This window comes from Schistocerca americana, chromosome 2, assembly GCF_021461395.2.
Source record: "Schistocerca americana isolate TAMUIC-IGC-003095 chromosome 2, iqSchAmer2.1, whole genome shotgun sequence".
Classification (NCBI taxonomy): domain Eukaryota; kingdom Metazoa; phylum Arthropoda; class Insecta; order Orthoptera; family Acrididae; genus Schistocerca; species Schistocerca americana.
The window spans coordinates 394,562,846-395,139,561 of record NC_060120.1 but is presented as its reverse complement, the minus strand read 5'-3'; the positions used below and the strand labels follow the sequence as shown (position 1 = coordinate 395,139,561).

Genomic DNA, 576,716 nt, shown 5'->3' with positions numbered 1-576,716 from the left:
AGAGAAAAAGATCATCTACGTCTATAACTTGTGTAGTAACTAGATTGTAGTCATAAGCCAAAGGTTAAGAAAGGGAGGCTGCAGTTGAGAAGGGAGAGTGACAGGGTAGCAGCCAATTACCCCATGTTATTTCATCTGTACACTGGGAGAGCAGTATAGGAAACCAAGTAGAAATTTGGAAAGGAAATTATGCTTCAGGGAGAAGAAATAAAAATAAGCTTTGCTAATGTCATTGTAACTCTGTAAGTCAGCAAAGGTAATGGAAGATCAGATCAGTTGAACAGAATGGATAGCACTTTGAAAAAGAGTTTATAAGATGAAAATGAAAAGTGTCAGGAGGAGGAATTGAATCAGGTGATGCTGATGGAATTAGCGTAAGAAATGAGACACAAAGAGTTTTAGATTAGTTATGCAATTTGAGTATCAAAATAAATCACAGTTCAGATTGCTGAACTTGTTGAAATTTTAAGAGCAACTTACAAAGTCTTTATAGCCACTACGTATTAGAAAATGAAATGTCAGACACCAAAATATGTCGCTGACCACGGTCTGATGTCCATACCACTAAGATAACCAAGATTGTAAATACTAGCCATGTAAGCCTAGTGTGTATGGTGAGAAGTAAAGCTGATATAAAGTGCAGTGGCCAGATTGCAACAGTCCAGAGTGGGGTGGGGAAGAGGAATTGGTACTGCCTGGCAGGGCATGCCGAGAGGTCGTGGAGGAGGGAGAGGGGGGGGGGGGATGGGGAGCAGAAAGGAGATGAGAGAAGTAGAGAAGGGCAAAAGACTGGTAGGTGCACTAGTTTAGAGCAGTGCACAATGAGGGGAGGCAACTTTTGAGGTGGTTACAGGACAGAGGGGGAGGGTGCGGAGACAGTAGGTAATCATAGGTTGAGACCTGGATGATTTCGGGAGTGGAGAACGCGTGGCAAGTGGCAAGGATAACTCCCAGCTCCGCAGTTCAGAAAAGATGGTTGGGGAGGGAGAGAAACCAGATCTCTCACTTTGTGAAGAAGCCATTAAAATCAAACATATTGTGTACAGCTGTATGTTGTGCCACAGGATGTTTGTGCCAGTCTGCAATTCAACATATAATCTTTATGTGAGTTGCAATTTATCCTTTTAATAATATTGTTGATGGAGCAAGAAAAGCTCTTTTAAAATAGGGAAATATAAATTTAAGTGTTAGGAGTCTTTTTAGAATGTTGGAGTGTACCTTTATATAGAAGCGAAATGTGGTCTATAAGCTGTATAGTGAAGAGAATATAAGCTTTGAAATGCAGAACAACAGATTAGATGTGTAAATCAGATACCAATGAGACGATACTGAATCAAATTGGGGAGAAATGAAACAGACTGGTCGATAGGACACATCCTGAGACATCAATTTGGTTATGAAGGTTAAAAATTTTAGAGGGAGACTATGGCTTGCATGCAGTAAGCAGGTTCAAATGGATGTGGGTTGAATTGGTTATGTAGATATGGAGAGGCTTTCAAAAAAACTGACTAGTATGGAGAGCTGGATCAAACCACTCTTGAGTCAAAAGACCACAACAACAAGTTTTGTAAGGTCACTAGTTAAGCTATTTGTTATGAATCAGTTGTCCCACTATTCTCTTGACACTGTCTGGTCTCACCAGCAAACATCACAATTTTTGAAGAGTTCTACAATGTCTTTGGTAGATAATCCCTGTAGCTCAAGAGCAGGAGTACTAAATCTTATGGGATTCCATATTTTATCTTTCTCTTACCTGAATTTAGTTTTAATCCTGTGGTATCATTTGTTAATGTAATTCTTTGTTTTCTGCTGTTAACATAAGACTCTGTCCATGCATGGGAGGATAGCCTTTAATGCCTTAAAATTTTTATTTCCATAGTAGAATTTTCTGATCTACACAACTGAAGGCCTTACCAAGATCACAGTAAATGTGAACTGGGTAGTTTTTCTTGTTTATCTCTATGAAAGCTGAATTTGTAAAAACACTTATTTCCTGTACAGTGGAACCTCACATAGTGAGCACAATTTGTTCCAGAATCTTACTCAAAGTGCGAAACACTTATTAAGCGAAACAATTTATCCTGTGTAAATTTATGTAAAATTCAATAATGTGTTCCATGCAGAAAAAGCACTAAAAGTTTATTATATTTTTTTAATTTATTTATACGTCAAGTTCCATAGGACCAAATTGAGGAGCAAATCTCCAAGGTCGTGGAACGTGTCAGTACATGAAATTACAACAAAAAAGTAATAACAGATATAAATAAAATGTTTATGGACTCAAAAAAAGTCAAGCTGTAAGTTTAAGTAAACACAGTGAACAATACAGCAAGAATCAGCTTAATTTTTCAAGGAACTCCCTGACAGAATAGGAGGAATGACCCATGAGGAAACTTCAGTTTCTGCTAATATTTTTTAATTCTTGTGGTAGCTTATTGAAAATAGATGCAGCAGTATACTGCACACCTTTCTGCACAAAGTTAAGGAAGTCCGATCCAAATGCAGGTTTGATTTCTGACTTGTTCTTGGGAATAAACTGATACAGTTGACAAGAAATGACAGTAAAGAAAATTTGTCAAAATACCCAGACTTGTGAACAAGGGTCGACAAGAGGTTCATGAACTTACACCACTTACTGCCCGAACCGCCTGTTTGAGCCAAAAATACTGTTTTAGAGTGGGAAGAGTTAACCCAAAATATAATACCATATGACATAAGCAAATGAAAATAAGCAAAACGGACTAATTTTTGTGTCGAATGATCACTCACTCCAGGTAATTGTTCGAATAATAAAAATGGCAATATTAAGTCTTTGAACAAGATCCTGAATGTGGGCTTTCCACAACAGTTTACTATCTATCTGAACACCTAGAAATTTGAACTATTCAGTTTCACTAATCATATGCCCCATCTTTTGTTGAATTTTGTGTTAGACACTGTGTCTTACTGTGCTTTATTGTTAGTTTATTTTCTACAAGCCATGAACTTAGGTTATGAACTGCACTATTTGAAACCGAGCCAATGTAGCACACATCGTTTACTACCAAGCTAGTGCCATCAGCAAACAGAAATATTTTAGAGTTACCTGTAATACTAGAGGGCATATCATTTATATAAATAAGGAACAGGAGTGGCCCCAACACTGATCCGGGCACCCCCCCCCCCCCCCCCATTTGACTGTACCCCACTTAGATCCCACATTTGGAGGAACAACTAATAGTATTCTTAAAGGATCTATTTGGCTCTATTCAAAAACATGTTAGCAAAGCCTGCCCTTAGTTAATTCCAAAGTAATCAACAGTTTTGTCAAAAGTATTGTTTTCATAACAATATTTGTTAGTCTCAGGATTTAAACAAATAATTCGGCCTAACTCTTGTAGTAGAAGAAAATGTTAAAAAGAACCAATTTATTGATGTATTCAGTTAATTTAATGAGTTAAGTTTTAATTGTAATTCTGTAAATTTAACTTCAAACAATGTGTAGTTTCAGTACCTATTATTGTGAGGATATATAAGAACCCGATTTTTGGTCCCGAGACAGTCAGTCCACTGCTGAATTTCAGACAAGAAACCTGTATTGGTTAGATCAACAACAATGCCATCTATGGAACAAATGTAAAACAATTAAGCCGTGTGTTAAAACAATGACAGTGTCTGTTCCATATGTACCTTTTCATTCTTCAAGAACTGTGGACTATGTGGTTAGGTTTTCACTGCTTGTAGATGTTCAATAGTAAACGATGGTAGCAGTATGTCTGTGTTCACCTGCAAACTATCAATGAGGCTTGTCAAAAGTTAAACAATAGTGCACTGTCCATATTAAATGTGTAAATGAGGGTTTTGAAGGTTTTTCAACACTAGAACGTCTTCTCTTGCATGGTGGCTATGAAGATAGCACTACCTCGATTATTTGGAAATAGATTATCCACTGTTGCCGGTAAAATCTCATCCGAAAACAGAATCAAAATGTAATTTACATGGCAGATTTCTCAACCAGAACAAGGAAATGGTACAATTGAAATAATTTTTCATACCCACTGTATTCAATTTTTAAAACATTCCCTCTGGATTCAGAATCTGAAAGTGGTTCATTCAAAAGCTTCTCAATCTCAGTATTGGGCAAAAACAACATAGTTATTGGAAAACCAACTGCTAGCATAACAAGAAACCCACAAAAACTACAGTGCCATGAGTCAGTGCAATGGCTTTGAACAAATGAGGGTTGTTCTTGAGAATTCTGAAAATGTTTCAGAAACATCTACATGATGGCAGCACCATGGAGATGTCAGTTCACACATGCCCGACCCAACTAGAAGCTGTGAATACTATGAAAACAATGCAAATAGAGGAATGCAATTGGAACTTAGGCGTGGAACTAACTGCTAACATGTCTTGTTTCTGAAGTTGGGTAACATTCTATGCTGAATCACTTTAGAAATAAGGTAAAAATGCATTGATAGCATTGGTCCAAATGTACCTTTGTGAGGAATTTATTGTTAATGTATTTTCTCTCTCAACAATTCATCATGAGGCTTTCACTATTTCTTCACTTATATTGTATTTTCCAGGTTTAATAAATGGTTCAAATGGCTCTGAGCACTATGGGACTTAACAGCTGTGGTCATCAGTCCCCTAGAACTTAGAACTACTTAAACCTAACTAACCTAAGGACATCACACACATCCATGCCCGAGGCAGGATTCGAACCTGTGACCGTAGCAGTCGCGCGGTTCCGGACAGCGCGCCTAGAACCGCGAGACCACCGCGGCCGGCAGGTTTAATAAAAACCATTCAATGTCTACTCTTAATCTTTAGTTTATTTTGAAAATTATCAAATACAATGACTAGGTTGTTTTGTGTTTAAGATAATGAACAAATACAAATGAGACCTGATGTGACTGAACTTGTACTACCAGCTTTTAGTGGTTGATAATGGCATTCAATTTTTCCACTTTCTGAATTCTTTACACACAACACACATAATGGGGAACAATTAAATGAGGTTTGCCTTTGACAGGAGAGTTGCAATCAGCAAGTTACTGATTCACAACTGATCTTGTGACAGTCCTCTCAACCATTGGCGTAATTAGGTAACTGTTTCTGCTAATTAGTCCTTAAAAATGTATGACACACCAAAACTACAAACTTATTTGTTTTCTATGCAATGACAGTTACTCATTGTGTAGTAAAATAGTTCTATGCATGCTCACAGAACAAGAGCCAGTTTGGAATGACATTTTTTAAGAAAAAGCTAAACACCAGTTTCTATCAGGGATTAAAGATTTTTTGTAGAACTCACAGTACGAGTTAGTAAAGTGATCACTAGTGCATGTACTGGCTCACCATTTCACTCATGAGGGGAAGACAGAATGCAATAGAGGCATGGCTGCATGGGTGTCGTCCTAAAGTACCTTGAATGAGTGTGGGGTTGTGTGCAGTGAAAAGTATGAAAAAACTGAAGGAACCATGCATAATTACTTTTTATGTTATTTAGCTAACATGTTCCAAGTGTGTCAAATATAAAGCCACGTCCACACTGCCACTAGAAACATGTTTCGGTTGGAAACATTGTTTCTTGTGTTTCACATCTGTTTCTGACTTCCTTTCCTGTCCACACTGGCAGCAAACGTTTCTCATGGTGTATTCACATTGTCTGCAATGCTGTAGTTTTCTTATAGTCTGCTGCTATGTTGGGTGACGAGGAAATTTTAGCGATATGTTGTGTTGCACTATTAATACTGGAAGCTAAACGCAAACAAAATGAAAGAGGGCACCAGGGGGTGGAAACATATTATAGAAGAAGTGGTGGGAATAGCTATGGGAGCTGAATATGGAAAACAGCTCTGGTTTCTGTAACTTCACTTGGATTTCATGCACTGATTTTGAATTTCTGGTAAATATGATAGCACCACTTGACACTAATTTCAGGTAAGTAATTACAGTGAACCAAAGACTTGCAGTTACTCTTCTTTTTTAGCAATGGGAGATTATTTCAGAGCCTTGCATATTTATTTCACATTTCGAAGGAAGCTATATTTCAAATAGTACATGAAGTTTGTGTAGTACTCGTGCAATTGCTGAAGGATTATGTAAAGGTGAGTAAATGAAAAATATTGTTAAGTGTGCATATTATCTAATTTTAATTTCTTCCGTTTGACATTACAAAAACAATAAAAAATTATTTATCTCACCACCTTTGTCATCAGTGTTACTTATGAATGTGACAGGGGAATCAACACAACTTGCTGATGACCATGACGTATACACATCCACTAATGACTCCACATTTTCATAATAGTCTATTTGCCCACTTTATTTAGTTTGGCCATTGTTTTGGTTTTTCTTACCCGAGGCAGTTTTCACAACGTTGATGCCACATACTGTCCGTAGGTATTACATTCATCATTTAATTGCTCTTCCTGTCACTCAGTAACGTGGAAACCACATTATATGCCCTGTTTGGCTTCGCACGACCCACTCGCGCCTTAATAATGTCCTCTTCCTCACCAGTTGAATCTTCCACTTTCTGAAATCAAATTTCTTTCTTTCAGATGCCAATGACTTAAAATAACTGTTGGGCACTGTTCACACAAATATTTCACTCGCCACTGTGTGGGAGCAATTGATGGCAAGTACATAGTCCTACAGTGTTCTGTTGCTATTGGTAGTGAATTTTGTAACTACAAAGGGTCATTTAACATTGTGCTGCTTGCTCTCGTTGACACTAGCTGGAACGTTTTGTTTTGTACGCAAATATTGGCTGCCAAGGAAGTATTTTAGATGCAAGTGTCTTCAAAAATCTGGGCTTAAGTGAACTTATTAACAAGAATAAACCGAGCTTAGCACAAGCTGGATATGCCTGCTTGGGGGTGAGGTGGATGGGCAGGGGGAGACAAAGGCCCTACCTTAAGTTTCCGTGGCAGACAACGCCTTTCCATTGCAGGAAAACATCATGAAACCTTATCCAGGAAGGCATATCCAAGTTCCAAAGAAAGAATTTTTAATTACGGATTGTCTCGGGCAAGAATGGTTGTCGAGAACACATTGAGGATTATGGCTTCGGTTTTTCGTGTCTTTAGAAGACCAATGTTGCTGCAACCTGAAAAGGCACAAACTGTCACACTTACAGCTGTATATCTCCTAAAAAAAAATTTAAGGTGAGGGGCTGAAGCACGGAATCAATATAGCCATCAAGGAAGCTATGATTCATATGACACACAGACAGGTGTGATAATCCTGGTAATATGGAGATGAGATGACACTGCATTGATTTTTATTGTGCCCCAGAATGTAACATAAAACCTTTTAACACAAACAAATTCAAGAATTTCCAAATTTCTTTGTAAGTACACATGGAAGTGTACCATGGGAAGATAACTACGGATGAATGTTACTGTACAATATGAAATACAAATAAAGACAGGCAGGAATAATTTTTTACCTCTTTATCCATAGTGCCTGTTGTTTCTTATTAATCATAAACTCATCCAAAAACTTCGATAGTTCGTAAACAAACCAGGTTGGTGTATACATCGTGTCTGCACGACTTTTCTTGGCAATAGGTGACCACAAGTGAACATTTTCATAAACAGTTCTCCACCTGGCAAAATCCCAGAAATTCCACTGTTTGCTGCCTGGTCCACTCCATTTTTTAAAAAATCGATCAAAATACTAAAGACAACATGACACACAAACAAATGTTGGTGCCATGGTAGCTGTGACATATGGTAATGGAGCTGAAACATTGTTTCCTTTGATCCATACTGACACTGCTACAGATATATGTTTCCACATTTCCAAACTGTGTCCACATCAAATAGGCAGAAACATGTTCCGAAAACGTGTCTCAGGCTCAGTGTTTACGAGGCTTAACCCTTTGTGACGACGTGGTTTCATTTGAAGCCACCCATGATATTTTGATTCTGTGGCAAGAGCACAGTGGCTAAATTCGTAACCACGCTTCTGGACGTAGATGGTGCTGCCATCTAGCAATGAAAATTTGAACTACGTCAATATTTCTCACATGGTTGCAGTTGGCGATTCAAGTATAAGTGCCATTATTGTTCATGGTGTGCTGGTTCTCTTTTTCTTGGTTTGTGATTGAATTTGTCTTTGAAACTTAAAGTTTCACACATGGAACAAATTCAAAATACTTTCTTATATAAGTACATGCTACATTGCAGCAATAATGAAAATCATGTACTTTTTCCGTATTTACTCTGGTGGTTTCGTTTGAAACCACTGCGGCTGCAGGGGTAGTATTAGAATCTTATCTTTTTTTTTAATTTCAGTTTTGTCAAATGTTTTCTCACAAATTAAAGGATGAGGAAGTTCTGGCGTGTCTTTTACAAGAAATTCCTTCTTATGTGGACTCTTGAGATTGACAGTACCAGTGATAATGAAAGTGATATTTTGGCTGAAGACAGTGATCTTGATTCACAAATGCCAAGACCAGTGATATCTAATGTCTCTGAAAGTGAAAATGATAATCGCTCTTAAAAAAACAGTGATCACAATTTCAGTTCTGAAAATAACGTGCCACTAATAATGTCTGTGAATTTTACATGGGCAAGGGATGACAGTACAATGCATTCATCAATTTTTTAGAGGAAGTTGGTGTCAAAGGAAAACTGAAGGTGAAGGTATGCTGCCAGTTTATTTCTTTTTATATCTATTTGGGGACAATATGATGGGACACACAGTATTCCAGACTAATCTTTATGCGACTCAGAAAGGTAAGGATTACAGACCTCTTGAAAAAGATGAACTCAAGGTGTTTTTGGCTATAACCTTGCGCATATCTTGATTGCTGGTCATCACAAACTGAACTCAGAGATCAGTACATTTCTTCACTTATGTCATTGAAAAGATTCATCTGGATTTTATCTCATATACATGTAAATGACAATGCCCTTATGCCACAAAAAGGGAATAAATGTTACGACAACTTGTATAAAATTCGACCACTAATAAATCAATTACTGACAAGGTTCAAAGAATGTTTGCTCCTTAGTTGGAGCACATCTATTGACGAATGCACGGTGAAATTCAGAGGGCGAATATCTTTCAAACAGTATATGCCTCAAAAGCCCATCAAGAGTGGGTTCAAAATGTGTGTCAGAGCTGACAAAATGGGATATATCTGTGATTTTGAGGTATATACTGGGAAATCAGATGGTGCAGTGGAGAAATATTTGGGAGAGAGGATTGTGAGAGATTTGTGTAAAGGTTTAGAAGGCAAAGGACATAACTAGTGTTCCACTTTTGCAGACACTAAAACTTGATGGTATCCTAGCCTGTGGTACCATTAGAGCCCACAGAAAAGGACTTCCTCCTCTGAAACCGGACGAAGAGGAGAAAGTGACTGGTCAGTTCGTTCTGATGGGATTGCATGTATGAAATGGAAAGATAAACGTGTTGTCTTGTTACTATCAACAACTGACTCACCTGTAACCTTGAAAGAAGTCGGTAGGAAAGAAAAGGATGGCACAATTACAAAAATACCTTGCCCACAGACAGTGAAATCTTATAATTCGATCAAGGGATGTGTAGATAAAGCGGACATGATGAATAGTTTCTATGCAATTGACAGAAAATATAGACACTGGTGGCTCAGACTGTTTTGGTATATGATTGATATTTCTATTGGAAATGCATTTATATTGTTTCGACTAACCAAGCTAAAGGAATTTCGGCAGTGTGTTGTAGCTGGCCTTGTAGGACCCATTGTTTTCAAAGACAGTCCTGGTTGCCCAAGTGCATCATCTGAACCATGTGCCAAAAAGTGTAAAACTGTTGTTCCAGTGGAAAAACGCACATCTGAATCAAAACATCAACCAGTACATGGCACATCGAGGCAATGTGTACACTGCAGCACAAAAATTAATCCACATAGAAGCAGATGGACATGTTTTTCCTGCCAAGTTGCTATGTGTTTATCAGCAGAAAGGAACTGTTTTGTGCCCTATCACGGAAAGTGATTAAGTTTATGGTGGTGGTCTCATTTGAAGCCACCGCACTTAGTGTGCAGTGGTTTCATTTGAAACCACCCTGTACCTGCTGAAATACAGCACAAAAATTTTTTTTCGCATTTTTCCGTAATATTGTATCAGTTATATGCTAATAAAACAAAAAAGTTTAAAAAATGATTTTATTTATTTTGCACCTGAAAGGGTTAAGAGAACTGTGCTTTAATTTGCATGCTTGAAATAATATGTGTGACAGTCATTACTGAAAATTAGCATATTAATTGCTAAACATTTTCCAATCAGGCATTATACAAGAACACATTTATTATGGGTTTATTAAAAAATACACTAAGACGGCACATAAATTGTGAATCCCAATCTACAAACAAGAAATCACTATCCACATTATAGATAAAGCAGTGAAGGTCATATCATCTGCGGTTTCTATTGTTCTTTCCATCAGTTTAACAACTGTCTTTTCTTCACAAATGGCCATGCAATCATGTCTCCTTAACATTCATTTCCCTTATATGGTGGCAAAATGTATCACTGTTCAGATGCTTTACGTAACTGGCGAGCTAGTGACGGCTGTGCAAGATCCAATGGCGTTTTCTTCTCCTTGTTCTGTATGTCCAGTCTTGCACCATGTGCAACCAGCAATCTGGCTTCAGTCTCACGATTCTCTTCACATGCTAAGTGCCTGAGGGTATGAAATGAGAAAAATTAATGCTGGAGTACAAATTATACTCACAGCTAGGAAATAAGCAGTTACACACAATCTTACAATGGTGTGTTTCCACATGAATCAATTGGATTGATATTCAGTTCAGATCCCTGATCAATCAAGAGTTGTACTACTGCAGTATTTCCTCTTGAAGCAGCTCTGTGGAGAGGTGTAGCACCACGTTTGTCAGCAATGTTTATATCTGCATGGTTGGCTATCAGAATCTGAGCAATCTAGAACAAGAAAGTTAAAACAATTAAAACAACTAAAATGTGGAGATTCTATAAAAATTGCTGATTAATAAAACTAAAGGAATCACTGGTTGCAAGTGGAACAGCTCTTTTGGCTACTCCCACAAATCATGGACTTTGTATCATTGAGGCTGTCATGGCAGACAGCTGTACCATAGGTGCAACGACATCAAAGGGGTATCAGCAGAGAGACCGGATTAATACGTGATTCCTGACAAGGGCCAACAAAGCTGGTGACTGACCTGACCTTGTAGTGTTAAGCCGTTGGCAGACGGACCATGCTGTCAGATGTGAACGTTGAGTGTACCGAGTTCAACATGCTGCTGAATGTGAGAAACTATACGACTTGTGCACACGGTAAGTGAGCCCCAATGTAGTATATGCAATTGCAACGTGCTCCAGCAGCAGTTGGCAACTGTATCTGGCTCACAAATCACACTATTTACGAAAGGGGCATGTGTAAGATTCCTGTATTAGTTCTACTAAAACAAACTTTCCTGCCTTGTCCGTATGCTAGTCAACTTGCTCTGACTGTACTAGACAGAAATAAAAACTTCGATATCCATGAAAATGTTATAAGGCAAAAAGCATTACAAAACTATTTTACTGCAAGTAGTGCAAGGTATCCTGCTCATTAGCCAATCGAACAAACTCACCTCTCAAAGACAGTGCCCTTATATGTACATAATATCGAAGATCATAGTATATACTTATATTGAACTAATAAGGAAGTATCAGAACCTATAAAAAATGAAGTTTTGAAGAAAAAATTTTTTGGGTGCAGTGGGACCTGAAACACCAACATTCCTCCTTGTCGCTACAAAACTATGATGCTACTCATTACGCTACCACGACAACGAGAACTGCAAGACCATATGTAATATCTTACCATGTCCTGCAAGCTTTAATTGTAGCTATATTACTAATTGAAATTTAATTATAAAAAATTGTACCAAGAGCAATGCGTTTTTAATGGATCCTCAACATGCTGTTTATTTCAAAAGGCTGACTCTCATAGTACACAAGTTACAATAAAATTTCTCTTACCACAAACATGACGCTTCTTGTCATTTTATTACAACAAATCATGCAATTAATGGAGTGTTTTCGAGACCTCCCCAGTTTTCTGGAGCTCAGAAACGGGATTTATACATATGGGCTTCAACTGGAAGCCAATATGGTGCCTTACAACTCTTCACCAAAGGGAGATGGTGTGTTTGTGACATAGGTGGCATTGTGACAGCTCATTGGTCAACACTCAGACGCACGTTCAGAATATCTGACATGCTAGATACTGCTCTGCATGTTTGGAAAGACTCCTGAACGTGCTATTCCACGCTATGACATCAGAACCTTGGCACGCTCAATGTTTGGATGGACGGTCCATGTGCTGAAATCGGTACAGTGAATAGCTATTTCCCAAGAAAATCTGGCTGTTAAAATGCCAAAGAAAACTTATCCTTACACATAAGTAGTTTAAGTGGCATGCACAAAACTTCAGTTATTGTATATTTGGCCTTCACACTGGCATATTTTAGTCTTGCAACTAACAAAGCATTAAAACACACAGAAACATAATAATAGACAAAAAAAGGATAACGAAAATGAAGTATTAACGAAACGGCTTTACACAATAAGACTAATGTCGGGAGACCACTCTAAAAAATTCACTATCTCTTCCACTAATTATATCTGAGAGAAGTAATGTCACGTCAAAATTACTTGAAATTAAGCAGATTTCTGTACATATGGTGGCTTGTTGCCCATGAGCTGCCAGGTTGTATGATGACAAATTAATCCAGTTTACTATCAGTCTTAGTGGGCAGGACTTTCTGGGTATTCCAGAACCTTATATATTCTAGATGCAGTACAACTTGAGAAATTGTTCTAGTTGCTGTGTCTATACCTGACAATTTCCTTAAGCGAATCTGATAGTAGTAGTAATGTAATCTCCCATATGTTTCTTACGTACCCAGTCCCTGTGTATGTCTTGTATTTTCTTGCCATAGTCCATGGGTCCATAATCACTCAGACAATGCCCCTGTCTGTTGGGACAAAGATGTTATCATGTAGTTTCTCGGTTATGTAATGGCCTGTCATTTCTTCCTTGGAGACACGTGATTTTCATGGTTTAATGTGTGACAGAACTCCCAGGTTTTTGCTAGCTTTTTTAGCATCAGCTGGGGGCTTTATAAAGACTTTTAGATGCAACCACAAACTTAAGCCCCTTATCCAGAATATCTATAACACCACCACTAAGATTGTGGCAATATCTATAACACCACCACTAAGATTGTTGCTCCAAAGCTGTCAGCTAAGGTCTGTTCCTTCAGTACTCTCAAGAAGAACAATGAATATCTTATGATCACAATCCAGTCCAAAGAATTTATGTTCACCAAAGACTACACCCTATACAACAATTTCCCAGAAGTTTTTGCCAATGCCACCTCTTTTGTATGAGCACATGACTGCAATGCCATACTGTGGAACAGTTCTGTGGTGTTTGTTAGAGTCTCACCATGTGACATCTATCTGACCTTCACATGTGAAAGTTTCCAGGAACAATGTCCTTAACAAAACAAAACCTTCCTAACAAACATTGTTCATTAGAGGGTAAGGAACGCGAAAATATAAATCAGTGTGATTGGAACTGTCAGTTTGAGCACTATGAAATGCTCTGTGATCTCATATCTTACCCAGCCTTTTTCCTACAGCCAGCACATGACCTAAAGATGTCACAGTCATTTGACATAGTGAAGTACAGCAGAGTCCCATTATTCTGAAGCCCACTATTCCGAAAATCCACCAATTCCAAAAGAATTCAGATTAATATACTGATTTTTTAAAATTAAAAACAAGATAAATTAAAAAATGTACATTTATTATTAAATAATGAAGTTAAATACAGACATACACAGAGACCAGGCTTTATTATTATTATTATTATTATTACTGTTGCAAATCTCATGAGTGGCGACGAAGGTTGTTCCCACATGCAAACCAGTTTGTAATGTATTAAAGTCTCCTGCCCTTCCCCACCAATTTTCGGATGGGGCTTGACAGTTCACAAAATTTCACCACCCTTGTAACACTGGAGTTGACATCTGCGAGGATGGTGGGCAGATCTCCAGCGAGACTGAGGGCTGCCCTAATATCAGTGTATAGGACACACGTAGCCACAATATGGTTAACTGCAGTGCCGCATCACGTATTTCACAGAGTAGTGGATCCTCCCGCCGGAAGAGGAAGCCATGAGTTAAAGGGTTATGCCTGATGCGCTGCCTGGTAAGCAGAACCTCCTTCAAGCGGTGAGGCTGACATGAAGTCTGCCAAGTCTTTGCGATCGATTTGAGCGACTGCAGTTTGTTGTCTGTCACCTGCAACCATTCAGTCTCCCACTGGGACATTGATGGACAGCACTATCCCAACATGCTTCCTTGGAGGCTTTGTTGGCCATGTCTGGCCAGATACCCAGCAAAAGGTCACCTCCTTGCGACAGTGTTGGAGCCGCTGTAAGGAGTCACAGATGAGCTGAATCAGTGAGTCTACTGGATACATTTGATGAAGTGCTTGTAGTGCACTAACAGAGTCGGAACAGACAAGAAACCTTGTACAATGGTGTGTGTGAACCCTCCCCAGTGCCATCAGAATGCTGTGTAATTCCGCACATAAATTTTAATGCTGTATAATTCTGCATCATAAATTGTAAATTGCTCTGGAAGACACATTTTAAAAACTGTATAAGGGAAAATAGCAGAACAACTGAGAGCATTCTCTTGTTGGAATCCATCAGCATAAACAACGATAAAACTGCGGTACGTACTTAAAATTGATGAAAACAAAGTCGTAAAAACAAAATCTGGAGTACAAGTTTTCTTGTACTGTGTCAAGCCTCTGAAGATGCCAAGGCAGCAATGTGTTCCATCACTGGCTGTACATTTTGATGCCTGAGAGATCCAGATCCTTGAGACAGTCTGTAGCACGCATACCAAGTGGTTTGGACGCATGGGGCCAATTCCTAAACAGCTGTTCAAAGGTGTGTTGGACCACTGAACTAAATGTCAACGACTGAGGTGACGCTGAGATTTTCAGCGCCTGTCGAGCCAAAAGGATACACTGCTGACTCCAGAGTGGTGGTTCACCAGCTTCTGCACACGGACTCGCAAACGGGCTGGTCAAAAAAGGCTCCAGTCTCTAAATGTGATGAAAATGCCTGAAACCATCTTGAAGTGAAAGCTAGTCACTTACAGTACAGAACATACAGTATGTGACGCTCCACTTGTACAGTTCTGTAGAATCATTTGTAATCACAAAAAATTACCAATTTACACACACTTAAGAAGTAAAGTCAGTCTTTTTTTTTGATGAAGAGCACTAAATCGACTTGAGGATGCAGGGTCATTCAAAGTCAAAACACGCAATAATTCAAGGATTTGTTATCCTCTATCTCAGATATTCACAAAATTTTGCACATTTGCTTATAGTTATAACATAGGAACTTCTGTAAAATATTTTTGGTCTCAGACTACAACTTTGTTTTACATCGAATTTTAAGTGCAGTGATATTCTGATAATTGGGCTCTGCAAGAATGTCAGTGCAATATGTACTTATCCACACAAATGCCCATAACTCAGGTGTTTATGAAGCTTTTGATTTGGATTTTTTTTTTTCAGAAGTTAGGGCATATAATTAACAGATGTCCAGTTATCAAAGTAGTAAAATCACAAAGAAATTATTTTAAAAATATTAATGTACGTCAGTTTTCGATTTAAGAAAAATTGCAAGGACGTGTAAAAATGCTTGTATCACATTTCTCCAACCTGCTGAGGACCTGATTTTGGTCTTAAATAATCACCTAGATAGAAAGCTTTCTAATAAAATAAAAATTTTAATGGGTCTTCTGCAAATTAACACGCACATCTGAAGTCAAAATAATTTTTGCTGTGATGGAAAAAGGTTATTTTACGTTAAGTTCATCCACTCGCTGTCTCCTGCCTCAGATGCCAGGGTATCAAATTAGCATATTTAATTATAACTCATTCTAGACAGGCACGTTAACTTTCACTGTGAAAATTTATTTCCTTTCATTTGACTAATTCAGTATTTTTTAAAGACTGTAATACATATGACTTACGTGTTCAGCCAGTCACCTGCTCACACTGATAAAGTGTTTTCAGACAGCAGTAGCATGTTTGAAACCTCTATAGGCATGAAAACAATGCAACAAATGCTGAAATTCATTGTTGAGAATAACTGGCATGCAACAATTAGTTTATTTGGCTTCAGTTGCTCTTTGTCCTCCTGTGAGACAGGTCAATGTTTGTGGTGCAGCCGTATCATTCACTTGTATAAAGTATGTTTTAAGTGAAGTAATGCTCAGTTAATTGCATTTGAAAATGTGAATACATGCACTGTTGGAAAATTACTAAAAACATCATGTCATTTGACAAACAGTACCTTAGTAAAAACTCTACAAAAAATACAAGAGTTGAGCGAAGACCACAAGATTAAATATTGCTATAATCCAATATAAGCTTTCCACTAGATAAAGGAAGTGCTAGTATATGTGGTCATCACAGACACTATTACCTAAAACTTTTTGAAAGTCATCAAAGAACTTACTGTGATCCTTTCAAAAAACACAAAGAGGTAAAAAATCTTTGAGATCAGGTTGTTAGTCTTTGTCTAAAACATTAAGTGCTAAAAGAATCTATATAAAACCAGGCCAAAAACCATGAACATGTCGTGAGATTTCTGAAAAGAAAACTAACATCAGTGACAGAAATGAAAGTGATGCAGATGTCACAAAGGTAACATTTTACGAATCAGTACTAAAAAGTCAAAGTACTGAGGATGCAAATAATACTTTCCATGATTTGGGATGCTCTCCCTTAAAATTTCACTCCATTCCAAATCACAGCAAGACTTCATATGGCAAGAAGAAGCTAGAAAAAGTGAAGCATGTTTTGGAAAGAAAAGTGTGCCGGGCATTAGATTGCAGTATTGCAGATTCTGACCATAGAGAAGAAAAATTTTATGATGAAATTGTAAAGAAAGCCAAAGATTTTGATGCCGTGATATTGTTAGAGAAAGAAAAAGTGGCTAGTCTAAGAGTACATGAAAAAATTCAAATTTTAACTTTAGCTCCACCTTCTTGGTCAAAAGAAAACAATATCAGAATTCAATGTTAGTATGTCGTTCGACAAGCAAGGAAACTGAAAACAGAAATGAGTATTTTACCAATTCCTAAACTAAAAAGGGGGAAGTTATCACTGATGAAGTGGTAAAGATTGTCACTGATTTATACCAAAATGATGAATATACTCGAATGTTACCACGAGCAATAGACAAAGTTAACATTCAGAAGAATGTGTAAATGCAAAGGGGAGGGAAAAAAAACCACCCTCATACTTTCCAACTTAAGAGAACTATACTCTTTGTTTTAAATGGGAGAATCCAAACATTAACATTGGTGTTTCTAAATTTTGTTCATTAACACGGAGAGGACACCTACTCGTCATTGCCAAATTTGTTCACAATTATGGTGAGACAATGTGCCCCAAGTGGGAACTCCAGATGGCTAAGTGTTTAGCAAATAAAAGGAATTTTGATACAGATCTATCACCATCTGCACCTTATCAATTGTCCCTGTGACAGTGTTTAGGAAGCGGAGTTTGGCTCAGCAGTAAGACATCATCAGACTCGCATTGAAAGGGTCGCAGGATCGACTCCGTTCGGAGGCAAATATTTTTGAGCTCCTTGGCAATGCGTACACTACTGACATCACAATTAACCGAAACATCATATAGGTTATTTTATTAATTTATATAAGCACAAAAGGCATAGGCATAGGATAAAATGAGGGATTGCAAACATTTAAAAAGGGATTGTAGTCAACGCATACACAGGAATCTCGTATATTGTAAATCAATACTTCCATTCTTTTGCAATTGATCAATTACATGTACCAGGGTGATATTCATATAAGAAACAGGGGAAGCAATAATTCTGACCGCACCTTGCCAACATTATAAACGCTGCCTTTTTGCAGTGACATGGGTTTTTTAACATCTCCATCTTGGAGCAGTTCATCATATATTTTTGGATTTGTTTGTCCTCCCAATGAGTCAATCAACAGAAGACATTTATTCTCTTGCATGCAGGGGGCTTCATCACATCACTTAAATATTTCTTGTATAAGTCTGTTATCAGTTTACCATGTTTTGAAGAATCAATGATAACATTTATATATTTTGCTGTGTACGCATCTACTGATTTTTTAACCCTCAGTCCAAAAGTGCCAGTACTCTCCTGTGGGCGTTTGTAAACATGTGGCAATAGCTTTCCTGAAAGGCTCATAGCATATTGTGCTGTATAGGAGTGTTACTTTGTTCATATCCTTTCGTTTCACGCACACCACTTTTGACCCTTGGTGTTCTAGAGTTCAGTCATATGTCAACCGACACTGGCAGCCTGGAAAGAGAAGATACAAATGTAAACCTATTATAAGTGACACTGCAAGAGTATGTCGACTGACGGAGACAAATAAAATGTCTGGCTTATCTGTCTGATCGGAGTTGATAACAAAGTCCTTGTGGTATTCGAGGACAAGAGCTTGAGTCTGGCGACGGAAATTCTGCCACGGCAAGGGTTTCCTCAATAGTAACAGTCTCTCTTTTCAATACAAATTTTGTAACCTTTCTCTGTTGGATTTTATCCATTTGTTTAAACCCCTTGACCCATGTTGCTGAAGCTTTGAATTCCAAATCTGAAAATTGTATCGCAGCAGCAAGTGCCATTGTTCCAAGTTTCTAGTAATGTCTTGCTGATTAAGCTCCGTGCTTCTATGAAGCGATCATACATCCAGGAATCAATTGTTTGATATCTGTAGTTCCAAGTTCCACCCTGTTTAATAAGTTCTTCCCAAATTTTCAAATCCCGCATATGCTTCACAAGTGAGATGCACCTTTTGTTAGCAGACCTTTCAACTTCCACTTTGGATGTGTTTCTGCAAGGTTAACCGCCATTATTTTATAATCCACTGGAACAGATTCTGGATCTTCTGTCTTTTTTTTTCATCAGATTCATAGTAATCACCTGACGAAATGCATATTCACATACTTCTGCGACGTTGTCAACCTGAATCAACTTCTCGTCGCACACAAATGTTTATTCGGATAAAATGTCTAGTATTTTCTGGTGTATTTGGACGAATTTGGTGATGACAAGTAGGCATCCTCTCCTTGTAAGACTGAAGTGGTATTTTAGCTGGTGCCGCCGGCACTCATTCAGTGTGTGTGTGTGTGTGTGTGTGTGTGTGTGTGTGTGTGTGTGTGTGGGGGGGGGGGGGGGGGGGGGGTATCCACCAAGCTGTAAAACTGCTTTTGGATGCAGAACACACTGAAGAAACATACAAAGAACTTAAGAACTTATTGAGTTCAGCCAGATCATTGGGCAGAATTGGTAAAGCACTTTGCAACTGTTGGTGAACACAATAATTGGAAAAATTTTTAAGAAAATCTAACCCCAGAAGAAGCAATTCTGTTAATGGACTTTGCTGAAAACTACAGTTTTGTAATTTGAAATGAAATTCAGAGTTACTGCTGTACAAGAAACAGCTGTACAATCTATCCAGTGTGTGTGTATGTGGTAAATGAAGTAAGTAAATTGGTAATAGTGAACCACTGCTTTATAAGTAATGATATGGAACATGATGTAGGATTTCTAAATGCTGTTCAGAAAGAAGTGGTTAAGTGGCTGGCAGAGCATTCATTACCCACGAGTGAAGAAAGTGCATATTTCACTGATGGATGTGCTGCTCAAAATAAGAATAGAAAAAGCTTTAAAAATTTGTGTGAGCACAACAACAATTTTTCTACTGATGCTGAGCATTCCTTTTTTGCTATTAGCCATGGTAAATCTGTGTGCAACGGTTTGGGGAGGAACTACAGAATGTATATTGAGAAGAGCTAGTCTTCAACTAGTAGATGATGCACAAATAAAAACTGCACCTGGCCTCTTAGAGAAAGTCAATGTAGATTTCATATGCAAGAACCTCGAGAAGAGATTTTCAGCAACCCTAACAATACCTGGTACCAGAAATTCTCACCGTTACAAACCACTTTCTTGTGATTGCCTTCGTCACAAAGGTCTGTGGCGAAGGAGGAGATGCGGAAACACTTTTTCTATACCCATCTGGACCAGCAGTGTCATTTTTTGGACTGAGAAGGAAGACCCTTGTTTTGTGCCTCTGGATAACATTTTATGTACTATTGGTGTACCTACATCAACATCATTAAGTAGAATATATTTATTTTACTAAAAAATACACGAAGTTAACAGAATATAATTTATCACTGTGGATCAAAACAAAGAGATGCTCTTAAGAAGTTTCATTGATAGTTTCAGGGATCTTCACTGCTGAACATGTACATTTTAAATTAACATTAATTAGTGTGGCTATAATAAGTGTTGTTTAGATATGCTAATTTGACACCCTAAATTAAGTTAACCTGTGTAATGAAAATGTTTCAATTAAATTTATAACTTTTGGCTCTGTACTTACATGAGGCAGCCTTACTATAGTTTGTTAGTTTACATAATCTGATTTGAATGATCTTCTGAACAATGTGATATATGTTAAATGAACATACAATATCTATTACAACTCAGGATGCTTTTTTTTATACAATATCAGTATCACCTGCCAGAAAGCGTTTTACATATTTAAAAATCATTGTTTGGACCACAACAGCTTAAGTTGATTTTCTACAAATATTTCCCTAAGTCAAGAATAGTTAATTTTTTTCCAATAAAGATACATACTTTCTGTGACATCTGGGGAAATAAGACAGTGATGTGTTGAAAATAAGATACCTTCTGTTATTATTGTTGTTGTTATTTTTGTCCAAAATAATGCAATCCAAATGACAAACTTTAGTCGTGGTGTTTACATTTGTAAGAAATTTCCATTTTTCCTCTCAAACTACATGAAGTATATGGAGAAATTTTGCATTGACTATTGCCATACAGAACGTAACAAGTAGAAAAAGTTTCATGAAAATCTGAAGCAGTGGGTGTCCTACTTAGAATGTTCCTACATAGAATTATTTTTTTTTTTCATCACAACACAGAGTTCTGTGATTTCTGATTTAGTTGTATCTTCATTCATAGAAAACCCTTTAATAACTTTATTTTATTACAATGTGTACTGTCTTGGGAATTATTTAAGACCGATTGTAATTCCCACTAGGTTGGAGAAATGTGATATAAGCATTTTTCAATGTGAGTGTACTTTTTCCAGAAATTGGAAAGTGACACTTTTTTTTCATTGTCCTCTGTAAATTTACTGCTTAAATAATTACAGACATGCTTCTCTTAACATATGAAAAAAAAATTCCAAATCAAAAGGTTCATAACATCTGAGTTACGGGCATTTACATAGATAAGTACCATTTTGTGCTGACATTCTTGCAGAGCCCAGTCATCAGGATATCATTACATTTGAAATTCGATATAAAAAAAAGAGCAAAAAGATTTTGCACAAGTTCTTATGTTATAAGTATAAGCAAATGTGCAAAGTTTAATGAAAATCTAAGATGATGGGTGACATGACTTGTGTGATCTGAGATGGAATGATCCTGCAATGTTCCACCAAGCCACATAAACATAACATCATTTGGTGTGATTAACTGTGCTGTTTGATGTAGTGTAAGACAAGGTCAAAAGCTTTTGCCACATCTGTAAATTGCATCTTTTATTGTAATTTTCTAAAGTTTTAGTAGGATTGTGGTTTCATTTTCACCCTCTTCAAGTAAGGTAAGTGGCCTGCAACACACCCTGGTCCATAGGCTCACGAACTGAAGTTCATTCAGTGGCAGAAAAAGTGCTTTGATGTCTCCAGAAACAAGTTTTGTTTCTTTTGGATGGGACGGAGCATTGTCTATAAACAGTACAGCAAGGTTAGGCAATCCATTTTCTCCACTGAACACAGTCACTTTAGGGACAAATTTGTGCTTTGAACCGTTCCTCGAGCAAGTTGCACTCCATTCAAGCATTTTTTTGATTAAGTGAGCTGATGATAATGTTTTTGAATGCTCGTGGTTTTGCCAATTTGCCTATTAGTTAGTTAGTTAGTTGCCAAGGCATTTCTGCAGGTGAGACAGACATTGTTTGTCCATTTTAAACCCTGGGACATATCTCTTCTTGCAAAGGAAGACTTTAGGTAAGCAAAGCCTTAAAACTGAGTTCAGTTTCATCTGCTTTGTACACTTGCTGCAGTGAGCAGTTTTGAGAAGAAACAGGGTCTTTAAATTCTTTTAGGTGATTGGCAGCTGCTCCACTGTCAGCTGACAGCATCTCCCCAGCAATTGTGAGGTGTAATTACATGTCTTTTCTTCCAACGATCCAAACTGCCAAAGGACCAGAAACGGGAATTTATTTCTGTCTTGAGTGAACCACAAGAATAAGGTCTCATCAAGTTTTTCATATGAAGACATTTGTTATCTGCCACTTTTCAAGAGTTATTTCACTTGAAGCAGAACAAAGCTGCTCCATTTTAACATGACTTTTTCCAGTCACTAATCATTTTCCAACACTATATGTGAGTGACAATTTAGTAGCACTTTCTCCCTTGTCCAGTCTTTTTTAACACTTCAAATTTTTGTTTTAAAGTACATTAAGAAAAAATTCATTTACTTGCCATGTTTAATGTTTAACAGTTGACATCAAGGATTATGAACGTAAATAAAAAAGGTGCAATGACTTGATAAAGTAGCTCAACACTCACGGAACAAAGCTTACCAATAAATTCCCAATAATGGGTTTGAAATGCACAAGAGAGAGGGACAAGTAGGGCATCTGCGCTATGAGTCGTCGAAGGTCACTAGCAGATGTCCCCACACTTAATTTACACCGTAACAAGTCAATACGTTGATATTATTCATGAAATCCAACTATTCCAAATTCCCACTAGACTGAACAGTATTTGGTTCCAATTAATTTGGAATAGCAAGACTCTCTTGTATTCCATTTGTCGAGAGAGAAGTCACAATGACTCTGCAGCATGGCATCTACGTCAATTCTTGTCAGTATACTCAACAACTAACAAGTTCTTCATGAGATTTTCCCCTTTGATAAAAACTAAAGATACAGTACTTTCATATGCTCTTCCTTCTCTCCTTATATATTTTATTGACAATATTGTAAATTACAGCTTTGGCTTGTTTTTATGTGGCCCTGGATTGATTCTCCACCTGCAGGTGTCACAAATACATGTTCACCTTATAACAGTATATTTGGAACAAAATAAAGCATCACCAGTCTTGCACAGTAAGGCAGTGTTTACACTGATGTTGAAGGTCACACAAATGAGCAAGAATGAGTTTTTCTGCATTGGGCAACAACAGGTTTTCAGACATAAAACTTTTATATTACAATCTTCTGGGGATGAAGCTTGTTGATGAAGACAAAATACACTGAAAGGTGGACAGGATAATATCAAAAGTGTTGTGTTCTGCTTTCACACCAATGACAACCTCAGTTCACTCAGAAGTTGTGTTGTTTCTAATAGCATCTGCTCTCCCCCATCCCGTCTTTCACTTTAAAGTGAGGGAGGGCAGTCATATTAAATTAAGTTATGCTGAGTGAATTAAATTAAGAAATGAAGCATGAAAGTAGTAGATGGGTTTTGTTAATTGAGCAGCAAAGTAAGTGACTCCTGGCTGAAGTAGGAAGGATATAAAATGCAGACTTGCTATAGCAAGAAAAACGCTTGAATATAAATTTAAACATTAGGAAGTCATTTCTGAGGGTATCTGTCTGCAGTGTATTAAAGGAAACAAATGTGCATAACATGATTGAAATTGTTGTCACGTGTGAGGAGAAAACCTATAAAATAACATTCATTCACTCACTCCCACTTCACTCACGTTGGCCCCCATAATCACTCTATCTCACAATCTCACATGCCTTAAGATGACAGAGAAGGGTGAAAGTTGCTATATCTGGGATTAAACAGAAGTAAAACCACAGATGACCTAAAAGAAAGGTACAGGAAAATGTGACTGGCTGACCACTTACAAAAAGCGTGGGTGAACCAGTCACCCTGTAGACACATTAAGAACATGTCCCTCAAATTTTAGGAAACAAACTGGACAAATCACAAAACTTCAAAACTCTCGCCACAGTTGTTTGAATGTTGCTTAAAATAGAGGGCAGATCTGCTGCTACCCTCTGGTCAGAAAATGAAACACAGTCTAATAAAATTTGGCGCACTGCGATCTGCACACCACAAGCACCACACATTGGAAGACCCTCTCACCGGAGCAAGAAGTCATGCGTCACAGGACTGTGGCGTACGGGAAGATGAATAAGGAGAACCTCGTCTCATTTGTGTGGCTGGAAGGAAGTACACCTCTACTGCATTGTAGGCTGTGCTATACAGAGCTTAATGTCAGTCACTTCCGGCCACTCGTCTGCCCACTGACGCATCACTCTGTACCTCAACAGCGAGACAAGAGCATGCAGGGGGATGGCACACTGAACTAACTGAGGATCACAACACACCACCTTGGCTGCTACATCTGGTCTGTAGTTCCCAGTAATACCTATGTGCCCTGGATCCCAGCGGGACACCACCATCCACAGCCATTGTAGCCGGAGAAGGATGTCCGGGATATCCTGTACTACTTTATCAGGGGGATACAAGTGTTGCAGAGACTGAAGGGCACAAAGGGAGTTGGAACAGATGGAGAATTTAGCATGCATGGCATGTATCATCTGCTATAGCACCATCAAGATCGCAGACAGTTCAGTATCGAATATAGTGAACTCTGGAGGCAACCAAGTCTTGGGGCCACTATCTAGAAAAACAACAGAGCAACCAGTGGAGTACCACAGTTTAGACCTGTCCATGAAAAAAGCTTCATAGTTGTGGCGTTCATTTAAAATGTCAGAAAATTTCGTATTACAAACAGAAGCAGAAGTGCAATTCTCCTGTAATGCACTAAATCAAAAATTACTCTGGGCCTCTTCGGTAAATAGTGTGGTAGTCAGATAAAACCCCAGATTTGAGCTTGTATGTGCCTTACACCAAGGGAGTCCTCCAGCACGCACTTTACAGGGATCCCACATGGCCTCGTTGCTCATGGGCAATTCATAAAGAGGCGTTATATAGCTGGATAAGCAATGTCGTGGTATGCTTAAGAAGTGGGAGTAGCAAGGAGGTGACACACCTGATGCACCGTGAGAAATTACCACTGAATGGTAAGTGGTTGGTTGGTTTAAGGGGGGGGGGGACACCAAACTGCGAGGTTATTGGTCCCTTGCTCGCGGTAAAATAATTACACAAGGGAAAGAAGAAAAGAAGAGACATACAGCACAATAACAGGAGAATGGAAGAACCAGAAGACTGGCAGAAGGACAACCAACACTACTATGGGCAAAACAGGAAAAGAAAACCACAAAGAGAAGCAAGAAACAGGTAGAAGGGATAAAAACAAGAGAGCAGATGACCATGGCTGGCCGACCACGAGAATACAAAGGGAAAGCCAGACACTCTGCGACACATTAAAACATCTAGCCTAAAAGCTTTAGAGTGGAGAACACAAAGGGACAAAGGACATGCATGAAAACTTATATAAAATGATAAAACCCACCGTCACGTATAAAATGTAAAACTAAATTAGCCAATGAAGTGTTGTCAGCTAAAATTAACAGCAACAAGTCCGGTAACTGAAGAGTCCGTTGCAGGGCAGCCAAAGAAGGATAGCTCACCAAGATATGGGCCACTGTCAGCCGGGTGCTGCACCGACACTGAGGTGGGTCATCACGGCACAGGAGGTAGCCATGTGCCACCCAAGTTTGGCCAATGCAGAGCCGACAGAGAACCACAGAGTCCCTGCGAGAGGCCTGTGTGGAGGTATTCCAAACATTCGTGGTCTCCTTAATGGCACGCAGTTTGTTGTGCATACTGAGACTATGCCATTCGATCTCCCAAAGCTGCAAAACCTTGCGGTGTAGTACTGAACACAGGTCAGTTGCAGAGAAGCCGATCTCCATAAGCGGTTTCGACATAGCCTGTTTGGCTAGCCAGTCGGCGAGTTCGTTGCCTGGGATTCCAACGTGACCTAGGGTCCACACAAACACCACAGAAAGACTGGACTGTTCCAGGGCATATATGGACTCCTGGATTGTTGCTACCAAAGGATGACGAGGGTAGCACTTGTTGATACGTTGTAGGCTGCTCAAGGAGTCAGTACACAGAAGAAACGACTTCCCAGGGCATGAACTGATGTGCTCAACTGCACGAGATATAGCCACCAGCTGCAGCCATCGGGCAAGGAATGCTGTTCAGTATGTCCTCTATGGACATATGTGGAGCCACTTCATGGCATTGGTAGATGTCAAGAATCGAGAGGAAGTGGCAGTGGAGAGCCGCAGGAATAACTGAGTCCTTAGGGCCATGTGAAAGGTCCAGGCGAAGCAATGGCCTAGGTGTACTCCATGGAGGTGTACCTGCAAGGGAGGGACTCCGGCCTCCACAAGGACACTGACCACTGGACTCATCCTAAAACCTCCTGTCGCCTGGCGAATGCCACAGTGGTGCACTGGGTCAAGTAAACACAAGGCTGAGGATGCCGCCGAATGATAAACCAGACTCCCATAGTCAAGGCAGGATTGAACAAGGGCTCCGCAGAGATGCACCACAGTTGGCGTCGCTCAGGCAGAGGAGGGCATCGAGGTGCTGCCAGCATTTCCGCTTAAGTTGATGAAGGTCAGGAAGCCAAGTCAATCGAGCATCAAAAACCAGTCTTAAGAACTGATATGTCTCCACTAAGGTGAGTGGATTGTCATTATGATAAAGTTCTGGTTCCAGATGATCAGTACGACGCCGACTAAAATGCATAACACACAACTTTGCCGCCGAAAACTGGAAACTGTAGGCTAGAGTCCATGACTGTGCCTTGTGGATGGCTCCCTGTAGGCGCCACTCAGCAACACCAGTACTGGTGAAGCTGTACGAAATGCAGAAGTCGTCTGCATACAGAGAAGGTGAAACGGACGGCCCTACAGCTGCTGCTAGACCATTAATGGCCACTAAAAATAGAGACACTCAATACAGAGCCTTGCGGGACCCCATTCTCCTGGATATGGGGGAAGTATGGGAGGCACCAACTTGGACACGGAAAGCACGAAGCGACAGGAAATTTTGCATAAAAATCGGGAGGGGGCCTCGGAGACCCCACTCATATAATGAGGCAAGGATATCATGTTGACAGGTCGTGTCATACACTTTTCATAAATCAAAAAGACGACAAACAGGTGTTGACGTCTGGAAAAGGCTGCTCGGATGGCAGACTCGAAGGACACAAGATTATCAGTGGCAGAGCAACAATGGCGGAAGCCGCTCTGACATGGAGCCAGTAGGCCACGTTACTCGAGGACCAAACCCAACTGCTGACACACCATACGTTCCAGCAGCTTACAAAGAACGTTGGTGAGGCTGATGGGCTGACAGCTATCCACATCAAGTGGGGTTTTACTGTGTTTGAGCACCGGAATGATGATGTTCTCCCGCCATTGTGATGGAAAGATGCCATCGCACCAGATCTGGTTGAAGATGATGAGATGTTGCTTGCAGTCAAATGAGAGATGTTTAATCATTTTGACTGTGGAGCCAATTTGGCTCAGGAGCAGTGTCTGTGCAATGTGCAAGGGCAATGAGGAGCTCCCACTCTGTAAATGGGGTATTTTAGGACTCGCTGTGGCATGTAGTGAACGAGAGGACTTTCCCTTCCAGCCGCCGTTTGAGAGTGCAAAAGGTTTGGGTGGGTGGGTGGGTGGGGGGGGTTGGGGGGGGGGGGGGGTAATTCTCCGCTGCAGAGGCTCAAGCATGGTGCTTAATACCAGGAACACCTGTTGGAGTCTGGTGCCCGAAAACACATTTGATCCTCACCTAGAGTTGGGAAGGTGACCTATGGTACCCAATGGTCGATATGTATCTCTCCCAACACCCCTGCTTCTGTCGTCTGATAAGTTGGCGACCGTGGGCACGGAGCCATTTAAAGGCTATGAGGTGCTTCAGGGAAGAGTGATTTTGGTTTGGGGGATTAAAGGTACCAGACTGCTATGGTCATCGGTCCCTTTTTCCAAAGACAAAGAACACCCACACAGAATAAAAACGAGGAACAGAAGAGATCACAGACGATACAGAAGAAGAGAAATTGAGACAAAGACAAGACAAAACGAATTAAAGCACACAGATTGTGACGGTGGTTGGCCGACCACAGAAAGAAAAAAGGAAAAGCCAACCACTTAGAAACACATTAAAAAAATTAGTGTAAAACCATAGGCCAAAGGCCAGAGTCAACACAAAACGATAAAATAAAACAGAAACACTCAGAGTAAATGATAAAATCCCCCTGCCCGAATAAAACGTAAAACTAAGTCAGCCATAGTGGAGTCGTCTGTTAAAAGGGCAGGGAGCGTAGCAGGCAGCGCAAAGGTCTGCCTGACCACAGCTAAAAGGGGGCAGGCCAGCAAAATGTGGGCCACTGTCAAAGCTGCCCCACAGCGACATAGAGGAGGGTCCTCCCGGCGCAGTAAATAACTGTGTGTCAGCCGGGAGTGGCCAATGCGGAGCCGGCAAAGAACTACTGAGTCCCTGCGAGTGGCTCGCAGGGATGACTGCCACACAGCCGTCGTCTCCTTGACAGCACGGAGTTTATTGGACATTGTCAGTTCGCGCCATTCATCGTCCCATAGCGCCAAGATCTTGCGGTGGAAGACTGCCCGCAAATCAGTCTCTGGGAGGCCAAGGTCCAGAGATGGCTTGCTGGTGGCCTCTTTCGCCAGGCGGTCAACATGTTCGTTACCCGGGATACCGACATGACCGGGGGTCCACACAAAGACCACAGAGCGGCCGCAACAGGCAAGAGTATGCAGAGACTCGTGGATAGCCATCACCAGACGAGAACGAGGGAAACACTGGTCGAGAGCTCGTAAACCGCTCAGGGAATCGCTACAGATAACGAAGGACTCACCTGAGCAGGAGCGGATATACTCTAGGGCACGAAAGATGGCGACCAATTCAGCAGTGTAAACGCTGCAGCCATCCTGCAAGGAACGTTGTTCGGAACGGTCCCCTAGAGTGAGCGCATACCCGACACGACCAGCAACCATCGAACCGTCAGTGTAGACAATACCAGAGCCCTGATACGTGGCCAGGATAGAATAAAAGCGGCGGCGGAAGGCCTCTGGAGGGACTGAGTCCTTCGGGCCCTGTGCCAGGTCCATCCGAAGGCAAGGGCGACGAACACACCATGGGGGTGTATGCAAAGTAGCCCGGAAAGTAGGTGGAACAGTGAAAACCTGTATCCCAGAGAGAAGCTCTTTGACGCGGACTGCTATTGTACAACCAGACCGGGGCCGACGATCTGGCAGATGGACGACCGATCGCGGGAACAGGAGACGATAATTTGGATGCCCGGGCGAGCTTAGAACATGGGCAGCATAAGCGGTCAGCAAACGTTGGCATCGGAACCGCAGGGGAGGTACACCTGCCTCCACGAGTACGCTGTCCACGGGGCTGGTGCGGAAAGCACCAGTGGCAAGGCGTATCCCGCTGTGGAGAATTGGGTCCAGCACCTGTAACGCAGATGGGGATGCTGAGCCATAAGCCAGGCTCCCATAATCCAGACGGGACTGGATTAACGCCTGGTAGAGCCGCAACAGGGTAAAGCGGTCGGCGCCCCAGCGGGTGTGGCTCAAGCATCTCAGAGCGTTTAGATGCCGCCAACACGTCTGTTTAAGCTGCCGGATATGAGGCAGCCAAGTCAACCGGGCATCGAAAACCACCCCCAAAAACCTGTGGGTCTCCACCACAGCAAGGAGTTCGTCGGCAAGATAAAGCCGCGGCTCAGGATGGACTGTTCGGCGCCGGCAGAAATGCAGAACGCGGGTCTTGGCTGCCGAAAACTGAAACCCATGGGCTACAGCCCAAGACTGCGCCTTACGGATAGCGCCCTGTAGCTGACGTTCAACAGCTGCAATGCCAGTAGAGCTGTAATAAAGGCAGAAGTCGTTAGCATACAGGGAAACAGAGACAGAATTACCCACGGCCGCAGCAAGCCCATTAATGGCTATTAAAAACAGACAGACACTTAAAACAGAGCCCTGTGGCACACCGTTCTCCTGGACGTGGGAGGAACTATACGAGGCCGCGACTTGCACGCGGAAGGTACGACACGACAGAAAATTGCGGATAAAAATCGGCAGAGGACCCCGAAGACCCCATCCATGAAGCGTAGAAAGAATGTGATGACGCCATGTCGTATCGTACGCCTTCCGCATGTCGAAAAAGACAGCGACCTGGTGCTGACGGCGGGCAAAAGCAGTATGGATGGCCGACCCCAGGCTCACCAGATTGTCGGTGGCGGAGCGGCCTTTACGGAAGAACGGGGAATGGCAGATTCAGCGGCAGTAACGATGCCGGTGGTGACAGATTGAACCACCGCATCAATGTCATCAGTAGAGAGAGGCTCAAAAGCGGCAGTGGAGGAGAACAAATCCCAGTCAGCCTTATTCATAGCCCATCTGCTAGGGCGCCCAGAAGAGTGACGCTGTGGTAGTGACAAAAAGAGCGGAAAGTGGTCACTACCACACAGGTCGTCATGCACACTCCATTGGACAGGCGGTAAGAGGCTATGGCTACAGATGGAAAGGTCAATGGCGGAGTAGGTGCCATGCGCCACACTGAAGTGTGGGAAGGCACCATCATTTAACAGCGAGAGATCGAGCTGCGACAACAAATGTTCAACGATGGCGCCTCGACCTGTGGCCACTGACCCACCCCACAGAGGGTTATGGGCGTTGAAGTCGCCCAATAGCAAGAAAGGCGGCGGCAATTGGGCGACCAGTGCAGCCAGGACATGCTGCGAGACATCACCATCCGGTGGAATGAAAAGACTGCAGACGGTAACAGCCTGTGGCGTCCACACGCGTACAGCGACAGCCTCTAAAGGCGTCTGGAGAGGGACAGACTCGCTGTGCAGAGTGTGAAGGACATATATGCAGACGCCACCAGACACCCTTTCATAAGCTGCTCGGTTCTTGTAATAACCCCGATAGCCACGGAGGGCGGGGGTTCGCATCGCTGGAAACCAAGTTTCCTGGAGAGCAATGCAGAAGAAAGGGCGAAGGCTGAGAAGTTGGCGGAGCTCAGCTAAATGGTGGAAAAAACCGCCGCAGTTCCACTGGAGGATGGTATTGTCCATGGCTGAGAAAGGCGTGAAAGGACTGGGAAGGCAATTTACGCCGCTTGTTCACTCACTGCCACCGATTCAGTACCCGTACGAGAGGCATCCATGGCGTCTGAGGGACCAGCGAGATCAAGGTCCTCAGCGGACGCTAGAATCTCGACTTCATCCTCAGACGCAGAGCGCGAAAGGTGCGGTGGGGTTGGTGCCACCGCAAGTTCTTTGGCCGTAGAGGTCTTTCTCTTGGACTTCTCTCACTGAACCTTGGGTTTCACCGGCTGGGAAGGCTTCACCGATTCAGTCTCCGGGACAGAGGAGGATCGTGAAGCCCTACGCCCGGCCGCTGGTGAGGACTTATGCCACTGGTGGCCGTCATCCTTCCCGCTGGTGGAACCCTGGGAAGGGAGGGTCCCAAGGGAACTCTTACGGGCGAGAGTAGCCGAAGAAGTTAGACGCTTCTCCGGCTGAGAAGCGGGGACGGACGTCCCCGACGGGTGGGAGGAGGTTGCTCCTGAGGTAGGTGGTGCAGGAGCAACCGGTTGGGTAGAGCCCCCCACGGGCAAGGGGGCAGGAGGAGTCTTACTGCGTATCGAGCTGGCTGGAAGTCTCGAAACTGATGGAGCTAGCACAGTTGTTGTAGCAGCTGCATAAGAAGATGTCATTCTCACAGGATGGAGTCTGTCATATTTCCGTTTGGCCTCAGTATAGGTCAGCCGGTCCAGGGTCTTATATTCCATGATTTTGCGCTCTTTCTGATAGACTGTGCAGTCAGGCGAGCAAGGTGAATGGTGCTCCCCGCAGTTGACGCAGATGGGAGGCGGGGCACATGGAGTATCGGGATGAGATGGGCGTCCGCAATCGCGACATGTGAGGCTGGAAGTGCAGCGGGAAGACATATGGCCGAACTTCCAGCACTTGAAGCACCGCATCGGGGGAGGGATATAGGGCTTGACGTCACATCGGTAGACCATCACCTTGACCTTTTCCGGTAACGTATCACCCTCGAAGGCCAAGATGAAGGCACCGGTAGCAACCTGATTGTCCCTCGGACCCCGATGAACGCGCCGGACGAAATGAACACCTCTACGTTCTAAGTTGGCGCGCAGCTCGTCATCAGACAGCAAAAGGAGATCCCTATGGAAAATAACACCCTGGACCATATTTAAACGCTTATGTGGTGTAATAGAAACGTTAACATCCCCCAACTTGTCACAAGCAAGTAACCTGCGGGACTGGGCGGAGGATGCCGTTTGTATCAGTACTGACCCAGAGCGCATTTTAGACAAGCCCTCCACCTCCCCAAACTTGTCCTCTAAATGCTCGACGAAGAACTGAGGCTTTGTGGAGAGAAAAGACTCCCCATCAGCTCTCGTGCAAACTAAGAATCGGGGCGAATAACTGTTACCTCCACCCTGAGACTTACGCTCTTCCCACGGCGTGGCCAGGGAGGGGAACGTTTTCGGATCGTACTTCTGAGCATTAAATTGAGCCCGAGAACGCTTAGAGACTGCTGGCGGCTGGCCGCCAGCGAGAGATGATGTACCACGCTTCATTGCGGGTCATCCGCCCTGATGCCACCTACTCCGACCAAGGGCCCTCCCCACAGGCGCCACCCAGCCACAGCAATAGCCACCTGGCAGGATGGCCATTGCCGGGAGTCCTGATGCCCCAGGGAGATGGGCATCTACTCCTTGGCATACGTGGGGAGTGAACGGCGCAGGCATCAGTAGAGCGATCCCTGTGTTGTCAGGGGGCTACAACCAAGAGGGTACATGGCGGCCCCACCACAACGGACTGGCTACCGTGCTGGATATTAGGTGACATGTGGTCCATGGGCGTCGTCAGTGCAGAAAATGGCCCTGCACAGTGCTTGGCAGAAAGTGCACGCAGGGACGCATCGATGCCCAAGAGATGGAGAGCGGGCAAGACTGCAATGCAACGACGAATAAGATGGCGAAAGTTCTCAACACAACACGGACACAATGCACCAAGTAAGGCGCCCTTCCCCAATCGGCTCGCTCTTCGGAAAAATTTTCAGATATGGAGGTCAAACCCGACAGGGGACCATCACATAAGGCCGAAACGTTTGAGACTCCTTTTAGTCGCCTCTTACGACAGGCAGGAATACCGCGGGCCTATTCTTACCCCCGAACCCGCAGGGGGGGGGGGGGGGGGGTGGGGGGGGGTGGGGGGGGAAGAGTGATGCCTTGTTTAAAGCCCATCTGGGCAGGCGTCCATGGGTCTGACGCAGGGGCTGTGACAGGAAGATGAGGAACTGGTCACTACCATACAGGTCATCATGTGCCCTCCAGTGGATAGATAAGAGAAGTCCTGGGCTGTAAATTGATAAATCAATAGATGAGTAACTATCATGAGCCACACTGAAATGTGTGGCTGACACAGTATTTAAGAGACAGAGGTCGAACTGAGACAGTAAAGTTTCGACATCTCTGCCTCGGCCAGTAAGCACAGTGCCACCTCACAAAGGGTTATGGGCATTAAAATCTCCCAAAAGTAGGAAAGGTTTAGGTAGGTGATCAATCAGTGCAATTAATACATTCAGGGATACTGCACCACCTGGAGGAAGATACACATTGCAGACAGTTATTTCCTGCATCGTCCTTATTCTGACAGCCACAGCTTCAAGAGGGGTTTGAAGAGGCACAGTTTCACTACAGACTGAGTTTAGGACATAAACGCGAACTCCACCTGACACTCGATTATAGTCGCTACAGTTCCTGTAATATCCCTTATAGCCATGGAGGGCAGGGGTCCGCATTGCTGGGAACCAGGTTTCCTGGAGTGCAATGCAGAAAGCAGATGTAAAGCTTAACAGTTGTCATAGCTCTGCCAGGAGGCAGAAACAACCGTCGCAATTCCACTGGAGGATGATGACATCATGAAAAAGGGAAGGCATGCAGCATTCACTGAGGCAGTTTATGCCTCAGTGTCAACTTCTGCCACCGACTTATTGCCCGAGAAGTGTATGTCCATTGTGTCTGAGGGTCCTCAGCGGACGCCAGAATCTCCACCTCATCCACAGACGCAGAGCTTGTAGGTAGCCGTGGTTTGAGTGCCACCGCAATTCCCTTGGCTGGACTGTGGGGATCTTCTCTTTGGATTTCTCTCACTGCTCCTTGGGTTTCCCTGGCTGGGAGGATGTCACTGGTTCAGTCTCTGGGACTGAGACTGAGCTGCTTTTAGGCTGTTCAGCCACTGGTGGGTGTCATCTTTCCCACTAGCAGAAACCTGGGAAGGGAGTGACCCAAGGGACCCCTTCCTAGCGAGAGGAGCCGAAGAAGACTTATGCTTCTCTGGCACGGAAGTGGGGACTGATAACCCCGATGGTTGGCAGGGTGTTGCTCCCAAAGTAGGTGGTGCAAGAGCAACAGGGAGAGAAGTGCCCGCCACCATCAAGGGGGCTGGTGTAGTCTTCTGGCTATAAGAGGTGACTGGAGTTGGCGGAGTTGATGGGGTTAGAACTGTTATAGCGGCAGCATAAGACGATCTCTTACGTAAACGCTGTAAGCATCCAAATTTCCTCTTAGCCTCGGTGTAGGTCAGTCGGTCTAGGGTCTTGTACTCCATGATTTTCCTTTCTTTCTGGAGAATCCTGCAGGCAGGCGAGCAAGGTGAATGGTGCTCTCCGCAGTTGACACAGATGGGAGGTGGGACACATGGAGTATAAGGATGTGATGGGCATCCGCAAGCTCGACATGTGATGCTGGAAGTACAGCGGGAAGACATATGACCGAACTTCCAGCATTTAAAGCACCACATTGGGGGAGAGATTATAGGGCTTTACAACACAGCGGTGGACCATCACCTTGACCTTCTTGGTTAATGTATCACCCTTGAAGGCCAAGATTAAGGCATTAGTGGCAACCTGATTATCCCTCGGACCCCGGTGGACATGCCGAACGAAATGTACACTTCGCCACTCTAAACTGGCGCGCAGCTCATCATCAGACTGCAAAAGGAGGTCACTGTGAAGTATGACACCCTGGACCATATTTAACCTCTCATGGGGCGTGATGGTTACAGAAACATCCCCCAGCTTGTCAGAAGTGAGTAACACCTGTGACTGGGCAGAGGATGCTGTTTTGATCAAGACTGACCCAGATCTCATTTTGGACAAGCCCTCCAACTCCCCAAACTTGTCCTCTACATGCTCAACAAAAAGCTGAGGCTTCATCGTCATGAAAGAGTCCCCATCAGCTCTAGAACATACAAGGTAACTAGGCGAATAAGAGCCGCTGCCATCCTTAGCCTGACATTCCTCCCATGATGCGGCCAGGGAGGGGAACGATTTGGGGTCATACTTCTGTGCACTGAATTGAGCCCGTGAATGCTTAGAGACTGCTGGTGTTTGACCACCAGCAAGAGATGATGTACTACGCCTCATCTTTTGTCATCCGCCCTGATGCCACCCACTCCGACTAGGGGACCTCCCCACAGGTGCCACCCAGCCACAGCAAAGGTCACTGGCAGGATGGCCATTGCCGGGATCCTGATGCCCAGGCTGACGGGCATCTACTCCTCGGCATATGTGGGGAGTTAACAGTGCACGCATCAGCAGAGCGATCCCTGTGTGGTCAGGAAGCTACAACCAACAGGGTACATGGCAGCCCCATCACAATGGACTGGCTACCGTGCTTGATATCAGGTGCAATCAAGCAAACAAGTCCATTATCATCATCAATGTAGAAAACGATACTGCACAGTTGATGGAAAAATATGCACCCAGGAGGGTGATCTCACCCAACAGCTGGAAAATGAGTAGAAGTGCAGATCCACGTCGACGAGGGATGCAAGAGGCCTCAGTGCATGATGGACACTGTGCTCCATGTAGGGCACCCTTCCCCATTTGGCTCGCTCTTCGGGAAAATTTTGAAAAATGGAGGTCAAACCCTACAGGGGACCACCACAAACGCCAAAATGTGAGAGACTCCTTTTAGTCACCTCTTACGACAGGCAGGAATACCTTGGGCCTATTCGAACCCCTGGGCCCGCAGGGGGGGGATGGTAAGTGGCAGTTAACCAGTCTAAGCACGAACACTGAGTATGGGACCGGTCCTGTTAAATGCCTGTGGCCAGCCTGATTCCCTCATGATGTAGAGTGTCAATGATTTTCAGCTACTAAGGCCTCACTGACCTCTACACTGTTCACCCATAGTCCAGCCGTGGTTGAATGAAAGCCCTATAAAACTGGAGCAGATGCGATCTGTCCACTTCCCAAGATCTGTGGGTAAGATACTTCAAAATATTCAGTGCCTTCTGGGCCCTTGCCTTCAGGTCCTTCAAGTGTCGTAACCACAAGAGTTTGGAATCAAACATGAGGCTCAAAAACTACAGAGTCTTTAAAATGGAGAATGGTGTTCCATATACATGATTCAGGTGTATTAAAAACACAATGAGAAAATAATTAAAATGAACACGAACACACACACACACACACACACACACACACACACACACTTCTGCAGAAAACATAACACCAGTCTCTGCAGCCCATTCCTCCAGACTCTTCGCGTAAGTTGCAATTGACGAGTTGCTGATGCAGCACAGAAACAGAAAAGAGCAAAATTATCCACAAATAAGGAGCATTGTATGGGACTTATTAATACAGATGTGACACTGTTTACGGCTACGGCAAGAAGGGCAACACTCAAAACACTGCCCTGAGGAACATCATTCTCCTGCTCAAAACTATTCGACAGCACGTCACCAACTCGGTACTGGAAAAAAAAAAAAAGCTTTGATAAGAAGGACCAGGTAAAGATTGGTAGATGGCTATGGAAGCCCCATTGATGGAGCTGCCCTACTTGTCTCTTACACCTTACTTATATCACAAAATATACCTACATATGCTGTTCACGTAGGAAAGCCTGCTGAATAGCTGCCTCTAGCAAGGTCAGGTTGTCCACAGTGCATCAAAATCTCTTGAATCCACACAGAGAGTGACTTAGGAGCTGCCTGGTCTCCTACATCCAGACTAGATGACAGTTAACCATTCACTCCCAGATCTTTCCTACACAGCTCGTTAAGGCAAGCTCGGTCACTACTGGGGCATGTTCGGTCCTTTCCCGGTTTGAGAAAAGATATCAAACTTGCCTCCCTTCACAAACTGGGAAAGTTTCCAGCAAACTGTATCAGATTTGGTCGTAACCGGGCACAGTATCATGGCTGCAGACAGTGCTGAGTCCAGCTCCCACAAGGAGAATGGACAGTTGTAGAACTCCAAATTGTTAGACCTGAAGCCCCATTCACCGCTTTCCATGGTGGCACTGCAACAACAGAATGCTGGATTCTGGCTGGCAGTGACAATAGCCAGCACAAAATGCTCTGCCATTCCCTGCACGGTATCTCCATGTGTTGTTTGAAGACACCCATGATTCAATAATGCTGCTATAAGCAACTACCTTTACTGGAAATCATCCTTGATGGCTTCCCATACTGTAGTGGAACATGTGGAATGGTTGACAGAGTCCAGGAACACTTGCTATGCCTTTTCTTGCTCTCCTTTATGATAAGTCGAGCCTTTTTCCTTGCTAATCGAAAAGCTGCAAGGTTTTCTGCCATTGGGCACTTCTCAAATAGAGCTGCATGCCTGACCCAAATGACTGAATGACGTTCATCACTCCACCAAGGGACAGGTGGCCTCCTAAGGTAAGGACTTTGGGATGGAGAAGTCAGTGGTATGGTGGATTACAAGTGTGACATGGATCGCAAACTCCTGGATGCTGTCATGGCATTCAAACACAGCAAGCTGGCTGAACAGCATCGTGGATACATCCTTTCAGAAAGAGCTCCATCAAGTAGGTGAGTGCAGAGCGGGAAGTGGTCACTGGAATGAAGATCGTCAGTGACTTCCCATTGAACAGAGTTTGCAAGGGCTGTAGAGCAGAAAGAGAGGTCGATGGCTAAGAATGACCCAGTAGCAGCACAGAAATGAATGGGAATGCCTTTGCTCAGGATGTACAGCTCATCATGAGGCTCACCAAACCCTAATCCCGAGGTTGAACAGAGGCCAAGCCCCACGATACATGATGGCCATTTAAATCTCCCAGTAGGAGATATGGTCAGGGAAATTGTTCTATAAGATCTGTTAGAGCCTCAGAATCAATCGCATCATTGGGCGGGGGGGATGCTGCGAGCAAACATTGATCCTCTGACACACGAACTTCAACTACAACTGCTTGCAGGTCAGTAGTTGGGGGAGAGCAGAGGAGTACTGCACACTATTGGCAAATGCCCCCAGTCAGGGCATACTTGGCAGAGCATATAGCTCCATAGTACAGAAGCATCAGACACTAATACACTTTTCATGCAAACAGAAGCACGGGAGGCATTCCTGTGCTACAAGTTTCAGTTCTTGAACCCATTAACGTTCCACTGTAGGATGGGAGCCATCTATAGCGGGGATAGCATTTTTCTCCTGACAAAGTCCGACATTAAGGCCTGTCAATACTGAAAAAGATCAAGAGAGATGTCAGAGGGGATGGTTCGACATCGTCGGACTGTGTACTTCCTATCTCCATCAGTGGGCAATTTTTCGCTTTCAACTTTGATTTTTCAGTCTAAGGAGGCTTCAGAGCCACAACCGCTGAAGTGGTAGTTGCAGCACTGGGCAGTGAACCACACTGAATCTTCTGAAGAACAGTGAGTTCGCAACATTGGCAACCAGGAGCTTTTCTGGAGTTCTGAGAGGAGGGACAGGCTTCCAAACAACTGTAACAGCAGAAGTGCACTGATAAAATGCACGTTCTAGTGCCGACACTACCAACCTCCGTTTGCGTAGCAGCACTGGTTTCCTGGACTGGATGCTTCAGAACAGAAGGGAAGTAGGCAGTGAAAATGAGTGGCTGTATGGCCTCGAATATCTTTGTGGCTTCACCATACAGAATGTGCTTTGTTGTTTTAATTTCCTGTATCTTCCTTTATTCACGGAAGACACTGCAATCCCTATTCCAGATAGGGTGATCCTCAGAGCAATTTACACACTTCAAAGGAGATGAACAACTGACTCAGTCAAGGGTGCCTTTACCGCATTTGCTAGTAGTGACTTCGGCCTTACAACCAAGTGTAATGTGTCCAAAGTGCTGGCATTTAAAATAGCACATTGGGTTGGGGAAATAAGGCCACCTGCCTCGACATGCTCTGGAAGTTTGGTGCTGTTAAATGTAAGTATAAAGCCCCTATTACACGATGCACATAGACTGTACATGTATGCAGCAGTGCCCCAAGCACGCATATCTGTAACCAACTATCCAAGTGGGATGATACGCCTGGCACACATGCATGATAGACAGTGATAACGCGCGAAACACAAACAGAATTGACTGATATCTTGTAAAGTTGTTCGTTCTACCGCGCGAAACACAAGGGGGACCGTGTAACATATTGGAACATCATTCATTCAAATTATTTACATGACTCAAGGTTCCTATTTAATAAGAAATTGTTTTTATCGTTATTTAGTGAGTAATTGTTATTCTCTTACATATGTTGCTACTGTTACAAATTACAGACTCAACAGTTAGTTTTGTATTGCAACACACGGTTACACAGGTACATGTATTTATACAGCATTTTGCACATGGAGGGCCCACTTCTTTTTGGATTATTTCCCTGGCAGTGACAGTAAATCTTCAGATTAGGGCAGAATGATGACAAAAACAAAAAGCCAGACAATGTTGAGTTCGATCCTGGCTGAAAAGAAGGGACAAAGGCAGGGGATTATATTCACTGCTTATGAAAGAACTGAGGCTCAAAGATCCACATGAATTTTGGAGCTTCGTACGGGTGGACATGGCCTTTTTCGAGAAGCTGCTGTCTATGAGAGAAGATGGAATTAGCAAGTGTGACACAGACATGAGGGAGGCTGTCTCACATTCTCGAAAGTAAGAATTAAATCATATGTTTATACATTTTGTGTTATACATACACCTTTCCTCGTTGTATGCCTGAATTAAGACGCTTAACGCCTCTTTGTTCCATTTCAGTTCTAGCAAACAAAGCAATAAATAGAAAAAAAAGATGCTTTCACTAACAGCTAGTATAGAAGAGCCTACTGCAAAATGAATTTTTTCTGCATTTATGAAACCTACTTACTGAAAAAAATGCGGAAAATCCCCAACACGAAAATCTGAAATTAGCCACTAGCCGCCTAACAATATGCAAACAACAAGCAGAAAGCACTGTGGTACTCCTTCTACACGTGCACTAGTTATCGGTACCTACTGTGCATGTGCGGATCGACGGCAGTTTAGAACTGATCTCTATTTTGGCGCGCAGATAATGCATCCGCTGATTTTCGTAGTTCCACCCGTTCTACCGCTAGATGGCTGTCGCACTAGATCAGTACCATTCAAGGTAGACTGTCGTGTAATACCCGCTTAAGAGTCTGATTTGATAAGATTACCATACACTCTTTTCATGATGTTTTGCACGTCAACAATGCCTTCTTTGGTTCAGTAAGTTTTCAGTTCCTATTTGGGAATACCGACCAGATCTCTAAAAGCCCCAATAACTTTGCTGTAGTTCAAGGTGTTATGCAGTTTAGTTTCAATTGCAAACTCCCCAACGCACCGAGCTTACTGGAGGTTCTTTACTTGTTCGGAAGTAGATGTTTCTACCAACATGGTTTCCAGCAATATCCTCCAAACTTTTTTGGGTGTAGAATGGCGAAACTGCATCAAAGTTGCCCTTTTTCCATTTAACTATTAGAAACACATTCTGACAACCAGCATGCATTCTATTACTCTTAACTGAGTCAAGAGGAATGGCTACCCAAGCTCTTGTTAGACTGAGTGTTGGTACCTACCAGTGGCCCATCCATTCTGCAAGGAGAAGGGGGAGAGAGTTTCATGGGTTGAATCTGTCTCAAGAATAGCAGGGGAACAAGGTTTCACACAGATAGAGCCCCACGAGCCTAGGTAAGCCTTATAAAAGATTTTTACAATCCTCAAGATCCAAGCAGTCAAGCCAAGATCCACATTCCCTACGACACACAATGTTCCAGTGTAACACCACATGGAGCTCGCTGAAGCTTGCACAGAGCTTACAGTGATAGAGGGTTGGTGGCACTCATCAGTCCCCAGCTCAGGAAGCCTAGGGTTGCCAAGCCAGTACTCAGCAAACAAATGCTGAGCAGCTGAGGGTGAACTGAAATGTTAATGACAAGCAGATCACAAAAGAAGAGAATAGAAGCTTTTAAAATGTGGTGTTAAAAACAAAATTTATGGCAGAACTCCAATAAAAGAATGTATCATTTGATATGACCTCCCGAGGCATCATCAAAGAACTGTTATTTTGGCAATGGAGGAAGTTTGTGGGGCAAAAACAGTAGAGGGAGACCAACACTTCATTATAGTAAATTGGTTCAAATGGATGCAAGTTTTAGAGATGAGGAGTCCTGTGTAGGGCAGATTAGCAAGGAAAACTGCCTCAAGCTACTCTTTAGACTGAAGACCGCAACAAAATATATCAGCTTTGTTGCCTAGCTTATCTGTCTCCAGCACCAGACTTCACACAAATATTTCACCATAGTATTAACAATTATGAATAATTAAATGTAAAAGTACAGAAGAAAATGTGAGAATTCTTTCCTTACGTCTTTCCAATTCTTAGAGCAGGCATATTGCAGGGACGAGTGCCCACCATCACTTGTGGCATTTACATCAGCACCATTTGCTATTAATGTTCTAACAATTGTTTCTTTTCCAGCAGATGCTGCTAGTATCAAAGGCGTCATTCCAGTCTAAAACAAAACAAAAAGATATTCTAATGCCTTAAACTGACAAAAAACATTTAGCATAAACTAAAAACAAGGAATAAAATATAATTATTGGTGATTAATTATGGCTACAAACACTTTAAATTTGTGACAAATACAGTCAAAACTGCCCATGCACATACCAAAATTTCAACTACATCTTTTTTTTAAAATAGTAGTATTAGTAGTAGTAGCAGTAGTAATAATAATAATAATAATAATTATTATTATTATTATTATTATAATTATAATAATTATTATTATTCATTCTGCCTCAGTGACCAAGAGGCAGCTCAGGATACTATGCAATTATGGTGTTGGCAGCTCTTGTGTTTTACCCTGAAGTTTGTGGTGTGTCAGATTTTATTGAGCAGCGCTATCCTTACTTTCTGTTTGAGCAACATAAATGTATGATTTAATCATGTAATTTTTTTAAATGATGTGTGCGCTAAAATGCTGTTATTTTTCTGTCTGTTTCATGTCCCACTGATGAGATCCTGGCCAGTCATTCATCAATGTTCCAAAGATGCAGCAAATCAGTAGTGTAGACCACTGATCACAAGAATGGTGACAGTCCACAATGGCGAGAACATTGGGTCGTCACTTAACACCTCTCTGGGTATTATTGTAAAACTGGTGTTTAAAATGAATTTATGAAAATGAATCAGTTCGAGCTTGTATGACAATTGTAAGTGATGCCAATAAATAAAATGAATGTCATTTAAATGTATATAACTGTCTATTGAGTAGCGTAGTAAATGTACCAACGAACTATACAGAAGTTACTGAAATTGGAGACTTCAAGTTAACATTTAAGACTTAATGACTGATGCGCTCTTGGAAAGATAGGTCTTCTATTTTAACCTTTTGCTAGGCAATGAACACTGCTCTCAAATTATCTGTGAGCCAGAAAATTTCCAAATATCCGCAGCATAATCCGTAGTGGAAGTGTTATCGATTTCAGAAGAAGCATCAGAATGTAGGTTTTGGAAAATTACAAAAAGGAAAAACTTAACTTCTTTTAAAGTGATTAACTTTGAGCAATACAGCGAAAGAGTTTAAATTTACTGCTTTAGTGTAAATTTGAACCTGGTTGTCATTCACAATCACAGAACAACATGGCAACAAAAACTCTACTTCAGGTATATGATCTGAGAAGCTTACTTATTAACAGTTTTGGATTAGAGGTGTCTGACAGGAAAGGGCACATAGGAACTTCATGAGTAACAAATCTCACATTTTCACCACAGATATGAACAGACACTTAAGAAGAAAACAGTTTAAAGTGTAACATTTCAATGCTGCACAGCAGAGTTGTTTAAGAGCAACTGTGGCCAATTAAATTTTATCAGTGCAATGTGTCACTGTTTGAGTGGAATGGAAAAGCAATTCTTTCGTTGAAATCCATTTTCCATTAAGAAATTAACTATGAAGAAATTTCCTTATGCGGTATGGTCTCACCAATTAACACGATCACTGATATTAACTAAACAGGCCTTTGAACAATTTTAATACAGCTGAAGAAAGAGTACAATGTCTTGTCTTATCCAGAATACACTGGCTAGACTCTGCGAGTTATTGAAGACAGAGAGGCATTCAGTTATCCTTGTTATATCAAGCAAGAGGGTATACAACTGATGGAGGATGGCTTTGCAGCTAGTATCAGGACAGGACATCTCACGCTGGCAATTCATTGATGTTAGTTGTAGCCAATCTGGTGATGGTATACAGCTGCAAACGAAAACTGTTTAATCTCATATGAATTCATTACATTTGTTTTTGATGAAATGTGACTGTATGGTCATGAACGTAAATAGAATAAAACTAAATATGCTGACAGACTGACCTGCTGTGTAGTCCGAGGCCTAGGATAGGTTGGAATGCTTGTGAACTGGTGATGCCAGTAAATCTCAAAATGAAAATATGATTGCAGTAACAGATTGATTTGTAGTGTAGTGGTCACCATTGCGTAACCTACTTGTACGTAGTATTATTTTCGATTTTTCTAAATGTTGCAGTGATGTGATTAAATATTAACATAATAGAACAAAATATCAGCTAACTTTATTTGCAAACAATAGTAAATTATGAACAAGCATTCTGATTTGCTACCAACAACCAACACACTATTCCTCGCATTCAGTTCTCTTCATTCATCACGTGAGTTGTTACCAACATCAACACAAAACACAATGGCTGCCAACACTGTTAACTTCAACTGTACTGGCAGCTCACTATTTTTGGTGCTGGAAACACAATGCGGAAATTTGCTGTAACCCTTACCATGAATACCTGTATGTCTTAGTTAATAGCAGAATGACCTTTCACATTGTTGGCCATAAGTGCGAAATGCAAGAAATACAAGGAATAACACTGGAAATGTATCATAGCTGAAAATTAAATAGTACACTATCAGTTACGGTGTCAGAAAAAAAAGGGCAAGTAAACTTACAAGAAGCTTGATAAATTCCATACCATCATCCAGAACAGGAGATGTACCATAGACTGCCATCTCATCAGCAAACCTTCTAAATATGACATATTGGTGTGTGTACACCACAAGCATCTAATGCTAGTTGCTTTGCCTTCTAATGAGAAAAATACACCTTGAGGGACAGAGTACTATTCTGAAGAAGCTTAACAATCTTCATCTTGCCTGAGTTTCCAGCCACACATCCTTATGCTGAAAACTGACTCGATGACATTGTTACTGTATGTAAGGGGATGACACCATATGAATCATATACGCTTTCTTGACAACTGGTAATAGCTCCACACACTGTGCTCACACAAACCTTCAACTGAAGACAGTTGACTGTGTAACCAGTGCAGATTTGCCCTGTGTCCCCAATTAACATGTGAGTGAATCTTACTGAGCAAGTTAACTCGCAGTTCCTTAGTATTATGATTAATTGCTTCCATGTGGATTTTCAGCTGTATTGTCTCACTGTGGTCTAGAAGTAGCATCTGACTCGTCGTTAAAATGTCCTGGTTCCCAGCTTCTAACCCAGCCATTGGTTAAATTTTGAACAAAAATCATTAGCAATGGTAGGCAAAGACATCTAGTATAAGGATTGTCAAGGAGAAAGGAGAAGTGGATGGAGGTTTGAGGCATCCTCTTTCCCCTGAGATAGGAAACTGCCTGGGAAAATTGAAAAAACCACCAATCATCAACCAGCATAAGGACTCAGAATGCAAAGAAAACTACTGCATTAAAGAAAATCAAGAGAGGCACGACACAAACAGCACAGTCAAATCAAGGGGAAGGCATAACATGCAAACAAAGAGGGAAAAGTGTCACCAGGGCAGCAGGAAGAGGAAACAACAGGAGGGTGGTGGGTGCAGAAAGGGAGAGCAGGGATGCACCAGAAACACTAAGTGCGGTGGGGTACGAGCCCCACCACCAACACATCCCGACACCCACACCATACCATCATCATGATACAACAGAGACACCACCGGGGGAAGAAGACAAGAAACGGGGGAAACAAAACAGAATGACACACTAGACAAAATTTAGAGAAAAGGGGGTAGAACCTGGCCAGCAATGAGGAAAGGTCAAGGCCTCCATAACCAACACCTATGCAAACTGCAGGCTCAAATCCCAGAGGAAAAATCGAGGACTTCTAGCTGAGAGGACAAACCACTTTTGCGAAGAAAACCAAGAACAGATATAACCATGCAAGGGTCACCTGCTAACACCTGAGACAAGGAAGCGCATATTTCGCACAAAGAGCCTACAGGTGGGGACAGTCCCGTAAAATATGGATCACCGCGAGGGGAGCCCCACAACTACTGTGAAGATGGCAGAGGAGGGTAGATTCCCGCCAAGAGAGGCAGAGGAAAGAATGCCTTATGATGGGAGTCTCCTCAATGGTGCAAAGTTTATTAGACATACAGGTAGCATCCCAAGAGTCAGCCCATGACTGAGCACAAAGGGATTTGATTTAAAGCCATAAATCTGCCCCTGGAGGAGTCATGGAGAATGGGAGGTAGATGGCCACCCTCTCACCCAGATGATTAGCAAGTTCATTACCCGGGATACCTATGTGGCTAGGAACCCAAAGGAAATCAACCGAACAAGCAGCACCACCAAAATCAGTGAGAAGGTCGTGGATGGCAAAGACCAAGGGGAGGCAGGAAATATTCCGAGCGAAAGCCTGAAGGCCGCTCCTTGAGTCCATACATAAAAATCTTGGGTGACAGGACTTTTTAATGAAGCAGAGGGCCCGATAGATGGCCATCAATTCCACAGTAAACACCCCATACATACAAGGCAAAAGATGGTGTACCGTGCCAACAGCAAACACAAAGGCATATCCCACAAGATCAGAGGATTTAGAGCCATTGGTGTAAACAGCAATTGCATCCTGAAACACCAGTAAGAGCATTCAGAACAAATAATGGAACACTATTGGAGCGATGGGGACTTTCAGATTCCGGATGAGATCAATCCGATTCAGGGGCCAAGAAACTAACCAAGGGGTGTGGGGAGTGGTCAGGAGAGAATGTGAGGAAGAGGACAAGCAGGGGGAGATGGAATTCACAGTGGAGAGAAGCGATGTGGAACCCAATCGGTAAACCCACCCGAGGGCGGGCAGAGGGCAGGCAACGGCCTGAAACCGCACAAAGAGCAGAATAGCAGGGTTGAGCAGAGGAAGAGCAGAGAGAGATGGCACAGGAAACCAGGAGTTGGGACCGCAGAATCAAAAGGAGGGGGATCCCAGTGTCAACCAGAAGACTATCAACAGGGCCAGTGGAAAAGGCATTGGTGGCTAAATGGATACCACAATGATGAACCATGCCCAAGAGAGAAAGAATGGAAGGGACAACTGATCCATAAACTTTACATCCATAACCCAGACAAGACAGAACTAATGCCAAGTAACAGCAGAGAAGGGTTGAATGATCCGTGCTCCAAGAGCCATGGGCAAGGAAGTGAAGAACATTGAATTTATAAAAACCACCAACCTGCAGATGACAGGTACGGGGCAACCAAGTAAGCTTGTTGTCAAAAAGAAGACACAAGAAACTGAACTGGAGGACAATGATCAGTTGTTGGGCGTTGAGGTACAGCTCCGGTTCAGGATGACAAAAAGTGCAGCAACAGAAATGCACCATACTCAACATAATTGAAAACTGTGCAACAGTGTCCACATGGAAGTGCGCCGGATGGCACCCTGGAGTAGTAGTACTGTGGAGGCCACCGAATGAGAGCTAGCCCAAATACAGAAATCATCCACATACAGAGCAGGGGTGACCAATTGTCTGGCTGAGGCCACAAGTTCATTAACAGCGATGAGAAAAAGGACACTAATATGGAGCCCTGTGGAACACCATTCTCCTGTGTCGACAGATAGCTGCCAACAGTGCCAACCCAAACTGAACGACCAGGACAAGAAACGGTTACTAAAAATCAGCAGGGGGCCCTAAAGATCCAACTAATGGAGTGTAAGGAGGATGTGAACTGTGTCATAGGCCTTACGAAGATCTAAGAAAACTGAAAAGAAGGCAGTGCTGAGAATGGCCTGCCAAACTGCTGTTTCCAATCAAAGATGATGATCGATCACACTGTCCCTCCCAAAAGGGGATAGAGGTCCCAAGCTTCAAGGACACAACTGAGCCGATGAGCCACCATCTGTTCTAATAACTTGCTAGGGACATTGGTCATACTGATTGGCTGGTAACTATAAACAGAGAACGGATCCTTGCCAGGCTTAAGGACAAGAACCACAATACTGTTTCTACATTGAAAGGATAAAATGCCTTGGAGACAAATATGGTAAAACACCTGGAGGAGATATTGTCATTGTGGAGGACTGAAGTGTTGAAGCAATTGATTATGGATGCAATCAGGGCCTGGAACTGAATCTTGGAAAGAAGTTAGGGCCAGAAAGAGCTCCCACTCAGTAAAAGGTTCACTGTAGGATTCCACCTAACAAGGGATAAAACATAAGCAGGGAGCTTCAGCCCGTTGTTTCTGGAGGAGGAAGGCAACTGGATAGCAGACTGATGCCAATACCATTGCAAAATGGGTCTTGATGTGCTCTGTGAGAACTGATGGATCTTTATGAAGGCCAACTAGAAGGGGAAGGTCCAGAATGGAAGAATGTTGCTGACAACCTTGGAGGATGCAGAGTGTAACCCACACCTGTGATGAAGCGACAGAATAACCCAGAGACTGGCAGAGTACGCGTACCGCTTAAGATGTTGCAAGACACGATGACGATTGTATACAGAGGTGGCAATGGCTGTGCTCCACAGTGGAACTGGCCTGAATGGGGCCTGGAAAGCAGGCAACAGAAATGCTGGCAAAACAGATTACCTTATCAGACATATCACAGATGATTTCATCAATACAACATGACAAAGTGAAAACACGACCTGGGAGGTATACAGAGGCCAATCAGCATGATGGAAAGCCCAGCTGGGTAACATGGTCACCAGGATGCAGGAAGGGAACGACAGAATTACGACACTTTTGAGTAGGGGAAGTGTCATTAAGGAGGCACAGGTCATGGTCCGCACCAAATTGGTCAATTAGGAATTCCTGACTAGATGAAAAAGCCCTGCCCCACAAAAAGTGATGGGCATTAAAATCCCCAGGGAGGGGGAAGTTGCTGAATGAGGGCAGTTAGGACAGTAGATGTAGGTGGCCTTCCAGGAGGGAGATAGAGACTGCAAACCGTGACTGCAGAGTCCAACTTGACTCTGACAATAATTGCTTCCAATGGCGTACAAAATGGGATCCATGTACTAACAATATCCATTCGTACCAACGTGCAGACACCGCTGGATGTCCTTAAGGAGCCAACCTGGTTCTGACAGAACGCACAGAACCCACAATGGCTCGGTGACTGAGCATAAAAAAAATGTGATTCCTGGAGAACGACACTCTGGCCAAAATAATCACAAGCACGAAGAGCAGCAGATTGGGCAGCAGAGGAAGTTTTGATCAACAGTGAACATGACTGCATCTTACTGAGAGACTCCACTCTGCCAAGCTCACCTTCGTTTTTTCCACAAAATGTAATGGCTTGGTGGTGATGGTGAATGTCTCCCTGTCCATCCTAGTACTGACCACTTAGCAAGGAAAGTGTTTCACCCCAAGCTGATGAGCCTGGCCCCTCTCTCAACGTGTAGCCAGGGAAAGAAAGGCTGCAGGGTTATAAGGAACAGCAGTCAATGATCCGTTACCACCAGAAGAGTCAGCCGTAGAAGAATGGCCAGGTTTTTGGAGCTTGATACACTTCATATGCAACGTACCTGCCCTGATTCCACCTGCTCCGATAAGGGGCTCTCCCCTTGGCCACCAGCCAGCCACAAAAATGGCCGTCTGGCACAGCAGCCATTGCCAGGCGTTCCGATGCTCTGGAATGAGAAGCAACTACTCCTAGGCATACATGGGGAGCTAACATCTCAAGTATCAGAAGTATGATCCCTGTGTTGTCAGAGGACACACAGCCAGATGGTTAAATAACAATCACAAGCACGAAAAGCAGCAGATTGGGCAGCAGAGGCGATTCCAACTGGATTGCATCCTCGTAAGACAGAGATTCCAAAGTCAGATATTAAACTGTTAGGTGAACCCAAGAACAGATATACCTCAGATCACAGTTTAGTAATGACAAAGAATAGACTGCAGTTTAAGAGAAATGTCCAGAAAAATCAATGTGGAAAGAAGTGGACTACTGTAATACTGAAGGATGATTGGTTGGTAGGTACGTTGACTGGAGGTTAAGGAACTAAATAGTATGGACATCAGTCACTTAACCCAGGGGTAGTTTATCCACTACTGGTCACATCTGCAAAGTATGTACTCTGATGACAAAAGTACACAGGATCAGTCAGACCAATGCATTGGAGGCAATACTGATGCCAGAGCTGAGAAAGAATTGATGGAGAAGTGTATGGATCAGGCCAATACGGAGGTCAGAGCAGATGAGGGTTCTCTCGAGGTTATCTGATTGTGAGAAAAACACCAGCTCACATCTGACTCCCACCAGTCCAATCAAGGGCAAAGAAACAAGTCGGCAGGTTCAAAACAGTAAACACGAGAAGGCTAAAAATGTAATCGATACCAGTTGGATTATCAATAATGAATACAACAGAATGGAAATAGATAAAGCAGTAGGTGGCTGACCTTGGAGTTCTGCATTCAACAGAAGTGGCCCTACATCTGCATCAATTTAGTCAAGGTGTTAAAGAGCACTCACAAATCTTCATAGTGACACTTCTAAAATAGAAAATAGGGTACAGCAGAAAAGGAGACAAACTGAACCTAAAGGTTATTAAAACATAGTGAGAGAGGGATGCAAGAGTGAGCCAGTTGAGGAGATAAGGTCAGGAGTTCACTAGAACCAGCATACAGCAGATGCTCCAACCACAACCACCCTGTCCCAGTCCTGAAGGTAGCTTAAAACCTTGAATCTGAAAATAAAACACACTTTCACAGAGAATCAGTTCAACCACCCGTAAATCATCTGCCAGTATTTAATGCAAAGTATTTGGAAGGTCATGCTTAGCATGGAGGGTCAGAAGAAGAGAGCGGCCCACCAGGATATGAGCTACTGTCTGTACAGCTCCACAACTACAATGTGTGGTGGCTTGTTATGTAAAATAAAATGATGGGTTAACCCGGTACAATCAATGTGGAGGGGACATAAGAGTGTATTCCTTCCAGGAGGGACAGAGGAAAGAACTCCATGCAGCAGCAGTCTCCTTGATTGTGTGTAATTTATTAAAGAGAGCGGTAGCTACCCAAATATCATTCCATCTCCAGTGAGCAGAGGTCTCATCTGCACCTACAAGTCAACACCTGGGATCAGCAAAGTGAATGGGGTGAGCAATCACTCATCTAGCCATATAGCTGACCCATTCATTCCATGGGATATGCACAACTTGGAACCCAGAGAATGACAACTCAGCAGTCAGTATAACGTAAGTTCAGTGAGAAGATAATCAAATAAAGAGACAACGGCATGCCAAGAGTAACAATGGTCAATGGCTTGAAGACAGCTCACTGAGTCACTACATATTAAAAAGTGGTCAGGGGAGGGCTGCCTGATAAAGTGGAGGGCTCTGTTAGTAGCTATTAGCTCCACTGTAAAAACACTGTGTTCCTGGCAATGAATGGTGTTCCTTATTGGCAAGGTATAAAAAAGCATACACTGTCATAACCACGGTTTAAGTGTTGTCTGTCTAAAGAATGGTAGCACCCTGAAACTCCTGAAGACCTGAATCACATGCTGAAAGGTCATGAGGGTAATGGGCTTAGAGTGATTGTAATGTGTGGCTTTGGCACCAATCAAGGGAAAGTGTATGAGAAAACATAAGGAGCACATTCCAGGGAGAAGAGGCAAAGATCCTAACAGGACGGTGAGGCACATTCCAACTGGTACTCACACCCAAGGGTAGGAGGATGACACCCCTTGTACGCAAAAAGAACTGGGTATGCTGGATGATCAGAGAATTGTCAAATGGCAATTGTATAGTAGATCAAGAGTTAGTACATTCAGTACTGAACAGGCAGGATACCCACTTCAGGCAGGACACACTCAATGAGACTGGACCGGAAAGTGCCAGTGAACAGATGAACTCCATTATGGTGGTCTGGATCTAACAATTCAAAGACAAAGGTGCAGCTGAGTCGTAACTCCAGCAGCCATAGTCCAGTCAGGATGAGACCAGTGCCCAGTAAACACGGAGACGAGTAGCATGATCCACATACCACAATGTGTGGGCAAGGAAACAGTGCATTAAGTGTCTGCTAGCAACTAGTCTTTAGTTGATGAATATGGACAGCCAAGTCAGCTTTTTTACCAAAATGGAGGTCCAAAAATGGGACTGTGCAAAAACTTCTTAGTGCTAGGTTCCTAAGTATAGTTCTGGATCACGACAGACTGTGGTAAGACCACAGAAATGCACGACCCACATTTTGGCAAGAGGGAAATCGAAACTATGGGAAAGAGTCCACCCTGAGGTCCCTCAGATGGTGCCTTGGAGCTGGTGTTCTGCTGAGGCTACTGAGTGAGAGATGTACCAAATGCAGAAGGTGTAAACATACAGTGCAGCCCATCAGAGGTCACTAGCCCACTGGTAGCAAAGAGGGGAGAGTGACACTTAGGAGAGAGCCCTGTGGCATACCATTCTCTTGGACCCAAGGAATGCCAACTGAACTACCAACATGAACCCGGAACAACAATTAGGATAAAAGCTGACAAATAAAAATTGCTACTAGGGAGCAAGGAAAACCCCAATCATGAAGAGTAAGGAAAATGCGATAGTGCCAAGTGGTGTTGCAAGCCTTATGTAGGTCAAAAAAGACTGCAATGAGCTGTTGGCATTTAGAAAAATGCCTGTCAGAGTTGTTTCCAACTACCAGATGGTCAGTCACAGTGCGGGGTTGGGTCCGGGAGGTGGCATAGAGATGTACAAATGGGATTTATCCGTACAACACATTCTCTGGTCCCAAAATCATCCCAGCCTCAACCTACAGTAACCTACTATCCTCACACCCTCCACACAACTGTTTCTGTCCCTTCTACCCTGTCAACACCTCATTATTCACCTCCCCTCACCCTCAATCTCCACTGCTTTCTGCATTATGCACCCTCCGGTCTTTTCTCCTTCTCTGCTCCTCTTTTTCACTCCCCATTTTTCCCCCTCCACTCCCTCCCACACAGCCTCCCGATGCTGTGCCTGTCAGCCCTGCCCTGCCACCTCTAGCTACTGCAGGCTCCACCTAGCAGTGCCAATTACTCTTTCCCCACCTGTACCCTGCTATCCCCCCCCCCCCCTTCCCCGCCCTCCTCTGGACTGTTGCTGCTATTCAACATGTTTCTGCTGCAGTCTGGCTGGAGGTATGGTTGTATGTTTGTGAGCTATGCTTGCTTTCTGAAAAAGGCATTGGGTGGAAGCTTATTTGCAAGAGTCTTCTCACTGTGCCTGGTGAGTAGCAATCTATCCTTTTCATAACACTGTTGACATTCTAATGTTTGATTTTGCCTAACAGCTTTTCTTCCATCCCAAAAACATTAAACTACGCAGTGACTGCTCTTTCTTTCTGTCCTATGGTTTTTCATCACATCCCAAACCGCACACACTCCAAGCCACACTGTATCAACGGTCTCGTCCGCGCACAACATACATCTGCATAGCTGCCCAGATTGTTGGTGCAGCACTTGATGCCCCAAATTCTTCCCAGCAATAATGAAAGAGTTAAATTATCCCCATTGATCACATTTCCTGCCTCATTCACTTGTGTTTTCATATGTTATTTCCACACCTACTGGTGCCACACAAATTTGCCAATGCAACCAATCCCCCCCACTCCTCTTCCCTTATGCCAACATACGCATTCTCCTATACCTCATCCATCCTGTCACACCCCCCCCCCCCCCCCACACACACACTTCTGTACCTATTTTAGGTATTTGTCTACATGTTTTTGCATAATTTATGCATTTGTGCATATTTTTGTGCATTTGTACATGTTTTTGCATATCTATACATGATTTTATGCATCTTTTCCAGCTCCCCTCACAACCACGTAACACCTTCACCTTCACCTTCACTTGCTCATTTCCTACATCATTTCCCACATTTCGCATTTCCCAAACAAAACCAGCCCTGCCACAATGGTCCCCTGCTCCATCTTTCTGCACTATTTCAGTAAAGTATCCATTTCCATGGCTAAAATCCAGGCCCACATCCTGTTCCTTAAATGCTGCCCTAATCGTGGAATCTTCCCCCCCCCCCCCCCCCAATATTTTTTTAAATTTTTTGTTGATAGATACACACTTTTTTTAGATATATCGAGGGCCGAAATGACTTTTTTTAAATACTGATATACTGGATTCCCGATATTTTTAAAAATATCAACAGTCCTACTTCACACCACTGTGATCCTCCCTCCCTTATACATAACCACCCCCTGGTCAACTTCCAGGAATTACTTTCCTCCAACTTGGCCTCACCGTCATTCCCCAGATTCCTTCCCAACACCACCACCCTTCCAGCAGAAGAAAGAATACCAACACACAACCTCAAAATAGATCCTGACCATATCATCGTAACGGCAGAAAAGGTTCCACCACTGTCGCTGCAAATCCCAGTGATTACCTGGCGGAAGGCCGCTGACAATTGACTGACTACTGTTATATCCATGAGAAAAGCCAAGTCTGAAATACATTATTAACAACAAAATGGGCAACTGTTAATAAGAGATGATGCAACAGTAAGGCTTTAAGGCATGGTGAGAGGACCCAAGACCTCGGAGCATGCTGGCCAACGCCCAGCTGATAGGCAGCTATGCTTGGTAACAAGGTGAAAGCTATAAATTATAAACACACAAAGAAAGCAGTAAGTACTTATGACAATGGAGTCCTTGGTAAGCAGCGGAATTAAAACTAACAGGCATACAGCATGTCTGGTTAGAGAGAGATGGTGGGATGAGAAGGAGGAAGAGAGAGGGCCTTCTAGTGGGTACAGCACTACGCCGTGATAAGTCTACGCAGGGCGTATGACACAGTGTATGACAATATTAAGACAGATGTCTCTAACCTTTCACCCAGTCTCTGAAGAACCACTGAACAATAGTGCACATATACAGCCAATATGAAGTGAGTAGCCCTAAACATTACCTCATGGCAATAGCTGGCAGGGTCGAAGGGGAAACGTACAAAACTCGGGAGCAGGACGCTCCAAGCGTAGAGCATTATGAAGAAGTTTTAGAACAGTTTAAAGCATGGTGCAGCAAGCAGGCATTTGTGAAAGCCGGAGTTCGTTGCAGAGTTAGCAAAAAGAGATGATGCACTTTTAAGTTTGTTTGTTTATTTCATTTTAGGGCGCAAAAACAACAAGGGTCATACACGTCCATGTTAGGACTGTAGAAAACGACGAAAGAGAAGACAGCTAAAACCAGGTACATGGAGAAAGGTCTATAAAATACACCATAGAGAAACGGAGGCCCTGAACTAAAAATTAAATGTCCTTTGCATATTGCTACGAAGATAAAATGTAAAATGTGGTTGACAACCGCACGTCATTCACTGAAACAGATGATAAATGAGATGGCAAACACAAATGAGAACAGAAGTGGTTAAAAAAAGTACGTTCCATCAGGAAATGACAGACCATCAAAGGTTGAGTGCAATGAGCACAAAGTGATGGGGCAGCACCACTTAGCAAATGGTGATGGCTAAAAGACAGTGCCCAGTATGCAACCTAGGTAAAATGATCTCCTCGCGGCAAGAGAGCTGAGAGGTGGTCATCCAAGCTGCTGGGAGAGGCTTAATAACCCAGAGCTTGTACCCATGAAGGAAGGAACAGTGGTGATTCCAAGTGACACCATCTCGTGACAGACAGCAACACAGAGATCATCGGAGGGAATGTAAGAACTAGCGGGCTGAGGTATGAGGATTGCAGACTTAGCAACAGCATTAGCAGCCTCGTTTCCTGTCAGACCGACGTGGCCAGGAATCCAGATAAACGTCACAGTGACGCCATCAAGAGTGAGCAAGCGACAGCTTTCCTGGACCCATTGCACTAAGGGTTGGACAGTGTACAACATGCAGAGGATTTGAAGGCACTTGGAGAATAGGAGCAAATGAAGCAATTGAAAAGTCTGTGACATCGAATGTACTACATGGCCTGAAACAGAGCGAAGAGCTCTGCTGTAAACACTGAGAAGTGTTCCCGAAGCAGATACCGAAAAACGTTGGTGCCAATGATGAAGGCACACCCGACACCACTGTCAGTCCGAGAGCCATCAGTGTACACAAAGGTACTATCGCAAAGTTCCATGTGAAGGTAATGTAACTGAAGCAGATAGAGCGAGGCTGGAGTAGTATTCTTAGAAACTGAATGAAGGCCAAGGTGAACACAGGCCATCACATGAAGCCAAGATGGTGAAGGGTTCACACCCATTGGCAAAGTAGCAGGTAGTGTTAAGGTAAGCTGCCGAAGCAAGAGCCTAAAGCGAACTCCAGAGGTAACAGAGAAGAGGTACGGATCATACATTCCATCATCTTGCAAACACGGCTGGTGAGAGAAATTGGGCAGTAGCTAGAAGCAAGGTTTTTGTCCTTACCGTGCTTAGGTATGGGTATGACAGTGGCTTCACATCAGTGTCTGGGAAACATGCCCTCTGCCCAGATGCAGTTGTATGTATGAAACAGAAAGTGCTTGCTCACTAGAGAAAGGTGCTGCAACATCTGAATGTGAGCACTGTCTGGCAATGGGGTGGACAATCAGGACGAAGTGAGAGCATGAACTAGCTCCCTCATAGTAAAGGCAGTATTATAGCACTCACAATTCTGAGAAGACAAGGGTGTATTGCCTGAGCCTCCTCCGCTCATTTTCAATGGAGGACGGCTTGGTGATAGTCTGAGGAGCTCGAAATCTCCACAAAATGGTGACCCACGGTGTTGGAGATAGCAACTGGTGTGTGGAGTCTAAAAGGAACATGGGTGCTCCTGTGTTAAGGCAGAAGAGGTTAAGTTGACTGAGAAGGTCAGCCAAGAGGGCACCTCTTGGATAGGTTCTGAGCGAGCCATAAATGGGATGGTGCACATTAAAGACACTGAGCAGCAGAAAGGGGTGAGGTGGCTGCCCAATAAGCTGAGGAAGTCTGCACTGGTAACATCGAATGACGGAGGGATGTAAACGGTACAAAGGGAAAAGGTCCAAGTGAGGAAGGAAAACGCAAATTGCAACAGCTTGAAGGCGGGTAGTCAGGAGATGGGCTGACTATGAACATCATCCCGTATGAGCAGCATGACTCCCCCATGAAATAGAATGCCACCCTCAGGGGGAAGGTCAAAACAGACTGGGAAGAAATGCAAGAACTCAAAACAGTGATGAGGACGCAATTTTGTTTCCTGGAGGCAGAGAGCAAGTGGACACTGCAATTCTAAGAGCAGCTATAAATCCTCTTTGTTTGATCGAAGTTCACAAACGTTCCACTAAAGGAGAGTCATAACGAGGAGAGGGGAGGAGGGAAAAAATGAAGGAGTGTCACCTTGGCAGCTGCCGAGTGCCAGCCTTCAAAGACTCACTGCTACAGGGCATGGAGGCTGGAGGACCCCACTCCATGAGATTTACAAAGGTGTCAGCATTCTCCCTCTGTCAATCTGCAGAATCCAGGGAAGAAAAATAGTTGGCGGTGCACACCGGTGACATGGAGGTCACCTGGGTGATGGTATGACACGGCCACACCACTGAACAGGATCTCCGGGTTTGCGAAGGATAAGACTGTTTGCCTTTGACTTCTTGGAGCCTTTCTGGCTGGCGGAGGAAGACTCAGATATCTGTTGGCTGGAGGAATGTAGGAAGTCTTTGCAGGATAGTCCTTCTGTCCTTTAAGGCCTGCTGGATGTGTAGCAGATGACTTCGTTCTGTGAGGTGAGAGTTTTGTGGCTTGTTGCACAGCTGGATGAGGAGACGGTGATGCTACCACGACACTGGGCGATTTCACAACTGCAGTGTTGAATTTGAGGTTGTATGTCTGCATGGCCATCTCCTTTGTCGAGTGAGATGTAGCAAGAACAGTACCGTAAGTGTCAGATGGCAGAACGCAGGGTTCGCGGCTAGCCAATAACTTGATGCGACCGAGTAAAGCAATTTTTCCTTTACCCAGATCTTCTGGACAGCACACTCATTGAGATACATGGAACAATCTCAAGAGGAGCCAGTATGGTCGCCTTGCAGTTGATACATAGAGGAGAAAGAGGTGGACAATCACCCTCGTGAGCATCCCTACCACAGGTTACACATTTGGCTGGGTGTCAACAAGACATTCAAGTGTGGTTGAAACAATGACACTAGTAGCAGCGCACAGGGTTCGGAATGTACGGTTGGACTGTGATAACTTCATAGCCTGCTTTAATCTTGGATGGAAGCTTCACTCTATCAAAAGTGAGAAAGAGTGTGAGTGGCACCAAGGATGCATCTACCTTCTCATTACCCGACAGACTACAATGACACCCTGATCAGAGAGGTACGTTTGAATTTCTGCCTCAGTCAGACCATTGTGCAATCTAATGTAAATAACACCATGGAAAAAATTCAGAGTTCTATGGGTCTCGACACCAACAGGATAGTCGTGGAGAAGCAGAACGGCAAGCAGCTGTTGTGCTTCAGAATCAGAAGTAGTCTCCAAAAAAAAATGCTACTGCACAAACGAGAGCAGGATTTCACGGGGCCAGCAATTGCATGAACAACATTCTGAATGAGAAACGGATTTACCTTCGCAAAGGATTGTGTGTCCTCAGTACGGTAAACCACAAGGGACCATGATGTAGCTGGGAGCACCTTTGAATCAGGAGCTTCATTCTGTTTACTTTTTGTAGATGTGGACTGCAAAGATGATAATTGGCTCATTGCGAGAAAATCTCCCATGACTGTCAGCATCTCTGATGGTGTGCTCCTTCCAACTGGAGACCTGGGACCTCCGCTCCCCCCCCCCCCCCCCCCCCACTACCACCGAGGAGGCCTCACCCATCTTAGGTGATTGTTCATACCTCCCGAACACCTAAAATAGGGACCAATCAGCAATCTGAGAAGGTAGCAGCTCAGGCAGTCATCCCTCCCTGGGGCTGGCCTGTACCAGGCAGTGCTTGCCAACCCTACCTGTCGACCCATAGTTGGGAATTACACTTTACCCAGTCACCTGTTACGCGTCAGCCAAGCAGGTAGCAGCCGATGCATTGCAGATCACAGGCACAAGGGCAGCACATGCGCAGCAGGCAACACAGAGCAGCACAATTATGCACCACAATAAAAATGCTACATAACTGGTCCATTTGATTTAGAACATAAGAGTGCATTGTATTTATATTCTTAAATTGTAATTTTAAAGTGTTACAATAGTTAAGTTCAGTACGATGGCTCCAGGTAGTGAAGCATATTCATCTACCAGTGCTGGTGGGACGTCAGTTAAAGAGGCTCTATGCGTTATTTCTAAGTATTCGAGGTGAATAAACAAGATCTTAGCGAATTCACAGAAAATGTAGACACTGCTTTTGAGTTGGTCAAGCCACGGGAACATGAAATCCTACTGAATTTTGATAAAGCAAAAATAACTGATGAGGAAAGGTTGAGACTGCAAGTGTTTGAAAGAATGGGCACATGGGAGGAAGTAAAGCATGTTGTGGAAGGAAATTACTCACGTAAAAGGATGATAAATTTCTATGCTTCTAAGATATTTCACGCAAGGCAAGGGCAAGGCGAGCAGATTTCTTTGTGGAAAAGTAGAATCAACGAAATGTAAAGAGATTTCAGGGAAGCTGTAAGTCGGGTTTCAAGTCAAGAGAATGTAAAAGGGAACCATAGAGTTTGCGTACTCCTTGGGAAGAGCTTGCTCTCTTCAGGGTCTAAGTAACAATAGGATTCAACCAATAGTAAGAAACCAAGGAGACAAGACCGGACTAGCAACAGCAGTAGAGTTAGCCCTGCAGGCAGAAAGTGCAATATATCAATAAGAGAGCTGGGAATAGCCCCAAGGATAAAATTTAATCGCAGAATGGACATGATGAAAAGACCAAAGGAAATTCAAAATTTGAAATGCTTCATGTGTGGCTTGAGAGGACACATTGCAAGTAAGCGCAGAAAGAATAAACACGAGGGCAGGGTCCAAGTCATGATGGGCAAAGAGCTTACAAATTTTTGCTATGTATGTGACATGCCGGGTCACACCAATGCCGACAGTAAATGAGGGACAAGATTGTAGAAAATGACGCCAACAGATGTCAGGGAATTCTGGGGTAATCACAGAGAAACTGACGGAGGACTAAGGGAATGGAGATGCCCGCAATGTAATCTACCGGGTAATTGTGGCGTAACGTGCCTGAGTGTAAAAGACATAGCGTGTTTCAACTGTAAGCGCAAGGCCATTACACTAAGGATTGTCAAAAAAGACCCTGGCATGCCTGGAGAAAAGGCCGGGTGTCAATATTGAGTACAATAGGCAAATTGGTACAGGGAAACTAAAGGGCAGCAAGGCTGCACAGTCAGGTGTTTTCACACTAAATACACCTACAATCAGGGTGATAGCATGTCCAATGGAAAACAATGTTTTAACATTATATTGTGCAGAATTATGAAAGGAATTAAAATTGTTAACAGACATGGGAGCACAGTTCTCTCTCCTGATAAAAAATAGTATGCCTGTGAACACTCCAATTAAATGAAGCAGAAAGGCTTCTGCTGAAGGGTGTTGCCAGTGAAGGTGTGAGCACAATAGGTGTGGTGAAAATACACCTAAGTGTAGGAAGTGTTGGAAGTGCCAGGAAAGTTGGACGTAAGTTTCACATGTACGTACCAAGTTTAGATATTCCATATGACGAACTAATAGGTCGAGACTTCATAACTGAGCATAAAGTTAAGTTAGACAATGCGGACGGAGGTCTTAAGAGTACAAAGGTTACACATACTCTTGATAGTAGAGGAGGAACCGAAACGTAATGGGTTTGAAGCAGATCAAGAATCCAACAGGGAAATGGCTTCCCTGAAAAGAAAATGTAATGTAACGGAGAGTGGAAGGCAAGGTACCATGAGAAAGCGAAAGGGAATTGGTTATTCCAAGACAGGAGACTGAACACATAGGGTGCACCTACCTGAATTGTGAGTGTTTGAAATGGCAGACGCATTGAATTTATCCAAAGACAAATGTTCAGTTGAAGACTGTCAGGCTGCTGACAGAGGAATCAGATCCACCAGTAAGAGCAAAAGAAATAAAAGGCATTAAGGAAGTCACAGACAAAACGAAAAGTTGCACTAGTGTTTTGTGGAAACAGTTGGGAACTGATCATTTAAATGCAGAAGAAAGGAGTGCATTAGTGGAGGTGTGTACCGAGCATGGAGATGTATTCCACCTAACAGGTGACACGACCGCAGTACAGCACAGAATACTGATAGATACGAAACGTGCAAGTATGGTATAAATGCTAAACTGTGCCATATCCCTAAAGTGCAAAAAGAAGTTTTAAAAAGAGCAAATTGATCATATGCTGAAAGATGACATAACTGTTGAAAGCAAGAGAACCTGGAACACACTATTACTCCTCATTCATGCCAGTGGCTAATAGAAGCAGAGAATCATATTGAACAGCAGGCAATTAAATGATATTACAGCTGGCGATGCATTTCTGCTACCAAATATCACTGACAGCTTGGATCTACTAGAGGGAGAAAAGTACTTCTCGATGCTTGATCTTGCAAGTGGATACCATCAAATATTGATGGATGAGAAGGACAGACAGGAAACTGTATTCAGTTCAAATTATCAGAATTACGAATATAAGAGAATGCCACTGGGACTGAAAGGAGCCCCAGTGCGTTTCCAGTGACCTTTTTTTTTTTTTTTTTTTTCGGGCGCACAACTTCAATGGTCATTAGCGCCCTGACTACTCTAAGAATGCACCGCGAGGCACAAGTTGACAACAACAACTAAACGGGAAAACACAATAAAAGACAGACTGACAGGCATAGGATTAAAAAACATCATCAAATGTCCTTAGCGAGGTGTGTCAAATTGATAAAACAAAGAACACGAGCAGCTGCTCGTGGGTCATCCGCTAAAATGGCATCGAAAGTATTAGGCAGGTTAAGATCGAGGCGCAGTGTGTTAAGATCAGGACAGGACATTAAAATGTGTCTAACCGTCAGCAAGTGCCCACATGGGCAGAACGGCGCCGGCGCAGCCGTCAGCAGATGGCGATGGCTGAACCGGCAGTGTCCAATTCTTAACCTTGCTAAAACGACCTCCTCCCGCCGAGAAGGGCGTGAGGAGGACGTCCAAGCCACGGGAAGAGGTTTTAAGGCCCGAAGCTTGTTGTCGGTAAGTGCAGCCCAATCGGCATGCCACAGCGACACAACGCGCCGACAAATGACCCTGCTAAAATCGGACGAAGGGACACAACAAGAAGCTGTCCGAGGCTGGAGGACCGCAGCCTTGGCCGCGGCATCTGCAGCTTCGTTCCCAGGGATACCGACATGGCCAGGAACCCACATAAAGCTAACCGGCGTACCGACGTCCACCAGCTGCTGAAGAGAGCGTTGGATCCGGTGTACGAAAGGGTGAACCGGGTACGGATCACTGAGGCTCTGGATGGCGCTCAGGGAATCTGAGCAGATGACATAAGCAGAATGTCGGTGGCGGCAGATGTAAAGAACAGCCTGGTAGAGGGCAAAGAGCTCAGCTGTGAAGACCGAACAATGGCCACGGAGCCGGTATTGGAAACTTTGTGCCCCGACAATAAAGGAACACCCGACCCCGTCATTGGTCTTAGAGCCATCTGTATAAATGAAAGTCATGTTGTTGAACTTCGGACGAAGTTCCAAAAAACGGGAGTGGTAGACCGAACCGGGGGTGACCTCTTTTGGGAGCGAGCTGAGGTCGAGGTGAACGCGGACCTGAGCCTGGAGCCAAGGTGGCGTGCGGCTCTCGCCCACTCGAAAGGTTGCAGGGAGTGAAAAATGAAGGTGTTGAAGGAGGCGACGAAAGCGAACTCCAGGGGGTAGCAAGGCAGAGACATACAACCCGTATTGAAGGTCAAGAGAGTCGTCAAAAAAGGAACGATAAGACGGATGGTCGGGCATTGACAGTAGCCGACAGGCATACCGACAAAGCAGTATATCGCGCCGGTAGGTGAGTGGCAATTCGCCAGCGTCAGCATGAAGACTCTCTACGGGACTGGTATAAAATGCTCCGATCGCAAGTCGTAAACCCCGATGTTGTATGGAGTTGAGGCGGCGTAAGATGGATGGCCGTGCAGAGGAGTATACGAAGCTCCCATAATCCAGCTTGGAGCGGACGATCGACCGATATAGACGAAGTAGGACGGTTCGATCCGCTCCCCACGACATACCACTGAGAACACGGAGGACATTTAAAGAACGGGTACAACGGGCGGCCAAATATGACACATGTGGAGACCAGCTAAGTTTCCTGTCAAAGGTAAGGCCTAAAAATTTGATTGTCTCCACGAGTGGGAGAGCAACGGGACCGAGTCGTAAGGACGGTGGGAGAAACTCTTTGTAGCGCCAGAAGTTAATACAGACCGTCTTCTCGGCAGAAAAACGGAAGCCATTGGCGACACTCCAGGAGTAAAGACGGTCAAGAGAACGCTGAAGACAGCGCTCCAGGACACGTGCACACTGCGCGCTGCAATAGATGGTAAAATCGTCCACGAAAAGGGAGCCTGATACATCAGCTGGGAGGCAATCCATTATTGGATTGATCGCGATGGCGAAGAGAGCGACGCTCAAAACTGAGCCCTGTGGCACCCCATTCTCCTGGCGAAAGGTGTCGGACAGGACAGAACCCACACGTACCCGAAACTGTCGATCCATTAAAAAGGAATGAATAAAAAGAGGGAGGCGACCGCGAAAGCCCCATGTATGCATGGTGCGGAGAATGCCCGCCCTCCAACAGGTGTCGTAAGCCTTCTCCAAATCAAAGAACACAGCCGCGGTCGGGCGCTTCCGCAAGAAGTTATTCATAATGAAGGTCGACAAGGTAACCAGATGGTCAACAGCAGAGCGGCGCCTTCGAAATCCACATTGTACATTGGTAAGTAGGCGTCGAGACTCGAGCAGCCAAACCAATCGAGAGTTAACCATTCGCTCCATCACTTTACAGACACAGCTGGTAAGCGAGATATGTCGATAACTGGAAGGCAAGTGCTTGTCCTTCCCCGGCTTAGGAATCGGGACAACAATAGACTCGCGCCAGCATGCGGGAACATGTCCCTCAATCCAGATGCGATTGTATGTACGAAGAAGAAAACCTTTACCCGCAGGAGAAAGGTTCTTCAGCATCTGAATATGAATAGAATCAGGCCCTGGAGCGGAGGACCGTGATCGGCCAAGTGCGGTTTCGAGTTCCCGCATGGTGAATGGGGCATTATAACTTTCACAATTCGAGGAGCGGAAGTCAGGTGGCCTAGCCTCCTCTGCCTGTTTGCGGGGGAGGAAGGCAGGGTGGTAATGAGCGGAGCTCGAAACCTCGGCGAAAAAGCGGCCGAAGGCATTGGAGACAGCCTCAGGGGCCACAAGGACTTCATTCGCGACCTTCAAGCCAGAAACTGTGGAGTGGACCTTAGTGCCAGATAGCCGGCGCAGGCTACCCCAGACAACAGAAGAAGGGGTAGAACTGTTGAAGGTGCTTGTGAAAGCAGCCCAGCTGGCTTTCTTGCTTTCTTTAATAATACGACGACACTGAGCACGTAATTGTTTATAATTAATACAATTCGCCACTGTAGGGTGGCGCTTAAAGGTGCGTAAAGCACGTCGACGAGCACGTAAAGCATCTCTACATGCTGCGGTCCACCAGGGGACCGGTACGCGACGTGGAGAAGAAGTAGGGTGAGGGATGGAATATTCAGCAGCAGCGAGAATGACTTCCGTGAGGTGTGCGACCTGACGATCGCAGCTTGTGAAGGTTTGATCCTGAAAGGTAGCCCTGGAAGAGAAGAGCTCCCAGTCTGCCTTGGAGATGGTCCAACGAGAGGAGCACGGAGAGGGAGTATGCTGCAGGAGATGGATAACACACGGGAAATGGTCGCTCGAATATGTATCAGAAAGTGCATACCACTCAAACCGGCGTGCAAGTTGGGGAGTACATATAGAGAGGTCTAAATGGGAATAGGTGTGAGATGTGTCCGAAAGAAAAGTAGGGGCGCCAGTATTGAGGCAGACAAGATCGAGCTGGTTGAAAAGGTCTGCTAACAAGGAGCCCCTCGGGCAGGATGCTGGAGAGCCCCAAAGGGGATGGTGGGCATTGAAGTCTCCAGTTAACAAAAATGGTGCAGGTAGCTGAGCAATAAGTTGCATCACGTCTGCCCTGGTAACGGCAGATGACGATGGAGTGTAAACGGTACAAAAGGAAAACGTAAAAGTGGGGAGAGTAATGCGGATGGCAACTGCCTGCAGGCCGGTGTGCAACGTGATGGGATCGTAGTAAATATCATCCCGGACCAGCAACATAACCCCTCCATGAGCTGGGATACCTACCACAGGGGGTAGGTCAAAACGCACAGAGGTGTAGTGTGCCAAGGCAATTTGATCGCATGGGCGTAGCTTCGTTTCCTGGAGGGCTACGACAAGCGGACGGTGCAAGCGGAGCAGCAACTGCAAGTCCTCTCGGTTGGAGCGAATGCTGCGAATATTCCAGTGAATAAGTGCCATCGTAAGAAAAGAAAGATGAGAGAAGTGGTCACCTCGAAGGCCGCTTAGGGCCTGGCTTCGAGCGAGCACTGCCGCCGCTATCAGTAGGCGGACAGTCATCGTCCATTGGGTCTATAGGGTCATCGGCCATCTCGGGAGGATGGCCGGGAGGGGGAGCTTCCTCCGCCAGTGAACGGCCAGATGTACGGCGACCAGCGGTGCGGCCAGGCGAAACGGATGACGGCCTGGGGCGGCAGCCGCTGGGTGGCGCAAGAGAAGAAATGCGCCGTGGCGGGGAAGGAGAACTGTGCTTCCTATGCGCCTTTTTGGAAGGACGTGTAGTGGAAGTACCGGTCGAAGGCTGTGAGGTCGAGGTACGGAGGAAGTCTGCACGGGATGGTTCCTTCTTGAAGGCCCGTGCATCTGACTTCGGTGTCTTCGTTTTAGCAGAAGCTGAAGAAGGTGCTCGTGTCTGTGGGGTGATGGGAGGAAGAGGAGACGTCGACCGCGCGATCTTAGCACTGGCCGAACGGACGACCGTGGTGCTGAAGGTCAGATCGCATGTCTGGGTTGCTACCTCCCGGGTAGTCCGAGGAGAGGCGAGGACAGTACTGTATTTCCCCGCTGGGAGCAGCGTGGGCTTCCTACTAGCCAATAGCTTGCGAGCAGCCGAGGTGGACACTTTCTCTTTGACCCGAATTTCCTGGATACAGCGTTCTTCCTTATAGACAGGACAGTCGCGGGAGGATGCTGCATGGTCACCCTGACAGTTCACACAACGAGGAGACGGAGGTGGACAGTCACCCTCATGGGCATCCCTGCCACAGGTGACACATTTAGCCGCATTGGAACAAGACTGTCGAGTGTGATTGAAACGCTGACACTGGTAGCAGCGCGTAGGTGTCGGGATATAGGGGCGAACAGAAATAACCTCGTAGCCCGCCTTGATGCGCGATGGCAGCTTAACACTATCGAAGGTCAAGAAAATTGTCCGGGTCGGTACAAGGTCATTGTTGACCTTTTTCATGACCCTATGGACAGCCGTCACGCCCTGCTCAGCGAGGAATGATTGAAGCTCCTCGTCAGTCAATCCGTCGAGGGAGTCAGTATAGACCACACCACGAGACGAATTCAAAGTTCGGTGGGCCTCCACCCGGACAGGGAACGTGTACAGGAGGGTGGCCCGAAGCAGTTTTTGTGCCTGAAAGGCATTCTCAGTTTCCAGTAATAAGGTGCCGTTACGCAACCTGGTACAGGATTTGACAGATCCGGCTATGGCATCTACGCCCTTCTGAATAACGAAAGGGTTGACAGAGGAAAAATCCTTTCCGTCCTCAGTTCGAGAAACTACGAGGAACTGTGGGGCAGGCGGTAGTACTTTTGTCACTGTTGGCTGGTCACGTTTCCGTTTTTGGGTCGAAGTCGAAAGAGATGGAGTAGAATCCATTGCGGAGGAATCCCCCATGATTGCCAGCGTCTCCGATGGCGCGCTCCTTCCTTGTGGGGACCCTCTCAGAGGGCACTCCCGCCTTAGGTGAATGTTTACACCTCAGGTCACACCTCCCGAGAAACAGACGGAGGGACCAATCGGCATGGTCAGAAGGTATCAGCTCAGGCAATCACCCCTCCCCGGGCCTGGCCTTTACCAGGGGGTACGCGCGTGCCTTACATGTCTACCCAGGGCGGGGACTTACGCGTTACCCCGTCACCGGCTACGCGTGCGAACGCGTGGGTCGGCCTTCAGACACGCACAGGGAGGAAGGAAGAAGAGGAAAAAGAAGAGAGAGAGGGAGAAAGAGGACAGACTGTCTCAAACGCCGAGGCGGAGACCAGAGAAGGCAAGGAGAAAGCAAGGGGAAGAAGGCAATAAGAAGGCAATGAGAAGGCAAGGAGAAAAAGGCAATGAGAAGGCAAGGAGAAAAAGGCAAGGAGAAGGCAAGGGAAAGAGTATGGAAGACAGTGAGGTGGAGAAGAGCAAAGAAAGGAACCAACAAAAGGAAGGAAGAAACGAGAAGTGAAAAAACCAAAAGGACCACGACGATAGGTCGTGGAACCGTCCGTCTCCGGACGCAGGCGCGAACTACCCCCGTGAGGGGGATGGACTCCTTTTAGTCGCCTCTTACGACAGGCAGGAATACCGCGGGCCTATTCTAATCCCCGGACCCGCAGGGGGGGTTTCCAGTGACTGATGCACACAGTTTTGGCAGGGCTGCAAGGAGTAAAATGTTTTGTCTATTTAGACGGTATAGTGTGCTACAGAAGAAACCTACAGGAGCATAATGAGAAGAGCCGTGAAATCTTTGATAGATTACAAGAATATTACTTGAAGTTGCAACTGGAGAAGTAAGAGTTCCTAAGGAAAGAAGTGATCTTTCTAGGTCATTGTACTGTGGACAAGCGAATCTCACTGGGCATGGCAAAGGTGGAGGAGGTAAAGTTCTTCCTACAGCCAAGAACAATGAAAGAACTGAAAGGGTTCTTAGGATTAACTGGATACTACCATCAGTTCACAGAACACTTCCACAAAATTGCAAAGCCTCCACATGAGTTATTAAAGAAAGGAGTTGAGTATAACTGGGGTGAAAAGTAAAATACTGTTTTTGAAGAACTGAAGGAACAAAGAAAGAAATTTGGTGAAGACTTGCCCTTCACATTTGATTCCAGACCATTAAACAAACCAGAACTAAATTATAGCACCACTGAAAAAGAATTGTTGGCTATTCTACATGCTGTGAAACAGTTCCGACTGTACATATATGGACGAAGGTTTACAGTAGTAACCAGACATGGATCTTCAGTGAAAAGGATCCGACTTCATGACTCCTGAAATGGAGACTGAAGCTCAAACAATATGATTACGAAGTAATATACAAACCAGGAAGGCTAAACAGTACTGCAGATGCTCCAACCAAAACGAAGCCAGTAGAGTATGAAAACGTAGATGTGAAACGGAAGGTAGACACAGAGAAAAACATGCTACAGAAGCAAATGGAAACAGTGATCCTATGAATGTCCCCAAAGTGTGTAAGTAGCGCCACAATAGAAAGTGAAAGCGATGGCGAAGCAGAAATTTGTATCCAAACGAAGGAGAATATATTAAGAGAGATGTACGATATTCTGAAATGGAGACTGAAGCTCGAACAATATGATTACGAAGTAATATACAAATCAGGAAGGCTAAACAGTACTGCAGATGTTCCAACCAAAACGAAGCCTGTAGAGTATGAAAACATAGATGTGAAACGGAAGGTAGACACAGAAAAAAACGTGCTACAGAAGCAAATGGAAACAGTGATCCTATGAATGTCCCCAAAGTGTAAGTAGCGCGATGGCGAAGAAGAAATTTGTATCCAAAAGAAGGAGAATATATTAAGAGAGATGTACGATAATCCTTTGGAAAGGCATCAAGGAATGCATAGGACATTAGAAAGAATAAAGGTTTACAAGCAGAGGCGCAGAAAGAAGCACAACAGTAAGGATTACATACGGAAGTGTCTGTCCTGTCAAATAAATAAGCACATGCAAGCCTACCCTTAAAAATTACGGACACAGCTGAGACTGTGTTTGAAAAATGTTCAGTGGGCATTGTATATCCAGGAGACACATCAAGTACAGGTAAAAGGTGCATGTTAATATTTCAGGATGATTTAAGTAAGTTTACGCTCAGTTCCGATTGAAAGGCATGAAATATTACCTACGATAAGAAAATCCCATCGGTGCTTCTAACAGACCATGGTTTGAATTTCTTACATGATTTTTCAGACAAGTGTGTAATTTGTTAAAGGTTAAATCATGTACAAACTACTACAGCTTATCACCCAGATCTAATGGTGTCTTGGAAGAAGTCATCAAACACTTGCTGAATACCTAAGACACTTTGTAACAATGATCAAAGTTTATGGCACAAGTGGGTACCATATATAATATTTGTGTTCATAACTACACCACACAGCAGCACATGGTACACACCATTCTAACTGCTGCTTGGACGAAAAGCAAATATATCAAGAGTACTGCAATAAGAGTCAGTGCAGGTAAATTACGATTATGAATCATATCTACAAGTAAAAATGCAGGATGCCCACCAAACAGCAAGGGAGTCAGCAGTAACACATACGAAAACCAGTAAGGAACAGTACGATAAGAGCCAAAACACAAGAGTTCAAAGTAGGAGACAGGGTGTTGCCATACGATGAATCAGTAACATGTGGCAGATCCAAAACATTAGATTTACAATGGATAGGTCCATTTGAAGTATTTAACATAATAATAAGAATTAAAAGAAATAAGGAAACAAAGGGACTTGCCAATAGGCTAAAACATTTCTTTTAACTTTCAGGTATGGCACTCAGGTGGAAAATATTTCAACTCCTCATAATAGTAGTAACAACTACACAATCTACATCAGCATTTTCGCCGAATGACTTTCAAGCTATGCAGTTTCCAACATCTTCAGGTTTATATTATGACAATGTAGGACAAATTAAGATATACATTATCACATGGAGAACAGTGACATATGTAAACCTGGACTCTGTTATAGTGTGTTTTCGAAAGGCTGAATGACAGTAAGGCAGCAGTATAAAGGTGCAGAGGTACGTTACAGCAACTGAACGTAAGAGTAATGGAGTGTCGGGTATTAGACCAACAGGTCCATGCCGAAAAAATTACAGACCTGCAGGAACTAGTACAGCAGCTGACGATACATGACACACAAAGAAAAAGGGGAGACGTTAACTTTATAGGCCAAGTAAGTAAAATAGTTTTTGGCACACTGGATGAAACAGATGCTACATACCACAAAAAGAACGTATAGATGCCATAGAGAGAAACTCAGAAGCATTACTAAGGTTATCGAAATAACAAGTGACAGTGGTGCGTGCCACATTATCAAGAGTACATAGAACAGTTTATAATTAGGAACCAAATAAACATGCCCTAAAGACTGGGATGGAGAGAGTAGAGCATTTTATTAAAGCATACGTGAAAAAGGGTAGCCTCATTTGTAACAACAGCATAACAGGTACTGCAATCGTCAGCACTGGCCAGTTACAGAAATGAGCAAATGATAAACATAATAGCAAAGGCATAGAAGGGTATCAAACTGGTAGACTTCGCCGAGGCAAGGAGAATAACCATTAGAAGCACATACTTTCCCCACAAAGTAGTACATAAAGTTACCTGGATATCCCCAGATTGAAGTATGGTGAATCAGATTGACCATGTTCTTGTTGACCGAGGACATCATAGTAATGTGATCCTTCTGCGGGGCAGATATGAATTCCGATCATTTCCTGGCGGTAGTCAAACTACACCTGGAACTATCTACCAAGTGGCAAAGAAATTGTGAAAAGATGGCCCACTTTGACAAGGATAAGTTGGAAGATGTAGAAGTGAGACAACGCTATCAAGATAAAATTGCAGAAAACCTCTCAATATCGGAGAACGCTACCAACGTGGAAGACACAGGTGGGTGTTGAGGAATGCAGTGTTACAGAGTGCAGGAGGAGACTTGCTTGCCATCCACAACAGAGAAGTAAACCTTGGTTCGATGGAGAATGTCGAGAATCTCTTGGGATGAGAACAGTGAAGAGGATACAGTAGTTAGAAAAACTCTCAGAAGAAGCAAGGGTAGCCTACTGTGAAGTGTGTCATAACACGGACAAATTCATGAGAAAGAAGAAGCGAGAACACCATAAAAGACTGTTTGAAGTAGTAGAAGAAGCAAAGTCATCACGCTCATTTTTCCTGGCCTCAAGATTTGCCAGATGTGTCTACCGACAACATACATTGGTTCTAACAGATGAGACTGGTGAAGTGGTACTGCCAGAAGATCAAGAAAACCTATTTAAACAACATTTTGAGAACCTATTGAATCGGGACGTTCCACTGACTGTGACAACTCAGACGGGAGCTCGTTTTGATAGAGTAGAAGTTCCTGAACCATCAGAGGAAGAAATCAGTGTTGCCCTAAAACTACTCAACAACAAGGCCCCAGGAGGTAGTGGTACCACAGCTGAGATGCTTCACTTGGGAGGACAACCACTGATGGATGCATTGAAACAATTAACATCCACCGTCTGGACAACAGAAATAATTCCTGAAGAATGGAAGGGAACAATTATAGGTCCCATCTACAAGACAGGTGATGCTACCTAAGTATCCAACTACCGATGAATTTCACTTCTTGAAATTGGATACAAAGTCTTTACAACTCTGCTGCTAAACCGAATGAAACCACTGGCTGAAGGAATTGCAGGCACATATCAATGTGGGTTCATCCCCGGACGGTCTACCATTGACCGCATATTTACTTTGAGGCAGCTGATAGAAAAATTATATGAGTTCAATCAGGAACTACACCTCATCTTCATCGATTTTCGACAAGCTTACGACAGCACTGACCGCGTCACATTATGGGAAACATAAGAGGAACTTGGCATCCCATCAAAATACATTTATCTAATTGCAGCTTGCTACTCCCAGTCAACTTCTAAAGTACGTTTTGGCAACCAACTGTCACCACCTTTCACTAGACAAAACGGACTGAGACAAGGAGATCCATTGGCGCCAATATTATCAACTTGGCCTTGGAAAAAAGTAAGCTGTTACAATTTCTGAACCAAGGAAATGGAGATGGGGGGAGCAGACAATTCTGGAATTTGCTGATGTGATCCTTGGCGACACACTAGAGCAAATGTGTGCTGATACTTCCTGATTCCTCCAAAATGCAAAGGAAATTGGGTTGGACTTGAACGAGGACAAAACTAAATATCTTTGAGTATCACATTGTTGAGTTCTCCCTCCTTCCTTTGTTGTAGACGGGCATACCTTTGAACGAGTTGAAGAGGTCAACAAAAGAGACGTGACAAAAGAAGTACATCAACGCATAACAAGTGCTAATCGCATGTTCTTAAATCTCGTCTGATATCTCAGAAGATCAAAGTCTGTCTGTCTACATGAGACTGGTGAGGCCAGTACTTATAAGAGTTGTGAAACTTGGGCGACATCAGCAACAATAGAAGATTCAACATGTGCATTAGAAAGAAAGGTACTTTGTAAAATCTATGGACCCTTCTACAATAACATGGAAGGTAAATGGAAAATAAGAAAGAAAGAAAACCTGTACCAGAGGTCTGGCCAACAACAGGCTGACAGGCAGCTGTGCTTGATAAACTTAAAAGCTGTAAGCTATAAACACACAAAGAGGGCCGTATGTAACTTCCTGGCAGATTAAAACTGTGTACCGAACCAGTCAAGTGCTCTACCATCTGAGATACCCAAGCACGACTCAATGACCCGTCCTCACAGCTTTAATTCTGCCAGTATCTTGTCTCCTACCTTCCAAACTTCCAAGAAGCTCTTCTGGAAGAAAGGATATTGCAGACACATGGGGGGATGCTCCCAGAATGAAATTTTCAATCTGCAGCAGAGTGTGAACTGATATGAAACTTCCTGGCTTTGGAATCATGTGAAAATTTATTGTGATAACTTACAGAATCAGAGGATGTGTCATTTTGTAGCATACAACATCATGGTTGACAACATATTGAAGTTTGGGTTTGGCCATGAGTCATGCACGGATAGCCAAATGGTAAGGTGACCGCTCACGATAAGCAGGAAATCCGGGTTCAAGTCCCGGACCGGAACAAATTTTCATTGTCATTCCATTCTACAGCTGATGGTAGCCATTATCTGCAATTGTGGATTCATCTGAGGATACTGAAATAAGTGACCACAGGATAGAAAAATCAACTGAAATCACTAAACAAAGGAAAAAGTACTCTAGTTCATGGGATACCAATAAAATTACATAAACAGTATTTGAAAGAAATTGCTCCCCTTCTAGAAGCAGCGTACTGTAGGTCATTGGATGTGTGAAGTGTTCCTAGTGATTGGAAAAAAGAGTGCAGGTCATTCCTGTTTTCAAGACAGTTAGTTGAACACATGCACAAAACTATAGGTATAAGTTTCTGAGTTTGGTCATTTGTAGAATTCTGGAGCATGTTTTATGTTTCCACATGGAAATTCTGGAGACCAAAAATCTCCTCTGTAGCAATCAACATGAGTTCCAATTGCGTGTAAGCCATCCCGCTCTGTTCATCCACGAGATCCCAAAGCAGTAAGTACTGGCACCCACATTGATGCTGTGTCAACAGATGCAAAGTAATTTCAGATACACCCCAAGGGAGTGTTACTGGGTCATTAATTTTCACTATATAAAATGCAATCAAGGAAAATGAGTATGGAGAGATTTAATGTGAAACGACCAAACAAACTACTTGCAAGTAAGGCGGATACCAGACAAATTTGTTGAAAGAATCCACAGTAGCCACTCACATACGAAGTAGCTTTAAAAAGTCTTGTTTGACCAATACTTCAATAGTGCTCATTAGTCTGGGATCAGTACTAGATAAGATTGATAGAGGAAACAGGGAAGATCCAAAGAACACAAGAGTGTTTCATTACAAGTTCATTTAGAAAATGTGAAAGCATCACACAGATGCTCAGCCAAATCCAATGGCAGGTGCTGCATGAGAGGCATCATGGTGTTGTTTACTGTTAAAGTTCCAAGAGTCAACCAATATACAACTTTATCCTAAGTACAAGTTGAGTCGAAAAGGACTTTACTGCTTTGGAATGATGTGAAAATTTATTGTGATAATGCACAGAATCAGAGGATATGTCATTTTGTAGCATACAACATCATCAAGTTTGATTCATGTAGCGCGTCAGTACCCTGTTCTGCCACCTGGAGCATGAGTGTGGTGCACAGTTAAAATGTGCTACTTTCACCGGGGCAGAGTGTGCTAGATGTGTGGTTAGGTTTCATGAAACAAACTCTACAACAACTGTCCGGCATAAAGGTCAGTGTATTGGCTGTGACGGGCCAATTGCATGGCCATCTCGCTCCCCAAACATGACACCAGCGGATTTCTTTCTCTGGGGTTTCATTAAAGACTGTGTTTATGTTCACTGGACACCAAACAATTTTGTTGTTGTTGTTGTGGTCTTCAGTCCTGAGACTGGTTTGATGCAGCTCTCCATGCTACTCTATCCTGTGCAAGCTTCTTGATCTCCCAGTACCTAGTGCAACCTACATCCTTCTGAATCTGCTTAGTGTATTCATCTCTTGGTCTCCCTCTACGATTTTTACCCTCCACGCTGCCCTCCAATACCAAACTGGTGATCCCTTGATGCCTCAGAACATGTCCTACCAAGCAATCCCTTCTTCTTGTCAAGTTATGCCACAAACTCCTCTTCTCCCCAATTCTATTCAATACCTCCTTATTACTTATGTGATCTATTCATCTAATCTTCAGCATTCTTCTGTAGCACCACATTTCGAAAGCTTCTATTCTCTTCTTGTCCCAACTATTTATCGTCCATGTTTCACTTCCATACATGGCTACACTCCATACAAATACTTTCAGAAACGACTTCCTGACACTTAAACCTATACTCGATGTTAGCAAATTTCTCTTCTTCAGAAATGCTTTCCTTGCCATTTCCAGTCTACATTCTATATCCTCTCTACTTCGACCACCATCAGTTATTTTGCTCCCCAAATAGCAAAACTCCTTTACTACTTTAAGTGCCTCATTTCCTAATCTAATTCCCTCAGCATCACCCGACTTAATTTGACTACATTCCATTATCCTCGTTTTGCTTTTGTTGATGTTCATCTTATACCCTCTTTTCAAGACACTGTCCGTTCCGTTCAACTGCTCTTCCAAGTCCTTTGCTGTCTCTGACAGAATTACAATGTCATCGGCGAACCTCAAAGTTTTTATTTCTTCTCCATGGATTTTAATACCTACTCCGAATTTTTCTTTTGTTTCCTTTACTGCTTGCTCAATATACAGATTGAACAACATCGGGGAGAGGCTACAACCCTGTCTCACTACCTTCCCAACCGCTGCTTCCCTTTCATGCCCCTCGACTCTTATACCTGCCATCTGGTTTCTGTACAAATTGTAAATAGCTTTTCGCTCCCTGTATTTTACCCCTGCCACCTTCAGAATTTGAAAGAGAATATTCCAGTCAACATTGTCAAAAGCTTTCTCTAAGTCTACAAATGCTAGGAACATAGGTTTGCCTTTCCTTAATCTAGCTTCTAAGATAAGGCGTAGGGTCAGTGTTGCCTCACGTGTTCCAGTATTTCTACGGAATCCAAACTGATCTTACCCGAAGTCGGCTTCTACTAGTTTTTCCATTCGTCTGTAAAGAATTCGTGTTAGTATTTTGCAGCTGTGACTTATTAAACTGATAGTTCGGTAATTTTCACATCTGTCAACACCTGCATTCTTCGGGATTGGAATTATTATATTCTTCTTGAAGTCTGAGGGTATTTCGCCTGTCTCATACATCTTGCTCACCAGATGGTAGAGTTTTGTCAGGACTGGCTCTCCCAAGGCTGTCAGCAGTTCTAATGGAATGTTGTCTACTCCTGGAGCTTTGTTGCGACTCAGGTCTTTCAGTGCTCTGTCAAACTCTTCACGCAGTATCATATCTCCCATTTCATCTTCATCTACATCCTCTTCCATTTCCATAATATTGTCCTCAAGTACATCGCTCTTGTATAGACCCTCTATATACTCCTTCCACCTTTCTGCTTTCCCTTCTTTGCTTAGAACTGGGTTTCCATCTGAGCTCTTGATATTCATACAAGTGGCTCTCTTTTCTCCAAATGTCTCCTTAATTTTCCTGTAGGCAGTATCTATCTTACCCCTAGTGAGATAAGCCTCTACATCCTTACATTTGTCCTCTAGCCATCCCTGCTTAGCCATTTTGCACTTCCTGTCGATATCAGTTTTGAGACGTTTGTATTCCTTTTTGCCTGCTTCATTTGCTGCATTTTTATATTTTCTCCTTTCATCAATTAAATTCAATATTTCTTCTCTTACCCAAGAGTTTCTACAAGCCCTCGTCTTTTTACCTTCTTGCTCCTCTGCTGCCTTCACCACTTCATCCCTCAAAGCTACCCATTCTTCTTCTACTGTATTTCTTTCCCACATTCCTGTCAATTGTTCCCTTATGCTCTCCCTGAAACACTGTGCAACCTCTGGTTCTTTCAGTTTATCCAGGTCCCATCTCCTTAAATTCCCACCTTTTTGCAGCTTCTTCAGTTTTAATATACAGTTCATAACCAATCGATTTTGGTCAGAATCCCCATCTGCCCCTGGAAATGTCTTACAATTTAAAACCTGGTTCCTGAATCTCTGTCTTACCATTATATAATCTATCTGAAACCTGTCAGTATCTCCAAGCTTCTTCCATGTATACAATCTTCTTTTATGATTCTTGAATCGAGTGTTAGCTGTGATTAGGTTGTGCTCTGTGCAAAATTCTACCAGGCGGGTTCCTCTTTCGTTTCTTACCCCCAATCCATATTCAGCTACTACGTTTCCTTCTCTCCCTTTTCCTACTGACGAATTCCAGTCACCCATGACTATTAAATTTTCATCTCCCTTCACTATCTGAATAATTTCTTTTATTTCATCATACATTTCTTCAATTTCTTCCTAATCTGCAGACCTAGTTGGCATATAAACTTGTACTACTGTGGTAGGCGTGGGCTTCATATTTATCTTGGCCACAATAATGCGTTCACTATGCTGTTTGTAGAAGCTTACCCGCATTCCTATTTTCCTATTCATTATTAAACCTACTCCTGCATTACCCCTATTTGATTTTGTGTTTATAACCCTGTAGTCACCTGACCAGAAGCCTTGTTCCTCCTGCCACCGAACTTCACTAATTCTCACTATATCTAACTTTAACCTATCCATTTCCCTTTTTAAATTTTCTAACCTACCTGCCCGATTAAGGGATCTGACATTCCACGCTCCGATCCGTAGAACGCCAGTTTTCTTTCTCCTGATAATGACAACCTCCCGAGTAGTCCCCGCCCGGAGATCCGAATGGGGGACTATTTTACTTCCGGAATGTTCTACCCAAGAGGACGCTATCATCATTTAACCATACAGTAAAGCTGCATGCCCTCAGGAAAAATTACGGCCGTAGTTTCCCCTTGCTTTCAGCCGTTCGCAGTACCAGCACAGCAAGGCCGTTTTGGTTAGTGTTACAAGGCCAGATCAGTCAATCATCCAGACTGTTGCCCCTGCAACTACTGAAAAGGCTGCTGCCCCTCTTCAGGAACCACACTTTTGTCTGGCCTCTCAACAGATACCCCTCCGTTGTGGTTGCACCTACGGTACGGCTATTTGTATCACTGAGGCACGCAAGCCTCCCCACCAACGGCAAGGTCCATGGTTCATGGGGGTAGGACCAAACAATTTAGTCAACCTGAAAAATCGAATCTACGCTGCCACTGCACAAGTGAAACCCGATTTACTGCAAGGAGTGTGGGAAGAAATTGTCTACCAGAGGGATGTTTGTCGCATCACAAATAGTTACACTTATGTGAAACTTGAGGTGGTTTGCTACAGAATAACACATCTACCCATTCTGTAAGTTATCTCAATCAATTTCTAGATCATTCCAAAGTTGTGGTCCTTTCTGACTCTTACAGTGTATCTCATGAAAAGAAGGTAAAATTGGAGACACTTGACCTCATGTGGAAGCTTACTGACAATCATTCTTACTGCGAACCATTCGTAATTGGAACAGAAAAGAGGGGTGGGGTAGAGCTCATTATCAGGGTGTATACATGGACAAGGAAAAAAAATTCCTGTATTTTTCCCGGATTTCTCGGTTGAAAATACACTTTCTCCCGGGTGAAAATACATTTTTCCCCATCTTATGTGATAGTATACTTTTCCTTGGCACTGTTAAACTTATCAGTCTTTTGAATGTTTATGGTTTATTACAGGGTGTCTACATGGACAAGGAAAAAATTCCCAGATCTCTCAGTTGAAAATATACTTTCTCCCAGGTGAAAATACATTTTCCCTGTGTTATGCGCGAGTATACTTTTCCTCGTCACCGTAAAATTTATCAATCTTTTGAATGTTTATCCGGCACTTTAGAAAACGAAACTCAGAGGGGCGGGGGGGGGGGGGGGGGGGGGGGGGGGGGGGGGGAACACACTTCACACTTTGGAAAAATCTTTGATGTGCAGCAGCAACATGTACACTGCATATTTTCCCTGGTCAGAGATGCAGGACCCATGTAACACTTCACAAAAGGCCGAATAGCTGATGCCATTTTACTAGAGACAACATGCTGTCCCCATCGTTGCTGACAACCAAAACTGTTGACCTTGTCAGTCATATCCATACCTACCGAAGACATAAACAAAGCAATTTACCAAAATTCACACACAATGAACAGAAAAAAACTACAGTAACGTCAACATAACAAAACCAAAATCGTTAACTCACTGAAAAATATTCTACTGAAAGCACAGTCACCACCGATCCCATACACGCGCAATGCTACTACGAGACTGATGGGAGAAGAAGTCTATGCATGTTGGGTGTAAGAAGAAGGCCAGGGTGGGAAGGGGGATTGATAGCAGGGTACGGGTGGTGGAAGGTGTAGGGCTGCTTGTGAGAATGTGGTAGGAACACGGTACGGCTGCTAGGTGCAGTTGGGTGGTTTAGTGGGGGGAGGGGGACGAGAGAAGTACAAGAGAAGAAAACGAAGGTGTCTTTGATAAAGCAATGCCCCATGGGAAGTTCCATACATCATGCCACAAAAATTTATAGGTACTACTCCTACGAAATAACATTTGTTGGCTTTGGCAATTCACAACCAAACTATCACCTTGCAACTAACCCAGAAATTAGGTTTGTTCTGTTACCACATCCTACCATAATAATAATAATAATAATAATAATACAGAAGCAAAACAAATATTTTTGATGTTCTGTTTTATTTCTGATTGCATCGTTCAACAACGCATCATTGTGTGTAAGTAAAAACCAGACATCCAGTAGGTTCAACCCACCCCATTAAAGAATGTTGTATTGGCTTACATGCCATAGTTAATTTCTACACTGTGCTGTTTGCATCAACTGGTGTACAATGGTTATATTTATAGTGTGTTTTTTTTTTTTTTTTTTTTTTTGTAAATTTGGACTAGACTATTTTTCAAATATAACTTTAGAGAAAAAACATGTCTCAATGACGAATTAAACATGCATTTCAATCATGATTTCTACGCAGTAAAAAACAATACATTTGAATTCTGAAGGGGGTTGGGGAGGAATCACAGGGGAAACTTTTGTTTCCTATACTGTCAGCAGAAACTTGTGTCCGTTTACAGGCATCCCCTGCAACTAAATGTGTACAGCAGTTAAAATGTGACAAAGAATTCGGAAAATGGCACAATAGGAAAATATTTCATGAGTGATTCTACAACACTGTAATGTCAACAAGCACCTTAATATGTACCAGATCAACACCACCAACAGTTTTCAGTAGTGTCCAGTAGGTCTTCTTGAAATGTTTCATTTTAACCAACTTTAAACATTTGCAAAAATCTTAAGTCTGGGTATTCATTCCCAGAAGTGCCTGGTATGTTAGAAACAAAGAACCAAAATCCAGAAACTATTAGTGATTCTAATGGCAAGATGGCAAAATTTTCTTTAAGAGGCCTGATTGTCACATAAAATTTTCCAACTTTTTTGGGTTTAATACAATCGATTTCAATAAAGTGAAGCTAGTCAACTGTAATTTAGATGAGAACAATGGCCCAGAATAAAACATATATCATCATTTTCTCATTCTTACTTTAAAAATTTTCTGCCTTTACACTGAAATACAAGCAGATATATTATTTTTCACATAATATCCAGGAAACTAGTACAGAACTGTATTCATATTTATCATGTTCTTGCTAATACCATTTTCTATCACGTCATAAATTACATTCTTTGATGGCATTTTCTACAAACAGATTATGTGAGAATCTACTAAACCTCTCATGCATATAATTTTCCTCCCTTTTAAAACAATGCACACACAATTTTTGATTGCCACCAGTGGTCAATACTTTTATTAGCGAGTAAGTCATTCAAGAGGTATGTCTCAACTAGGAAGCTTCCGCGCCCCCCCCCCCCCCCCCCTCAGCCGAGTGTAAGTGTGCCACCGCACCTCCTCCAGAAATGTTGCACTAGCTGACAGACACGTAAGTAACGTTGCCCGGCACAATGGCAGAGTACAACAGAAAACTTACAAATGTCTTTAATATGTAAGTTGTCCTACACGTTGAAGTTTCGATATTTCTAATGAAAACCACACAAAAGTAACAACAGACTTGCCGCGGTGCTATAACGTTAATCTTAAAACATTATATGGCCTACCCAAATTAATAACAAATAACTATACAACTTCGAGATATCCCATTAACAAATAATGTAACTAAATACAACTGATGCTTACCTCATCTGCTGGATCAACAGGGGATTTGTTTTCCAATAGATAATTAACGATCAACTCATGTCCACCTAACGCTGCCCAGTGAATCAGCAATCTTCCATCCTGTCAAGGAAAACAAGTACCAACTACACTTCAATTACGCATCACATAATACGGAAGTTTATGCTACCGTAAGCGGAAACTCACCCCATCTTTTTGGGTGATTATTTTACTATCTTTCGATATTTTTTCTTTCAGAGTCAGTATGTTCCCTACGTACGCAGATTCAAACACCGTACCCGACGCCATTTTGCTCAAAGATAAATTGCTAATAACACAAAACCATGGAGGTAGAATAAGGGGAGATGGCGCTACAGACTTGGGCTGTACGTTGTTTTGAAGCCAGTGGGCGGGGCTTGCCGCCATCTTGGATCCCCCAAAACATTAGCAGACGAGTGTTTACAATTGCTTCTTGTTCGTTATTTACGTCGTGTGCACGTGATATTTGTTTTATATAGTAAATGTTACTCGGTTTTAGTGAACAACACAGCATAAGGAACGCAACTTCAAACGTTTTTCTGGTCTTAAATACGTATTCGATACAGTAATACGTAAAAATATTACGCTTCTTGCCTCAGTACTGTAATTCCTTTTTGTTTATACACTTAGAATAACCGAGAAGAGACGTATGTGCTATGAAAAGCGTGCTTTTGTAATCTATTTCTATTCACTTTAATTGTGTTTGTGTCGATAATTGATAAAGCCAGAACTCCAAAAACAATGATTGATAGTTTAGAGGCACCGATTTGTATTCGTTGCATTTTCAAGTCAAATGCAAATTTTAAATGTTCACGTTTGCAAGAAACTTACCTTATTTCCTTTGGTGTCCCATAGATGTATGCAGGGTATGATATAAACAAGCCAGCTGTCATGTCAACAAAGTGAAAAATACGTTAAATTACGAAGGAACAGAACTGAATTTGAGATTGTCAGGCCCATTGCAATTTCCACATCTGCTTTCTTTTTAAATTGTACCTACCAAATGACATTCAGCGTGGCAAAGAACAGAAATTTACAGGGTAATACGACAACACAGTGATTAATGTAATGATCTAAGCCTGGACTTCGATAGGGAACTTTGCTTTAACAAATATGTAACCATTTAAGTACTTATAATTTAACCACTGTAACAGGTGTTCCACACATTTTACTGAAGATTTAATTAACTACATGTAGTTACATTAGTTTTATATTAAATTATTGCATTTTAAAACATTAGTCCCCATTTCCAGGATATTTCTTGCCAGGACTTTTCAGTTACTTCAGAATAACCACACAGTGAAAACCAAGTGTAATGCGCACTTCCAGACAGCTCTTCGCCTTGGATTGATAGAAATCTAAATTTAAATCACAGAAATAAAACCATACTGTAAAACTTCACAGTGCATCAGAATTTCAAGTATATATACGAAAATAGCGCTTAAATAAGTCCACTTACGAATGAAATGTGATTTGTTTAAACTTTAGACTACAATCAGAACGATTAGTACACCTGTGAGCGACGCAAGCCCGGCATTTTTTTATCAAAACACTTCACGACTACACGGAATCAAACCACCAGAAGCGAATGTTTTGGGGTAGCTAACATGGCGGACCTTCTCTTGGGTCGGCTTCAAGTTTGTGACGTCATGACAACTCCTCTTATTTTTACCTCCATGCACAAAACAACTCACTGATAACTCAAAGTAAAATTTAGTTCAATTCTTCAAGCATTCAACACTGGCGCCAAAAAAGTCCAATACCAATCGCTCGATGGCTGCAAAATGCAAGTGAAATTGATACTACCCATTTGTGCCAGCATTTCGCAACGCTAGGCTTCGTTTTCAAGCACTGTGGCCAGATTTCTAGTGGTTATATTTTACAGCATGATCAAAATTACTTTAAGTATGATATACAGTGAGATAAATCATGAAGCTTGACACAAGTTGATAGAAATCTAAATAGAGGAGGGAGGAGGTATAAGTTACGTACTTTTATATAGGCTAATAATTTTTGTATAGAATTTTCGATACCTAACCGAGGCAAAACTCATCAGGAATGGGGAGGATACTCAACAAAGAAACGAACATTAAAAACCATAGTTCAGCACTGTAAATCCATCATTAACTTATCGATACATTCCACATGTGAATTGCGATCACATTCCTTTTATTTGTACCAGCTATATACAGAACTCCATTATATAAAAAGGGCATCATCCTGTAGTGTTAGAATCAGTACACAAAACATCTGAAAGAATAACTTGTGATAATATTGTCACATCTATTACAAGTAGTAAAAATAGATCAGTGTGGAACACTCTTGAAACTCTTTCAGTTTCATAGCTCTTGTTGGCTTCCCATCACGAGTACAGAGCACTGCGAAATTCACACAAACCACACATTTTTAGTTAACATCGTATATAATGTAAAAGTCAATTCATACTGGTCTTCATGGTACGTCATGTCACGGCACAATCACGTCAAGGTGTATTCACACTGTCTGTCACGTCACCGCTCATCACGTCAATTCAAGTCAAGTGATCTCAATTCGAATGGCATTCCTGAATTGTTTTTTTTTTCGCGGGAACTGTGATCACTGGAAGATGATTTTCAATTTTTTGCGGGTTATGTGCATTTACACAATGTGGTAGCTTATACGCGTGGATGCTGGACTCCACACTTAAAAGGAAATGACATTTATTGGACTCAAATGGTTTGCAGCTTGCAGGGATAGCTTCCATATTACAGAATGGAGGCAGAAATGCAAAACAACACAAAGAAATTGCGTGTGTGCAAAAACAATGTCATTACATGCCAGAGAAGAGAATTTCACACACTTCTTGTGGTACCAGACGCCAAATGTGGCGTATTGACACCAAACGTAGTGGGTGGGTGCCAGGGGGTGCCGTATTAAAAATCGGCGAGAACTTTCGAAATGATTTATTCGTTTCCACTACAGTGCGTCGTTCACCTCGGTCCGCGTCACAGGGTTCCGCAATGCTTAAGTCACTGCCCCAGCGACCCAGTGCAACGCGCTGTGTCGAGCCGGCCGTGTACACCAGCAGAGTGCGTCGTCGTCAGGATGCCGCAGTTGACTCGGCAGTCTGCGTCCCTGCCGACACAACGATGCTCGGTTTGAGCCACCAGCTGCGTCCTTCTCCTCGCCGCCGTGGCTGAGACCACGGCGACGAACAAGTGTCCGCTATCCAGCGTCCATATCTGCGGCCCTCGCTTCGGAAGTCTCCGGCATGTGTCGGGAGCCAAGACGACTGCCCGGGGTAGCGAGCTGAGGAGTGGCCCACCCTGGCTGGCTGAGGACCCCGCGTCAGCCTCAGAGGGTCGAACCAAAGTCCAGAAACACTTTCAATTATTTATTGCACAAGAACTAAACATTGTACAGATGTCATACATATTTCATTTTGAAAAGAGACTCTGAAAGTGTTTTTTTACAAACATTCGATATGCGACCTATGAGTCACCCTGCAGACATCAGTATGGTTATCGAATTCATGCAATACCCGTCCCAGCATGGTATCGTCGCCTGTGGCAGTCACTTCCTGTATTCTCTCCCAGAGCTCTGCTACCTCATGTGGTAGAGGCAACACGTACACCAAATCTTTAATGTGTCCCCACAGGTAAAAGTCACATGGAGTGAGATCTGGTGATGGAAAAGGAAATGAAGTCCCATGCTTCTTTACAGAGCGTAGGGGAACGATGCGGGAGACCCGCACCGCCTTACTAGGCAGGGTCCTAATGGAGGTGGTTTGCCGTTGCCTTCCTCCGACCGTAATGGGAATGAATGATGATGATGAAGACGACACAACAACACCCAGTCATCTCGAGACAGGAAAAATTCCTGACCCCACCGGGAATCGAACCCGGGACCCCGTGCTCGGGAAGCAAGAACGCTACCGCGAGACCACGAGGGGCGGACAGATCTGGTGATAGAGGAGGCCATTTCATGAAACAGCTGTACTCTTTTGTAGCTTGACCAATCCATCGATGCGGCATGTCCATGTATAGGTACCCTCGAACTTCAAAATGATAATGGGGTCGAGCTCCATCTTGCTGAAAGATGAACGGAGAGTCCAATTCCATTTGAGGCATCAGCCATTGCTGCAACATGTCCAAGTACATATATCTAGTGACAGTGCTCACCATGAAGAAGAATGGCCCATACAGTTTTCGAAGTGACAAGGCACAAAAAATTTTTACCTTTGGGGAATCACACCCAAATTCAGTGCATTCATGTGGAAGCTTTGTACCCCAGATTCGACAATTATGCCTCTTCACTTTCCCATTTGTGTGAAAAGTGGCTTCGTCGCTAAAAATTAAGTCACCAACAATGCCATCTCCATCCTCATTCAATTGTTGCAACTGCGAACAAAACTCAAAACGATTGTCTTTGTCATCATCATTGAGTTCCTGCACTAGCTCCAATATGAATGGTTTCATGGACAACTTCCGTTGCAGGACTTTCCACACTGTCATTGGACCCATTTCGAGTTTATGGGATGCACGATTTCTTTGGACTCCTTATGAATCTGTCTCGTACGCACTCCACATTCACTTCACTCACTCTGGGTTGTCCACTTCTCTTTGCTGGGCACAAGCAACCTGTCGTAACGAATTTGTTGTGCCAATGGTAAATAACCTTCCTTGTTGGTGGCTTCTTACCATACTTTATTGTAAACATCCGTTGAACAGCTGTAGCACTCTTGTTTTTGTCGAACTCCAATAGAGAGAAAACTTGCTCGACACCTGAATTCGCTATGTTTGCGACTAGTGCTGACTATAGGCAAATTACCAAACTATACTCTGGCGTTACACATGGAAAAAAATTTCTGGCTTTCTCTTCAAAATGACATATGTATGATATCTGTACAATGTTTGGTTCTTGAGCAATAAATAATTGAGCAATAAATAATTGAAAGTGTTCCCAGACTTTATGTACACCCAGTAATAAACACACATACACACATACATAAGAAATTCATAATACAAATATACACAGTTTATCACTGCATCACATAAGGCAAAAGAATGTGCTTCAACCAAACAAGAGAAATGAATCATAAGATTCCTCCGATAATACATCTTCGTATCACATTGCATGATGTAAATTACAAATGACAGTGTGTTTTGTGTTGCTAACAACCGTACTCTATCCTCTTTGCCTAGTTTGTAATTGATCAACTTGACTACCTGTTTGTAATGATTTTATGTTGCATGAACTCTCTGACAGAATAAAAACCAGTTTTTAGTAAATATTCTTTAAAATATATTTTATGTTTATAGAGTCCATTTATGTTCTTGACTCTAGTAAAATATAGTAGTTTGGGTCTTTGTTCCATTCATTTTCTCCAGGTACAAGCAATCGCTGTATCCAGTTTGATGATCATCTACAGAGTTCTTGGCTGCATATTGCTCAATCTTTTTATGTATATAAAAACTGAAGTTTGGAAAATTAATTCACTTGTAACTGTGAGAATACCCAATTTTTTAAATAGCTCAATGCACTGGGCCCTTTTGTGATTCTTGTTCATTTTTCTGGTGGCATGGCTTTGCAATGTGAACACATTTTCCACATTGTAAGCATATGCATCCCAGAACATTATCCCATAACTGATGTTAGACTGTACATGTAGCATGCTGGTTTTAGGTTTGAGATATTACACCCTGAACTTACTATTGGTAAGGCATTACATGCTGTGCTAATTCGTTTTCCATGTAACCTTACATATTCATCCCACTTTAATTGTTGATCAACATACATACCTACAAATTTTGATTATGTATTTTACGTTTTGTTATATAGTAGCAGATGAGTCTTGCTGTGTGTGGAGCAAAATAAATGAAGATGGTCGAAGTAGAGATGATATAAAATGTAGACTGGCAATGGGAAGAATAGTGCTTCTGAAAAAGAGAAATTTGTTAACATCGAGTACAGATTAAATTGTCAGGAAGCCTTTTGTAAAAGTACTTGTACGGAGTATAGACATGTATGGATGTGATACATCGACGATAAATAGTTTAGACAAGAAGAGAATAGAAGCTTTCGAAATGTGGTGCTACAGAAGAATACTGAAGATTAGATTGGTAGATCACATAAGTAATGAGCATATACAATAGAATTGGGGAGAAGAGAAATTTGTTGCACAACTTGACTATAGGAAGCGATCAGTTGATAGGACATGTTCTGAAGCACCAAGGGATCACCAATTTAGTATTGGAGGGCAATGTGGAGGGTAAACATCGTAGAGGGAGACAAACAGATGAATACACTAAGAAGGATGTAGGGTGCTAGAGTGCAGTAGTTACTTGGATATGAAGAAGCTTGCACTGGATAGTGCAGCATGGAGAGGCGCATCAAACCAGTCTCTATACTGAAGACCACAATAACAACAATATATATCAGGTTTTTCATTTATGTAGAAGCTCATATTTTTAGTCTTTGTTGCATTAGGAGTTACTTTATTGTTATTTGACCAGTTTCTGACTGCCAAAAGCGCCTTTTCGGCTTTTATTTCAACCTTTTTTAATATCCTATCTCTACTATATCTAATTATTACACTGCTGTTATCAACAAATAACTTACTTTCTCCTTGTGTGATCCACAGTAGGAAGTCATTAAAGTAAGTAAGTAACAGTAGTGGACCTAACACACTCCTTTGAGAAATTCCAGTGTTCAAATATTCTGGGTCTGAAAGAGGTTTCACAATATAATCAGAGCCAATTGAAATTTTGGAGATCTCTAACCTCTGCACTATGGTACATAAGACTTCAATCATTTATTTACCATCTCGATTATTTCTAATGGTGCCAGTTTATCTAAAAAAATTTCATGATCAGCTGAGGCAAATGCTTTACTTAAGTCTAGTAGGATGCCTGTTACTTGTTTTCCTTTTCTAGGGATTCTAAAACCAATTTTGTAAATTTTGCTGTAGCAGTTTCAGTTCCATTCCCAGATCTGAAGTCAAACTGTTCTTTTCATGGAAGTTGGTATTTATCTAAATAATCCATAAATCTTTTCTAATAATAGTTTCTATTATTTTTAAAAAGGAAGGGAGCAATGAAACTGGTCTGTAGTTGGCTATATTTTCTGTATCACATTTTTTATGTTTGACAAGAACTTTTGCCAACTTTAGGTAATCAGGGAAGCAACTTGATGAGAATGACCCCTTAATAATATCTATTAGGGTTACTTTTATGCTGCTGGTGCTGCCTTTTAGTAGACAAATTGGAACTTTATCTCTACCCGTAGACAGTTTACTCTTACATGTATATATGGTTCTACATATTTCTTCCCTGGTGATAAGTAGCAGCAGTATTGTGTAAGGTACATAGTTATTTGTAGCTATAAATTGTATTTGTGGAAGTTTTTCTTGCCATTTGACTAATATATTACTGAAGTAATTATTTCGAAAGTAGGCCTGCTTCCCCAGATCACATAAGAAACAGATTGCCCGATCGCTTGGTCTAGCTGGCAATCCTTGTCAGGGAGCGGCCACCAGGCGGCAACAGCGTCACACCCTTACTTGTGGAATCAACCACTAGATGGTACTCCATTCTGTGAAATATGTGGCAACATCGGCCGAACGCGTCCAGCTTTCCACTATTTGGCATCTGTGAAGTACAGCTGTTCCTGACATACCGGTGGTAGTGGATCGGTCGTCATGCCGAGGGCCTGCGAGTATATTAACTGTGGAAGGAGTAGACGAACAAATCCTGAACTAAAAAGTTCAGATTTCCCATCAAAGATAAAGAAAGGCTACGCGAGTGGATTTTAAATTCAGGTAAATCAATAAATTAGTCACGAGTAAGAATTAATAAAGAGCCGTAAGCATTCGATCCTATCTAAATTTTGTCGATCTTATATTCTGATATAACGTGGCAGCCATTCCTGTACAAGAATCATATCACATAATTTTTAAATGAAATCTTTGTTGCGATTTGGACTTTTTAAAACTGTTTATTCACTTCACTATCGTAATTTTGCCTGTAGAGGCATTTTTGTGTGCAATGTGAAAACTGAAACCAATGTAAGATAATATGAATAATAAAAAGCAAAGCATAGTGTGGTAACATTTGGTAAACAATTTAAGAAGCACTACCTTACAAGACCTTTCCCTTGGTACTTGAAAATGGCTCTAAAGCTGAAATCGCAACAGTGAAATAAATGAAGAATAACCGTCATCTAACTGCTAGGTCATCGGTCGCTCTAAATCCTGGTATATACTAGAGCGAACGAAGTGAACGAGTGTAAAACCTCGTGTACACTGCTGCAAATGAGTGTTCATAGATAATTCGCCAATGTTCACTGCCATTCGTTTATATGTGTGGACAAGCGTTTATACTGGAATGAAGGGAGGAGAATAGAAGAGAACGAGCATAGCATGCAAACTATAGACGCAGCCTATTTTAATTTTTTTTATCTGTGCGTTAATAATCCTCATACAGCTTTCACTCGAAAACAACACTACTTATAGTAACAGGTCTGCGCTAGTGCGGATATCCCAAGTAATAACTGTATTGCAGATAAAAGTGTACGTCTGTTGCGAATATTTGCGGGTTATCTTTAAACTGCACGAAGTAAATTTTAGCATAATTATGGTTTGCCGTCTGTTGCTCTTCAAAGTTGACACCGCCAAAATATGCTCTATAAACAAGCTTTCACTTGTATATTACCGCGTTTGCAGCCCCCTTTCAACAACAATCCAAAATTAATCGTTTTGTGCCACTCTTATATCATTTACGATAAGTTTCATGCCAAGTAAAAAAATTTAAATTTGAAATGACTGTCACTGTCACTGAAATATGTCAAGCCTTAATTCGCATCATAACCGAGTGTGGACATCAGCAGACAAAAATTCAGGCCAGATACAACTCGATTTTCAGAGCAGTGGTGGGTTAAACTGCTTTACAAAACGTTTATATCTGAGAATGCGGATAAGCAACTTGGCAGATGTGGATAATGATCTTGTGGATGCGGTGCACGTACGGACGACAGCATTTTTCCTGTCCGTGCAGATTCCTAGTTACAGCTACGATGTAAATCTTTCATTTTGAGATAAGATTATTTTGCCCGCTGGTTTTGGAAAAGCAAACAAAGTGGCGTAGGAAAATAAATATGTTGGTGGCTAAATTTGTTAGTACATGTGAAACGCTTGGAAGTAGTGCCAGTGCACTTAACACTGAATTGCAGCTCCAGCCTTCTTTAGATTTATTCCAGAAATCTGCACATATGTCGGTTGACGCCTTTCGCTGGCTCCTCATTACACCTGACGAGGAAATTTACTAACAGCAACATAAAGCAGTTCGCAAGAAGACGAGTACTCTCCTGCTGGTAACGCCAAAGGGGAGACGAGGCAAACTTCTTTTGATGTTTTGCTCAGAAACCTACAGCCAGCTGAACACTAATGAACACTACCGAATGCGTACTGAAAAAGACTGAATGTTATTGTCTCGCAGTGGTGAATGGAACTGAACACTACAGAATCAGCATTTCATCAGGCAAACACTTGCAAACATTGACGTTATGCTTTCGCTACTTAATTGTTTCATACTGTGAAAAGCTAAGCACTAAAGGGGAAACAACATTATAGGCAATGTTTGTTTTAATTACGAAGAAAGTAATGTCACGCAGAAGAGATTAGAAATCACGTGTTTCTTAACTTTTGCAGGAACTTCAGAGGCACTGTGGGCACCGAGTAAAGTTTACGAACCAAACACAACTGAATGTCATTTGCTCAAATTCGTCTACACATATGAGAATGCGGTTTTTCCTGTTTTAGTTAGCTCAGTGTTAACCAGGCTTAAAACGCCATAGGACCACATTCCCAGAATTAATCATAACATTTAAAGTCCAAAATAGGTTGCACACAAAGAGCTCTCTGAGCAAATACTTAATGAAAGATTCCTTTCTATCATGCTAATGTAGACTGAACTACTAAATGTGTTAATGGTATATACATATATCGTATTTGTCTGATAGATAGTTATTGTTACAGGCAATGTCAAACTGCTGGATATGGACCCATAAAAACTGCACAATAGACTGCTGTGTGATGTCCATTTTGATTAAAAGTCATTCATGAACAGTACGAAACAACGGCTTCTACACACAGCAGTTCCTGTAAAATTTACATCTGACACTGGTTCTTCAGCAGTATGTGAGGGAACTAGTGATAAGAATAGTTTGTCATCACCTGAACTGAATGTGAACATTCCAAGGACAATATACAGTGCAGCTAGTGACCTTCTGGTAGAAACAAATGCAACACCACAAAAGAGTGAACCATTTCCAGACCTGAAAGAAATCATAGACATGCCTGCGAGACAAGTTAAAAGAAAACTCTGTATGCTACGTCATGATGATGAGGATACTCCTAGAAAGCAAAAACTGAAACAGAAAATACATAATATGAACAGATCACTGAAAAACGAAACTTCCTACTTGTCAAAAGTTAAGAGTAGATTGTTGCATTGTAGGAGCTCAAATAATATTGCCCATGTGTTAAGCAGTTTCTGCTTCCCATCTGATTACTCCAGGGCACTGGCTGCAATGCAGTGCAAGAGCAAAAAACGTCCGTGGTCTTCTATCGAGAAAAATCTCTCTCTGATGCTGTTTTACAAATCTCCTGCAGCATATAATTTTTTGCGAAAATTGGGTATCGTATTACCTGGACTGTCCACAATTAGACGATGGATTGGCGTCACAAAATTTCTACTAGGGTTTAACAAAAACCTTTTTATTCAACTTCGCAAGAAATTTGAGGCACAAACTTATTTAGAAAAGGTATGTGTAGTATCTTTTGATGAGATGATAATGCGTCATCTGGAATATGCAAAAGATCTCGATTTAGTAGAAGGTCTAGAAGATTTGGATGATAGGGGAAGGAAACCACTTTCTGCAAATTATGCACTTGCTTTTATGATTAGAGGCATCTACAGAAACTGGAAATTGCCGGTTTCATATTTTTTATCTAATTCAGGAGTAAAACATGCGGATTTATTGGGACTCTTACAGGAACTAATTATTTTATTGCAAAATGCAAACCTACAGCCAAAAATTAGTTGTTTTTGATCAGAGGCTAGTAATCGAAGTGTTGTGAAGCATTTACATGTTACTCCTCAAAAACCTTATTTTATTGTAAATGGACAGAAATTATTTTATATTTATGATGTCCCCACATTTATTCAAAAGCATACAAAACAATCTGCTTAGTGGTGACTTCATTTTCAAGAATGTTGTTGTTTCATTCGAAGATGTCAGGAAAACATATGACATTGATAAGAAGAACAAAAAAAGCAGAGTGTTGGTAAAACTCACTGACAGTCATTTGCAACCTGATTCATTCCAGAAAATGAATGTAAAAATGGCAGTCCAGGTCCTCAGCCACTCTGTTGCTGCAGCTATCAGAACTTGTGTATCGACTAAAGAATTGCAGAGTGATGCAGCCGAGAGCACAGCTACTTTTATAGAATTTATGAACAATTTGTTTGACGTTTTGAACAGCAGGACAGCATTTTCCTCTAATCCATATAGGTGTGCATTATCAGAACAATGCCCAGTAGTAATGGAAATGCTACAGAATGCAAAGGATGTCTTAAGTACCATAAATAAAATTGAAAAAAAGACAGGTAAAATAACGACACCACCATGCATTACGGGTTTAATCCAGACTGTGAATGCTATTGCTCAGTTGTTTTCTTGAGGAACAAACTGTCGGCATTAAATTTTTACTGACCAGCAGATTGGATCAAGATGCTCTTGAGAATTTATTTTCTGTGTACCGTCAGAAAGGAGGCTACAACCGTAATCCAACAGTTAGAACACTAAGGTGCTTGTTCCGAACAAGCACTATTAGCTCACTAATGAAGCCTTCTGACGCTTCAAATTGTGAGAATGACACTGACAAGATGCTGTTACTGAACAACTCTGTGTTGCAAAAAGAAGGTGATGAATCTCAGCTGTTGGGGAGCTCTGGAAACGTCGGAATTCCGAACACCCCTGGTTCCTCTACGGATGAAGATGGGAGTACCATCGAGGGCGACGAGTATTTGTCTTCCTCACAGCAACACCTTTACTCTGAACAGTGTTCAGTAGCATATTTTGCTGGCTACTTAGCACACATATGCATCGAAAGATATGGTTGTTTGAGATGTAATGAGACACTTACATGTAGCAGTGAGCTTCAAGAGCCGGCCGAAGTGGCCGTGCGGTTAAAGGCGCTGCAGTCTGGAACCGCAAGACCGCTACGGTCGCAGGTTCGAATCCTGCCTCGGGCATGGATGTTTGTGATGTCCTTAGGTTAGTTAGGTTTAACTAGTTCTAAGTTCTAGGGGACTAATGACCTCAGCAGTTGAGTCCCACAGTGCTCAGAGCCATTTTGAGCTTCAAGAGAAGATGGAATTATTTATTCTCCATAAAAAATACGCAACTGGGAATTTGTGTCATTCTTCAGTGGGACTCAGCGCTCCAACTGTTGAGTTTAGCAACGTTGTTGAAATGTCTTTACAGGCATATGAGTCCTGTTTTTCTCAGTTTATTTATAAGAGAAATATAAAGTTTAGGATTGGTAGTTACATCATATCAAAACTTGAAAACTTTCACTGATTGGACGATGAGGAATGTGGAAAACACAGACTTTTCATTTTGAATCATCTTGTGAAATGGAAATTGTATTACAGTTGCAGAACAATGTTCAAAGACAAGTGTAGTAGAACTGTCTCAAAACTGAAAATTATAAAAAAAAATGTAGTTTATTCATATTCTATTTAAGTACCAAATAAAGATTCTCCATTAGGCTGCACAAATAAGTTTCGTTTCCTTTCCTTGATCACTCTATCACGTTTAACTAGAAAGAAGTAATGTCTTAAATCTGAGCAAAACAGTACTGCTTGTGACAATAGTAGATGCGCTGACCGCAAAGTTAAGATGTTTTTCGAAGATATCGTTGTTAAGTGCGCACATGAAATTACATTCGTTTACAACTAACTGTAATCAAATGCAAAATGTGGTTATACTTAAGAATGCTTACAGAAATACTTAGAAAGGAAGCAAAATCTGTTTCTTAAACTTATTTACAGTCTCAATATGAAAAATATATTGTCGTTATAACTCACCTAATCCCTATACATACTCTATGCAAGATAAATAACTATGTCAGTAATGTCAGGACGCGAAACCCACTGCTCAGTGCAAAATTTGTCAGTAAATTAACGGATTATATTTCAAAAACGTGGAGAAGATTTTGAAAACTTTCTAGTGTTAACCTGCACGTGGAGATCTTTTTTACCACCATAATCCGTATCAGAAGAGCTGTATAACAAAGAGGAAATAGACAGCAAGGAAGGCGAGTGTAAAACCTGTGCGACTGCAATACAGTCTGCATTTAAACATTAACTCACGAGAAATATTTGTGTGTTACTTTTCATTTATTTCATTTCGCATATGATTGTGAGAAGTATCCGTACAGTAGAAATAAACTTGGTTTGTAGAATTGCAGGAGCTAATCTACATTCTTCGACTGAAAACTCGGGAAAAACCATAGCCGATCATGGTCTACAGTCAGCTGTGTGACGAATGCATTTCGCGCGCAACGCTCTAGCCGAACACAAATCAGCGTCATTCACGTCACCGAAGATACAGCGTTGCCAATACCGCGACATGGACAGGTCAGTTAGCATTGTAGCGTCGCCTGCGACATCTGTTGACCGACGGGAAAACTATTTTTACGGTTGCCTGTTCCACCGTAAGGACGGTCAATCTGTTTCTTACGTGATCTGGGCTGCTACATTACTGAAATAGTTATTTACAAAGTTGGCCAGGTCCTTAGAGTTATCTATTAAACTAACTTTATTTCTAAATTTTATGTTCATCTACTATGGCTTTGTGTTACCAGTTCCTTGTTTTACCTTATTCCAACTGGCTTTGCTTTTATTGTTTGACTTCTGTATGATCTTATCACTTCAGATTTTTTTCTTTTTTGCCATTTGTTTCTGTTTTCTGTATGTCCTTTTGTATCTGAGAAAGAAATATAAGAAATCATTATTTTCTTTAATGTAACTGAGATATTTGAGAGTTTCGAATGATTTTCTAATACCTTGTGTTCTCGAATTCTTTCTACTACATACATCAAAAAAAGTTTTGCATCACCCCGGTTCCCAGAACTCCTGAAGATAAATGTTGACTGTGAATGTTGTATCACAATCACAGTCCCTTTGACTGTTCAGAGATGTTACTAAACCTGCCCAAAGATGTAAACAACCACGCATGAGCAGCGCCTATTAGACAGAGGGGGTCCAACAGCCAATCACTTCCACTCATTCCTCCAAGAAGAAGGTACACAGCTCGTGCTGTATGTAGTTCAACCATGCCTAGACGGTCAATACTGCAGTTTGATCATGTCGGCATTGTTACTTTGTGCCAGGAAGGGCTGTCAACAAGGGAAGTGTCCAGGAGTCTCGGAGAGAACAAAAGCGATATTGTTCGGACATGGAGGAGATACAGAGAGACAGGAACTATCGATGATATGCCTCACTCAGGCCGCCCAAGGGTTACTACAGCAGTGGATGACCGCTACCTCTGGTTTATGGATCGGAATGACCCTGGCAGCAACCCCACCATGTTCAATAATGCTTTTCATGCAGCTACAGGACGTCGTGATACGACTCAAACTGTGTGCAATAGGCTGCATGATGTGCAACTTCACTCCCAACGTCCATGGCGAGGTCCCTCTTTGCAACCATTACACCATGCAGCGCAGTACAGATGGGACCAACAACATGCCACATGGACCACTCAGGATTGGCATCACGTTCTCTTCACTGATGAGTGTCGCATATGCCTTCAACCAGACAATCATCGGAGATGTGTTTGGAGGCAACCTGGTCAGGCTGATGGCCTTAGACACACTGTACAGCGAGTGTAGCAATGTGGAGGTTCTCTGCTGTTTTGGGGTGTCATTATGTGGGGAAGACGTACTCCGCTGGTGGTTATGGAAGGTGCTGTAACGGCTGTACGATACGTGAATGCCATCCTATGGCAGCATATTATAGAGGCATTCGTCTTAATAGCCGGCAGTTAGCGCCCCCATCGTGCACATCTTGTGAATGGCTTCCTTCAGGATAACGACATCGCTCGACAAGAATGGCCATCATGTTTTCCAGATATGAACCCTATCAAACATGCCTGGGATAGATTGAAAAGGGCTGTTTATAGATAATGTGACCCACCTACCACTCTGAGGGATCTACGCCGATTCGCCGTTGAGGAGTGGGAGAATCTGGACCAATAGTGCCTTGATGAACCTGTAGACAGTATGCAAGAGGAGATGCTATAGGTATTAGAGGCACCGGTGTGTACAATAATCTCTTGCTGTACTGCGTTACAACATGCAATGTGTGGTTTTCATGAGCAATACAAAACACAGAAACGATGTTTATGTTGATCTGTATTCCAGTTTCCTGTACAGGTTCCGGAACTCTCGGATCCGAGGTGATGCAAAACTGTTTTTGATGTGTGTAAATTCCCCAACAGAATGTACTATCTTAGGAAACGCCTCCTCAAATTTTAATTTTAATATGTTCATGAATTTGTTAAATTATTCATTTTCACATGTTCCTGAATATATTTCTGATCTTAACTAACTAATCTCTTTGCAAATTTGCACCTTTTTGATTTCGAAAACACACTTCCCTAGGTAAGCTCTTTTGTTTCTTTTTTTGTAGGTATTCTGAGTTCTGTAATTTGACCAAAATGCTCTGATACCACAATGTTTTTGACAACTACCTTACAGCCAGTGGCGGCTCATGAGTATACATTATGGGTGTTCATAAATCTCTGATTCAGAAGAATTTGGGAATGTGAAATTAATAGAATTTGCTGTATAATAATTATGCTTATTAACAAGTTATACAACTACAGTCACTGCCAATAATAATAACAACAACAGGAATAATAATAATAATAATAATAACTCCCATGTGGAGTTGATAGTCACCCATCGGGCATCTCCCCAGGTGGCGGATAGGGAAATGGACTCCAGATATGGAGGGTATCGTGGAAATAAAATACCCATGGTGGACCAAAACTATCAACCGAAATCCACTAACGTCTGCCTGGTATCCAGCGGTTAGGGGTCAGCGTCTGTTCGCCTAGATTGCAGCTGCAGCAACCTTCTTGATCTCAACAAACAAGTCGTATTCCTCTTGATCTTTCCTCAGAAGGACCACCATCAAGTTAGTTTTCAACTTGAAAACCAAACATGATGATAACACAAGGAATGAATCCACTACCTCGGGCACCAGTCGCAAGGATGGGTTTACCTGGTCATCGGATTCCGGGGGACCAGGAGCATCATGTTACGCCTAAGGTTGAGACCCAGACGACATCCAGATTATTACACACAAAATAAAGACACTTCATTGGAACATTTAATACTAATACTCTTTTCAAACTGGGCAAGATCAAACAACTCACAGGCGTGCTGCAAAAATTCCAGATCAAAATCCTTGCAATCCAGGAAACACGATTTACGGACGAAAACCATTTTGACACAGACAGCTACAGGATCTACAAAGGAAAACCAGCAGTTAAAACTAATGAGAAAGGTCTCAAACAGTTTGGTACAGCATTTGTAGTCCACAAATCTATCAGCAACTCTGTCATTGACTTCCAGTCTGCCTCAGAACGTATACCAACGCTCTCCATCAAATCGGCCAACAAAGCATATACCTTTATCAACGCACACGCACCCACAAATAACTATAACAAGAAGAACCCCCAGAAAGTGGATGACTTCTGGAATGACCTTGAAGAGATGACAAACAAAATTGCCAAACACCATGTAATAATCTTGTTAGGCAACTTTAACGCACAATTAGGCAAAGAGAAAAAATACAGGAAAATAACCAGAATCCATACAGCTCAGAAGAGAACTAACAAGAATGGGGAAAGATTGATAAGCTTTAGCGAAAATTTCTGCCCCGTAATTATGTCAACACAATTTAAAAAACCCAACAAGAAACTGTATAGTTGGAAGTCGCTCAACACAACGTTGGGTGAATTTTAGATAGACCATGTGGCCATCTCCAAGAGTAACACAACAGAAATTCTGAATGTGAAAACGAGAAGAGGATTTTTTGAATCAGACCACCATCTTCTACAGATAAAGACCAGTTTACAACCCAATAGAAAAAAGCCAAAACTAAACAAAGTGCTGAGATCAGACCCTGAATACATAAAACTCAACAAGGAAAACATCTAACAGGAAATTAGTCAGCCAAACACCACAAACTGGACAGAACTTGTGGACGTCCTCAAATCCGCGATGAAATTGGGTCAACCCCAGAGAAGGAGAAAATACAGGTGGTGGAATATAATATGTGACTAAGCAATAGGAGAAAGGACCAAAGCCGGGAAAAACTTCAGTAGTCACAAAACATCAGAAAAATGGCAACAATTTCTAGTAATCCGAAAACAGACATCGAAAACAATTAGGAGGGAAAAAAGAAATTATGACAAACGGCGACTAGATGAGATAGAACAAGACATTAAGAAGAACAAGACCAGGAATTTTTATAAGACGTTTAAAGAACATATTGAAGGATACCAGCCACCCAATCTTTGCATCAAGAAACCGGATGGTTCATTAGAAACTAACACGAAGAATAACTGCCAAATCCTCACAGACTATTTCAACAAACTTCTCAACTGCGAAAGACCTACAGAGGATATTCACTACCACACATCTACACCAAATCCCGACGCTAAACCACCCACCATCAACGAAATAGCGGAAATTATCAAGACAATGAAAAACAATAGAGCCCCAGGAGAAGATGGAATTATTGCAGAAATATGGAAGTTAAATGATGAAAGATTAACAGTAAAAATCCACAAAATCATATTAAACATTAGTAAACAGAACAGGTCCCTTCTGAATGGAAATGCGCACTCGTCCATCCACTCCACAAAAAAGGGGACAAAACTGAACCAAATAATTACAAGAGTATCACAGTTGTGCCGGTCACATATAAAATCCTATCAAAAGTTCTCATGAATAGATTAGAAGAACAAGCTGACTCACAAATAGGGGAATACCAGGCTGTTTGTCGCAAGGGACGATTCTGCATAGAACAGATCTGGAGTCTGAAAATGATTCTCCAGATGAGAAACACCCGAAACACAGTGGTCACTTTTGTAGATTTTAAAAAGGCCTACGACTCAGTAGACAGAGTAGCGCTCAGCAACACGGTGGAAGAATTCGGTATTGACAGAAAGACAAAAGCAATCATTCGGCAAACATTAACTGACACAGTCTCCAAGGTCAAATTTACAGGGGATATCTCTGAACCATTTGAAATCCAAACTGGAGTGCGACAGGGTGACGGACTTTCATCATTACTCTTTAATATCATTCTTGAAAAAATTATCAGGACATGGGAAAAAAAGTCAAAGAAATCCAAATTGGCATTAGAAAAGATAATATATTCAATGTGAAGTGTTTAGCCTTTGCGGATGGCCTTGAAATCCTCACAAATAATAGAAAAGAAGCCACTAACGCCATAGAGAAGTTACACGGAATTGCACAAAGAACTGGCCTGCAAATTTCATATTAGAAAACCCAATATATAGAAAGAGTGCCACAAGACAAATTGCCTATTATGACAACCCATAGGAAAATCGTACAAGTACCACATTTTAAGTGCCTAGGAGAAATCATCCAGCCATCAGGGATCAACGTAAAGGCCAATGAGGAAGGAATAAAAAAACTACAGAAAGCATATAAACTCGCGTTGAACTATTATAACAAAAAGTCCATATCCATTAACGCAAAATTGAGGCACTACAACACTGTCGTACTTCTGGAGGCACTGTATGCATCTGAAACAACACAAATAAGTGGGCAAACTAAAATCAAAGAAATAGAGAAACAAGAAAGGAACATTCTCAGGAAAATTTTTGGCCCGATACAAGAGCAAGGAATCTGGAAGAAGAGACCAACATCAGAATTATATAAATACACATACATGATTACGGATACAATAAGGAAAAGAAGAATGCAGTTCTACAGACATATCCACAGGACGAATGAAAACAGAATTTCAAAGCGAATTCTTAAAGTCATCAACTCAGGCAGGGGAAACACAAAATGGATAAAAGAAGTTGAAGAGGACCTCAGACAAGCACAGATAACAGTAAACGATGCAGAAAATAGAACTGAATACAGGAACATCATCAAAAAACATAAATTTGACACCACAACACAGAAGAGACCAGGATGCAAATCGACAGCTGAGCGAAAGAAACAACACAGTGAACACGTGAAGAAAATTTGGTCTCCAAAAAAACATAAACAATCATCATAAAGGAATTCAAGTTCAAACGCTCTCTTTAAATGGGAAGAATCAAAAAAATAATAATAATAACAATAAGAGAGATGACTTATCTGATAATGCATAGAATTGTTTTTGGGGAATTTTGTTGATTTGTACATAGTTAAGTAAAGATTAAGGCAATAACAAAGTAATGTATAATCCTTCACTACTCTCAATTTTGCATTTTTGTGTATGTGGGAGTTTTTACACTTTTCTTTTTTTTTTGCAGAGATGTATCAGATTCTAATAGGTTTATTAATTCTCGAATTTACTTCTGGGCTGAAAATCAGATATTCTTGCGCTGAACACACACAACAAATTGTGATAACTGTACTCTGCTTTGTTAAATGTTTTCTTGTAGTCACGCTGATTTCATTTCGTCACTCTCTTAACCAAGTATCTCTTCTCGCATGCCCCCATTCCTTTGCAGCTAACTTTTCTTGATAATTTACTTTTCTGTTCCTAGAATGAGATTTTCACTCTGCAGTGGATTTTGCACTCATTTGAAACTTCTTGGCAGATTAAAGCTGTGTGCCGGACCAAGACTCGCAATCATGACCTTTGCTTTTTGTGGGCAAGTGCTCCACCAACTGAGCTACACAAGCAGGATTCATTACTCCTCTTCACAGCTTTACTTTTCTGTTCACATCTAAAATAGATTCAACATAGTTCATGTTTACACTGCACACAAAAGCCAATTCCCGCACAGTAAAAAACAACTCCAAACACTAAGCGCTGTTTGTGGAAATGATTAAACTCAGGCAATAATGTCTACCAATATGGTCAGTTGACTAGAATACAAATGACGCACTGAGGTCCGTAAGGGCCTAAAGCACACTGCTGTCGATCCTACATTTAATTGACTATCAGAGAAACCTGTGAGACAGCTTTTCGTGAATTTTCATGTATACATTGTGGGCCTATAGCCTCACTCACCTTTAAGATCAACAGATTTCAGAGGTATGAATAAACGCAACAATCTCATAATCGACAGTGATGTTTTTCAGGCCCTTATGAGTCTCACAAGAGAAACTTCCCATTGCCCCTCGCCCCCCCCCCCATCAGATTTAATGGTAAGAGGGCCTAGTGAACAGCTCATCAAAACTTGAACACAGATCAAGCATGAAAGCAGGAAGAAGGTGTACCGAACTGTTAAAAAAAGTAAAATAGAAAGAGTGAACGGTCCAAGCTCAAGAAGCGCAACGAGCAAAGACCCAGAGCCATGGCGGCATGGCTAACGCCAGCACAGTATCTCAGCATGTTCAGTTAGCTGTGCTCTGTAATACAAGAGTTGAGTGAATGGCTCAACGATGAAAATGAATGGGTGTCCTGGGACTCTGTCCCGATCAAGTGCAATGAACAACAACTAACAAAATGAGTTTAAAAACAAAAAGCAAAAAAGGGGGACTTAAATGGGCTATGAAGTGAAGGGCCATGTTCAAAGCTCTATCGTGTCATATTTTTTTCTAATAAATTATGAATTGTTCGTCCACTTATTACCGTGTCTCTTCGTTATATTCAAATTTATGTATGTGTCATGGTGTAACGTCCATTTGTAATAGGTGTAAGGGAGAGGCCTATAATGAAAGTTGATTTTGCACTACTAGTAGATTAGCATCCGAAAAGAAGTTGCTTTCGAATGGAAACCGCAAACGTTTGATGCCAAGGCAACTTGTGAACAGAATCGTCTACCGGAAACACATCTGATGTGTCTCACATGACATTAATGACAGTACACATGTCATCGACGCACCTAATTTGTTCGACTGGTGAGTGAGCGAGTAAGATATGCTTCCTTACCAGATTTCGGTGTTTGTATGAATGTGAATGTGATCACTCCCAAGGAAATGACGAAAACTTAATAGTTTTTCACATGAGCTTCAACAAATGGACGCAACATTTTCAAACTCACACAGTTTTCCGTGCGCTCTATCAAAACATATGTTTTTAACATTATTTAAATTGCATTCTGTTTTCGAAGTTTTGACTGCTGAATTCCTTTCTTGTAACATAGTTCACATCTTTTTATTTGCTGTTTTCATTTCTGTGTCATGTATGCTTGGAGTCTCGCCTACTCTCACTTTTTATCACATTTACTGGCTAAGTAATGTATTCTTACCACATGACTCGTATTCTGTAACCAATGCATGCTATGACAATTGCCAAGACTACAGAAATAAAACAAACATTTCAATGACTGGATGAACAGTTGCCAATTTTGTGCAAAAAATAAATTAAAAACAGTCACAAGGGAGTTTTGAACACTGGTTGGCAGTCAGACACCATGACCCCTTAACCACGATGCCATAGCTACTCAATTGCGCTGAATATTGGACTTCTTAAGTTTCGACCATCCGCCATTTCTATTTCATTTTTTTTGCTTTTTTGTTTTGTTTTTACGGTTCACTACACCTTCTTCCTGTCTTCATGCATGATCTGTGTTCAGTTTCTAATGAGTTCTCCATTGGACCATCTTACCACTAAATCTGAGGAGGATGCGATGGAGGGTTTTGCTTGTCAGAGCCTAATCTAGCGGGATTTATGCCGCGAGAACGGGGGTAAAAGACTACCACAATGTACTACCACCTGGAGGCGCTGATGTAAACAGGCACATCATGAACCGAGCACATTATCTAATCTGTATGTAATTTGGTCCGTAAGACAGTTACATCCCTTTTCTATGCATTATTTGCTCATTTCACACCACTTGTGGTAAGCGTTACCTTGCTACACTCCACTGTTCTTTTAATATGCAGCATGTTCACTTCTCTCTCCTCACTCTCTAGTGCTGCCCTCGGAAAGTAAACAAATGTTAACTATGTATTCTACAGGGCACATGCGTTGCTGTAGAGCACACATATGCTACTCTATAGATGTATGCCTTTTTACACAACTGATACAGTGTTACTCCCTTCACCTGGGTTGGAGTCTGTTTGGCAGGAGCTACTTTCCATTTGCGTGATTTATGTCCCAATCCAGCATCACAAAACCTTTTCCTCTTAATATCCTGCCAATTATCAATGTTAATTTCCCTTTTCTATGCATTATTGGCCGTTTCACACCACTTGTGGTAAGCGTTACCTTGCTACACTCCACTGTTCTTTTAATATGCAGCATGTTCACTTCTCTCTCCTCACTCTCTAGTGCTGCCCTCGGAAAGTAAACAGATGTTAACTATTGCAGCAGGCGATGCAGACTGCTGTACACAACATTACTCCATGTGATTCAACAAAATGTGCCATACAGCATTATTTTTGCACAGTCATTTACAGTGGCTACATACCTGCCAAGTCTTTCACAAGGCCACAAGAAAATCTAGTGGCCTTGTTACACTACCTTGTTCAAACTCTGTGTGGTGTTGATAATGGGGCCCTTGTGGCCTTAAAGGCATTTTTAACTAAAGTAAACTCGTCACATTCAATCACAGGAAAGTACCACTCATGACTGTTGCAGTGTGTATTTAAACCAACCTGATTTCCATCCTCATAGTGGCACCACTAGCCGATTCTTATGCGACTGGCGAGTAATTTGAACAGACATCATCTTTCAGGTGTATCAACACACCTACAATCTTTAGTTTATGTCACACAGTTTCATCCTGGTGCTGCGATTTTTTCTGTCAGTGTATATTGCTCACAGTTTTCATTAACTTAATTAAGTTTTTGATATTTATACTCTTAGACATTTTTCAGTGTTGATCATATCCCATGCTATTTTCCTATTATGTTCTGAGTTTCTTATGGCTGTTTATTGAAGTGACATTTCCTTCTCTTAGTAATTGCCTGTTCATCTTCTGTTTCTATGTTTCCAGGTTTCTTGTTTGACTGAGTACCTTCACTCTTAAGTTCAAGTATTTCTGTAGTTATCCATTGTCTTCTGTGACCTTACTTTCTCTGACACTGAAGACTGTTTGAAAATGATTCATTTGTGTGTTAAAATACGTCGCATTGGTGCTTTGTGCTTGTAATCTTTCACTCGTTTCTTCTTTCCTTAGTGTTATTTTAATGATGTTCATGTTTTGTAGCTCTATAATCCTGATTTCTCACTTGCCTTGCTTGTTCTTGATCTCCAACTTTTGTAGATACAAAATATTAACCGTTGATGGTCAGAGTTTGCTATTGCTTCCCATTTACTATTTTCATGAATGGCATAATGTTACTGATGATGGTTTGACTCTGATCAGTCACTCATGTAGGTACATTTATTATTAGTTAATATTACAATAACGCTTCATTTTAAACTTCAATAATAATATTGCTAGTTTTTCCAGAAATGTTGTCATGTACTGCTTGGAAACATATACACAAAGAAAATTCTTAGTTTGTCACTTATTATGTAAGTAATTTTAAAATGTTTTTCAATACATACTGGGAGGTTTATACAATTACAGTAGTCAGTATCTTATGGCTCACCAATCTCCTTTTTGTGTATAGTAACACCAACTTTATCTTGTATTCTATGGAAATAATTGATCATATCATAACCTCTTATTATTAGACCGCAAATTTCTGCATCATTTAGCCCATGCTGACTAATTGTGTTTTACTCAGGAGCACTACTCTTCTAGTTTTGGTTGCCTAGGCATTTAATGTTTTGGTACAAGACTATAATGCTATTTTTCTTTTGATGATACCTGAGTTCCTGAAAACACGTTGTAGTTGGAGACTGACACGTTACCATATTGTATTCATTACTGTTTATCTAGTCCCACTTTTATTTCATTGGCTGTGGAGTAAAAACTCTTTTGCTATGTATTGGGGAACTGCTTGTACTCTCTGTGAAGTCAATGTTGGTTCCCTTGCTGTTTTTGCAAATTTCGATATTGTTGATTGTTGCTTTTTTATACTTTGATGTTTTTCATATTCTGTTGGTTGTAGTGTGTGTTGGTTCAGTTGTTATATTTAATAATATTGTTCACAATTAGGAAGTTCTCTAGTCTAGCTGTTGCAGTATGCTCAAAGACTTCATAGAAGATAGATAATAATTCGCTATATTTTTTCACCTTTTTCAAATATTGATAAAAAAATTTCTTATAAATATTTTCTATTTCACTGTTGTTGTCAGAGATAAAAAAGGACATTTAAGGGAATACTTGTGTTAGGAAGATTTAGTGCTGTGTTCTTAGTACCACGCAACAGCTTTCATGCAGTTGCTGAAAACATCTATTTCTTTCATTGGCAATCTTGTAAAATCGCGAGTGAGTGTGCATCTATGTTGATACTAGACAGGAGTATTGGAATAGCTATTATGGACGCTATGATAATAGTAAAATAGCCACTGGTATTTTGTGATCATTCTTTGTAATGGCACATTTAGAAAATATCTTCATCAGATTCTGAAAAGAGATTTTTCCAAAACAAATTTCAAATTGCGAACACATTGTGCAAATGTGAAATAGCCAAATGTTATAATTACTAATTAAGTACCAGACATCATACAATGTACTGAGTCAACTTAAGTGTGCTGTATTGACTAGCAACTAAACATCTGTGGCTGGAGAGCTGTACAAGGAAACAAAAGTGGTTGCAAGGTGACAGCATATCATACAGAAGTGAAGACAACAAAATAACGCATATGGAAAGGTACTAATACTAAGTACAATGACAAAAAGCGTTGTGTACATAAAGAGTTATATCTTGTAGTAAAAATTACATTAGACATAATAAAATGTAATAAAGTGTCTGGCTAGGGGAAGGGCCAATCACAAACATTGTATTTACATGTCATTATACTACCATAAAATGACACCAAACAATAATATGTCCATGCTAATATCACAATGGTTATAATAAACAAATTTTCAGGTTTCATATGTCTATCATTCAGACTATAGCAAAAATGATACTTATGAAACAGAGGACACTTAAAGTAGTAGATGACTTATGCTATTAGGGGACCAAAATAACTGATGATGAAGTAGAGAGGATATAAAATGTAGACTGGCAATGGCAAGAGCAACATTTCTGGAAAAGAGAAATTTGTTATCATCAAGTATAGATTTAAGTGACAAGAAGTGTTTTCTAAAAGTATTTCCATATATGGATGTGAAAAATGGACAATAAATAGTTTAGACAAGAAGAGAATATAAGCTTTCGAAATGCGGTGACACAGAAGAATGCTGAAGATTAGATGGGTAGATCACATAACTAATGAGGAGGTACTGAATAGAATTGGGGAGAAGAGGCAGTGTGGAAAGTAAAAATCGTAGAGGGACACAAACAGATGAATACACTAAGCAGGTTCAGAAGGATGTAGTGTGCGAGGGTGCAGTACTTACTTGGAGATGAAGAAATTTCCACAGGATAGAGTAGTATGGAGAGCTGCATCAAACCAGTCTCTGGACTGAAGACCACAACAATAACAACAACAAGAAACAGAGAGTAATAATAATAGTAATAATAATAATAATAATAATAATAATAATAATAATAATAATTTTATTGTCTTTAAGCCATTACAGCAATAGACAAAGTCATACATATAATACAATACAGTACAGTACATGCTATAGAAGGACAGAATTGTTAAAAACTTTACAGTTTAATACCACAGGTCATGAAATCCTTTACATTGTAGAATGGGTTTATAACTAACCAGTCATAAAGTGTTTGTTTGTATTGTTGCTCTGGTAAATTTTGTATACCTTGTGGAAGTTTGTTAAATAATTTGTGGCCCATAAGTTCATAACTGTTGACTGATTTTGACAGTCTGTGGTAGGGCATATAGATAGAGCCGTTTGTCCTAGTGCTGTAACAATGTATATTTGCCCTGCGTTTTACTTTAGGTAAGTTCTTTTTTGTGTAGATTAAAACATAATAAATATATAGGTTTATTACTGTCATGATTTTTTGTTGAGTAAACAAAGGTTTACAATGAGCCTTGTATGGTGAGCCTGTAATTATCCTAATAGCTTTCTTTTGCAGCAGTAGTATATCATGCACACAAGTGGAGTTTCCCCATAAAATAATGCCATAGGATATGATGCTTTGGAAAAATGAGTAGTAAGATACTCTAACATAATTTTTAGATACACAGTGCATTAATCGCCTTAACAAAGAGATTACCCTAGACAATTTACAGCTAATATACTTAATATGTGGATTCCAAGAAAGTTTATCATCCAAATATATCCCCAAAAATTTAACACAACTAGGATAATCTGATGGAAACTTGTCTTTTAAACTAAATACCATCTGCTGGGTTTTGCTTTCATTAAGCAAGAACCCATTTGCTTTAAACCAGAGTGAAGCTTGCTCAATTGTCTCTGTAACACATGTTTTAAGGCTATTAAGATCATTACTGCTGTTCAGAAATGTTGTATCATCAGCATAGAGTACTGTTCTGGATTTGATAAATGATGGCAGGTCATTTATCATTATTAGGAAAAGGAAAGGGCCCAGCACGGATCCCTGCGGAACACCTACCTCAACTTGTTCTATACTGGACATTTCTTTCCCAACACAGACGGCTTGCTTACGGTTTTGTAAATATGATCTTAATAGCTTAAGGCTGTTACCTTTAACACCGTAAAAGTCCATTTTTTCGAGTAGCAGTGTATGTTCTACACAGTCAAAGGCTTTGCTTAGGTCACAAAAAGTCACCTGGGCAAAGCATTTATCTTCAAATACTTGATGGATGTATTTAACAACATTGTCTATGGCATCAATGGTTGACAGGTTTTTCCTAAAGCCATACTGTGATCCACTTATTAATCCTATGTTATCAAAGTAAACAGATAATTGTTGGTAAATTATGCATTCTAGAACTTTTGAGAAAACTGGGACTATGGATATTGGCCTGTAACTAGAGACACAATTTTTATCTCCTTTTTTATGTACTGGAACTACCCTAGACAGTTTAAGCTCATCAGGGAAAAAACCCTCCAGTATACACTTGTTTATACAATACGTTAGGGGGTACACTACACAGTCTATTACTTTCTTAAGCATGTTACAAGACAGGTCGTATATGTCTACACTGTCTGATGATTTTAACTGCTTCACTATTCTTAACACAAAACCAGGTGAGATCTCAGAAAAATTGAAAGTACTTGTGTTTGTTGATGACCTAGCAACATTTTTTGACAGTAACTGTGATGAGCTGATTTCAGGTTTAATTATAGCACTTCCTACTTCCTCAACTGATTTAATAAAAAAGTCATTAAATTCCTGGGGAGAGATACTAATTTTGTCACTTCTTTTATCTTTGGCGACACTATTTATTAGAGTCCATGCTGCTTTGCACTTATTGGTGGATTTCTCAATACTTCTGAGATTGTGTGCTTGTTTGGCTTCCACAATTGCTTTTTTGTACTCATTCCTAGATCTAACATAGGCTAGTTTAGCATGGTTGGTTTTCAGATTTTTATAAATATTGTACAACAACATAACTTGATTTTTCATAGTAGACAGCTGTTTTGTGTACCATGTATTTTGTCTATTTGGAACTTTTGCTTTTAGGACTCTGTCAGTTACTTTGCATTTCTTTATTGGTATGCAGTCATTAAAGTGTCCAAAAAATGCTTTGAGAAACCTATCAAATAGTACCTTTGCTGGCAGATAATTGCTTAGAGTATAATGTGTCTCATCATAACACAGGCCAAACCAATCTCTGTTAGAAAGGGACGTACGAAACCTGTCAATTTTCTCATCTGTGACTGGTCTAGTGACCACAACTTCTGGGACAAACTTATTTACATAACTCTTATCAAGAGGGAACCTACTTGCATAATTTAAAGATACTGAATCATGATCAGAATACGGAAATACTGTCACAAAACATGATTCTTCTGTTGTTTTAAAATTTACAAAAATATTGTCAAGACATGCATGTTCTCTTGTAGGTTTGTTATTGACTGAATGTAAGTTGCACTGTCTTAGTAGGTTTTGGAGTTCAGTGACAGTACGTTTTTGTGTTGTGACATCGAATTCAGCATTCACATCTCCACCTATCACAATATCATAATGTATCCATCTAGTATCTGTAAGTACATGTAACAGCAGGTCCAGTTTTTCTAAAAATACATTGGTTATACCCTTAGGTGACCTGTACAGGGAAATTACAACTAACTTAAAATTAAAACTGTCTATTACTATACCAGCAGCTTCAAAGTTCTGTTCATCACACAGAAAATCTAGATCTAATCTATTGAATGTACCGCTAAATGACTTGTTAACATATATTACCACACCACCTCTTAAATGCAATTTTCTGCAGTAGCTACTGGCTAGAATATAATCATCAAATTTAATAAATGTAAGTTCACTCTCACTAGCCCAGTGTTCACTTAAACAAAAGATATCAAACCTATTTTCTAATCCAAAGTCATTGACAATAAATTCTTTATCCCTTACTCCTTCAATGTTAAGATAACAGATTATAAAATCAAACCTGTCTTTCTTTACAGATGAACTATTTTGCTGAGAGGCTATTATATCTCTGGCACTATTTATCTTATGGGCTTCTTCCCCTTGCTGCCTTCTACTAAAAAATCATTTAGACGTAATGGAGGTACAGTTTTCCGTTTGCCCGCTACGCTTGATACTGCTTCTACTCTTGGAGGTCTCTTCGTGTCTTCTTGTTCATGGCATGATCTAAGTGGCTGGGTTCCCACTGTAGGTAGTTCAACTCATATATATAACATGAAATAAATTGTTGAACTGGCCAGCTGATAGTGGCATTTTGCTGTAGTAATTACATAAATTGTAGTGTACAACATGAGGCCTTGCACTATATGTGAAGGTTACAATGCACAGTTTGTGGCAGTATCTATCCATCGTTTTATTAAAATTCTGTACAAGTGAAAACGACACTACACCAACTAAAGTTAACACAGTATGTAGTAAAATGTAAAAGGATAAAAACAATGTTTCAGCATCAAACTCCAGTTCCTTTACTCTAATATACAAATAATGATGAACTATATCATAATACACAGTGACTACACCCATAAAAGTTTATCTAGTACCAAATTATAAAACTAGCCTAACGTTTACAGTTAAATAAAGAAGTAATAATTACGAAAAAAGTGAAGTTAGTAATCTATTAGGGCTATCTCTTTATTAAATACCAAATATAGTTCTTTAACAAAAAAGATCCAGTTATTATGGTTTACGTCCTAGCATGAACAGCTGTATATACCATCTCGTAATATTTGGCACCTCTCGATAAATATTTGCTTTCTTTAAGTATTTATAAAACGTCGTATTTGAGATGGATTCCACCAACACACACAAGCCCGATGTTCTTACGTACAATTTCTTGAAACTAAGCAAATGACATAACCACTCTGAAGGAGTATTATTACCATTAATAAAAAAAGCAAATCTGAGTTCAATATTATTAATCGGTTCAGAAATATAGTGAAATAATGTTATCAGTTTTAAGATGGCCAACAACTAACTGAATATCATCTGCACCTCTTGCACGTTATTTACAAAATTCAGAGACACTTCATTAAGGTTGGTTGGTAGGGTTAGCAAACACTACAGTAATTGGGCTTACGGCAATCACGTCTGACCTCCAGCATACTCAAAATATAACATGAGAAATCGAAGAAAAAGAAGTGAGAACAAAAAAATCGTAAGAGCATTTGTTCTAAGAATGACAATGATCATATATATATGTATACATAATAGTTTCCCATATAACAGTTCTTTGTAAGTCATGACACATTTAACAAATATTTTTCGTAATATTTTTGTAAAGAAGTTCGTCATTATCAGTTTTTGACATTTTATAACTTGTAACGAAGTTTTTCATAGTAAATGAAGTTCATTTTCACGAAAGTTTATCGCACAAGTGTCTCCCCAATAAGGGAAGCAGTACGATTTGTACAAAATTTTAATAAGAACAATGGATAGATATTGCTACCAACTGTACTTCGTACCCATCACATATAGCACACTATTTATTTATGTAATTACTACAGCTAAAGGCCACTAGCAAAAAGCCACTTCAACGATTTATTTCATGTTATATCTACGGGTTGTACTCTCTGTTTCTTACGTTCCACTTTTACTATTATCTTCATGCAGGATACGACACCTGAAAGTTTGTTTAACTTTTATATACACTATGATGTTTCTGTATACATGCATATTGTTTGGTATCACTTTACAGTTGTATAACAATACCTACATACATTATTCCTGTCATTATGTTTTGTGCCTTGCGGAGACCTAGTCTATGAAACTAAATAAAGTTTTCTGATTGTTCCTACCATACCCAGACACTTTATTACTTTTTATTACATTAACTGTAATTTTTACCACAAGATATAAAACTTTATATACATGGAGTTTCTTACATTTATAGTTAATGATTACTACCTTTCTGTATGTGTTTTCTGGCATTTGTTGGTTTGTGTATGATATGCTGTGATCTTGTGGTCACTTTCATGTTTAGTTCCTAGTCAATAAGGCACACATAAATTGACTCAGTACATTTTATGTCTGTTCACTTAATTGATATATGGCTAAAATCTGACTGTACCACACATGAACAATGTGTTCACAACTTGTAACAGATTTTGTAAAAATATCTTTTCAGAACCTGACAATGATATTTTCTAAATGCATTGTTAAAAAGAGTGGTAACAAAAATATCTGCACCTATTTTACTATTTTCATAGTGACCATAATAGCTATTCCCATACCCCTATCTAATCTCACATAAGCTATTTCTTTTTTTTCATTTATATTTCTTGCAATTTCTTCATCAGCAGCTCTCTTTCTTCCAGTCTGCTGATTCGTGATGTTCCAGACTGTTCTGCATCTGTGAAAAGACTTTGATTTACGGATTTATTTATTCACTCATCCATTTTTAAGCATTTGCATGCAATTGATGTTATCAGGAATAATATACATGGGATTGTACAACATATGGTTGACATGTTAATAAACATGATGTTACACATAACTGAGGTACATATAATAAATGAACATATTTAATAAAACAACATAGGTGATACATAAAGATTTCTTGCTATGGTTAATAGACTAAACATTGTTAATTTACTAACTACATTTCACATAATAAAACAGTAGAAGACATACACAAAAATTTCACAATATAATTAATAACAATATATAAGCCAAACATTATTTTGTTACTTGCACCTTCATTACGTACATAACACAAAATAGCAGAAGGGGCAAAGAAGCATTGGAAAAGGTACAAACGAACAGTATTATGAGTTATTTAGTAAATCAGGCTACTTTTAAAGAGTTTGAAATTAAAAGTGTAAGAAACATTCTTTTAAAGTCATTTTCCGTCTTAGTATTCAAGTTACTGAGAGAGGCAGCTTTGCCTGCACAGGTAATGTGTCAAAAATTTACTATTTTCATAGTGACCATAATAGCTATTCCCATACCCCTATCTAATCTCACATAAGCTATTTCTTTTTTTTCATTTATATTTCTTGCAATTTCTTCATCAGCAGCTCTCTTTCTTCCAGTCTGCTGATTCGTGATGTTCCAGACTGTTCTGCATCTGTGAAAAGACTTTGATTTACGGATTTATTTATTCACTCATCCATTTTTAAGCATTTGCATGCAATTGATGTTATCAGGAATAATATACATGGGATTGTACAACATATGGTTGACATGTTAATAAACATGATGTTACACATAACTGAGGTACATATAATAAATGAACATATTTAATAAAACAACATAGGTGATACATAAAGATTTCTTGCTATGGTTAATAGACTAAACATTGTTAATTTACTAACTACATTTCACATAATAAAACAGTAGAAGACATACACAAAAATTTCACAATATAATTAATAACAATATATAAGCCAAACATTATTTTGTTACTTGCACCTTCATTACGTACATAACACAAAATAGCAGAAGGGGCAAAGAAGCATTGGAAAAGGTACAAACGAACAGTATTATGAGTTATTTAGTAAATCAGGCTACTTTTAAAGAGTTTGAAATTAAAAGTGTAAGAAACATTCTTTTAAAGTCATTTTCCGTCTTAGTATTCAAGTTACTGAGAGAGGCAGCTTTGCCTGCACAGGTAATGTGTCAAAAATTTCTATTCCTACATATTCATAATTGCCTGATCGACTTGTTGGTATGTCTGCCTGTGCTGCTTGGTAAGTATTATGATCAAAAGTGGACAGCCTAAGTTTGTAACTAATAAATTTTTCTTTTATGTACAATAGTGGCAGGTGTATATACGAAGCTATGGGCAGGTAATTATCTGAAGTTCTTGGAAATAAGCCTCTCATTATATGTTATTTTTATAGCCCCAGAGATGTTCCTGACAGCGTTCTTCTAGCAAACAAAAGTTTTCCTGGCTCCTGAAGAGATACTCCATAGAAGAACGCCACAATGCAGATGGTGATGAAAGAAACACCTGTGCATAATATTTTCATTACATAGATAACTCATGAGAGCTTTTGAGATATGTAGTCTATGTGACTCCCAAGCTATTTTTTTATCTAGGTATATGTTAAGGAGTTTGGCAGAATTGGACTAAACATCAGTATTGGATACGCTGAAAGCAATATTTACAATATTCTTATAATTACTAGCTAATTCCTAATAATCTATTGGCGATTCTAAATAAATCTTTAGTTTGCCCCTTCAGCTTATTTATGTCTTTCCCAGAACTGATGTAATCTGTATCATCTACTTAAAGCATAAATTTGCATGACATATTGCTGGGCAGGTCATTTACAAATATTATAAACAGTAGTGACCTAAGCACTGATCCTGGCCCAAGGACTGATCCTCTGGCAATGCCTCTAGTAACATTAAGAAACTGGGACTAATTAAAGACTCATTCGAACACTTTTTGCATCTTTGGTTCTCTTTCCTATACAAGTATTTATATTTCTTGAAGTAATGAATGAAAGAACAGTGTTTCCCACGTCTGTTTTCTTAATTTTGTGTGGTAGCACAATCTTTAGTGAAGAAATGTTACCGCCTTTTGTAATCCAAGGAGTTTTCTTTCCTGTTTGATTATTTTTACTCTTTCTGGAAACTGGTTAGCAATGTAACAGTGAAAAACGTGCACGAAATTATCAAACGTTTCAACATTGTATTTCTTGAATTAGGATGTGATGCGTAAGTGAACAGTAACATAATACATAATTCATTTTTAATGTTGTAGATATTTGTATCACTTACATACTAAGCTGCAGCAATTAATAATTTGTTATATTTTTATGTTGTATATGTGTGTGAGTGTATCATAACTATATTGATCCAGGTAAGGTTTCAGATGACCTCTGAGATCTCTGCATTGTAACAAATTGATCCAATTCAATATCACCTTTTATGCCTTGAGTAGGAACACATTTGAGGGATGTTCTTTATTCTCTTGAGCGCTCTCCATGAGTAGCCAGTCTGATTGTCTTCTATATTTTTGACAGCGAAAGTACATGTGGTTGATGTCGTGGGTCTCCCCACAGTCACACTACAGGCTGTAATATCATGTCACACTGTGGCACCATCACACAGATATGTATACACACTATCCGTGATGACACATCCACCACGTCAATTCACTTAGCCCAGTATCGTACTGTGAATGTGAATTTATGAGAAACTGTCCATGATACAAAAAGCCGGAACATAGTACCCGAATTGGGGCACTAATAGCCGTAAGTGGCCTTAGAAAACTTCGTACTCTAAACTCTTGATCAGATTTGTGTTTCAAAGTTCTGAGAAGTGAAACAACATTTCAAAACATGGAAAGTTATTTTCTTGCGAAAATATGTGTGTGCAACATGTGAGTTAAGTTGAAGCATTGGCACAGTCCCTCACGGATGTTGGTGAACCAACAGGAGATACAGACAAGATTGCTTAAATTTTAGGTGGACTTTGGTAAAATATGGTTCGTTTGTTACAACTTGGGATTCATGTGACGAAAGCAAGCACACTTCAGATAATTTAACAACAAGGTTACTGGAAGAAGAACAAAGTTTGTCACAGACTGAAGGAATGGCAGCCACATTCGCTGTTGTTAAAGACAATTGAAAAGAAATAAATATCAGGATCAGTGTTTGCAAAGCAATTTAACTCATTGGCTTCTACAGGTGGCTCACAGCTGGTTGCAGTTTTCAGTCCACTATTACGTTGCCAGCTGTGAGATGTGCTGAGAAACTCTAGCTTCTTCTTAGTGTTTCTTCTTCTCTGCTAATAGATGGCATGATATGTTATATAACGTTAAAAAGCTGAAAAACCGATCTATTTAGTAGTGTATAATTTTGGTCTTCTTGTACAATTAATCACAAAAACACGATATTTTAGATTCGAAGTTATTATTTGGAAACTTCCATTTCGTTACAGGCCCAATATCACATTCCAACAACAAAACAACTGAACTCCAGATCTCTGCTCTGTGCATTTCAAAATGTCATTTTTTCTATAAAGAAAAATGAATTTAACACAAAGAACGACTATTTACAGAACTGCAGGTTTATAAGTCAATTACTTGACCTTTTTGCACACTTTCACTAATCGGGCAACTTTCTTTGGGTACTTATTCACTGGTAAAGTGCACTGTAAGTTATCCTGTGGATCACTGGTGTTTGAGATCACAAGGTTGTAGGATGGTTTCAATCCATCAAGTGAGTTGTTTGTTGGTACATTATTAATTTTCACAGTGAAATATTTTGTTTCTCTCTCCAGGACTTCATATGGGCCTTCATAGGGAGGCGCTAGTTTGACTTTCATTTTGTCATCCTCACAAGTACATGAGTTGTATTACGGATATTTTCTAACAAATGGTGTTTCCTTATCCTTGTGGGAACGTACGGTTGTAAATCGTAGCTGAGAATTGAATGCTAGTAGATCTACTTTTAGTTTGTTTCCGAACCTTACAATGAAATCACCAGGCAGTGTTAGAATTGTGCCATACAGCATCTTTATGGCTATTGAGCTATTTTCTTCACTCACACAGCAATGCAGTCCTAGGTGAGTCATCACTCTATTTATTCTTACAACGTGCTCCGATAGCTGCCTTCAATGTTCGATGTAATCTCTCGATGTTCCCATTTGAGTGTGGGTGGTATGCCATAGTCTGAGTTAATATAGAACCACAAATCATACCTAATGCATGGAACAGATCCGACTGGAACTGTGCCCCTTGGTCACTCACTATTCGGTTAGGTGCTCCAAATCTAGTGATTCAGGAGTTATAAAATGCTCATGCCATGGTTTCTACTCGAACAACATGGAACTGGATGACTTCTGCCCCAATTAGGGAACCAATCGACCCACATTAAACAATACATTAATTCATCTGAAGGAGGCAGAGGGCCAATTAGATCGATTTGTATCACCTTAAATCGTCCATCTGTGCTTGGAAACTGGTCAATAACAGATATAGGATGTCTAGTCATTTTGACCTTTTGGCATGCCATTCAAGATTTCTCTCAGTTTTACATATCTCACCTTATGTTTGAGCAAATAAATCTACATTGTGTAATTTCATGTAAGACTTTATACCAGGATGTCTCATACAATGGTAATGCTGAAAAACGGAATATCTAAATTATTCAGGAATGTAAGGACATATGTTACTTATTGATACACCACACCATAATAATCTTCCACCAGGGGTTTCCTAGAAATGTGTCTGATATCTGTCATAAATTGTGATATGAATTGTAGGTGAAGCAGTTGCATAGGTGTTGGTTTATCGTTTTGTTGTTTAAAATCATGTGTCAAAGCAATATGGTCAGTATACATTTAAAATACCTTATTGCCATGTACATGCTGTGAAGTTCACTATCGTATGTTGAGTATTTCTGCTGGGATAGTGCGAACTTTTTTGGAGTAGGTAGTAACTGTAACTATATTCCTTCTTCTTTCTGTAGCAGCACTGAACCTGATGCAAAATTTGAAGGGTCTGCAAATAATGCAAGATTATTGTTTATATTTGGCAATGTTAAAAGAGCTTAGTTTCCAAGGTCCATTTTGCACTTCTCAAACATTTTTATTGCTTCTTTTGTCGTTTATCTCGGTATTCTTCTTTCCCTGATACAGAAGAATCACAAGTCACAGGGGACACTACTGTTGAGGATGACTGAAGTTCGTGAGTGCTTCGCATTTCCATCGTCCAATCAGCCATTTGTGCTAGTTTGTATAGATTTTCTTTTGAGATTATTAAAATAATTGGGACATTACCTGGAAGTTTGTCTAGACAGAGAGTCCCTAAAATTTTGTCTGAAAGGTCGTTCCTCCATAGCTTTTCATTTTCCAAAGTGGCAAACTGGGTTTCATATCACCAGTTTCTAATTTGCTAACTAATTTCTTAATCTCACATTCTTCACTTTGCTTAAAAGTCATTTACAGTCTTTCTTTAGTTAAGGAATAATAAATACAAATTTGGTTGTTTTTGTCACTGTTCATGAGATCCCATATATTTTCGACAAATCGAGGTTCTAACTGTGCTGGCAATTAACTGAATTTTGGTGCCTCAGTCTGTATTTCCATGACTGTAAATTGTGCTTCAGACTAAGTAAAGCATATATATCAAGATTTTGGGTCCAGAAGGGTGGAAGTTTCACACTAACTTTGGCCACTTCAATTTTCATATTACTGTCTGGGACATTACTGTTCCCTCCATCTGCCACATACGTGTTCCTTGTTTAGATCAAGTAGGGGTCACCAGTTGTTGGTCTTCTTGTACAATTAATCAGAAAAACACTGTATTTCAGATTCAAAATTATTATTTGGAATTTTCCTTTTTGTTACAGGACCAATTTCACCCTCCAACAATAAAACACCTGAATTCTCGATCTCTTACAGCGCATTTTAAAATGTCTTTTGTTTTGAACACAAAAATAAAGTTAACACAAAAAACAATTATTTCCAGAACTATAAGTTATAAACGTAACACACTCGATTTTTTAGGATATTTTGCGGGTTATAAGGAAGCGTTTTCGGGTTTTGTTAGGTTTATCGCCCCCTTCAATCCCATCAAGAAAACACCCTCCAGAAGTAGTGTAGCGTGTAAAGCAAGAAATAAGAAAAGAGATACATGGTATTTGTGTGAGAAATGTCTAGTAGCATTGCACATGCTTGTATTTTTTCAGGTATATCACCCCAACAAAACCTCCTCAAAGAGTATTATCTTCACTCCTCATTACTTCAAGTAAATGCTAAGGATAGATTCATAAAGAATTCTTATCAAAAATGTATATGATCTTGAGGAAAGATGCAACACAAAATATGCTGATTTCTGTAAATTTAGATAGTAAATACAGGATTGACTACTGGAAAAAATATTGTTAAGTTAATGGGTTAATAGAAGTTGGAGCTAAATATTTTGTTGTATTTAAAGATGTCTGTATGTCATACAGGTCCGTACATTTTCTCAAGAACAAAAGTTATGTCGTTCCTGTATTCTTAGAGTTTCAACAATTGGTGGAAAGTAAAGGCTGTCTTATTTCTGAAATGAGATAAATATTCCTAATACAGAATGAGATTTTCACTCTGCAGCGGAGTGTGTGCTGATATGAAACTTCCTGGCAGATTAAAACTGTGTGCCCGACCGAGACTCGAACTCGGGACCTTTGCCTTTCGCGGGCAAGTGCTCTACCAACTGAGCTACCGAAGCACGACTCACGCCCGGTGCTCACAGCTTTACTGCTGCCAGTACCTCGTCTCCTACCTTCCAAACTTTACAGAAGCTCTCCTGCGAACCTTGCAGAACTAGCACTCCTGAAAGAAAGGATATTGCGGAGACATGACTTAGCCACAGCCTGGGGGATGTTTCCAGAATGAGATTTTCATTCTGCAGTGGAGTGTGCGCTGATATGAAACTTCCTGGCAGATTAAAACTGTGTGCCCGACCGAGACTCGAACTCGGGACCTTTGCCTTTCGCGGGCAAGTGCTCTACCAACTGAGCTACCGAAGCACGACTCACGCCCGGTACTCACAGCTTTACTTCTGCCAGTACCTCGTCTCCTACCTTCCAAACTTTACAGAAGCTCTCCTGCGAGCCTTGCAGAACTAGCACTCCTGAAACTCATGAACCACTTTACCACATACACCAGAGCATAATGGTAGAGCTGAATGTGAAATTAGATCTATAGTGGAAAGTACTGGCACAATTCATATCGAGTCTCTTTTCCCAGACTTACTTTGGGCAGTAGCTGTCAAAACAGCAGCCTATAAATTAAATCACTGTCGGTGTAAGCCTAAATGTGATGAGGTGCCTTATAAAAATGGTTCCAGAAGAAAACTCATATGAGAAGATATTTTGGTGCTGAATGCTTTATGTGTACTCCCAAACCGTTTAGATACAAATATCAAAGTAAATCAAGGAAGATGGTAATGGCTGGATACAGTGGTTACTCTTACCATTATGGGCTGCATGATCTTGCAACAAAGAAAACAACTATTTCACAAACATGGTATTCAATGAAAATACCACAGGCTAGCCTACAGAACTCAGGCTGAACAACATGATTTACTATTACAACTTTCTGACAGATGCAGAAGGAAATAAAGTTAAATAACTTGTTGTAAATGACAGGAATTTGTGCAAGACCAAGGATCCTATGCTACTACTGAGGAGGCTGACGTAATATAGAACCCTATATTTTATTCAAAATAATATTCACGACAGCATTGTATGTGGAATGTGACTGAACTATAATCCTATTCTCGTAATACTAATAAAAAGGACTTCATCGTTAGTAAAATAATAAATAATTGTTTTCAACAACATAATTTAATATTTCGTAAAAAATTATATTTCAGACAATACTCATGTGAAAAGAGAATGAAAATTTCGATCTTTCACTATCTATGATTTGGTAAAAAATCATCCTTCTTGTTCGAACTGTTGTACTCATAGGATGTGATTGAGATCTTGTAACACAGAGATCTGTAAAAAACTGTATTATGTTGCAAACTGATATTTGACAATAGAGTTTATGTGCTATTGAAATGAACCATCTTTTTTTGGAGCTTTATTTCATTGTAATTCTCATCCTATATAGATGTTAAGTCTTCTGCTCTGCTACAAAAGAGCACAGCCATTAGTGCTACTGAACTACAGTGCAGTTTATTGGTAAATGGTGAATATTCAGTCTTGTAACATTGAGAAAAATTTTAAAATTTTAATACAAATATTGAAGGTGTGAAAAGATTAAATATATATATTATTTATTAGGAGTAAAACACAGCCTGAACCAAAATCAATAAATGATTGTCTTTTGTTAGCTACCATCTTAGTGAAATATTACAGCTGTCGTTTTAAATTGATTTTCTATACAGAAATAAATGTTGTTGGTTGTAACTGCGATAATAATTGTGTATTGGTGGCCAGGGACCCACTCTGAGATAATAAATTCCAATTAGAATGTGAATACGTTGAACGTCTATGAATGCAAACAACATCTTTCATGTAAATTCTTATCTGCTGCTGTATGAAGCCTGGTTATTTTGTAACAACTTTCATGAAATATTTTAGTGTTGTGTATGTGTTATTGTGTGACAAAACTGTTCATTTTTCTTAAAGAAGAGTGTTGCCACCTTGAATAACAGTAGCATTACACACACACACACACACACACACACACACACACACACACACACACACACACACACACGAAGTTAGCATTAGTAGCGTGTGTGGTGTCAAAAATAGTAACAGTCCAGTGAAAGTAACAGCAGCCTTAAATGTCAGTGCTTCAGTATTCCAGCTGTGAGTATATTTTCAAATATACTTTTTCTGGTAGATATTTTATAGATACATTTCACCCATTTAGCTATTGTTATTTGTATAAGTGTTAGTTGAAAGATATTTTGTGGGCATTATTTTTATTGTTAGTGACATATTTTGTGCAATATTATTGTCAAACATGGTTAGACTGACGAAGGGAGTACAGTCGCATGAGCATGCTGATGCAGAAATGCCATCAGATCCTCATATAGGTCAGTCTTTCCACACTTCAGTGCTAGTCCTTGATAATGTAAATATAGATGATAACGATTTATTACCTGATATTCCGAGCGAAAAAGGAACTGAGGAGTTGTCTACACAGATGTACATTCTTGCAGTTAATCCTTTAGAAGTGAATGATAACATTCCTACAGGCAAGGGGCAGAAATTCTCAAGCTATACCACTACCGGATGGTGAATTGCGAGCATTATTATTTGAAAAGTTTAACATCATGGAACAGGAGAAGGAAAAGTGTAGGCAAGAGAAATTAGGCAAGTAAAACAATTGAGGCCTGCACTAGAAGCCCATATTCGGTGGGTTTTATGTTATGCCTTACACTCAATAAATATTTGCTGTTTCTAAACACGAGCACATGAAATGTCTCGAGAAAGAATTGGTCAGCGCAAAGGTGGAAAGAAATGTGATACAACAGCACTCTAACCCTATACCGACCCAACATCTGCTCCATAAAATAGAGCCTCTACTCACTATGCTATGCTGTAGTTTCGTTATCAGATTCTCTGTATTTTGTCTTATACTCTTCTATAGACCTTAATCACCGAAATGTTTTTAATTTACCTTTAATTATAACATACCCCAACGAGAACGACCCGTTTTTCATGAATCTTCAGTGTTCCATTCCCTTAGAATGCTTTACTCTAATAACACATGGACTACGATGCAATAATAACAGAATACTAAAATTCTTTGACCACCTATATGACGTTTCCCGTTGTTTTATTGCAACAGATAGTATCAGTAACCACTGTCTTATCAGCCCTGCATCCATGATATTTCCAAACCAGGGAAAAACTTGATGGTGGCGCCCCCCTCCCCTCCCACTCGATCGTTTGAGATAGGATGTTAAAAATTTTAAAAAATCGATTTTTCAAAAATATGTTAATTTTGTAGTGCATGTTTTTCTGAAAAGTTTGATATATAAAATGTGTATGCTCGAGGAAATGTAAGACGTGCCACCCATCTTCACACAGCATTCATCTATTGCACGTCACTGTATTTGCCTCTGTGGAATTCAAATGTGTATATTTTGCAACAGAAGCCATCAAACCTATATTCAGGACAGTGTAAATTAAAATATTTCATGGTCCCAGATGGCTGATAGTGGCTAGTAGTGGGTGAAATTATTTATGACTGGGAAAATTTGCCTATTAGCTAATAATTTTCTCTCTTGTCTGACATAAAATTCAATATAGGAAGTATAAAACCGGTAAAGACAAGAGACAAGCACGCCAGTACACATTTCTTCAGTCCTTAGGTCCAAGCATTTTTTTTTTGTTTCTACTCTTCCTACAGCTTTATAACGTGTGCTTTCCTTTCTGCGAAAGAGTCTATTACTTCATCAGAGTTTGTCCATCGTTTTGCTAATGAAAAATCAAAATACCGTTGTCTAATACTGAAAAAGCAGTTAATACGAGTAGTACCCAAGAGTGGTATGATCTCTCGATTTGATTACATCTATTTTGTCACTGTCAGCTAGATAAAACGAAACAGGACTTTCTAATATTCCAGCAGTTGTAACACATGCCAAACAAGCGAGACTGTTTTGGAACAAATGATCATTTTTGTCTACCTCATTAACACAAATAATGTGACAGAATACCATTCAAGAAGTACCAATATCAGATGATTATTAGGCCTATTACATGCAAAAAGTCTTATGTTAGGAAACAGTTTCACATTTCATTCATATGCACCAGTTTCTCAAGCTTGAGATCGAAACATAGTAGTAAGAAATTTTTATATAAATTTGGAATAGTCATATTCGTCCAAATCATTTTTGTGTGATGTTCCCATTTCTTCTCCTTCCTCTTTCTAACATGCAATCTTGTCATCATTAATTCTGCGACTGTTCCTGCCATTGCCAGAACTTATTCTCTGTTTAACATCACTAACCCTGTCAGAATCACCGGTTTAGTTATCCTGCGTTTATTCTCGGGTTAGGCGTTATTACATGTTTGTACAATGTGTTTTCCGCACAGTTCCAAGAACAAAAATCGGTAATTTCCAAGAATCGAACGTGCGACTCTATGTCGACCATACGACTCTTGTGGTGCGAGTTATGGAAGGTGAATTTTTCCAAGCAACCTCAAGTTGCGGAAGTATAACCTTTGGAAGAGGTGGAGTTCATCCCTATCTGATGGACACCCGTCTCTTTTTATCGACGATTTGACGGATTTGTACAAGTGCTCGATGTTCTGTGTGTGGGTAGATGGATCACCCAATGACACAAATTCAACAGAATGCTCACAGATTCATGCTGAAATCCTTGTTTCTTTAAAGGTTTGTATGACTTAAAGCTGTATGTTATCACTTCGTGCCTGATAGTATAAGGTGCATTATCACAGAGACAGTCAATCAAGGTTACTTTTCACCAGTAAGAATATCTTTGTACCAATTACTATTTTTGTTTCAAATAGCTAGTGTTCGACCTACTCGTATCATTTTGTTCAAAAAGTAACTTTTATTGCCTCTGTTATTTTTAGAATAAAATTGTACTTCTTGGTGGAACACCGGTTATTTGAAACAAACATAGTTAGTTGGAGAAAGATGCCATGACTAGTAAAAAGTTACCTTTAATGACTGGACTAAAATTTTCTTCCCCCTTGAACAAATACAGGTATAAAGCACTTGCAGGATTCTCTTTCAATGCCACCAAATAACCAAATATGTTCAGCTTCATATTTCAACGGTCGCTATGTTGAATCGTATTATTTTTTTCCTTTTATAAATGTAAGCTATATGTAAACTGAATGACCTATAGACTGTGACAAAGATAAATTAACGAATTGTTTTGTGGCAAGGATAATGTTTTGATACATCTTCATGAAAAAAAGGAAGAAGAAATACGTTTTTAGCCACTTACTACTTATTACAATCTTCAGAAAGACTCACAAAGTAGTTAGGCTATAATATTTTGTTTTTTTATTGCAACGAAAAGCTCATATTAACATTTAATCAATAACAATACAACTATTACATATAATCAAAGAATAAACAATCTGTCCCTTGTGCTCGCCGCCACAGAATAATGCTATCCTTCACTGTGCTTCTACGAATGTTCTACTGGCGACTCCCACACAGCCCCCCTCCGATAGAGCAGAGCTCCGGGAATGTAGGGGTATTTATATTCCACCCGACGCCCAGCTCTTGTTGAACTACTTCAGCTTCTGTTGGTGGTAGTGACGGTACCGCTTCCTCTTGTGGTGGTGAGGTGGTGTCATCCTGGTCCAGTGGTGTGGAAGGTGGCGCTTGGTACCTGACCTCTGTGTCCTCTTGAGTCGGTAACATATGTACAGGTTTGAGCTGTTCCAATGATACCACTTGACTCTTTCCATTTAGATCTATCTGCATGGGATGTTCATCCTGTGAGAGCACTCTGTAAGGTCCAGAATATGGAGGCTGCAGTGGTGACTTGACAGCGTCTGTCCATAGCATCACATGTGTACATGAGTCTAGAACTTTGTGCACGAACGTATCTACCGCTCCATGTCTCGAGACAGGAGATGGGCGAAGTCTGGCCATATGCTCGCGTACAATTTGCAATGTAAACGGCAAATCGGTTTGTCGTGCCCCTTCTTTATCGGTGAATTCTGCAGGCAGTCGTAAGTGTTCACCATAAACCATTTCTGCGGTGGATGCCCCTAAATCCGTTTTCAATGCTGTGCGTAGGTCCAACAAAACTAGTGGTAACGCTGACGACCGAGGTTGTGCATGGCACATTAATGCAGCTTTTAATGTTCTATACCATCGTTCCACCATCCCATTGCTTGCTGGGTGGTATGCTGTGGTGCAATGATGTTGAAACCCGCAGAGGTTGGCCAATTCTGAGAACAACGTCGATTCAAACTGACGGCCCTGGTCTGTGGTGACATGTAAAGGACAGCCAAAACGTGCGATCCAAGATGAAAGAAATACGCGTGCCACCGTTTCTGCTGAAATATGCGAGAACAGAATCGCCTCTGCCCATCTGGTGAAGTGGCCCACCGCAGTGAGGAGATAACTGTATCCTTCCGACGGCAAAAGCGGCCCCACGATATCCAGGTGCACATGTGTCAACGTTGTGTGGTAAGTGGGAAGTTTCCTACCGCTTTGTGAACATGTCGTCCCACCTTGGCCCTCTGACAGCCCAGGCACGTTTTTGTCCAATTACGGCAGTCTCTATTTATACCGGGCCACACGAATCTGTCTGTCATTAGTTTGACGCTGGCGTTTATTCCTGGATGAGCCAGTCCATGGATGTTATCAAATAATTGTCGTCGCAATCTCTCAGGTACGAACGGTCTCGGTTTCTCTTGCGATACATCACACCAAACTCGGAAGTGTTCACCCGTAGGTTGTATTTGTTGCAAGCGTAACCCGGACGTACTATCACGAGAGAATTTAGCAAGTTGCTGGTCTGTTTCTTGTGCTGCAGCTGTTTCCTTGCAGTCAATAGTCTGAGAGATTGTTTCCAATGTAGACAGCAAATCTGCCACGACGTTCTCAGCTCCTTTTATGTGCTGCAGGTCTGTCATAAACTGGGCGATAAACTCGAGTTATCTAAATTGTCGTGGTAAAATGGAAATGAGCGTTTGGCGTCATGGGCCGGGAGGCCCCTCGCGGGGCAGGTCCGGCCGCCATATCGCAGGTCTTATTACATTCGGCGCCACATTGGGCGACCTGCACGCCGGATGGGGATGAAATGATGATGAACACAACACAACACCCAGTCCCTGAGCGGAGAAAATCTCCGACCCAGCCGGGAATCGAACCCGGGCCCAGAGGACGGCAATCCGTCACGCTGACCACTCAGCTACTGGGGCGGACATTGTCGTGGTGAGCAACCATCCTTGTTATTACTGAAGGCGAAGGCAATTGGCTTGTGGTCTGTGAAAACAGTGAATTGTTTGCCTTCTACTTGCGGTCGTTAATGCCTCATGGCTTCATAAAATGCCAGTAGCTCCCTGTCATAGGCACTCCATTTTACTTGTGATGATGTAAGCTTGCGGGAGAAGAAACCTAGGGGCTGCCAATTGTTTCCCACCTTCTGGTGTAGAGCTGCACCTATTGCCTGCTGGCTCACACCACAACAATTGCCAGTCGAGCTTGAGGAACCGGATGTGCCAACATTATTGCCTGACATAGACAGGTTTTGATCTTGTCGAATGCCATCAGCATCTCTGATGTCCACTGTAAAGGTCGTTTGCCTACTGAATCCTTGCCGACTAGTGCTGACGTCAAAGGTGCTTGAATGGCCGCCGAATTAGGCGGATGTTGTCTGTAGAAGTTAACTGCTCCAAGAAACCGGCGTAGTTGGCGATAGTCGATGGAGCGAGTCATCTCTTCGATAAGGTCGAGTTTGTCTTGCAGTGGGCTGATACCGGCTGCTGTCACTGAGTAGCCCAAGAATGGCACCTGATGTCGTCGCAGTAAACACTTTGATTCATTGACCGAAATGCCATATGCCTCAATAGGTTGGTAAACAGTCCTTAGATGTAGTTCGTGCAATTACTCAGACAACGAAAAAACCATGATGTCGTCGTAGTACGCGAAGCAATGTGGTAAACCTTTGAGAACTTCGTCAATGAAACGCTGCCAAGTTTATGCCGCATTTTTTAACCCGGACGGCATACGGAGGTATTCGAATAAACCGAATGGTGTCGTGACAGCCGTCTTCGGTATATCAGCAAGTGCGACCCGTATCTGGTGATACGCTTTTTTGCAATCAATAACACTAAAAATGGTCGCGCCTGCAAGTGCGTGCGTAAACTCCCTGATACGTGGTATCGGATAACGATCGGGGATGGTACGAGTATTTAGTGCCCTGTAATCTCCACAAGGTCTCCAAGTCCCATCTTTCTTCTTTACGAGGTGAAGTGGCGACGACCACGGACTGTCGGATCTACGGACGATTCCCGAGCGTAATAGGCCTAATTCTTCGAACTCTGCCTTCGCTGCAGCAAAACGATCTGGAGCTAACCGGCGTGGTCGTTGAGACACTGGTTGACCGGGTGTAGTCCTGATGTGATGCACCGTATTGTGCTTTATTGTCTGCCCACCAGACATGGATTCGCAGTTTGCTACTTGTCTGCAATCAGACGTGGACATAGGGCTTCATCCTAGGGCGCCTCTAATACACTGTGTCCCCCGTCGAATGCTCACTGAGCTAATAGATACCTCAAATGCATAATGAAACAAGAAATCTGCACCCCATATTGCGTCTGACACATCGGGCAATTACGAAAGTCCATGGTAAACTTTCATGGTACCCGAGGTCTACCTCTATCTGACGTTTTCCGTAAGTCGCTATCGACGTCTGGTTTGCTGCTATGAGTTTCGACTGAGATGGAGAGAGCTTCACATCACAGTTTCTAACAGGCAATGCACTAACGTCCGAACCTGAGTCTACTAGATAAGCAAGGCCGAATTTAACGTCTGTAACAAACAGCCGTTGGGACAGTGAAGGTAAAGAAGAAAGGTTACTCACCCGTAGCTGCCCCTCGTCGATCTCACCTCGTAACAGTAGGCGCTGGTGCTCGAACTCGCGACCGGCGGCGCCTAACGCCGGCCGCTGTCGCCATTTGGGTGATTGCAGGGTGATGTGCAGCGCATCGCCTCGCTTCCGAATCGTCGATGGTACCAGCAGATACGCTACTTAGACACAATGTCATCTTCCTTGCTCTTCTTGTTTGTGCCTGTCTTGCCTCCGAGCAACGTCGATATCTGCTGCTTCAATCCGTCAACTTGTTTTCTTAGGTAACCCAGTTGTTGAGAAACGTCCGGCTGTTGGCGTCGTTGTATCGCCGCCGTTTGCTGTGAGTCTGTACTGTTGTGTACATCACCGCCGACGTATGCGCTGCGTCTAACGAGGTGTAGACCTTGGCGGCTAATGAGATCAACGACGAGATATCTTGGCATCTGAGAGCGCCACAACCGTTCTAACTACCTCTTGGCAACTGCACACGCCCTACATGTTGCAGTGTCGTATCTGGCAACTCGGTGTCGTTGACTAAACTTCGCGGGTGCCGCCAAAATTCCGAAGGCGACTTATCTCCTCTCTTTTCACCGTGCAATACTTGCTGGACACGTTTTTCCACCGGCCGACGTAGTCTTTCAATGAGTAACTGCTTAAAACGCGTGTAATTTTGCGTGGCGGGCGGCTGAAGTATTATATCAGCGCTGATCGTTGCTGTTTTATTGTCAAGCGCACTAACGGCGATCGTAAATTTTGTCTCTTCGTTTACAATGCCATGATGCTGGAAAGTCAGATCAAGCATTGCAAGCCACAGTTCAGGTTTATCAGGTATGAACTGCGGTGGGCGTAATTTCATCTTGCTACTGTTCTCTGTCGAAAGTCCGTTACTTGATGGCGCAAAAAAATTCAACACAGCGTTTTCTTGTTCTTCAATGTCGCGTCGTAATTCCTCAATGTTCTTTAGCAAAACGTCCCGCCGATCCGTAACACTCTGTGTGCCACGCGGACTCGCCGATCTCCTGGTAGACGAAATTGAACTGGGCTGCATTTGTTCGTCTACAACGAAATTCTTTATACGGGGTCACCACTTTAGTCAAATACTACTTATTACAATCTTCAGAAAGAATCACGAAGTAGTTAGGCTATAATATTTTATTTTTTTATTGCAAAGAAAAGCTCATATTAACATTTAATCAGTAACAACAGAACTATTATACATCATCAAAGAATAAACAATATGTCCCTTGTGCGCGCCGCAACAGAATGATGCTATCCTTCACTGTGCGCATAGAGTAGAAATATCTCTGGAGTGAGCATTCACATGCGCAGAACAGATTTTGTGTTGTCAACATACGTTGCCACAACGTAAATTTTGAATGTTGTCATATCGCTAGTAAAGACAGATTCCCTTCATAAGTGCTGTGGATTTAGTATAGACGTTTGCAGGCACCATAGCAGTTTACGTCTGATATTTGAAATAGATTGGGCTCTTAGCTTTGAAGAGCAAAATGAACGAGCATGACGTCACAGAAGCTTCACGTCAGCATGTATTTACAATGTCTTTCATGTCACATCTCGTCAAGTCGCTTAACACTGTACTGAACGGCGAAATTGGGGTTTTGAGTCACCATCCCTAATATGCATAAAATGTTAGAGTATAGGAGCTAACAACGACAAAATTTGCCAATGGCCAAAGCAAACTTTATAACCTATGTTCTTGATCAATTATGTTTGGTAAATTACTGAGAAGTGAGACAACGTTTCATAACATCGACAATTATTTGTTAGGGAAAATATGTACATTCATACACATCAAAGAAAGCTTCAAACGAATTAATGAACCCTGTTAAACTTATCTATTATGTTTTTTCTTATGTCATTAATAATGTCATAAACAACTGTATTCTACTCCTTCATTAAAGCTGACTTTTTTGCTTAAAATGTCATATGGTGGAATTTGCTTCGTCTACTTATGTTCTTATACATATACATTGTGGGCGTCAGCGCCGTTGTGTTATCGTAAAACCTAAATAACTTTTCGCCTTCAGATATACGACCTCGGTTGTGTAAGAAAGTGGAAAAAATATCCCAGTCGTCATGGAACATCTCCAATTTGTCACTAAAACAAAGCGCTATTATAAAATAGAGATTATGAAGATACAACAGTACAAAATCCACTATTATAAGGAGAATGAGCGCGGTGAAAATAGGTTAACTTAAGATGTTAACTGAATGGTACCGTTAAAATTTTCTTCCCTAGAAACCTTGACGTACCGTGAAATGACGTGACGTTCCGTTGACAACCTGTGCGAATGCCTCCATTCGAAAGGTATTGTAGAATGTTTTGGTGTTATATGACGAGACGTGACGTTACCTCATGGCGGAAGCGAATTGGCGCTAAGCAATCGACGACGTGCCTACATCACGTGACAATTCCAGTTTAATGTTGACAACATGCGCAGGACGCAATGCTCACTCCAGAGATATTTCTACTCTATGACTGTGCGTCTACAGATGTTCTGCTGGCGACTCCCACACGTTCTTCAATTTATTAATGCCTGTATCTTCAGCTGTTTGTATCTATAAGTGGTAGCGGGCGGACGTATCATTAGATCCGTCGTACCAGTTTGCTTAAAAAATGTGTATTTCAACTGTACATTAAAAGTGTTATAAAAAGTTATTAGGAAAGCAAAGTTTATTTGTACATTCACGATGACCACACCTGTCTGTTAATCATTTCGCCCGCCGCCGAGATCCTGCATCAGGAGGTTTGGAGCAGACAAGAGAAATCTTCACGAGCAGAGAAGGAGCGATCCTGCATCGGCATTGTTATAATCAGGACTACCCACAATGAAATTAATGTGAAGCAGTATGCAACGAAAATTATGAATATTGACCTTGAATATATTGATACTGAAGGTTTGTTGATACTGGTATCAGTTAAAGTTCACCCAGTATATGTGTGCAGATTTATAAATTACCTTCCAATTTCTTTCAACTGTTCTTTCCAATCAACTTTTTTTCAGTTATTCAAGCAGCAATTATTAACCAGTTTCCATTATTCGTCCCCACACACATCACTATTCATCGCCCTCTCTGGTATTTCCTAGTTGCTATAAGAGAGTCGTCTATGTCGCCAACCTTGTTTTTTTCCACCGATTGGAACACTACTGTTCGTTACTGTGAGATAACGTACTTCTCAGCAAAAACACACAAACAGTGTTTGTGGACAGTTGTGTTTCAGAAGCTGTCACTTATAGCGTATAGTCTCTTGTCCAACAAGAAAATGATGTTCTTCTCGATCGATAACTTCTAAATGTCAGACCTTGTATTCTTTTTATAGATGGTGTCTTCCGACATTGGAAGCAGTACAGCTGCAAAGAAAAATCAGCATCTGCACCTTTTTTGCGAAGTTTCACGGAGTTGGGTTCATGACATTCTATGTAATTCCTGCTAGCTCATTTGGGAGTACTATATAACCGAGAAATTAGATTTCGCCACTTGAGACTATTGGCACTCGAAACTCCAACTACTTCACTCTACTATGACAGCCGAAAATAGTAAACTATGTTCCCCTGGCAATGCACCAAATATTTACCAAAATTCGCTCCACCAGATCGTGTGAATGTCTCATTCACATCGAGTCTAACGTTCGATATATATATTCTTAGGGGCCCGCTCATACGACAGACAACAATTCTTGGAAATACCCGAAAAACTGAACGCCAATTGAAACTTACAGTTGTTTTAAGGACAGCATCCAGCGAGTGAAGACAAGAAATCCATGAAAATGTTCCATTTTGTGATGCACTAGGTGGATTAATGCTTGCTGCCACAGTGACAAGACCTGATATAATGTTTTCTATCAGACAAGTAAGGCGGTTTCTTAACAACCCTTGACCTGAGCATTGGACTGATGCTAAATGCGTCTTAGGTACAAGAGGCAAAGGTATTAAATACAGTGGTAATAAGCTTAAACTTCATATGTATTCAGATACTGATATCGATGCTCGCCATTCAACAGGAGGATGTGTCAATTTACTGACCAGTAGACCTGTCAGGTGGGTATCTCACAGGTAAAAATGTGTTGCCAGACACATGAAAGAAGCAGTGTACAATGCAGCATCTTCTACAGCTGCCTAAATCGCATGGCTCTGTACATTCTTAAAGAAACTTGGACTTAACATGGAGTAACCAACACAAATCTTTGTGGACAGCCAAAGTACATTACACTAAAAAAGAAACAAAGAATTTTATAAAAAGACTGAACACATCGTTACAGAGTACCGTTAAATTCATGAAAAAAATAAATAAATAAAATGATGGCCCTATTCTTGTTTCTAACATTAAGTCAGAAGATAGATTGGCAGACAAATTAATTGTCAATCGTTATCGACTATGTCTTTAAATACAGCAAACAAGAAATGGAGTTTTGCATAGTACAGCTTGTTGTGTTGATATACTCTTTTTGTATGACTGATGTTTTACTATCTTTGCCACTTCTGACCAGTGTCCGTGTAACCAGCATACTGTATTTTGTTCCTTTCCATATGCATTGGTGGAAAAAAATCGTAACACTAAAACATTGTTATTGTAGAGTAATGAAACTCTGGGAATACGCTTGCTTGGATAACATATTTAAATGATTAACATTGCGAGGCCACAGGTTAATGTAAGCGCGAAATAAGCCGTTGTAAATGTGAAATAACTAGTATGACCGCCAGAATGGTTGTATGCAAACATGCAAACGTGCATGGCTTTTGTTGTGCAGGTGCCAGACGTCAGTTTGTGGAATGGAGTTCAATGCCTGTTGCACTTGGTAGGTCAATACAGGGACAGTTGATGCTATTGGAGGATTATGTTGGAGTTCTTGTCCAATGATGCTCAATTGGGGAAAGATCTGGCGATCGAGCAGGCCAAGGCAGCATCCCGACACTCTGTAGAACAAGTTGGTTTACAACAGCAGTATGCGGGCGAGCCTTATCATGTTCATAAACACCTCCAGAATGCTATTTATGAGTAGAAGCACAACAGGTCGAATCACAAGTTTTACAGTTAGGGTGCATGGGATAACGACGAGAGTCCATCTAGCATGCAGACAGGCTGGTTGCAAGCCCTCAATTGGCCTTCTTCTAACCAGCACACAGCCATCGCTGGTACCAAGGCAGAATCGGTTTTCATCAGAAAACGTAACAGATCTACACCTTTCCTCCAATGAGCTCTGGCTTGAAACCACTGAAGTCGCAAATAGCAGTGGTTTGGGGACTGTGAAATGCACGCTGCAGGGCGTCCGACTCGGAGCTGTCCTTGCAGTAACTAATTTGTAACAGTTTGTTACGTCACAGTGGTGCCACATTGCTGCTGCAGATACAGTACGATGCCAACAAACATATGCCAAACAAGATGGTCTTCTCTCTTAGCAATGCCAAATGGCCGTCCAGAGCCCAGTAGCTTGCAACCTCTAACAACCCTACCACAACAAAGGTAAAAACTTAATAACGATTGTGGTGTTGCTCACGCTACTAAATACTGCATTTTCGGGCAACAACTAAGTTATTATGTGGCAGGTGTCATTAGAGCACAGTTAATAAAGTCATTTCATGTAATAATGAATAAACTAGGCACTCATCTTTTCGTGTTTCCAACGCTTGTCTCGTTGTAAAATCATGGCTCAACCATCGAAAATCTAGGTGGTGATGATTCCGAGCTCGGATGCAAAGAGGCCTAGGTTTTATTCTGCTGTATTCAAAAGTTTTGTAGATGCGCTTCACAAACCATTCTTGAAGATTACACTTTTGCAGGACAATGGTGATGTAAAAAAGTAATCAGCACTCCGAATTTAAGTTACACTTCCATTTTATTGCTTTTATTGCAATATCACATAACACACTAAACATCACTTCACAATACAAAACATACTTGAAAACATCTTCCTCACAGTCACTGTTAAAGTTCACATTTTATAAGCTGACTACAAAATACGTCTTTCCAACATGACGTCCAAGACTTGACTTTTTCAAGGTCTGACTCTCTAACAACTAACTAATAGTCGCTTAGGCGCCCAGAAATCAGAGTTACAAGTACGACAAAGAGCATAGTGACAAAAGAAAGAATACACATAAGAATAATATCATCGCAATACAAACATATCGATGTATCAAAGTACCTCTACATTAATGAAATCAAATCTGAATGTTGTCTCAGAAATATGTCAACTACTTTACAGAAACACAGAAGAATATTACTGGTATCGAGAGGTTCAGGTGAGGTGCCGTAATGGTTATGTAATTCAAGTACCATTACAAACGATTCTCTTAATCCTATTACCCAGCCTCAGTGAGATGTTGATAATGGTGTCTTTGCCACCTTAAAGGCATCCTTGACTAACTTCCAGTCACAAAAGAAACTAATTTTCACGACTGTTGCGGTGTTTGTGTACAGCAAACCTAATTTGCATCATCATGGTGCCACTGGCGTGAAATTTGAATAGACATCATCTATCAGATGTAAAAACACGCCTACCAGCTTTTGTTTGTCACACAGCTCCTTATTGGTGACGCAACTTTTTCCATCGGTGTATTTGCTTTGTTTTCTAGGAAATTCTGCGTCTTCAGTTTTTAAGTACCATTGTTTTATTCAAAACATAAAACTTGTTCATCATATTGTGATGTAATTTAACTACAGCCTCTCAAACACAAGGAAAACCTATAAATCTTGAAGAGAAAGGTATTGAGGGAGATGTGACCAATGTACAAAAATTTGTAACTAAACTTAAACAAACCAATTTTTCACAGAGTGTGATCTCAGTTCGTAACTCTGTGTTCTTTCTAGTAAGTCTGGGTGCAATTTGATGTAACAAATGAAAACAGCGATGCTTCGATTTTCTAAAACATTTACAAAATGTAAATTTCTCTTCCCAATTCCTAAATCTTCTTCTAGAGCGTGTGAAATTCCCTTTCTGTACCACGCAATGACATTTTTCGGACCCTCCATCCTTTTTTTTTTGGTTGTTCCACAGTTCAGTCTTCCTACTCTATCATACAAGGTATCTCTGCAAGCTGCAAACTGTTTGAGTCTGGTGATTGATAATTTCGTACATGTGTAGTCTTCAGCATCCAGGCTACCGCACTGTGAATGGGTTCAGCATCCAGGCTACCGCACTGTAAATGGGTATGTGTACCTCACGCATAAAAACAGTTGAGAACCACTTGCGAAGAGCGCCATCACAGTCTAACATAACAGTCGCGACACTCACTGCTGTAGAAGTTCTTACTGTTTGACAGCTGGAGCGACACCAGCGCTCCAAGCGGCGAGAGACGAGAACTTCAGATGCGTCGTAAGTGTAATGTTTGTTTTGCATATCTTTCCTACGAGATTTACGAAATATTTAAATTATTTTTTTGCCTCCAAGAGTTTGTATGATATCAGAAGACGGAGATGTACCAAAAATGATTCTAAAATACACGCAAGTAGGGATGAAAATCATGAATCCAGTCGCAAGTTACAACACATTCATGAAGAAACACTTGTGATGTTGGATAGAACTGCACTTTACCACGTTCATATCAACGGAATATAAATGCATAGATTCATACATAAGAAGCACATGACATACATACTCGTTTATCAGTACCAGAAAAATGCTCTACCCTTTGCTTTAAAAGGTGAAACATTGTCACTTATCCTATATTTTATTTGTATGCTTTCCACATACCTCTGTAATATACACACTGATGGGAACATAAAACATTCTGACAAAGTCTGTATGCCTGAGTGCTGTAATATAATAAATTTAGAGCAAACAACTTATTTTCGTCTTTCCATCTTGCAGATGGCTTGCTAATCTGGCTTATCAACAAGTCAACGGCACGATTTTTGAATATCGAGATCCTATAGTCTTCAAAATTTGTTTGTCCTTCTTCACTTGATCCTTCTGATACAGTTTCTATTGCTCTCTGTATCTTTTTCTAGGCACGAATAACTGCCCTTAATTTTACCACTTCATCGTCAAAGCAGGCGAATCTGGCACTTATATATGGAACTGGCTGATTCTCTGCCGTGGGAGTGTTTTACAGCATTAGATGCTTTGTCGCACCTTTGTGGCAGTTTGCTCTTCATCGTCAGTTGATATGGCTCCTTTGGGGTCGACCAATGACGTCATAAGTTGCTCATAGATATTAATGTTTATTTATTTATTTATTTATTTATTCTTTGCCCATGGACTCCAGCTGAAAATCCAGCTGAGAGTATTGGGTGTGTCATACAATAGCCTATTAACATCAAACTTGATTTCAATATATATATATAAATGAAACAAATGATTAAACAGAAATAGTCCATAATCATACAAAGGTTTTACATGTTTCACATTATACGTACACACAAACCAAAAAAACATACAGAAATGATAATTATTACAGGTACATTTCAGTAATGATATATTTAAACACCATCTTAGTATTCACTCAAACTGTATATACATTTCTCTGTGAGATATAGTTTCAAATGATTTTTAAAACATTTTAGATCTGTTTCTTTTTTAATGATTTTGGGGAGTTTATTAAAAAACCTTTTGCCTGCTTCTTCTGGGGCAGTCATAGACAGTTTTAGATTTCTGTTTATCATGTAGTAATTTTCATTTCCTCTTGTACCGTGTTTGTGTATATCTTTATTTAGGAGGTGTTTGTCACTTGACCTTACCACCATTATGCTTTGGTATATATACAGTGAATATACTGTCATAATATTATAGTGTGCAAAAGCTTGCCTACAGGTCTGTCTTGGTGGTATTTTTGCAATGCATCTCACTGCCCTTTTCTGAATTGTGAATATTCTTTTTAGGTAGCCAGCTTGTGCATTTCCCCATATATGAACTGAATAAAACAAATGTGGGAAGACAAGTCCATAATACATTGATCTGAGGACTTTATCATCCACAGTCTTAGCTGTTTTATGCATGATGAAGATCTGTTTGTTTATCTTTTTACACAGTGCATCTATGTGCTCCCCCCATGCCAAATGTTTGTCTATTATAGTTCCTAGAAAATTTGTGCTGGTTACTTCTTTAATAGTCTTTCCATTTATATTAACATTTATATTATAATTTTCACTATGCTTGGTCTGAAATACTACATTCATTGTTTTAGACTGATTCATAAACAGGTTGTTTTGTGTTAAATATTTATTTGAATTTCTAATAGTCAGGAGTGCTTCCTTCTCAAGCTCCTCCTTTGTGTCAGCTGTGCAAATGATTGTTGTGTCATCAGCATACATTATAAGTTTCTGATTTATATAGCTAGGGAAGTCATTTGCGTAGAGTATAAATAGTATTGGCCCAAGCACAGACCCTTGCGGCACACCGTGTTTAACTGTTTGTAATTCTGATATGTAGTTTGTTCTATTTCCCCCACTAGTATGTCTGATTTCTGTGCATTGTTTCCTATTTTTAATGTATGATTTAAGTATGTCATAGCATTTTCCTCTAATTCCATACTGATATAATTTCATCATTAATTTTGAGTGGTTCACACAATCAAATGCCTTAGATAGGTCCATAAAAATCCCACAAGTCTTTTGTTGCCTGTCAAGTAAATTAAGAATGTGCTCAATTATATCTGTTGATGCTGTTTTTGTTGACTTCCCTTCTCTGAAACCATGTTGTGATGAATGCAGTATACTGTACTTTGTTATAAAACTTACAATTCTATTCTTTATTATCATTTCGTAGATTTTAGCAAATGTTGAGATCAATGATATTGGCCTGTAATTTCCTAATTCATCCCTGTTCCCTTTCTTAAATATTGGCTTCACTTTCAGTGAATCTGGAAATATACCTTCTTCTATCGCAGCATTCAGCATGTGTGTCAATGGTTTTAATATACATTCTCTGCATTCCTTTATGAGATGTGATTTAACACCATCCAAGCCAGAAGAGTGTTTAATTTTAAGTTGTTTTATTAGGTTTGACACTTCTGCATCTGTTGTAGGTATGAAAACCATAGTATGATTTGTATGTGGGGGGTTTAACAATTTACTTACTGCATTTGTTTTATTTTGACTTATTGATTCGTCTGCTACAGTAATATAATATCTGTTAAAAGTACTGGCTACTTCTAGAGGGTTTGCGTTGCTTTACTTTCGAGTCATAGATAATAAATCAGTTGTCTGCTGTGCATAAGCGCCAACCTTGTAAATTGAAATAAATTAATGTGTTTTTAAACGACAGCGCTAGACATTGGGTAAGATTTTTCTCGTTTGCATTGATTTAAATAATTGATTGTTTCCAACTCTTTTGGTACTTAATTTCATTTTTAGGAAGTCTGAGATAATTTGGACAAATAGCTTTTCATTTAGAAGAATGTTTAGTTTTTCATTTTCGTTTATAGATTTATCTATTCCCATGAATCGAATGTCAAACAATGTGGTTAACTGCATTCCACGCGAGTTTATTATTGTCTGGCTTTGTTCGACGTGTAGCGGACAAAACTTAACATTAATATAAAGGTAAATGGGGTCTCTTTTCGCGAGATCCTCTCATCTGCCATACACTAGCCATTTTCTGCTCCTAAAACGAAGCAGTAATCATCAATATACACGTAGTTTGCAAGCGAATCCTGACAATAAAGTTTAGTAACATGATGGTATATGCCTCTCAGGGACCTTAGGAAAGGTGTGGTACCTTCTTCTTGTCGTTGCTGCAATCTACCGCGCTAGGCTATGCTCACATTTGTAAAAGCCATTGTACAAACCAAAATAAACAACTACTATTTGCTTCCGCTTTCACGATCGCGCCGATCTCAACAGTTTAACTTTCTGGTCGCTTGGCGCACTACTGGCACAGTAGGCAACAAAATGAAGCCGAAGTGTCGGGAGTGTTGTGGTAGACTGTGCCACCATGCCAGCGAAAGAACAGTTGAGGACAGCGATTTGATTTTATATCAAGTGACTTGAATTGATTTGCCGTGTCCTGACGGACATTGTGAATAAACCCGGACTTGACGTAGCTGTGACGGCCAGTCTGAATTGGTCTTTAATTTTTCGCTTTCAGATATTACTTTTATTTTGTGTGAGAATCATCCTTTTGCAATATGTCACGAGAGAAAGCAAGCTAGAATGTACTGTAAAGATTAACAAGACACAAAGCTTACTATAACGTGAATGAACGCAATGACAATAGTTTAACTTCGATTCCGTTTAGCAAATTATATTACTGTCAGAAAAGAGATCTTCCTTGAACAGCAACCAAACAGGAACAGCAGACACTGTGTCACGAACTTCACATAATTAAAAAAAAACCTCCCCCCCCCCCCAAAAAAGGAACCTTTGCGGGTTTTGTTTATTCATTGACTATCTTTGACATCATATGAAAATAGTTGTACCAACTGTCAAAAAGAAACTACAACAAATTTTGCTGTCAAAACACATGTGTGCTTGCAGTGGGTTTACGACGGTGTGCTATTGATATGTTCGAAAGTAATTCTGAAAGGACTCGGAGGGTTTAAGTGGTGACAGTCATCAGTTCGGTGCCTGTCTATTATTTCCGCAGTTATTTAAAGCAGTTTAGGATTGTTATTATTTAAAGCTAATGTGAAGTGAATGTGCGAAGCCCGTTATATTTTTCTGAAAGTTAAAATTAACAGGAATCTAGTATCCCAAAATGACTTCGTTATTTGACCAGTATGAACAAGCTTCTCAGCGTGTGAGAGGAACAACCGCACCAATTATTCGCCCAGAGATGGTAAAAGAATACAACACTTGTAAATAACCACATTTTTCTATCAGCTAAATATAACTTGACACTCATTGGGTTTTCAGAGTACAACAGGTTTCATACATATGAAGTTGGAAGAGGAAACACCAATATTCAGTAAACACAAAGTCAATTTTTCGCCTGCGGAAAGTATAACACATCTAGCTGTCAGTAATGATCACGTTGTAGTAGCCATGGCAAATTATGTGCTTTTAAGAATTAGTGTTCAGCCACCAGAGAAGAAAGAAGGTAATAAACTATCCAATGCACAGTGAATTCCATTTTTATGTGTAAACCAAAGAAAGCTTCAATACTGTCTAATGTGCAAATTAGTTCTGTAGTTGTATGATTTTTATAAAAAAAATATGTTTATTCTTTAACTGATTGTACGCCTTTAGATTTTGAACTTTTTATGCAAGCGTATTAACGAGCTGCGAAAGAGAATAATGAAAGTCCTTTGGATTGTTTAAAGTAGTATAGCAGTTTGTCAGTACAAATATATCTGAATGACAAGTAATTTCATTTTGGAGAATAATACAGACACAGGCAAGTGCATCTGTGGGAATGGAATTTCGGACAAAGAGGACTATCCAGTAAGAGTCGTTAGCTTTTACCAGTGTTGTAGGAAACATGCAACAAACGTCGTAAACAGCATGGCAACTATAACGTGATGTCACTGGTGATTTTCATAAAACAGGCTAAACTGCAGCACAATCTGTCATCATAATCTCTTGCTTTCACATTTTGTGGCTTTGCCATCTAACAACAAAACTCTAAATATATGTTTGAAAATGTGACGTCACAGTAGCCATTAACATTATGCCACTGGCCGAAGCGGACGGCTCGTCTTGAATATTCCTCATGAATTGGAATTTCTACAGTGACCAAAACTATGTGCCCCCAGGGGGCTCATTGAGAGATAACAAATACAGGGTTCCAGAACCGAATTGTAGTCAGCACCATCAGTCCTGTAATACATGCTACTGCAAGAGGGCTGGACATAACAACTGCACAAGAAATGCGCTCAGTAAATCAGCTGGAGATTGTAACAAGTGTGCTAGAGTGTCAGTATGCATTTATTGTAGTAAAGGAAGAAAGGGGATTGTGTTATTTTCAGATCAGAAGGTATCTCGTTTCTGCATTGATGAGACTTCAGAAGGTATTGTTGATAATTTAAAATGAGTTAAGACTCCACAATGGAATGCTTCTTATTGAAGCCATTACTACTTACCTGCTACTAGCAGGAGAAAATACGTACACACTTAATTTCAGCTAGGGACTCATTAGTGATGGGAGGCATCATTGACATGCATACTGCTTGAGTATAAATGGGATGGGAAATGGATGGTATAACAGTGTAATGGTGAGACACAGAAGACTGCTACCACCGTCATAACATTCAGTTTCCCTATCCTTCCTCAGCAAATCAGGGCAGGATTTTTTCACCTTAAGGTGAGACTTTACATACATAGTATGATACTGTACCAAGTGGGCAGAAGCGTGAGGACTGGGCATCAAAAGCCAGACTAACACTTTCAAACATTTATTAAAATTAGATGTTAATTACACTTTTGTAAGTTTTTACATCTAAGTGGACTAAAATAATCACGATCTTTCAAAAGAACCATTACTTCCAGTCAATCAAATTCAAAAACATAAAACTAAAAATCATTCACAAGAACTATACATTTACACAACAGTAACTCCTTGTAATATTTCTAAACCCTTAAAACACGCCGTTAAAGGTACTCGTATGTTTTTTGAATCATAGTCTAATCATTTATACAAACTCCATTAGTAATCATTAAGTATTAAACAATAAATTTTTAAAGTCCATTTATGCATCTTGAGAGAAAGTAAATATTCAAAGTTTGTGATACAATCAAATGCAGTGAAAATCGTTTAAACTATTATAAAATACAAGGTTCCACTGAAGTAAGTTAGTTTCCCATGAGCAAACCTCACTCAACAAAATCAAGCAGCCCCCGTCTGCAGCAAGCCTGATACTGCTAACACCCGTGGGTTCCCATTCGGTGCCAACTGACATCTGATTATTTCAAAGCCGAACATTTACTGGACCTCCAATGCCCATCCAACACCTCATAAATCACACATTTCTCTACACAACTTGAAAAGAACAATAGGTAACACTTGGAAAGAAAAAGGCTTACAACTGATAACCACCGTGAGTCCCAACATACAAAATAATTACAATGACAGCCTTAACAAGGATTTCCTCATTCTCGATTTCGTTAATCATAGTAATCACATGATGGTGTCCATGATGAGTTAAACACTCACACGATACTAGCAGTTTTAGGTAAACTCACACATATGTAACATACAGTATTTAATCAAACCCTATGCATCCTAGCAGCAGCCTTTTACAAATTTCTGTGTCCTTAATGCTAACAAGTAGTACAAATTTTTGGACTCGTGATACCTTCCCCACATACAGTAGCATGTGCCTTATCGGATCAACAGATGTAGGCAACATTGTGAAATTCAGAAAGACTAGAATGAGATGAGAAAAACATTAGATGGTACATAACAATGTCACATACTGTCAATTACTTGATATAATATGCCTGTTGGCATTATGATTTATAGAGTGAATAATTTTTGCACTTATAATACACCAGTAAATTAAGCCGCCCAGTGCTGGATGTTTATCAGCACAGCAGAAGTACTGGATGCAGGAGTGTTCAAGTTAAGGTACCAAATTAATCCTTTGCAGACTACAAATATAGTATCATTTTACTCCTGTAAGGAAGCTCAATAATCCTCAATATTCTCCTTCTCAATTCACGATTATAAGACATCTCCATGTGCAGATTAAGCCACCAGTCCAGGTAAGCACTGCCATAGTCCAAAACTCAAACCAATGCAATTCCTTTAACAAGCCAGCACTACTCGTATACCGGGACATCCATGTGTTGGTGCACCGACCTTCACCTCTCGACTTCGCACTCTTTCGCTTTATGACTCTTGATGGCATACCAGCACGGTTTTAAAAGGGGATAATTTGCAAATGTTTCATACATTGGCACAATAAAATGCTCTAAATTTCTGATATGTGGACACATCACATCAGGGTGTAATTGCAAGGCATAAGGTGAGAAATGTGTGGGGGATCCTTGTTAGGCAGGATCACTGCATGTTACGCCAGAGTTTTGCATAAACTGCACAAAATACTCTCTGGTTGGAACAAGAAGTCTTTGATATTTAATGGAAAAGAAATGAAATTAAAGTGTTCAAACAAATTTTCATCTAATGATCTTGCAAAATTGTGATGTTTCAATTTTGTTTGCCACAACTCTAAGGAAAGTGGTTGTAAAAGTCGCTAAATCCACACTAACACAGGCAATAGGTAAGCATATAAACACATGATCACGTTAATAAATCTGTAGCTGTCTGCAAACTATTGCCACAGATGCCAGTAACAAAGTAGAGTGCCATTCTTCTGTATCAAAACATAGGTGCACAGTAGTTCAGTTTTTCAAACAGCCACATACTATTCAGAAGGAGTGTTTGGTCCTTGTGTATCTTATCTAGATCATCTTCAGCATTATCTAGGTGTAATTACTCACTGAGGGATGAACTGTAATTTTCTGATGGATAACAACAAAATGTTCAGTTGTGATCCTGTCACAAAACTGACTTATTTTTGAAAGATCATTACTGTTATCTCTATTTAGTAAGAGTGTAATATTAGTTACAAAAATTATCAATAATTACGTTTTTTAGTGAAATAGCAGCATTAATGTGAGAGACAGTGTGATAGAGGTGACAGCTTGTGAAACAATCATATGAATATCACCTTCCTCACATAATCCACACCTACATATACATTTGGCAGTACAGAAGTGTCCGATACTATCCACACACTCCGCTGCAGAGTGAAAATCTCATTCTGGGAACTATCCATCTACTTTGACTCATGAAGTCACCAATATGGTGGAAACACCTATTTCCAGCGTATACGATACAGCAACAATGACATCACTACATACAGATGCCAACAAATGTGAGCTAAAATAAAAGTGACACAAAAATGTCTCACTCCAAAAATAAAATTAAACTAACAGGACAACCATAGAAATTGGGGGTTTAGGGCGGGGACAAGCTAAATAAACAACAATAAAAACTTACCGCACCATCCTAAAACAAATAAAATAAAAAAATTAAATTGCACCATTCTGCCACACCAACAAAACCACAGGAATCGGATATTTTTCTTGACCTTTATAGCTCAATGGCAGATGTCGATACCAAAAAGTGGTATGGCACATTTTGCTTGACCTATATAGCTCAACTGCAACTATCGATAACAAAAAACCAAATATGTGGAACCAAGACCCGCCAACTTAAAAAACGAAATACACCATATTTAGTACATGAATTAAAACACAATTACCTACTGTAAATATACAACAGACACAACATCACAATTACTGTAGAATAAAACCAAAACAAAAATTACTGACCAACAAAAGCCTCCAGCAGTACCACCTAGATTGGCCACGTGCGCGCGCGCGCCCACACACACACACACACACACACACACACACACACACACACACACACACACACACACAAAACAAAAGAATCTCCTAAAGCATCCTAATTGAATACCAATTAAAAAAAATTAGACTTCTTTCTGCACAACAAACACCAAACTAATCAGACCTAACAAGAACGCCAAACAATAAACAAAAAAGACCTTAGTAACTCATTGAAAACACTTCCACAATCCACGTTACTGCACCAACTACCTAAACTCAAACCATGTTAGCACAATGATAGCTGCTAAAGACCAAGATTGCCTTATTAGTCACTTCCCAACGACAAGTAAACTAACTGGCAGCACAATGCAACAGTAACTATGTTATGGCTACAATATTTCTGTAGGGCATCCACAGCCTAGAACACACATTCCAACACAGACAGAAATTATCAGAGAGCAGGGCTGAATTTAAGCTACAACGAAACTGAAGAGTACAGGTTTCCAATTACTCTGTGGGAATGAGAACATGCTTTGTATGTGGCTCACAATCCAGCACCAGAGGCAGGGTGCATTAGATACGTGACGCCACCTAAACCCCACATCCAAGGGCTACCTCATCATACTTTTAAACAGTGTTTGGCTGAATGACAATATTCCAATTCCTGGATAGTAGCAACTGTGATGCTGCTCCTGAAACCAGTTAAGGATTGCACTAGTTATCCAGTGTAGCACTTGTGTGGAAATCATTAGAATGAATAACAGCTACTTGTTGGCTCTCTGTCACTATGAGAGTGGTTTCGAAAAGTATCTTCCACACTCAGTAATCTTATTCACTTAATGGCAACAATAAAAGAAGCCTTTTTCATAGGCAACATTTAATAGGATTTTTTTTTTTTTTTACATTACAGAGGCTTGCAATGCCATGTGGCAACACCATATTGCACAGTTACTATGTGTACGGAGTTTCTGGGGTTGTCTTTTGTTATAACGCAATCCTTCCATTCAGAATGTTGTTTTATGTTTAGCATTAGCAATCCAGGAGAATAGTGTCTATCAAGTGAACATCTTTACCATTAACATGTTTCCAATAGCAGTTAATGGTATAGTGTCTACACTGCGGCACTTTTTCTGTTGTTCACTGGGTGTGGATAATTTAATCATGCATGTATATCATGTTAATAATCAATCCAAAATTATAACTGGGTGACAATGTACTGAGTTTTGAGCAATCTGTAAAGCTCGTGGACCTCTTTTTCAGTGAGAAACACACATGTTTGTCATGCCTGAAGAATGTCAAGACAAGAGCCCTGAAGTCACTAAATTTCTTAGTATTTTATCAACATATAATGATGGGGAGACAGGTGATATTGATGAGCTGTGGCTGAGCTATGGCTGCAGTATGTATGGTTCTGGATGATAATCCTACCTAAAGACCTTGACTCTCATTTTATGGTGAGAACCTATGATTCCAATACCTAACCTTTGTGTCCAACTTGGGAAATAGCACTTGACCACCCAACACGTGAGTGTATGTTGTAATAAGCATGTAATATCTGTTCAGTCCCTGACTTGACTATTACTACTTGATCATCAGTGGAACAAGTGAATCTAATCATAGAAGGGAAAAACACCAATTTCTGTCCAAGCAAAAGAGCAGCTCGTTAAGTTCAGTGTGACAGAACTCAATATCCTGATGAGTTTGAAGCATATTTCTTCTCTGATTGGTATTGAGTTCTGAGTTGTTTTTAACATTGGAGAAGTACAAGACATCAAATACGCCAGAATTTATTTTTAAACAAGCTTTTTTTTTCATATTTTTAGTCAAGTGGTGAAACTTTACAGCTGTATACTTTGATGGATCTAAGCATGGGAATAATGTTGGTTGTTCAGAAGTTTTACTTGACAGTGTTTATAGCATTCTTCCTTCAACAAACTTAGTCTTTGACAAACAACTCAAAGGCAGTGGGGCAGATGAGTTATTATAAGTGGAACTGTATACTCATTTGCTCTGATTCTGTAAGTGCTTTTAGAGTATTAGAAAGATATTTCCAGCAGAGAAAAACATAGACTTGCTGTCCTTAGGATGGCAGTATGTCTAGAAAATAGCTTACCTTGTTTTATGTGACAATGGAATGCACATGGAAAACATTTTAAAATGTGCACTATGTGGCACATTGCCAAGATTACTGGGTAGGATGATTAATCTGTCTCTGAGAGGCTGCTTCATATTTTATTTTTGTGAAATTTAACCAGGCACCTGAATCATAATTTTACAATGTTCGGTGTCTGAACATTCCTCCTCTAGTCTTAACAGAGAGTCAAGTTTTTTATTACTCTGTTATAAAGATTTATGTATTCAACTGCAAGTGATTTCATCTTGCCCCTATTTTGATTTTTTTTCCCACAAAACATGTATGTTATTTATTTAAACCTTTTTTGTCTTATCTCACATTAATATAAGTAAGGATGGAGTTATCTATGGGGCCGTTTATCCAGCCAATACTGGGTCGGAACTCATATTACACTCCTCCAACTGTGTGCCTTATATAGGCAGCATGAAGCAGCTAAACCATTACTTAGAACCAAGACCTCCAGGAAGGATTCTACTTAAAGTTGACAGGACATTAGTCACTCAAATGGTAATGTTTAATTGGATAGATAAAAAATATACTCACGAAGCGGCAGCAGAACACGCACGTAAAAGAAGGTTGTAATTAGGCAAACTTTCAGAGGAAGTGGCTCCTTCTTCAGGTAGAGTGGTTGAAGGGGAAGGAAGAGGGGTGAAGGAAAGGAACTGGAGAGATCTAGGAAAAGGGGCAGATTTCGGGAAAGTCACCCAGAACCTCTTGGGATGAGAAGGAAAGACTGATTGTTGGGGACTGCATCGGATGAGATTTGAAAACCTGAGAGCTTAAAGGTGGAAGACAGGGTAATAACAAGACAGAGATTACTGCTTAAACATCATAAATGAGTTAATAAGAGTGAAAAGCTAAATGCATTGTACGTAACAGAGGAGGCAGGGAGCGGTGAAAAATAGACTGGTAGGATAATGAAAGATGTGGAAAACTAAACCAGAATGAAGGAAAGAGTAGTTACTATGAATAAATGCTCAGACAGAAGAAATTAATGTAAAGTAAGACCAGCTGGGTGGCAAGAACCAAGGACATGTTGTAATTCTAGTTACCACCTGCGGAGTTCTTAGAAACTGGTGTCTGGGGGAAGAATCCAGATGGTGCGTGTGGTGAAACAGGCATGGAGGTCACAATTGTCATGTTGTAGAGCATGCTCTGCAACAGGATATTGCATGCTAACCAGTATACATCCTCTACCTATGCCCATTCATCCTAATTGATATTTTGGTGGTAGTCATGCCGATGTAAAAGGCCGAACAGTGTTTACAGAACAGCTAGTGTATGACGTGTTGTTTCACAGGTGGGTCTCCCTTTGATAGCATATGTTTTGCCAGTTACAGAGCTGCCATAGGTTGTGGTAGGAGGGTGCATAGTGCAAGTCTTCCAGTGGAGATGGTCACAGGGGTAGGAGCCATAGGGTAGGGAGATGGGCGCACAAGGAGCATAGGGTCTAACAAGAATATTGCGGAGATTGGGAGAGCAATGAAAAGCTACTATAGGTGCGGTGGGCAAGATTTCAGACAGAATGGATTTCATTTCAGGGCATAATTCTAGGAAGTCAGGGAAGTAGTTTTTTGGAGGGATCAGCAGTACCAGGGTTGCATGTGATGGCCCAGGAAATCTGCTTTTGAACTAAGAACTCCTCAGGTGGTAACTACCACTAAAACGTGTCCTTGATTCTTGCCACCCAGCTGGTCTTAATTTACATTTATTTCTTCTGCCTCAGCATTTATAAATAGTAACTACTCTTTTCTTCACTCCATTTTAGTTTTCTACATATTTCATTATCCTACCCGTCTATTTTTCACCACCCCATGCCACCTCTGTTACGTACAATGCATTTAGCTTTTCACTCTTATTAACTCATGTATGATGTTTAAGCAGTAATCTCTGTCTTGTATATTACCCTGTCTTCCACCTTTAAGCTCTCAGGTTTTTAATTCTCATCTGATGCAGTCCCCAACAATCAGCCTTTCCTTCTCATCCTGTGCAATAAGTCTCCCCTGACCTGTGGTTCTGGGTGACTTTCCCGATATCTGCCACTTTTTCCTATACCTTCTCCAGTCCTTTTCCTTCACCCCTCTTCCTTCCCCTTTAACCCTTCTACCTGCAGAAGAAGCCACTGCCTCTGAAAGCTAGCTGAATTACAACCTTATTTTGTGTGTGTGTTCTGCTGCTGCTTGGCGAGGAGATTTTTTTATCTATCCAATTAAATTATTTTGTCAAAAATTGATTGTTTTAGTTGTTACAAATGACAATATTTGAATCATAAGATTGTGCTCAGGGTACAGTGAAACATATTACACACAAAATTCAACAATCTGCTGTTAAATTCATTCCAGAGATCTCAGGATACATTCAGATGTTGCCTGTGTTTTGTGAGTGTATCATGAAATCGTAGACCGACCTGTTGAAGTGCAAGCCATCTGCTCAGAACCTCACAGCATTTCATGGTGCCAGTTCCAAGTGCTGGTATCTAACTACAGAGGAAAATAAAATAATCAGACAGAGGTACTGAATTGTTGATTGCCACAGTATCAAGGTCAGGATCCCATAACATCAGTGGAAATCATATTTCAAGCTGGAATCAAAGATTTTGCTGCATTACTGTCATAAAGAAGTACTGTTGACAATTGATCACCTGCCTTAAATTTTTTGGTGCCATTGATTTTTTCCTCTTGTTTCATTGAAATAAGCTGTGCAGGGTAGCCGTGCAGTCTCAGGCGCCATGCCACGGTTCGCGCGGCTCTCCCCGTCGGAGTTTCTAGTCCTCCCTTGGGCATTGGTGTGTGTGTGTGTGTGTGTGTGTGTGTGTGTGTGTGTGTGTGTGTGTGTGTGTGAGAAGCCGAGGGACCGATGACCTCAGCAGTTTGGTCCCACAAAACTTAGCACAAATTTCCAATTTTCATTGAAATAAATATTTCTGAAGGTACCTTCACTGGTATTATTTCATGTCCTTGCATCTTCATTCATTTCCCTTTATTTCCTACATCTGCTTTATGTCAGTGAATTCAATTTAACTGCCATTTTCCTTGTATTTTAAGCTATTAGAATTACAGATGAATTTTTTAAGCTTTTCTGGGCTTCCTGTTTTATGGTAAGCTAAATTTGCTGTCACACCTAAGAGTACTGAAAACCAGTGCACTCAATGTGGAGCAGGCAGTACATGATCTTCTGTGGTGTACACCATGATGTAGGTTTGCTAATAAAGGCACTTTTAAAACCAGCTCAATATTCCTCCTCAGTACTGAGATTGGTGAACTACCTCTTATCACTGAGTAGTGACTCCTTGTGGGGCATTATTCTTATATAATTTTATCTTTTATGTAATCAACAACAAATGCCAATGGGTGGCTCCTGCAGATATTTATCATTGATCACTTCTCCAAATTTTTCTGACTTACTACTTTAAAGCAATTAATGCAGTGTACTTGAATTTTAAAGATATGATATTGACATTGATTATGTGAGAGAATACAAGCAAGAAGGACACAGAATGAATCACATTCTAAGAAATGTATTACATTCCAAAAATGAAATTTTTAAACATTTTGAGCCACTTTCATTTTGTATTATTCTGTAATGAGAATTAATAACAGTGCTAGAGAATTCTTACAACCGTCATAATCGTCATTGCAATAAATACTGTTACAAAATGAATGACAATATTTTAATATTATCAATAGAAATTACTTGTCAGGAAAAGGGTTCAGTGTTGATACTTTACAGATACTTTTTGCACAAATGAGATAAATAACTGTGTAAATTATTATGTTTCCTAGTAATTTCAAATTTGTGGAAATGGCTTACACAAAATAAATATCTGTTGCCCCAAGTACCTTTGGCTTCTTGATTACAGAAATTAATGAACAAATGACTTAGCTGCAATATTTAATGTTTTGTTAACCACTGTATCAACTTTTCTTTTGTCATAAAATTTTCAGGGTATCTTTTTCTTTGATAGTGTACCAAAGAGAGACTTCTTGGCTACTAAAGAGAACATTAAAATTACAACATAATTATGTTGTTGTTGTGGTCTTCAGTCCTGAGACTGGTTTGATGCAGCTCTCCATGCTACTCTATCCTGTGCAACCTTCTTCATCTCCCAGTACCTACTGCAGCCTACATTCTTCTGAATCTGCTTAGTGTATTCACCTCTTGGTCTCCCTCTACGATTTTTACCCTCCACACTGCCCTCCAATACTAAATTGGTGATCCCTCGATGTCTCAGAACATGTACTACTAACCGATCCCTTCTTCTAGTCAGGTTGTGCCACAAGCTCCTGTTCTCCCCAATCCTATTCAATACCTCCTCATTAGTTATGTGATCTACCCATCTAATCTTCAGCATTTTTCTGTAGCACCACATTTCGAAAGCTTCTATTCTCTTCTTGTCTAAACTATTTATTGTCCACGTTTCACGTCCATACATGGCTTCACTCCATACAAATACTTTCAGAAACGACGTCCTGACATTAAAATCTATACTCGATGTTAACAAATTTTTCTTCTTCAGAAACGCTTTCCTTGCCATTGCCAGTCTACATTTTATATCCTCTCTACTTCGACCATCATCAGTTATTTTGCTCCCCAAATAGCAAAACTCCTTTACTACTTTGTGTCTCATTTCCTAATATAATTCCCTGAGCATCACCCAACTTAATTTGACTACATTCCATTATCCTCATTTTGCTTTTGTTGATGTTCATCTTATATCCTCCTTTCAAGACACTATCCGATCCGTTCAACTGCTCTTCTAAGTCCTTTGCTGTCTCTGACAGAATTACAATGTCATCGGCGAACCTCAAAGTTTTTATTTCTTCTCCATGGATTTTAATATCTACTCAGAACTTTTCTTTTGTTTCCTTTATTGCTTGCTCAATATACAGATTGAATAACATCGGGGATAGGCTACAACCCTGTCTCACTCCCTTCCCAACCACTGCTTCCCTTTGATACCCATCGACTCTTATAACTGACATCTGCTTTCTGTACAAATTGTAAATAGCCTTTCGCTCCCTGTATTTTACCCCTGCCACCTTCAGAATTTGAAAGAGAGTATTCCAATCAACATTGTCAAAAGCTTTCTCTAAGTCTACAAATGCTAGATATGTAGGTATGCCTTTCCTTAATCTTTCCTCTAAGATAAGGCGTAGGGTCAGTATTGCCTCACGTGTTCCAGTATTTCTACGGAATCCAAACTGATCTTCCCCGAAGTCGGCTTCTATCAGTTTTTCCATTCATCTGTAAAGAATTAGCATTAGTATTTTACATCTGTGACTTATTAAACTGATAGTTCGGTAATTTTCACATCTGTCAACACCTGCTTTCTTTGGGATTGGAATTATTATATTCTTCTTGAAGTCTGATGGTATTTCGCCTGTCTCATACATCTTGCTCACCAGTTGGTAGAGTTTTGTCAGGACTGGCTCTCCCAAGGCTGTCAGTGGTTCTAATGGAATGTTGTCTACTCCAGGGGCCTTGTTTCGACTCAGGTCTTTCAGTGCTCTGTCAAACTCGTCACGCAGTATCATATCTCCCATTTCATCTTCATCTACATCCTCTCCCATTTCCATAATATTGTCCTTGTATAGACCCTCTATATACTCCTTCCACCTTTCTGCTTTCCCTTCTTTGCTTAGAACTGGGTTTCCATCAAAGCTCTTGATATTCATGCAAGTGGTTCTCCTTTCTCCAAAGTTCTCTTTAATTTTCCTGTAGGCAGTATCTATCTTACCCCTAGTGAGACAAGTCTCTACATCCTTACATTTGTCTTCTAGCCATCTCTGCTTAGCCATTTTGCACTTCCTGTCGATATCAGTTTTGAGACGTTTGTATTCCTTTTTGCCTGCTTCATTTGCTGCATTTTTATACTTTCTCCTTTCATCAATTAAATTCAATATTTCTTCTGTTACCCAAGAGTTTCTACTAGCCCTCGTCTTTTTACCTATTTGATCCTCTGCTGCCTTCACTATTTCATCCCTCAAAGCTACCTATTCTTCTTCTACTGTATTTCTTTCCCCCATTCCTGTCAATTGTTCCCTTATGCTCTCCCTAAAACTCTGTACAACCTCTGGTTCTGTCAGTTTATCCATGTCCCATCTCCTTAAATTCCCACCTTTTTGCAGTTTCTTCAGTTTTAATCTACAGTTCATAACCAATAGATTGTGGTCAGAGTCCACATCTGCCCCTGGAATTGTCTTACAATTTAAAACCTGGTTCCTAAATCTCTGTCTTACCATTATATAATCTATCTGAAACCTTTTAGAATCTCCAGAGTTCTTCCATGTATACAACCTTCTTTCATGATTCTTGAACCAAGTGTTAGCTATGATTAAGTTATGCTCTGTGCAAAATTCTACGAGACGGCTTTCTCTTTCATTTCTTAGCCCCAATCCATATTCACCTACTATGTTTCCTTCTCTCCCTTTTCCTACTGACGAATTCCAGTCACCCATGACTATTAAATTTTCGTCTCCCTTCACTACCTGAATAATTTCTTTTATCTCGTCAGACATTTAATCAATTTCTTCGTCATCTGTGGAGCTAGTTGGCATATAATCTTGTACTACTGTAGTAGGCACGGGCTTCGTGTCTATCTTGGCCACAATAATGTGTTCACTATGCTGTTTGTAGTAGCTTACCCGCACTCCTATTTTTTTATTCATTATTAAACCTACTCCTGCATTACCCCTATTTGATTTTGTATTTATAACCCTGTATTCACCTGACCAAAAGTCTTGTTCCTCCTGCCACCGAACTTCATTAATTCCCACTGTATCTAACTTTAACCTATCCATTTCCCTTTTTAAATTTTCTAACCTACCTGCCCGATTAAGGGATCTGACATTCCACGCTCCGATCCGTAGAACGCCAGTTTTCTCTCTCCTGATAACAACGTCCTCCTGAGTAGTCCCCGCCCGGAGATCCGAATGGGGGACTATTTTACCTCCAGAATATTTTACCCAAGAGGACGCCATCATCATTTAATCATACAGTTAAACTGCATGCCCTCGGGAAAAATTACGGCTGTAGTTTCCCTCTGCTTTCAGCCGTTCACAGTACCAGTACAGCAAGGCCATTTTGGTTAGTGTTACAATGCCAGATCAGTCAATCATCCAGACTGTTGCCCCTACAACTACTGAAAAGGCTACTGCCCCTCTTCAGGAACCACACGTTTGTCTGGCCTCTCAACAGATACCCCTCCGTTGTGGTTGCACCTACGGTACGGCTATCTGTATCATTGAGGCACGCAAGCCTCCCCAGCAATGGTTAGGTCCATGGTTCATGGGGGGGGGGGGGGGGGGGAGGGAACATAATTATATATAATGCAATTGGGTAGATAAAAATTCCACTCACCAAGCTCAGTCTGTCCAACATTTTGCCCACTGTACCTAGAATATCTTTTCATCACACTCCCAATCCCTGCACTATCCGTGTCAGACCCTATGCTCCTTCTGAACCCATTTCCCTACCCTATGGCTCCTACTGCTGGTACTGTCCCACTGTAGGACTTGCCCTATGCACCCTCCTACCACCACCTATACCAGCCCTGTAATTGGCAAAACATATACTAGCAAAGGGAGAACCACTTATGAAATGACACATCATGTACCAGCTGTTATGTATACACTGTTCAGCCTTTTACATTAACGTGACTACCACCAAGTTATCAGTTAGGATGAATGGGCATAGGCAGAGGGTTTATGCTGGCAACACACACTATGTTGTTGCAGAGCATGCTCTACAATGTGACAGTCAACCCTGATGCCTGTTTCAGCAAATTTGTCATCTAGCTTCTTCCCCAGGCATCAATTTCTCAGAACTCTGTGCAAGTGGGAACTGCATTACAGCATGTCCTCAGTTTTCACCGCCCACCTGGTCTTAATTTACATTAATTTCTTCCGTATCAGCAGTCCTTGTCAGTAACTATTCCTTTCTTCACTCTCTTTTAGTTTCCTTTATCTTTTATTTCCTGATCTGACTGCTCACCACCCCCCCCCCCCCCCCCCCCAAGGTTGCAAATTTCAGTATGTTTTTATACGTGTGTTCTTCTGCTGCTGCTTGGTGAGTAAATTTTTTATTCATTCAGTAACATTATATAGTTCCAAAAACTGATTATTGTTGTTACATTTATTATATATGTATGTATGTTTTATATGCAGAGCAGTACTCATTTTTATAAATGTTTCATTTGCAGAAATAGATCTGGGGAAATACGCAAACCAGTTCAAGCTTGGTGGTCTGTTCCTTGATCCAACAGGAAACCATGTACTTCTGAGCATGATTTCACGGCATACAGATCATGGTTCTGAACTGTTTTATCTTTCAAAGAAATCTATCAAACCTAGTAAGGTAGGTTGTGCCCAAAACAGCAGGATTCCTGTTCATTTCATAAATTACAAGGTGACCTTCCAGCTGTGTTCCACAAAATTGCCCACACGTTTGTGGGTGTTTGTAAAGTTTTTCCATGTTTTAATGAAAATCTTTCTTTGTTTTTTACTGAAAGTGGTCTATTCATGTTTTTTAGTGTGCTAAATCCTATTGTGATGATAAAAACAGCAATTAACACTCAGTATTTAAAAAATTCATTTTTAATAGTTTTAATGATTAGTGTTTCAATTAATGTTAGAAAGATAGTGGACCAAGGGACCAATATTGGTCTGGAATTAATTGACGTGCAAGAAAATCTTTGAAGCCTTGTGGGACGACTGTTTTGTGTAAGAATGTGTGTGTAAATTGAAAGTAACTTTTGACTTGATGTTTGATTCCAACTTTGAATTAAAAATGATTGGAGAGGGAAGTCATTACTAAGTTCGTAGGCAACAAAACAGACCCACATTTTATTTATGTAGTCATCACCGTGTTGTAAAACTTCAGTAAGTTAGGTTGTTTGATGAGCCATAGGGTTCACTCTTTGAACAGTCACCTTGAATTTGGGCAATGTTAGTAAGGAACACCGTGAGTGATTTCACCAAGGCATCAGAGTGATGGAAACAAGCTATCAAGGCTGCTGGAATACAAATAATTATGGGAGACTCTTGTGAGTCACATTACTAAGTCTTTAATATGCAGTTCATCAGAGAAAAAGCTATGTTAGATGCTGTAAGGAGAACACAGAAAGGAAATGTAAACCAGCTGTGCATAATTCCTATGTAATAAAGAGGTGCTTCCATGTTAACACTTCAATAAAATATTAGTTCATATTGAAAAATTAAATTGATTCCAGTTCCATGTATTTTGCTTATTTTCTAGTTCATGACAAAGCCATATTGTGACAAAACTGTATGTTATAGAAAGAAACTGTGTTCTTATATGGATTTAGTGCCTAAAACATCATGAAATTAAACCATTACTTAACAATAGGTAATATATCTTTTTTCAGTGAGCAGTTTGTATGTTAGTGACCCAAAAAATGCAATATTTAACTATAATAAACTATCACTATATACTCTACCCCCCACACACCCTCCTTTCACTCTCTGTCTCAAAAAGAGATCATTTTTTCCTAATAAAAATCAGATAATGAATTGGTAAAGAAAAGAAATGTGTAAATGAGTATACAGTAACAGTATTTTGTGACATAAGATACCATTCAGATTAGTCTTGCGTAGGTCAGTCAGAATTAATACTCAAAGAATGTCTCCATCAATGGTTCTTCATTCATATTCCATGAAGTGGAGAACGGCCTCATGTTATGTCAGCTGTTCCTTCTATTTTTAAATACATGAAGATTAATAATATTTAGCCAGAAATCAAACAAATAAAATTAACATTTTTATACATTTCAAACCATTGAAATTATGTCAGTGAGAAGTTTGGTCTTGATTATTTCTAACAATCATTTCTTATATTCACTGAGGAATCAACCAATGAACATTATAAATTACACACCAAGTTCATTTTGATTCTTCAGTTTTGTTTCCACTTCCAGTCAAGAATACTTTTCTCAACTGCAGATTGCAGAATCGCATACTTGACACTTTTTGTATTTCATCAAAATTTGCTTACAGTGATCCTGAATTGAAAATAATTGCACTTTGCCTCAAATTTCACTTTTCTGAAAATATCCTTCATTCCCTGAAAATTATCCTAAATTACCAGCATTTACTTGCTGATTTATTGAGTCAGGAAAATAGTTGCCAGTTGAAAGCTTTGCTGATGACAAGTGCTGACAACAATGAGTGGATGCACTTGAAAAGAAATGAACAGAAGATTAAAAGTGACATGGAATAACTTTTTTATTTTCGTTTATTTATTTATTAACTGAATAGAATTTTCAAAATAAAGGTGGATTTGATTTGATATGCAAAAACCATTCAAGAACTGAGATTTACTCAGTGAGAAATGGAGAGACACATATTGTAGATTACTAGCAGACAGGAAATTAAAGAAATGAAACAGGGAACAGACTATAGTGGAAGATGGAATGGGGGTCAGCACGAGACATAGCTGAATGAATGGTAGATGAGAAAAGGAACACCCTTACTGGGTGTAAAGAGATGAGAAAAGTTGTAATGGAAGGTTGGTAGGTCAAATTAGTAAACCTGCAGGGGAAGCACCAGTGTTTATTGCCACCCGGAAGTGCAGTTTATGGAAGTTTCTGGAGGAAGCCTTTATCTAGCAGCTGACATTAAATGGCTGATGATGGTGTAATAAATCATAGATTCTAACTAATAGTGGTAATAGAGGTTATTTGAGAAAAATAATAATTTAGGATCAGTATTAAACCATAATGAACAGCTGTTTAATCCGCCCCCCCCCCCCCCCCCCCTCCTCTAGCTTTAATTATGCTCAGATTTGAGAACCACTGCCCTACTGAGTATCAATGTAGTCTATTGCAGAACTGGGGAATGCTTTGTCACTTTTGCCCTTAGTTCATTACAGCATGGAAGCTTTTCCGTATTAAACAAAAAGACATTTTTACAAGTAACTTCCTTTTTAAAAGGAATACTATTTTGATATTTGTAGTAGTGGCGACATAGCAGAAGTATTATAGATTGTTTCATGCTTGGCAGCATCATCTACATAAATATAAATGTAAATGTTTGTTTGCTCGAAACCTTAAATCTTCGAATTTTTCCCACTGATTGATTTGAAATTTGAAGTTTTGAGCCAGCATAGCATTATAATATGCATGTGTGTTTGTATACCAACTGGATTGCCATCTGTTGAGAAAACACACACACACACACACACACATACACACACACACACACAAAGGGTGTATCTGAAATGAAAGGAGAAAGTGAGAGGGCTGGTAGAATGGGTCATAACAAATGGTGCTAGGCGTCATTGAATAGTGTCGTTTGGCACCAAGATGATGAGCACACAACGTGCCATCCTAGCCAACATGGTAGGAGGTCTGCAGGGCAATGATTTCAATATACTTGTAACATCAAGGTAAAAGAGACGTCAGGTTGAAGTTTCAAGACCCTTATTTGCAAACACTGTAGTCAACATAGTTGCGGATATTCCAGGTGGGACAACACTACAGGTTTTCTGCCTCTCACTGGGACATGCAAATGCCTCTTTGGTAGGTGTTGCATACAAAGCAACACATGTGCACACTGTGGAGTCTGGTTCACCCTGTGTCACTCTGCCATCAAACAGGGAAACTCTTGTGTTTGTTACTGTATGGAGGAGAGAGGAAATGGAGCGCTATTATTGGGGGGGGGGGGGGCAGACATACACTATGCATATGGGGTGGCGGATGGAAATGTTGATGCTGCCCAATGTTTGTACATTCAATGGTTTCCGAATCTTGAGTGTCAGATCCAGGTGCATTTACTGCTATTCACAGGTCCCTATGACAGACAGGTTCACTTGAGGTATGTTTTCCACTAGCTCGTTCTCATAATGGCACATGCACATTTAAGGCCTACTTCAAAATCTGGTGTATTCATTTTGCGTTATAGATGCGAAGGCGTGATGGATGTGGTTGTCAGTGCACAGTGTGTATACCAGGGCTTGAAGAGAAGGCATTGACACTGCTGGAAAACACACCCATAACTAGCTCGGTGTGTCTTGCACGAGAAATGGATGTGGCATGAAGATTATTTGCACCCGTACTGCCTTCAGCAGATTCACGCCGTTAACACAGACAAGTTTCCATGTCAGATTGAATTCTGCCAGTGGTTTTTGCAAAAGTGTGCTATTCAACTGGACTTTCCAAACCATGTAATTTTTATGGATAAGGCATCCTTTACACAAGAGGGTATGTTCAACAGTCTCTGTCAACACGTTTGGGCTCGGAAAAATCGCTGCCTTCGTTTATGGTCACCAAGACTGCTCCACTGTCAATATTTGGGCTGGCTTGGTGGGTGATAATCTGGTTGGTCCATACATGTTTTCTCAGCAACTAAACACGAACAGATACCTAATCTTTGTACGAGAAATTCTGCCAGAGTTGTTGGAACATGTTCCACTCAGTGTGTGACAACAAATGTGGTGCCAACACGATGGTGCGCCTTGGCACTTCGCACATGCAGCAAAAATGAATTTGGATGAAATCTTTCGTGAGAACTGGATAGGGCGCAGTGGGCTGGTGGCATCACCTGCACATTCCACCCAACTTGATGCCCATTCATTTTTCTTTTCTGGGGCCACCTGAAATCTGTTGTCTATGAAACACCCATTGATACTGATGAAGAGGTGATAGTGCACATTATGGCAGCCTCTGATGCAATTTCCGCTTTGCTAGTAGTGTTTGAAAGAGTACAACAGTCACTCCAGTGTCATTGCACGGTGAGAATGCAAGCAGGAGGGAGTAACTTTGAGCACATTTTGTAAATGTTTTCAAATAAAGGTTATAAAACTCCACCCCAACTTCTCATTTATCTTGATGCCACAAATACAATGAAAATGTTGCTCAGCAGCCCTGCTACCATGACAGCTTGGATGGCACGTTGTGTGCCTACCTTCTTGCTGGCGTGTGACACTGTTCAACTATGCCTAGCACAGGAAACGCACGATGAAGACACTGAGCTATGACATCAAAATATCATGCTGTGAAGATGTAGACCAACATCAGTACATCCAATTCTTCAAGATATTAATGTATGGGTTTTCTGTTAAAACAAACTGCAAGGGAAAAATACTGTATTGTGCTGTGAAAATGTGTGGTTTCATTTCCTTTCATGCAGTCTGTTTTACTTGTGATAGCAGGTCATTTAAATTATTAGACACATTGTTATATAAAGGGTTATTCTAAATGATGGACCCATTTTCAAAAATTCGTACATATTCAAGTGCAAATCAAAAATGAACAAGCTTTATATTAATGGACAGAGATATTTTTAAAGTTTTTGGCAGGCAGTGGTGGGCAGGCGGTGATGGTTTCAGAAGTGGCCAGTAGAGTTTGTGTGGCAATGGGGCCATCATTCTGTTTCACTGTCAGTGGTGAGTGAGATGGCAGTTGTGGAGCACAAGCTTTTCTGCATTCTTGAGTTCATGAAAAGTGAGTTGCAAATTGCAGTGCAGAGTGGGCAATTTGTACCAAATTCGGTATTCAACTACCAACTCCCAAAAGCATTAGCCACTGGTTTAAGCAATTTAAACAGACTGGGAGTGTGTGCAAAAGAAAAAGCACAGGCCAACTGCATATGTCAGAGGATGATATCTGACAGATTCAAGAAAGTTTTGTACGTAGCCCCAGTAAATCTACCAATAGAGCCAGTTGAGAACTTGGAATACCCCAACCAACAGTATGGAAAGTTCTGAGACAGTGTTTGCTGTACAAGCCCTACCGATTATAACTTGTGCTGGCTCTCGACCCCAACGACAAAGAGAAGCATCTCGCATTTTGTGGTTATGTGCTAGCAAAGATGGAGGATGGTGCATTTCTGCAGCTTGTAATTTTTAGCAATGAAGTGATGTTCCACCCTAGTGGAAAAATCAAGAGGCACAATGTTCACATATGGGGTTTTGAAAATATGCATTCACCATTGCACCATGAAAGAGACTCACCGAAGATCAACATGTTCTATGCCATATCCCATACAAAGGTTTATGGACCATTTTTCTTTGCGAAAAGAACTGTAATGGGAATCACGTACCTGGACATGTTGGAACAATGGCTGTTCCCTCAAGTTGTGGAAGATTCCTAGGACTTTATTTTCCAACAGGATGGAACTCCGCCCCATTGCACCGTGATGTACGAGGCTTTTTGAATGACTTCCTTCCTCAGGTGCTGGATCGGCCACAGGGGACTTGAGGACCTGGTTCTGCACTTCTAGCCACTGAGATCTCCTGATCTCACAACCTGCTGCTATTTATTATGGGGTTATGTGAAGGAAGCTGTTTATTTCCCCGCCTCTACCAACTGCTCTGAACTATCTGCAGAATGGATCACTGCTGCCGTGCGCTCAGTAACAGCAGATACACTTTCGTGTGTGTGGGATGAGTTTGGCTACTGCGTCAATGCTTTCCGTGCAGCAGACGGTGGCCACATTGAACATTTATAACATTTCATATTATTAAATAATTATTAAAAAATAATTACAAATTATTAAATTTATTTGGAACATTATGAAAGAAAACTTTGAAACTTCCTCTTTTCATTGGTATAAAGTTTGTTCATTTTGGATTTGTACTTGAATAAATGTGAAGTTTTGCAAATGAGTCCATCATTTAGAGTAACCCTGTATATTTCTTGTCCAAATACATATAATATTAAGCAAAAATTATATACATATTATTTAAATGTGTTTTCTTCCTCACAGTCAGTTTTCCATAATCGAGGAAAGTTGTATTTATGGCTTATGGGCATTTGAATAGAATACTACCAAGGAATTTGAACTATCAAAAAGTTTGTAATCCTACACACTTGCAGATTAAACATACGCAAAATATTGCTACTGAAACCACTATCCTCCCAGACCCCGCAGCTGGATAGATCTCTCTCATACCCTTTAACCAATGATTTCAAGTGCTTTATCCATTCATTCTAAGCAAATTCTGTTGTGTCTGAATTCTTGGATGAGGTAGCTAGTAGTAATGTAGTTAATTAGAACACTATGAATAAGTAATACTTCATTAATTACAGTAAAACTTATCTTTGCTGTAGTTATGAAACTGCACAAGTGGATTTGCGCTTCAGAACACAGTAAATGAGCACAATTACTGAGTGGAAAATTGATACAAGTTCAGAATGGCCTTACTGTAGCTTCACTACAGCCACTAAAAAACAGAAGTTTGAAGACACTTGTTAACACAGTTCTGAGAGCTTTGTTGCGTGAGCACAGTTCACAGGAGATGGAAATCCCTTCACTCCCTGATGGCTGACATGGCTGTGTCATGGCAAGTAGGCAGCACAGTGACATTACTCTGACAGGAGCTTCCTGGAAGGGGGCAGGATCTGACCTCAAACAGAACTGTCCTCCTACTGACTGGCACAGCTATTTCAGGATAGAGGCGTGGCAGTGGTGCGTGGAACTACTCTAGGCAGGACTTCTTCCTAATACCTCATTGGTGCCTGGTGATACCAGTTTGCTGTGCAGTATCTCTTCATCAGTCGATACTTCTTGCACTGTGTGCCATTCTCAGTACTCAACGACACCACAACCCCAATTTCCAATCAAGGTTTCATTTGAAATAACAGTAAACAAGGGTCAAGTTCAGAGAGAGAGAGAGAGAGAGAGAGAGAGAGAGAGAGAGAGAGAGAGCGGAAGAGGAGATCGATTTTTTTGGTGGTGGTGGGGAGGGGGGGGGGGGGAGACTTAGGCAGAGGGAGGAGTAGATGGGCAGAGAGAGGAAGAGGAAGACACGGACAATGATAAGTGGGGTGGTAGGATGTGATGGACAGAGAGAGGGGAAGGAGGAAACTATGGACAAAGAGAAGGGGGTGGATGAGATGGACAGAGAGAGGAGGAGATTAGGACATATATCCAATTCTCATATATCTTTGGCAGTTGCGAAGCATTGCTAGTTGATAATACTTTTGTTAACAGGTTAGTAGGAACAAGAACCATGAAGTCACAGCTGTTGGATGGAATCATGCTAATGAATCTGAGTCAGTCACTGGGCCAATACTTCTTGGGACATCAAAAGGATTAATCCTTGAAGCAGAAATGAGTTTTGAAGGTGACAAAATATTCCAGACGGGACAGCAGTATTGGAAACAGGTTTGTTCGAACTAAGCCTTGTGTAAAAAGTTATTGTTCATAGCAACAGTTAACTCTTTAGCTTCTCAATTGCTTAAATGAGTGTTTGCGATTTACTATAAGTGAGCTATCTATTCACTAACTAATGAACTATTGACTAATAAAATATCCGCACGCACGCATGCACACACGCACACACACACTCACTCACTCACACACACACACACACACACACACACACACACACACACACACACACACACATCTCTCATTAAAGTTTCTCTCTTCAGAAGGAAATTCTTTTTCACACTTACCTCTGTAATACAGGGGGAACATTAATAAAACCGATAAACTGCAGGGATGGATTCCTGACTTGAAATGGAGGAAAAATGTCCTGTGAACTTGTGTCCAGAACTGCCTCATTGCCACAGTAGACGGCACTGACAAATGACAGTTCCTCTGACCATGGGCTGTTCGTTCCATGTGTGTTGCAGGTGATAGGGGTAGTAGCAGTTGTCATGCAGGATACACATAATTGTACTTGGGTTGGTTGGTTGGGGAAGGAGACCAGACAGCGAGGTCATCGGTCTATTCGAATTAGGGAAGGGCGGGGAAGGAAGTCGGCCGTGCCCTTTGAAAGGAACCATCCCGACATTTGCCTGGAGCGATTTAGGGAAATCACGGAAAACCTAAATCAGGATGGCCGGACGCAGGATTGAACCGTCGTCCTCCCGAATGCGAGTCCAGTGTCCTACCACTGCGCCACCTCGCTCGGTAATTGTACTTGGGCTTACACCATATTGGTGGGCCACTTGTCTGGAGCTTGTACTTCTTACAGTACACTGTGTCAATCACACAGCCTTCAACACACAAGGACTACACAGCAAGTGGTCAGAGGTACTGTCATTGGTCAGTGCCATCTATCATGGGAGTGATGCATTTCTGGACCCATTTTCACAGGCCTTTTTTTCCTCCATTTCCAGACAGGAATCTGTCCCTGCAGTATGTTGGTTTTATTAATGTTCATCCTATATATACACACACACACATTTTAAGGATGCACTTAATGCCCTACGTGATCCAGGTAGATGTATCAACAGAAATAAAATGGTCTTGACTGGTATTTACAATATCCTGGCACAGCCAACTTTAGTTAGCAGACAATACTATGTTTAATGCATAAAAACATGTGATATGTGGAGTTCAAGATCACTGAAATGTTACCTAATTGAAAATGAAATCATCTTAACTTATTGACATGATCAATGAAGCTAATACACTACAGGGCATTAAAATTTCAACACCGTGAAGACAGCATGTAACACTCAGGGTGTATACGCCCCAGGACACCTGGGAAATTGGGGAAAAACATGGGAATTTTTTCATTTAGGAGAAAACTGGGAAAAACCCAGCATCTTTTTATAATTCCAGAAATTTTTCTTGTTTTAGTTTTGAGTTGATTTTTTGTAATTTTTGCCTGGCGAGAACTGATATTCTAACATAGAATTTTACTCTAGCCCGCTACTGCAGAACAATACTGCAGCAATAAAATATAAACAAGAGAGAAGCAATATCAAACTTACATTGTAAAGAAAATGTGCCATTAACAACGACAAAGCACACTGTGCCTGCATGCTTTGATGACAGCAAAATTTGTCAAAGGCTTTAGGATGAAGATTGTACAATATTTCATAACAACAAATTGCTTTCGTTGAGCATGATGTCACAACTGTATTCATTATAACAGGTCATGGGAGAATATTGCGAATGGTGGCTTGAGAAGTGCTCCCTTCAAAGTAAAGTTCCTTTTACGCAAGATGAATTACATTACTTGTGAGAATGTGCGATGAATTTCTTAAATCACAGAGCATTTGACTCTCATGCAAAACTTAACACTTTGAGGACCACCGTCTTAGAAAAATTTCAGGCCCAGAAGACCAGACATTTATGTCATTTAAATTATGCTGGCACATTTGTGTTTGATGTATGTTAAATAATAACATACACCAAAAAAGATGAATATTACATGTGAAAGCTTAGCTTTTCTTGTAGCTATACTGTATGTATATTAATTTAAACCATGAACTTTTCCTATTTGTGTTCGTGTTACTTAACAGTGATGTTGGTATAGACTGACTACGTCTCGTGTCCTATGCTCTGAATACCTGCTGTCATTTTCTGGCAAGATAATGTTACGTGAACTGTGACTGGCTGCCAGAAGTGCATCACAATCTTGATTCAGTGCTTCAGAAACTGACATTCCATATTTGATGGAATTCATCTTTATATTTTCATAATACAAAAATATGCAGTGTACATGTTACTGTGCATCAAAAATCCTTCCAAAATGCATTATTTTTTTTGCTGGGCTGTACTGGGAAGTTCTATGCCGGTGTATAAAACCTTTTCCATTCAAAGAATTGATAAGTTTTAAAGTTCCAAGGGAAAGTATACTGTCACTTAACTTGGATGAAGTGCATTTTCACCCAGAAAAATGTGCATTTTCACCCGGAAAAATGTGCATTTTCACCCGGAAAAATGTGCATTTTCACCCGGAAAAATGTGTATTTCCACCCGGGAAACAGTGTGTCTTTAACTGGGAAATATGGAAAAATCCTGGAATTATTTTCCTTGTCTGCATATACACCCTGGACAAACATCAATTTGACAGCTTCAGTGTGCAGATCAAGGTCGAAGGAAAAGAAAATTGGAGGAACAAATATACACCGACAAATATGCCGGAGATCAATGACAGAGAAGAATACAGGAAAAGATTAGAACGTCACCAGTGGAGTTGCCAGGAGAAACGGAAACTGAAGATCTTGGAAGAAGAACGGGAAAGGAGAAGAGAAAGAATGAAGAGGTTCTGGGAGAAGAAGAGGAAAATGCAGTCCACGAAGGGGCTACCCGTGGTCCTACAGAGGCCGCAACGCAAGAAGAAGAAGAAGGAGGAGAAGAAGAAGAAGAATGTGCAAATGATTAGCATTTCAATACAATTGCACAAAGGAGTTATGGGGAACACCATCTACATTCAGTATACAAGGAAAGATTGCACAAAGGGCATGTCATTCAGAAATCAAACTTTTATGTTGATAGTTTGTGAAAAGATTGTATTATACCTCACTTAAGAAAGAGAAACATCTCTCAGCACATCTTGGAATTCAACAGCAGTAGAAGAATTGCCTGTTGAGATTATGGTTTATCATTCCACAATATTGCTGCATTGGTCAGGATTCTGTGACTGTCATTTGAATATGGAATTAGTGGCTTCGGAAGATGAACCATACTCATCACCATGTAGGTTCTCAGTGCCTCCACACGACTGGTGCCCAAGAGGACAGACGTATTGTTCACATGGCTGTGGATAGTTTACTGACATGTTTCGTACCTCAAGTCAGGAAATGGTGTAGTTTGCAGTGAGACATGTATCCACATGGACAGTACAACAGTGTCTGGAGCACCACAGACTGTCAGCATGTTGACCATTGTTGCAGCATCCTTTTATGGAAAAGCAGAGAGAAGTGTGTTGATAGTGTTGCACCTCAGTGGCAACCTGGACACAGGCAAGGCAACACATCATCTTTTCAGATAAGTGCCAATTCTGCTTACAGTACTGTATCTATTTGTGGAGGCTCTGAGGAGATTCAGCATTGCCAGATTGTATTCATCATCATAATAGAGGCCTAGCGCCTGTTGTGGTAGTATAGGCTGCTATTGGGTACCCAACATGATTACCTCTGTTTTGTATAGCCAGTAATTTGGACAGCTGCTGTTACATTTTGGATGCATTAATGATGGTGACTGTGCCCTGTCATTGAGGTTTCTGTGAAGTTACCTTTGCAGTAGACAACAAGACTTGCAACGAATAGTATATTTGGCCATATGCGAATACCGAGTATTGTGCGGGCTTTGTAGCAGAATATCAGGCAAAAGTATTCGTCTGACACATGGCAGGAAAATTGTATTGACATGTTTTTTCCTTGCTCAAATGTATTTACCTCCCTTCCGTGCCATGCAGCCCCACGCACTTGGTTGTTACTGTGCTGCTTGTTTTGTTGACAAGTTTAGTTTTGATACACCTAATCAATATGTAAGTATAGTTTATTGTAGTCTCTATTTTTTAATTTGCATAAAAGTGAAATGATTGTGTGTAAACTGAGCAAAATAAAAAATTCTCATGGTGGCATTGGAAGGAAGGCAACTATTTCAGGAATGATAAATCATTTGAAAAATAAATGCAGCAGTGAACATCGTAAGTTGCAGCCTACACTTCCTAAGGGGCAAAAAATTATGGATTAAGATACAGATGTAAGTAAACTTTCGACATCAAAAAAGCAACTGACTTTTGAAGAATGTGCTGAAATGTGTAAACCATGGGATATTAATGAGCCCACGGAAAAAAAAAAAAAAAAAAATCTTCTCTTAATTGCCAGAATGATAGCGCTTGCAATGAGGCAGTAGGTACAGTAGAAAGGGTTGATTTTAGAAGACTGATTGATCTGATTGATAGTGCTTTGTCTTGGTGTGAAATACCAAGCTGCCCTTACTTTTCAGACAAAATAATTCCAGAAATATATCATAAGGTGGTTGAGACAGTTAAACGACTACTTTTAGAGACTGATAATTTTTCCGTGACATGCAACATGCTTGCATAATGAAAACAGTTTTTTTTTTTTTTTTAAGTTTTACTGCATATTTTATTGATTGTGAATTGAATGTCAAACATATAGTATTGAACATCAAGCATTTTGAGGGACATCACACAGCTGAAAACGTAATGATTAGTTTACTGGAAATTGCAAGTTTGTGGGACATCCAGTTCGTAGAAATTCATGTCGTTATTCTTGATAATGGATGAAACATAGTGAGAGCTGTTAGTAATGCAGAGTTGGCCTCAGTGCATTGTTTCATTCATACTCTTCACTTAATTGTTGATGATTGTCTGAAGGCTCCATCAAATGTGACTCAAATGATAGCAACAGGTAGGAGGATCGTAACTAGTTTTAATCATTCTGGCACTACACAGGAAAAACTGCATTCTGTCCAAAAAGATTTGGATCTCCCTCAGCATGAATTGGTGCAAGGCATCAATATGCAGTGGAATTGTATGCTTGCAAGGCTGATGGAACAAAAATGTGGCCATTTCAATCAATATGCAGTGGAATTGTATGCTTGCAAGGCTGATGGAACAAAAATGTGGCCATTTCACACTATCTCGCAGTCTGTGATATTGCCAATCTGATTGCTGTACAGGGGGAGCTTTTAGAGCAGCTTTGGAAATTATTACACCCATTTGAGGAAATAAATATTTCGAATTCTGGATATGATTGTGTTTCTGAAATTTTTCTGTATGTTACTGCAATAATGTGATAAATTGAGCATATCAGAACTAACACCCAAATTAAGCCAGTTGATTCTTGTCATACAGCAAGGGTTGCACGAATGATTTGAAGACATCACAAGAAGTAAAAATTATTTGGTTACTACTGCTTTAGACCCATGCTTTAAAATGAATGTTCTCACTAGTCAACTGCAAAGAGAAAAAGTAAGGCAGTATATTTTGATTGATAGCCTAAAGAGGAACTCTGAAACAAGCAGCGACAATAGCACAAACTTTTCCTCTATTTGGGCCAAGAGGATGAGAACCAAAGAGCACAATCTAAGCCAGACTATTCACTCATCTTTTATTGATTGCTTTGAAGAGATGATTGGGGGAAAAAAAAAAACATATCATGAACTGAAATAGATTAAGAACATATCATGTCATGACAATCCATACACATTGTGGCCAGCAAGAAAAAGATAAATTACTGTGTTTGGTAAATCTTGCGACAAAATGTTTGTCGGTACCAGGAAGTAGTGTTTATTAAGAATGCCTTTTCTCGGAAGCTGGGAATATCTATGAGGAGAAAATGAGTAAAATATTGCCAAAAATGCAGAAAAATTAATTTCTCTTCACCTTATCTTCCACTTCTAATTTTTAATTGTGAGAATTCAAGTGCATAGACTTCATTATTTTAAAAAATGTGCTCGTGGATTACATAAATGTATTTTTTTATACCTAGTTTTTTGTTAATTTTTATAATACAAAAGTTGATTACATCCCTTTGATTTCTTTAATGATTACAAGGAAAATACATTATTATTATTATAAAATAAATCAATATTTTCATTTTACCAGTATTTGACTACAACCAAATATCTTACTTACGTATTTGATATTGAGCCGAATAGTACCTAGATGTTCGATATTCATCCCAGTAGTACTTAGATATTCAGTGTTCTACCAAATAGGATAAAAGTTGCTGAATAGGCCAAATTTCAGATAATAGCCAAATATTTGTTGCAAGTCTACAGATAGCAGAAGACTGCATTATACCTGTGCTGTCTGGAACCACCTAGATATTGGGATCTGTTGTCCTTGCCAGCATTTTCTCCGTGTTTCTCACCCATTAAGCAAATTCCAGTCTTTGTTGCCAATGAGCAGCAGTTGGCATGGGTGAATGAACCAGGCACATGTTGCAACGGCCCTGTAAATAGAAATGTTTGCTGAATAGCCCCTTGGTTCCTGAGCACTTAGCTGCTCAACAGTTGCATGTCTATTTGCTTGTACACGTCTCTGTCATCTATGGCCCATGCCGCACCACAGTTGCCTTGGCACCAGTTTTGGTGCCATTTTGCCCTGCACAGTGTACTTTAACCATGGCAGCACACAAACAGTTTACAAACTTAGCCATTTCAGTAATGCTTTTACCCTTGTCCCGAAAGCCAATGATCAGTCCTTTTGGATGGCAGATAAATTGCTCCATTTCCACATTGTGATGATGACTGCACTGTTTGCTGTATTTACCCAACATGCTTCATATACCCTCCTCTGCTAGTGCCATCAACTGTTTTCTGTAAATGGTTATTGCTTGTTGATGTTGAACATAGGCAGTGGCCACATCAATGTGACTGGACCACGTAAGACGACATCTCAGGGAGCATTGACTCCAGAATCCCCTGCTAGAGAAACAAGCCACAGATGATACGTGTGCAGCACATGCAAGTCCAGCTGCAAGCCACAGACTCCAGAATATGAGCATAGGCAAGGTTTTGGTGCCCGGCTTAGCTGTCCAATTGTCAATTCCATATCAGTGTTATCTCACCGAATTCGTTTGTCTGTGGCCAATGGTGCAATAGTTCTGCCTGTGATAAGGCCACATTGGACTTCCTTCATTTTTAGAACATTTTAATCTCACTCCTATCTGAATACATGTTTCATCATGAAATTGGAGAAGAATGGAGACCTCTTGTTTCTGGATGTAAGGGTTTGTTGAAAAGAGGATGACTCCTTGGGTCACAGTGTTTTTAGGAAACTAATACATATCAACCTATATCTGTAAGCTGTCATCACCCATCTTAACAGAATAGTGTATTACAGACACTCATTCATAGGGTCCAAGCTGTATCTGATGGAGTGTGTTCGTCAGCAGAGCTTAGCCGTATCCAATCTGCATTTTTCCAAAATGGGTTCTCCAATAACCCAATTCACAATGCATTTCAGCCAAGCACTCATTAAACCAGGAGTCAGAAGAACGGGAGACCTCCATTAGAGTGGCTTTTCTGCAGTATGTAGGTGGTTGGTCCTTCAGGATCAGCAGACTTCAGAAAGCACCAAACAGAATTTCTCTTCCATCTTCTGGTTCAAGTGCAAATGATGGTGGGATCCATAAAAGATGGCTTAGGTGTAAGAATACGATGAATATACCAGACACTGAGGCAGTGTGGGAAATAATACATTGGCCAGACATTTTGCACTATTAAAGACACAGGATTTCAGTAAGGTAACACCGATGGGAAATTGAAGGCATGCTGGATTAACCAGGCACTAACATCTGGAGTGCAGACATGTTCTTGAGTCCGAGACTTGTGCCTGCCTTTCCCATGCCACACGTGGGGAGTCCATGATTGCTTTCTCTGCCAAGGGACTCCAGATGTCAACATTCTGTGGAGTAATGTTACAGCTGTACCTGTCGGCAGCTTCACTTTTGTAGCAAATCATCATAAAAATTGGCAAGCCACAATAGCTAACTGCGTTTGCACTTGAAGATGATGAGCAGATGCCTCATAGAAACAGTCTGAGTGACAATGTCTTTAGTTTCATATATTTCCATCTGGTGAAGTGTGATATTCACATTCATTGTCTTGTAAATCTTTGTTTGTGTTAAGTCTTTCTACTCTTTTTTAAATATAAAGGCATTGCACTTGACACGTTGCATTGTAGAACTGGCTGACTGGTAGTTCCCAGATACAATAAGATGATGATATTGTATCAGAAAAGAGAGAGATAATTATGATATTTATGAAAAGTGTTTGCTATATCCTTTGCAAAACTATAATTCATTCCATAAACAAAAACATTTTAGAGGCTGCTTTCCATCCAGCTCTTCTGCATGTAGGTTTGTGTCTGGATTGAAGCAGCCCATGTACATACTACAGTTATAAGTACTTTAATTTAAAAAGTTTCTAAAATATAATTCTGTGGATGAGATCATGTGAGTTGTGTGATGCATGAACTATACACAAAATAAATTTTTAATTTGTAAATGTCTAATCTAACCATCATTTGTGTTGGACGCAGCTCCCAAGCTATCTGCCTCTGTACGGAACTAGAGAAGTTGATGGTCTGGTAGGTTGTGTGTGTGATCAGTGCATGTTCTTATTACACAATTTGTTTTTCAAAAAAATTGAATTACTTAGCTTAATTGCAAGGATTTCCAGGTATTCCAAAACATTTTATGAATTTGTGTGGTTCCACAGAGCATTTTAAGTCTCAAATGTCTATGATGTATATTAGCAGACTAAAGTGACAAATGAAAATTTGTACCAAGGCTGGGATTTGAACCTGGGTCTCCTGCTCCCTAGACAGATTAACTAATGACTACGCTGTGTGGGCACAGTGACTTTGTGCAACTGCATGGACTACTCTAGTATGCTTCCTTGCTCAGTCCAAATTCCATATTAATGCTCCAGCCTACTGGTATTCCCCCTAAATTCAAACAGCATTGCAGAGGCTCTCTAACTGTATTGTAATAGCACACCAGTATCAAATGAAATGGAGGATTCTGCCTGAAACCCAAGCCTTGGTGCTTTAATCGCATGAAACTATGTGGTTCCAGAGATCTTTTGAAGTCTTAAACATCTATGATATTTATATGCAGACTGAAGTGACAAATGAAAATTAGGGACTGATGCAGGATGGGAAGGGAAACTGACTGTACCTATTCAAAGGAACCATCCTAGTATTTGCCTTAAGCAAATTAGGGAAATCACAGAAAACTTCAATCAAGGTGACCGGACACAGATTTGAACCGTACTCTTCCTGAATGAGAGTTCAGTGTGCTAAGCACTGCATCACTGCACTATTTCACTGTATCAAGTGTACAGAGCTCTGCCTAAGTTGAATTTCCATTGTGGGGATACCAAGGGTCCTATTGACTCTGTGTGTGTGTTTGGGGGGGGGAGTCTTTCAGAGGAGTATTTGTATCACTGGGACACCTTCTGACACAACCAGTTAAGAAAACTTTGCTGTCAAAAGCAGTCACAGCTGATAGCTATCACCAATTTTAACAGGACACAAGCATGTTAGATTGCATTCTTGATTATAAAAGGAGGTGATGAATCATTTGAAAATGTCTCCAGGGCTGTATCTTCACCCACATATAACAGAACTGAAGCAGTGCATGTCAGAGAGCCTTTCGCACCAGACCAGCCAGGTGCCACCAGCATCTGCCATCACATAGTATTCCACTACACATCACCACTTTTGCCTCACCTTGCTGCTGCCCCTGGAGCTAATTTCATCCATGCTGCTTACTGGCAGCTGATTAACTTTGTAAAATTGCCTGGGCTCGTACAAAGTAGCATTGCCTGATAGACTGTAAATCTGCACCAGTATTGAAAGTGCTGTTAATTACTGGCTATAGAATTGAGTAGGTGTCAGAGTCTCCCGAATAATATTTCTTGTCTAGAAGTACAATTCCTGAACTATTATTTTATGCTGTTTTCGTGGACTGAAGGATTTTTTTTTTTCATAAGTGTACCTAATGATAGATAAACTAACTGTATCCTGTCAGACATTATTTGATGTGGAAGACCTCAAAGTGACAATGAGATATTGAGGATGTATTATATGTATAGTGTAGTAGGAAATAAGTTTACATTGTGACCCCTTCAGTGACAGAGATTTAGAAACAGCACTGGCAGATACAATAACAACAGCTGATTTTTAAATGTCGGGAGCTGCAACTACAGCAACTCTTGGAGCAGGTGTTGACCTACCATGAGGTAACCCCACCCATCTCAACACAGACCATGCTTGCACCATTCCTGGCATTTGACAGCACTCATTAGGACTGAAGTTCACGGGTAGCACACATGGTCCATCATCTGTGGTCACACACGTCATAGACGCTGCCCGATGATGGAAATATGGTCTTGTTTTGGGAATTCACTTGCATGATGGATAACTGTGGCAACATGTATGCAGATATCCTTATATAGGAAAGACTGTTACTGAACATGAACAATCAGAAAATCTGAGCCAACACCCTCAATCTACCGGATCCTAGCCATGAGAAAATACACAGCCATTGCACAGGTTTTTGAACTGGCATGGGCAGGCTCATAAGAGATTTCTTACACCATAGAGCAGCTAGTTGTGCTGCAACATTGTCTGAAGTTAAGGGCATTTTAGTGCTAACTCATAATGCTTGAGATTTTATTTGAATGCAAAATTCTTAAAATGATAGTTTCACAATATGTTATACAAGTTGAATGTAGTACAGCAGCTAGTGAGTTTGTTCCGTATTTAACTATCTACCATTTGTGGAAATATATAGCTGCCATGAACAGTTCACAATTACACTTTCTGATTTTTTGAGTATAGATTCACGAAAGAAAATGATCAAGAATACCAGTGCTTCATACATTTATTATTGTCATTTCCATTCATCTGAGAGGAGAAGTATAAAATTTAAATAAAAATTCCTTCTTTGCTATAAATGGATTTCATTGTTTTGTTACTCAGTACATTGCGTAACTTTAAGTGATGAAACACAACAGTTGATTTTTCAGTAACATTCTAGAGGTTTGTAGTGCAGATGTTATGGTAAGCATTATCTCCATCTCCATTGAAGTATTGCAGTTCTGCAGCTTTCATTTTCATATATTAATAGTGAAGTTTTTGTTCCTGAATTTACATGGTACCAAAACAATCTTGTTTATGACCAGTAACTAATGGAATAGTAGAAAGGGAAAAGCAGAATTGCTTATGAATACACCAGAATGTTCCAAACCAGTAAATTTGATTTGGCAGCAAAAGTTCCCTGCAGTGAGTCCCCTGATACATTACTGTTGCTTGACTGGTTATCAATTGATAACAGCACACACTATGAGCCGTCTTAATGTTACTCATAACAATTTGATGCTCAAGAAATTCTCATTGCACGTGAGCCCTGCCCTGGCTCTTTTTCCCATCCTAGCCAACAGTTTGCAATGCTTGTAGATTCAATTTTAGTTGAGGATGAGTTGGAAGTTGTGCATTTTTTGAAGTTTTATATGTAAGGAGTCTTTCCCAAACAGATAGGAGGCAGATTTTAGTATAATACAGAATTTTTGGATTTTCCATTCATTGTTAGTGATCAGGTGGCTCCACATACCTGTTTTTAAGCTGCCATTTGTCTCGAACTGTTTTCCTCTTTGGGAGGCAATTTAATATGCAATTGCTTTATGTTTTGTTCTTGTTGTGTGAATATCTTTTTAGTGTCTGGTAGGCAATAGTTTACCAAATTCATCCCTGATTATGCTAGGGGAGGGTGCTGAAGAGTTAGTGACTGCATCCCAAATAAAATAAATAAACAAAAAAAAGGGTAGAGAAACTGGTTTTATGTCACTTTGAATCTTGCATTATTTTTTCAGATGTTCTCTAATCTTTACTTTATTGCACATGTTTTACTCCCCAGACCTTCTTCATGTGGAACGGGTTACTGCAGCAGGAAGAATGGCCACATCTGGAGTGGTGATTTACTCCATGTGATATTCATTGGAGTTTACCAGGAAAACATGTCGTGTTATCAGATAGGTTATAATTGCTGATAAACATCTCAATTTACTTTAATGACACCTTTAAGAAACCTTTAGAACAAAGCAAGTTTAAACCAAGTGGTGTGATATCTTTTACTTGCAATGTATAGCACATCTGCTTCTGTTGTCGATTAAAAAAACAGGTGCAGTTTATCATAGTATGACTGTGTCCAATTCATATGAACAATAATTATGGAAAGGAGAATGCAGTCATTAAGATGTAAAGAAATATAGTTACAGTAAGATGGTAACCCATAGCTCTGTCCAAAAATAACCATGCTTCCAGTAAAAGTCCATAATTCTTCAATGACTTGTTGAGAGACAGGAGACCTGTCATTATTCTCAATTCTTCCAGATTTTCTGATGCGCTCTGTGTTAATGAGATATTAAACTTTCAGTAACAGATTCTAAATTCATTGTTTTGAAAGTGTGTATGAGCTGTGTCTGTTCAACATCTAACAATTTATTTTATTTCAATTGTTAGCAGAAGACTATGAAATCATTCTGCAATGAACCAGTGACTGATAAATATTTTTATGTATGTTAGGTCTTACTTTGGTGATAGTTCTAATTTCTGTGTTGTCACTGTAAATTTCAATCTAAATTAAGTTTATATTCCCGGCCAAATGCAGTATATCGAAATTATTCAAATATCACATCTTGGAAACTGAAATAATTGTTCATGTAACAGGTGTTTGATATTGGCAAAGGAGAGAATGTACCAATAACAGGATTGGAATTCCATCGAATACCTAGTACAGATACATATTTCATTCTTGTGACAACTCCTTGTCGCTTGTATCAGTTCATTGGCAGTGTGACAAATGCTGAAGAAAAATTATTTTTCACACAGATATTCAGCAGCTATATATCAAATCCAGGTAATAAAGAATAATGTTCTTTTTCTAGGTTAGTATGAGATATTTACTTATTAGATGAACTTCATGAATTTATTTCAGAACGATTTCAAGAAATCCCTAGCAGTTTGAAATATTCCAGACTAGAGTTTCATTACCAGACACCTAAAGGACTCCCAAAAATCATCGCTTGGCTAACTGAGCCTGGAATATTTTATGGACAGGTAAATAAATAAAAAAAACAATCATATACAGTAGAGATGAGAAAATTATGTTGCGTGATCAAATTAAAAGGACAAATAAATGAAAAATATTTCTGAAACTTTTTATGTTGTCCATATTGTAGCATGAACAACACTTCAGTCGAAAGATGTTTGTATGGTTTGAAAGCTTAAGTGATTAAGTGTGGCAGAGGTAGGTGTCATAATGAGCTTTTTGCGGCCATGGTTGCAATTCTTTTCTTGTGATATGTAAAACAAAGGAATGTGAGTAGAAGTGCAAAATTAAGAGGCAGACAGATTTAATTTTGTTTTAGTTTTGAAACTGTACATTCTATTCATGATGCAACATAACAGAAGGCAAGAATATTTGCATAGGCGTTATTCATGTATCCAAACAAAGCGTAGCAGACCTTGGCTCCTCATCACTTTTTAGTAAAAAATTTTTAATTTCTTTATCCTTTTCTGACAGTTATGGCAAATCAGTGCAGCAGACTCTGAATGTTGAATGTTTTAAGAAATTATTGCAGTGTTGTACTGGTATTATAAAGAAGCAGCATACCTATAGTCTTAAGAAAATGTATTTGTAAGGGCTGCAGCATAGCGTATACCATGTGTCTGTCAATTCCTGGTTTTATGTTCTGGTCTTGAAGCTAATGAGTAGTGCAAATGTTGTTAATAAGCTGAAGCAATGGCACAAATGATGATCATTTTGTTTAACCTCGGATACCAAGACAAGTCAAATTATTTTCTGGCAAATTATCTGTGTGTGTTTTTAATGCAGTAATGTTGCATTCCATGTTGATTTCACAAGTTGAACATACAAATAATAATTAATAAAATTTTCTCGGGCTTCCAGCCATGTCAGGTGGTTAAAATCCCAAGAGCTTTCAACCAAGCTCTCCTCAGTCATTGTGAAGTGGTAAGAATAACTGCTGTGTCACCGTGGCCGCGTCATTATATAGCCGCACTGCTGGCTGTGACATCACTAGTGCTCTCTTCCTCACCATATATGGTAATGTTTTCATCCCGCGGTTTAACCTTGTGATGGCCGGGTCCCAGGCTGTGCTGAGGTGCAAACCACTGTCCTTGTTGATGGTGTTTTCAGAGGTTTTTATTTCAATAGCTTCTTTTATGACGCTATCCCAAAATCCCTTCGTCCTCATAACGACAGATGATTTGTCGAATAGAATTCGGTGTCCATTTTCTAAGACGTGTTCTACCACAGCTGATTTTTCTGGATAGCATAGCCATAAGCACCTCTCGTGTTCCGTCTGGCATTGCTCCATAGTACGTACTGTCTGGCCAACGTAGTAACAGCCAGACTGACATGGTATCTTGTACACTTTGTCCTAGATTGTCCTTCACAGGCCTCATGAGCAGTCGGATTTTTGCTGAGGGCCTGAACACTGATGAAATGTTATATCTCTTCAGGAGCCGGCTAATCTTTCCCATCACTGTACCACAGAAAGACAAAAACACAAGTTTCTTGCTTTCTTCTTAGGTGGTGTTCTCTGTTGGTGTGTTTCTTGTGTGTCACACTAGATATAGTGTGTGACACCTGTCCGTGGCTGTACCCGTTTTCCCGGAAGACTTTTCGGAGATGGCTCAGTTCTACAAATAGTAAATTTATTTTATTCCTTTACTCATAAATGATCTTAATTTGTGTGTAATTTAAGGAGCAAAATTATAACATTGTCATCTTAAATTGCTGAAAGCCCCTCGTATGTGTTAAGTTATAAGTGTTTTGGACAATCATCAGGAAAAGTAGTCTGACTTAACTACTGAACTAAACTGTGTTCCTAGATATTTCTTTTACTGTACCACATTTGCATGAAGTTAATATTCATTTTCACTTGTTAATATCTAGTGTGGCTGTTCTGTCTGGTGATTTTATCTGTTCATTATCCTGCAATTAACTTTTAAGTTTGGTTACATTCTAAACTCTGATGCTAGTCCCAAAGTTGCTTGATGATTTATGCTTCTTCGTCATTGCCATTATCATATCACCAGCACTGCTGCCACAACCACCACCATCACTGTTTCTGTGTGCTGTGCACCAATCCTCTATAGGTAAGTGGTTGCCTTTCCCTTATTTTACTAATTTTTCCATCCAGGAATTTCCAATATTGCTACAGATATAGGTCAGACATCTAAGTAAAGCATCATATGCGTGCAAGCTCCTGTTTTACACAGATAAGCCAAAACATTGTGACAACCTGCTTAATAATGTGTTGGTCCCCTTTGGAATGCAATACAGCACAGATTCTACCTGATAATATCCCAGATGTGTTCCATCAGATCAGATGAATTTAGTGACCAAGATGTCAATGTGAGCTCACTATCGAGCTCCTGAAACTACTTTAAGGTGATTCTGGCCTTGTGGTGAAAGTTATCCTGCTGGAAGATTACATTGCTGTCAGGAAAGACATCAAGCATTGTGGAATGAATGAGGTCTGCAGTAAGATTCACATACTCCACAGCCGTCATGATGACTTCAGTTATTACCACAGATCCCATGGTAGTCCATATGAAAATCCTCCATAGATAATAGTAAACCCTCCACTTGCCTCTGTTTTGGTAACCATTTACCTGTATGTCAGTGTATCCAGACATGACCATCGGCATGGTGTAACAGAAAATGTGATACATCTGACCAGACAACATGTTTCTGTTGATTCATGGGGTACCGTCAATGATCCTGTGCCCACTACAGTCATAACCTAGTGCTGTTGGGTCAACATACATAGGTGTATGTAAGGTTCATGTGCTATGGAGCTACATGTTCAGCTGCAAGGAACATTGTGCTCTGAAACACTGCACCAGCATTGTTTTCTGTCGCCACATCTGTGTTACAGAGCAGGCAATCATGTGACCACCTCATTCTCTGATGGGGCATGGATGTCCAACATCATGTTGCCTACTGTGGTTTCATGATCCTTCAGCCACTTTCCGTAAATGCTCACACCAGTAGAATGTTTTGACATTGTTGATATGCCCATTCCCAGCCACTGGACTGTAATCGTCTATAACAATCTGTCGTTTCAAAGTCATTAATGTCAGTGGATTTCCATTTGTGGTCTGAACTACTGCTAAAATAATTTACCATTTTTCTCCACTCAAGTTATATACTTTCCTTACTGATTCACTTGCTCACAATACGACCAGAGAGCAATTAATCTAATGGTGGGCAATGATATAATGTTTTGGCTCATCTATGTACAATTAGTGTAAGGACCACAAGAACAGTACGCACAAAATTAGGGTGTGCACAGAGGAATACGGATGCAGATCTGTCATCCACTTCAGTTGTGAGTGCAATAGGAGAGAAGTGACTGATACAGTGGTTTGCATGATATATTTGGACTGGTATTTTGTAAAATGAGAGAAAGTATGTTGTTTTGTGCTGAACCTTTTCATGTCAAGTGTATTCTTCAGTGCATTGTATTTATTTTGTTGTTATCTGCTCCACACATTATGTGCCAATCTTCAATTAGAAACTTGAGATAATTGTGTACAGATAAAATTTTTAATTTTTGGATCAACAAGACGTGATATTAGATACTCAGTGTATGATACTAAATATAAAGATGCTGCTTTATGTATAAATCTGTTACATGTTCTCTGTTCATAAGGAGCTCCTTGTCTTGGATCTATGGAATGAAAAGTGTATATATCTATGTAGCCTTGGTGTAAAAAAATTTCGAAGTACAGAAGCCCAAAACTCGCCTGCATTCTCCATATTTTATGTTGTTGTGAGGTTACTTATAATACTGGCAATGGAAAAAATATTTTTATGTGTTTACCTCACAGGTGTATTACTGGTTCATGTAGAAATGTTGCATCAGTCTCTGATAGGCTATTCATTAATATGTAATAAATATTTCTAGTCCTGTGAGTGTTCATTATCAGTTGACCTTCTCTTTTCTCTACAGCTTGACACTAGCAATAGTGATTCTGTCCTGAGCAACAGCCAGCTGCTGCATTACCCTGCACCATCTGAAGGGGCTCCACTTGCATTTGTCATCACAGAATTTCATACATTATTGCTTTTTGCAGACCATGTGAAGGGAGTTTCCTTGCTAAATCATGAATTGATATTTGAAGACTACTTCAGTGAGGTGAGGGTTCTCATATTTGATAATATTAATTTTTTAATCATTTTACTTTCAGTTATCACATACTGAGCAGCAACACTCAAAAAATTTGAAGTTGTAGTTAGCAATCCAAATACACTTGTGGTCCATTTTTTATCATCTTCTTTGTTGCACTTTAATTTGGATTTTTCTATGTAGATTTTACATTTTATGATTAGATGAGACAAGAATAAATCTTTTGTAATTGTATTTGCATGAAACTGAGAATTTTGTTTCTTTGTTGAATACTGACACCAGTGTGTGGGAGCTATTTTGGTAATTTACCTTCATACATATGGGGGAGTACATTCTTGGAGAGCAGCTATTGCTCTTCCATTAAGCAGTTTGATTAACTAGTGAATTCTGACCAACTGTATAATTGTTCATACAACATGTTCAGCAGAACCTTGCATTTTGTTTATAAATCGCTAGTTCATTCTTTGCTTGTTTGATTGATGCTTACTTGCACTTCAAAAGACCTCTTGAAATTATCAAATACATAAGAGAGGCAGGTTACTTGTAGTTACATCAGAATACTGAAGGAGTACCAAGTTCTTGTTTTGAAATGGAGAGAGAAATGTGTGTGTGTGTGTGTGTGTGTGTGTGTGTGTGTGTGTGTGTGTGTGTGTGTGCACGCGCGCATGCGGGGTGGGCGTGGGGGGGCGTGAATTAGAGAAGATAAAGATGACCATCATTTCCTGCAGCATTTTAACTCTCAACCCTTAGCTTTATTTGTGTAATTTTCATTACATTCTTTTGAATTTAAATAAAGAGGACCAACTCAGTGGTTTCTCTTTTTACTTGCAGAAGTGTTGCTGCAAGATTAAACAGGAAGCTAGATATCTCTCTCTTTGTATGTGTGTGTGGTGGGTAGGGGCTGGATAGAGGGATGGAGGGGGGGGGGGCACTCTGTTTTGAACCCTAGACAATGAAGCATGGTCTATATGGAAATTATTTGTACTTTTAGTGTTGTGGATTTGAATTTCAGAATTCATTCACATTCATTATTAATCAAAAACACCATTACGGAGTAAATTTATTGACATATGCAATGTCTTTGAGGAAGCTATTGCAAGATGTTCAATTTTTGACTGCATGCTTTTATAGAAAAAATATACTTTTGACCTTAACTGCTTTGTCCCAGAAAATTATTAAATGGTACAACCTGAGGGAAAAAGTATGCTAGCAATCCTGTCGCGTGGTTGTCACAGTGAGAGAGATTTCTAAGTATAAAGCATGCAGAACAGAGTTTTTAGATTAACTAATCCACATGCTGATGCCATCTCTGAATGTAGGGATTTTACACACATGGTGTTTCATTTAGTTTGTGCTTATTGAACTATACTCCTGTTACCTTAAGTCGTGCTTTTTAGTTTGGTTTTAGAATGTGAGAGGGAGTTGAAATATTTTGAGTTTTGCATTTGTTGTGTGAAATTGAGCACATTAACAGTCACTTTTTTGGTTCATAAACAATTATTTATATCCAAAATATACAGAAGAATTTTTAAATGATCTACTTATATCCCTTATTTATCTGAAAACTATGAGCTCCAAATCACCAAAAAAATTAAAAAATGTGTTGCTCTTACAGCATTCCAATTTTCATAATTTGTTTTAAAATGCAGTTAGGTTAAGATTTCCTTCAACATGAATTTCTTGTAACATTCAAGGCTTACTAAAAGTGTCTTGTGTCCAGATCACACTGACATTAAGCATTCATCTACGAGGATGGTTTAAAAGTCCTCAAAACAGAATATAAAAAAAGTACTTACATCACTGAAACTCTCTTTATTTTTCAATGTAGTTTCCTTGTAGATTAATGCACTTGGTCCAACGATGTTCCAGTGTCTTGATCCCATCTCAAAAATGAGTTTCCTCCAGGCCTGCAAAATAGTTGTCAACTCCATCTATCAATTCTTTGTTTGAAGTGAATCTTCACCCATCAAGAAAAAATTTTCAGTTTTGGGAAGAAATGGAAGTCTTGTGGGAGCCATATCAGATGAATAAGGCAGATGTGGCAACAATTCATACCTTAGTTTGTGTAATTTTGTCATGGCGACAGCACATGTGTGCATGCGCACAATGTCGTGATGGACCATGACTTTAATCCTTGCTAAACCTGGCTGTTTTTTGCATATCTTTTGTTGCAATTTGTCTAGGAGGTTAGCATAGTATTCTCCAGTAATTGTTTGCCAAGTGGGGAGATAATCTACAAACAGAATCCCCTTCGCATCCCAGAACACTGTTGCCATGACTTTTCCCTCTGAAGGAATTGTCTTTGCTTTCTTTGGCGGCAGAGAATCAGCATATTTCTACTGCTTTGACAGTTGTTTTGTCTCTGGGGTATAATAGTGCACCCAAGTTTCATCTGTGGTCACAAACCAGCACAAAAATCTTGTTTGTTTCTCATAAAACGGGCCAAATTTTGTTCTGATATGTCCATCCTCCTGCGTTTTTGATCCGGCATCAAGAGTTGCGGCACCCATCTTGCAGATGATTTCATTTCTAATTCTTCAGTTAAAATGTGATATACTCTTTCAGAGGACATCTGGCAAGTGTGAGCAATTTCAAGCACTTTCAATAGGTGATCCTTCATGACCATTTCGTGCACTTTTGCAATGACTTCAGGAGTAGACACATCTTGGCTGACCACTGGGCGGATCATCATCTAAGATCTCCCAACCAAATTTGTCCACTTGGCAACAGTTGAATATGAATGGCAGAGTCCCACAGTGTATTCTGGAAATCAGCATGAATGTCCTTTGCCTTCATACCTTTCTTTATGAAGTACTTAATCACTGCTCGAATCTCGATTTTTTTCCATCTTTGCAAATCACTACTTGGGAATAACAACAGAGCCACGTCACTACCACAACTCTCTTCCAAGGACACTTATGTGGCACGTGTTTACAGGCAACAGTCCAATGAATATCACGTGAACAACTCATTGCGCTAGTGCTGACCTCTAGTGGTGATTCTGAGAACTTTTCAAATCACCCTCGTACATCGAAACTTATACTTACTTTCAGCCACCTGGATACTCTTCCTCCTCACTGTTTGCACCATGTGTGTCTGGTTAAAGAGTGTGGTAGTCAGCATGATGGTTTTCAGGGATGTAAGGAAGCAGAGACAACAAGTCCTTGTGTTTTGCAGCAGGAATCTTTCTGCCACCAGAATACAAGTGGTCCTCATTTTACAAGCATTAATAAATTGTGATGAGTTCGAAATGTTGAAATCTGTTGGTGTCCTCTTTCTGAGGTTTTCCAATATGTTTGTTAAGAATCTCAACTTCCTTCAAAAAAACACAGTGGAAAGTAGTTTTCTTTAAATTGGATAATGCAAGGTATCCTGACCTCAATTTTCATGACAAAAATTTGATGCAATTCCATCTTTTGTCCAGATGTGCTCATCTGTTTCTTAGCTAGCTTTTAAGTTGGTGCTTGTAAATCTTAAAATATCTTTCTTTGTCACCCTCTGCACAGGCAAAGGGCTCTTCACTTGGGCCATTTTACCAGTCCTCTGAAGTAACAACATAGTCCATTTTCCTGATCTCTTTCTTAACAACACCAAAGTCACTATGAGAAGACAAAAAGATTTGCCCAGGAATCGAGTAAACAAACAAGAGATGATTTCTGAAGCACCTCTTGAAGCCATGTTTTCATACTATTCACACATAACACCACCATCATTGGTACATATGTGGATATCAAAGTTGTATACACAAAATTGTGTCAGTACACCACATAAGCAGATATCTTGGGTGTTGAACGAGTTTTCGCCAAACCAAATTTATTAAACAAAAGTCTTTCTTCTGTGCAACATTCGACTCGATACTGTCTCAGAAGAGTATAAGTGTGATGTATATGAACAACCAGATGTATATATCCTGTTGTTGGGAAACCATGCATCACACACCTTACATGTATTGGTATTAGGCAGCTTGAAACCTATATTAAATTTTCTTGTGAATATTGTTCTGACAGTATTATACTCATCGCACCACAAACCATTTCGTCTATCTTCATTTTTGTAAAGTCAGTGCATTTCAGCTACAGATTTCACAGAATCTCTCTCTCTCTCTCTCTCTCTCTCTCTCTCTCTCTCTCTCTCTCTCCCTCTCCCTCTCTCCCTCCCTCTCTCTCTCTCTCTCTCTCTCTCTCTCTCTCTCTCTCTCTCTCTCTCGGTATTTATAGGCTTCATTTTCTAACATTTCTGCATTGTGAGTCTTGTCACCAGAATAATCAGTGTCATTAGGTGTTTCATGATGAGTGTGAGATGTTTATGCACTTTGGCCTTCTCTAGCAATAGATAAATGCCACCTAGATATCACAAATACATCGCAAAATGCTTTAGCACGAACTGTTACTGAAACACTGTTCACATTCTTTATGCAATATGCACGTGATAACTTTCTTTTAATATCACTGTCAAAATCTGCACTGTTTCTATAAACTCTATTGCTTGGTTTACCGTGCACAACACTGTACAAAAAAACATTTTTCAGATTATATTTTCATAGACTATAAAACTCAGCAAAGTGATTGTCCTTATCATTGTCCATAAGTATGTGATACTCACCAACTGGTATTAGCTTTCATAGACTTCATAGCACATTCACAGCTACAACCCTGTTTCCTCCCTGGAACAGCTTTGTTAATTTTTTCACTTTCTCTTCTTCCAGTCATTTTAATTTCTTTCATGTTTTCTAGATCTGTCACAGCTGCTAGACACAAAATCATGTCACTACCAGCCATGATATTGACACTAAAACATGTGACTACAAACATGTGTGCCATTGGCTTCCACTAGCTGACATAATGTTGCTCTTTGACTAAGCTGAGTGTCTCACAAATTTTAAAAAAGTCTCAATGAAGGATGTGGAAAATATTATAGTATTTAAAAAAAATAAAGACTCTGCTGGGTGGGGTGGGGTACCCACTAAAGTGAGTAAAGCAGTATATCACATAATAACACCTGCACTAACTCAAATAATGAATTGATCTTTTGAACAAGAATGCTTTGCTGGTGTGTTGAAGTATGATGAAGTCAGACTTCTGTTAAAAAAAGGATCGAGGGAAGACGTGGGAAACTATCACCCTATTTCTTGTCTTCCTAACCTGTTGGAATTATTAGACAAAGTAGCCGCAAACCAAATTTAAAATTTGTTGTAAAAATGATATTACAAGTAACAAATTTGGATTTCAACAATGGGAAAAAACCCCTCTGGATGCAGTGAATAACTTTACTGAAAATGTATGCAAAGCATTGGACCAGAGACGTAAAGTTTTAGGTATCTTCTGTGATCTGACAAAATCCCTTGACTTGATAAAACACATCTTGCTTACCTGAAAATTAGATAAATATGGCATTAAGGGCAATACTCTGAAATGGCTTATGTAATGCCTGTACAACAGAAAACACAAAGGGTAGCTATCACTACAAATTCAGTGACTTAATATTCTAAATGGAGTAGGGTATCACTGGGTGTGCCTCAAGGCTCCAAATTAGGGCCAATCCTGTTCCTATTGTGTATAAATGGCTTATCCGCAAATATAAATTTCCTATCTGTTCTGTTCATCGATAATACTTCTGTTTTAATTAAAGATGAAAGTGCAGAAAAAATTCGGAGCTCTATTGTGAGCATGTTGGCTACCCTGGAAAACTGGTTCCAGTTAAATGGTCGGAAACTGAACACTGCAAAAGGCCATATGGTACCTTTCTAAACAAACATTCAAAATGTGTGGAACTTAAAATATAACATAACAATAACTTATGGAAGAAGCTGATATAGTCAAATTCCTTGAACTAAATGTAGACAAGAACTTAAGCTGGAATACATGTATTGACTTCCTATCTAATAAATTGAACAGTTTCAATTTGAAATGCAAATAATAGCAAATTCTACTCAAATGAGCACACAAAAAATAGCATATCCTAGTTGTTTTAAATCTGTCATTATGTATGGTATAATTTTTGGGGGAAGAAAATTATCATGTACATGTGTACTGTACAGCAAAAAGAAGCCTGTCGCCCATTATTTTGGAAACTACGAATCATACCTGTTCCCTCTGTATAGTCTCATACTCAGGGAATGAGTGTAGGGGGAGCAGATGCAAGAATCCTGCATCATTGCTAATGACAAGGTCCAAGTGTAGCTGTTGCATTCTTCCAAGCTATCATGAAGGGTCAAACGTGTACCTGTGTTGTGTGGATGACCGTAACGAGTGCTTGTACAGTGTAATCTTGGATGTGTGTTCCCTCCATATACATTTATGAAGTTATGATGTTCCTAGACTGCAGAAAAAAATTATTTGAGAAGAGAAATAAAAAGAATTTTATGCTACCCACGCATCAGTAGAAATTATATGCTTGGTCCCAACAGAATATGAGGATGACGAAGTATAATAAATAAATGGGCAAAAATATATTTAATATGAAGCCAGATACTCTAAAAATAAGGCTACAGCAGATTATAAAGATTCAGAGAATTTGAGCAAGATGTAACATAGTGTTATATTTTTTAAATTATGTTTATAACAAAATTGAATTATTATTGGCATCAGTTGTTCTACGTGTATTACGAAGTATTACTACAATTTTGATGAGTCTCCTGTACCTGAATCAAATGTGTGTGTGTGTGTGTGTGTGTGTGTGTGTGTGTGTGTGTGTGTGTGTGTGTGGGTTTTTTTTTTTTTTTTTTTTTTTTTTTTTTTTTTTTTTTTTTTTTTTCAGACCGAAAATTTGCTTTATACTGCTCTCCATGTTCTACTCTATTGTGTGCAAATCTCTTCATCTCCAAATAATGACTTGACTACAGCCTTCTGACTCTGCTTACTGTATTCATCTCTTTGTCTCCCTCTATGATTTTTTTAACCCCCCCCCCCCCCCCCCCCCCCCTTGCACACACACACACACACACACACACACACACACACACACACACACACACACTCACACTCACTCTCTCTCTCTCCCCTCCAAAACTAAATTGGTGGTCGTTTGATTTCTCAGAACATGTCCTATCAACCAATTCCTTCTTTTAGTCAAGTTGTGCCACATATTTCTTGTCTCCCCAGTTCCGTTCAGTACTTTCTCATTAGTTATGCAATCTGCCTATCTGATCTTCAGCATTTTTCTGTAGCACTGTATTTCAAAAGCCTCTATTCTCTTCTTGTCTAAAATGTTTATCATCCATGTTTCACTGCCATACATGCCTACATTCCAGACAGATACTTTCAGAAAAGACTTCCTAACACTTAAATCTATGTTTGATGTTAACACATTTCTGTTTTCTGAAATGCCTTTATTGCTATTGCAAGTGTGCGTTTTATATCCTCTCTACTTTGGCCATCGTTAGTTGTTTTGTTGCCCAAATAGCAAAACTTGTCTACTACTTTTAGTGGCCTGTTTCCTAATGGCCTGATTTAATTCAAAAACATTTCATTATCTTTGTTTTGCTTTTGTTGATGTTCACCTAATATTCTCCTTTCAAGATGCTGTCCATTCTGTTTAACTGCCCGTCCAAGTGTTTTACTGTCTCTAACAGAATTGCGATGTCATTGGCAAACCTCAGTGTTGTGGGACTAATAAATCATAATTCACAATTCTTAGCTTCCTCTTGCATTGTAAAATTGCGTTTCGGAGGTACTCCAAAATCTTTCTCTTGTATGGTGGGAGAGTAAAAGTGGATATTAATTATTCGTATATTGTGGTATAATAAATATGTAAGAGTAACATCCAAATATATCAGTAACTCTTTTTTTTTAACAATTTATGGGTTAGGTCCCTCTTGCATTGAAGCACACAACTGTATAGTAATAGTTTTTGTAGAATTAAATATTTAGCTATTTGCTATGAACCGGTTATAAGCCTGTTCCACTATTTTCTTGGCTGTGTCTACTAAACTTTACATGACAATTTTTGAAAATACCTGCAATGTCTTTGGTAAATCATTTATGTATAACAAAACTGGCATGACCCAAGTCCCGAGCATTACAGGACAATGTATTTAATGTTTCTTCAATCTTAATTTTGTTTTACTTCTGTGGTATTGTTTGTTAACGTCATCCTCAGATGTTTGTTGTTAACATCTGATTCCACCCAGAATGGTGATGCATTTGACACTGTAACATTTTAGATTCTCTGACGAGCTCACAGAAAATGTCAATAGGATAGCTTTTCTTGTTTATTTAAAGTTTTTTGATTAGATCACATATTGCTTTCTCTATAGCGAATCGAGCATGTAATTCCAATTGAACATTCATTAAAAGATTGTTGCCAGAAATGTCATTCTGTTATAAGCTAGTTGTCAAAATTCTTGATGACATTGAAAAATGGGAGAAGGGTGTATAATTGTCACCACTTCTAAACATCAGTATTACTGATGAAATATGCAATATGCAGGACATTAATAGAACTGCTGAATGTGTTTAAAGTTGAGTCACCTTGTTGCCTCTGTCATTCTTAAAATGTAAAACATTAGACACCTTGAAAAACTATGTGATATGACATGTTCAGCTGCACTTTCTTAATGTTATTGCAATAAAATTTGTATTACTGCAGTATATTTATAGTTTTAGTACAGATTAGATATTTGTTCTCTTTTGTGTATTTTTATGCTTTTAGCTGTAATTTTTTTTTGCAGAGTGTAGGAAAACTAGTCAGCATAACAAAGGATCCTATTAGAGGCACCATTTGGGTATATACAGAAAAAGCTGTGTTTCGTTACAAAGTAACACAGGAAGAAAGAAATGTGTGGCAGGTATGTTAAGAAAAACTGACTTCCTCATGAGTGTGTTTACATATGTAGATAGATGGAATGCACCTCTTTATCACTTACTGGAAGGGAGCAGTTCAAAGTTTTATAAGGGCCATGAGTAACTGTAGTCAGTAGAAATTCTCAAATCTGAGGTTCCTTTACACCCATCGAGTAGGGGTCTGTCAGAACCAAATTTCAACTATATGCTCTACAGAGAAAATACTAGTGTAGAAAGCATCTGCACAAGGCATTACGTGTCTGTAGTTTGTGTGGGATGATGCTTCTGCATCTGTAGTATTTTATAAGTTGTATTGTGTTGTATTGTATTTATTGGTCCAGTAAATCTTACATGTACAGTACAGCACATCAGATATTGGACAGGTCAAAGTATATCTTACAATTAAAACACTTTAGAAACTAGAAAATTATGTTCACAAAATTTTACAGCACTTCATATACTGGGCAAGTCAATGTGTAAGTTATAATTAAACCACATTAGAAACTTGAAGTTTACAACTGAATACATGTATAAGCCAATATTAACGATTAAAGTATTTGCATGATCCTCTCTTAAGCTCTAAGGATTTTTGAGGAACTCTTCTACACTATGAACTGACATGTACACTAGAGAATTACATTCACAGAATTTTACTTCATATACTGGGCAAGTCACTATACAACTTATACTTGAACCCCATTATAAACTTGAGAATTACATCTGAATGTATTTATAGGCCAATATTAATGGTTACAGTATTTGCATAATCATCACTTAGACTCTCGAGGATTTTGGAGGAACTCTTCCACACTATAAAAGCAATGTGTCAACAGATATTCTTTTAATGCTGCTTTAAAATTTTTTACATCTGTCATTACTTTAATTTCTCTTGGCAATTTATTGTAGATAATTTTTCCATGGTGTAATGTTCCTTTTTGGCACAAACTGGTTTTTGTATGGAGTACATGAAAGTCAGTTTTCTGTCTTGTATTATGATGATGAACATTTTCATTTTTGGGGAGGATACTAGGATTTGTTATTGTATATTTCTTTATAAACATTGCACTTTCAAATAGGAAAATGCAAGGAAGGGGAAGAATCCCCATCCTTTTAAATAATGGTCTACATGGTTTGTTCCTTTTTATTCCAGCCATGATTCTCACTATTCTTTTTTGCATCCTGAATAGTTTTAGGCAGGATGGCGAGTTACCCCAAAAAGTGATCCCATATTTTAGGACAGAATGTATATTAGAATAGTAAACTGTCATCAGACAGTCCTTATGACAGCAGTTTTCTAGCACTCTCATTAAATAACACATGGTACTTAGCTTCTTTAATATGTTGTCAATGTAAGTTTCCCATCTAAGATTATCCTGTAGCCAGATCCCCAGAAATTTTGTATTAGGCACACTTGCAATATCCGTGTCTGACATCTGAATTCTTATATCCTCTTCAATGTTTCTCTTGATATTATGAAAATTTAATGCTACTGTTTTGCTTTTATTTATTATTAGTTTGTTTTGGTTGAACCAGTTTACAACATTTGTTAATGCCTCAGACAGTCTTGTCTGTAGTATCTCTGCAGTCTTCCCGCTGACTAATATGCTTGTGTCATCTGCAAACTGGATAGTGCTATGGTACTGGTTGGCTGATGTTAGGTCATTTATATATATCAAAAATAGGATGGGGCCAAGTACCGAGCCCTGAGGCAAGTTAACTGTTCTTCTGGGTAATGCCAAGTGTGAAAGACAACCAATGCTTTAGTGCAGAAGGAAATTATCTGCCCTTATACACTGCTGTCATTAGAATTGCAATGCCAGGTATGGTAGCAAATAATGAAATTTTACTTATTGTGCATATACAATATAGTGACTGGATGATTAAATTTGTAGGTGATTTGGAAGTACACAGGTTGCAAAGACTAATACACAGAGCTGCTCCCTTCTAACATCAACAATGGATTAAACTTGGCTGGGGATTAAGTTGAACTGAGCTTGGATGACAGACATGGGTATGTTATTCCATACTGCTTCAAACCTATGCCAGAGTTCATCAGTTGAGTGAGGGCTTGCCAGTCTCCCAACAATCCACGACCAGATTTTGTCAGTGACTGAGAGACCTGAAGAGCTATCTGTTCAAAAAAACAATAGAATGCCCTCGGTATTGAAATAAGAAACAGGCTAGGACAGCATGGACAACATGTGGCATTGCAGCCTGTTGAAACATAATGTCGTGGAGACTTCAAAGGTAGGCCACAACTACCAGCCTTGAAACATCGGAAATGTAATGGTTACTGTCCAAATTATCAGCTGTGTGAGGCAGAGGAGACTGAGTTGTGTACTCAATGGCTCCCCATACCATCACACCTGGTGCTGGATCTATGCGATGACGAAGAATGCAGTTGGCAACACTCATCAGAAAAGGTGAGGTGGTACCGCTGCTGTGTCCAGTCTTGTCATTGGGCACAAAATTACTGCCATCCCTCTCTCTGCTACCATGGCAAAAGAAGCTGCAACAGTGATATCCTTGCTGACAGGCATTGTCACACTGTCTGTGTGGCTACTTTTCTTGCTGCAAACAAACTCCCTTTGTGACTCGAGGTATGTAATATGGCTGTACAATCCTGCATGGCTGAGTGAACAGTGTGGCTGTCCTCACAGGCACTAATCATGTGGAGCTGCTAAGATCCTGTCTGAAATTGTGTGTGGCTGACATGCTGTTGTGCATTTCTTCTTCTTACACAAGACATAACAGAATTGTCTCACTAAAAAATAACATTCATGGCATGAAATTGGCATTCCAAAACATTCCAAAGGTGTTCTATAGGATTCAGGTAAGGACTCTGTGCAGGCCACTCCATTACAGGGATGTTATTGTCATGTAACCATTCTGCCAGAGGCTGTGCATTATGAACAGGTGCTCGATCCGCGAATTGTTCTTCAACAGTTGGAAGCAAGAAGGTGCTTAAAACATCAATGTAGGCCTGTGCTGTGATAGTGCCATGCAAAACAACAACAGGTGCAAGCCCCCTCCTTGAAAAACATGACCACACCATAACACCACTGCCTCCGAATTTTACTGTTGGCACTATACACGCTGGCAGATGGCATTCACTGGGCATTCACCATACCCACACCCTGCTATTGGATTGCCATATTGTGTACTATGATTCGTCGCTCCACACAACGTTTTTCCACTATTCGATCATCCAATGTTTACACTCTTTACACCAAGCGAGACGTTGTTAGGCATTTACCGGCATGATGTGTGGCTATGAGCAACTGCTTGACCATGAAATCCAAGGTTTCTCACCTCCTGCCTAACTGTTGTAGTACTTTCAGCGGATCCTGATGCAGTTTGGAATTTCTGTGTGTTGGTCTAGGTATACGTCTGCCTATTACACATTACGACCCTCTTCAACTGTCAGCAGTCTCTGTCAGTCAACAGACAAGGTCGGCCTGTACGCTTTTGTGCTTTACGTGTCCCTTCACTTTTCCACTTCACTATCATATCGGAAACAGTGTACATGACGCACGTGACACCCAATCACCTGACCATGTTCGAAGTACGTGAGTTCCACACAGCGCCCCATTCTGCTCTCTCACGATGACTAATGACTGCTGAGGTTGCTGACATGGAGTACCTGGCAGTAGGTGGCAGCACAATGCACCTAATATGAAAAACATATGTTTTTGGGGGTGTCCATATACTTTTGATCACATAGTGTATATATATACACACACACACACACACACACACACACACACACACACAAAGGTTTACAGTTCAAACATGCACACAAAGGTTGACAATTTGGTCATTCTCCAATACAGTAACTAACCAGAGGTGAGGAGCCCAGACTGCTATGAAAGTCTGTAATTGTTATGAAATGGTAAACACACAATATGCAAAATGGGCTCTGTGCATCAGTGCTTGAAATTAAGTAGACCTGCCACTGGAGCTTTGAGAGGGGATGCTTGCACATCATTGGCAGCAGCATAGAGGTTTGTGGCAGTGCCCTCATGCCACAGTGGTGGGTGTGGGAAATATGGCGTGATTGGCAGTGCATGGGTTTTAAATTGCGGCCACCTGAAAGGTGGTCAGTACCATAATTTCCTAGTCATAGTATTACTGCAAGATGTAGCTCGAAACATTTTACAGAACACTCGCAGAAATCTGGGTGAGAACTCAGTGCCATTCTGCTTCTTGTAGCTTGTCTTAAAACAAAATCAAAATTCCATTAAGTGCATATTTGTGTAAAATTTATTAAATGGCACTTTCATGCTGGTTTCTGACATTCCGATCAAAAGGTCTTGAATGATCAGAAATTATACTGGATGATTCAAAAAGAATATAATAAAATTGCTGATATCCTGCAAACCATGGATGAAGGGAAACAGGCAGATTTGAGGCATAAGTTTCTCCTGGCATATACAATTTTCAAACAACTTTTTACCTCTACAGGGAGGAAATGTTTTGGTGTGTATGAAGTTGGATAAACTTCATATCTGTCGAGTTGGAATGCAATGTGCTTTGTCATTTTTATTAGGGTGTCGTGATGAAAATCGTGTCCCAACATTTGCCAAGGTTGTGCACCATATTAATTCTCCTGCCGCCAGTTACATCAAGCAATGTGTTGGCTTGGCCCTTATGTGTGAAGGGATCCGTTTTACTTGTCGACGTTTGGATTCTGTTTCCAAAGAATTGTTTCATTTTCATTTAATGGTTGCTTCAAACTTGTCTGATTTCACTTGGGATTAGTTGGATGGTGCCTCATTGACTCAAGCTGATTGGGAATACAATTCTGTTACTGCTCGGCATTTGGCAAAGTTTGAATGTTTCCATCGTTTGGAGTCTGATTTTATATCTCGATGTTCTGTGATAAATCTCACAGAGAAATCTATTGATGACGCAATCTTATCTGTGCTAAGGAAGGGTTTAAATTTCCCTCACACACTGAAGAGTTTGCCGGTAGTTGATTTTATTAGTTCAGTTGAACAGACAGTCTGCAAACCTCCCGATACTGCAGAGGAAGTTATGAGGGATGCATGTCATGTGTTGGCTAGGGCTCGTCCACCCAAGAGTAATATAACAGCAGTGGAGAGGGCTGCTTTACGCTCTCTCAAAGTTGATCCTGACATCATTATTTTACCTGCAGACTAGGGCAATACCACCATTGTTTTAAACAAACAGGATTATGTACAAAAGATGCAATGTTTACAATCTGATTCAGCGTATCATAGGATCGGTGCTGACCCACAAAAAGTGTTGAGAGAAAGACCAACAGCCTCCTGAAGAAAAGTGGTTTGTCGTAGGATGCTATCAAGAGTCTTAACACCTACAGTGCTGTTCCCCCTAAGTTATATGGCCTTCTGAAGGTGCACAAGGGAGGGGCTCCTTTGTGCCCTATAGTTAGCAATATTGGCTCTCCAACATATCCTGTAGCCAAGCACCTTGCTTCTCTGTTAAGCCCACAACTTGGTAAGTGTGAACATCATATCAGGAACTCAGCTGATTTCTTATGTCGTTTGGAGAGAATGTGGTTGAATGACTGATATTTTATTAAGTTTTGATGTGGTCTTTCTCTTCACTCGTGTTCCTCTGTCTGATTCATTATGGTTCATTGAGGTTAGATTTGATGTTGAATTAACTGTTCTCTTTTGACATGTGTTGACAACCAGTTACTTTTTTTTCAGTGATCAGTATTATGAGCAGACAGATGGAATTGCGATGGGTAGCCCGTTGTCTCCTGTGACTGAAAATTTGTTTATGGAAGACTTCAAGGAACATGCATTGGAGTCAGCGCCTTTGAAACCTGCCTGTTTCTTCAGATATGTTGATGATATTTTTGTTGTTTGGTCTCATGGTAGGGAGAATTTGAACGCCTTTTTAGAACATCTGAAATCAATCCACGAGAACGTTCATTTTACAATAGATGTGTAAGAGGATGGTTGCCTTCCATTTCTTGACGTTTTGGTTTCGAGGAAGGTTGATGGATCATTGGGACATGCAGTTTACAGGAAATGTACTCACACTGACTTGTGTTTACAGGCTGATAATTGTCACCATCTCGTTCAGCGTGAAGGGGTACTTCGTACCTTGGTACACAGGGCACATGTCATTTCTGACACTGAGACTTTGCCAGCTGAGCTGGCCCATCTTGAAGTTGCATTTCGTCAGAATTGTTATAATGAAAGACAGATTGAACGTGCGTTATGCAATTGACCAACTGTGCATTGGGTGACTCATGATAATACTGAGTTGACACCTAAGTCTACTGCCTTTTTGCCTTACGGAGGAAGCACTTCCAACAAGATTGGTCGTGTTTTACGGAAATACAATGTGAAATGTGTTTTCTGACCTCCATCTAAAATTAGAGTGCTTTTGGTTTCTGTTAAGGATGATCTTGGTTTGCATAAGGTGAGCGTTTATCACATTTCCTGTAGCTGTGGCATGGCATACATTGGTCAGACTATCAGGACTATGTAGGACCTATGTACTGATCATAAATGGCACCCACAATTGCAGCAGCCAAGTAGTTCTGTTACTGTCGAACATTTTTTGGATATTGGTCACCCAGTTTTATATAACAATATCGAGATATTGGCACGCATATCCAGCTATTGGGTCAATGTTATTAAGGAAGCTGTTGAGATTAAATTAGTGAGCAACCTTGTAAACAGGGATGGAGGTTTTTGTTTAAACTCTGCTCTCTCCCTTGTCAAAAAACAGAGGGACAGAGTCAGTGTTACTTTACCTGCTAGTTCGTAGTCTTTCACTTTGATACCTGTGACTCTGTGACTTTGGTCATCTTTGGTGACACTAGTATTTAGTGTTCATTTGTGTGTGTGTGTGTGTGTGTGTGTGTGTGTGTGTGTGTGTGTGTGTGTGTGTGTGTGTTATCTTTCCTGAATTACTTCAAATTTGCTTGTACTTTAAATTTGCTTGTACATCGCCTATCCGTTGCAGTTTGTGCCTTGTAAATGGCGAGGTGTACTCCCACTGAAATATCAACGATTGCTCTAAATATTACCTGCCTCAGTTTCCATAAGTTGTTTGAAAACAGGCAGATTCCATGTACCTTAAATTCCAGAAAACATTTGACACTGCTGACTGTTAATGAAGCATATGGAATATGTACTCAGATATGTGAGTGGCTCAAACATTTTTTTAGTAGAACCCAGTATGTGTCCTGGGCAGCGGGTTTTCAAAGGTATCATCAGGAGTGCCCTGGGGAAGTCTGGTAGGACCACTCTCACTCTGTATATAAGTAACTGATCTGACAGACAGGGTGAACAGCAATCTATGCCTCTGTGCTGAGGACACTGCAAGCCACCATACAGCATGTGATGGAGAGTAGCCTGTACCACTACTAGTTGTTTCCTTTCCTGTTCCATTGGCAGACAGAGTGAGGGAAGGACAACTGTCACTATGCCACCATATGAACCCTAATTTCTCATGTTTTATCTTCGTGGTACTTAAGCGAAATTTGTGTTGGTGTCAATAGGATTGTTTTTCAGTCATCTTCAAATGCGAGCCCTCTAAGAACTAAGAGCAAGCTGAGGATCACACAAATGATGCTTTCTAAAACTTTGCTGATTCGTGAACATAAGCTTCTCAGTCCCTGGGAAATTTATTATATTCAAATTCAGAATATGTTTGAGAACCCTGCGGAAAACTGATGTGGAGGATATTGTTTTGTAATTAGTGGATCTGTTCTTTTACCCCCCTTATATACAAGAGTCACCTGTACTTTTTTCCTAGTTGCTCAGGGCTTTGTGCTGGCTAGGAGGTTCACTATAAATTCAAGTTAAGTAAGGGGCCAGTGCCGTAAAATTGATTTGGGTTCCTGTCTGGATCCAGTGACTTATTTGTTTACAACTCTTTCAGTTGTTTATGTATGCCAGGGATGCTTGTTACTATATTGTCCATATGGGACTCTGTGTGACAGTCAAATGATGATTCTCCCGCATGAATGATTTCTTAAATATGAACTTTAAAACTTTGGCTTTTGTTTTGCTGTCTGCAACTACCACCCCAGACTAGTCAACAAGGATGGAAGCTGTAGACCTGCATAGTGATTTTACATAGGACCAGAATTTTCTTGGTTTCTTGGCCTGATCTTTTGCTAAGGTACACTGGTGGTAGTTGTAAGCTTTGCACATAGACCTTTCCACAGATGCATAACTCTCTGCTAGTCTTCGCTTTTGTTATTTGTGTGTACTCCTTTGAACCAAGAGTACAACAGTCTTTGCTTGCTCAGCATTTTCTGAATTTCATAGTTAAAATATGGTGGGTCTTTTCTGTCCTTAATACACTTACTAAGCACATACTTGTTCAGAACATGATATACAATCTGCTTAAACTTTGCCCATACTACTACTATGTTCATCATACTGGAACTAAATTATTGCAGTTCGTTGTCTAAGTGAGATGCTAACAGCTGCTTATCTGTTCTTTGTAGCAGGAATGCTGTCGTGCCCTTCTTGACCAATTTATTAACTTTCAAAAACGTAGTCACTTTGATTACATCATGATCCATAATCCCCATCTCTATACTGACACAATCAATAAGGTCTGGCCTGTTTGTAGCTGTAAGGTCTAAGATATTTCCTCTGTGTGTGAGCTGCTAAACTAGCTGCTCAGAACAATTTTTGGAAAACGCTTTCTAAAGTATTTCACAAGACTGTCTGTCTGCACTCTCTGCAATGAATCCATAAATGTCCCAGACTATAATCGGTATGTTAAAGCAACTTCCAACTAGTATTGCGTGATTAGGGTTTTACTTTCTACTGACTGTAGACTTTCATGGGATGACTCTAGCTAGACCTGCCACAGCGGAATTGGGTGGCCGGTAAAAACATCCAACAATTAACTTGCTTTCACTGTTATATGCGACCAGATAACTTCACTCTGACACTCAGTTTCAAACTCAACAGAGACAATAGTTTTGTCAACTGCAATGAATGCTTCCCTTCTTATGGCATCTAATCTGTCCTTCCGATAAATGTCCATAACTCACTAAATATATGTCAGAGCTTTCTACTTTGCGTTTTAGCCAGCTGTTGGTCTCAAGAGTAATTTTAGCGTGAGAACTTTCCTGGAGAGCAGTAATTCCAGAAACTTTGTTGTGAATATTTCACCAGTTTACTGATATAATCTTGACAGTCAAAGTGTATTTTCTCTAAATGCTGCCTGATGCCCCTATCTGCATATTGACTGGTGAATGTTCATTAGAGTGCCTCAAACTACAGCCTAACCTACGAGAACCCCATGTGCCCTCCACAAGTACTCTGCTGTCAGAGTAGCTGCTTCCTTCATGTAGTGCATTCTGGACCTATCATGAGGAGTCCTACAATTCCGCATCTGGTAATGCACATTTATAAATCTCCAGCAAAGATCATCAGAGTGTTGACAAAGCCCTTGGTCGAGACCCTTCACTCAGCTCCAAAACAAATGATCCTGATCAACTCTGGGAACAATGCTGCCAATTGCACCCCATGCATGAGGCCAGCAGCTTTCACCCCCACCACCAGCCACCTACATGAACTGAGGATAGCCTCAGAAGCCATGCAACAGGTGCCATTGGTGCTGACATGAGCCATATCTTGCAGACAACTCCACTCTGCACTTACAATGGCTGCAGGTAAGGCTGCCTCCACATTTAAGATGAGGCCCCCCAGCAGACATATGAAGCACACATTGGCTTTCTTTTCAGCTGTGAACGCTATCCTCCTAATGTGTCCATACCATGCCTAATGTTGGAGCTCCTGATATCTAGCAAGCTCCTGCCCATGTGTCTGCTTGGACCTTACTGAAGGAGTAGCCACCTATTTACTCACAGGGCAAATTGACAAGGCCAATTGGCTAGCCTCCCATTGACCCTTCGTCTCAAGTGATATCAACACCACTCACACCTTCACTCACCCTGCTGTGAAGGGGGATCCACCATGTTGGGTACAATAGGAAGTGCTTCAGCAGCAGAGCCCATGTGTGAAACAGGTGACACCAGAGGTGTCCCATGCAACATGTCACATTATCTGCCACCACTACATCCTGAGAGAGCGGCCTGAAGGCAGGTGGCTGTAGCCAAAACCACATTCATCTGTCCGTGAACTGTGGCCAGATCCTCCTGCGTCTGCATACAGCAAGCACACCTGCTATCCATCCTAGAAAAACTAACTGAAGGAGTAAACTATAAAACTGAAATTTCCCTTGATAGGCAACTGTTCCCTCCTGATGTGTCACCAGGGGATGCTGATACCTTAATGAACTGTGTAGTTGGCTGTTCAGAAAAAAATGATAACTGAGCTACACAAATGATCAGTTGATTAAATTATTATCTGAGTGTAATGTTGCAGAGTGACAATAAATGGAATGAGCTCATAAGGTCATTTATAGGAAAAGTGAACAGTCAACTGCAGTATATTGGGTGAATTCTGTGAAAGTGTAGATCATTTTTAAAGGAGACCATGAGTAGCACACTTAAGAACACTTGTGGGGGCCCATTCGTGAGTTCTGGTTGAATATTTGGAATAACCATTAGGTTGGATTGAAGAAAAACATCAAAGCTATTCTGAGACGTGCTGCTAGATTTGTTACTGGTACGTTTGAGCAATACATGAGTGTTACAGAAATGCTCCACGAACTCATATGGGAATCTCTAGAGGGAAGGTTATGTTCTTTCAGCGAAACACTATTGAGAAAGTTTAGAGAACTGGCATTTTAAACAGGTTGCAGAACAATCCTACCACCACCAACATAAATCTTGTGAAGGATCTTGAAGACAAGGTAAGAGAAATCAGGGCTCATATGGAAATATATACACACTTCTGTTTTCCTTGGTCCAATTGCAAGTGGAACGGGAAAAAGGAATGACTGGCAGTGGTGCATGGTACCCTCTGCCATGCGCTGTATAGTGCCTTGCAGAGTATGTATATGCATGTAGATGTAACCTTCCTCTTTTGTAAATGAACTTGTGTTATTTGTGTAATGATTTTAACATTTATCGAATTCTGGATTCTGCCTTAACTATTTTCCACCACTGCAGACAGGAGAATCTGTTGAATGTGGTACACTGCACTTGAGAGTTATAATTTGAGAAAATTAAGTGTTGTAAACTCAGAAGTGGGATACACCATGCTGAACTAAATTTCCATCTGATTTGTCCTATAAACGAAAGAGAATAATTTGTACATAAATTTTTGCACAATTCGAAAAAAATATAATGAAATTGAACATGTGAATCAAAGCAGTTAACGCTTTTCATGCTACTAGATAATTAAAGATTTTGAATTATTAGGGACTGTGTGAACTCATACATTTTATATAACATTTTGGATAAAATTGTTTAAATACTTGGAAGTAAGTTTCCAACATACAGAGCATGTAATAGAGAATGCAGTATGGTTTAAAAAGAGTTATTCTTTTCTGTGTGGTTTTGTTTTTATCTTCCTTTCACAAGCATTGTAATGCATATTTAATAACTAGATTCAAAATATAAATCTCAGAAATGGGTCTCTTCTCTCCCATACCAAATTGTTCTACAGTGTTCCAATGTCCTTTTTGTAAATTAAATTTTACTTGTTTCCTCACAGAAAGAAATAAACTTTTTGTTCTTTTTTTTAAAGATATTTGCGAAGAAAGGGGAGTTTGAATTGGCAAAGCAATATTGTAGAGACAACCCAGCACATTTGGACCAAGTACTTGTAAAGGAAGCTGAAATGTACTTCAATAAAAAAGAGTGAGTACCTTTTTGAAAGCTCCTTTGGTTATGGATTTTTACATATATCAACACAAATTATTCTGCTACAGTGGTTGTTACATTTCTGCTTTTGTTCTGACATTTCTTTTGGTGAAGTAAAGAGAGTTATTAAGTGGCTAAATAATTTCTTCACAAAAGACACTTGGACTGGGATGTGGAAATTTTGGAAGTACACATTACTTAACATATTCATTTGTTGATCCATCAATTCAGAATAGTGTTCTGTAAATCCCAGCATGAAGCTGAACATTCAGGGATTGGCAGTGATTCTAGATTTACAGTAACAAAGGGAAGAAGCTGTTAGGAACTCGAAGTTGTTTGAAACTGTACTGCCAATTAACTTTTATTAAAATGCCCTTGTATCCAAGTACCTTGGCAGCAAAGAAGAAAATTGACCGGATCTTGTGTGCCACTCACCAGGAGAAGTAAACAGGAAAAGTATATTATTTAACCTCTCCTGTTCAGTGGCAGATATATGCTAACTGTGAAACTCTTCCACCTGCAAGCCTTGGGGCATAGTGATCCTGTCTGAGAAATGCACTTAACCCGAAACCTCTAGACTCAAATAAGTCTCTTCCATTCCTATCTTCTCACCCATCTTCTACATGCTACCTAAGATCCGTAAACCACATCATTGTACCTCGTTACTGTGCTTCAATGTAGAGAATCTTGGCTCATCTTGAACAACACTTCCAACCACAATCCTCAACCTACCTACCTATTATTCAAGAATGTGATCCAATTCATTCATCACCATTCAACCATTCCCATCCCATTATCATCTTGATCTACACTTGTTATTGTGGAGCCAACCTCCCTACACAGTATCATCCTCTATGTTCCTGGCCTTCCCATCACTGAGCACCATTTTTTTCAGTGTTATGATGACCCCAATCCCACCATGTCATTACTTACATAACTGACTAATAATATTCTTACCGATAAGTACTTCTTTATCCAGGGAAGATGTACAAGAAAACTGTTGTACAATCATGTGCACTCACATGGCACCCTTGTTTGCCATTTAGTTTATGGGCCATCTAGAGATAACCTTTGTAACCATGTGTGTGTTTCAGTTTCATTCATATTTGTCTTTATGGTCTATAACCATGCGGAAAACACTCTGTCTTCAAATCTCCATGACCTCAACACTTTCTCTCCCAGCCACATCACCATCGGCCACTCAGCTCAGTGTGCCACCTTCCAGGATGTTGAGCTTCACATCTCTGATGGCTCCATAAAAACCTCTGGCTGTATCAGCTCCACCAACCATCAACAGTACCTCACTTTTATAGCTGTCGTCCTTTCCAAGCTAAAAAGTATCTTCCATACAATCTATCCTCCCATGGATGTCATATGTACAATGACGAACAATCCCTTGCTCACTATACTGAAGATCTTACTAAGGCTTGACATTCAGGCACTATCTTCATAGTGTAAAACTGCAAACGCATCTCCTGTGTCATATTACCATGTGACCTTAATTATCCAACCAGCCCAATGAAATGGCTGAACCTTTGCACTTCTTCATTCCCCAATGTCACCTCAAGCCGTAACAACTTAACCACATCCTTTGCCAATTCTTTGGCAACCTTTCATTGTGTCATTAAATGATGAACATCCTTCCCATAAACTTCCTCACCTTTCACGATGGTGAGTATGGGGGAGGGGTAGGGGGGGGGGGGGGGGGGGGAATTTGCTGAGCACCAAAGTTACAAAATATACTAGTCCAGCCTTTTGCCACACGTACTCCCAAACTCTTGGTACATGGGTTATACCACTTTGGGAGACCCAAGTACAAGATCTGTCTTATCCACCTTCTGTCTTATCCACTCTTCATTTTCTCAAATTGTGCCCTCATGTTCTGATTCTCTGAGTGCCCTTCACTCTCTACAACTTTTGTACCCAGCAGATATGGTAGTCCAGAATATCCAGGATGCCCTCCTGCAACTACAACATCTGGGGAAGGCGGTGTCTTTCTGCTGGGTACCAGGGCACAAGGTTATTCTAGGGAACAAAAGGGAGGAGCAAGCAGCCAAGGTTGCATGTGTGTCTTGATCCGAAGTTATTTCAGTGTGCCATACCTCAGCATACTATAGCCTCGCTGTTGAGATCCAGAGTGATTCATTAGTGAGATGACAGATAATAAGCTCGTGTAGTAAAGCCTACAGTGCAGCCATGGTGTACCTCCTTCCAGCCACATCAAGGGGATGAAGTCCTTCTTACTTGTCTTCACATAGTCCACATCCCTATGACACACAACTGCTTGGTCCAGCGAGAGGACCCTGCAATGTGTGGTGCTTGTGACTATTTAATCTGGTGTTCTTTTGGCTAATTTTTTGTTTATGGTGATTTTAAAAGCTTGATGTGCTTACTTGGCTTCTTTCTTGTTAAGTTCTAGCAGTAGATTTTGTGATGAAGCATACATCAGTGTGCTGGCTGGGGTGGCCTAGCTGTTCTAGGCACTACAGTCTGGAACCGCGCGACCGCTACGGTCGCAGGTTCGAATCCTGCCTCGGGCATGGATGTGTGTGATCTCCTTAGGTTAGTTAGGTTTAAGTAGTTCTAAGTTCTAGGGGACTGATGACGTCAGAAGTTAAGTCCTATAGTGCTCAGATCCATTTGAACCATACATCAGTGTATCTCAGGGACATGGAAGAAGACAAAGTTATCCAGGATTCAGGTTAAATACAGTTTACTTTTTCATGTACTAAACATTGTTGATTTACTTCTCTGATAGAAATCAATCACAGATAAAAAATGTCTTTCATTTTGGGTGTAGCAAACTGGAATATATTTTGGTTATATTTTAAAAATACTTTTTCATAACAAAAATGATTTCAATGCTTGCTTTCTACAGCAACCAGAGATGCTAGGCTAATAGTTAATATTCGCCGATTATTGAACAATGGTCTTTCACTTAGTGTCATGTTCACTATGTTAAAATTTCAGGAAATGAATATCAAGTATTATCATTGCAGTGCTGTTCATAATCTATATTCTTTGTCTGTTTATAATTTCAGTCTCTTTAACTATCTCGAAAAATAAGACTTTCTATTTCTTTAACTGATTTGTCACACATGGGAAAGACTCATCTTTGGAATCAATGCTGACCACATGGTGAATCCATTTTTTGGAATAAATTGGGTAAAACATTATTTTAGTAATACTGATATATTGTTTCAACTTCCATTTTACAATTACACATCATGTCAAAGTGATTAGTGGTAATGGAAAAGACTCTTACAGAACAGATCTAAACATAGTGAGAGTGAGACACTATTGTCCCTATTACTTTATACAAGCAAATGAATTCTAATCTAGAGAATTCTTACTGCATTACTCTCTTAGAATTATATTGCATTCCTTTTTTATAACTAATACTTAATACTATGGCTAAACTAATTAAAGTTTATTTTTTATTAAAATTGTGGCTTAAGGGCACCAAAGCATGGCTACAAAGCCTACAGATAATGGTGTGCCACATGTTACTGGTCTGTGTTTACTTTGTGATCAGTGGGTCACAGCAGGTTTGCCAATGGGTCTGCCCTCTATTTAAGACAACATTTAGATGAGTGTGGTCAGAGTTTTAAAGTTTTGTCAATTGTTCAACATTTTTACCGAGATTTTAGGGAGATGGATTTAATGTGTTAACAGAGTGACTGTCTCACCCATGTTTTTTGTAAGTGACATTTGACATTTCCCTGTGCCTTTATTTTAGCTCCTCTGTTTTACTTGTGTTTTAATCTCCTGTATAGTACCTTCTACTCTTTCTCTTATTTCGTAGCATGTACGATAACGTTCTCGTAATTTTATCCACATTCGTTTCTTTTGATGTGTGTAAGGGCACTGATATATCTCTCTCTCTCTCTCTCTCTCTCTCTCTCTCTCTCTCTCTCTCTCTCTCTCTCTCTCTCTCACACACACACACACACACACACACACACACACACACACACACTATTTCAGTCCTCTCACAGGTATGTCCTACCCCATCTACAGCAGGGCCAACTGTGAAAGCAGCAGCGAGGTCTATCAACTCAGCTGCAATCACTGTGGAGCATTCTGTGTGGCACTTATATGCTGTCTGACCTCTGCCAAGCTGTGGGCAGTAGACAGCTGGACCACTCAATTGCTGAGTGTGCCACCCAACTCGGTATGCTCTACTTCAATGACTGTGTTATGGCCTGTGCCATCTAGATTCTTCCCACGAACACCAGTTTCTCTAAATTGCTCAGGTAGGAACTCTCTCTGCAAGATATCCTTTGTTTCCATAACCTCCCTAGCCTCAACCTTCTCTAGTCCTTGCCCTCCACCTGCTTCTATCCCCTTCCCTGTTGCCAATCCAGTCTTACACGTGCCTCGGACCCCTCCTCCCCCCCCCCCCCTGCCCCCCTCCAGTGCACCTGCACTATTACCCTTTCTCCACTATTACCCTTTCACTTCCATCCACTGCAGCCTCCCGATGCTGCCGCCGGCAGCCCGCTGTAGTGTCCCTGTCACATCCCTACGCACTGCCACATGCAGCTTACAGCATCTTTCTCTGTCCATACCCTGCTGTCTCTCCCTCTCTGTCTCACACCTCTTCCTCTTCTGTAGTGCCACTACTCAGTCCATCTGAGATTACTACTCACCGTAGTTGAGCCTCAGCACCTGGAGTCAACAGTGACTGGCTGTGTGTGTGTGTGTGTGTGTGTGTGTGTGTGTGTGTGAGGGGGGGGGGGGGGCGTCTAAGAGAGGTGGATGTGTTGGCAACACTATACAGTTCATCCCCTGAAGGTAAGTACTGAACAACAATTTGGTCCCACAATTTAATAGTTTTTTATTGATTTTTTTCTTTAATACAATTAATATAATATAATACCTGAAAAGAAAGTGAAGTACCTAGAAAACATGGTCAGATACCAGTGTAGCTTCGTACACATTCACACCATCAGTAGGTATGTAAACATTTACACATCATCAGCAGGTATGCAAATTATTAGAGTTGCAATTCTCTATGATAGGAAGAACAGCTACCAGACTGTATTAGTGTTATTGTATAGTGCTGTTACCAGGTGTGGTAGGGTATTAATAGTATCAGATATTGAGGGAGCTCTCTGAAAGACATTAAGATGCTGCTTATTTATGTGAAGTGGTTTTATCAGCACTTGATAGAGTTTGAAAGGGGCCTCATTTTGGGTCTTCATGGGCTGGTCGAATCGTACAATATCCAGATTTGTGGTTGTGGTGTTGTCTGTAGAGCGAAGTGCAAAAGCAAGGTAAGCACCTTGCACTGAAATCATGGAAGAGTATATTCCACATAGAATGATGTGTCCGGTAGATACAAGACTGGGAGGGCACTCTACATCTACATCTACATCTACATTGATACTCCGCAAGCCACCCAAACAGTGTGTGGCGGAGGGCACTTTACGTGCCACTGTCATTACCTCCCTTTCCTGTTCCAGTCGCGTATGGTTCGCGGGAAGAACGACTGTCTGAAAGCCTCCGTGCGCGCTCTAATCTCTCTAATTTTACATTTGTGATCTCCTCGGGAGGTATAAGTAGGGGGAAGCAATATATTCGATACCTCATCCAGAAACGCACCCTCTCGAAACCTGGCGAGCAAGCTACACCGCGATGCAGAGCGCCTCTCTTGCAGAGTCTGCCACTTGAGTTTATTAAACATCTCCGTAACGCTATCACGGTTACTAAATAACCCTGTGACGAAACGCGCCGCTCTTCTTTGGATCTTCTCTATCTCCTCCGTCAGACCGATCTGGTACGGATCCCACACTGATGAGCAATACTCAAGTATAGGTCGAATGAGTGTTTTGTAAGCCACCTCCTTTGTTGATGGACTACATTTTCTAAGCACTCTCCCAATGAATCTCAACCTGGCACCCGCCTTACCAACAATTAATTTTATATGATCATTCCACTTCAAATCGTTCCGCACGCATACTCCCAGATATTTTACAGAAGTAACTGCTACCAGTGTTTGTTCCGCTATCATATAATCATACAATAAAGGATCCTTCTTTCTATGTATTCGCAATACATTACATTTGTCTATGTTAAGGGTGAGTTGCCACTCCCTGCACCAAGTGCCTATCCGCTGCAGATCTTCCTGCATTTCGCTACAATTTTCTAATGCTGCAACTTCTCTGTATACTACAGCATCATCCGCGAAAAGCCGCATGGAACTTCCAACACTATCTACTAGGTCATTTATATATATTGTGAAAAGCAATGGTCCCATAACACTCCCCTGTGGCACGCCAGAGGTTACTTTAACGTCTGTAGACGTCTCTCCATTGATAACAACATGCTGTGTTCTGTTTGCTAAAAACTCTTCAATCCAGCCACACAGCTGGTCTGATATTCCGTAGGCTCTTACTTTGTTTATCAGGCGACAGTGCGGAACTGTATCGAATGCCTTCCGGAAGTCAAGAAAAATAGCATCTACCTGGGAGCCTGTATCTAATATTTTCTGGGTCTCATGAACAAATAAAGCGAGTTGGGTCTCACACGATCGCTGTTTCCGGAATCCATGTTGATTCCTACATAGTAGATTCTGGGTTTCCAGAAATGACATGATACGCGAGCAAAAAACATGTTCTAAAATTCTACAAGAGATCGACGTCAGAGATATAGGTCTATAGTTTTGCGCATCTGCTCGACAACCCTTCTTGAAGACTGGGACTACCTGTGCTCTTTTCCAATCATTTGGAACCCTCCGTTCCTCTAGAGACTTGCGGTACACGGCTGTTAGAAGGGGGTCAAGTTCTTTCGCGTACTCTGTGTATAATCGAATTGGTATCCCATCAGGTCCAGTGGACTTTCCTCTATTGAGTGATTCCAGTTGCTTTTCTATTCCTTGGACACTTATTTCGATGTCAGCCATTTTTTCGTTTGTGCAAGGATTTAGAGAAGGAACTGCAGTGCGGTCTTCCTCTGTGAAACAGCTTTGGAAAAAGGTGTTTAGTATTTCAGCTTTACGCGTGTCATCCTCTGTTTCAATGCCATCATCATCCCGTAGTGTCTGGATATGCTGTTTCGAGCCACTTACTGATTTAACGTAAGACCAGAACTTCCTAGGATTTTCTGTCAAGTCGGTACATAGAATTTTACTTTCGAATTCAATGAACGCTTCACGCATAGCCCTCCTTACGCTAACTTTGACATCGTTTAGCTTCTGTTTGTCTGAGAGGTTTTGGCTGCGTTTAAACTTGGAGTGGAGCTCTCTTTGCTTTCGCAGTAGTTTCCTAACTTTGTTGTTGTACCACGGTGGGTTTTTCCCGTCCCTCACAGTTTTACTCGGCACGTACCTGTCTAAAACGCATTTTACGATTGCCTTGAACTTTTTCCATAAACACTCAACATTGTCAGTGTCGGAACAGAAATTTTCGTTTTGATCTGTTAGGTAGTCTGAAATCTGCCTTCTATTACTCTTGCTAAACAGATAAACCTTCCTCCCTTTTTTTATATTCCTATTAACTTCCATATTCAGGGATGCTGCAACGGCCTTATGATCACTGATTCCCTGTTCTGTACATACAGAGTCGAAAAGTTCGGGTCTGTTTGTTATCAGTAGGTCCAAGATGTTATCTCCACGAGTCGGTTCTCTGTTTAATTGCTCGAGGTAATTTTCGGATAGTGGACTCAGTATAATGTCACTCGATGCTCTGTCCCTACCACCCGTCCTAAACATCTGAGTGTCCCAGTCTATATCTGGTAAATTGAAATCTCCACCTAAGACTATAACATGCTGAGAAAATTTATGTGAAATGTATTCCAAATTTTCTCTCAGTTGTTCTGCCACTAATGCTGCTGAGTCGGGAGGTCAGTAAAAGGAGCCAATTATTAACCTAGTTCGGTTGTTTAGTGTAACCTCCACCCATAATAATTCACAGGAACTATCCACTTCTACTTCACTACAGGATAAACTACTACTAACAGCGACGAACGCTCCACCACCGGTTGCATGCAATCTATCCTTTCTAAACACCGTCTGTACCTTTGTAAAAATTTCGGCAGAATTTATCTCTGGCTTAAGCCAGCTTTCTGTACCTATAACGATTTCAGCTTCGGTGCTTTCTATCAGCGCTTGAAGTTCCGGTACTTTACCAACGCAGCTTCGACAGTTGACAATTACAATACCGATTGCTGCTTGGTCCCCGCATGTCCTGACTTTGCCCCGCACCCGTTGAGGCTGTTGCCCTTTCTGTACTTGCCCAAGGCCATCTAACCTAAAAAACCGCCCAGCCCACGCCACACAACCCCTGCTACCCGTGTAGCCGCTTGTTGCGTGTAGTGGACTCCTGACCTATCCAGTGGAACCCGAAACCCCACCACCCTATGGCGCAAGTCGAGGAATCTGTAGCCCACGCGGTCGCAGAACCGTCTCAGCCTCTGATTCAGACCCTCCACTCGGCTCTGTACCAAAGGTCTGCAGTCAGTCCTGTCGACGATGCTGCAGATGGTGAGCTCTGCTTTCATCCCGCTAGCGAGACTGGCAGTCTTCACCAAATCAGATAGCCGCCAGAAGCCAGAGAGGATTTCCTCCGATCCATAGCGACACACATCATTGGTGCCGACATGAGCGACCACCTGCAGATGGGTGCACACTGTACCCTTCATGGCATCCGGAAGGACCCTTTCCACATCTGGAATGACTCCCCCTGGTATGCACACGGAGTGCACATTGGTTTTCTTCCCCCCTCTTGCTGCCATTTCCCTAAGGGGCCCCATTACGCGCCTGACGTTGGAGCTCATGGGGAGAGTGGCAGTGTTGGAGGTTGAAGGCAGGTGCTGTAGGGGAAATGCCGAGCACTGGAGGGGAAGTGGTGCCCTAAACTGAAGCTTGCACTCACATTTTTAGTAATATTAAGTGCAGCCCCTCCACGCCCACACTTGCACGGTTACCATTCGAAAAGATCTCCTGTTACCTCTGCTTTGGTTAGTATCTAGAAAGAATTCTGCTGAAAATGCAATAAAAGCAGTAATTTATTTTCACCTTACTTGTGAACCATATGTAACTTTCAGAGAAATGTTATGAGTGATTTTGGGTAATAAAACCTTCATTTATCTTGTTCTCATGTTAAAATTTGCTTTTTTTTTTTGCTAAAACACAACAGTGTTTGAAAAACGTCATGAGAGAATTCTTAAACTGTGGTTTATTAAGTTTCTTAAGTGAGAAACTGAAGAAAAGTAGGGCCAATAGCTTATGAAAAAGCACGTTCAAAAATAAAAGTGTAATGTCTTCACTCATGCTGCTCCAAAACTCACAGCATTTCTGTGGCCCTTGAAAAAGTGTGTAGCTAGTGGAACAGCATGGTAGATAACGAAGTTTTGCATAATAACCATGTGGAAAAATACTCTCCTCTTTGCATGCTATCATTTGCAAAAATCTCAGTTGGATATCTCAAACTATTTATGAAATATGAGAAATGTTGTGGATATTTCATTTTGGCTTTATGGCTGGCAAGTGCACTGCAAATGAATGTGCTACATCAGATCAATTTTCTCAAGATTGGTGACAGATCGAGATCTCCATCCAAGTCTAAAGAAAAATTCAATTACCTAAATTTTGTACACAGCAACTTATTATGTGATGTGCACCAAATGGAAGATCATAGCGACCCCTAGTTTTCATTGCAAACTTTTTAAATTTTACATGGTGCCTTTCTTGAAAGCAGATATCACAAAAACAATTACAATTAATGAAATGAGGGACATGTCATCATGAAGCTGACATATAACACTAAAAGTAACACAAAAATGAAATTTTTGTACCAAATAGTTTCTGTAAAATCCTTTGAGAAAGATTGCAGAGCCAATTGTGTCATCACAGGGCACAGCTGACTGCCAAAAGTGAGCAATCAATATTGGCCTCCTCTTCTGAACAAACAAATGAACTCCCCCAGTGCTTTGTGTGAAAATTGGTCACTGCGGTTTGGCCACTATATTGTGCACAGACTCTACCTTTGCTGCATGCCACACCAATGACTGAGAAACTGTAATGTAGCCATATCTCCTAGAGCTATGCTACACGATTGCAATGGCTGAGCAAAGGAACACTCATTCCAGTTTGTAGCCAACGATCAAGACTACAACTTCGTCTTAAGTATGCCACCAGTGCGTTAAATGTCATAGACAGAAATTGATGTGGACACTATGTTAGTTATTCTTGCAAAATTGTCTATATCATGTGCTACTTTTAATATTCAGAAACAGTTGTAAATATTCAGAACTTTCCTGTGGAACTGGATTGTACAATGTTAAGTAAATCTTCATACCTATGTTGCAATAAAGTGAACTAATATTTTATGTGTTATAGTTCCTCTCAATCTCCTCCCAGAGCAAACCAAAGAACTCATCATTGTGCCGGCAAATGTAATTTCATATGGCAGAACAGTGGGACATCTGCATGTGACGGTGGCCTGATGTTGGACTGTATGGGAATGTGAGGGCAGGTATACTGATCATCAGGGTTCCAGTTGACCACATCTGACCACAAGAGAGGATTGCTGTTTTGTGCATCAAGCACATCATAGCCCCTTCACATCTGTGCCTGCCATGTGAGAACAAGTAATGGGCCCTCCGCAACATTCTGGGTAGTCTCGCTCCAGTAGTCAGAGACTAGGAGCACCTGGATCAGGGAATTACTGTTCCATGCATAGGCTGCCATTAACAACACAAGAAACGGCTGTGTTTGGCGGGGACTGCTGACGAATGACGTCGCATTGTGCTCACCAATGAATTGGATTGCTGCACTAACCCAAATGAACATCATCAGCTAGTATGGTGGCTACCTGGGGAGAAATTCCATTCTTCCAATGTTTTGGAGGGGCTCAGCAGTGTTACTTTTGGCATCATTGTGTGAGGAGCCATTGGGTATGACTTCAGTTTATGGCTGGTAGTGATTGAGAGAACCCTGATAGCACACTGGTTTGTCACAAACATTCAGCATCCTCTTGTGTTGCCTCTCATCTGACAGTATCTTGGTGCCATTTTTTGACAGGCCGATGCTCGTCAACATGTGGCACATGCCTCTTGTACTGTCCGGATGATACCAACAAGATCCCCAGATCCATCCTTGATAGAACATTTGTGAAATCAGGTCACATGTCAACTCTGTCCTTGTGTCAGTACCCAGGATATCGAGGACCAGTTACAACATATGTGGGCCAACTTTTCTCAGAAGAGAATACAGCAGCTTTATGACACCTTTCCCAAATGGATCATAGCATACATCCAGACCAGAGGGGATGCAACGTAATGTTGACAAGTGGGCTCATACTACCAAGTTCCTTGTAAATCTGACTCAGTTCTGTAATCACTGAAACATCATCACATTCCTTCTCAACCTATGAGTCTTCAATTCATTTCCTCTTCTCCTTGTGGGTGCTTCACCTTTTTTTGCCAGACAGTTTATCTCTTAATAGACATGCCACTTTTGTCACCCATCAGTTTTACACTACACAATATTTGAAATGTACAGATACTGTTAATAGGAATGACCATTGACAGACTAAAACAAACACACACATACGTACATACACACACACACACACACACACACACACACACACACACACACACACACACATACAATTTAAGGGGAAAATGTTATGAAAATGGTTGGTTACCACTCACCATAGAGCAGAGATGCAGATAGGCACAACAAAAAGACTGTCACAAAATAAGCTTTCAGCCAACAAGGCCTTTGTCAACAAGCTTATTTTGTGACAGTCTTTTTGTTGTGCCTATCTGCAACTCAGCATCTCTGCTGTATGGTGCATAGCAACTATCCATTTCATAATATGGTTACATACCCTCCTGTATTTTCCATTGTTTGGTTAAGGGGAAAATGGATTCACACATTGAAGTTGTGAGTTAATTTGTTCTGTTTATGATTAGAACCCACGGAAGAGAACCAGTGTGTTCTTTGTTTTGTTACTACTTTTTTAAAATTTGGGAAAGTGACATGATAGCACTACCATGATTTTTATATTGTACGAATGAACTTGGTCTTGACATATACATGTTGAAATCTGCTATTTTTCAGATATGAGAAGAGTGCTATCCGTTATGCAGAAACACATTCTTCATTTGAAGAAATTGCTCTGAAATTTCTACAAGCTTGGCAAATTGAAGCATTGAACACATTTCTCAAGAAGGTAAACTTCATTTCATTGTTGCTTACAGCCAGCTAGCTCCTTTCAAATATCTGAAACTCTGTAGTATTTGAATTCAAATATCTGCCTGCTGCAGCCAATAATTTATCAACTTGCATATGAGAGTATGCCCCACGAGTCAGTATCCAACTTCCACATTTCAGTACCTCTTTTTTTGTTCAGCTAAACTTTACTGAGACTTTATTTTAAACTCTGTGGCACTGATACTGATAAGATAAATGATAACATCAGAAATTATGTTGGTAATAGAGATTAAGGTTGTTTTGAGACACATTTTCTCTCTCTGCTGCTAATTGGTATGAGCAATGAATTTCTGTTACACTTTATTTCAGAGTGAGAATTTCTAAAGAAACCTAAATTGCTACTATGCTAACACGTGTGTCCTGTCATGGAGACAGGTATAAAGAAACCTAATTACTATTCTTCACTGAAAGCAGTTGTATTTTCACAGTAAGCCAAGTGTAATATGGCCAGACCTTTCACTCTCATTTGTTAATATATTTTTGCAGCTGTCGGACTGAAGTTCGATGGCTTTACTGAGAGAATGCAGTTTGTTAGGAAACAAACCTCACCTTGTGCCTAATATGTACACACCTCTTGCACCGTTTGAATATTAAAGTTGTTTAGATTAAAAATGGAAAATGTCACTTTGAAATATAATAACAGTACAAGTCAATTTTTTGTTTTATTGCCCTTTTGGCATGTTAAACACTTCCCTAAAAATGCCTAAACTTATCCAGTCGTGTGTTAACTGTTAAGCTTGTTTCACAATCACTCTGCAGTAACTATTGCTACATAGCATTTCCACATTAATTAAACAGATAATCACTGATCATGGAAGCCTTTTCATTTACATTCTACTATCAATATGTTCCTCCACAAAAGTTACTGATTAAAAAGCACAATACTGTTTCAACCATAAATCTCATGCACATTTCTGCGAAACAACAGTGTGTCTCAAACACTTTTCGTGTACAGACCAACATAACAGTTGGAACTCTCATTTATACTTTATAGCAAATTTCCCGTACTGTTTATCTGTGACGCGGCTGCACATGACTGCTCCGTGATGAAGGCTAACAGTGACTCTGTCGCACACACCAAGACAATGCATAGCCACTACTGCTGGGGCATTGTTGACATTATTCAGCAAAGCAATACTCTGTCCAGGGAAAAGTCCTGCTCAGCTTCGAAAATTCCAGAAGACAGCGATAAGTAAAGAATACAATATAAGTATGTTATGATATCAGAGGTAGCAGTACTCCTCACATCCTCGCCCGCCCCCCCCCCCCCCCCCTCTCACCCCCAATAACATCTTTTCAAAAAAGTGAGAAAAAAGGTTTTTGGAAACCCAAAAAGAAATAGAAATCCTACAGAAATTTTGGCCCCGCAGCAAGATCGCCATGAAAACAAATAACCAGATGTTGCAAGTAACCCAATAATGGCTCATTCCTCTATTATTATACTATAATACATTAAAAATATCAGCCACACCTCACACTGCCTTAACCTCATATCAAAAATTTACAGTTGCTTATATTTTGGTTAATGTATGTGACAAGTGGGCAGTCAACGCTCATAGAAATGAAACTGGATGACGGCAAAAGGAGAGGGGGGGGGGGGGGGGGATAATATGAGGTGCTATTCAAAATTTTCGGGACTGGTGCTGCCATTTGTTGAAAACCTTACCTTTGGATTAATGGTCACCATCACCCTCAAAGTAGTTCCCATCAAGTACACACCGGTCCCAGCACTTCTGCCACTGGTAAAACGTTTTCTGGAAGTCCTGTTCTTGGAGGGTGTTTATCACCGCCAGCGATGCTTCTCCAATCCTCTCTAGAGTGTTGAACCGACAGCCTTTCAACTTGAGTTTCAGTTTTGGGAATAGCGCAAAGCCGCAAGGTGCCAAATCTGGCATGTACAGTGGGTGGGGTACAACCGTCATGTTGCTTTTTGCCAAAAAGGTCCTGGTGAGCACGGATGTGTGACAGGGTGTGTTGTCATGATGCAGCAGCCAGTTCCCTTGATGCCAATGTTTGGGCCATCATCACCGCATGTTTTCACTGTTTGGTTGGGTAGGACAAATTCTTTGTGCACAATTCCCTTGGTGTCAAAGAAAACGATGATTATGCTCTTCACCTGTCTTGCTTTTTTGGGTCTTGGAGAGCCCAGGCTCTTCCACTGACACACACACACACACACACATATGGCTCATGCTCTGTCCCCCAAACACTTGTTGAATCATTGCAAGGGTCTCTGTAGCACTTTTTCCAAGATTAGCACAGAATTTGATACACACGCGCTGCTCTGTTCACGGATCCATCATAAAATCGCCACACACCAAACATAGAGTATTACAGAAATCACTGTGGACACACAACACGTCCTCCTAGCTGTAAACCACTCTGCACACCGACTCATCAGATATGCAGCTCTCGCCACCTAGTGGTGCAAAGATCTACTGCTCCTACTTTCCAGATGGCAGCACCAGTCCCGAAAATTTTGGATTCCATCTTGTATATCAGAATTCCTTTGTACGTCAATTAATGTTCTGTGGCATACAACTCATGCCAATAATTAGTTTTTCCCAGTAAACAGGATCATATGTTACTATGATAAAGGCACATTCACCAAGAACTGTAGACATTACGTGCAAAGATTATGCAAAAGACAGTGCAATTATGATTTCATCAGTTCTCAAACAATTTAAAATTTTGTATACTTTTCTTTTCTCTAGCTCAACATCACTGAAAAAACTTCTTTAACTGTAATAATGTGTGACTTTCAGCCGTACTTCCATAAGTCAAGCAATTACGCTGCCTCAACTGTTCTTTAGTTACAAACAGTGATCAGTGTATGTAAAAAGGATGTTGTTGTATGTATAACTGCTTCTCAGTACATAGAAGAAATTATTAAAATCCAAACTATAATAATAAACTGGAACCTAATTAGTTACCTAATGTGGTACAGTGTCTTACAACAGTGCATCAAATGCTATGTCATTACACAAATGGTAATCAAATAATTTTGAAAAACTTGCCGTAAAAATCAAGTATATTGACTATCGCAGCATTTATGTAGGTAATGTAAGACAGGCAAAGAATCTGGTTTTTAAATTTGAAAATGCATATTTAACATAAAGAAATTAAAGGTAATGATTAGTTAGCTGAAACAAACGCTTGCAAACACTTACATAATTGACATATTACTTTTTGGCACAACACTTCGAGCAATGTTCACACTCAGTGACAAGTTGCTGTAGCAACTAATTTTGAGATTTCTATTCCTACTGAGGCACCAGGCAAGTGTGGCAATTGTCAATTGTTGCACAGTAATCGGCAGCACAGTTGAAGGTTGCCAATTCTCACGTCATAGCAACAGGCAGCATGGGTATTGTCTTAGTCACTGGCTATGCAGAAGGCAGGTCAGTAGCGGGTGGCTGTGAGGTTGGACAGCAGAAAGTGAAGGAGATAAATGCACAGTTCTACTGTGCCGTTGAGTCTCAGTGGAAGCAGCAGGGGCAGGGTGGTGCTGGACACTGGTCCTGGACTCCCTTTCTTGGCCACTCATGCAGTCAGCATGTGAACAAATAGCACTGAGAATCTATATGCATGACAACAAAACCAAAATGTGCATAGCGTGTAACACTCCTACAGTGTTGGAATCACAAAAGGCCAAAAGAAGTAAAATATCCCTGTTCATTATAATGACAGCCTACATCATTGCTAGCATAACTCATTTAAAGTATTTTACAACAAAGAATACAGAATTACTAAATAAATCACTGTTGATGAATATTTGACAGTTCATTTATTTGTGAGTACCAGTCTTTCTTTTTGTAGGTCTACAACGTACACAAATGCACCAATGTCAATCTCCTCACTTTCTCCATCCATTTCCTCTTCCACTGCATAATATTTATGTCCTTATGAATGTTGATATAAGACAATATGCCATTTCATTTCTGCCTATTCTCCTTAGTGCCTTTCCATACACTCTCAGTTGACGTTAGCTAATACTGTGTCATTCCACCTCTTCCTGTTTCTGTCTGTGAGTCAACAGGCCGTAATTATCTCATGCGTATTCATATCTTCTCTCGTTCTTTTCCTTGCTTTTCCTCTTGACTCCCATTATTTCTTCTCTCTTGTGCTTTGTGCTAATCAATGTAGTGCCAGCTCTACAGTTACCATTACTGATGTAGGCAGAAGACCACAAACTTTAGCCACTGCATCACCCTGCATAAAATTCGATTTTTTTATACCATACTTCAAAACACCGATTTCTTCTTAATTCCTTTCACAAAATTTCGCAATACACTTCGTCATGTCTTCTACTAGTAAGGATCAGAATTTAAACTCACTTCTTTCATGCTTATACTGAAGAACTTTTCCAAAAACATATTGTCAAATTCTGTGTACAACAAACTTTCTTCTTCTTACTTTCCAGACAACATATCTTCAAGTTTCTTCTTATGATGTAACAAACCCTTATACTTTGACAACACATCTGAATCCATACTGAAAATGTTAGCATGTGGTTCAGTACTGTGACCATCTGACCATGTACTAGTTTTGTTATTGCTGTAGTTGGCACTCTGCTTGATTTGTTAAGTTCAAAACTAGGTGTTTCAGTTAACAAGTCAATGTTGAAAGTAGCTTTTCTGATTGTGACTATGTAGGTAATGGAAGTTCTTTAAGAGTAGTTGGTGCATTTTGCATTTCAATACACCATCTGTGTGTTCCTCTTTTTGTCTCTCTTCAGACGTGTTCACTATTTCCTCTGGAGCCTCCTTAAAGGCAGATTTAATTGCTTCCTAATTCCTTCAAGATTTCTTTCTGACTTTTTTAAAATTATTGTGCAGTTTCCTCCTAAGATAGTTTTATTGCCTTCATTGTTACTATAATTATGTCCTCGGAATGTAAATCTTTGAATCCTACCGTATCATGTTCTCCTTCTTTATCAAACTGATATCCAAGAAACTGATATTTGCCCCATTTGTGATGACGTTTTTTCACCTGAAAGTCAAAAGGTACAAAACACAAGTCTAACTAACTTCTTCCATACAAAATTTTTCACAAGCAAATAATTCAAAAGTTTCACCTAAAGCAGTAATTTCAAACTAAATAAAATTGGCGTTATTGTAATACTTGCGTTTGTTACTGTGACTGTTGATTGGTGTACTGTGGTGTGATGCTGCAAACTGTACCTTTTGTGTTGCTGAGTTGGTCATCTTGAACCACTGCAATTCTAAATGTAGATTTCTGTTTCACATATGATTCTCTCAGTGATGGTGCACTCCTGTTATTCTCTCCACATGTGGACACATCGCTCTGTTGTTCAATAATAATTATTACATACCATCTCACCAGTCTTCACCAAAAAAGCAAATGTCTGCACATGATTTGCCAAATGTAAAGAAACCTAAGTTGCTACAATGATAAAGTATAAAATGTGTCCTGTCATGGAGACAAATGTAAAGAAACCTAATTATGTATTATTCTTCTCTGAAGAGCAGTTGTCTTTCTGCGGCAAATGAGGTGTAATGTGGCTGTACCTATCACGCAAATTTGTTAAGATATTTCTGCAGATACCAGACTCAAGTTTGATGGTTTTACTGGAAGAACGCACTTCACAATCAGATAAACATGACCATGTGCCTCATAACTTGTTTTATCTCATCATATGGTTTCTCAATCTCCTCCTCATCTGTGTAGCTAGTAGGCATATAAACTTGTACTACTGTGATCGGTGTGGTCTTTTTGTCTATCTTGGCTACAATAATGCGTTCTCTATGTTGTTCATATCTGCATTCTTATTTTTTATTCATTATTAAACCTACTCCTGCGCTACCCCTATTTGATTTTGTATATGTAACCCTGTGTTCACATGACTGGAAGTCCTGTTCCTCCTGCCACCAAACTTCACTAATTCTCACTATATCTAACTTTAACTTATTCATTTCCCTTTTTAAATTTTCTATCCTACCTGCCCTATTAAAGGATCTGACATTCCACACTCTGGTCCTTAGAATGGCAGGTTTGTTTCTCCTGCTAATGACATCCTCCTGAGCGCTCCCCACCCGGAATCTGAATGTGGGACTATTTTATCTCTGGAATATTTTACACAAGAGGATACCATCATCATTTAACCATGCAGTAGAGCTGCATACCCTTGAGAAAAATTGCTTTCAGCTGTTCGCTGTACCAGCATAACAAGGCCGTTTTGGTTGATGTTGCAAGGCCAGATCAGTCAATCATCCAGACTGTTGCCCCTACAACTACTGAAAAGGCTGCTGCCCTTCTTCAGGAACCATATGTTTGTATGGCCTCTCAACAGATACTCCTCTGTCTTGGTTGCATCCATGGTACGGCTGCTTATATCACTAAGGTGCGCAAGCCTCCCCACCAAGAGCAAGGTCCATGGTTGAAGGGGGAGACCCAAAGAGCGAAGAAAAGTAATAATTCATGGTTCCATATTTATCAGAAAGCTTAAAGAAAATATCTGACAGTGAAGAGAGATTGTTTTTCAGTAACTTAACCTATATTTGGAAGATGGACTGGACATAATGATCTACCAGAGGACTTGCAAGAAGGGAACTACGTCTTCAAAAGAGTGATGATATAACAGTGTACAGAAGTGGAAAAAATGTCTGGTTATGGAATGGTATTCACAAAATCTGACACAAGATGATTGCTACACTTGGTGCCATTTCTAAGAAGGGAGAAGGAAGTTATGAATTACCTTCCTTTATAGGGAGAAAGTGACAACTGAAATTAGGTAATGGAACAGAATCCACTGAGAAATAAGTTACTGCTGAACATTCCCAAACACATGTTGTTTTAGAAATTTTACTTTGCTCTCATACTGTTGCTTCAGTTTGACAGCTCTCAAAGAACAGCAGCCACAAGAGGTTTTATTTACCAGCACCACAAGGATCATTTGGATGCGTTACAGACTGGCAAGAAGTCACAAAAAAGTGATTTGCCAACAGTCACTTTGACATCATATGTCAATAACACCAGTCAATAACCTCTACTTAGATGGTGAAAGTAATTTCCTTCAGCATTTTTCATTGAAAACTACTATGAGAGAAATATATATGAGTGTTGCCCAGAAAGTAATGCACCACAATTTTTTTTCTCAGTCGAAAACAGTGCTATGAAACCAAAATGTTATGTATGTATTATTTGAAGTCTTCTGAGTGAGCACACCAAGTTTCCGTCACTTCCAACAGATAGTGTAGCTGCAGGACAAAATGGCGTCTCTAGGTGATATTGGTTACAAGCAGAGTGCTGTCATTGAATTTCTCACTGCAGAGCAAGAAACTGTGAGGAATATTCACAAATGCTTGTGCAAAGTCTATGGAGCATCTGCTGTCACCTGAAGTACAGTTAGTTGCTGGGAACAGAGGGTGAGGTCATCAGAAGGCGGTTCAGTGGGGCTCTACAATTTGCAGTGGTCGGGGAGACCGTCAATGGCTGTCACACCTGGCGTGTTGCAGGCAACTGTTTTTGGGCCATTAAAGGATGCCATTTGTTGAAGACATTTTGAGGACGATGAGGAGGTGATTCACACAGTGAAGCACTGGCTCCGCCACCAGTACAAGGGTTAGTGGCATACATGCCCTTGTTTTGCACTGGAGGAAGGGCATATAATTGGATGGCGATTACATGGAAAAATAGGATGTGGAGATAAAACACCATTCTTTTGTGTTTGTAATTCTCATTATGTTCAATAAAGAATTGTTGAAGGAAAAAAAATGTGGTGCATTACTTTCTGGGCAACCCTCCTACTGGTGTTTTCTTCTAAACTTGTGCATCACAGTGACCTCACAGCTTCGATCATAGTGTTCATCCTGCAAGCCCTCAGATGTTATGTTCAGTCAGTCTAGTATTTAATTTCTCACTTGCCAGTCATTGTGTTTAGTGACAAATTGTGAGTATAATGTGAGATCCCTATTTTACGTATGTGTAGGGTTGTAGAGAGGTTTGAATTTATGAAGGTGAGTGAAACAGAGATGCACAGTCAAAAGATGATGTGTACTACATGATGCATCACTCAATAACATAATTGTGCCACTTTTTCCCTTCATTTTGAGGCAATGAGAACATATAGCGCTTATTTTTTGTTACTGTGTGTGTGGTGATAACAATCTTGTCACTGAAGTATTTGCTGCAGCTGATAGGTAGGAAACTTCTAAAGTATGACATGAATAAGTAAGGGTGAAAGTGGGTGGGTGGCGCACACACACTTTTCAGAAATTTCTTCCTTCATATGCATATTGACCATAGGAAATGACCAATTAATGGAGGTAAAAAAGATAAACCTGTATTTACTATGCAGTCCATAAGAGTACATCGGGTTTTCAGTTATGAGTGAGACAATGTGGCTTTTGTGCTCTGTTTAATCTGTTGACATGTAACTAATTTGCTGAGGGAGAAGTAGCAAAGAGGTGTGATACAAATGTGGCACAGGTATACTTGCTCTGGTGCACCTGGCACAATATGAAATGGAGGAGTGGATTGGGAAGGGGGATACAACAGCAGAAGAAGGAGCCTGTGTACAGGAGATTGTGAGTAAAGAATGAGTGAAGAGGGGCATGGGAATGGCCTAGACGATGGGTGTAGGACAGCTTATTAGAAATTCAGGCCAGGAGGCATGCAGGACTGAAGGATGTGTTGTAGGGACCATTCCTAACTATGGAATTCAGAGATCTAGATTTGGGTGGAAAAGGGGGGGGGGGGGGGACAGATTGCAGGATTTGTGTAGCAGCCAAGTATGTTGTGTTCACCATGCTGTTCTGCCAATAATGGTGAACTCTACTCTTGGTCCCAGTTTGGGAGTGGCCATTCATACTGGTGGACAGATGGTTGGTGACCATGCCAACATAAAGGGTTATGCAGAAGTTAAAGAAGAGCAGGTATGCCCCTACCTCTGATAGTGTAGGAAATGCTTGTGATAAGACTGGAATAATGTGTACTGGGTGTACGGATAGGACAGTTTTTGCTCCTGAGTCTCCACAGGTGTATACTTATGTGGCAAGATAGTGGGAGTGGATGTGGCATAAGGATGAATCCAGATATTTCTTCAGTGAGTGGTAGAATACCACTTTGAGTGTAGTGTTGACTGTGGGTAGGATGTTGCTCATTAACGAGTATGGTGACTGATATTCAAAACCTTGGCAATGGATGTGGTTAAGTTGTTTTAGCCCATGATGACATGGGGTTTGATGCAGGTACTTCCGTGCAGCTGGTTTGTAGTAGCAGTTGGAGGATTAGGGTCAGGTATGGACATGGGATAGGAGATCTGCTTTGAGGGTAGAATATGTCTGGAAAGACCTTTGAAAGACCTGTAGCATACTGGGGAAGGTGTAACTCATCAGTACAGATATGTCATCCAGGCATGGCCAGACTGCAAGGGAGAGACTTTTTAATGTGGGAAAGATGACATGAATGAATATGGAGTAGTTGTTCACAGTGGGCATGATGTGTGCAGAGTTTGCAGAGCTCTATCAGAGAGGTGTGATCAACGTCCATGAAAGTGGCATACTGGGCAGAGGAGGACCAGGTGAAGTAGTAGTAATAATAATAATAATAATAATAATAATAATGATAATAAAGATTTTATTGTCTTTAGGCCATTACAGCAATTGACAACGTCAAATGAAGATACAATTTATAATACAGTGTGATAAGGTATTGACTACTGAAATAATTTAGCTTATATTACAATAAATGTACAGTTGGTCATCTGTTGGATTACTGCATTTTACAGTTGAAGAATTCATTGATATCATAGAACAGGCGGGCAATAAACCATTCATGAAGTCTTTCTTTGAATGTTTGTTCAGGAAGATCCTGTATAGCATGTGGCAGGTTATTAAATAGTTTGTGCCCTGTGGCTTCATAGCTATTTATTGATTTTGATAATCTGTGGTAAGGCGTGTATATATGTTTGATGCTTTTTGTGTTTTAACAATGTACATTTTCTCTACGTTTCACACCTTGTAGGTTCTTCTTCGTAAAGATTAAGACATTGTATATATAGAGGTTTATTACTGTCATAATTTTTTGTTTAGTAAATAAGGGTTTGCAGTGAGCCTTATGTGAAGAATTTGTAATTATCCTAATGGCTTTCTTCTGCAATAATAGGATGTCATGTATATGACTACAGTTACCCCACAAGATAATGCCATAGGATATTATATTTTGGAAAAATGTAAAATAAGATGATCTGATGTATGTTTCAGGTACACAATTTCTGAGTTGTCTTAATAAATAAATTACTCTAGATAGCTTACTACTAATATAGTTTACATGTTGGCCCCAGGATAACTTTTCGTCTAAATAAACTCCCAGGAATTTAACAGAACTAGGGTCATCAGATAGTGGCTTGTCTCTTAGAGTGAAGATTATCTGCTGAGTTTTATTTTCATTTAGCAGGAAACCATTTGCTCTGAACCAATATGCTGTGTGAGTGTATTTTCAGCACAGGTTTTAAGATCATTAAGATTGTTACTGCTATGAAGAAAAGTCGTATCATCTGCATACAATACAGTGGTGGATCTAATAAATGAGGGGAGGTCATTGATCATTATCAGAAACAGGAAGGGGCCCAGTACAGATCCCTGAGGCATACCTACTTTAACATTTTCCATGTTTGACAGTGTATGGGACAGAAGGTGTTGAGGCTGTGAGGGTATAGGGATAGATTGGCCCTGTACCTGATCACGAAGATATCACAATTAACCCAAAAGAGACATGGGGTTTATGGTTGTGTGTGGCTAGGAAAGCATGATGTAGACCATGTGAAAGAAATCAGTGGTGATTACAGTATTAATTGTTCTATATTAATGGGATGAAAGAGAAAGAGAGAAAATATACAACCTGTGACATACTGGAAATATTATTCCAAGTTTACTCGTACTTATTCACTGTCGTTCATCTATTAACAGCAGCACTCTTTTTTAGTCATGTCTTTAGATGAGGAAAAAGTTTCAAAGAAGATTTCATTCATTCTTGTGAACTAAAAAAATTTTTGGCATTGTATGTTCCTTTTTTCTCAATGTTTGCCACTTGATATTATCCAAATCATGGATTAAAAATCTTTTGACAAGTAGTTTTTCTAAAGGTTGACTTGCAATTTTTATAGAGTCTGGTAGAAAAATTAAGCCATTTTTCTCTTAAAACTGTTGTCACCCTTTTGAGCATTCCAGCAATATCTGTTGCAGTTACACAATTCCTGTTGCAACTTATCATATTATTTCTATATTTGTTGCAGAAATTGGAAGGCCTGAGGCCTCAAGACAAAACACAAGTCACAATGATTGTAATGTGGGTCCTGGAACTCTTTCTTAACCAGTTGGGTTGTTTACGTGATGAAGGGAAAGAGAGAACTCAACAGTACAGCAGTTTGCAGAAAGAACTAGACAGTTTCTTAAACCAACAACAAGTACAGGTAAGATATACATCACCTCTGAAATATTCTTATTTTCTTGAATTCTCTTCGCTTCAGCTTCAGTGCACTAGGAAAAAAGAATGCGTGGTGGTATAATATTGTAATTTTCAGTCATTTCCATTTCAGTGTCTTACAAGTAGAAAGTGGTCATGTGTACTAAAAACAGGTTCCAAGTACTTCAGCCCATCACCTTTAACAATTTGTGACTGTTTAAAAGCAACGCTATGTTGAGAATATTCACGTACATAAATTTTTCCAAATTTTTCTTGTGCAGGGAGAACGGATTATACTGTTGCAGCATAGTGTGTCCCTGTTCCCAGTGACATATACACACATCAAAAAAAAGTTTTGCATCACCTCTGTTCTGGGAGTTCTGGAACCTGTACAGAAAACTGGAATAGAGATCAACATAAACATCATTTCTGCCCTTTTTATTGTGAAACAAAACCACACATTGCATGTTGTACCACCATACAGCAAGACCATTAGAGGTGGTGGTCCAGATTGCTGTACACACTGGTACATTTAATACCCAGTAGCACGTCCTCTTGCGTTGATGCATGCCTGTATTCATCATGACATACTATCCACAAGTTCATCAAGGCACTGTTGATCCAAATTGTCCCACTCCTCAACGGCAATTTGGCATAGATCCCTCAGAGTGGTTGGTGGGTCACATCATCCAGAAACAGCCCTTTTCAATCTATCCCAGGCATGTTTGATTTGGTTCATGTCTGGAGAACATGCTGGCCACTCTAGTCGAGTGATGTCATTATCCTGAAGGAAGTCATTCACAAGATGTGCACAATAACGGCGCGAATTGTCATCCATGAAGACGAATGCCTCGCCAATATGCTGCCAATATGGTTGCACTATTGGTCAGAGGATGGCATTCATGTATTGTACAGCAGTTACGTATTGTATAGCAGTGAACATCGGCCCCACATAATGCCACCCCAAAACAGCAGGGAACCTCCACCATGCTGCACTCACTGGACAGTGTGTCTAAGGCGTTCAGCCTGACTTGGTTGCCTCCAAACACGTCTCCGACAATTGTCTGGTTGAAGGCATATGCGACATTCATCGGTGAAGAGAATTTGATGCCAATCCTGAGCGGTCCATTTGGCATGTTGTTGCGCCCATCTGTACCACGCTGCATGGTGTCGTGGTTGCAAAGATGGACCACACCACGGATGTCGGGAGATATGTTGCATATCATGTAGTCTTATTGCGCACAGTTTGAGTTGTAACACGATGTTCTGTGGCTGCACGAAGAGCATTATTCAACATGGTGGTGTTGCTGTCAGGGTTTCTCCAAGCCATCATCCATAGGTAGCGGTCATCCACTGCAGCAGTAGCCGTTGGTCAGCCTGAGTGAGGCATGTCTTCGACAGTTCCTGTCTCTCTGTATCTCCTCCATGCCCGAAGAACATTGCTTTGGTTCACTCTGAGACTCTTGGACACTTCCCTTGTTGAGAGCCATTCCTGGCACACAGTAACAATGCAGACATGATCGAACCCCAGTATTGACCATCTAGGCATGGTTGAACTACAGACAACACAAGCCGTGTACATCCTTCCTGGTGGAATGGCTGGAACTGAGCAGCTGTCGGACCCCCTCCATCTACATCTACATTATTATCTGCAATTCACATTTAAGTGCTTGGCAGAGGGTTAATCGAACCACAATCATACTATCTCTCTACCATTCCACTCCTGACCAGTGCGGGGGAAAAACGAACATCTAAACCTTTCTGTTCGAGCTCTGATTTCTCTTATTTTATTTTGATGATCATTCCTACCTATGTAGGTTGGGCTCAACAAAATATTTTCGCATTCGGAAGAGAAAGTTGGTGACTGAAATTTCATATATAGATCTTGCGGCGACGAAAAACGTCTTTGCTTTAATGACTTCCATCCCAACTCGCGTATCATATCTGCCACACTCTCTCCCCTATTACGTGATAATACAAAATGAGCTGCCCTTTTTTGCACAGTTTCGATGTTCTCTGTCAATCCCATCTGGTAAGGATCCCACGCCGCGCAGCAATATTCTAACAGAGGACGAACGAGTGTAGTGTAAGCTGTCTCTTTAGTGGACTTGTTGCATCTTCTAAGTGTCCTGCCAATGAAACGCAACCTTGGGCTTGCCTTCCCCACAATATTATCTATTTGGTCTTTCCAACTGAAGTTGTTCGTAATTTTAACACCCAGGTACTTAGTTGAATTGACAGCCTTGAGAATTGTACTATTTATCGAGTAATCGAATTCCAATGGATTTCTTTTGGAACTCATGTGGATCACCTCACACTTTTTGTTATTTAGCGTCAACTGCCACCTGCCACACCATACAGCAATCTTTTCTAAATCGCTTTGCAACTGATACTGGTCTTCGGATGACCTTACTAGACGGTAAATTACAGCATCATCTGTGAACAACCTAAGAGAACTGCTCAGATTGTCACCCAGGTCATTTATATAGATCAGGAACAGCAGGGGTCCCAGGACGCTTCCCTGGGGAACACCTGATATCACTTCAGTTTTACTCGATGATTTGCCGTCTATTACTACTCTAATAGACAGTGCTCATGCATGGTCATTTACATGTTTGGGTGGGTTTAGTAACATCTCTGAACAATCAAAGAGACTGTGTCTATGATACAATATCCACTGTCAACGTCTATCTTCAGGAGTTCTGGGAACTGGGGTGATGCAAAATTTTTTTTGATGTGTGTTATTTTTCTATTTACATCAGTTCCTCCCAATTCCATTTTTTGTTCCTCTTCACACTGTCTCCCCATACTCCACACAACTACCTTCCACACATACCACGTTGCTACATTCCACCTCCCCACACCCCTCCTTATCCACATCCCTCCCTTGCTCATCCTTCCCTCCACATGCCCTTCCTCCCCACATCCCTTCCTCCTTACATCCCTTCCTCCCTTCCTTCCAACCGAGCGAGGTGGCGCAGTGGTTAGACACTGGACTCGCATTCGGGAGGACGACAGTTCAATCCCGCGTCTGGCCATCCTGATTTAGGTTTTCCGTGATTTCCCTAAATCACTCCAGGCAAATGCCGGGATGGTTCCTCTGAAAGGGCATGGCCGACTTCCTTCCCCATCCTTCCCTAATTCGATGAGACCGATGACCACGCTGTCAGGTCTCCTTCCCCAAACAACCAACGAACCAACCCTTCCTTCCCATTTTTCTTGCTCTCCCATTTGTCCACTCCCTGCATTTACCCCCTCCCTGTATTCCCACTCATTTTCCCCTCTTCTCATATTTCCCCCCTCTCCTTGCATTTCCCCCTTCTCCCCACGTGCCCCCCTTCTCCCCACGTGCCCCCCTTCTCCCCACGTGCCCCCCTTCTCCCCACGTGCCCCCCTTCTCCCCACGTGCCCCCCTTCTCCCCACGTGCCCCCCTTCTCCCCACGTGCCCCCCTTCTCCCCACGTGCCCCCCTTCTCCCCACGTGCCCCCCTTCTCCCCACGTGCCCCCCTTCTCCCCACGTGCCCCCCTTCTCCCCACGTGCCCCCCTTCTCCCCACGTGCCCCCCTTCTCCCCACGTGCCCCCCTTCTCCCCACGTGCCCCCCTTCTCCCCACGTGCCCCCCTTCTCCCCACGTGCCCCCCTTCTCCCCACGTGCCCCCCTTCTCCCCACGTGCCCCCCTTCTCCCCACGTGCCGCCCTTCTCCCCACGTGCCGCCCTTCTCCCCACGTGCCCCCCTTCTCTCCACATGTCGCCACTCTCCTCACATTCCCCCCCCTCTTCCCACATTCCCCCCCTCTTGCCACATTCCCCCCCCTCTTCCCACATGGCCCCCTCTTCCCACATCCCCCCCCCTCTTCCCACATCCCCCCCCTCTTCCCACATCCCCCCTCCCTCTTCCCACATCCCCCCCTCTTCCCACATCCCCCCCTCTTCCCACATTCCCCCCCTCTTCCCACATTCCCCCCCTATTCCCACATCCCCCCTCTTCCCACATTCCCCCCCTCTTCCCACATTCCCCCCCCTCTTCCGTATTTGCCCAATTCCTTGCAATTTTCCTCTTCCACCCATTTCCCTCCCTTCCTTGCACTTCCTCCATTCCCCACACTACAGTTCCCCTCACCTCACATTTATCCCATCCCACATTTACCTTCCGCCCTCCCTTACACCAAATTCCTCACTTCCTGTAGTATGGTGTGGGATTTCAATGTGTGACAGGACTGTAAACAAATAAAGAAGTATTTGTGTAACTTTGTTTTCTAGGTGATAGTTGAAATGTTGACTGTTATTTTTACAACATGAAAATATGCAACACTACATATTACACATGGGAATTCCACTCAGGAAGTGTGACTTTGTGTAAAGGAACCATCACTGTGTTTGTGAATCTGTGATAACTCTCAGATCTTTTTTGTGAACTAATGCAATTTCAGATTAAAATTAATTTTTCCATCAGTGATTGTAAAAGTATCATAGTAATTTCAGTATTTTATTTTTAGGAATGTGTCAAAAACAACAGAGGTACTGTTTATGACCTTATGGCAAGCCATGGTGATAAGCACAACCTTATAAGGCTAACAATAATGAACAAGGATTTTGAAAGAGTAATTCGTCATCATATCAATGAAAATAGCTATTTGGCAGGTAAAGGTTTCAGTTGTAAAAATTTTCTCAGCTGTAGGTATAATTTTATTTGGTTATTGTAAGTACAAGCTACTTACAAATTCCAATATGTTATTATGCATTTTAAAAATAATCTTGGTTGCTCGATCAATTATATTCTGATCTTATAAATGGATATTATTCTAAACTCAAAATTGTTTACATGCATGTCAGTAATGTTGACTTTAGGGTTCAACTATTTGACTAAGAATTCTTTCTGCATGAGATGTTCAAACTTGGTACTGTAAGAATATGTTAAACTGTGGAATAATTTAGATTAATGATCAGTGGTGTGTAACTTCATTCTATGTTGTTGTTGTTGTTGTTGTTGTTGGTGGTGGTGGTCTTCAATCTTCAGTCCAGTGATTTGATTTGATACAGCTTTCCAAACTAGCCTACTCTGTGCAAGACCCTTCAACTCTATATAACCACAGCAATAAAGTATTACATCATTATAGATTAGCATGAGTGTGATGAACTTTCAAGTAGAATTGTACCATACCATACCATACATTACTTCTGTACTCATTCGCTTTTTCAATGTGTCTTTTTGATGTGATCAGTCTCCAGACAAATTGAAATACTCATTGGTGAAACCACTGTATAGAAAACTGCGAAGAAAAAGCTGTACACAAAGAAATCTTGTTTGGAATCTCTTCTTCAGTATGCATATGACTCTGACATACATGAACCCTCCTTATTCCTGAACTCTCTGAGGACAAATAAAGCTGCAGGATTTGATGGGGTGTATTCAGCGTTCCTTAAAGCTGTAGGCCTCCAGACAAAACAGTGGCTCCTAGAATTCGTCAACAAAATACTGCAAACTGGAAAACTGTCAAAGATGTTCCTGAAATCAAAAGTAATCATTGTTTTGAAACCAGACAAAGAAGGAACTGATGCAGTTAAGTATCAATCTGCCTCCCTTGTCAGCATGAAATATAAATTACTGGAGAAACTAATCCTCAGCTGCATCCAACACATAATTGATAAAATAATCCCAATTGAGCAGGGTGGCCTTAGAAATAATCAGAGTTGCTGACATCAAGTGCTAATGCTCACAACATTGGTTGAATCTGGATTTCAGGAAAGTGTCAAATTGGCAGCAGCTTTGTCGTCATGATGGCAATACGTGAAGTTGTATTGGGAGAAGAGCTGATGCTCAAGTTCGTTGATGTAATTCCATGTTGGGAGCGTGCAAGGATGGAAGGTTTTCAGTTTTTTGAGTGTAAGAGTTACCAGATGCAGAAGCCTGAACACGCCTGCCTCAGGGATCAGTCCCAACTCTGGTATTGCATAATTTATATGTCAACAATATTCCAGCTGCTAGCTCCAAGAAAATCCACTGTACAGATGACCTGACAGTAGTATATCAGAACAAAGATATCAAGCATTGTAAAAGTACACCCTTAAGTGACCTCACTATACTAAACAAGTATTTTTGCAAATTGAACTCCAACCAAACCCAAGTAAAACAGAGGTAAGAGCATTCCATCTCCATAATACAGAGACCAACAGGAAGATACACGTTATGTGACAGGATCATAAATATCTTAATGTTACCTCGATTGGACACTATCATTTGAGCAGCATGGCATGAAACTGTCAAAGAAGCTTGGCTCAAATGATTCTACTCCACAAATTAAGTGGAAATAACACTGGAGGAAATGTATATTCACCACACACTGCTGCAGTTTCTCTTGTTTACTTAGCTGCTGAATGTTGTGCTACTGCATGGGAAAACAGCACACTTACAACTGAGATAGTTGTATTCTAAATGAAGCCAAGAGGACCATTATTGGCACTTACATCTACTCCCAGTCAGTGGTTGCCTGTTCTGTCCAACATTTCCACTCTGGATATCAGAAGAAAAGTTGGCAAGGTGCAAATTCTCAAGAAGATAGGACTGCATAAGAATTCATTTCTAAGTAGCGTTTTCCAGAATCTTAACAGCTATGCACCTGAAGTCACTCAAGCCACCATGGGCTGATCTTTGGGCCACATACAGTGTCAGTGAGAAATGGAAACAATGCTGGAATGAATATCCACCCCAGAATATCTAATTCAAAGCCCATTGAGGACAGTTGCAGTTCGATCTCCTCAATATGAATGGTCAAAACTCGACCACATCTTAATGGGACAATGGGGATTTGACCAGTCTTGAAGAAGTGGCTATAGTGAAAGTGGTGTGTGTGTCTCTGGTGTAGAGAAACAATCATTAACATATATTGTGGAGAACTGCCCACTCCATCATTTTAAATGTGGTCTGAAAGACTTGGATGAAGTGACACCATGTGCTGCGATCTGATTGTCAAATTTGAACATTAGCCTATGTGCATGTATATGTTATGCTAACTCATATGATTATAATAAATTTTTTTAAAAAGGGTGAAAGAGATACATAGACAATTAACAACTAATTTATTTGCTGTCAGTGTTTTCAAAAGGTTTTGAGAAAGTATTATGTAGGAGAGTAATGACAAATCTCAGGACACATAATTTGTTGTCACTAAACCTGACAGATAACACAAAAATTGTTCTCTTTGTGGATGACCCAAGTGTTGTGAAAGACATGAACATAATATAAATGATTTAGCTGTTATGGGAGTCAGCAACATATGCATGTAGCTTTCAGAGAGCAGATGATGCCAAACTGTAACAAAATGCTATGCAAGCATTTCTATCGTGAGACTCTTGTAAAAGCAAAATTTTATTGTATAAAGTTGGTTAAACCACAAGTGAAGTCAACCATTTTAAATTTGTAGGGCTGAGAATAGATGTAAGGTTTTCTTGGAAGTACCACATTCAAGATCTTTTGCAGAAACTGAATGGTGCTATCTTCACGATAAGAATTATTTCCACTGCCTCCAACACAAAAATACAAAGACCTGTTTAATTTACTTATTTTTGCTCTGTTGTCTCAAAAATTTAGGAGTAACTCTGTGCGCTCATCAAGCACATTCTTAGCTCAGAAAAGGTCTGTCAAACTGATCTGCAATGTCATTTTGCAAACTTCTTGTAGACCATGGCTCAGGTGTCTCTGAATTATAACTCTTCCATCCCTGTACATATACCGAGGTGACAAATGTCATATCGAATTGGGCTTACTTTTGCACAGTGTAGTGCAGCAACTTGATGTAGCATGGGCTCAACAAGTTGTTGGAAGTCCCCTGTAGAAATACTGAGGTGTGCTGCCTCTACAGCCATCTGTAATTGCGAAAGTGTTGGTGGTGCAGGAGGTTGTGCACAAACTGACCTCTTGCCTATGTCCCATAAATGTTCAATGTGATTCATATGAAGCAATATGGGTGGCCAAATTATTCTTTCACATTGTCCAGAATGTCCTGTGGCCTGGTGACGTGGCACACTTTCATCCATAAATTCTCCATCATTGTTTGGGAACATGAAGTCCATGAGTGACTGCAAATGGTCTACAGCTACGTGGTCATACCCATTTCCAAACAGTGATCTGTTCAGTTGGACCAGAGGACCCAGTCCATTCCATGTAAACACAGGCCACACCATTATGGAGCCACCACCAACTTGCAGAGTGCCTTGGCCTTGGGTCCATGGCTTAGTGGGGTCTGCGCCACACTCAAACCCTACCATCAGCTCTTACCAACTGAAATTTGAGCTCATCTGACTAGACCACAGTTTTCCAGTTGTCTAGGGTCCAACCAATATGGTCACAAGCCCAGGAGAGGTGCTGCAGGCAATTTCTCGCTTTTAGTGAAGGCACTCGTGTGAGTCATTTGCTTCCATAACCCATTAACACCAAATTTTGCCACATTGTTCTAATGGATACATTTGTCATACGTTCCACAATGATTCCTGTGGTTATTTCACTCATTATTGCCTGCCTGTTAGCACTGACAACTGTATGCAAATGCCGTTGCTCTCAGTCATTAAGTGAAGGCTGTCGGCCACTGCGTTGTGCATGGTGAGAGATAATGCCTGAAATCTGGTATCTCGACACACTCTTGACACTGTGGATCTCGGTATATTGAATTTCATAGCAATTTCCAAAATGGAATGTCCCTTGCATCTACCTCCAACTACCATTCCATGTTCAGAGTCTGTTAATTTCTGTTGTGTGGCCGTAATCACGTTGGAATCCTTTTCACTTGAATTGCGTGAGTACAAATGACAGCTCCACCAATGCACTGCCCATTTATACTTTGTGCACACAATACTACCACCATCTGTATATGTGCATATCATTATCCCATTATGTTTGTCACCTCAGTGTATATTCCATCTTGGAATTTGTTGATTAGACTTTTGACTCTTTCAGAAGAAATTGCAACATTCATTCAGTGAACAGTAGATGAAAATACCATATATACATTGAAAATGCTTCCTCCAGCAGTGTACAGAAAGTTTCACAATATTCAACATGTTTAATGTTCAAATGACTTCTAGATGATCTGAAAAAATTAAGTGGTAAATGACAAGTATTCAAATCCAAGTTGAAAGGTTTCCTTGTGAGATGCTACTTCTGTCGTGTACAGGACTTCCTCACAGTAGCTGAGGACTTTCCTATGTAATGCGTTATTTATACATGTACTCTCTGTTTTTGTGTTTTGTTAATACTTTCGTTCTTTGTTTACAAATTCAATAAACAGCATTCTGTACTACCTCATTTCATGACCAAATAGCTATGGCTTGCATGATTCCATGGGACCTTTTAAATACATAGATATACCTACATCCAATTGAAGCTGCTTACTATATTCAATCCTTGATATCCTTCTGAAATTTTTATCCCACACACTTCCCTTCATTATCAAATTGACAATTTGTTGGTGCCCCATCATGGTGTCATATTAACCAATCCCTTCTTTTAGTGAAATTCAGTATCTCCTATGTAGTTATTCAATCTACCCATCTACTCTTCTGCATAACCAGATTTCAAAAGTTTCTATTTTCTTCCTGTTTGAACTGTTTATCATTCACATTTCCCTTCCATACAGGGCTGCACTCTGTGCAAATGCCTTCCCAGAAGGCCTTCCCAGTATTCGGTGTTAACAAAATCCTCTTTTTCAGGTATGATTTTCTTATTATTACGAGTCTGCTTTTTATATCTTTTCTACTTCAGTTTTGCCACACATTTTGCTGCCCAAATATCAAAACTCATCTACTACTTTTAGTATCTCAATTTCTATTCTAATTCCCTCAGCATTGCCTGATTTCATATGACTACATACCATTACCCTTGTTGTACTATGGTAGTCACACATGTCAGCACTTGCATTCTTCGTATTCGGAATTAATTTGGAATTATTACACTCTTCTCAAAGTCTGAGGGTATTTCACTTGTCTCATGTCCTGCACACCAGGTGGAATAGTTTTGCCAAGGCTGGCTCAAGTTATAAGTAATTCTGAGGGAATGTCACATATTCCAGGCACCTTGTTTTGAATTAGGTCTTTCAGTGTTCTTTCAAAAGCTTGTAGCAATTAGCTCCCATTTCATCTTCATCTGCTTCCTCTTTCTTCTGTATAATATTGTTTTGAAGTTCATTTCTCTTGTATATCCCACCTATATATTCCTTCCATCATCTAGCTTTCCCATCTGTGCTTAGTAATGGCTTGTCGTCTGAGCTAGACATAACAAAACTATTCCCCCTGGTGTGCAGGCTATATGAGGTGGGAAAAATACTTTCATAAATCAAGAAGAATGTAATAATACAATTTCATCCAGCTGCCTCTCTTTTTCCCAGTAGGTCTCTGTAATTATCTTTCCCACAGGCATATGTGCTTGCATTACTGCTGTAGCCATTCCTGGTTAGCCCTTTTGTACATCCTGTGAATTTCACATTTTAGATTCTGTATTACCTTTATCCTGCTTCATTTGCTACATTTTTGTATTTTCTCCTTAAATTCAATATTTCTTGTGTCTTATCCATGGATGTTTACTGGAACCTGTCTTTTTGCGTATTTGATCCTCTATTGCCTTTACTATTTCATCTCTTAAAGCTACATATTCCTCATCTATTGTGTTCATTTTGCTTTTCAGTCAGTGATTACATAAAACTCTCTTTGAAATGTTCAACAGACTCTCATCTTTACAATTTATCTGTGACCCATCTGCTAATATTCCTACCTTTCTACAGTTTCTTCAGTATTAATCTACTATTCATAACTAAGAGCCTTTATCTGCTCCTGGAAATGTTTTTGCTGTTTAGAATCTGGTTTTGAAATCTCTGTCGTACTGTTGTGTAATGTACCTGAAACTTTCCAGTGTATTTTTCCGTCTGCACCTTTTCCTGTTCCACTTGCCACAATCACAATTAAAATTTCCTTTCCTTTAACTACCTCAATATTTTTTTATATCAGCAAACATTCTTTCAATCTCTTCATCTGTAGAGCTAACTGGCATACAAACTTGATCTACAGGGAAGCCTATTGGCTTCATGTCTGTCTTGGCTACAATCATAAGTTCATGTAGCTATTCATATGCTTTATTACTAGCTTTCCTATTTTTTTTCATTACTAGCTTTTTATCTATGGCTTTGATCATGTATATGGTTGTCACATATATTGCACATGTCTCCTGCTACCCCCTCTCTCTTTTTCCAGCTCTTCCTCCCCCCTCTCTTTTTCCATCTCTTCCTCCCCCTCTCTCTGTCCATCCCATCCTGCCCCCAATTTTCTGTCCTCTTCTCCCCACTTCTCTGTACATCCCCACCTCCTCCATCTCCCCGACCATCGCCTTCTCCCCATCTCTCTGTCCTTCCCGTCCTCCCCCATCTCTCTTTCCATCTTCTTCCTCCTCCCTCTGTCCAGCTCATCCTGCTCCTCCCTCTTCCCAGCTCTTCCTTCCCTCCCTCTGTTCATCCCGACCATCGGCTTCTCCCCATCTCTCTGTCCTTCCCGTCCTCCCCCATCTCTATTTCCATCTTCTTCCTCCTTCCTCTGTCCAGCTCATCCTGCTCCTCCCTCTTCCCAGCTCTTCCTTCCCTCCCTCTGTTCATCTCATCCTTCTGCCCTCACTCTGTCCACCTCCTCCTCATCCCTCTCTTTTCTTCCCCCTCTGACTCTTTACTCACCCGAGCAGAAATCCCTTTCTTCATGCCACCATACTTCACTATTTCCCCTATATCTAACTTCAACCTATCAATTACCCTTTTTAAATTCTGTGAGATATGTATCAGAATGCCAGTTTGTTTGTCCTGATGACAATGTTGTCCTGAGTAGTCTCCACCCATCAATCTGAATGGAGACTATTTTATCCCAGGAATATTTTAACCAAGAGGATGCCATTCATTAAGCCACGCAGCAGATTTGCATATCCACAGGAAAAATAACAGCTGTAGTTTCTCGTTACTTGCAGCTGTCCTCAGCACCACATAGCAAGGCCATGGTGACTGAGGCCAAATTAATCAGTCATACAGACTGTTGCCTCTGAAATTAATGGAGTGGATGCTGTGCTCTTCTTTAGGAACCACAGATGTGTCACAACACTGCAAGATTCATGCTTCATAGTTGTTGGTGTGACCGTTCTCTGTAACATATATAAATATTCCTTTCATAAATTCAAATATCTTTTCTTGATGCACTATAAAATTTGTTTTCATTCTAGATGCATTTGCCTTTTTATGTTCAAGGCATCTTTATTAGATTTTTTAGTTACATGTCATGCCAAAATCTGTGCAGGTTTTGGTAGGATAAAAAAGGCCACTGATATGCATTTAATATAAACAGCAAAACATGTCTGTAATGTAAATAAAGATTGTATTGCAGTAAGAAAAAATATTTTGATTCCTATAACGAATTTAGAACTTTTCTTCACTCCAATGCATGGCAAATGTTATTCACATACAGGTGTTAATCACATACACACATTAAAAAAAGTTTTGCATCACCCCGGTTCCTAGAACTTTTGAAGATAGACGTTGACTGTGGATATCGTATCACAGATATGGTCCCTTTGACTGTCCAGAGATGTCACTAAACCCACCCAAAGATGTAAACAACCATACATGAGCAGCACGTATTAGATGGAGGGGGTCCAACAGCCACGTATTAGATGGAGGGGGTCTGACAGCCGATCAGTTCCAGTAATTCCACCAGGAAGGATATACAACTATGCCTAGACAGTCAATACCATGGTTTGATCACGTCCGCATTGTTACTTTGTGCCAGGAAGGGCTCTCAACAAGGGAAGTGTCCAGGCGTTTCAGAGTGAACCAAAACGATGTTGTTCGGACATGGAGGAGATACAGAGAGACAGGAACTGCCGATGACATGCCTCACTCAGGCTGCGCAAGGGCTACTACTGCAGTGGATGACCACTATGGCTCGGAGGAACCCTGACAGCAACGTCACCATGTTGAATAATGCTTTTTGTGCAGCCACAGGACGTTGTGTTATGACTGAAACTGTGTGCAATAGGCTGCATGATGCGCAACTTCACTCCAAACTCTATGGCGAGGTCCATCTTTGCAACCACGACACTATGCAGTGCAGTATATATGGGCCCAGCAACATGCCGAATGGACTGCTCAGGATTGTCATCACATTCTCTTCACTGATGAGTGTCACATATGCCTTCAACCAGACAATCGTCGGAGACCTGTTTGGAGGCAACCCGGTCAGGCTAAACGCCTTAGCCACATTGTCCAGTGAGTACAGCAAAGGTGGAGGTTCCCTGCTGTTTTAGGGTGGCGTTATGTGGGGCTGATGTACGCCGCTGGTGGTCATGGAATGCGCCATAACACCTGTACGGTACATGAATGCCATCCTCTGTGCAGTGTTACGTGGCTTTATGCTTAATTACAGACTTACTATTTTATCAGTTGATTTGTTTTCACCATGTAACGCCCGTTGTATATGTCCTTCTTCGTTGCTGAGCGATGTATCACTTTTCGTTCTGACGCCTCAACTCTTCCTTTCCTGTATCTTTACTACTTTTTATCTATATAAATGATGAACTATTGGTTTTGCCATTTAACAACTTTTTAATAACTGTGGAAGTATTACAGGCATTGGGTCCCACCTAATGTGTCACCCACCTATACGTTTTACATGAACCTTTCAAGACTCGATCGATCTGTTTACAAAGAGAAAGCAGAATGTCTCTTCCTTTGACGTTGTCCAACAACGATCTAGGAAGCCCGACGCCCTCGCGGCCCAGGCTCATCCGTGGCTCGCGGTAGTTTGCAGCATTCGTTTTATTCCTTGCCCACTTGCCGCTACGTTGAACTTTCGTGTTGATCGTTGGGCAATGTCTTCCACGTTATCTGCAACATAAATAAACTTTATTCCCACAGTATTTCTGAAAACCCAAAAACAAACTTAAAGAACATAATAATAATAACTGTTCTTACAATTATTCGTATAAGTCTTGGTCGATTTAATGAGGTGTGGGACAGGCCTAAGCCTTGTGACACCACATCTGACCGATAGTGCAAACATATCATCAGCATATTGGTGAGGCATTCATCTTCATGGATGACTATTCATGCCCCCATCATGCACATCTTGTGAATGGCTTCCTTCAGGATAATGACATTGTTCGACTAGAGCGGCCAGCATGTTCTCCAGATGTGAACCCTAACGAACATGTCTGGGATAGATTGAGGGATGTATGCCAAATCACTGTTGAGGAGTGGGACAATCTGGACTAACAGTGCCTTGATGAACTTGGGGATAGTATGCCACGATGAATACAGGCATGCATCAATGCAAGAGGTTGTGCTACTGGGTATTAGAGGTACCGACCGGTGTGTACAGCAATCTGGAACACCACCTCTGAAGGTCTCATTGTATGGTGGTACGACATGCAATGTGTGGTTTTCATGAGCAGTAAAAAGGGTAGAAATGATGTTTATGTTGATCTCTATTCCAATTTTCTGAACAGGTTCCAGCACTCTCAGAATCGAAGTGATGCAAAACTTTTTTCGATGTGTGTATTTGCTGCTCATCAAACTGGTAGGCTACTTAGACATCTACTGACTGTCTTCAGAGGTGTAACAGTTTTCTGACAACTGCTCATTACTTGATGATAGGAGAAACACTGAATATATTAAGGTGTCCAGTATAACTACAGGTGAAATGCTATGCCAGGTATGAAATAGAAACTTGATGTGCCAAACTCAACTACCAAAATCAGATCATTATATGAATGTACATGAAATATAAACTGGCCTTCGTTTGCTCTAGTGACCTACAAGGGGAACTGGACCCTCACATTTAGTCGGGCATATTAGGAGGCTCCCACCATTGTTTTATTGTATAATGTCCACAACTGTGTTCATTTTGTGCCTTCCAGGATGAATGGAAATTAACTGTTAAGTGGAATTATGTTACATATAGTTATAAAATTACTCGTGAAGACAAATGTTGGGTTGAAGGTAATTTGGGGGAGACATGGCAATACTCAAAATCAGTGTTGTCAAAATCTCAAGTCAACTTTAATAATAAAATTTTTTTACTCTGCGCCAGACGTTGTACAGAAAATGAGCCATTGTCACCAGCTCAATGACTGTATTACTCACTGTAACACTGAAACAGTATCCTGATTAGGAGCAGTCATTAGTTGATGGTTATGGCCATAAAACGGAAAGTTCACAGTAGTTCTGAAATACGCTATCCATAAAAAGAGATGAAATTTACAGAAATTACTCAGCTGTGACTGTAGCATTACACACACATCAAAGTTTGTCAGAGGCTTATGATCACTATGATATGGAAGGGGATAAAAAAAATGTTACCTGAATCATTATGCAACAGATCCAAAAAGAAACAGCAAGAGATGATGAAAAAGGAGGTGAACAGCATCCAGTCAATGTGGAATTTGTTTGTTAATGTGCAAAGATGTGTCATTATTTCTTTGATTTTAAAAGCAAAGTTTATTGACTTTGACAAAGACTGAAAGACCATTAATTCTGTGTGTTACTGCATGCTTTTGGGGGAAAAAAAAGCAGGCTGCCTGTCAGTTTAAAATATGGAACTGTACAAGAAAAGATGGTGTTGACATCAATTAAATGTTTTGGGCAGTAGCACAGGTATCAGATTGATCTGGGAATCGTTTTGTATACAGAGCTTTTTTCCTGGTTCTGTTGTGTGTGTGTGTGTGTGTGTGTGTGTGTGTGATTCCATCATAAAAAAATTTGGCATACAAAAGTGATGAAGATTTATAACATATCTGTTCCTTCCTATTCAAGAGTTAAGAAAAATGGTGGCTAAATTCAGTTGTGACTATATTCTTTTGAATGTAACCTAACAAAGGTCATAAAAAACTGCAATTGCAGATGAAATTATCAGAATTATTGAATCTGCCAAGTTGTTATTGTGTATAATACATAGTGGCCTTGCTCTGAAAAGATGAGACTGATTTCAAATTTAAAAAATGTTACTGTTGTTTGGGATACGAAAGATTTTTCTTAATGATTATGTAACAGACTTTTTTCTGCTATACAAGAAGCATAGACATCAGTGACAGCTTGTGGAGAATTTTACCACTGCGCAACAATGTGGTGGCCTCTAGTCTTTTAACTTACAAGGGCAGTAATCATAACTAAATTGAATATATTAATTTTATTTATATAAATTGAACTGTTTATCAGACTGGAAAATCCAGGATGGACTGTAACAATATTGTCAACAGGAAAGTTACTACTCATCATATAGTGAAGATGCTGAGTTACAGATAGGCATCCCCCCCTCCCCTGTCCCCCTCCCCGCCTCTCTGACCCCTCCGTCTAACCTCCCAACTACACAAACTACACATAGCTGCCCTATCTTCTTTTCATTTTGTCCCTCCGTGCTCCTCAACAGCATGTCACTGTCAGCCACGCGTACCCTACTATCCCTCCCCCTCCTCCCCCCCCCCCCCCCCCCCCAGCCTCCTCCTATCCCCACTCAGTTGCCACTCCTATCATGCACCGATGTTGCTGCTTGTAGTGTGGCCTCAGTTGCCTGAAACTGCAGTCGTGTGTGTGAGTCGCGTTTATGTGAGTGTGTATGTGTGTGTTTGCTTTCTAATTCTGACGAAGGCCTTACTGGTCAAAAACTATTATTTGAGACAGTCATTTTGTTGTGCCTATCTGCAACTCGGCATCTCCGCTATATGGTGAGTAGCAATTTTCCTTTGTACAAAATTGAACTATTTAAATATATTTAAATTTTACAATTAATAATTTAACATTACGAGGAATAAAAAAGATGATGATCGCAATGGGAATCAAACTTGAGCCAGTGAATTGCCAGTCAGTGTACCTGACCACTCGGCCCCATCACTTTTAGGTCAACCGCTACTCAAAAATCCCTTATATTCTGCATTTGCACAGTATGCTACACACACTTTTTGAAAGAAAAATACTGACCTTTTGCTCTGAGAAACGTAGTACTCATAGTGCCAGAAGTCACATCAGAGCATACATAATAGAAAGCAGATTCCTTCTCTGAGATGATCACAGCATGGCTGACCATCATTTCAGCAGTCGACACTGCTTTCTAATTATTGTGAAGAGAGCACCACAAAACATATCTTCATATGTTTTAGTTGCATACTAGAATACATTAAAAGAGAAATAGTGTAATTTTAGTGTGATACTTGGTTCACATTTGAAGAGAAATGGCATAATGTTAGTGTGGTATTTGCAGTTTGCTGACTGGTTGGGGCAGGGAAATTTTCAGGATCTTGGATTAATTATTGCAAATGATTTGCAAGATGGCAAAATTCTGTAGTGTGTCTAAGATGTTACACTGAATTTCGAGCTGTCGCTACTTCGGAGCACTATGATACAAGGCTTTCACACCCTCGCAGAATTGGTGCCACTTCAGTCTCCCAAAAGTAGTCAGAGGTTGGCTACAGGACCCTCTCTCTGTTGTCAGATGCGATTGTGGTGAAGTGCATGAGTCTATGTGAGGTGCCCGAATCTACAAAAGTGCTGAGAGGTGCTCGCAGCACCTCATTTCATTGCAGTTCTTAGATGGGACCACCCTACTGTGGTAGCAGCAGTGAGGGTGTTGCACCATTTTCAGAGCCAGTGTGCTTGGATACCTTACTTGGTAGCAGCCATAGTTAGAGCAGTTGGGTTTACTACCACGGTTTCTGAATAAAATGCTCTCATTAATATCAATCATGATTTCCAAGTAGTGCAACTCTTTGCACAAAGATCAACAAGCAGGATGACTTTTTCTGTGCAGATGTGATAAGCTAGTTTGTACTGCTCTGTCTGCACTATAGTTCAAATGCAGAGCTCATGTTTGTCAACTGTTTCCCCTTTGATTAAAAGTTCTAAATTATCTTCATGACTTTCTGTTAGCACACTCCCAAACGGGCTGCACAAGTAATTCATATTCCAGTTCCTGAAATTTTGTTTCGTCTTGTCCTGCAACAGGATGTTGGCATGCCAGGTGATTTCTTTAATTGTAAGTGATCAGTCTCATGTAGAGGAAAACAAGCTACCTTACATTTCATGTGTTTTATGGTGAATATATCTGAATTATGTACCAGATTTGTCTGTTTGCTGGGCTGTAGCATTCCTCTGTTGCCCTATATAAATAAGTTTTCATTTAGTAATTGAAATCCTGGCTAGCTAAGAACCAGCCCAATGCCACCACAGTTGAGGGAACAGAAGATTGGCATGTGAAGTTAATTTTCCAGCTGATTTGGAATGAGCAGCAGACATTACTGTTCATCCAGCCTCAGTAAACAGCTACCATTACCTTGCAATGGGCAACAAATACAGTAACAGGCAAATACTATGGTTGTTGTCTGAGTGAGAAAATAAAAGAGAAGGTGAAGAACCCTGTTTCTTCATGTCAATGCAACTACACAAAAGGTATTTTGGTAGTGTGAAAGCTGACGAGTTTAAAATACAAAATGTTGGAAAATTCATTCTGTTGATAAAACTTGCACCCTCTGTTTTTCACCTCCCCAAATCTAAAAACAATTTATGGCTCAAAAATGTTTTGAGTCCAAGGAAAGTTTATGAAAACTGTTGTTGGGTATTTTGCAGTACTTTCAGAATTGCATTACTGTGGTGGAATCTGCTCGTTGAGAAAATCTTTGACAAACAATATTGGCCGAAAAGTGGACTGTATTGGGGAGAAAATATAAATTTATTTGCTAAAAATACAGTATCCTACTGGCAGTCAGGAACTTTTCAGCCTTTTCTTATAGCCATGGAGACGCATCTGCTGAATAATTGGATTGAGGATGGAAAAGACCTGCTTTCATTTAGTAACAAAATTATGAAAAAGCTGAAGAAGCAGTGATTGTTGCACCCTTGGTTAAAAAAAGAGTGAAGAAATGTTTACAAGCAAAGCTCATTAGAAATTCTTGCATCTCTAAAAAGATCAGATCACTACGCGTACAACTTCCATTGTCAAACCTCAGCAAAAGATCTTGCTGAGAACCAGAGAAAATTCTCGTTCTACAAAGTATCACTAAGTCATTTGAAGGCTCCTAGCCAGTATCCAGTCATGTGTTGAGCAGTCTTCTGTGAAAATAGAAGACACCAAAAAGAAAGCTAAAGATTTAAATTTTTCAATTAAAAATCATTCCAGCAGGAGGATTGTAGAGATGTACCAGTTTGACCATTGCACAGGCTCCTGCATGGAGAAGATAGAAATAGGTGTCTGTGGCATTGAGAAGCAACTGAAAGATTTAAAAACAAAGAGGTCACCTGCTTCAGACAGGATCCCACTTCGATTTTACAGAAAGTACTCTTTGCCATTTATCACAAATATCTTGCCCAGTGCAACATTCCAAGTAACTGGAAAAAAGCATGGGAGACCACTGTCTATAAGAATGGTGAAAGACATACAAAATTACATAACAATGTCCCTGAAGTTGGTTTCCTGCTAAATTTGTGAGCATATTCTAAGTTTGACTATAGTAAATTTCCCTGAGACAGAAAAGCTTTTGTCACACGTCAGCAAACCTTTAAAAAGCATGTTGTTGTTGTTGTGGTCTTCAGTCCTGAGACTGGTTTGATGCAGCTCTCCATGCTACTCTATCCTGAGCAAGCTTCTTCATCTCCCAGTACCCACTGCAACCTACATCCTTCTGAATCTGCTTAGTGTATTCATCTCTTGGTCTCCCTCTACGATTTTTACCCTCCACGCTGCCCTCCAATGCTAAATTTGTGATCCCTTGATGCCTCAGAACATGTCCTACCAACCGGTCCCTTCTTCTTGTCAAGTTGTGCCACAAACTCCTGTTCTCCCCAATTCTATTCAATACCTCCTCATTAGTTACGTGATCTACCCATCTAATCTTCAGCATTCTTCTGTAGCACCACATTTCGAAAGCTTCTATTCTCTTCTCATCCAAACTAGTTATCGTCCATGTTTCACTTCCATACATGGCTACACTCCATACAAATACTTTCAGAAACGACTTCCCGACACTTAAATCTATACTCGATGTTAACAAATTTCTCTTCTTCAGAAACGATTCCTTGCCATTGCCAGTCTACATTTTATATCGTATCTACTACGACCATCATCAGTTATTTTACTCCCTAAATAGCAAAACTCCTTTACTACTTTAAGTGTCTCATTTCCTAATCTAATTCCCTCAACATCACCCGATTTAATTTGACTACATTCCATTATCCTCGTTTTGCTTTTGTTGATGTTCATCTTATATCCTCCTTTCAAGACACTGTCCATTCCGTTCAACTGCTCTTCCAAGTCCTTTGCTGTCTCTGACAGAATTACAATGTCATTAGCGAACCTCAAAGTTTTTACTTCTTCTCCATGAATTTTAATACCCACTCCGAATTTTTCTTTTGTTTCCTTTACTGCTTGCTCAATATACAGATTGAATAACATCAGGGAGAGGCTACAAACCTGTCTCACTCCCTTCCCAACCACTGCTTCCCTTTCGTGCCCCTCGACTCTTATAACTGCCATCTGGTTTCTGTACAAATTGTAAATAACCTTTCGCTCCCTGTATTTTACCCCTGCCACCTTTAGAATGTGAAAGAGAGTATTCCAGTCAACATTGTCAAAAGCTTTCTCTAGGTCTACAAATGCTAGAAATGTAGGTTTGCCTTTTCTTAATCTTTCTTCTAAGATAAGTCGTAAGGTTAGTATTGCCTCACGTGTTCCAACATTTCTACGGAATCCAAACTGATCTTCCCCGAGGTCCGCTTCTACCAGTTTTTCCATTCATCTGTAAAGAATTCGCGTTAGTATTTTGCAGCTGTGACTTATTAAACTGATAGTTCGGTAATTTTCACATCTGTCAACACCTGCTTTCTTTGGGATTGGAATTATTATATTCTTCTTGAAGTCTGAGGGTATTTCACCTGTCTCATACATCTTGCTCACCAGATGGTAGAGTTTTGTCAGGACTGGCTCTCCCAAGGCTGTCAGTAGTTCTAATGGAATGTTGTCTACTCCCGGGGCCTTGTTTTGACTCAGGTCTTTCAGTGCTCTGTCAAACTCTTCACGCAGTATCATATCTCCCATTTCATCTTCATCTACATCCTCTCCCATTTCCATAATATTGTCCTTGTATAGACCCTCTATATACTCCTTCCACCTTTCTGCTTTCCCTTCTTTGCTTAGAACTGGGTTTCCATCGAAGCTCTTGATATTCATGCAAGTGGTTCTCCTTTCTCCAAAGGTCTCTTTAATTTTCCTGTAGGCAGTATCTATCTTACCCCTAGTGAGACAAGCCTCTACATCCTTACATTTGTCTTCTAGCCATCTCTGCTTAGCCATTTTGCACTTCCTGTCGATATCAGTTTTGAGACGTTTGTATTCCTTTTTGCCTGCTTCATTTGCTGCATTTTTATATTTTCTCCTTTCATCAATTAAATTCAATATTTCTTCTGTTACCCAAGAGTTTCTACTTGCCCTCGTCTTTTTACCTATTTGATCCTCTGCTGCCTTCACTATTTCATCCCTCAAAGCTACCTATTCTTCTTCTACTGTATTTCTTTCCCCCATTCCTGTCAATTGTTCCCTTATGCTCTCCCTAAAACTCTGTACAACCTCTGGTTCTGTCAGTTTATCCATGTCCCATCTCCTTAAATTCCCACCTTTTTGCAGTTTCTTCAGTTTTAATCTACATTTCATAACCAATAGATTGTGGTCAGAGTCCACATCTGCCCCTGGAATTGTCTTACAATTTAAAATCTGGTTCCTAAATCTCTGTCTTACCATTATATAATCTATCTGAAACCTTTTAGAATCTCCAGAGTTCTTCCATGTATACAACCTTCTTTCAGGATTCTTGAACCAAGTGTTAGCTATGATTAAGTTATGCTCTGTGCAAAATTCTACGAGACGGCTTCCTCTTTCATTTCTTAGCCCCAATCCATATTCACCTACTATGTTTCCTTCTCTCCCTTTTCCTACTGACGAATTCCAGTCACCCATGACTATTAAATTTTCGTCTCCCTTCACTACCTGAATAATTTCTTTTATCTCGTCATACATTTAATCAATTTCTTCGTCATCTGTGGAGCTAGTTGGCATATAATCTTGTACTACTGTAGTAGGCATGGGCTTTGTGTCTATCTTGGCCACAATAATGCGTTCACTATGCTGTTTGTAGTAGCTAACCCGCACTCCTATTTTTTTATTCATTATTAAACCTACTCCTGCATTACCCCTATTTGATTTTGTATTTATAACCCTGTAATCACCTGACCAAAAGTCTTGTTCCTCCTGCCACCGAACTTCACTAATTCCCATAATAATTAAAAAGCATAGCTCATCAAAACTCAGCTTGTTCATTTTTTGCACAGTATTCTATGAACCATAGAAGAAGGTGTTTGATCAGTGCCTCACTGCAGACAGTTTGTGAAGATTGAAGCACATGGAATATCTTCTCAGATATATGATTGGCCCAAAGACTTTTTAAGTAATAGAAGCCAGTATGCTGTCCTGCATGACAAGTCTCTATTAGTGACAAGAATATCGTCACTAGTGCCCCAGGGAATATTGATTGGACAGCTCTTGTTTTTTATGTACATAAACTATATGGCAGATAGGGTGAGCAGCAACTTGTGACTATTTATTGATGATACTGTAGTATAAGGAAAAGTGTCATTGTTGAGTGACTGTAGGAGGATGTAGAATGATGCAGAAAGAATTTCTGTTTTGTGTGATGAACAGTGTTCTAAATGTAGAAACATATAAGTTAAAGCATATGCGTCTGAAAACAATTCTTTAATATCTGCATACAGTATTAGTAGTGTGCTGCTGGACACAGTGATATCGATTAAATAAATAACAATGGAAATCCCAGGTTGGAATATCAACAATATTATGAAAATATACTCACCATAAAGATGTTAAATATAAGCTTTTGGTCAAAGGCTTCTTCAGAAAAGAGAAACATACTCACGTTCACACAAGCAAGCACACTTCAGACACACGTGATGATTATCTCTGACCACTCCAGCCAGACTGCAACAGAAAGGCATCAAACAGGAGCAACAATTCAGGCCTGTGCAAGGAAGGGTAGCAGGGTATGGGTGGGAGAAGAGGAATTGGCACTGCCTGGCAGTGTGTGCAGGGACTAGAAGTAGCAGGACAAGGCTACCAGTCGCAGCATTGAGAGGCAATAGGGGAAAGGGTGGGGTGGGGGGGGGGGGGGGAGAGAGAGAGTGTGTGTGTGTGTGTGAGAGAGAGAGAGAGAGAGAGAGAGAGAGAGAGAGAGTGTGTGTGTGTGTGTGTGTGTGTGTGTGTGTGTGTGTGTGTGTGAGGGGGGGGGGCAGAGAAAAGGAGAGGGGCAGAGAAGGGGAGAAAGAAAGATTAGTAGGTATGCCAACAGAGAGCAGTGCACAATGAGGGTGAGGCGAAGAGAATAGTGAGGAAGTGACAGGACAGAGGGGACAGAAACAGTTGGGAGAAGGTTGTGGGTACAGCAGATTACTGTAGGTTGAGGCTGAATGTTTTCAGGAGCACAGAATGTGTTGTAAGGATTATGGATAACTCCCATCTGCACATTTTGGAAAAGCTGGTGATAGAAGGGGGGGAATCCTGATGGGCAGGATTGTGTAGCAGCTATTGAAATCAGCCATGTTTTGTACAGTTGCATGTTATGTGACAGCGTGGTCCAGTTTGCTGTTCACCAGAATTTGGTGGTGGCTATCATCCTGGGGACAGCTGCTTGGTAGTCATACCAACATAAAAAACTGAGCATTGATTGCAGCAGAGCTGATATATAACATGGCTACTCTCACAGTTGGCCTGACCCCTGAAGGGGTAGGATAATCCTATGACAGCACTGGGATAGGGAGTGCTGCATGGGTAGATTGGGCAGGTTTTGCACCTGGATCTTCCACAGGGATATGATCCTTGTGGCAAGAGGTTGGGTTTGGGAGTGGCATAGGGATGGACTAGGATGTTGTGGAGGTTGGATGGGCAACAGAACACCACTTCAGGAGAGGTGGTAAGGATCTTGGTTAGGGTATCCCTAATTTCAGGTCATGATGATAGATAATCAAAGCTCTGATGAGAGATGTTATTCAGTTGATCCAGTCTTGGGTGTTATTGTAAAATGACGGTGGTGCTCCTTTGTACCTGGTTCTTTGAGGTTGTGGGAGGATTTGGGGTATGTGGGGATATGGAATGGAAAATCTGTTTGCAGACTGGTCTGGGGGATAGTGTCTGTCTTAGGTCTTTGTGAGATGTTCAGCATACTGGGCAAGTGAGCTCTTGTCACTGCAGATACTCCATCCGCGGGTGGCCAGGCTGTATGGGAGGGAATTTTTTGGTATTGAAGGAATGACAATTGTCAAAATGCAGTGGTGGTGAGTTTAATGTGGACAGAGGTGTGGATGGAGCCATCAGAGAGGAGAAGGTCAAAAATTTGGAGGTACGCCCATGCAACATGATGTCTCCCTACATCATAACACCTGGACCACCCAAATGATCCTGTTCAATGATGTTCATGGGTGCATTATATGTTACACCTCTCAGCATATGAGGGTACATCCAGAATCACTGTTCGGACTGAATCTGCTCTCAACTGAGAAGAGCACATGACACCAATCCTCTTTGATCATCCAATCCATTTGCTCTTGCATCACAAATAGTGCTGTTGTTGTGTGGGTGTTAACAGATCACAGTTTATTGGTCATCAGGCAGAGAGACCACTGGCATGCAGTGTCTGTGTGACTGCTGAGTGTGAGACTGTGTGCCTTTCAATCCTGTTGAGCTACACTGGTGAACTTTGTTTTTCTCCCTGTTTCATGATGATTCTTCTCCATGTGTAGTTATCCGTATTTTGTCTCCAGGTCATGCTGTAATGAAGTACACCACCATAGTGCACTGTAATGGCCTGCTGATACACAAATACAGTCTTTCCCCATTCCTTCAACTGCTTCATGGTGCAGGACCAGCTGTAGTTATGCTGACCTCATTCCATGTGACACCAACCTTTCTGTGCACAACTTGCAGACCTCTGGCAGCAAGCCCCCTCACTTTCATTCATTTTTACTGAGGAGTTAATATATTATGTTACTTTACCTGCCTCATTCTTAGGTTCTGCAGAGCAGTACAGAGCACTAATGTGACTCTTCTTGAATACTGCTTGAGTGTTTTGGATCCCCAGCAGATCAGATTAATGGAAGACATTGAAACAGTTGAGAGGCATGCTGCTGAATTTGCTAGTACATATTAGGTTCAGTATACACATAAATATTACAGAGATGCTTTGGGAACTCAAATGGGAGACCCTGGAGGAAAGATGACATTGTTTTCGCAAGAAACTATTGAGAAAATTTAAAAAATCTTTATTTGCAGCTGACTGTCTAGCAAACCACATAATTGTCACAACAATTAATTTAATCTATTGAAACCAATTTTGTCAGTGCATTAGATATATGGTAATACATAAACATGTAGTACTGGAGAACTAAACATGAGTCCTGCCTCAGAGTAGTTAACATGTGCAGCAGCCAGGGCCTCCAAATGTAGTATGTAACGAAAGATGGGCTGGATATGTTCCTGGTGAACTGCTCTCTACACAGTTTGGCAGAGAGGCCACCAACACCAACAATGACTGCTGGAGAACTGCAGTGAAAAAGTTGTTGATGAACTATGGCCTAGAAATATTTGGCAGGTGATAGGGCAAGTGAACTTTCAGGCCATAATAGCAATGATTCCTGTCTTTGTAGCTATCAATACATATGAATCTAGATTACATGCTTTGTATAATGGCCTCCTAAACAACCAAATTGGTATTTGTCTGCTGTGTCACTCAGCAATGGAGGCTGCAATATTGATATCACCACACTTACATGTAACACCCAAGTACATCATTTTAGGACAAGTTGTACCAAGATTTTGCCAACCAGTTTAATAGGAACAGTATGAAAGTGTACTTTGTAGTGGAATGTCTTCTCTGTTTTGGGACAATGTAAACTAACACAATGGCATACATTTTATGATCCCAGCCCACAGTAGATAGAATGGGACAATTGATGCAGAGAGACCTGCTGTGCTGTGATCGCAGTGCATGTTGTTATACTTACTTGTTCATGTGTACAATCCTTTCCTACCCACTGGTTCTCCTCCCCTGACTGCCAAGCAGCATATCGTGATATTAAAAACCCATCTCACAGACTTTGACATCACTTGCTTTACGTTTCTATTTTATTTTTTGGATTTTTATTAAATGAGCTACTGTAACAGACATTTCTAGGCTTGTAAGAAAGGGCACTAGTGCCTGTGTGCAGATCATTTCTTTGCAGTTGTAATTACTTATTGCTGGTGCACTGTTCAGCACATCTTTTGAATTGGGAGTGATCTGGGCCATCCTTCCTGTGTATTAAAATTTTCGCAACAAACAATAATGTGTGTTGGAAAGTAGGACTGTTTTGTTTTGTGATATTATATTTTGGTAGGGGGAAAAATGGATAAAATTGTATTTCAGCCATATACATCCATCTGTGAAAACCTTAGCACCGAGAAATATTCTATAAATGTTGTTAAGTGATGTTTTCTTATCCTGTCATAATTTTGTTTGAACAAACATAAGTACAAAATTGACTTACCATATGCAAAATATGTATGATAGAATTTTATTTTTCAATGTGTTAATTACATAACTCATTCTTCCAGCACTTGATGTGTTAAAGACTCAAAACAGGAAGGAACTCTTTTACCAGTTTACACCCGTGCTAATACAGGCAATTCCTCGAGAAACAGTGCAAGTCCTCATTGAAAAAGGTCGAAGCCTTAGTCCAACTAAACTACTGCCAGCACTTGTGAGCTGTGACCGTGAGCAGGTTTGTAAAACTGAAAGTTCCTAGGTATTGAAAGAATATTTATTAAAATGGAAAATCAGGGTATTGAAGGAAAATCCAATCAATAAAATAATTAATTTGAGACAGGACTGCTGGCAAGAACCTTCAGGACAAGAAATATGTAGTACTGGCTGTAGATAAATAAAAAGTAGAAATGACACACTGCCTAGCTTTAGAAACTAATAGTTCCATCCTTTGGGAAAAGAGAGAGCAGAGTGAGGAAAGTTAAAAAGGAAGGGTAGGTCACTCTTATCCCAGAATGAGACAGACCCACCTGTATTGAGGATAGTAGTAGTGTCATTTCTGTTCTTATATGTGTCAGCAGTACAACAAATTTCATTTCCTGGGCGGAAGTAGTGGCTAGAAATTCTGACTTAATTTTACCAGAACTGTAATAGTCTCTATAGTTAAAAGAAAATGAAAGAATCTATCCTACACATAACACACGAAATGACAGCATAGCTTATGGTATTACAAGTATTGTTGAAGAACTTCTTCTTGGGAATTAAATATACACACACACCTTCTTTATTATTCTTTCTCCTCTTTTCTTGTGTTTTGTCTCCTACCTTCCCTCTCCATCCCATTGCTTCACTATTCTTTCTCTCTCTCTCTCTCTCTCTCACTCACTCACTCACACACACACACACACACACACACACACACACACACACACACACACACACACACCTTCTTTATTATTTTTTCTCCCCCTCCCTTGTGTTCTTGTCCCCCACTCTTCCTCCCCATCCCTCACTGCTTCTCTGTTTTCCCATTCTCCCCATTCTTCCTCACTGTCACTGTATGCCAGTATTCAGCAACCACTTTGCAGAGTGAATATCTCATTTTGGTATGGGAGAATTTTTTGTCACCTTTTTTTCATAAATGATGCTGCAATTCAAGCAACTTAACTAGCGCAACACTGTGATAATTAAATGCAGCTTGGAATTTTCCTCCTGCCATAGTCAAAGTTTTATTGGGCACAAGAACTGTGAAGACCATGGAACCCAATTAGAAATTGCAGAAGTGAAATTATGACAGTGGGAATAGTATGGCATAATATCCACACTGCTTGAGACTAGTTAGGGACACACCAGAAGTCCTTCTGCAGCTCATACACAATCCCCTTGAAAAGGTATGATCAGTGCCCAGATGTAATTATGGTCTTCTGGGACAAGCAGTCAGAAGCACATTTAGATTGACAGACGAGAAATGAATGCTGCAGTGGCTCTGTCCATGGTTGTGCCACTTGCATCATGTGACTGAGATCAATATATTTAGATATTACAACCCTTCCTCACTTAAATACACACACGACTAACAGTGGTTTGTGCCTCCACAGTGACAGTGAAGGGAGGTTGACTAGAACTGATACCCCACCACTGGTTCCATCAACATCCACTTGAGGTGACCAGTGGTGTTGGTTGTTGGTACTGTTCATCCTGCAGAGGTAAGGTTGGGGTTAGCTTTTTGACACTTTCATTACTGCCAGGAATTTCTGAATACAAACAGAGTACCAGTGCGTACTGACTACTGTTGACTGTTTAAGATGAAGCTGAATGTAATTATTGTATTAAGGATGCAAATGTTTTGTTGCATCAAGAGATCATTGATAAGGAATGCCTTATCATTGATAAAGAATGACAATATAGTCTTTTCAGTTGTGAGATGATGTGGGAAACCTTAGAAATAACATTTGTGTAATACTAATGATTAATGAAAACTACCTCACCTGTATTAATAAACATTTCCTGGCAGATTAAAACTGTGTGCTGGACTGAGACTTGGACTCTGGATCTTTGCCATTGTGGGCAAGTGCTCTACCAACTGAGGTGCTCAAGCACGACTCAGTGACCCATCCTCACTGCTTTACTCCTGCCAGTATCTCGTCTCCTCATTCAAGTCTCAGTCTGGCACACAGTTTTAATCTGCCCGAAAGTTTCATGTCAGTGCACACTCTGCTGCAGAGTGAAAATTTCATTCTAGATTTATTGTGTTACAACCGGTTTCATCCGTAGAACATCTTTGTGTTGCCGAGTTGTGCTAAAGTCACGATATAAATGATCTTGTCATATGTATTTGGCAAAAGTATGGTGAGGAGGCACTACAGAATGACACAGCATGCTGTGCGTGTTTACTGTACTACCACCAGGTAGTCAGCAGAATGTTTGTGATTATTGTTTCTGGATTCAGGTTCAGCCTACAAATGACAACTAGACTATTTATATGATAACATCAGCACAACTTGGCAACCTGAAGATATTCCAAGAACAAAACCGGCCATACCACAATAAATGTTTAATTATCCAGGTAAGGTAGTTTTCATTTATCATTAAATTAATGTCTAGTGCAGTGCTCAACATAATCAAGATTATTTGTGTAATAATTCACAATGCGTATAGAAGCTTCATGGCTTTACCCATGGTCTAGGTGTTATATCTTCGAGCGCTAATCCTGGGTACTGGGTCTGAAGCCAGCTACTTCTTAACTTTTGAATAAAAATCATCGACAATGATGGCCAAAGATTACTGGCTTAAGAAGTCACCCTCATTATGTCAACAGCCTTATCAAAGAGGGTGAAGCAGCTGACAGAGATCCAGGACACTCACTGCTCTTGTGGCAGGAAATTGGCCCTAAAAGGTTGAAGAACCAGATATTAACAATGGCATGAGGATAAATAAGGCAGTGGAAACCACTGCATTATAGGCACATAATTGAAAATGTGTAATGAAGATATCTCCATTGGCAAGAAATTCTGGATTTGTCCCACATTTAGATCTCCGGGCCAGGACTGTCAATGGGAAGTTGACCATGAGGAGAAAAGTAACTAACCAATGATACGAAAACATTCTATGAGTCGTAGCATGGAATGTCAGAAGTTTGAATAAAGTAGAAAAGCTAGAAAATATAAAAAGGGATATGAAGAGGCTCAATCTAGATATTGGAGGGGTCAGTGATGTGAAACGGAAAGAAGATAAGCATTTCTGGTCAGACAAATATAGGGATATCGACAGCAGCAGAAAATGCAATAATAGGAGTAGGATTTGTGATTAGGGCAGAGAATGAGTTATGTTAATGGTTCAGTAATAGTGTTGTTCTCACCAGATGCAATAGCAAACCAGTGCCAACCATGATAATTCAGGTATATGTGCCAACATCACAGGTAGCAGATGTAGAGAGAGAAAGTATATGAGGGTACTGGGTGGGTAATCCAGTATGTAAAGGGAGATGAAAATCTAATAATCATGGGGGGCGTGAAAGTGGTTGTAGGTGAAGGAATAGAAGAAAGGGTTACAGGAAAATATGGGCTTGAAAGTAGGAATGAGAGAAGAGAAAGTCTAATTGAGTTCTGTGGCAAATTTGAGATGATGATAGTGAATTCTCTGTTCAAGAGTCACAACAGGAGGAAGTATACTTGGAAAAGACCCGGAGACACAGGAAGATTCCGGTTGGATTACATCAGGACCAGACAGATTCCAACGGCAGATATTGGATTATAAGGAATAACCAGGTGCAGACATAGACTCATATCACAATTTAGTAATGATGAAGGGTAAGTTGAAGTCTAAGAGACTCATCTGGAAGAATCAGTGTTGAAGGAAGTGGACTACTGAAGTACTGAGGAATGATGAGATATTTTGAAGTTCACTAACGTTGTGGGTACTGCAATAAGAGATACCAGAGTAGGCAGTTCAATTGAAGAGGAGTGGACGTCTCACAAGGGGACCACAGACCTGTTAATCAGGGATTTTGATGAGTATTCAGTACGTTGTAGAGGGACATGGCCTGGGTACCTGGCTAGTGGGTTTTCATGCGATGGCCCCTAGTTTTGGAGAAAATCAATGTTGGAGTTTTATGAGTACCTCCTATATTTGCAACATTTGACACGTTTAAACCATATGAGTGTACCGCAGTGGCTAAGGTTCATGGGTACCATGCTTGTGGTACTGATTTGTCAACCCTGTAATGTTTACTTTTACAGGCAGTTAAAATTTTCACAAAAAAATTCAAAATGCTTCTGACTTGCTAAAGACTAACAGGGAAATCGCTTTGAGGGAAGTAGTAGTAGTAGTAGTAGTAGTAGTAGTAGTAGGCTTCTAAGGGACTCGAAGCTCCCATGCCGATATTACATGATTCCTTCAGATGCTCCTGTGTTGTGCTGCCTCTTGCCAGTTATTTATTCCCAATCTTTTGCATGTGCAATAAATTTCATTGTGCCAAGTACTCCTGGATCTCCCCCATTGGTCTTTTGCCATATGGCTTCTCCCTGTACAATTTGGTCTTCTTTCATCCTCATCAGATGTCCAGCCCATTGCAGTATTCTGGCATTTATTATATTTACTATTGTTGGTTGTTGTGATAGCTCATGGATTTCTATGTTGTGTCTTCTCTTCCAGCATTGAGATTCATTGTCATAATGTGACCCAAAGATTTTTCTATAAACTTTATTCTCAGACACTAGTAAATGGTGGTGTTCTGTTTTTGTTAGGCTCCATGTTTCTTCCCCATAGATTAGAACTGGTTTAGTGATTGTATTATATAACTTTACTTTAGTTTTCCTAGTCAGCAGTTTGGAGCGTAAGAAATTTTGTATTGCATAATAGGCTCAGTTAGCATTTTGCAGTCTCACTTTTATTTCTATCTGTCTCGGATTTTGTTCATCTATCACCGAGCCCAGAAATTTGAACTTTTCCACACACAAAAATTTGTGTTCACCAACTATTAGATGTGATTGGTTATCTCTACATCTTTGAACTATCATGTATTTCGTTTTCTCATTTTTACTTTCAGGCCAAGTCCTGACGCTTCTCTTGCAAGCTCTACAAATAATTGCCTAATCTCTATTTCACTACGTCATCTGCGTATGCTAACATGTTAATTTTGCTTTCTTGGAGGATCCCAGCAGGTACCAGTTTGAGTTTCCTAACTACTCTTTCTAAAGCTACATAGAAAAGAAGGGGGGACAAAACATCTCCTTATCTTAACCCAGTTTTATTTTTAAAATGATCAGACTTTAATCCATTTAGTAAAACCCTGCTTGTACTTTCATCCATGCATACTTTGCAGAGATTTATCAATTTAATTGGGAAACCAACTTCAGTCATTACATTCCACAAGTTTTGTCTATGGATGGAGGGAAGATTCCTTTAATTCATTCTTTGATTCTGCATCAATTTGGTACACCTGTTTTCATAGTAATCTTCAAGTATGCATCAGTCACATCAAAGGAAGAACAATCTTTTGGAAAATAAATGAACTGTGTTTTCCAGTATAGATTTGGAAAAATCCTTGTTCCTGCAAGGCAGTAGATTTCATTAAATGTGCATGGCTTTCTACAGATTGGTGTTATGGTTGCTTCTATTTCTGTTTTAGCATGGGAAGCGACAGCAAGTAAAGCGATTCTGTAACAAACAGAATACATATTTGAAGAAAGTTTCTTGTAGTTACTGATTTATTAAAATAATTACTATGGTAAAAATGACTAGATTGTAATAATTTTGCATGAACAGTTTTAATAAACATTTTTGGAACAGCAACCAAAAAATTTTTTTTAAAATTTTTCTTTTTAAAATTCAGTCTTGATCGCACCACATATGCTACAAGAACATAGGTGACCAGTTTCGGTCATATCACATGACCATCATCAGACCTGTTGTTTAATTTATAAAGTAATAGAAACCTTACTAGATTGACAATAAAATATGACAAAATGCTTATAAGGATAAAATACAATAAGACTTGTTATACCCATAGCATCTTTCGAAGATGGTAGGTGGAGCACCCTTCTCAGCTGCTGTGATGTCAAGTGGTGCCAGCAAGTGGCGGGCATACGCTTAAATACGAAGATGCTCCGCCTACCTCTTCTCCCTCTACCTCACGTCATCCAATCAGTGTAAAATGGGTTCACATAATTGTCAAAATGTAAAAAAAAGTACAATAATAACATAAAAATAGTTATGTATAAAGTATCTCTTTACAACCATGGAACTACTTAAATATTGTCTAAAATATCAATTAAAAGCTTTAAAATAACTGTAAAGATGATGTATACTCAGTGTGCCCTCTATGGGCTATGGTGGTACTACCACAATGGTTTCAAAGTCAGAGATGTCTTTGGCATTCTACATCTACATATACATTTAAACTCTGCAAGCCACCAAACGGTGTGTGGTGGAGGGCACTTTACATGCCACTGTCATTACCTCCCTTTTCTGTTCCAGTTGCGTATTGTTCGCGGGAAGAACGACTGTCTGAAAGCCTCTGTGCGCGCTCGAATCTCTCTGATTTGATCTCCTCGGGAGGTATAAGTAGGGGGAAGCAATATATTCGATACCTCATCCAGAAACACACCCTCTCGAAACCTAGCGAGCAAGCTACACTGCGATGCAGAGCGCCTCTCTTGCAGAGTCTGCCACTTGAGTTTGCTAAACGTCTCTGTAACACTATCACGGTTACCAAATAACCCTGTGACAAAACGCGCCGCTCTTCTTTGGATCTTCTCTATCTCCTCCGTCAACCCGATCTGGTACGGATCCCACACTGATGAGCAATAATCACTTGTTGATGGACTACATTTTCTAAGGACTCTCCCAATGAATCTCAACCTGGGACCTGCCTTACCAACAATTAATTTTATATGATCATTCCACTTCAAATCGTTCTGCACACATACTCCCAGATATTTTACAGAAGTAACTGCTACCAGTGTTTGTTCCGCTATCATATAGTCATACAATAAAGGATCCTTCTTTCTATGTATTCACAATACATTACATTACATTGCGGCGTCATATCGATATGTGAGTTGTAACTTGACTGCAAGTATACACCTATGCTAGATTCAGTATGTCTGTCTTATTTGCCACTGGTGATATATGTAATAATGGAATGATCAGCTGCAGAGTGCTATGATATTACACACACTTTTTAAAATGTCATAAAACTGATTTATTAAAAATGGAGTCATATTTCATAATATTTCTAGTTGGAAGTTTAAGATTGTGATATAAATATTTACGTACTGTTCTAAGGTATGTTTCTGCCATGGATACAACTGGGTCCTATGATGTTCTGAAGGAAAGAGTACATATGTGTTCATAGAATTTCGTCAGAGAGATCATAAAAATGTTTTTCACGAGAAACTTTTTTCATTGAGAAGCATTGACGGTTCATCTCTATAATGGGCATATATCTCGATCTCCTCCAAAATATTTAATAATAAGCCTTTATTAGCCTAATGAAGGACTCACAAATTCTGTTGTACCATCTCTTCGGCATGCTTATTAAAAGTTATGTGATGGCCGAAGACTGATTTTGCTCATGTGGTACCTGATGTATGTTCTTTGTATCATATAGTAAAGCTCCGGCCCGTTTGGCCAATGTATATTTTACTACAATCACCACATTGGATCTTGTAAAATCTGAGAAATCTATCGTTATCGTTACCTACAGTATGTCTTAATTTATTTTCCAAAGTATTGTTAGTTTCAAATGCTATTGTTATTTCAGAATTCTAAAAATAAATTACTGATCCTATCTGATATGTCCCCCATGTACGTCATTTTTGTGTACTTATGAGCTCCTATTAGTGGTGTACTTTGTGATTGTTGCATTTTATTAAACATAATGTCAACTTGACTCGTATCAAAAGAATTGATCTTCGCAATCTGTTTTAGAATAGTTGTTTCTTTTTTGATCTCATTTTCTTCAAGGGGTAATTTTAGCATCCTGTGGATCATTGACTTAAAAAATGCTTTCTTATATTTGTCATGATGACATGACCTAGCATTAATAATGACATCCGTAGTTGTAGGTTTTCTGTATATGGCAAAGCAATGCTTGCCATTGTTATTGGATATAATGAGATCCAGGTAGTTAATACATTTTTGATTTTCATGTTCAACTGTAAATTGTAGTTTTGGATGTACAGAGTTCAATTTTGTAGTAAACCTATCGATTTCATCTTTTGGACCATTATAAAGTATTCGAAGGATGCCATGGGTATAACAAGTCTTATTGTATTTTATCCTTATAAGCATTTTGTCATATTTTATTGTCAGTCTAATAAGGTTTCTATTAATTTTCTAAATTAAATTACAGGTCTGATGATGGTCATGTGATATGACTGAAACCGGTTATCTATGTTCTTGTAGCATATGTGGTGCGATCAAGACTGAATTTTAAAAAGAATTTTTTTTTAATAATTTACATGACGTACTATTTCATGAAGTTCTGTTTGATAGAAAAAAAAAAGAAAGAAACTAACATGAAAAACTGCTCAGGACAGGCCTCTGTACAACATACCGAAGTCTCATCAGAATCTGTGATTAACAGGTCTGGCGGTCCCCTTGTCAGTTGAACAGGAGTGAATGTCTCTGAAAAGGGCAGTCACTAATGTTGGGCAAACAAACATAGATACAAGGAAGATGACTGCAAGGAAACCTTTGGTAACAGATGAAATACTTCAATAGAGCAACAAAAGAAGGAAGTACACAGATTTTCAAGGAATGAAAGGCATACAGCAATATAAATACATTAAGAATGAAATAAATAGAAAGTGCAGGACAGCCAAGGGAAAATGGCCACAGGAAAGATGGGAAGAAATTTTAAAAAAATAATAATAAAATAAAATAAATTAAAAATAATATAAAAAAAAAATGATGGACTGACTCAACATATAGAAAAGTCAAAACAGCCTTCAATGAAGTTAAAAGCAAGGGTGGTAACATTAAGAGTGCAATGGGAATACTCTTGTTAAACACACGATAGAAAGCTAATAGTTGAAAAAAAAAAAACGTTGAAGGTCTCTATGAGGGACAAGGACTTGTCTGGTGATGTGACAGAAGAAGAAATCGGAGTCAGTATGAAAGATATGGGGGTTTCAGTATTAGAGTCCAGAATTTACGAGGACGAGTCAAATGAAAACCTTAAATTTGTAATAACAAATCGAAATTTCATGCCGTTATCCTGTAAGTTGGTAAGCGTGCTACAAACAGCATGCAGAATGGCCTGTAGGTGGCAGCATAGTGCAGATGCACACATACCATCGCAGTATCAGTATAAAGGAGGCTGCCCCACTTGCAACTTGCACCAGGTAAGAACAGCTTTCTGTTATTAGGTTTTTGTGTAGTGAAGTTGTGAAACCTATTGAAATTCATCGACGAATGAAGGTTCGGTATGGTGATGCAGGTTTGTCACAGCAGCAAGTCTATGAATGGAGTAGGAAGTTCGCAAATGGTCCTCATCCAGGTCAGGCACAACGAGTTGTGACTCCACAGAACATTGTAGCAGTTGAAGCCATAGTGAAGGAAAACCGCTGAGTGACACTGAATGACATTGCAGTATGTTTACAGATTAGTCATGGGTCAGCACACCACATTGTGCATGGTATGCTACAGTTTCACAAAGTGTCTGCAAGATGGGTGCCATGGCAGCTGACTCCTGAAATGAGAGAACGACGTGTTGTTGCTTGTGAAGAACTTCTTCGGCACTTTGAATGAGAAAGTGATGGCTTCCTTGGAAGAATCGTTACTGGGGATGAAACCTGGGTTTGCTTCCACCAACCGGAAATGAAGAGAGTGAGCAAGGAATGGCACCATTCCTCATCACCAAAACCAAAGAAGTTTCGAACAGAACCATCAGCAGGGAAGGTTATGCTGACTCTCTTTTAGGATGAAAAAGGCATCATTTTGGAACATTACATGCCTAGAGGGACCACTGTCACCAGTGCATCATACACAGATCTCCTAAAATATCATCTGCGGCCTGCAATCAAATCAAAGCGATGTGGATTGCTGTGAGCAGGTGTCCTTTTGCAACATGACAATGCAAGGCCCCACACTGCCCGTACAACAGTTGCAACAATCACAGACCTGCATTTTGAGTGTCTTCCTCATCCACCATACTGACCAGACCTTGCCCCAAGTAATTTCCATATGTTTGGACCACTCAAAGACGCAATGGGTGGAAAGAAGTTCCATTCTGATGAAGAGGTACGCCATGCGGTGAATGAGTGGTTGCGCAGACTACCAAAAGAATTTTTTTCTAAAGGAATTTATGCACTTTGTAAGTGCTGGAGGACTTGCATTGAGCGTGGGGGAGATTATGTTGAAAAGTGATACAGCTTTGTACCACTTCTGCACAAAAAATAATATTAAAAAAAATTAAGGTTTTCATTTGACTTGCCCTCATAAAACAGCTTTGGAAGGCTTGACATAAGATAAGAGACAAGGATAGGTAACATTCTGTCAGAATTTGTAAAGTCATTGAGGAAAGAGGCAACCAAATCACTATTCAAATTAATGTGTAGAATCTGTGAGAGCTGTGACATACCATTTAACTTTTGGAAAAATTCCATCCACACATTTCTGAAGCTAACAGGACATATAAGTACAAGAACTATGACACAATCAGCTTGACAGCTCATGCATTGCACCCGCTGACAAGGATAATATACAGAAGAATGGAAAATAAAATTGAGAATATGTTATATGACAATCAGTTTGACTTTAGAAAGACAGTGGCACCAGAGAGGCAGTTCTCACCTTGCACCTGGTAATAGGTGCAATGCTGAAGAAAAATCAAGATATAGTCATAGGATTTTTTAGTCTAGAAAAAGTGTTTGAAAGTGTAAAATGGTGCAGGATGTTTAAAGTACTGAAAAAGATAGGAGTGAGATGTAGGGAAAGACAGGTAATATAAAATATTGTTGAGGGCCAAGAGACAACAATGAGATTGGGGGATCAGAAGTGCTTGGATTAAAAAGGGGAATAGGACAGGGATACAACCTTTCACCCTTGCTGTCCAACCTATAGCTCTGAAGAATCAGTGATGAAAATAAAAGAAAGATTCAAGAGTGGAATTATTCATCACTTTCACTGAAGATTGCAATGTCATCAGCGAATCTTATCATGGGTAAAATTCAGGGCGACAGGATACCCATGATAAGATTCGCTGATGACATTACAATCTTCAGTGAAAGTGATGAATAATTACAGTATTTGGTGGGTGGAATGAACAGTCTAATGAGGAGAGATTATAGATTGAGAGTAAACAGGAAAAGACAGAGGTGATGAGACATAGTAGAAATTAGAATAGTGAGAAACTTAGTATCAAAATTGGCGATCATGACGTATATGATAAGGAATTCTGCTACCTCTGAAGCAAACTAACCCATGATGGATGAAGCAAGGAGAGCATAAAAAGCAGACTAGCACAGGCAAAGAGGGCATGCCTGGCCGAGAGAAGTCTACTAGTATCAAAGAAATTTCTATGAATGTACATTTGGGGCACAGAATTGTATGGTAGTGAATCATGGACAGTGCGAAAACCAGAACAGAAGAGAACTGAAGCATTTCAAATATGGTGCTACAATAGAATGTGTTAAAAATCAGGTGGACTGATATGATAAGGAATGAGGTGGTTCTCCACAGAATTGGCAAAGAAAAATTGGAAAATATTGACAAAAAGTGGGGGCAGGATGATAGGGCATGTGCTGTGACATCAGGGGGTAACCTTCATGGTATTTGGGGGAACAATAGAGGGTAAAAGCCGCAGGGGAAGACAGAGATTGGAACATATCCAACAAATAATTGAGGACATAAAGTGCAAGGACTGGTCTGAGATGAAGAAGTTAGTGCAGGAGAGGAATTCATGGTGGGTCGCATCAAACCAGGAGGAAGACTGAGGACTTAAAAAAGAAGAAAATCAAATTAAAATAAAAGCTTCTAACTCATCATGAAGGATGTTTAAGTGGTCCTGTCAATTGATTCTGGTGATAGTTGTTTCATGGAGGTATACTGCATGGTGTGACCCATCTTCACTTTGCTCATTCTGCTGACTAATGATGCAGTTACAGCTGAAATGTCTGTGAAAGACATAATTATACTTTGTCACTGACAGTATATTATTTTATGAGGTCATGTAGGTGGTGTCATCCCTGTCATTGTTTGCTTTGCGTTTTTCACTTAAACAAAACCATTATTGGAGAGAAAAGCTTGAAGTAAACATGTATGTGTATGATACTGAGCAACACACACAATGATTTATTGTCATTTCAAGTATGGAGTTCACACAAATAAATAATTTTTATATTGCAGCAGACTTTGCAGTCAGGGCAGCAGTCAGAGCATCCATGGATTGGTTATATCATTTTGAAAGATAGGCTGCTTTAGCTGTAAGTCCTTATTTATAGACACAACCAGTTCCACAGCATTTTAGCTGAAACATGAGGTGTATTCTCTATCATCAGGTGTAATCTGTACAAACTGGTAGACCAATACTCACATAAGGTAGCAAGAAAACAGAAATAAAATGAAAAAGTATATACAGGATGAAAATACTACAAAGTCCAGTCATTTTCAGATTGGGGGGAAGGGGGGGGGGGGGGGGGAGAGAAAACTACGAAACTGGTTGTGTGTATAAATAAAGGACTTGTGGCTTAAGTGATCTTATCTTTTCAAAATGATCTTCTTATATAACTGAAGGATTTTTAAAATTTCATTTGGAATTATTTTGCTGTTGCCATCCATCATTGGAAGCAGGTCATAGAACAGTCAAAACAAAGAGTATTCAATGAAAATGTATCCTCAAGTGCCAAAGAAAAGTATACAATGATGGCAATAACCAAAACATGTCACGAAATGACAAGCAAATAAAAAAATTAATGTAAATTATTTTTAAGTACCAAATGTCATGTGCTCATACCTAGATTTTTTTCCATTAATAAAATTAAGTACATAGAATTATGCTAGTGCTGTAGATAGTAGCAGGACAATGTGGACATAAATGTCTTTTTCCTCCTTTCAGGCTAATGAGGCTATACGATATCTTGAATTCTGTGTTAATACCCTACACTGCCAACAACAAGCTATCCACAACTATCTGCTGTCACTTTACGCTAGAATGAAGCCAGATGAGCTTATGCATTATCTTGCCTCACAGGGTAAGTATAGACAAATTGCATATCATTTGCAGCAAATGTGTTAATTATAGGTAAGCCCATCCCACTGTCGAATTAGAAAGGACAAAATGTAGATATATATTAACGTAATGGCCACATGGTTAGAGGCGCCACGTCACTGATTGTGCAGCCCCTTCCGCCGGAGCTTTGAGTCCTCCCTGGGGCGTGGGTGTGTGTGTTGTTCTTAGCGTAAGTTAGTGTAAGTTAAAGTAGTGTGTAAGTCTAGGGACCGATCACCTCAGCAGTTTAGTCCCTTAGGAATTCACACACATTATTAAGGTCCTCTTTTTTAGATCTTGGAGAATCTTTCCCAACCAATTGTGAAGACTGAACCTTGGTCTGAACATCATAATCATAGACCCACATCTCATCACCAGTTACTGTTCTCTTAAGGAATGTCTTATTCTCATTTGTGCCCTTCACAGACTGAAAGGTGCAGGTCTTTCTGGTCTTGACTCATGAGCCATGGTGCATTGCAAGATGCTGTGTCAGTATTTCATGACATGATCCAACTGAAATGTCACATTCTTCTGCAGTGTCTTGGGCACTTAGTCTTTGATTGGAATGCACAATTTCGTTGATGTTCCTGACATGCTGTGTGAACCACTCGTAACAGTGAGTACAGCTTCCACTGTGAAATTTGCAAACTGTCCAACACAACATTCTACTCAATACAGCACTGAACAGTAACTAACAGACATGCAACGATGAAACTTCCAGCAGTTGCACTTTAAACACAGGCATGTGCAGGGATGCCTACCACATTTCGCCCCAACACATCCATTGGTGCAAAATTATGTATGTTCCAGAATTTTTTGAACAGACCTCATATGATTTGCAACAATATGCTTGGCTCACACATGTGCCACCTACACAGCTCACTCAGGTTCCACATTGAAATTCTTGCTGCTACTTCACTGTGGTATTATAGGATCTCAGAGGTCAGAAAGCTGGTACTGAAGCAAATCTGCTATATGGCCAAAGGCTTCTGATTTATCCTGACTGGGACTGAAGTGAGACTGTTTGAGCTAGAGTGTTTCAAAATATTTAATAAAATAATACGTGAAATGGAAAACAGATCTCTCATATTTCACACCATTTCAACTGACCTTAAGTTTTGGTTAAGGAAATGCCTAAAAAAAAATTTATATCACATTGTGAAAAATGAACTGCTGTGGGAGCCAAATAGCAGACATTGAAATAGCAGAACTGATTAGCAAAATAGCTGTTTTCAAGTGCCAGCTGATGAAAAGCTTTGATACAGCTTCCCATTTGGATATTTTGAAGTTTTTTTATTATTATTTTTTATACAGCTTCTCATTTGAATATTTTGAAGGTGTTTTTATCCCCAAAATACGGGTTAAGAGCTGGTTAGCCTATGTAGGTGGAAGCAGACTGTCAGATTCATCGATCTTGTTGATAAAATGAAACACAGTTGCTAAACTGAACTTCAGTGGTATAATCAATGAGGTAAAAGCACCCAAAGCAAGGAAATGCAAAGCAGAATTCTAATAAAAACACAATTTATGGAAAGGAATATTTTTGCAACTCTTAATTATAGCTATTTTTGTTTATATTTAATAATTTATCCACTAATAATAATTTATGAGGAGCAGATGAAAACTGTTGTTTATAATACATCATACTAAAACAGTGTACACTAGCTGCCATAAACAATAAGATTCATATGTTCTTTTACTACAATCTTTTTAGAAAGTGCATACAATTTGTAATTTATTTACTACAATGATATATTTTGGTTGTTATGTTCAGTGTCATGAATATGTATAATATTTTTCTTAGTAATTTTTAATTTTTGTTAAACCTACTTTTGAAGTTATAAAATTTACTAAATCTTTGAAGTTATTTTTTTTTGGGGGGGGGGGGGGGGAGGAGACAGTTTTGGCAGCTCTGCTGGGGTCACAGGATCACCTCAGTACAGTTTTGCATGCACGTGCTAATCACTCTTCAACAGTGTAACTGTCTGTTTACATTAGCCATGGCTTCACAACTGGAACAGTGCAATACTGGAACAAAACAGTACAAGATTGTCAGAGATGCTTTTTGTCAACTGTCAAGCAAGGATACCAATAAAATAACTACTTATTTCCCCAGATGTACAAAGTCTACGGTTGTATGGAGACTTCTTAGACACAATGATACACTACATATTATTATACCATACATGATTTGATGACAAAAAATATGTTCATGATCTAAAAACAGGTCAAGAACCAAGTATGGTGTGCTATGATATTCACTACGCCTTACGGCTTTGTCGTGAGCTTCACCTGACTGAGGCCTGTGTCCAGTTGTCAGCACTGCTTGGCCTGTGGGAAGCAGCAGTAGACCTTGCACTGACTGTGGATGTTGGACTGGCAAAGCAAACGGCGAATTTACCTCAGGCAGACAGTGATCTGCGTAAAAAGTTGTGGCTGAAAATTGGTAAGTGTCTTTACTTTGATATCTTGTAGTTGTATAATCACGTGCTTGCAGCATGTGCTTGTATTTTAGAAACTGCTCAGTAATAGGTCATTGATTAGTGTTCATTATTTTTTTGGATTACATGACTGAGGAAACTGATGCAGTTGTTAAGATGCTGGACTCTTGTCCTGGAGGGTCAAGATCCCATTTTCTGTTCAGCCAACCCAATTTACCAAGTAAGATGGCACAGTGGTTAGCACAGTGGACTCGGATTCTAGAGGATGACGGTTCAAACCCACGTCCAGCCATCCTGATTTAGGTTTTCCAAGATTTTTCTAAATCACTTTAGGCAAATTCCAGGATAATTCCTTTGAAAGGGCATGGCCGACTTCCTTCACCATCCTTTCCCTAATACGATGGGACTAATAAACTTGCTCTTTGGTCGCATCCCCCAAATCAACCAACCAACCAACCAGCCCGATTTAGGATTTCTACAGTTCCTCTAAATCATGTAAGAAAATACTGTGATAGTTACTATGAAAAGGACACAACTGCTTCTCTATACACCCTCAGTCTGACCTTTGTCTACCTCTCAAATGGCCTCATTGTTGACGGGACATTAAAATCTATACTGCCCTATGTTTTTATTTAATTAATTAATTTATTTATTTTATTTTTTGCATCCATGGTTTACTTCCATGAAACCACAGAAAATTATGTGTACATGACAAATTTCAAATACTTAAAGAATAGAGAAGCAAAGACCAGCTTGAGCTCCCTGCTTCACAACTCCACTTTCATTGTCTTTGGATGCCTGTGATTTTGGGATGAACTGTCACTTCTGCATAACATTAAGAATAAAGATGAATCTGCAGAAGTCCACAGATTATAAGCTCCTATGTCCCTAGCCCCATATGCCCTTTACTGGTATGTGCCAAAATCTGATGCAGAGAAACGGGGAAGTTGATTTGGTCATAAAGCTGATTGTGGGATTCAAAATACTGTACAAAGTGTACTGGGAAATTTTTACAACACAACTCTGATTATTCTACATTTTTAAAATAATTCTTGCTACACACAGTGAATATCTGTAGTCTTCTTAATCACTAGTGAGACAACTTTTACAAATAACTTCTGGCAACTGTGATCACCTGTCATGCCTCACAAGCAGGAGATTTTTCCATGTAGAAATGCTTCATGCTGCGTATCAAATTTTCTCAAGGGTGCTGAAGAACTTTCAGGCCTGCTGCAGCCAGTCAGTCATCACAAATTTGTGACTGATGCACTGGAGTATTGTAATTGTGTGATCTCAGTGTTCATTGGATGGCATTATTTGCCTTGGGGCATGTATGCTCTGTTTCTAATTCTTAGTGAATTGTCTTTTTTCTTCTGAGAAGAAAGTTCCGCCCCCCCCCCCCCCCCCCCCCCCTCTTCCCCCATTTCACTATACAGTGTATCTAATTACTGTGATATTCTTGCTGTTACCAAATGAGTGGCCATCACATTTAAGAGAACAGTCCTACTAGAACTTGGTAGTTCTTTTACAGAGACATTCAAACTTTCAAACCATCACCGGTAAACAAAGAAACCAACTCAGTTCTCACCTTAATGTTGTGTACAATTTATAAATTACAGCTGCATTTGAAAAACCTATCTTAATATTCAAGATGAAACAATTTCTCCCAACATATGTTCTGTAACATGACTGCTGGCTGTTCACTACATGTTTTAAATCACAGTAATTGGCAAAACTTTGTATGACAAGCTGCTCAGCATCACAGCTACAGCACTGAAAAATTATTAATGATAAAAACAAAGCCTATTTTGTTCTTTGGTAATAGCTAGCCTTGTAATAACTTAAGTGAATTGATTAATGCAGTGAATATCATTGTTATATTTATTCCAGCTAATAAATAATTTAGGACTAAATGTGACAACTCATGGAATAGTTGACACATTGAGTCATCAGTAGGCACATAAACAAGACTGAAGACACACACACACACACACACACACACACACACACACACACACACACACAGAGCTACCTCATGGCAGACTCTCTCTAAAAACATGACAGATAATGCATGTAATTTAAAAGATCTCACTACCAGGGCAGGTTGGTAACATCAACATGTGGTTTTCAGAGAACAGATTAACTGCAACAGAGGACAAAACATACAGTTTCTGACACAGAACTCTTAAAAAGTGAAATTTTGCTGTCCCAAAGTGACCAAATAGTTAGTGATCAGTCATTTTAAGTTCTTAGGGCTGAGGGTAGATGGAAAGCTTACTTGGAAGTATCACATTTAAGATGTTGTGCAGAAATTGAATACCGTGATCTTCACCATAAGAATGACCTCCACTTACTCTGACACTGAAATGTGAAGGCTTATTTATGTTGTTTACTTTCACTCTATTATCAACTATTGTGTCATATTCTGGTTCAACTCTGAATCAGGGTTCTAGTAAATAGAGAGACCACACACATGTGCTTATATAGAACAGAACAAACAGCTAGATTTATCTGTAAATAGATTATTCATGTATTCAAATTGTGATGGTGTGTGTTATTTGCACAAAGTGCAAAGTTTTGCAGCATTATGTGCATTCTCTCTCTACTCTTTCCTTCTTTTTCCTTGCTTGTTCCTTTTTCCCCCTCCCCACATCTTTTTACTGGCATTCACATGCAACGCACTTCAAAAGAACAGTAAAGCAAGACAGCCATTTTTGCTGGGTGATATTTCTTTCTTCATAGAAAAAATGCTGGTTGTACTGGTGGGAAGGAATATTCAGTGAATAATGTGGATGAAATGGAACAATGCTATGATTCCTCACTCTTAGGTATCTGTGGATCGTGGTGTTTTCTGCCATAGATCACTGAGAGATCTAATACCTCCTATAGACTTCCATTATGTTGATTGTTAGCCCATTTAGATCACTGTGAGATCTGCTACCTCCATAGACTTCCATGATGTTGGATGTTAGCCGATTTACAGTGTTCCTATTTATGCATTACCTTGCAGTTCAAGACCTTGGGCATCTTCAAAAACTTGAGCAATTGTCAAAATGTCCTCCAAACGGGGAGGTGATAGTTTGTATGCTGCGATGTGAACCTCCATTCCAGCAACAGTATAATTATTAGGTTGATGCATAAGTTTGTAGCATTTTTTTTTCCATTTTGGTATTCTAATTTCTATGGGTTTATAAATAGGTTGTCATGTTTTTATTTGTAGTTCACTGTTGCTACTTGAGTTTATATGTTGTCATTTTGTTATTCAGAGATAGTGAGTGGACACAAGATAATGGAGTGCTAAGTTGAGAAATCAGAAGATTTTCTCTGTTTGAGTTCAGTAGAGGGGTGACAAAAGCAGATTCAGTCAGAAATATTTGGTGGGGATAATGCCATTGGACAGAACACAGCAAGAAAATGGTTTTCTCATTTTAAGATGACCATTTTGATGTTACTTACTCCCCATATTCAGGAAGAACTTTGGGGTTTGATGGAGATCATTGAAACACATTAATCTACAATGAGGCATGTCAGTATACTCAAGTTGCATGGAGTGGAAAAGGTTCATAAATCAGGTGTATGAATACGGCACATTCTAAGCCAGAATCACAAAAATCAGTGGGTAATCGTATGTGTATCCTTGCTTGCTCATCATGGAATGGCTCATGAACTACACTGACCATTCCTATCTTGTACCACTACTGGTGACAAGAAATGGTGTCTTTATGCTCACATAAGGAAAATAAGTGAATGGCTGAGGCCAAAAAAAAAAAAAAAAAAAAAAAAAAAACAGCAGCAACTCCCTGTACAAAGACCTGATCCACATCCACAGAAGATAATGTTATGCATCTGGTGGAACAGTGTCGGTATGGTGTACTAGAAATTGCTTCCCCCCAGGTGTACCCATCACTGCTGACATTTATTGTCAACAGCTGTGATATCTTGCGGACAAAATCCAAGAGCAGTGACCAGTACGACTGTATGAAGTGATGCTATTACATGATAACACTGCCCACATTCTGCTAGAGTGACAAGAAACACTGTTGAGGAATTGGGTTGGGAAGTAATTCTGCACCCACCTTATTCACCCGATCTTGCGCACTCAGACGTTCACCTTTTCCACTTTCTATTGAACAACCGTCAAGAAACTTCCTTTCCAGATGAAACTGCATTCTGAACATGGCTTGACAAGTTTTCATCTCAAAACCACATGATTTATACATTTGCGGAAACAAAAAGTTACCACAGCATAGGCAGACTGTTGTAAATAGTGAAGGGGAATATAAGTTATTTAACTTATGTAACTAGTACAGAATGTCCAGACAGAAACAAGAAACATTGTATTTGTGATGGATTACCGGACTAACTTGGGAATGGTGTTGAAGGTGCTATTAATAGATGTATCAGTCCTCTGTCATTTCAGGAAATAGGACAACTGACAATGGAGGCAGAATTGTGCCACTGAGCAGTGAAACAACAAAAGCCATGTCTATCCCTGGTATTGTTTCTATAACAGCACCAAGTGCTGCTAGTGCAGTTTCTCGTATTGATGGAAAAACTGGTGCAGAACCACATACATTGCCCATTTTAATATCTCCACCAGAGTAAGATATCGAAAGCAGATCTTTGACATTGCAGCTCATGATTGAGGAACTCTGCCAGAAATGTGAAAGGTGGGTCATGTGGCCTGAGCTACTGACAGCCACAAATTAAGCCATCCGCCACAGCTCAGTCTGGTATTGCACACCACATGAGCTCTGACAGATCACGTCTAGCTTCTATACTGATACTGACACTGCTTTGGGCGTTAACTTGTCGACTTATGTTCTTGGTTTTTATAGAGTTCTCTGCTCACGATGACCTTGGCATTATTTGTAGATTATGCATTAGTCTCAGGCATAAACACTTTAGTGGTGATGAGTTCTTACCCTACCATGCTTTCAGTACACATTCACACTCTATGCTAGTGTCATAGGGACCAAGTTTTTTTGAACTTCGGCAACAACAGATGTTGCTACAGCAGGAGCAGCAGCAGCAGCTATTTGCCATCATCATCATCATCATCAGCAGCAGCAGCAGCAGCAGCAGCAGCAGCAGCAGTGACAGCTATTGCTGCAACTAGAACAGGAGGTTACTCTTCTGAATATTCTGTCTCGACAATAACTATCCAATGTTCATTAGTTTCTTATCTCATTTCTGGTCAGGGGGAATGTCACTTACTTTTGTCTTCTAGCAGTCATTTATATGAAGTTATTTAAAAGTTACAACCTCTTGTGGACCCTAGAGATTTGTCTTTCAGTGACCTATGTGCTCTGTTAACTGAATACTACAATTATTATCACCAAAACTTATTGTGGCAAGATTATACAGTTTAATCACTGCCTTGCCTCTGAGAGAGAGGTCACAGCAAAAGGTTTGACCAAGTCTGATGCTAGTGCTTGGTGAAGTGCTTAAAATTGCTAAATCCTTCAAGGTTTGCTGTGGCAGCTCAGCATGATTTTACTATTAAGATTACAGGTTAACATGTTGTTAGTTACTATCACAAACAACAATTAACTGATGATTACAACTCGTTATCATCTAATTATGCCTGTAAGTCTTTCTGTGGGGGCACAATAAGCAGCCACAATGGGGCATACAGGATTGTTGAGTTTGTAGTTTTTGGGGAACATATGGAAGGCGTGTGTGTGATGTGTCATTAAGGGTGAGGAGAGCAATTGATTCAGGGGAGATGTTCTGGGAGGTCCTAAGGCTTTAAGCAGGGATTGGAATTTGTGTTGGACTTCTGGGATGGATTACTCTGGCAAAGTTTATAGGTGGAGAAGTCAGACAATTGGCAGAAGCCTTCTGTCAGGTAGTCACTGTGATCCATAATCATTGAAGAATAATAATAACAACCTCATTCCTCATACACGTTACTAACTTTACCCTAACCAACAACTATTACTCATTCTAAGGAAAGGTATATAAACAAATCTGCAGCACAGACATGGGCACCCACATGCCAGCCTTCTTATGGGCCATCTAGAGGAGACCTTCCTAGCCCCCCCAAAACAATAAACCCCTAGTCTGGTTCAGGTTCATTGATAATATCTTAATGATCTGGACCCAGGAACAAAACACCCTATCTTTATTCCTTCACAACCTCAACACCTTCTCTCCCAACCACTTCACATGGTCCTCCTCAAACCAGCATGCAACCTTCCTAGATGTTGACTATCTCCTCTCTGATGGCTCCATCTGCACCTCTGTCCACTTTAAACCCACCAACCACCAACATGACCCACATTTTGACAGCTACCATCCCTTTCACACACACAAAAAATTCCTCCCATGTAGCCTGGCTGCCCAGGGCCATATGGTGTATCTGCAGTGACAAAAACTCCCTTGCTCAGTATGCTGAGGGTCTCACCAAGACCTTCACAGATAGGCACTATCCCCCAGACCTAGTCTGCAAACAGATCTCTTATGCCATTTCCCCTCACAATCCCAATCCTCCCAGCACTCCCAAAAACCAGCCACAAAGGAGTGTTCCCTTTGTCACCCAGTACCACCCTGCACTGGAACAACTGGACCACATCCTTTGCCAAGGCTTTGATTACCTGTCATTGTTCCCTGAAATGAGAGACATACTACCTGAGATACTTACCATCCCACCTGTGTTCTGTCACCCACCCAACCTCCACAACATCCCTATCCATCCCTATGCCACTCCCAGTTCCAACCACTTGCCACAAGGATCATATCCCTGTGGAAGACCCAGGTGCAAAACCTGCCCAATTCACCCATCCAGCACTGCCTATTACAGTCCTGTCACAGATTTATCCTACACCATGAGGGGCCAGGCCTCCTGTGAAAGCAGCCATGTCATCTCTCAGCTCTGCTGCAATCACTGCACAGCTTTTTATACTGGTATGACTACCAAGCATCTATCCACCAAGGTAAGCGGTCACTGTCAAACCATGGCCAAGACCAAAGTAGACCACCCTGTGGCATAACATGCAGCTGAACATAACACACTTGATACACTTTCAATGGCTGCTTCACTACCCAAACTATCTGGATCCTTCCCTCAACCACCAGCTTTCATGGACTGCACAGATGGGAGTCATCGTTGCAACACTTCCTTTTCTGAACTGGACACATGGATGTTTTCGTTACAATACTTTCTCTGTTCCCGTAATTTCCTGGCTTCAACCTACCGTAACATATTTTCCCCATACCTTCCACCCAACAGTTTCCACCCCCTCTGTCCTATCATCTCCTCCCCACTCTCTTTTCCCTCTCTGTTTATTTGCAGCCCTCTGCCAATGCATCCACCCATCTTTCTCCACTGGTCTCCTTTTTTGTTCCTTTTTTTCGCACCTCCCTGTCCCACAACTGCCTGACACTGCCCATGTTGACATTCTAGTCTCTGCGCACTCCACCAGACAGCGTGGATCTTTCTCCCCACCCATACACTATTATCCCTGGCCCTTCCTCTTCCTCACCCCCTCCAGATTGCTGCTTGCATCCCACATGATGTTGCATTCTGGCCTGAGATGCTGGAGTTGCTGGTCATATGTGCGAGAGGTGTGCTTGCTGGTGTGTGTGTGTGTGTGTGTGTGTGTGTGTGTGTGTGTGTGTAATCATGCCTGTCTTCAACTTGACGTGTCTTCTTTATAGTAAGAGTAGCAATCTATTTTTTCCTACATTGTTGATATTCCTACCAGGAGTTTCCATTGTTTGATTAACTTTATAGTTGTCATTTCTCTGAAAGCTTTTGTGGTACCTAAATTTTGCTTAGCTCACCCACTTCTTTTTGTGATTCTTCAGGCTGTTCAGCCAGAACTCATGTAGCTTCAGAACCATTTTGATATTCTTCGGAACCATTTCGATATTTCCTCTGTTTTCACCTGACAGTGGGCAGTAGCTATGGAGGTCATTAAAAAACTAAATGGGTATTATGTATTTGTGGTGATTTTAAGTCTACTGTTGATTCCCATTGTAACATTTATCTTTATCTCCTGCCCATAGAGTTTTTGTCTAAACTGACGGGCGCAGCATTATTTGAAAATAGATATAAAAACATGTGTATCTCATTTTCTCTCTTGATGATGCTTCATGTCAGTTGCTAATTTTAAATACGCCATCTGGCTTATTCGTGTAAAATTGTTTACCGTTTTGGGTGTGATTGCACACTCCATTTTCCAAAAGTACTTAGAACAATTGATTCACAGCATTATGCAGTGTGTTAATTATTTGGATGATGGTATCAGTATTGGGCCAACATGCATGGAACATTGCAAGAATCTTGAATCCCTGTTTAAATGGCTCCTGGATAATTATTTATGCTATCAGTTGGAAAAGTGCAGTTTCTTTGTACCTAATATAAAATACCCTGGGCACATTCTTAGCCACAATAGTGTCACACACACCCATGACCACGTTGACATGAAAATCAACATGCCAGCTCCTATTAACCTTAAACAATTGTTCTGGGAAAAATCATATAGCATACCAAGTTTTTCTCAGGTGCCACAGATTAGGCACCCTTTCACTCCACTGCTGTTGAAGCTAGTGACGAATGGATTCCAGTGTGACATTGTGGTGGTTTAGTCCCATTGGTTGTCAGATGGTCTGGAGTGCCCAATTGTATTTGTCTTCAAAAAGTAAATGCTGCACAGCTCAGCTATTTGCAAGTTGAAGAGGAGGCTTTAGCGGTTATTTATGGATTCAAGAAATTTCTAGTGTATTCCACCTGTTGACAGATCCTGAAACCTTGGTTTTCATGTTTGGGCATTATTCTGAGTTCCCAAATAAGACTGTGCAACCCTGCAATGTTGGGTGCTGTTCATAATATGGTGCCACTACGAAATTCACTCTCACTCCATTGACCAACACACCAATGCAGACACCATTTCCCACTTATCTATTGACCCTGATGGGGAATTTAACCATCAGAGAACTGTTTGTTTACCTGGGCCAAGACCTCCAAAAGATCCTGAATGAATTGCCACTTATAGAGCATGAGATAACATCAGCATTGTCCCACAACCAAGTCATGTGAAGATTTTGTGGGCAATCCAGAAAGGGTGACCAGATCGTATTTCCCACCATTCCTAACCAGTTCTTAAGAATTATTTCACACTACACTACTAGCTCAAGGCTTTTAATGTTGGTCATGGAGGACTCTGGTTGCTGTGTCGTCATTCCACCCTGCTTTGGTCCCTAATCCTCTAGCTTCTTCATGCAGCACATTGGAGGATGATTCACTTGAAGGCATTGGCCTGGCGGGGTGTCTGTTGTCCTGGGGCCAAATATCATCACCAGCACAATGTTTTTCACCATGGTCCCACATGACCATTCAAAGGACAGGTTTCATGTTGATTTTACTGGTCCATTTCAGGGAGCTGTAGGGCTGTTGTTGGTGGACGTCCTTTCCCATGCAAGTCATTGAGTGGATTTTCACCATTTAGGATGTCAAACAGTGGAGTCCACTTTATGTCGACTCTGTTCCAGGCCTTCTGTTGCCATAACAACATCGACAATCAGACCACTGCTCCTTTTCGCTGCACCTCCAGCTCAGAGGCTGACCTGATGGTCCATACTTTTTAAACACAAATGAGGAAGGACTTGCTGTCATTGATCTTGGATGCATTGCACAGCTTCCCTTCAACGCATATGTTCACCCTCATCAACGTCCACAGCTCGTGGTCTAGTGGCTAACGTTGCTGCCGCTGGATCACAGGGTCCCGGGTTCGATTCCCGACCGGGTTGGGGATTTTCTCTGCCCGGGGACTGGGTTTTTGTACTGTCCTCTTCATTTCATCATCATCCTCATCATTAGTGACAGTGGCTAGATTTGACTGTGAAAAAAATTGGACTGTGAAAAAAATTGGACTGTGAAAAAAATTGGACTGTGAAAAAAATTGGACTGTGAAAAAAATTGGACTGTGAAAAAAATTGGACTGTGAAAAAAATTGGACTGTGAAAAAAATTGGACTGTGAAAAAAATTGGACTGTGAAAAAAATTGGACTGTGAAAAAAATTGGACTGTGAAAAAAATTGGACTGTGAAAAAAATTGGACTGTGAAAAAAATTGGACTGTGAAAAAAATTGGACTGTGAAAAAATTGGGACTTTGTATGGGTGCTAATGACTGCTCAGTTGAGCATCCCACAAACCAAACATCATCACCACCCCCATCAACAGGGTCAGTCTGGCCAAAATCCTCAGAAAGGTAGGGAGAGACTGAGAGAGACTGACTATGTTTTCATTCTTCTAAGTTGTTTTTCCTAATCCTTATCGTAGGATAAAATTCAAAGAGCTTTTAGAACGGTTGTATCACTTTGGCAGTAAGGAGAGAACAGTTCTAAGTCATCATTTGACAAAATAACAATTCTAAGTTTCATTTTTGTGTGTTTTGTATGGTGAATTTGTGGTATGCTGTAAATGCCGTGTGGACCCGAGTATAAAAACACTAATTATGAGCTACAAATGAATGATAATATTTTTGCATAGTAGAAGAAAATGAAGTTGCAGTGAGAATTAGGAGTTTTAGAAATTGGCCATTGATGATATTTCCTAAAGAAAAAGAAGAAAATAATTGGATCGGGTGGAGAAGGGGCCGGTGGGTGGTGGTGGTGGTGGGGGGGGGGGGGGGGGGGGAAGGGGACGCATGATACCCCCTTACACTTTGGTTGTAGAAGTGATGAAAAATGAAACTTAGCTAATTATTATAAATGTCTCACAACAATTTTCATTCCAGTTTTACTTTATAACTGAACTTCGTAGTAAACAAAAAGTCCCCTGCCCTTTCAGTAACTGTGACACACACTATTAGCCCTCCATTTGTGATGATCCTTTTTGATGGGGTATGGTATGATGTAGCCTAACAGATAATTTTAGTTCATAGAAGTCACCTGGGACGTTATTCGTTCATGTTGCTTCAAGTACTGGGATCTACAATTGGAATTTGTGGCAATGTATAATAAAATCTTCACTGAAAGACGTTACAAAATCCTCAAGGGACTAATTCTTGAATATAGTTCATTGGTTTGAAACCCATATAGCCGCATTAATTAGATAAATATAATAGATCCAAGCAGAATCTGCACGGCCTGTCATATGTTAATTTAGGTACAACTGGAGTGTCACAATAACTCACAACACAGATTTGTAGGACAAACATATACAGAAGCCATTGTACATCATGGAAAAAGCCTGCACTAAAATTTTGCTAGGGCCTCCTCTCTTGTGAATAAAGAAACATATTACGTACAAATACAAATGAAGACACATAAATGTAATACTTATTGCATCCAGTTGCTCTCCCAGCTAAACATTGGAAGCATATTGGTTAATATGTCATCTCAAAACATGAATGTTGGTCTCCATTGTGTTGTAGCATTTGTGCCACATTTTATGATTTAGTGTAATGTCGACAACTTTGTAATTTGCAGTGTGTTAAATGTTCTGTGTGTGGTAAGCAACACACAGTTAAGTTACACATTCGTGCTATGTTTGCTTAAGACTTTTTCTAAGCAACAGGAAGTTTTGAGAAATTTTGCATTTGGTGCACTGCAATACTGCAAAGAAATGTAGCTGTTAGCAGAATTATATTGTTCCAAATGTCAGTGATACGTTACACCAGATAGCATACTTAAGTAAGTTAATAAATAAGTCAGCACTTATACCAGATAAGTGCTGGAAGAACTTACATTTTTATGCTTAGCGCAGACAGACAGTGCAGCTACAATTACCCATGGATTTCAAATATAAAAATTTTTGTGTAATGGTTTTTTTGTGATTTAAAAATGAGTTTAACCAAGAATCAGTGCCTTATGCAGTTGAATTTTGCATTTAGGGGCTGTACTTCTCCCATAATATCATTATTTATTGGGTCTATCAAGGCAAAAAGAAATTTTTTCGATGACCAAAATCCTCTCAAGTACCTAGCAGCAGTCACTAATGAAGAAATCACATTTTTATCTTCAGTGTGTTACAGAAGTGGTACCCACAAACCTACCAGGAAATTCACTGGAGTCATGGGTTTTTCATTAGCTGTTGCATCTTGTATCCTACTTGAAGGTTCTTATGGTGGGGATATTTGCATTTGATGTTGTGTCAGCAGAAACCTAGTAGGTTTAATTCTGGTGTGCCAAAATCAACATTCAGTGACACATGTTATAGTGAAACATGGCTGTTTGTATTTGACTCAAAGGCAATCAAAAGTCATGCACCTGGCTTCCCTCAGGGATGCTTCTCCAATGAAAGTGGTTAGCACAAAGAATAAGAGCAACAGAATGTTGTATGCTTGAATTGCTTAGGGTGTACACACTTCCACAATCACAAATGAAGAAGGTTGGACAGTAATCTTGGTGTAGAATGATGCAGTATGCATTCCTAAGATTTTTGAATATAACTTGGGAGAAACAACTGAAGTTTGAGGTATTGTTTTACAATGACGGTATGCCTCCTTGTAAGGTAGACGCAACACGCATATTTTTTGTGGAATTCTGAATGGACACACATCTGTACTCACTAAGGAAGAGGTACAGTTGGACACATATTTGGAAGAACCGGGATTCAAATCCCCGTGCAGCCACTCTTTTTCTACATTCTCCAGGACTTTGCTAAATCTTTGTAATTGGATAGGTCCACAAACAACGTGGAAGCCAATTTTCTGGCCAATGCAAGATAGTGTTGCTCCTGCAGTTACTGTGGCAGTAAGTTAAATTGTGACCTATTTGTTTTTTATACATCCACATCCATTTTATAGCTCCTACCTGACTATATGAGACTTATTTCTGCAACTAAAAGAAAGTAGTCTGGCTTCAGCAGCCAGGGACTGTGGTCATGTGCATGTGATTTTTGTGTGTGTGTGTGTGTGTGTGTGTGTGTGTGTGTGTGTGTGTGTGCGGGCGGGCGGGTTGGCGGGCGGGCGGGCGGGCGCACGGGCGCGCGCGAACCTGCCTGTCTGTTGTGTATTTTTGACAAAGACCTTGTTGGCCGGAAGCTCATTTTATGAGTCTTTTTTTGTGCCTATCTGCGACTCTGCATCTCCACTATATGATAAGTAGGAAGGTGCTCTGCCTGCTTAAATATATTTCGTTAGCAGGCATAAAATGGAGGTGTTCACAGAGTGATTTTTGAGGCTATACTAGTGAATGCAACGTGTGAAGACATGTAGATAATGTCTGAAAAGTGGGAATTTCTGTACCTTTCTAGAAATTTTCAGTGAAATCTGCTTAACAAAAGTGCAGTACACAGTTTTTCATTCACAAAGGAAAAATGATTGTCAGTACATCTCAATAACACTGAATGAATCAAATTTTGCCACCTTGATCTCCTCCCTTCCCTCTTTATCGTACGTTAAACCAACTTAGGGAGGTTCCCAGACTGTTGAACTATGCCCAAAAATCAGCAAGAAATGGCTTATGGAAGCAGTATCCTTCATTAATAAATTACTTTGGATTCATTCACTAGATCAAAGTTTGGTATTGGCCTTCCCCATAGTTATATTTGTACAGGTGTTCTATCTCTAATTGCTTGAGACTGCTGCCCAGTAGATATTTGACAAGAGTGACAGATTCCTGTGACTAATCGGTGATAGTATAGATAAAAGTGATATTGGGTCTTTTTGCCTATTTAGATGGATTACATGTGCTTATTTGAGGATTAACTGGAAGTGTTTATGTCAGGAATTGATAATCTGAAGTTCTTTTTGCATGCATCATCAGTTTTCCACTGATGTGACTTTCCTGTAGGCAGTTGAATCATTTGTAAACAGCCTTGAAGAGCTACCAACATTATCTACAATATGTCTTGAATATGGTGAACAGTTTTGAGGGTCAGCTTCCTCGCATAAAAATGAAAAGAAAACTTTGTCATTCTGTGTCCAGACATGCTTAGTTTCAAATTGTGAAGATGCCACCATAACATATTAGTTTGAAGAACTCTTTATTACGATCATCATTTGCTACATTTTAAAAATGGTTCACAACATCTTGCACATATTGTTCAAAGTGTCTATCTTCTGTTGGATCATAGGCATGAGCTCACGACTGCAGTGAGTTCCATACATATTGTCATACACTTGGAATATACTGCTTAATGGGTTTACAGCTGAGCTACACTTTCTTTAAAAGGTTCAAATGGCTCAAAGCACTATGGGACTTAACATCTGTGGTCATCAGTCCCCTAGACTTAGAACTACTCAAACCTAACTAACCTAAGGACATCACACACATCCATGCCCAAGGCAGAATTCGAACCTGCGACCATAGCAGCCTCGTGGTTCCGGGCTGAAGCGTCTGGAACCGCTCAGCCACCGCAGCAGTCACCACTTTCTTTCAGTTCGCTAAATAAATCAAAGTCAGTAATTCATCCTCTCTACAACTGACATTATGTGCTTATTCCATTTCATGTTGCTTTGCATGTTGCTTTGATATCCAGGTGACTGTGAATATGTCAAGTTTCACACCACTAATACTACACTCCTGGAAATGGAAAAAAGAACACATTGACACCGGTGTGTCAGACCCACCATACTTGCTCCGGACACTGCGAGAGGGCTGTACAAGCAATGATCACACGCACGGCACAGCGGATACACCAGGAACCGCGGTGCCCGCATCTCGTGGTCGTGCGGTAGCGTTCTCGCTTCCCACGCACGGGTTCCCGGGTTCGATTCCCGGCGGGGTCAGGGATTTTCTCTGCCTCGTGATGGCTGGGTGTTGTGTGATGTCCTTAGGTTAGTTAGGTTTCAGTAGTTCTAAGTTCTAGGGGACTGATGACCTAAGATGTTAAGTCCCATAGTGCTCAGAGCCATTTTTTGGAACCGCGGTGTTGGCCGTCGAATGGCGCTAGCTGCGCAGCATTTGTGCACCGCCGCCATCAGTGTCAGCCAGTTTGCCGTGGCATACGGAGCTCCATCGCAGTCTTTAACACTGGTAGCATGCCGCGACAGCGTGGACGTGAACCGTGTGTGCAGTTGACGGACTTTGAGTGAGGGCGTATAGTGGGCATGCGGGAGGCCGGGTGGACGTACCGCCGAATTGCTCAACACATGGGGCGTGAGGTCTCCACAGTACATCGATGTTGTCGCCAGTGGTCGGCGGAAGGTGCACGTGCCCGTCGACCTGGGACCGGACCGCAGCGACGCACGGATGCACGCCAAGACCGTAGGATCCTACGCAGTGCCGTAGGGGACCGCACCGCCACTGCCCAGCAAATTAGGGACACTGTTGCTCCTGGGGTATCGGCTAGGACCATTCGCAACCGTCTCCATGAAGCTGGGCTACGGTCCCGCACACCGTTAGGCCGTCTTCCGCTCACGCCCCAACATCGTGCAGCCCGCCTCCAGTGGTGTCGCGACAGGCGTGAATGGAGGGACGAATGGAGACGTGTCGTCTTCAGCGATGAGAGTCGCTTCTGCCTTGGTGCCAATGATGGTCGTATGTGTGTTTGGTGCCGTGCAGGTGAGCGCCACAATCAGGACTGCATACGACCGAGGCACACAGGGCCAACACCCGGCATCATGGTGTGGGGAGCGATCTCCTACACTGGCCGTACACCACTGGTGATCGTCGAGGGGACACTGAATAGTGCACGGTACATCCAAACCATCATCGAACCCATCGTTCTACCATTCCTAGACCGGCAAGGGAACTTGCTGTTCCAACAGGACAATGCACGTCCGCATGTATCCCGTGCCACACAACGTGCTCTAGAAGGTGTAAGTCAACTACCCTGGCCAGCAAGATCTCCGGATCTGTCCCCCATTGAGCATGTTTGGGACTGGATAAAGCGTCGTCTCACGCGGTCTGCACGTCCAGCACGAACGCTGGTCCAACTGAGGCGCCAGGTGGAAATGGCATGGCAAGCCGTTCCACAGGACTACATCCAGCATCTCTATGATCGTCTCCATGGGAGAATAGCAGCCTGCATTGCTGCGAAAGGTGGATATACACTGTACTAGTGCCGACATTGTGCATGCTCTGTTGCCTGTGTCTATGTGCCTGTGGTTCTGTCAGTGTGATCATGTGATGTATCTGACCCCAGGAATGTGTCAATAAAGTTTCCCCTTCCTGGGACAATGAATTCATGGTGTTCTTATTTCAATTTCCAGGAGTGTATTTCAATTGCAATCCTTTCCCAGGATATATTTTGATTATTCCTGTTTCTGTATTCAGCACTGCTGTGATCATAGATACAAGAAAATTGTTCCAGTACACCAACAAAGATGACTGTTGAACTCAGGATCATCTGTCATTTTCCTGGATACAGAGACAGTCACACAAGCAAAAGCAGAAATGTTTGTAAACTGTCAGTAGCATGCTGCATTTATCTAGCAGTAATGTGACATGCCATATGACATACCGGTAGTTATGTCATGCCTGCCCAGTGGGGACTGCTCCATAAAGTGCATGGGTTCCACCTGAAGTTGGACTCTAGGTGCATGCCTTGTACCATGCTAGTCACAAATCAGTCTCCAAATCATTCCAGCAGAAACCTTGGCTAATATTTCCCAATTAGTGCTTAACCAGTTGTGAGGTAATTGGAAAACACTTGCCATGACTTTTCCAGCACATGGGTTGACCTCGGACCCCCTTAGAGGGACAGAAACGAGGAAAAATTCCTGTTCCTACACAGGAAATCAGGACTGGAACTATCACTCTACCCACTACACCACCACAACTATGGGGAAAAGCTTTATCAAAGACAGTTCCTCAGAAAAAAATATACTTTATTAATTCTTAACGTTCAATACGCCAACTTTGCCAGCTTTTTCATACATCTCTTAGGCTGTTCGCTGAATAAAGTGTTGCGCTGTTTCTGAGCTTGCCTTATATGAACATTCAGTTTATCCATTTGAAATAATCATGTACACTATGAGTACTTTGAAAAGCTGTGTACAGTGACTCCTCCAAAAAGTATTCATTTAGCTGTACATTTTTTTGTAAAGTAGGTCTGTGGCATGTGAAAAGATGTGAATACAAAATCTGAATGGCCAATGCTATGGAAAGTACCTCAGTAAATGATTTTTAGTGACAAAAAAGGTTAACAAAATGGAAAATTTCATACAAAAGCTATTTCATAAAGCACTCAACAACTCATATTTTTGACATTTAGAGCTTTCGCATGCTTTAAGTTGCAGAAATTAACTGCTTGCAGTTGTCTGGGCATAGAGGTGACTAAATCTGCTGTGGCAGAGCATGGAATTTTGTTCCATTCACCTTGAAGAGCTTGCTTTAAGCCTTTCTTCTTAGAAATGGGTCTTGCTGTGATGTTCTGTTCCAGCACTTTCCAAAGATTTTGAATGAAATTAATATCTGGGCTGTAAGGAGGGTTGTTGAGTTGTTTCGGTGTGTTGTATAGGAGCCACATCCTCGTATTTCTAGCCATACGTTTCTGCCCTGTTGAAAGGTGTAGTTTCTTTGGAGACCTATTTTTTCGACACTAGCATTTGTATTTTCCGTTAAAATATTGACACATATCTTGTGATCCATTGTGCCCTTTATTAAACCCACGATATTCGCTCCCATCTGACTGGAATATGTTATATTTACTTTCATCAGAAAATAAAACTAAAATCAAGACTTTCCTTCTGATTTTTTTTTCACTGAGCCAAAATTTCTTACGAGAAACCAGGTCATTATGTCGGTACTCCTTGCAGGTATTCGTGACTGTGGCGACGCATAACTTCTTGCTCCTCGACTCTAACTCCCCAGCCAACATAGGAGCACTGATTTTAGGATTTTTCCTAAATTCCTTCACGATAAACCTCACGCCTTTGTCGGTCAACGAGCGAGGACCTCCGGTTTGTGGCTGGTTTCTCAATGTTACGGTTAAGCAGAAGCGGTATATTACCGACTGAACAGTCAGTCTAGGTCTGCCGATTGCTCGTAAGAAGCTTTGCATTTATTATGCAAGCGTGGAACAAATTTTGTTGCAGTTAGGGTCGTCCCACTAGCCTTACGGACCATGGTGCAAATTGTACTATCCCGGCGCCGCTAAAAACATGTGGCCGTCTGTGGCTGCGGAGGTTTGATGCTAGTGTATACCGTGGGTCAGCCAACACTAGGGCGCGAATTTTAGACTACTCAGATGGTGCAAGCTTTGTATAGAATTTTTTAATTTTTAACCTTGTTTTTCAATGAAAATGATTTGCTGAGGTGCTTTCCTCTTTATTTTCGATTCTTTTCACGTGCTACAGAATTAGTGTTTAAAATGTATACAGGTAGACGAATACTTTTTGGACTCACTGTAAACGAAGCAATTCCGCGGCTCAAGCGAACACTTGACGTACGTAATTGGGCAATGCCTACCAGCGTGATTGATGCACCACCATCTGTGTGCCAGGCCGAGAACCTAATCTTTCCTCTCGTACTATCTGCGCTCACTGCCAAGTGTTGCAAGTGCGTACTGGCCATTGTATGCCAGGCACAAGAGGTGGCGGTTGCTCGTTGCAAGTGTTGTAGGAGCAAGTGGAGTAGCGGCGTCGCGACGCGACAAAGTGGGGTCCCCAGGCCGGTAACGGCGTCGGCGTAGCTGGCCCTGCCACGCCCGTGGCTCACCTTGGGAATTAGCCGTGGAAATACCGGCCGCTCCAGGACACGCTGCCGGAGACTCCGTCCGCCCGGCTTGCATAATAGCATAATAGGCCGCAGGACCTCTGCTTCAGCACCATATTTCGTGCTCCTGCGCTTCCTCTCTATACGACGCCCCGGCTCAGTAGAATTGTAGAGTAGGGCGGTGGAAGATCTAATTACGTATATCTGTAACGAAATTGAAACTGAGTGGGCGGTCATGTAGCCAGGTGAATGGATGGTACATGGATGCCAACAGTTAATAGAATACTGAGACGATCATCCAGGGGGAGGTATTCAGATGATATTACATAAAATGCTGGAGCAATATGGCTGCGTAAAGATGAAGAACACACTGCGCGAAGTCAAGAGCAAGTCTTTGTCCAGCAATAGATGTCAAATTTATGCTCCTGCTGCTGCGGTGATGACCGGGCCGCGCGGTCTGGTAGTTTATCGCCTCTCCTCTTATATTCGATCAAATACTAGCAATAAAAATTTCAGTCGCTTACAGAGCTGGAATAGTCTAAGGTTGCGTTCACAGTGGTATCGGCAACGGTCGTCAGACGTCCTCGCCAGAGGTTGCTCGGTAACATCGGTCGGCAACTTGGTCACTGTCTCATTTGCCAGTTATTGGCGAGGTCGAAGAGGTAAGGTTAGGTTAGAATCTATCCTAAGTATGAAGCAGGTTCGATTTTAACCTCCAACAGTGGGATGGATACCACGACGCCTCTGTGCTTGGAGACGAGTGCTGCAATGCTTTTAAAAACATACCGAAAATATGTAAATGAGCTATATCTGTCCCGAAAAGAATGTGACGAGTACTGTACACTTTGTCTTCAATCTTTATAATTACCAGTCAAGTTTTACTAATATATGAGATGAAGGAAAAAATACCATGCCACAAATGTTAATAACGCTTTAACTTTGTGAAGCCACGAGCCACGTTCCTCTCTCACCACCAATTAGCGTCAGAAAGGGGTGTCACCTTTGAAGCTAACATGCTGTCTTACATATCTATATGCGTGTATTATGAAAATGTGTAGTTCCAGTGATACACCACACTAAGGATCTCTCAAAAATACGCTGCCCAGAATATGGTTTATTATGCTACAGTGGCAGGATGTGCATCTTCGGTGCACAAAGTTTTTGCCAATGAGGCTATGAGCACATTATGGTTAATTTATATGGTGAAAGGAGATATTTCCATTATATGGTGCACGGATAAAATTTCTGTGTGAATAAACAAGTTTATTTAATTAATGAAAGGTAGATTAGTGGTTTCACAGCGGTTCATTTTATTCTAAAAATGGTGAAAATTAGTATAGTACTGGCAGTATATGCAGATAATCAGATTCTAGTACCGGAAACTTCACTGCTCTTTAACTCTTGCCAAGAGGATTTGAGAAAGGAAGTAACAAAATTTCTGGTGACAGTATTATTTCAGATTCAGGGAAGCTTTTAATAAAGAAAATCAAATATATTACAGTGTCTTCTAGTGCACTTGCACGACGCATAGCTCCAAATTCTGTGTAGAATAAATTAAAAATTTCGTAGTACTTGGGGTGCAAGAGTGAAAATATTAACGTTTAAATTAGTTTATAAGACATCGTAAACAGCATCCAAAATATCGTACAAAAACTTCGCAACTGTGCTTTTCAGAACGTCGTATAGGACTAATTATCGGAAGATGGAATCGCCGTACGTCACATATCAGTATGTCACTTCTAGTTTTACTTGATGCAGAACTGCGTCTTTGATGTGAATTTCAGATTTATTAATAGAGCTCGAATCACACCTCTACAAGTATTCGAAATCTGTTTTGCTGAATTTATTTGAAGTTGTGCAGACATACGTCAATTAACTTTCAGTGATTGTTATTCAGTATAATTGTGGAAGACAAAGACAAAGACAAAGTTTACAAAAACGAGACTAAGTAGTATTAATAATGTGTAGACAGCTAATGTCCACCTACCACAACCTAAAAAGATCCAATGCAGTAACTTTAAGCATAAAATTCGCTATCCTTGTCACCAGAACAAATTTTTTTTTCGAGGTTATACGTAAACTTGAAATTTCGGATGAAGATTTTGCCTATTTGTGCTTTCCAATAAATCTGCGATTTCAGTCCATAGTTTCCTAACTCTATTCCAATTATTATATTTTCATCCTGAGTATGCCACAAACTGCTCGTTTGACTAAAAATGTCAGTTTCTCACAGTCCATGTTTCGTGTCGTGTCTGCCATTATAACAAAAAAAAAGGAAAGAAAGAAAGAAAACGAAAGATTTGGATTCCACCGATTGTCGTCCGAAATCTGTACGCTCGGGCGATGAGATCGACTACATTGTGACCGCGCACGTAGTGGCATGCTTATGTGAAAAGATCGGCCAATGTTGGTCGTCCGCGGAATCCACTGACATCGGTGCCATTGTGATCGCAGCTTACCTGGGAGTCATGAGCTGCACAAGCGTGCTTCAGCGACCTCTCCAATCAATGTTGGATGTCGGCCAGGTACCTTACATCTGTGTTTGCGTTAATTTGTAAAATTATCTTAGTGATGTGAAAATTACAAACTATTTTGGGTCTTATTGTAATTTATTTTCTGGCCCAGTTTCAAACCAGCTCTTGTCAGTATCATTAAAATCCTTCCGGCTGTAATGCCGCGTCATCTTATAAAATACTAAACTCAACTAAACGTTTCGGCAGTCTTGCGGCGGCCCCCCGCCTCCTGGCAAAGACCAATTAGCAGAGGAGTGGATTTTTGTAACGGTGACGCTAGACTTCTGACGTTGCATTTTTCGTAATTTATTTCTCCTAAATAACGTTGATGGGTGGTAGGAGAGGGGGAATGGATATTTGGCAGATTATTTGTAGTTTACACGGCTTGCTGGCAATGGGCAGCAATTGGAAGACTTATGCAACCTGGCCATAACGTAGGTTTATTTTAGCATTTTGTGAGATGACGCTGTAGTTCAACCAGAAGGGTTTTAGTGAGATAGGCGCCGCCCGCGGAAGCCTCTGTATTTATATTAACTTTACCAAGCTCTTTCTTTTGATTTTCATCGTTGGGGAAGATGCCAGCATGAATGTTTTGCTGTTACCGTCCTCAGACATAAGTTACGTGTCCATCTACACTGAAGAGCCAAAGAAACTGGTACACCTGCCCATGTAGGGTCCCCGGGAGCACGCAGAAGTGCCGCAACACGTCTTGGCATGGACTCTACTAATGTCGGAAGTAGTGCTAGTGAGAATTAACGCCAAGAATCCTGTAAGGCTGCCCGTAAATCCGTAAGAGTATGAGGGGGTGGAGATATCTTCTGAACAGCACATTGCAAGGCATCCCAGATATGCTCAATGATGTTCATGTCTGGGGAGTTTGGTGGCCATCGGAAATGTTTAAACTCAGAAGAATGTTCCTGGAAGAGTCGTATCTAGACGTATCGGAGGTCCTACATCAGTCCAGTTACACACGCCCCACACCGTTACAGAGCCTCCATCAGCTTAAACAATCCTCTGCTGACATGCAGGGCCCATGAATTCAAGAGCTTGCCTCCATACCCGTACACGTCCATCTGCTCGATACAATTTGAAACAAGACTCGTTCGACCAGGCAACATGTTTCCAATTATTATCAACAGTCCAATGTCGGTGCTGACGGGCCCAGGCGGGGCGAAAAGCTTTTTGTCGTGCAATCATCAAGGGTATACGAGTGGGCCTTCGGCTCCGAAAGCCCATATCACGATGTTTCGTCGAATAGTTTGCACGCAGACACTTTTTGATGACCCATCATTTAAATCTGTAGCCATCTGCGGAAGGATTGCACTTGTGTCACATTGAACGATTCTCTTCAGTCGTCGTTGGTTTCGTTCTTGCAGGATCTTTTTCCGACCGCAGTAATGTCGGAGATTTGATGTTTTACCGGATTCCTCATATTCACGGTATACTCGTGAAATGGTCGTACGGGAAAATCCCCACGCCATCGCTACCTCGGAGATGCTATGTCCCATCGCTCGTGCGCTGTCTATAACACCACGTTCACTCACTTAAGTCTTGATAATCTTCCATTGTAGCAGCAGTAACCGATCTAACAACTGCGCCAGACACTTGTTGTCTTACATAGGCGGTGCTGACGGCAGCGCCGTATTCTGCTAGGTTAGTCAGACCTTAATTGCTTTCTAGTTCTGTTATTATTAACAGAGTTGTGTTGACAGGTGGATTATTACTGGAAGTAAAAATGAACTACCATCTACTGTTGCTTTCCTACTTAGTAAGAAATAATCCCATTACAAGTTTTGAAACGACACTTTAATCTTCAGACGACTATTCATGTTCATTTTGTATCATCTACATTGTGGTGTTCACAAGATTTCGGCGGTTCTGCCTGCAGTAAAACTTTCTTGCAGCTGGTGACGGTGTCTTACAGCAAACACCGATACTGGGAAATGGATTTGTCATTTTTAACAGACCTAATGACGAGCTGGAAGTGCATAACTAGCTTTGTAAGTGGATAAATGACTTCTTTTGTGTTACTTATGTCAAAATCCCTTGTCGTTAACTGATTTCGTTTTCAGATGTACGCGTACTCGGCAGAAATGGCGAAACTTTAGGGTACAAAATTTATAGAAAACCCTCTCATACACATGCACAAATACCAACAAAGGGAAAACAGGTGATCATTGTTGGACTAACCTAATAGAAGTTGAGAACCGAGCAAGTAAACCCACCCAAGAAATACACTTTGATTACAGCTTTTAATGCGTTGTAGTGTAAAGCAAGATGAGAGAGAGACAGTATTTGTGTGTCCATATGACCGTTAAGGAGGTGAAACAGTCCCTTTGGAGAAAAAAAAAGTTTAGTATTTCTGAATAAATACCGTTGAGACAGTAACAACTATGAAAAACATTTTAAAAAGTTCTATAGTTAGTCGTGGACAAAACGAGCGAGACCCCTCGCCTCTTCGTTATGCCGATCCGCACGGCTTTAAAGTCTGCTACACAGCATAACAGGCAAGGCGACGAAGTGCTACCAACATACTATGCAAGTTCGCTCAGCTGATGTGCTGGAGAAGCTCGCGCTCCGAAGACGCTACAGCATCGTCTGCCACCACTTCGTGAAAAACGAAATACCTCAAGTATAAGCCAATGTGTTGTATTCGCATATCTGTGGCTATGACTTGGATCTAAAGTGTGGTTAGGATATTACGTATGCCCAGGTTGCGAATCTAACATCATGAATAAAGACAAGGGGAAATGAATTAGGCGTCCTTCCTCTTCCGTAACATCAGATATATTTTAGGTATTCTTTCTTAAATAAACTGCACAGAAAATCATTCACCAGAACTGAATAACTTTTTAGTAACAGCAGATGATATTAACAGCTTGCCGGCGCGGATTAGCCGTGGGCTCAACGGCGTCATATCCCGGACCGCGCGGCTGCTTGCGCCGTCAGTTCGAATCCTTCCCCGGGCATGGATGTGTGTTAGGTTAGGTAGGTTGAAGTAGATCTAGGTCTAGGGGACTGATCAGTTTGGTGGAATAGTTCTTAGAGTCATTTTTTGACCTTTAGTGTAAATTTTCTTTATACAAACGGACGTATCTATAGATTGCGTTGACATAGCTCACTTTTTTACACCTCCAAGGGACCCTGTACCGCAGGAAGTACGATACATTTCCGCTTATTATGTCCACCCGTACTCGAGGTAAACGGGTTTTAAGGGTTGGGTAGACAGATAGACGGTCAAGAAAGTGAGACTAGTAGGGTTCCATTTTTACCGATTTTCGTGACGAAATCCTAACAAAGAAAATAACTACCACAGTTACTGAAGATGAGGGCCGCATAATAATTCCGCCTACTCTTTATTCTAAATGTTCTAGTTGCAGTCGATACATCAGCATATTAATCGTAACTACGCTTTCGATCCAAATCACGTTTACAGGAATGCAAATAAAATCCATTTGCCTATACGCGTGGTAATTCGATCCCACTATTAATACCACCGCGTTTTAGATGTGAGCATTCCCATTGCTTGCTACCTTAAGGAACACTTCGGCTAATGAACGTTTTCTGGCTGTGGCACGTCTAATGCAGAAATCTAAACATTGTAGAATACGTTTGGCAGCTACGTCGCCGTTTGTTTCCTGGGGTGGTGCAGAATTATCCTACTAAATTTACTCGCTAATAACAGTTTGTTGTTATTTCGATAAACATCCAGAATGATTGTCTCATAAGCGGTGACATAAAGATAGACAATTCATATTTTTGAGTCCAGAAAGCTCTGTGCAACAGAAACTGCAGATAATTTTGGCATTTTCATTGCGAAATTGCCGGATTATTCATGTCTGGGGTAATCATAGAGGGCTATTTGCCTGGGTTGTCTGCTAGCGTAGTGAAAGGTACTTGCTACTGCAAGGGAGGTGCCGGCCGGAGTGGCCGAGCGGTTCTGGGCGCTACAGTCTGGAACCGCGCGACCGCTATGGTCGCAGGTTCGAATCCTGCTACGGGCATGGATGTGTGCGATGTCCTTAGGTTAGTTAGGTTTAGGTAGTTCTAAGTTCTAGGGGACTGATGATCTCAGCAGTTAAGTCCCATAGTGCTCAGAGCCATTTTTTGCAAGGGAGGTCTGGTTTGTTTTCGGTTCTAATCTCGTTGGAGGCAGATAGACTATCAGTAAAGGAATTTTAAGAAATTCTCGCACCCCGAATACGTTTTATTGCTACCTTTATTCTGTACCGGCGCCCCATGGATGTCGATATAAAACTCGTAGAATTTCATACTTGTTGCTGCCTTTTTTCCGCTTCTGTCAATGACTGAATTGACTTAAGTGTGGCACTGAATGATTTTTAACTGAATTTCGTTATGATTCTTCACGCATTGCTAAATTTGCACACTTTCATGGTAGGTCAGCAACGGTAATCCAGTATGACTGGTCTGAACGTTGGCACAGACCATTTCGCCGCCGAATGCGCATTATATTTTGCTAATTCGTAACGATCTGGGATACTTTGTCTTACTAAAACGGTTATGTTATCTCGATAAGCTGAAATTCATTTTTATTAGTACAGTTCATACTAATTAGCGTTTCTTCTTTCATTTATATCTTATATTTAGGTGTTGTGGTTAAGACACTACTCAGCATTGATATAGTCTTACACATGATTGAAAACAGTCTGACAAATTTCGGATAGTTTTTCAGTTTCACGTCTGTGCATAGTATGTTGGTAGCACTTCGTCGCCTTGCCTGTTTGCTGTGTAGAAGACTTTAAAGCTGTGCGGATCAGCATAACGAAAAGGCGAGGGGTCGCGCTCGTTTTGTCCACGCCTCTACCTTACAACGGTGCACCAAGATTTGTCGAAAAAGTAATTTTTTTCGAAATCTCCTCCCGCTCACTATTTTATTTTTTATTTCGACATTTTACTGATAGCGAAACGTGTATAATCATTACTACCAAATTGTCATATACGATGAAGTGGTGTTCCAAAGACGTATGTGCTTATGCGTGTCGGGCGAAATGAAAGTGCATTCAGCAAATATTTTTATTTTATTTATTTATTTTTGTTTTTACCCGAACAGTTCTACACTTGTGCTATTTAAGACTTTCCCGACGTAGTAACTGCTTCCTTGGTTCGCGGGCGTCGCGTCGGATAATGTCGTGGAAGCCGCACAATATTTCACTAGACAGCTGCTCGTTGTCTTCAGGTGCTGACTGACGTGTTACTGCAATGGCTCGCCAATATACGGTATACGCTGGCTCGCTAGAGAAGCGCAGGCGCCAAGATTTAAGGTTATAACGTCATCGTAGACGAATCATAGAGCACGGCGACTTCCAGTGGCCCCTGCCGTACAAACAGGCCACGGGCTTCTCATTCGCGACGCGGGAAAAGCGCGGTCATAAATAGCGGCATAGCGCGCGTGCGGGCAGCGTGTTGGCGCCCAATTTAAATGTGCGGACATTGTTTATTCGTATGTGTTCACTCGGATTCGTTTGACTGCGGCCGACGATGCCTTACTACCGCCAGTGCTGGTTCCCATGCCTTGCTGAGTTGAAATTCCTTGTCTCTATTGATCAGGTCGTTACTTATATGAATTTTGACTGTTTCTTTAAGGTGGAATCCCAGTACGTGGAAGCGGACGAAAGGATCTTTGTCTCTCCGTAGTTCATGCTGTGTCCCGTGTCAAGACAGTGTTCAGCCACAGCAGACTTTGCTGGCTGACCCAGGTTGGTGTGACGTCTGTGCTCAGTACATCTATCCTTAACAGTGCGAAATGTCTGGCCAATGTATGATTTACCACACTGGCACGGGATTTTATATATCCTTGGTCTCCTTAGACCTAGGTCGTTTTTAACAAAACCCAGCGTAGTTTGTACTCGTGCTGGAGGGCGGAAGACACGTTTTATTTGATGTTTTTTGAACAACCCGCCTATCTTAAAGGACACGCCGCCAACGCAGGGTAGTAAAACCATCCTCGCGGAGTATTCCGTTTCTTCTGGCTGTTCTAGAGCTTTAGTGCGAGAAGGTTTAAATGCACTACGGATCTGTATATCAGAGTACCCGTTTTGTGCAAACAGGAGCGAAGATGGCTAAGCTCTGCTGATGAGCTCCCTGCATCAGAGATAATTCTGGCCGTAAGAACGAGAGTCCGCAACACGCCACTGCGTTGAGATGCGTGACGGCAGCTCGTACCACGTATATATAGGTCAGTGTGAGTCGGTTTGCGAAACACACTGTGACCCAAGGAACCATCTTCTTTTCTGTGGACCATGACATCAAGAAACGGGACCTCTCCCATTTTTTTTCCACTTCCATGGTGAAGCAAATGCTGGGATGGAGGGAGTTTAGATGTTCCAGAAATGCAGGAAGCGTTGCTGCTCCGTGTGGGCAAACAACAAAAGTGTCGTCCATATATCTACACAAATATTTAGGTTTCAACACCGCTGACTAACGTGCTTTATCCTCGAAGTCTTCCGTAAAAAGGTTAGCTACTATGGGATACAAAGGGCAGAGCAGAGCAGTGAAAAGATTGGACGTGTCTTGTTAGGAATGTATAAGATGAACATCAACAAAAGCAAAACAAGTATAATGGAATATAATCGAATGAAATCAGGCGATTCTATGGGAGTTAGATTTGGAAACGAGACACTAAAGTGACGGGTTAATTTTGCTATTTTGGCAGCAAATTAACTGACGGGCCTAAGTGCAGAGGATATAAAATGTAGACTGGCAATAGCAAGAAAAGTCTTTCTGAAAAAGACAACTCTGTTAACATCTCATAGCAATTTAAGTATTGGGGTGTGTGTTTTGGAGATACGTGTGTGGAGTGTAGCCGTTTACGGAAATGAAAGGTGGACGATAAGAGGTTTAAACAAGAAGAGAATAAAAGCTTTTGAAGTTTAATAACACAGAAGATTTCTGATGGTTAGTAGACTATCGAATAACTAATTAGGATGTACTATATCGAGTTGAGGGATTGAGGGACATAGACTTTTATGACATAAATTGACTAAAAGAAAGGATCGGTTGATAGGACGTATCCTGAGGCATCAAGGAATCGTCAGTTTAGTAGTCATGGAAGTTCGAAAACAGTAAGCAGGTCCAAATGGGTGTAGGTTGAAGTAGTTATCCAGAGAGAAAAAAAAATGGTTTGCACAGGACAGATTAGCGTGGAGAGCTGTATCAAACCAGTCTTCAGACTGAAGACCACTGCAACAGCAAAATACTGAAATTACTAACGCATATAACAATGAGAGTTTGACTGGGACAGAGGGGGTGGAGGGCGGGATTCTTAAGAGTCTACATTAGTGCAGAAGAGGAATCTGGTAGCCAGGCACAAACGCAACACCTTCTCAGAAATGCTATCTTGTAGCGTGAGACTGATATGTCTGTTCACGTTGCTGAGCTGTCTGCACGTCAGGCTGACAAATGGAGCCAAGGATTTTTACTTTGTACATCTGGGGCGTGGTCACCTTACTGTGAGCAGGAGGAAGGAGGAGCTATTTAAAAGTGTGGCGGACCTGATATTAACGACAAGAGGAGAAAATATGCCGACACCATCGGCATCCAGTACTCCCAGAACCGTCACACAGTGACCGTGGCAGAAGATTAAGGAACCACTAGTCGGTCGGTACAAGTCATGCCGCTGAGTTTGGCAACACAGTGTCATAAATTGCCTGACGAATCGTCCCTAGTGTCGGAACAAGGAGAAACTGCACCAAAGCTGCATACATAGTCGCACTCGATAAGGCACAGAACACTTATTACTTCTGTTTACTACAGAGTTTAAGCTTTGTGTGGTCGTTAGAAGGAAGGATATTGCTGTGTGATACACTGCTACTTGAAACTTACAGGCGTAACGTATGTTCGCTGAAACACTGGAGACGCATAGAAACTGGTACACCTGCCTAATATCGTGTAAAGCCCCCGCGAGCACGCAGAAATGCCGCAACACGACGTGGCATGGACTCGACTAATGTCTGAAGTAGTGCTGGAGGGAACTGACCCCATGAATCCTGCAGATCTGTCCGTAACTCTGTAACAGTACGAGGGGATGGAGGTCTCTTCTGAACAGCACGTTGCAAGGCATCCCAGATATGCTCAACAATGTTCATGTCTGGCAAGTTTGGTGGCCAGCGGAAGTGCTTACACTCAAAAGAGTGTTCCTGGAGCCACTCCGTTGCAAATCTGGACATGTGGGGTGTCGCATTGTCCTGCTCAGTTGCCCAAGTTCGTCGGAATGCACAATGGACCTAAGTGGATGCAGGTGATCAGAAAGGATGCTTACGTACGTGTCACCTGTCAGAGTCGTATCTAGACGTATCAGGTGTTCCATATCACTCCAACCGCACACTTTCCACACCATTAAAGAGCCACCACCAGCTTGAACAGTCCCCTGCTGAGACACAGGGTCGATGGCGCATGAGGTTGTCTCCATACCCGTACACGTCCATCCACTTGACACAATTTGAAACGAGATTCATCCGACCAGGCAACAATTTTCCAGTCGGCACAGTCAAATGTCGGTGCTGGCGGGCCCAGGCGAGGCGTAAAGCTTTGTGTCGTGCAGTCATCAGGGTACACGAGTAGGCCTTCGGATCCGTAAGCCCAAATCGATTATGTTTCGTTGAATGGTACCTTACGCTGCCTCTAGTTGATGGCCGAGCATTGAAATCGGCAGCAATTTGCAGAATGGTTGCACTTCTGTCACGTTGAACGATTCTCTTCAGTCGTCGTTGGTCTCTTTCATGCAGGATCTTTTTTTGGCCTCAGCGATGTCGAAGATTTGATGTTTTGGCGGATTCCTCATATTCACGATACTCTCTGAAAATGGTCGTACGAGAAAATCCCCATTTGATCGCTATCTCGAAGATGCTGTGTTCCGTCGCTTGTTCGCCGACTATAAAACCACGTTCAGACTCATTTAAATCTTGATAACCTGCCACTGTAGCAGCAGTAACCGACCTAACAACTGCACCAGATACTTGTTGTCTTATATAGGCTTTGCCGACCGCAGCGCCGTATTTGCCTGTTTACATACGTCTTTATTTGAATTCGCATGCCTATGCCAATTTCTTTGGCGCTTCAGTGTATTTCCACCGTTGTCAGCCACGTTTTGTAAAAGAATGTACCTGCTGGTACATTATCTTGCAATGTTGTGCCATTTTTATGTGCAAAAACACCAGCACAGTCATTACTTATCAGTAACAGCTCTTCAATGCGTTATGTTCTACTTTTTAGTGACACAAGTGAATGAGTGTCTCAGTGGCTAGAGGGTGTCAGGCAACGAATTCAAAGGTATGTGGGTTCAGTCATCATGCGGTCGGAGTATTTTTTTCTGTCACGTATCGCATCTTTCAGTCCTGGCAAAGATTTGTAAATCGACGTTGAAAAACAATACCGCGTAACTGACTCTGTCGATGTGCCGCGTTCAGCCAAATGGACGCACAGCCACAGCGCATCACCTGTTATTGCAAACTACGGTTTACTAGTTTTGCTACAGTATATAAATGGCGTAGCAAGTGGTAGGATTACCGGTCGGACTAGTAGCATTGGTAGGAAAAGGAACATAAATGAATGTGTGTGAAGCAACTGAGAGTCGGCGACTTCCCTTTGTTTTTTGTTTATTTGTTTTTCAGATAATTAGAACCGCAGATCGTTCAGTGTTAGTCCAGTGTGTAGTCTGTATTCCTACAAAATATAAATTGCATTTTATATGTAATAAAAATGAGTTGATCGCGCAAATTTTACGTTTTTATGTAACCAAAGCAGTCATTTTTGATGAAAATACAGTTTACATGCTCAAACATAAAAAAATCTATGATTTTGGTTGTTATTTTGTATCCAATAGAACGCTCTTCATCAAAGGCAAGTTTTCTGTTATTACCGATAAATGCGAAAGTTGTTTATGAAGAACAGAAACATGTTTTATTTAATCTCGTCGACATATCTGATATGTTTCTATTTTGCGGATTTTTTTAAAAATTTTGCCTGTGTGTGGGGGATTGTGTTTTCTAGCGCTATATGATAAACCTGATTTTTTTTAAATTTTTAATGCATCTCTGTTTGATGTTACAAATCAACATTTTTCGAATAAAACCTGAATCAAACATTGACATTTTCAACTTTGCCATAAACACAGTTTATTTTCAGACAACAGACAGGAGAATAACTAAGTATAACAAAATGTTCTATAGGTTACGCAGCTCTTTATTGATCCTCATTCAGTTTCTAGACGGTTAACCACTTCTGGTTTCTGGGGGAATCTAGTAAGACACTGATCCATCCGCAAACAAAGGGATCTAAGTGAGGTAACACCCGATAGGTATGCAAACGTCTAACGTTAAAGTAATGTGGTTATGAGCTTCACTGACCAAGGCTACTAGAAAACCTTGCGTGGTCTACGTTTGTTTTTCATGGTCTACAGTAGCCTACGGTAGTTTTACAACTGTACCTGTTACCTTCATGTTGGAAATCAGTTCTTGACTGAAGACATCAGTTGATGGAAATGCACTGCGTTTCACAAGACGATCTTTTCACCGAGAAAGAAATCGGTGCTTACTTGAAATTAGCATATGAAAGTGATGACATGCTTTTGAGATTGATTGACAGCTTTCAGCCACTGCACGAGTAACTGATCCTCTGTACGTTTCCATTCATTTTCCACAGTTTTCTACTTTTGCAACCACTCTACGGACAACAGCATCGTTGGCGAACAGCCTCACGGACCTCAGTCAATGACAAGACTTTCAGGTCACCTCTGGGATAAGCGTATCTTCCAATCTGCCACAATTAGCAGATGATACGTTTGGCTTAACCGAGTATGTTTGGTTTCACGGAGAATTCCAAGTAGCGTCAGGTCTCCGTTCATGAGGTTTTTACCTAGCATAAATGTTAGAAGCGGCCCATGATGATGTTAATTGAAACAATTCGTGATAATTGTTGCTCAGTGGCTAAGTAGATAGTCGTAGGACCACAAATCAAAGATCTTCCGTTCAGTCCTGTCGATTCTAGGATTATTTCTGTAGTGTTGGCAGAAGAGCCAACACTGTGTTGCTAGAGGAGGCCGAAATGCACGCGTTTAATTACACGCTGACTGGCGTGAGGTCTGGAACAGTTAAGGGAATTAATAGTAGCAAATAAAGTACGTAGTTGATATAATACTTAACTTTAATCCACAATTGGAGAACATTGGTCTGACGGTACAGGCATCACAATATATATAGCAAAGGATTATGGCGCCTTGCTAGGTCGTAGCAAATGACGTAGCTGAAGGCTATGCTAACTATCGTCTCGGCTAATGAGAGCGTATTTGTCAGTGAACCTTTCCTAGCAAAGTCGGCTGTACAACTGGGGCGAGTGCTAGTAAGTCTCTCTAGACCTGCCGTGTGGTGGCGCTCGGTCTGCAATCACTGACAGTGGCGACACGCGGGTCTGACGTATACTACCGGACCGCGGCCGATTTAAAGGCTACCACCTAGCAAGTGTGGTGTCTGGCGGTGACACCACAATTTCTGTTACTTATTTCTTCTTTCATCTCTTGAAATTATTTTTCTATGTGGAAATCACGAAGTTGCACGGTGGTTCGGAGTCCACCTTAAACTGTAGGTCACCCTATATTTGTCTAGGTCAGTCAGTTCAAAAGTCGAAGGACCTCAGCGACGTATCACCTCAACAGGGCCTTCGCAAGTAAAAGTACTGCAGTGTTGTAGTCAATGTCGTGGATGGGAACAGTTTTACCTTAATCGAATGGGATATGGCGACGCACGTTGAAGAAAATCTGTGCTTGCTGCGTCAAAAATAACTTTCTGAGAAAGCTTAATTTAAAACTTTGAAGAAAAGTGCTACATTGAAATTTTACGAGAAAATAAGCTAGTTATCGAATTAATGCTTACCATTATATCTCAGAATACTGTTCAGTTGCACTTTCTGTATTTCATTAGGCTGAGCAAAGAGGAGCGCTTTGAAACTGTCAGGCTTCCTTGTAGTTTGTTAACCATTATCAAGTTTCCGTGATGGGGTAGTAACCCTTCGCTAACCTCCAACCTGGAGGTCCAGTGTTTTTGATTTTGGGGTAACCTTCCTGTAGATAAATTGCTTTCCTTCCAGCTGTCGACGTTCACGTCCCCTTTCTTTAAAAATGTGTAAGGTGAAGTATACGGAGTGGAATGGCAGTGTTCTGTGACACACACATCATCTTCTTCATCAGCGAAGCCCTGCTCGGCTTGGGACATTACCAATAGCTAAGCTCTCTCCCGGCGTGAATTTTAGCATCATATCCACCCCGGCAAGAAGAACGGCATCTTTAGTATGTCCATGAAACACACGTGTGAAGCGTCCCAACTTTTAGGTAATGTAATGTAATTTACTGCCAACAATGTTAACTTGAAATTTAGAGGAAACTTGTATTATTTCAATCTTTTGTAGAAATAATTTTTCAAGTCGTGTTTCCTCAAGTAGTCATTGCATTTTTGATTTGTGTCAGTGTTCTTGGCGACTTGCAAATTGATCATGCAAAGCTCTCTGCCCACATGGGCAGTGCTACTTTAAGGAGGTGTCCACTGGAGGAGCAGAGACCAAAGCGAGGATACAAACCGGAGATCATTTGTATTTCCGTCTCAGTCAGCTTTTTAAGTCTCACATTCTGTCAAGGAACTTCAAACTCCAGCTGTACAAAACACTGATCCAACCCGTAGTGCTTTATGATTGCGAAAGTTGAAGTGTCCGGAGAAAATATTCACGTTTTCTAGTGGGACGTCTTGATGCTTAAGAAAGATCTATGGTTCGGTATAACATTATATGCTGGGGAATTGGGGATCTGGCATAACTGTGAGCTAGATGAGACCTACAACAGCCCAAATGTAGTAGGCCTGATGAGAACGAAACGGCTTGTATGGGCAAGTCATGTCACTCGTATGGACATACATCGATGGCCTTTGAATTCCACTCATTTTATTTCCTGAAGTAGAAACTCATTAAATAGGCCAACGAAAAGATGGACGACTTGGTGCAAGTCGAAGTAGAGGGTGACTGGCGGCAGGAAGCAGGAAATAGAATTCAGTGCAAGAGAAGTCTTGGAGGTACGCGCGGTGCTCTGGGTCTGTTCGCGTAAAGTAAAAAGGCATTCACCCACGGGACGAAAACATTCGTGGACGAGGATCTGATGACGTCATAGTGTGCAATTCCACGCTCCGCTACGGTGCGAAGTGTGAAAGGAAGAATCTTCCATGTCATATTTCAGCCTGGTGGCCAGTCGGATGAAGAATCAGTTTTACGTCAAAGGTAGAACTTTGGAGACGCCGTATTGTATTACAGCATATAGAGTTCAACAGGCATTTGGTGGTTTTTGCATTACAGCGTGCGTGGAATGAATATAAGCTGTTTCAAAGCACCAGCACATTGATGTTCTCTGGAAAATGAGTCGTTTTCGGTACGATTTGTAATAATTAAATGAGAGCAAACTACATGTTGGTAGTTAAAAGCCTGCCATATTTCATGCTTTCTGTTTTATTGACTTGCGTGCTATGTGAGGATACTGTTTCAGTGCTACGGCACAGTGATGATGTATCACAAGCACATCGTTTTTGATACAGTTTGTCATAGTTAAGTTTCAAATAATGGCGTCTGTAGTGACAGCCTTTACACATTGTACGAGGTGTGTGAGAAAAGTAATGAGACTAACGACACTGCGAGCGATCTGCCAACGCTGTGTTGTTGTTCTCGTGTAGACCGGGGTGTTCATCCCTTCCAGGTGCTCAGTGTGAGCTTCAGCTTCACCCAGCCATCACGTGATTTTTGATAGCGCCATTAGTGAAATTGTGTTTTTGTTGCGTGTTAGGAAAATGGAACAGCGATATTTAGAGCAGCGTTATGCCAACAAGTTTAACAAAAAACTTGAGGAATCCGCGAATGTGACCACTGAAAAATAGAAACAGGTCTATGGGGGATATTCCCTACCAAGAACACAAGTTTGTCGTTGGTACAAACCATTTTTGGAAGGCCGAGAACACGTTGAAGGTGAATCTCGCTTAGGGAGACCTTCAGCTTCAAAACCTTGCTCTTTTTTCGCAGTGCGGGTATCGTGCACAAAGAATTTGTTCATCCAGGACAAACTGTCAGTCAAGTGTTGTACAAAGATGTGCTTGAGTGGCTCAGGAAGAAGATGAGTCGAGTGGGACCGGACATTGCAGAAAAATCGATGCTGCATCATGACAACATCCCATGTCACACGGCCACTTCCAACACGGAAATTTTGACCTCAAAAGGCATTCTTCGTGTTAACCCCCTCACCTCCCCCTCCCCATCCCCATCCGCCTGATTTGAGTCCTTTTGACTTCTTTCTTTTCCCGAAATTGAAATGTTGTAAAAGGACATAGTTTAGGGCCGCGCGGGATTCTCCGAGCGGTCTTGGGCGCTGCAGTCATGAACTGTGCGGCTGGTCCCGGCGGAGTTTCGAGTCCACCCTCGGGCATGGGTGTGTGTAAGGTTGTGTAAGCTTAGGGAGCGATCACCTTAGCAGTTAAGTCCCATAAGATTTCACACACATTTGAACATAGTTTAGGTACTCTGGAGAGCATTCAAAATAATGGAACCGACATGTTAAAGACCATATCATTTGAAGCCTTTCAGTGCTGCTATCTTGACTGGGAAAGACGGCAAGCCGGTTTATAGCTGCCGAAGGGAAATACAGTACTTTGAAGGAGACAATATTGTTGTTTCAAAAATAAAGATTGGTAGATAAAAAAAAACAGTATCATCACTTTTCTTACACACTTCATATACCATACAACTGTCGCCCTGATGCAATATTTAAGCCGTGGCGTAGTTGATAGTAACAATGAGAAGTAAACAAGACGATTTGGAATCGACGAACTTTAAGCAGCAAACAGAGAAATAAAAAGAAATGCGCTACTGTAGTGTATAATTATTTATTAAACCCAAAACACACACATACACACAAATGAAGTCGAAGGTAAGTCAACGCAGAGCCGGTATCGAGAAGTCAGTGAGGGGCGGGGTAGGGGAGCGGGTTCAGTCGACCCTGTAGGAGACGGCGTGTCCGGGGTTGTTCACCACCGTGGTGAGGGTCGCCGTCCTCACGGCGGGGGCGGCGGCGACGACGGCGGGGGCAGCGACGGGGGCGGCGTAGGCGACCGCGGGGGCGGCGACGTGGGCGGCGTAGGTCACTGCCGGGGCGGCGACGACGGCGGGCGCGCTGTAGGCCACGGCGTGGGCGACGACGGGGGCGATGCCGCGCTTGGAGCGCGACTTGACGGCCTCGACCTCGGCCAGGTGGGCGGCGCGCGCGGCCACCACCTCGGCGGTATCGGCGACGGCGGTGTGGACGGGCGCGGGCGCCACGGGCAGCGCGTTGCTGGCCACGCGGTAGCCGAGCGCGTCGGCCACGTAGTCGGCGCGCACCACCTCGCCGGTGGGCGCCACGTAGCTGTAGCTACCGATCTTGTTGCCGGCCGCGTCCTGCACGGCGGCGTGCGCCTGCAGGGGCTCCGTGTGGCCGTAGCTGGCCTGTCCCAGCTCGTCCTGCGCGTGGTACTGCGTGCGCAGGCCCACGGGCGCAACGACGCTGACGGCGGGGGCGGCGGCTACAACGCCGTGGTAGGCGGCAGCGTACGGCAGCGCGCCGTAGCCCAGCACTCCGGCCACCGGGCTGTAGCCCAGCGTGTTGTACGCCACCGGCGACACGAAACCGGGCTTCGCCAGCGCGCACGCGGCCACAGCGGAGAGGACCACCTGCATGCAACACACACCACACCACTCAGCTCCCAACTTGTAATGGCCCCATTGTGTGGCCCCGTGGCCCAGTAGCAAATTGTCACGCTGCGAAAACAAACGGCTGGAGTTCTACGTTCATACTCTGCAGAACGGTACTTCATTTCGTACCAGTTATTACAGCTTCTTCCTGTTCCATCTATGTTTTGAGCGCGGAAAGAATGTATGTTTAAATGCCTCTGTGCGCGCCGTAATTAGTCTAATCTTGTCTTTGCGATCCCTACATAAACGATATGTAGAGCGTTGTAGAAATTTTTCAAATAAGTTGTGTGAATGAGCGATGTTTGTTCTTTCGGGCATGTCCGGGCGCTAGGTGGGAGTGTTGGTCAACCGTTAAACATGCCGAGATAGTCGGCGCGTTTGCGATAAACACTGTCTGGGTGGCGCAGTGGTTAACTTGACTTCCTAGTAAGCAGGAGAACCCAGGTTCGAGTCCTGGTCCGGTACACATTTTCACTCGCCGCTGATTCCACATCGCCGGCCGGGGTGGCCGAGCGGTTCTAGGCGCTACAGTCTGGAACCGCGCCACCGCTACGGTCGCAGGTTCGAATCCTGCCTCGGGCATGGATGTGTGTGATGTCCGTAGGTTAGTTAGGTTTAAGTAGTTCTAAGTTCTAGGGGACTGATGACCTCCGCAGTTAAGTCCCATAGTGCTCAGAGCCATTTGATTCCACATCCACAAGTCTCAATGCAGCTGATATCCTTAGTTCCTTCTCTTCCATTTACTTCACCCCCCCCCCCTCTCCCACCTTCAACTTACATAATTTCTAAGTAAGCTCTTCCGGGATTGTTTGCGTCTATCTTCAGGCGTTTGCCAGTTTAAGGGGGCTGCACACGTTCAGTATTTATTCACAATGGTAGTCTGTCGAACCTTCAATATCTTGAAGCAGCCGCACGCCACGAGTGAAATTGACAAAAACTGACAGATGACAGCGCGATTCTACAAGGTTAAGATGCCGAACACTCAAAAGAAAGCGTGTGCTGCAATTATGTTACTAGCTTGCAAGCAACAGAAAAATTGCGAAAAAAAGGAACTGTGTCCGATAATGGTTGAAGAAAAGAAGCGACAGGTCAAATGCTAATTTACTGGCAGATCAGAACCACGTATTCGAAAGATTCCGTGCAAGTTGTTAACGATGACACGAGGTAAAATAGAGAAGCAAAATACGTTAATGTGAGAGGCAGGTGCAGTCGACGAGAGATTAGGAATAATGAGATTGCTGACAACAGGCAGATTATTCGAATGCTCGAAAAAACACAGTTGATAAAAGAAACACAGCTAACAAAAAGTCTATGAAGTAATATCTGCCTGCAAGGATATGTTGATGCAATTAACATAAAACATTATTTTTACGTTTTCTAAAAAACTTGGTAAAATTGACACGCATTTCGCAGACCTCTTACTAGTCAGTGCAGATATATGGGGTATTTTTTGAAGTGAAAGCATTTCTCCAAGCTGCTATTTGATTCACCAACCTACACTACCTTTTCAAATAAGTAAAATGAGCGGTGTCATAGAGAATCATCCGTTGACTATCCTAAAGGGGTGTCTACAATGATTATCCTCACAGATGTCCATTAAAATTGTTTTGTGTTGAAAGACAACTTGAAGAATTAAATCTGAGGTACGATATGCACAAAGCCGAACTGTAAAGATAAACGGTGCACACTAACGCCGTGTGGCTGCTTCATGAAGCTGTGTCAATACCCGAATGGAGAATATTGCAAACTGTCATTTCTCGACATCGCATGTTCAGTAGATATTGCCAACACTAAGAATATTTCGCGGGACATCATACTGCTCCTCAGTATTTCTAGTATTGACAATACATAGATACGCGCCCTGAGACGGTCAAAATAGTGATGATGGTTTGACAAAATAATTGAAGGTCTGAGGGTTTCTTGAGTTTCTTCGGCCGCTCTGTGACTCTCTCCCTTGGGGCAGAGAAGCCGGTGACTATTTGTGCTGCCCTTCCCTGTATACGTCAATGTCCCCTGTTAATCTATTTGGTATGAGTCCCATACACTTGAGCAGTATTCTAGGACAGATCAACAGTGTTTGGTGAGCAGTCTCTTTTACAGAATGACCGCATTTCCCTACCATTCTGCGCATCAACCGAAGTATGCCACCTGCTTTAATTACGAGTGAACCTATGTGATCATTTCTTTTCACAACTCTACAAATTCATGCATCCAGTTATTTGTACGACTTCGCCCGTTCCATCTTGGCGCATTGATATTATAGGAAAATTTTACAGTTCTGCATATTCAAAGCTAGTTACCAATTTCTGCACCACTTAGAAATGTTAACAAGATCTTCTCAGTAGTTGTGCTGATGTTCCTAGGGTTTTTTCTCTTACTTATTAATTCTTTCACCTCTGGCAGTGATTTCTTAATTTTAAAAAATCCGGTATTATACTGTGCTTTGGCGTCCACGTTGTACTGTGCTTTCCAAACAAAAAATTGCCACAAGCATTGAGCACAGGTTCCCGATCTAAACTCCATGGCAATTCGAAGTTTGTTACTTGATGTTTATAGAATAAGTTTATGCATAATGCGCGTCAGACAAACATGTAAATTTAACTATTACATAGAAAAAGCACTGTGCTTGTCCTACATTGACTGGCGTGTTTGCTCGTAGCGATGCCGAGCGAGAGATAGTAGCAAAATATTTTCAGTAAGGACAGCAAGAAAAGTTGCATGATGATTGTAGACTCGAATACTGAAAGGCTTCGGTTAGTCTCTAACCTGTGGTCCTTATGATTTTAATTCGGCACCTCACGGTTGTTCAGAGTATTTCCTTTACTAGGAATATATGTGTGGTATTGGTTGAGCAGCACATGGTGTTTTAAACAATGATATTGCCACTGCAGGCATTACGATTGACTGTTAAGAAAGGCTAGTACCTGTAGCATTACGATTGAATGGAAATGGTACTCCACATTGGTTATGAGCATGAAATGATTACCTTTTAAGGTGCACTACGTTGTACCCCAGTAAGGTATAATTGGGATAGATGCTTGCAAAGTGTTCTGTCTCGAACCGATCTGCAGGGATTTGACACGATTGAAGTTGAGCGAATTTCCAACCTTTACATAGAATTAAATATTCCAGCGATAGTGATCTCATAAAAGATACTGTGTCTTCGAGTAAAATAGTTGTCTGTCGTTGGTAATCATTCTTCGCTTCGTTATCTGTGCGTCATTTAACTAATGTGCACACGTTTTATGGACGTAACGAATCTCACACAGTGCACTAAAAGTGTCGAAGTGTTTCTGAAGAGGTCTGCGTTAGATACCGTACTTCGTGTTTTTAGAAAGTTTTTACTAAGTCATTTATTCAGCTGAAGTTCTCTGGGATGAATATGCTCCATTGTTGAGATAATGTACCGAAATTTATGCGCTGAACCTGAAGAACTACACTGAATGTGCTATAAGCACCTGAAAGGTTTCATTTTGTTTTGTTACATTTAGTCGACGTTACTTGAAATAACTACGTGATACTGCAATTTTTTTTAGGTGTGTGTGACATTTAATTTCTCCTCGTGTCTTCTACAATCGTTGTTTATGGCGAAGAATTCGGGAAATCAAAAAGACTCATTTGCCGTACTATTATAATAATAATTTGCTGAAATAGTTGACAGACTCCAAAATTTGTCGTTTTTCGCGGAAGCTGCTACCATCAGTGTAAATGATGTCCCTCTACGAATATATATAAACGTTATTTTAAGAGAACTTCTCTTCCAACTTCAGTGAGATGTAATCACACGAGCAAACAAAAGCGGCGGAGTATACCGTGGATGTCCCTGCTATATTAATTACTCGATACATATGACGAAACTTAAAACTTAACAGCGTAAGCGACGACACTTACCAGGAGCTTCATGGTGTGTTTTGTGGTGGACTTTGCTGCCGTAAAGTGCCTCACATTCGGCTGACCACACCTTTATATACCAGTAGCATCCAGTCCACACCCATACGCCAAGGTCGGCCGCTGGACCTTGCAGTGAAACAGAGACTTCCTTAGAGTTCAGGGACCCTCCGCTGGAACTGGACCTGGCGGATTGAATTCAGATCCCCACTCCTCCGTCCTACCCCTCGCGCGTCATGCGGCGGTATGTTCTTACTATAGAAACGACCTACTTGGAAGCGTAACTTCACTTTCCGTACTGTCGTTCCACTTTGTCTTCTTCATTGAAGGAGTTCATATATTGGCAAGTGCTTTGTTGCATTTCATTACTTTGAACAAGTAAGTATGTTAGCTATCGGTTTGCTGCTGAGACAGCGTACATTTAACCATTTTTGATAGGCTGTGAATGAAATTCGAACTAGAGATGCTGGAGTTACTGGAAACACAATGGAGATCTGTGTTTTGGACGACATAACCGCTGAAATGATGCGTAATCTGCAGCGCTATGGTAGCTGTGTGTAGAAAACTGACTAGATGGCATTGGACTGTTCTACCCTTAACTAAACGTCTGTCCGCTTGCTAATGTCGGTGTGCTAATTTAACTAATCGCCTTATTAATCTGAAAACAAATACGGGGAAAACTACGGTGTAAGCTAAAGAGTTTTCACGGATAGTCGCGGTAGCAAAACATGTCTGTACCAAACAACCAGCACGAGTTCCGTATAAATGACGAGTACGAAAGAATCACGTGAGTGAAGCACGTACCGTTTCCGCAAACACGAAATGTTGCAAATTGTGAACGTAGTCGAACAGGTCGATTCAGTCTGCCTAGATGTCTGACCTCCTTTAGATACTGTACCCCGTTCTCGCTGATGATATAGATACAGCCGCACAGAGTATCTTCACTAATGTGTGATTAGTGCTGAATGTTTGATAGTAATGTGTACAGGAGACTGAAAATTGCACGCGAGCGAAATTGATATCGCCGGTGCCGCAAGAAAGCCTAGAGGGATCTTTGACATTCTCAGTATACTGGGTGATCAAAAAGTCAGTATAAATTTGAAAACTGAATAAATCACGGAATAATGTAGATAAGAGGTACAAATTGACACACAGGCTTCGAATGACATGGGGTTTTATTAGAACCAAAAAAATAGAAACGTTCAAAAAATGCCCGACAGATGGCGCTTCATCTGATCAGAATAGCAATAATTAGCATAACAAAGTAAGACAAAGCAAAGATGATGTTCTTTACAGGAAATGCTCAATATGTCCACCATCATTTCTCAACAATAGCTGTAGTCGAGGAATAATGTTGTGAACAGCACTGTAAAGCATGTCCGGAGTTATGGTGAGGCATTGGCGTCGGATGTTGTCTTTCAGCATACCTAGAGATGTCGGTCGATCACGATACACTTGCGACTTCAGGTAACCCCAAAGCCAATAATCGCACGGACTGAGGTGTGGGGACCTGGGAGGCGAAGCATGCCGAAAGTGGCGGCTGAGCACACGATCACCACCAAACGACGCGCGCAAGAGATCTTTCACGCGTCTAGCAATACTTTTTTTTTTTTTGTTCTAATAAAATCTCATGTCATTCCAAGCATATGTGTCAATTTTTACCTCTATCTACATTATTCCGTGGTTTATTAAGTTTTCAAATTTATACTGACGTTTTGATCACCCGGTACTTATTTGATTTATTAGAGAGGGTCAGTAGCGTTCTCAGACTGTTCGCTGATAAGGCTTTGTCTATGGAAAAGTATCGTTACTGGATGACTGAAAGGAAACGCTGAACTAAAAGAACAGTATTTCCAGTTAGTGAATGCCTGGCAAGTATCCTATGAGTGAAGTGCAAGAAGATGGCGATAAATAAGAGAAAAAAACTCTATAATATCGGATAGCAACTTTACTGATAAACGTCTATAAGCTCGTACACCAACACCGTATAAATACATACGAGTAATTCCATATAGCGTTGCGAAAGACGTGAACACGTGAAATTAGTTGGGCAGGCGAATGGAAGACTTAGATTTGGAGTAGAAATCGGGGATAGGGCGATGCTTTCCGTAAGAAAACTCCGTACGGTACGCTGGTGCAACCTGTCCTCAAGTACTGCCTCGGTGTTTGGTGTTCTTGTCTTGGACGCCTGGTAGGAGGTATTGAACGTTTTCCGAGACACTCTGGTAGATACTTTAACTTGTTAGTACAGAACATGAAAATTCGACAGGAACGAAACTGACATCGGGCGTGCCTCAAGAAAGCACAACTCTGGTACCGAGCAAAATTAAATGGCTATCTTTTTATGAAGTCCGTCTTTTTTCTCAGAAACTATCGAAGTTGTAGTTCAATGAAACTGACCATAATTGCTACGTGTAGTGTAGAGTGTGGACTTCGGGCTGTGTTTTTGATGTCGAGAGGGAGAGAGAGAGAGAGAGAGAGAGAGAGAGAGAGAGAGAGAGAGAGAGAGAGAGAGTACTGCATGCTGCCAACTCTCCTTCCTTTGCTGACCAAAATTGGCGATAAAATTCTGTTACCGGTATTCGATTGCTTACTTCTTGCTCTAGAGCCAATTAACTTACGTGCATACAAGCGACCTTTGTTACGTGGGGGGCATGGGGACAGTTTGTGTTAAGATTTCACTGTGTTTCAGGATACTACTCTCTTCTTTTTCTTCCCTTAATCCTCCTTTTCCTTCCCTTCATACCACAATACACTGAATTCTGGATGAAAGTGAGCCACTGAAATCTTTCTTACTTCTGAAGACACTAGACTTCTATTTGGGAAACACAAAGAATTAATTATAGTTCAGCTGCACTAAATATTATTGTACTGGTAAAAAAAGGAAGGTTAACAAATACCATTAAAGAAATATACTAAAATTACGAACCACACGCTTTAGTAACAGAGCAGCCATGCACGTGCGTTTTTGTGATAATAGCGTTCATTGCATAAGTGTTGAAGCCGCCATACTAGAGAATGTTCTACAGCTCTAGCCCATCGCAGAGTATGCATTTTGCTTCATCTCCGTTTTCACCTGTTTCTTTCACACTTTTTCGAACGACATTAATACATAACTTTTATTGTGTGTAGGCGAAAGCCATAAATGCTGTATAGACATAGAACCAAATGTAAATAGATATCACCTCAGAGCAGAATTGAATAGTGTGCCCGTGGAAAGATTGAAGGATATAGTTATAGTATTGTTGTACCCCTTGCTCTGAAAAATGTCTTAATATGAATGTCAGAAAATACTGTTTAATGTGCAATGTATCTAAAGTTTTCTTCATTACTGATGCAGGGAAGTCTGTTAAAACGGCTCTGCGCAATCTAAGTGCCAAGTTAGCTTAAGAAGTTTTGTAACACCATTACAAAACAGGTTCTTGTCATTCTCCAAGTAGGTTAGCTACACAGCTTGTATATATTCGTACGCACATGTATAGAGACATCGTGAAAAATGTGATCCATTAGTTAAACAATGTAGAACACGCAGTAGTGGGCTACAAATTAACAGTAATTAAGCACTTACATGTCGCAGATACTTTGCTACCTGGTATATATATATGTTACCTCTAACGCTAGCTTGTAGCAAAATATTTTTATTTTGTAATATGACGAACGGCACGAGCCAGTTTGGCCACTGACGTTAAGGAAGAGTGTTTACAATTGGTTAGTGATACCTATGTATCCATTAAGGTATGCAACTTAAGGCATTGTGTCCTGTACAGACAATTGTTTCTCCTCCTAACTTATGTTACATTTTTTATATTGCGCCATTGTACAGGGAATTGTTTTTCATACTTTCCCGTGTTGTGCAGGGCGGCTATAATTAACCTGTCACTGCTTGAGCCAGTGTAGGCGGAAAACTTATGTACCTTATGAGTACATAGCGTGATAGGAATTTTGTTCAGACTGTGCGCTGCAGGATCTGCGTCGTTATTAATGTTAGTGTCATGACTTTCTGTTACGCGCCGGTAGGGATGAAACACAAGCATCAGTGTGAATTACGGTTGCAGGCAGTGAGCACGTGTCTGAACAAGGAGAGCAGGGCTTTACTCTTAAGCAAAACAATATCAATAATGCGGCTGCTCTTCTCGAGTAGCGAGCGTTGAAGAAATTTACGGAGAGGTCCTCTTTCTGAACCGGGGTAGAACGTGATTCGAAAGCTCGAATTGACTGGCGATTTGAGAATTGCTCCTGGGAGAGGCCGACGGCCAATTGCACCATAAATAACTGAAGAAGTTACCGTTGCCATGGCTGAGAATGCAATGTGCAATCTTCAAGGAGTACACAAGCGGTTACCGACAGGTGAACATTCCATGGTCCATTGTTCGAAGAGTGCTGCAAACTGTTGTGAAATGGACGCTCTAGTGCGGTTCCAGGCTGTCTTGAATGCAGACGGTCATCGCAATGAGCAACGTTTGCAACCTGGAACGTAAATAATTAACAAATGTTACCCTCTCGTGTGGGAATTAAAATGTGTTGCTTTGGGTGGTATATTCTTTATCCCTTTACCTCATGTCTTAACAAATGTTTCTACAAAGTTCGATTGTCGTACGATCACTTGTTTTTCATGGGTGTCCTATCAAGTAGCGAAAGTTTAATTATAACGACGTTATATTTATTCCACAGATCTGATAATGATGAGAACGAAACTTATCATAAGGAGTAAAAAAATAGAAATAAATATTGGCGATCAAGACGAGTAATTTATTAGCACCGAACATGGTCGTAGATTCCCTAAAGGACTTCATGCCTAACCAGGTTTCCGCGAGATATTACACGTCTTTCTTCAGGTGTACGCCATATCAGATATTTCCGAAGTTCCTTTGCACTCGCTCGAGTCAAACTAACCTATGATAATTTGCGCCGCTCTTCTTTATATAGGGCCTGCGTATTTTTTCCTTCGTTGTCTTAATCCTGCTAGTCGATGTTGGTTCCACACAAGAACGGAGATCACTGGGACAACGCGAGAATACCGCCTTGCTGTCCATGACAAGGTCCTTGTGGAGATTGTTTCGCATTGCTTTCGTGCGATCTATTATGAAGTCTCAAGCCTGTATCCCTAAATTGTGGATGCCTGTGACAAGTGCGTTTGTAGTGTTGTGTTTGCATTGTTACGGATGAGTGTGGAGTGAAAGGGAGAAAAATGCAGAAACCTGACACAAAACCTGCTGCTTTGCAATAACCCAAGGTGTGACGTGGAGGAAGACCTCAACCTCAATAGTGTTTGATGACGTCACTATGATACACTGCGGACAGATCGGAAATTTAATACACGATATTGGGGTAATGTCTGATTATCCTAAACCTCACACCGCTACCTATCTTCCCCCTGCAGACCAAATACCGGCGACGAAAATTTTCTCCGCTACCTAGGCTTGAACAAATTCGACCCGCTCTAAATTCGTCACAGTCACCACCTCCATCTCACCGGCGTGCATTAGCGACCCCACCTGCGGAGGCGTAAAAATGTTCAATTAGGGACCTCTTTCGTAGAGAGATTGCAGCTTCTCTGTTTCTTATCCATGAAAACGATGCGGACGATTGTACGTTTTAGATGACAGCTTGCGCCATGTGTGGTCGTATTACAAACTGAGACTAGTTTGAGTTCGAGAATATAATAAATCTAGAGGTTGTGACTAGACGTAGCTGTCTTATATGACGCATTTTCATAATTTTGCAAAAACAGACATAATGTCTGATGGGATAGCAGCAATCAGTGATTGTATAATGTTACTTATAATCCGTCTTGATTGCAATTTTTTTTTTATTTTCATATGACCGGTTTCGGTTCATCCAGAACCATCATCAGATCTGATATTTCAGTTACAGGAGTAACCCGTCCAAATGCAGCAACTTTCACATGCTGCGTCACAGCATTTTCATAAGTTGTAAAATCTTTTTATTTTCAATCCGAAAGTCTATGTGCTCACTCATAATTCCTCCCTTCTTGGCGCTAGTCTGCTTATGTTGTTTTTTGTCAGCTTTAATTTCATCCGTGAAGTCCTGTCTCGGTCGTCCTCCCTGTCTTCTCCCCCCTATCATTCCTTCAGAGCAGTGAACGGGAATGAATGTTTTCCTTCAAGCATTGACTGTTTTCAGTAAATTCCTTGTCCCTTCTGCTCTCTTAGTACGTGGTGGATCGAGACGCTTACGCTCCGTGCTGTCTTAAGCATTCTCGAAAGATTGCAGTCTTTTATTTTCCGCCACCCCCATCTACCAAGTTTCTTCCTCATACAAGATTATCCTCTCAATACAGCGCTTTAGGAATAGGTTCCTGGCACTGTTTTACCTCAGTAGTGATCTTTTCCAGATAAATGATCCGTTTGCGTCAGCTGTTCTAACTATAGTATGTAATGGACATGCGCCACCCGTTGTGATAACAACTTTCGAGGTACACGAAGCAAGTCACTTGTGCCAGCTTTTCGAGGTGCACGACTGAGTTCTTTTTTTCCATTCATATGCCACTTTCATGATTTTTGTTTCACTTCTGTGGGTCTTCAACTCGCAGTTGTCTATTAAGATGTGATTCATGTAGTAAAGCACCTTCGATGACATTTATGTAGTTACAAGAATCGGAAGGGAGTGGCGGAGACCTTCATTGTACTTGAGTAGGCCAGTTGGAAATGGAATCGAGTATCAGCCAGCAGAAAACAGAATATATGGCTGATGAGAAAGGACGTGAGTAGAGAACGCCGTCCGCAGTGACTTTGGGCAATTATACTTTTGAGAGAGATGTGCAGTTTGATATGTGCAATCAGTAGTCATCCACTAAAATGACATCTCTTATGAAATTAAGCAGAGATTACTAGCAGCCATCAGCGCTTATACTGCATTAAAAAAAAAAACTGTTTTCCCCAAGGCTCTTAACTTGTACCACCAAATTATCCATATATAGCACCACTTATAAGAGCAGGGCTTACGTGTGCCTCGGAAATTTGATTATTAACATCGTAAGATAGAGGAATGCTAGATGTCTTAGAGATGAAGGTACGTCGAAGGATCGTTGGCCCAACCTGTGTTAGAGGGAGATGCATACTGTTTATAAAGATCCACCTACTATAAGAATAGTCAAATCAGTCAGATTGAGGTGGGCGGGGCACGTGGCAGTAACAAAAATGTTAGTAGATGGAAATCCATGGGATCAAAGAAGTGGAATGAACCGAACCAGATGGATATATGGAGATATGGCGGACTTGCAGGAAATGTGCTGTAAGGGATGGAAACCTCGAGCGTTGGATCGTGGTAAATTGCGGGGAACAGATAACGAGGCCAAGGTTCACAATGAACTGCAGTCACAGAAGAAGAAGGAGGAGGAGGAGGAGGAGGAGGAGGAGGAGAAGCGCCTTCCGTTGGTCGTTACATTTTTGCCCAAAAGCGCGATGTTATCCGCAAGACGGATCTTTTGTAAACTTTCGTCATTAATTGTTATGTGATTGCTGTCAGTTTCTGAGAGTTTCTCCATCGAATTCTCTGTATAGACAGTAAATAGTAGTGAATAGCTCCGCGTTAATAAAAGTGTAGTCGTGAAACGTTGCCAGTGCGATTATAACAGTTTGCCCCGGAGAGCGGTGGCGCCACTGTTTCTTGCCGCGCCGCGGGGCACTGCGGCCGATTCTCTTTTGTCCCGGAATGCGGGCAGCCCAGCCCAGCCGGCCTGTCGGTCTGTCTGTGACTGCCTGCGTGCGGCCATTGTCAAGGTCTCGGGCGTTGGTTGGGCGTGGCTGCCTCCGCTGCTCCGCCCCAGACGCTGTTCTCAGCAGATGTTCCGATTATTTCACAATTAGCTGCTTCTCTTATCCGCAGTTCGTCTGCCGTCAGCAAACAGACGATAGAGGAAAATAAAATACATTTTTACCCGCTTCCAACTCTAATTTACTATCAGTATTTGTCAATGAATAAATTTCTCGAAAGTGGTAAATAATTCGATGATATAAGGATCGAGAAGCTAACTACAACATATACGGAAACCAGATAGCAGTTATAAGAATCGAAGAACATGAAAGGGAGCCAATTGTTGAGAAGGGACTGAGACTGGGTTATAGGCTATTCACCATTTTCTTCAACTTGTACAATGCGCGAGCGGTAAGGAAAACCAAGGAGCAAACTGGAAAGGGAATTAAAGTTTACGGAAAAGACGTGTAGAATTTGAGTTTTGCAGAAGACATTGTCATTTTGTCAGGGACGGCAAAGGAGCAGGAAGCTCAGTAAATGGTAGTGTCGTGGGAAAAGGTTATCACATGAATATCTGCAAAGGCAAAACAAGAGTAATGTAGAAAAGTTGAATTAAACCAGGAAATTAGTAGAGGATTTTTACTATTTGGCTAGCCCAGTAACTGAACATGGTCGAAGGACAGACGACATGAAAGCCACGCCGCTAGTAGTAAGGAAAACTTTTTTGAAAATGATATATTTGTTAAGATCGAATGCAATTTTGAGTGTTAGGGAATAATTTCTGGGCGTATTTACCTGGTGTGTAGCCTTATGTCGAATGAAACGTGGGCGGTAAACAGTACAAACAAGAAGAGAATGAAAGCTTTTAAATTGCGGTGCCATAAAACAATTCTGAAGATTAGATGGATAGATCGCGTAACTAATGACTAGGTACGGAATCGAATCGAGGAGAAAAGAAATGTATGGTAAAACTAATTACAACAAGCGATCGTTTATAGAAAAGCATTTTTATTTGCCAGTCAGCTGTATAAATCACATTTATTGGACCGGTTTCGGTTTTTTCAACCATCTTCAACTGGAAGAACTGAACGAACAAAAGAAACTATATGTAATATAACATGCTGTTTGTTCACAGCACCACATGGCCTGAGATGTCAGTCGCGTGTTTACTATCAGGAGTGTATGTATAATTTTTCTAAGTATTGTACGATTTTGTCAAAAGCTGATTGTGTTGCGTTGTGCGTGTTGCTATTGCTACATTTGGTACGTGAATGTGTCTTCTGTGAGAAATACGCATTTGTAAACGAACAGATGTTATAATTTTGTAAGTACTGCATATGATGTGGTTTTCAGAAGCACAACACTAATTTTTTAGTTCGTGTCTGCGAGTAGTAAATGTAGTTCCGTGTGTATGTTGAGATCTCCCAGTTGATGGTAATTGAAACGACCGAAAACAATCGAATAAATATAATTTATACAGCCGACTGGTAAATAAAAATGCTTTTCTATTAATATTTCACGGCTGTAGTCAGTTGCTTACATAAATTCTTAACAAGGGATCGGTTGTGAGAACACATCCTGGGGCATGCAGAAGAGCAAATTTGGTAATGGAGGGAAATGTGAGTGGTACAAATTGTACAGACAGACCGTGACGTGAGTACAGTAAGCAGGATCAAATTGATGTAAGATGCAGTGGTTATGCAGAGAAGAAGTGGCTTGTTTTGATTGGTTAACTTGCAGAACTGCATCAGACCAGCTTTTGGTCCGAAGACCACAATAACACAATTGCAGGGAATATTTCCGCCAACGAACTCGAAAAAAGTAAAGTCGTATGACATCGTTAACAGAGATGCCCACGAGCGGTTGTTGAGCCACGTAATAGGAAAAGACTTTGCTTCCTTGCGCACTGTGGCAAATTTTGTCTCACGCAATGTATGTTTGTGCCTGTAGTGTATCTCTCCAAAGAGACTATGAGTGCGCATAGACTTTAGTTCGATGTTTGTGTTCTGTGATGATGTGAGAAGGGAGAGGATGAAACCCGCTACCGACACACAGCTCACTCCCCTGGAATAACGCTAAGGAGGCCATATAGGCTAAGGCTCCCCATCTGACGTACGGATCACCTTCAGCCACACGCGCCGTCCAAGAGACGCTGTGGAGGTCATTGGAGCAAAGTATGGTGATCGTGCACAGTCCGCCATCACCTCCCCCGAACCCCAACCCCCTTGAAGAGAATTACTTCCACTCCCAGGATTTCAAATACACGCCTTCGAGCCAAGCGCCAAAGTACAGTCGTGCGTTAGCGATCTCTGATACGGACGCTGGTAAAAAATTGGAAAAGGTCGTTTGTAATGGAACCATTGTTCCTCCATTCCACCTAGGTACGAGTAATTCGGACTCAGTCTCGTTCGTTCCTGTTGAGTTCTAGTTTTAAGTTGTTGAGGTATTGAAATAGTGAATTTCAGTGTGCAACCAACAGTGTAGCTACGCCATCTTAAAGAAATGGGAATGCTCATATATTTAAAGTTACGTTTATTGCGAATATGTACGTGGTGTTACAGAAGCTGAAAGTATGAGCTTTGCAACGGCAGGTAGTGCACATATGTCGAACAACAACAACAACAACGACAACAATAGTAGGTTGTGCATAAATTCGTAGCGTTTTTGTTTTGCATGTTGGTATTCCGCTTGCTGTGGATTTATTTATCGATTGTCATTTTTTATTTGTAGTTCACTGTTGATATTTGAGTTTCATATTCCTATTTTGTCATTTGAAGATAGTGAGTGGAGCTCACAAGCATAAAAGCATAATTGTTTTAGACTCAACTCAGAAATTAAATAACATACAAAATCTAGTTTCACAGAAAAGGAATTCTTGGTCACAGCTGATAGTCGGTCTCTTAATTCCAATGAAACTTGTGCATCTAGTTTCATACAACAGTGTTCGTATTGATGTTTAATTTTATTACAGTGGTAGCACGATTAGTGAAGCAGGAGACACGTTTTCTGGGACTGAGGTAGACGGGCATATATACACGAGCTCTTGCCAAAGCTGATACAGCGGCCTTTACGATCAGAATGTTGTTCACGGCCAGCACTAGTGATACACCGAAACATGTACACTTTGCATAATTTCATTCCTTGATGTCATTTGGAAAGATACTTTAAGCCATCTCAGCTGAATTGGGAAGAATATTCTTTAGCCGAAAGAGTGTCATCTCCATGAGCGGTGTTAATTCATGTCGTGTAGGGCTGTATTTAACTTTTTCGGTACGTCTACCAGATTGTCGTATTTCTGTTCGGCAGAAGGTTCCGCTCAGTGAAGAGAAGATACAGGAATGATGTTCATATTGCGAAAATATCTGTAACTACTATTTAGGAAAGTACGTAGCCCTCAGCGTACATTGCAAGAGGCTTACGCATGAGTTTGAATGCAGTTAATGACAAATCGTCGCTGTGCAAACCCGTATAGTTCATTGCAGGAATGTTTTCGATCTGCTTAATTGTGTTATGAGAATGTATTCATTAAAATGAATGGACTAGCAGACAGTACTGTTAATTTGATGGATTGTGTGCTCATAGTTTTTCACGTGAGAAGGATATAGCCGAAACTTTACCACATCAATTTCCGTCATTAAAATTTGTAAACTGAAGTGAATTCTTTTTGTTGTTGTTGTACCAGCGTTGTTTGCATTTCAGATGTTAGTAGTTTCATGTTTCGTTATTTTCATTCGTTTTTCCGTCTTGAGTTCTGTGACATTATGTCACTGATACGTTTCACGTCTGGTAGAAATAAAAGAGTCATGCCTGGCAACTGTATACTGAACACTAAAAAAGCGATGAAACATCTACTGATGGTTAACCCTCGGAGTACCAAGGAGTGGCTGGGAAGGGGGGTACTTTGTGCCACCTTCTGAAAAAATTGTAATCTAGCCAGTTACTTTATATTTTAAAATTTTGAAAGAAAAATTTTTGTTGTATTTAATGAATTCTTCTACGAGATTCCATATCTGTTTTACATTGTTCAGGTAAGCGTAACCCAAAAATTTCAGTCCCCTTAGCAACGTCAGTTTCCCCAAAATGTCGTATTTCGAGGTTTGGAGCTTTAGTTACACATCAGTATCACATTAATAAGTATATTGTGAGTAAAAGTCAACAATAGTGAGTGAAATTTAGGGTTTTTAAATTTTTTGTGTTTATCGTGAAACCGTTAGAACACGTAATTGAAAGTGCGTTGATACTAAGAGTGAGCTGAATTGTATTTTCGGGTTATGGACCCTACTCACACATCAGTACCTCTTTAAAAAGTATGCTGTTAAGACAATTCAAGTACACTTAATGAATTTTACTGTTTTAAATTTTTTTTCGGGTGAGCGTGAAGTAGTCCACATGCCCTTTTTGGCAATGTGATTTATGGAAAATGCCTTGGTATTGCTAGGATTAAGGAATGAAAATGGGACTGGAAACGTGTCCGTACTATCCGACAACTGAGACGCCTTACTTCTCCTGCTCGATGTAGAACAGCCGTTAGCAGCAGCGCTAGCATGCGATTCTTGAATCCGTTGCGCAGCGTTCGGAGACCAAGCGGGTCAGCGTTCACGTGGTCGCAGACGCGACGACGTCCGTCCTTGAGAACTGGAGCTGCCGCCTGCTCTACACAGAGCGTCGGCTGCCCGCTTGTTACGCCTCCCCCCTCCCCCCGCCACCTTCGTACCCCCCACCACCCTATACCACGCCCATAGTGTACATGACACGACCGCAACCACGCCGGGACATTCCTGTCGTGGAATCATCATCGGAAGATGTTTAGGTACTACTGAAACTCAACTCGCTCTTTTCTCTTATGACTTTCTGAAAACCACAGATCAGTCAAGTAGATGCAATATTTCTTGAGGTCGTAGGGGAGCAACATAAAGAACTGAGTGGAGTATAACGTGGTATACATGCAGAGACTCGCAAATCCAGATATTCCCTCAGAGAAATCTACTTAAATGCGACCAAGTCAACAGTTAGTTGAGAAGTCGATCCGGTAGACCGAAGAAACTATCAGAAAATGAACGCAGATCAGTGAAGCGTACTTTACGAACAAGTGTCAGCTATTCCAGAAGGTTTCCCTTGCAGTTCTGGTACAGAGATGGATGACACGTCAGTCAGTGGACAACGATTGTTGCCTCTTCCACGGCAGTGCCGTTGTCCAGAGCTTAGTGATCGCAAGAAGGAAACCTCAGTGTCTTCTAAAATGATATACGAGTATACAGGGTGTTCATAAATTATCTTCAAGACTTAAGAAGACTTTAATACCTTTAAAACAATACTAGGTATTAACAGATGGTTTTCAGCATGTGGTACCTCATAAAGTTCTGTTTCATCAATATGTGGACCCTTAGTGGCACGGATAATGTCTAGTCAGAATTGCAATTTTCTACACGTACGATTCAAGATATCCACGATGACATGTTCAAATGCATTGCGAATGTATGCCATCAAGATGTCTATCCTTGGTTCGGTACACCGGATCCTTTACAAAAGCCCACAGGAACAAGTCTAGTGGTGTGATGTCAAAGGATCGTGGCTGTCATCATACTGGACTACCTCGCCCGGTCCACCCTGACTGGAAACTTTTCATCTGTAAATGGACGGACAGTTAGGGACCAGCGGGGTGATGTCCCATCCTGCAGGAGTATGACACCAGGTTATAGGTGTTCCAACTGCTGGCACAGCAAACTCTTGTAACATATCCAGGTAAACACCACAGTTGACGGCAGATTAGATGAAAAAGAAAGGACGAATGATAGAACTGTACAAATTGTGCATCATTCCACACCAAACTTTCACCTTTGGACCTCTCTTTCCAGTTCACGTTTAACGTGAGGACGCTGTGAGCCCCATATGTGAACGTTATGACCGTTCATTTTGCCGGATGCATGAAAGGTTGCCTCATCGGGGAAACAAATCTTTTCCAAAAAGTCATTGTTTGCGTCAGTCTTGCCTAGCATATCTACTGCAGACTGCCCGGTGATGTTTGACCGTAGATTTTAACACCTGAAGCTTTAATACCTGCACGTTGTAGAGATGTAGCCGTAACCTCTTGTTTAAGGCATTGTGCGCTTTGATCATCTGATTTCCAACTCACTGGCCGCCATACGTACCGATTTCGTCGTTGCAAACGCCTGCCGTACCTTGTTCACGTTGGCATCTGAAACATATGGACGACCCGCCCCTTTTTGTGGGGAACGCTTCCTTTTTCCATAAATGATATGTGCCGAGCCCGAATGGTTGTCGGGACGGTGTTTGCCTTTTATATCGTACTCGAACGTTTCGTTTCACTAGGGTATCGGACGTCATCTGTATGGACCAGGCCATACACTGAGCTTTCTCTTATGGCGTCCACATTTTATCTGGTTTTCAAGTTCAATTCTTCGTGAGAATCACGTCACCTGGAAACTATAAAAAACTGTAGGAGTTGTCTTCTGACATGTTGAAAGTATTTGTTAATATAAAGTATAGTTTTAAAGTTATTAAAGTCTTAAGCTGTAAAAACAGTTTATGGGCACCTTGCATTTGGGAAAACTGGAAGGAACTTTTCATGGAGTGATGAATCACGTCACATAATCTTGATATCAATATATGTGGACCTGGCTAACGGTGTTAACACAAATGAAATTCAGTGGAGTTAATTGATGGTGTTGCCCTGTTTCCCGTGATTTGGCCTCAAACCATTCGTTTTTATTAGTAGCAAATGAAAGCAGATAATCGTGAAAACCTTTTTTAAAAAATTACATGCTTCTTAGACTGCGCCAACACTTAAAAATTAGACATTTTGTGTTTCATCTTGGACCATTACACCGCTACTCGAAGGAAATCGATTGAATTTAGTAGAGTAATCGAATGAATTTACTAGAGTGACATCATCAAAGACCAGAGTGACTCCTGTGGTACATTGATGGGATGAAATAGGGCGTACCACATATAGCGTACCACATCAGTCCAACCAGTTCAAATGCGTCAGGCGGAATGGAAAAAAAGCCGCTTCCATCGATCCAGAAACTGGTAGTTAATTTGTAAAACAGAATAAACTTTCTTCATGGATTCTGGGTGCTACGTTCCCGTTCTTATGAGATGATGACTATCGCAATCTCTCAGTAGGAATGAAAGGAGTGTACGGTTTAACGTCTCGTCAACGGCTATATCATTAACCGTAATAGAATGAGGATTGGGAATGAAATTGACCTTACTCTGTACAACGTAACCATCCCTGCATTTGACTTGACGGATTTTGATAAAACGCGGAAACTATAATTCTGGGCCGCGAGGTTTGAGGCGCCATGTCACGGATTGCGAAGCTACTCCCGCCGGAGGTTATCCTCCCTCTGACGTGTGTGTGTGTGTGTGTGTGTGTGTGTGTGTGTGTGTGTGTGTGTTGTTCTTAGCGTAAGTTTATTTAAATTATTTTAAGTAGTGTGTAAGTCTATGGACCGATGACCTCAGCAGTTTGGTCCCTTAGGAATTCACACACATTTGACTATAAACCTGGAATACTGGACGGGATTCTGAACTCCGCTCCCATAGGTGATGCCAGAGTCTTTATTATTGCTGCTCGCTTGGTTACAACCTCAGGAATCTAAAAGGGATGCTGTTCTGTTGCAATATCATGAGCTTTATCGATCATATATAAGAAAACAACTCCAATCGGACGTGAAAGAGTAGATAGCAGACGACGTATTTCGTAGCAAGTGACGAAAGAATATTGTCACTCCCACGTCAGTATAGATGAGAAATTCGCCTTGTATTCCGAGAAAAAGCTGTTTTTTACGTATACATTCCTTGGCTTCGTTAACTCTCAAATCCAGATCACGAGGGGCTACGCTACAGATCTGACGCCAGAGCATCCATTCCAAGACGAAGCTGCTTTTTACGTGACACATGGCTTTGCTGACTCACAACGAAACTGTCACCTTTCCATCTAACCTGTACCAGGGGCTATGCTACAGATCAGTCCGTCACCACAACCTTCATGGGAAGTAAAGATCCTCGAATCCAATAGCAAGGAAGAGAATCGTTCCACTTTCGGCTCAAGAAACACACTACTGTTCGTAAAAATTGTTGTGACAGCCGAACCACTTCGTCCGCCATGGAAATTAGAGGGTGCTTCGTCTGATTTTCTTTTAGCGATTGTTTATCATTCTACTGGTAACTAATACTTATCATTTTGGCGTGCTACTTCAGAATATAGCAGCCAATCACGGAGAAGGACCACAATTTAGGCGCTCTTTCTCACGATACACGTACCGAATAAACCATCTGTCAGCGTCCACCCCATACGTCATCTTCCCACTGCGACCCTCTCAATTGCTCTAAGAACAGAGTCTTGTAGGAGAATATGACGACTGTAAAGCCAGAAATATTAAAAACGCCGACACTGGCGTGCTGAGTGGCAAAATGGAGTGTTTTTGGACGAGTCCTGCTTTAACTTACCGTACAGTAATGACCGCAAACTTGTTTCGGAAGGCTGTGTTTAGTAACTGCACTGTCATCAATAGTACTTCCATTACTATCGCACAGAGAAGGTATTGATTGTGTCTTGGCGCTAGTATACGTACGATCAGAATCTCTTTGGATTTTGTGTCAGGTTTCAAGACAAAGTTTTGTTGTGGAAACTCTTATAAGCATCTTGTATTGAAGCCAGCACTAAATGTCGAACTTCTGTAGTAGGAGGCCAGTCTTGGGAGGGGGGGGGGGGGGGTCTTGTGTTCGTTTAAAATGGCATGCTGTTTTCGTTGTTTCTGTAATAGTATCCTGACCTGTTTTGTGTACCATAGGGGATCAGCTCCGTTGTTAGTTAATTTAATTGGTATAAATCTCTCAATTGCTGTTGATACTATTTCTTTGAATTCCAGCCACATCTGGTCTGCACTTACTTTGTTAATTTGGAAGTAGTGGAGATCGTCTCTCAGGAAAGCGTCAAGCGAATTTGTATCTGCTTTTTTGACTAGGTTTCTTTTTCGTTTATTTTAGGAGGATCTGGAAGCTACAGTATTCAGTCTCACTACGACAACGCTGTGTTCACTAATCCTTGCATCCGTTTTGATGCTCGTTATTAGCTCAGGATTATTTGTTGCTAAGAGGTCAAGTGTGTTTTCACAACCATTTACTATTCGAATGGGCTCACGAACTAATTGTTGGAAATAATTTTCAGAGAATGCGTTTAGCACAATTTCACATGCTATTTTATGCGTACCTCCGGATTTTACGTCTATTTTCGCCGACGTATCGACGATAAATTGAAGTCACCACCACCTGTAATGACCTCTACCCATACTGGCTCACAGGAGTTACAGTATTTACTTCAATTTCGCTACAAGATAAAGTACTTCTAACAGCAACAAATACGCCACCGCCAACCTGTATTTAGCCTGTTCTTTCTGAACACTGTTAGGTTCTTCGCAAAAATTTTGTCTGAACTTACACTGAAGAGCTGTTTTACCGGATTCTTGATATTAACGGTACATTGGTGAAATGGTCGTACGGGTAAATCCCCACTTCATCGCTACCTCGGAGGTGCTATGTCCCGTCGCTCATGCGCCGATTATAACACCACGATTAAACTCACTTAAATCTTGATAAACTGCCATTGTAGCAGCAATAACCGATCTAACAACAGCGCCAGACACTTGTTGTCCAATATAGGCGTTGCAGATCGCAGCGCCGTATTCTGCCTGTTTACATACGAGGGTTGGGACTTTAATAGTGGCAACTATTTATTTACAGCTCGTACAAAATAGATAGGTGTTTCAATGTTTTACTGACCTTCAAATTAGTCACCAGCATTGTGTATAACCCATTGTCAGCGATGTGGGAGTCGTAGGATACTCTTAGCAGTGCCAGTTGTGTTGGCAGTTCGAGCGGCGCGGTCTATTGCCCGACGAATTTGTAGCAGTTCTGAAGCGAATGCTGTGAAGTGTTTCCTTCAGTTTAGGAATCGAGTTGTACTCACGAGGGCTTAAGTCAGGGGAGTGCAATAGGTGGTATAGCACTTAGCAGCCCCATCAGTGAAACAAATCAGTAACAGCTTGCACTGTACGTACTTGAGCATTGTCCTGCAACATGATGATCAGGTCCTGCGGAAAGTGTTATCACTTCTGTCTCTATGCTGTTCATTTTTGGAACACAACCTACGACCAGCTTAGAGAGAGAAGTGATGACACTTTCTGCAGGACAATGCTCAAGCATGTACAGTGCAAGCTGTTAGTGGTGTTTGACTGATGGGTCTGCTAAGTGCTATACCGCCTACTGCACTCCCCTGTCTTAAGCTCTCGTGATTTCAACTCGATTTCTAAACTGAAGGAAACGCTTCACGGCATTCGCTTCAGAACTGCTACAAATTCGTCGGGCAATAGACCGCGCCGCTCGAACTGTCAACAAGACTGGCACTGCTAAGAGTATCCTACGACTTCATCAAAACTAGACATGATTGTCCTACTGGGATGCCGTGATTGTTCTTTGAATAAAAATATGGCATTTCAGTCTTTGATCGCTATTTTTTATTTTCAATGACCGGTTTCGGCTAGCTGCCCATCTTCAGATCTGTTAGATAAAGTTAAAAATATAATTAACAAGAGAGATATAGTTACTGATAGAACTATCTTAGTTTACAGAAAGAAATCTTGGAATGTATTAAATGTCAGCATACCATATATTGCAGTTACAGAGTAACCTGTCAGTACAGAACTATTGGTTCGCTGTCATAACTAAAGTAATCTTTAGTCTGTTAAAATCTTATATCACAGTTTGGAGAAACCTGATTGGTAAAAGTAAAAAGTGTCCTCTATCTGTAAGAAATGTGCATATGTACTAAGATGTCATTTTTTCACCATACATATTAATGGCGAATATACTTTTTAATAGTAAGACAATTTTTTAAAGAAATAACATTTAAATAATCTTGAACTGAAATAATTTACACTAATTTAAATTTTTTTAAAGAAACTTAAAAATATAATTAAAACATATATATATATATATATATATATATATATATATATATATATATATATATATATTCTTTCGAAAATGTGCGTTACCTCTTCTTTGTATTGATTGGTGGTGGAGAGGATTTCCCTGCGTCAGAACGTATACAGCGCCGCGCCAAGTCCTCTTCCGCCTCGCCCAATTCACCTCGCCGCCAGTAGGCTGAGGGCCTTTCTGCTGCAGCTGGTTCTTACTGGAGCGTGCTGTTCAATTCAGAAGTAAGCCTAAAACATGTCTTTAAAAATCTCATAATAACTCCTGTGCATAAAATCACTTTGCTCATTAAGTAGTAGCTCTGGCTCCTGAAATGTATAGCAGAACTCGAAACCCCAGCATTCTACATCTACATTTATACTCCGCAAGCCACCCAACGGTGTGTGGCGGAGGGCATTTTACGTGCCACTGTCATTACCTCCCTTTCCTGTTCCAGTCGCGTGTGGTTCGCGGGAAGAACGACTGCCGGAAAGCCTCCGCGCGCGCTCGAATCTCTCTAATTTTACATTCGTGATCTCCTCGGGAGGTATAAGTAGGGGGAAGCAATATATTCGATATGTCATCCAGAAACGCACCCTCTAGAAACCTGGACAGCAAGCTACACCGCGATGCAGAGCGCCTCTCTTGCAGTCTGCCTCTTGAGTTTGCGTAAACATTTCCGTAATGCTATCACGCTTGACAAATAACCCTGTGATGAAACGCGACACTCTTCTTCGGATCTTATCTATCTCCTCTGTCAACCCGACCTGGTACGCCACTCTATGGCGCAAGTCGAGGAATCTGCAGCCTACACCGCTGCAGAACCGTGTGAGACTGATTCAAGCCGTCCACTCGCCTGTGTACCAGAGGTCTGCAATCAGTCCTGTCAACGTACCCTAACGACGTCTGGAGCTTGGTGCACCCTATGCTCTTCATGGCATCTGGAAGGACCCGTTCCACATCTGGAATGACACCACCCAGTACTTACACGGAGTGTGCGTTAGCCTTCTGCCCCTCCTTGGCAGCCATATCCCTAAGAGGCCCCATAACGCGCCTGACATTGGAGCTCCCAACTACAAATCATCCCTCCCTCCGTGGCTGCCCGGATCTTGCAGGCTGAGAGGTTTCCTCTGAAACAGGACAAGCGACAGCATCTGGCAGAGGGACATTGTCAGCCATAGATAGCATCTGGAACCTGTTTGTCAGACTAACCAGTGAGGCCTTACGTTCGGACCCACTGAAGGTCTTTCGCAGCCTGCCACGGCTTGATGCGACCTCCTACTCGATCAGGAGTTAGGAGTCAACCTCAGTGCGAGCATTAACTGGGCTGGCCACTGGTGCGGACTGATCGCCCGACTCGTGGGTCGTGCTGGACGTCCGTTGGATCCCCACGGTCGGTCCACAACAGTGATGCCCATGACATTGCAGCTTCAAGCTGTGAAACCGAAGCCAACACAGCCTGGAACAGAGAGTTAAGTGTCACCAACTCTGCTCGCATCCGCGTACACTAATCACAGTCCCTATCCGTACTAAAGACGATGGAAAACAGCAGTACACAGACAGCAAACGACTGTCGACACGCGCTACGAAAGTGACGAAACGCCAGAACTGTCTAGTAAATTAGATTACTACCGAGAGATTCAAAAACTAAACTACCAGAGCACACGGATGGGACTAAATAATTCACTCCTGGATAGGAACTTGTAAAATGTCACAAAATCAGTTGCTTTCCGACACAAACGAAAACCCGAGAACTGTGTCTATTAAATACACTACTCGCCATTAAAATTGCTGCACGAAGAAGAAATGCAGATGATAAACGGGTATTCATTGGACAAATATATTATACTAGATCTGACATGTGATTTCTTTTTCACGCAATTTGGGTGCATAGATCCTGAGAAATCAGTACCCAGAACAACCACCTCTGGCCGTAATAACGGCCTTGATACGCCTGGGCATTGTGTCAAACAGAGCTTGGATGGCGTGTACAGGTACAGCTGCCCATGCAGCTTCAACACGATACCACAGTTCATCAAGAATAGTGACTAAGCATATTGTGACGAGCCAGTTGCTCGGCCACCATTGACCAGACGTTTTCAATTGCTGAGAGATCTGGAGAATGTGCTGGCCAGGGCAGCAGTCGAACATTTTCTGTATCCAGAAAGGCCCGTACAGGACCTGCAACATGCGGTCGTACTTTATCCTGCTGAAATGTAGGGTTTCGCAGGGATTGAATGAAGGGTAGAGCCACGGGTCGTAACACATCTGAAATGTAACGTCCACTGTTCAAAGTTCCGTCAATGCGAAGAAGAGGTGACCGAGACGTGTAACCAATGGCACCCCATACCATCACGCCGGGTGGTACGCCAGTATGACGATGACGAATACACACTTCCAATGTGCATTCACCGCGATGTCGCCAAACACGGATGCGACCATCATGATGCTGTCAACAAAACCTGGATTCATCCGAAAAAATGACGTTTTGCCGTTCGTGCACCCAGGTTCGTCGTTGAGTACACCATCGCAGGCGCTCCTGTCTGTGATGCAGCGTCAAGGGTAACCGCAGCCATGGTCTCCGAGCTGATAGTGCATGTTGCTGCAAACGTCGTCGAACTGTTCGTGCAGATGGTTGTTTTGCAAACGTCCCCATCTGTTGACTCAGGGATAGAGACGTGGCTGCACGATCCGTTACAGCCATGCGGGATAAGATGCCTGTCATCTCGACTGCTAGTGATACGAGGCCGTTGGGATCCAGCACGGCGTTCCGTATTACCCTCCTGAACCCAGCGATTCCATATTCTGCTAACAGTCATTGTATCTCGACCAACGCGAGCAGCAATGTCGTGATACGATAAACCGCAATCGCGATAGGCTACAATCCGACCTTTATCATAGTCGGAAACGTGATGATACCCATTTCTTCTCTTTACACGAGGCATCACAACAACGTTTCACCAGACAACGCCGGTCAACTGCTGTTTGTGTATGAGAAATCGGTTGGAAACTTTCCTCATGTCAGCACGTTGTAGGTGTCGCCACCGGCGCCAACCTTGTGTGAATGCTCTGAAAAGCTAATCAGTTGCATATCACAGCATCTCCTTCCTGTCTGTAGCACGTCATCTTCGTGGTCTTGCAATTTTAATGGCCAGTAGTGTATTATATTAACACGCAGAAATTAAAAAACTTAACTACCAAACCACGCAGATGAAACTCTATAATTCGCTCTTTGATAGGAACTCGTAAAATTTCACAAAATCGGTTACTTCCGTGTTATTGCTTTGCCTTGGTCGGCGGCTGCTAGCTGACTGTGTCAAGATTGTGCCGAGAATGCCAAGTTTCAGGCATTGCTTCTCACCACGCACAACACAGTGGCCGACGTCCTTTACCGAGAGCAGCGGCGTTTGCGAAGAAAATTGGCAGTGCTAACAGAAATCAATATGCAACAAACGACGATCGTACCGACTCCGACCGTTTGGACAGTGGGGCGAAATTTAGCAGACGACCGATTCGAGCGCCTTTTCCAACAGTATGACATTGCCTACAGCGCGTCTCCTGGCCTCCTCACCATATCGGTTATACCGTATACGACTGGAAAACTGAGGGCTGGTGAGATGATTCCCTATTTCAGTTTGCAGGAGCTGATGGTAGGATTCGAGTGTGATGCAGACCCCACGAAGCCATGGATCCAGTTTGTCAACAAGGCACTGTGCGAGTTGGTTGTGGCTCCATGGTGTGTTCGCCCTGTTTACACGGAATGGACTGGATCCTCTTGTCCAACTGAACCGACCACTGACTGCAAATGGCTATGTTCGACTACTTGAAGACCGTTTGCAGCCCTCATGGACTTAATGTCCCGAAAAAATGATGGAGTTTGTATGGATGTCAGTGCGCCTTGTTTCCAGGCCACAGGAAATTTTGAACTAATCAAGCGAATGATTTAGCCACCCAGTTTTCTCGATGTGAATCACATCAAACATTAATGGGACGCGTCCGGCCATTCTGATTTAGGTTTTCCGTGATTTCTCTAAATCGCTTCAGGCAAATGCCGGAATGGTTCCTTCGAAAGGGTACGGCCGACTTTCATCCTCATCCTTCCCTAATCCGATGAGACCGATGACCTCGCAGTTTGGCCTCCTCCCCCAAATAACCCAACCCCAACCCATTTATGGGACATAATCGAGAGGTCAGCTCGTGCACAACCTCCTGTACTGCCAACACTTCCGCAATTGAGGACGGCTGTAGAGGGAGAATGGCTCAGTATTTCTGCAGGGGACTTCCAACGACTTGTTGAGCCCGTGCTACGTCGAGTTGCAGCACTACGTCGGGCGGAAGGAAGTCCGACACGATATCAGGAAGTATCCCTCGATTTTCGTCACCTCAGTGTGCATGTAGCAAAGGCACATGGCGATCTAGACTTAAGCCTCGTTTTTCTCAGTCCCACTCGGAGACCTATGGTTAGTCTATGCTCTATTCGTTGGACAGACCATGTGATGAAACTGAAGTATTTTGCAGGGAGCCTTGCCACCTGCTAACTTGAAAAGAGGCCTATAGCAGGGAGCTGGCAGGTGACAAGGCCGCGTGCCTCGCAATGAGCAGGCGTCACAAGTCAGGGCGAGGCCGCCCCGCCCAGGCATGAGGCAGGGCGTCGCCGAAAAACAGTTTGCCTTGCCTTGCCTTGCTGTATGCTGTGGCGGAGCGGAACGGCGCAGTTCCGCTACACACGTCTCCCCGGCACGCGCCACACACAGCGCTGACGCGGCCAGGCAGCTCATTTACTTTGACGTGCCTCTGGGGCGGGCCCCTTTAGTGCTGCTCTCTGCTTCTTGCATGTTAGTTAAGACCGCGCACACCAGTCGACTCGGAACAGACCTGTCGAAGAGATTCAGACACGTTAAGAATAGTATCTCGAATATTTTCGTCTGTTTGGCGTATTCTGGCCTCGATGAATTAGAATTTGTCATTCGCCAGGATGAAGCTGCTACTTCCTGTTCCTCGCACTGTTGCGTTACAACTGAGCGAGGTGGCTCTGTCGCACAATACTGGACACGCATCCGGAAGCACGACGGTTCAGATCCTCTGCCGGCCATTCAGATCGAATTGCTTAAGATGAATACCGCGACTTTGAAAGGCCACAGTCAGTTTCCTTCCAAAATCCGAGCTTGTATTCTGTCCTTAATAATCTTATTGTCGATCGGACGTTAAACCCTAAACCAACCTTCCGTCGTTCTTAGTCACGTTATACGATATCGGCTTCCCTGAGGCGCCATTGCCCATATTATTCGACGACCCAGCTTTTTCACCTCCCTTTCTACTTTTGTCGACCAGATCGCCAGAGGCCTGCATCTTCCTCTAATACCTGTTGAAATGGAAAGGCTTGTCCTCACGGCGTAGTCACCACTTCTGCATAAGATGTGTCTACGCTGTCTCCACGTGGATCCCGCAATCTTATCTGTAACGAGCGCTGTTTTCAAACTACAGCTTATATATTTTTAGCCGTAGTGCCTGAGGAACAGAGCGTAGTGACTGAGGAACACAGCGATTGGTTGTTGAAATTGATGTCTACGAACAGTAGGGACACGCTCACCGGAGTCTTACATGATCAAAAAACGCCCATTCGAACCCAAGTAAAGTATACAAAACAGCCATTATGTCATTGATGCCCTATGGCACTGCCGGCCGCGGTGGCCGAGCGGTTCTAGGCGCTGCAGTCCGGAACCGCGGGACTGCTACGGTCGCAGGTTCGAATCCTGCCTCAGGCATGGATGTGTGTGATGTCCTTAGGTTAGTTAGGCTTAAGTAGTTCTAAGTTCTAGGGGACTGATGACCTAAGATGTTAAGTCCCATAGTGCTCAGAGCCATTTGAACCATTTTGAACCCTATGGCACTGAGGTACTGGACACGATAAAGAAATATGAGGGGGAAAAAAACTATTTAAGAGATTCAAGTGTTACGCCGTCCAAGAACAGTCGCCCTTTTGGGTGAGGTAAGGATTGATATAAGTGGCGAAGTTGATCAACAAATGGTTCAAATGGCTCTGAACACTATGGGACTTAACTTCTGAGGTCATCAGTGCCCTAGAACTCAGGACTACTTAAACCTAACTAACATAACGACATTACACACATCCATGCCCGAGGCAGGATTCGAACCTGCGACCGTAGCGGTCGCGTAGTTCTAGACTGTAGCGCCTAGAACCGCTCGGCCACCCCGGCCGGCGTTGATCAACAAACCAACAACCGAAGTGAATAATGCCCCATATTAGGTTATCCTTCTCTTTGTGGACAGGGTGGCCACAGCATACGCCAAGACCGTAACGAACAGTTTAAATATCTTTGTATACTTTTGTTAATTTTTTTTATATTGCAGTTGTACCCTGAAGATAAGGTTTGTACTTCGAAAAATATTCCTTTATTAAATATCCTAAGTATATCAACAAAATTTGTGACATGTAGCGGCCTCTGAATAACGTTTTCACGTCGTGTTGTTTATTCGGTGGCACTCCATATCATCATGCCAAATGCTGGGCTCGGATGACAATGACGAATGCAGTCTGGCAACGTGCATTTCTCTGGAGCCTCCACACAAAGCTACATCCATCGTGACTGCATGCAAAACAGAGGCTCCTCTGAAAAGACGACTTCAACGACGATGTTGTCATTGGACGCACCACTGTCGGTGTACCTCTCTCTGCTGCTGCGTCAGGTGGAAGCCCAGCGATAGTCGCCGTGCTTGACAGTCCGTGGTGCCCCAGGAGAGCCGCACTGTCCATATGGATTCTTGTCTTCCTGCAAACAGTCCCATTTCGTCACTCAGATTACGTGATGTGACTGTACGATCCTACACGGCCGAGGGAACAATATGTATGCCCTCTCGAGCGCTAGTATCGCATGATCGCTGACATCCTTCATGGCGTGAATATCATTCTCCTAAATCCATCGATTGCATACTGGGTGGTTATAACGAAAGAGGTCCACTGTGGCCTGTAATTATCGTATAGCAAGGAACATGGTAGGTATCCTAGTGCGGTACCGACTTACGCTGGAAAGAAATTAGTTCAAATTTTTGCCACCAGGTGCAAATGTGGCGCTGTTGATGCAAGACGGGCTTGTAGAAATGTTTCCATGTCTACTGGATTAGGAATGGGGTGAGGGCAGAGAAGGCCAAACAAGTGAGAATAGCATAATGTTGATGTTATTATTAACCGCCGCTTACACAGTTTGTTAAATATGAACACCGGAGACGTCAACGAGATGCTGTACAGCGCCAGATTTGCACCTGGTGGCAAAAATTGGAACTAATTTTTTGCAGCGTAACTCGAACCGCATAACGCATTAGAATATCTGCCATATTTCTCTTCCATGCGCTAATTACAGCCCACTGTGGACTTCTGTGAGTAGCTGCACTTTGATTATAATCACTCAGTATTTGCGTGACTGTCACGGTATCTCGCTCAATGCGAGTAGCAATATTGTGGAATTCTTCAAGCTTTCCCGGCAGAAACCCGATTAATCAACATGACAATATTGTGGAATGATAAACTGGAATCTCGATAGATCACGACCCTGCTGTTGGACTCCGACACATCGTCTCACAAACAACATTCAAATGCAATTTCTGGCTGGCAAACTCACTACGTAATCATTCCTTATATACAGAATGTAGATGGCATTACTGCCACCTACTTTGTGCGGTTGTATCGAAATCTGCTCATTAGCATAGCCAAGCATGTAGAACACTTCGTTCCAATTTGACATTTGTTTCATGCCATCTTCACGTTGTTTCAATTGTATGTGAACGTCCGGAAATACACGGAGCTAGAAATGAAAGTGGTAAACACCAGTCCACAGAATCGCTGTGCCTGATGCTGGGAGCTAGATTGTACCGTTGTGTAAGAGCATAGTTCACATTTGTCTCTTGAACTGAGAAACATTGACCAGTAAGAACTTCTGTTCCGAAAACATAGGTCGTTGGGTACCGAAAATTCTGCTTTCTTCTCTTCGGAATTGAAAGAGAATAATTTCGACCCTTTTGGGCAGTATCCATGCTGTGGGCATTTGCTTTCGAGTTGTGAGTATACCAGATATAGTTTTATGTTTGAAGTCAATCAGTCGAAGTGCCCCTTTTACTCCACAATATGAAATATAGGAATTCACAGGACTTAGTCCCACCAATTCATAAAACAGCCTGTATCAATGAGTTTTTGACACTGTGTCTGTTTCATAAACAGACATTACATGTCAGCTTCATCTAGGCCAGTCATGTCATTATAATCTGGTACAGCTGTCAATCTTTGTTCCATCTTTCTGGTTCTGGGTACACTGTATCACTGTATACTTCATTTCCACGATAATCTGAAAGAAAGCGAAATGCACGATTGCCCATCCATATTCTGTGAAGTAGTAGCACATGCCGGAAGAGTTACAATTAGCACGTATTTTTCATTGTCTACCTGTTCATCATTAGCACTTAGTACAGGTTCTGCAATATTTTGTGAAGTCCTAGCACACGCCTGGAGAGTTTTTGCATTATTATACCGCGTAGTGCTACACAACACTTCATCTTCACTGTCATTACTACATTAATACGATGTACCAATATCATCGGGAGCATTTTCTGTTTGAGTACGGATTTCTTCGTCTGTAAGACCCCTTCCGTAATAGGCAGCCAAAACCTGAAACAAAACAAAATCTAACGAAGTTCACTTATGTTTTACAACTCACGCCTTGTTGCTATTTTTTTAATAAAATTAAACGTCAATAATCTTAAGCAATGATATGTTTTTATCTACAAAAGGTCCTTACACCAGAAAAAGCTATAAATATCAAAGCTAAGCAACCAAAAGTCAATGTAACCTCAACTTGTGAAGTCACTGCCCGGTATCTGACGGGACTGTTAAGTCCCAATCATTTTTACGTCATGATTGAATGTTACAAGGGTATTGTATCGGTATTTTATCCAAATTAACAATATTATATATAAAGATAGCTACATAGAAATTATCACTACCCTCAGTTCACATATAACTACTATTACTTATGCAACATTGCAGCGTTATTTCACACACCAAACACCCATTTGCAATACAGCCGTTCAGATTTCAGGCTGATGAATAGGCTTCGGAATGGCGTACAGGCCTCACTGACATCTAGCGTAGGAAGCGCAAACGGTATGGAATGGGAGCTTCCAGTCCCTATAGGTCTAATGGGCTGTTGAGGTACAGAATTTTACACGGAATTTGCCGAGACTTCAAAGTCCCGCCAATAAATAAAGGGTTAAGAAGGAATACTTCCATCACTCTGTATGCCTCCGTCCAGCGTTCAGGGCACTGTTCGCGACTGTCCCTGCCACAGCAATACTGACCATCGATTCCGGTTATTGGCGTTGCTGTATGGAAGAAACCGTATACCATCGGGGTGTTGCCTTGCTAGTGATCTCCGACAACGGCTGCGGCCCACTTTGCGTAATTCGACCCTTGCAGTCGGCCGTAACCAGAGAACATGCTGCTGGCTCGTCAGGTGAGTCGTGCCGTATTGCACCGACTCATTTTTTTACAGCCGAGGACACGCGCCTTTCGTCGGACCATTGGTTTGCGTAACACCATAGACTGTTTGGCCCATTTTCAAAGCAAATAAAACCACTGAACAGTATTTCACGTCCCTCCACACATTCAGGAAATGCTGCTGAACGCTAACAGGTACTCATGGTTTTGACATTATTAACAGTAAGGGCTCTAAGAAAGTAACATCCCTCGTATCTCTGAAAAAATGTGCTGAATTTGCGCGAAATTTTCGATACTCTTGTTTGTGAATGCGTTGTCATTGGATGTAATCCCCTCCATTCCGTATGGTTTCTATACCGTTGTTGAAATACGCCACCGTTATCTACAGAGTACAAATCCTTGTCTCGTTTCCTAACCAAGCCTCTTAGCTTTTTGCCTCAAACTCTGATACTGGACATGATTTTTCCGAAGGTTCGCTATTAACAAATTGAGTAAGCGACAACTGGGTCACAGTAGATCCAGAATGATGTCTGGATGTGTCAAAACCTTACAATACAGTGGTCCAATTTTGTCCGTGGTGTCCGGAGAAATTTTGTTGTTGTTCGGAAGGAGAACTTGTGGCAGTAGCTTTGACAGCTCAGTCCTCCCTAGCTCTTACCCGGCAGATGTGCATGACGCCTTGTCATAGATTGGACTCTTCAGTGGGATGAATCCAGATCTCACCACGCGTTCAGTGATAGCTTCTGGCCTACCGCGTTGTAGTCCTTCAAAAGATCAGCTACTGTTTCCTTCAAGTTTCTAATGGACATAGTCAAAACTTCGGGCACAAACCTTCTGATAACGCAGCTTTCAATAATTGATACTGGCTTCACCACTGAAATACAAGGAACGAAATTAACGCGTTGCTCACTGGCGATTGCCAAGAATCTCGCGCGGTGTATCGTGGTGTAATGTCGGGGAATTGCAGGTTGCCTATCTAACACCTTCCACGGGCAAGCAAAATTTGATTTTCAATGTTTCGCGTAATTATTGGTCGAATTTAAACATTAAAAATGCTGTCTACCCGTTAAGAGGTGTAATCCTACGTTAAACTTTTAACATAATAAGTATTGCAATTATAAATTGTGTGTTGCCTTGAGGCAGCGTAAATGACGGCGTGCATATACCCATACTATTCATCCAGTATTTGACAATGACAACACTTAGCGACTTCCAACAAAACTTTACATATAATTTCAAACCTCATTGAAACATTTCCTCGCTGACACCCCCTCCCACCTCTCCTCAGAATGATGAAAGCAAATAACTTCATCGCTTACTACACTTTTGCCGTCCATGGAGTAAAATGACGTTTTAATTTATTACTTCTGTACTACCGACTCTAATCGCAGCGCAGTTTGCAGACAGTTTCCACATATACCACTGAATTTACCGGCAAAATTTTATCTTTGTACGACACATAGTTCAGGAGATAAAACGTCATAAACATACGGATGCGTGGAAAAACTATCTTTTACTTACAACGATGCGCAGTAAAACATCAGCATTAGGCATGACGTTTCCGTTTATTACTTCTTTATTACTAATTCTATTCGCAACACAACTTTACAGACGGTATCTACTACATAAATCAATGAATTTTTTTTTCGACACACAGTTCACGAGACATGACATCATAAACATTGAAAAGCGTGAAAAACTAGATTTTTCCTTGAAATAGAGCAACAATTACCCAGACTATATTCATGCAGTGTTTGATAATGAGAGCACTTAGTGAGTTCCAACCAACTTTAAGCATAATTTCAAACCTTTCCTGAACTTTTCCTCGGTTATTTGCTTGATGTCAAATGCTTAACACATTAGTAAAGTAATCAGACGTTTGAAGCTGTTTTATACATGGGAGTTCGATCTTTTAAGCGAACCATCCCTGAACAGGCTATGGTTTTAACGGTCTCTCCGCCCTCGCATTACTATTATAAAGCAGAAGTAGCTCCGAAGTTGTACATGCAGTTAGGGTTAACAGTCGAAGTATTTCTGAGAAAATCGGTTAGATATCTATTATATTGTGATGTTGACAACAACATTTACAAAAGGCTAAAAAAAAAAAAAAACAACAACAACAGAACACTCTTTAACAGAGGTACCATTTTTTGGCACTACTGACTGCGCAGCTCAGAAAACCCGTCAGGCTGCAGAAAGTATTCAGGACAATGCGTTATACCTCCAGTTTCCCCTTCTGATGACAACCTGTGAAGAAAAATACACAAAATTTATTTTACTATGAAATATATTTAAAAATTCAAATCAGTAATCCCACACATCGGCCAACGACCTTGCCGCTGTGGTAACACCGGTTCCCGTCAGATCACCGCAGTAAAAAAAGCGCTGTCGGACTAGGCCATGACTTGGCCATGCCTTGGATGCGTGGCCATCCGGTCTGCCGAGCAGTGTTGGTAAGCGGGTGCACTCAGCCCTTGTGCTGCAAACTGAGGAGCTACGTGATTGACAAGGAGCGTGTCCGGTCTCGTAAACTGGCATACGGCCGGGAGAGCGGTGTGTTGTTTTTGTTTATCCTAGCCTCCTTGGTAAGAGCTTCTACAGCTCCTTCCGCTTTGGTTACTCACAACCGAACAATAACAATTAGGGTATAAACCATATTCCTTCCAATCTGGATTTCGCACTTTTTCAGAAAATGAATCTTAGAAATTGTCCCCTCAATGAACGTTATTAATGTATCTAATACCTTTTCTTCAACACTGCTAACCCGAAAAATAGTTTTCGATACTCGCTCCCTTATGCAGCTTTCTTAGGGATACTGGGAGAAGCCGGCCGAAGTGGACGAGCGGTTCTAGGCGCTACAGTCTGGAACTGCGCGACCGCTACGGTCGCAGGTTCGAATCCTGCCTCGGGCATGGATGTGTGTGATGTCCTTAGGTTAGTTAGGTTTAAGTAGTTCTAAGCTCTAGGGGACAGATGACCTCAGAAGTCAAGTCCCATAGTGCTCAGAGCCATTTGAACCATTTGATACTGGGAGAGAACATGGAAAATACCCTTAAGAAAATCAGCGCTTCGTGTTAAATTTCTTCATTCTCGGCATTTCTAACACAGAAAACACATACACTGAAATAGAACAACACAGCATTATCTACTAACCACATTTGTTTCAAATTTCGAAAGCAAGAAGAAAAACAAAAATAAGATCATTGGTTGCAGCTAAGCCACAGCCTTCTAGATGTGCCAATACTTATATCCCAGCAATCAGAGCCCTCTAGAATACACATACGTTTACGATCCATATCTAAAAGCTGAAAAAAAGTAGGGAAAAGATAAATACATCATGCATTCGTAGACACTTTAAAATGAGAGTGGCGTGGTACCTTTTCAGCATTGCATTCAAACTAAGTTTATGGACAATCGGAAAATGAAAATGTCCATGAACTATAGATTTTTGTAATTGGCATGAAATGCTCATTTCATACACCAGAAATAATTCATTTAAATTTTTGGCATTTTTCACGAACAGGACCCCTGAAAGTATCGTGGGTTTACTAGTATATCTCTAATGACCTCAGCGATGATGATACGTTGACCTCTGTCCTTGGCATCTGGTTTGAGAATTCTGCAAATTGCGTTTCACCTTCCGCAGTGAATAACGCCATCACGACGCAAAGTTTTGATCTCACATCAGTGTTGGCTATTTTGTAATGCAAAGTAATTCATTTGTAAATCTTTTTCTTGAATAGTAATAAGAGGTGTGAAGAACTGTGGGCATCCCATTGACGGCGCTGCGGCTGGTCCAAACTCCGGTTTTCTCACGCTGTTATTCTCGTGTCTTGTGCTTAGATCACCAACGAAAGTCGCTAGAAGTCATATATGCAGGTAACGCGCGCTTAAATGTTTCGTGTTATCGAAGTTGTAAGTGCGTTGTTGATATGTCCCGTAAAGGTATTTGTTACTAGAAGTTGTCCGAAAGTCCTCAAACCCTCGTATTCAACAGCTTTTCCATTTCTCGTGACACAGACAAAAATAAAACTTTACTTATGCCGCGCTGTACAGCTACGCAGCTAAAAGATAGGGCTGAATCTAGAATGGACTGGTATGGAACTGTGGGGAAGACTAAATTCTCAGTATTTCCATTAATGCCAGTGTCGTTATTTTTCTGCTACAACTCGTAACTGATGAACACTATACAGTTCTTCTTGATCTTTGCATGAAATGTTACGTAACAAGATGGGAAACTAAATTGATATGAAATATGAGAATAAGAAGACAGTTTCAGTGCGTACGTTCTTTGCTGTTGTTACGCAGTTATGTCAGTATGTAGGGCTAGCCCGCACCTTTTGTCGACCTGGCGTGCAGATAAGATTCGATTAAAGCGATTCAGAGAAATAGGAGCGACTCATGTTATGTAGAATGTCGCAAAACGTCTCTCGACGACCAGTGTGTTACTCATTGCTTCCCACATGAGCCATAAACAGTTACATTTTCCCGTGAGCTTGAGATGGAATATTAAATGTCCGAAAGAACAGACACCACTTTGATCATACAGCCACTGGTGTCTATTCGCACGCCGGCCGCTGTGGACGAGCGGTTATAGGCGCTTCAGTCCGGAGCCGCGCTGCTGCTACGGTCACAGGTTCGAATTCTGCCTCGGGCATGGATGTGTGTGATGTCCTTAGGTTAGTTAGGTTTAAGTAATTATAAGTTTAGGTGACTGATGACCTCAGATGTTAACTCTCATAGTGCTTAGAGCCATTTGAACCATCTATTCGCACACGTCCGACAGAATAGACACCATATATATAATTAAGGCGATGACGGCTAATGATTCCTTCAGTGCAGGTACAAACCAAGCTCGAACTCTTTCGTGAATCGGCGAGATACCGCGAGTAATGAGGCTAATGAGCAGGGGCACCACAGCTGTAGTGTGTTGTATAAGTTGAGAAATTGGCTCTGACGGGAGGCGTGCTTTTATTACGTATGGTTTTGGTAACCACTCTGTCCGAATGGCGTAGTGGTCAGCGCATGTGCCTGGTAAGCAACAGACCCGGGTTCGAATCCTGGTCCAGCACAAACTTTCAACTTGCTCCATTAATATAAATCAGTGTCCACTGGCAGCTAATTGCGTCAGTTCCTTTGTGGCTTGAAATATTAAATGTCGTGTTAATAGTAAAGACAGGTTCAGCAGCGCCAAAGAAATTGGTATAGGCATGCGTATAGAAATATAAAGATATGTAAACAGGAAGAATATGGCGGTGCGGTCGGCAACACCTATATAAAACAACAAGTGTCTAGTGTCTGGCGCAGTTCTTAGATCGGTTACTGGTGCTACAATAGCGGTTTATCAAGATTTAAGTGAGTTTAAATGTGGTGTTACAGTCGGCGCAAGAGCGATGGACACATTATCTCCGAGGTAGCGATGAAGTGGGGATTTTCCAGTACGACCATTTCACAAGTGTACCGTGAATATCAAGATCTCCGACATCGCTGCGGCCGGAAAAAGATCCTATAAGAACGGGACCAACGAAGACTGAAGAGAATCGTTCAACGTGACAGAAGTGCAACCCCTGTGCAAATTGCTGACTTCAGTGCTGGGCTATCAGCAAGTGTCAGCGTGCGAACCATTCAACGAAACATCATCGATATGGGCTTTCGGAGCTGAAGGCCCACTCGTATACCCTTGATGACTGCACGTCACAAAACTTGACGTCTCGCCTCAGCGCATCAACACCGACATTGGACTGTTGATGACTGGAAACATGTTGCCCGGTCGGACGAGTCTCTTTTCAAATTGTATCGAGCGGAGGGACGTGTACGGGTATGGAGACAACCTCATGAATCCATGGACCCTTTCAATCTGGTGGAGGCTCTGTAATGGTGTGCGGCATGTACAGTTGGAGTGATATGGGACCGCTGATACGTCTAGATACGACTCTGACAGGTGACACGTACTTAACCGTTCTATCTGATCACCTGCATCCATTCGTGTCCATTGTGCATTCCGACGGACTTGGGCAATTCCACAAGGACAATGCAACACCCCACTCGTCCATAATTGCTAAAGAATGGCTCTAAGAACACTCTTCTGAGTTTAAGCACTTCCGCTGGTCACCAAACTCCCCAGACGTGAACATTATTGAGCATACCTGGGATGTATTGCAACGTGCTGTTCAGAAGAGTGTTCCACCCTCTCGTACTCTTACAGTTTTGTGGACAGCGCTGCAGAACTCATGATGTAAGTTCCCTCCAACACTACTTCAGATTTTAGTCGAGTCCATGCCACGTCGAGTTGCGGTAAGTGTGCGTGCTCGCGGGGGCCCTGCGCGATATTAGGCAGGTGTACCATTTTCTTTGGCTCTTCTGTGTAGTTTCCTTTAACTATTCAATTATACTGCATGCCTGTGTAAGAAATGTTTCCTACAAGGTAAATTTCTTTCCTTGTTCAAATTGTGGGCTTTAAAATCGCGGGTGGTGCACTTCTGTCGCCGTACTACGGTGCACCCCAATCCGGAGCTCTACCTCGATGCACAACGATTACCTGTGGTGCCACAGTTTTCGTTTCCTTGGTCTTCTTTTCGACAACAAGCTCACTTGGCAGCCACATATCAGATTTCTGAAAATAGGATGTTTCTGTAAACTCAGTGTACTTCACTTCTTTGCCCACACCTCTTGGGGTGCAGATCGTTCCACTCTTCTCCTCCTTTATCGGGCGTTAGTGCTGTCTCGCTTGGACTATGGTTGTCACATAAGATATGACAGTGAAGGAATCGTAACTGAAGGGACATTGAGTAGCCTCTCGTGACGTAGTCGGACACGATCGCTGCAGCGTGCCGGCGGCAGAGGTTGCGCGCGAGGAAGGTGGTGCGTGCGTGACCGGTGGCTGGCGGCAGCGTGGTGCTTCAGCACAGTAGCAGAGTGCTGTCGCAAGGCAGCACGGCTACTGGCGACGGACAAGAGAAGGCAATCCTAGCCACCGACCTGTTTTCGGAGCCAGCGGGGCGTGGCTGATGATGATGATGATTATGATGATGATGGCAGTAGTGCGCCCCTCTGGGCGATGGACAGCAGCAATGTAGGCCCGCCCGGCTGGCGGACGGGGTCAATGCGACTGGGCAATGCGGCGCAAGCTCGAACCCACAGGTCCCCAGGGAGGCGTCCGTCGGCAAAAGGTACTCTCCCATCAGGTGACTCTACTGTGCGAAGGCGCCAAGTTGGCTGCACATGCTAGTAGACTTAGTTCTGCCTGCAGCTCCTGACAGTAAAGTCTGTCGGCGTGTAGCACTTCCTATTTAAAATTTTCCGCTTTTTAACGGGATTTTGCCCACATAAGATATGACATGTGTAGCGACTGCTTTTAAATTTATGCCCCGCCGCCTAACTAATTAATCTGAATGAGATCGCGAATTGTTCCTCACGAACTGTTGAGGTAGGACTACGTAGACCAACCTGTAAAGAGAAAGCGTCTAGCACCCTTTTAAGTTCCCTGGTTCACCGTTAAGAAGTTGGCTTACCTTATGTCTTGTAAACTCGTCTCAGTGTCCCAATTGGTCTTCTTCTCCGCCGGTCGTGGATCCGAACATGCATACAATCAACTGTGAATGATGGAATGGCAAGTGGGGAAACTCTCGACGCTGCTTCAGTGAGTCTCGAAATAAGAGAATGCCGTTTTGTCCTTAGACCCAATCTAACAGTAATACGTGGATCGAAGTTCGCGGAGTCTAACCTTACTTTTCGATCACCATTGCAAACTCACAAAAATCTCCACATTGGATCGCATGTAAACGTTTTCCGAGGTCGAATAATATTTTCACTCAGAACGCAAAATATCCACTTGCAGTGAGCACATTTTGATTCACAAGCTGCGACATAGTCGGAATCGAACAGTGACCCGAATATAGAATAAATTTCCTTTACTTCACATCTGTGGTCACAAATTTTTTGTCATCAGATACCGGTTTCGTTCTATAATGACCATCTTCAGATCTGCAGCAAAATATGGGAAAAACACAAATACACTAACAGATTGTCTACAGCTTAAAACAATAAAATAGACCATAATGAAAAGTAATACTGATATACATGTGCATTTGTGCGCTTTAAATATGAAGAGGCATACCCGTTTTATAGTCGTAAAAACATGCCCACATACTGGGGTCACAGTGGCATCGTCAAAGGTTAAACACAAAATCAGCAGCGTCGTCGTCAAATATATAAATAACAGCATATGCAAGAGTCATCTTGCTAGCAGCACTATTGTTCAAAACAAACTGCAGTAAAGTAGCCACAAAAGTTTGTGTTGCAAGTTCACCAGATGACGCGACTGCAGGCATACACATGTTTTTCAATGATTAATTGTTCAACGTAAAATAAGGGGGGATACATTCAGTAAAGTCAGTAATGGGCTTATAAGGTGTCAGAGCATTACAGTAATAAAAAGCGGTGAAATGAAACACGACGAACCTTAGATTGTTAGAAAGGAAAAAGTTAAGAGACTGTAAGTGACATACCTCAAGTGGCAATATTAAAGATAGTGACATAAATAATAACCAGCTTTCAGAGTACACAGAGTAATACAAAGTTGTAATACAAATAGGTAAAGAAGCCACAATGAAAGGAAGACTGCCGCACATAATCAGCATCCTCTGTTAGCGCTAACTCCAGAATGCCGCACAGGCGAGTAAGTGGTAGAGGAACGTGACCGCCAGAGGGCCCCTCGTACCGTGCGGCACGCCGTTCCAAGAAAAGAGTGATAAACCCCGTACTAGAGGTCTGCATTATCTCCGATTTTTACCGGCGAGTCCCGCTCGCCCCTCTGGCTCTCGGGAGTATGCGGCCGAGCGTCCTCTTCCGCCGGCTGTGGGCAACCGATCACCAGCGCTCGGCCGAGTGCGCCAAACGCTCGGCCGGTCGCCAGTAACCGGCGGACTCAGTGCCAGCGAGCGGCGCTTCGTCACACTCCTTGAGATCAGATGCCACCGCTTCACATTAACCATTCACTTATTTCTTTTACAAATGTCTTTCGTTGTTTACTACCAGTTCTATGACCTAAATATATGACTTGTATATGTTACATTTGATGTTTGTTAATATGTTGCAGACTACTGGAGTTTCGCCTTTGGGGTTATCATGTATTCCACTAATTGTAACGTTAAAAACAGTAATGTCTGTATTTAGTATTTTGTTCCGTTCGGTAGACAAACGGAAACACAGTAGTCTAATCATCGACTATGTGTAGCCTATCTCCAAACTCGGCCACGTATACGTTGTACTAATATTAAATGCAGGATCGGGAAGGAATGACGGAGTTAAAAGTAATACTCACGAAATTTTGTTGCACAAACCTTAATTTCTGAACAAATTGTGACCTGTAAAAACGTTACAAGTGAATCATGACTATACAATTCGTTTTTCGTCATTGGTCCTCCCTGATACACAGGCGTCATTTGTGTTCCTGGAGCTATTACAACAGATGGCGGTTTGAACTTCTTCCTGTGAAGTCAATGAAAGTGGAATCATACATTCATACAGTTTGAGGAATGTTTCCTTCCTTGTGATGATGTGAATACTTACGTAATTGTGATGGATCAATAAGAGATCATCCACCTTGTCTGATACCAGGCACGATCTTTTGCTGGACACCAGGTGACCGGCCTGGCTAAAATTTCTCTCGCTGGCAGCACTAGTGGCAGGAATACAGAGAACTCTTCTGGCTACTACCGACAGCCTTGGAAATAACCCCGCGTGCGTTTTCCACCACTGCAAAATTTGTCCTTCGGCACAGCTACAGTCGGATTTGGAGAGCGAAAGGTACCTGTCGAGTTCATTGGTAGTAACTGTGTGTCCATCTTCGTCGTCCACATCCGAACTCCAGTCCATCCTGGACTTTTTCATGGGAAGAACTTGGTCACTGTTTGCTTGAATGGACTCTAAACATGAATGAAAACATCCATAAGATATTCCTGTCACCTTCAAATATGTATACACCATAGTTAGAATTACTTGTTACTAAACGACTATATTTACGGTGACATTTTATATATATCGCACAAATTATATTAAAACGCATTGTGGAATGTTTAAGCTGCGAAACCTTTCCCAAATATCACATTGTAGACGTAATAAATGTTGATCTAACGAAAGATGGCAGATTAGACAAACAAACATTCGTTCACTAATTGGTTTCAGTGAATGAACCTTACCATTTACGGGCAGTTCCGAGTACAATCGTCGAACTTCAGCATACGCGGCTTGCTTTTCGTCTGCTGTGAGTTTCTTCAAATGACGCCGTGATGGCCACAGAACCGTGGCAACATAATGGATAGACTCAATTTTGCACTTCTCTGTGATGAAGTATGCTGCTCTCCTTTTTATTTTCGCCATGAGCTGAAAAGGAAACCCAATATACATAACTGCACTCTTATAATTCAACAGTTGTATAAAGGATCGTAACCTGTAGAAAGTGTTCTTACCTCGTTGTCACTGTCTATTGGTTCACAATGATGTAACAGACTCTTGTACCACGGCAGCACACGTTCCAGCATTGTTATCTTTGCAGTTTCCAAATCCAAACTCGCTTCTTTAAAGGGGGTTAGAAAAGCGACAACGTCTCGTACGCACCCTTCTTGGAAGGTTTCTAAGAGTGTCGATTGCCCCCGGGATTCTAGTAGACCTCGAATATCGTCGATTTGACTTATGATGGAATTGAGCATTAACAGTATACTGTTCCACCGAGTTACAGCTTCTTGCTTCACAGAGTGCCGCAGATGCCCCGAGTGACCCGATCTCTTCAAATAGCCTACTATAGCTCTTGCTGATAGTAGACACGACAGGATTTCAGGGGCTTCGTCTTCTAAAAACGTCTCTTGAAATGTGTGACGAAGCGCAGTCATCAAGCAGTGATCAAAGCAAGGCAAACGGTCGTAAGATTCAAGTGCTTTCTTCATGTTAGCTCCTTGGTCGGTGACAAAGTAACATTTCGTAAGATCATTCTTGTCAATTCCTAACTCAAGCACCCGCTCTTCGATTTCGTGCCGTATGTTCTCTCCTGTCTTAGGTACGTCCGGAAACTCGGTTGTTATCAAAACAAGCGTTTCTAGCTGCCACTCATCATTCACATAATGCGACGTCACAGTCAAAAAATTTCTCTTCTTGTAGTTATCAGACCACAGATCAGCGTCTAACGCGCACATTTTGTTCTTTAAGGCACATATTAGCTTGGGCAGCATTGTCACCCGTATTTTGTCTGCCTTTTCTTTAATATGCCGCGATACAGTTGTAGGGTGCGGAAGAACATCTTCTATACTGACTTTGCCGTAAGTGGCGCCAACATTGATGAGCTCCTGCGAATAAATCTTGAAGCCAATCTTACTACAAGTATTTAACGGTAGCAAATCTATTCCACTCACACCGACCAACCTATCAACAACAACTTTCTTTATGCTACTTGGTACTGAAAGTGGCCGGTGGACTTCTGTTCCGCATTTACTTTTGCAGTGCCGAATCATACCTGTTGTGCTTGACTGGTACGAAAGTATGGTATCGCATGTGGTACATTGCACGAAACCAGCAGAAGCCTGCGTGACAGGATCCACTACAAGTGCAAACGATTTCCAAGCTTCACTTTTCGCCTCCTCTTGCGACATGTCTTTCTTCTCCAGGACTAATGAGCCGCTCCTAATTCTCTCCATAATACTTCTCTTCGTTTCATGAATGGAACGTTTACGACCTATACTTGATTTATCCATAACACTGTTTGCGCTTCTCAAAGCCAGGTCGTCAACTGCGTGTACACACGGTTTCTAATGCGATTCGGCACCGTAGAGCGCGCGGCGGCTGTACTGTCACCGGCCGAGATTGTGAGTAAGCTCGAGCGCCCGGCAGTGCTCGACAGTCCAACCGATAACCGAGAGGTGGAGGACAACCGGCCACATGGCGCATTAGACGGCCACAGCCGTATCGCAGCGTGGGCCTTTCCCAGCCGTCGAGCAGCGGCACGAAACGGGAAATGCTCGAGCGGTTGTTTTCATCGAAATGCAGAGCTCTACCCCGTACCAGTGTATGAGCAAGATTATCTAGTTAATGAAATATATTATATAAACAGAGAAGGAACTAGAAAACAGTAGTTATGTACACACAACGTAAGAAAATGAGGCAAATACTCGTATGTAAGCCACTATATACTAGGTGAAACTATCAGCGAAATGTAAAGCACAGTAGCTCACCGTATCCGGTCAGTGAGTTGGCTGGACTCTGTAATAAAATAACTGAGTGAAGGGGTCAACAACGAATTTCAACGGATGTCACGTGACGTCCGCTACGATCAAATACAACAAAGAATAATGAGCAAAATGGAAAAAAAAAGAAAGCAGACATTCGACCCGAAATTGCTCTGCCAATTAAGCAGTTTTGTTGGTTCTTTCTCTTTCGCTTTATAAATTTCAAGCTCCTCTAACAAATTAAGAGCACGGCCTTTTTGCACCCAGTGGACAATATGGATACTGTTCTCAATGTTCCCTATAGGATCAGCAGTTTCGGATAAGTACTGCCCCAAAGCAGCTTTGCTCCGTGGCTGTGAATGTTCTTTAAACCTTAAGTTAACAGGGCGGCCCGTTTGACCGATATATTTGTCACAGGTAACTGCAATCAGTCCTGTATACACGAGAGCCATCAGATTAGTCATACGTTCTTTTCAGTTTATGTTTGACTCGCAGTTTTAGGGTGTTGATAACCTGATAGCCACATCTGACATCAGATTTCCTAAAACGTTTTGCTATTTGCAGGGACAGTTTGCCGTTAAATTTCATAGGAATGGTTTTCGTTCTTTCTTTACTGGTTCTATTTTCTGTGTGAGTGTGTGGTACCTGCTGTTTGTTATACGTTTCTTTAGCCTACTGTAAGGGCGCGTGACGTCATTTACAGAAGGCCGTTAGCTACCGCCATCTGCTTTCGATTTCTGCAAAGGTAGACGAAGGAGCCGGTGAATCATGGAGGTGAAGAAGGCCTTTTTTGTATCGGGGAGGATGGTAAGAACTGGCATTGATGATACTGTCTGTACAGGTAGGTTTTCTGAAAATCGAAAACTTATGTTTGCTGTCGACCTTCCTAATAGTAAGGTCAAGGTACTTAACGGAACTCTCTTTTTCAACTTCAGTAGAAAAGGTTATTTTTGGGTGCATGCTACCTACTGCTTGGGCAAATGCGTTGACCTCTCTGGTGTCGCCTTCTATCAGTAATAAAGTGTTGTCATACGGTTTATAATAAGTCGTTTTATCTTTTAGCTGTGGAAGCAAAACATTTACATTCGAAATCGTTCACAAAAATGTAAATTTTGTGTCCACTGCGTACTGTGATTTGTTTGATAGTGTTCTACTTTAAATACTAAACACCTGTGTTTAATATATTATGCTGATCGTTTCACCTAGTATAGAGTGCCTTACATACGAGTATTTACTTCATTTTCTTACGTTGTGTGTGCATAACTCTACTGTTTTCTAGTTCCTTCTCTGTTTATATAAAATTTTCATTAACTAGATAATCTTGCTCATACACTGATACGGGGTTTTATCATTCTTTTCTCGCAACGGCGTGCCGCATGTTACGAGGGGTGCTCTGGCGGTTACGTTCCTCTAACCACTTCTCGCCTGTGCGGCATTCTGGCGTTAGCGCTAATAGAGGGCGCTGATTATGAGCGGCAGTCTGTTTTCTTTCACTGTGGCTTCTTTAGCTGTTTGCTTTCTGAAGGCACAAGCTTCAGCTTCGTACAGATTGCGAAGCAAGGTATGCGTGTGGGAGGTAATCTAGTATGAAAACTACTGGCTTGAAAGGAAAGGCAAGTTTCACGTGCTTCAGTTGTTGAAAGAGGGTAACTCTGTTAACCCAACCACTCACGGTCTCTCCTTGTTGCAGAAAAACCACATTCAACAAGCGAATATTACCTACTTGTGATAAACAATAGCAGGAGTACTGTTAACTGGAAGTTGTTGACCCCCATTGGATCGAGTAGTGTGTCGTGAATGACGGGACGTTCTCCGCCAATTTATATTTGCTTTCATGTTGAACATTGGCGCACCCTTAGCCTTGATGACAGCTTCCACTCTCGCAGGCATACGTTCAATCAGGTGCTGGAATGTTTCTTGAGGAATGGCAGCCCATTCTTCACGGAGTGCTGCACTGAGGTGAGGTATCGATGTCGGTCTGTGAGGCCTGGCACGAAGTCGGCGTTCCAAAACATCCCAGGGGTGTCCTACAGGATTCAGGTCAGGACTCTGTGCAGGCCAGTCCGTTACAGGGTTGTTATTGTCGTGTAACCAATCCGCCACAGGCCGTGCATTATGAACAGGTGGTCGATTGTGTTGGAAGATGCAATCGCCATCCCCGAATTGCTCTTCAACAGTGGGAAGCAAGAAGGTGCTTAAAACATCAATGTAGGCCTGTGCTGTGATAGTGCCATGCAAAACAACAAGGGGTGCAATCCCCCTGCGTGAAAAACGACCACACCATTGCAACGCCGCCTCCAAGTTTTACTTTTGGCACTATACACGCTGGCAGATGAAGTTCACCCGGCATTCGCCAGACCCACACTCTGCCATCGGATTTCCACATTGTGTACCGTCATTCGTCACTCCACACAACGTTTTTCCACTGTTCAATTGCCCAATGTTTACGCTCCTTACACCAAGCGAGGCGTCGTTTGGCATTTACCCGGTGTGATATGTGGCTTAAGAGCAGCCGCTCGACCATAAAATCCAAGTTTTCTGACCTCCCGCCTAACTGTCATAGTACTTGCAGTGGATCCTGATGCAGTTTGCAATTCATGTGTGATGGTCTGGATAGATGTCTGCCTATTACTCTTTACTACCCTCTTCAGCTGTCGGCGGTCTGTCAGTCAACAGACGAGGTCGGCCTGTACGCTTTTGTGCTGTACGTGTCCCTTTACGTTACCACTTCGCTATCACATCGGAAACAGTGGGCCTAGGTATATTTAGGAGTGTGGAAATGACACAAGCGACACCCAATCACCTGACCACGTTCGAAATCCGTGAGTCCGCGGAGCGCCCCATTCTACTCTCTCAAAATGTCTAATGACTACTGTGGTCGCTGATATGGAGTACCCGGCAGTAGGTGGCAGCACAATGCACCAATATGAAAAAAGTAAGTTTTTGAGGGTGTCCTGATACTTTTGATCACATAGCGTAAGTACAACCAAACCCCAGTATTACTGGAAAGTAGTTACAGAAAGCATATAATCACGTGTATTTCAGATGCACTGATGAGCCCAAACATGGCACTGCCCACCGCGAGATTTAATGCTGCCTGATAGTGTTGCGGGCGTGGACGGTATAGAAGCGAAGCAGAGACAAATGGGGAATAATTCTAGGAACGATAGGAGCCAAAAAGGGGGAAATCCAGTAACAAAAGCGACCCTGACAAAGAGCAGATTGATATGCACCCACACCTAGGAAAGGGCATCTCGGAAACTGCGAAGCTGGTCGAATGTTTCTTTTGCTACTGTCGCGAGTGTCTATGACAGGTGGTTGAAGAACCGTTAAACCACAAGTAGCCAAAGTGTTGGACAGCCACTCATCATCACAGGACACAGAGTTCGGAGGCTTGCCTGGTCTGTGAAGCAGTATAATCGGCGATCTGTGGCATACGTGAGGACAGAGTTAGGTGCTGTGGCAGGCCCAAGTGTTTCGGAGCACACCGTACAGCGCCCATTGCTGAACATGAGACCCTGCAGCAGACGACCCCTACAGGTACCCAAGTTGATCCATTTTGACGACATTGTCTGTTGCGATTGCAGTGCGCACGGGATCATTGAGATTCGACGAAACAGGTCAGAACACTGTTGCAGAAGCAACGAAAAGAGCATGCCAAATTCAAATGAACGTAATACGTCCAAGATTGGTCGAGTTTTACAGACGTTCGAAATGTAGCGCTTTTAGTAGTTTCCACAGCGAAACCCTGCTTTTAAATCTGGTAGAAAACCCAGAGAGATTCTGATCCTATGTAAAGTACTCCAGCAGCAAGGCACAAAAACACCTTCACTGTGAGATAACAGTGGTATTGTAACTGATGACAGTGCCACTAAAGTAGAGATACTAAACACAGTTTTTAGAAATTGCTTCACCAGAGAATATGAAATAAATATTCCGAAATTCGAATCAAGAACAGTTGCAAACACGAGTAACTTAGAAGTAAATATGCGCGACTTTGGCTGGTTGATTTGGGGGAGGAGACCAAACAGCGAGGTCATCGGTCCCATCGGAATAGGGAAGGATGGTGAAGGAAATCGGCCGTGCCCTTTCAAAGGATCATCCCGGTAGTTGCCTAAAGCGCTTTAGGGAAATCAAGGAAAACCTAAATCAGGATGGCCGAACGCGGGTTTGAATCGTCGTCCTCGAGGGTGCTAACCACTGCGCCACCTCGCTCGGTTCGCGATGTAGCGATGCAGCCCAAATCACTTAATAAAGGCGAGTCCTCCGGTCCTGATTGTATATCACTAAGGTTCTTTTCAGAGTATGATGATGTAATAGCTCCATAGTTAGCAATCGTACATAACTGCTCGCTCGTCGAAAGATCCGTATCTAAAGACTGGAAAGTTGCACAACTCACACCAATACCCAAGACAGAAAATAGGAGTAATACGGTGAACCGCTAACGTCGATTTGCTGTAGGATTTTGGAACATATACTGTGTTCGAACATTATGAATTATCCCGAAGAAAACGATTTATTAAAAAGTAGTCAACATGTATTCAGAAATTATCTTTCTCGTGAAACACAACTATCTCTTTATTCTCGCGAAGTAATGAGTCCTTCCGGCACGGCATGTTAAATTGATTCCATATTTTTAGATCGCCAGAAGGCTTTTGACACCATTCTTGACAAACGACTTCTAATCAAATTGCGTGCTTACGGGGTATTGTCTCACTTGTGCGACTGGATGTGTATTTCCTTTCAGGAAGGTCTCAGATCGTATAATTGAAGGAAAGTCGTCGAGTAAAACAGAAATAATATCTGTATTTCCCCAAGAAAGTGTTGTACGCCTCTGCTCTTCCTGATCTACATAAATGATTTAGGAGAGAATCTCGGTAATCCTCTTCAACTGTTTGCAGGTAATGCTGTCATTTACCGTTGTGCGAAGTCATTAGATGATCAAAACCAATCGCAAAATGATTTTCACAAGCCATCTGTATGGTTTTAAAAGTGGCAGTTGACTCTAAATAATGAAAACTATGTAGTCTTCCTCATGAGTACTAAAAGGAATCCGCTAAATTTCGGTTAAATGATAAATCACACAAATCTAAAGGCTGTAAATTCAATTAAATGCATAGAGATTAAAAGCGCGGATAACTTAAATTGAAACGATCACATAGATAACGTTGTCGGGAAAACAAACCAAGGACGAGGTTTTTTAGTCAGAACACTTAGAATATGCAGCAGGTCTACTTGAAGATATTCCTTACACTATGCTTGCAGAACACGCAACTGGTATACTGAAGATATTGCTTACACCACGCTTATCCCAACTCTTCTGGAGTATTGCTGTGCGTTGTGGACTCCGCATCGGATGGGTCGAAAAAGTCCAAAGGAGAGCAGCTTGTTTTGGATTATCGCGAACCGTACGAGATAGTGCCATGAGTATGATACGCCAATTAGGGTGGTGATCATTGAAACAAAGGCATTTTTCGTCGCTGTAGAATCTTCTCATGAAATTTCGATCACCAACTTTCTCCTCAAAGTGTGATATATTTTGTTGGCGCCCACCTACATGGAGAGAAACGATCATCGTAATAAAATGTAATAAAGCTAGAGGAATCAGAGCTAGTACGTAAAGATATGAATATTCGTTTTTCCCGCACGATGTTCGAGAGTGGAACGGTAGAGAAATACCTTGAAGATGGTTCGATGACCCTTCTGACAGACACTTAATTGTAAATTACATAGTAATCATGTAGATGTAGATGAATATTGGGCCGTGGGTCAATGGAAACGTTTCACCTGGCCTGATGAATCACGTTTCTTGTTGCCCGCGGTCGATGGTCGTGTGTGGATCACACACTATGCCACGGACGCAGACCGCCGTGGGCCAAGTGAACTTTATTGCTGACCGTCTGCATCTCTTCATGCCTGGTGTCTTCCCCGCTTCCCCGGTGGTGACACTACACCCCCCTCCCCTTTTCCGTTGGCAGGATAATTGTCCCTGTCACAAGGCCAGAATCGCCCTAAATTGGTTCAGAAAGTATGATAATGAACTGTCGTCGATATCTTGGCCACAAAGTTCGACTAATGTGAACCCGGTAGAACGCTTATGGGACACTATCAGACCCCAGCTTTGCGCACAAGTCACTTGTCCCTGATAACCCACTGCGACCCGTAAACATGTAAAAAAACTCATACTCTATATGATTAAAGTGTTGATCGTCTAATGACAGTGCGGTATATATTCCTATTATTATCGCTTATAAACTCAAAAAGTGCTTCATGTACAATTGTATCGTGATTATAAAAAAGATCTCATCGTTTAGTTTGAGAATTGAGAATCCATTTACTTTCCTATGTCTGTTGTTTCGTGTTCTGAAGTAAACGTATTTATGTCACAAGGAAGTCATTAGCGATATTCTTCTGTGAAAAGCGAGTGTTGCTTGTTTTAACAGTGCAGAACAAACTTCACATTACCCGAGTTTCACGGTCACAACTCAAGCATTCAATTTGTGTTTAAAGTAGAAGGTACTTTAGATCGTATTATTATAGTTTTGACACACAGTAAAAGTGTAGGTGGTGGTGGCGGCTTTGTGGCAGTTCCGACACTGTAATATCAGTAACCTTTAACTGTTGTCAGAGTTAATACCATCGTTTTCATTAGTTATTTGGGAATTGTGTCCGATAAAGTTGAAACATTGGTATCTGCAAATTACAGGGATGAGTACGTTCAGGTGATATACTGCAACCATTCTTTGAACGGTATAATGTGTCTCACTTCTATCCAACTGACGGTTTTAAAACCAGGTGACATTTTCATAGTATTTCTCATTATTAATTAATATGGGAATTATTTAATTGTTACCTGTAATTCATAAAAAATTCTGCATTCCCCAAAAGTCGTTGACGTTGTCGATTATACTGACACCTACAGAAGTCATTACAGTATTTTATTCCGATTCGCGAATTTAAAAATGCCTGATTTTGTGTAAGAGGGGACCTAATGACATAATGTTGCTGGGATAAATAAATAAAACAAGAAGATAAACTTGTTGCTCATGTACAAAATGAAACTACCTGGTGCACTTGAATCCTCCACCTGTGTAATCTGTAAAGAAAGTGGGAAAAGCAGCTATACAGAAAGAAGAGCTTAGGAGGAACTGTAGGTGATTCAAAAATGGTTCAAATGGCTCTGAGCACTATGGAACTTAATATCAGAGGTCATCAGTCCCCTAGAGCTTAGGACTACTTAAACCTAACTAACCTAAGGACATCACACACATCCATGCCCGAGGCAGGATTCGAACCTGCGACCGTAGCAGTCGCGCGGTTCCGGACTGCAGCGCCTAGAACTACGCGGCCACCGCGGGCGGCTGTTGTAGGTGACATAGGCTTTCTTACACTTGTGAAAACCGCTGGTTTGTTATTTCATTCTGCAACTTGAACTCGCCCTTTTCAAAACTATTGTGGCCTAGTTCTGGTTGCTTTCACTGAGAAATTCACGAAGGGGGCGAGAGAGAGAGAGAGAGAGAGAGAGAGAGAGAGAGAGAGAGAGAGAGAGAGAGAGAGAGAGAGAGAGAGAGAGAGAGAGAGAGAGAGAGAGAGAGAGAGAGAGAGAGAGAGATTGATTGATTGATTGATTGATTGATTGATTGATTGATTGATTGATTGATTGATTGATTGATTGATTGATTGATTGATTGATTGATTGATTGATTGATTGATTGATTGATTGATTGATTGATTGATTGATTGATTGATTGATTGATTGATTGATTGATTGATTGATTGATTGATTGATTGATTGATTGATTGATTGATTGATTGATTGATTGATTGATTGATTGATTGATTGATTGATTGATTGATTGATTGATTGATTGATTGATTGATTGATTGATTGATCAATCGATCGATCGATCGATCCATCCTAGCTTTATTAAATGTGCCGTTCAGATACATTTTACAGAGTTGCGCGTATTTTGCTCGTGTCATGATTCCGAAGAAACTTTGGAAGACTTTTTTCGTATTGTTACATTTGTCATGAAAGCGAATTTCAGTTTCATTTCACTGAACTGCATCGTGTGCGTTATTCAAGAATAGAAGTGTCTGGATGCACTCCTCTGCCTCTAGCCTGTTTTCCTATAGAGCATTTCTCTATAGTAAATGAAAGTATTTCAACTGTTCCTATCGGTGTCTTTTTGTTGGTGTGCCGTAAATTCTTTGTTTTGTGGAAGATGTTGCAGTTGTCGTTCCCCGGCAAATATGAGTGATACAGACTTTTCTGCTTGTGGTGCTGAAAAGAGCGTGAATTGATAAAGCTAAACAAGGCCTTAGGAACCAGACCAATTCAGTTCAGTCAAGCTATAGACGGACATCACATGTGAACTGGCACTACTTTAATCATAATTTACTGCAAGTTAGTTGAGCAGAGAACTGTTCCTATCTTCAGACCATATGATACCCCAAGCGCCACGGCTAGATAGAGAAATGAGATGGGTTACTGAAATGGTGTGGAAGGGTCACAGGGGTAAGGGAAGTGGCACTCATCGATTCATCGACAGGATTCGAGGAAACTTCGGACTGTCCAGCGGAGAGATTCAAAACACATGTAGTGCCTACAGTGGAATAATGCTCAAAAGTATGGAGATTAGGCATTGATTTAATAAATTATCCCGCCCAACCACCCTGATTTAAGTTTTCCATCGTTTCCTTAATGTGTCACTTGACTGCAAGGATAGTTCATCTGAATAAGCAGCGACCTGTTCCCTTCAATCAGCGTTATCCAACTAAAGTATTGTCTTTAAAAGACAAGTTTAGTATGATACTTGTTAATGTTAATAGTATGTAATCCTACTGGATTGTTGTATCGGGTTTATTTTAACTATATGGGAGCTACATCCTAAGAGGAGATAGCGAACTTATTGAAGATCATCGCGAATGGGCATAGCGTTGTCGTTTGGGTGGGGGGAGGGGAGTAGAGTGTAGCTGAAAATTTTCAGGTTCCAGACCGACAAACATCGGAAGAAACACCCGGTAACACTCGCGAAAAACTACGTCGAAAATTCAAGTAAACTGTCTGCACATTCCCTGTGTATAACTTCGGGGCAGACTGAAGGTAAAAAAATACATCCAACTGGTCGCAGAGAGGCATATTACCATTTACCCAACGTTCCATCTTCAAAACGATGGCTAAGAAAACTTCGTAAGGGATACAGCATAAAGTACCGCCTACCAAGATTTTACATTGGTTTTCAGAAACTTATATGTATATTTTTCTATTGGAAAGTTGGCAGAATGCGAAGTGCTTCTTAGTTCACATTCACGCTTGTCTCTGCACATATTGCAAAGTAGAGCGAAAAAAATTGTAACGGTACAAACCTTTGGCGTGAATTTTCTATGCAGATTAGTAGATGCAGGTTCGATTCCTGGCCCACGACATTTTAATGTAGTTAGTATTTTTATGAGCCTCGGGGACCCCTTCCAGGTAGGGTGCAACGCAGTGGATCCAGTGGCACGCAACCAACAAAACGGGTCAAAGTTGCCAAATCGCAGATTACGTGTAGTGACGTCACAATGTAACTGGTTTGTGGGGGTTGAAGAGACCACACTCACAATGTAACTGTTTTATTTAACTTAACGGAAAAGCGATATTCCTTTAGCCATTGTATAAGTTGTTGACCTGGCAAGAGCTCGAGTGGAGTGGAAGTTCCATGCTAACAGTGTGTGTGTGGCGGGGGGGGGGGGGGGGGGGACTAGCTAGTACATGATGCTCTACGCTATCTGTAAGTTCAGAATCCTCAAAAGTGTTAACACTTACTAGCATCCGGCTGACGTAATATTACGGTGCTTGCGGGAAATGGGAATGTGCGGAGGACGTAATATTTGGTGCCAGTTATAATGATTTCCCTCAGTTTCAAACATATGTTTATGCTGCCGCAAACGTATGTTAGGTCTACAGATTACACGTTTATCGTACTATTTTCGCAGTTTCTGTCGTTATGAAAGATTTTTCTGCGGGTAAATCATGAAATCAATCCGAGCATATGTTTTCAGTTTCATGGGCTATGTATCTCCATGTTTCCGTTTGTAACACACTGTACTCCATAATGAACGCTAAATTTTACAGATTAAGTTTAACCAATACGTCTATTTTAGAACACGTGACTGTTAATTGAATGTAAATACATGAAACTGTAAACAGTCACTTTTTTGAATAGTTATTTATAATTTCATGAACCGGTTTTCAGACCTTTTCAGGTTCATCTTAAGATGCTTTACAGGAAGTTACATATCTGTTTCTAGCGTAATGCTGGGTGCTGACTCAGTGACAAGAAGGTGGAACATGCTTCAATGTATCGCCATGAGTACTGTTTACCTGTTGATATGGATGCAAAATTTTTGAGTTTGTTTCTAGCATAATGCTGGGTGCTTTTTTTGCATCCATATCAACAGATAAAAAATACTCTTGGCGGTACATTAAAGCATGTTCCATCATATTTTCACAGACCCTGCATTCGGCATTATGCTAGAAACTGATATATAAATTCCGAAAAACCATCTGAAGATGAACCTGAAAAGGTCCGAAAACTGGTTTATGGAATAATAAATAACTATCCAAAAAAGTGACTGGTTGCGTTTTACGTGTTTACATACGCTAAATTTTACTTTGTTCTTGTGTTTTGTGTGTTTCTTTATATTTACACTGGTTGTGAAAGAAATTTAAACAGAAAGATCACTTGTTTGCTTAGCAGGGTATGTATTTGAATACCGAACTCCTTTTCAATTTTTTTTCCGGCGATAATTACTGTTGGATTGAAGTTTCATCTGTGGATTCAGATTTAGCACTAGCAATGTGAAAATATGTATATTTAAAATGCAGAGTCTAATTAACCTAAAATGTTTTAAATTCCAACTACATATTTGTAAACACCAGTTATAACTTCCAAAATACACTCCTGGAAATTGAAATAAGAACACCGTGAATTCATTGTCCCAGGAAGGGGAAACTTTATTGACACATTCCTGGGGTCAGATACATCACATGATCACACTGACAGAACCACAGGCACATAGACACAGGCAACAGAGCATGCACAATGTCGGCACTAGTACAGTGTATATTCACCTTTCGCAGCAATTCAGGCTGCTATTCTCCCATGGAGACGATCGTAGAGATGCTGGATGTAGTCCTGTGGAACGGCTTGCCATGCCATTTCCACCTGGCGCCTCAGTTGGACCAGCGTTCGTGCTGGACGTGCAGACCGCGTGAGACGACGCTTCATCCAGTCCCAAACATGCTCAATGGGGGACAGATCCGGAGATCTTGCTGGCCAGGGTAGTTGACTTACACCTTCTAGAGCACGTTGGGTGGCACGGGATACATGCGGACGTGCATTGTCCTGTTGGAACAGCAAGTTCCCTTGCCGGTCTAGGAATGGTAGAACGATGGGTTCGATGACGGTTTGGATGTACCGTGCACTATTCAGTGTCCCCTCGACGATCACCAGTGGTGTACGGCCAGTGTAGGAGATCGCTCCCCACACCATGATGCCGGGTGTTGGCCCTGTGTGCCTCGGTCGTATGCAGTCCTGATTGTGGCGCTCACCTGCACGGCGCCAAACACGCATACGACCATCATTGGCACCAAGGCAGAAGCGACTCTCATCGCTGAAGACGACACGTCTCCATTCGTCCCTCCATTCACGCCTGTGGCGACACCACTGGAGGCGGGCTGCACGATGTTGGGGCGTGAGCGGAAGACGGCCTAAGGGTGTGCGGGACCGTAGCCCAGCTTCATGGAGACGGTTGCGAATGGTCCTCGCCGATACCCCAGGAGCAACAGTGTCCCTAATTTGCTGGGAAGTGGCGGTGCGGTCCCCTACGGCACTGCGTAGGATCCTACGGTCTTGGCGTGCATCCGTGCGTCGCTGCGGTCCGGTCCCAGGTCGACGGGCACGTGCACCTTCCGCCGACCACTGGCGACAACATCGATGTACTGTGGAGACCTCACGCCCCACGTGTTGAGCAATTCGGCGGTACGTCCACCCGGCCTCCCGCATGCCCACTATACGCCCTCGCTCAAAGTCCGTCAACTGCACATACGGTTCACGTCCACGCTGTCGCGGCATGCTACCAGTGTTAAAGACTGCGATGGAGCTCCGTATGCCACGGCAAACTGGCTGACACTGACGGCGGCGGTGCACAAATGCTGCGCAGCTAGCGCCATTCGACGGCCAACACCGCGGTTCCTGGTGTGTCCGCTGTGCCGTGCGTGTGATCATTGCTTGTACAGCCCTCTCGCAGTGTCCGGAGAAAGTATGGTGGGTCTGACACACCGGTGTCAATGTGTTCTTTTTTCCATTTCCAGGAGTGTATTTCATATTGCAGCCAGTCCACAGGTAATGTTAACTACGTACAAGAGCAATATTGTAAGTGTTAAATCTTGCTTACTAGTCGGCGAAAGATGCACTACTTCCAAATAAATGAATAGTTGTGTAAAAAGACGCTTGGTTTTCAATGTCATGAATTAACTCAGCTCTTTTAGATAGTTCTTTATTTTGTTTTAATTCAATATTGGATCCAATTCCAGTAAAGTAGTCCTTTCTCTTACGTGGTATTTTGCTATAGAACACCTACCCAAAAAACGTGGTTTTTTGCTATAGAACACCTACTCCAAAAAAAACAAAGGTTTCATTGCAATGAAAATTAGCCAACATCGCATAATTATGCAACATATACGGGGCCGTTGCTGTGTTTTGCTCCCCTTGGCGAGAACCGAAAGATGACGCCCCCTCCTTTTTACTACCATCGCTATTCCTGATACCCCCCTCCATCCCCCAGCGGCACAACGCTGTAACTCTCCTATTATACTTTATATCATTAAACTAAGGTGACCTGACGTCCCCATTTTCTGGCGTCAGTTCTCAGTTTTCATGCTTAGTCCTCAGTGCCTTTAAAACTGATTGAGGACAACAAATGTTCTATGTTCTAATTTTTTCAGTTTTTGAAATTTCCCAAAACAATTGAAACAGGAAAAATTTGCTGCACATTTTAAAGAAGAACTCAGCTGAATATACCAGTGCAACCAAATTTTCCATCAATTACTTATTTTATTTAATTGCAAGAAAATTGACTAATAAAGGTGTGGAACTATTTTCTGGTGCAAATAATTTTTTTTCTTGAATTTAGAAACAATCCTGTACTGGTGGGAGACATGACAAAGCATCAAACTAGATAGTTGGATAATCGTTTCCGTTTTAATTGAAATATTTGTGGAGTGAGGAATAGATCTCGTCTTTTTCAGCATCCACTTTCGTGCGATTAAATAAATAAATGACGACTTGTTTGCATTTTCTGTTGAGAGTTCTACAACTTTTATTAGCCACCCCGGTGGCTCAATGCTCTAAGCGATCTGCTTCTGATCATTTGCCCGAGATAGGTATGAGTTCGAATCAGTCAGAGACAGACTTACAGACGCCAACTCATTATTATGTGCGGGTATGATGAACTGCACTTACTTTTTCTCCATTTAGACGTGATGAAAGAGAGGTATAAAAGCTAGCTTGTGAATACGTGATCGATTATCCACAGAAAATAATGGTAGAACTAAAAACATCAACAGAACCACTCAAGACAACTGATGCTTGACAAGTGATCTGGAGAGAGAAGAACAAAAAGGGGGACTGAGGGAGGTATTGTATCAAATATGATCGCAAACCATGCCCCTTTCAAGCGCTCGACAGAGATAAATTAATTTGATATTGCGGTGCCTGTGGTATTCCGAACTAACGATGGAAAGTTCCTTCAGAGATGGATACATGTCGGAAGGAACCAGCACTGCAGCGACTACAGCCGTTATGAAAGACATGAAATGTATTCGCAATTGCAAACTATCATCAGCAGTGCAGTGGAATGATGACAATGAAAATTTCCCGTTTATCGCGAGCGGTCGCCTTACAATTTGGCTGTCCGAGTACGACTCACAACCAGACCTAAACTTCCTTATGTCATCAACCATGTGCCGACGTCTTGTACTCGTTCATGCCCAAAAGAACTTTTCATCGTAATTCGAAATAACACAGGCACTGCAAGTCGCATTTATCCGCCGACACTGGGCAAGCGGCTTTCAAGCAAAATGCCTCTCCTGTATGGGAATATACATAATGGATGTACGAGTACAGGATGTAGGCACGTGGTTGACGACGTATGGAAGATTGGGTCTGGCCCTGAGACGTGCTCGGACAGCCAAAGAGGGATGCCGCGCTGGATTAGCCGAGCAGTCTCTGACGCTGCAGTCATGGACTGTGCGGCTGGGTTCGAGCGCCAGCACGGTAGCTCAGCGTGGTCGGTCAGAGGTTCAGCTACCCTCTGTAATAAAAAACTAAGTCAACGGATCAACAAAGAACGGCTGTCATCGGACGTCCGCCACGAACGAATTCATCGACCAATATAGAGCAAAATGAGACCTAACAGGGGAAAAAAAGAAAACGGGAAGGCGAACGCTGGCGATAAGCGGGAAATCCAGGTTCGAGTCCCGGACCGGCACAAATTTTGGGTCTCGTCATTCCATTATACAGCTGATTCAAGTCCGTATTCGCAACTGCGATTACATTTCGTGAGAAGAATTAAGGGCATGTTTGTTTCTGTTTCATACTCAATAGCGGCTGCTAAAGTTTTGAGGTAGGTAGAGGCAATGTGTCTACTTTCTTCAAAGTAAGCAAAGACTTACTGAGTAACTGTTCTGTATGGTTTTGAAGACAATTCGATATTTTAATTTTTCCTGTTTTTCGTTTTTTTTTCTCCTCATTTGCTCAATTTGTTCGCTGTTTGAATTCAAACCCCCCCCCCCCCTTTCACCCCTTTGCCGCCCTAGGCGGCCGCCAAGTCTTGCGTAATGGTAGAAACGATCTTGAGCATGTACCGGGTGATCAAAATGTCAGTTTAAATTTGAAAACTTAATAAACCACGGAATAATGTAGATAGAGGGCTAAAAATTGACACATATGCTTGGAATGACATGGGGTTTTAATAGAACAAAAAAAAAAAAAAAAAAGAAGTATTGCTAGACGCGTGGAAGATCACTTGCGCGCGTCGTTTGGTGGTGATCGTGTGCTCAGGCGCCACTTTCGTCATGCTTCGCCTCCCAAGTCCCCAGACCTCAGTCCGTGCGATTATTGGCTTTGGGGTTACCTGAAGTCGCAAGTGTATCGTGATTGACCGACATCTCTAGGGATGCTGAAAGACAACATCCGACGCCAATGCCTCACCATAACTCCTGTCATGCTTTACAGTGCTGTTCACAACATTATTCCTCGACTACAGCTATTGTTGAGGAATGATGGTGGACATATCGAGCATTTCCTGTAAAGAACATCATTTTTGCTTTGTCTTACTTTGTTATGCTAATTATTGCTATTCTGATGAGATGAGGCACCATCTGTCGGACATTTTTTGAACGTTTGTATTTTTTTGGTTCTAATAAAACCCCATCTCATTCCAAGCATGTGTGTCAATTTGTACCTCTCTATCTACATTATTCCGTGATTTATTCAGTTTTCAAATTTATACTGACTTTTCGATCACCCGGTACGTAATTTTAAAAGCGGGCAACCGTCTGATGGTGAACCTGCAGTTCGAAACCGGTAACGGCGATCTTTGTTCTTAATAAATATTATTATTAATCGTGGCTAGTTGCTCCTTTTACATTATTGTAAGAATTAACCAGTATTTTTACGCAGGCACCTTCTCAGCACGCCAGTTTTCGACGGAATAGCAGTAATTGCGTCCACGGCTGACAAATACTACGTACAGATCAATACTGTGGTAAGTTATTAATGAGTTAATAATCTTGAGGGAAATTAAAAAGTCTTTGGGTGTTGGAGTGTAGGAGGGAGGTTTCAGATTAGAATTCGTGTGAGGTAGATTTCTGAGTGTTGTTGAGTGGGTCTTAAAAACGGAAGGTAGCCATGAGAGTGTGGTACCTCGCAAAGGTTTTTACGAGAATGAAATAGACTGGAGACTGGTTTTGAATGTATGTATTTGAAAGCAGAGTATATGGGCGGGTGGTATCCGAAGGAGTACATTGACGAGGTGGGCGACACGAGCTGCGGCAGCCGTAGTGCGCGGTGGCGGGCTGCCAGCTCACTCGACCCTGTAGGAGACGGCGTGTCCGGGGTTGTTGACCACGCGCGACAGCGAGGCGCGCCGCGCCGTGGGCACCGCGACGGCGGCGGCAGCCACCAGCGGCGGGTGCGCGGGCAGCCCCAGCCCGTACCCCAGGCCCAGGCCCAGGCCGGGACCGTAGGCGTAGCCGTAGCCGGGCCCGAACGGCGCGAAGGGCGCGGCCGCGTAGGCCAGCAGTGGGGAGGGGGGCGGCGGCGGAGGAAGCGGCAGCGGCGCCGTGCTGGCCGGCGTCTCGGGGCCCCCCAGCCCCAGCCGCGGCCGCAGCGCGCGCCGAGACCGCGACCGCGCCTCCGCCTCGGCGACCTCGGCCAGGTGCGCGGCGCGCGCCGCCGCCACCTCGGGCGTCTCGGACACGGGCTGCGGCAGCGCCTCGGGGCCCGGCGGCTCGGGCGCCACCGGCAGCGCGTTGCTCGCCACGCGGAAGCCCAGCCCGTCCGCCACGTAGTCCAGCCGCACCACCTGCCCCGACGGCGTCACGTAGCTGTACGTGCCCAGCTTGTTGCCCGCCGCGTCCTGCCACACCGACATGCCTTACCCATTATTTAGTCGAGATGTAGTGAGAACGGAATATTCGTCCTTACCATTCCATAAAAACACGGGAGAACTGCCGGATATCAGTAACGTCCTGCCACGATATTTCAGCGCAGAGTCTTCTGGCCATCTTCAGGTGAGTGCCACTGTAGTAGTACTGGCGAGTACGCGCTGAGCTCCGCTATTTTAAGCCGTACTGAGGTAACATTGCGCGTGCGCTGCTCAGCGTGCGCGTTCGTAACAGCTCCGTGCGCTGCGCCTCACGCCCTCCACTGTGAAAGCCTGGCGTATCGGTATCAGGTCGATTTTCGTCTTTAAATAGCGGAGCTCAGCGCGTACTCACCAGTACTACTACAGTGGCACTCACCTGAAGATGGCCAGAAGACTCTGCACCAAAAATTCTCCTGTTTTTTTATGGAACAATCAGTACGCCGGGAAAGCTTTAAACATTTCATCCTTACCATTAGGCTGTATGACCACACCTAAAGGTCTGACTGAAATTTCCATTGCCACCTATGTTTCCACATCCGACTTCCAAAAACTACTCTGAGATATGGAGCACAGAGGGTATTTTCGTACTAATTTTCCCCTCAGTTGTGGCTATTTTATTTGAACTCAATTTTGAAGCTCTTAACAGTAGAGTGCCAAAAACCGTAAGTCTGCAGCTCTCAGATTCGATGCTTGATCGACCCTAGGATTTTTGTTTGTCACTTTTGTCACCTCTGGAATAGTCTGTGAAAAAAGCCTAGTTGTACTGTCATTCACAGTCCACATTAAACTTTAGGTCCCCCTATTCAATAGGACTGTGCCTAGTAAAGCATTGTGGTATTCAAACCGAGCTTGACATTGATGACAGTGTTATAACTTCATCTTAAGGCACTTTGGTTTGGTCATCTTATTAGTAGACACCCACAATTATGTCCTGTTGCAGTACTACACTGTCGTCTGTATAGTAAATACGAGACACATTAGAGGACGCTGAGCTACTGCCGGAAAATATACAACCGAGCGAGGTGGTGCTGTGGTTGGCACACTGGACTCACATTCGGGAGGACGTCGGTTCAAACCGGCATCCGACCTTCCCGGTTTAGCTTTTCTGTAATTTCCCTAAATTGCTTCAGGCAAATGCCGGGATGGTTCCTTTGAAAGGATGCAGTGGACTTCCTTCCCCATCCTTCCATAATCTCATGAGACTGATTACCTTGCTGTTTGGTCACCTCCCCCAAACCAACCAACCACCCAGAATGTATTTGTAGATGTATATTATTTCAAGTTCCCTGATGGTGAAGCCATAAAAGATTTAAAAAACTGATTGCAAGTAAAGCAAACAACAAACAAGGCTGAGTGGAAAATTAGTTTAAAATACCCTTTGCACTCCAAAGCAAAATAATTTACAGTGGTAGTCCCCAATATCCATTGCCATGGAATCAACAACATTACAGCTGGAAATAGCACCTGTGTGTGTGTGTGTGTGTTTCAACAAATACACGTAAACAGAGCATACTGATCAATGGAAGCATAAATCTCCTTTAAGATTTGACAGTTTTGTGTGGGAAGCTTCATCCACCTACTCTGCAATATACATTTGCTCATTAACTAGTAACACTGACTGTTGACATTTTTCTTTTCTTTACTAATATACAGGATCACGTACTGATTATTATGTGATCTGAACAGATATTTTTCCATTTGTGCCAAGTGTAGCCAGTATGAATTATTCAAAGTTGAATGACTAGAAAGATACATAGATAGATAAACATACTTTTTATTCCATAGATCCATGGAAAGGAGATCCTTATGGAAGTAAAAAATGTCATAAAAGCAAAACTACATGTTTAGGAAAGAACAGATATGCTAGTGTTTCTTCCATAGAGTCTAACTGAAATGAATGTTAAATAAGCACAAAATCTGAAACACATTTCTGCTTAAAAATTAGTATGAAACATCCCATAAACTTTTAAATGTATTGTTTCTGACCAGCATAACTCTCAGGCTATTGTTGTAGCTTCTCAAACAGAAAATAGTTTTAAACACCTACTGACACAAAGCACATTACTGCAGTGAAGATGTGCGGAAGTCAGATTTTACGTAACATTCACATTATTTGATATTATTAATAATAGATACATAACTGGTTCTGCTAAGAAATGTGTCAGTAGAGTTGTGAGTTTCTTGCAGGACATTCTTGAATTCACACCAAAAATAGTTCATATTACACACTGTTGGACCTGGAAAACTTTAGTTTGGATTGATGTGTTGCTCCAAAACATGATCCCGTATGATGTTATGGAATATATATAACCTATATGTGCCAGCTTTTTAACTTTTATGCACAGATTATCATTTACAATACTGAATAATCAGCTCCAATGATACAATATTTCGTTGGTACAACCAATTTTGTTAATCACTAAGAATGTTCAGGCATTGATAGTACACTTTCTACATACTTCAATAATGCAGCAGTCACAATTAACATTCTAAATGAAAAGTACTTGGTAAAGCAAACAAACTGAAATGTTTATGACAACTCCCAGTGAACATTTTATGTAAGATTTAGACAATTGTACTCACTAATCAAAACAAGTCATTCACATATAGCAACATGTAACTGGAGACTTCTCAATTACTGCAGGGAGAAAAAGGGGGCTGGGGGGTGAACTTACTGCCCTAGCCATTATAATGCACCATAGTGTTTCAGTAAAACTGACATCAGTTGATATTGTTGGCCATGAGAAGCTCCAAAGGACGTGATCATTCACAACAAACCATGAGTTAATAACATAAGGCAACAGCAGCTGACTCAAACTTGAATACCTGTGGGAAGAATTACTTACTGGAGAAACTTTTCCAAGTTTACATAGTGTCTGCATTGATCTATTGGTCTGTTGGCTTCTAGAAACATGCACCCTTGGGATGGAATCACTGGTAAACAACCACCATTTAAGAATCTAAATAGAACAATACCTCTGTGGTACGAAGTGAGAGTCAGTCAACGTCTTTCACACACTTCTTGCAGTAACCTTTGAAAGGGACAAGAAAATCAGTAGAACAGTGTTATTGCTGCCCAAAACATATTTCATCATGACCATCCTCCTGTACTGAGCTCCAAAAGCTTGGTTAGAGCCATTTCCAGCTTAAGTTTCCATTAAATGTCAGTAATTCCTTGAGTAGTGCAGCCAGTCATATCCTTAAACTTCATGCCATCTTGCTGCATCAGATAATATGGTCAATTATCTGCAGTCTGTGATGCATTGTTAATACCTCCATTTTTTGTAACCAATGTACAGTATAACAGTTTAACATACATTGCTTAGGATACAGCATACTGTATGAAAACTTTTAATGCACATTCAGTAGTATCAACAAATAAAAATGTTGTCTTTGCTGCAACTGAGGCTTTTCTTGCTGTTGTCTTGTATGTCATTTTTATGTGCGTCGGCAATGACACGTCAGGCATATTCTGCTGGTGTTCTACAATGAATCTTCTTAGTATTTTGTTGTTGTGGTTCATATTCCTTATAATTTTTTTCCAAAAAGAGTATTAACACTGAAGACACAACACTTTCTTAACTGTAAGTTTCTTTAAATCATACATAAGCTGTTTACAGTGAGCTTTGAATATGAACAGTTTTATTGCAAGTTAATAATATGGCTGTAGAGAAATATATGTATGTAAAAATATGGCTGTTGCACTGTAAGATTGGGATTTGCATGGCCTTTGTACTGGAAATAAAAACTGCACGTATGTGTGTCAGTATACATTACTTGCTTCGTTTCTTACTTGCCATATTACTAATCCACAGAGTAAACTGTTAAAACTAAAGTAGTATACAAACAATCCACATCATAGCAGACTTAATTCTAATATACAGATAAGTAATAATATTAGCGTGATTTACTATTTCCTCATTCACAGATTGTATAGATCAGTGCAAGTCATAAATTGATGTCATCATCATCATAACTCTTCATATATGTACATCTACATCTGCACTTAATAAACTGATGGACCATGTATGTATGTTACCTACACAATACTAACCATAATGATTTAATCTACCACTTGAGCTGTGCACTCCTAAAAGGTTGCTGTTTTAACTTTGCACTGAATTCTACTTCTGTGGGGAAGATGATGATGCAGAGTTTGAGCACTGACAACATTATACCTTCAATTGTACAGCCCATCAAACGCAACTGACTGTTAAATATGTATATTTCTGTAGCGCTATTTTTGCAAAACACACTCTCTCTCATTCCTAGTAAACCTGTGTCAATACCATTGTAGGTAGCTAACAAAAAATTTTGCTGTTAAATTCGGCTCAATTATTAGTAAATGCAAGAGGTATGTAAGTGAATATTCAAAAATGTTCATACCTGCACTGCACTGTGGGCTTGGAATGGCTCTGTATGGCCATAGCTAGCTTGTCCAAACTCATCCTGTGCATGATACTGTGTTTTAAGGCTCAATGGTGGAGCCACTGCTGCCACAGGTGGAGGAACGTGGTAGTTATAAGGAAGTGCTGCGTATGAGTGTGGAACACCAAAGCCCAGTGCATTGTATGGTGCCAGTGGTGGCAGGATTACAGGGTCTCCGGCACACAATGCCATCAAGGCACACAGCAGAGCCTGTAATTACATATATTAACATGAACTGAATATATTTTTCACTTTATATAATAGGATTAGGAAATAATCTTATCTGAAGATTTAAATGACTGTGGTATTTGAGGCAAATTTGCTTCTGATGCCAGCAGAGCAGTCACAAGAAAAACTCTTAAGTTGTTAATATCTTAGTAAATACTAGACCATAAAGGTATTGCTACAGATTTTTAATAAAACAGAAAAGACAACATGTTGTCATTAGCTGTACCCAACTGCTGTACATTAATGTCACAAAAAATATTTACTGAACTGCTATATCTCCTCTAATAATATAAACACTCTAAAAATAAGCAGATTATTGGAATCTTTTTTCTTTCAGTGAATGTATTCTTAGAGATCTTTTTTAATATGCAATGCTGTAATGAATAAGCATGTACACACACACACACACACACACACACACACACACACACACACACACACACACAAATGTCCTATCAGTATCTGCAATACATCTATCAGTATAAGAAGTAAGTACAATATAATCTTCACTCAGTATTGTTGTAGAGAAGCTTTCAAGGCAAGAAATAATTATAATCACTAACTCACATGTTTTATAAAACTAAATTGTTGTCCCTCACTCACTTAAATTTTTTCTCATGAGTATGAGTTCCGCAAGGCTTTAAAAAATGGAGGCTCATAGGTAGTTTATGTACTTTATGTTGCACAATCATCCAACTTTGTTTCGTAATTCAGTTTACAAACTCCTTATAAGCAGCTTCTTCAAAAGTGTAAACTGTGAACACCTGCGATGTACTTACCAGCAGCCTCATTGTGCCACCTCACAGTGCAGGGATGGGTACTGCCTGTGCACCGCCTGAATTGTCTTATATACGTGCCCCCAGGGCATTAGACTTGGGCTGGGTCGTCCTTTGCTTGGAGGCTTAGGCCCCCACCCAGCCACCAAGGTTACTAGAGATTCATGTGACCTTGTAGCTGCAACAACTTCCTACTGCCTGGCACTTTAGTCAAACCCGGATACTAAACTGTCACATAGTACAAAAATAAACATCGGGCAATGATTTACATTTGGCTTAATGCTCACCATGTAGCATGAAAATTCCTACTAATATTTCATGACTTAAAGTAATGTGCTAATCCATGAAAGACCAACACATTCTCTCTCTATCTCTGTCTGTCTTCTCACCCTCCATCACTTCCAAACTCTAATAGGTCATTCTCTTTCAATGTAATAATATTGATATTATTACTGTCAGTAAAATATTTGATATTTCTTTAGTTAACTTACTGTGTTTTGTATTATGGATCTGACTCAGTGAACATGTGCTGAATTCTGTGGTTGCAACATTTTTACTCTCCTTCCCTTTTTTTAGACAATGTAACTTCCTGTAATATTGAAAAAGGTCATACAACACAAGTACAGAAAGTCATGTCTTTTTCAAAGAAGCTATCCAGGCATTTTCCATAGGTGATTTATGGAAACCACAGCAAACCTAACTCTGGGTGATTGGGTAGGGACTTGAACCACAGTCCTCTCCAATGTGAGTCTTATGTTTTACCACTGTGTCTATCTACAGGTACTAAGTAACAACATGTTAACAAAATGATATACCTCTCTTTCTGGTATATTCTGTGACTCAGCCAAATCCTCCACTTAATGAGAAAGAAAACTTCTCAGTTATTGAGAAAAATGTTTTTCTCTATGGGTCTATTAATTTAATTTGTTTTTTTACAGCTCAGCATGTGGTCAGTGAGAAGAATGATATCCAACAGGCTATGCAGTTTCTTCAGGAATGTGATCTCATCAAAATTGAAGACATCCTTCCATTCTTTTCAGACTTTGTCACAATTGATCACTTTAAGGATGCAATCTGCACTTCACTGCAGGTACAGTACCACTGTAAAGGCAGATGTAACATCAATTGCCAGCTTTAGTGATGTAGTGGCTAAGTAACTGATATAGGTATTCTGACAATGTTATGAAAAGGATAGATTGCTACTCACCATATAGTGAAAATATTGAATCACAGACAGCACAACAAAAAGACTGCTAAACAAGTGAGCTTTCGGCCAAAAGACCTTTTTTCTAAAGTAGATAAAACACACACACACACAAACTCTCTCTCTCTCTCTCTCTCTCTCTCTCTCTCTCTCTCTCTCTCTCTCTCTTTCTCTCTCTTTCACATCTCACACATATGTGACCACTGTCACTGGCCGCTAAGGCTGGACCTGGCATCCTGTTGTAAAATGAAATGCTTTTCTCTTCTATGTTTCTTACCCTATCAGCTATATTAATACTATCTTGCAACAACCCCAGGCTTATGAGCAATAATCAATAATCTGTCAAATCAGGGTTTTATAAGCTACTTTTTTTGTGGTTGGGTTAACTTCCTTAGAATTCCCCCCAATGAAATTCAGTCTGTCATCTGTGTTTCATACAGTTAGTTTCATATGGTTATTCCACTTTAAATTGCTCCATATGCATACTGTAAGGTACAGGGTGTTTATAATGAAACTTATGTTATTTGAGCCAGTGTAGATGGTGATCTATTTACCATATGGGCACCCAACTTTATAGGAGTGATATTCAGACTGTGCACAGCAAGATTTGAGTTGCTAGTAGTGCTAGTATCATGACCTACTGTTAGGTGCTGGCACCAGTACAGCAATGTAAGGTTGAAACACAATCTTCAGTGCGCATTTACAGTTGCAGACAGTCAACACAAGGTTAGCAGGGCCTTACTCAGATAAAGCTGTTTTATGAAAACAACAGCAATAGTGCTGCTGCTTTCCATGAGTGTCAATGCGTTAAATAATCACAGAGGTCCTCTTTTTGCACTGGAATTGAAAAACAGGATTTGGAAGTTTGAATTACCTAGTGGTTTTTGGAATTTCTCCTGGGAGAGGCTGAAGGCCAATTGCACCATACATTGTAGAAGAAGTTACTGTTTCCATGGCTGAAAATAATGGATGGAGTGGGCAATCTTCAAGCAGCGCATGAGCTTGTTGTGTGCCATCTGAACTTCCCATGGTCCACCATTTGAAAAGTTCTGTGAACAATTGTGAAATGGTATCTGTACAAACGTCCAGGCTGTTGTGGAAGCAGATGGTCATCACATTGAGTAACATTTAGGTTTATTCAGTATTTCTCTTCTGCATGACCTTACAAAAGTTTCTATTAAGTTTCATTGTTCTATGAACACTCGTTTTCACGGAGGCCATCCAGGTAATGAAAGTTCAGTTGCATGTTATGTAATCAAACAATAATCAGTCTTTCATCACATTTATGTGCAATATTTGACATTTGTTTATTTTCTGGCTCAACTGGCAATGCATGCAGGAAATATAAACTCTCCGCAGGTCTTCCTACATTTTCTTACAATTTTCTGGCATGACTTCTCTAAAAACAACAGCATCAGCTTCGCAGATTCTCCATGGATAAACATAAAATTCGCATGACCACAAGTAGGAAAATAGATAAGTTCAAGCATGTACCAAGAGTACTGTAAAGCCAGCAATTAGTGGAACAACAAAGGGAGGAAATGATTCTTGTACACTATATACCCGTTACCACACCCCAGACAATGTATTGAATTTTATCTCCACTGCAACTATAGAGATAACTGATTCTGTTATAAACAAAAGTATATTTTTGGTTTCCAGATAATGTATTCAGATTTTCTGTGTAAGTTTGCTCTATATTCATTATGTTTTCAAAGTATTACCTTAAGTAATGACTTGTTAGTACTTAGGCGACGTCAGTTTTGCAATATGTTGTTGCACTTAAATTGTCCTTTAGTTACTTTGACTGCCTCCATGGTCTAGTGTTTCTGGAAGATGACTTTAGCACCTGGTTTTGATTCCTGGAAACAATGTCCACTTTTTCTTCGGTGAAAATGCCTTAAATAGGGTCTAGTAAGAGTTCTCAGGCCAAATGATTATTTTACAAGTAATGTAAGGAAGGAGAGAAAATAATTTATACTTTCTTAATACTTGTGGTAAACCTATTAAAAATAATTTAAATTTTCTTACTTCCATGATAGGAAATATTTTTACTGATCATATATAAAATTTAAATTAAAAAAATTCATAGAAACGAGACTGTAGAAGTGGAGGGTAGAACATGATGGATACTGACAGTGCTTCATAAGGAGCTAAATACCAAAGCAACAATTCTGTTTTGTTTGCAGGAATATAACCAGCATATTCAGGATCTTAAAGAAGAAATGGAAGAAGCAACCAAATCAGCTGAAGTTATTAGAGAAGAAATCCAAGCTTTCCGAAACAGGTAAATATTAATATGAATTTCACATTAACATAGTTAAGCTCCTTACAATTACTTACTCTTCATCTAGGACTCTGTGGTATAGTCTCTATCTCTCTCATTCTAATATTAGATATTTATCTTTCAGGTATGCTCGTGTGCAAGTGCGAGATGTTTGCTGTGAATGTGAACTACAGCTGTTGATGCGTCCATTTTACCTTTTTCCATGTGGACATCGTTTCCATGGTGATTGTCTACTGGCTGAAGTCACTCCTGTCTTACCTGCAGGAAAGAGAAATAAGTTACATGAGTTACAGGTACATTGTTCTTGTTTTATATCAAAATATTATGAGAATCAAACAATGAGAAATCCAAGATTGAATGTAAAAATATTATGAAAAGGAAAGTTGCTGATCACCATAGAGCAGATATGCTGGGTTGCAGATAGGCATAACTGTCACCCCCCCCCCCCCCCCCCCCACACACACACACACACAACTGCAGTCTCTGGCAACTAAAGCCATACTGTGAGCAGCAGTGCCAATGCATGATGGGTGTGGCAAATGGCCAGGGGTAAAGAGGAGGCTGGAGCAGGGAGGGGGAGGGATAGCAGGGTAGGGGTGGAGGACAGTGAAATGCAGCTGGGCAGCATGCAGGGAGGAGGTGGAAAGAGGTTAGGGGAGCTATGTGCAGTCAGGACGATAGAAAGAGGGCAGGGGAGAGGTGAGGAGAGGGGGGTAGTGGAAAAGGAGAGAAGTAAAATGACTGGGTGCGATGGTGGAATGAGAGCTGTGTAGTGCTGGAATGGGAACACGGAAGGGGTTGGATGGGTGAGGACGATGACTAACATAGGTTGAGCCCAGGAGGGTTACAGGAACTTCAGATATATTGTAGGGAAAGTTCCCACATGTGCAGTTCAGAAAAGCTGGTGTTGGTGGGAAGGATCCATATGGCACAGGCTGTGAAGCAATGATTGCAATGAAGGATATCATGTTTGGCAGCTTGCTCAGCTGTGGGATGGTCCACTTATTTCTTGGCCACAGCTTGTCGGTGGCCATTCATGCTCACAGACAGCTTGTTGGTTGTCATGCCCACATAAAATGCAGCATTTGGTGGATGGTGGAATACCACTGTGAGACGGATGGGAAGGATAGTGGGCTCGACATTTCTCATTTCAAGGCATGGCGGGAGGTAGTAAAAACCCTGGTGGAGAATGTAATTCAATTTCACCATTCCTGGGTAGTACTGAGTTACGACAGGAATGCTTCTCTGTGGCTGGACTTAGGGAGGTAGTGGGAGACTGGAAAGCTAAGGCATGGGAGATTTGTTTTTGTACAAGATTGGGAGGATAGTTACAATCTGTGAAGGCTTCAGTGAGAACCTCAGTATATTTCAAGAAGGAACGCTTGTCACAGCAGATGCGACGACCGTGCATTGCTAGGCTGTATGGAAGGCACTTCTTGGTATGGGATGGGTGGCAGCTGTCGAAATGGAGGTATTGGTGGTGATTAGTAGGTTTGGTATGGACAGAGGTACTGGTGTAGCCATCTTTTAGGTGGAGGTCAACATCTAGGAAGGTGGCTTCTTGGGTTGAGTAGGACCAGGTGAAGCAAATGGAGATGAAGTTGTTAAGGTTCTGGAGGAATGTGGATAGGTTGACCTCACCCTCGATCCAGATCGCAAAAATGTCATCAGTGAATCTGAACCAGGTGAGGGGTTTAGGATTCTGGGTGCTTAGGAGGGATTCCTCTAGTTGGCCCATGAATAGGTTGGCATAGGATGGTGCCAGGTGGGTACTCACAGTCATACCCCAGATTTGTTTGTAGGTAATACATTCAAATAAGGAGTAATTGTGGGTGAGGATATAGTTGGTCATGGAAACTAGGAAGGAGGTTGTTGGTTTGGAATCCATTGGGCATTGGGAAAGGTAGTGGTCAGTAGCGGTAAAACCATGGACATTAGGGATGTTATTGTAAAGGGAGGTGGCATTAATAGTGAGGAGCTGGACACAGTGTGGTAAAGGGACAGGAATTGCAGAGAGTCAGTGGAGGAAATGGTTGGTATCTTTTGTATTGGGGAGTAAATTTGTTGGTAACAGGTTGAAGGTCTTAGTCTACAAGAGCAGAGATTCTCTCAGTGAGGGCACAGCAACCGGCCAAAATGGGACCTCCTGGGTGGTTGGTTTTATGGACTTTATGAACCATGTAGAAGGTATGAGTGTGTGGGTGGGAGGGGTGAGTAGAGAGATGGACTCAGGGGAGAAATTCTGGGATGGGCCTAAAGGTTTGAGGAGTGACTGGAGATTTCTGCTGGATTTCTGAAATGGGGTCACTGTGTCAAGGTTTGTAGGTGCAAGTATGTGGCAGTGAGTGGAGTCCTTCTGCCAGCTAATCCTTGCAGTTTAAAACAACAGTGGTGGAGCCTTGGTCTGCAGGTACTATTATAAGGTCAGAATCAGTTTTTATATGGTGGACTGCGGTTCTTTCTGCTGACGTAAGGTTAGTTTGCATGTTGAGGCATTTGGGGATTTCCCTCAACATGTGAACTAACCTTACATCCACAGAAAGAACTATAGCCCACCATCTAAAAACTGATTCTGACCTTATAATCATACCTGCGGACAAAGGATTCACAACTCTTGTTTTGAACCGCAAGGATTACCTGGCAGAAGGACTCCACCAGCTGTTACATACTTCTACCTACAAACATTGACACAGTGACCCCATTCCAGAAATTCAGCAGGATCTCCAGTCACTTCTATAATCCTTAGGCCCCTCCTGGAGTCTGTCTCTCTACACACCCCTACCACTCTGTGTACTCATTGAGAAAATGTCTGCTCTCGTAGACTAAGACCTTCAACCTGTTAAACCCAGTCTATCTTCCAATACAAAAGATACCAACCATTTCCTTCACTGACTCTCCACAGTTACTGTTCCTTTATCATATGGTGTCCTGCTTGTCACTACTGATGCCACCTCCCTTTACAATAACATCCCTAATGCCCATGGTGTTACTGTTATTGAACACTTCCTTTCCCAATGCCTGACGGATTCCAAACCAACAACCTCCTTCCTAGTCGCCATGACCAACTGTGTATTCACCCACAATACTTTCCTTTGAAGGCATTAAGTACAAACAAATCTGGGGTATGGCTATGGGAACCTGCGTGGCACCATCCTATGCCAACCTATTCGTGGGCCATCTAGAGGAATCCTTCCTAAACACCCAGAACGCTAAATCCCTGACCTGTTTCAGATTCATTGATGACATCTTTGCAATCTGGATTGAGGATGAGGCCACCCTATCTACTTTCCTCCAGAAACTCAACAACTTCTCCCCCATTTGCTTCTACTGGTCCTACCCATCCCAACAAGTCACCTTCATAGAAGTTGACCTCCACCTCAAAGATGGCTTCATCAGTATCTCCGTCAATATCAAACCTACTAACCACCAGCAATACCTCCACTTTGAAGCTGCCACCTTTACATACCGAGAACTGCCATCCATACAGCCTAGCCACCCACGGTTGTTGCATCTGCAGTGATGAGCGGTCCCTCTCGCAATACAACCTCTGACAATAAAGTTCTGTAAATGAAGTCAGAATGGTCGATTGAGCAACGCTAGTGACTCACAATGCTGCAACTGCATAATGGCTGGTGTTGACAATCTGGCTCCACCGTAATACATTTGCGCATCGTGTGTGTTCCATGTTAGACCTGTCAGATGAAGTGCTTGTTTAGTGCGGTGGTTCTGAACTGAGAATAGGACAATGAATGAACAGAGGATCAATTTAAAGTGTTGTTTTAAGGTTGACAAGACACTGAAAGAAATGCATGTAATGATAGTACATTTTATGGGGATCAAGCACTGTCCATGAAGTGTGTGTACTGGTGGTTCACCTGTTTTCAAGGGGGCCAGAAAAATGTTTCTGACAATCCCCATAGTGGATGACCAGCGACTGCCGTCAGTGACTAAAACATTGAGAAAGTGAGGACATTAATAATGAATGACCATCAATTAACTGTGCTCATGAAAGCGGATGAACTGTAGATAAAATGTGAATCTGTGCAATAAAGCCTTACCCAGGAGGAAAACGAGTTGTTGTCTTGTGCCACATCACTTGACTGATGGTCAGAAGCAGGCCTGTTTAGAGGCTTCACAGGGTTTTGTCAAAATGGTGGATGCAACACCCAAGTTTTTGAACGATATTGTCACTAAGGATGAAACCTTGTGTCTCTGGTACGATCCTGAAATGAAATGGCAAAACATGAAATGGCATTCTCTGACATCACTTCATCAGGAAAAGGTTAGAGCCAAAAGGTCACGCATCAAAACAAAGCTCATCACCTTTCTTGATAGTCAAGGCATTATCCACAAGGAATTTCTACCTTAGGAAACGAGATTGAATGCTGCATGGTACATTGAAATTTTGACCCGTTTCATGCAGTGTCTACACAGGATATGATCCCAGTACACACAACAGTGTTCCTAGTTGTTTGTTCACAACAATGCTCACCCACACACAGCCTATATCATCAAACAGTACTTGGCAAAAAAGGGGGTGGTGCAAATGCTCGCCCACACACAGCCTATATCATCAAACAGTACTTGGCAAAAAAGGGGGTGGTGCAACTTGAACATCCACATTACTCGCCAGATCTCAATCCTCCAGACTTCTTCCTATTCCTTCAACTCAAACTTGCTTTGAAAGGAAAGAGATTTGGTGATATTCCTGACATCCAACTAAATGTGATGTGGCTTTTGAACACCACCCCAAAGGAAGACTTGGTGCAAAGTTTCCAGGACATGTATCACAGAGCTCAGCAGTGCATAGTTATGGGAGGTGACTATTTCGAAGGACAGTAAGGTAACTGTAGTTCATAGTTCATCTGCATTAATATTACAAGACTACTGACGAACTTTATTGTCAGAGGTTGTATACTGAGGGTCTCACTGAAGCCTTCACAGACTGTAATTATCCTCCCAGTCTTGCAAAAAAACAAATCTCCCATGCCTTATCTTTCCAGTCTCCCACCACCTCCCAAAGTCTCACTGTCCGGCTACAGAGGACCATCTCCTCACAACTCAGTACCACTCAGGACTAGAGCCACTGAATTACATTCTCCGCCAGGATTTCGACTACCTCCCATTGTGCCCTGAAATGAGAAATGTCTTTCCCACTATCCTTCCTACCTCCCCCCCAGTGGTATTCCACTGTCCACCAAACCTACACAGTATACTAGTCCATCCCTACATAGCTCCAACTCCCAGTCCCTTACCTCATGGCTCATATCCCTGTAATAGACCTAGATCAGAGACCTGACCCATACATCCCCCCACCACCACCTACTCCCTTCCGTTCATAAACATCACCTATCCCATCAAAGGCAGGGCTGCCTGTGCAACCAATCATGTGATCTACGATCTAAGCTGCAACCACTGTGCTGCATTTTATGTGGGCATGACAACCAACAAGCTGTCTGTCCTCACGAATAGCCACCGACAAGCTGTGGCCAAGAAACAAAAGGACCATCCCATTGCTGAGCAACCTGCCAAACATGACATCCTTCATTGCAATCATTGCTTCACAGCCTGTTCCATATGGATCCTTCCCACCAACACCAGCTTTTCTGAAATGCGCATGTGGCAACTTTCCCTACAATATATCTGAAGTTAATGTAACCCTCCTGGGCTCAACCTATGTTAGTCATTGTCCTCACCCGTCCAGCCCCTTCCGTGTTCCCATTCAAGCACTACACAGCTCTCATTCCACCATCGCACCCAGTCGTTTTACATCTCTCCTTTTCCATAATCCCCCCTCCCCATCTCTCCCCTGCCCTCTTTCTAACCTCCCGACTGCACATAGCTCCCCTACCCTCTCCCCACCTCATCCCTGCATGCTCCCTAGCAGCACTTCACTGTCCTCCACCCCTACCCAGCTATCCCTCCTCCTCCCTGCCCCAGCATCCTCCTTACCCCCAACCAGTCACCAATTTTTTTTTTAATTTGTGTGTGTGTGTGTGTGTGTGTGTGTGTGTGTGTGTGTGTGTGTGTGTTTGTGTTTGGCACCACAAAGCACAATATGTCATCTAACATGAAATATAAAGTTGCAGATGACGTAAAAAATTTTGTATGGTCATGTGATGTATCAAAGAGATTCCTTGATCATTTGTTTCATATAGTTTTAAATTTTGTTAACCCCATCCACTACCTCTGTATTTAATGTTCATTGACCAATTGCACTTTGTGGTGACAGATGTGTTTGGGTTCTCATAATCGATTGTTGCTAATTCTGCCATCTCTGATGATAGTGTTTGTAATATCACACTTTTGTAATTTTCATTGCTGTTGCCTCTTTTTTCTGTTCCAACTTGAAGTAGATCTGTTGTGCAGATCAAAACCAGTAGTCGGTAACAAAAGAAGTGATTCTTTATTTCTTATAACAATAGACATCACAGTTCCTGTGACCTGGTGTCAGTTATGTAATAGATGAGAATGCACTGAAGTAATTGCTGCCTTACGTGTATTGGAAATAAAAATGATTTACAAGCTAGAGAAGTACTAATTCCATATCTGCATACAGAAATCAAATTAATTTATAAATATTACTTATTTTCCATGTACACAAGCATAAAAACCTATCCTTGGTTCAACATCTCCCACATTCGGTGGGTGGTGGTCTTGTACTCATTCCATTGTTTATATTCCAGCCAAGATTTTCATTTCTTAATCCTTAAAATACAGTATAAGTAAATGATTTTCCAGATTTTATGTGCTCAACCAAGGTCACTTACATATTGATGATTAGAGAAACTGTTGGTTCAAATGGTTCAAATGGTTCTGAGCACTATGGGACTTAACTGCTGAGGTCATCAGTCCCCTAGAACTTAGAACTACTTAAACCTAACTAACCTAAGGACATCACACACACCCGTGCCCGAGGCAGGATTCGAACCTGCGACCGTAGCGGTCGCGCGGTTTCGGACTGAAGCGCCTAGAAGCTGTTGATTGAGAGACTAGCCCACTAGCTCTAAAGTGATGGAAAAACTCATCCTGTCATGTCTAAATGAGAGTTGACTAAAATCTAATATAAAATATAAGTTTGTACTTGGAGATATCATTAGTATCAAATAATTTTTATGGTAGAATTTCCTCAGAAAATGTGGCTGGATTTGCAAAATGGTGTTCTGTAAAACATTATGCAGATGTCATGCGAAGACTCCTATGGAAAAATCGGAATTTGCATAGCTATAGCTATTTAATGTTAATTCATAATAACAGTAAAAGCACATTTTGAATAAATTATATTAAGCATTTACAATATAAGGAAAATATAAGTTGCCATGAAGATGACACATTGAGTTGCAGACAAGTACAGTGAAAAGACTTACACATTAGCTTTTGGCCAAAACCTTCTTTAGAAGAGAAAACACACACACACATTCATTCACACAAGCAAGCACACCTCACGCACACTGACTGTCATCTCAGGCAACTTGGACTGGTCTGAATGTGCATGTGTTTCCTTTTCTGAAGAAGGCTCTGGCCAAAAGCTAATTTGTAAGTGCCTTTTTGTCGTGGCTGTCTGCAACTCATCGTGTCACCTTTGTGGTGAGTAAAAGTCTATCTTTTTCTTATATTGTTGATATTCCAATCTGGAGTTTCTATTGTTTGATAGTATTCAGTCATGTACAACTCCAATAATAAATATAAAAGAACAAGAGACATCTACATATTCTTGCTTCGTGTTTGTTGGAAACTTTTTGTAGAGCAGTACCAGAATGCAGAACATTGCTCTGAACCTTAGACAAGGTAGGAAAAGTGTATGTATAAATCATTTTTCTGTCTGTGCTGGGCAGCCCAGCACAGTTCAACAGGTTATCCTTCTGTCTTTTCTTGTCAGATACTGCGATCAGTTGAACTGATTTTTATTATTATCTACAAACACAGATATGTTTTGAGAACTGAGTGCAAGGATTCAAATATCTTTCAAGGGGCCTTTGTAAAGTGTGCAGTTCTCCACTTCACACAATACTCTTACACCATCGCTGTACATGTGATCATTGACAGCAACTATCTACAGGAAAGCAGTGAGACATTACAGTCCCAGTTAATGCAAAACTAGCATTGTAAACTAATTAAAATTATTTGTTAGTTAATGTCTGTCTCATGGCGCTACAGCTGTTCTGCAGTGAGTGTCAGCTGCTTCTCAGCTAAGGCGTACTCAAATAGTAAGCAGACTGCCATTGTGGTGGGAACATTTTATTGTCTGCTATGACCAGTGGTAGTGAAATACACGAAGGGCAGGACCCAGTCACGATACACACATGCACAGTTAAATACTGCACACAAACTGACACTTATTACAGCCCATTAGTGTCAACAGATAGTTCACGCATGATGTTCAGGCGACTGGAGAAGTTCTAAGATGTGACATGCACACTGGTGATTTTGATCAGATTCTAATTCTCACTAATTATTGACATGACACATCCTATCTTCTCATGAACATTCCAATGTTACAATTTTTATATACATTCCACAGCGACAGCTGCAGAGTATGTCTGGCAGAGATGATGCTGTTTCTCTGGGTTCAGCAACCATGTCTGCAAGGGACCAATTGAAGGCTGATATCGACAGCATTATTGCATCAGAATGTTTGTACTGTGGAGAATACATGATTAGGTGAGTACGTAGTATCACATATTGTTTGTGTTCCAATGCAGATTTCATTTCAATAATAAATATCAAATGAGAAGCAACTATTCTTCATGTTGACAGCTGCTGTCAATTAACTGTTGGTGATATAAAAAGCTGTACCTATCAAAGTCAGAAAATGATACCATTATGAACATATTCTTTCAACAGTAGAAGAACCAATGTACATGGAATTTAAATAAAGTGTTGCTTTTGCAGTTCATAGTGCATCCTACTAAATGGTGACAGATGGGAGGAAGGGGGAGAGGAAAAATAACAGCAGAAAAGAAAACTATATTGTGATTAATGGGCCCATCCTCACTTCATTTTTGACATCCTTCTGTAGCTCCACACTGAAATGTTTCCATTTTCTTGTTCCCTCATTTACCTAAAGTTCATGTTTCATTTATATACAGTACTGTACCACAGATATACAGTTTCAGAAACTTCAATTCCACGTTAATGTTTGTACCAGTAGACTTGGAAACTTACTTTGATTATACCAGACTACTTTGAATCTCTCGCTTGACTTGGCTGTTTGTGTAACCTTTATCCCACTATGTCGAGTTCATTTGATCCCATTTCCTATTTTTACTTATTTATTTTTGTTGTTCTGTACCTTCCCCAATGTTGAAGAAGTTTCTATTGTCATACCTGGCAGTATTCACCACATTTCACCTTTTTCTTTAATTGTTTCAGTCTAAAAAGTTTGCTAGTTATTTTACCCATTCAATTCAAAATTCTTTTTCATCTTTCTTGCTGTTGTTAACCATAGCAATCATATTACATTTCAACCTTAACACTGACATCTCTTCCTCAAACATTTATGTTCTTGTGGTGAAATGTTTATTAAATTTCTTCACTTTTGCTTTAACGTATGATTTATATAACATTGACATCTTTGAATCTCTTTCTTCTCTGATTACATAGTGTATATGCTTTTAATTAAAAGACAATCATAACTGACTGAACAATACTTTGCTAGAACACTTTTATTCCAGTTTTCAAACAAATGGGGGGCTGGAGCCAGTGACATGCACAGCTATCAAGCTTTTGCCTCACACCATCAATTAATTATGTCACAAAACAAATGTATAAGTCTCAGCACTTCACAGAGAAAACAGAAGGAAAGTGCACTCACACTGATGCTGTGACCAGATTTTTGATTTGTGAAAATTATATGCGATGTACAAGGTGTGATAAAAAAGTAATGGCAGTTTTTGTTTTTCTTAAAGTACACTTATTCATTGTCAGCTTTGTCCCCTTCAAAGTAATCCCCCTCATATATGAGGGCTGTTCGGAAAGTGAGGAATGATAGGTCATGAAATGGAAGCCACAGTGAAAATCAAAACTGTTTTATTTGCAACAGTTAGCTACACCTTCCAGCTAATTCTCTACACAGTCGCCGCTTAGACTTAGACATCTGTCATAGCGTTGTACCAACTTTTCAATTCCCTTGTTATAGAAGACAGCCACTTTTCGACAGTTTTCTACCCTGGACTGCAGCCCGTTGTCTGTGTCAAAATATTGTCTTCATAGCCAGCGGTTCATTTGAGCAGAGATGAACCTCGGGGTAGCCAATTATGGGCTGTATTGTGGGGGATCAAACACTTCCCATCGAAAACGCTGCAGGAGCATCTTCATTGGCCCTGAAGAGTGCGGCTGAGAATTGTCGTGTAGAGTGAACCGCATGACAGTTAAGTTATGTGCATTGCATAGCTTCAGGCGAAATCTTTCACCAGGCCCTCATACTTGGCGGGAGACGCTAATTTCTAGCCATCTTTACATTCTCACTGTGAGCTCAGAACTGAAAAGAGTGACATGATGAAATTGCTGGGCATACTAGACACAGTACCCAACGCATCTGTGCAAAGGTTCATCAGATTTTCACTGTATTTTCCATTTTGCGATCGATCATTCCTTACTTTCCAAATAACCCTCATGTAATATTCTTGTGATAGTGCATTTTCCAATCTTGGAAACACTTCTGGGACTTACTTTTCATTATGGTGTTCAGCTTCTTCAGCGATTCTGTTTTTATCTCATCAGTGATGGAAAAACAACCTCCTTTCATCATTTTCTTCAGCCTCAGGGATGTAAAGAAGTCACAGTGGGCCATTTCTGATGGATATGGTAGCTGAGGCAACATAACAGTTTTGTTTTTTCCCAAAAAATCACAAAAAAACCAGTGAGGGGTAAGAGGGAGCATTATCACGATGCAATTTCCAAGAGTGGTTTTGCCGCAATTCTGGTCTTTTTCTTCGGATTGCTTCATGAAAATGGTGCACAACTTCCAGCTAGTATTCGTTATTGACTGTATGACCACAAGGCAGCAACTCATGATGCACTATCCCGTTGTAATAAAAGAAAACAGTGACAAGAACCTTCACCTGTATCAAACTTGTCGAATTTTCTTCAGTTGTGGCTCTTCAGGCAGTTTCCATGAGGACAATTAGGCCTCGGTTTCTGATGTCACACCCCTATACCCATGTTTTGTCACCTGTTGTAATCTTCTTTAAAGGTTCTGGATTGTTGGCGATTTCATGGAGCAATTCCTGAGCGATGTCTATAAGTTAAGATGTTTTTGGTCAAAATTCAACCATTTTGAAACAAACGGTCCTGTTACACATTTCATGCCCAAAACATCCAAAAAATTGCTTGGCATCATCAGCAACTTCTCTGACAGTGATACAGTGATTTTCCAGATACAGCTATTTTCCAGGATAATTTTCTTGACTTCTTCCACATTGTCCTCAGTAATTGTTGTGCTAGGGTGCCCAGGGCTTGTAAACTCTTGTCTTACTCGTAGTAGATTTGCCACATTTTGAGTGTGGTGCTGCGCTTTCATTTCATTTTTCATTCAAAATTTAATGCATTTTCTTTGATCCATCTTGTTTGTGCATAAAAATTTGCTGAGCAGCCAAAAATACATGTAACCTTTTCAACCACCAACAATAAACTAAATATTCAAAACAGCTGAAAATGCAAACATGCATCAGGAACATGTGCATCCACAAGATATATTTAAAAAAATGAATATAGTATATATTAAGCCTGTGGAATTAAAAAATCCCCATTACTTTTTGAGCACATCTCATATTTTTATTTGTTATGAATCATAGCTGTTCAATAATGTATTATAAAATCTGTCCTGTATGTTTTCTGATAACATACAAACATGATAATTACAATATGCAAAGGATAGTTTGCTGTTCACCACTTAGAAGAAGTGTTGAGTTGTGGACAGATACATTCAAGCATCTGACTAGAGCCTTCAGCCCTTCATCAGACATAGAAACCCCACCCACATTCACACAAATCACAGCTTGTACACACATGACCAGTGTCGTCTCCAGGTGCTAAGGCCTGACTGCAGTGAGCAGCAATCTCATCTGGGGTGGATAGTGGGTGTATAGGAGAGGCACGGGATGGGGAGAGAGAGGGACAGCAGGATAGGACTGGGGAAAGACATTGTAGTGCTGTCTGTGGGTTGCATGTTGCTTCGACTGTCCTTGCAATCTCTCACTTTGTTGTGGAGAAGTCAGTTTTACAATCATAGTACACTTTCTCAGTGCTCTCTCTCTCTCTCTCTCTCTCTCTCTCTCTCTCTCTCTCTCTCTCTCTCTCTCTCTCTCACTCTCACTCACTCTCACTTATGTACCAAGTAGTATTATGACAGCTTGTGTCTGGCTTCTATGAATAAGTGTTCTTGACAGTGGAGCTGCAGTTTTGAAACTAGTTGTGACAAAATAAATTAATTATAGTTCAAAAAGACTTATTTGTGGAAATTGTATCAGCCATGAACCTGTAACAAAAACATCTCTCTGAAAAAATACCCAATATCATACTGAATAATGACAATTAAATATGTATGAAACACATGATAGTATGGGAATTTCAGAAAAAAATGAGTACAGTAAGTTTTACCATCAGTAACTGTCTAAGAAAAAGCTTTGTGCCAGATGGATGCTGCATTTGTTAACTGCTGATCAGGACAAATTCATCTGTTCCCAAGCTGAAATTATTGTTGGGACCAAGAGCTGAAACCCAAAGTAGGAAGCTCTAACATATTTAGTGATTCAGTGGAATGAAATTGGAAAAACAGACTAGATGCCATAGGAGCGTGAGTGTTTACTGCAGTTAACAAAAATATTCTGTCCCTTCCGGTGAAGTTACTGGTTGTGTGTAACCGGTCTAGGTGAAACAAAGTGATAGATAGTTGTTTTTACTGGGCTTTATATTCTGTTGTGACAGTTTTCGAGCCTTTCAGAAAAAGTCTATGGTCAGTAGCATATAAGTGTGTAAATACCCAGATCATGCAATACATGTTGGAGGTTACTCTAACCTGCCAAGTATATGTAGACTGGGACACCTTTGCATTCTTTGCAGAGGGTATAGACAGATAATACTGTGAAGTAATTTTGACCACATTTTCGGAAAACTGACTTGAGGAGCTAGTTCAGCAACCCACAGGCAATGGAAAATTTTAGACCTTGTGGCTTCAAACAGGCTGGGCCTTATCAATGGCATCAGTGGAGAGGGATTAGTGATCATAATGTCATCATAGTGACTGTGGTTACTAAAGTCAATAAATAAGTCAAGAAGGTGTAGGAGAGTTTTTCTGCTAGAAAGAGCAGATAAGCAGTTGTTAGCATCTCACTTAGACAATGAATTGACATTATTTAGTTCCAGTATGATGGACATAGAGGAATTATGGCCAAAGTTTAAACAGATTGTAAGTCGTGCTCTGAGCAAGTACGTGCCTAATAAGTGGATTAAGGACAGAAAAGATCCACTTTGATTTAACAATGAAATTCAGAAAATTCTGAGGAAGCAAAGGCTGTTGCAGTCCCAGCGATGATAACAAGCAAAGGTTAGTAGGAATTCATGCATCTGTGAATAGATCTATGCACAAAGCATACAACTTCTAACACCAGCATACATTAGCATAAGATCTGGCTGAGAACCTGAGAAAATTCTAGTCCTGTGTAGAGTCGGTAATCAGGTCAAAGGGTGGTGTGGCAGAAGAAGATAGCAAAATGAAAGCTGATGTTTTTAAATTTCGCATTGAAGAAATCGTTCACAGAGGAGAAGACTATAAACATACCCTCATTTGACCATTGGACACAGTCCTGCATTAATTTTTACAAAATGTACTCTGCAACATTGGCTGCTTACTTAGCGTGCATTTATCATGAATTCTTGCCAAGTGCAAAGTCCCAAGTGACTGGAAAAAAGTGTAAAAACTCTGCTTTGCTTTTTCTCACATGATACAAAGTGAACTCTGGAGGAAGGGTAGCAGGCAGATTCCTTATTTCTAGATTTCTGAAAAGCGTTTGACATGGTACCCCACTGCAGACTGTTAATGAAGGTATGAACATATGGTATAAGTTCCCAAATATGTGAGTGGCTCAGAGGCTTCTTAAGTAATAACATGTTTTCCTCAAATGAATGTTCATCAGAGACAAGGGTACCATCAGGAGTGCCCCAGGGAAGTGTGATAGGACTGCTATTATTTTGTGCACACACAAATGATCTGGCAGATTGGGTGGGCCATGAAGTATGTTGTTTGACAGTGGGAAAGTGGGGCAATTTGAAGGGTGAATTACTTAAAAGCAATCACCCACTGACTTCCATGTATCCCCACATTAAAATAAATTTGTGTCTGGAAAAATTTCTGAGTTGTGTTAAGATATCATGGCAGCTTAGGATGGCTACATTGGGACTCTTTGAGAAATGTATTTCAGGCAGGAATCTCTTCACTGGAAAAATGTTGGACAAAGTTCTTTGACCTAAAAGTGGATCATACTAAAAAAAATGTATTATTGACCTAAAGAGTACAGCGCTTCACTACCAGGCTGATAATTTACACCTTACCCATTTTTTGGCAGTTTCAGGATATGCTCTGTAAACAATCTCTGATTCATGTGATTGACAAAGTGTATAATATGTCATAAAATTGTAATATTAGGTTCACTGTTGTAGATTTTCTTCCTTGTTTTTATACAGCAGAAAGTAGGCCAAAGTATGTCTCTCATAATTATTTACTCCAGCATACTAGGGAGTTCTTTAGGATACACATATTAGTGACTCAGTGTATTGCATTATGATTTTCTAGGTTAGACTGTTTCAACTCTGCCCTATGGGGCAGCTGCCTTGCCAGATGGACAGAGGTGTTGGACTGCATGCCAGATGGGCACAGGTGTTGGACTGTGTGCCAGATGGCCCTATGGCAGCTGGGTTGTGCCTTGCTCTGTTGTGTGCTCATAGTCTTTCTTTCAGATGTAATCAAACGTTTTAATAACTTAAAATGACAAGGGAATAGTCTACTGATTATTAACAATTGATAAATTAATCCATATGTGGGACAATCGAACCAGTAATTGACTGTAGTGTCTGTTGCCTCCTATACAAAAAGTATCTTTGAAGTATTCACTGTGTCAACTTCCCTGTGTTTGTTTATGGGCGTGTATCGGTGTTGCTAGAAATAAAAAGTAATTACATGCACTTCAATTCTGTGTATGTTATTTTATGTTGTGGGTATACCTTACCCATATAATAGTTGACCCCAACACAACAACGGGGAAACAGATATAAGTGCTGACAGTTTATTTTGTGGACAGTTAAATATGGTGCCACGACAGGGGAAGACATTCACAAATAGTTGTGCACTATCAGTGGCGAGATTCAAGAAGTTTGCAGTGGAATCCAGATTTTGGAGCTCTCCCTTTGTATATTGCAAAAATTAAACACTGAACAGTGCTAACAACTGAACACTGAAACAGTGTGCAGTAAACACAGACACCAATACCAACTACACCCCACCGTGCATTTGGTCTTTACACTATGCCATGGTAGGTGATGCTAAGCCAGATTTTAAAATGCTGACTGTTCTGGTGATTTTTTTTATTTATTTTATTTTTTTTATTTATTTTTCCCCCTCCATATTGTGACTGCACTTAAGACCAAGGAATTGCCTGTCCAATGGTTCAAGTTGTTGTTCTGCATTGTTTTTGCAGTTATGGGCCACATCGATGCTTGATCAACCTCAAATTTGATTCATAGTCATGGAAAATACACTCCTGGAAATGGAAAAAAGAACACATTGACACCGGTGTGTCAGACCCACCATACTTGCTCCGGACACTGCGAGAGGGCTGTACAAGCAATGATCACACGCACGGCACAGCGGACACACCAGGAACCACGGTGTTGGCTATCTAATGGCGCTAGCTGCGCAGCATTTGTGCACCGCCGCCGTCAGTGTCAGCCAGTTTGCCGTGGCATACGGAGCTCCATCGCAGTCTTTAACACTGGTAGCATGCCGCGACAGCGTGGACGTGAACAGTATGTGCAGTTGACGGACTTTGAGCGAGGGCGTATAGTGGGCATGCGGGAGGCCGGCTGGACGTACCGCCTAATTGCTCAACACGTGGGGCGTGAGGTCTCCACAGTACATCGATGTTGTCGCCAGTGGTCGGCGGAAGGTGCACGTGCCCGTCGATCTGGGACCGGACCCCAACGACGCACGGATGCACGCCAAGACCGTAGGATCCTACGCAGTGCCGTAGGGGACCGCACCGCCACTTCCCAGCAAATTAGGGACACTGTTGCTCCTGGGGTATCGGCGAGGACCATTCGCAACCGTCTCCATGAAGCTGGGCTACGGTCCCGCACACCGTTAGGCCGTCTTCCGCTCACGCCCCAACATCGTGCAGCCCGCCTCCAGTGGTGTCGCGACAGGCATGAATGGAGGGACGAATGGAGACGTGTTGTCTTCAGCGATGAGAGTCGCTTCTGCCTTGGTGCCAATGATGGTCGTATGCGTGTTTGGCGCCGTGCAGGTGAGCGCCACAATCAGGACTGCATACGACCGAGGCACACAGGGCCAACACCCGGCATCATGGTGTGGGGAGCGATCTCCTACACTGGCCGTACACCACTGGTGATCGTCGAGGGGACACTGAATAGTGCACGGTACATCCAAACCGTCATCGAACCCATCGTTCTACCATTCCTAGACCGGCAAGGGAACTTGCTGTTCCAACAGGACAATGCACGTCCGCATGTATCCCGTGCCACCCAACGTGCTCTAGAAGGTGTAAGTCAACTACCCTGGCCAGCAAGATCTCCGGATCTGTCCCCCATTGAGCATGTTTGGGACTGGATGAAGCGTCGTCTCACGCGGTCTGCACGTCCAGCACGAACGCTGGTCCAACTGAGGCGTCAAGTGGAAATGGCATGGCAAGCCGTTCCACAGGACTACATCCAGCATCTCTACGATCGTCTCGATGGGAGAATAGCAGCCTGCATTGCTGCGAAAGGTGGATATACACTGTACTAGTGCCGACATTGTGCATGCTCTGTTGCCTGTGTCTATGTGCCTGTGGTTCTGTCAGTATGATCATGTGATGTATCTGACCCCAGGAATGTGTCAATAAAGTTTCCCCTTCCTGGGACAATGAATGCACGGTGTTCTTATTTCAATTTCCAGGAGTGTATTTTTGTGCACTACCAAGTTACCAATTATCATGAAAAATTTATGTTAGTGATCAGAAATTTAGACCAGCGAGTGACAACATTGGTATCAAATATTATTGTGCACCCACCAAGTCATCAAGCTTACCTTGCTTTAAAACCTGAATTAATTGATTGCTGTACCAAATAAACAGACCAAAAGCTGAGAAAAGCACTACATCAAGAAAAAGTGGGTAACAAATCCCCTTAAGAATTTTGGTGGCACCTACAAACTATGATAGACACAGTTACAGTTTAGGACAAATTGTTGTTGCATATTTGGCAACAGTAGTTACTGTCACAAGCACAAGTAGCAGTGGTAGGGCATGATGATAAACCAATATACAAGTTGTAAATGTGGCTGGTAGAATATATGCAGCATTGAAGTTGCCAGCAGTAGTTGTTGCGACATCATCGAAAGACAATGTGCCAGCTTACTCCAACCAAAAGATGCCAAACCTATCTGAAGACACAACATCAGTTGGCACGACCATCATGTCCCACCTCCTGCCAAACATTTCTGAGGAGCTGTGGAGTTTATGCTCCTCAGTTGAGTTTCTGGGCAGACAGGTCTGACTCCAGTAGTAACTTGGGGGCAAATTGATTAATTTTTGTTGATAACACAGTCATTCCAGTTGGCAAGCTTCAAAATCCACTATATCATGCACCTAACCAAACAATGATCAGAATCTGGATTAGGTGTGACAGATCACAAGTCGAGCAAAAAGTGTTGACAATTTGGACTTGAGATCAACAACAGGTGGGACAACATTACACAGCAGTAAAGAAGCCACCCATAACCATTGGTACATCTGTGGAAGCTGTATGACATCTATGCAACCTTCACTAATACTGCGGCCACTGACAAAGCCCACTGTATCACAGTGGTTTTAAGTATAAGGGGTGGTCGAAAAGTTTTTAGCCTGAGCTAGTTACCATGGTGTCTCTCACAAACAAAACCACCTACTGTTTTATGGTGACCATTTGTGGGTATGCAAGTCAAATTTCATGGCTACAGCTTCGTTAGTTTTGCCACTAGGATGTGTTGTATATCATAGTGTAAGAACAATGGTGAATATCGAGAGAATCAAGAACGATGCTGCAATTGAATGTCTTCATTAAGGGAATGATGCCCAGGGAAATTGCGGAGGACATGTAGAATACAATGAAGGACATTCCTCCATCTTATGCAACAGTGAAAAACTGGGTATCCGACTTCAAATGTGGAAGAACGAGTGTGGAAGATTCACCAAGGAGCGGAAAGACTGTCACCATTGCCACTGATGAAACAGTGACTGCAATTCGTGACAAGATTTTGCAGGATCACCGAACAGTGTTGCAGCACATTGAAAACACATTTGGAATATCCCATTGGCATGCTCATGACATTGTTGTCTATATTTTGGGAATGTGGAAAGTTTCATCTCAGTGGGTCTCGAAAGACTTGAATGCAAATCAGAGACGGGAGTGTGTGCAGTGTTGTGAAAAATCATCCACCAATTAGAAGCAGATGAAGACTGCTTTTTTGCAAGGTATGTGACAATGGACAAAATGTGGGTTCACCACTTTGATCCTGAGACAAAACAACAGCCACAACAGTGGAAACATCCTTCATACCCTCCCCCAAAATCATTCCGGGTGCAAAAATCAGCCGGTAAGGTGATGGCATCGGTCTTCTGGGATGCAGAAGGGGTAATTATGGTGGATCACTTACAAAAGGGCATAACTGTCAAAGCATCATGCAACTGCACCCTTCTGCATTGTTTGAGAGAAGAGATGAAAAAAAGGTGCAGAAAATTAGCGCGCGGAGTTCTTTTGTACCAGGACAACGCACCGCCGCACAAAGTCCTTGCAACACTGGAAACTGTATGTGACTGTGGGTTCGAATTGTTACACCATTTGCCATATTCTCCAGGTTTGCCTCCATCAGACTTTTTCTTTTCCCAAACCTAAAAAAGGATCTCAAAGGATGATGATTTGACAATGATGATGCAGTGATTGATGCTGTAAATGCTTGGAAGAACTTTTATTTGAATGGTTCGCAGAAGTTATCTGAGCATGCCCACAAGTGTATTAGTGTACACAGGTATTATATTGAAAAATAAATTGGTATTATGGAATTTCTGTCATTCTTTATTTGTTAGGCTAGACCTTTCTGCTTGACATTGGGCTCAGATGTCAGCACATTTCCAGCCTGGTGTGCACCTGAAAATAGCTAGTTGACCAGTCACACCTGAGAGCTGTAAAAAACTTAGCATCCGCCACCTACGCCCACAAGGTACCAATTGACATTTGCCTTGCCATCATCTTCACTTGGACATTTGTAGTTGCTAACATTCCTGAACCTATATTACGGTAGGCACTGACTTCCTTGCACATTATGCATTACGAGCAGTACAGTATGCAGCATATGAGGATACTTCACCTACAGCATGGATAGAGGATAGAGAACACCCAACACCTGCAACACCACACAGAAATAGTCTGACTGATTTATGGATACCAGCACACCACAGCGGCATCAGATACAACACTATGTAACATATATGTGCCACACCTGGCCAACTCATTTCATAGTATGCCCATGTTATTTCCCCTGAGTGCCTGACAAAAACGAAAGTCATATTTGAATAAATGCTCCAAGTTAGAATAATCTGTTGTCCTGACAGCATGCGATCATCAACTTTGCACCTCATTAACAAGAAGGATGGGTTTTGGCACCACTGTGGTGTTTATTGTGTTTTAAATGCAAGAATAGTCCCAAATGGATATCACATACCAAACATTCAAGATTATTTTATATGTGCATTAGCTGGCACAGAAGTTTTCATCATCATATACTGCTGCAGAGCATACAATGAAATATGTGTGGCATTCTGTGACATCCCAAAGGTGGTAGTAATTGAATTTTCATTTATGCTGTGTGACCCCAAAAGTGTCACAAAGATATGGCAACATTTTGTAGATAAAGTGCTGAAAGAGTTTCCATTTTGATTTGCATATCTTAATGACATTCTAGCATTCTCAAGAAACACCTTGCTTCGTGAATGACAAGTGCAGGAAGTGTATCAGTGACTGCATAACTACAGCTTAGTACTGGATAAAAAGAAGTGTGTCATCGGCAAAGTAGAAGTGACCTTCCTGGGACACATGGTTGCAGGATGTGGCATTCATCTGTTGCTAGAGAAAGCAGAAGCTCTACAAGCTCATGTGAAGCTGATACAATACCAGATGTAATGATGTTTCCTAGAAATTGTCAACTTTCATCACTGCCACCTCCCAGCAATGAGGCAGCTTACAAATAAGCAAGGAGGACATGGCACCACAGGCTGGCAGTCCCTCAAGTTGACCACAAAGATGGGAAGAACTTTCTGTGATCTTAAGGTGAGCCTAACTAGTGCCCCTCACTCACCAGTGCCATCTGTGTAGCCTTACACCAACAAATCTACTAATATTGGCAAGCATTAATTTTTTTTCCAAAAAGTTGCAACCAGTGTGACAGTGCTGGAGCACTTATGGCAGAGAAATGCTTGCAGTTTATGAAGCTGTTAAATATTTCTGGGCACAAATGGAAGTTTATGCTCTGGAGATTTACTGTAACAACAACCAACTAATAGTCTGCATGCCAGGACACCACTGACAAGTGTTCCCTAGACATTCAGATGTACATAGTTTGTCAGCCAGTTTATGACAGATGTGAGCCACATAAAAGGAGCAGAAAACTTTAGGGATAATTAGTTCTTGCACATCTGTGGTTTGGAAAATACCATGGACTACAAAGAACTTGCTGCTGCTCAGATTTCAGATCCAAAGCTGCAGCATTTATTGGCCATCTTTTCCACAGGATTGTGACTTACCCAAATTCTGGGGTCAAGCACACTGTGATGCTACATCTGTCAGCAGAAACCAAGGCACTACATTTCACCAAACACAGCAAAGCTGCTTTAGATGATTTTTACAATCTGTAACACCCAGGAGCAAACATGACCATCAAGTTACTGACTGACCATTTTATGTGGCCATTGATTTAAAAAGATGCTCACAAAAGAGCATGCTTCTGTATTCAATGCCACCACGGAATGACATATACATGCTGACATCGGGCAGTTTCAGGGCTCTCCAACAAGATTATCCCAAGTCCACATCAGTCCCATACGTCCCCTTCCTGCTGATAGCTGCAGTTATCTTTTACAGCTGTAAAGAGATGTATTCAATATGTGGAACCTATACACATCACCAGCATTTCTGTCAAAACAACAACAAAGACCTCCATTGCCAAATAGACAGCATGACTCAGTTGCCCCCTCCATATCACTACAGATCAGCTTCACCTATTCAAATCTGTTTTGTTCCAAGAATAGTCCAATTTATGTAGCATCTAGCATCATCATATGAGAAGTTACATCCAGCCAGCAATGGGATGGACCCTAAAGGCAACTTTCCCATTCCACCATGAGAAATGGACAGAGGCTCTTCCCTTGACCCTTTTATGCCTTTGCAGAGTGCGTAAGCTGGACATTGGAACATCTTTAGCAGAAACGATGTGTGGGGAGCTGTCACATATTCTGGCAGACAATGCCCCCCCCCGACCCTCTCTCTCTCTCTCTCTCTCTCTCTCTCTCACACACTCTCTCTCTCTCTCTCTCACACACACACACACACACACACACACACACACACACACACACACACACACACACTTGCCATCCATAGCAGAACAGCCACAATTGATACAACAGCTTCAAGACCACACAGCCAAGATCTGTTTCCCACTTGCTTTGCTCACAGTGAACACTCAATTTTCATCCATGAAGCTTTGAACAAATGTTCTCATTATGGTCCACAAAGATGTCTTCAAATCACTGCTCCAACCATTGTACAATGGTACTGTGATAGGGAAATCACGCTGCTGCAAAACCACAAAAGTCTCTATTGAGTGGGCCAACCTCATGTTCCACGAATGCAATGTAATTTGAGTATTTTATATTTGAATTGTATCTTTCTGTAAAACAATCATTGTTACAATTGTGTTAACTCAGTAATAGTTATCTCACTAACCAGATTTGTCATGTACATAGAAATGACTGCCCATGCATTAGCTGTTTGCCCAACTGAGCCCACCTCTGCGTACCAGTGCCCAATTTCCACATACGGGCAGTGACTGAAAAATCACCTTGTGCTGAACACTTTGAAAATAGCAGTACAGAATACTTAAAGTAATTAAACTTTAACTCAGAGAACCAGTTGATGTCTGTAAAAGCTGAAGAAAAATATAGTCTAGGGAGGTAATGTGGTGAGGGATAAAGGGCGGGGACTCTTCAGTTCAAACAGAATCTGTTTGTTGCAGGAAACAGCAGCATTAAGATGAAGAGAATATTGACACTTTTAGTCTATCAGTCAGGGAGCTCATTTATGTTCAAATATACTGGAAAAAGTGGAGGAGGGAAAAGAAAATTTAGATTGAAATGGGTGGGGGAAACAGCACTAGTCTAGATTAATTGTGCTACTGGAAGATCACATGGTATGGAAAAGTGCTGATACCATAAATAACTAAAGGCTGTGCCTGATTTTCAGGAGAACAGTATGCAAATGGAAGACTAAGTGAAAATATGCACAAAATACGGTGATGGCAAACAGTTTTGCAGACAAAGAATTTTTGTTAAAGACTGCTCTTTCTACATGTCAACATTCCAGTAATTTCTGAAGTTTCCAATACATACACCTAGAGGCAGTATCATTGCAATGATCATCGCCCAAGTTTCACTTCACTGCTCCCTCCTACCATTGTGTTTCATGACCCATATTCCATTATGTCTGCTTTGAAGGCCTTTATACAAATCATCTTGTAATTTTTCCTGTGTGAAAACATCTAAATCATTAAAAAGAGGGACTGCCATTTTAACACATCTGATTTTACATTCATCACATTAAATATTTGCTCTGAGTATATTTGGGAATACTGAAGTGGACCGTGGAGTCCATACCCTACACATCACAGTAAACTGATGGTGAACAACTTTTATGTTGTAGAATGCTAGAAACTTGCCACAACAAATAATTAATTACCACAAGTAACACTTGATGCTTTCCCAGCATGGCTGTGTGTTGAATTGTTGTTAGCACCTAGTCAGACAAAGTTCTTGACACTATATGAAAATCTGGCAATCGACTCTAACATTATTTTAAAATGACGGAAGAAAACTAAAAACATTTTGGAAGGAGTAACTGTTTTCTATATTGTATGGTGTTTTGTCAGGTTGCTGCTAATCAACTGTTTCATACAGCACCTTTTATAGCATTGTTAACCACAGGCTCTACTTTCTGATAGAGATACAAGGGTGGATCAGATATTAATGATGCTTTCTATTCTGCATATTTGTAGCTGAAGAGAGCAGCGGAATTTCTGTGTGGTGTTGGTGAAGATTGGAGACAGTAAGCATTCGCATAACCATATGCTTCATATATTTAAGCAACAGGTGCATCATACAACTGTGCAATGCATCATTGTCAAATTTCTTACTCATGAAGGTGTGAAAGCAGTAGAAATTTTATGGGGTTGAAAGCACCTTTCAGTGCTGAAACACATCCAAGACTTCTTGTGTGTGCTTGGAATAAGAAGTTCAAAACAGGTTGTAAAACATTAATGCCATTTGTGATTGCATTGAAGGCAGTTGACATTTGACAGTATCCAAAATTGCTTCTCAGGTTAGTTAAAGTTATGGGAGCTGTCGAACCATTGTTGTGAAAGAAGTAGGGCTCTGTAAAGTGCAGTCCCACCCCCTCAACTTTAGAGTTGAAGAACTGAAGATTAAATATCTTCAGGTTAGTGAAAGAGTTTCAGGGACATTTGCAGCTAAAGAGGAAGCATTTTTGAGTCACATTGTGGCCTGATGAATCTTGAGTACATCAGTAAATGCACAAATAAAAACAAATCAATAGAGAGTGGCATAGAAAGGCTGAAGCAGCCTCTTTGGTAGCCAAGACTCATTTGTCAGCTAGCAAGTTGTTTACAAATGAATGTGTGTGTTTGTGTGTGTGTGTTTCTTGCTAGTGTGGTGTTGGTCTTAATGATTTCTTGCATGAGTGATCCACCATCAACACTGCACATTACGGTGACCTTTCGAATAAGGTTAGACTTGCTTATTACAGCAAACAATGATATTAACCAATATGACAAATCATTCTTCCTCATGTCAGTGTCCACCCCTATACTGCAGCACTCACTAGCCGAAAGATGATCTACACTGGTATAGAATCATGTGTAGCCCAGCTTTCCATAAGCATAAGTCCTCTCTGAAGTCATTGTAACTTTTTCAAGGGCAGACAGACAATGTGCATAATTTACAGCTTGCATAGAATATTTATGACTGCTAACAATGTATGACTGCCAACAAAATGAATGCAAGTCAGTTCCAATAGATTGATTTTCATTTAGACTTATCTTGAGACTACTGCATTGCTAAATATATGTCTGTGTTGTCTCCCATCTCGGGGGTTCCCAGTATTGTGGAACATTTAAGAGTGGAGCTTGTGGCTAACTGTTTACACATGTGGGTGTGACATACAATGAGACATCAGTGAATAGGCATGCCTTGGGTTGTTTCTCTAGTACCCTTCAGTCACTCAGAAATAATGACAAAATATATTCCCAAAAATCCATACCATAATGACAGCTGTCTAACTGAATGGCTAACTGGAATCCTACAAATAATTACAGGGGTCAGTGGAAGAAACTGCTGTCTCACAAGAGCATGCTTTTCAATGTTGCATACTCTGTGTTCGATTTAATTCAAATATGAGAACATGAATACAATCAAACAGAACAATTTATGTCGTAGACAGTATTTTCTAATGGTATATATGTAACAGCCTTCATGAGTGAGGCACCAGAAGACTAGCATGTAGCATATTACCTTCTCGGTATTCTCCATTTAATTCTTAAATTCTTTTTGTGTTTTTCTGAGGTTGTGAAGTTTAATTCTTAAATTCATCGTGTACTTACATGTTTCAGAGGTATAGAATCACATTTTAATAATGGTAACATGTGTATTTGCACAGCCATCATTTGTTTGTTCATTTTTGGATGGCCAGTAACTATTGGCCACAGCTCAGTCAGCTACCAGCCTCCATTGGTGAAGCACCAGGAGACTAGCGAGTCACATATTTAGCTTTTTCTGTTTGTTTTCATATTTAATTCTCAAATTACTAGTAGTTTGATGGATAGGATGTATGCATGCTGTGTGTGGATGCAGGAGGTGCGAGCTGGAGTTCTCAAACAGCTGAAGACACTTATGGTCACAATTAGCAGTCTACAGGCTGCTGCCTCAGGGTATGGCAGTAACAGAGTAACTGGTGTGTTGCATGGGACACGTCAGGTGTCGTTTGTTTCACCCACGTGCTCTGCTGTCAAGGCACCTTCCAGCATACCTGACATTGGGAATCAGTACTCACTACAGGGTGAGAGGCGGGTTGCTACACTGTTGGGTCACTCAAAGAGGAGAGTCAGTATGGAGACTGGCCATCTGGCCTCACCCATATACTCTGTGAGTAGACAGGTGACCATTCCTTTAGCAGGGTCTGAGCAGGCACACGGGGGGGATTACTAGTTATTGGGAGCTCCAGTGTTAGGTGAATTATGGAGCCCCTTAGGGAAATAATGTCCAGGGCTGGAAAGAAGCGCAATGTGCGCTCAGTGTGTCTGCCGAGGGCCGCCTCTGAGATGTGGAGATCTCGCCTGCAGCTATGCAGGGTGCAGTAGTCTACAAGTCGTTGCCCGTATTGGTACCAATGATGCCTGTCACTTGAGTTCTGAGGACATTCACAGTTGTTGCAGACATCTGGCAGAAATAGTGAAGGCTGCTGAACTCACTCTCATGGTGCAAGTAGAGCTCACAGTTTTGCAGCATTGTACCCAGAGTCCTTTGGTTTCGAGCTGAGGGGAAGTGTAGTGTTCTAGGACTCCTCTTGATAGGTCAGATGTGCACTACAAAAAGGAAGCAGCTACTTGGGTAGCAGAGTACTCGTGGAGTGCACATGTCGTGTTTTTTTTTATAACGCTACGTGGTAGTTTGAGCTCTTCTGATCAATCTCACCAGTCAAAACACAGAGAGTGAAATCAGATTGTGTACAATTTTAACAGTAAATTGTAAAAGTGGTTGTAACAAAGTTCCAGGATTTACTGTCTTGCAGGAAATTTCTCACACTCAAATTTTTCTTTGGACCAAATGCTGACTGAAACCCATAGTAGAAAGCTCTGAGATAGTTAGCGATTCATGGGACCTATATCAGAAAGACAGATTAGATACCAAAGGAGGGGGAGCGGTCATTGCAGTTGACAAAAATATTGTCTCTAGTAGGGCAAATTTGAGTGTGACAATGAAGTTATCTGGAAGTTCTAGGTGAAACCAAGTTAATTACTGGATATTTTTACTGGCCACCCAATTCTGCTGTGACAGTAATTCATAATAGTCTACAACCCATATTGCAGACATATCCATATCATACAATATTAGTTGGAGGTGATTTTAACTGACTGAGTATAGACTGGAACATCTGTGGATCCACTGCAGGAGCTAGGGACAGACACTCTTATGTACTTCTGAACACATTTTCCAAAAACTGCCCTGAACAATTAGTTAGATAACACACACAATGGAAATATTTTAGACCTTGTAGTTACAAACAGATCTGACCTTACTGACAGTGTCAGTGTAGAAAGATGGGTTAGTGATCATAATGTCACCGTAGTGATGATGCTTACTAAAGTTAATAAATCCATCAAGGAGGCCAGGAGGGTGTTCATGCTAGAAAAAGCATATAAGCAGTTGTTAACATCCCACTTAGACAATGAATAAATACCATTTAGCTTCAGTATGATGGATGTAGAGGGATTATTGACAAAGTTTAAACTGATTGTAAATCACACTCTGGAGAATATGTGCCAAGTAAGTGGATTAAGAATGGAAGGGACCCTCCATAGTTTAACAATCATACACAGAAAATGCTGTGGAGACAAACATTGTTGTTGTCTCAGTTAAAAAAAGCACAAATGTGGACAGGCAAATGTTAGTTGAAATTCATGCATTCATAAGAAGCTCAATGCATGAAGCATAAGCAGCTTCCACCATTAGCCCTTAATGAAAGATCTGGCCAAGAACCCAAGTAAATTCTGGTCATGCATAAAATCACTAAGTGGGTCGAAGACTTCTATCCAGTCACACGTTGACCAGTTTAGGGTGGCAGTAGAAGAAAGCAAAGGGAAAAGTTTTCCTCCAAACCATGGAGGGAGGGCAACAGGCAGATTCCATGTTGCAAGATTTCTAGTACGCATTTGACATGGTTCCCCACAGCAGACTGTTGCTGAAGATACAAGCATACAGTTTAGGTTCCCAGATATGTGAGTGGCTCAAAGACTTTTTAAGTAATAGAACCCAGTACGTGGTCCTTGAAGGCGAATGTTCATCAGAGACAAGTGTATCATCAGGAGTGCCCCAAGGCAGTGTGATAAGACTGCTTTTATTCTCTGTGTACAGGAATGGCCTGACCAACAGGATGAGCAGCAATTTATGGCTATTTGCTGATGGCTGTGTGGTGTATAGGAAGCCGTCGTCATTGAGTGATTGTAGGAATATACATGATGACTTAGACAAAATTTCTAGTTGGTGTGTTGAATGGCATCTTGCTCCCAATGTAAAAAATAATAATAATAATAATAAAAAATGTAAGTTAGTAAGGATGAGTAGGAGAATGTTTCGATACAACATTAGTAGGGTGCAGCTTGACACAGTCACTTTCTATTAAATACCTAAGCAGAACACTGCAAAGTGATATAAAATGGAATGAACACATCAGGTCAGTAGTAGGGAAGGCAAATGCTCAACTTCGTTTTATAGGCAGAATTTTGGGAAGGTGTAACATCCATAAAGGAGACAGTATATAGAATGCTAGAATGATCAATTCTTGAGTACTGTTAGAGTGTTTGGGAGACCCACCAGGTCAGATTAAAGAAAAATGTCGAAGCAATTCATCTACTGTCAGTTATGTTCATGCCATCTTTAAACTATAACCTTATCTCCTTCACTAACATGTTGTTATTCAGAAAAGGTTATGTGATGGTAACTCTCTCAGCAAATAATACACATTTCCAATTATCAATTTATCTTGTTTTATTTTATTTCCATTTATACAGTTGATAATTTCAAAGAATCTTCTCCTTTTCCTATAGTTCTGCGAATCCTTTCCCTCCGCTATTTCCAGTTGTCTTCAGTTATGCAAACCTCCTCAACCCCCCCCCCCCCCCCCCATGCCCAACTGCACCATTCTTTTCATACATACATTTGCTGCTCCATTCTTCATTTATTCCTTCTCAAGAAATAATGTTAACGTTCTTCAGGGCTGCTTGTGTGCATTTTTCCTGTCTAATATTCGTATTTTTTTACCTGCCATCTAGAATTTTAATCATGACAAGTGCAACTTATGAGTGATAATCGCTATTGCCAATGAAAGCTGGATGTATCAAAGAAAACTAAACAAGCGATTCTAAGATGTTTTGACTATGACATTTTCTTTATTTCAGGTCTATTGATCGACCATTCATTGATGATGAAGACTATGAGAGAGTAATGAAGGAATGGGAATAGTGTTTGCAGATGTGGTCAAACCCTGCAAGTGCTGTTGTTTATTTTTAAAAATCTTTTTTTTTTTTAAAGAGACCCTTAGTGCACCAGAAAAAGAGAAAATAAGAATAATTCAGGTTCACATTGTCTGTATTCTGCTTGAATTTAAATAGCTTAATATTGACATTTTGTAAATAATTTGTAGAACTGTATAAACATTTAAACATTGAATTATGTGCAATAAATTCCCATTTTTTGAAAAATGGGCTATAATTTGTAAACTTGTTTATGTTTCAGTGCCAGGCATTTCATGATTGTGTAAAATCACAAAATTAAAGAAGAAATAATAAAAGTTTATATCTGTTTAATGTCAGTTTAATTTTTGATATTTGTACAATCCTTAAGTGATGCTGCGCATTTCTGCTACTGATGATGTACTTTCTTTTTGATGTTTGAAATATGTGGTATGAAACAGCACTTCATCCACTTGGTTTGATGATATACTTTATTGTAAATAAATGATTCCAATCAAAGAAATATATGCATTGAAGATTATTATAACATAATGTATGAAGGAGAGTAGTGAGTTTTTTGTAGCGTTAATTTAAAAGGGGGGAGGGGGAGGTTACACAGATTTCCAAGTCATCAACTGTAAATGTGCTACTTTTGTCGCAGAATTATGTTGTTCCTGGATGGTTGGTTGTGCAATGGTCATGTGTCTGTAATATTCAGTAATTACTGGTATAGAAACAAGAGTGATGGTTCTGTGGTGAATGAAATAGCAAAATGAAAGCAGTCTGAAAAATCTCAAACAATATTCCCATTTACTTTCAGGCTTTGTTGTGTTCTGTTCACTTATACTAAGGCAATTATTTTATCAGTTGTTAAACAGTGGACATGTTGCACACTTAGGTGAAATTTGTAAGTTACCTTAAAGTAAGGCTTTGATAACTTTTAATCTACACACTTCTGACATTGTCAATGTGAAGGTGATCTATAAGCACTGTACAACTGCCAGATCCCAGTGTAAAAATTCTTAAGGATACATAAGTACTGCACCATCTGATGTACACGCACCACTTGGAATGTTTACACTGGGATATGTCAGTTGTAAAGTGGGGATGAATGTGAGCACTTGTAATCAGCTGCCAACATCGCTAAAATCATTTATTCATACAGATTACTGATGTTGGCAATTCTCTATTGCCATCTTCAGATCTGCAAAAGATGGAACCTAAAATGCTAGGATCCAGCAACTAACATAGCAGCCCACACAATTATATCCAATATTTTCAATGCATGGAATAAAAACATATCTATATTTATATCATTTCACAATCTTTGCCTTCAGTACAGGAAGTGGTGCTATACAAAGTATGTCCATGTTGGTATCATGAGCTATACCGGAAGGTGGGGTGTCACTTTTTAAAATAACAGCTTTTATGTACATGCATTTTATTGCACTGGTTACAAGTGCTTACATTCATAACCACTGTACAACTGACAGATGCCAGTGTAAAAATTCTTAGGGATACATAAGTACTGCACCATCTGATTTACACGCATCACTTAGAATGTTTACACTGGGATATGTCAGTTGTAAAGTGGGGATGAATGTGAGCACTTGTAATCAGCACAATAACCTGTGTGTACATAACTTTTATTTTAAAAATTGACATGCCAACTTCTAGGTTAGCTCACGATACCAACATGGACACACATTGTATAGTACGACTTATTGTGCTGAAAGGGATGTGTTTTTATTCCATATGTTACAAATCTTGGATATAATTGTGTGTGCTGTTCTGTTAGTTCTGTATTCCACCATGTTTGGCAACATAGATTTGAATACTTGGCCTTTATCACTCAATATATTCAGTGCTGCTGGAAGCCTATCGAAAATAAAACTTCCTGAATGGTGCACACCACTCTATACCATGCTTAAAGAAGTGTTATCAATCCCATAATGGGATATGTGTACAGTGTTAGCAGTCCAAGACACCTGAACAATAGCCTACATGAAGTTCATGAACTGACACTGCAGATCAGTCCGACTGCCCTTCTCTGGGCTAAGAATATTCTTGTTGAGTGCACAGAATTGTCCCAAAATATAACATCATATGAGACAATAGCCCTCCATGAAGCATGGACCTTGCAGTTGGTGGGGAGGCTTGCGTGCCTCAGCGATACAGATAGTCGTACTGTAGGTGCAACCACAACAGAGGGGTATCTGTTGAGAGGCCAGACAAACATGTGGTTCTGAAGAGGGGCAGTAGCCTTTTCAGTAGTTGCAGGGTCAACAGTCTGGATGATTGCTTGATCTGGCCTTGTAATACTAACCAAAATGGCCTTGCTGTACTGGTACTGCAAACGGCTGAAAGCAAGGGGAAATTGCAGCCGTAATTTTTCCCGAGGGCATGCAGCTTTACTGTGTGGTTAAATGATGATGGCGTCCTCTTGGGTAAAATATTCCGGAGGTAAAATAGTCCCCCATTCGGATCTCCGGGCGGGGACTACTCAGGAGGACGTCGTTATCAGGAGAAAGAAAACTGGCGTTCTATGGATCGGAACGTGGAACGTCAGATCCCTTAATCAGGCAGGTAGGTTAGAAAATTTGAAAAGGGAAATGTATAGGTTAAAGTTAGATATAGTGGGAATTGGTGGAGTTCAGTGGCAGGAGGAACTTTTGGTCAGGTGAATACAGGGTTATAAATACAAAATCAAATAGGGGTAATGCAGGAGTAGGTTTAATAATAATAGGAAAATAGGAATGCGGGTAAGCTACTACAAACAGCATAGTGAACGCATTATTGTGGCCAAGATAGATATGAAGCCCACGCCTACCACAGTAGTACAAGTTTATATGCCAACTAGCTCCGCAGATCACGAAGAGATTGATAAAATGTCTGATGAGATAAAAGAAATTATTCAGATAGTGAAGGGAGATGAAAATTTAATTGTAATGGGTGACTGGAACTCGATAGTAGGAAAAGGAAGAGAAGGAAACGTAGTAGGTGAATATGGAATGGGATTAAGGGATGAAAGAGGAGGCCGCCTGGTAGAATTTTGCACAGAGCATAACTTAATCATAGCTAACACTTGGTTCAAGAATCATAAAAGAAGGTTGTATACATGGACGAAGCCTGGAGATACTGAAAAGTCTCAGACAGATTATATAATGGTAAGACAGAGATTCAGGAACCAGGTTTCAAATTGTAAGACATTTCCAGGGGCAGATGTGGACTCTGATCACAATCTATAGGCTATGAACAGTAGATTGAAACTGAAGAAACTGCAGAAAGGTGGAAATTTGAGGTAATGGTACCTGGATAAACTGAAAGAACCAGAGGTTGCAGAGAGCTTCAGGGAAAGTATTAGGGAACGATTGACAAGAATGGGGGAAAGAAATACAGTAGAAGAAGAATGGGTAGCTTTGAGAGACGAAATAGGAAGGTGGCAGATGATCAAGTAGGTAAAAAAACGAGGGCTAGTAGAAATCCTTGGGTAACAGAAGAGATATTGAATTTAATTGATGAAAGGAGAAAATGTAAAAATGCAGTAAATGAAGCAGGCAAAAAGGAATACAAACATCTCAAATAATCAGATCGGCAGGAAGTGCAAAATGGCTAAGCAGGAATGGCTAGTGGACAAATGTAAGGATGTAGAGGTGCTTATCACTAGGGGTAAGATAGATACTGCCTACAGGAAAATTAAAGAGACCTTTTGAGAAAAGAGAAGCACTTGCATGAATATCAAGAGCTCAGATGGAAACCCAGTTCTAAGCAAAGAAGGGAAAGCAGAAAGATGGAAGGTGTATACAGAGGGTCTATACAAGGGCGATGTTCTTGAGGGCAATATTATAGAAATGGAAGAGAATGTAGATGACGATGAAATAGGAGATATGATACTGCATGAAGAGTTTGACAGAGCACTGAAAGACCTAAGTCGAAACAAGGGCCCGGGAATAGACAACATTCCATTAGAAATACTAACAGCCTTGGGAGAGCCAGGCCTCACAAAACTCTACCATCTAGTGAGCAAGATGTATGAGACAGGTGAAATACCATCAGACTTCAAGAAGAATATAATAATTCCAATCCCAAAGAAAGCAGGTGTTGACAGATGTGAAAATTACTGAACTATCAGTTTAATAAGTCACAGCTGCAAAATACTAATGTGAATTCTTTACAGACGAATGGAAAAACTGGTAGAAGCCGACCTCGGGGAAGATCAGTTTGTATCCCATAGAAATGTTGGAACACGTGAGGCAATACTGACCCTACGACTTATCTTAGAAAATAGTTTAAGGAAAGGCAAACCTACATTTCTAGCGTTTGTGGACTTAGAGCAAGCTTTTGACGACATTGACTGAAATACTCTCTTTCAAATTCCAAAGGTGGCAGGGGTAAAATACAGGGAACGAAAGGCTATTTATAATTTGTACAGAAACCAGATGGCAGTTATAAGAGTCGAGGGGCATGAAAGGGAAGCAGTGGTTGGGAAGGGAGTGAGACAGGGTTGTAGCCTATACCCAGTGTTATTCAATCTGTATATTGAGCAAGCAGTAAAGGAAACAAAAGAAAAATTCAGAGTAGTAATTACAATCCATGGAGAAGAAATAAAAACTTTGAGGTTCGCCGATGACATTGTAATTCTGTCAGATACAGCAAAGGACCTGGAAGAGTAGCTGGACGGAATGGACAGTGTCTTGAAAGGAGGATATAAGATGAACATCAACAAAAGCAAAACAAGGATAATGGAATTTAGTCGAATTAAATTGGGTGATGCTGCAGGAATTAGATTAGGAAATGAGATGCTTAAAGTAGTAAATGAGTTTTGCTATTTGGGGAGCAAAATAACTGATGATGGCCGAAGTAGAGAAGATATAAAATGTAGACTGGCAATGGCAAGGAAAGCGTTTCTGCAGAAGAGAAATTTGTTAACATCGAGTATAGATTTAAGTGTCAGGAAGTTGTTTCTGAAAGTGTTTGTATGGAGTGTAGTCTTGTCTGGATGTGAAACATGGACGATAAATAGTTGAGACAAGAAGAGAATAGAAGCTTTTGAAATGTGGTGTTACAGAAGAATGCTGAAGATTAGATTGGTAGATCACATAACAAATGAGGAGGTATTGAATAGAATTGGAGAGAAGAGGAGTTTGTGGCACAACTTGACTAGAAAAAGGGATTGGTTGGTAGGGCATTATCTGAGACGTCAAGGGATCACCAATTTAGTATTGGAGGGAAACGTGGAGGGTAAAAATCGTAAAGGGAGACCAAGAGATGAATACACTAAACAGATTCAGAAGGATGTAGGTTGCTGTAGGTACTGGGAAATGAAGAAGCTTGCACAGGATAGAGTAGCATGGAGAGCTGCATCAAACCAGTCTCTGAACAAACAAAAAAAAAAAAGACAGAGAGAGAGAGAGAGAGAGAGAGAGAGAGAGAGAGAGAGAGAGAGAGAGAGAGAGAAAATAAGCAAAGTAAACAATCATTATGATTCATTGTCAGAGAGAGTGGAGATCATTCTTATAGTGAAGGGAGCTGCATTCAGTTTCTGCACAAGATCTCTAATGTGATACAATAACACCCTCCATCTACCATCAGTCCCAAGAATTTAAAATGGTTGACTTCACTGATTGTTTGATCACCGTTGTACAGTACAATTTCTGTTTTACAAGAGTTCTATGTCAGAAACTGTATGTATTGTGTGTTGTTGCAGTTAAGTGTTAGTAGTTGTTCTCTGAAAGCCACATGCTGATGTTACTGACTACCCCATTAGCTACATAATTTATATTATGCTCCCTCTCTTTCACAATAACGCTTGTGTCGTCTGTCATGTTTAGTGGCAGATCTCTGATATACACTAAAAAGAGCAATTAGTCCAGAACAAAAACATGTGACACTCCCTACTTTACACGATCCCACTCAGATTCAAACCTTGTTCACTGCTTGTTGACATTGGAGGACGACCTTCTGCTTCCTACCTTCCAACAACTGTTGTGCTTTTTCCTCAGCCCCTCAATATCCCATTTATCCAAAAGTATTGTATGGTCCACTCAAACAAATGATTGTATTAAGGCAAAGAAAATACCTATTGTTTTCAACCTATCATTTATCTCTGCTAGTATCTCACACACAAAAGAATAAATACCATAGCTTGTTTCTGTGGTTACTCCTTTCCTGAAGCCAAACTAAGAGTCTGAGAGCAAATTATGTGTCTTGATATGTGACACTACTATGTCATACGTTACTTTTTGAAAAACTTTTGAAAACATTGGTAGAAAAGAAATTAGCCAGTAATTGTTTACATTATCTCCTTCACACTGTTTACAAAATGGTTTCACTAATGAGTATTTCAGTCTCAGGAAATTGACCTTATGCGAAAGACGCATTGCACAGGTGACTGATCTTCATAAACCTACCTGAAGTTTCATTATACTCATGGGAGTCTTTACTCTTTAATGATGTAATAATTGATGCAGTTTTGCCTTTGCTTGTTTCCTATAGCTGCTTGTGATGTAGTCATCAGTGAACTCCAACTTTTAAGAGCGTACACATTTACCTGTCCCAATAAAATTTTGATTTAACTTGCTGACTGTTGACAAGAAGTGATTATTAAATAAATTTTTCGTGTTAAAATTCCATTACAGTGCTGTGACTGTCCTTCACGTCATGATACAACCTCCATTTTCTCATACGTGGTGTTCTAATGTGATTAGTTATCTAAATCAGCCACTTGTTGTTACTGCTTATCCACCTGAAGTTTTTTAATAGGAAAGAGCAATTAAAGAAAGTGATACAGGTTGGAAGAAATGTGTTATATTTGTTGTTTAAGTCATCTGCATTGTAGACTTCTTGCCAAGTTAAGTCTTCGAGACTGGCTTTAAAGTTGTGCCTTGCAGGTGCACTCGTATCTCTAAATCTTTTATTTACTACTTTGGGATATGACTTTGCCATGATTCCATGGATCATAATTATCTGTGCATCATGATCCAACAGGCCATTACTAGTTTTTCTCATATTGTACCCATCAACCAGAGCAAGACCTATGATGATACTGTCTGTGATCATACTGTTGGTTTCTCTGAATTCTAGATGGAAAGTGTACTGTCTGTACCAAGTTGTAAGATTTAAATAAATCCTCAACATCCTTTTCTCTGGAGAAAAGTTTGTATTGAATCCCCACACAATATCAACCTCATTTCTTTCTTAAGGAGCGAGGCTAGCACAGTGTCGACTCTGGAGGGGAAATCCCAGCAGTCAGTTATAGTGGCTATAAGAACATTGTAACCCATTGATATACAATGATGATTACATCCATCATTGTACTCGTGTATTAATATACAATGATGAACATTTCCATCACTGTGTAACCAACTTGTAACATGCCACTGTAGCAGGGCAGTGCTTTATCAGGTGCTGTGACATTAGTTCACACGCACCGTCAATAGATGCCAGAAGCTGTATGTGTTGAAATAGGACAGTGATTTTCATGAGTGGACATTCACTGTGGGGTAAAGTTGGCTTTGTTTTTAACACATCAGTAACATGTCAGTCTGATCTATAGCTGAAGCTGAAAGAATATGACTGTTGCTTGAAGAAAGTGAGTTAAATGATTTTGGTGAAGAAATAGATTTTGAAAACAGTGATTTTATGAAAACTGCCTTTAGTGACAGTGGTATTAGTGATAGTGCACACAATAATGAAGGCAACTTACAAGAACCAAAAACAACTTTGCTGACAATTACTGATGAGTAGAAGTGGGATATTTGGAATAGCCCTCACATTAGCAACACCAATAATGAAGGTAACATAGATGCTAGTATTTGAAGAACCCAACAGAAATGCAAGTGGCTGATCAAGGAAAAAGTCAAGCAGAAAATTCACTACAACTGCAAAGAAGAAACTGGAGCAATTTTGCTACAAAAATGCCCCCAACAGACAAAAAAAAAAAAAAAAAAAAAAAAAAAAAACAACAACCCATACTAGAACATAAAGTGTGTTATATGATAGAGGAAAATGTTGAGAATCCTGCTTTAAATGTGATCAAAGCAAGTTTTTCAACATGTGGACAATTGTTTTACCTCCTTAGAAAAGTATAATGTCCATATATAACAAAATAATGACTGTAAAATAACATATAGTATGTTGCTACAGAGACCATCAGCAGTTGTCAAAAATAAGAGTAGACCTGTGTGAAAATGTTAATAAAAAGTTGTATGCCAATGGGTTAAACCCTGAAATGAAAAGATATTCTTTTATTTTGGCAGTAATTTCTTCCAGTAAAACTGTTTCTTCTGTTGAGCAGCATAGTTATCTTGGTTTGCCATCCAAGGAGGAAATGAAATAATACAAAGTGTGAGAAAGCTTGTCTTGGGAAGAAAATGAGGACTTATAAAATTCATCTGCAGTATGCAAAATCAGTGTGCACAAATTAGATTTTGTCAAACATGAGAGTAACTGTGGAAAGCCAAATAGTTGTAAACAGCTAAATGAAAGTGTATGTTTCAGATCTACACCTAAATTCATACTCTGCAGACCACTGTGAAGTGCATGACAGAAGGTACTGTCCATTGTACCACACATTAGGGTTCATTCCCATTTCATTCACATATGGAGTGCAGGAAGAATGGCTGTTGAAATGCCTCTGTGAGAAGTGTGATTAGCCTAACAGTATTTTTGCATTCTCTAAGGCAGTGATTCTCAGGGGACTGATGTATACTCCTTTGTTCTGCACTTAACAGTAGTTTTTGAAACTTTATAACTCTCCCATGAGTTAAATGAACCAGTGACTATTTGTGCTGTCTGCATCTGTATATGTTCAATATCCCGTGTTAGTCCTCTCCACTGGGGGCCGCACACACGTAAGCAATATTTTAGGATGGGGCTAAGGAGTGTTTTGTAAGGAGTTTACATTGCAGATTGATTGCATTTTCACAGTATCCTACAAATGAAATGAATTTTACCATCCGTTTTACCTGTTATTGTGCCTATGTGATCATTTCATTTAATAACCCCACAAATTGTTACAACCAGAACTGATAGATGCCAATGTTGTTTCATTGATAATATAATCACACTAAACTGGATTTTTTTCATTTTGTGGATCACCCAGTTTTACTTTCCTGTACATTTAAAGCATTTGCAATTTTAGGAGGCAGCACAGAGATACTGGCAGAAATGAAGCTTGGGGGGAGGGGGGGTCATGATTCATGCTAGGGTACCTCATTTGGTAGAGAATGTGCCCACAAAAGGCAAAGGTCCGAGGTCTGAGACCAGGTTTGGCAAGCAGTTTTAATCTGCCAGCAAGTTTCAACTTACCCACATGTGCACTATTTTGAATTCTAGTTGACATTTGACTGACTATTTGTGCAGCCTTTTTTCAGATAGTACTTCATCAAAGATAACTGCATAATCTGCAAAACTTCTGAGGTTATTATTGGTATCGTGTGACAGGTTATTAATATACAACATGAACAGTTTGTCTCACAATAAACTTCCCTGGAACATGCCTGCAGGTACAGGTGTGGCAGCTGAATTGGTTTAACAGCTCACACAACTCCATTGTCTTGGAAACTGATTCCTAACTTAAACCAACACAGACTGAAAGTTGTCACTGCCTTTGAGCACAGCTGCAGCTTTTAATATTCATGAAGTGAGTTTGATGTGAATAATATTGCTCATTTACCATGATTTTTGTAAATAATCCAGACAAATGTCAGAATTGAAACTTCCTGGCAGATTAAAACTGTGTGCCTGACCGAGACTCGAACTCGGGACATTTGCCTTTCATGGGCAAGTGCTCTACTAACTGAGCTACCCAAGCACGACTCACGCCTTGTCCTTACAGCTTCACTTCTGCCAGTACCTCGTCTCCTACCTTCCAAACTTTACAGAAGCTCTCCTGCGAACCTCGCAGAACTTGCACTCCTGAAAGAAAGGATATTGTGGAGACATGGCTTAGCCACAGCCTGGGAGATGTTTCCAGAATGAGATTTCCACTCTGCAGCGGAGTGTACGCTGATATGAAACTTGAAGAAACTGATATGAAAATGAAGTGAAGCTGTGAGGACGGGGCGTGAGTCGTGCTTGAGTAGCTCAGTTGGTAGAGCACTTGCCCACAAAAGGCAAAGGTCCCGAGTTCGAGTCTCGGTCAGGCACACAGTTTTAATCTGCCAGGAAGTTTCATATCAGTACACACTCTGATGCAGAGCGGAAATTTCATTCTGGAAATGCCAGAATTGTTTTGCAATTTAAAGTCATGATCAATTTCTTCAACCATGATTGCTGGAACTGAATGAATGTACCATTAATACCATCATCACTTTGAATGGAATCATAGACACAAAGAAGAATTAGAGGCAAAGGTTTATAATAAACTCGTATGCAGACAAAGATTCTTATTGTAGAGTGATTGTCTTGGAAAACCACAGTAAGAAGTTAAATACTGTTCTTAGTTGCAAGTAGCATCTACTTGTGTTCTTGTACTGTCACTATCTCTCCATAATATTTATCAGTATTCTTAATATACATTGTTAACATTACTTCAAAATTAAATATTATGTCTTTGGGCATGGTCTACATACAGTTAGGATTATTCTTATGACTGACTACACGAAGCTATCTACTTCAAATGCCTGTTGTTTACTGTAATAGAACTTTATATATGCGCCTGAATGCAAAGCGGTGATGATGAGTTCCTATGGATGAACATTCACTTTATTGTCTTAATCAATTGCAAGTGTAAATGTAATGGTAGGTAATAATAATAATAATAATAATAATAATAATAATGTCATTTGGCTTAGTGGCTTGGTACAAGTCTTTCAACTGGACTCCACTTCAGTGACTTGCGTTTCCCTAAGCGATTGGCACCGTCTTGAGATGTCTGCAAATCATTGGGCTATAGTTTTATAGTCATGGTTTAGAAGTGTGATGGGCCAAAGACTTTTGATTTCATACTTATTTTAATTTTTTGGGATTAGGACAATTTGACCTTTGAGGAACTGTGCTGGGGCATATATTCCATTTGTGATTTGTAGAAAGATATCTCTCAGGAGGTTCCAGAATTCTAGGTAGAATTCCCTGGCAGACTGTCAGTTCCATGTGACATTCATCCTGGATTCACCCTCAGTGCACATTGAGCTGAAGCTCATTGTCATTGAAATGTATGTTGAGCTGTAGACTCTATAAGGATTTTTGCCACATCATGCAGGAGACTATTAGTCACATTCTTTGCAGAGTTTTCCTCTGGAAGAATTCTGCAAAATATTGCTGTATTTCATATTTAATGCTGTGCTGTGTCTCAGTGAATTCTCTGTTCAGTTTGCATAGCTCAGTGTTTGATTAGATTATATTTACTTTCATTCCATTTGATCCGTAGTGAGGAGGTCCTCCAGGATGTAGAATATGTCAGAAAAACAATAATACATGACAAATATTTACAACTGAAGCAAATAAGCTAATGTACCTTCCACAGGTCCCAAGTGGAATGATCGTCATTTTTTTCAGTGAACATGATATGAAAGAATCATTTTACAAACACTAATTTACTAAGATCGCATTAATGCACTGAATTTAAAATATAAAAAAAATGTTTTTTTTATTTATAAAGTAATAAACATATAATAGAACTACAACAATACTTATTTCGAATGGACACATTACTGCACTGAAATGGTGCAGAAGTTAACATTCCACGTGGGAAAAATACTGCACTGAATTGGTGCAGTATATATATATATATATATATATATAAGAGGGAAACTTTCCACGTGGGAAAAATATATCTAAAAACAAAGATGATGTGACTTACCAAACGAAAGTGCTTGCACATCGATAGACACACATACACACAAAATTCTAGCTTTCGCAACCAACGGTTGCTTCATCAGGAAAGAGGGAAGGAGAGGGAAAGACGAAAGGATGTGGGTTTTAAGGGAGAGGGTAAGGAGTCATTCCAATCCCAGGAGCGGAAAGACTTACCTTAGGGGAAAAAAAGGATGGGTATACACTCGCGCGCACACACACATATCCATCCACACTTATACAGACACAAGCAGACATATTCAAAGTCACATTGCAAATAGAGATTTGTTAAGACACTTCAGCAGTTCTGTGGTGTGCTCCTCCCAGTTGAATTTATCAAGCTGTAATCCCAAGAATTTAACACTGTCCACATCTTCTATCTGTCTGTCATTGTATGTTAGGCATGTACTCGTGGGACTCCCCTTACAAGTTATGAACTGCATGTAGTGTGTTTTTTCAAAGTCTAGAGACAAAGAATTGGCTACAAACCAGTGATTAATGTTGAGAAATATTTTATCGGCCGATCTCTCTAAGACTACACATGATTCGCTATTTATTGCAATGTTTGCATCATTGGCAAACAAAACAAACTTGGCATCTGGTAATGTTACTGATGAAAGGTCATTGATATACACAAGAAAAAGTAAGGGCCCTCAGATGCAACCTTGTGGGACCCCACATGTAATTAGTTCCCAGTTGGATGATGCCTGATAGCTTAATACATGTCTCTTTCCTAATAACACCCTTTGTTTCCTGCCAGAGATATAAGATTTGAACCGTTTTGCAGCCTTTCCTATTACACCATAATATTCTAATTTATTTAAAGGGGATATTGTGATTTACACAGTGAAATGCCTTTGAAAGATCATAAAATATACCAGTTGCCTGCAATTTTTGATCTAATTAATTAAGTACATTTTCACTGTAAATGTAGATAGCCTTCTCAATATCAGAACCCTTCAGAAATCCGAACTGTGACTATGACAGTATGTTATTTATGATAAGATGGTTGTAAAGCCAGTTGTACATTACCTTTTCTAAAATTTTTGAGAATGCTGGAAAAAGTGAAATTGGATGGAAATTTGACGCTATTTCTTTATCTCCCTTCTTAAACTGTGGGTTAACTTCAGCGTATTTCAACCATTCACGAAATATTCCACTGATAAATGACTGGTTACACAGATAGCTTAATATGTTACTTAACTCAGAATCACATTCCTTAATTAACTTTGTTGATGTTTCATCATACCCACTATATGGACATTACTTCTGCTGGGGTAGTGAGGGTCAAATTCATATTACGGAAGTTACTTGAAATGTCTGGTCTGAGGTATTCCATAGCAGCATCTACATACTCTGACAATCCCATCTTTTCAGTAACAGTTATAAAATGTTTGTGAAAAAGTTCTGCAACACTATACATATGTCACCAATGTATCATTTACTCTTAATGCTATTTGTCCCTCTTCATGTCTGGTTCTACTGGTCTCCTCCTTCACTATATCCCATATTGTCTTTATTTTGTTACCTGTTATGACTATCTTTTCCTTGTAATATATTTGCTTTGATGTTCATATTACAGTCTTTAATATTTTGCAGTATTTCTTGCAGAACTGTTTCGGATTGACAGATACAGTTTTCTTTTTGTTTTACAAGATACCTCTATTCCTTGAGTAATCCATGGCTTCTTTGTAGACTTTGCTCTAACCTTGGTCATTTTTGGGGGAAAACAGTGTTCAAATAAGGTAAGCACTTTATTAGCAAAAGTGTTATATTTTTCATTCATGCCATGAGCACTGTAAACATCACACCAGTGAATGTCTCTGAGGAGTGTCCTAAAATAATCAATTTTTAGCTTATTGATTACCCTCTTGAGCTCAGATTTAACAGATTTTATATCCTTTTCAGTACTGATATTTAACAGAAGGAACTACATGTCTTGGTCTGAGAGGCCATTGACTATTGGTTTTGTAATATAATTTTGTACTTTGGACTTTTCTGTAAAGATATTATCAATTACTACTAGTGAGCAATTGGCTACCCTAGAAAATCTACTCTGAAGTCACCAGCAACCACTATTTCTTTGTTTTTGGTTGTTAAATGCACCAGAACAGCTTCAAGGTGGTTTATGAACAGATTAAAGTTACCTGCAGGTGCTCGATGTACACTTAAAATTATGAAGTTTTTTTTTTTTTAATTCTACTTCTGTTGCACATGCTTCCATATCCTGTTCTAGGCAAAATTTGTGAATGTCTTTGTTCTTAAATTTATGACAGTTCCTGATGAATGTGGCAACTCCTCCTTTCTCCATTTCTGCTCTACAAAAGTGAGATGCTAACCTAAATCCTGTAACACTTTTTGTCCATTATTTCTATGTTGTACACTTCCATAGCTTCTTTGGGTTTAACAATGTCTGAAGTTTTGAACATAATGTGACTGTCTGTGTGCTCATCTGTTCACTGCAGCGCAGTTGTTTTGCTGTTGTTGTGCACGCCATCATCAGAGCACTCGGTAGGATCGCTTTGCAATGGCATTGGGTCTGAATTTTCTTGTGGTGTCTTCCCTGTGTCAGTCAGCTGCCTATTTCCAACTGATGTGATTTCTGGGGCGGATAGCACATGCCACTGCCACATATGTTGTTGCACTACTGCCTGTGTTGTCCTGAGGAACTAGTACTAGGCAGGTAGCACATGAGCCACTGCCATGTATGTTGTTGCATTATTGCCTGTGTTGTCATGAGGATGTAGTTCTGGCCTCCTTTTCATGCAGATTGCACATATTTGTTGAGCAAATTATGAATTGCAAATGTCTGTGGCTGTCCATTGTATTAAGTGAAAGCCTAATGTCCAACAATAATTAGGAATGAGGGATACGTTTCTTCAAATTTATACGAACCTCTCTGAAGCTGTTGTCTACTTTATACTTTTAAATGCAGCACCTATCATTTTTCATAGGTTACTGAAAATACTGTTCTAAACTTTCCAAAGTATCTCACAGTTGCCTCATTTGGAAATTCTAACAGGAGGTTGAAAACCCTCACCGCTCTAATCCCATATCCAGCTTGCAATATAGTTATGTCACCATCAGTATGTCAAAATTTCTACATTCCACATTGTCTGTGACTAGTATTTCACAAAAATCCTATTTGTTGATTTTTATAAATAGAGAATTTTGAGTGAAATCTAGTTGGAGTCCCACTAGGCTATCCTAGGGTACCTTTAATTCGTGATTTATCAGTTTGTGAATTTCCTAGGTGGGCTGCATTCCTATAAGAGACAAACAGTAGGTGTCCCCCCCCCCCCCCCCCAACAAGTGAGCCCAAGTAATCCAAGACAAAAGAGCAGCAGAATCTGACATCAATTTTCAAAGAATGGCACCCACCCATCCTAATACCAACTGGGCCAAACATTGCTTAACTTCAGTGATCAGGAAGAACCAGAGTATCTAATGTGGCAAGACTGTTGGCATTAGTGGTAACTGATAGAATGAAATCTTTATAAAGGTGATTCGATGACCCCTCTGCTAGGCACTTAAATGTGATTTGCAGAGTATCCATGTAGATGTAGATACTCTTGAGGACTTAGTGCCCACCTGGCGAGTCATCCTGTTGGATCCTTAAGGCCTGTCAACCAACAAAGTGAATGACAGTCTGTAACAACTGTGAATGGCCTTCCATAGAGACACTGCCAAAATTTGCAAATGGCCCAGATCACAGCAAGACATTCTCTTTCTGTAGTTGAGTAGTTTCTCACAGCTTTTGTAAGTGTCCTAGAAGCATAGGCTATAACCTTTTCTTTTCCACCCGAAATCTGCACCAGAACAGCACCGATCCCATACCCACTGGCATCTGTATGTAGTTCACACAGACCAAGTACAGAATCAGTCGTCAGAGCTTTTCGCAGAACATCGAAAGGATCTTGTTGAGCACCATCCCAGATAAATTTAGTATCGGCTTTTAACAACTCTTGGAGTGGCCTGGATTTGATACAAAAGTCTTTGATAAAACGACGGTAATAAGAACACAATCTGAGAAAGATTCTCACATCTCTAATACTTTTAGGAATAGGAAATTCCATTATAGCTCTCACCTTTTCTGTGTCTGGCTGCACACCTTCATTTGACACAAAGTGCCCAAGTATTTTGATTTCTTTTGCTCCAAAGAGACACTTTCTTGGATTAAATTTCGGTCGAGCTTGTTGGAGACACTTAAGAATGGCTTTCAGTCTTTCTATGTGTTCATCAAATGTCTCTGAGAACACTATAATGTCATCTAAATAAGAAAGACACATCATCCACTTCAGGTGCCTTAGAAGATTATCCATCATTCGTTCAAAAGTTACTGGTGCGTTACACAAACCAAACGGCATTACCTTAAACTCGTGCAGGCCCTCAGGGGTGATGAATGCAGTTTTCTCATGATCAGCCTCATCTACTTCAATTTGCCAGTATTCTGAATACATGTCCATGGTTGAGAAAAACTTAGCCCCCTTCAGACAATCTAGTGTATCATCTGTTTGTGGAAGAGGGTAAACATCCTCTTTAGTTATCTTATTAAGCTACCTGTAATCAACACAAAAGTGCCAACTGCCATCCTTCTTCCTGACGAGCACCACTGGGGACGACCATGGGCTCTGCAAAGGCTGAAAGATGTCATTCTTCATCATTTTCTCTACCTTATCATGAATTATTCGACGTTCCGGGGACACACGGTATGCTCTCTGGCTTATTGGTTGATGGTCTCCAGTGCTAATCTGGTGCTTCACCATTGATTTGTTTAATTTGCTCTTCACCTGTTGCCTGAACATTCAGAGAACTCTTGAAGAATGGCAAGTAGCTTCTTCTGTTGTTCCTTAGTGAGATATGGTGATAGTCGAGCTAGAAGATCTCGTCTCATAATGGTAGCACTAACTTCGCCCACAGACTCGGCATGGGAGGTTTCTATAACGCTCAGTTGTTCTTCAATTAACAGCTCAGCATTTGCTACGCACATGCATCTCAGAAGGATCTGCAGTTCTTGGCAACAGTAAACTATCCGCAATTCACCAAATCCGTTCTTAAACGAGATGACAGAGGCAGGGATGACCAAGTTATTCTTCAGTGATATGCTTCTCTTACATTCCACTACAAAATCCACGGGTTGATGCATGGCTTGACACATGACAGCTACCTTTCTAGTGCTGACTGCACGAATGATCAATTCATCCAGTACACATAGTCTCCACACATTTGGATGTGCATCTTCCTGTCCACAGTATCTCATCTTGTCTAGCGTAATCTTTGAGCGACCACAATCTATAATTGCTTGAGAAGCTTTCTGAAAGTCCCATCCGAGAATGATGTCATGACTACACTCTTGTAAGATGATGAATTCTAAGGGCTGTGTATGGCCACTTATGCCCACATGAATGACACATCTTCCTGTAGGTTTTATGTATTTCCCGTTAGCCACCTTCAACAGAGATATTTTGTTGCCGATAAATACGGTTTTATGCAACTGGCGCCGGTACTTCTCCGAAATGACTGAATATGATGCTCCAGAGTCCACAAGAGCTTGAGCTGGTCGGCCATCCATAGTCAATGTAGTTTCCTATCATTTTTGTAGTGATTGATGGCGGAGGATTTTTCTCTTCGGCGGCCTCACCTCCAAGGAAGGTCGCACCCTTTAGTTTTCCAGGTTGCACTGGCTAGGTGATCGGCGTGTTGGGGATGCCCTTTCCAGAGTTTAGCTTGCGGTGATGGTGACGTATGTCATCCTGCACTCACATCTTCTTGTTCATCTTCGTCGTCCCGGAGTTGGCGTTGTCTAAGATCGGTCTGCTGTCTTCTGGCGTGGGCATCGTCAAATACCCGCTGCCTTTCTTGACAAGAGTGAACCACATGTCCCGGTCGTCCACAGTGAAAACGTACTGGCTGGTTATCCTGGGTCCTCCAGACACCAGTCTTCCTTGGTGTCCAAACAGGTTCCTCATGCGGCAATGTAGGAACATAACTCCGCCTGGGTCTAGACTTTTTCACCATCTTAAAGGGAAATGAAGGAAGAGAGATGGGGTTCAAAGTCTGTTTCACTTCCTCCCTTTTGACCTCTTGAAGCATCTTGGTTTTTTGCTCACCGTGCAATCCAAGTGCCTTCTGAACTTCCTCTCTCACTATATGATGAAGGACACTTGTGAAATCAGTTGCTTCCTCCATCAAAGACATTGAAATGACATTTGGAATCTGTTCAAACTTCTTGCGTGTAATTCTTCTTTGATGCATTGTCTCAATATACTGGCACCATTTTATGAAGTCGTCTGCTGTCGAAACCTCCTTCAAGAGTAAGGCTTGATACGTGTCCTCAGCAACACCCTTCTTGATATGTGCAACCTTATCTTCCTCCTTCATTCTAGGATCCATTATTTTACACAGCTCCGAGATGTCTTGAATGTAGGATGCTGTAGTTTCTCCTGGACGCTGTGTCCTGCACTTTAATTTATCTTCAGCATTGCACTTCTGTTGTCGTGTATTGCTGAAATACTTGCACAGTTCTGCCTGGAATACTTCCCACTTTGTGAACTTCTCCTCGTTGTTCTCATACCATTGCTTGGCAGTGCCCTCTAAGTAGAAAAATATGTTAGCCAAACACACGTTGGAATCCCATTTGTTAAATTTGGCTATGCTCTCATATACCTTCAGCCACTTGTTTGGATCTTGGCCATCATCACCAGAGAACCTGGAAGGGTGTGTCGTGTGGTGGCACACACTTGCTGTCATCATAATGTCCTCTTCTTCTTCTGTCTCTGATAGACTGTGATCTGTTGAATATGACTCGAACTCGGGTCTCTCGTCATGTAAATGGTGGCTCTGTTGTGGCCTGATGGGAGCCACTGTGTCGTCGAAATGTGCGTTGTGGTTCAAATGGCTCTGAGCACTATGGGACTCAACTGCTGAGGTCATTAGTCCCCTAGAACTTAGAACTAGTTAAACCTAACTAACCTAAGGACATCACAAACATCCATACCCGAGGCAGGATTCGAACCTGCGACCGTAGCGGTCCTGCGGTACCAGACTGCAGCGCCTTTAACCGCACGGCCACTTCGGCCGGCAATGTGCGTTGTCACTAGTTCCAATACCCAGCACCTCCATCAGAATAATGTCACAGAGAAGGAGATGTAATTAGATGAATGGCGAACACTAACTTCATTTAATAAAGGTTTATTCAGCACTTGCACATACAAGAGCGTGTAGCGAACTGCCTCCGGCCAGAACACATACGGTATATATACAGCTACAGAACATTCCAGTACAATGATTCTTGCCATTTCTGGATACTTCTAAAATGTACTTGAACCAAATATAGAAATTAAAATGTTTCAGTTCAGGTGAGTTTTGAACTCATGACCCTCCATGCAACAATCTAGTATCATAATCACAACACTACGGCGACTGCACTACTGTAACCATAAAAAATTTGATATGCTCTTGGCTGCAGTCCATCAGGTAAATGATAATCTTTTCAATATGTGAAGAATGTGACATTCCCAAATCAACTTACTGTCCATGTGAACACCAAAAATTTTTGAAAAATATATTTCTCTGTTAATTTATTATTATTTATAACACCAATTTCTACTTGATTCTTGTGGATTGCATGGATCTGATTGAAACCAACTTTACTTAAATTTATTAAGAGTGAGTTGGCAGCAAAACACACCCTAACTTCTTTGAGTATGTCCTCGGGATCATATTATGTCATCAGTAATCATAGTAAAATTGTAAGTTTTGCATACTGACAGAGAGAGAGAGAGAGAGAGAGAGAGAGAGAGAGAGAGAGAGAGAGAGAGAATGTTTCCAATCAACTACTTAACATTTACAGTTATACAGATTAATTTCCTGTCTTATCAGATGTAACATGTGAAAGCAGTCTAATAATAATAATAATAATAATAATAATAATAAATCAGTGCCTGAGGACAGATTCATGAGGAAATCTATGCTATACTCAGAAAACATTGCACCTTGTGAAATCTTATCTGAGACATCTGGAACTGTCCTCTGCTTCCTTTCTTCATCATACAACTTAAAAAAAAAAAGAGTAGTGATACCCTAATGGTGAGCTTCATAAATATCTACACAATGTAATGCATCAATTAGATCACAGAAGATACCGACTGGGAACTTTTTATTGTTCAGTGACTCCAAGATATCATTTGTGAATGAGAAAATGGCTGAATGTGTAGACACACTTTTCGGATAGACCAATTGTCATTTGGTAATGACTTAATGAGAACTATTGAAAATTTGGTCAAGAGAGAGATAGTTTCTGACACTTGTTTCATCTTTAGGTTGGTTAAGGTGCCTGACTAAAGTATATTCCTTTCTCTCTGGAAGTACTCCTAGATTGCAAGTACGTGTTGCATATACGAGTTCAGACCTTGTAAATTTCTTTATAGCATAATTTTTAATATCTTGCTGGAGATACTAATAACAGCCATAGAAGTATTACACCCATATGGCTGAAAGTAAGGGGAAGATGTGTTTGAATGTAATTGTGGTGTCATTTAGTGGACCACTATAACCCATTTGAGATGTGCCACTTGAAAACTTGTGTTAAAGGTTTTAGTTACTTTCTTGCTGTCAACTATTGTTAAATTGCTGCTTCTGTTCTATTCTGGTTCGAGCTGCCAGAGATGGCATTCGTGTGAGAATGAATGTGTGTGTATTTACTTTTCTGACAAGACTGTAGCCAAAAGCTAGTGTGTAAGTGGCTTTAAGTTGTACCTGTCTGTGTCCCAAACATGTCATCTTTACTGTATCAGTCTGTCTTTTCCTTATATTGTTGATATTCCAACCAGGAGTTTCTATTGTTTAATGTTTATAATAACGATTTAACATTGGCGGAGGGAAGAGCTCCTGTTTCTCTCAAGGGTGGACTCTGATAGAGTTCTATATTTGCACCAGTTCTTTTCAGTTTAAGTACTGCAGATATTCCTCAAGCTGACTGCAGAAAATTGACTTATGCAGCTGGCCTAGTCTTTCACAATAATGGTGAATGGACACTATGCAAAATCGCTCTCCACATAATCATATCAGACATGCAACTGTTGAGCAACTGACCACCCAGATGAACTAAGGCGCTACTGACAGTATCTCCTCAACAAATGTTCAGCATAAATTGCTGCATATGGACCTCTGTAGCAGCGGCCTGGTTCATACGCTCATGCTGACTGATGACAAAGGCTGGAATTTGCATGGCAACACTGCAACTGGACATCCACTGAGTGGCACACATGGCCATTTCAGATGAATCCATTTTATGTTCCAATCTGCAACAATCGTCAGAAGGGTACAGCCTAGAGGAGGGAGCATTATGGTCTGGGGAATGTTTTTGTGGGTGATCTTGTCATTTTGGAAAGACAGTGGATCAACACAAGTATGCCATCTATCCTTGGCAACCATTTCCACCCCTACATACAGTTTGTTTTTCTTGGCACTAAGGCATCTACCAGCAGGACAATGCAACATGGTGCACAGTTCACAGTGTATGTGCTTGGTTCGAAGAGCAACAGGATAAGTTTACCACACTCCCCTGGCACCCAATTCCTCAGATTTAAACCCAGTTGAGAACCTGCAGAACTACCTCAATCGAGCTGTTCGCACCATAGATACTCAACCAAGAAACCTAATGCAGCTGGCCACAGCACTGGAATTGGCATGGCACCAGATACCTGCCAGTACCATCCAGAACCTCACTGACTTTCTTCCTGTACATCTCACAGTTGTCCTCACTGCAAAAGGTGGTTCCTCAGGCTTTTGACAGGTGGTCACATTAATGTGACTGGATAGTGTATGTGACACTACCTCTTCTTGTTCTGTTTACTAATACAATGGCATTTTGATTTTGGTAGCCAAGAGGCTGCAAGGTTTTCAGCAGATGGTCTCACTGTCATTGATTATAACAACATTCTGCGCTCCACTAGAGACCAAGCTATTGTGGAACATGCTAGTGCTATGATCCACACTATCCTGGATGCTATCTTCATGTTCAAACAGATCCAGTTGACTGCACAGTGTCCAGTACCCAAATGGACAGGTTGCTCTAAGGCACTGCTTTGTCTTGCAGGTGTATCCACAACAGAAAGTGGGAACAGAGTGTACATCATTGACTTCCCACTCAGTAATGAAAGACCGATGGCTAAGCGCAACAAACCGGAAACTGTTTTGAAGTGCTTGCTTTGCCGTGAATTCAAAAGACATAGGTCCTCTGTAAACAAGAGGCTCTCAACAGCTAGTTTCTAGGGTAAAATTATAACAGTATTCCATAATACACTAGGTGTTTTAAAATGCCCCTAATCTGGAAGGGGCAGGAGGGCTGTTTGATGAGGTTAAAAAGACCCTCTGGTTCACAAGTAAATGAAAGAGCAGAGACAACCATTGCTTATTTTTTGATGTAGTTGCACTGTTAAAGTAATTGCTTGTAAGATAGTGGAGAAGGGATATGAAAGGACTGGTATCCATCATGCACAAAAGTGATCACCACATCCAGTAGCCCACATCTCACTGAGGTCAAGTTTCCTCTGGAGGCTATAATTCCTTACCATAGGTGTGTCAGATAATTTAAACTGTGCTTAAACACAAGCACACATTGACATGCAGATTAATGGTTATGAATTATTTTGCCTTTCCTTCAAGGTGGAGTTATGGCAATGGATGTAGGGTTGTTGAAGGAGCTTCTTGGTTCCTTAGGGCAAACTTCAGTATTCATGTCATCTATGGTTGTATCATAATCTGACTTGTCACTCAGGACCACAGTAACAGGGGTGTGAGGGCTTTGGACTTGTGTTTTATATCACCAGTTTCTTCTGCAATGAAGATGACTGCAATTTCATTATTGGAGGTACACTGATTGTTCTTTGTCTGCCTGGTGGGATTAATTTGCAGTCAGTGGTGTTCATTTATCTGCTACCTCTGTTGGCTATGTTGAGCTCACTGACTTAGCAGTAATTACGCCATTGGAAGTGCAGTTGCAGGTTCATCTATTTGTGCTGTATTCAGTTGTAGAAATCAGTGTGAAGAAATTCTTACGAACAAAAACTGTGTAGATCCGAACAGTTCATACAGGATTAGGGATCTTTGTGTGTGTGTGTGTGTGTGTGTGTGTGTGTGTGTGTTTCCATTTTTTGTGTAATGGTTGGAATAGTTCCCCATGTAATTCTTCAGACTTTCCTGGCAATCTGTTGACATTCTGGGGGATTAAGTTTTCTGCCGGATATCACCATCTGCCACTTCGGACCCAAGAGAATGCTTAAAGATGCTGATAGTGGGAGTAGACAGTAAATGGAGTGCCTGGAACTGACAATGGAGTGGGAAGAGTGTAGTTATAAATATTGGGCCCATTCCACTCGGTGAGCAGTCTCATGTAGCACCTGACGAAGATAACGACTCACACTGGCAAAATACTCTGCAAGAACAATGCTGATATCCAGCAGAATACACACCACCTCAAGATATCAATATTCTCTCACATTTTCATCCCTCTGGTGGTGCTGACAGTACAGTACTCGGAGTCACATATGTATAGCCTTATCTTATAGTGAGAAACCCTAGTCATAATATATTAAAGCAATGACTATGAATTGTAAGTTGACACAAATGTGATTGCTTTCTTGAGTATTTCATTCACTCACTCTATAATATTTTCAAGTGCTTTATTTCTTCTGATTCCTACTCTTCATTTAGCGCCTGCACACTAACATTTACACTACTGGCTATTAAAATTGCTACACCAAGAAGATGACGTGCTACAGATGCGAAATTTAACCGACAGGAAGAGGATGCTGTGATATGCAAATGATTAGCTTTTCAGAGCACTCACACAAGGTTGGCACCGGTGGCGACACCTACAACGTACTGACATGAGGAAAGTTTCCAACCAATTTCTAGTATACAAACAGCAGTTGACCGGTGTTACCCGGTGAAACGTTGTTGTGATGCCTCGTGTAAGGAGGAGAAATGTGTACCATCACATTTCCGACTTTGATAAAGGTCGGATTGTAGCCTATTGCAATTGCGGTTTATCGTATCATGACATTGCTGCTCGCGTTGGTCAAAAGCCAATGACTGTTAGCAGAATATGGAATCGGTGGGTTCAGGAGGGTAATACAGATTGCCGTGCTGGATCCCTACAACCTCGTATCACTAGCAGACGAGATGACAGGCATCTTCTCCGCATCGCTGTAACAGATGGTGCAGCCACATCTCGATCCTTGAGTCAACAGAGGGGAACGTTTGCAAGACAACAACCATCTGCATGAACAGTTTGACACTGCATCACAGACAGGAGCACCTGCGATGGTGTACTCAACAACGAACCTGGGTGCACAAGTGGCAAAATGTCATTTTTTCAGATGAATCCAGGTTCTGTTTACAGCATCATGGTGGTCGCATCTGTGTTTGGCGGTGACTGCACATTGGAAGCATGTATTCGTCATCGTCATACTGGCGTATCACCTGGCATGATGGTATGGGGTGCCAATGGTTACACGTCTCAGTCACCTCTTGTTCGCATTGACGGCACTTTGAACAGTGGACGTTACATTTCAGGTGTGTTACGACCTGTGGCTCTACCCTTCATTCGATCCCTGCGAAACCCTACATTTCAGCAGGATAATGCACGACCGCATGTTGCAGGTCCTGTACGGGCCTTTCTGGATACAGAAAATGTTCGACTGCTGCCCTGGTCAGCACATTCTCCAGATCTCTCACCAACTGAAATCGTCTGGTCAATGGTGGCTGAGCAACTGGCTTGTCACAATACGCTAGTCACTACTCTTGATGAACTGTGGTATAATGTTGAAGCTGCATGGGCAGTTGTACCTGTACACGCTATCCAAGCTCTGTTTGACTCAATGCCTAGGCGTATCAAGGCCGTTAGTACGGCCAGAGGGGGTTGTTCTGGGTACTGATTTCTCAGGATCTATGGGAACGGGCGCTGATAACCTCGCTGTTGTGCGCCCTAAAACACTAATCATCATCATCATCATCATCATTTTTCAATATGAATCCCTGCCATTTGGTGCTGGAAAACGTAACCATTGTGCACATCTCCAAGTGGCATCACAGGTAGCTTCCTCATGCCATAGTTAAAGAACAAAGACATCAACAGTTTCCTCATATGTCTAAATTAAAAACTGATTTTGGAATAAATACTTTAAACTTACCATTATTAAGTGAGTCAACATGATGATTGTTTATGGCTTATTCCAGAGAAGAAGAGTCGATAACAACAGATTGGCATGTGAGAAAATATCAAAAATTGTTGAATCTTCAGAAAGAAGAATGATCAGATAGCAACAACGATTTCAGCTCCAAAATTCAGAACTATAATTTTTATCTTCTTATCTGAATTATGACGGTACAGGTCACTAGCTGTCCCACACTTTTCAGCCTCTGGCTGGAGTATTATGAATTGCAGAAATAAGTCAATACATTTATGACAAACAGATAGTCTAGTAATATTTCCAGTCTTTTAGACTGCAGTACATAAGAAAATCCAATTGAGACTGTAGTATAAAACTCACATTCTTTGAGGATATCTGGAAAGTAAGAATAATGTAATATTTGAAACAGAAAAAATGGTGATCAGCTTAAAATGCCTGCATCAGTATAGCACATAAGATGAAAATGGTTAACTGCAAGATCAAATTGGGATAAAAAGAAAAAGGTAATAGTCACAATAAATGCAACAGAAATAAAAGTCAATACAAAATCATTATAACCCATTTCAATGCTAGAGACAAGGATTACCAAAATTAAAAAAGAAAGTAGTACATCCACACCTGTGACAGTACTGAACGTTGCCCCTTACGTGTTACGTTAAAAATAGCTGCACTCAGTTACGTTTGTATGGTTGAAAGTAAACATATGTACTTTAAAGCAAGTGGTAGGTTTTCTTATGGTCCAGCCACCTTGCTAGATCACAGAAAAATGTATCAACAAGGGATTTAAATTTCTTGTGGGTCACTTCACAATATTGGAAAAAATTTGTCATTATCCTCCATCAAATCTAGAAATAAGATTATCAAATTGTAGATGGTAAATCTTATTGAAACTGTGCCCCCAATATATTTTACACCCTCTTTCTTTCTCATTCCACCCAGTTGCAAACAAAAAACAATTTCTTCTCTGATCTACACTACAGTAGCAGAAAATATGAGGTTGTGCTAGCTTACCATGCAACAGAGAAAACAACTTGCACACATGCCGTGTTTTGATGTGGGCCAAATAATACATCAGATTTCAATAATGTGAGCAATTTGGTCTTAAGGTACAGTCCACTGAATATCTACCGTAAAGCAGACAGTGGGGTGTAGTGTGTTCGTTAGCTGACAGTAGCAAGCAGTGATATTCTGGTAATAATCTTTTTTATTTATTTAGTAGCTAATTACATAGCACTGCCCAATTTACGTATTTATCCTAATATTATTTAGATATGAAATGGGTTGAAAGCTGACTACAGTGTACAACTAAATTGGGTTTATACACATAATTTTAAAAGCACAAAGACTGTATACAAATTACAATGAAACATCTTTTCAAAATCATAATAGTGGATTTCAATTGATAACTGTCATTATTTTTACACGTCACTCTCTATCCATCCCTACCCATACAGCCATGAATGAAATGTCATTGGTGCTGTTCTCATTCATTGTAACAATGCTGAAAACTGTTGATTTAACTAACATACGTAATTTTTTAATTATTTTTACATGTAAGCTTCCTCCTTCCTGCCCTCACTCCTGGCACAGATATGGTTATCTTACCACCAAGGTAATTTTTTCTACATAGGCCTAGTAATCAATATGAGTAATAAGTACGGCTGAAATTTTCCTATAGGTCCCAGAGTTATGCTTACATGTCGCCCTTTTCCCTCTGCTGCCTACACCCCAGCCCCAGGAGTGTTAGGGATGCCATAATCTCTTAGAATTTTTTTTGTTTTAGTGTCTTCCTCATCCTGAGAGGTTTAATGTCATCATGACTCACCAACTAGCCTAATAATTGCATAACCTATGAATTCAATACTACTGAAAAAGTTCAAAAGAGGGAAGCTTATTTTGTATTATCACAAACACGGGAAGAGTGTGTCACAGGTACAATAAGTGAGTTGGGGTGGTAATCATTAAAACAAAAGCATTCTTAGCTGCCTCAAGAACTCTTCATGAAATTTCCGTCATCAACTCCTGATCATTTCATCATCACCAAAACGCAAGTTGCTGAAGCAGTATCAACTAAAAAGATTTTGCACCAGGTGGCCAAGTACCCCGGATGAGGTATCTGGCTAAAAATGCCATACGATCGATCATTTCATTTCACTCTGAATGCAGAAATATTTTGTTGACTCCCACCCATGACCATCGTGACAAAATAAGAGAAGTCTGAATTTACTTGGAAAGGTTTAGGTGTTTATTTTTCCCCACATGCTATATAAGAGAGGGATGGTAGAGTAACAGAATGAATGCTGATATGAAACTTCCTGGCAGATTCAAACTGTGTGCCAGAATGGGACTTGAACTTGAGACCTTTTACCAGAGTGAAATTTTCACTCTACAACAGTGTGTGTGCGTGTGTGTGTGTGTGTGTGTGTGTGTGTGTGTGCGGAATAACTTTATAAAAAAGTTAATCTTTTCAGAAATGGCAATGTTTTCCTGATATACAGTAGTTAGACAGCCCTAGCTGTAATAGGGAAGCTAGACCAGATATTGATTCCTACAATTAAAAAAAAAAAAATCAACAAAATGTATATTCAAGCCAACTACATTGGAAAATCTACCAAAACAGCACTCTATATTGTGATTTCTGTTCTACTCTGTGGCTGTTACATTTCTGGATGTCCAACCACACTGATGAGTCCATGTATAATATTTCAATGAATGACCCCGCAATTTTCATCAGGTGTTGCAACCAATGATTGTAGAAATAGAGAGAAATTGTCAATGGCATGGATACCTAGAAATGTGTCTTCAAATAGGCTGTGTAACTGTTAGTAACTGTAGTATAAATACTTACATAACTCTTATCACATCTGACATACATCAAAGTTATGCAGAACTGTATTACTGAAACACATTATCTTTTATTTATCTTCCACTAATGGTATTTTTTGGGACAACAGATGCCTCTAAAGAAGACAGATGAAAATAATTATTCAGACAGCTAGAAGCTTATACATTGGGGAACTATAATCCAAAGATACTAAAGAAAACAATATATAAAAATTCTTCATCGATCTTAATAATCAGGCACACTTTGTAGCACCGTTTTAATAAGAGATAGACTATAACGATAATTTTTCAGTGTGTGACACCAAGCTGATATACATGTAGTTCACAGAGATATGTGTTATATTCAAAACTCAATCAAAATATTTTCTTTCTTTTCTTTTCGGCATGGATGGCAAAAACTCACCACCAACTAACAAAATCAAGATTTGTGCATTGGAAACGGAGCATTTGTTTATCAAAATAAACTCTCCAGAGAGTAATTTGAAGTTTTGTTTACCTAGGGTATGCTACACACCATGATTTGCTGTTGACAGTAGCAGAAATGCTTCAGCGTGATAAGTGCTACAGATTAATCACTAGCCTATCTTGGGTCTATGTTAGGCTGAAAGGTGATCAGTCAGTTGCGAGTTAGAGAAGTCAACAAATGTGAATTCACAATAAAGCTTGTGGGACAGATGGATCTGTCATGTAGCCCAGTGTCTACACTTGTGTCATATTTAATGCATTTTTCACTATAAATACTAAAACTGCAAGATAAATTTGGAAAAGCTGTATCGGATGTAGGCCCTCGTAGGTCTACATAAACTACAAAAAATGCAAGAGTGAGGGGATGTGCAACATAACTCTTCCCCATGTACTATAAATAGACTGCAAAAAGTGAAAAGGGGGGGGGGGAGAGAGGAGGGAGATGACTCCACTAAGTAACTTTTACTCATAAACGTTACTGACTCTTGCAGTGGACTCTTTATTTTGAAGTTGATGTACAGCACACATGATACATAACAGGCCACAAAATACTTGCTGGAGAATTATCTACTATGTAATAGATATTTTGAATTTACATGTTAGTTTTAGTGTTTTAAAGGAAAGTAGCTGTATGTTTAATATGGACATCATGATATGCTAAACATCAACCTGTTACCACCACCACAATTTTGTACACATTCATTGGCTTTGCCAGCTTACAACCAAACTGTCACCTTCCAATCCAAAGAAGAGCTCTGACTATGCTGCCACTCAGCCTGCCACCACAACTAAGATTTTGAGGAGGGACACAGTCACATATGACCTTTACAGACTCATTTTGTTTTGGAAAATACCAAAACTTTCTCATTAGTATTCTATTAATATAATTTTTGACAACTAATTAGTTACAAATGACACAGACCAACATCGAGTATCATGGCACCTTAATTAGCAAATAAAAATAATCACTTCACTTGCAAAAATTTGCGATGGATATTGCAACATAGAAATGCATCCACTTTGTACAATATAGTTTCTCACATATCTCCAGAATATTTACACAAAAGTCCATAGGAAATCTGACTACCTCTGCAGTAAACAACACAGATAATAGGTATATGAAAATTTTACTAAGCTTCAATAAATATGTCTTGTACAATTTTTGCAAGGTAAATTAATTAATTAATAATATATGTATAAAACATAAATACAAAGCATTCAATAAGGAATACAATGTTTTCTTCTTTTTTTTTTTTTTTTTAAAAAAAAAAGAGGGCATTCAAATACTTCATCACAGCCATTCATCTCTTTTTTAGAGATATGAACATAAACGTATACATGCATGTGACTAAAACTCCAGGTGCTACTATAATTCTGTTTTATGTACCTTACATTTACCAAGTGTTTGTTTCTTGTAGCTAACTGATTAATCTTCATCACTGCTCCACGTATCCACAGTGACATTCCTATGAGGTATTATTCTTCGCCTGTCAGAAGAATCAGTCTTACTGTTCTGTGATTTCAGGTACTCGTCATATGCTGAATCCTGACAATGATCTGCAGTCCAGATCAGAACATTTCTATCATTACCTCCACTATACAGTTCATGGAAATGCGGATGATAAACACAACAGTTCACACAATTGTAATGGCCAGATAATGTGCTCACTTTCACACCTGTTTCTATCTCATACACAAAAATATTGCCGTCTGATGGGACATAGACCAGTCGAGGATTTGAAATTTTGGCAACATCAAACTGGACACACTTCTTGGTTTCACTTGAAATTGATCCAAAATTAACTCTTTCATTTTTGCCATTATATGTATTCCACAGACGCATTTTGTTGTCAGTACCCAGAGACAAAAGAAAAAGTCCATCTGATGTGAAACACAAACCATTGACGTAACCATCATGTGCTGTATGAGTATCTGAGTTTTCTTTGCTTGATCGCCCTTTACCATTATGTTGATCCAATACCATCAAACAGCTTTTCGCTGCTCGTACATCCCATAAAATGATCTTGTTATCACAGCTCGCTGTAGCTAAAACATGTTCTTCTCTTGGAGACCAGCGGCAGCTCAGTATTGCACTTGTATGTCCCCTTAATTCATGGGTGTATGAACCAGAAACTAAATCAACAAGTATCGCCTGATTGATGGACGTTGCCACTGCAATGAGCTTCGTGCCGGAGCCCACGGACGACATATGGTGCTGAAAGACCTTGCCTTCAAAACGAAATAAATCCGCCGGAGTCATACAACTGGTATCCCATACTTTGAGCTGCTTGTCCATACCACTGGTCAGAAATATTCCAGCGTCGAATGGATACCACTGAACACATTCTATACTATGTTTATGGGCATTTTTGTTCTTTCTGCTAATTTTGTACACCAACTTTGAAGTGAAGTGTGGTAAGCCACTATAATTAAACAAATCGTAAAAATGAATTGTCCCATCGGCCGATCCTGATATAAGGTACTTGCCCTGTACAGCATCGACATCTAGGGAATTGACACCTGCTGTATGGGCATTTTCTACGTCCCGGTGCCTGCTGAGTTGGAGATTGTACGACCTCTTGGTGGTTTCAACAGACACAAAAGATTTAGGGTCTACAATACCCGTCCTCACATCTTCCAGAAATCGAATCATTACTACGAATCCTTTCACATTTCACACAAAACGGATACGAATACAACTTCAACTCAACTAATGAAAAAAAAAATCTTCTTTCAACCACTGTGTAAGTCCGTCACTAACTTCTCCACATCATAACAAAACTTCACGATTCACGTATCAAACACTATATAAACAGATTAAACTCTTCATGCTCTGACACAAACAGCTGACTGAAAACCCACAGAGATATCTGCATAACCTATGATCTTTGTAGACATACAAAGCTTTCGCATATCTTTGCTAAAAGTTGAGCGCAACATGCAAGTTTTATGTTGCCTCTAGAGTTGTCAACAAATTATATGGTTCTGCACAAAGACGAATTCACTTTGACCGTCACGTCATATCACGTCACAGCACCGTCATGAACAGGGTGTGTTCACACTGTCAGTCACGTCACGTCAAGTCGCTTACTGTCAGTCACGTCACGTCAAGTCGCTTACACTTAGCCAGTTACCGAATGTTGGAAGTGAAGTTATGAGTTACCATCGGTGATACGAAAAGACAGAGTATACTATTGGAACTGAGAAGTAAACAACGATAAATATTATTAATGACCAAAGAAAGGGTTAAATAGAGCCTATATTCCTCATACAATGTGTTTTTTTTCTTACGTAATTCATAAAGTTATAAATAACTGTATTTTTCACCCAATTTTTTCTTCTTTAGAGCCAGCAGCGTTTATCACCATTGTCAAGTCCTCGTAGAATAATGTGACGTTCATATTACCTCATTAGAGAACTGTCTTATAACAGTCACTATCATGGTAAATGATACATATTTTGAAAAATAATATGTTAATTATGATTTTTTATTTATTTTATTTGGGTTTCAACAGTAAACACTATTTAGCTACGGATAAGTGCAGCAGCTATGATACAAGCCTATCTTCTATGCAGCGTTCTAATAAACCCAGACACTTTAGAAAATACATTTCGCTTGTAATTAGTTCCATAGGAAAAATGGTCATTATACTGTTTTTGTATATCGTTGGCCAAATTTTCATATAAATCCTTAAAATGAGTCTTACGAGACATCAAAGCAATGCATGATTATTGGTTATTAGTAGACTAATAATACTGAAAGGGAATGGAATCCCAGAATGTCCCAGCTCAGGGGAATTTTTTTCCTATGTTGATCATTCTTTTGACAAGCAAAGATGAGATGATTATCGTCTGCACATCTGAGTCGTTGCAGTCACAAGTGTCTGAAGTCCAAAGATGAAGGCAGAACAAATGAGCAGGAATGCTTCTTTAATTGAAACTTGTGGTTATCACACAGGATTAGTTGAGAGATAACACACTAAGTATTCAATACACATTTATTAATCACTTGTATGTAACAAATATAGCAGTTAAACATGTAATGTGCCAAAAGTTAACACTAGAACAAAGCAGTCCAAAGAAGCAAAGTCACAAAGATAGGGTGCTCTGTGTCAGAGACGCCACAGGCGCCCCCCCCCCCCCCCCCCCCCAGTAGTGCGGAGCAGGGCAGAGGGAAGATTCATTACACGAATTCGTAGTCTTGGTGCCAACGAGGCGGTTGTAGGCGATGGCTGGTGTGGGAAGTGGGGGCATCACTGCCAGTGGTGCAGCACTGCTATGGATCCAACAGCTGGAGGGGCAGAGACGAATCAGCCGAAGGCAGGGTGGCTGTGTCGAGAGGTAGATCGTTGAGAGACCAAGCCAGTTTCAGCCAATTAGCAGACACTGACTGTGGCCGTCTGTGGAGGTGGACGACAAACGTGTTCATACCACAATGTAGCATGCAGTGAGGGCCCAAATAAGGCAGCTGCAGGGCTGCTCGCACAGTGTCGCCCCACAGCATAACAAAATCGCACATAGCTAGGTCCTTGTGGATGAACATGTACAGGATGGTGTGTGGTCGGGGTGGTGTGGGGGCAGGGCAAGGTGGTGCGGTGGTGTGCGATGTGTGTGCATACCTAATCTTGACGAACTTGGCAGTTAGAAGAAGAGGCTCGCCTTATAGAACCTCAGCGAGTGAAGCGTTATAATCTTCTTTATGGGCCTAGCGAATACCTAGCAGGACCTACAGAAGGGCTTCTGACCATAGGCCTCCATGGCACATTAGGTGGCCTTGAGTGTGTGGTGCCACTGCTCGAATAGGCCATTCGCCTGTGGGTGATAGGCTGTGGTATGAAATTTGGCAACGCCACAGAGTTCGCAGAGGCGTGCGAAGAGGGGGGACTCAAACTGCTGTCCCTGGTCGGTTGTGAGAGACAGAGAACAGCCAAAGTGAGCAACCCACACCGAGACAAAGGAGCGGGCGACGGTCTCGGCTGTGATGTCAGTAAGGGGGACTGCCTTGACCCAGTGGGTCAAATGGTCGATGATCGATAAGATGTATCTGTAACCCTTGGTTCTATATGAGAACGTGGTAACGTATGTTTTTCGAGGGCCGTTACTTACTGTACCCTAGTAGTTTATTCTTTTGAACATTCTGTGTACATGAGTCACGGAAATTGAGGGCTTAATGGCTTCCTTCATCTCCAGCTCTGACAGATAAACATCTACATATCTTATAAGTCCCTGGTGGTGACTTTTATGATTCAGTGTATAAGCAACTTTTTCTTTCTTTTTTTTTTGACCTAGAGGGTTGTCGTCTACCAGTTTATTGGCAGTGTCCCTTATCGAAATCAATGCGGACTCTGCTCTTCCCAACAGCCTTGGGATTCCAAATTATATTTTCAATTACAGCGTATGAGATGAGTAATAATTTTTCCAAAGCCATGGAATAGTATTTCCTAACATTACCATTGATTGCCTTGACAAACACATAGAAAGGACGAGCAGTGTTGAGCTTGATCTCTGTTGGACGATATGGACGTGCCACAAACACCCATTCAGAATGTCAAACTTGCCCAATGGAGGTTGAGCATGCCTGCCAACGTTGCTGCACCGGCACGGGACGCACACACAGCTCCAAGTGCGACAGTCGTGCTTCATGCCAGGCCAGATGATGTGCTCTGTAATGAGCTAAGCTGTGAAAGGCAGTAAAGACTCTATGATGAAGGGTGGCAAGGACCAGGGACGGAGTGTGCCCATAGAGGTCCCACAAAGGACAAGGATCGTCGAACCAGGTAGTATATGGGGCTGGACAGAAAGCAATGAGTCGTTGTCTGATATTATTCGCTATGTATCATTGTTGTCAGCTTGTAGTCAGGCGAGCTCCTCCAGATTCAGTGGTGCAGTTAGCACGCAGATGCCAAAATGTTCTCTGCATCACGGATATAGCATGCGTCGGAAGATTGCTGACAGATGTAGCACCTCGGCAGAAGGTTCTTAGCTGGCTTACGAACAGCGCCCTCGAGTTGCTTGTGATCTGTATAGATCGTGAAGGGTCGCCCTTGAGGTCACTATGGAAATGTTTAATCGCCTCGTACACAGTGAGAAGCTCTTGGTCGAAAGCTGACCACTTGCACTGGCTCTTAGACAGTTTCTTGGAAAACAAGTGGAGGGTTGGGTGGAGTAAGCGGTATGTTGTTGTAAAACAGCACCCACAGCTGAGTCACTGGCATCAGTTGTGATCGAGACACTTGGTCCACTCTGACTTCCATTTTCCAGCGGTGTTTTTGCCGGAGAGGGTGTCAGTGAGAGCCATTTGGATGGAGGCAGCTTGAGGAATATGGTGGCGGTAAAAGTTTGCCATACCCAGAAAATGATGGAGCTGAGTGTGATTTCTACACGAGAACTCGTCGGTCTGAGGCCGTCGGCAGAGACAAAATGGCCGAGGAAGGTAACGGATGTGGAACACAGTTGAGATTTATCGTGGTTGATCACCACGCCATTGGCAGTGAGGGCCGAATGGACTGCATCGAGGTGAACTTGTTGCTCCTCAGCAGACGAGGCAAAGATAAGTATATCATCGAAGTAAGCACAGACAAATGGAGGAAGGAGCAAAGTGGATTCAATGAACCACTGCCACGTCTACACAGCATTTGTCAATCCATAAGGCATGTAACAGTTTTCAAATAGGCCAAAGAGTGTGATGATGGCTGTCTTCGTAATATCCAGTGGATGCATGGGAATCTGATGATATGCCTTCAAACAAACTAAAACGTAGAAAAAGGTAGAACCATGGGGTAATTGGGTGAAATCCTGGAAATATGGAATGGGATAGTTATCGATAATGGTGCAAGCATTAAGGGACCTGCAGTCCCCGCACATGTGTAAGGTGCCATCCTTTTTGGGAACAAGGTGAATAGGTAAAGACCAGTTGCTATTGGAAGGGTGGAGCACGCCTGCAGCCAACAGACCCTGAATGATCTCCTTGGTGTACAGAAGTGTTGACTGGCGGACTGGCGGTGGTGCGAATCCTATGACAAGTGCCATTACTGATGGCCAATACTCGAGTAGGAGGGTCAACAAGAAGGATCAAGAGTGTATCCACAGGCAACGTCGGTTCACTGACCTTGGTGAACTGGGGCGGCTTAGGCGGGGAATTAGCTGTAGTCGGCGATAGAAGGCGTGATGCAGGAGCGAAGCGGCGCAAAGAATCTGGAGGTGCGCATGCAGGTGCATCTTGTAGATTGGTCTGTAGCGGTGTGAAAAAACCAGCAGGCAATGGAATGCTCGACACAGGAGCATATTGGTGAGAAGAAGCTGTAGAGGCGTGTGATGGTCCATCTCACTGTGGGGCTGCAGATAGGCAATGTATGGTATGCCATGGATGTGACAATTCGGCAGAGGCAGAGGCGATTCATGTGCATAAGGTCTCGTTCTGTGTGTGGAGTTCGTCGAGCGCACCTGCAACAGATCAGAGAGCTGTGTTGTTCTGCGCTCGGCCAGGAACACACATGTGGAAAGAATAGCCAAGGAGGGGGACAGTGAAGTCATGCTGAACTCATGTGAACATCGAACTGTAGAGCAAGATGCTTGGCAGATCGTGGCGGCCTTCTGGTCTGATGAAAGTTCGTAATTGTGTAGAAAATCCAACCCGATCACAGATTCATCCACGTCGGCAGCGTGGAAGGTCCAAGGGAAGGTGTGAAACAGTGGTAGGTGAAGTGACATCTTGATGGAGCCATGGACCACAATGGGAGAACGATCGGCGGCGATCAAGGCAAAGGTAGACGCGGATAGCGTGTCGTCAGTGTGCTTGGCCGCGATTACGCTAACGTTGGCGCCAGTGTCGACGAGAAAACGGACGCTCACCGATATGTCTGTGGCATAGAGGCGTCTCATCACTAAAGCAGATGGTGCAGCGTCGGACGATAGGCGCCATGAAGGTACGTGGCGGGACGTGGCACCTAAACGTGCCCATCGGTCTCGTTTGGGTAGGCGCAAGGCGCGCGGCAGTTGTGGGTGGCGTCCCCATAAGTAGCGTGGAACCAGCACAGCAGGTCGGCCGGTTGGTGTGGCAGTGCGGTACGGGAGGGGGTCGCAGATAACTGCTGTCAGGAGCCCATTGGCAGTATGTCCTGTAGGCCACTAAGTGGCAGCTCCTGACAGGCAGCCGAGGAGAGTCTGCTGGCCTCTGTCGACAGGGCGCGGAACCGGAGGCGAGAGTGTGCCGACTGTGGATGATGGAGAAGACGTTCGTGACAGGCGGTGGCGGTGACAAATGATAGTGTAAGCCTTATCCGCCATGTGTAACTGAACCTCGAGTGAATCAGTAATGTGAGACAGTAGATGAAGTTGCAAATCCGAAGGCATTTTGACCATCCACAACGTCTAAAGTGCGGCATCAGGTAAAGCTTTATCGTCGATTAATGCACGTAGGCGCCGCCAAAGCTGCAAAGGGGTATGGTCATCGAGATGTTCCTCGTGAATAATGTGATGCATAACCTCCACTGGAGGAGGGGAAATTCGCTTGATAAGCAGTGCTTTGGCCGTTGAATACTTGTGGGAGAGCCCGCATCTCGTGGTCGTGCGGTAGCGTTCTCGGTTCCCACGCCCGGGTTCCCGGGTTCGATTCCTGGCGGGGTCAGGGATTTTCTCTGCCTCGTGATGGCTGGGTGTTGTGTGCTGTCCTTAGGTTAGTTAGGTTTAAGTAGTTCTAAGTTCTAGAGGACTGATGACCATAGATGTTAAGTCCCATAGTGCTCAGAGCCAGCCAACTTGTGGGAGATGGGTGGTGAGAGAAGCAAGTCGCTGATGACCTCTGTATGTGTGGTGGCTCACCAGGCAGACAAAACGGGTGTCATCATCCAAAATGCCATGGATGTCCAGTAGGTGCTCTACTAATGCGAACCAAGCTCTTGGATTGTGTTTTTGTAATGCAAGTAGCTTAGGGAACCTGCCAGGTAATACATGTTGAGGCAGCACCAGCAGATGGGGATCAGTGCGGGCAGAGCAGGATGCCTGCAATGCCAGATGTGCGGTAGTGGTGAACGGTGCGTCGCCTGAGGTTTGTGTGGGGTGGTGGCTGCATGCAGCACATGGTGAGGAGTGAGCGAGTGTATAAGTCGTCACAGTGTGTCAAATCTGCAAGCTCGATGAAGTACGTGGCATGGGTATAACGGCCAGTGCCATTGCAGCAGTGAGTGGGGAGTGGTCACGGTGGAGCCAAGGGGAGGCTGACCCAGTAACCAGCGAGGGTGAAATGGCCGGCGCCATTACGAAGCCGAGTGGAATGCGGTCGTGGTGCAACCATGGTAATGGTACGATGGCCTTGGAAAACGACACGGTCGAGGCGATCGGCGTCGCCAAGATGGCGTGTGGGGCTGCTGCCACACCATGTATATTAGAATGTGCTACCCTATGCATATAAATGTTCAAGTCACAGTTCTGGAACTCTGTCAGTAGGTCAAGCCATTCCGAAGGTAACGATGTACATGAAGGATAAACCACAATGTCTTTTACTGGAAGGTCAGCCACATTGTGATTAGGTGGCAGGCACTGTCCATGTTGTGGCTGCTGTTGTGCTGCCACACTAGGCATGGGCCATGTTGAACCGGGTAAGGTTAATTGGCTGCTGGCACGTCCGGGCGTAAATAATTGTTCACTTTTAACCAAATTCGAAGTAGGTACACTTGTCCACTCGTGGTCACAAGCGGCATAGTTAATGGGGCCCATTACACTTGCACTGAAAGATACTGGTAGATCCATTGTGGCGGAAACAATGTGGGCTGGCACACAAAGTTCATAAATGACGAAAACAAGCAAAAAGTAATTCGTGATGAGACGATGATGGTGTCGGGGTCACTGCTGTGGTTATCACTTAGGATTAGTTGAGAGATAACACACACTAAGCATTCAATACACATTTATTAATCACTTGTATGGAACAAACGTAGCAGTTGAACATGCAACGTGCCGAAAGCTAACACTGGAACAAAGCAGTCCAAAGAAGCAAAGTCGCAAAGATAGGGCGCTCTGGACCAGAGACGCTACAGACTCATTCTTTTAATTGTAGAGATCGCTCTTATGTGTACAGGCATATTGTGAAACCAAGATAATCTTAGTAAGTGGGACTGCATCCATTTATAATACTTGCCTTTAGGTGCAGATGGTTGCCATTCCCCTTCGCACTGGGTTCTGATTTCCATTTTTATGTGAGACAAAAGGTCCAAATAAGGTAACTGAATATTCAAGAAGGTTCCAGACATTGCAGCTTCCTTGACCAGATAGTCCTGAGTTTCATCATATAAAATACCCTTATGAGCTTTAATCCTCAGGATAAAAATATACTTCTTATGTCGAGAGCATACTGTTATTTCCTGGCATATGTCTATGACCAGTTTACTACTGTACTTGTCGCAATTTCTGCTCTCTATGGCAGCCAGAATGCTCTTTGAGTCTGAGATAATTAGGATCCTTTTGTAATTCTGTGTTACCAAGAATCTGATGGCCTTCATGATTGCTAGTGCTTCCGCCAGATAAGAAGAAGTTGTTAGGGAAACGTGTGTTGTTCTTAGTGACCCATTTGTGAACATAAGGTAGCACACTCAACCTTACCTTCTGCCACAATTTGTGATCCATCAGTGTAGGTTTGGAGAGTGTCGCTCCATGTTTCATGGAGGTACGCGCTTGTTATTGCATTATGGTTGCTGTTATAGCAGTCACCAAATTACAAGTAAAGCGCTGGAGTGGGAGGTGAACACACTCGAAAAGGCCATTCATACATAGGAAGTTTTTTTGATCTTATAATAGTTGTGGTGAGGTTTTACAATGAGAGCAAACTTCTAAAAAACCTGGTGGATGGTATTAGACTATGTTGATCAAAATAGTTCTTTCTTTTTACTTTCATTCCAATTGATCCCTAGAGAGGTCCTACAGGATGTAGAACATGCCAGAAAACAATATACATGATAAATATTTACAACTAAAACAAATAAGCTAATGTAGCTTCCACAGGTCCCAAGCGGAATGATTGTCTTTTTTTTTAAATGAATACTATATGAAAGGATTATTTTACAAAACTCATTTACTATGGTCGCATTAATCCACTGAATTTAAAATTAAAAAAATGTTTTTTTATTTATAAGGTAATAAACATATAATAGAACTACTATAATACTTATTTACAATGAACAAATTAGTTGGTTCTACTGAGAAATTCATCAATGGTGTATAAGAAGTTGGCCACCAATAAATCTTTTAGGCTTCTCTTAAACTGAATTTCATTGGTTGTTAAACTTTTTATGGCTGCTGGCAAGTTATTGAAAATGTGTGTTCCTGAATGATGCACACCTTTTTGTGCAAGAGTAAGTGACTTTAAATCCTTGTCAAGATTATTCTTATTTCTAGTACTGATTCCATGAACTGAGCTGCTGGTTTAAAAAAATAATATATTTTTAATGACAAATTTCATTAAGGAATAAATATAATAGGAAGCAGGCTTCTGCCGGATGATCTTGAGTTTATATCATGTATAACTCTTATTGCACTTTTTGTGCCCGGAAAACTTCATCTTGGCTTGATCAATTAGCCCAAAAAATAATCCCATATGACACTATGGAGTGAAAGTAAGCATAGTATGCCAGCTTTTTCATTTTTATATTCCCTATGTCTGACAGAATTCAGATGAAAATAGTGTGTAGCCCATCACATTTACTGATTACCAGGTGAGATGTGAGTGCTAAACTTTCCATTATTGACTTGTTAGCGAGCCATTGGTGCCGAAAATGTGAAGTCATTGCCAGTGCATCTACTAAGAGCGCATTGGTAGGAGTTGATCACATGGTTCCTAAACAATCCAGACGCAGCTATATTGAAATGTCTATAACTTACGGAGATACTTGATTCTGACATTCCAATATACTGTACAACCATACTGAACCCTACTCCTAATTAATGTTAATATAAGGTCAATAGGACATTAGGGTTCACACCCCACCATACTCTACTTAAAGATCTGATGTTCATGACTAGAAGGCAAATATCAATAATGGACTGAATGTGAGGAATCCAACTGAGTATGGAATCAAACCACATTCCCAAAAACTTGGCTGAAGTTTTGACAGGGAATGTATAGCTCCTTGAGTGAATTTCGTTATAGTACACTTGATGTCTTGAAAATATAATAATCGAGGACTCTGAAAAATAGATTTCTAGGTCATTAGCCTGTAACCAATCATCCATATATAAAACTGCCTCTGTCAGATTGCTAACTGTGGAATCCTTCGTCAGATGAGTATAGACATACATCTTCTGCATACTGGACAGTATAAAAGTTAGGAGGAATAATATTTTCTAGGTTCCCAGAGTAAAGGGCTAAGGGTAGCTCCCTGCGTTAAGCCACTGGAATGAATCATAGATCCCCAAAAGTAGTTCTGGTATTTTACACAGACTGATCTCTCCTCAAGGAAAGCATTAATGCTATACATACTCATAGGAAGACCAGTTCAGTTCAGACCGGAACTTTATCATAAGCTGATGTCACATCTAAGAATAATGATATTAAAAACTTCTTTTCATGAAAAACAGATAGAATGTCACTGCTCAACATTGTTAAGTTGTCCAACGTTCCTCTGCCCTTGATGAAGCTAAACTGGGATCAAGGTTACCAGCCAAGCCCAAGACAGTTTTTGACGAGTCTTTCAAGAGTTTTCCCCACAAAAGAAGACAAAGCAACTGGCCTGTAAGAGGTGTGATTTTTGGGATCTTCCCCTAGTTTCAGTATAGTCATAGTCATCTGCATAGTACATTCTTCCATAAGCTCTCCTCTTCCCCATTTTTCATTGAATATCCAAAGAAGAAGACCATTCTATCTGTTTTCTATCATCCCATAGTGGAAGTAGTCAATTCCTGGAGCAGTATTTGTAGAATTTTTCAAAGCCACCTCCAACTCATGTCTGGAGAATGAGGTTAATAGAAGACGATTAAGATCCATTTCCTGTGGAATAGCCACGGTGGCTTCAGAATAAGATGGAGGAATTACTTATGACACAAAGCCTTCTAATCATAAAGGTTCCACCACCAAAGATCCAACTGCAAGAAGGTGTTTTAGAAAGCCAATTGTCTTCCGCATTTATGATATGTTAGGGTGCTTATTCAGTCCATAACAATAGTTGATCTAAGTCAACTTTTTCTTTTCCTTTGAGAATCTCCTGGTGTTTGCATCAATTATTTTGAACTCCAGGAATCTATGCACTGTCTGTTCCCTACAACATTCAGTTAGTGCTCATCTTTTTTTAGCCACAGCTTTGGAACATTCAGCAACCCACTAAAAAATTTGTGGTTTATCAGAGAAAATTCTTTTTTCCTCTCGGGAATTGCATTGCAACCCAATGGATCAATGGCTGCCATAAGAGCTGTGTAGGCTTTCTGTGGTGTCCATACTAGATACAGTTGCAGATTACTTCCTGCTTAGTTTGTTGATATGTTTTCCAGCAGGCATCCTTTATTTTGCAAGGGCTGTTTAAGTAACACCTCCTTCTCTAACTTATATATCGAAGTACACTACTGTTTTAATGAGGTAATGGTCTAACCCAATCGAATACCTTAAGGTCTACCACTTAGGAACTTTGTGAAAATCCGGCGACACATGACTCAAGCCCACTGCAGATGGTCGTCTATAAAGGGAAGGAAACACTTTTGGAGATCTGTTATTCAAAATGACCAAGTCTAGATCCTCTACTGTACTGAAGAGGCGACAACCTTCTGGATCGTTGACAGCATTGCCTCAAGCACTGGGATGAGAGTTAAAATCCCTACAGATAAGGAAGGGTGGATGAAACTGAATAAACAGTTGTTGCCGCATATTGCTGTTGGTTACAGTCTGGGGTGCTGTATATATGAATTCAATACAGAAGTTTTCAGTGTTTCTCTTTCCGCAGCTGCTACTTGAAATGTTAAATTATTTAAGTTTCAATGTATCACATTGTAACTAAAGGTGTCCTTAACTAAGAACGCTGCTCCTCCTTTACCATCTTTTCTGTCTGACCTTACTAAATTATGTCGTTTGAAAAGAACTGGCGTTTGCGGTTTGAACCACATTTCGTGTAGAGTCACAATAGAGATATTTTGTTTAACTTGTTCTTTTTCCAGTATTTCCCTGTTCGAAATTGCTGACCCAGCATTCCATTGTAATATATTAAAGGCCATCCCGAAGTGAGAAGATGCTTCTTTCTTGTTCTGAACCATGTTTCGTTTCTTGGATAAAACAGAGGAAATCATATTGTAAATTTCTGCTTGCTCTAGATTGTGTGTTTTGGAAGATGTTAACTGAGTTATTAAATTTAATATTTCAGATAATAGTTTATCAATGAACGCAGAGTTTTTGTCCTTCCCTCTGGGAAGTTGTCCACATGTGTCTGGTAACTTGGGAGCACCATTGTGATGATGTGGAGCATAAGGATTCTCTATAATGGGGGGGGGGATGCAGGTAAACTTGCATTTACAAAGGGGGGGATAGGAGTCGGCATAGGTTTTGTAGGCTTAGGTCTGTTAGGGTGGATGATGGTTGTGAACCTGTGCTGTGTAGTTCGTGGTAGAGGAAATTCCTTCTAATAATCCAGTTTACTTTTACCCTGGTTTCCTGCCACTGAGGCATGTCTGTGGTTAAAATACACTCCCGTAAATTGAAATAAGAACACCGTGAATTCATTGTCCCAGGAAGGGGAAACTTTATTGACACATTCCTGGGGTCAGATACATCACATGATCACACTGACAGAACCACAGGCACATAGACACAGGGAACAGAGCATGCACAATGTCGGCACTAGTACAGTGTATATCTACCTTTCGCAGCAATGCAGGCTGCTATTCTCCCATGGAGACGATCGTAGAGATGCTGGATGTAGTCCTGTGGAACGGCTTGCCATGCCATTTCCACCTGGCACCTCAGTTGGACCAGCGTTCGTGCTGGACGTGCAGACTGCGTGAGACGACGCTTCATCCAGTCCCAAACATGCTCAATGGGGGACAGATCCGGAGATCTTGCTGGCCAGGGTAGTTGACTTACACCTTCTAGAGCACGTTGGGTGGCACGGGATACATGCGGACGTGCATTGTCCTGTTGGAACAGCAAGTTCCCTTGCCGGTCTAGGAATGGTAGAACGATGGGTTCGATGGCGGTTTGGATGTACCGTGCACTATTCAGTGTCCCCTCGACGATCACCAGTGGTGTACGGCCAGTGTAGGAGATCGCTCCCCACACCATGATGCCGGGTGTTGGCCCTGTGTGCCTCAGTCGCATGCAGTCCTGATTGTGGCGCTCACCTGCACGGCGCCAAACACGCATACGACCATCATTGGCACCAAGGCAGAAGCGACTCTCATCACTGAAGACGACACGTCTCCATTCGTCCCTCCATTCACGCCTGTAGCGACACCACTGGAGGCGGGCTGCACGATGTTGGGGCGTGAGCGGAAGACGGCCTAACGGTGTGCGGGACCGTAGCCCAGCTTCATGGAGACGGTTGCGAATGGTCCTCGCCGATACCCCAGGAGCAACAGTGTCCCTAATTTGCTGGGAAGTGGCGGTGCGGTCCCCTACGGCACTGCGTACGATCCTACGGTCTTGGCGTGCATCCTTGCGTCGCTGCGGTCCGGTCCCAGGTCGACGGGCACGTGCACCTTCCGCCGACCACTGGCGACAACATCGATGTACTGTGGAGACCTCACGCCCCACGTGTTGAGCAATTCGGCGGTACGTCCACCTGGCCTCCCGCATGCCCACTATACGCCCTCGCTCAAAGTCCGTCAACTGCACATACGGTTCACGTCCACGCTGTCGCGGCATGCTACCAGTGTTAAAGACTGCGATGGAGCTCCGTATGCCACGGCAAACTGGCTGACACTGCCGGCGGCGGTGCACAAATGCTGCGCAGCTAGCGCCATTCGACGGCCAACACCGCGGTTCCTGGTGTGTCCGCTGTGCCGTGCGTGTGATCATTGGTTGTACAGCCCTCTCGCAGTGTCCGGAGCAAGTATGGTGGGTCTGACACACCGGTGTCAATGTGTTCTTTTTTCCATTTCCAGGAGTGTATTTTTCAGCTTCTTTGAAAGAAATGTTGAGAACAGGTGATGCATTTGTACTGTCTTGCTGTTTTAGATATATTGGACAAATTTTGTCTCAGTGACTTGTGATTGCCTTTGCAATTTATACAGCATGTAGTTTGTCTTGAGCACATTGACTCTTCAAGGCTACCTCCACATTTATCAAATGTATCTCTGACTGGTATTGATTACTTAAATGGCCATATCTTTAGACAATGTAAGCATGTCTATATGAGAATGTGGTAACATATACTTGATTACTTAAATGGCCATATCTTTAGACAATGGAAGCATGTCTATATGAGAATGTGGTAACATATATTTTTCGAGGGCCGTTAGTTACTGTACCCAAGTAGTTTATTCTTTTGAACATTTTGTGTACATGAGTCATGGGAATTGAGGACTTAATGGCTTCCTTCAGCTCCAGCTCTGACAGATAAACATCTACATTTCTTACAAGTCCCTGGTGGTGAATTTTATGATTCAGTGTATAAGCTAATTTTTCTTTCTTTGCCGGCCGAAGTGGCCGTGCGGTTAAAGGCGCTGCAGTCTGGAACCGCAAGACCGCTACGGTCGCAGGTTCGAATCCTGCCTCGGGCATGGCTGTTTGTGATGTCCTTAGGTTAGTTAGGTTTAACTAGTTCTAAGTTCTAGGGGACTAATGACCTCAGCAGTTGAGTCCCATAGTGCTCAGAGCCATTTGAACCATTTTTTCTTTCTTTTTTTGACCTAGAGGGTTGTCGTCTACCATAGGCAGTGTCCCTTAGCGAAATCAATGCGGACTCTGCTCTTCCCAACAGCCTTGAGGTTCCGAATTATATTTTCAATTACAGCGTATGAGATGAGTAATAATTTTTCCAAAGCCATGGAATAGTATTTCCTAACGTTACCACTGACTGCCTTGACAAACACATAGAAAGGACGAGCAGTGTTGAGCTTGATCTCTGTTGGTTTTATTTTGATCACAGACAGTAGACAGCCGGCATCTCGTGGTCGTGCGGTAGCGTTCTCGCTTCCCACGCCCGGGTTCCCGGGTTCGATTCCCAGCGGGGTCAGGGATTTTCTCTGCCTCGTGATGGATGGGTGTTGTGTGCTGTCCTTAGGTTAGTTAGGTTTAAGTAGTTCTAAGTTCTAGAGGACTGATGACCATAGATATTAAGTCCCATAGTACTCCGAGCCATTTTGAACAGACAGTAGACACATTTTGAGGAATCAGAATTCCTCTCTGAGTGATTTGTGCTTCTCTCAATACTTGTACTACGACTGAATTAATCTTCGACAGCGGAACTGCCGTCTCTGAAATGGAACTTCTCTGTTTGTGTAAGGAATAAGTATCTGTTACACCTGGGTTGAGTGATGTTCCGGTTCGATACCTCGTTTGTTTGTTGATGAAGATGAGTTGGGATCGCCATTTTTTTCTTCCTCATGTCTTTATTTTGGTTCAGCATACACTTTGATGCCAGTCTTGATGTTTGGTCTACCTCCACACTCAAACTATCGAGAGCTTCTGCCCTCTGAAAATCGTGAGCATGTATATGGGTGGGAGGAGGGAGGGGTCTCGCGTCCGTCGGCCGTCGTAATTTAATATATTATTATTATTATTATTTTTTGATTGTTGCCGACTTACGTGGTGGGCCTTAATAAAAATGATATTTCATTTAATTTTGATTTATGATTAAATGCTTTCCTGAAGTTCTCCTTTTTAACAATATTAATCTCAAATTATTTGTTACGTTAATGAATGTTAGACTCGCTGCATCTTAAAACATGAGCATATAAGCTGAACAATGTAATAAACTTTTCATATTAATTTCCTCGGCTAGTCAGTTCACTTTAAAGCAAGAAATCTTTAGTTATTAATTACAATTGCGGCCCACACACGCGCGAGAGTATTTTTCTTACCTCCGTTAACCATTGTATTGTAGTCGGAGTCCTGGCTCTGGCTCTCGGCTATGGTACTGAAAATAAGAATCTTAAAGCTACGTATTTCTCCAACTTCGTGCGGCTGTGGAGAAAAATTAATATGTTAATAGCGGGCGAGTATTTCGCTTCCGCTAATTTTTCATAAGTTAATATCGCCACGTAATGGCGTCGTTGGCTGCATCGGCCGCTGCGATTGTTGAACTGTAAGTTACTTGAATGCAGGTTAAATCAAGGAAGGCGGACATGAAATCGGGATCACCTGTTACAAATTAAAAGTGCACAATAATATTAAATGAATATATTATATGATTAACTCATACAGATATGCTTACATTTGCCAGCACTCGTAAGATGTCCGTCTATATACAATTAAGACAAGAGAGGAAGAGAAACGACTAAAAAATTAACAAAAGAGCGTATCTTGTCGTCTCTTTAGATGATTTTCTTACATTTCCTTGCACTCGAAACCTACCCAGAGAAATTATTATTTTACGGCTACATGATAAAAATATATTATTCAATTTTTAAATGTCTCTTCTTTATAAGTACTGTTTTTTAAGTCTTTTCGTAATATAGCACTGGGGACGCTATATTGCCCCCCGAAATGTTTATGTCATAACAAATGTTCGTGTTTTTTTGACATAAATATTTCCTCTTTCATGTCCACAGTGTCCACACGCAGATTTTTCTTTCACAGACTACATATGTGACATCACATCTTTAAACCGTTGTAATTACTGAGGTGTGTTGCACACAAAGTGTAATACAGATGAAGTTATCTACATAACAATATAATATACAATTGGTTACGTATACAGTCATGTACAAAAGGACATAGAATACAATTAGTTTCATTTTGGCTGCTTCTTTTTAGGTTTGCAACTTTTGCAGTGTTCAAAGGTATACAAGCACGAGTTAGTCCGGAATATTTGAAGTCCCAGGGGTGTCAACTGTTCGCTCCCCATTTGGCGTGGCCGTAGGGAAGCCCTGGGGAAAACCTTGGCGGAGCGACAGACTAACTGCTTTGGTCTCTTTCACTTAATTGTTTCTGGGATGTCATTGGAGTACAGGATGTGCATACATTACAAATATTTTTTTTGTTGCAGTATGCAAAGAAATGAGGTCATTATAACAATTGATTGCGGTGTCGTTGGTGATCTACGCCGCGACGTTTAGCTCGCGATGGCGCCGGTTGGTGTGTTCGGTGCTCGGCGGTCGCGGCAGCTCCGGAGAGGTCAACGCCCGCTCGACGCCAGCGTGTCTCTCGCCGTCGCGGAACGTCAGAATCAGCTGATAGGCTGCACGGTTGGCGATGCGTTTCTGTCTCGGCCGGGCGTGGCGGAGTGGGATGATATCCGCCCCCCCGCGCTTGTTGGCAGCAGTCAGCTCTGCTACGCATCTCCGACGTAGTACATGAAACATACACACAACCAACGTAATATTTGTCTCCCGCTGCAGATGGTTATGCTAGTGGGAAAGAAGCATTTATTAGTGCGGCAGTTGTTGTTAGGTTTTCGCCAGTTTCCGAGTGTCAAGCCAGCACTGTCCCGCAGAATACATGACATGGATCTTCTCCCGTGAATGCAGTTTTGATGCAATACTGTTTCCATTACACGTGTTTTTGTCTTGACAAAATTATTTATGTTTTCGCCGCACTCGCAGGCACTGGTGAGTGTCCCAATACGAGCTTAGCACAAACATTCGCAGTTTCTGCGGTCGCTGTTTTGCAACAGTCCACGCATTGCATTCCAATCTCGCATTGTTGTACTCACTGAAATTACAGTCTGTCCCAAAAATATTGACTGTGGGTTCACTTCACGTTAACAGTTCACATTTATAAGCAAATTCACAGTTTTTCGTGCGTAATATTGGCGTTTGGCGTCTTCACCGCTGTTGAACGTTCAATACTAGCACTTCACTGTCCGTATCACAGTTTCACCTTCACAGTTTCTCACACTGCTTAAAGTAACTGTTTCGATTAGTTCACAAACACTAATGTATTTCACTCAGTCTGAACTGGATTTTGGCTCGTGCTGGATTTTACCAGTCTCTCGCACTAATTATCTCTTTTCATTTTCCACTTAGAGTCGTACTTGCCATCAGATTTTTTGACTATACGATTGTATTTCTGTCTCATCTGAGGTAAGTCCCTATGTCATGTCTGCCCACTCATTGCGTACTTGCCCTCCAGAGCCAGGCTCGACTTGACAAAACTTTGCCTCTCGCATTATTGTACACATTTTATAATCTAGGCCTTACGTGCAAGTTCCTAGATTAATGTTAGTTTGTGAATTTTGTTTACACGATAAATTCGTGCAAATCTCTGCCATAGCAGATGGCAATATATTTTAACAGCGCTTAGCGGTAGTCGCGTTTACTGATTTGCTTTGTACCTTGTCCACAACACATGAGGTACCTTGGGTGATGTACACCCTGCAATCATGATATTTAGTAAATTATGATTGAGCATATTTCAAGATCGGTATAGACATAAATACATGGAACAACATATACACTATAATATTGAATTTCATAAGTTTCATTACTACTACAGTTCAAAAATATTCATGACACACTAATGAAAAATTCTTTCATCATTAAATGCTGTTGATTTTTTAAAAATATTTTTAAAAGCATTTTTAAACATGAAATTTGTAAAATATTCTTAAACATACGTTCATTTTTTTTTCAAAATGCAATTGCTTAAAAATACTGTTATTCCTTAACACCTACAAAATTGAATCGCACTAATCTTGTGCGCCTCATTGTCTTTAAATGCTACACTAAAATCTGAACATTTACACACAGAAAAAAATACACTCTAAACTTAACCTGCTACACACAAATGTAAACGTTGCTCTGCTGAGCGAACTTCTTTAAGTCTTTGTATGGATAGAGTCCTTTAATCTCTTCCGATTCTACATCACCCAACAAATAGCTACATCCATGTGGCATGTTTTGTACTGCCCGGCATACACCGGTTGCCATTTTTTATTCTTTTTCGCTAACATAGATGACTTGGGATGAGTCCTTATTAGCACCAAGTCACCTTGTTGATACACTGTTGCCTTCTTTATTTTCTTGTCATGCTTCTCCTTTCGGCGCTCCACGCACCTCGTTAAGCTATTTAAAGTCTCAGCTATAATTTGTTCGTGAGGTACAACTTGTCGTGGTTCAGTTGGTAATGGTGACAGCCAGCTGTCGGTTTCGTTCTTTCCAAATATGACATCTAGTGGAGTATAACCGGTGGCTGAATGTGGAAATCTATTGTGGAGTTCCTCAAAAGTCGAAACGTATTCTGCCCACTTGGTGTGGCGATTCGGAATGTAAGTTCTCATGAACCTGTTCAACTCTTTAAAGGTACGCTCTACAAGACTGCTCTCCGGGTGAAATCGAGCTACAAAAATGTGTTTAATACCTTGCTCTTGAAGAAACGTTTTCCATTTGAGGCCTGTAAAATAGGTGGCATTATCGGATAATATGATCTGTGGTTTGCCAACATTAACAAAATAATCTGTTCGTAATTTCTGAATGAGGGGTGTGGCCGTTGAAGCTTTTACAGGATACAATTTTAGAAATTTGGAAAAGGCATCATATACAGCAAATACATATTTCACACCACCTTTGCCAGTGGGTAGTGGCCCTAGAATGTCAACAGAAACTAGTCGTAATGGTTTGTCAGGAACAACAGGGTGCAATTCACTTAAAGTGGGCAGATTTGTAGGTTTTGTCCTTTGATAAACTACACATGTCCTTACAACATTCTGAATTATTCTTTTCATATTCTTAAAATGACATTGTCTTGCGAGAAGTGCTCTACATTTTTCAATACCCACGTGTCCCCACGAAAGGTGCATGTGCCAGATTAAATCACTGATACATACTTCCGGTACACAGATACACCACAAGTCCTTGTTAACATCCTTCCGGAAATATAATACCCCATTTTGCACAGAATAATGGCTACCTATCTGATTTCCACCCGAAGATAGGAGTTCTTGTTTGACTTTTCCCAAGGCGGGATCTTCGTCCTGTAAACTAGGCAGTTGCTTGCACGCCTGCAGGAACTTTTTTCGACAAGTAGGGTCTTTCATAACTAAAATTTTGTACTCTATTGCCTGTTCTAGTATTGTTGTTAGCTCAGGCAGACCTTGCGGCAACCGTGACAAAGCATCAGGTACTACGTTGTCACAACCTTTTATATGCATTATTTGAAATTGATATTCCTGCAGAGCAAGCACCCACCTAGTCAACCTGTCGTGCATTAACTTGCATGTCAGCAAAAAAACTTAAGGCCTGATGATCACAGAAAATTTTTACATTTTTTCCGTACACATAATATCTGAACTTCTTCATGGCCCATACTACTGCTAGTGTTTCGAGTTCGGTGACTGTATATGATCGTTCACAACTAGACAACACTCGGCTTGCGAAACCGATTATTCTTACGTTCTTGTTTCCACCTTCCTCATCGATCTGGAATAAACAAGCGCCTAGTCCGACAGTGGAAGCGTCTGTAGCAAGGCAAAATTCCTTTAACATGTCGGGATGTGACAGTGGATTAGCATTTAGAAGGGCTTGTCGTATTTGTTCAAATGATTGCTGGCACAGTTCATTCCATATCCAGGGTGCATTCTTTCTCAACAAGTTTAACAGGGTATTATCATTTAAGAGCTGGTCAGGTATGAATCGTCTGAAAAATGACACTAGACCCAGAAATGCCTTTAACTGTTTCTTGGTTCTAGGAGGAGGGAAGTTCTCAATTGCTGCCATTTTCTTCGGATCGGGCACAATACCTGTAGGTGATATTACATGGCCAAGAAATTTTATTCTCTCCCTGCGAAATTTAGATTTTGCGAGGTTTGCTGTTACGCCTACCTCAGAAAATCTTTTTAGTACGCATCTCAGCGTGTCCATGTGGCTTTCCCAATCGAGAGTAGCTATTAATAAGTCATCGACATACAACGTTACTCGGTCCAACAAATCTGGTCCCAATACTGTATCGAGCGCTGCAATGAAGACACCTGCACTAACATTTAATCCAAATGGTAAAACTTTAAATTGGTAACTTCTGCCGGCAAACACAAAGGCAGTGTACTTTCTTGATGATTCAGTTAGTGGGATTTGCCAATACGACGAATGCATATCGACAGAGGTGAGATATTTAACTCCATAAAACTTCTGTATCTGTTCATCCAGGTTTTCTGGTCGCGTTCTGACAGGTACAACTATTTTGTTAATATCGCGCGCATCAAGTACGAGACGTATACTGCCGATCGCTTTCGCTACGGCCACGAGCGGACTGCTGAACGGGGATAGAGATGGTTCAATTATCCCTCAATCAAGAATTTTTCTTATTTCCTTCGTAACTGCCTCCTTCTTTGACCACGGGATGGTGTAGTTTGCGTGACAGAAAGTATCGTGAGGTACCACTTCGATGTGATAGGTGTGGCCCTCGATAACACCGGGTTTTTCCGAAAACACATTCTCATAATCTGTAAGGAGCTGAGTCAATTCGTTTTGTTGTGCTTCAGTCAAATGTTCTGACTTCCTGACTTTCATGGCTACCAGTTTCCTTTTTTTCTCTCTGTCTTCAGTAATAAACTCTTTATAACATGCTTGTCTTGTGCTTAAGTCAGAATATAAATTCATTACCTGTATTCCTTCGAATCTCGATTGAAAGCTCCGGCAATATTTACCGTGCACTTCCCGTGTCCTCAACAACGGCAAAATTACCCGTCTACCCTCATTCATAAGGCTTACTTCCCCGCACAAGAGGTCGATTTTTGCGTCCCTCTGGCGTAAAAATTCCATCCCCAGGATGGAAGCAACACCTAATCCTTTAACTACTAGGAACGAGCTTTTCATTGCTTCATTTCCTACCGTAAACTCGACTTGCACCTGGTGCTTTATGATATAAGATTGTGCACCTATTGCACCTGTTACACGACAATTCTTCACTGGCAATACTGGTATTCTATTATTTTGACTCGAGTACTTGTAAAAATTTGCACTCATGACGTTGGCTGACGCACCGTTATCGACTATTATCTATATTGGTGCTCCGTACATATCTGCTTGCAATATAGCCTGCACAACACTTTTGTCGGTTTGGTTACATTTCTGCAGTATGTCTACAAGTTCCTTTTCTATTTTTGTTCCCACATTGTATCTCAGCATACAAAGTTTATGGCTGTCATCCGTGAATGTGCCCTCACTACACCATCCTGCAGCCAACAACGGAGAGCGTATTGTGGCTGTCTTCAGTTTAACGAATGAGCATTAGTGGGTTGACAGTTGTCTGTCACTTCCACTAACCTCACATTGTGGTTCTGGTTGTTGTTGCTACTGTTGGGTTGGCCGCCCTGCCTCCCCGAAGGTGTATTTTGATATTGTGTATGGCTCTGGTTTTGCGGTGGTCGGTTGTAACTCCCTGACATGTTCTGTGATGGACCTGGGTTGGCGTTCCATTGTGGCGCTGTGTTTTGTTGCCACTGTGGTGTCGGTTCATTACTACCACGCCACTGGTTTCGGTTGTTCCGCCATTGCGGATTGCCGTTACCATTGTATCCATTACTCATGCGTCCATCATGATGTCTCTTTCGATTTTGACGATTATAACCGCTGCCGTTATAACCATTGCCATTGTTTGTGCCTCGATTCTGTTGCTGGTGCTCGTGCCTATTCCCGTTTCCATTTGGTACTAAGTTACTACCGTTACTGTGGCTGCTATCGTAATCGGCTTTTTGTTGATTACAGCCTGCATGGTTCCACTTGTTTTCGGTTTTCATATCTTCTATCAATAAGTCAACAGAATCCACTATTTCCATGAATTGTTCTATATCGTATTCCGGCACATTGATGAAATGTATTTTAATTTCACTGGGCACCTTCATTTTTATTAATCTGATTATGTCACGATCGGACATTGGCTCGTCCCAGTACCTGGTTTTGTTTATATACTTTTCGAAATATTTGCGTAACGTTCCCATCTTAGGATTGTACATTTCTGGACTGTACAACTCCTTTCGTAGTCTTTCTTGGATGCTATTGGACCAGAATTTTTGCAAGAATGCACCTTCAAACTGTTGCATCGTTAGACATTTTTCGGACACGTCGGTGGCCCACAGTGCCGCGTCACCTTGAATAAAGGAGACCACGAACTGTATTCTTTGTCTTTCCGTCCATGCCCTGGGAAACACATTCCTGAAGCTCTTAATAAATACCACAGGGTGGACATTTCGTTTTTCACTATTGAAGGGTTGGAATGTCCTGTGTTTTATTACATTGTCCTCTTTTTTGCACATCTGATTGCTACATTCTGTGACACTCATTACTTTGTGGTGTGCGCTGCACGGTATCGCATGTTGTTCGTGCTCGTAATTCACATTAGGTTGCGGTTGCGCACTCGCACCCTGCATACAGTCTGCGTTTTTATAGTAATCAGTACGCGGAGTTGGATTCATTATCTGTCCGCCACTGTTTACATTGCTTTCCAACGCAGACAGTCTCCGCGCGACCTCATGTTGCCAATTTGGCAACTCCGCTGTCACACAGGACTTGATCTGTGTTAATTCGACATGTAGTGCGGCAGCGCTAGCGTCAATATTTACACTCGCGGCCGCAGTCGCTTGTTCTACAGATGTTTTTACGTCGCTGTCGATCTTTGCAGATATCTCGCGATCCTTTACTTCTAGCCATTCATTTAATTCTTTTTCGACTTTTTGAGCTTGCACATCCAAATATGTATCAATACTTTTCCGTGCATCTATCTCCACATTATCCACGCGGTTGGTTAAAGTCTGGACATTTTCTTCAAGCCTAGCCTGCGATATTTGTAATTTTTGCATCTCACCGGCTAAGTTTTGCAGAAGATCGGGTTTTCTTTGCAAGTGTCCCGCATCTCGGCAAATTCGCTTTGGATACTGTCTAGCTTCGCTTCACTGCGCTGCTCTTGCTCAATGAGCTTTTGCGTTAATTTTTTCTCTTGGTCATGTAGCATTTGCGTAAATTTTTTCTCCTGCTCATATAGCATCTGAGCCAGTTTCTCGTCTATTTAGTTTACCCTCTGTTCTGACATTCTTTCTTTTTCCCTTTCTTTCTGTTCTCTTTGTTGCTCTTGCTCATACAGCATCTGAGCCAGTTTTTCGTCTCTTTGTATTTCCCTCTGTTCTGACATTCTTTCTTTTTCCCTATCTCTTTCTTCTAACCTGCGCAGAAATTCTGCAAATGGGTCTGCAATTGGTGAGCATACTGGTGCCCCGCTTAATCTAGCACTCGATTGGCCCCCCTGCCCAGGCAGTGGAGTTGTTGGTATTCTATTCCCATTCTGCTGTGGAGCCTCATTCACCGTCCACAGATCCTCGCCCCCCCCCCCCCCCTCCGGAAATTATGTTATCCAAGGCGGTGGCTTGGGATTCGTTTACATATTGCAGATGACCCTTACTCTCCATATTAACAAAATTTTGTTCGTCTGGTACAGATGCTTTAGCTATCTTACACATAATAAATTCACTTTAAGCCACTGACGAATCTTTAACACCGATACACACAAGAATAATTATCCCCTCCAAAAATAAACATATAAATGCACAAAACGAATAATTATCCCCTCCAAAAATAAACACATAAATACACAAAACACCGAAGGTATCTCATGTGCACATGGGTTCGATATTCCGCACAGAGCTACACAGGATGCTTGCACAATAGGCCTTACCTTACTTATTTTTCTTTCTCGCAATCCTTTTTCTTTTCAACACTTTTTCTTCTCCAGATCTCCTCAGGGTGTGGTTTTGTTGTTGTTCATGTAAAAGAATTCATATAAGCATTAATATTTTACAACAATTAGACACATACATAATTACATTCATTACAATAGAGTCAGATTTAATAAATTTTGTATTTTCTTTGATCGGACCCCAAAGTTGCGGCGCCAATCTCGCGTCCGTCGGCCGTCGTAATTTAATATATTATTATTATTATTATTATTATTATTATTACTATTTGATTGTTGCCGTCTTATGTGGTGGGCCTCAATAAAAATGATATTTTATTTAATTTTGATTTACGATTAAATGCTTTCCTGAAGTTCTCCTTTTTAACAATATTAATCTCAAATTATTTGTTACGTTAATGAATGTTAGACTTGCTGCATCTTAAAACATGAGCATATAAGCTGAACAATGTAATAAACTTTTCATATTAATTTCCTCGGCTAGTCAGTTCACTTTAAAGCAAGAAATCTTTAGTTATTAATTACAATTGCTGCCCACGCACGCGCGAGAGTATTTTTCTTACCTCCGATAACCATTGTATTGTAGTTGGAGTCCTGGCTCTGGCTCTCGGCTATGGTACTGAAAATAAGAATCTTAAAGCTACGTATTTCTCCAACTTCGTGCGGCTGTGGAGAAAAATTAATATTATGTTAATAGCGGGCGAGTACTTCGCTTCCGCTAATTTCTCATAAGTTAATATCGCCACGTAATGGCGTCGTTGGCTGCATCGGCCGCTGCGTTTGTTGAACTGTAAATTACTTGAATGCAGGTTAATTCAAGGAAGGCGGACATGAAATCGGGATCACCTCTTACAAATTAAAAGTGCACAATAATATTAAAATGAATATATTATATGATTAACTCATACAAATATGCTTACATTTGCCAGCACTCGCAAGATGTCCGTCTATATACAATCAAGACAAGAGAAGAAGAGAAACGACTAAAAAATTAACAAAAGAGCGTATCTTGTCATCTCTTTAGATGATTTTCTTACATTTCCTTGCACTCGAAACCAACCCAGAGAAATTATTATTTTACGGCTACATGATAAAAATATATTATTTAATTTTTAAATGTCTCTTCTTTATAAGTACTGTTTTTTAAGTCTTTTCGTAATATAGCACTGGGGGCGCTGTAGGGGGAACCTCCTCCCTCTGCAAAAGGTCCACTGTCAAAGTCTCTTGCCCCACCAGCTATCAACAATTATGCAAAGCTTGTGATCTTGATGAAAAAATAGCTTACACACAATGTAACACAGATTAACTTTGGAAAATTAGCAGCGATGATCTGATTTATTTGGTTGCTCTAATTATCTTTTGACAGTAGTCTGACTGTTCAGTTCTTATGACACTTTATGTTTACTAAGATTATGCCTTTTTTCGATTGTCGTCGGTTGTTGCACATGTTACTTCCAATATATCCATTTTTGTATTCTGAAAGTTCAATAAAGTTTTTAGGGTAGTACTTGTGTCTAAACTCTGTATACTCATTTAATATTCCTTCGTATTTTCTCATGTGTGTATGGATTTCCAATTCTTCAAGAATGTCCACTGCAAAACCTGTGCAGAATCTGTAGTGCATTTTCGATTGTATCAGCAGTGTGGTGTTGATTTTTCAAACGTAGAAAGAAGCTCGACTGATTAGTTTCGCTGCTTCTCTTGTATTCTTTATATCTGACGTTAAAATATCTTTTCCTGTTTGGCCAATGTGAAAGCTGTTACAGCTGCAATACTTGATAGTACAGGGTGAAAATTATTGAACTATATGAAATAAAATCATCATAACTTTTGAACGCTTTGTATTAGGACGTTCAAACTCCACAGTTGGCTGCAGGGCATGATGGGAATAACTATGCGCATTATGGTTTGGTTTAGCGACAAAGCCCACTTTCATTTGGATGGGTTCGTCAGTAAGCAAAACTGGCGCGTTTGGGGGACTGAGAATCCGTATTTCATGATCGACAAGTCTCTTCACCCTCGCCGGATGACTGTGTGGTGTGAAATATCTATCATCATCATTTAAGACTGATTATGCCTTTCAGCGTTCATTCTGGAGCATAACCCCCTTATAAAATTCCTCCATGATCCCCTATTCAGTGCTAACATTGGTGCCTCTTCTGATGTTAAACCTATTACTTCAAAATCATTCTTAACCGAATCCAGGTACCTTCTCCTTGGTCTGCCCCGACTCCTCCTACCCTCTACTGCTGAACCCATGAGTCTCTTGGGTAACCTTGCTTCTCCCATGCATGTAACATGACCCCACCAGCTAAGCCTGTTCGCCCTGACTGCTACATATATAGAGTTCATTCCCAGTTTTTCTTTGATTTCCTCATTGTGGACACCCTCCTGCCATTGTTTCCATCTACTAGTACCTGCAGTCATCCTAGCTACTTACATATCCGTAACCTCAACCTTGTTGATAAGGTAACCTGAATCCACCCAGCTTTCGCTCCCATACAACAAAGTTGGTCGAAAGATTGAACGGTGCACAGATAACTTAGTCTTGGTACTGACTTCCTTCTTGCAGAAGAGAGTAGATCGTAGCTGAGCGCTCACTGCATTAGCTTTGCTACACCTCGCTTCCAGTTCTTTCACTATGTTGCCATCCTGTGAGAATATCCATCCTAAGTACTTGAAACCGTCCACCTGTTCTAACTTTGTTCCTCCTATTTGGCACTCAATCCGTTTATATTTCTTTCCTACTGACATTACTTTCGTTTTGGAGATGCTAATCTTCATACCATAGTCCTTACATTTCTGATCTAGCTCTGAAATATTACTTTGCAAACTTTCAATCGAATCTGCCATCAGAACTAAGTCATCTGCATATGCAAGACTGTTTATTTTGTGTTCACATATCTTAATCTCACCCAGCCCGTCTATTGTTTTCAACATATGATCCATAAATAATATGAACAACAGTGGAGGCAGGTTGCAGCCTTGTCTTAGCCCTGAAACTACTCTGAACCATGAACTCAATTTACCGTCAACTCTAACTGCTGCCTGACTATCCATGTAAAGACCTTTAATTGCTTGCAGAAGCTTGCCTCCTATTCCATAAACTCGTAGAACAGACAATAACTTCCTCCTAGGAACCCTTTACCATATATTTTTCTGCCTGAAACTAATTTTATATCCACACTGTTTCTTATATTTTCCATCGTTTTACCAAACACAGAATTGTTCATCAATTTTAAGAAATCTTTTTCGAAGTCATTTGAAGCCTTAGTCCTCATCTGTGTGTTCAGATCTATATATTTCTTTAGCCAATCAGATTGATAAAATTTTAAAACTCTATGAATTTTTGTGAGTTTTATTCCAAGAGACAGATATTGTTTAAGATTTCTATAATGAACTACATAATTATGCTTTTCATTCAAAGTAGTTATCAAGTTGCTTTCATTTGTCCCTGGTACAATTTTTTCTCCAGAAGCTAATGGAAAATCTTTATGTAAAACATGTAATGCTTTTGGATATTCTATGTCTACTACGAATGTATACTCATCTCGACAAGTGTTTGACATTTCACTTACTTTTTTACAATGAAAATTAGCTGGTTCATCCCATTTAAATCCACTATATGGTAAATATTGACCATAACCATACAGATTGTTTGCATCTAAAAATGGTAAATAATTTGATATCTTGTATCATCAAAATCTTTCAAATATTTATTATTTGCTGTTACATATCTCTTGCAACATTGAGATATTCACTATCTATTCCTTTTTCAATCAACAGAATCATATCATTATCATGTAGTAAATCAAGTGGTTGTTGAGTCATTTTCAACATTGCATCCCAAGATAAACCTGGTGCTGTAAAATACCAAGATGTATCTAAATCATATGCTTTTATACAAGTTTTTCTAAAATTTTCAACACTTCAGCCAATAACAAAGCATCAGTTTTCAGGTACAAATCATGATATTCACTAAACGTTTTCATATTAAATTTTTCCCAAATAATTTTTGCAAATTCTTAATCCTCTTACTCACTTATGTCACAATCATCCAGTTTATTGTAAAATTCTTCTTTATCTGTTAATTGTGTCTCTTCATATTTCTTCCAAGGATCAATGTATTCAGATGGATATACACCTTTTCTGATCACTAGATTACATGATTCTGCTGAGAAAAATTTCCTAATATTTGTTATTTGATTTTTTTTCATATTTGATGAAAGTTTGTGAAGTGACGAAGCTGAAAATTTAAAAGTGTCAACAAATCGCATTTTCAAATTTTTTGTACTCTTACCAAAACTGATGTATTTATTTTAATTGTGTGGGATTAGGTCTCTCACTTTATCATCATAACCAAGTTGTTTCAGAAAGAGATGAGAATCATATCTGGATAATTTATGTAAATAAATAGGTACAAAAACAGGATGCTTTAGTTTCAAATTACAATTATTGCACAATCAAGCAGTGCATTTTCCGTGATCATGATGACGAATATTTCAATTATTTCTTGTATAATGACATTCACATTGTGTACAAACTTTAGATTTCTACAGTTTAAGAACAAATTTTTCCAATCTCTTCAACCTCTTGCTTTATGCATTCTATGAATTTTTTGTGACAATTTGGTCCTATATAAACAACAGGATCTTTATAATGTCTATTTATGTACTTGATGTAGTAGCAAAATCCGATTGGTTCATGTTTTTGATATTTATTTGTATATGATTTTTCTGGTTTTGGTTGACAGTTGTCTCTCTTCAAAAGTAAACTTTCAAAATCAGCATAAATAACAAATGGAACTTTTGTGTGTAATTTAAAAGTTATGTATGATCCTTTATTTGGCATTTCAACTTTTAATGGCTTCTTAGTCAAACAATTTGATGTGTGATTATTTAATTTTTCTTTACTATTGAAATGGAGTAAACATAAACCACAAATAAATTTTGCTTTGGTATGTGCAATAGTGTGAATTACCTTCTTTCTTAAAATAAAGAAGATTTACATGTTTCTCTCTCTTACATTTTGTGATTTTTAATGGATACACGTCATATGTTTCATTTTTGTCTTTCTTACTTTTCGTATTTTTTAATGGATACACTCGATATTTTTCATCAAATGAATACATGTTGATAGATACATTAATTCCACTTTCTATTTTTGGAATATTATCAACCACTATGGGACAATCAATATTTTCAAATTTATGATCAAGATCAAGACAACCATTTTTGTATTTCGTTACTCTTTCAGCATTTTTATCTACAGGATACAAAGCTGATTTTATAGCCCACAGAAAACATTTTTCATCATCATTTTGTACACTGATGCAAGCTTTTTTGTTTTTTTTTTATTTCTGCTGGTAAAATGGAAATGTCATGTTGCTAGGGCCTCCCGTCAGGTAGACTGTTCGCCTGGTGCAGGTCTTTCCATTTGACGCCACTTCGGCGACCTGCGCGTCGATGGGGATGGAATGATGATGATTAGGACAACACAACACCCAGTCCCTGAGTGGAGAAAATCTCCGATCCAGCCGGGAATCGAACCCGGGCCCTTAGGATTGACAGTCTGTCATGCTGACCACTCAGCTACCGGGGCGGACTCCATTTCTGCAGGTAACTCAATGTAAGATGATCCTCTTAGGTGGAACATATTTCTGATTTGCTAGTCATAAACCAATAATTCTATTTAATGTCCATCCTGAACCAATAATTCTATTTAATGTCCATCCTGATCTTCGTGCTTGAAAATGAGATATTTTTGCTAAAATATCTTGCTTCCCACGCCCGAATTTCTTACTAAAAGCTTTCTCTGTCATAATGGTATAGTTTTGTGTTTGTTGTCCAAATTCTTGAACTTTATCATTCGTCTGCAATTTTTACTAATAAATTGAAATTTACCTTCAAACTACGATATACTCTTAGGTTGTCTTTCGCAATTTTCAGAATTTTCGTCTTCATTGCAGACAAGAAATGATAAGGTTCAAGTGAGACTATATTATTTTCAAAATCTATAGTTTGTAATCTGCTTGCAAATATTTTATCAACTATGAAATCTCTAATTGCTTTTATGTCTCTTGATTTCACAAATAAAGCAGTGTAAAAGGGAAATAATACTTCTTTATTGGTTCTAGTCTTCTGTTTCTCAAACACAACTGTAGAAAACGAAAGTAATTTTTTCAATGATTTATCTTCTATAGTCTTAGCAAATACATGTGTAGAAAATGTAAGTATTGTTTTTAATGGTTTATCTTCTTTAGTTGGAAAATATCATTTTCAGTATTATGATAGGATGATTGTTTCCCAAGATTGTCACTCACTTTAGGTGTCGAATGTTTAAAAATAAATGTAATTAAGTTAGCTTTTCTTAAATTACTGTATCCTCATAAATTATTTCTCTTGCAATAATGACTAAGTTGAGCAACAGTGAATTGCTCCACTTGTTCATGAAGTTGAGCAGCTGTGTATCTTTCCATTTTGCACTTCTATTTATATGAAAAAAATTTATTAGATTTGTAAAAGTATTTTTTTCACAGATTGATGGAAAAGGTAATTATTTAATAGATGGATAAGGAATCTTACTTAATAGATAAAAAAATAAAGAATTATTCATTAATAGATAATAAGTCATGAAATTCAAGATGCTTCCACTGCTTTAGCTTTCTTATTCTTAATGTAATCTAAAGTACACTTCTTACATGTACTGTTATAGTTATCTTTATGTGAAGGATTTATATAAAAACAACTTAAATCTTTAATTTCTTGACAACTTTTACATTTATTTGTAGATGTGGGTGTTTCTTCAGTGACAGCTTCTTTGTTGTTCATTGATAATAATACTTTTGAATGTTCTTCACTCCGAATTCGACGTAAATCTTCTTTGTAATAATATTTTGCAACACGTTTTTCACATATGCAAGGAATTCGGCCTTCATTGTAATTTTTACATTATATTTATTTATACATAGTCTACACATAGTTCTACAACCATCTTTTGCGTATTTCTGTAAAGTTAAATTATCAATTAACTTCTCTGTATTACAATATTTACAAATTTGGATTTCACAGAAGACTCTTGTTGAACCTGCTCCATTTATACAGAAAAAATTTATTAGATATATGAAAAAGGAAATTATTGTAATTTAATCTATATAATCTTCACGATCATCAAATGCATAAACATCATGAAAATATGCTGCTTCTTCTTGAGCAGCCATCAAAGGAAAAATGTCAATTATATGAGCTCTTTCTAATGGTCTGTTTTTAATAATCTTCCTACAAAATGGACAAGATTGTTTTTCATTTAACCACTCATGAATACAACCTTTATTAAAATATGATTGCAGCATGTTTTGACAAATTGATTATTATTTTTACCACTTAAACAAATAAGACAATCCATGTCTTCTGAGTGTTCAATTAGTTCATAAGTTTTAGCTTTTGCTTTAGCTTGCACTTCGTTTAGGTTCTCCATTTATAAGAAATAACTTTTATTACATTTGTAAAGAAAATAAAAAAGAACAATTTTCATCAATTAATCATTTAGTTATGAGTAGAAAATTACCAGCTGGTGGACAATTAAAAAAAGTGGGTTACAAAAATATGGTGAATACAAACTACAGATTTCATCTACTAATTTATTTTTGTAAAACTAATAAAATTTTTTTCTTAATAAATGGAGTCGATTGTAGATCTAACAACAACTTAAATACAAGAATAAGAAAGGTTTTTTGATTATTGATAAGAAATATCCATGGTTTAACGCAAAAATGTTGCTGAAATATTAGAATATAAAGACACTGACAAAGCTGTTAGAAATGATGTTAAAAATGAAGATAAAGTAAAATATAAAGATATTTTAAACCAAGCCTCCAAAGTGGGATTGAAAGGTAATGAAAAATCTTCAATATTTATTACTGAAGCTGGATTATATTCCTTAATTTTAAAATCAGAAAAAGAAGAACCTAAACAATTTAAAAGATGGGTTATTAATGAAGTTTTAGCTACAATTCGAAAACATGGTAATATAAAATTAAAACTTTTACAAAGATCAAATAAAACAGAAAATAATTCTGTACAAAAATTACAAGCATTGAACAAGTTAAACCCAAAAATAACTCAATTAAAAGATGTTAGAATAAGAATAAAAATGATAGAATTAAAATAAAAGATAATCACATGCAAAATTTGAGAGGAACAGTTCATACTGTTTCAGAAATAATAGATAATAGGAACGAGAAAATTGATACTTTATTACCACCTGTTGTTCCTCAAACAGTTGATGAAAATTTAAGACTAACATTCATTCTTTTAAAATTATACGATGATGAATGTGAATATGATTATTATGGGATTAATACTCAGAGGAAAAATTTACGAAAACATCTACATAAAATTGAAGATTGACATCCTAATTGTGAAGAATTGTTAAGACTAAATTACAATCCTAATTCAATCCATTTATACCAATGAATGAAAGAAAACTTAGCCATTGTTTGATCTTTTATTTTAGTCTTTTGGGTACCTACCTACAAGAAGAGTTGATTAGTGATATTAATTGTATGCATGAAAAATTCGAAACGTAAGTCTTAAGAAATTACTTTATGTTTATTTACCCCATTGTTGTGTGAATTATCGAAACCTAACCATTTAATATGTACTTTATCTCCATTCTTTCTCAAAACTTTTTCAACAAGATACACATCTGGATATTTTGTCATCTGCAGTTCTTGTTCATAAAAATTTCATTTTACTTCTTCACCATTTAAGTCTCGCAATTTATATGTGATTGGATTAGAATGAATAACATCTTCAATTTAAAAAATTTCTTTTGACCAATTGGCTGTATATCCTTTTTCATAAAGACCTTTAAGTTTACTAATTCTAACTTTGCCACCTTTTTAAAATTTAGCTTTTTCATTATATACTATGGTGCTTCATTTTTATAGTTGAATGTTTTTGTTATTGTATTCACCGATTAGATTTTTAACTAAATTGAACCATTTATAATTTCCTTGAAGAGCAAATTTCTTCCACATCTTCTCTTTCAATGTTCTGTTAAATGTTTAGACAACAATGCTTTTAATTCTGAAAAAGTTGAATAATGATTGATGTTGAATATCTTAATCTATTCTTGAAATTCTTTCTTGTAGAATCTTTACCATTATCTGTCTGTAAACTTTTTGGCTTTCTAAGTATGAAATTTTTTTCAAATGCAACAACTACATTTTTACCTGTTTTATCTTTAACAGGAACAGGCCATCCAAATTTTGAAAAGACAGCAATAATTGTCAATAAATATTTGTATTCTTTGTTAATTTTTGAAATTCGTTTCAAATTACTCTAGTCCATTTCGACTAGATTAGCTTGCCATAAATCTTATATACCAAGAGAAATTACATTTCTTCTATAAAAAATTTTTCTCATCGGTTTATGTGTTTCATTGATTATTTCTTCACTAATATTATTTAAACCTTCTCCACTTACAATTTTCTTTAAGCTAATTTGTTCTTTTTAGATTTACATGTTGTACAAAGACCTCCAATTCTTCACTTTAATTTTTTGTTGCTAGTCTGCATGGATTGTGTGTTTCAGCAAATTTTTTACACTTCAAACAATAAAAGTGATCAACATTAAGGACTAAATGTGAAGTGTGAATTTCCATTTATATAGATAAAAAATTTTAAACGATTTCACCAAATATAATTAACTTTACATCTACAGGAACAGTTATGACAGTATCTTTCAATGTTAGCATCAGAAAACTTGAGTTATTTACTATTATTGACTGATTAGAAGAAGTTATTTCATAAAGATTACATAAACACTTACAAAAGTATTGAAATCATTAAATGTTAGTTCTTTATTTATATTTTGGCCAATAACCTGTACTCGAAATTATGAATTTTTTGTTCACCTCCAGTCATAAATATAAATTCAATTATTTGTTTATCATATAGTTTATTTTTAAGATTACTTAAATCATCCATAAATGGTGCTGAATCTGTTTTTGAGAAATAATGCGAAAAAGCTTTTTCTACTTCCTTTTTTTGTAAAGAAATTCATTATAGTGTTGTAGTTATCTTGATGGATCTGATTCATTTTTTCATAAAATTGTGTAGTGGTGACATAGTTATTGAACTGTGTTAGAATACTTGCATATTCAGGTTTTATATCAACACTTGATAACTTATTATCAAAGTAATGTTTGTTCATTGCATCCTTTGCATCAACCAGATCATTTACATTTGCAAGTCTACTTCCTTTAAAGACAATGTAACCTCTAGTTACTTTAAAAATAGCATTAAATTCTTTCTGAAATTGTTCAATGGCATTGGCTATCTTTGGGGCTATTGATGATTGAAATTGTTTCATCATACTTTCTATTTTTGGATCAATTTCACTTTTGATTTTTCTAGATCGAATGCAGGTGCGTTAAGCACTTCAGTTTATTTAGTTTGACCTGTTTTATTTCCCAAAAGTCCTTTTATTAAACCTAAAATATAATTAAAATTATAATTCATGCATAAAAATTTTAAAACAAATAGACATAAATGACCACATCTTGTATTCTCTCAGTATTATAGGTGTATTATAGGTGTGTTTCATTTTCAATTGCAAAGCACATTTTTCTGTATCAAAATTATATAAAGGGCTATTAAATTTTTCAATCAACTCTTCGAAATTGTTTTTGCTTTCTTCAGTCCAGCTCCAGCGCCAGCTGAAGCTGTCTCCGGACTGTGTCCAGCTTTTTTATCCATTGCTCGATTATGTCTTTTCTGTTCTTCCAATTCTTTATTATTTTTCTTCTTGTTTAATACTGAATTTACAATTGCTGCAGATCCACCAGCTAGTGAACTAATAGTTGCTAGATATGGTAATGCAGCTAATAATAATGGAAGAAATCCACCTCATGTTGTGTCAATTCTTTTCCTTCTTTCTTTTTTGTTAGATATTCAATAATTTTTTTCACAACAGGAATAGCTAATGTAACATATAAATTTCCACCAACTTTCTTTGCTTTTTACTCTTTTGAACATCAGTCAAAAATGCTTCAATTCCATTTAATTGTTCGTTATTCAATTTCAATTTAATTGATTTTGGTTCAGTCTTGCCACAAGGTAGCAAAGTATAATCGATCGTAAGGTTATTCATTTATATAGATTAAAAGGTAAATTTATAATGATTTTCATAATCCCCAGCCATTTTCATCAAGATCTAAACCCATTCCTAATTTTCGTTTTCTATACATTATTCATCTAACTGCTATTGCTGCAACTTTTTCTCCTAATGAAGCATCACTTGCATACATTCTTTCTTTTGCAGTTAATTGAAGTTCTTTAACAACTTGGTGTCTAGATTCTAAATCTTTATGATCTCTGTATGCAATATCATGTTATTTATAAGCTTCATCTAATGGATTTATTCCTTCATCTCCTCTGCTTAATCTTTCTTCTAATTTCCTTCCCGGGCCACAAAATCGACAACCATTAAGATGCATTTCGAATGGTAATTTGTTAATCAAAGTGTTTACTAATCCTTTTCCATATTTATCACTTTTCAGAAATGTGTGAGGAAGACTACTCGAAAATGTAATCAGATATGAAATTCCTTGTGGATTATTGATTATGAAATCACTAAATTTATTTGTTAACATGTGTGTTATCTTAACTTTATTGTTGCGATAATTTTTATTTCCAGCTATTTCTTCACCATGGATTACTGCTAATCTATCAATTAATTGTCGATCATCATTCATCCAAACATATTCAATTGGTTTTTTGTATATTTTTTAATTAAATCTTCACCTCTTTTTTCAGGTGAACTTAGTTCTGAAGAATCTGAAGTTTTTCTTCATAAGTTTGGAAAATAGTCATCAATAATTGTTTTTATCAAATATTAATATTTGTTGCCTCTACTTGATCTTATTTTATTTGGATTATTGTCAGAATATAATACTCCTGAATTGTATAATATATCTGTGTAATTTGATAAATCTGCACCATCGAACTTTTCATTCATATCATCCATAGCAATTTTTTTTTTCAGTTATCCAGTTCTCAGTTATCATTATCCATCAGTTGCTTCATAAGTCTTTCACCAATTTTTAATTTATTTTCATTGTATTCAACAGGTAAATTACGAACATATATAAACATGCCAACAGGTTTCAATTCAAAAACTTTATCTTCACTGTCGTTATTATATTTTAACATTCTGTCACTAACATTTATCTTTTTAGATTCATTTGGCAATTGCTGCATTGTGCTGAGATTCTTTCTCTTCTTGGTATTTATACAATAGATCCTGAATTTCTGATTCACTTAGTGTGTAGTCATATTTGCTAGGAACATCATCAGACCAATCTTTTAATCGTGTAATTAGTGATAAATCTCCAAAATCTTCTATATGATGACAAAATGGAATCATCTGTTTTTCAGCTTCTCTGTTTTCTTCAATTGCTTTTTAAACATTATCACCCAAACCTTCAGTTCCTTGTTTTACTTTTTTAATAGCATCAGTAATAGGTTGATCTCCTTTTTTATATTTTTCATACTGTGTTCTTGAATTGCTCTTTCAATTCTTCAGCTTTCTTTGTATTTTGCGTAGCTTTTTTAACAACTTCTTCATTGTACTTTGCAAACATTGATGAAGGAAGAATAAATGTTATGTTTAATATTTATGTTTAATGTTTATGTTGTTATGAAATGATGTATTTTATTTCTGACCATACCTTTATTTGGTTTTCTAGTCATGTCTGTCTAAGAATCTGAACTCATTGTTCCAACATTTGCTACACATTTCTTTATAATTATCAAACTTTAAATCTTCTCCAACAAACTCATGGTAAATATGATTTAAATTTGTATCATCTTGTCTAAAGATGATTAAAAAGTTTAGGTTATCTCTGACCAACTGTTTAGGTATTTTTGAGTAAGTAAAAACAATCTATTATTTTATTTCTACCTCTAGTGAAATAATCTCTAATGATACCTTTTTTGAGAATGAAGTCATCAAATAAAACAACTGAATTTTCTTCAGATTCATCTAATGGAATGACTTCTTCGCTATTTTCAATAAAACTGACAATATTTTCATTAATTTTATCTTCAATTTCTTCACATGTTTTTATAAATTTTTGATATTTTGGATTTTCTAAACTTTTTGAATAAACATACAAATGATTAATTTTGTTTCAATTCAGCCATCCTGGATCTAAAATATAAGTATAATTCATTAATGTTGTTTTTCCACATCCACTTGGTCCAATTATTGCACATCAAATAGAATTTGAATGTAAAATTGTATATGGATATACCAGATAGTATTGGAAGTTTGCTTGGTTTTAGTAATCAAGTTGTTGAAGCTAAAGAAAAGCTGTGGCTAAAGATGTTCCTAAAATTATTCCATTCAAATTAATCAATACAAATTTCGATCTTGCTGATAGAATGTTTGTAAAACATAATGATCATTTTCACAGAGAAACTAATATTATTGCAGAATTTGGTGGACCAAAAAATCATGAACCACATTATCCTGGAAATATTCCTATTTTTGATCCTATTGAAGACTTAGAAATTAGTGTAACTGATGAAAATGATAATTGCATTGACTTTAATGGTGTTTGTGTAACAGTTGTTTTAGAAATGTCTTAAAAAATTTTTTCCTTAATAAATCATGACTAAAATTGAGTGTTATCAATTTTGCTCATTCCCTGTGAATGAGAAAACTAAAAATAATATAAGTGCTCCTAACAAGGATACAGAAACTGAAATAAACATTGGATATGGTTGGCTTCATCCAGATCAAGCACAATTGTACATGAATATTTGTATTATTGGAAATGATGGTACAGATTATCCAACTTATAATGGAAAATCAAATAAAAAATTAATCGGTAATTATGTAGCAAAACTGTTTGACTTCATAACGATAAAGAAAGGATCTAACTTCATCTGTCAGTGACAAAATTAAGTTCAGATGACATATTCTTAACAATGGAAAAATAAATAGTAAGAGAAATGAAGTACTTTATCCATTGTCAATGCTTGGTGGATTTTTAAAGATTACAAAGAAATAATGTGGGAAGGAGATTTAACTGTAATATTCACATGTAGTTCAACTTCTGGAGATGCAATTCTTTGATGGTCTTATAAAAATGATGTTTTTATTTAAATAAAGATACACTTCCAAAGGAAGGAAAAATTGTTGTAGAATCTATGGAGATTCGTATTCCTGTTGTTAAATATGAAACAAATTACGAACTTGAACAATGAGGAAATAATCTGAGATATCCAAAAATTCCGATCTCTTTTTATGAAATCGAAACTGAAGAAGTTGCTGGTTTATCTGGCAAGAAGAGCTTTGAACTCAATATCACGAATTACTATAACTCAACAGAATTTGATAAATTATATTTTTTATTTGTTGCATTTCATACAAATCATAAAAATAATCAATTAGTTGACTCGTCATTATTCGATCGTGCTAAACAACTGAATCTATATTTGAAATATGGTAGAAACGAAATTGTTCTACAGGAAATATGGAATATTAATCCACCAAATAATTTTCTCATGGATACGACGCATTTCTAGATTTTAAGCGAATTACATTACTAAAATCAGGTATTGATATTAGCCCATTTACTTTCTAAATGAATTATCCAATTTATGTAATCAATATGACTCATAAAAGAATGTTGTAACTACACAGATAACTATATGAAACTTTGTGCAACTTTAAACAATAAAATTCAAAATGATACACTTGCTTATGTAGTTATGTATGGTAAGAAGAATCTTACATATGATGCACAACATACAGTAGTTACTGAAAATTTTTAATTATGTAAATGAATATAAAACTAGAAAAAGTTATAGAAGTGTTAACTTCTTGTTTACATTTCCTTTCGAAGTATTTCGAAAAGTGAAAAACTGAAATTTTTAATATAATTTACCTTTGTTAACTAATTCATTTTATTTAATTTTTTTACAATCACTTAGGGAAATGAGTCATTAAATTATTTTCTTATGAATGGGTTTAAAATGAAATAATGAACCCAGAAATCGGTTGTTTATCATGGATAATGAGGTAATTAGTTAAAATCGATGGAGTTAATAAAAAAATTAGGTATTGAGCTAATGCTAAAAATCAGTTAAGTTAATTAAATAGACTGAATTTTAAAAAAAAAACCGTTGAGTTAATTAGAAAATGCAGTATTGATTGAGTGAGTGAGCTAGTGAGCTAGAACATACAAAATATATATACTCCCAAACCATAGCTGAGCTGAAAGCAGCCTTTCAGGAGGTCATCGACAGCATCTATGTTATGACATGTTTTTTTCATATTTTGAAGAATTGTCACCCTGTTTATATGCCTGGGTTACGATATTTGGTTGTTCTATGGCGGCAGAATGTGATTTTATTGAAAAGTTGTTATTGGTTCGAAAGGCTAGTTGAATATTTGTGGCTTTGAAAAGTGCATTAATTTTGTAGGAGGTTCTACCATCATAGACTGTTGGTAAGTACCTTAGTTTTTGTGTAGGTGATGTTTCTCGAGTAAGACATGTTTCACTATGTACTGCATTGGCCTTGGTGTTTTACACTTGTAGTATAATTTTGTGATATTTTGTCAGCAACTTGACTTCTCATCTATATACAATGCAAGCATCAGCTCCCTTCTGCTACTGTAAAATCTAAATAACTTTTCGTTTTCTGTTATCTGATGTCACATGTGGAAATAGTAACTGAATCGTTTGAAGCCTCTCACAACTGCTAATGCTTCCTGTTTGGTAACAGAATATTTTCTTTCTCATGCATTCCAACTTATGTTACCAAATGCTATAGTTTTTCCACTCTGCTACCTTATTTTTCTCCACTTGATATAAATGTATGCCCAGCCTGTAATCCGAACTGTCTGTACCCAAATAGAAGTCATTGGTAAAATTGGCATTATGAAGTATCTCCATATTACACAAGATTTCTTTAATATTTTCAAATTCCTTTTGACATTACTTGTTTCAGTGTCACATCATCTTTACCTTTGTTATCTTCCTTAAGTTTGGGGCATTGAGTACAGGATTTTAAGCGAATTTTCTGTAGATTCACTGACATTGAAAACTGCTCTCAATTGCTTCTTACTTCATTATGTGAATAGTAGGCACAATAAGTGGGACATTCTAATACAGTATCTTGTGTGTACAATTCAGAAAATCCATGAAATCCTGGGTCTATCACCTCATGAGGCTGTTTTTGGTGGGAAAATGCCCTCCACTTTTGAGTTATGTCAACCTACTCTTGTGTTTGGGACTTTACCGAAAGGGTGAAAAGGGATATTATCGTCAGGTGATAAAAATGAACACAAAGGCTCTAGAAAAACAAGAAAATACTCACAAAAAAATAGAAATTACCTAAGCAGCATTTTGGGCAATGAATTATGTTACCTAACCCTCATGTTTCAAAGGCTAAAACAAAGAAGTTCATTCCACAGCAGCAAGGATCCCACCAAGTAGTCAAAACGACATCTCCAGTTAATATGAAAATACAACTCCCCACCCAAATCATGGTTGTCTATATGAGTAGAATCCTCCCATTTCAAAATGAACTGGAAGCACTGCCTCAACTGCTAGCAGCTCCTTCCAAAGGGGCAAGGGAATTGGGTCAAGAAAGCGGAGGAAAGGAAAGTACAAATAAACCAGTGAACCAGACATACATACAACTTAAGATCACGAAGTGATTTCAAAAACTGAATGTTTATAATTATTTATTATTTATTGGTACTATTGTTATATTTATTGTATGTTGTATGAGAAAAGATTTGAGGGAAAATTTTCACATAGGTAACAGGTTAGAGAACCATAAATAGAACATTAGCATGTCTGATACAAATCAGTTGTTTTCTTTTATATGTCGTTGGTATAGAAATAGATAAGCACACAGAAAGTAGCAGTTGGTAGTAAGTGAGAATGAGTGAGTATATATGTGATGCACTTTGGCATATAACTTTGTAAGGTTGAAGATTCCTTATAACAGTTACCTTATAGGTCAATTCAGTCATTTAAGAAGATGAGGAATTTGAAGAAGTATTACTCTCCACTGTGGAATCACTGCAATGCTGATCCAGGCAGGTCACTGTTTGCCCCAGAAATCGAATACACACTGTACCTGAATCATGCAAATATACTCTGTTTTGTACTGGGAAGCCTGTGACTATCTGCTCCTGGAGATCATTACAAGTGAAAACAATTTTTTTAGAAGATAGGGTCACTCTGGGTGCAACGAAACATATAATAGTCATTGGCACCTGCTACGTCCAAGGACATTTTGACACAGCCAAATGCATAGAGTTACATGGTCTGGGATTGCTGATTATGGTACACAGCGCGAAATTTCAGGTCCCACTTTCCAGTTACCTGCCACCATTACTAGAACCACAACTGTAAATACCAGCTACTCATTAATTTTCTTACCAGACCTCCTTTCGAAATCCTACTCAAGGAAAACCTAACTTTCCTAAACGCCACGCTAGACCCAACTCTTCTACCTACCCTGGGCCAAGCAGAAAACGGTCGTGTGACAATGGAACATCTACTCGATCACAAAACAAAACGTCGGAACGAACGACGCCACCAGCTCATAACTTAGGGACTAGCACATCAGCAGTTTGTGTAATATTGATCATAATAAGTATTGTGTACTGCTATCTCAGACGTAGAGTTGTCCAAATCCCGCCCTTCTTCCTTCAACCTGTGGTTCCACCATACTGGTACCAGGGAAGAAGTGATTCCACCACAGTGAACAGTAATAAGCTGCGAAAGAAGAAAAGGGGAAAAAAGCACAGAGAGATACTTGCTTAAGCATCGTAGCACTGAGATACTGTATCTAGTGTAAAATAAAAACGAAAACGAAGACACGCCAAAGGTTTATTTGAGCAATGAAGGAACATTAATAGATGTGCAATTGTCTCTGTTATAGTCAGACAACGAAAATAGGAAACTGGAGGACCGGTTTAATCTAAGGAGTGAAGGAAATGTAGCGGCCCAGGCACCAGCAGCTGGAACAGGAGCCCAGCGGTCGAAAGTGGGACCCAGACCCTTACCATGTCAGCCAGTGCTCTACCAGCTCAGGAGAGTCAGCAGACATGGCATACACAGCTGGCTTTTCTGCATGCCGACGAGAGAGATGTCATGTGGAATCGAGTCCCATTATCGACTGACCTACCGATTACGCCACGCCAGGCCATCGACGCCTCTCCAGAAGTTTTGAATGGCCTTTATACATTGTGAAAATGGTATTTAAACCACTAGGATCAATACGTCAGCAAATTGTCACATCTGGGCCGTCCGGTGACACATAGCCTGTGTCGGTTATTACTGCATCTGTGACACTGCCTCTGGTGTATCGCGAACCAACGACTGCTGCCTGAGTGTCTACCCAGATATGGGGACGCCGCCTCCTTGCCGCGTGGTCACTTCGTATTTGTCATCTGTCATCTTTCAGCATGTTTTGGTAGCTGAGCTGCCGCTACCATCCATGGAGATACGCCCATACCTGTGTGCTGGGATCCAAGGAGCACCTTCCATCATCTGCAGTCTGCCTGCCTCAGACACACTGGACCATACCAGGTCATGTTCATCAATAAAGGGTTCTATCATCTGACTTGTTGCCTTCTGCCTTCTTTGTCCACTCCATAGTCAACATCCAGCGGAGAAACACTCGAACACTGTTAGTCTGCTATAAATCCAATTGCAATATACCTATGACTGCGTAATGAAGCAGAACACATTGGTGACTCTGGTCACGTCATTTACTCAGAGTAGCTGAATGCCTGGCTCATTCAGGTGCAATAGCACGAGCCATGCCCTTCTTCTCTGATTTTACATTGGGAAAATTTCTGGCCATCTCATCATATAATGTGGAAAGTCATGGGAGAGGTAGCAGGCCAACCAGTTCTGTATGTAGATACAAGAACAATATGTCTGGAACATGTGCAATAAGTCGAACATATGGCAGTGTAGTTGAGTGGGAACTTCTGTCACCTCTTTCCCTGCTCTAACAGATACTTTCTGTTCTATGTACATCTCCTTTATCAACTTTCAATATTTATAGTCTATGCTAAAATCTTTTAAACTTCTCAGCAGTATACTACAGTTTATTCTTTCGAATGCCTTCTCACAGTCGATAAAACAAATTTACACCTCTGTGTTCATTTCTGTCATTCTTTCTCCAATCATCCTCAGACAATCAATATCATCTTTTGTTCATTTACCCTTACTGAAACCAAACTCCTCCACTTTTGTTTTCAATTCTGTTTAGTATGACTCTAGTGACAGCCTTTGTAATGTGATTGACAAAACTTATGCCCTGTAGTCTTTGCGTTATTTTGTGTTGTAAATATTAGAAAAAGGTACTAGAATGGTCTCAAGAAGATCATGGGGCAAAATTTCTGTGTTATAAATTTTGTTTACTACCTCAGTCAATCTGGCTATTGAATTTCGATCTAAGACTTCAGTGTGTCAGTTGGTATTCTGTCGCAGCCCACCACTTTTTTTCCCAGAGATCCTGAACTGCTTTCTACAACACCTATTTCAGTACCATAGGTCCTCATTCTACTTCATTCCATTTCCCTTCATCTTCCAAAACCCGACTGATGTTATTTGTCTATGCTCTATACAACTGTTCCACATAATGCATTCAAACTTTCTTTCCTCTTCTACATGTACAGTCTTCTTCCCACGTTTATTTATCATTCCTTGTTTGCTTATTTTTTCTTCTTCTATTTTTCTTAAACATTTTACTGTTCTGTATATTTCTTCCAATTTTCTTTTCTTTTCCAATTCTTTTAATTACTCATGTTGTTCATTCGTCTGATCCTCTCTAGCCTGGTCAGTTAACCTTCTTAGTTCATTGTTCCTTTTTCTGTACTGACTTCTTTGAGACTGTTGTTTTTGCAATTCCTATTCTCATATATTTTATCCAACATATTTCCTGTCATCCACTGTTCTGCCCTAATGTTCCAATATATATTCTACATAGTTACTGTACTCTTTCTTGAAGTTTTTATTCTTCAGTTCCCCAACATCTTATTTCTTGATCTGTTGTCTTTTCTTCATATGCTTTAATCTTGTCCTCATATCTGTTATGAGTAATTCATGACTTGTTCAAATGGTTCAAATGACTCTGAGCACTATGGGACTTAACTGCTGAGGTCATCAGTCCCCTAGAACTGTAGCGGTCGCGCGGTTCCAGACTGTAGCGCTTAGAACCGCTCGGCCACCCCGGGCCGGCTCATGACCTGTATTGGCGTCTGCTTCATGAAGGATTTTTGCTATCTGAAGAGTGTTTTAACTCTCTGGCTGACTATGATAAAGTCCATTTGATATCTAATAATATCACCTGGATCTTTTACGTATGTAATCTTCCTTGACGATGTTTAATCCAAATATTAACAGTCTAGAGATCAAATCGTTCAGAGAAGGCTGTAATTTTTTCTCCCCTTTCAAAGCCCCACCTACATTCATCTACCCTTTCACATTATACCATTCCAGTTTCCCACCTTTAAAGTTATTACTGGTCCTTTTCCATTTTCTTTGTAGACTTCCACAGTCTCATATACACTCCTGGAAATTGAAATAAGAACACCGTGAATTCATTGTCCCAGGAAGGGGAAACTTTATTGACACATTCCTGGGGTCAGATACATCACATGATCACACTGGCAGAACCACAGGCACATAGACACAGGCAACAAAGCATGCACAATGTCGGCACTAGTACAGTGTATATCCACCTTTCGCAGCAATGCAGGCTGCTATTCTCCCATGGAGACGATCGTAGAGATGCTGGATGTAGTCCTGTGGAACGGCTTGCCATGCCATTTCAACCTGGCGCCTCAGTTGGACCAGAGTTCGTGCTGGACGTGCAGACCGCGTGAGACGACGCTTCATCCAGTCCCAAACATGCTCAATGGGGGACAGATCCGGAGATCTTGCTGGCCAGGGTAGTTGACTTACACCCTCTAGAGCACGTTGGGTGGCACGGGATACATGCGGACGTGCATTGTCCTGTTGGAACAGCAAGTTCCCTTGCCGGTCTAGGAATGGTAGAACGATGGGTTCGATGACGGTTTGGATGTACCGTGCACTATTCAGTGTCCCCTCGACGATCACCAGTGGTGTACGGCCAGTGTAGGAGATCGCTCCCCACACTATGATGCCGGGTGTTGGCCCTGTGTGCCTCGGTCGTATGCAGTCCTGATTGTGGCGCTCACCTGCACGGCGCCAAACACGCATACGACCATCATTGGCACCAAGGCAGAAGCGACTCTCATCGCTGAAGACGACACGTCTCCATTCGTCCCTCCATTCACGCCTGTCGCGACACCACTGGAGGCGGGCTACACGATGTTGGGGCGTGAGCGGAAGACGGCCTAACGGTGTGCGGGACCGTAGCCCAGCTTCATGGAGACGGTTGCGAATGGTCCTCGCCGATACCCCAGGAGCAACAGTGTCCCTAATTTGCTGGGAAGTGGCGGTGCGGTCCCCTACGGCACTGCGTAGGATCCTACGGTCTTGGCGTGCATCCGTGCGTCGCTGCGGTCCGGTCCCAGGTCGACGGGCACGTGCACCTTCCGCCGACCACTGGCGACAACATCGATGTACTGTGGAGACCTCACGCCCCACGTGTTGAGCAATTCGGCGGTACGTCCACCCGGCCTCCCGCATGCCCACTATACGCCCTCGCTCAAAGTCCGTCAACTGCACATACGGTTCACGTCCACGCTGTCGCGGCATGCTACCAGTGTTAAAGACTGCGATGGAGCTCCGTATGCCACGGCAAACTGGCTGACACTGACGGCGGCGGTGCACAAATGCTGCGCAGCTAGCACCATTCGACGGCCAACACCGCGGTTCCTGGTGTGTCCGCTGTGCCGTGCGTGTGATCATTGCTTGTACAGCCCTGTCGCAGTGTCCAGAGCAAGTATGGTGGGTCTGACACACCGGTGTCAATGTGTTCTTCTTTCCATTTCCAGGAGTGTATTTTGTCCACTTCCTCTTCGTTTGCATCTGATATTGGTTTGTGAACTTGAATAATCAATGTATCCACAGGCCTACTATTTAATTTCACTGGTAACGCCCTGTAACTAACTGAAATGATCATCACTATCTTCTTATCTAGCTCTTCCCTGTATGCAACTCCATTTTCCTTCTTTTCAAAAAATGGTTCAAATGGCTCTGAGCACTATGGGACTTAACAGCTGTGGTCATCAGTCCCCTAGAACTTAGAACTACTTAAACCTAACTAACCTAAGGACATCACACACATCCATGCCTGAGGCAGGATTCGAACCTGCGACCGTAGCAGTCGCGCGGTTCCGGACTGCGCGCCTAGAACCGCGAGACCACCACGGCCGGCCCCCTTCTTTTCCAACCCTTTATAATCTATCTTATATTTTGGGGATTCAAATTATCCTGTCCTTCCTGTTGAACTTCGCTTAACCCTGTAAGGCTGACATTGTATCTTTCCATTTCTTTCTTCACATATTCTATCTTCGTTTAATTCGGTGCACCGTTCTTTTGGGTAAGGTCCACCTGGAGATCCGATTGTGGGTATAATACAGAATTTTTCTTTTCAGGAACAACCAAACTTCAGACCACAGTCCAGTGGGACTAGCGTTGCCAAATGGGTCCTCAGTGCAGTGGTTTGACCTTTTCTTTTGCCCCTATGGTGTTGCCTTGCCAGGCTCATCCGCCTTTAGGAGTGGTGTCCCACTCTAAGGGCAAGAGAGTACTCTGTCTTCTACCCGGTATAGTTATGAGTATTCAAATAGAGAGATATGTAAACAGGCAGAATACTGCAACGCCTATGTAAGACAAGTGTCTGGCGCACTTGTTAGATCGGTTACTGCTGCTTCAGTGGCAGGATATCAAGATTTAAGTGAGTTTGAACGTGATACTATAGTCGGCACAGCATCTCCAAGGTAGCGATGAAGTGGGGAGTTCCCCGTACAACCATTTCACGAGTGTACCGTGACTATCAGGAATCCGGTAAAACATCAAATCTCCCACATCGCTGCTGCCGGAGAAAGATCCTGCAAGAATGGAACCAACAACGACTGAAGAGAATCGTTCAACGTGACAGAAGTGCAGTCCATCAACAAGTGTCAGCGTGCGAACCATTAACGAAACATCATCGATATGGGCTTTCTGAGCCAAAGGTCCACTCGTGTACCCTTGATGACTGCATGACACAACGCTTTACTCCTCGTCTGGTCCCATCAACACCGACACTGGAATGTTGATAACTGGAAACATGTTGCCTGGTCGGACGAGTCTCATTTCATATTGTTCAAAATGGTTGAAATGGTTCTGAGCACTATGGGACTTAACATTGGTGGTCATCAGTCCCCTAGAACTTAGAACTACTGAAACCTAACTAACCTAAGAACATAACACACGTTCATGCTCGAGGCAGGATTCGAACCTGCGACCATAGTGGTCGCGCGGTTCCAGACTGAAGCGCCTAGAACCGCTCGGCCACTCCGCCCGGCTTTCAAGTTGTATCGAGTGGTTGGACGTGTATGGGTATGGAGACAACCTCATGGATCCATGGAACCTGTATGTCAGCAAGGAACTGTTCAAGCTGGTGGACGCTCTGTAATGGTGTGGCGCGTGTGCAGCTCGAGTGATATGGGACCCTGATACGTCTAGATACGACTCTGACAGGTGACACATACGTAAGTGTCCTGTCTGAACACCTGCATCCATTCATGTCCATTGCGTGTTCCGACGTACTTGGGCAATTTTAGCAGGACAATGCGACACTCCACAAGTCCAGAATTGCTACAGACTGGCTCCAGAATAACTCTTCTGACTTTAAACACTTCCGCTGGCCACAAAACTCTACAGGCATGACCATTATTGAGCAAATCTGGGATCCTTACAACGTGCTGTTCAGAAGAGTTCTCTATCCCCTCGTACTCTTACGGATTTATGGAAAGCCTGTAGGATTCATGGTGTCAGTTCCCTCCAGCCCTACTTCAGATATTAGTCGAGTCCATGCCTCGTCTAGTTGCGGCACTTTTGTGTTTTTGGGGGTGGGGTGTGGGACTGCACGATATTGCATTTTCTCTAAATGTCTGTTTAACTGAGTTCTCCTCCATCTGAGAAAAACAACAACCAACGGAGTCTCGCGCAGGAGGAGGACTTACGAAAACTACATACATTTTTTGACGTATAAGTCGACATTTTCAACTAATCAAGGGCTTATTAAGGCTGAAGCCTTAGTACGAGCTAAGCAGAGCACTGTTACCTAATATGGCGCTCAAGGATGGGACAACGCTTTTTCCTCGTTTGTCGAATAGGGATGCGACTTAGCGCTTACCATTACGAACATTATGCGTGCAAATCGAGCTTATTCTAGCTGCGTGCCACAAAACAGAAATTTAGTTTTACTGAGGTATTTTAGTTCAATATGTGCAAAAAAAACTGTGCATCGTGTATTGACTAAAATATTTTTTATCTTTTTTCCCTGACTCATTGATTTGTCACCGTATCTGTCCGTGCTATCTTTAGCAGTCCCCTAAAACATGTCCTCAACGTCTCTGCTTGCTGTTTCTCAGCCTATCTGAGGTTCCAGTTCTCACTCCCAAGTTGAATTATGCTACAGACGAATGTCACACTTTTCGCTTTTAGAAAAATGCTGACTTCCTTTGGTTCGCCAGGCATATAATGTCCCGTCCGTTACTCCTATCTTTCGCAGTTTTCTTCTTCCTTTGACGAATTTACCAACTTTTTCTGAGGTAAGCGAGATTTTGTTGAAAGTACAAAATTTTATGAAAAAGAAGAGAGACACAGTAATAGTGCAAAGTAGAATGGACAAACAATGTAAGACACGGCCATAAGAGAAAGAAGCAAACACAAATAGGTAATTTTCTGACAAGGCCACGAGTTCGTCGAAAGAAAATGTAACATACATTAGTACAATTACGAAAATTCATAAGATTAACCTGAAGCATAGATCAGAGACATAGCACAGTCGTACGAATAATGAACGGCGCAAGAGGTATTGATGGCAATGGGGGCGAATATGAACAAGACTTCTTCAGACTGCTCTTTACCTTTTTGAAAGTTTCTTTCAGTCGTGATGGCTGGGTGGCTATGGTTAACAGCAGCACTGGAGTCTGTGATTCAGTGAGATCGTCGCCTTGTAGACACCACCTCTGGTCGGAATGCGGTCATTGGAACTATCATGATGGTCTTCATGTAGCAGGTATGACACCTTGGTTGTATTTATAGGTCTTATTTTATTTGCAGTCGATTTAGGTGTTGCGTTATACCGTCCTCGGGATTGTCTTTGATACCTGATAATCACTTGGTTACCGGGAAATGATCTTTATAATGTCATAGAAGGCACAAAAGACTGATATGTGCTATGCTGAAACTTTTTTTCTTGCATATAGTGTGAGGAGTGGTAGCACATCAACTCAGTGATGTGCTGTTATTGAGCAAGCAATAAAGGAAAGCAGGGAGAAATTTAGAAAGGGAATAAAGCAAGGTTCAGGGAGAAGAAATAAAAACTTCCATGTTCGCTGATGACGTTGTAATTCTGTCAGGGACTTGGAAGAGCGTCTGAACGGAATGGATAGTGCCTTGAAAAGACGTTATAAGATGAATATCAACAAGAGTAAAACAAGGGTAACGCAATGTAGCTGAATTTAATCAGGCGATTCTGACAGAATTAGAACATGAAATTAGACGCTAAAAATAGTGGATGAGTTTTGCTATGGGCAGCGAAATAATTGATGATGACCGAGGTAGCGAGGATATAAAATGTAGTCTAGCAATGAAAAGAGAAGCGTTTCTGAAGAAGAGAATTTTGTTAAAAGCGAATATAAATTTAAGTTTCTGAAGTTAATTGGCTGGAGTGCAGCCTTGTACGGAAGTGAAGAGTGGATGACAGACAGTTTTCACAAGAAGAGAATAGAAGCTGAATGAAATTTTCACTCTGTAGCGGAGTGTGTGCTGATATGAAACTTACTGGCAGATTAAAACTGTTTGGCGGACTGAGACTCGAACTGGGGACCTTTGCCTTTTGCGAGTAAGTGTTCTACCAACTTTTTTCAAATGTTTTTTTCCTCTGTCGTTTTTTTTAAGGTATAGTGGCCCGGTGGGGGCTCGGGGGGAAAAGCGCGCCGGGGTCAAAACCCGAGGCCTGACTGTAGTGTCCCCTCACCACCACCGGCCCCGTGGAGCCCAGGAAAGTGGGAGACACAGGAATCAACAGAAGTGGAAGGCGTTGTTGTTGTTTATTTATGTGCATTTTGTTTTTGTAATATTTGCTATTATTATGAAATTATGTGGAACGTACATCAGCGATAGAGGAAAAAATATAAATGCTGGGTAAAGAGATAGAAAAGAAAAAGGAAAACAGAAATAAAATCCGTGCAATCTACGACGCGCTCTCCCTTCCACAGAGGTCGGAGGCAGAATCAAATAGATCGTAGGTGGCTTAGACACCGCGGGGGCAGGGGGGAGGGGAAGGGGGAGGGGGAGGGGAAGGTGTGAGGGGGAGGAATAGGTGCCCTCAGCTCCAGGCACCCCCCAACTTAGTGGAGGTCTAACAAAAACCCCTCAAAGGTAATTAGCAAATAATGTTCGGTAACGTGGCGTGTTTCGAGAGCTGCTTGGGCTGTTCGTAAATAGGTCCAGAAGTCGAGGCCGGATTTAGGTCCCACATGAAAGAGATAAGCGACTGGCCACCCTTAACCCACGTAATTACATGGCATTTGGCGGCGGGAAAATGTTTGTCCTTCGGGTATAGAAACATTCGCGGTTTGATTGTGTCTGGTGCAGTCGGAGGTAGCAGGCACGAAGCGCCAGGCATCTTGCGAAAAGCCACTTGTTAGACGGTGGTCATCAGTGTCGAGTTGCTGGGAAAGGAGACAGAGGGGAATCTGACGAACCAATGTTGTGCAGTCGCTGTTCCATGGCAAATTCCCTGTTGACTGTGTGCCCGGAAATCCGTAGGGAGGAAGGGCTGGTGGACGGTAGTGCACACTATGGGACACTGGATGGATAGATGCTTGGTCTCCATCACATTCCGGGGAACACGGCGCTATAGTTGGCTGTAAAAATCCTTAGTCGTGGGTGGGCGCATATCTGGGAGACTGGTATGTGTGTAACTGTAGTCGACGAAAATGGTCGAAATGTGAGTCAAATGAAGCACGATGTGGCCGACAGACACCGGTGGTGAGGTGGAAGCAGGTAGGAGGATATCAAGCAAACTACGTGTTAGAGATGTAGAGATGTGCCCCATACTGTCGATTGTCTTCTCGTGGTACTCATATATAAGGCCGCAGCCCGCATACGGACATTGACGAGCCTGAAGCCACCATCCCATGGGGGCAAGGTAAGTGTCTCATAACGGACTTTAAACATGGAACCAACCGTGAGATAATAGCCAAAGGCTGCCTGAAGGTTGTGCCCAATCGCCGTTGGCAGAGAGAGAACTTATGCGATGTGTCCAATTTTGATGCCACATAACAATTAAGAAACTCAGTGCATTGAAGTGTGTCCTGGTGGAGCAGGAAGTTCTGGCGGAAGTCGTTGCGGATGACGTGTGACAGGCGATGGAAATTTGTTGCCGCTGTGCGTGAGACCATGGGGGTAAAGGTAATGTCCACGTACCAGAACGTCCACACAAGTGGCTGGGGTGCCACTTCATCTTCCCAGAGAACTCGTCCAATGTACAATGCAGAAGATTTGGCGACATTCATGGAACTGCCAGCGGCAGCCTCACAATGTGTGACCAATTTGAGGACTGCTCGAATCTCAGAGCTGGAGCAAATGAGGAGGAGGAGGTCATCAGGATATGCCCGACAGTGAACAGTGTGTTGGCGAAGGCTGAGGCCGGAGAGCTTGGGTGTCAAGCCCACAGTGATGGGCTCTAGGGCAATGGTACACAGGAGGGTAGAGAGGGGGCATCCTTGCCGCATGGAACGGCAGATGAGTACTAACCCTGCTAAACGTCCATTGACTTGGACTCATGAGCTGGCACTGGTATACAGACGCTGGACAACGTCGATGTAACGGAGAGGGGCTGCCCATTCGGGCTGCCACTGAAAACAGGAAACGACGGCGCACTTTATCGAAGGCTCTATCTAAATCTATAGCAACAACAGCTGCGCGGTGTCTGCAGGCCGCCGCCATTGCAATTAACTCGCGGCATTCCCCTGTGGCAGTCTGTATGTTAACCTGTCCCCCAGGTGTCATTTGCTCTGGGGAGAGGATATGAGGGAGTATTGTTCAGAGACACATTGCCAGTAAGAGAGCGAAAATCTTGTATTGGCAGTGAGTAGAGTGAGCGGTTTGTAACTCATGTCTGTCGAACCACGGGCTGGTTTGTGGACCGGAATGATGATGCCCTCAATAAAGGCAGATGGGATTACTTGGTCAGATTTAATCAGTTCTTGATATATAGTCGTCCACAACGGTGCCATGAGGTCATGGAAGGCACGATAAAACTCAATTGGTAAGCTGTCAATGCTGGGCGTCTGTTGACTGCACCCTTGTCGATTGCGTTGTCGACTTCATCTTGTGTGAATGCCACTGTCAAAGTATCCACCTCTGTGGGGGAGGGGGGGGGGTGACGTAATACAAAATGGAGTCGTGTGCTTCAATATCAGCATCTTCTTCACAGCAAGTACGACGATAGTGTTCGACGAATGCGTGAACAATGTCATTCTGATTGGTCGCCTGTGGGCCATGAGGCGTGGTCAGAGTGTTGATGATCTGCCGACGACACCGTCGTTCGTTAGACACTTTATTATGCATGGCTGGAATTTCCAAACCACCATGATCGTGACGCTGCGTCCATATCACCAGCCCTTGCAATTTCCGGTGCGACAGCGCCTTAGTTCTTTGCCTTTCCAATTGCTTGTTTGGTGTTGGTGTCTGAGTGTCCAGATCTCGGAGAATCGCATTGTAGAAGTCAATGGAGTTGCGATGGCAAACGGCCAAGTCCTTCCCGTATCTCACCAGTGACCTCCAGATCGTCCTCGATGGTTTAGCGCAGTCCATCCACCATGTAAATGTCTAGCAGTAGCGGGAAAGGCGTCGCTCACAGACTGTCCATGTCACAGTGACCTGCTGGCGACAAGTCAGGTCATGCAGTTGAGAAGTATTTAGTTTCCATGGCACATGGCTGCGCCATACAAATTGCGGTGGAAGAAGGACCGTGCAGATATAAGCACAATGGTCAGAAAAGGCCACTGGCCAGTGTTCAGCGACCCGTATCGCAGGTCTAAGAGTTTGTGAGACATATATCCTGTCTAGATGGCTTGCGGAATGGTTTGTAGGCAAGGTATGGCCAGAACAGTCGCCAAGTTGGACTTCCCAGGTATCGTGGAGCAGGAGGTTCCGCACCACTATATGTACTTCCTGTCATGAAGTACAGCGTGGAACTTTTTCTTTAGGATGTAGAACGCAGTTAAAATCGCCACCTGGTAGGCGGTGGTCGTATCGCTCTAAAAACAGGGGGGCGATTTCCTCTGAATAAAATTGGGCCTGTTCCTGTCGTTGGTCGGTGCCTGAAGGAGCTTAGACATAAATGAAGCGTGTCCCCATGGCAGTGAGAGCTATGCCCCAAGCTGATGCAAGGAAGGTGATGTCGGTGACAGAAATCCAGTGGCAGATGTAGATGGCCACTCCATGGCCCATAGGATCACTTGCAGAACCGTGGGCGGTATAGCCATTGATATCCAGGAGACTGGCCAAGTGAACTTCCTACAGATGTGCGAAATCAATATCAGAAGCCCAGAACGTCTCCTGCGTAAGGCAGATTTTCACCCTGAAATGGATGTTTGTTGGTGTTGATGATTGGTATCCGGTAGGCCTGGTGGCGGACTGGTGGAAGCTGGTCCACTCTGGCGTCAGGGCGAGGGCATGGGCGTCGCAGTGGAACATTATCCCACTCGCCCGAAGGGGATTCTGGGGAGATTATGATTAATGGATCAGCCCCAACAGCGCAGGGTCCTGCTCCTTGACTTCCTCCTCGTGCCACACCGTGGAGGTATCGTCCATTTTCTCTTCAGAAGATTATGTAGTGGTTCGTGGTGTAGTGTTGGCTGCGCTATTTCCATTAAATAGCTTAGCATCCGCATGGGGCGTTGGAGAGACGAGCGCAGGCACACCAGTGGATGTCTCCGCACTCATAAAGTCTTCGTCTGCAGTAGTGGATTCGGAGGCGTCGTACGTGTCGACGGCGGCGTCGTCCTCGACCTGCAACGTCTCCTCTTGGCCAGAAACCGTGCGGCGCCTTCTCTTGCGATATTTCGGAGAACATTGTTTCCTTATGCGACCTTCCGTGTCCGACGACGGAAGGGAGTTTCGTAGCTCTAGCAGGAAGGCCTCCGAAGGGACGGTGAGCGAGTCTATCTCCACCATGTTACTGAGGACTGTGTCAGCGGCTGGCCGCATCAGCACTGTCAGAGCGGGTCGATAGCCAGCTGAGGCCGCTGGCCATCCGAGGCACTCTCCGTCGGGGAAGGGTTGGGCTCGTTTGTGGCGTCCGGGAGGCGCGGCAAAGCAGCAGGAGAAGCAAGAGCAGCGGCGCATGTCACTGGTAGCACCATAGGTTACGACGAGGGTGGTCCTTCGACAGCTGGAAGTTGCGTAATACGCTGTTGTGAGCATTCGGATCCAAGGTGGCCTTCTTTGCAACACCCGGAACAGGTCCGAGGCTGGCCTTCATATAAAATCATTGCAAGGCATCCGCCGATCTCTCAGTAGGACGGGACGTGACTTCGGAGAACAATGGTGACCTGTCGAACGCCGTTTAGGCGCTCCGGCGCACAGTTTTAATCTGTCAGGAAGTTTTGGAACAGAAGCTTTTGAAATGTGTTGGTACAGAAGAATGCTGAAACTTAAATAGGTAGAGCGAAAAACTAATGAAGAGGTACTGAATCACACGTGGGGAGAAAACAAATAAGTTTACGGTTTAACTTGACTAAAGGAAGGGAACAGTTGATAAGACACATCCGGATGCATCAAGGAATAGTCAGCTTGCTACTGGAGGGAAATACGGAGGGGAAAAATTGTAGAGGGTGACCTAGGCATGGCTCCAGCACGAAGGTTCAAGTGGATTTAGGCTACAGCTGTTATGCTGAGGTGAAAAAGCTTGCACGGGATAGACTAGAGTGGAGAGCTGTATCGAAACTATTCTTCGGAGTTAAGAGCACGACAACAACAAAAGATGTAGAACTATGATTACCCTCTATCCGCGTGATCACCTGATATCACAGAGGGGTCTGAAGATGGTGTAATGTAACACTGAAATTGATAGCAAATAAAATAAAGCCTGTAAGGCGTCACAGCATCCGGATTTTATGGACCTTGCATGAGCTCAGTGCATAACGACAGTACAATACAGTATGACATCCTCATAAAACTATATTACCAACAAAAAGCAATTGCGGTAATCTCATGTTCTGAAATCTAACAAAACAATATCTACCAATATAAGGACGGGGGCATGCATAAATAAGTTAAAGTGAAACGCATTTTGGAGACGAACCGAGCAGGTGATTGATGGCATTGGTAAATCCCACTTAACAAGAGAACGCCGAGCTTCAGCGCAGAAAGGGATAAGGCCAGAACAATACATTATTCCTTTCAACGTAAATACGGCCGGGACCGAGGGTAAGTGGCTGCACGGCTTTAGCAAGGCTAGCAACGATCCGGCAAGAAAAATAACGAGATGGCAGTTGGCTGAAGCCATACGATATCGTAGAAGTATATTCAATAAATGAAGATTTTTGATCATTCTTGCCTGTGATAACATTTTCATTTGTAGAGATAACGATTTAATAATTGCCAATTCAATGTGTCCAAGAGTTAAATATTTTGTTAGTGAGTGTTGAAAGTAATTGAGCATGATTGTTGTGTATCACTTGACCCCTGAAAGCACAGTTGATAAATTATATGTAGAATGAAAAAAGGAACAGCTGTTTTGTCTTTCTAGAATAGATCCCAAACTTTCACTTTTATTAATTCATAAATTCTAGTTGCATGATAGCAGCATTTCTGATTGATTTGTTACGACCCACACCAAATATTAACTGCCTTACAGGGCCAGATTCATATTTGTATAGAATGTCTGTTTAACACCCTGACTTGAGAAGACAGTTGAGAAGTGTTATCCATTTGCGCTCATATCTTACAAACCTGTAAATTTACCTGAAGGTATCATCCCTACTATATAGAGATTTAGTAACAATTGCCCTCTAGCGGTTTTTAGGAAGATGGATGTATGGACGTAGTTCGGCCGCCTGAAGCACCATTGACAAGGTATCGGCAATGAGGGTTGTGTTCATTCCTCTTCAATATCTACGCAAATATTATAAAATTTCTTTCAGTGATGGGCAGTGAGAGGATTTATTCATAACTTACAAGATAAATTTTAATTCCTTTTTGCTTACACTACCGAGTAATAAGGGGTGAACGGAAAATTCTGGTAAATTTTTTAATAATAAACTGGAAATTTTGGTGGAAGATACACCTCTTGGTATACGTGATTTTTGTAACGAGATTGTTACACCTTTCGTATAGATGCAGCATACAGCTGTTTGTTAACAACTATTTATGTGTTTGGTGTCACATGTGTTGTACAATAAGAAATGTTTCAAAAACTGCACTGTGTACAAAACTGAGATGAAGCAGCTATGTAGGACTTTGTAACAGCACTTAAGATGGTTCCTCACTGGATAACTGAATTTAAAGAAATCAGATGAGTGCTTCATCTTTGACACCTTCCATATACCCGACTGAGGTTTCTTCTGAAGGAATGGCACTGCATTACCATTTTGGACCAGAATTTTGCTCTTCTGTTGGCATGGAATGGCTAATCCAGTTTGGAATTATGGAGTACTTCGCTGTTTTAATCAGTGATGGTCTACAGCGACCCCCATCACTGGCACAATGTTCTCCATGGCAGCTGACTTTGATGACGGTAGTTTTGCAGCAATCATGACCTCGGAGATGTAGTGCTCCATGTGTCACATACTGACCGTATGGCCATGTCGAATAGGCTAACATCACAAGAGTTCCTCATCCTGTATTCGGCGGTTTCGCGAGTGTTCAGTACGCGATGTGATGACATCCAAGCAACGTGACTCACCGGCCTATTCGGTTCGCTGTGGTGACAAGTGTTCTCTCTTCAACACTGCAGATCTCTGCAAATCGTTCGCCAAGTGTATATTGTCTGTTGCTATCCACGCTAGGTATTGTCCTTATAGAGTAGACATAATTCACCTCATTGCGGAATATTGCTCAATTATCCGATCAAAAGTATCCAGACTCCTGTTAGTAGACATTAATATAGGGTGGGTCCACCCTTCGCCTTTAGAGCGGTGTAGACTCTGCTGCTGGGGACACTTTCAGTGAGGTGGCTGAATGTCTATGGAGGAATGGCAGGCCGTTCTTTCTCAAGAGCCGAAACCAGAGAAGATAATGGTGTTGGACGCTGGGGGACGTTCTAATGCATCCCAAAGGTGTTCCACTGGGATCAGGGAGGGACTCTGGGAAGGCAACTCCATCTGAAGAATGTTACTGTCCACAAAACATTGCCTCACAGACGCTGCTTATGAAAAGGTGCATTGTCATGCTGATATAAACAATCTCCGCCCTCAAATTGTTCCGCAACTGTACACCGTGTACAATGCTGTGAAATGTGTTCATATACTTCCACATTAAGCGCAGTGAGGGAACCGCACTCTCACTATCAACCGCCCCCCCCCCCCCCCCCCCCACAATACCGTAACACAAGCCCCATTGGCAGGTAATGTTCACCAGGCTTCCCAGAACCCAAATCATTTCATCGGATTGCCAAAGGGTATAGCGTGAGTCATCACTCCAAATCAGTTGTTCCCAGTCATCTTCTGTGCAGAAGAATGTATGAGCAAGTTTACCGTTTACAGCATCTAAAGTGTCGCTTAGCATTGACAACCGAAATGTATGGCTTATGAGTTACTGGTCGACCACTGTAGCCCACTCTTTCGTAAGTCCCTACGTACAGTCACCGCGCTATCTGGACTGCTGGTAGCACTTTGGAAGACACGAGTGATTCCTTCCGCTGATTTGATGCCGTTTGTTACAGTCACCCTCTCCAATGCTCGACCGTCGCCGTCCGTCAGTACATGGTCTCGGTTTAGCTGTGGTTCTTCCTCTACGTTTCTACTTACAGTCACATCACCAACAGTCGACTTGGGTATTTTCAGAAGGGTTGAAATGCCCTTGATGGATTTGTTACTCAGGTAACATTCAATGACTAATCCACGTTTGAAGTTACTGAGCCCTCCTTACCGAGCCATTCCGATGATACTGCTTCTGTTGACAATTCAATACTCTCCACCTTCTTTTATACTAGCGGATCTTGTTGAATGTTGAAATGTGTGTGAATTCCTGAGGGACCAAACTGCTGAGGTCATCGGTCCCTAGACTTACACACTACTGAAACTAACTTATGCTAAGAACAACACACACACACCCACGCCCGAGGGAGGACCCGAACATCCAGTGGGAGGAACCGTGCAGTCCGTGACATGGCGCCTCAAATCGTGCGGTTCTAGCGGATCTGCCCCTCGTGTTACATAGGAGTATTCAGATTCATTTCATCAGGTAATGTATATTGTGTGTTGCTATCCACGCCAGCTACAGTCCTTAGATAGTTGTTGGTGTTGATCAAGTAGATCTAGTTTCCCTCACTGTGCACTCTGTGTTGCTGTTCTGTGCATTCAAAGTCGAAGAACCGATGTTACCTCATAAAAATTAACTCCAATACAGACCAGAATAAATCTTTCACTCTGCAGCGGAGTTAGCACTATTTTGAATCTCACTTGCAGATTAAAACTGTGTGACGCTCTGAGTCTTGAAATCAAAATTTTATCTTTCACCATCGCATTGTCCACGAAAGGCAATGTCCTGGTTTGAGTCGTGGTTTAGCACACAACTGTAAACCGCCAGGGGATTTCAAAACGATGCACACTCCGCTGCAGAGTGTAGAATTCTATCTGGAAACAGTTTCTTAAACTGTAGGTAAACTATTTCTCTGTGGTGTCCTTTCCAGGAGTGCTAGTCCAGCAAACTATGCAAGAGAACTCCTGTGAAATTTGGAAGATGAGACAGAGGTACTGCCGAAAGTGAGTTTATGAGGTTGTAGAGGAGTGGAGAGAGGGGGGGGGGGGGGTGCAGTTGTCGTGTCTGAGTAGCTCAGAAAGACTGGAAACGTTCCTCATTTGAGTCCCAGTCCGGCACACAGTATTAATCAACATGGATGTTTCTACGTCCAACATTGTCTTCTAAGAACAAAATACAACAAAGTAGGAACTGAAATGTGCAGTGGCTAGTACAGGGCCAACCTTTATGTACAAAGAAAATAAAAACTGAAGAAATTTACTTCACTCTGAAGTCAAACAACTGGGATTACATGTAGATCAAAAACTTAATTGGGATAAGCAGGCAAATTATCTACGAGGTGGGACCTAAAAAAGAAAAATCAGAATAACATTGCCCTGGACGGAGCTTCTGTAGTACGCATTTCTGCCACTAGGTGTGTATAGAGCAGCTCATTGCCAGTTCAGTGCCGCCTCTGTTGTCAACTTGGCTTGTTCTGTTCCGCTGCATTGTTTTTTTGTTTTTGCTGGCGCTGTTTTGTTCTTGTTTCGTTTTTTAAGATAGCAGGTTTAAGTGAACAACGTGCATCTACTTGGTAAAAATGCTGCTGAAACTGTTTACTGTCGAAAACAGCTTACCAAGATGAAGCTATGGGAAAAACCCAAGTGTCCGAGTGGTTGTCTCGATTTAAGAATGGCGACATGTCGATTGACGACAAACCTCATTCTGGGCGTCCATCAACTGCCCGAATCATTCAGAGTTTTTTCCCCCAGGTCAGACCGTCAATCAAACTTTTATTTGGAAGTTTTGAAAAGATTGTGCAACAGTGTTCGTCAAAAATGACCCGATTTGTGGCGGACAGGAGACTGGTTCTTCCACCATGACAACGCTCCTGCACACCTCTCTGTTAGTTTTTGGCTAAAAATGGCATGGTTCCGCTGCCCCACGCACTTTACTAGCCTGACCTGGCCCCGTGCGAGTGTTTCTTATTTCCACACATGAAAATGGGCATGAAAGGACACCGATTTGACAACATTGAAGAAGTCAAGCAAAAAAGAGGCAGGAGCTGTCAGCCGTTTCTAAAGATAACTACAAAAATTGTGTCCTCGGAGTTTTTCGCGACGGCATACATGAATAAAACGTTCTCCGTTTTCAAGCGGCGTCGATTCGAATAAAATCCTAGAGCTTTCGATGACCATCTCTGCCATCGTCGTCAGGAGTTCACTGTGACTGTGTCAACATGTATATCAGACAAACAGTTCGCAGGGTTGCGGAGTGTTGTGCTGAGCACAAGCGCCATATAAAACAAAGGGAGCAAACAATTTGAAAATATATAGCCTTTAAACAATAATTCAGGCTTCTTTTGGGACTCCATTATACATGGTAGACTTACTCACGCACTCTTCCTAATGCACAAGCTGCGACACATAATTAGTAAATTTCCGCGTACTTCGTTTTCATTCAGTCACAACTGCAGTATGGAATACTACTTTTGGGTAACTCAGTGGGTTTAAGTACCATCTTCAAATGGCAGAAGATAGCAGGAATATGTACACCATGTGATCAAAAGTATCCGGACACCTGGCTGAAAATGGCATACAAGTTCGTGGCGCCCTCCATCGGTAATGCTGGAATTCAGTATGGCGTTGGCCCACCCTCAGCCTTGATGACATCTTCCACTCTCGCAGGCATACGTTCAATCGGGTGCCGGAAAATTTCTTGGGGAATGGCAGCCCATTCTTCACGGAGTGCTGAGAGGTATCAATATTGGTCGGTGAGGCTTGGCACGAAGTCGGTGTTCCAAAACATTCCAAAGGTGTTCTATAGGATTCAGGTCAGGACTCTGTGCGGGCCAGTCCAGTACAGGGGTGTTACTGTTGTGTAAACCACTCCACCACAGGCCGTGCATTATGAACAGATGCTCGATCGTGTTGAAGGATGCAATCGCCATCTCCGAATTGCCCTTCAATCGTAGGAAGCAAGAAGGCGCTTAAAACATCAGTGTAGGCCTGTGCTGTGATAGTGCCACGCAAAACAATAAGGGATGCAAGCCACCTCCATGAAAAACACGGGCATTCGCCATACGCACATCCAGCCATCGGATAGCCACAATGTGTACCGTGATTCGTCACTCCACGCAAAGTTTTTCCACTGCCAACGTTTACGCTCCTTACACCAAGCGAGGCGTAGTCTGGAATTTACTGGCGTGATGTGTGGCTTATGAGCAGCCGCTCGACCATGAAATCCAAGTTTTCTCACCTCCCGCCTAACTGTCACAGTACTTGCATTGGATCCTGATGCAGTTTCTAATTCCTGTGTGATGGTCTGAATAGATGTCTGCCCATCACACATTACGACCCTCTTCAATTGTCGGCGGTCTCTGACAGTCAATAGACGAGGTCGGCCTGTAAGCTTTTTTGATGTACGTGTCCCTTCACGTTCCCACTTCCCTATCAAATGAAAAACAGTGGACCTAGGGATTTTTAGGAGTGTGGAAATCTCGCGTACCGACGTATGACAAAGTGACACCCAATTTCCTGACGACGTTCGAAGTCCGTGAGTTCCGCGGAGCATCCCATTCTGCTCTCTCACGAAGTCTAATGACTATTGAGGTCGCTGATATGAAGTACCTGGCAGTAGGTGGCAGCACAATGCACCTAATATGAAAAACGTATGTTTTTGGGGGTGTCCGGATACTTTTGATCGCATAGTGTATATTAGGCTAGCATTAAGACAGTGCTGCAAACTTGAGATAATGGTATTGCCTAGTATGTATATCTACAATTGTCTAATATGTGTTAAACGAAACATAAAGAATTTTATCCTAAAATCTCAAATGCAATTCCATAATACTCGAAATAATAGTAATCTAAGTCTTGTGAAATTATATAACAGACTTCCAAAGGCAGTGTGCGATCTACCCACGAATAGCTTTAAGAATACCATAGAAGTGTGCTTCAAATGCAAGCCATACTACTCAACTGATGGTTTCTAAACAGTGATACCCAGAACATAAGCAATAAGCAGCTGATAACTACATCCCCCCCATGAACCACGGACCTTGCCGTTGGTGGGGAGGCTTGCGTGCCTCAGCGATACAGATAGCCGTACCGTAGGTGCAACCACAACGGAGGGGTATCTGTTGAGAGGCCAGACAAACGTGTGGTTCCTGAAGAGGGGCAGCAGCCTTTTCAGTAGTTGCAAGGGCAACAGTCTGGATGATTGACTGATCTGGCCTTGTAACAATAACCAAAACGGCCTTGCTGTGCTGGTGCTGCGAACGGCTGAAAGCAAGGGGAAACTACAGCCGTAATTTTTCCCGAGGGCATGCAGCTTTACTGTATGATTACATGATGATGGCGTCCTCTTGGGTAAAATATTCCGGAGGTAAAATAGTCCCCCATTCGGATCTCCGGGCGGGGACTACTCAAGAGGATGTCGTTATCAGGAGAAAGAAAACTGGCGTTCTACGGATCGGAGCGTGGAATGTCAGATCCCTTAATCGGGCAGGTAGGTTAGAAAATTTAAAAAGGGAAATGGATAGGTTGAAGTTAGATATAGTGGGAATTAGTGAAGTTCGGTGGCAGGAGGAACAAGACTTCTGGTCAGGTGACTACAGGGTTATAAACACAAAATCAAATAGGGGTAATGCAGGAGTAGGTTTAATAATGAATAGGAAAATAGGAATGCGGGTAAGCTACTACAAACAGCATAGTGAACGCATTATTGTGGCCAAGATAGATACGAAGCCCACACCTACTACAGTAGTACAAGTTTATATGCCAACTAGCTCTGCAGATGACGAAGAAATTGAAGAAATGTATGATGAAATAAAAGAAATTATTCAGATTGTGAAGGGAGACGAAAATTTAATAGTCATGGGTGACTGGAATTCGAGTGTAGGAAAAGGGAGAGAAGGAAACATAGTAGGTGAATATGGATTGGGGGACAGAAATGAAAGAGGAAGCCGCCTGGTAGAATTTTGCACAGAGCACAACATAATCATAACTAACACTTGGTTTAAGAATCATGAAAGAAGGTTGTATACATGGAAGAACCCTGGAGATACTAAAAGGTATCAGATAGATTATATAATGGTAAGACAGAGATTTAGGAACCAGGTTTTAAATTGTAAGACATTTCCAGGGGCAGATGTGGACTCTGACCACAATCTATTGGTTATGACCTGTAGATTAAAACTGAAGAAACTGCAAAAAGGTGGGAATTTAAGGAGATGGGACCTGGATAAACTGAAAGAACCAGAGGTTGTACAGAGATTCAGGGAGAGCATAAGGGAGCAATTGACAGGAATGGGGGAAATAAATACAGTAGAAGAAGAATGGGTAGCTTTGAGGGATGAAGTAGTGAAGGCAGCAGAGGATCAAGTAGGTAAAAAGACGAGGGCTAGTAGAAATCCTTGGGTAACAGAAGAAATATTGAATTTAATTGATGAAAGGAGAAAATATAAAAATGCAGTAAGTGAAACAGGCAAAAAGGAATACAAACGTCTCAAAAATGAGATCGACAGGAAGTGCAAAATGGCTAAACAGGGATGGCTAGAGGACAAATGTAAGGATGTAGAGGCCTATCTCACTAGGGGTAAGATAGATACCGCCTACAGGAAAATTAAAGAGACCTTTGGAGATAAGAGAACGACTTGTATGAATATCAAGAGCTCAGATGGAAACCCAGTTCTAAGCAAAGAAGGGAAAGCAGAAAGGTGGAAGGAGTATATAGAGGGTCTATACAAGGGCGATGTACTTGAGGACAATATTATGGAAATGGAAGAGGATGTAGATGAAGATGAAATGGGAGATACGATACTGCGTGAAGAGTTTGACAGAGCACTGAAGGACCTGAGTCGAAACAAGGCCCCCGGAGTAGACAATATTCCATTGGAACTACTGACGGCCGTGGGAGAGCCAGTCCTGACAAAACTCTACCATCTGGTGAGCAAGATGTATGAAACAGGCGAAATACCCTCAGACTTCAAGAAGAATATAATAATTCCAATCCCGAAGAAAGCAGGTGTTGACAGATGTGAAAATTACCGAACTATCAGCTTAATAAGTCACAGCTGCAAAATACTAACACGAATTCTTTACAGACGAATGGAAAAACTAGTAGAAGCCAACCTCGGGGAAGATCAGTTTGGATTCCGTAGAAACACTGGAACACGTGAGGCAATACTGACCTTACGACTTATCTTAGAAGAAAGATTAAGGAAAGGCAAACCTACGTTTCTAGCATTTGTAGACTTAGAGAAAGCTTTTGACAATGTTGACTGGAATACTCTCTTTCAAATTCTAAAGGTGGCAGGGGTAAAATACAGGGAGCGAAAGGCTATTTACAATTTGTACAGAAACCAGATGGCAGTTATAAGAGTCGAGGGACATGAAAGGGAAGCAGTGGTTGGGAAGGGAGTAAGACAGGGTTGTAGCCTCTCCCCGATGTTGTTCAATCTGTATATTGAGCAAGCAGTAAAGGAAACAAAAGAAAAATTCGGGGTAGGTATTAAAATTCATGGAGAAGAAATAAAAACTTTGAGGTTCGCCGATGACATTGTAATTCTGTCAGAGACAGCAAAGGACTTGGAAGAGCAGTTGAATGGAATGGACAGTGTCTTGAAAGGAGGATATAAGATGAACATCAACAAAAGCAAAACGAGAGTAATGGAATGTAGTCTAATTAAGTCGGGTGATGCTGAGGGAATTAGATTAGGAAATGAGGCACTTAAAGTAGTAAAGGAGTTTCGCTATTTGGGGAGCAAAATAACTGATGATGGTCGAAGTAGAGAGGATATAAAATGTAGGCTGGCAATGGCAAGGAAAGCGTTTCTGAAGAAGAGGAATTTGTTAACATCCAGTATTGATTTAAGTGTCAGGAAGTCATTTCTGAAAGTATTCGTATGGAGTGTAGCCATGTATGGAAGTGAAACATGGACGATAAATAGTTTGGACAAGAAGAGAATAGAAGCTTTCGAAATGTGGTGCTACAGAAGAATGCTGAAGATTAGATGGGTAGATCACATAACTAATGAGGAAGTATTGAATAGGATTGGGGAGAAGAGAAGTTTGTGGCACAACTTGACCAGAAGAAGGGATCGGTTGGTAGGACATGTTCTGAGGCATCAAGGGATCACCAATTTAGTATTGGAGGGCAGCGTGGAGGGTAAAAATCGTAGAGGGAGACCAAGAGATGAATACACTAAGCAGATTCAGAAGGATGTAGGTTGCAGTAGGTACTGGGAGATGAAAAAGCTTGCACAGGATAGAGTAGTATGGAGAGCTGCATCAAACCAGTCTCAGGACTGAAGACCACAACAACAACAACTACATTATGGACTACGCCTAGGTGTGTGTGGCATGTATAATCGATTTCACTTTTTTCTAGCTGGTACTTAAGTTGAAACATAATTATGTATGATACTATTGTATATGTGATTACTATAATGTGTTGTTATTGTTGTTGATTTATTAACACTCTATTGTACCAGTGTGTGTATGATTATTTTATTGTCACTACTATATTAACATATATTTCCACTTGACGTGCACATGAATAATAATTCGTAATAGACCATAGTGACAGAGTTCCACCAGATGCATAACATTATCTTTTGTGGATGCGTGCAGGTCTCTGCTACACAGTAGCTGCTTTTCCTTATGTTAGCACAAAGATAAAATTTCTATCATTTCTCGTCACCAGTAACGATACAGGGCAGAAATAGTCGGTGTTGTTCACAGACCAATAGATGACGAGCAAGTACGAGCAAGTAGAGGTCACTTATGGCCACCCACTGATTTTCTTGTGATTTTGGCTTAGAGGGTGCGGTACCCATAAACCTGACTTTTGAACCTTCCCCATTGCATGCAAATGTTGCACGATGATAGAATGATCACAGTTCAACACATTTGCCAATTATCGAGTACACAGACGCGGATCATTATGGATTAATGCGTTTAAACGATCTTCGTCAAACCCTGAAAGTCTTCCTGAACGTAGAGAATCACTAATGTCAAAACGGTCCTCCTTAAAACGTGCTCTGTCCAGTTGTATTATCTCCATCCACAGCGTAAATGTATCTGGCTGCCTCTGCTGCTGTCAACAGTCTGTTGACCTAAGAGAGAAGAATACGTCGGAAATGTTCCGATTTCTCCACTTGGCACTCCATTTTCTAGCGTCCACAGCTCCACTCACTATCTCCAAGTGACAAAATTACAATACGTAAATTCAAATAGCAACAGTGAACTACAATAAAAAATGAGAAGCGATAAATAAACCTTTAGCAACCGGAGCGAGACGCCCGCTAAACCCGCTGGGCAGAACGGGTGATTAGGATTGTGGAAAGGGCCAAATAAGGTGGCGGTCAGTTTCACTTCAAAATTGTAATTTATTGCAATTTAATAACACATTTAAACCAAAACGGCACCTAGCCGAACCTTTACAACTACAAGTTTCAAAATCCAATTCTTTCACGGCTGAAGGCCTCCAAACAAGAAATCTTAAAAAGAATAAGATAAATTTCAAGTGACTGAAGACATGGAGCTAAAATTGCAAATACCTAGGCGGAAAGCCTCAAGGCAAAAGGGGATAGAACAAACATATACAAGGTGCAATAGAAACGGCCGAAGGCCACAATTAAATTTCAAAATTTTAAAATGTATTACCGTAATCTTTTAAGGCAGAAGGCCACAATGTTTTTCGCTTAAGGGGAAATTTTGAGAATAAAGCTTTAATCGGTTGAAGGCCCACAAGTGACTTTCCAAAAATTCAAAAATACTTTAACCTTTAACTTTTCAATGGGGGGACGCACACTAAATGAAAAAGCAACGCAGTCACAATAACTAAATTTAAGAAGAAGGTTTTAAGCGGATGAAGGCCCACTATTGATTTACATAAATTGATTTACATAAAACACAATTTAAAAAATTTCTTTTATAGCATTGGCTATAAGAGATTACTAACAGACCATTAAACACCCATGAAAAGGACAGTATAGACGACGGCACTGAGACGCCTCCAGGGGGTTGATAGGGTGGGCCTGTCCTTGAAATATAGGTAATATAGTTAACGTCACCAAAACCGAACACTGCTTGAATTTACGTCAATGGCAGGACAGGTAACCAGAATACTAACGGCCACAAGGCAGAAAATTCCGCTGACGCACTTGAATTGTAGTGAACCAATATAGTTAATTCCACTGCACGGTGGCCCGATATCACTAATATAAACACTCGGTGTTGCTCACAGGAAAAGCTCACCGAGCGAGGTGGCGCAGTGGTTAGCACACTGGACTCGCATTCGGGAGGACGACGGTTCAATCCCGTCTCCGGCCATCCTGATTTAGGTTTTCCGTGATTTCCCTAAATCGTTTCAGGCAAATGCCGGGATGGTTCCTTTGAAAGGGCACGGCCGATTTTCCTTCCCAATCCTTCCCTAACCCGAGCTTGCGCTCCGTCTCTAATGACCTCGTTGTCGACGGGACGTTAAACACTAACCACCACCACCAGGAAAAGCTCCCCAACAACGAACCACCGAAACGAACGACACAACATGAACGAACGTGGCTTGGGTACTTAACACACCACTCAACTTTGATGTCCTGGGTCGATGAGCCACGAAGCTCATAGAGATCGGACAGTTCTTTACACGCTGCAACACTGTGCAGGGACCGCCAGCGGACCGAGCCGACTGCACCGCACGGAGATATCCTCCCTGGCACCAACCGACCGACTGTCTGCAGACCCCCTAGCCGGAACTACACTACTGGCCATTAAAATTGCTACACCAAGAAGAAACGCTGATGATAAAAGGGCATTCATTGGACAAATATATTATACTAGAACTGACACGTGATTACATTTTCACGCAATTTGGGTGCATAGATCCCGAGAAATCAGTACACAGAACAACCAACTCTGGCTGTAATAACGGCCTTGATACGCCAGGGCATTGAGGCAAACAGAGCTTGGATGGCGTGTACAGGTACAGCTGCCCATGCACCTTCAACACGATACCACAGTTCATCAAGAGTAGTGACTAGCGTATTGTGATGAGTCAATTGCTCGGCCACCATTGACCAGACGTTTTCAATTGGTGAGAGATGTGGAGAATGTGCTGGCCAGGCCAGCAGTCGAACATTTTCTGTATCCAGAAAGGACCGTACAGGACCTGCAACATGCGGTCGTGCATTATCCTGCTGAAATGTAGGATTTCGCAGGGATCGAATGAAGGGTAGATCCACGGGTCGTAACACATCTGAAATGTAACGTCCACTGTTCAAAGTGCCGTCAATGCGAACAAGAGGTGACCGAGACGTGTAACCAATATGCGTTCACCGCGATGTCGCCAAACACGGATGCGATCATCATGATGCTGTAAACAGAACCTGGATTCAACCGAAAAAATGACGTTTTGCCATTCGTGCACCTAGGTTCGTCATTGACTACACCATCGCAGGCACTCCTGTCTGTGATGCAGCGTCAAGGGTAGCCGCAGCCGTGGTCTCCGAGCTGATAGTCCATGCTGCTGCATGGACTGTTCGTGCAGATGGTTGTTGTCTTGCGAACGTCCCCATCTGTTGACTCAGGGATCGAGACGTGGCTGCACGATCCGTTACAGCCATGCGGATGAGATGCCTGTCATCTCGACTGATAGTGATACGAGGTCGTTGGAATCCAGCACGGCGTTCCGTATTACCCTCTTCAACCCACCGATTCCATATTCTGCTAACAGTCATTGGATCTCGACCAACGCGAGCACCAATGTCGCGATACGATAAACCGCAATCGCGATAGGCTACAATCCGACCTTTATCAAAGTCGGAAACGTGGTGGTACGCATTTCTCCTCCTTACCCGAGGCATCACAACAACGTTTCACCAGGCAACGCCAGTCAACTGCTGTTTGTGTATGAGAAATCGGTTGGAAACTTTCCTCATGTCAGGCGCTACAGTCTGGAACCGCGCGACCGCTACGGTCGCAGGTTCGAATGCTGCCTAGGGCATGGATGTGTTTGATGTCCTTAGGTTAGTTGGGTTTGAGTAGTTCTAAGTTCTAGGGGACTGATGGCCTCAGAAGTTAAGCCCCATAGTGCTCAGGGCCATTTGAACCATTTTTTTTCTCCTCATGTCAGCATGTTGTAGGTGCCACCACCGGCGCCAACCTTGTGTGAACGCTCGGAAAAGCTAATCATTTGCATATCACAGCATCTTTTTCCTGTCGGTTAAATTTCGCGTATGTATCACGTCATCTTCGTGGTGAAGCAATTTTAATGGCCAGTAGTGTATATGTACAAGACCAAAGATGGTACAAGGTGCAATATCGATACACATCGCTGCTGCCACACGTAGAAGGAGCAAGAATCACGGCATAACCACAACATTGGCGGGAAACCTAACACAGATATATAGCCAAGTTCAAGGAAACATATAGTTCGGCGTGAGCACGGCTCACGGAGTACCAACATGCAAATCAAAAGCGCTTCGAAAGTATGCACCAACTTAATATTCAACATATTTCGGACGTATTTGTATACATATGTTTCTGTGTCTCTTACGAATTTCGTCCTACTGTTTCGACTTCACACAGCTCAATCAATCTCTCTGATGTCTTATCTCCTGAACTTTGTGCCATACAGTGAAATAATTTTGTAGGTACATTCAACGGCATATGTGGATACTATCAGCGAAATTTGTTACTATTGGAGTTTGTAGCAGAGAAGTAATAAATTGAAATGCCACGCATAATGTTGCAGTTTGTCAAGGATCTCAGCATTTATGACTTCATATGTCATGAAAAAATGTTCAAATGTCTCTGAGCACTATGGGACTCAACATCTGAGGTCATCAGTCCCCTAGAACTAACTAACCTAAGGACATCACACACATCCATGCCCGAGGCAGGATTCGAACCTGCGACCGTAGCAGTCGCGCGGTTCCGGACTGAAGCGCCTAGAACCGGTCGGCCACCGCTATCTCATGAACTATGTGTCATACAATGATATACTATTGCAGTTATATTCAGCGATATATTTGAATAGTGTTTGCAAAATGTTTCGCAATACAGTTAGTAGTGGAGAAGTAATAAATTTAAACATCGTGCTTGACGCGGCAGTTTTACTGCATGAACAGCGAAAATATGGTAAGCGACAAACATATTTCCTTTGATCATATTGTGGGAGTTGTCGGCGAGATAAAATTTTATAAAGGTTTGAAATTACGTGTAAAGTTTGTTGCAAACCACTAAGTGCTCTCATACTCAAATTCCGGGTGAATAAAGTCCGCGAATTTGGCTGTCGTGAGCTGCACCACTTTCCCGCTCCCACCCCCGCTCCTTTTATTGGTAAGAGTTTCTTACCACCCCCACAGCGATTGTCTCCAGATAGTAGACTAAGTGATACGTGTACCAAGTTCGGTTCAAATCGGTTCAGTGGTTTAGGAGGCGATGTGAGACATGCGTACATACGAGGGCAGTTCAATAAGTAATGCAACACATTTTTTTTCTGAAACAGGGGTTGTTTTATTCAGCATTGAAATACACCAGGTTATTCCCCAATCTTTTAGCTACACAACACTATTTTTCAACGTAATCTCCATTCAATGCTACGGCCTTACGCCACCTTGAAATGAGGGCCTGTATGCCTGCACGGTACCATTCCACTGGTCGATGTCGGAGCCAACGTCGTACTGCATCAATAACTTCTTCATCATCCGCGTAGTGCCTCCCACGGATTGCGTCCTTCGTTGGGCCAAACATATGGAAATCCGACGGTGCGAGATCGGGGCTGTAGGGTGCATGAGGAAGAACAGTCCACTGAAGTTTTGTGAGCTCCTCTCGGGTGCGAAGACTTGTGTGAGGTCTTGCGTTGTCATGAAGAAGGAGAAGTTCATTCAGATTTTTGTGCCAACAAACACGCTGAAGTCGTTTCTTCAATTTCTGAAGAGTAGCGCAATACACTTCAGAGTTGATCGTTTGACCATGAAGAAGGACATCGAACAGAATAACCCCTTCAGCGTCCCAGAAGACTGTAACCATGACTTTACCGGCTGAGGGTATGGCTTTAAACTTTTTCTTGGTAGGGGAGTGGGTGTGGCGCCACTCCATTGATTGCCGTTTTGTTTCAGGTTCGAAGTGATGAACCCATGTTTCATCGCCTGTAACAATCTTTGACAAGAAATTGTCACACTCAGCCACATGATGAGCAAGCAATTCCGCACAGATGGTTCTCCTTTGCTCTTTATGGTGTTCGGTTAGACAACGAGGGACCCAGCGGGAACAAACCTTTGAATATCCCAACTGGTGAACAATTGTGACAGCACTACCAACATAGATGTCAAGTTGAGCACTGAGTTGTTTGATGGTGATCCGTCGATCATCTCGAACGAGTGTGTTTGCACGCTCCGCCATTGCAGGAGTCACAGCTGTGCACGGCCGGCCCGCACGCGGGAGATCAGACAGTCTTGCTTGACCTTGCGGTGATGATGACACACGCTTTGCCCAACGACTCACCGTGCTTTTGTCCACTGCCAGATCACCGTAGACATTCTGCAAGCGCCTATGAATATCTGAGATGCCCTGGTTTTCCGCCAAAAGAAACTCGATCACTGCCCTTTGTTTGCAACGCACATCTGTTACAGACGCCATTTTAACAGCTCCGTACAGCGCTGCCACCTGTCGGAAGTCAATGAAACTATACGAGACGAAGCGGGAATGTTTGAAAATATTCCACAAGAAATTTCCGGTTTTTTCAACCAAAATTGGCCGAGAAAAAAAAAGTGTTGCATTACTTATTGAACTGCCCTTGTACATAGACATATACGCACACCCATTTTTATAATATATACTCGTATCTATTCTCTACTTCTGTGACGAATTGTACCTGTAATTCATGTTTATACGCCTACAACATTATTTCTTATCTTTATGTTCTAGCTTATGAAGATGAAAATTCATTTCCAGAGATTTGGGAAACACCAGTTCTGTTGCTGAATTCTCTTAGGAAACGTTAACTACTTAGTCGTTTTTACGAGGGCGCTTTGTTTACGGGGGAACTGAAAGGAGCCGGGATTTGGCGACAGGCCGGGTGAGGAGGAACGAGTGGTTCCACAGCCTCCTCACAGATGGCTGCGGCAGTCGAACTTGCTCTAGCGGCGGCTTCCTCGCAACGCTAACAGGACGCGGAAGTTGCGGAACATTGTGTCGACCGCACGACGCCAACAGCGAGTGATGTGCTATGGCTGAAAAGACACCAAACGGTGACACAGGACGCCATGGAACACCACAGAGGAGTGTTAAGACCCTTAATATCTTTTGTTATTGTCACCTTTACAGCCGTCAATTTTTGAATGATAGAGCCTCTAATCATTGTTTGGTTTTAGTTCTAACGACAGCCGACTAAATTAAGGGAATTCAGGTCTACAACTGCATGTGCGTCTATACTCTGCAGATCACTGCGAAGTGTTTGGCAGACTGTACTTCGCGTCGTATCGTTACAGCTTCTGATCGCTCCATTCGCGTACGGAGTGCGAAAGGAAGATTGAGAACGATTGCTTAAACGCCTCTGTGCGCTCTGCGATTTGCTAGTTCTTGTCTTCACGATCCATACGGCAGTCATGTTGTTGTAGCATATTCCTAGATTTCCTATTTAAGCTGGTTCTTGAAACTCAGTATGAAGGCTTTCTCGAAACCGTTTGTGTCACTCTTCGAACGTACGCCAATTCAGTTTTTTCAGCAACTTGTCGCGCTCAACCACGAATCAAAAAGAGTGATCATTCATGCTACCCTCATTTGTACACACTGAGTGTCCCTTGTTACTCCTGTTTGGTACGGCTTCCAGTATCTCTAGGAGGGGTCGCACGAGTGTTTTGTAAGCAATGGCTTCTGCAGAATGACTGCATTTTAGCAGTATCCTTCCGATGAACCGAGGTCTACCATCTACTTCGTTCCACCTCATATCCCTACAAATTGTTACTTCAGGTGTATGTATGAATTGACTAATTCCACTTGTGGCTCACTGATATTGTAGTCAAGCGATATTACGTTTCTTTCGCTTTGTGGAGTGTATAATTTTACATTTCTGAATATGTAAAGCAAGTTCGCCAACCAAACTCACAACAACATGATTTCGTTGCAGATGGGAAGCTGTACAATAACGTAAAGAAGGGTGTACGGAAACTAGCATTCTAGAAAACAAGGTAAAAATCACACCAGGCAGAAAATGTTTTTAGACCTCATTTCCTAACAATAATTAATACTTAAAATATGTTTATATTTTACAGAACTGAATCAAAGCACCCACCTATGATGGCGCAAAGGTATTGCAACACGTCTGGGCATTACACTGAAACCGAGCGAGGTGGCGCAGTGGTTGGACACTGGACTCGCATTCGGGAGGACGACGGTTCAATCCCGCGTCCGGCCATCCTGATTTAGGTTTTCCGTGATTTCCCTAAATCGCTCCAGGCAAATGCCGGGATGGTTCCTTTCAAAGGGCACGGCCGACTTCCTTCCCTAATCCGATGAGACCGATGACCTCGCTGTCTGGTCTCCTTCCCCCAAAAAACAACAACAACCAACATTACACTAAGGTGAGAAAAGTCATAGGACAGTGATATGCATTTATAGAAATGGCAGTAGTACCAGGTACACGAGTTATAAAAGGGCAGTGCATTGGTAAAGATGTCATTTCTATTCAGGTGATTCATGTGAAAAGTTTTCGCACATGAATGTGGCCACACGATCATGAGTTACAGATTTTGAACGTGGAGTGGTAGTTGGAGCTAGATGCATGGGACACTCCATTTCAGAAATCGTTAGGAAATTCGATATTCCGAGGTCCACAGTCTCGAGAGTGTGTCGAGAATACTAAATTTGAGGGATTACTTCTCACCAAGGACAACGCAGTGGCTGACGACTCTCATTTAACGACCGAGAGCGGTGCCTTTTGCGTATAGTTGTCACAGCTAACAGACAAGCAACACTGCGTGAAATAACCGCAGAAAAAAATGTGGGACGTGCGACGAGCGCATCCGTTAGATCAGTGCGGCGATATCTGGCGTTAAAGAGCTATGGCAGAAAATGACCGACGCGAGTGCCTTTGGTAACAGCTCCACATCGCCTTCTGCACGTCTCCTGATTTGGTGACTATATCAGTTTGGTCGTAGACGACTAGAAAACCGTGACCTGGTCAGATGAGTCCCGATTTCAGTTGGTAAGAGCTGATGATAGGGTTCGAGTGTGACGCAGACCTTCCAAAGCCATGGACCCAGTTGTCAACAAGACACTGTGCAAGCTGGTGGTGGCTCCATAATGGTGTGGGCTGTGTTTACGTGGAATGGAGTCAGTCCTCTGGTCCAACTGAACCGGTCATTGACTGGATGTAGTTATGTTCGGCTACTTGAAGACCATATGGAACCATCCATGGACTTCATGTTCCCTAAAAACGATGGAATTTTTATGGATGTCAATGTGGCACGTCACCGGACTACAACTGTTCGCGACTGGTCTGAAGAACATTCTGGACAATTCGACCGAATGATTTGGCGACCCAGAATGCCCGACATGAGTCCCATCGAAAATTTATGGGACATTATCGAGAGGTCAGTTGTGCACAAAATCCTGCACCGGCATCACTTCCTCAGTTAGGGACAGCTACAGAGGCGGCACGGCTCAATATTACTGCAGTGGACGTCCAAAGACTTCTTCTAATAATTTCCGGGTATGCAGCCGGATCCCGCCGACATTCTGCCACGATATTTCGGCCCAGAGACGTCCGGGCATCATCAGGTGAGTACACAACTACTGAAGAGCCCAGGTGCAGTCGCGGTATTTATGCCGAATCTCGCGCATGCGGCATAAATACCGCGACTGCACCTGGGCTCTTCAGTAGTTGTGTACTCACCTGATGATGGCCGGACGTCTCTGGGCCGAAATATCGTGGCAGAATGTCGACGGGATCCGGCTGCATACCCGGAAATTATTAGAAGAAGAAATACGAAAAAATGGCTCTGAGCACTATGGGACTTAACATCTATGGTCATCAGTCCCCTAGAACTTAGAACTACTGAAACCTAACTAACCTAAGGACAGCACACAACACCCAGCCATCACGAGGCAGAGAAAATCCCTGACCCCGCCGGGAATCGAACCCGGGAACCCGGGCGCGGGAAGCGAGAACGCTACCGCACGACCACGAGATGCGGGCAGAAGAAATACGGCGGGAAAATTTCAGAAGTCACGTCCAAAGACTTGTTGCCTCCATGACACCTCAGGCTGCTTCTACGCCGGGCAAAAGGAGGTCCGACACGATACTAGAAGGTGTGTCACGACTTTTGTCACCTCAGTACAAAAAGAACAGATGTTTGCGTAACACCCGGACCTAAATTCCCTTAACAGAGAGATGTTCTCTGTTGGCAAACAACTTCTATCGCTTTTCGACCTCGGAGATGTGGTTTTTGGCAAAGAATCATTATGATTTTGCAAGAAAGTTGTGTATGAAGGTTAATACATTTTTTTTTACTGGTATTGGAAAATGTGAAACTTCTTCGCCTATGTTTTTGAGGACGAGCGTCACTGAAGTTCCCGGCCGGCTAGGGAGATGTAGGCTTTCCGTGACTTCCGTAAATCAGCCCAGGCAACTGCCGGAGTGGTTCCTCTAACCAAGGCGTGCCCCATTTCCTTCTTCATCCTTGTACTCCGTCGCTCAGGAGCTCCATGCTGACTACATTTTAAACCACAAACTTCCTTCTCCATGTCGGAATGCTAAGATAGGAAACAGTCAACTTCTACAACAACATTGAGAATGGAATAGGAAAACAATTCTGTCTTTAAACGCATTATCATATTCGTTATGCAATAAGTTATACTTGAATCAGTACTTCTGAATAGCGGCATAAGTAAATTTACAGGCCATCGTAGGAAGACGCGCTTTACATCAATTCTGAGGAATCGAAACTGTTTCGAAACTGGGCAGATTTATTAGTATGGAGTGGTCCGCGATCTTTCATTAAAAGAAAAAGAACTTTTATAGCGTATCGTCCGCTGTTTACACTGGCATGCAAACCTTCAGCTTTTCGTATGAGGGCGTTGCTGCAATGTATATAGGCCTACTGCGACAGCCGGGGTGGCAGAGCGGTTCTAGGCGCTTCAGTCTGGAGCCGTGCGACCGCTACGGTCGCAGATTCGAATCCTGCCTCCGACATGGATATGTGTGATGTTCTTAGGTTAGTTAGGTTTAAGTAGTTCTAAGTTCTAGGGGACTGATGACCTCAGATATTAAGTCACATAGTACTCAGAGCCATTTGAACCATTTTATAGGCCTACTATGTAGGGCGACTCCGATGCGGGCATTTAAGCGCCGCTTTGTCCCAGTGGTTATAGGCGCTTCACTCTGGAACCGCGCTGCTGCTACGGTGGCAGGTTCGAATCCTGCCTCAGGCATGGATGTGTGTGATGTCCTTAGGTTAGTTAGGTTTACGTAGTTCTAAGTCTAGGGGACTGATGACCTCAGATGTTAAGTCCCTTAGTGGTCAGAGCCATTTGAACCATTTTTTGGGCATTTAAGCACTGACATGTAGGCAAGGGATTAGTTTGGCATTCGTGTATTTGCGTTATTAGAAAATGCGTCCGAAGAGGACCTACGCGCTGATATTATTTTCTTGGCTGTCGAAGAACAAACACAGGTAGAAAAAAAAATGGTTCAAATGGCTCTAAGCGCTATGGGACTTAACATCAGGTCATCAGTCCACTAGACTTAGAACTACTTAAACCTAACTAACCTAAGGACATCACACACATCCATGGCCGAGGCAGGATTCGAACCTGCGACCGTAGCAGCAGCGTGGTTCCGGACTGAAGAGCCTAGAACCGCTCGGCCACAGCGCCCGGCTAAACACAGATAGACATCCAGCACATAATGAAGAATGCGTATGAGGCAGCATGTCTTTCGAAACCCACCTAGTGGAATGGTGCGGCAAAGGGTGTTGCCGATTAATGATAACGAACGTCTCCATCTCGCAAATGTCGTAACGCAGAAGTTTCGTCAACTCTAGTGGGAACACCGGCTCAATGGTCCTGATTTCTCCCTATGCGATTATCACACCCTCAGTTCTGTAAAAATGGTCTTGTAGAGTCGTCGATTCCTGTCGGACGAGAATTGGCAGCAGGCAGTTATGGACTTCTTCACGCAGCAGGAGACTGTTATACCAAACGGTTACCCTCAACCTGGTGCGTCGGTGGGGTGACTGCCTCAATAATCACGGCGATTTTGCCTCGTTGCCATACCGATTCTGGACTGTACGGCCTTCGGAAGGAAACGTTTTGATCATCCCTTATAAATTTGGCACGATGTGTCACTGCCATGTAATAGAGCTCGGCGAAGCTTGTACCACACATACACTCATGCTCATAAATTAAGGATAATGCTGATACATGGCGAAACAAAGCTGTGGTGGGCGGTTTGCAGGTTTAAACCACCTCGGGGTACGACCATGCGGAGCATTTCACTTGCGGTCGTCGCACGGTGGCGATGGCAGCAGTCCACGTACGCAGATGTGTGTTCGTGCATGTCAGAGTACGGTGCAGCGAGTAACTGTGCAGACGTTTTAAGACGTGCTGATGGTGACTGTGTGTTGAAAATGGCTCAAAGAAAACATATTGATGAGGTCGTAGCATGTGCCATCCGTGTGTCACAAAGTGTGATCTCAAGATTATGGCAACGATTCCAGCAGATAGGAAACGTGTACAGGCGCTACAGTACGGGACGTTCACAGTGTACAAAACCACAAGAAGACTGATATCCCACCATCAGTGGCCGCAGACGGCCACGGAGTACTGTAGGTAGCCTTGCTCGGGACCTTACCGCAGCCACTAGAACAGTTGTCTCCAGACACACGGTCTACAGACGACAGAACAGACATGGTTTATTCGCCCGGAGACCTGCAAGGTGCATTCCACTGACCCCTGGTCACAGGAGAGCTGGTAAAGCCTCGTGTCTAGAACACGGTACATGGTCATTGGAACAGTGGTTCCGGGTTACATTCACGGACGAGTCCACGTATAGTCTGAACAGTGATTCTCACCGGGTTTTCATCTAGCGTGAACCAGGAACCAGATACTAACCCCTTAATGTCCTTGAAAGGGACCTGTGTGGAGGTCGTGGTTTGATGGTGTGGGGTGGGATTATGATTGGTGCACGTACATCCCTGCATGTCTTTGACAGAGGAACTGTAACAGGTCAGGTGTATCGGGACGTCATTTTGCACCAGTATATCTGCCTTTTCAGGGGTGCAGTGGGTCCCACCTTCCTCCTGATAGATGATAACACACAGCTCCACCGAGCTGCCATCGTGGAGGAGTACCTTGAAACAGAAGATATCAGGCGAATGGAGTGGCCTGCCTGTTCTCCAGACCTAAACCCCATCGAGCATGTCTGGGATGCTCTCGGTCGGCGTATCGCTGCACGTCTTCAAACCGCTACGACACTGCAGGAGCTCTGACAGGCACTGATGCAAGAGTTGAGACGAGACCGGACACTTGTGCTCTATCAAGCCGGGAAACAGCCTCAAATCGGCCTAAAAAAACTACTTAAGCTACAGCGCTTGCACATCGCTCTCTCTACGCAAGCGCTTGAATGGGGCCTTTTTTGTAGGAATTTAATGTACTTTAATTTTTTACTGCTACACACTTTTGCTGAAGGGTGTGGTTTTAGAGTTATTCAAGAAAATGGACAAAATTTGTATTAAATGTGTTCTACCTCGCAAACCATTCGAAATAAGGATATGTCTATATGAAGTATTGTTTTGTTCAGAATCACTAATACTATTACTAGTGTAACTTTCCTCCTGCGTCACCCTGCATTTATAAAATAAATGGCCAGGTAGGTCAATTGTTTGTGTGATTCAGTCACCTGCTGACTCACATTTCGTATGCATACCTATTTTTATGATGTGTTTCTCATAGTTTCATGCGAGCAGTTTGCATTATAGTGCCATAATAAGTCCATCGGTCCTATCGTACAAACTACAATCCAAGTAGTGTTTGATGACAAAGTTGTTTAAGAAGAAGAGGGAAACTTCCTGGCAGATTAAAACTGTGTGCCCGACCGAGACTCGAACTCGGGACCTTTGCCTTTCGCGGGCAAGTGCTCTACCAACTGAGGTACCGAAGCACGACTCACGCCCGGTACTCACAGCTTTACTTCTGCCAGTACCTCGTCTCCTACCTTCCAAGCTGTGAGTACCGGGCGTGAGTCGTGCTTCGGTAGCTCAGTTGGTAGAGCACTTGCCCGCGAAAGGCAAAGGTCCCGAGTTCGAGTCTCGGTCGGGCACACAGTTTTAATCTGCCAGGAAGTTTCATATCAGCGCACACTCCGCTGCAGAGTGAAAATCTCATTCTGGAAGAAGAGGAAACTTCACCAGTAAGAAGCTTGTCTTTCCATTCGTTCTGTTAGTTTCCAACCTCCACTTTCAGTGTGGTTATTATTATTATTAATGCCTACACATTTATTATTTACAGTGGGTAAGAGTGACTCTCAAGTACAAAGTTTCAGAGAAGCCCTTTCCTCACATATTTCTTCGGATCAAAGACTAACTTTAATTGGAAACGAGCGCTACTGATGTACTAAGATTTTATTCCCTCCAGCGCAGTTGTCGTGTTTGCCAGTACTGTTACCAGCGTTCTATTGAATAACATTTGTTCCATTTCAGATTCCTCCATCAGTTATAAACTACGTATGGACTGGAAATTAATTAGCAGGCAAATTTTGTTTGTAAGTCTTTCAGAAAAATAGAAAGACTGTTTCAGCTTAGCAGAATTCAATACTCAAGCAACGATTACGTAAGACAGGAACCCTTTTCGTGTTGAAGGCTTTCATCAGGGGCTGTCAGCGTTAAAACAGTCTCTCAAAAACTGCTAATACATGCATACCAACCTTCATAATGTTGGAAAAAATGTGTTAGTCCTACTCTATAACCGTCCACTTCTCTCTCCTTGGCCGGATCCATTACAACTCTCACCTGCCGAACAGTGTTGAGTCCGCTTCGTTTGCTGTTGGCAGTCCAACAGCTAAGAAAAAGTAAAAAGTATTTTCCATGACGAGGTCATAATAGGATCTATTTCTGGTTGCCCACGTTTGATGCATAGACATTCTAGCTGGTTAGCGAGTTGGGAGGATGATTGTTACAGACAGCAAGAACGTGGGCTTGATGCCACTGTAATAACATCCTGTCTCGCTGTGTGGTTGGTGATCGAAACCGCTGTTACACCCAGGTAAGAGTCGGCTGGATGGAACTGTCTGTACCAACGTGGCTGTGACGTTTCCAGTGTGTTGTGTACTACTTCGTACACAAAAAGGTAAGGAGAGGTGGGCTACAGAGTGGTGCAGCAGCTATCGCCATAGGAAGGGTGGGTAGGGGCAGAAGTGATTAGCGAACAAGCAAATACAGGAAACAGAAGCCTCATTTTACTGGTAGCTTTCTCCAAGCGTGCAAAGACTCTTTACAAAAGAGAATGCAGGAATGAAGTCCGCCTAATACAATAGTAACAAGGACACTGTAGGAAGAGACACTCAAGCAAAGCACGAGCCATAGTGACAGGGCAGCGACTGGGCCACGCCTCGTTGTATATTGGCTGTGTGGCTGCTGCCGAATATCCTGTACTGCAGCAACAGAGGGAGCTCGTGGTACAGAGCTGCTTGAGTCGAAGTGCAGTGGGCATGCTCCATTGGGCCTGCCAGATTCCGCATGACCGCTATTGTCGTCTGACAGGAACTTGCATCGCCGTTACCAACTGTGGGACGCCAGTGAGGTGGTGTTGATCGATGGAACCACACAAAGATGTTGATAAATGACTGCTGGAACTTGGGCAGTTTCACTATGGGTTAGGTGTGTCTCGTTTGCGAATCCATATTGAAGAATTCAATGATAAGCTGAACTGCATTAGGTGGAGTGATTACTCAATGGAAATTCGAAGTGCAGTATTTCAGTGTTAAACTGTGTTGTAGTTGTATGCCTCAACATATCACAATGAACTGCTGCACTGTGTTTCTGTTCATAATATAAAATATACTAGGTTGCACACTGCCAATAAGCAGCTTTACCGTTGTTAGATTCATACGCAATGCGCATTTCCTAGCTCCAAGTAAGTCTCTCCTAGATTCTGTTGTGCTCACAGTAGTGTCATCTGCATAAACGAAGAATATGCCCGTCATCACAGGCGTCCACTTCATGTCAGTATTCTGTCAGACTTATCGAAATAATTGTCTGTGATTCTGCTAACTGCTTATTTAGCAATGTCGGTCACAAAGAAAAGTACAATATAAGTGCGTTTAATTGATATGCTGTTCACAGAAAATTATACCATTTCCTTCGCACTGACTCGCATTCGAGGACCATGCGATCTTTACAAAACATTGTCGAAATAGTGCCAATCTTTTCTTTCACTTACCTGTATAGCAGCACTGGCTCTATGCCCAATGCAGAATTTGACTCCAGTTGCTAGGGCACCTTTCCTCCCTCACCACTGATAAACTCATGTGGTTATAATTGTGTAGTTTTGGCCTGTCGAAGTGGCGCTTCATCATCCACAAAAATTGAAGTCCACGAATAACTGCACCAATTAGCCGAAATAACCATTTTCTGTCAATAATTGGTTCAATTGGATCAGAGAACCCCGTCCATTCCGTGCAAACGAAGCCCACACCATCATGGAGTCACCACTAGCTTTCAAAGTGTCTTGTTGACGAATTTGGACCATAGCTTCGTGGGGTATGCACTACATTCGAACTCTGCCATAAGCTCTTACAAACTGAAATCGAAACTCGTCTGACCAGGCCATGGTTTTATAGACGTCTAGCGCCCAACCGATATGGTCACTAGTCCACGACAGATGCGGAAAGCAATGTCGAGCTGTCAGCAAAGCCACTCGCGTCGGTCGCCTGCTGCCATAGCCCGTTAACGCCATCTTAAGCACTGTCATAACGGACACGTTCGTCGTACATCCCACACTTCTTCTTCTTTTTTTTCGGTTATTGCTTGTCTGTTAGCACTGACAACTCCATGAAAACGTCGCTGCTCTCGTTTGTTAAGTGAAGTCCGTCGCTCACTGAGTTGTCCGTGGTGTGAGGTAATGCCAGAAATTTGGTATTTTCGCCACACACTTCACACTGTGGATCTCGGAATATTGAATTACCTAGCGATTTCCGAATTAGAATGACCTGTGCGTCCGGCTCCAACTACCATTCCGCGTTTAAAATCTGTTAATTCCTGTCGTACGGCCAGAATCACGTTGGAAACCCTTTTCACTTGAATGACTTGAGTACAAATGAGAGATCCGCGAATGTACTGCCCTTTTATATATTGTGTACGCGATACTGCCGCGTTATGAATATGTGCATATCGTTATTCCATGACTTTGTTCACATCGGTGTTCCTTATTTATATAAACGATTTGGGAAACAATCTGAGTAGCCGTCATAGGTTGTTTCCAGAGAACGCTGTCGATTATCGACTAGTAAATTCATCAGAAGATCAAAACAAATTGCAAAACGATGTAGAAAAGATATCTGTATGGTGTGAAAATTGGCAGTTGACACTAAATAACGAAAAGTGTCAGGTCATCCACATGAGTGCTAAAAGGAATCCGTTAAACTTCGGTTACACAATAAATCAGTCACATCTAAAGGCCGTAAATTCAACTAAATACCTAGGAATTGCAATAACGAACAACTCAAATTGGAAAGTAACCATAGAAAACGTTGTGAGGAAGGCAAATCAAAGACTACGTTTTACTGGCAGGACACTTAGAAAATATAACAGACCTACTAAAGAGACTGCCTACACTACGCTTGTCCGCCCTCTTTTAGAATACAGCTGCGCGGTGTGGGATCCTTTCCAGATAGAATTTACGGAGTACATCGAAAAAGTTCAAAGAAGAGCAGCACGCTTTGTATTATCGATAAGTAGGGGAGAGAGTGTCGCTGAAATGATACAGGATTTGGAATGGACATGACTAAAACAAAGGCGATTTTCGTTGTGGAGGAATCTTCACACGAAATTCCAATCACCAACTTTCTCCTCAGGATGCGAAAATATTTTGTTGTCGCCGACCTACATAGGGAGAGGGAAACGATCACCATGATAAAATAAGGTAAATCAGAGCTCGCACGCCGGCCGCGGTGGTCTCGCGGTTCTAGGCGCGCAGTCCGGAACCGCGCGACTGCTACGGTCGCAGGTTCGAATCCTGCCTCGGGCATGGATGTGTGTGATGTCCTTAGGTTAGTTAGGTTTAAGTAGTTCTAAGTTCTAGGGGACTGATGACCACAGATGTTAAGTCCCATAGTGCTCAGAGCCATTTGAACCATTTTTGAGAGCTCGCACGGAAAGGTATAGGTGTTCGTTCTATCCGCGCGCTATACGAGATTGGAATAATAGAGAATGTGAAGGCGGTTCGGTGAACCCTCTGCCAGGCCCTTTAATGTAATTTGCAGAGTATCCATGTAGATGCAGATGTAGATATGAATTTTCGTGAAAGAACCGAGTAGTCTTGAAAGACGCTACAGGTTGACCACAAAGAGTGTGAAAAGCTAACACTGAAGTTAGCCAGTAAGGACGTCAGATGCTGAAATTCATATACTTTCTCTCGCTAAAATGTGGCAATACAGAGACATCTGTGGGTCCGTGAGTGACCACTTGCTCAAATGCTAATCATCAGTTAAAATATGCCTTTTTCGGAAGTGATCAATTTAGGCTAGATGAGCAAAACCTACGTTTGTTCGGCTTGAGGAAACCAAATGAATTTTTCCTCTGTGTAAGACAGGTAGTTAATTTTTCAGCTAAAAGTACACAGTGGACTGCTTTCCGTCATTACTTATCTAGTTGTGACATGCTCGTATCTCAAATGACTTAATGCGACGGCTGGCAGACGTGAACTCGCCTTTAATTAACAATAAGCAAAGACCTCGTGCGAGAATAATCTGTCTTTCTAGTAGGTGTTTTGAGACTGAAATGTAGGGCTTTATTCTCATGACTGCAACTGCGCTACATCGATATCGCCCCAAAAATTGGAAATTTGTTGAACGGTATTCTTGGAGTAGATGGCCGGACGAAAAAGCGCTTAGCTTGCATAGGGTACGGCCGATAAACAACGCTGAGTTGCAAGCAGCAGTGCTATCCAAATATACTCGTAAACTTTTGGCGAGCCACACTCGGCCGGCTTGGCTGAACACACAGCACCCTACTGAGGGAAATACGGCTTCCTGGTATCCGGGAATACATGTTGGTAAGGAGTTAATGTTCCGAGAGGTGACTCATGCATGTGGGAAGGCGCCTGGCCTTTTGTTTTGTAGGAGCAGTGCAATAAGACAAACGCTAACAACTACAGAGGAACTACGATAGTGGAGCAGAAACTATTACAAGAAGGGTCACATCCCAAGGGCACCTAATTTGACTACCATTGTCTGAGGAGTGGCAATGTTCGTGGTATGTCTAGGGCACACGACTTTGTGATTCATGAAATTTTCTAGAGAAGCTATAGTTTTATATAACTAATGACTTAGAAAGCAACTGGTAAATGTCACATCTAACAAAAACGAGAACAGGAACTTGACAAACAATTCAATGGAGAAAGAGAGAGTTCTGTGTCTGCAGGGAAACTATTACCATATTTCTACGTACTTCGACTTTACGTCCAACATTATCACCCATGGAAATAAACAACACCCCACTTCGAAGCCAATTAGAGTTTTGACAGCTAACAACATTAGCGGTAATTTCTGTGATACGGTTAAGGCACTTCTTTGTGTGAGTCATAGAATTTTTGTAGAAAAATTGAAATTTCATGGAATTAGTGACGTGTTCACATAATATTTAACAAAACCAATGCAAAAGTTATGATAAACAATTCAAATAACGGAAACAGGAGAGAGTTCTCATCGAGAGAGTATATTATTAATAGAGTTCCAAATCGTTCGATCTTATATCCAATTCTGTTTACCATACAAGCGAATTACGTCCAATTTAATGTACAGTGAGAACTATCGTTTACAGGAGGTGCAACTTTTATTACCTACCGTAATAGACGTATCTGCAGCAATACAGGAAATGGGAAACAGTATTTTCAAACGAAGTATTAAATATCTACAATAAATTTTCCGTTCCATCATTGGAAACGTACGTTATATTCCCTTTTTCTCCAAGTATAGAGGTAGTAATCAGACAGGAGTGACTAAGTAAGGGAAATTTTTTACGTTTTTGGTGTACGTGTAGCAAAATTTAACTGAATATTGCATGTGTTGGAGCCTATCAAACAGTTATGTTCAGTGGCTCTTTTTCTTTTCTCATCAAAATCTTAAAGACGAAGGCAGGATTTTTTTCTTTCGCTAATGTCATCGTACAAAAACACGACGCAAAAATAACGCATAGTGCTCATTCACGATAATATTGTAAATACACTTGACGCCAGACGAAGAAAGATCTCCGTCACTCTATACTTGAATTCAATTTTAAAAGTAGCGATGTTCTTCGAAAAATATGTTTGAGACTTCGTGCATTATGACGAAAAATGGACATCAATTATGAAAATTAGTTTTAAAATAAAGCTAAAACTGTTTCTGCTCAACGTAATTGATTTGTACAGACAAATTTTCATTTAGAAAACTGTAGAGCATTAACATAATTGTTGTCGATAAAATGAGTATTTTGCAGTATGAAAGACACATAAAAAATGGGAAGCACGCACTCATGTACGTACAAAAATGGATTGCGTTATCTATCTGTACTACTACACTCCTGGAAATTGAAATAAGAACACCGTGAATTCATTGTCCCAGGAAGGGGAAACTTTATTGACACATTCTTGGGGTCAGATACATCACATGATCACACTGACAGAACCACAGGCACATAGAAACAGGCAACAGAGGATGCACAATGTCGGCACTAGTACAGCATATATCCACCTTTCGCAGCAATGCAGGCTGCTATTCTCCCATGGAGACGATCGTAGAGATGCTGGATGTAGTCCTGTGGAACGGCTTGCCATGCCATTTCCACCTGGCGCCTCAGTTGGACCAGCGTTCGTGCTGGACGTGCAGACCGCGTGAGACGACGCTTCATCCAGTCCCAAACATGCTCAATGGGGGACAGATCCGGAGATCTTGCTGGCCAGGGTAGTTGACTTACACCTTCTAGAGCACGTTGGGTGGCACGGGATACATGCGGACGTGCATTGTCCTGTTGGAACAGCAAGTTCCCTTGCCGGTCTAGGAATGGTAGAACGATGGGTTCGATGACGGTTTGGATGTACCGTGCACTATTCAGTGTCCCCTCGACGATCACCAGTGGTGTACGGCCAGTGTAGGAGATCGCTCCCCACACCATGATGCCGGGTGTTGGCCCTGTGTGCCTCGGTCGTATGCAGTCCTGATTGTGGCGCTCACCTGCACGGCGCCAAACACGCATACGACCATCATTGGCACCAAGGCAGAAGCGACTCTCATCGCTGAAGACGACACGTCTCCATTCGTCCCTCCATTCACGCCTGTCGCGACACCACTGGAGGCGGGCTGCACGATGTTGGGGCGTGAGCGGAAGACGGCCTAACGGTGTGCGGGACCGTAGCCCAGCTTCATGGAGACGGTTGCGAATGGTCCTCGCCGATACCCCAGGAGCAACAGTGTCCCTAATTTGCTGGGAAGTGGCGGTGCGGTCCCCTACGGCACTGCGTAGGATCCTACGGTCTTGGCGTGCATCCTTGCGTCGCTGCGGTCCGGTCCCAGGTCGACGGGCACGTGCACCTTCCGCCGACCACTGGCGACAACATCGATGTACTGTGGAGACCTCACTCCCCACCACGTGTTGAGCAATTCGGCGGTACGTCCACCCGGCCTCCCGCATGCCCATTATACGCCCTCGCTCAAAGTCCGTCAACTGCACATACGGTTCACGTCCACGCTGTCGCGGCATGCTACCAGTGTTAAAGACTGCGATGGAGCTCCGTATGCCACGGCAAACTGGCTGACACTGACGGCGGCGGTGCACAAATGCTGCGCAGCTAGCGCCATTCGACGGCCAACACCGCGGTTCCTGGTGTGTCCGCTGTGCCGTGCGTGTGATCATTGTTTGTACAGCCCTCTCGCAGTGTCCGGAGCTAGTATGGTGGGTCTGACACACCGGTGTCAATGTGTTCTCTTTTCCATTTCCAGGAGTGTATATGAAGACAAGACGTTGTTTAATATTGTTATTAAGGATTTCGAAAAGTTCTTGACCGATGTAATTCAAATTTTTAGAGGATGCTCTCAAAAGCGCTCAGTATACCTTATATATCGTTGTTAACAAATATCTCTGACATTTCTTTACATATTTAGTTCAGATTTTTACACAATAGTCTAATAAACGATCTGATGGACATTGGCTATACATTTTAATACATATATCTATACTACTACTCAGAAGCGCCAAAGAAACTGGTGTAGGCATGCGTATTCAAATACAGAGATATGTAAACAGGCAGAATACGACGCTGCGCTCGGCAACGCCTATATAAGACGACAAGGGCCTGGTGCAGATGTTAGATCGGTTACTGCTGCTACAATGGCAGTTTATCAAGATTTAAGTGATTTTGAACGTGATGTTACAGTTGGTGCACGAGCCACGGGACACAGCATCTCCGGGGTAGCGATGAAGTGGGGATCTTTCCGTATGACCATTTCAGGAGTGTACCGTGAATGTTAGGAATCCTATAAAACATCAGATTTCCGACACTGCTGCGCCGGAGAATGATCCTGCAAGAACGGGACCAACGACGACTGACGAGAATCGTCCAGCGAGACAGAAGTGCAACCTTTTCCGCAGATTGATGCAGATTACAATGCTGGGCCATCAACAAGTGTCAGCGTGCGAACCATTCAACGAAACATCATCGATATGGACTTTCGGAGCCGAAGGCCCACTCGTATATCCTTGGTGACTGCACAACACAGAGCTTTACGCCTCTACTCGGCCCGTCAACACCGACGTTGGACTGTTGATAATAACTGGAAACATGTTGCGTGGTCGGACGAGTGTTGTTTGAAATTGTATTGAGCAGATGGACGTGTACGGGTATGGAGACAACCTCTCGAATCCATGGGCCCTGCATGTCAGCAGAGGATTGTTTAAGCTGGTGGCTCTGTAGGCTCTGTAACGGTGTGGGGCGTGTGTAGTTGGATTGATATAGGACCCCTGATACGTCTAGATACGACTCTGACAGGTGACTAATACGTAAGCATCCTGTCTGATCACCTGCATTCATTCATGTCCGTTGTAGATTCCGATGAACTTGGGCAGTTCCAGCACGTCAATGCAACACCCCACACGTCCAGAAATGCTACAGAGTGGCTCCAGGAACACTCGTCTGTGTTTAAACGCTTCCGCTTGTCACCAGACCCCTGAGAGATGAAAGTTATTGAGCATATATTTGGATGCCTTGCAACGTGCTGTTCAGTAGAGATCTCCACCCCCTCGTACTCCTACGGATTTATGGACAGCCTTGCAGGATTCATGATGTCAGTTCCCTCCAGCACTACTTCAGACATTTGTCGACTCCATGCCACATCGTGTTGCGGTACTTCTGCTTGCTCTCGGGGGCCATACACGATATTAGGCAGGTGTACCGGCTTCTTTGGCTCTTCAGTGTAGTATTTACAGGAGATGCAATTGTTATTACCTGCCATAAAAGACGTATCTGCAGCAAATACAGGGCATAGGAAATAGTATTTTCAAAAGAAGTAATAAATGTTTACAACAAAATTCCTGTTCCTTCACCTGGAAACGTACGTCATATTCCGTTTTCCTCCAAGTAGAGAGGTAGTAATCAGACAGGAGTAAATAAGTAAGCATAATATTTTACATTTTTGGTCTTCGTATAGCAAAATTTAACTGAATATCGCATGTGTTGGAGCTTATCAAACAGTTATTTTCAGTGATTTTTTTTTCCTCATCAAAATCTTGAAGACGAAGATAGGGTTTTTTTCTTTCGCTAATGTCGTCGTACAAAAATACGACATAAAAATAATGCACAATGCTCATTCACGATAATATTATAAATACAATTGACGCCAGATGAAGAAAGATCTCCGTTACTCTACACTGGAAATCAACTTTAAAAGTAGTGATGCTCTCCGAAAAATATGATACTTCCTGCGTTATGACGAAAAATGGACATAAAGTATCAAAATAAGTTTTAAAATAAAGGTGAAAGTGTTTCTTTTCAACGTATCTGATTTGCACAGACAAATCTTCATTTAGAAAATTATAGAACATCATTGTACTTGTCGATAAAATGAGTATTCTGCAATAAGGTAGACATTTATACGAAGTTAATCCCAAAAGTAAGGTCTCCTATTTTTTTATAAGTACAGAACTCTGTTTGTGTGGCAGTTGGTCACACTGTTAGGAAGAGTGCTTCACGCGCTGTGTGTAAACATGTGCATGCGACGCTGAGGCGCTCAGTCTCGGCTTGGCAGCCGTTGAGAATGGAGCTCCCGTTGGATATTACCGCCAAGTGCGAATTGCGCGCAGCTATTCGGTTTTTGAACGCAAAGGGCACTGCGCCGATTGAAATCCATCGCCAATTGACTTACGTGTATGGTGAATTTTAACGGAAACATTGAACTACCGGAAGGTATGCGCAAGATGGGTGCCACGCATGCTGACTGAGGACCACATGCGGCAACGAGTTGACACTTCCCGCGCATTTCTTCAGCGCCTTGGAGCCGAACAGGACAACTTTCTGGACTCAATTGTCACGGGTGACGAAACCTGGGCATACCACTTTACACCTGTGGCCAAGCAACAATCACGCCAATGGCGGCATCCTTCTTCGCCAAAGCCGCGGAAATTCAAACACAGTCTGCAGGTAAAGTCATGACAACGGTTTTTTGGGGTCGGAAAGGGGTATTGTTGGTCGACTTTTATGCCCACTGGGACCAAAATTAACGCTGACAGGTACTGTGAGACCCTGAAAAAACTCAAATGGGCAATTCAGAATCGGAGAAGAGGACTGTTGAGCAAGAGCGTACACATTCTCCATCGCTCGGCCACACATCGCTCGGCAAACCGTTGCTCTCTTGCGACAGTTTCAGTGGAACGTAATCACCCACCCACCCTATAGTCCTGACTTGGCGCGCAGTGACTATCACCTGTTCCCTAGGTTAAAAGAACATTTGGCCGGAAAGCGATTCAGCTCCGACGACGAGATGAAAGAAGAGTTTCATAACTTTCTGAACAAATGGCTCTGAGCACTGTGGGACTTAACATCTGAGGTCATCAGTCCCCTAGAACTTAGAACTACTTAAACCTAACTAACCTAAAGACATCACACACATCCATGCCCGAGGCAGGATTCGAACCTGCTACCTGAGCGGTCGCGCGATTCCAGACTGTAGCACCTAGAACTTAGAACTACTTAAACCTAACTAACCTAAAGACATCACACACATCCATGCCCGAGGCAGGATTCGAACCTGCTACCTGAGCGGTCGCGCGATTCCAGACTGTAGCACCTAGAACCGCTCGGCCACACTGGTCGGCCTTTCTGAACAACATGGCGGCGAGCTGGTATGACATGAGCATACAAAAACTGCCACAGCGTCTACAAAAATGCATCGACAGAAATGATGATTATGTCGAAAAATAGCTAAATGTTCAAGCTGTAAACTGATGTAAACCATTGTAGAAATAAACAGGTCTATGTACTTATAAAAAAAATAGGATTACCCTCGGAAATGGGAAATACGCATTCATGTACGTATAAAAATGAATCATGTTACCTATGTGTACTACTATATAAAGCCAAGACGTCGTTTAACGTTGTTACCAAATATTTCGAAAAGTTTTTGACCGATGTACAGGGTGTCCGAAAAGTCTTTCCCTGATTACATAAATTGATAACTCAGACTAGAAGTAAGATACAAATATGAAACTGGTGTCTAATTGTTTACAAACTATCAAAGTTTTTTTCACACATCAGTAAACTTCCACATGAGCACCCTTGGTAGCACGTAGCACATCTAGGCGATATTCAATTTCCGTCCACACACTATCCAACATCACTAGAGGGATCGATTCAACGACTGTGGTTATCCGTTGCCGCAGGGTTTCAACATCTGGTACACGTGTTCGGTAGACCTCGTCCTTGACATAACCCCATAAAAAGAAGTATAATGGAGTTATGTCAGGAGAGCGTGGAGTTCAAACCGTTGGCCCATCATGACCAATCCATCGCCCAGGAAAGGTCGTATCGAGATAGGCACGGACGTCCAAACCTGAATGAGACGGTGCACCGTCTTGCTGAAACAAGACATCGGGGTAATACTGAAGCAGCTGAGGAACAGCATACAGTTGCAACATGTCCAGATACACTGCAGATGTGATGGTAGCCTCAGCGAAGAAGAATGGCCAGATAATGCAATAACGCGCACCAAACATTCACATTTTGGACTGCCTCTGGTGCACTCCATGACTTCGCCAGGGCGTTGTGAACGCCAAATGCGCACATTATCGCGATTCACTACTCTCCACTGACAAAAAAGGTAGCTTCGTCGGAAAAGGCAATTCGTCTGAGATAACCATCATCGTCCTCAATACGTGATAACATTTCGACGGCAACGTCATATCGACGTGTACTGTCATTGGGCAACAAGGCCTGAACGATTTGCACTTTGTATGCACGAAACAACAAAGGTTTGTGTAAAATGTCATGGAGAGAGCTTTTTGGCATCTGTAATTCACGTGAGGCCCTGCGCACCGATTTCTCCGGACTTCGCAGAAAAGACTGCCTTACAGCTTCCACCCTGTCTGCTGAGGTTCTTGGTCGACCAGACCTCGGAAGGTCAGCAACCGATCCTGTGTTCTTGAACTTCTCATACCAGGCTTTAATGCTCTTGACATCAGGAGGATTCCTTCCAAATGTTGTCTGGAAGTGTCTCTGCACTGTGGTTGGTGATCGTGTCTCATGGTACCACAGGACACACTGTGCCTTCTCCTGATTGGTTAACATGACTTCTTGGGCACTGCACCTCATCCACTAATTACGTGCTAAGAACCTAAAACAGAAAAAAACTTTGATAGTTGTAAACAATTCGACACAAGTTTCATATTTGTATCTTACTTCTAGCCTGAGTTATCAATTTATGTAATCAGGGAAAGACTTTTCGGACACCCTGTACTTCAAATTTTTACGGGATGCTCTCGTAACCACTCGGATGGACACAATATATATACAAAGAGGAAACGTTATTTAACAAAAATTTTTAATATGTATATAAAAAATACAACTACGGCCAGACGACTTGACTAGCTTACCGCATTTTGTTTACGCGCCACGAATAAAATTATTCAGAGAACAACGTTAAGTAAGTAAACATCATCACTGTCATATTACTTACGCGATGTAAGCAGAGCACGGCAGGAAAGTTGCCTGGAAACATGAATGTCATGTGTTCCATATAGAATTGGATCCAGGAGTGATATCTCATGGCAACGATGGGAGCACATTGTAATGTAAGTAACATGTTTAAAACTAGTGTAGATATTGTATGCGAATCATGGGTGTGTGCGTTTGTGAGTGATTCAGCATGAATCGGAAGCTGGCTGAGGTGACATAGCGTGTTAGCACATATTTCCTAAATTATTATTGATCCTACCTCAGTATGAAACACGTTTCAGAAACATTTAAAAGTAGAATATTCATCACCCCACTTCTATATTTATTAGAACAGTAAGTATAATTTATTTTTTGCTTAATGAGTGACACTCATAAAAGCATGTCACATATACCGATCAGCGAGAAATGATGGCTACCTACCTAACTGAAATAGCTGGTATATCCACGTTTGGCCCGGATAACAGGGCGACGCGTCGTGGCATGGAAGTAATGAATTGGTAGGTCACTGGAGGGAGTTGGCACCAGATCTGCGTACAAAAGTCACCTGATTCCCGTAAATTCCGGGGAGGGGGGCGACAAGCTCTCAGGCCACGTTCAGCCAATTCCCAGATGTGTTCTATCGGGTATAGACCTGGAGTGTTGGAGGGCCAGTACATCCACTGAAACTCGCCACTTTGTTCCTCGAACCACTCTCACACTCCTGGCCTTGAGACATGATGACGCACTATCTCGTTGAAAAATGCCACTGCCATCGAGAAACATGAGCGCCATGAAGGGATGTACGTGATCTGCAAGTAGTGCACGATACCCCTTGGCCGTTATGGTGACTTGCATGAGCTCCACTGAACCCATGGATGCCCACGTGAATGTTCCCCAGAGCATAATGGAGCCGCAGCCAGCTTGTCTCCTTTCCACAGTACAGGTATCACGGGGCTGTTCCCCTGGAAGACGACGGATTCGCACCCTGCTTTCTGCATTATGCAGAAGATATCGAGATTCATCAGACCTTAAACGCTCTGCCACTATGCCAATGTCCAGTGACGATAGTCAACTGCCCATTTCAGTCGTAGTTGTCGATGTCGTGGTGTTAACATTGGCACATGCATGGGTCGTCGGTTGCGGAGGTCCATCGTTACCGGTTTTCAGTGTACTGTGTTCAGACACACTTATACTCTGCCCAGTATTAAATTCTGTTATTAGTTCCTCCACAGTTCGCTGCCAGTTCTGTTTTACCAGTCTGCCTAGGCTACGATGTCCGACATTTGCAATGAGGAGTGGCCATCCAATCCCAGGACGTTTGGACGTAGTTTCACCTTGGTTTCGCCACGTGTTGAAGACACTCATCGCAGCACTCCCCGGACAGCCGACAAGTCGTGCAGTCTCCGAAATACTCATACTGAGCTTCCGGGCCGTCACAGCCTTCCCCTGTCTACATACGGACGGCACGCCCACTGATGCTACATAAACCGCGTGTGTGTTTGACTAGCAGTCATCCTTTGGAAGGTGAGGCTGCTGTCTCCTGGACGGGTTTATATCGATAACAAATGGTTCAAATGGCTCTAAGCACTATGGGACTTAACATCTGAGGTCATCAGTCCCCTAGACTTAGAACTACTTAAACCTAACTAACCTAAGGACATCACACACATCCATGCCCGAGGCAGGATTCGAACCTGCGACCGTACCAGCAACGCGCTTCCGGACTGAAGAGCCTAGAACCCCTCTCCCACTATCGACAACAGATCGGTGGCCACGATGTTCCGGCTGATCAGTGTATGTGCAATATAATAAGCTAGCCAAAGTTTCTTTTCGGACGGCAGAGGTCAGATATTTGTCAAGCTTTTACAAAGAGGATCAGTTAGAATATTTTCTTATCGACTTTTCTATTAATTAAAATATTTCTGCAATTCTGAATACACTGAACCAAAAAAATGTCGACTCCTTAGACATGCGATTTGTCAGGTATAGCGTCGTCTTACTTCTGACATGCACAAGACGTTTTATATACTTCTGTTTCGTTATCTTTCGACAATGTGGCACGGTGTAGATCACTTTTCGGTAATCATGGAATGTGAAAACTTCCTTTTCGCCTACGTTCATGGCGTGCGAAGAAACGTGTGAAAAGTGTTGTTACGTTGGGTACGAATAATATTTATTTAAAATCCTTCGATGATTTTTGGGTATGTGAGTATGCTGGAAATCAGGATATGTTCAGATCTCTGAGACAGTGGGACGTTAATTCTGCGCGTCTGTCTTTTCACACTTCCTATAGGAAAAAAGTAAACCATACCTTTACCTAGTCACTTGCGAAAGTTCGGTACCGAATACATTCGCGATTAATGTGCTCTAATATGGGGCCAAGTCCACAACGTACTCAGTGGAAAACTTAACAGCACGAACTTGACTAGAGCCTGGCGCCTTATTCTTCTTCATCAGAACTTCTAGACTGTTCTTAGATGTATATCCAAAACATCGAAGTGTGTGTCAATGACGACATTACTGAGCTTATGTGAACGTGTTTCCTCCGCAAGTGACAGCCTATGGCACACCATGAATATATCAGTGAGGAGATGCTATCACCAGCACAATGTTTAGACCATGGGTGCATTTAAACTCACTGTGGCTCTTCAATCATTTCAAAAACATTCCAGGATGATTCCTACCAAAATGTCATTGCCGTTTCCTCCACTCGTCCTTGCATAGTCCAAGCCAGTGCGTCTCTCACCGTGGTCGAGGTTTTGACCTCCTTTCATTCCCTAGTTCGATTACAATCTTGATGCAATCTTTGAGACAAGAGACCCTAGCCAGAGTCTATTTCTGCGCACGTCAGCGGAGCTGTGAAATGAGTCGTCCTCGCTGCATCACAGCGGGGCTACTGTACAACGCTCGGTGTTACGGCGGAGATACAAACAGCACATTCATCCCATGCGTCGACTAACGGAAGAAAACAGCAGAGGCCGCGTCTGTGTCAAGGCTTTTTCCTGCACCTGGTAGCGTGTTGGTCCACTTTCGGCACGCAACACAGATGCATGGACACTACAAGTCTTATTCGCCTGGCGGCCCTTGAGCTGCCGGTTGTAGAATTACAAATATTAGTGGAAACACTAACGTTTTTTCCTCCCGAGAGACGTCGGGTAAGTATTAGGTCGGTGCATAGGTTAGTAGCGTTTTTGTTTTGCATGTTGGTATTCCTGTTGTTATGGTTTTCTTTACCGACTGTCATTTTTTATTTATAGTTCACTGTTGCTATGTGAGTTATATACAGTTATCGTTTTGTCATTTGGAGATAGTGAGTGAAGTTGTGGACGCTAGAAAATGGAGTGCCAAGTAGAGAAACCGGAACATTTCTGACATGTTCTTCTGTTTGACTTCAGTACAGGTGTGATAGCAGCGGAGACAGTCGGCAGCGGAGACAGCCGGAAGTACACTATGTGATCAAAAGTATCCGGACACCTGGCTGATAATGACTGCATCGGTAATGCTGGAATTCAGTATGGTGTTGGCCCACTCTTAACCTTGATGGCAGCTTCCACTCTCGCAGGCATACGTTCAATCAGGTGCTGGAAGGTTTCTTGGGGAATGGCAGCCCATTCTTCACGGAGTGTTCCACTGAGGAGAGGAATCGACGTCGGTCTGAGAGGCCTGGCACGAAGTCGGCGTTCCAAAACATCCCAAAGGTGTTCTATAGGATTCAGGTCAGGACTCTGTGCAGGCCAGTCCATTACAGGGATGTTGTCGTATAACCACTCCGCCACAGGCCGTGCATTATGAACAGGTGCTCGATCGTGTTGGAAGATGCAATCGCCATCCCCGAATTGCTCTTCAACAGTGGGAAGCAAGAAGGTGCTTAAAACATCAATGTGAGTCTGTACTGTGATAGTGCCACGCAAACCTACAAGGGGTGCAAGCCCCCTCCATGAAAAACACGAGCACACCATAACACCACCGCCTCCGAATTTTACTGTTGGCGCTACACACGCTGGCAGATGACGTTCAACAAACATTCGCCTTACCTACACCCTGACATCGGATCGTCACATTGTGTACCGTGATTCGTCACTCCACACAAAGTTTTTCCATTGCTCAGTCGTCCAATGTTTACGCTCCTTACACCAAGCGAGGCGTCGTTTGGCATTTACCGGCGTGATGTTGACAAATTAATGCAAACTCCGGGAAATGTGGGGGGGGGGGGGGGGGGAGGGAGGGAGGGAGGGGGGTGGAACTTCCCTCAGCTCTGAGCAAGTGAAAAAAGCTATCTACCTGACAATAATCATTCTGGTAAACTAGCTGCGCAGTGGTGCAGTCTTACGTCAAACACCTTCTCTTCCAAAAAATAACATTATTCAAAATTTATAGTCGTTTCGGCTTTCAGTATATACATCATATTCATCCTTGCTGTCGTTTAAAATAAATCTTTATTCCTCTAACAGGTACAATCTCGGGTCAACATAGCACTACTGAATACGTCCATCACCTACCATACTTCACCTGAGAAAGTATCAAACTGTCCAGAGGCAAGGACTGTGCCACTACAAGACCAAAGATTACTTGACAGTAAAATAACTAGCTCGCTCTCTGACGTGCATATCGGTCACTTACAAAAATCAAAATGACATGTCCACTTTACTAGTCCTGCTACGCCACGATGATGCCTGCCTGCATTCTGCTAGTCTGACAAAAAGACTGCGCGAGTGCAGGAGTTGGAATGGGAAGTCATACTGCACCCCCCTTGTCACCTGGTCTTGGGCACTCAGATTTTCATCTTTCTTGCTCTTCTCCGGATGAAAATGAGCTCCAAACATGACAAGACGAGTTCTTCGCCTCAAAACCGCGTGATTTCTACATTCGCGGCATCGAAAAGTTACTCCAGCCTTGGCAGTGAAGGAGAATATGTTACTGATGACTAAAATCTGTGTTATACGCATTTGTTGTGCTTATTAAACTTATGGAAAACCTCTACGAATTTATGCATACACCTAATATTTATAAATTCTCATTTCTTAATAACAAAAGCAGCGTCAGCATTGGTCATTGAAGTAGAAATCATTATTACTATTGCAACTCGATCATCAAAAATATGTCTGTGAAATCTTATGGGACTTAACTGCTAAGGTCATCAGTCCTCAGCTTACACACTACTTAACCTAAATTATCCTAAGGACAAACACACACACCCATGCCCGAGGGAGGACTCGAACCTCCGCCGGGACCAGCCGCACAGTCCATGACTGCAGCGCCCAAGACCGCTCGGCTAATCCCGCGCGGCTGACCATCATCGTACTAGTATTAAAACCCTGTGGACATCTAAATACAAGCAGTAAAAACTACAATATCTGCACATAACAGACCGAAGGTGGCCGATGCACAATGCCCAATTTTCGTCCCAAGCGGTGGGCAAATTCCTTCGATTGTTCGGAAGGGGAGGCCGACAATGTCTGCCACTTTTCGGCTGTTCGGCGACGACAAATCGAGGCGCACGCCCTGAAATCTTCCTCAAATGGTTTTTCGGAAACTATTCGGTAAAAAGTTTCCTTTTTGCTTTATTTGTAGCTGTTGTGACTGAAAATTCGCAATTTTTCACTAACACAACTTTTATTTATGTAAGTTTACAAGATTGATGACTGAACAACAAAAGAAAGCCAACAATAACGATGCCAGTAAAAGTCTCCTAACTGAACAACAAAAGTTCACTTCTAATTTTCCACAAAGGTTCGTGGTAACACACACACACACACTTGTAAATGTCCAGTTCAGAGACGAAGACGTAATCTTCAGCGGTTGAAGTCCACGAGGTCGGCATCCGGAGTGAACTGAACTTTGGGGCTGGTTCTAGCCCCTAAATAGCTGTCTCCAGCCAATCAGGTTATGGCATAGTGATACTTCCTGCAGGCCTAGAGCACCTGTATCAAGGGAGAGAGTGGCCAATGGTAATAGCGACGCTGATTTGCAGAGAGTCGAGGACGCCATGTTTTTGTCGAACTGACGCTGACTTGGTACGAGTATAAATAGATACTGTGTGTTATTCTGTACTATTGGTTCTCTTCAACGCTTCGAACGCCAATTCCATTGTACAGCTATGTACAAGTTGTAATACAGTAGGTTTTGAAGAGCTTTTGCATGTTCTCTGTCGGTTCTATTTACGTAAATTAACTTACAGTCACTCTGTTGGTCGGATCTATGACGATACATATAGAACTTCACAGCAATTTTAGAGGCAAAATTTTTATTTAAAGTGATTTGCTGTCACTAATAATATGAATTACAAAAACAAGGACAGTCAAGAGGAATGTCTGGTTGCTCCGCTGCTGAGTGCAAAAACCAAAGTGAAGATATATGGTGCTCGTTTTCCCAAGAAATGAAGAAAGACGTAAACAGTGGGCAGTAAAAGTCAACTGAGAAATTCGGCAGACATACACACTGCTTCACGATACTTCCATTTGCTCACAAATTTATTAGGCCTATATCAATATAGACGAATGGCATTTGTTTTAATCATGTACCGAGTATTAAGCTAGAAGATCTTCTTTGGTCTCATGTGTCAAACACATGCCTTATTTTACTCGTGAAGTGGCTAGCTTTCTGCTTGCGTCGCTACCTAATTGCACGTCTCGAGCGCACTCTCGTAAAAACATGGCGGCCACGGGCCGATTGGCCACACTCTCCCTATAAAGGCTTTCTACTGCAGACCGTGGCTCGAGCTCCCCCTGCAGGAAGTAGTGCTCGGAATGTCTGTTTCCATTATCTTGTATGTAAATAGCCAGTGTTTACCATGGTGCTTTTGGTGCGCCTTGGACATAGACAACCCCGTCCTCTGTTGTGTAATATGGCTTGGCGGCTCTCAGGGGCTACCTTTGCTCCGGCATAGCCGTAGCCTTATACTCTAGGTCCCTGATGACTTGCCCGTCGTCATGATCAATTTTACTGCCGCCGAGTTACATTTCGCGGAAAGACCACAAAGATAAGATAAGAGAGATTAGAGCTCGTACAGAGACATATAGGCAGTCATTTTTCCCTCGTTCTGTTTGGGAGTGGAACAGGGAGAGAAGATGTTAGTTTTGGTACGAGGTACCCTCCACCACGCACCGTATGGTGGATTGCGGAGTATGTATGAAGATGTAGATGTAGGTCATTATGACATTGCACAAAATTCGAAAAAGTTTTCAATGAAAAATAGGGGTCGCTACGATTACGCGTTTTGTTCACATAACATAATATGTTGCCGTGTATGACATTTAGCTAACATACTGAATTTTTCTTTAGACTGGGCGGAGGTCTCTATCTGTCACCAATCTCGAGAAAATTGATCTGATGTAGGACACTCATTTGCGATCGCGCTGCGCCAGCGACAAAGCCAGAGTGAAATATCCTAACATTTCTCATATTTCATAAACGGTTTGAGATATCCAAATGAGATTTTGGCAAATGAAAGCACGCAAAGAGGGGCGTATTTTGCCATATGTTTACTATACAAAACTACATTATCTAACGTGGTATTCCACTAACTACAGATTTTTTCGACGAAAGAATGTAATTTTAAGGGCCATCGATAGCTAGTGAGAAAAGAACTGCTGTGAGTTTTGGAACAATATAAGTGATTACGTTACACGTTTATTTTGTACCGGGGATGCGCTTTTTCATAAGATACTGACGTTATTTTTCCTCAGTTGCTTTCTTAACAAATGTAATAAACCACTGTTTCAGAATTATCTCACAACTGCAACTGCAGAACATGTGAGTGAGGTGAGACTGTGTAAACTCCGCTGTATTTTGGTAAAAGAAGCAAATTATAATGTATAGTCTTTACTAGAAATTCGCCACTCATGACACTTCTCTGAAAGTTAAAAATGGCTAACAAGCCATGAGAAAATAAATCGCTGCATTTTCGGTGGAATTCTTTTTACATACTGATCAAACAGAGGTGACAGATCTTTTTGAATGGTCACCATGCAAGTCTGGGCGTGGAGGGTCCCCACTTAATATTTACAGAAAATGCGAATGTAGGCTTCAGTTCAGAACGGCACTTTGCAGCCAGCGCCCGGCGTTTCCCCTACAGCGCCTTCCCGTAACCCTAACCACTACAGATCTTCCCACACGCGCTCTGTCGTCTACGTATCTACCGGCCACAGTGTTCTGTGTGGGCTTTATAAACTGAATTTGTACCTTCGGTCTGACAACTACTATTCACTGATATGTGCAGACACTGCTGTTTTACTGTTTGTGTTTATAGGTGTACAGGGCTTTAATACTAGCACTGATAATGGCCACACAGTGATTGGCTCTGAGCACTATGGGACTCAACTGCTGAGGTCATTAGTCCCCTAGAACTTAGAACTAGTTAAACATAACTAACCTAAGGACATCACAAACATCCAAGCTCGAGGCAGGATTCGAACCTGCGACCGTAGCGGTCTTGCGGTTCCAGACTGCAGCGCCTTTAACCGCACGGCCACTTCGGCCGGCCACAGTGATTGAAATCGATTTGCAACAGTAATAAAGATTTCTACTTCAACAACCAGTGATGGCTCTCCTTTTGTTATAAATACTCGTGTGGTGGTCATGGTGCACACAACTCCTGAAGGAGTCCTCATTAAAAAAAAAAATCTCTTTTCAATGTATTTATGTTGACTTTATTTCAGAATATTTACAATTTCTTTCAAGTGGAGTTTACGCGATACTGAAGTCCTCTGTTGGCATGTGGCTTTGCATTTCCAGTTGCTGCGATGTTCCAGGCGACGTCCAGCAGTCACGAGGAAATGGGGGACCCAGATTTTGGACAACCTCGTTGTGCTTTGTTGCAATAATTAAAAACAGCTGAAATCAAAAGTTCTGGAACTGGGCCTGTAATTAATGTAATGAAAACGCTCTGTTTCCATTAAGACTTGGTCGACGGCAGATGAGGTCCGTTCATATTGATAATATTGGTATTGTATACACCAGAGAGGAAGATGTAAATGTAACAAACATTCAACAAACAGCGTCGTCAGAAGTTTTATTAGAAAAAGCAAGAGAATTAAGTGTTGTTATTTGAAGAACACTGTTTGCTACACCAGGAAAATACTGCGGTAAGTCACTTTTGAATGTATTGGATGTAAAATTTCTATACTTTTGATTCAGTGTTAGGTGCACCTAAATCTGTTTAAAAATTACGTAATTTAGGTATCGGAACTGGCGCCTATAAGTATCCAGTATCCTCCTTGATCTCTACGCCTTTATTTGTGTGAGTTATCAGCGGATTGCGAAAAAAGAAAATAGCAGAATGGGGTAAAAGAATATAGATCTATTGGGGTAGGAGGTCGCACGGTGTACTTTTACCCCAACAAGAGCTGTTTGCGAATTTTACCCAATGAGCCTTTGACTTCTAGCGTATTGAAGCATTTTTTCTTGGTGTTTATTTATCTTAGATGTCTCATTATTTACCTTAGAGAACTCGAATTAACTTTTCTTTACTGAAGTTTTTCTTTCTTTGGGTAGTGGTTTTTTCATATATACAAACCTCTCAAACCGAATACAATCACGTCTTTCTTAGTGACATTTCTCCCCCCCCCCCCCCCCCCCCCCCTCCCCAGAGTCAGACCTGGAACATCAACTCAACAGCCATTAACAGAGCCGCTTTGTCAGCAAGCTCTTGGCCTTATTGAGAATGGTTTCTCAATAGGGCAACGATCCAAAGCTACTACGTTTTCAGAGGATGCCGTAAGAAAACTTATTAAAACCGGCAAAGTTAGTAAATACCTCAGTCGATTCGCAAAAACCATTTTCATGGGATGAAAATCAAGCAACAGCGCAGCACTGCAGTTCCCTCGATAAAGATTTTACCCGCCTATTATCAGACCATTACTACATTTACTTTTTGAATTCACCGAAAAATAAAGTTCCTAATTTATTTTTCAATGTAATTATTTGTAATGCTTTTTTCCTTCATTTGGGGTAAAGTAACGCAATGCGTACGCTTTGCCCACAGAATACACAACATTATTTTTAATGGAAACTTTTATTACTCCTCTACTAGTAACTGGATGACAGTGAAACATCAATGCTACCAAGATGTAAAACTAGCGGTTGCATGTGCAACTGATATAATATTGCTGCAAGTTTTTTTTAATATTTAGTAAATCAAAAAATGCGTACTTTTACCAGCACCTACACTATACCAGGGCTTGAAATTATTGCAATTAACGGAAGTGAAAATATTAAAATATGTTGAATGTAAGCCACCGAAAACATCACTGAAAGATAATCATCCCTGACTTAAAAATAGTCAAGTTTTTTCCTACGAGTGAAAATAGTTGAACTTGAAATATTATCCTGTTCTCCACTTGGGAGCCGAACCCGTATATTTACGAAAAAAATATTGCAAATCTGTGTGAGCGCTAATGTTTGCTAATATTTCACTACAAAAAGAGAATGAAATTACTTCGAGACTGTTCCACACGTGCGGTGTTTCATCGAGTTTCGGTGCATTAATAAACGGTGCAAAAAGCACCAACACCAGTGTAAAAGAAAGACATCTCACTGTCACTGGTAGACCAACAACGGTTCGAAAAAGCTGAATTAAACAAATTTCCCAGTAGAGCAGCTGCGGTTTACTATTTACTGCCTCGCTATTTTGGCATCGTATCGTGGAAAAACATGCTGTGTCGAAATGTTACGTCCGTCGAGGAATAAAATAGCGGTCGAGAGAAACATATAGGCAGCGACAATTTTACATCGTTTTCAGCTGTTGGTGTGCATTCTGTGGCACTATCCACGAACTTTAAATGGCCTGTTCTGATCCGAACGTAATTCTTTCCTACAATCAAAATAAATTACTTTGAAATATTTATTCAGTAGTCGTCTAAACTCCAAAGGTAGAGAGGATCATTGGCTGTACATTCCACTGATGAAGTTGCAGTGTCTTCTCGTACGTCAGCAAATTCCAACTGCTACCGCGATTCCGATTGGTGGTAACTGAAACATGAAGCAATGCTGAGAAGCTCGCTTCTCCGCCGATGTACGTAGTTGATTTGTAGTACATGCTGCACTTGCATCAATTATAAAGGGTTGTAATTCAGATAAGCGTTTCTCGACAGAAGAGTGAGTAAAAATAACCTCAGAGTGCATACACCACACTTAGAAAGTACAGTATAAATGATACGTAATACGAGCACAGGGCTGGCAGACCATGATCATAGAGCTCTGCATCCCGTACCTAACACTTGGCCAACAGCTTCTAGAGGTTCTTCAGAATGTGATGCTGTTGCTCGACAACCATAGACTTCGAAGTTGCGGCATACCTCTAAGGATGCCCAGCATTGCTCTAGTCAATAAGTCTGGTTCGAGATGCAGTGTAATATCGGAGACAACTACACAAGTAAATAATCCATGAACCATAACTGTATTTACTAGAACACTCAAAATGGTTCAAATGGCTCTGAGCACTATGGGACTTAACAGCTGTGGTCATCAGTCCCCTAGAACTTAGAACTACTTAAACCTAACTAACCTAAGGACATCACACACATCCATGCCCGAGGCAGGATTCGAACCTGCGACCGTAGCAGTCGCGCGGTTCCGGACTGCGCGCCTAGAACCGCGAGACCACCGCGGCCGGCTAGAACACTCAAGCGACACATAGGACTCTGGTGTAACTGAGCACAAATAACTTCCTGGAACTGGTAACCGCCAACAACTTTCCGCAACTTGACAATGCAATGCAAGTCTGACAGTTCGTCTTACGTGTCCGTATCTACAAAGTTGTAGTCCGAGGTGGCTTGTCGGAGGTCCGTTGCACTAGCGGTGGTACTGCTGACTGACGATTGCCGCAGGAGGGTAGCTCGCTGGTTCTTGGTGCGAACTACAACTACGGAGTACCGTCAACTCACTGTACTCGCTGTGTGCTGAGCGTAGACTGACTGTAGAGGCTCGGCTGCGCAACTTATACAGGATGAGTCAAAATTATGTGACCAATCTTAATTTTGTTTCGTTTTCTATTTCGCGTTGTTAATCCCAAAGGCTAAGTCAAAGTTATGTGAACAATCATAATTCTCTCTCGATTTCTGTTCCAGCTTGTTAGTACCCATGGCTCACAGAGTCACATTGGAGAAGAGAAGAGTGGTTGCGAGCTTGATGGAAGTTGTGCATTCGCCGACAGAAGTGCGTCGAAGGTTTGCAAATTGATTTCCAGGTTGACGGCCACCAACTCGTTTATCAATTTATCGTTTTTACCAGTAGTTTGTAGCAACTGGATGAGTAGCAGACAATTATCACGGAAATGCGGTGCGGCCTAGAATTGGCAGAAATGAAGTAAACATCGCTATAGTGCAGGAGGCCATATTACGGAGCTCACCAAAATCGACAAGAGGTTGTAGTCTACAAGCAGAGATTCCACAAAGGACAGTTGAGCGAATTCTATTTACGGACCTTGGCATGCGACCACAGCACCTACAAATCTTTCGAGGTTTGACTGCCCAGCAGAAACTGGTACAAGAAGAACACCGTGAGATTATGGCAGAAATGTCATGGATGTAGCCAGACATTGTTAAGAAATGATTTTCAGTGATGAAGGTACCCTTCATACAAGTGGTCATGTTAATCGTCATAACGCGTGTGGTTTACCGTGACCGCTACTAATGTACTTGGCCCATTTTTCTTTACAACCCCAACGGTGAATGCACATGACTACTTGCAAATGCTGAAAGAGTTTGCCATTGATAACATGTCCCTAGAACTTAGACAAGAAGGTATTTTCAACATGATGGTGCACCGCCCCAGTTTTCTCCTTCCGTTCGTGCCTATCTCGCTGGATTGGTGGCGACAGATCATTGTTATGGCATGCCCAGTCTCCGACTCTTACACCCTGTAACTTCTGGTTATGTGGTATGATAAAGAAGCGCGTGTATAATACAAAAGTGAGAGACCTCGAGAAATTTAAGGACAGAATGAAAGGTCTGACATCCAACATTTTCCCAGAATGTGTGTTTTGGAATTAAGTTGTGCTATTGATCGTTGGTTTGAATGCATTTATGGTGCTGGTTGTGAGGTTGAGACTCTATATATAACGAAAACTGTGAGTAAATGCTTTCTCTTTGATAGTGTTCACATACTTCTGAATCATCCTGCATTAGCATGTGGAGGAGTACGCTTGATCCGCATGATTGACTGCTGCCGGCCGTGATGACAGATTGCTTGCTCGTTGGCTCTCCGAGTAACTTGATGTCCTCCGGGGGTTGAGTGGCATCCATGGAACGCGTGCATTGTAAATCTGTCAGCTGTGGTGCCAACTTACGGCGGTCGTAGCTGTCAACCTTGTTGAACGGCCACACCTACTGATTATGCAACCGGTGATACTGCGCCGTACCACGGGATATCGTCCAGTAAGCGCCGGAGGATGTATCACCGACTCATGGTTTCACCGTACAGCTACTTTCCTAAGACGCTCACGATGGTAGTGTACCAAGAGTTGATCAACATCGCTGTTTCCAAGATGGTTATTTCCAGGCGCTGGACTGTAACAATCTGCCGATTCTAAAAGTCGATGCGAGGCTGATCATTTAGTATGATAAAAGAATTCAAAAGAAATAAGTCACTCCCATAAAATTGCAGTCTTCTCGAAAAAGCAAGGAAGGAGGCAAAGAATCTCTGACATAAATGAGTTTCGCATCCAGATTACCAGATTACTCGCCGAGAAAATCCGTTTCGTAATTTTGTAGCAGTGAACAGATATGAAACGACATTTTTGTATTTCGTTTTTTCTGTACCTACACGTTTTCATTGGATTTCCCCATTTGGGTCCCTTATCGTCGTTAGAATGAATCCGCATTCATCTCTGCTCCTCTTATCTTTTTTTCTTACCGTGTTACGCGCCTGCAACGCCATCAGGTAGAATTCAGTCTCTGGGTAGGCACTGGTCATAATGTTTTGTGTCATCAGTCTAAGTCTCATTGAGATGCAACTGAAACAACCGAATGTTTCATAAATTAAAAATTTAATAACAGAAGTAGAAAAAAAATGATAAAGAAGAATCAAAAAATCTTAATGGTATATGTGTATCAAGAATCATAAGGGTCACTAACTCATGGTTTTATGATTAGCAGTTAGCATTTTGAGAACTAAGCTAATGCTGTCTCCTGCCATCCTTCGAAGAGAAATGTTGATACAATAACTAAAATTTGTAACACCTATCACAGCCTGGTAAGTACGAGAAAATGTAGTTTTCGGATTTGGAATTTCAAACCGTAAAACTAAAAGGAGTAAAACAGTTTAGTTGTATCGTGATATTTAGATTGAAGAGACCGTAAAACACTACGAGAATTGCTGCATTCATATTTCAGATACTTCATCGTCTTCACGCGCTTCGAGGTGAAGTCAGGCTGATCATTTAGTATTATAGAAGAATTCAAAAGAAATAAGTCACTGTCACAAAACATGCAGTCTTCTTGAAAAAGCAAGGAAGGAAGCAAAGAATCTCTGACATAAATGAATTTCGCATGCAGACCACTCACCGATGAAAGCAGTTCCGTTATTTTGTAGCAGTGAACACATATAACACGACTTTTTCTGTATTTCATTTTTTCTGTACCTACACGTTTTCATTGCGCCAAATTTTTGTTTTCTAGCGATGCGATCTGAATACTTTTAGTCGGCCCAAATGACTCAGTTTCTGCGAGAATCTATTAATAAAGCGCTACTGGCATAAATATAGGTCAGTTCATAGCAGTTGTTCGAACTTTCCGAAGATTGCTTCTACATTGAACACGTCGGCTGGGATACCACGTTTCCGGGGCGCATATAAAGCAGTCCTTGGCGCTGGAACTTATTTATGATATCCACATTGTAACGGAACAACAGCGTATGTTTGTTAAGTGGAAGAATATCGAACTGCAGGATCTGACGTCGTTTCTTTTCTAACAAACAAACTATGGACACAAACGGAGTGAGTCTTGCCACCAACGTCGCAGCTCTCAGTTCATTACAATAAAAACGAATTTTCTGATCTGTTATCGTTATGCACTTTTGGGAAGAAATATTTGTTTAAGGCCCTTTCGATTTAATGGATGCCATATTTAAAAAAATCTATAATGATTAAATATTTGAACTGACTTCTGATTTTTAATAGTTTCATTCTCAAAATTTTTACTGAGTGCTCCATTTTTTAGTATTGTTTCCGAAATAAACTATGCAGATGTCCAGCCATATAAGACAGTACATCGACCTTGGGCAATGTTGGGAAATGACATTACATGTAGGGAAATGAAGAGTTATGTGTCTTACTAATCGTAAAGACATCGTCTCGTTTGAGTATCAGATTATTTTTGAGAAATATGAAGTCAGGTACGTCTTACAAAATATATCCGAGACAACTGCTGCTCTTGAATATGAAACGGAAAGATCATATCAGTTCATTCGAAGGCCGAGGAGACTGTAGAGGTGTGCTAGTAAGATGGTGGGTGTGCGATACATGCACACCCACACACACACACACACACACACACACACACACACAGAGAGAGAGAGAGAGAGAGAGAGAGAGAGTATTTTGCAGCGTTGCCAGAGTGCTTCCTCTGTCCCGAGTCAGAGTCGCAGGCTCCAGCTGTTGCATGTCCTGGTAAACGGCAACGCTTAGATAAGCGCCGCATCGGGCAGTTGTTTCTGCTTCTGACTGTCCATAGAAAAAAGAATTTGCTCGAGAAACTATCGCTGTTGCTCTCTGATGCACTTGTATTTGCTTAATACCACCTATGATAAACACTACAGTGCCTAACTACCTTTACCACACCTAAATTAAATTGAAAATCTACGATAAATGTTCGGCAAGCATCACAAAGCGCTCACTACAGACTGACGCAGTATAATGACGCTACTGGCTGGTGCGTCACGCGATACACTGCTCTTTGCCACTGCACATGAGCCACAACTTGTCTGAATGCTTAGGTAGCCTTGTATCAGCTATCGCTGCAAAGTAGCTGAGTTATGTCTGATTCACATCAGGTTGGACTGATGGAGGACATCGAGCATTCACTAAGAGGGTCAGTGCACACGTTCACTTATGGGCGTACTGAAAAATCTGTAATGGCTGTCAAATTTGATGAACGCTAAATACAAGAGAGCGCACGTTACTGACTTGAGAAAGATATCCTACCGATATATGAGCGCACGTTGCTGACTTGAGGAAGATTCCCTATCGATGTATGTTACACAGGACCGGTAAAAGTAGTACAGGCTATGCTATAGCTTGGTACGTCTGCCAAGTTTGTATCTAATGGGATGGTGGTTATATTCATACATAAGTACTGAAAAGGGCCGGTTGGTTGGCTCTCTCATTTCCTCACCACCTGTTTTGCCTTTTTCAATATTTATAATATTTATTTTACTTATTTCTTTGAAATAACTGCATTAATAAGCTTCAAAAAGCTAAACTGTATGGAAAGACAGTGCAGCGATAGAAAGTCTGGAGACACGGTTGGTCCTCAGCCAGTGGAGTGCCTTGGCGGTTTAGAATACCATGTAGTTGCTTTTTCGAATGAAGTCAACCGTTACATTTTTTTGTACAGTACCTTTAAGTGTTAAGACGTGTGTGGTTCAGCAACCATATCTGAGGAACCATGATGTTCTGATGAAATTACGTTTGTTAGACGGAGAGTCTCCATAATAATGCAAGATGCTTGGTAAGATCAGTGCAATTTATATTCGGTAGTAAATACAATTCACAGTGTGAGGTTAGTCAGGCTGTTTATTTTTCATTAGTCTGTATCCTTCTGTATCTTATGTGGAGTGGTGTAGGCGCAGGAAGGTTGCAAATTAATAAGTACGTGGAGGTTGGCTACTGTATCCCTTTTAATTTCATTTCATTCTGCAATATCTTCAATTGTTCAAAGAGTGCAAGGTTCCTTTGACTTTGGATTAGTTATGCAGTGGTAGAATCTTGGTTTTGTAACGAGTAATGTGATAGAATTATTTGGAAATTTTTGGAAATTTGTGGTAGGGTCTTATGGGACCAAACTGCTGATGTCATCGGTCCCTAAGTTAAACTAACTTACACTAAGGGCAACATACACACCCGTGCCCGAGGAAGGACTCTAACCTCCGACGGGGGCAGCCGCCTGGACCGTCACAAGACGTCTTAGACCGTGCGGCTACCCCGCGCGGCGATAGAATTATTACCTTGAGATTATAAGTTGTGTACAAGTTCGTAATGTTGAATGGATCAATTATAACAACATTTGTGTTTATCTCATTTTGCAGATATGTACTCCCCTTTATTCATAATTTATTCAAATGTGCTTGAGTAGAGTGCCGCCATTTTGTTGTTGTGGTTGCATGCAAAGTAGCTGCTGAAGTGAATGTCATGCTGATGATTAAATTTACGGCCAGTGAGCCATGGTTGCAGCTTGAAGGACAACCTCTTTACATGCCAGCTCGTTTTCAGAAATTCAATAACGTTTGATGAGATTCGTGGCAGTATCGTTGGGTGCTGGTATGATATGTATTGTAGCACATGTCACTGATCTGTTATCATTCTTACATATGAGAGGTTCTAGATCTCAATTAAATGATATATCAGATAATTAATTAAGTTCTGCACCCTAAATTGATTTCTACACAACAAAAGTAAATACCCCACATCAAAGCTGATCGCTATAAGTAATAAGCTAAGATATTAGGACAACCTGTTTGGTTTTAAGAAGTTATTCAGTTACGCACTTAATGTTATTTTATGATAGGGAGGCTATTATCTCTTCAGCTGCATTAGATTTGATGCAAGTGTGTGCTGTGTTATTACTTGATAGGCAACTGTCGCGTCAGATAGTCTTAGAAACTTATTTCTTAGGCACCACATATTTTATTCTGCAGAAGTTTCACTTTTGACGTACCCTTCCAGGTTATTTAGAAATTTGGATCCTTCAGATCATTTCTTGAGCACAAATTTTTTCCCAGCATATTCTAATCAGTGTTGTTTACCAATTTTAGCCCTTTTTATAGCAATTCTCTTTCTTGTGGGTTCAGATTATCTTCAATACACAGATCACTTAAAGTAATTACAATATTTTTGGTTTTATTCATGATTTGTACTTGCGGAATCTATTACTTAAACAACTTGCTAACACGATGTGGTACAGTTCAGTGATACTACAACTGAATTTGATATTCGGAATTAAGAGAGAATGTAGTTTATTTATGTTTAATTTATGATGTAGAGTAACATTCATTGTGAGGCAGTGCAAGACATTAGCAGGATTTGGTGTGAGTTGGGTATGAGCAAAATTTTCTTTTGAAGCCAAGTATGGAGTGAAAATTATCTTTTATTTCTGTAGCATGAAAGTGTATAGGCTCTGATGCGTAGGAGGTCATTATTTAAGTTTTTTGGAAGTGAACTAATGAAATTTCTTTAAATTTTTCTCACTGATATTAATTTTATGTTGTGTTTATGGGAAACATTAATTTTTTCTACTAAAGTAGGAGTTCTTCTCAAGAGTTGATATTATTTATTTTGTATGCTCTGTGTCACCTTTAATCTACATTTTCATACTTTTCTAATGGTACATCATTCATGAATGTAGATGACTGGAGAAGAGTTAGAAATTGTTGTTACTTCATCAGGTTCCAACAGGAACGTATTAGTAAAGGAGGTCATATCTGGCAATTGATGGGCTTAATACAAAGACTGATTGTAATTTGGACCGTAATTCTTCTTGAAAAATCAAAATTTTGTGACTGAAACAAAGCACTTACGAAAACTTTAACCGTCCCAGTCCTCCCTCCTCCTCCATGGAGACTTTCAAAGAAGGATTAGTCTTACAGAGCTAACTGAGGTGGTATTTCTGCGTAATTAAAGAGTGACAAATATGCTAAGAAACTTATAATGAATGACAATCAATTTTTTATTTGCTGATTTTCGTAACCTTTTCTGAACTTGAGCACCCTGTATGGAAATCAAGGTCTGAGGTAATGTGAAAAATACTGAGGGATTGTTGAAAGCACTCAAGTTTTGTGAATAGATGAACATTACTTTTGATGAAGATTTTAGGACTTTCTAGCTGTCTCAATTCAATAACGATATTTTACACATTTATCAATATTTTGCTGTGACAAAGGTTTCTCTGTTGCATTTCTGGGTTTACTGACTCACGATATAAGCGAGACGAATTATTGACTTTTAGTCTTCATTACCTTGACAATTACACTGCTGGTCATTAAAATAGCTACACCAAGAAGAAATGCAGATGATAAACGGGTATTCATTGGACAAATACACTCCTGGAAATTGAAATAAGAACACTGTGAATTCATTGTCCCAGGAAGGGGAAACTTTATTGACACATTCCTGGGGTCAGATACATCACATGATCACACTGACAGAACCACAGGCACATAGACACAGGCAACAGAGCATGCACAATGTCGGCACTAGTACAGTGTACATCCACCTTTCGCAGCAATGCAGGCTGCTATTCTCCCATGGAGACGATCGTAGAGATGCTGGATGTAGTCCTGTGGAACGGCTTGCCATGCCATTTCCACCTGGCGCCTCAGTTGGACCAGCGTTTGTGCTGGACGTGCAGACCGCGTGAGACGACGCTTCATCCAGTCCCAAACATGTTCAATGGGGGACAGATCCCGAGATCTTGCTGGCCAGGGTAGTTGACTTACACCTTCTAGAGCACGTTGGGTGGCACGGGATACATGCGGACGTGCATTGTCCTGTTGGAACAGCAAGTTCCCTCGCCGGTCTAGGAATGGTAGAACGATGGGTTCGATGACGGTTTGGATGTACCGTGCACTATTCAGTGTCCCCTCGACGATCACCAGTGGTGTACGGCCAATGTAGGAGATCGCTTCCCACACCATGATGCCGGGTGTTGGCCCTGTGTGCCTCGGTCGTATGCAGTCCTGATTGTGGCGCTCACCTGCACGGCGCCAAACACGCATACGACCATCATTGGCACCAAGGCAGAAGCGACTCTCATCGCTGAAGTCGACACGTCTCCATTCGTCCTTCCATTCACGCCTGTCGCGACACCACTGGAGGCGGGCTGCACGATGTTGGGGCGTGAGCGGAAGACGGCCTAACGGTGTGCGGGACCGTAGCCCAGCTTCATGGAGACGGTTGCGAATGGTCCTCGCCGATACCCCAGGAGCAACAGTGTCCCTAATTTGCTGGGAAGTGGCGGTGCGGTCCCCTACGGCACTGCGTAGGATCCTACGGTCTTGGCGTGCATCCGTGCGTCGCTGCGGTCCGGTCCCAGGTCGACGGGCACGTGCACCTTCCGCCGACCACTGGCGACAACATCGATGTACTGTGGAGACCTCACGCCCCACGTGTTGAGCAATTCGGCGGTACGTCCACCCGGCCTCCCGCATGCCCACTATACGCCCTCGCTCAAAGTCCGTCAACTGCACATACGGTTCACGTCCACGCTGTCGCGGCATGCTACCAGTGTTAAAGACTGCGATGGAGCTCCGCATGCCACGGCAAACTGGCTGACACTGACGGCGGCGGTGCACAAATGCTGCGCAGCTAGCGCCATTCGACGGCCAACACCGCGGTTCCTGGTGTGTCCGCTGTGCCGTGCGTGTGATCATTGCTTGTACAGCCCTCTCGCAGTGTCCGGAGCAAGTATGGTGGGTCTGACACACCGGTGTCAATGTGTTCTTTTTTCCATTTCCAGGAGTGTATATTATACTAGAACTGACATGTGATTACATTTTCACGCAGTTTGGGTGCATAGATGCTGAGAAATCAGTACCCACAACAGCCACCTCTGGCCGTAATAACGGCCTTGATACGCCTGGGCATTGAGTCAAACACAGCTTGGATAGCGTGTACAGGTACAGTTGCCCATGCAGCTTCAACACGATACCACAGTTCATCAAGAGTAGTGACTGGCGTATTGTGACGAGCCAATTGCTCGGCCACCATTGACCAGACGTTTTCAATTGGTGAGAGATCTGGAGAATGTGCTGGCCAGGGCAGCAGTCGAACATTTTCTGTATCCAGAAAGGCCCGTACAGAACCTGTGACATGCGGTCGTGCATTATCCTGCTTAAATGTAGGGTTTTGCAAGGATCAAATGAAGGGTAGAGCCACGGGTCGTAACACATCTGAAATGTAACGTCCACTGTTCAAAGTGCCGTCAGTGCGAACAATAGGTGACCGAGACGTGTAACCAATGGCACCCCATACCATCACGTTGGGTAATACGCCAGTATGGCGATGACGAATACACACTTCCAATGTGCATTCACCCCGATATCGCCAAACACAGATGCGACCACCATGATGCTGTAAACAGAATCTGGATTCATCTAAAGAAATGACGCTTTGCCATTCATGCACCCAGGTTCGTCGTTGAGTACACCATCGCAGGCGCTCCTGTCTGTCATGCAGCGTCAAGGGTGACCGCAGCCATTGTCTCCGAGCTGATAGTCCATGCTGCTGCAAACGTCGTCGAACTGTTCGTGCAGATGGTTGTTGTCTTGCGAAAGTCCCCATCTGTTGACTCAGGGATCGAGACGTGGCTGCACGATCCGTTACAGCCATGCGGATGAGATGCCTGTCATCTCGACTGCTAGTGATACGAGGTCGTTGGGATCCAGCACGGCGTTCCGTATTACCCTCCTGAACCCACCGATTCCATATTCTGCTAACAGTCATTGGCTCTCGACCAACGCGAACAGCAATGTCGCGATACTATAAACCGCAATCGCGATAGGCTACAATCCGACCTTTATCAAAGTCGGAAACGTGATGGTACGCATTTCGCCTCCTTACACGAGGCATCACAACAACGTTTCACCAGGCAACGCCGGTCAACTGCTGTTTGTGTATGAGAAATCAGTTGGAAACTTTCCTCATGTCAGCACGTTGTAGGTGTTGCCACCGGCGCCAACCTTGTGTGAATGCTCTGAAAAACTAATCATTTGCATATCACAGCAACTTCTTCCTGTCGGTTAAATTTCGCGTTTGTAGCACGTCATCTTCGTGGTGTAGCAATTTTAAAGGCCAGTATTATAGCTTATTAGAGAGTTTGGTAAATCATTTTTCAATGTTAAAAAAAATCTGGAGTTGTGAAAAATTTTGGTTGACTTGGCGTCTTGAGAGATCGTTCTGAGGCTGTTGGTTGGGATTTGGTGGACGACTAGTCAGTGCACAATGGAAGAACTTACAGTTAGCCAAAGGGAGACAAATAGAAGTACGGGAAGATGAGCAAAATTTTGGGTTATGGAACAGTCTGATTCAGATGTCTTGTTAGCTAGTGCTCCTCAAGGAAGTGCTAATGTACTTAACTGCGACGGTACCTTAAGGTTACTGCTGAGTAGCTGCTCTGGATAAAAGCATCCCATACAAGCAAACCAGTTGTACAGTATCTTTACCTGTGGGTACTCGTACTGAGGCTATGCACGAGTCTGTTAAAAGGAACAGCTCGCTGTAGTCATTGGGTCTGCTTTCATTCCCCGCAGCTAATTCGCTGCAGATGATAACATGTGACTGTGATCCTGCGGTCAAATAGTATATGCATTGGCTAGAATTATGAATTAATAAAATACACTGAGGTATAAAATAAAGGATAAATAAATAATTTAAGAAAAAGGGATCTATTGTAACGTCTGTAATTGATGTAGACGACAGAGAATTATACTGAATAATGTTTAGTCAACAAAGGACATCTCAAACAAACCGGAAGTGGTGCTACAATATTCAGTTACAATAAAAACAGAAAATACCCTTATCAAATGCGGTAAAGTAGCGTTGAGAGCGTTACGAGAATGGTAGCAAAACCCCAGACTAAATAGTCATTAAAGACGCGCGAAAACTAAGTCCATTTCGTGATCGGAATGCACGAAAGATTCACCAGTTCAAAATGTTCACCCCGATGATTCACAAATTAACATATGCGATACAAAGAATAGTAACTCATACTTTGTCTATGCGCAGTTTCGTATTGCAAGCGGAAAGAATTCTACTGTGGAGCACATTCAGGATTGTCGAATTACATTGTCCCTTCACAAGTATGAGAGCGGCCGTTCACCGCCCAGAATCAAACACCCACACGACCGAATCACGCACGTTATCACAAACATGTCTACCTCCTTCCAGCACTCGACATACAGTGCCCAGAATCTCGCTTGAGCGCTTCACTCGGAAAGTCTCAGTCCCTAGTTGACTCCAGCAGTGTTCCTCCGCTGTCCAACTCTCATTGGCTGAAGGCCGTCCCCACCAAAAATACATCGTTCTCAACCTCTTCGGACACTACAAATTATCGTTAAATATTGTTTAAACAATTATTTATGCCTTCTTGAGAGTAGCGTATTTCGGCACTATTTACAATAGTGATGACAGCTAACACAAGCGATTGACCACTTTTAAATTAGCACAGTTTTTTAACAGCACTTGCAGCTAACATTTAAAAAATGTTACTAGCAAAATAGTAAAATAGTCATTATATAAAAACACAAGTATGACAAAATATGAGGTATTCATGCTGCATTCATTTGCTGTGGCCAGCCGGAGTGGCCGAGCGGCTCTAGGCGCTTCAGTCTGGAACCGCGCGACCGCTACGGTCGCAGGTTTGAATTCTGCCTCGGGCATGGATGTGCGTGATGTCCTTAGGTTAGTTAGGTTTAAGTAGTTCTACGTTCTAGGGGACTGATGACCTCAGATGTTAAGTCCCATAGTGCTCAGAGCGATTTGAACCATTTTTTTTTCTGTGGAGATGTGGAGAATACGATGTTCTTACGATTATTTCCGTAATTAAAAAGATATAAAAGACATCGTAAATCAATACATAAAATAGGTACAGACACGTAGCTTTCAGGGATGATGGCTGCAGTGCTATGCCAACATCTGAGATATCGTTTGTTGAAATCGCATGAAAGAACTAATTTTTTTTTAAAATTCAGATGTTCATTGTGTAAATGTTTATTCACTGTGAAATATTAATAAAACTACATATTCGGGACGGTATAGCCACCATTGCTGTGCTCCTCTCAGCTCTTTCTTTCTTTCTCACAGCTTCGAATTTTACCATTCTATTTCTCTTCCTCTAAACTAGCTACCTCTTCTATATCTCTTTCACCCCATTCTATCGTCTTATGTCTCTGCTCGATGAGAATAACTCACAAACTGCAAGAACATAACGAGAAAATTCCCAACTAGCAATAAGACTGACATCCGTAAAACAAAAATATGTTTACTTTCATATACATAGTCATTACTACTATTATTATTCTTGATTGTTATAATTATTTTTTGATAGTTGTAATTATCCTTGTACTACTGTTATAATCTCTATTTTTTCTTTAACATTTATACTGTATAACACGTGATATGTCAATAATGTTCTGTACAAACTGAAATTCGTTCAATCTGAGTATGCCTGGTTAGGTGTAAGAGAGGGCCTGAAGGCCCTAATCTTGCCAGGTAAAATAAATGGATAAATAAATAAATAAATAAAACTTCTGTAGTATTAAAGATATTGAAATATTGTCGTGTCACTGGATGTGGCTCATTTTTCTGAGATCGAAAATGTATTCATATTTGCTTTAATATGTAACTGTGATTTATTGTCGAAGTTCATACAGCTTTAACTCAGCTATCTTTAAAATTGTCTGGCACCCCGGCATTTCCTGGAGCATATTCTGCATAAAGGCAATGCTAGCGTTGCTAGTATCGAAATTCCCAGCTCTGGGATTAACGCGTTTCCGGCGACGCGCTCATTGTGTCTGCACCTGGTTGACCAGAAACGGTCAACTAGCCGGGCTGGCAGCGGCGCTCCCTGAGCCCTGGGCTCGATAGCGTCCAGCCATGCATCAAAGTCAGCTGATCCCGTGACAATTCTAGGCGGCCGATTAGCTCCTCTAAATACTCATAACGTTGCGCGCCTCCACTTAATATGGCACATTAGCTCGCTAACTTGGCACATTAAGCAGCACCAAATTTTACACACTTAACATGCATACTAAATACATACAACACATAAATTGAATGCCCCACTTGCATGTCAGAATAATAAAGTATCTATGTGGTTGTGTATGAAATAGCATTTACCTCCTAGGATATGTTATAACATCTTATAAACATAGATTTTCTAATTAAATGCCCAAATAAAAACATTAAAGAAACTTTCGAGTCAACTGGACTTGTATACACGTTTTAGCGCTGTTGCACTCATTAGACAGGACTTTTTAGCTTTTACCACACCGTAGCATTTCACCATCACCAGCAAAACACGCGATCGGCGTTCTTGCGTCGAAGTTTAGATGGATGGCAGTCAAATCATCTCTGACGAATTTAATGTCGCTCTTGGCCACGTACTGCGCCGAAACATACGACAATCTGCAGCCACGGTCAGTGCTGAAGGACGATAGCTGTCGAAATACGACTGTGGTATAGTTACCAGTAATCATATGATTTTCTGAATCCCCATAGATCAGGCAATGAACGCCCTCCCCAGTGGAATCGATACATTCACGAACACGATAGCAAGCAAAAACTGATTTATAATGTAGGCAAAACACTTGATTTAGTTCGACGTTTCAAACGCCCTGTCCTTGTTCCTAATGGAAAACATGTCTTGTACTATGAAATTTTTTTTCGATGCCTTAAATTAACTAACATTTTCTCCATTCAATTTTATAAAAAAAAATGGTTCAAATGGCTCTGAGCACTATGGGACTTAACATCTATGGTCATCAGTCCCCTAGAACTTAGAACTACTTAAACCTAACTAACCTAAGGACATCACACAACACCCAGCCATCACGAGGCAGAGAAAACCCCTGACCCCGCCGGGAATCGAACCCGGGAACCCGGGCGTGGGAAGCCAGAACACTACCGCACGACCACGAGATGCGGGCTCAATTTTATCGCCTCCAACTTTAGAACTAATACTACCCTGTGCAGAAATCACCCATCAAACTCTCCTTTTCTCAGCAACTAAACTGCTTTAAAAATGCATCAGTATCCTATTTGTATAATAAAACGCTTATCCCTAAAATTATTCTCTTAACATATTACATGCAAACATGTCCAAAGGAACTTTGCATCGTAATTCAGAATAACACAGCCATTGGAATATCGTATATACCCGCCGACACCGGCAAGCGGCTTTTAAGTAAAATGTCTCAGTTCTACGGGAGTATACGTAATGGAGGTTGTAGAGTCATGGTTGACGATATTTGGCAGTTTGTCTCTGACTGGGAGTCATACAAGCGACAGCCAAATGGTAAGGCGCTGCACGCGATAAGCGGCAAATCCGCGCTCGAGTTCCGGTCCGGCGCAAATTTTCGTTGTCGTCATTCCATTATACAGCTGATGGTTGTCCATATTCGCAATTGGGAATACGTTTAATGTATTAAGTAAAAGTAGGTCTTAGCTCCCGATCGGACTTTACTTCGCCTCCCGTTATCACGGTAAAGAACAAGCGGAACATTGCACATGTAAGTGGTAAGGCGTTAGAGATAATTTTGACCGGGATATTAGCAGGCCAACGGCCTTGCCGCAGTGGTAACACCGGTTCCCGTCGGATCACCGAAGTCAAGCGCTGTCGGGCTGGGCTAGCACTTGGATGGGTGACCATTCGGTGTGCCGAGCGCTGTTGGGCTGCTGGCAAGTGGGGCGCATTCAGCCCTTGTGAGGCATTCTGAGGAGCTACTTGATTGAGAAGTGGTAGCTCCTGTTTCGGAAACTGACATACGGGCGGGAGAGCGGTGTGCTGACCACATGTGTCTCCATATCCGCATCCAGTGACGCCTGTGGACTGAGGTTGACACGGCGGCCGGTCGGTCCATTTGGGCCCTCGTGGCCTGTTCGGGAGGAGTTTAATTTAGTTTAGTTTTAGGATATTTGCGGAAGCGGAGGAAGGTAATGGCAAACCACCTCTGCTAGGACCTTGCCTAGTCGGCTACGCACCTCGGAGTATGGGACCTCATCATCATCATTAGCAGAATGTTTGATTTTCTTAGTCCTCTACCAAAATAACAAACATGGAATTTCTTACAAAATATATCTCAATATTTAATCTTAAAAGAACATTCACTCAATTCTATAGTCAGTCTGAAACCGCGCGACCGCTACGGTCGCAGGTTCGAATCCTGCCTCGGGCATGAATGTGTGTGATGTCCTTACGTTAGTTAGGTTTAAGTAGTTCTACGTTCTAGGGGACTGATGACCTCAGATGTTAAGTCCCATAGTGCTCAGAGCCATTTGAACCATTCTATAGTTAAACGATGCAAGTGAGATTAAAAAACAGTAAGCGACTTTTACTAGATGGCTTAGTCAAACAACTCTTACTTAAAGACAGTTGATTAAATATGCTTTTGGTGCACTGATGTTGACATCGAGCTTCTGGGAATGTACTAGCAATTAGTTAGACTAACAATAGTGCAGAACTGCAACAGAGATGAAGAAAGAGAATTAAAAAAGAATATTTAGGTCGTTAAAATACCAATTTAAATAAGTAATAAGATCTAGGTACCAAAACACTGGATATACCAATCACATACTTAGAAACAAATAAAGGTTTCAGCAAAAAATAAACAAAAATCTAGTTGTGATTAAGCGATGCACTAACAATGTTCTGCTTTGACATTCCCGAAATCATCATATAACTTAAACAAACAAACAGTAGTTATAAAAAAGTCCCCAGCTGAGGTGATAAATTAAAACATTTTATACAGTATTCAGCCGATATCATTCGACTGAGAGGGAGAGAAGGTAAATGTTATTACTCACAGTAAATAATACTGATAAACAAACATACCAAATATTAACCATTGTAAACAGCAATAAATGAATGTTCAATGACCCCTTTGGTTGGTTGGTTGGTTGTTTGGGGGAAGAGACCAAACAGCGAGGTCATCGGTCTCATCGGATTAGGGAAGGATGGGGAAGGAAGTCGGCCGTGCCCTTTCAAAGGAACCATCCCGGCATTTGCCTGGAGAGATTTAGGGAAATCACGGAAAACCTAAATCAGGATGGCCGGACGCGGGATTGAACCGTCGTCCTTCCGAATGCGAGTCCAGTGTGCTAACCACTGCGCCACCTCGCTCGGTGACCCCTTTCCTGTGAGATCTCAGAAAGAATTTTAGCATGAAGTTCTCGCTAAATAATTTTCTTCTGTGATTATCCTGGAGTAACGCTTTCATAGCCCTCGATGTCATGTGCCAAACTCACGGGCCCAGCATGATTCCACTTCATTCACTTAGACTTCCTTCCTTCTTAAGGCGCGTCTCAAAGTAAACAACCGCACAGGAAGTCGAAGGCGCCAGTTAGAAGTTTCCCACTCGGCCACAACAGGAACCGTACAGCAATTTTGCGCCTCCGGCCCATCACCGGAGAGGAGGTCCCAACGGAATTAAAGAGCGCGACTGGCCTGCGTTACCTTTTATTTACTGTCGAGACTTAGGAGTCTGTGTGAAATTCTGTAACTCAACAGCCCATTAGCCCTGTAGGGACAGAAAGATCCCATTCCATGCAGTTTGCGCCTCGTACACTGCATGTCAGTCAGCCTGCACGCATTTCGAAGCCTATACGTAATCCTGGAATTTGAACGACTGAACTGCAAATGGCTGATTGGCGTGTGAAACGTTACTGTGAGGTTACATAGATAAAAGTAAGGTGAGTACAGTGAGGTGAGTTGCATGATGCAAATAAAGTTCTTGGTCTACAGTGATTTCATTGTTGGTTGAGACCCAGTGTACACAAACGTGTATATTTAGAAAACGAGTTAAAAATGCTTCAAATGGCTCTGAGCACTATAGGACTTAACGTCTGAGGTCATCAGTCCCCTAGAACTTAGAACTACTTAAACCTAACTAACCTAAGGACATCACACACATCCATGCCGGAGGCAGGATTCGAACCTGCGACCGTAGCAACAGCGCGGTTCCAGACTGAAGCGCCTAGAACCGCTCGGCCACAACGGCCGGCAGAAAACGAGTTACTTATATCTGTATAGTTCTTGCTTCCAAAATCAGTATAAAAATCTCCTAAGAGCATTAGAGCGTAAAAACAAATTTTCATTGTTCCAGAAAAAAATCAGGTCTCAAAGGGTTAAGTCAGTGTACCATCGGCTGCTCTCTGTAGACGCGGGAGGTAAACATGTTTTCGCGAGTAAAGCAATGATACAGTAAGACATACGGGCCAAAAAATAAAACAAACATAAAATAAAAATGGTTCAGATGGCTCTGAGCACTATGGGACTTAACTCCTAAGATCATCAGTCCCCTAGAACTTTGAACTACTTAAACCTAACTAACCTAAGGACATCACACGCATAGATGCCCGAGGCAGGATTCGAACCTGCGACCGTAGCGGTCGCGCGGTTCCAGACTGTAGCGCCTAGAACCGCTCGGCCACCCTGGACGGCTCATACTGGCCATTCCGCGCGTTTACACAGGTCAAATGTAAATATGACAGAGAAACTTTTGTTTGAGGTCGTGTATTGGTGAACTGGTGAAATAAATGCTACAAAATCAAAGGTAAATATCAAACAGTCTTCAATGTCTTGTGAATTTTATTAATCAAAAATGACCTTTTTGTTCCCATATCTCTGTCTGGGACGAAATTAAGTATTTAAAATATTCTTAGTCCCTAAGCAGAGAGAGGCGCTACATGGTTAAAAAAAATTGGTTCAACTGAATTAAACGAAATCTATTTACGAATGTTGTACGGATAAATTCGTAGTACAATTCAAGATCTCTGTCTCTGTCCCTCTCTCTCTCTCTCTCTCACACACACACACACACACTCTCAGTTCTCTTTCTTTCTTTTGCAGATTTCGGTTTAGAGATTGCGACTGCATCACCCATCTTCACTCAATTCTGTATTTGCATCGTTACAGTATAGGTGACATCGGGTCATGTAACTCGGTCGCCAACACTAAATCTAGAGTAAAGGCCTCTGGGTAAATGTTCAAAGGTACGCACTGCAGCGGGGTTGACAGCGGAAGTTACGCCGCCCGAGTCATCGCCCTGTTGGTGTAACTGCCACGAGGAAGAACAACAGAGGCGAAGTGTTCCCGCGTGCCAAGCTGACGCCTCTGGCAGGCACAACGGCCCGATTAGTGGCGCCACATTTACCATCGCTGAGTGAAAGGGATGCCGATTCGTCGCGTCTGCTATGTGGGGGCGGAGGCTGGAGGGATTGGCGTGGAGGGGGAGGGGCGAGGGGTGGGGGGAGACGCCAGATGGGCGCAGCCTGCCACCAGCCTAGCCAGTGTCGCCCTGCGGGTTATTTCTGCACGCGACGCTTTTAGCAGATCTCGCTACACACAAGCGCTTTCGCGTTATGGCCCTGGCCACCGAGTCCGGCGCCGTGTGGCAACGGGAAATCCAGAGTCTGTCACCCAGAAGGAGGCATTTATCGATGACGCACTGCTGTGCGCCTTTCATCTATATGTACTACATCCATACTCCGCAAGCCACCATGTGGTGTGTGACAGAGGGTACTTTGTGTACCACTGTTACTCCCTCCCTTTCCTGTTCCAGCAAAGAACGGTGCGCGGGAGCCCGACTCTCTCTAATATTACCATCATGGCCTTTTCTACATCTACATGTACATGCATACTCTGCAAATCACATTTAAGTGCCTAGCAGAGGGTTCATCGAACCACCTTCACAATTCTCTATTATTCCAATCTCGTATAGCGCCCGGAAAGAATGAACACCTATATCCTGTTCAAAACCGGTGGTAGGCAGAAAACATCTTCCGAGATTGTCCTAAATGCTTTCTCCGAAAATTATTTCGAGCAGTTAGTCCACGAACCCACGCGAATTGTAAATGGTTGCGAAAACACACTTGACCTCTTAGCCACAAACAATCCAGAGCTGATAGAGAGCATCATGACTGATACAGGGATTAGTGATCACAAGGTCGTTGTAGCTAGGCGCAATACCGTTTCTTCCAAATCCACCAGAAACAAACGCAAAATAATTTTATTTAAAAAAGCGGATAAAGTGTCACTAGAAGCCTTCCTAAGAGACAATCTCCATTCCTTCCCATCTGACTATGCAAATGTAGAGGAGATGGGGCTCAAATTCAAAGATATAGTAGCAACAGCAATTGAAAGATTCATACCTCATAAATTGGTAAGAGATGGAACTGATCCCCCATGGTACACAAAACAGGTCCGAACGCTGTTGCAGAGGAAACGGAAAAAGCATGCGAAGTTCAGAAGAAGGCGAAACCCCGAAGACTGGCTAAAATTTACAGACGCGCGAAATTTGGCACAGACTTCAATGCGAGATGGCTTTAATGGGTTACACAATGAAACATTGTCTCGAAATTTGGTAGAAAATCCGAAGAAATTCTGGTCGTATGTAAAGTACACAAGCGGCAAGACGCAGTCAATACCTTCGCTGCGCAGTGCCGATGGTACTGTTACCGACGACTGTGCCGCTAAAGCGGAGTTGTTGAACGCAGTTTTCCGAAATTCCATCACCAGGGAAGACGAATGGAATATTCCAGAATTTGAAACACGAACAGCTGCTAGTATGAGTTTCTTAGAAGTAGATACCTTAGGGGTTGCGAAACAACTCAAATCGCTTGATACGGACATGTCTTCAGGTCCAGATTGAATACCGATTAGGTTCCTTTCAGATTACGCTGATACAATAGTTTCCTACTTAGCAACCACATACAACCGCTCGCTCACCGATAGATCTGTACCTACAGATTGGAAAATTGCGCAGGTCGCACCAGTGTTTAAGAAGGGTATTAGGAGTAATCCATGGAACTACAGACCTATATCATTGACGTCGGTTTGCAGTAGGGTTTTGGAGCATATACTGTATTCAAACATTATGAATCATCTCGAAGGGAACGATCTATTGATACGTAATCAGCATGGTTTCAGAAAACATCGTTCTTGTGCAACGCAGCTAGCTCTTTATTCGCACGAAGTAATGGCCGCTATCGACAGGGGATCTCAAGTTGATTCCGTATTTCTAGATTTCCGGAAAGCTTTTGACACCGATCCTCACAACTTCTAATCAAGCTGCGGGCCTGTGGGGTATCGTCTCAGTTGTGCGACTGGATTCGTGATTTCCTGTCAGGAAGGTCGCAGTTCGTAGTAATAGACGGCAAATCATCGAGTAAAACTGAAGTGATATCCGGTGTTCCCCAGGGAAGCGTTCTGGGACCTCTGCTGTTCCTGATCTATAAATGACCTGGGTGACAATCTGAGCAGTTCTCTTAGGTTGTTCGCAGATGATGCTGTAATTTACCGTCCAGTAAGGTCATCCGAAGACCAGTATCAGTTGCAAAGCGATTTAGAAAAGATTGCTGTATGGTGTGGCAGGTGGCAGTTGACGCTAAATAACGAAAAGTGTGAGATGACCCACATGAGTTCCAAAAGAAATCAGTTGGAATTCGATTACTCGATAAAGAGTAAAATTCTCAAGGCTGTCAATTCAACTAAGTACCTGGGTGTTAAAATTACGAACAACTTCAGTTGGAAAGACCACATAGATAATATTGTGGGGGAGGCGAGCCAAAGGTTGCGTTTCATTGGCAGGACACTTAGAAGATGCAACAAGTCCACTAAAGAGACAGCTTACACTACACTCGTTCGTCCTCTGTTAGAATATTGCTGCGCGGTGTGGGATCCTTACCAGGTGGGACTGACGGAGGACATCGAAATGGTGCAAAAAAGGGCAGCTCGTTTTGTATTATCATGTAATAGGGGAGAGAGTGTGGCAGATATGATACGCGAGTTGGGATGGAAGTCATTAAAGCAAAGACGTTTTTCGTCGCGGCGAGATCTATTTACGAAATTTCAGTCGCCAACTTTCTCTTCCGAATGCGAAAATATTTTGTTGAGCCCAACCTACAAAGGTAGGAATGATCATCAAAATAAAATAAGAGAAATCAGAGCTCGAACAGAAAGGTTTAGGTGTTCGTTTTTCCCGCGCGCTGTTCGGGAGTGGAATGGTAGAGAGATAGTATGATTGTGGTTCCATGAAACCTCTGCCAAGCACTTAAATGTGAATTGCAGAGTAGTCACGTAGATGTAGATCTTTCCGTACGAGCTCTGATTTCCCTTATCATGTTGATTGTTTCTCCCTATGTAGGTCGGTGCCAACAAAATATTATCGCATTCGGAGGAGGAAGTTGGTGACTGGAATTTCGTGAGAAGATTCCGTGTCAACGAAAAACGCCTTTGTTTTAGTGATGTCCATCCCAAATCCTGTATCATTTCTGTGACACTCTCTCCCATATTTCGCGATAATACAAAACGTGCTGCCTTTCTTTGAACTGCCGGCCGGTGTGGCCGAGCGGTTCTAGGCGCTTCAGTCCTGAACCGCGCGACCGCTACGATCGCAGGTTCGAATCCTGCCTCGGGCTTGGATATGTGTGATATAGTTAGGTTAGTTAGATTTAAGTAGTTCTAAGTTCTAGGGGACTGATGACCTCAGATGTCAAGTCCCATAGTGCTCAGAGCCAAGCCATTTCTTTGAACTTTTTCGATGTACTCCGACAGTCCTATCTGGTAAGGATCCCACATCGCGCAGCAGTATTCTAAAAGATGACTGACAAGCGTAGTGTAGGCAGTCTCCTTAGTAGGTCTGTTACATTGTCTAAGTGTCCTGCCAATAAAACGCAGTCTTTGGTTAGCCTTCCCCACAACATTTTCTATGTGTTCGATCTAATTTAAGTTGTTCGTAATTGTAATACCTAAGTATTTAGTTGAATTTACGGTTTTTAGATTAGACTGATTTATCGTGTAACCGAAGCTTAACGAGTTCCTTTTAGCACTCATGTGGATGTCCTCACACTTTTCGTTATTTAGGGTCGACTGCCACTTTTCGCACCATTCAGATATTTCTTCTAAATCGTTTTGCAGATTATTTTGATCCTCTGATGACTTTATTACCCGATAAACGACAGCGTCATCTGCAAGCAGCCGAAGACGGCTGCTCAGATTGTCTCCCAAACAGTTTATATAGATAAGGAACAGTAAAGGGTCTATAACACTACCTTGGGGAACGCCAGAAATCATTTTTGTGTTACTCGATGACTTTTCGTCAATTACTACGAACTGTGACCTCTCTGACAGGAAATCACAGGTCCAGTCACATAACTGAGACGATATTTCATAAGCATGCAATTTCAATACAAGCCGCTTGTGTGGTACAGTATCAAAAGCCTTCAGGAAATCCAGAAATACGGAATCGATCTGAAATCCTTTGTCAATAGTACTCAACACTTCATGTGGATAAAGAGATAGTAGTTGTTTCACAGGAACGATGTTTTCTAAACCCATGTTGACTGTGTGTCAGGGACACACAATATTTCGTGAGATATTCATAGGTGGAAGATATATATTGGCTGATCTTTCTTGTAACGTACTCTGGCTGGATTTTAATAGTAAAGCACAACGTCCTTCTAGAAACGTCTGCCACTAGAGTTGGAGTGAGCATCTCTGTGGCGCTGTTAGATAAACTTGTGACGAAATGCGCTGTTCTTCTTTGGATCTTGTCTATTTCTTCCAGCAATCCTGTCTGGTATGGATCCCAAACCGACGCGCAGTATTCAATCATCGCTCGAACAACGGTTCTGTGAGTTACATCCTTCGTTGTTAGACTACACTTCTTGACGGTACTAATGAATCTCAGTTTGGCATCTGCCTTTACTACGATAGTATTCCGATCCACGAACGATGGCGGTTCACGCAGCTCGAGGCACGGACGGGGATTGCATTGTTGCCGATCCCAACCGACGATTGCGGTATGCACATAGAAGTGCTCTGCGCTTGAAGAAAGTTTGCACGTATACTGCAAATTATGTCTCTCGCTCTTCTGCGCAGAATTTGTCGCTTACCACCGTCAGCCGTGACAACTCGCTACAACTGAAATAAAAATTCGCTAAATACCTTGCCACGATTACGTTTACTGCTTGCATTGGCTACGACATTCACAGCAAAGCTCTGAGATCACTATTGAACACTCAATGGCTGTCGGAAAATGCGCGGCGGAGATGCGGAGAAGAAGCCTAAACTAGACCGCCATCGTTCCTGACTCCAACTATAGTTTTTTTGTTTTGTTTTGTGGTCGTCCCACTTTAAACCGCTTCGTACTCATACTCCGGGAACTTTAATGGATGTGACAGCTTCCAGTGCTAGTTGTCGCGTCACATAATGATACAGAAACGAGTCCTACCGCCTACTCATGCGCAAGGCGTTGTTACATTTGTTGATGTCAAGCATCAATTGCCAATCCTGCACCAAGCATGTATCCTGTGGTGTAACATATCACTCTGGGGCTGGGGAAAGTGGCGTGTGTGTGTGTGTGTGTGTGTGTGTGTGTGTGTGTGTGCGTGTGTGTTGCCCCAAGTCTTTCTCTAATCGACGAATGATGGCCGTTATCTTGACGAGTATTTTCGTCTTAACTAACTAAGCAGTTAGCTTCGACCCGCATAATGTGTGTGGAATTTTTGTGTCTTTTGTGTATATGCCCGAATTTAGATGAACGCAGCTTATCGGCTAGACGGGGTCACCAGGCAGTCTTCCTGTGCGTTGCGGCACCTGCTAGTTGGTCAATTACTCCACGCCACCGCCGACCCGGCTCGGAAATGCGTTGCGTACAATAACGATCTGTAACTGTAGTGTTTCGAGTTGCGAAGACCAGATACAATATACACATCTGTTAAGAAGAAGAAGTGGATGTCATTTTTTAGGAGCTGTCTTTTAAATATGACTTTTCACCTAGCACAGAATAAGATCCATTGGTGATGGAGTTGTAGCACCGAAATAATTTCACAGACATTCTGCCATGAAGGAAAATAAAATATCAATAGATAAAAGTGACTGTACAATTCTGTCATACATAACAGCGTGTAACCTCCCCACAAAACTCTTACTCATTTGTAACCTCCCTACAAAATTCTTTTCACATTAACCTCCACACAAAATTCTTTCTGATTTAATCTAAGCTCAAAATTCATTCACATTTAGCGTAACCTCACAACAGAAAAATTCCTAAACCTCTCAACAGTAAAAAATTATAATTATGTCGTTCACATTCAGTGTAACGTCCCAATAAAAAATAATAAATTCAGTAACCTGGTGATAATACAATGTAACTAACTTCTCAATTAAGTTGTCGCTCACTTATAACTTTTCAATAATTGACTGTGAATTTAACCTGGTAAATTTTGGACGACAGCAGTACTGCGTCATGGCCCTGAAAGATCATTCTGAATAAAAAAAGGAAAAATTCTTACCTCAATGAAGTCGCCGGATATATCTGCTCTTACAATAAATTTTTCCGGCACAGCTCTGTGCAATGCTGGCCGATATATTTGTCATTTATGAAAGGAAGCAACTGATTTTTCTATTGCAATAATCGGAATGATCGTGGATGGGAGAAATTAGTAAATTCTTTAAATTGAAATGAATGGTTGTAAAAAGTTACTTTTTATGAGAAAGATTATTGTTACGAGATTTTTAAAAACATTTACATGGGACTTGAGATAATATTACTACATATGCGCGAGGCTGCTTTTTACCTTATACAATAATACTCAAGCTCCGACATCGCTGCACCGCGACCGGGCCAGCCAACACGATACACCATACCAGACCAGAGCAGACTCCAGACTAGCAACAACTTACTGCTGCAGCTACACAGTTCCTACTGCAGTCAACACTGCTCTCTGGTCAGAGACCTTGCATATCGCAGGCAGCGCATGAGCAATACATCGAAATTACATCTGCTCGGACCTCTTACAATTTCAATAGATAAAAGTGACTGTACGATTCTGTCATACATAACAGCGAACATTTCACTCTACTGCAGATCTTTCTGCATTTCGTTACAGTTTTCTATCGTTACAACTTCTCTACAAACAACAGCATTATTTACTAACAGCTTCCTGAAGTTTCTGACGTTATCCACTATGTATATACAGGGTGTAACAAAAAAGATGTGGCCAAAGTTTCAGAAAGCATACCACGCACGTAGAAGAAGAAAATATCTTATTTGGACATGGGTCCGGAAATGCTTTATTTCTATGTAAGAGCGCAGTTTCTACAACACTTCTACACCTTCGTAATGGGGAATACACAGGGAAAGAAACATATCAGCACACTATGAAACACTTTCCTAAATGAGATGTCGAAAATGCCCTCCGTTAATAAGGATACATGCATCAACCCACAACCGCATTCAATTCCTGATGAGTTGATGTATGCCTGGAAAACTGCGTATTGTTTCACAGCCTTCCACTGTCCGGGGAGGAAGAATGTGCTTGTCTTGTACCGGGGATCCGAGCACAAGAGCTTTCAAATACACCCACAAATAAAAGCGGACTTAGGTCCGGAGAGCATGGAGGCTAAGGTATTGCTCCACCTCAACCCATCCATCTGTCGCGGGATCTGTTATTTAGAAGCGTACGACGTTAACACTGAGAGTTCCATCGTGAAAGATTCCTCCTTGGGTCTGGGTACAGTAACATACACTACAGGCCATTAAAATTGCTACACCAGGAAGAAATGCAGATGATAAACGGGTATTCATTGGACAAAAATATAATACTAGAACTGACATGTGATTACATTTTCACGCAATTTGGGTGCATAGATCCTGAGAAATCAGTACCCAGAACAACCACCTCTGGCCGTAATAACGGCCTTGACACGCCTGGGCATTGAGTCAAACAGAGCTTGGATGGCGTGTACAGGTACAGCTGCCCATGCAGCTTCAACACGATACCACAGTTCATCAAGAGTAGTGACTGGCGTATTGTGATGAGCCAATTGCTCGGCCCCAATTGACCAGACGTTTTCAATTGAAGAGAGATGTGGAGAATGTGCTGGCCAGGCCAGCAGGCGAACATTTTCTGTATCCAGAAAGGCCCGTACAGCACCTGTGGCATGCGGTCGTGCATTATCCTGCTGAAATGTAGGGTTTTGCAAGGATCGAATGAAGGGTAGAGCCACGGGTCGTAACACATCTGAAATGTAACGTCCACTGTTCAAAGTGCCGTCAGTGCGAACAGTAGGTGACCGAGACGTGTAACCAATGGCACCCCATACCATCGCGCCAGTATGGCGATGACGAATACACACTTCCAATGTGCATTCACCCCGATATCGCCAAACATGGATGCGACCACCATGATGCTGTAGACAGAATCTGGATTCATCTGAAGAAATGACGTTTTGCCATTCGTGCACCCAGGCTCGTCGTTGAGTACACCATCGCAGGCGCTCCTGTCTGTGACGCAGCGTCAAGGGTAACGACAGCCATGGTCTTCGAGTTGATAGACCATGCTGCTGCAAACGCCGTCGAACTGTTCATGCAGATAGTTGTTGTCTTGCAAACGTCCGCATCTGTTGACTCAGGGATCGAGACGTGGCTGCACGATCCGTTACAGCCAAGCGGATAAGTTGCCTGTCATCTCGACTGCTAGTGATACGAGGCCGTTGGGATCCAGCACGGCGTTCCGTATTACCCTCCTGAACCCACCGATTCCATATTCTGCTAACAGTCATTGGCTCTCGACCAACGCGAGCAGCAATGTCGCGATACGATAAACCGCAATCTAGATAGGCTACAATCCAACCTTTATCAAAGTCGGAAACGTGATGGTACGCATTTGTCCTCCTTACACGAGGCATCACAACAACGTGTCACCAGGCAACGCCGGTCAACTGCTGTTTGTGTATGAGAAATCGGTAGGAAACTTCCCTCATGTCAACACGTTGTAGGTTTCGCCACGGGCGCCAACTTGTGTGATTGCTCTGAAAAGTTGATCATTTGCATATCACAGCATCTTCTTCCTGTCGGTTAAATTTCGCGTCCGCAGCACGTCATCTTCGTGGTGTAGCAATTTTAATGGCCAGTAGTGTAATACCCTGAAAGTCATCAACACTGCTGCCACGAGCGTCCACAGAAATTATTTGTTGATGAAGTGATGGCGCAATTTCATGAGGATCTCGACAGCCCATGTACGCTGACTGTGAAAATTAACAATCTGATAACGTTGAAACGAAGCCCCATCCGAAAGCAGCACATTTGCGCTGAAGTGAGGGTTGGCACATTGTTAATTGATCCATTCGCAGAAGCGTACCTGTGCAGGAATATTAGCTGCTGATATCACAGCCATTACCACTTACTAATCCGTACAGCAAACGGGCATGTTCTAGGTCAGAATCTGAGTGCACTTCAACTGCACTGTACCGGAAACCGAGTCCGTGATGGACGCTAAACAGTTGATGCTGTGCTTGCACAGTCCGTGATGAACACCAAACAATTGATCCTATGTGCTTGAGCCGGCTGGAGTGGCCGTGCGGTTCTAGGCGCTACAGTCTGGAACCGCGTGACCGCTACGGTCGTAGGTTCGAATCCTGCCTCGGGCATGGATGTGTGTGTTGTCTAGGCGACTTATGACCTCAGCAGTTGAGTCCCATAGTGCTCAGAGCCATTTGAACCATTTGAACCTATGTGCTTGATGTTAGTAGAGCAATGAAGCTGGTCGCGTATCTACACATGCAATGAAGTTAGCAACATGTCAACGTTACCCTCGATCATTGGGAACAACTAACAAAGATGGTGAACCTAAAAATTACAGCTTAGCGTACATTCTAACCAAACGTAACTAAAAAAGAGAGTGTCTTGATCATTTCACGTAAGAAAATGCTTAACGTAATGCCCGTACGTTGAGTTTCTGTGTGTTTCTCATGATTAATGTGATTATGAAGAGAAGTGGAAAAGGAGAGCAAACATGTAAATAAAGTGTTTCATGACTCATGTTCGTATAACACATTTTGTTCCTCTGTATGCGGGGAATGTTTCCTGAAAGTTTGTATATTTTGTTACACCCTGTATGTATAGTGAAGAGTAATTGTCGTATAACACTCCGTTGGGTTACGCCCGACGTTACTTTTATGTCAGAAGATTTATCTCGATTAAAACTGACGTGTTGTGTTCTGTTTGTTAGGAAACTAGCCTGCTATTCTGTAAGCACTTATTCAGTTCATTCTGCGAAATGTAATATTGCTACAGCTTTTTGTTGGTACTGATCAGACAAAAAACATTTGCACACTCTGCTACAGCTGACATAGAATAATTTCATTATCCAACTATTTCTGACACGTCAAAATCTGTTGCTGAAAGGAATTCAGGCTCCAGCAACAGTGATTTTACACATTCAGTGCACAGGAAAAATATTTATGCAGCGTGTTGCACATGAGTATATATTAACGGCAATATTACATCAACGCGAGTGACGTCAGAATTGCATGTCTCTCGATGTGGCAGGCGTCTTATTGATTTTGGAGTATTTAGATATTTTGTTCAAGAAATGTTCAAATGTGTGTGAAATCTTATGGGACTTAACTGCTAAGGTCATCAGTCCCTAAGCTTACACACTACTTGGGTGGCTTGCGGAGTATAAATGTATATGTAGATGTAGATGTCTTGCTTTCCTGCCCGTCTTCCAGCTGTGCTACGCTACGTACATTCTGTATCTTTTCACTGTAGTGTTATGACTAGGGTTCGGAAGTTGATGAAAATATCCGAGTATCACAAGACATGGGTCAACGAAATATGTATTCATTTTGGATATTTGTAGTCAGAAAATTTTGGATTTTATTTGTCCTTCAGTTTTTCCTTTTCGACATATTTCGGGCTTATTTATTTACTTAGATATGAACGATTTTCTCTGCAACTAATACTGGGTTTCTCAAATCGAACCATCCTCAGTTCACTTTTAATACATGTAATAATGAGAACCGTCTCTGAAACTCGAGACCCTTTGCACCTAAGAACCTAAATATGTATGTTACACTGTTTCGAAGTCTAGTGCCTGCAATCTTTGTGCGCTCTAGCCAAATAGGACCGCAGTTATACCTAAGTTAACTACTTTTTCCAAGATGTGTATTCCACATTCGGTGAATTCATTCTATATGGCCAAAATACACACATCAAAAAACTTTTGCATTACCTTGGTTGCGAGAGTTCCAGAACCTGTACAGAAAATTGGAACACAGGTCAAGATAAACATCATTTCCGCCCTTTCTATTGCTTATGAAAACCACAGGCATTGCATGTTGTACGGCCATACAGCGAGACCCCCAGAGGTGGTGGTTCAGACTGCTGCACACACCGGTACCTCTAATACCCAGTAGCACGCCCTCTTGCATTGATGCATGCCTGTATTGTCCGCCCCGATAGCTGAGTGGTCAGCGTGACGAATTGCCGTCCTACGGACCCAGGTTCGATTCCTGGCTGGGCCGGAGATTTTCTCCGCTCAGGGAGTGGGTGTTGTGTTGTCTTCATCATCATTTCATCCCCATCCGGCGCGCAGGTCGTCCAATGTGGCGTCGAATGAAATAAGACCTGCACCAAGGCGGCCGGACCTGCCCCACAAGGGGCCTCCAGGCCAATGAAGCCAAACGCTCATTTCCATTTTCCACGCCTGTATTCGTCGTGGCATGCTATCCACAAGTTCATTAAGGCACTGTTGGTCCAGATTGAACCACTCCTCAACCGAGATTTGGCGTACATCCCTCACAGTGGTTGGTGGCTCATGTCGTCCGTAAATAGCCCTTTTCAATCCATCCGCCGGCCGAAGTGGCCGTGCGGTTAAAGGCGCTGCAGTCTGGAACCGCAAGACTGCTACGGTCGCAGGTTCGAATCCTGCCTCGGGCATGGGTGTTTGTGATGTCCTTAGGTTAGTTAGGTTTAACTAGTTCTAAGTTCTAGGGGACTAATGACCTCAGATGTTGAGTCCCATAGTGCTCAGAGCCATTTGAACCATTCAATCCATCCCATGCATGTTCGATAGGGTTCATGTCTGGAGAACATGCTGGCCACTCTAGTCGATCGATGTCGTTATCCTGAAGGAAGTCATTCATAAGATGTGCACGATGGGGACGCGAATTTTCCTCCATGAAGATGAATGCCTCGCCAATATGCTGCCGATATGGTTGCACTATCGGTCGGAGGATGGCATTCACGTATCGTACAGCCGTTACGGCGCCTGCCATGACCACCAGCGGCGTACGTGGGCCCCACGTAATGCCACCCCAAAACATCAGGGAACCTCCACCTTGCTGCACTCACTGGACAGTGTGTCTAAGGCGTTCAGCCTGACCGGGTTGCCTCCAAACACGTCTACGAGGTTGTCTGGTTGAAGGCATATGCGACACACATCAGTGAAGAGAACGTGACGCCAATCCTGAGCGGTACATTCAGCATGTTGTTGAGCTCATTTGTTCAGATTGCTCTGAGCACTATGGGACTTAACATCTGAGGTCATCAGTCCCATAGAACTTAGAACTACTTAAACCTAACTAACCTAAGGACATCATACACATCCATGCTCGAGGCAGGATTCGAACCTACGACCGTAGCGGTCGCGCGGTTCCAGACTGAAGCACCTAGAACCGCTCGGTCACACCGGCCGGCTGAGCTCATCTGTACGGTACTGTATGGTGTCGTGGTTGCAAAGACGGACCTTGCCATAGACGTTGGGAGTGAAGTTGGGCAACATTCAGCCTATTGCGTTCAGTTTGAATCGTAACTCGACCTCCTGTGGCTGCACGAAAAGCATTATTCAACATGGTGGCGTTGTTGCAAGGGATCTTCCGATCCATAATCCATAGGCAGTAGTAGCTCTTGTGCGGTCTGAGAGAGGCTTGTCATCGACGGGTGGCCGAACGGCTCTAGGCGCTACAGTCCTGAACTGCGCGACCTCTACGGTCGCAGGTTCGAATCCTGCCTCGGGCATATGTGTCTGTGATGTCCTTAGGTTAGTTAGGTTTAAGTAGTTCTAAGTTCTAGGGGACTGATGACCTCAGACGTTAAGTCCCATAATGCTCAGAGCCATTGGAACCAATCCCCCATGTCCGAACAACACCGTTTTGGTTCACTCCGAGACGCCTGAACACTTCCCTTGGTGAGAGCCGTTCCTGGCACAAAGTAACAATGCGGACGCGATAGAACCGCGGTATTGACCGTCTAGGCATGGTTTAACTACAGACAACACGAGCCATGCTCCTCCTTCCTGGTGGAATGACTGGAACTGATCGGCTGTCGGAACCCCCCCGTCTAATAGGCGCTGCCGTTGCATGGTTCCTTACATCTCTGGGAACCGGGGTGATGTAAAACTTTTTTTATGTGTGTAGTTCGTTCTAAATTCCCCAAATACATTTTATCAAACATAAAATACGTTTCTCATATTATGTTAATCTAAAAAGTGAATATTAGAAATAAGAAGCTTTTCTTTCATACTAAGTTTTCTTAGCACTGTGTTGCATGCCATCAGAATGTGTTTTTTAATATCGACTGAGCCATATTTCTTTCCTATTTCCCTAAGTTTAGAAAGCCTATGTACTGCTAAATGGTCTCAAATCCTTAGCACACATTTCCACACACTCGTCAGCCACTAAGTCTTTGTCTGCTTGCAAAATATTTATGGAGTGAGGAAACTGCTGATCAAATTTCCAAACAAGTCGGAACATACTCGAATTCGCTGAATGAGTATTTAGTAACTTTTTACACACTTTGCATTGCGAGATACCTTCCGATTTATTTGAACTTGCCTCATAAACACATGACAACTTTATCCCTGCTGGACTTACGCTCTGTTCTGTGACTGGTATATATTCCCCAATTCTTATTTTCTCCTCGTTCGCTTTTAAATTTGGTTTGTTCATTTTGATGCTCCCACCGTAACGATAAAAGACCTTCAGTGAAACTACCTACACAAACATAAACCTGGCCAGTCGCGTTGGACTGATAGCGCAACATGTTATCAAGGTGCTGCAGGCTAAACGGGTCTCATGAAGCTTGCCAGGCTTGGGGAAACTCAAGCTGGCCTGCTTCAACCACCGGAGTTCAGTACACACGCACGCTTTTGTCTCCGTTGCGGCAGGTTGAGCTGCTTTAATGGTTGCGGCGGAAATAGCGGCAGGCACGCTGGACGGCGAATTTTTGCATCTCTGCTTACAGCAACCAACGAAGATGGTACATAAGTAAGACACTGACTCTCGAGCCCGAAACGACACCGAGCCAGGTGGCGCAGTGGTTAGCATATTCGACTTGCATTCGCGAGGATGACGGATCAGATTTGCGTCCGTCCATCCATATTTGGGTTTTCTGTGGTCTCTCTAAACCGCCTCAGGCGAATGCCGTTACAGTCCCTTTAAAATGCGACCGCTGATGTCCTTCCTCTTTCTTTCGTAATCCATGCTCGTGTTCCGTCTCTAACGACCGTCCTGTCGACAGGGCATTAATCTGCCTTCCGTGTCCGTCCGCGGAGCATGGGGCAGGTTCGCGAATGCAGTCTGTCTGTATGCTATCAAGTGGCGTGAAAAAAAGAAGGCGATTGCGTGAAGCGTTCTGCGCAGCGAGGGCGGAAAATACTTTGTACTGTCTTGAGTGTGCTGTCTGTGTCACACCCAGGCCACACTCTCCTCTAGCTGCCTGCCCTGGTAACTGGCAACACAGAGGTGTGCTCCACATCGGGACACTTTTCCTACTTCTGACTGTCTGTAGACAAGTATACAGTGAATCACTTTAATATTCGAACACTATGACATGTTAAACTTGTAGCATCATAACTTTATTCAAATGGTTCAAATGGCTCTGAGCACTATGGGACTTAACTTCTGAGGTCATCAGTCCACTAGAACTCAGAACACACATCCATGCCCGCGGCAGGATTCGAACCTGCGACCGTAGCGGTCGCGCGGTTCCAGACTGTAGCGCCACTCCGGCCGGCATAACTTTATTTGTAACAAAACAAACAGAACATAGAACCAAGTATTATATTCCGTGATGTGTCTTGTGAATAACAGCATAAACTTTATTAAGATAACGTACACAAGTTGCTTTATAATACTCTTTAAATACAACTAGGTCCTATCTTCACATTACTTCAATATTCGGAGACTTTGCAGAACTAATCATTTCAAGACAAGATTTTGTGGAACATTAAATGTTTCAATATCTTGTCGGGTAGCCATTCTATTTTATCTCTTCTTTCAAATGCTGCGGCATGCTGCAAATGATCTTTTATAAATAGTCCTTATGTAGACTGTCCCATTCTTCTTTTAATCGATGCTTCAGTGTTTCCTTGGACGATATTGGCTTTTTTCTAATACGTCGCTTCAGTTCTGCCTACACATTCTCAGCCGGCCGAAGTGGCCGTGCGGTTAAAGGCGCTGCAGTCTGGAACCGCAAGACCGCTACGGTCGCAGGTTCGTATCCTGCCTCGGGCATGGATGTTTGTGATGTCCTTAGGTTATTTAGGTTTAACTAGTTCTAAGTTCTAGGGGACTAATGACCTCAGCAGTTGAGTCCCATAGTGCTCAGAGCCATTTGAACCATTTTTTGAACACATTCTCAATGAGGTCGAGATCTGGTGATTGAGGGGGTGGTTATAAGACTTTGGGGAAATAGTACAAAATATTTCTGCACACTGCGTTCCTTAGGTTTGGGGTCGTTGTCCTGGTAAAACTTGAACGTTTTTGATATCCCCATGGTTTCAGCACTTTTCCGTAAATTGTTAATATATTCAACCAGACATATTTGTCCATAATACTGTCGGTGAACACCTGTTCGCCCGGTCCAAATATCGACGTACAGCCCAAGACAAGAAAGCTGCCACCTCCAGGCTTTATAGTCAGTTTAATATTTGTACATTTTTCGTTCTTCTTCCGCCACACCATGCTTCGTCCATCCGACCCAAAAACGTTAAATTTACTTTCGTCGGCAAAAATGACGTCGTTCCACCATATTTCATCCTTCGTAATAAACTCCCTGGCAAAGTATAATCTCTTCTTTCGATTCTGTTCATTCACGTACGGTTTCTTCCTGGCCACGCTTGCATTGTAGCCACTTTCATTCAATGCTCTGCGAATCGACTGAGGATGTACCTTATGGCAGTGTCGTTTAGCAGCTCACGTGCTAATCTGGGTGCACTGAGTGTGGGATCCTTCTTTATTTTCCGTACTAACTGCCTCTTCTTAAGGGCATCCAGCTTCGGTGGCATGCCCTTTTGCGGTAGAGAGTCGATACGGTCCTCATTTTTGAATCGTCTGATGATATCTGCCACAGTACTCTTACTTATGGCAGCAATTTGTTCTACATGATTTACCTTTCGAGTTGTAAAAAATCACAAGCTGTCGTATCTCAAAACTAGTATTAGCTTTGCGTGGCATCGTACCGCCTGAACAGTCGACCGCGCTTGTAAACACACACATGCCATCTGACTCGAAGTATGTACCCCGCTGTGAAGGTTGAAAACAAGTGCGGCACTGCCATCTGTCCGGATATTGAAGTAACGTGACCATCCAAAAGCGCTTGATTTCAATCGTACTATTTAACAAGTGATAAACGTTGTGTAAACATCGTTCATACTATTATTTGCTAGACATCTACCTTCATATAATACGTGGATATGTTATATTTTTCTTTTATTCAGAATACAGTTATGATGCATCAAAGTAAAAATCTCTTAATGTCCGAATATTAAGGTTATTCACTGTATATGCTTGGAAAATTCTTGTTGCAACTTCTTAACGAATACTTACCACGTCTGCTTTATGCCACCATCAATGAACTCTGCAGTTGTAAAACTAAAGCGAAAATCAACGCTAAATATTATATGAGCACATTGAAGAGTACGTTATAGACAGACGAGGCAAATGACGCTGTTGATAGCCGATTTACTAGGTACACTCCTGGCCATTAAACTTGCTACACCTCGAAGATGACGTGCTACAGAAGCGAAATTTAATCTACAGGATGGCTCTGAGCACTATGGGACTTAACATCTATGGTCATCAGCCCCCTAGAACTTAGAACTACTTAAACCTAACTAACCTAAGGACAGCACACAACACCCAGCCATCACGAGGCAGAGAAAATCCCTGACCCCGCCGGGAATCGAACCCGGGAACCCGGGCGTGGGAAGCGAGAACGCTACCCCACGACCACGAGATGCGGGCTAATCTACAGGAAGAAAATGCTGTGACATGCAAATGATTAGCTTTTCAGAACATTCACTCAGGGTGGGCGCCGGTGGCGAAACCTACAACGTGCTGATATGAGGAAAGTTTCCAACCGATATCTCATACACAAACAACAGTTGACCGGCGTTGCCTGGTGAAACGTTGTTGTGATGCCTCGTGTAAGGAGGAGAAATGAGTACCATCAATTATCCGGCTTTGATAAAGGTCGGATTGTAGCCTATCGCGATTGCGGTTTATCGTATCGCGACATTGCTGCTCGCGTTGGACGTTTGCAAGACAACCATCTGCACGAACAGTTCGACGACGTTTGCAGCAGCATGGACTATCAGCTCGGAGACCATGGCTGCGGTTACCCTTGACGCTGCATCACAGACAGGAGCGCCTGCGATGGTGTACTCAACAACGAACCTGGGTACACGAATGGCAAAACGTCATTTTTTCGGATGAATCCAGGTTCTGTTTACAGTATCATGATGGTTGCATCCATGTTTGGCGACATCGCGGTGAACGCACATTGGAAGCGTGTATTCGCCATCGCCATACTGGCATACCACCCAGCGTGATGGCATGGGGTGGCATTGGTTACACGTCTCGGCCATCTCTTGTTCGCATTGACGGCACTTTGAACAGTGGACGTTACATTTCAGATGTGTTACGACCCGGGGCTCTACCCCTCATTCGATGCCTGCGAAACCCTATATTTCAGCAGGATAATGCACGACCGCATGTTGCAGGTCCTGTACGGGCCTTTCTGGATACAGAAAATGTTCGACTGGTGCCCTGGCCAGCACATTCTCCAGATCTCTCACCAATTGAAAACGTCTGGTCAATGGTGGCCGAGAAACTGGCTCGTCACAATACGCCAGTCACTACTCTTGATGAACTGTGGTATCGTGTTGAAGCTGCATGGGCAGCTGTACCTGTACACGCCATCCAAGCTCTGTTTGACTCAAGGCTGTTATTACGGTCAGAAGTGGTTGTTCTGGGTACTGATTTCTCAGGATCTATGCACCCAAATTGCCTGAAAATGTAATCACATGTCAGTTGTAGTATAATATATTTGTCCAATGAATACCCGTTTATCATCTGCATTTCTTCTTGGTGTAGCAATTTTAATGGCCAGTAGTGTACATTGCTCCTCACCACTGCACATCCCCTTATTATCCATCTTCTTAAACCTCCTCTACTCGGAAGCGAACACAAGCGAATGCGCAGTGGGTTCATTTGCGTGGTCCGGAGAACAGAGTACCAGGGTACAAAGAAACCCATCAGAGAAAAGAAAATACAGTGCGAGGTGCCGGGGCTAGCTGTATATTTAACACTAAATTCTTCTAGAATCTTCATACGGAAATGATGTTCTAAGCCCCCCCTTTTCTAACTCCGACATTTGGGGTTGCACATGGAGTAAGAAGAAACGCGAACTGACTGTAATCGACCCTGCAAGTGGAGTAGAAGAGAGTTTGGCACCTGCAATAATTTAATTTCATAGAAATTAATTTGATAAAGGAAAGTTTCATTAACGTAGTGAGAAATGAAAGGGTTGCTCTACCGATCAAAAAATGAAAGTTCTGTCCAAAATAACAATTTGATTTATTATGACTAAACTCAAAATAACAAACAAAACACACGAAACATTTACAATACGTCAAATTGGATACTCATATAAATGCTGTGAAGGTGAAGTTGTCCATAAACTAGATTGTGACATTTATGAACAAGTCGTATGTGGGGCCAATTCCTTGCAACTCAAATCTTAAGAAAAACACCCAGCCAACCCAACATTAATTGCTGCTACAGTAGTGAGAACTCAGACAATGAACACCGAAGACAGAACAAAGTTAGAAAAGACGAAGAGGCGCGCTTGCTGAGCTCTGATTATCACCTAGCAAAATTCCCTAATCTGCCGGTGCTGCGGACATACATTACCAAGCTGTGTTCTTAACTGCAAGGACATGATCTGGCGTACCGGAGGCGATGGCTGGTGGCTTCGACGTCTCGTCGTGGTGATGGTAATGTCGCCAGTATAGCCCGAAACAAATTGTCCTGGTCTGGTTGTTCCAGACTAAAGACTTCCTATCAATACAAATGTGCCTCTGAGGGAGACGAAGAAGGCTCGCTACACAATCACTGATGGTACAGTGATTGATTTTAACAAGCGAAGTCACACAGTAACTCCGATACAGTCAACTTTAGCCAATACTGTTCAAGACGTACAACATTCTTGCGGCTGCAATTTTGACTTACTGGGTTCAAGATGACTAAATAACTGATGATTTACTATCTGTTGCTACGATTTTGTTTTATTTTATCCCATTATTCTGTCACATCGACTTTACAATTTTAATTTTCATAAAACCGTCAATTACATTGTTGTTGACAAGATTAGCAAAATACGTGCGTTTCCATGACACATGCCAACTACTACTAACATTCTGCGTTACTCGCAATATTCCAAAGAATTTACAAAACAAAAGAGTTTACAAACTTTCTTGACAAAAGAAGAATCATCACTAATTTATATCATTATTTTATAAATGAGTTCAGAAATGAATTTAATAATTAGCGTTAGATTGTGCAATTAATAACAGGAATTTTTAAGTGTGCCAAATATTTCTTAATTTCAAATATTTCTAAAAGAAGAGTAATTTTAACTGTTAGAACATATCGATTGTAACACTTTAATTTCATTTTATACGTTTTAGCCTGAGATGTAATACAATGTATACAAACCAAATGAAATTTTTTCAGTGAAACAGACGGGATAATGTTCACCCATACGAGATTAATCCTGGTATCGGTTACTTCTATAAACAAAAAGGTTATGTTAGAAAAGGGTGTCCCATTACAACCTGGAGTTACGCTTTGGGATGCGATTTCGTATGACAGCAGTAGCAGTCTCGTAGTTATCACACGCACTCTGACTGCAAATTTGTATGTCAATCAGGTGGTTCGACCTGTTGTACTACCATTCATGAACAGTATTCCAGGGAGTGTTTTCCAACAGATAACGCTCGCCCATATACCTCAGTTGTAAGCCAACATCCTCTACAGAATGTAGATATGTTCCCTTGGCCTGCACGATCACCAGCTCTGTCTCCAGTCGAGCATATATGAGACATCATTGAACGACAACTCCAATATCACCCACAAACAGCCTTAACCGTCCCTATATTGATAGACCAAGTGCAACGGGCATGGAACACCATCTCACAAACTGACTTTCGGCACCTGTGCAACACAACGCATGCCCGTTTGCATGCGTACATTCAGGATTCTGGCGACTATAATGGCTATTAATGTACCCAGATTTCACATTTGCTATGGTTTATCTCACGCTTACATTAACCTGTGATCTTGTAATATTAATTACTGAAAGATGTTAACTAGACAAATGTATTCCCGAAATTGTATCATTCTACATTAATTATTTTTTGGTGTTGCGATTTTTTTCCGGCAGTGTACGTACCCTATCGCAGTCTAAGCTCCGTCTTCAATGAACTAATCGTCGAGGAAGCGTAAAACTCCGACCCCCTTTTTCCCCCATATCCCCACTCAGCTTAACCTTTCCTTTAAAACTAGGAAAGTGAATCATCCCTCTAAAAGTCATTTACTTCTGATCCACACCTTTTGGCTTATAATCTTTCTGCATGCTCTGGACATATGTGCCAAGCACCCGTTGTGAAACCACTATTGAAACTACAGTATATGATATTTCTGCCATGTCTCTTGCTATGTTGTCAGACACTTTTCTCTTCGGAAACATCTCTCACGCCATTTTTAAACGTTCGAACACCGATGGATTTGGATTCGATATGAAACTCTTTTAGCTCTTTTTATTTACACACAGATTGGCTTATGAGAGTTGCTCTGGTAGACAGCTATACCTTTCTCAGTGCTAGAGGTCGCTCCGCATTCCTGCACCGACGCCACGTCTATTGACGTCCGAGTCCGCGCTGCAGAAATTCTGAGGCTGTCGCAGCCATTGTGATGCCATCCATTAGTTCGCTGTCAGTCGGCGAATGGCTTCATCCATCACGTTCTTAATGCTGCCGTCGAAAGGCATTCCGTATAGTGTGTTGCCACTCTAATGCAATGTTCTCGTGTCACATTTATCACTGACTAAACTGCGCTTTGCGAACATAACGATGTTAGCAAAAATATCAGAAGAAAGTGAGAGTTTACTGGGTTGGAAAATGCAGAAGTCCTCGATGTTGAAGACGTAATGGTGACAGTACGCACCATGCTCTGTTTCGTTGTATTCTGCGTCTTTCCGAGCGCTCATTCTATCATCCTGAGAATTGTTCGACTTATTATGCCTTGAACAGGTAAAATCCTACCTCGAGAAACCAGTAGATACAAGCACACAGGTAGATACGTGTTCGTCGATTTACGGAAGGCATTTGATACATTTCCGCACTGTCTCCTAATGAACAAAACGCTAGCGTACGGAATATGAGAGCAACTTTGTGACTCGACTGAAGAGTTTCTAGCAAACAGAATACATCATGTAATTCCGCATGGAGAGAAATTTTCTGGACTAAAAGTAACTTCGGGCGTGCGCCAAGACAGTAGTAGAGGTCCATAGCCTTTCACAATATATATACAGATGACCTAGCAGTACCATCAGGCTTTCCACGGATGATGCCATTGTATACAGAGAAGTAGCGACGCTAGAAAATTTTAGCGAAATCCAGGAAGACCCGATAGGATCTACGCTCTGTGCAGAGAATGGCAACTGATCCTCAGCACAAACAAATAAAACGTGTTGGGAATTACATAGACAGAAAGACCATTTATCGTATGGTTACAGAATTGCAGATGAATCAGTGGAAGCAGTTACACCCACAAAATATCTAGGAGTATGTGTACAGGGCGACCTGAAATGGAACGACGACGTAAAATTAATCGCAAATAAGGCAGATAGCAGACTCAGATTCATT

The 576,716-nt window shown here is 41.4% G+C and overlaps 5 protein-coding genes, 1 non-coding gene and 1 pseudogene across 8 annotated transcripts; 3 read left to right on the top strand and 4 right to left on the bottom strand.

Annotated features, from left to right (window-relative positions):
* Nucleotides 1–10,272: 10,272 nt before the first annotated feature.
* Nucleotides 10,273–80,793, bottom strand: LOC124595349 (26S proteasome non-ATPase regulatory subunit 10-like). 2 transcript variants are annotated; one of them, XM_047134063.1, is made up of 5 exons: nt 80,683–80,793; nt 80,500–80,598; nt 41,818–41,964; nt 10,753–10,925; nt 10,273–10,668 (listed from the first exon to the last, which is right to left on the bottom strand). In XM_047134063.1, the coding sequence occupies exons 1-5, from the start codon at nt 80,782–80,784 to the stop codon at nt 10,515–10,517; spliced, it is 675 nt and encodes a 224-aa protein (XP_046990019.1). In that variant the 5' UTR covers nt 80,785–80,793; the 3' UTR covers nt 10,273–10,514. The 2 variants fall into 2 exon arrangements, with proteins under 2 accessions (XP_046990019.1, XP_046990020.1); XM_047134064.1 differs by lacking the exon at nt 80,500–80,598 and having other exon boundaries at nt 80,683–80,789.
* A 57,873-nt stretch (nt 80,794–138,666) lies between these two features.
* LOC124594106 (vacuolar protein sorting-associated protein 18 homolog) lies at nt 138,667–401,528 on the top strand. 2 transcript variants are annotated; one of them, XM_047132457.1, is made up of 21 exons: nt 138,667–139,044; nt 139,122–139,305; nt 153,896–154,050; nt 161,646–161,819; nt 170,422–170,469; nt 174,616–174,805; nt 174,884–175,005; nt 178,935–179,120; nt 187,780–187,896; nt 199,522–199,634; nt 211,711–211,822; nt 223,121–223,297; nt 227,789–227,933; nt 249,996–250,162; nt 262,988–263,123; nt 265,368–265,586; nt 369,803–369,954; nt 372,258–372,355; nt 372,480–372,648; nt 380,877–381,016; nt 401,121–401,528. In XM_047132457.1, exons 1-21 carry the CDS (start codon nt 138,964–138,966, stop codon nt 401,182–401,184), a joined length of 2,949 nt encoding a protein of 982 aa, XP_046988413.1. In that variant the 5' UTR covers nt 138,667–138,963; the 3' UTR covers nt 401,185–401,528. The 2 variants fall into 2 exon arrangements, with proteins under 2 accessions (XP_046988413.1, XP_046988414.1); XM_047132458.1 differs by lacking the exon at nt 170,422–170,469 and having other exon boundaries at nt 138,668–139,044.
* On the bottom strand, nt 301,550–306,455 carry LOC124594108 (cuticle protein 7-like). The gene is made up of 2 exons (XM_047132460.1): nt 306,304–306,455; nt 301,550–302,391 (listed from the first exon to the last, which is right to left on the bottom strand). The coding sequence occupies exons 1-2, from the start codon at nt 306,313–306,315 to the stop codon at nt 301,672–301,674; spliced, it is 732 nt and encodes a 243-aa protein (XP_046988416.1). The 5' UTR covers nt 306,316–306,455; the 3' UTR covers nt 301,550–301,671.
* On the bottom strand, nt 362,747–369,021 carry LOC124594107 (cuticle protein 21-like). Its single transcript, XM_047132459.1, has 3 exons — nt 368,868–369,021; nt 367,819–368,070; nt 362,747–363,423 (listed from the first exon to the last, which is right to left on the bottom strand). The coding sequence occupies exons 1-3, from the start codon at nt 368,877–368,879 to the stop codon at nt 362,869–362,871; spliced, it is 819 nt and encodes a 272-aa protein (XP_046988415.1). The 5' UTR covers nt 368,880–369,021; the 3' UTR covers nt 362,747–362,868.
* Nucleotides 401,529–411,248: 9,720 nt separating the features above from the next.
* On the top strand, nt 411,249–411,323 carry Trnal-caa. The gene has a single exon. It is a non-coding gene; the product is annotated as a tRNA-Leu (tRNA).
* Nucleotides 411,324–430,703: 19,380 nt separating this feature from the next.
* On the bottom strand, nt 430,704–432,477 carry LOC124594998 (DNA excision repair protein ERCC-8-like). The gene has a single exon (XM_047133542.1). It carries the CDS (start codon nt 432,126–432,128, stop codon nt 430,902–430,904), a length of 1,227 nt encoding a protein of 408 aa, XP_046989498.1. The 5' UTR covers nt 432,129–432,477; the 3' UTR covers nt 430,704–430,901.
* Nucleotides 432,478–551,276: 118,799 nt separating this feature from the next.
* Nucleotides 551,277–551,394, top strand: LOC124597445 (annotated as a pseudogene).
* The last annotated feature ends 25,322 nt before the right edge of the window (nt 551,395–576,716 follow it).

Excerpts from the sequence above, each read along its gene's own strand:
- LOC124595349 (XM_047134063.1), bottom strand. The coding sequence starts at position 80,784 with ATGGCGTCGGGTACGGTGTTTGAATCTGCGTACGTAGGGAACATACTG. Across the intron at positions 80,599-80,682 it reads TAATCACCCAAAAAGATGGG|GATGGAAGATTGCTGATTCA; the intron begins GTGAGTTTCCGC and ends TTTCCTTGACAG. Across the intron at positions 10,926-41,817 it reads GCTCTAAGAATTGGAAAGAC|ATTGCTCAGATTCTGATAGC; the intron begins GTAAGGAAAGAA and ends TTCTTGTTCTAG.
- LOC124594106 (XM_047132457.1), top strand. The coding sequence starts at position 138,964 with ATGACTTCGTTATTTGACCAGTATGAACAAGCTTCTCAGCGTGTGAGA. Across the intron at positions 139,306-153,895 it reads GCCACCAGAGAAGAAAGAAG|AAATAGATCTGGGGAAATAC; the intron begins GTAATAAACTAT and ends TTTCATTTGCAG. Across the intron at positions 187,897-199,521 it reads AAGAAAGAAATGTGTGGCAG|ATATTTGCGAAGAAAGGGGA; the intron begins GTATGTTAAGAA and ends TTTTTTTTAAAG.
- LOC124594107 (XM_047132459.1), bottom strand. Across the intron at positions 363,424-367,818 it reads AAGCCCACAGTGCAGTGCAG|GACGCGGCGGGCAACAAGCT; the intron begins GTATGAACATTT and ends TCGGTGTGGCAG.
- LOC124594998 (XM_047133542.1), bottom strand. The coding sequence starts at position 432,128 with ATGATTCGATTTCTGGAAGATGTGAGGACGGGTATTGTAGACCCTAAA.